Source organism: Miniopterus natalensis, chromosome 7, assembly GCF_054644295.1.
Source record: "Miniopterus natalensis isolate mMinNat1 chromosome 7, mMinNat1.hap1, whole genome shotgun sequence".
Taxonomy (NCBI): Eukaryota; Metazoa; Chordata; class Mammalia; order Chiroptera; family Miniopteridae; genus Miniopterus; species Miniopterus natalensis.
The window spans coordinates 61,177,295-61,754,010 of record NC_142087.1 but is presented as its reverse complement, the minus strand read 5'-3'; the positions used below and the strand labels follow the sequence as shown (position 1 = coordinate 61,754,010).

General features: G+C 45.4%; 2 protein-coding genes across 4 annotated transcripts; both read left to right on the top strand.

Annotated features, from left to right (window-relative positions):
* Positions 1-90,008: 90,008 nt before the first annotated feature.
* Positions 90,009-385,625, top strand: ZBTB7C (zinc finger and BTB domain containing 7C). Its single transcript, XM_087818616.1, has 5 exons — positions 90,009-90,058; positions 158,611-158,835; positions 259,345-259,406; positions 375,285-376,511; positions 384,680-385,625. Exons 4-5 carry the CDS (start codon positions 375,301-375,303, stop codon positions 385,329-385,331), a joined length of 1,863 nt encoding a protein of 620 aa, XP_087674742.1. The 5' UTR covers positions 90,009-90,058; positions 158,611-158,835; positions 259,345-259,406; positions 375,285-375,300; the 3' UTR covers positions 385,332-385,625.
* A 70,368-nt stretch (positions 385,626-455,993) lies between these two features.
* On the top strand, positions 455,994-523,497 carry SMAD2 (SMAD family member 2). 3 transcript variants are annotated; one of them, XM_016225061.2, is made up of 11 exons: positions 455,994-456,097; positions 480,721-481,009; positions 496,804-496,893; positions 497,882-498,075; positions 499,132-499,266; positions 501,957-502,031; positions 506,413-506,466; positions 507,671-507,883; positions 510,471-510,608; positions 510,775-510,919; positions 514,801-523,497. In XM_016225061.2, exons 2-11 carry the CDS (start codon positions 480,774-480,776, stop codon positions 514,922-514,924), a joined length of 1,404 nt encoding a protein of 467 aa, XP_016080547.1. In that variant the 5' UTR covers positions 455,994-456,097; positions 480,721-480,773; the 3' UTR covers positions 514,925-523,497. The 3 variants fall into 3 exon arrangements, with proteins under 3 accessions (XP_016080547.1, XP_087675206.1, XP_016080548.1); XM_016225062.2 differs by lacking the exon at positions 455,994-456,097 and adding an exon at positions 474,975-475,113; XM_087819080.1 differs by lacking the exon at positions 510,471-510,608.
* Positions 523,498-576,716: the final 53,219 nt, after the last annotated feature.

The window sequence follows — 576,716 nt, the reverse complement described above, 5'->3', positions numbered from 1 at the left end:
CACATGGTCGTGGTTCCAGGCCTCATTCCCTGTGACCTGGATACTGTTTGGAGCCTGTCATTTCCTCATCTGCCCTGCAGCTGCCCAGCTCCCAGCCATGCTCCCTTCTGATCCACGGTGGCAGGCCTCACCTCTGCTTAAAGCCCCATCCTCCATGCTCTACCTGTAGGCTAACAGCCAAGGGCCTCAGCCAGGCTCACAAAGCTCCTCAGATCTGAACCTTGTCTGCCTCTCTGCCCTGTACTCGATCTCACTGCTTCTGTCCCTTTCTATACCCAGTCTCAGGCCTCTTCACCTTTGCACATACTGTTCCTACCCCTGAATGCCCTTCTCCTACCGCCTCTCCTGGTTAATTCTCTTTCATCCATTCAGATGCAGCTCCTGGGTTATCTCCCTTAGGAAGCCCTCCCTGATCTTGAGGCTAGAACAGGTATCCCTTGTCCATGCTTACTGTAAGGCCCTCGGAACTTTCTACCACTGCATTTACTGAACCATACTGACTGTAAATATTTGTACTTACCACACCATACTGAAGTTAACTGTATATGGGCCTGTCTCTCTGGCAAGACAGTGGGCTTCTTGAAGGCAATGGGAGCTGTGCCTGTTCACTGTTGTAGCTCCAGCTTCTGGCACAGAGCTGGGCATAGAAACAGAGCCCAATCACTATTAAGGAGCTCCTTCTGACTACAGGATGATCCAACAAACCTTCTTAGTCTGCTCCACTACCAGTCCCAATACCCAGAATTTCCCTTTTAGTACTTTTGCGCCATTGCCCCAACCGAAAACCTCCTCCAGGTCCTCCACAACCCCAGACCTATTCCCAAATTCACCTCTTCTGTGAAATCATCCCAAACTGGCCCCAGACAACTGCTATGATCACTGCCTCCCATACTATATCCAACCCACCCCCTGAGTAAATCAGCATTTGGGTCTGGCCCTGTGGCTGGATATGAGCCAACAAGGGACATGTTCTGAAAAGTTCGAGGCCCTCTACTCAAAAAAATTGTAATGATGATGTGACATGGTGGCCACCTCAGCCCTGGGCAGTGGATTTGAAGTCTGAGGACAATGGTTCAGATCCCTGTTCTACTATTTAGTTGTGGCTTGGGAGTGTCATTAACCACAGAGGCTGTTTCCTCAGCTGCAAAATGGGAATAATGATAAGAGTCTCACAGGACTATTAAAAAAGAAGATGAGATCAGATGTGTGAAAAGCATAAAGCCAAATCAAATGCTGAGTATTATAACAGTCTCCAGTGCCAACCAACCCCCTACCCAACTCCATGACCCCCACCACTAGTAGTTTTTGTCCTTACTTGAGTCAAGTGAGAATCGAATGAAATCTGTGGGTCTTCTTTCCAGAAAAATGCACATACATAACAGCTTTGCAAACACTTTCAGGAGGTTCCTGAGGACCTTGCAATGGGAAGGCCAAACTTAAGAGTGCTGGAAGGTCCCAAGGCCCACCACCTCTCCCAGATTCCTGGATACCAAAGATGAAAGAGAGGGCAGGGAAGGCCTGGCTAATCTCAAAGGAAAGCAATCTCAAGACAATAAGATGAATTCCAGAGCCTCTCCTGGAACTAGAGGGGAGGGGAGAAGATGTAGAATTCTTACTCTTTAGGAAGTAAGAACCCCACTTATCACCCCCCACCTCCAGAAAGCACCATGGTATAGAAAAAGAAAATTAGATGATGGACTGGGATTTCTTGTCCCACTCTCCCAAGGGCTCCTAGTCACTGTGTGCAAGTCATTTCATCCCTCTAGGCTTCAGGGTCCTCACAGGGAGATCAGCTCATCAACAAGGCCTTCCCAGCTCTGGGTGCCTAGGAACTGAGGATGGGTCTGTTCTCACCCTGTTCTGAACTACAGCTCTGGCCTGGGGTTAATTCAGAAATAAGAGGCAGGTGTCAATAGTCAGTATGGTGATAATTCAGGGAGAAGGCCACCATCACAGCATTGTTCTAAATAAAACTGTGTCCAGGATGAGGCAGGAGGGCAAAAGAGCAAAGCCTGAATGTGAGCAGCTGAGCTCAGGTGACTAGTGAATCAGCAGTGAGATCCAGAGGTAGAGGATCCCCCCGAAAGAACATCAAAACAGGCTGCCACATTATTGGGTAAGCTATGCAGAAATACCATCATGTTTGGAGAATTCCCCATAACTGCAATTTGCCCGTCTTTTTGTGCCTACTGTTCTGTATGTGGGCTCAGGATTCTCCATCCTCACGACCACTTCCTGCTTCCTCCTTCATGATCTGAACTGCAAACAACAGAACCTTAAAAACAAGGGCTGTGGGCTCCACAACTGAGAAGAAATTGGAGGACAGTGTCAGGAACCCCAGAAGTGAGTTTGGGAATGGATACAGAGTGCATCCATATTAAAACATCTACGCAGACTTGTAAGACAGACACTAAACTCAGGCAGAGACTGAGTGAGACCTTGACCAAAGCCACAGCCTATCACACAAGATAGCAGCCTATCACAGCCTATCACAGCCCATCACAGCCCAGCAAAGCCAGGGCAGGACCATGGAGAACAACCTGTGAGCCCCTCATTGCTCAGCTGAGTAAGCTGTTGGATGGCTTCAGAGTCATTTCCTACTAGCTGCTTAACTTCTACAGGACACACAGTATCTCTAGACCCACCTGGGAGGTTCCAAACAGTCTGAAGTCCAAAATAACAAGGGACATTAGGCTCTTCTTCTTTTGTTACTTCTTTTTGCATTTGCTCTAGGATAGGAGCTGGCATTCTGAGTCTCTTGAAACCAACATATGTGAAATTGATGTAGTCCCAGGGTGCTTGCTCTAAAATATTTATGATTTATTCCCTCCTACAGGGTCTGAATCATCCATATTATTGCATTGCAGCTTAGCTGTTACTGCTATATTATCTTTGTGTGCCCCAAACACAGCATATCTAGCCTAAGGTAGGTGCTCAATAAACATCTGTTGGACTTAAAATCTTACATTTATCTCCACAGTTAGAATAGGTTTTTGGCAAGCAGGGGCCATATGTGACATGTTCTTTGTATACACTTCAAGCTGTACAACAGGTAGATGCTCAATATATATTTGGGAATAAATGGTTGTTTAATTGGCTGAATCTAATAACCCTTCTTCAGGCTGTGTCTGAGAACCTTCATGTACACGAACTCTGAGAAATACATATATACACATGTTGGAGGTCTTTGCTTTTTGGGGGGCTTCCCCATCCCTGGAGATGGCAGGGACAGGGAGTATAACCTGAGACGGTTTCTACACTCTAAATCTGATGGTTTTGAAACCAGTGACTAAAGAAAAAACCTTGAATCCAATAAGAACTCCATTAACACACCCATATGAACATAGGCATGTGTTACATAAACATGTGTACCATATGCATTTATTACATGCACGTATGAATCTGGAATATGCTAGATGTATCAAAACTGATAACCATTCACCAACAGGTTATTTTCAGATGAGTGATAATATCAGCAATGCAGACTTCTATTCTTTAGTGGCTATTATCATTAGGACTGGTAGCAAATCAAAGTGTTTTGAGTAATTACCAGCATTAATTTACCCCCTTTCTCAGGTTCAGTACTTCCTGGGGTGCCAAGACCTACTCTGAGGGGGGAAAAAGTGGCTACTATTTCAACTAAAAGCCATAGGCTGAGAAGAGAAATCACAGAGAGGGGAAAGTAGCCTTTCTCCCACTGAGTCATGGCACTTCTTGAGCCTCTGTATGCTCATCTGTAAAATAGAGTTAATACCTCCTACCTCAAACGACACTCTTAATAAATGCAATGTATACAAGGGGAGAGGGGATCACCCTGTAAAGTCATACAAACACATTACTGTTCTAGCAATCTGTTAATCACTGATGACACTGAACCCCAGAATGCGGTACAAAATTACTGCCTCTAAAGCATACACAATCCAGGACAGACACCTGACACAGCAGATGAGGTGATCTGTATGTAAACCGAGTCCTGTTTCAAATACTCAAAGGGAGTTTCCTCAGGCAACCCAAGTGTGTCCTGTGAGGGGCTGAACATCTTCTAAGGTTTGTTTGGTGCATTCTGTTCTCATGTACTTGGGTTTTCTTGAAAGCCAGGCAATTTCCTCTCGAGGTCCGAGCATGCTCGCAACCGGGATTCCTTAGGTTTTGGGCACAGAGCCGGTGCTTGGCCAGAGGGCTGGGCTGAACAGCCTGCGGCTCCTCTTCGCCCTCTGGGCGGCACCTTCTCTCTCCTCCAGCTCAGCAGCAGCAGTGCTCATGCTGTGTCACTTTCGTCCGCCGGAGCCTCTAGCCGCTGAGGAGCCAGCAGCTCCATCAGCTTCCTTCCTTAGCATGGGGCCTCTAGCCCAGGAGATAACCGACCCCCCCGCCACGGAGCCGAGCCAAGCGGGCGGAGCCGGCAAAGGCATGCGTCTGGGCATCCAGCACAGGCGAGGGCGGTAGCGCTGGGCTGGGCCTGGGCAGGGACCGCCGGCCAGCCTTTGGCCCACACTGCCTCCTAGATGAAGAATTGGGAGGGGGACGCAGAGTGCGCAGATTCCCTCCAGGGTAGGTGAAGGAAGCAGGGGGTGCAAGCATGCGTACCCACAGAGCGCCTAGGTACAAGGGTCAGCCTGAGCATGGGGGGTGGGGGGCGGACACGACGACACGTGTGTGCCGTTGGCTTCTCCAGGCCCAGCTAGACCCACCCCCCCAGCACCACCAAGTAGGCAGCCAGTCTGCTGGATTTGGGGGTGTTGGAGGTGCGGAATTAGGGACTGAGGGTCTCCCGCCACACAGCCGGCCTGGGACTCCCCTGTGAACCCCTCGCACACGCAAGCACTACCCCCTCTCCAAGTAACAAGGGCGCGCACGCGCGCGCGTACATACAGGACTACAAGCCCAACTGGGACCACCAGGGGGCTGATGGGACCTATCTCCACGGAAATCAGGGCCCACTCGTGTCCCCACTACGCTGCGGTCTGCGGTTCCTGCCCCCCACCACGCGCGCTGGAGCGGTGTGTACACACAAACAGCTGGGCGGGGGAGACGACTCCTCACTCCCAGGGGGTGGGTACGCACCCCGCGCCGCCAGCCACCCCTCCCCTTTACACGCCGCACCCCCTTTCTGCTCACGGCTGCCCCCCAACCCCAACCTTGCAAACTCCATGAAACCCAACAGCCAACACAGCCCAGATGAGGGACTCGGACCCCCGCTAGTCTTTTAATGCCAAAGGAGAGACATACTCAACTCTGCGCAGTCCCCGGGACACCTCCTCCAGACGCTCCTAGGCTCCAACACGCAGCCCTCGGGAGCCCCAGACCTCCGCCGCAGACCGAGCCACCGCCCCCTGCCCACCCTCCCCCAAGACCGGCGTCCGGGACAAGTCACCTGCTCTTCGTCCTGAAAAAACCGGAGCCGGAGCCCACCCCGCGGCCGCTCGAATCGCTCGCTACCGCGACCCTGGTATTTCAGAGCCTGTCAACTTAACCCCAGCTCCGCCGAGCGGATCGATTCCCCAGGCCCAATTACACCGCGGCGACAGTAATAATAATTTTAAAAAGCCAACACAATCACCACCGTGGGGAGTGGCCAAAGCTGCAACCGAAATGGATCCACCGATTCGGTTTCCTCCTCTGCTCCCATCCCCCGTGCCCCCCGCGGCCCGCAGGCTCACCGGGGACAGAGGGAGGGTGCAGACTGTCTAGACGACAGCCATCCCCGCGCCCGCGGGGACGGGCGCGCACACACACACACACGGCCGCTGCCACCGACACAATCAGTCACCAGAGGAGGGAGGGGCGGCGTGGAGACACTCTCTCGGGGGTCCCTCCTGCAGCCGCGAGGACAGCAGCCTCCGGCCGGAAGGGGCTACCCGGAGCCGAGCTCCTACCTCGGCCGAGCACGGTCAGAACAGCTGCAAGTTTGGCCGCTACTAAACCAACTGCTTCATGCAGCAAATGCGGGCTTCAAAACAAAAGGGAGAGGAATCACGCTCGCTCTCTTCCTCCCCCCGGGTCGGAACCCGGCACATGACAGCGGCTACACAGCGCGGTTCCAACGCCAGCCGGGCTCCAGCCACGCGCCCTCGTACCCCTCCCCACCAGAGCTCCAGGGCCACGGCTCCCCACGGGGCGGGGCACCCGGCAGGGAAGGGGCAAAACCCCGGGAGTGGCGAAACCGCGGAGTGCGGTCCTTGACAGAGAGGGGGACCGTGGGTGAGCGCGGACGCCGGGCAGCTCGGGGCTCAGCGACCGGGAAGGGGATAATTGTTTCGGGCGGTTTTCCCGGATTTACCTATAAGCACGCGCACGTCACGCAGCCTCCGCCAGGGTCCCCGAATCGTTCGGCAAGCTGAGGTGACTAAAAGAGGGGGGCGGGCAGGGGGGATGCTCACCTCCGGATTCCTCTGGCCGCAGCTCGGAGCCCGAATCGGGGGTGGGGGAAGGGGGCAGGGAAGGGGAAGGGAGGGAGGAGGCTCGGGAGAGCCGACTCCAGCCGCGAGTTCCGCGCGTCCCGGCTGCGGAGGGGTTCGGGCGCCCCAGCGCACAAACCCAGCCAAGAAGGGAGGGAGGGAAGGGAACGAGGGAGGGAGGGAGGGGTAGGTGGGGCGGGAGGGAGGGAGTAGAGGAAGGAAAAAAATATATCCCTGCTCTGACACAGGGAAAGAGAATGTAGGAGAGTGACGTCCAGGCCCCGCCCTCCCCTCCGGCCACGTGCAAAGACTTGAAAGGAAAGAGGGCGGCGCCAGGCCTGCTGGGTAATGTAGTTCGCCTTTCTTTGCCGGGATGGCGGGCACCGGAGAACCCGGCTCCGCGGGGGCGCCGGGGATGCCGCCGGAGCATCCGAGATAGCCCAGTACAGCGACGCCGAGACCTGCGCCCAGCGCCCCTCAGCCCTGGGTGCGGACCTCTGCGTTGGGAAAACCGAGGGCTTAGGCGCGTTGCAGGCTTGCGGGGAAGCCTCTGGTTTTCGGGGCAGGAATGCTTTACGGATGAAGACTTCGGCGCTTAAGTGCAAAGTCTGTCCTAATGGCAGATAAAAGGGAGCTTTGTGTATGTGTCCGCCGGCCCAAGTGGCGTTATTAATGCTGCATTAAATGCTGCCGTCTGTTATTGAGATGCATATGTTATAATTAACATTTGAACATCTCTGTGGCAGGGGCGGGATGTTGTAATTAGATATGCACTTTGCAACCAATTAATTTTCCATTGGCCACGCTGTGGGCTGGGACCAGAGACGTGGTGGCTGGGAGAATTCAATACAATGTAAAATTCGGTAATCGCTTAACCAAATCACCAGTGTTTTCTGAGTACCTACTAAGAGCCTGGCATTGAGCTTGGCACAGAGAGGCCTTGAGAAATGTAGGATGCTATGCACCCCTCCAAGCAAGAGGATCAGAGGAACTGTGTGACACAGTATAATTGCCATAGAAATCCATTTATTAGTTCAGAGAACATCTGATGAGCACTTTCTACAGATAAGACATGTCTGGAAATACCAAGACAAGGAAGGCCCTCAGTCCCGGCCCTCAAGCTCAAAGTCTAGTGTAAGGATTACAGTCAATGCAAGTATAGAGGATATGTCAACACTTAACAAAGGGATGAGCATAAATGCTATGGAACCCTCAGGTGAAGCAGCCAACCAGGATAGAAGGTGGATGGAGGTAGGAGAGGGTCAGGGAAGGCTTCCTGGGGGAGATTTTTAAACAAAGGCAAAGAAATTTGTAGGCATCTGGCAAAGGCTACAGGGTACAAATGCTCCAGATGAGAGAGAAGATAGTGAATTCTGAAAGCCCAGCAATGCAACAGGACAGAAAGGGCAGATTGATGGGGAGTGGGGGTGGAGGGTGAGCTTAGAGAGCAGAAGGAGTCTAGGACAGCTTCTCACTGAAGGTGGGACTTGAAGTGGGCCTTGAAGGATGGGTGGGATTTAATTTTCTGTGGGGAGCTTGTGTTCTAGTCTTGAGGCTCAGCATGAGCCAAACCTTGGACAGAAAGCAAAGCAGAATCCAGCATGGTATAGCATACTTTATAGTTAGAGAGTACTTTATAGTTAGAACTGAGCGGTAGCCCACTTTTGTCACTTTAAAGCCAGTGAATTTAGGAGGGTTACATGACTTCTCTGAGCCTGTGTTATCCTCAAATGGGGATAGAAACAACTATATCATAAAGTTGTTAAGGGAATTAATGAAACATGGAGTAACCAAAAAAAAAAAAAAAAAAGGAAGAAAAGAGACCAGTCCCGTCCTATAGAGCAGCTCATTTGATTTTGTACCAAAGGGCATGCAGGCATGTTTTCCTCTCCCTTTTAGAGGGAGGCAGCAAGCCCACAGTCATGCATTCCTAAGAGGCAGAGTGGGTACCAGAAGCCAGTTGTCTGGGTGCCAGGCCCGGTTCTCCAACACCCTGTCCTCAAGCCAAAGGACCTTGTTTAAGCGCACCTGACTCTTCCCACTGGTTTGCCTCTCTTAGAATCTGTGCCTCATTGACTCAGCAGTGTGCTATTTTTATGCTTTAACATCTGGAGTATTTCCTGGGTTTGCAAAATATGAAATAATAGTACCGGAGTCTATCCACCGAGCAGATTGCCATGTATCTGCTTTTTGTTGTGAATACTGTTTGCACATTTGTGTGAGAGGCAATCCACCTGCAAGGAAACAAGAATGGAATTGTCTGGGTCTTGGTTTTGCTTTTGCTTTAAATTACACTGGCAGAGGTGAGAACAGGATCCATCCCAGAGGTGGTGAGAGGCTGAGCTGCAAGCAGAATGTAAAACAATCCTGGAGAGGACACACCTCTGTCTGAGGTGTGCCTGGAGTGAGACGCCAATGGGGACAGCACAGACTGGGAGTTAGCTTGACTCCTGGGTTTGCATCCCCAGAATGACATTCCTGGATCTGTGACCTTGGGCAGCTTACCTACTCTCCACAAGGATGACCTTGGGCAGCTTAGTCAACAACTGTTCTTGGCTTTGTGACAACCAATGAGAATAATATATTTAAACTGGATCTGACACATAGCAAATACTCAGTGATGATTGATTCCTGTCTATGACCCAGGGTATTTCTGGGCTAGAAGAATGATCCCTGAATTTTCCTTTCTGCAGAGTCAGGCCAGCACAGCTGGTGGTACAGGGAGGATTCTGGGGATGACTCATCTTCATGTGTGGTGTAGGTTAGGTTTTTTTTCAAGAAAGCTCTGCTCAGTTCTAGTTTTCACCTCCTGCTGACCCAGCTCTGAACCCTCACCAGCTGACAGTTCTTCCTCTCCCCACCCTGATGCCCAAGGACCTCCAAAAGGTGTCCCCACTTGAGGCATGTCCTGGGCTCCCACATTGCTTCTCCCTGCCTATTAAAACTTACCTCCTGCTCTCCAGATCCTCAGAGCCTGGCTCTCTGCTTTTCCTCCAATCTAACACCTTCACTAATGTAGCCAAGGTAGTCTTTTCATTCTCTCCTTCAACTCCTACCTGTTTGTATTCTTATCAGGAGCTCTCTGAAATGGCCTCTGGTGACTGGGATTCACAGGTAGAATGGTGGTCTTCGAGAGGAAGGCTCTGCAGGTCCCTCAAACCCAAGTTTCCCAGTGAGGGAAGCTTGGGGCTTACTTGGTCCCTCATGCAGTGTCCTTCCTTCCCTGCTCTGTAGTTGATCTTATGCCCCACCTGCAGGCTTAGGTCAAAGTTGCTGCTGGGTGCAGAGTTAATAAACTGACATTGAGATTGGTTTAATTGAGCCAGATTTGAGTTGCCAAGAGTTGCTTTGTCTGATTTGTCGCCACATAGCCTAGAAATTAAAAGGCAGATTTTTTTTAAAATATGTTTTTATTGATTTCAGAGAGAGGAAGAGAGAGGGAGAGAGAGAGATAGAAACATTAATGATGAGAGTCATTGATTGGCTGCCTCCTGCACGCCCCCTACTGGGGATTGAGCCTGCAACCTGGGCATGTGTCCTGACCAAGAATCAAACCCCAGTCTCCTGGGTCATAAGTCGATGCTCATCCACTGAGCCATGGCTGGCCAGGCAGAAGCCAGAATGTTTCTCTCTGTTTTAAGGAGTTGCTTTTCCTAATCCATACTTCTCTAAGATATTAACAAAAAGAAACATTTCTCCTTTCTTCCCATTCCTTCTCCTTCCTCCTACCAGCCTTTCCTATATCAGTCAATACAATTATTGCAGGCCTGGTGGGAGCCCACCCGAGTGCTGGGGGAGAAGTTACCTGCCTTCAGGAGCTGAGTAGACCAGGCTGGAACCGATAAGGTAATGGGAAAACTGATGAAGTGCTACACTGTGTGAGGGTGGTTTTAAATGAACAAAGGATTCCTAGAAGGCTGGAATGGTCAGAGAAGGTTTCTGTGAGGGAAGTGGAACTGGACCCATTTATAACTTCCCATAGGGAGGCAGTCAACAGTTGCCTAGCATTGACCTGGGAGGCATCGCAGAAGTAGTGTCTTCAGGTGGACACTAGAGAGTGGGTTCATCAGGTATCAGTTTGGTGGCCACTGACCCCACAGAAGGAAGGAAGTTACTGGTTTAGTGTCTACGCTCTGTTACTGGGGTGTTGGCTTGGAGAGATAGTGGCTTGATAGAACCAGGTTAAATTTCACCCAAGCCTCATCTCAGCTTCCACTACACAACTCTGAAGACCAACACCCGAAAGACAGATGGAAAGCGATCCTCTGGGGTTGAAGTTGGTGGTGGAGGAAGGGACAGCAATAGAGAACAACAAGTTTGAGAGAAGCAAAAGCTCAGTAGGAATAAACCAACAAATATTTTATGGGAAGCATGCTATGCATGAGGCATTGCAATGCACCATGGGGAACTAAGTGTGTGAAACTGGGTTCCAGGTCCCACCTGACCCTATCCTGCTGTGTGGCATTTCTTCCCTTTGGGCCTCAGTTTTCACACCTGTAAAATGGAAGGGCTGGATTCTACATTCTCAAAAGTTATTTCCCAACTTGAAGTTCTCCCTTCAAGAAGTTTACAAACCAGCTGGCAAAAGAAGCTGTAAAGTTAAATAGTCAAAAGTATGCCTTTAAAGCTGTTTAATTCCAGCAGAACAGGAAGGGTCTGTAATACTCATTAAACAAAGCCCTAACGTCTGTGTGGGAACAGAAGTCAAACAGATCTTGTCTTGCAAGTTTCAAGGACAGTAAGTGAAGCCCATGAGTAGTTAGGCATGCTTTAAGTCCCTGAAAGTTCAAGGTCATACATTGCTCACCTCATCCACAGATGGCTTTGTCCATGACGAAGACCTGGGCAAAGATATACCCCCTCCCCCCACATCTCTACAGGAGAGAAGTTTCATTGTCCAACTATACTCTAGAAAAACTGTGCCGCCCTCACCCTGGGAGGGGTAACCAGGCTTATTGGACCAAGGGTAGACATCTGATCCAAGGGACACCAGGCCATTGGCTAGGCTTGGACTTAAGTGGCCCTGGTTTCAGCAGATGAAATGAGCCAATCAGATACCCTTTTGCAAGGCTGATTGGTGACTGTTCTTTAGTCAGGTGGAGGCAGAAGGGGCTTGTGACCTCGGAGGGCCAGGTGCAAGATGAGTTAAGTAGAGGAAGGGGGTGGAGGGGCAAAGAAGGTGGGAGGGAGAGGGAGAAGAATCTAGAGTAGTCTCAGTTTCTAACTTTCCAATTCTCAGTCACAAAGTGCTCTTAGAGTCCCAATATCTCTATATCCTCATAGTACATAATTCCCTTTAATTTGTGCTAACTTGAGTGGGTTTCTGATCTTTGAAATCCAAAGACTCACATCTAAAACAGCCTGAAAGACAGGAAGTGCAGAGGGAGAATTTGTGGCCATTCTGATCCCTGATCCTGAACATGCCCTTCCCTTTTCTGTCCTAGATGTCTCCCTCTTCAACTCACTTATAGTCCCTGTCTTCTCTTATTCTGAAATGGCTGCAAAATAGTTTGGTCATGAACCTTCTACAGCCTCTAAATCCCCTTCTCAAAGAACAATAACTAATATACTAGATGAGTGATTACTGTTTTCCAGGCAACAAGAAAAACACTTTCTGTGCTTTGCATCATTTAGTGGACTTCTATAGTAGAAGGAACTGAGGCTAGGAAGAGTGGCATAACTTGCCCAGGGGCACACAGCCAGCAAGTAGGACACCCTCCCTTGTCCCCGAACATTAGGACCCACCTTCTCTAAGTGCCCTGCAGCACCTCTCCTCCAGCTGCAGGAAACATCCACCTTCCTCATGGATTCATTGATTATGAGGCTTCTTTCTTTTAAACTGAGGCTTCGGAGATATGTGTGCATTTGTTTGTCTATATCTGATGCTCCCAAATGATTCTATGCCATAGAAGAATTATTTTTGTTCATATAACTCATCAAAACATTTTTTGATCCATATCTATAACATATGTTTGTCATTTATCTATTAATTATAGTTACCAAAATAGATATTTAGATGATGCCTAAAGATGAAATAAGTATTTAAAATAATTTTTGAAATTTATGAATTAATGGTTCAAAAGTCCTTTTGCTCTTTGGGAAGTTTATTTTTGCCTATGTTTAGCATAAAAATGAATATTGATAAATATCACAATGTTTTCTTCTGGCACCCTAGTGGCTCATTTTGGGACACACACACCTGGGGCCCATGTACTAAATCTGAGTACGGTTTCATTCCTTCTTTGACATACTTATTACCCTAATAGTTTTTATTTTTGGTATTTTGAACAAGTGATTTATTATGTACAATTATAATAGTTGATATAGCATTACTTATGCATTTTTGCATCCAGCTTTAGTAACCTAATAAAATTAAAAACACACATATCCTCTGTTATTAAAAAGCCTTTATAGACACCATTGGGAAAATTACTTCAATGACCTCTTTTCTGACCCTGTTTATTAAGCATATATCACGCGTTTGCTCATGTTAGGTAACATGAATGATAAACACACACAGAGATGTGCATTCATCTAGGCTCACAGTTTAGGTTAGAAGAAAAGACAGATACATTTTAAACAGAAATGTCAATATAAGGCTGAAATCTGAAAAGCGCCAGATGTGCAACACAGACAGAGTGATTGCTTAGGGAAAGGGGAGTCTTCAGAGCAGGAGCCGCAGGGAAAGCCTTATAGGAAAAGTGGGGCGGAGCCAGGCTCTGAGGCCGAGGATGATCGGCGTGGGAAGGGGTGGGCAAGGGCCTTGACCGCTGGAGTTTATAAATGGGACCAGCAAGTGTGTGGGGGTGAGCAAAGAGAAGGAGGAGGCGGTAAGTCCAGAAAGTTAGTACTGTGAAGCTGCTTTGAGCCCCAACTCAGGAGGCACGCAGACCAAGATTTAAATCTTGCCAGCACCTTTTGTCTGGATCTTGCCAGGTGACAGCCTTGGGCAACAGTAAATGCTTTGGGGTTGTGTTCTCTGTCGAATGGGGGTATAATAGTGTCCACTTTGGTAAATTGTTATGAGGATTAAATGAGATCATGTGTGTGAAGCACTTAGCACACTGTAAGGGCTCAATGAAGCTTAGCTTTTATTTGGGGGGTTATTATTGTTGTTGTTTTTGTTATTACGCTGGGGATAGGCTATGTGGGACCCCAAATGAAAATCTGACCAGTTTGTGCTTTGTGGCTCAAAGGGGTATGGTAGATTTTATTTTCTATTATATTTTAATTTATTGATTGATTTTAGAGAGGGGGAGGGAGAGACAGAGAAACATCGATTTGTTGTTCCACTTATTTATGCATTCACTGATTTTTTATGTTCCCTGACCAGAGACCAAACCCACAACCGATGACGCTCTAACCAACTGAGCACCCGGCCAGGGCTGGATTTTGTTTCTGAGTGGTAATTCAGACACTGGAGTGTGCCTCCACTCCGGCCTGAGCCAAGATCCCAGTAATCCTCACAGGCACCTTCAGCATGACCTCTTGGGGTTCAGCGGAGCCTGGGGAACAGGCAGCAGTCAGTCCTCTGGTGCCCCAGGAGCTGACACCTCTCCCTCACGCACCTGCAAACACACATACCTTCACCCGCCTCTTCATCCGTTTTGACACTATTGATTATCAAATCTGTTTATACTCCACTCTTCCCAGGAAGAATTTGAGACATATTTTTGAATTCTAAAATATACCTAGTATCTGAAAATAGGAGTTTACACAAAAGACACTTTATGAGGTGATTATCTCTCTTACAAAAGGAGTAACTATAGTTTCTTTAAATAGCAGCTTCTCATGGTGCATTCAGCCTCAGATCTGACTGACAGAATTTTGCTTTGCTTGCAACTTTTCTGTATTCATCAGTGATATTAGTGTGTTCGCAGCATTGCCTTATTTTGATCAAGTTTGGTACTTGAATAAAGTGTATAAGAAACTTGTGAATTTATTTTGTGCCATCTTAAACCAAAATAGGGGCTCTCCTGTGTTTTTTGATGAATTTCTGTCAAGTCTGATCTGTGCAGAGTAAAGCCATTAAACTGACTGGTTTAGAGACCATTTAGCTGCCAGTGAGTCAGGGAAGCCTGCTTGGAGGAGGTAGCAGAGGAGGTTTTCAAGAAAACAAGGAAAGATGCGATTTGGCCGGAACTGAATAGGAGATCATCCCAGGGCAAAGTAGCAATGCGGAGAGACGTGGGGGCTGCTGTTCTCCCTGCAGAGCAGCAGCAGAGGTGGCTGACTAGCTTAGGACCTCAGAAGGGCCACAGAGGAGAGGGAAGCAGTTCATCTATCCCCATCTTAGAAAACAAATTTGGCCCGGCTGGAGTGGCTCAATTGGTTGAGCATCATCCTGTGCACCAAAAGGTTGCCCGTTCAGTTCCCAGTCAGGGCACATGCCAGTGCCGTGGGTTGGATCCCAGGTCTGGGAGCGTATGGAGGGCTACTGACCCATGTTTCTCTCTCACATCGATGGTTTTTTTCTCTCCCTCCCCATTCCCCTGTAAGCATGTCCTTGGGTGAGCATTAAAAACAAAAACAAAACAAATTTGGTCTGACACAGAGATAAGACGTGCAACACTACCTTTCTGCCATACATACTTTATTTCAGGCCTTATCAAACATACCCTTTCAGTGGGCATGTTGCCATGACAACCTTATAGTCACTGGAGGGTATCTGTAATTGGTAGAAAATGGCATTAATTTAGTTACAGGTTTGTTTTTTATTCCCTGGGAGGAGTTTCAGTCCTAGGCTACTGGAAGTACTCCGGTGTAATCTTTGTGCCTGAGCAGACTAATAATCACCTTGTAAATTAATTACTAAGCCAACACCAGTGAACTCTTCTGCTCTCAACTGAGTTGTAATTTTTGGATACTGTACCAGCTTCTTGGGCAGGGCCTACCTCTGGAAGCAGTGGTTATCTAGACACAGGTCTTAACCTATGCTGTGCTTTGTGAAGCCACTCGGCCATGGAATTAGCTCCAGGGATACTGTGAAATGTGAGCACTCTCTGAGTGGGCCACCTGTGAGCTATGGGAGATGCTCATTTCCACCAAAGCACATCCCAGGTTGTCCTCACTGTTACTCCTCTATTCTCTACAATCTCTTTCCACCTGGTATGTTTCCATTTCCTAGATATAGAAAACCTCCAGTCATGGAATTGAAATAGGCAGTTGGACAGACATGAGCAGAGCAAAGACGATGGGCCAGGTACAGAAGGTCACCAGGGTGGAAAGCCCCAGGTACCTAGCAAGGGGCAAAACTGGGAAAACAGGGACCTCTCCCCAGGGTAACCTACCCTCCCCCAGCATATTGCTGGTCATTTGGTTTAGACGCCCCACCCCTGACTTTTCCTCCCTAAAGATAACATCAAGACTTCAGTTGTATTTCAGCTCCAGGCCCAGAAAAGCAGCAAAACCAGACAAGTGACACCATGGCTGGCATCAGGACCAGTTGCATTGACTAATGCATCCCCTGTCCTGGTGCCTACCAATCAGAGGAGACCACAATGCTGAAAGAGCACACCTGGAAAGCTGATGAATACTCTATTGAGACCCTCCTCTGAGACCTCCCTAAGATTGCCTTCCTGTAAGAGACAGATGAAAACCCTCCAGACGAAGGACCCAGTGTGCGCTTTCCTTCTGGGGAACACACCCGTGCCATTTCTTTCTTCCTCTCATTCCCTCACAGGCACACATCTCCTAAACTCCAAGGGACCACAGGAGACTTGCAATCAGGAGAGCAATGGGCAGTGGCAGCTCGTCCCAGGCTAACCCCCTGAACCTGTCTCCAAGGCCCCGTTTTTCCCTCTGACTTCCCAGTGAGCCAAAGCAGCCCAGCCTGGCTCTCCTGCTGCTGCTTCTATGATAAGCCCTTACTTGTTTCACTGTCCTGAGTGTGCCTTTGCTGTGGCCAATAAATTTTTGTTTGCTTTGCTGCATTTTGTCTCTTGACTGAAATCTTCCCTTCAAGAACACAAAGACTGAGCTCTTGTTGTCTCACCACTAACAGAATTATAGAGGTTTTTTTCTTCCAAATTTTAAATAAAATTATGGTAAAATACATATAACATAAGTTTTATCATCTTAACTATATTTAAGTGTACAATTCGGCACAGAGCACATTCACATTGCCATGCTTCCATCGCCACCATCCTCTCACAGAACTCTTCATTTAGCAAAACTGAAACTATACCCATTAAACAACAACTCTCCATTCCCTTCCCCCTCTCCCCCCAGCCCCTGGAAACTACCATTCTATTTTTTTGCTTCATGAATTTAACTACTCTAGGACCTCGTGTAAGTGGAACCATACAGTGTTTGTCCTGTATGTGACTGGCTTATTTCACCTGGCACCTAATGTCCTCAACGTTCATCTACGTTATAGCATGTTGCCAGAATTCCCTTTTTTTTTTTTTTTTAAGGCTGAATAGTATTCCATTGTATGTATATACTACATTTTGTTTATCCAGTCATCCATCCATCGATGGACACTTGTGTTGCTTCTACCTTTTGGCTACTGTGAATAATGCTGTTATGAACATGGGGGTACAAATATCTCTTTGAGTTCTTGCTTTCAATTCTTTTAGTTCTACACCCAGAAGTGGAACTGATAGACCATATAATATTCTATTTTTAGTTTTTTGAGGAACTACCTTACTGTTTTCCATAGTGGCTGCACCATTTTACTTTCCCAACAACAGTGCGCAGAGTTATAATTTTTCCACATCCTTGCCAACATTTGTCATTTTCTGTTTTGTTATGTGTCTTATAGTCATCATCCTTATTGGGCGTGAGGTGGTTGTAACTATTTTCTTCAGGAGAGGGCCTGTCTAACTCCACCATTTAATAACACTTCAAATAGCAATTATAATAGCTGGCATTAATTGGACACATAGCATGTGGTAGGTTTTGTATTAGGGTTCTCTCTATATAGATGGAGAGAGAGAGAGCTAAGAGGAGATTTATTATAGAAATTGCTCACACAATTATGGAGGCCAGGAAGTCCTAGGATCTGAGGTCTGCAAACTGGAGAGCCAGGAAATCTAGTGGTATCCTTTAGTCCCAATCCGAGGCAAGAGTACCAGTGTCCAAGGGCAGAATAAAATAGATATCTCAGCTCTAGCAGAGAGAGAGAATTTGCCCTTCCTCTGCCTTTTTGTTCTAGTCGAGCCTTCAGCAGAGCAGATGCCCCCCCCCCCCCCCCCCCACGTACACTGGTGAGGCATCTGATTTTCTCAGTCTACCAATTCAAATGCTACTACCTGGGCATCCCTTAGGCCAGTCAAGTTCACATATACAATTAACCGTCACAACACTCTATGTTAGTTATCTCATTTCTCACACTAACTCTATCATTCCCATTTTACAGATAAAGAAATTGTGGTCCAGAGAGTTTCTATGGTTGGTGATTTGCCCAAGGTCATATAACCAACTAATCATTATATACCCCTGAAGAAGGTTACAGGGTTCCCCACCCCAGAGCAAGGCCTGCTTATGAATGGATATGACAGCCTCTAGTCTGGTATTGCTAATGCTCCGCTGTTCTTTTCTTAGGTTTCTAAAGTTTAGTGCCTTTCCTGGTGATGACAACAGACTACAAGGAAGACAATACTGATGACGTTAAAGAAGAAAAAAGGAATCGACTATAACCAAATGTTCAGCTATAATCTCCATATGTAAAAAAACCCCTCAATATTTGAACATTTTATACTCACAGAGAACTAAATTCGATGGTGATTATTCATATAATGGAATTACTGCTTTATAGAAGGATTTGCTGAATTATCCTCTTCTGTGATGAGCTTTTCCCACTCATTTAAAACAGGAATTAATTTATAGTGATGCGATATATATATAGCTCCCCCAGAACACATCTATCGCACAGCACGGAGCCAGATCAAGTTGCTGAAATGACTTTGATTACCGGATAATGATAGTGGGGAATATTTGCTCACTTCAGCATTTGAGGATTCTAACTATGAAAGGATTTGTAGACTCAACTATGAAACAACTATTCTTAATCTTGGTGAAAATGATGAAGGACCAGAGAAATGCCAGAAGAACAGATTATTAAATGGTTTGCAAGCACCTACCAGAAGAAGGAATCTCTTGAAGACTTTTTAACAACACAAAACTTAGAAGCTGAGCCAAAGCGAAGTCTTGTCTGGTATTGCTAATGCTCATAGAGAGCTAGAATAGGAGGGAGCCATGGCTTTGCTATGCATTTGGCAGGCTCTCCTGACCTCATGGAAGAGAGTAAATGCCAAAGGAAAAGCACACATGACTGGGTGAGCAGTTACTTCTGGCTTTTTGGTTAAGGCAGCCAGTTATGTGTAGGCAGATGTCTGTTCAGGTAATCAGCACTCAGGAGGCACGTTCCCACCGTACCAATTAGGAACTGAAATCAGCCGCAGAGACCCAAATTACAGTGGTTTAAAAAACAACAGGGATTTTCTCTCACATTAAAAAAAAAAGTTGGTACAGCTGCTTTGGAAGACAGTTTGGCAATTTCTTACAGAACTAAACATATTCTTACCATGTGATCCAGCAAACATATTCTTTGTTATTTACCCAAAGGAACTGAAAACGTATGTCCACACAAAAACCTGCACATGGATGTTTATAGCAGCTTTATTTCTAATTGCCAAAACTTGGAAGTCACCAAGATGTCCTTCAGTGGGCGAACAGGTAAATAAATCGTGGCACATCCAGACAATGGAATATTATCCAGCGCTAAAAAGAAATGAGCTATCAAGTCATGAATGGACATAGCAGAACCTTAAATATATAGCATTCAAACTGGATGGCACCCTAGTCACCAAACCACATTTCCCCCGTTATTGCCAGGATAGCCTGTGGGTTAGACTTGCCAGCAGATTTAGTCATGTCCGTATTCTTATTACCTGGAATGCTCTTTCCTAAGCCCTTGTTCATTTCCCCTACCCAGCACCCTTCACAGGGCTTATACTTCCCACCCTTAAGGAGGCAGCACATGAGCTGCATCCTCCAAGGAGCCATGAACAGCTTGCCCCCTGCCCACCTCCACAGTGGGTTAAATGCCCTTCTGGTTCCCACATCTCCCGTGCTTACCCCTACTAGAGTACTTCTACCTTAAATTGTGACATACTTTTTTTTTAATCTCCTTCCACCACTAAACTATAAACTAAACATAGGATATGTGCTGTCTTATTTGCCTTATGATCTCCAGCACCTATCAGAGTACCTGGTATGCAGCTCATGGATGAGATTACAGCACTTGTCCCTGTAAGGACAATTATATCGACAATAATAGCAACGAACCCTTCCTGAATATTTAATACAGGGTGGGACAAAAGTAGGTTTAGCGTTGTTCATATGGAAAATAACACAATAATTAATAAATAACAATACAAGATTAAACTCTGTTTTGCATGGTCACAACTACAAACCTACTTTTGCCCACTCTGTATGTGCCAAACTTATTATATGCATGATTTCATTTCCTCTTCACAAGACCCCTATGGGGTAGATGTTATTCCCATGTTATAAAGGAGGAAACTGAGGCTCGGAGAGATGATGTTAACTTGTCGGGTTTTCTAAGAGGTGGAGCCTGGGTTCAAGATCAGGACTGTCTGCCAGCCGGAGGGGAATTCGTCACCTCCTTTCTGTACCACATCTGTGTATTCTCCGTCTTGCCTGTGTACCTTCACCCCCATGACATGATGGGTTAATGGAGCTAGGAAGTACATGGCCTTGGTGCCTGAGCATTTTCTTACACAGCAGTGGGGGTGGGTCCTGGCATGCAGATGTAGCCACAAGCCCTGGCTGAGAATATGAGAGCGCCATCTCTACCAGCTTGCCCTCTGACTCTGTCACTTCCTCACTCAGTGTCCTTTGTGCTGAGGTCTAGTGCCCAGGACTAGTGACTGCTGAATTCCAGGTGCAGGCGGGGGACTCCCCCGAGGCATCGATCCTCTGTCAGTCCTTTAGCCAGCTTGTGTCCTGATTGGAGGTGGTGATCCCTGATGACAGGCTCTGTGAGTCAAGGACCATGCCGTGCATCGCGCAGGCTTCTGCATTGGTGCAGGGCCTCCCAGGGAATGACCCTGCTAAGTGCATGAACTGAGGTGTGAGGCAGATTACATCTGTTGGTTCCTCCTTCAGGCACATGCATCTGAAAGGAAGCAAGTGGCAGAAACCAAGGAGGTACTTACTCATCCCATGCGTTTTTCACTCTGTAACACCAGCAAGGTGAGAAACAGAAAAGGTAGCCGGCCAAACTCACACTGTCTGACTGCTTCTTTCTATCTTCAGCTTAATACTACAGCAGTGTCAGTCAGTTCCTCCCACTCGGCAAGCTTCTATATTCTGGTTCATGCACTTTCCTTTGCCTGGAATGCCTTCCCATCAGCCACTTGCAGCCCTTCTGTTTATCTGCCACTCAGTTGTGAGTTCCTAGCTCTGGGCTCCCTAAGATATCCAGTCCATGTCTCTACATTGCAATTGTAACACTGCTTTATAATGACCTTCTGTGGGTTTGCCTCTCTCACTGGTACAAGTCTTAAGACCATATATTGCTTTATTCTCCTTTGTGTGCCCAGCATCTTGCACCATGCTGGCCAAAGATGTAGGTGCTCAATAAATAGTGATACTCCACTTTCATCCAGCACATACCATGTGCCAGGCAACATGCTAAGAGCATTACGGACATTATGTCACTTCATCGTCACAATTCAAGGACCAGAGCACTAATATTAATTTCATTTTACAGATAAGGAACCTGAGCCTTGGAAAGGTTCATTTACTTGCCCAGAGTAATCCAGGGAGAAGTGCTAGACCAAGGATTCAAAATCCAGGCATAAGACTCGATGCTTTTAAACCCGACAGAATACTCCCTCCTCCAAATTTGTGGAATTTAAGAATAAATGCTTTTCATGAGCCATATGTGTATTATCAAAATTTCAGTGTTTCTGGTGGTGAGAAAAACGGGGTGAAATAAAGCCCAGAGATTCAAATTTGGAGAGAAGGAAATGTTTTCTCTCTCAATCTCTGATGATCAATTCTGTTAACAGAAATTGATTATTGCTTTGGCTGTCGTTGTGAGCTCAGCAGGGTGTTGATAGCTGTGGGAAGCAAAGCTGGAAGAGTGGATGATGTGTTTCTGGCCCAGAGGGCTTGCTAACGTGGTGGGGAGACACCATGAGAAGCAGCAGAAGAGCTTGGGGTGAAGTCTGGTGAGCAGGGCTGGGAGTAGGGAAGGCGGAGAAAAGGCCCAGGGGGAATGGCAGGGGGACGGCCAGAAAGGGGAGTGCAGAGCGTGGAGCTGTCTCGAATGAGAGCAGGACCTCTTTGCTTGGGTTTTTCCATAGTCAAACTCCTCAGAGCCTACCCGCTAGGTGCCTCCCATGTGATGCTGAATTTCTGCAAAGACATCCTCCATCTTTTTTTTTTTTTTTAAATCCTCACCTGAGGATAGTTTTTCCATTGCTTTTTCAGAGAGAGTGGAAAGGAGAGGGGGGTGGGCGAGGGGAAGAGAAACATCGATGCGAGAGAGACACATAGATTGGTTGCCTCCTGCATGCGCCCCGACCACACGGCCCGCCTGGGGCCGGGGATGGAGCCTGCCACCGAGGTACCTGCCCTTGACCGGAGTCGAATCTGGGGCCCTTCGGTCTGCAGGACAACGCTCGAGCCGCTAGGCCAAGCCGGCTGGGGCAACATCCCCCATCTTAGTTTCGATTGCTAAGAATGGAAGCGGTAGTTCTCTGGTTGGGCCAGGACAGGGAGAGAGGCTGCTCTCCAAGCCCCAGAGGGCTGCTTCTGTTGCCCCGTGTCCCGGTGACCTTCTGTGGTGTTTTGGAGAAAGGCTGCTGTGTGAGTGTTCCCATAATGGAGTCTTGAGGGCTGCTGGCTTTTGAAAGCCCTCACCTCTCCATTCTCTCCCTGGGGAAGCCAGGGGATAATTGGGTATTATGTGCAGCCTCTAAGACACAGGGCCCTTTCAGTGGGACTGTCCCCTGGGGGTGGCTGTATTTGTGTCGGCTGCAGCTTTCCCTGGGTAGGTGAAAGGAGCAGGTCAGGCCCGGAGCTGCCTTTCAGAGCTGGGAACCGTACCTGGGTTTGGGGACTGCAGTAACGTTCACAGTGATACAAAGCCGCGAACAGTGGAGGCTGTGACAATGACCATGGAGTGTAATCTTAGGACTAAACTACTTTCTTCGTACTCTGGTGGAGGCTGTGCTGAGAGCTAAGGTGGCTGTGCATCCGCACCGCCTTTTCCTCTTGTGTGGTGAGGCTAACGTGACCGTGGCTCCCCCCTGGCCACCTCGATTCTTCTCCTTCCTCCAGATGTCCGGCACCCTTGGGCCTCCTCCCATCCCTCCTTTCTCAGACGCTACACTTGGGGAGAGCATTGTTGCCCCATATTGATAGCTGTGGAGCAGAAGAGAGAGCTCTGAACAGGAACCAAGGGGCTCAGGTTCTAGTGCTGGCATGGCTACATCTGACTTTGTGAACCTGGGCAAGTCACATCCACTTTCTCTGGTTTTTTTCTCCTCATGAGTAAGGTGGTGGAGCCAGGGCAGGGAGGGACTAGACCAGTGGTTCTCAGCCCTAGCTGTACACTGGAACCGTCTGGGGTTGCTTTGTAAAAATATCCATGTCCAGGATCCACTGCAGGTCAGTTCAATCAGAATATTTGGGGGCAGAGCTAAGGCATCAATGTATTTTTAAAAGCTCTTCAGGGGGTTCTGATGTGAGGCCAGGCTGGAGAACCTCAGATCTGAGACTTCTAACATCATGATTATCTTAGAAGTGCAGAGAATCACCCTGGTTGACCTTACGAGGGTTCATCACCTCTGAGACAAGGAGGTACCGCATTTCCCCAGTTAGATCTTGGTGTTATACTGGTCTGGACCCCCTTTGAGCATTCACATGCTGTTCTTCAAGGTGGGAAAGCCATACTTTTATGCTTGAGAATACAAAAGGAGGAACTACTGGTTGAGTAGTGTGGCCCAGAAAATGGCCTAGCTCATCTACTTTGGGGATGACTCCAGGGGAGGTCACCCCAGCCTCACTCTACAAAGCTGAATTGAATTGTGGTCCTAGAGTATCCTAAAGGAGGAATGAATGATGGGAGGAGGGCTCAGGACCAGGGTGGGAGAAGTAGCTGGAATAGAAGGTCTAGCCTGGCATTTCCCATTCCACCCTGGGTCATGGGTTAGCTGCCTCTCAGTAGTCACCCAGGACCTCCAGACTTGGAGGCTAGGGCTTGAGATTTGTTCTAGGGGGTGTGTGTGTGTGTGTGTCAGGGCCATGCTGATATACCCAGAGCTGAAGGGAATACGGCACCCTGGCTACAATGCCATCATTCCCACATGTCCACATTCGCCACCTTAACATGAATGGTTGCATCCTCATGTGGCGCATCCCCTCTTCCCCCTGACCTTCCTGCCACTCTCCTCCCCACTCCTCATCCCAGTCAACTTCCTCATTTTAGCCAAAGGCTGACACATGGCAGGACAAACTTTCTGCAGGGCCTTCCAGGAAGAATGGGGTCCTTTTCACAGAGGAAGGAACAGTGCGGCCTTCCCATCACACCCAGCTCTGACAGCCTTTTGTCTCCTGCTCGTGTTTCTGCCAAGCGTTTGCCATGTCCTGCTGGGCCTGATGAACAAATCTGAGCCCGCTTTTCTGTTTCTGACCAATAGAGAATGAGCCGACTGCCAAGTGAGGAGGGTGATGCTTCCTTGCCAATGGTGGGGGTGGCAGAGGCAGAGAATTCTCCAGCTGGGCGCTTTGGACCGGTTCACAGCGTCACACTGGGCCAGCTGCAGGTGTTCCAGATGGCCAGCCTCGAGTCTGTTTGTCTCCATTGCCAGCTTCTGTTTATGTCCCACTGTCATCACTGTCCCCATCAAATGGATGTTGAATGCCCGGGCACACCTGGAATGGCAGCAGGGGGCTTCTTGATGAAGGTGGCATTTTAAGGCACATTCCTCTTAAAAGGAAGGCAGGTAAGAGAACTTATTGGGGAAAGCATCACAGATCAAAGGGAATGGGACTATATAATATCTGTGGACAGCACCCGGGTATGTCAATTAGGAACCCAATATTCTAGAAAGTAAGAATGTTTTTATAACAACATTTGAAATGAAGACTAACCCAGAAAAACCCAGATTGGATGGTTACAGTTCCTAGAAATCATTAGTTGGTTAAAATGTCACGTGCCATATGTTTCATTCATATTAGGTTCAAGAACAGGCAAAAGCTGAGGTGAGAAAAGTCAGAATAGTGGCTACCTATGGAAAGAGTGGACTAGGAAGGGGCAGGAAGGAACCGTCTGGAGTGGGTAGGGGAAATGCTGTACATCTTGACCTGGGCAGTGGTTATATAGGTGTATTCATATGGGAAAATTTATTGAAATGTATATAAATGTACATTTACGATTAGTGTACTCATGTGATATGTGATATATAAATTTATATGTGATAAACTTCAATATGAAAATTAAAATTTTTCATGTCCTACTGTATGCCAGGTACTGCACTAGACACTCAGGATACACATTCTTTTTATTATTATAATAATAATTATTATTATTGATTTCAGAGAGAGGGAGAGAGAGATAGAAACATCAATGATGAGTTATTGATCGGCTGCTTCCTGCACGCCCCCTACTGAGGATCGAGCCTGAAACCGGGGCTTGTGCCCTGAAGGGGAATTGAACCTTGACCTCCTGGTTTGTGGGGCGACACTCAACCCCTGAGCCACACCAGCTGGGCGGGATACACGTTGTTGTGACGGGAGCAGACACCCAGGCAGTTATAATCTGGCATGTTAAGTCTGGTTGGCAGGAACTACCAGCTGCCTGTCCATATTCATTCCCTCCTTCAGTAGTAACAGAATCCTGACTCTTAGCCGGGAGCATTGTTACAAGGATAAAGACTGTACCTCTCAGGCTTCTTTACCAATGTGTGGTCCCTGGGTTAGCTTCTGGCCAACGTGATGTAAACGGAAGTTCTGGTGGGACATCTGGAAAAACTGCATGGAGGGAGGGCCACCTTGGGACCTTGGCCCCTGCTGGTGTCTGCAGCGTGGACCAGAGGCTGCATTTCCAGCTGCCGTGTTGGATCATGTGGTGACCTTGAGGGTGAAACCCATGCAGCGAGGGTGTCAGAGCGGAAAGACGAGAATGGATGGCTTTGTGGGGCTGCCATACCGGCCTCACACTGCCTACCTTCAGGCAGTTTCTTCTCTGAGCGAGTGAACCCGTCTGCATTGAAGTCACTGTGTTTCAGGTCTCTATTACTCATAGCCTAACAAAGTTAAGTGAAGCACAAGTTAAGATAACGGCAAACAGTTGCCATGGGAGACATAGTTAGGCTCTAGCTCGGTGTGGATGGCAACTTGTCATCGGAGACAATTCTCAGACAAGGTGCCACTTGAGCTGAGTCTTGAAGGACACTTAAAATGTGGCTAAGAGACATAGAGTCTTTTAAAATGACTTTATGAGCATCCTTTCTGAGTAGGGAAGTCTGTGAAGTATTTTTTAAATCCAGCCAGAGACAGTCTCTTGCCTTTGAGGAGCTAATAATTGGATCTGCCCCTTGGATAAGTAGCAACTAGCAGTATCTTCCTCTTTTAAAAACAATTTTTAGTGGTTATTTGAACATTTGTTGCTAAAATGAGTAAATGAAGCTTTAGTTCTTTATTTGATTTGGAATGTGCCCCTAATAAAACTAAAAATTCTATTTTATGCTCAGATGTCATTTATTTCTTTGGAAACTCAAAGCTTTATGGTGAAAGACATGCAAGACCTCTATTCTAAAAAGTACAAAACATTATTGAAGTATATAAAAGACCTAAGTAAAGGTATTGGGGTGTTCAATATTGTTAAGATATCCATTTCCCTCAAATTGAGACCTTTCTTCATTTTCTAATATGTTCATTTTATGCTATATTTTTCCTGTTAGTGCTGCTTTAGGTGCATTCGACAAAGTTGAATTCATTGTTTTCATTTTAATTTCATTCCAAATATTTTCTAATTCCTATGTGACTTCTTTGACCCATGGGCTACTTGGAAGTGTGGTACATAATTCGCAGATATTTGGGGATTCTCCAGCTATCTTTCTGTTATCTATGCCTAGTATAATTCCAATATGGTCTGGGATCATACTTTCTATGATATCAATTATTTTAAATTGAAGTCTGTTTTATGGGATATCTTGGTGAACATTCCATGTGCACTTGTAAAGAATGTGCATTCTGATGTCACTGTTTGGAATGTTGTATAAATCCAACCAGGGCAAGACAGTTGATAGTGTGCTGGGGTCAGCTAAGTCTTCACTGATTTTCTTTCTACTTGTTGCATTGATTAGCATCACCATGTGCTAAGGGAGGGGCCTGGGTTGCCAGAAGGGTTTTTCCCCAAGTTCCTTCTCTACCTCCAGCTTCCCTGTGTGCCTGCACCACGGGGGGGGGGGGGGGGGGGGGGCATTCTCTCCCCATCCTCTGACCCCTCCCACAGTGGCAGACGTTGTTGCTTGTCACCTGGTGTTTGTTACGTGCTTGCCAGCCTGGTGGTGGGTGTGGAAGGGTGGCAGGGGGTTCTCTGCTGTTCTGTTTCAGCCCCAGCCTTGGTCAGGCACCGGTCTCTGTGTCTTGGAAGTGGGGTTGTCTCTATGATCCTGACTTTCTTCCAGTAACAGGCGCCCTAATGGTGGGCCCAGGATCGTGTTCTCTCCCTCCTTTCCGAGTAGAGATTTTTCTCTCTTCCTCCAGTTGCAGCATGTCTTCCTTCACCTGTGTCCTAGGGCCCTAGAGTTGCTGCCTTTCCCCCAGTGGCTTAATGCCTTTCACAGAGTTGTTTGTGTCTACTCCCCTCTTCCAACCATGGAGCATGGTTTTCTCTGATCTACCACCCTGCCCCAAATCTTCCGTGAGTGCCTGGTGGGGTCAATGGAGAAGAGGTGCTGAGTGGTGGGAGCTGCCTTGTGTCTGCAACTCACTCCCAGGAGTTCTGTGGTCTCACACTAGCCCACACTCGGCCTCTGTGATTCTTCAAACATTTTAGCTGGAAGCTTCTTGCTGACTTGAGTGGTGGCCGTGCCTTCCTCCTTTGCTCACAGGTGAGCCAGTGCTCATGTCCTGTCTATCTTCAGAGGAGCCTGTTTTAAATTTTATGCTAATTGTGTTGCCCTGTGACATCAGGTTTTTGCTGGGCTCAAGAGAAGTTATGATTAGGTAGGTTTTGGGCTTTTTCTTTTTGCTAAGTCAGGAGTGACACTCTTCTCAGCTTTCTACATTCTAGGTGGAAGCCAGAAGTCAAAATATATTTTTGGGTGATTCATTTTTATCCTGAATCACTTTGGGTTCTTTTCAAAAATCATATTTATCCTCTATGGTCGAAAACTTAGTAAAAATGATTCTCAAGAATATGTGCCTCATGATCTGTGGGACAGTCCAAAAACATAATTCCAAACGCCTGTTTAGTAGTGAGCACCACTGGATAGCTGGATAGCTTCTCAAGATGAGTACTCCCGGCAAGGATACTCATTTGAATGTTCAAGTTCTAATGGTTCTTTACAGTCTCATTACTGTGTGATTACAGGAAAACTAAAACATATTGTCCCCTAGATCTTGGTAAAATTAAGTAACTTCCCCAAGCCTCAGTTTTCTCACCTGTCAAATGGGATCATAATAATTGCCACACCATAGAGTATAGTGAGTACATAAAGAGCTGAGTACAGTTTAATAATAAGTGCTGAACAAATATATTTTTGTGTTATTAAATATTATTGTGTTACGTGCCGTTGAGTTGGCTTCAGTTCCCGGCAACCCTATGATTTAGTAATGTCCACAATGTCCTGTCCTCAACAGCCCTGTTCAGCTTCTGTAAACTCATAGAGCTTCTTCTCTGGAGTCCATCCAGCTCATACTTGGTCTTCCTCTTTTTCTGCTGCCTTCTATTTTCCCCCAGTATTCTTGTCTTTTCCAAAGAACCCTCCTTCTCATGCTGTGCTTCAGTTTTGTTATTTCTGCCTCGTGTGATGTTTCAGGCTTCATTTGCTCTGAGATACACTTGTTTGTCCCTCTGACGACCCAGAGTATTCGCAGAGCTCTCCTCCAACGCCGTGTTTCCAACGAATCCACTTTTTCCTATCAGCTTTCTTCAGTGCCCAGCTTTCACATCCATACATAGTAATCGGGGCTGCAAGGGTCTGGGTGATCTTAGACTTGGTCTCTAATGACACATCTGTGCTCCTGGCGATCTTCCTAATTCTTCCATTGCTGCCCTTCGGAGTCTCAGCCTTCCTTTGCTTTCTCATTATTTCTTATTATGTGCCACTAAAAATAAAAGTTTTTATCATTTTGCTTGAGAGGAATGACCATATTATTATATTGCCCTCGTGAAAGCATTGATAACGTCCCCTTTCACTTTCAAAAGTGCCCTGGTTTGGACAGTAAACTATGGATCACTCAATCAAGACCACATAGCTGGTAAGTTGGGCAGCAAGGATTTGAACCCTGGTCACTCTGAGCCAGAATCGTGGGAATCACAAGGTTAAAAGTAAGAAGACTCCCGAGGGCAGAAGCCAGGAATTCTCTTTTCTTTCCAGCCTCCTGCACAGGCTTTACTCCAGGATGTTCCCAGGCCAGGAATAAAGCATCTAGTATATTCTGTATGCAGAAGGTCTCCCTCTCTTCTTATCGACTTCCTGTCCTGTTCTTTCGTGTTTTCCTTGCACTTTCTAGTCTGAATAGTTCTCATTTTGATCCTTTCGCAAAATTCTCAGTTAAGATTTTACAATTAGCATTTAAAGGCAATTTTGCTTCCCCTCAAAGAAGTTCCCTTGAACTTTTTAACCTAAAAATACTTAAGACCTGGCCAGTACATTTTCACCTAGAAACTTTGGATCAATGTAGGGGCTCCAGGGCCATAGGGAGGGATTCCTCTGGGGGACCGAGAAAAGGCAGGCAGTTGACAGCTATTGAGTGACTTTCTCAGTGTCCTCTGCCCCTTTCTTGGTAACAAATGGGGATTTTCCTCTTGGTAGGTACATCTCTCCCTCCACTGTCAGGAATGGAGCGGTGACTCAGTCTTGGTCAATCAGTGACCTCAAGGACCCGTGAGATGAGTCTGGGGACACTACCTGAGCCAGTGGGAGTCTTCCCAGATCTTTCTTTAAGGTGTTGAAATGGAGGCATTCTCTTTGAGCTGGGGGCTGAATGGAGGACAGGGGAGCCTGGAGCTGCTTGTGATCCTTTCTGCCATCTTTAGGGATATGAGAGAAGGGTGCCAACCAAAGGAAATGACAGCCAAAATGGAGAAAGATTCCTGGTGAGTTATGTTTCTGCACCTCTTATAGCCGAAAAAGTCCAGATTACTATAAGAATCTCTAAGGAATGTAGTAATAGTAGAGTAATTACCTAGGTTTGTCTGATGGACATTGTCTAAAAATATCCAATAGTAACACTGCCTATCATTGAATGCCTGTTGTGATAGATTGATTGCTCCATTGCTAACCTTCCTGTGTCTCACCCTCTCAATGTGCGTTTTGTAGCACCTCCTAACAGGACGTGGATCCTATTTGGGCTGGTTTATGACTTACTTGGAACAGAAGAATGGGGTAGAATCGGCAGTGTACCAGTTCCAAGCCTAGATCACTGTCATGGGAAAAAGTCCAGGCTGGCTTCCTGGAGGATGAGAGACCATGTGGAGGAGAGCCATGGCTTTCAAATCATAGCCCATCAACTCACGTAAGCAGAACCATTTAGCCACCCTGCCACTGACTGCAGATGCATGAGGCAGCCTGGCAAAAAACAGAACCACCCAAGTGAACCTAGGTTGAGTTACTGGCCTAAGAATTGTGGGTGAAATAAATGGTGGTTGTCTTAAGCCACTAAGTTTTGGGGTGACCTGTTTTCCAACAGTTAGATAACTGATACTCTTATTATGACTGAGGTACTTTATAAACATTAGTCAAGCACACTAGCTTTGGAGACAGATATCTGACTTTGAGTCCTGGCTCTATATCTTACTAGCCATGAGACCTTGGCAAGATTTTTTAACTGTCTCTATTCGATTTCTCACCTATAAAATGGGTATAATAATAGTACTTACAGAGTTTTGTTAAGATAAATGGGATGGTGTGTGTGAAGTACTTAAGACAATGCCTGTGGCGCACAATACATCCTTATACTTATGATCTATCTTGAGAGGTAGCAGCTGTTATACCCATTTACACATGAGGACTAAAGCTCAGAGGGCTAACTTCATGATAATATCTACCAAATATGGAGGGTCCACTATATTCTGAAAATTTTCTAATCTATATGATCCTGAATTGGAGGCACAACCTAGGTGAGCGCAGATGAGAGAGGCTTGGTAGGGCCAGGGTGGGGAGAAAAGTGCCGCCTCACCTGTCAGAGAGGGCATGGCGACTGGACCTGCAGTATCCAGGCTGATGCTCTTCTCAGGGAGGAGCTGAGCTTGAGAACAGGAGAGGGAGGCCTATAAGATCCCAGGGAGCCGCTTCTTCCTCATTTCTGCTCTTACCAAGTGCAGAGAGGGAAGGGATCCTGACTGGTGAAATTCCAGGTTACTTTCTCATTCAACTTCCCACAGCCGGGCCATCTGCCACTGAGCACCACAGGGCACTTTGTCTAGACTCTCTCCCTGCCCCAGTCCAGACAAAGCCAGAACAATGAATCATAGAATAAATAGGTCTTGAACTCTATGTCCTTCCAAGAGTCAGAACAATTCCATTCCAGTTCTCACCACCAAATTATACTTATACACTTATACACATATATAATTATATGGTGCTTCCATCTGCAATCCCCAGCTCCTCCTTCCTTCCCAATCCTTCTCAGCACACACACACACACACACACACACACACACACACACACACACACACACACACACACTCACGTGCGCATAGGCACTATCTTTTACCAAAGTAGTATTTAGACTTAAGGTTTTCATAGTATATTTTATTATTTTCTCTATATTACTTATCACTACCTGACATATTTTCTGTTTATTTGCTTTTAATCTGTCCTCTCCCACTAAGAGTGATATTTTGTTCCTGATATAGCCCAGTGCCTGGAACAGTGCCTAGCACATAGTGTGTGTTAAAAAAAAAATGTTGAATGCGTGAATGAATGGATGAATGAATGGCATGTGTGTGTGTGTGTGTGTGAGTGGGATCACAGTTTGGGGGAGGAATGGGCGATGAATAGACTATCAACAATACCATGTGTTTTTAAAACACCTTTAACATTCCCAAGCACTCTATGGACGGTACTCTCACGGGATGCACAAAACCACCAAGGAAGCAGGCCTGCGATACAGTAAAGAAATTGAGACCCAGAGAGGTTGAGTGCCTAGACTCTAGAGCCTGTTAGTGGAAAGCTGAGACTAGTTCCCACGTTCTCCTAAGTGGAAATGAACAGCTTGAGCGGTTGACAAATGTGCCATCATTTTGATTTTGTACATATTTTTTGTCCTGACCCCTCTCTTCTCTCAGGCAAGCACTAACCCCCATACTAACTTGCCCACAAACCAAGGCAGGCCTCACTGTCCTAAACCGCTTTTTTGCACAAGGCTTAGGAAGAGATCCTCTGCATCTGAGCTGTCACACACATCAAGGTGACGTGTTTTGCCTGCCAAAAAACTCTTCCAATAATGACAGCAAGAGATTCCTAGTTCATTTTCATATCTGAACAACTTTGAATGAGGTGGCTTGACTGGAGCTATTTTTAGAAACACTAAGAAGAATGCTCTTTCCTCCTTTACCCCCCTTTGTTGTTAAACTCGCCTTCCCTCTCCTCTGTCCTCTCTCCTCCATCTGTCTCTGAAAGTGTTAGTTTCAGTCTCCACCTAAATATTTATGGGAACTTCAGCTGGGAGTGGGGAGTGGTGTTCTGCAAAGGTGGGACCAGAGTATTTGGCCGACTCGGGCTTCTGGACAAGGGACTTGTGCCTGAGAGCTTTCAAAAGAGAGCACACAGATCCAGTTACTGTGTCTCCTCCAGCTGACAGTATTCGGGAACTTGTGAGTAATTTAGGAACCGGGATACGGGAATTTTTCCTGTGACCCTGAGTGACATCGCATATCTATTTCTTTGATCCGAAGTTTAATCGTCTACCTGGAGAACTGGGATTTATGCCAATTCTCATATGATTTCATTTCATTTCAGTTCAGTTCAATTCAATTCCTGTTTATTGAGCAAAATGTAAAGGAAAACTCTAATTTGGCCAAGGAGTAAGTTAATGAGGACAATTACATAACAAAACAATATGATGTATACCCCTCTTGTCCTCAATAATAATTGCTAATGCTCAATATATTGCCTGAGCCGTGTTAGGGTCTTGATAAATATTTGTTGACTGAATTTACTAGATGCTAGAAGGGGCAATGCCTCAATTCAGGCCTTTTTAGTGCCTCCTTGGATCACCACAATACTTTCCCAGTGGTCTCCCAACCTCCAGGCCTCTCCCACTCTAGTCCATTCCTCCACCGACTGCCACTGTGATCTTTATAAACGAGCACTTGCTTGTGTCATGCCCAAGTCTGAAACAAGACTTGTAACAAGTGTAAAATACTTTTACATTCCTTCATGGCTCTCTAGTGCCCTCAAGACAAAGTTTATTATGTCACTCATTCATTCACTGAACTGGAGGCCTCCCGAGGCTGTTTTCTGAACTGTGCTTAATACCTCTAGTAACAGGGATCTTACTGTAAACTCATCATGTATTTAGGCAACCCTGGTTATTAAAAAGTGAATGAAAGAACCAGGACTGGACACCAGAACTCCTGTATATTAGGGTTCTCCAGAGAAACAGAACTGATAGGAGATTATCTATCTGTCTATCTATCATCTATCATCTATCATCTATCTATCTATCTATCTATCTGTCTGTCTGTCTGTCTGTCTGTCTGTCTATCTATCTATCTATCATCTATCATCTATCTATCTATCTATCTATCTATCTATCTATCTATCTATCATCTATCTATCTATCTATCTATCTATCTATCTATCTATCTATCTATCATCTATCATCTATCTATCTATCTATCTATCTATCTATTATCTATCTATCTATCTATCTATCTATCTATCTATCTATCTATCTATCATCTATCTATCTATCTATCTATCTATCTATCTATCTATCATCTATCTATCATCTATATCATCTATTTATCTATATATCTCTATCATCATCTACCTAATCTTAGAGTGGGGTCTCTACCACTGGAGGAATGTTTGGTAAGAGAGGGAACCTCTTTCCTGAATATTGACATGTAAAAGACCAAAGTAATTTCTTACTATCTTAGCTCCAGAATTCTAAGAGCATTCCAAAGAATTAAAGTGATTTTAGTGCTCATAAAAAAAAAAAAAAATTATTACAGGAATTGGTTCACACAGTTATGGAGGCCAAGAGGTCCCATGATTTATCATCTGCAAGCTGAAGAGGCAGGAAATCCAATGATGAAATTCAGTCTGAGGTCGAAGGCCTGGGAACCAAGAGCACCAATGTCTCCGAGGGCAGGGGAAGATGGTTGTCCCAACTCAAGCAGAGGGAAGGAATTCACTCTTTCTCGGCCTTTTGGTTCCCTTTGGAGCCTCCATGGATTAGCTCCTTACATTGGAGGGGGCCATCTGCTTTACTCACCAATTCAAAAGTTCACCTCTTCCAGGAACAACCTCTCAGACACACTCAGAAATAAGGTTTCACCACCTCTCTGAGCATCCCTTCGCTCAGTTGGGTTGACACATAAAAATAACCATTATATCCTGGATATCTTTCCAATGTTTTGTTCATTTCCTCAGGTGCTGCTCACTTCTTTTGAGGAACCCTAAGGAGCTAGGAGTGAAAGAGATTTATTTATTTTCCTGGGGAAAGAGGTGGGGAGCACTCAGAAGGAGCAGAGGGAAGATGCTCAGGCTCAGGGAGAGAGCCCCCTGGGAACTCTGATTCAGCTGGGGCAGGGTTTTCCTAATGGAGAAGAGACACTGGGAAGAGAGACAAAGGGAGTGGAAACCCAATTTAAGTCACCCCTTTACTAGCAATGCCTTAGAATGGAAGGTAGGACACTGTTTGGACACTCATTCGGGATGCTTTGTTTCATGTGGTACTTCTGGACTGGCTGGGAGAGAATGCGTAGAGTCTGAGGCCCGCAGGAGGGAACGCCAGCAACCTTTCCTCCTACGGTGTTGGAAAGAAATAAATGATCAAATGCACATTCATTGAGTGTCTAATAGGCCCAGGCTCTGCCCTCCAGTCTCTCAGGGCATCTGCCTCCTCACAATAACCTTGTGATGTGGGGACCATGATTCCCTCTTCGCAGATGGAGACACTGAGACTCTGAATCTAAGAACTTTACTTCAGTTTTCATGGTAAGTGATTGAGGAAGGAATAAAGGAGCACGTTAGGGTGGTAAAGGTTCCAAGAGATGCAGGGTTCTTAGGACCTAGCCTTGGCTGCCCCAGAATGTCATATCCACCTCACTCTATTGGCCAAGCAAGTGACCTCAGCCAGCCCAGATTCAAGGTCAGGGAAATTAGATTTCACCTTTAATTTTTTTAAAAAATATATCTTTATTGATTTCAGAGAGAGGAAAGGAGAGGGAGAGAGAGAGATAGAAACATCAATGATGAGAGAGTCATTGATTGAGCCCTCAACCCGGGCATGTGCCCTGACGGGGAATCGAACCCCGATCGCCTGGATCCTAGGTCGACGCTCAACGGCTGAGCCACGCCCGGCCAGGCTAGATTTCACCTTTAGATGTGAGAAACATGCATGTACCAGGAGGCTGTATTGCTTGGGACCATCTATGGAGATTAACTAGTACAGATTTTTTTCTTCCTTTTTTTCCCCTTCCAGTAAAGCCCCAGTTCCCCCAAAGTCGTGGCTCTGTGAAAACTCGCACGAAGGTGTTAATGGCTGACCACTAGATCAGTGTGCCCTGCTGGTGTACCAGTCAGATGGACTGGGTTATACCATCCCGCAGAGGTATTTCTCACACACACCACGTGTCCACCGGGGCTGACGCCTTCACCCCGGGACCCAGCCGGCAGAGCTGGCGGCCACAGCGACAGAGGGAAGGACTGTGCGCACCGTGGCGAGGCTCCAGCTAGAAGTGACTCACATTAGGCCCGCTCGGGCTTTATCATCCACAGCCGGTCACATGGCCACATCCAGCTCCACGGGGACAGGGTGTACCATCCTACGGGGTGACAACTAGGACTGTTCGGTGAATGGCACCAAAACGACCGCAGGTGGGATTTGTATTTTAACAGAGGCCAATGCCTTAAGCCAAATAAACACATCTCCACAGGGGGGATTTTAGGCAGCAGCTCAAAGCTGGGTAGAGAAAGCAATTTTGAGGCTTTCCTTAGATGCCTTCAGAGCCACCTTACAGCAGCCTCTGCTGGTGCTGACTGGAACCTGCCCGTCTGAAGCAAGGCTTCCTCAAGCTTCTGTGGCGGGTGGGACCTGCTCCTGTGGATGGCGGAGGGGCGATGGTGGTGGCGGTGCAGGTAAGATGACAGGCTTTGTCGCTTCTCTGGCTCCTGTGAAGCAGTTCCTGAAACAGCTCAGAACAGCTCGGCCCTGTGTGCAGAGAAGGGTGGGCTGCACAGTCCTTTCTGGGGCCCACAGCCTGTGTTTGTGACCTTGTGGGGCTGAAGGCGCAGGACCCTCCCTGCAAACTAGTGTTCTCTCCGTCAGGGAAGAGGCCAAATCTTATATTTTGTCCTGAGTCAGGTAGATTTGAAATCTGCTTCTGTCTCTGTCTAGCTGTGCAAATTTGTGCCTCTTCACTTTTCTGAGCCTGGTTTCCTCATCTACCAAATACAGACGGTAACATCTACCTCACGGGGTTGCTGTGAGGATGAAATGATCCAAATGACCATACCACTCACTAGCTGTGTGACCTCGGGTAAGTTACTTAACCTCTCTGTACTTCTCTACTTATCTCCTGGGTTGTAGTGAGGCCTGAGTTAATATTTGTAAAGAGCTTATAATATTTGCACATACCAAGTTTTAAACAAATTTTTTTTTTTTTTTTAAATAATATGTTTTTATTGATTTCAGAGCGAGGAAGGAGAAACAGAAATATCAATGATGAGAAAGAATCATTAATCAGCTGCCTCCTGCACGCCCCTACAGGGGACTGAACCTGCAACCCGGGCATGTGCCCTGGCTGGGAATCAAACCATGACCTCCAGGTTCATGGGTCGACACTCAACCACTGAGCTACGACAGCCGGGCTGCACATACCAAGTTTTAGTTAAGTGTTGGCTATTATTAATGCTAAGGTATGCAGACTGGCTGACATGCAGAGGGCCTCCAATAAATGTGAGTTCTCTCCTTTCCTCCTCATGCCCACAGCTTTGGTTGCAGAAGTCTAATTTCTCTGAAGACCACAGAAATCTAGGCAGCCCATTTAATTGGCTTCAAATAGTTTTACATGGCTTTGGTTCACCTTCAGGCAGCAGAAAAATAAAGTAACAGAGACACCTAGTGGGACCTGGTAGCAAATGCTCTGGGTGCCTGTGACTGATGACAGGTTGGCACATGATGGGCATCGTCCGTGTTCTCACACTGGGGCCCTGTCAGTGCAGCCTTCACTAATAGGAAGCCCTGCTCACCCACACTGCAGCCTTGTCACAATGCTCGGTCCCATCAGAACAACACTCCTGGGGCAAAGTCTGTCACTGTTGGATCTAGCCTCAGGTCATGGGAGGCACAGGAGAGAAGACCCTTGAAGAGATGGCAGAAAATGAGTGGGCTGAGCACTTTTCACTGTGTGATCTTGCGCGGGCCATTCAGCATCTCTGAGCTCGTTTCCTGGTTTACAAAACAGAGTTGGTAATACCTAGCTCTCAAGGTTGCCGTAAGGGTGGTTTAAAACAATGGATGCAGAAAGTTAAGGATCACATTGGCGCACACAGAGCACCCAAGAAACGGGAAGTATTATTGTTATTATTTTATGGTAGATCAGTATACATGAAATAATCAGGGAATAAATCTATACAATATGGGGCTAGGTGGAAGCCACCATAGTTTATAGAAGCTGAATGAGAAGCTCATCTGAGAGTTGCAGTAGTTAGGTGAGAGTCATGGGGGAGACCCAATCCCTTAGGAGCCTTTGGTAGGTAAGAAAAGATCATACTTCTGCTGACTGAACCAGTTATGAGGCTGTATTGGCTCATATCACTCAGAAAGCCTTGATCCAGGAGTGTGACCAAAGAGCCAGTCTCTTTTTATAAAAAAAAATTATTGTGATGTATATAAAACATACAAAAAGGTTTAGAAAACAGCATACCATTCATCTTAGGAAGTAAAATAAAAACAGTTGAAGCTTCCTGGACTTTTCTTAATTGCATTTTTCTTCACACTCTGCCCCACAAAGTGAACTACTATCCTCAGTTTTGTGTTTATCTTTCCCATGCACGCACTGACATCATTACTGTATACACAGGCATCCCTAAACAACACATGGCAGAATTGCACATTTAAAAACTTTATATAAATATATCATAGAGTATGTATGTGTCCTCCTGCAACTTGCGGTTTAATGCATGCTAGCTTTTTGAGAGGTTCTTGTTGATATGTGTAGGCCTAGTTCATTTTCACTGCTGTATGATATTCCACCATTTGAATATCCCTCTGACATAATGGAATGTGCTTATATATTCCTATGTTTTCTAGGCCTTTTTAAGTAGTGGGAGTAAGGTTTAAATAATGCATTTTCATGGATTAACTCAGTTTTTTTCAAGACTTCTCTTACTTCCTTTCTTTGGTTATACCCACTATAACCTCTGTGACTTCATTATTGCGTAATAAATCAGTATTTTGAAGTCCCAAATTTTCTTTGCATCTATATAGAAACACAAAAAGTATGTACCTTTTGTTGTTTTGGTTTTGGAATAGTATTTTAAAACTTTCTGGAAAACTTTTCTAAATTTTTAAGTGCTTTCTAAAGTATTTGTTATTGTATAATTTAATTATATTCTATTCTAAAATAAAAGAAAATGTACTTACAATATGTTTTCTCATATTTGGGAGTGGATCATTGGCTTAAAAAGAGAGATTAGAAAACTGCCCTTTTCAACCCACAGCCAAACCTTCTACATTTAAAGAAGATGAAAAAGATGAAACTGTGACACCAGATTGTTCTCTGACTCATGGAAGAGAGGAATATATGCCAAAGAAACTAGGTAACGTTGTAAATAAAAAATAAAAGTGGGAAAACTATTTTTCTTTCAACTTCATAGATATTTATAGTTTACTGTGTCTTATGCAACAGAAGATTTTTGAATCGCACTACAGCATAGCGTAATGGGTGGCACAATGTCAAGACCCACCGCTCAGAGTTTAAGGAAAAAAGGATTGAACGTTTCAAACGTCGACATGATGAAGTCCTGAGAAGCCAAAACTCGCTGCTTACAGCTTTTCAAACGAGAATTGCAAAAGCCACGGACGCATCTTACAGGTACGTTATCCGGTGGCGCCGGGCGAGGAAACGATCGCCGAAAGGCTCCCGGAGCCCTCCCGAGCTGACCCGGCTGCCTGCCTGCTGTTCGAAAGGCAGTGAGAGAAATCATGGCGCTTTTATTTGCCAATAATATAGTAACTCGTCGGATCAAAGGTTTAGTGTCAACAGGAAGTGTGAGCTACCACCTCATTTGCAGTTTCAAGTGGGAACTGGAGCAAGACTAGCTTCTTCTGCAAGTCCAGCTGCAGTGCAAGCTGCTCCGACACCCGGGCTGTGCCCCAAAGTGCCTGGCAAACCGAGGCGCTCTGGAGTCTCTGGAAATACCAGTAGGAGAATCATAGCGCAGACCGCGAGGATTTTTGAGCAAGTCTATGCACTTATGCAGATTCTTAGTTTGAGAAAGTTTCTGGTTTGCTACTTGCCTTTGGTAGAGACAGAAAACTTATGCATGAGTCAGAAAATGACCATAAGGCCTTAGCTTACCGTTGTGAACTGGGGGTCCTCTGACTCACAAAGCCATAGTGTTGGGTGTATGAAGCAACAATCTAGCATCCAACTGAAATGATATGCGGTTGACTCTTGAACAACATAGTTGTGGGGTGGGCCTTAGGAGCACTCACCCCTGCACAGTCGAAAATCCATGTATAACTTTAACTCCCCAAACACAACTATGCTGGGCCCTTTGTATCCAGGGATTCAGTCAACCGCAGATAGAAAACAGAATTTTTGATCCACAGTTGGGAATCTGTGGTTGGGAATGCAAAAATACTGTTTTTCATCAGCGGTAAGTTGAATCTGCACACTTGAAACACATGGATATGAAGGGCAGACTGTATTTATTGTAAAAAAGCCAAGTACGTGTGGGCCCTCGCAGTGCAAACCCGTGTTGTTCGAGGGTTAACTGTGTAAGATCTTGGGCTCTCGCAGGTCCAGAAGATACAAATAAGCTACAGGAGCAGACAGCTCAGCTTCCTCTAACCCCACTGCATTGTTTCCCCCACCTCAATATATGACTGTGGCCTCATGGGGAGTTCCCTATGATCAGCTGAAGAGAAAGAAAAACCTTGAGCTGCGTTTACAGATGGTTCTACATGCATTACAAGCCTACTTATGGGTCAGTCTGAAGGACAGCCACCCTGCACTGGGCTGCTCTTACACTGAGCCAGAGGGCTCCTGGGAGCCCTGAGAAAGCCCTGGGGCAGAAAACAAAAAGAGGCAGAGTGCCCCACTGAGGAGGGGCACTGCCAGGGTGGGCTGGAACCGACTTCACATGCATCTATCCGTCCTTTGCAGCCGAGGGTGAAATTCGAGGTGGCCAAGGGCACATGGCACAGGGCACTAAAAGCTTCTACTCTGGCTCCAGTGCTCTTTGTTTCATTTTCATCTTTGGAAAAGGAACTTGGTGTGGAGCTGGGCTGTATTTCTCTTTCCCTCTCCTTTAAAGCAGAAGGCTTTGCCAGGCCTGCAGGAGAAGGTTCCAGCTGGAGTGGGAAGAAGTTTGGGAAGAGATGGGCCAGGGCAGTTTTCCCAGCTCAAGGCTCAAGGTCACCTCTTCTGTTGGTGGAGTGGTATTTGAATAACTCCAAATAAGGCGTGTCTCTGCAGCAACTTCTTTGTCTCTGGAATACAGGTCTGGTTCAGGGACTTGTACTGTTCCAGCTCCAGTCCCAGCCCCAGAGCTTTACAGGCCCAGCCTTCTGGCATGTGCTCTCTGTTCCTTCTATGTGTTGCATTTTGAATTTTCTGAGACCTTCTTCCTCTGGGCCCCTCCCCTCCTACGTCTAAGCTTTCTCTTGCACTTAACTCATAGTGTTCTTGCCCTGCTCAGTTTGGTTTCTGTTTCCAGTAATTTTCCCTCAAAGTGAGGCTCCTTCCCTCTAGAATGCATTGATGACAGGGTGTGTCTGAGATCCCCAAGGACTTAAACTGACCCCTGCTTGTTCTGCCCATGTCTTTACAGTTATTTTTGCTGTCCCCACAACTTCCAGCCTGTGGGACTTTTCTTCCCCACACAGGATGCTCTCAGATCCGTTGGCCCGGGTTTCTGCCCGCCTGTTACCTTTTCCTTTTGGGGGGTGAACAGAGCATTGGGAGTGACTTTTTCATTTTTGTTGCCAAGTCCTGCTGTGACTGGTTTGATGCTATTGTCCATATCCCAGAGCTCGATAGATTTCCTGTCACCTAGTTTGGTTGAAGAGATTTTATATTTTGTTGTTGTTGTGGATTTGTTGTTGTTGTTTTTGGAGGGGGATGTCTTAGCTGGTCTGCTTGGCTGTCAGGAGACTAAAAAAACAGAACTGCCACTGTGACCGCATTGCCCTTGAGTTGCATTCTTAGTTAATTGAGTCTCTTTCTAATTTTCTAATGTATGTGGATTGAAAATGATGAATTTCTCTCTAAATCCTGCTTTCGTTGAAGCCCACAGATTTGATGCCATTTATTTTGAAGGACTGGGTAACTTCAGTTTTGGTTTCTTTTTTTCTTTTTTCTGACCCACAAGACTTGTTTTCTCCCCTGGCTAGCCGGAGATTGCAGCCGCCTGGTGTACACTGAGAGCCAGCCCGGAGCCTCTGCAGAGGCCGCAGGGTGTTCTCGTAGGTTCACAGGCAAGAAGGGGGCTGTTTGAGGAAGGTTATGTGATAACGCGGTGGGCTGAGCAGGGGGGGTGAGCTGGACACAGGGAAGGAAGAGGCTGTGGCCGTGGCCCAGGGAGAGGGAGCTGCAGCCGCAGGGCCCTCTGTCCTGGATTCGGCTCCCCACTGCCAATCTAGGATAGTCCCTGCTTCCCCCAAACGTGCCTGGGAAGTTTCCAGTGCAGCCACATCCATTCTCTCATTATGCCCAGGTGATCTGGGCACTATTGCAGAGTGACCTGGTCCAAAAATCCCCCTGAAGTCTTTTGCTCTGGCGGTATCTGGTAGCTAGCAACCACCCACACTGGTAAATCTTGTTCTTTCAGGCTGTTCTACTTGAATTCTAGTTCATACATTTGTAAAACTATATATGCCTGGAATTGTCCTTACAGATCAAATATTTTAGAGGTTCTCAACCAGTTCTAGTGAACAAACTCTTCTATTCAAATGAAATCTGGTAAATCTTCAACATAAAACAAGCTAAAAGGGATTAATGGATTCCCTCAGGAGCTCACATTTTCTTAACTTATGGAAATTATGTGGCTGTTGTGAAACCAGTGAGGTACCTCCATAAAGCCCCAAGTTTCCCTGGAATAGTTTAGATCTCTCCAAACTTCTCACTTTCCAGGTGAGGAAATGGAACCCGCCCAAAATTAAGGGAACTAACCAAAAGTGCACATAGGATGGGAGATCTGAGGGGGACTCTGGTATCTTGGCACCTAGATCAGTACTCTTTCTGTTGTAAGGACCTGCCCTCTGGTAGCCAGGACCTTAAGTTAGTTGTTTAAGGAAGTGCTTCTCAGGTGGGTTCTAGAGAACATCTCTCATGATGCCTTTTGAAAACTAGGCTACAGAGCTCATATAACATTTAGCAATGCCTTCCTAGAATCCCCTAGAAGTACCTTTCATAGCACATTAGTGTATTTAAGGCTCTGACAAGTCCTGCACTATAGAAAGCTGTTTATCTTTGCTTAATTCAGTTTTTCCTTTTGGGGGAAAATGGTGCTACCTTTTTCTAGATCTACTTGCATTCTACTTTGAAGCCCAGAAAAAGATTTTCTCAAGGAGTGAATCTCTGTGGGTGGAGGGGAGGATGACTCAGACATTATAGTAGTGGGTGCAAAACTTCAGATATTGTCACCGCTACCATTTCTCTGCCCAGGAGTTAGTTGGCCAGCCTCTCTGGCCGGCGCAGGGATGAGGGATGAGGAGACAAGCAGCATGGTAGAACAGGATGGCGCTGACTTCAAATTGCCCAGCGGCGTTGTGTACTGTTTGTATCTTGGCGGGGGAGGTGTGTGTGTGGAAGACTAACCTGGAAGTAGCCAGTGGTCTGAAATCAGGAGAGTTCCCAGCCTATCATTGTTTTGCCTTTTTCCCCTTATTTGAGTTCACTTCCAAATGCTGAAGTTTCCCCCAGTGAAAGGCCTGTTCCTCTCCATTCCTGCCAACCCCTCTCTGGCAGGCAGGTCCTCATCGCCTCTCTCATCGGCCTCCAGGCAGAGCGCCCTGCCATCTCTGCCATCTGGCTGCACATGCACCAGCCTGGTCCTCCTTAAAGGGTTTGTGTGTGTGAATGTGATTACCTAGATCTTCCACGAGGGTGAGATTCCCGTGCCCTAGCATTTCCATTATTCCCCCAAAGTCTGGGAACAGACAGAACAGATTAAATTTATCACCACAAGAGGGCGCAGCAATTAAGGAAGTTGAAAGGAGACTGCAAAAACCTATTCCTTAAATGATTTTTAACCCTGTTCACAGAAGGTTCACGCAGTCTTGGAAACAGGCAAAGTTTGACTTTGAAGAGTGCAGAGTGAAACACTAGCTTTGGCCACCATTTGTGACCTCTTCGCCACCTTTATTTCAAACGTAGCAGAATTCTGTTATAACAAAACTCACGGTCTCGGCATTTCAGTTATGCCTGTGCCTAATCCCAGTGCTTGAAGGCAAACAGTATATAGAAGGGGATTTTGGTCTCGTTTTCAGAAATGTGAATTCTAATGGAGGTTTCTTTATAATAAAAAGGTGACCATTTGGCTGCAGCACAAAGCAGGGCTGGGAAAACAGGGAGTACAGTAATGCTGTTCTGGGCTAACCTCCAGAAAATGGGTGCTGACCTTGGCTCTGATCTGGCTCTATTGGCCAGGTCTAGACATATTCCTATTTATATAAATATAATAGCACTCTGATTGATTGTCCATCTATCCCACTCCTAAGATACCATAATCTATTAATTACTGCCATAGATCCCTGTGGATCAAGGAACCCTGACTGACACTCCAACTGCTACCTATTAAGTAACCATTTTCACTGTGTCTGTGAAAGCCACTACTGAACTTCTCCAAGATGCCATCTTCCTCACCAATGCACTTTTACTGCCTTAGTGAAGAATATGACCTCTGAGTGGTAGGTTCTTGGACCATACATGGTAAATCCATGTTTAATATCCCCGCTTCCCTAGGCCTTCTGATCTCTTCTTTAACATTATGCCAGGGTGATTATGGCATCTCCACTTTGTTTACTGTGGTTCCTTGTGGAGTCCAGGCATCAAGTAGCCATCCCAGCAAACTATTCAGGTGTTCCAGATACAAATTAAAATATGTTCATAAAGGGATTATCCATGTCAATGAATTCTTCTCTTGGCAGCTATATAATCTACCCCCCTCTTGGGCCAGCACCTTCAATATTCACTTCCATTTGTGTTCCCAAGTTCTTGCTAGGCTTTCCTACCTAGACCATTCCTTCCTGAAAGTGATTTTGCTTCTCCATCTGAGGGTGCTGAGACTTGACCTTGGCGCTCATTGGGAGACAATGAAGGTTGGTGCAGGTTAACTTGTCTTCAGGAGGATGAACATCAATCACCTTTGAAGAAACTGCTTCAGGTGAGGTCACGGCACATTCTCCAGGTAAGTAGAGTCTAGTCCCCTCTAGCAAAGGTGCTGCTTCTGTGGGAAGGAGGGCTTAAGGGAATTTAGGGTTTCCAGGTGCTCAGGTCCATCCATCTGAATGTCTCCATCCCAGGACTCAGAGTCCCATGCTTTCCGTATCAGGGCTCTGACTGACGTAGGATTTTTGCCAAGGCTCTGCATTTCGGCTTCATGGCAGCTCTGGAACCCTTAGAATTAGATCCTTGCCCTAATTTTCAGCACAGCCTTCCCTTAGGCCGCAAGAAATAAAGACCTCCTTTAATACTGCCGTGGAGGTTATCTGAATTTTAGATTAGGCCTTAAACTGACTTTCCTGAGCCTATTATTTATTTAAGTGCCTTTAGTGCTGTCACAACTATCCATCCTAATCCACAGACCTTGTCACTAACATTGTCTCTATCTGGGTTGAGTGCCGTGACCGATTGATCTCCCAATGCCTTGTCACATTTTCTGGCTCCACTGTAGCTCCTCAGAAACGCAGATGCCATGCTCTGAGTGTGGCATTTTAGCCAAGTCTAGAAATGTAGGACACCTCAGCATGGCACATGGCACATGTTGGCCATGTGTCCTGAGGCCTCGCCTGGATTCCTGCCAGCTTGGGGCGGTTGTTACAAGCGGTGGCAGCACCATGGTTCAGGAGACAGGCAGAGCCTTGGGGAGGAAGCCAGGGATGGTAATCCAAGGAGGCGCAAGGTCTGTGTCAGATATATTGTGCTTCAGGATAACAGGGGCAAATTAGGTTCATGTTACTGAGTAATTCTTACCTTGGAGACTATTTAGCCAGATGCAGTTTTGTTACTTTCAAGGGCTCTGCACATTATAAAATTAAGATGTAAGTGGGCTCACATTGTCCATAAAAACATCCAGATGTGCTTCGTTTTACGCAGTAGCTCTGCTCCTGAAAGATAAGGAAGGCCCCATGTTTCCAGGAGCCTGGTGGCTAACTTCTGCAGAGTGTAGTTCTTTTATTTTGCTAATGTGAATGGTTATGCTCTAACAGCAGAGTCCAGTTTCAGAAGAATAGGTTTTCTTAAAGGCCCACATAGTCCAATGCTGTTTCTTGATCTCAAAAATATACTTTATTGTTTTCCCAGGTCAGATTGAATTTTCACTCATTAAGGATAAAGCCAATGGCTTCTACATATTGTACATTCTTTTTTTAAAATTTCTTTCCAAAAATTTATTGAATTTATTGGAGTCACATTGGTTAATCCAATTAAATAGGTTTCAAGTGTATAATTCTATAATATTCATTGAATTCTTTTTTTGTATGTGTACATTCTTAAGTGAAGTTGAAAGGCATGCATTTTTCTCATGAGATCATTCCTGGCTTTCAGTTCCGGGTTGGATTTTGTGGCGCCAGGACAGTGACAGATACCAGCGAAAGAAAACCAGAATGAAGCCTTCACCAACTTTTGATGGCCTCAGAACATGCCAATGACAAAATAAGGATGAGTTAAGCTGATTGAGCTCAACAGTGTTGACCTTTTGGGGTTTAATGGAGGAGATGATCATTGTCGTGACAGCTTCACATGTCCACAGTACTTTTTCCTGTGTGAATATTGAGATGCTTTCCCTTTCATCCAGAGATTCATTTCTTCACAGAGGGAGTTGTACCATGATATTTGATTGGGAATTATGGGTGAAAAGTATGATGCTAGCATTATATACTCTGAAAGCTATGTTACTTTAATAAACTTTGAGTCATGTACAGCTCTCTTAACACTCACCAGCAAATTAAGGTCAATTTCAAACACGAGGCCCAGTTCTGTCTCTATATTGAAGGGATACAGAGAGCCTTGTTTTCTGCTTTGGCTGAGTCTTGTAAGCAAGTTTTCTGTTTTCCTCATGCTGACTTTTTGCCTTCTCCTATGTGGTTTTCTGCTGGAGTGACCCCTAGACCTGGAAATCTGTCCCAATGGCTCTCAAACTGAATTATGCATCAGAATAATCCCAAAAGCTTTAAAAAATACAGACACTGAGGACTTACACCACCTTCACTGAGTCAGAATCTCTAGAGATGGAGCCGAAGGATCATCTGTAATTCTGAAAACTCCTTATGAAATTTTAATGTTGCAGTCCCATCGTTAGACAATGGTTAGTTATAACCTATTTTCACCTGTGCTGATCCCTCTGGGCTACTTTCTGGATCCAATTTTTGAGGCCGCCTCTGGATGCCTCCTTGGTAAATGAGGGATTCTCATGGGTTTAATAGAGAAAGCACCATTTACCATACATTCAACTATGTATGTATGTATGCAGGTGTGTATGTATGTATGTATCCATCCATTCCAGCTAGATGCATACTACAGGGATGACTGCAAGTAGAAACCCATTGGATTGCTTGAGCTTTAACTATGTTGGACTCCATATCAGTCACTGAGTGTCTGCTAGATAGTGATTGTTTTGGAGGTAGAGATCAAATCTTTCTACTTGGTTGTGTCTTTAGTAACTATTTAGTGTCAGAATTATGGAAAATGTTCAGCATTTTAAATAATTGAAATAGAATACAAATAAAGTTACAAACTCTTGTTCTCTATCTGTCCCAGCATACACATGACACAGTGTTGGGGGATATTCCAAAGTCCTATTGCTTATGGGATGGGTGTTTAATAAGCCTTAATCTGTTAACTTAAAGTCTGAAAGTCAGGGTAGGCCACATGGGGTTCTTGGGAGGCACTAGAATGGTAGATGTAGGTGGCAGGAATACTTGGGAGTGAACACCTTATTGAGGTAGACTAAGATGTATTTTATTCTAGAAGAATAACCTTTCTCCCTTTTATAGCAGGTATACTCTATCTTAATGTTGCAGAATATCTCTCATGAACATAGATGCAAAAATTCTCAAAAAATATTAGTACATCAAATCCAACAACTTATAAAATAACAATAAACCATGTCCAAATGGGATTTATTCCAGGTATGTTTCACAATCCATGGAAGAAACAATTGATAAGCTAGACTTTATTAATATTACAAACTTCTACTCTGTGAAAGATACTGTCAAAAGGATAAGAAGACAAGCTATAGACTGGGAGGAAAGCTGCTAAAACATATCTGATGAAGGACTTCTATCCAAAATATATCAAGAAACTTAAAACTCAACAATAAGAAACCTAAATTAATTAACCTGAACCCAATTAAGAAATAGACAAAAGACCTGAACAGACACTTTACCAAAGATGATATACAGATGGCAAATAGCCATATGAAAAGATGCTCCACATCATAAGGCATAAGGGAAATGCAAATTAAAAAACCAGTGAGATAACTCTACACACCTATTAGAATGGCCAAAGTCCAGACCACTGACAACACCAAATGCTGGCAAGGATGTGGAGCAAAAGGAACTCTCATTCTTTGCCGCTGGGAATGCAAAAAGGTACTGCCACTTAGGAAGACAGTTTGGCAGTCTCTCACAAACTAAACACACTCTTACTATATGATCCAGCAATAGCTCTTTTTGTATTTGCCCAAAGGAGTTGAAAACTTATGTCCACACAAAACCTGCATATAAATTTTTATAGCAGCTTTATTCATAGTTGCCAAAACTTGGAAGCAAACAAGATGTCCTTCAGTAGGTGAATGGGTAAATAAACTGTGGTACATCCAGACAATGAAATATTATTTAGTGCTAAAAGGAAATGAGCTGTCAAGCCATGAAAAGACACAGAGGAAACTTGGATGCATGGTACTTTAGTGAAAGAAGTGAATCTGAAATGGCTACTTATGGTATGATTTCAATTATATGACATTTTGGAAAATCTGAAACTATGGAAATAGTAAAAAGATCAGTGGTTGCCAGGGGTTAAGGGGGAGAGAGGAATAAATAGGTGGAGCACAGGGGATTTTTAGGGCAGTAAGACTATTGTGTATGATACTATAATGGTAGATACATGTCATTATGTATTTGTCAAAACTCACAGAACGAACAACACTAACAGTAAACCCTAATGTAATAATTTTGGGTGACAATGGCATGTCAATGCAGGATTATCAATTGTAACAAATGTACCACTCTGGTGGGAGATGTTGATATTGGGTGAGGTTGCGTATGCGTGGGAGCAGGAAGTATATGGGAACTTTCTACTTTCTGCTCAGTTTCGCTGTGTACCTAAAATTGCTCCAAAAAGAAAGTGTTTAAAAGAAAAGAGAAAGATCTGGAATTTCCACAGAAAGTCTCAGCATTTCCACCCTTGCCTCAGCAACTGAAAAAAAAAAAAAAAAAAGAAAAAAGAAAATTTTAAAAAGGCTCCTGCTTCCTGCTTGGATTCCTAAGTGCCAGGTCTTTGTGAGCCCCGATTGAGTGGTGCCTTAATTACTCGGTAATTGCCATTTTATTGCTTTGATTTGTATGTATTTTAAAATCTTTGGAGAAGATTCCATCTCCGGATGTTCTCCAAAAGATCTAGCCCTGAGGCGTCAACCTATAAAGCTTCTCTCATTCTCTACTTTCCCTCAATTTTCTCACTGCTTTTTATTTCTTGAACTTACACATATAGTAGAAGAAAGAACAACAACAACAAAATCAAATTTCATTAGCTGCAGCACAAGACATGAAGGCATGTACAGAACCTCCTTTTGTTAAAATTTACCCCTCAAAACCCCACTGGACCAGTTCTTCTCACTGGTGCTTCCCTTGAATCATAATTTTCATTGGCACATTCCCCTGGACTGCCTAGAATGTTTCTATGTGGGGGCCAGATTTTAGACAAATCAGATAGGGACACCTGGGGCTGGAGAATTTCATGAGCAATGTTCCTCCAGGAAGATCCCGAGGAGAGAAAGAAGGGCCATAGATAGTGGGGCTAGTTCAGTCCTGCTATCTACTCCCTTCCCCCCTAATAACTCCATCTGCTGAGCTCTCATGCAGAACAGGACGGGGTGCCCTTTCCTTGTGTCCCCGAATGGCCAGCAGACTGGAGGTGTTTAGTATAGTATCTGGGCACAAAATATCAGGTTCGAGCATACATTGCATTATGGATTTATCTGTTATACAAACATGTTTGCTCCCTTTCCCCCGAAACACAGATCCTTTGCCAGTGAAGCTCCACTGACACATATCAGTCCCAGGAAATATACAGTATAGGTCTCCTTAGGGGTGGCAGGGCTGTGGGTGATATGGCCATAATACTCTTTCAGCAAGATTTTGAGGGTATTTCTGAACCCGGACTTTCCTAGCTCATTTCTTTTCATTCATACGTTCATTGATTCATCCCATTTTTGAGTCTGTTAGTTGCCAGACACACAGAAATGATCTCTGGACGCCTCTTCCAGTCTTTTCCAGTCTATGACTCTGAGCTTGGTCACTTACTAGCCTGGGTGACCTTGAGAAAGTTCCTTCATCTGCACAGGTCTTATTGCATGGAATAAATAAGGAAATATATTTAAAGTGCTCATGAAAATGCTGGTTATATGTTATATTATTATTATTATTATTATTATTATTATTACAGTATTATTTTTTAAATCCTCATAGAGGGTATGTTAATTGATTTTAGAGAGGAGAGAGAGAAAGAGAGAGAGGGAGGCATTGATGTGAAAGAGAAACATTGAGAGCTTGCTTCCCGTACGTGCTCCAACTGGGAATTGAACCCACAACCTAGGTATGTGGAACCTACAACCTTTTGGTGTATGGGATGATAGCTCCAACCAACTGAGCCACCCGGCCAAGGCACATGCTATATTAGCAACGTTACTTCTCAGCCCCAGTTTCTCTATCAGTAAACTCAGGTGTGGGTCTGGGTGGTCACAGAGACTACTTACTGAACATCTACCCTGTGCCAGGCACTATGCTCCCTGCTCTATGAGCAGAGCCCCTTTGAATTCCAACAGTAACTGCTCAGGTGGGTATTTTTATTGATATTTCAGAGAGTGTAAGTGATGGGCTCCAAATAACTGGCCTTTGGGACTCTAAAGTTCTCTTTCCACCAATTGTGCTGCTTCGTAGGATCTCATATGGCCCCCAAGGTCCCTGTTGGCTCTAACAGGCTCTGGGAGCTTCATGAGGCTGCCGGGGTGGAGTAGGGGGGAGGGGTTGGGTGCAGGGGGGGAGTTAGTCCCTTAGGCACCAGGTGCGGCTGAAAGGAAATCCAGTAGATATGTGCTGGTGTTCATTTCCAAGACCTTCATTCTGGACCTGGCGAGAGCCACCCTAGTTGGATTGATGGTAGCTCTGGGATTCTTCTTTCATAGCCATTTTATGAGGTTTCCGGCAACAACAGTGAAAGCCAATGTGGTTTCCAATACCCATAAAATTACAATTAACTGGAAAATTCCAACCCCTGGGCACTGTAATCATAGTACAAGTTTGGTTCAAAGGCTGCTTTGCACAGTAGGGATCTGACAAGTCAAGCTCATCACTGTTGCCAAAACCCAGTCCTTACCTCTCGGAAGGGGCCAGGTGGCCTGACTCCTGCCTTCCTCCAGGCATTGGCCTCCATGGGGTGTGGATATCTTTGTGTGTGTGTGTGTGTGTGTGTATTGGGGGAAGGGGGTGAGGACTGAAGGAAAGGAATGTGCTGCAGGGGTTTGTGCCTTGAAATCTCATATTTGGCCTTGTCGTGGGCATTGTCACCCTCTCTAAATGAGCCAGAATATCATTAGTAGCATAGATGTCAGAGCTCGCGGCCTGGACTCATAATCCAGCAGGTTGGTCAACCTCTCTGTGCCTCAGTTTCCTTATCTATAAAACTGTAACAGTCATAGGACCTATTTCATAACCTTGTGAGGATTAAGTGAGTTAATGGCATTTAGAACGGTGCCCGCCAAATAAGTGCCATATAAACTTGATGTTGCCGAGTCCAAGAAGTAGGAAGAAAGGTGGCACCCCTAAAAAGGGGTCTAGAATCTTACAGAGTTGGAGCCGTAAGTGACCCGGTCCGAACTCTGAGTCAGTGTTAGTGACTACCAGAGTTAAAACCTGCATCTTCATCTCAGGTCTTTTCTCTACGGAGATTTTATTTTCTGACCCCCAAGTCTGCATCTCATGTGACACCCCATTCTCTCTGAAGCTTCCCTTGTACAGCATCACCCTGGCAGCTGCCCTCTCAGAGGAAGAACAGCTCCCCTGCGAGTCATGCTGGTGCCAGTGTTTTGGGTAGACCAGGGGCGGGCTTCCACAGGTGAGTGGAGACGCCCCGCCTGCTTGCTGCCTGCCCGAACCCCTCGGCATGGCACCCTCAATCCACTCTTTGTTCTCAGGACTCTCCCCAGCCCTACCTAGTCTTTAACTGTCCCACAATCTGGGCTCAGGGTTTTACTCAAACCACCAAGCCCTTGCATCAAGCCACAAGAAGAAAACCACATGTCTTTTGAATTGGGCTGTTTGTTTTGTTTTGTTTTGTTCCTCCCTTTCTTCTTCCCTTGCTTCCCCACCTCAACACACACACACACACACACACACACACACACACACACACAAGCACACTCACACACACGCACACACACTTTTTCTCCAGAGCAGTTTCCCAGCAGGAAGTTGTTCCATGAGACAAGGCTGCCTAGGATCTGGTCCAGGCACATGTGGTAAACAAAGGGGTGCCCACGCCCTTAGGACGCTCAGGGAACCAGCTTGTAGCCTATCTCTTGGACCTGGAGGCCTCACCTCAGCTGCTGTTGGCATGGACTCAAAACATGGGGATGGGATCTGCGTTGGGTTTGCAGTTTTTTGGGCCAAGTGGCAGTGACCCAGCCTTGAGCCCACAGGCCTTGGTCAGTGCCGGGCCTTGTGGATGATTGGGTTTGGTGAAGACTGTGGATTTAGTGCTGACAGCCTGGCTCCCCTTTGAGCTTCCCACGCTCACCGGACTTCTGGCCTTGGGAACATGAGCTGGCCTGTCTGGGACTACGTAGTCCTTTGCAGGGCAGGCAGGGAGAGACAAAGTGAGTGGATGAGGGGAGGGGTGAGAATCACATCAGTTTGGCTGGCTCTTTGGTCTGAATTCTCAGTGCAGGTGAGACAACCCCAAAGCACCTACAGAGGGAAAGAGGGTGAAATGCCTTCAAAACAGAAGGGTCCCATGGCACCAGCCCTGAAGTCACAGAGGAGAGTGAGATGGGCTTAACCAGAGGTCACAGATGCTTCCTGGGGCCAGCCAGGTAATTCATATGGGGGAAAAAAAAAACAGATATAAGGCATAGACTACATGGCAGGCCAGACATCTAATTTAAATTAAAAGTTTTTATTAAAAATTCTTCTAGACAATATGTTTCCTGACCAGATACACCTCTAGGGCTGTGAGTTGCCAACCCTCTTCTGTATACACAGTTCAGTTCTTCTGACTTAGAAGGGGTTGTAAGGAAAAGTATTAGAGTCCTTTGTGAGATTCTTAAAACACAGCACTGGGTTGGGAGGTGGTAGAGCCATGTTTAAAAACACAGGCTTTGGTGTCTAGCTCTGATGAATATCCCTCAGTTGTTTCATGTTAGCTGTATGATTGTTGGGTAGGTTACTAACCTTGCAAAGTCTCAGTTTCCTCATCTGTGAAATGGGGATCTTGAAAGAATCTATCTCATAGCATGATGAGCCACTCACAGAGTGGGGGTAGCTCAATAAATGATTGCTGGACACACTGCATTGCCTTCTGCTAAACCCATGCAAGGAGCTGAATGCCTTCTGCTAAGGAGCTGAATGCTGAAGAGCAATAGTTTGGTGGACTGAGGGTTAATGTTTTCTGTGGTTCTCTCTGTGGGAGACGGGTGAGAGTCAGAGCCAAGGTCAGATCTGCACAGGCCATTTCCCTGTGAACACAGAACAAATACTCTCTTTGCAGCTGGCTGTTAATTTTAAATTCAGTAAAGGAAGGCTGGTTGGGGCAGTTTTGCCCTGGGGTCTTGAAATTTCTCACCAGACCTCTCATGCTTACTGCCAGCTACTGGTTAGAAGAGGCCACCTTAGCAAGTAGTGACCCATTTGCCCTTGATCTCAGTAGAAGAAGCTGGTCTGCTCAACACTCTGGGCTCTGAGGGGTGAAAGATACCATTCTTAGCAGTACCTTGGGGATATTTGAGAGAGGGGCTAAGCATCCATTGACCTTCCTCCCCCACAGGGCCTATGTGCTTGAACTTGTGACTGGCAAACTCCTTGAGAGTGGAGACTTCTAGTTTCTCTGGGTTGTCACAGTTCTTAGCACAGCATCCTGGATAAAGGACATACTTAATGCACCTGAAATAACTATATGAAACTCAGAGTTAAAAACAGGAAAACAGGGACAGATTCTTCACTTTTTAAAAAAGAATTTTATTTTACAAAACACTCTTTCACTAGTGTTCTTTAATAGAAACTTCCTTGGTTATTTAAAACATGATTTTAATTTGAGTAGCACGAACCTAAACTGATGAGCTATATCCATCTGTATCATCTCCTGCACCTTCCCTTTCCCCGTCATCTCTTTAAGTTCAAAGCCCACCCATCCTTAATAATAGCGAATGGCTGCCCAGACTCACTTTGCAGCCGACACGCTGCTTTATGCTGTGTGTGTGAGCACATTCCATCATCGCAGCCACTTCACGGCCAAGTATATTCTCTTTCCCACTCTACATGCGAGAAAATGCACGCTGGGACAGTTCGCTTGCATGTAGGAGTGGCCCAGTCAAGACCCCAACCCAGCCCGAAGGCTGAATCAATGCTCAGTGCATGCCGTCTCCTCCATAAAGGCCTTCCTGACCCCACCTAGGAGGGGACATCCCAGGGCTCTGGCTCCTGGTGCTCTCCTGGTCCACCTCACATTCTGCCTCTGGTGGCGGCCACCTCCCTGCCACCCTGGACTGGAATCACCTCCAGAACAGGAAATGTGTCCCACTGCCCTTTGTATTCTCAGCAGTGCAAGGCTTCATACCAACCCCCAGGGCGCTTCACTGAGTATTTCAGTTCAGTTTGGCATCTCTTCTGTCCCTGAAGAGTGTGCTGACACCCTCCAAGGGGAAGTCTAGCTATAACAGGCCTCTGAGGACACGGGGTCTCTGCAGGAGCATATGCTGTTCCCATCTAGCCTGGGCAGCACTGTGAGGTGTCCTCTAGGGCCCGACCTAGGAACAAGATGGGAGGCTTCTTCAAATGGCCTCATGGTCCCACAACCTCCTGCTGGGCCCACCTGCCTAGGTCCCTGAAAGGCTCCAGTCACCCTTGTGGCACAGTCCTGAGTTCAGGCCGTTCTCCTCTCTTAGCCAGTTGCACCAACTCTGCGCTAGGACCCATGCTTGCTTCCCTTGGCCCTGCTTCCTGTGGCCCTGCTTCCCGTGGCCCTGCTTCCCATGGCCCTCCTTCCCGTGGCCCTCCTTCCCGTGGCCCTGCCTGCAGACCTGCTGAAAGAGGATGAGCCATTCCAGCTGGGCCTCACCTGATGACCGCAGGCCTGTGAGCACATAATGTCCTTCCCGCTTTTTCCGTCAGTGGGGCAGAGGCAATAATAATAATTAACCTGGAGCCCTTGGTGGTCCATCCTGGACCTCACACCCAGTGTCTCCCTGGATTGTGTTTGTTGCCCCAGGAAGTTGGAGGAGGTCATTATAATTGTTTCCATTGTCCACTCAAATGAATGGAAGCTCAAGTAGTTAAAGAAAGAAGCAGTGATGCAGCTGGAGGCCACCCCTCAGGGACAGGGGCCTTGTGGGCTGCCGAGAGCTTGCCTGGGCTGAGAGCCAAGGGTGCTCTGTCCCTGAGCTGGCAGGGCTGAGGCTTTGCAGCAAATCTTGGAAGCCACTGCAGTACTCCTGGAAGGGACAAAGTCATAGGACTGGGATGAGGGTGGCCCCACCTGATCGCCCACCCTAGATCCTGCCCAGGGACTCCACAATCACACATGAGCGTAGGAGGCAAATGGCTGGCTCACAGCTGCTCTCCCGGTGCATGAACTTGGCAGCGAGTTTCCAGGAGAGGTCTCTTGCCAGCAGCACCTACATCATCTGGTGAAGCAAAAGGAACTTTCCTGCAATGCAGATCTGAGAATGGGGAGGCACAAACCTAGCTGCTGTTCTCTCTCTCTCTCTCTCTGTCTGTGTCTCTCTCTGTTTCACTAGGGAAAGCTGTGTGGACAGTAGGAAAGGGTAACATATGTCTCCCTTTGCAGTGATTGCCCTGCATTTGGAATATTTTAGCCTAACTACATATGAATCAGATCCTCTGGAAGAAATGAGATTTTACAGTTCTGGGAACCAGGGTGACCCCCTGCTCATCAAGATGGATGAGCCTTGTGGGCTTTCAGACACCTCCTCCCATTTCTGAATTGTGTGGTTCCCTTTCTTAAGACCTTGTCTGCCACTCAGACGCCACTCTGCCCATCTGTCCTCACTTGGGTTATATGTCAGCCATGAGGGGCTGGGCTGGACTCGACTCTTCACCACTCAGCTGTAAGGGGACAGCTCTCACCTCTAGGGCTGGTGTATGACAGGCCTTCACAACAATGTCATATAGCTTGTACTTGACAAGGCTTTGTGCCTATCTGAGACTTAGAGTCCTTTTACTTCTGCTGAATCTTTGGCTGTGGAATCTAGCCCAGTAGTTGGGGATATTTTTGCTTGGGTTCCTGCTTCTGCACACATTTTCTCTAAACTTACAGCCTTGGATGTCCGCATCTTGTGGGCTGTGAGAGACTGGGTTGGAGATACTCAATTCCATTCAACACATATTTATGAAGAGCCTACCATATGCTAGGCACTGTTCTGGGCTCTGGGGATAGAAAGATGACTCCTGAGTGTGTATATGTCTGGTGCAGACCTGGAATTGAGGCAGCAGACCTGGAATTGAGGCGGCAGGCCTGCTTTCTCTGATATGCCTCTGGGAGGATTTTCCCGCTATTAATCAGGTCTAATATGAGAGGTCCCATCAGTGGAGTCGGACCACAATAAGGGGCTAATAAAATCTTAACCACAGTCATTCCTCCTGGATTGCCTCATCCTGAAGGCCCAGTTGAAGTCCCATCTCTGCTATGAAGTCTTCCATTAATTAATTCATTCATTCAGCCAACAAATAGTTCACAGAGTGCTAATACTGTGATAGGTACAGGTAAGAATACATAGGGTATAAAACATGGCCCTGTGTATCTAGGATATTGCAGTCTAGTAGGGGAGATTACTTCATTCAACAAATATTGATTGACCGCCCTGTGCTGGGGACATATGGCAATGAACTCGGCCAGTGTTCATTAGGCCTGGTGAGGAAACAAAGATGTATAGCGAGCAAATCCTTCTACATTGTGCACAGCGGCACCATGGAGGGAAGTTCAGGGAGCAGTGAGCACAGACAGGCTTCCCCCCCGTGGTGGTGTTGCACCTGGTTCCCAAATAGTCACAAGAAAAGTTGGTGACAGCTCAGTACCATCCCAGAGTGCAGACGTGGATTAGTGCATTAGTAACAGGAGATCTCTGCCAGCTATGGAGAAGCCTTCGTAAAAAGCTGAGCTTTGAGGTGGGCCTTAAGGCTTCCAGAATGATGCCAGCCCACCCCGGTCTTTTTCTCTCCAGAAGCATGCCGGGCTGTCTCATAAAGTTAACTCAATTGTTTCTGCTGTGATTATGTAATTCTTCTCTACCTTGTTTTGTTCTGTTTCATATGTGTGTCCCCTGCCCACCCCTTATATTTCCCTGGAAGCCTCTGGGGGTCATGGCGTCTATCGGCCACCCCCCCAGACCAGCTTGGTCTGGACAAAGGGCACTAGTCTAGTGGCCTGGCTGGATGGGCAGGCGCTCCTCACTACCCCTTCCCGAGACTCACTGTGCCCAAGGAAATCAGTGCAGTACCTTGGGGTGGGGACTGTAAAGGAGATTCGGGGGGGAAGCTGAGCTTGGGCTCTGCCCAGGAAGGGTCTTTAAATAGAGCAGAGGAACACAGTCAGCACAGCCTTCGAGGGAATTAGCTTACACTTTAGATTATTCATTTTTATTGGGAACATTAACTGAATTAAGCTTTGAATAAAAAGGACTCTATCTTCTCAACAGTCGTGAAGACAATTAAAGGGCAGCATTTCCCCCCAGAGATCTGCCATCAAACCATTTTGGAAGCCATCAAGTGTTCGAGCAATGCCCTGCAGAAGTAAGCAGTGAGAAGCAGCATCCTGCCCACAGCAGGAAAGCCCAGGTGGCGACCAGCCTCTCGGGCTTCCCAGTGCCTGGAAACCTAATGGGCAGCGTGAGCGTGGTGAGTCTGGGTGCCGTCTCCATCGCTGAGGCCTTTTAGGCAGGACCGGCCATCAGGTCTAAACTCAGGGCTTAGACTTCTGGTGAGATGGGGCTGAGCTAAATGGTTTTCCAAGGTCTCCCTCTCCTTGGGCTCACAGGTGGTGGGGATTGTCCTCATGTCCTGGCCTGAGGACCTAGGCAAGGAATGTCCCCACTGTTCCTAAAATATCTTCCCCATCCATCTGTCTCCATGCCTGACATCATCTGTAAAAGAGGTTAATTCCTTTAGGTTAAGATATGTCTTTATTGAGAGTTTTACAAAAACATGACTTTCTTTAGGAGGCGAGTCAGCATCCTTCTTCATTCAACATGGTTTCTGAACACTTCATATGTGCACAGCATGGCTGTAAGAGCTGGGGGCAGAGCAGGGAGCCCAACAAAGTCCCTGTTCTCTTGGCTACACTGTGGGAGGGGAGACAGACCATATACAAATTTTATGATCAATTAAGGACAGCAGGCTTGTTCATAAATGTAAAGCGGGTGATGGGGCAGTGTGGTGCGTAGGCAGAGTGGTCAGGAAAGGCCTCTCATAGCTCAAAGCTTCCAGAATGGCTCCAGCCCACCCTGATCTTTCTCTTTCAGCAGCTGCAGAAGCTGGCCAGGCTGCCTTGGGAAGTTAACACAATTGTTTCTGCTATGACTTTGTACTTATTCTCCATCTCTCTTTGTTCTGTTTTATGTGTGTCCCTTGCCCACCCCTTATATCATAAAGCCCTTGACTTTGCTATTTATTATTTATTATAGTGTCTCTGGATTCTTGAACAAGACCTGTAAAAGGTAAGCCTGAGCCAAGCAGCTTTCTGAAGGAAGGTTCTAAGCAGAAGGCATGGCAAGTGTAAAGGTCCTGAGGCAGGAAACGGTAGCAACTTGGGAATAACCAAGAGGCCAGAGAGCTGTCCAGAGATGGAGAGACAGAGTGGCAGGAGCTGAGGTCAGGCCATGGGGCCTGACAGGCAGTGCTTGGGTTTTACTATGAGTGTCACGAGAAGCCATGGGAAACCTCTGAGCGAAGAAGGGATATGATAATCATATCTTTATAAGATGCTGTATAAGACCATTAATCAGCCAAGAGACTGGCAGGGGTTGGGGACATACCTGCAGCATGATAGGCCAAGAGAGGGAACTGGGACTTTATCATGAGGTCAGTGGGGATCCATGGAGGATTTTGGAGTAAGAGAGTTAGTTCTACCCCTTATGTTGGAAAAGCATGCCCTAGACACAGAGAAGTGAGGTAACCCATCCCAGAACACACAGCTGGATAAAGGTGGAGCTGGGATGGAAAGCCAGGTCTTCAGATTCCCATTCCAGTACAGTATGATGTGTCTCCCAAATAAAGAGAGCAAACATTTATTGAGCACATTTTAAAATCTGGACACTGCTCAGGTACCAACCCACTTAATTTTCAAAACAATCTTAAGATACAGACCCTATTATTATTTCCATCTCACGGACAAGAAAACAAAGCACAGAGGGGTTAAGTAACACATCTGAGGTTACATGACCAGTAAGTAGTAGAGCTGGGATTTGAACCTAGGTAGCCTAGATCAGGGATCCATGCAGTTAACTAGTGTGCTACAGGGCCTTGCTAAGTTTTCTGGACACGTGGAGAGGTGAGGAGGGAGAAGACTAGTTATCTCTGTGTTTCCAGGGCCATGCCAGCCAGGACCTGCCCGGATTCAGGCCCCTGTGCTTTTCCTGTCAACCCATCATTAGTTATAGGATGGATCAACTGCTAAACATGATGCTGGCTGCTGTTCAGTCATCCTAGATCTGATGGAGGCCACACTGCTATTCCAGAGGCCAGAAATGGCTCTGCTTAGAGTTTTTATAAAAAGACTGTTCCCTTAATTACTTCAACCCTTGCTCTCTGTGTTTTTCTCTTGGTTCCAGATGGCTTTCCACACGCATTTTTTGAATCTAGGGCTGGCTTCATGTGCAGACAGAGTAGTGGATATTGCTGGGGACTGTCTTCAGAGACTTCCCCTCCTCCCCCCCTCCCCAAACTGCTCACCTTCTGCTGGTTGATGGTCCCTTTAACACAGGGATGGGGAAGGGCCATTTGGATATTTATAACATCATTCGAGGGCCGTACAAAATTATCAAGTTAAAAATTAGTCTGCTTTATTTGGTCATACATTTAATTAACTCACCCCTAATGTGATGGCTGGAACTGCTTCTCTTTGGTGAGGCCTTGGCAGGACCAGACCAAATGATTTCGTGGACAGTATACAGCCGGAGGGCCGGACGTTCCCCATCCCTGCAGTTTAACAGCTCAAATTGACTCTATGTGAGAACTGCCCACAGTTTATACAAAGTCCTGATGGCTGGGTTCCACCTGTCACCAAATTAACCTGAGACTCTGGGCTTGGCCCCAGGCAACAAAGGTTCCTTTAAAAAACTTCCTGGTGATTCTAACGTGCATCCAAGTTGAAGATCAAGTTGAGAACCTAGGCCCATCACTTTATTATACATAAAGGGGCTTGTCCAAAGTCACATGGCCATCAGTAGGAGGATGGAAATGAAAATCCAGTACTTTCGACTCCTAGAACAATGTCCTTTTCCAAAAGCAACACAGATTGGAAAAGGCAAGTCTGCCTGGGGAGAGGCACTTGAAAGTCAGTGCATATAGATTTTTGGATGACAGAACATGCATTATGAGAGTGGAAGAATGCCTCCCGGGGGGGGGGGGGGGGGGCATCAAGGGATGGCCTTGAAAAAAGGCTGGAGGCCTGGAACAAAGGTGAGCATCTCTAACATTACAGCTTGGCCAAGGATGGGCTCTGCCAGAGCCACAGACATCATCAGTGTAGTGTAAAGGAATAGATCACAGACCCTGCCCTCTTTTTAAAAAAGAAAATGTGGGGGCCTCCATTGAGGGTAAAGAGCATGCAACTCTCAGGTAGAACAACTGTTGCATCAAAACAAGCATTCACCAGAAATGGCTCTCCTTGGTGCATCGAACACGTAGAAGATTGTCCCTTTCCACTGAGACCCCAGCTGTGGGAGGCATTGAAGGAACAGGAGTTGGGGAGCAGTGACTCAGTGTTGGGGGTAGATGCAAAGGAGAAATGGCTCCCCACAAGGAAAATTTGCTGCTGCTTTTTGATCCATTGGACCCAGGGAGTTTAGATCCCCACCGTGCCCTCTCGGCCATAAGCAGTTCAGAATGCCAGGTCTCTTGGGCAGGTTGATGGTAAGAATCACCCAAATTGAAAGAACAAGGGCATTGGACGAGGAGTGAAAATGGTTGCTTGGCCAGCTCTAAGTGCATTCTGAATCCCCAGGGTAGGCCTGAGTTTGTGCCGGTGAAAGTGGAGCCTGGTAGAAATCTCTACCACTGAGTCTCAGCCTTCACCTCTTCCTGCATTTTCAGGCCGAAGGCCTTCCAGCTGACAGGCCACCAGAGGGCACCCATAGACAGGGCCTGGGAGGGCACCAGGGAGACTCGTGGTTGATGTCATGGCACCGAACAGGGAAAAGCGTACACACAGACTAAAATACACTGAGCAGCCCAGGAAGCCGGGATGAAGCATCTCAGCCACACTCAGCCCCTGGCCTTTGCCATACAATGGCTGTGACCACCCTCCCTTCCTGGTGGAGACCCTTGTGGCTTATGCACCAAAACACTACCTGCAGGCTTTGGCTCAGTGACAAACTTGGACTGTATTTGTCCTTGTTTCCAAGATTAATCTGAAAAAGCCAAATCCTCTGTAGATGTCCAAAGACCATGGCTGGAAGGGATTACAGACACCACTTCATCAGCCCACCATGAGGGCCAACTGCCCCTGCCCCCAAATTAACCATCTGAATCTTGGTAACCACGACCAGTGATGGTTTTATGCCAAAACTCCACATATGTACCTACACCTTCTGAACTTATCATACAGGATGAGCACTATCTGCTTATTTACATGTCTCCAGGACTCAGCTCAGCCCCTTGAGAGCAGGAAGCGTATTCTGAGCCTCTTTTCCAGCTGAACTGAAATCTATGTCAAATATAGGTAAACAGTTGGTCCCATGTCCCTGGGGAGACGTGGGAGACTCAGCAACATACTGCCTGACTGGATCTCAAATAAAGCAAACCTTTGTGTGTCATGGCCTGAAATTATTTCCAAGTAGGGTGGTCCATGACTCTAGGACAGAGGTCAGCAAACTATAGTCCCCGGGCCAAGCCTGGGCCATTGCCTGTTTTTGTAAATAAAGTTTTATTGGAACACAGCCATGCCCATTCATTTAGGTATTGCCTGTGGCTGTTTTTGTGCTCCTCAGCAGGTTAAGTAGTTGTAAAAGGGATCGTGTTGCCCACAAGGCCTAAAATATTTACTGTCTGCCCCTTACAGAAAAAGTCTGCCTACCTGGGTTCTAGGCACATTAGGATCTGGCTGACAGCAGGGCTTCTCCCTTTGTACCCTGCAGCACATGAGGATGGTGGTGTCATGGGAGTACCAGGGCTGCGGACATGCCCTGGGCATGGCAGATCTGCTTTTTGGGGACAGACAGCTTTGCTGGGGAGCCGAGGGTCTTGCATGGGTCCCTCGGATTTCTGGCTCTGGGCTGCAGCACCAGAGTCTCCCAGCATAGCCTGGGAGGGGCTGGCCATCTCTGAGCAACTCTATTGTCTTTTTTCTCTAACACAATTCAGCCATTTAAAGTGTACAATTCAATCCATTGTCTCTTAATCTCTTTCCTCCCCACTTCGTGAAGCTACACCTGTATAAACTTGTTCTCTGTAAAGATTTCAGTGAATTCATTCACATTCAGGTATAAGACTGATAACAGTATGATCGCCTAGTGTTTCAGGGCAGCCTGTCCCGTGTTGCATCCTTCTGCCTCAGGTAGGGTTTTCTGGAAGCAGGGGCTGAGATGGGGTTTGCGGGGAGAGGAAGATGCTGGAAGGTGATGCAGACTCAGCAGAGCCTGGGCTGGCCTAGTTCTGAAGTGAGTGCTGCCCATCGGGGTGTCCTGCAGCAGGCCCGGAGGTCCAGTCTTCACATCCCTGTCCCTCCCAGTGACCAGTGTGGGGACACTCTCTGTGGCTGAGGCCAACCCTGAAGAGCTGACACGATGCTGTATGCTGACCACAACCTGCGCAGCCGGCAGCAAATTCTTCTTAAGGGGACCTAGGGTCCACATCTCTGTATGCACCTCACCCTCTCACAGGACCCCACCCCCCAGTGGTCAGCTAACTCTCACTTCCACTCTCCCAGGCCCAGGGCTCTTCCTTCCTACGTAGGCAGCCGTCTGTTTCCAAGGTTCGAGGCTTCCCTGTGCTGAGTCAAACTAAAACAGGTGAGCACCCATGTGGGCTCTGCCCTCTGGGGCCATGCAAATTGAAAACTCATCCCCATGACAGTTGGGAGTGTCCTCCTCTCTGTCCCCACTCTTGTTTTTCTACCTGTTCTGCATCTGAAACACACTCATCATATCTGCCCAGGCTGTGGCCGCTGAATCCAAGTCCCCCTGAGCGGTTGTTCCAGCTCCAAATGCAGCCTTTCAGGGGTCCCTGCCTGGTGCTGAGACCTGCAGAACCATGTCCTCCTTGTTCTGGGGGATACAGTCAAGTCTCAGTGTTGACTTGGTGGGAGTTCACCAAAATCCCCAGCTATTCTCACCAGCTACCGCTAGTGCAAGAAGCCCCAGATTGTCCTGCTGTGACGGGCTCCTCAGACCCAAGCATAGAATCTTGTCCTTGTCTCAGTTTGGTCCAACTCTTAAGACACTTCCCAAGGGAATTTTCATCTTGACAAGGAGGGATGAATATCTGATGAGGGATTTCCAGTTGGATCAAAAATGAATGTTCAGCCCTGGAAGCTATGGTGTCCCCAAAAATACTTGTAGGTAGATAGATAGGTGCTTTGGTTCAAAAGACTTTAGCATGAAGCCCCTCCTGGAGGGTCACTTTATTGCAAGATTTCTATTTTAAACAACTCAGAAAAGAATGCAAAATTGACATGAATTTCTGAGGGAAATTAGAGATTTCAGTCATTTCACACCTCCTTTGGGCAGCCTGAGGACCACCCAGGCCTCCCTGGAGTGGGGCATAAGTCACTCCCCAGGTAGAGAATACCTGATGTAGATAACTGTATGTCCACCCCAGGTAAAGATGGCCATGCAGGGCCAAGGCACAGACCAGGAACCCAACCAAAGGAGAACAAAACTGATCCCACCTGCTATTCTACAACACTCAATTTTTGGAGCAAGGGGGTCGCTCAGAGACCAGCTAGTCAATTCCTTTGTTTTACAGATACTAACACTGAGACCCAGAGAAGGGGAGTCACTTGCTCAATGTCACAGATGAGACCAGATTCCTGGTGCTCTGATTCTGAGTCTCCTTCATGGCATTTGATATGAGTGGTGTCAGGGAGGTGCCAATTGGTGGGGGGAGATGTGAGGTTGAAATGTGAGGGTGAGGAGGAGCTTCTCTGGTTCTGTTCCGGGTGCTCACGGGGCAATGGACACAGATGGAAGTTTCCAGAAGGGGAGCTGCTGGACAGTCCTTATGTTTGGTGTGCTGGGCATCTCCCTGTGGGTTGCCTCAGCTTGGGTTCTCCATATGTGAAGCTAATGGCAGAGCCACCTTGGAGTCTTAAAGAAGCCAGACTTCTTTGTCAACAGTCATTTCAGACATTGATTCCCCCCCCTCAAACCTGTTCTTATGGAAAACAAGACAGCTTTCGCCCCAAGTCCCAAATGACTGTTCTCTTTGATCCTGCCCCTGGGGCCGTGCTCATGACCCTGTCATTTGGCAACAATGAGGAAACCCAGTGGGATTGGGTTTCCAAAATCTAGGGCATAGTCCCTGCCTTTGAGGAGCAGCTAGTGATGTAGCTGAGAGAAGACTAACATGAATTTGAGAACAGTAAAGCAGGGGTGTGTGACTCAGACCATTTGGGAGAACAGTCCTACAATGTAAAGAATGATGGGACTGAGTAACTAGGGAACACTTCTACAGTAGGGTCACTTGTGATGGGTCTTGAGGCACCAGTACAAGAGTACAGATTTGGAGGTTGGGGTGCATGTTTAAATTTGGGGTTGTTCAAGTTAATTTTGCAAAGAGACACACCTCCAGTTCCTCTACCCTCCATATTCGTCACCCATGGTGTCCTCAGTGCCTAATGATTGTATAATTCCCTGAAGTCAGGAAGAGTCTGTCTATCCATCAACCAGCATTTTCTCAGACTGGCCCTGCTTTGCTGACTTTTTTGGGTTTTTGCCCATAGTTGTGAGTCTCAGTAGCTTCCCTTAGCCTCAGTTTCCTTACATACAGAATAGAAAAGAGGTTTATTTTATTCCCCTGATCCTTTCTAAGAAGATTGGGAAGATAAGTGGTGTCATAAGCCTGACCAATTTGGCACACAGCCGGTGAAACATTACACAGGAAAACTTCATTCAAACTCTTCTCACTCATAAGGGCTGTGAATTTCAGACTACTGAGGTAGATTTTTAAATTCTATTCATTTCATGAAAACATTTTTTGAGTTCTAAAGAATGAAGAACAGCGCCAGGCAAGCATACAAGTGGGCTCCTTGTCACCTTTCCTCGTGTTTTCGGGCTGGAGCAGCCGGTGAAGGACGTGGCACTTGGGGATGTGGCACTTGGAGCCCTCTCGACTGCTAGGGCGACCACAACCAAACCAGTAAGTGCTTTTCCAGACTCTGCAAACCAGCCTTTCCGGGCTGGAGAGTGCGAGGCAAGCTGGAGGAGGGCCTACAGTTTCCAGTGCTCTAACCTGTGTCAGGGATCATCTGAAGACTGATCTCCCCTTTCCAGAGAGGAGGCCAGGACACTTCCAGGATGAGAGCCCAGGAGGAGCGCGGCTTCAGAGAACTTGGCAGGAGGTCTGCCGTCTGCCCCAGGCCTGGATCTGAGCGTGGTCCCAGAGTCTTGGCAGGAGGCTGTGTTTCGATTGGCACCCTCTGCGGTAGAGGAGGAAGCCAACCAGGGCCGGACATCCTGTGCCAGTTTGGGAGGGCTGGGAGTGCCTTTCAGAGGAGCCCCGGACTCTGAGAACACAATCCCACCACTTTCATTCAGCACGAAAGTGAATGCATTCAGCGCCAGATGTGACTTTAAAAATGCACAACAACACAGGGTTTCAACAAACAGAATCCTGCCTGCACTCGGCTTTAATGGAGTGGTCCTCACAGGCCACCCAACTCAGGCTTTAATTAGTTTAAGCCACCTTCCTGGTAGGGGGGCCCTACTGCAGAGAAATCAGCCACTGGGTCTGAGTGTGTCCTGCGACAGCTGGATTTGGAGAGGCTGAGTACTAGGTGCTATTGTGCAGCGATTGGCACTTATTTCCCTGAGCTTGGGGAGTGGGGACAGGTTGTGTGGCAAGATGCCTGTGGAACAGAGTCCTTTCCAGGCCACTAAATAGCATGTGGCTGCAGGCAGTCAGTTCTCTGGCAGATTCTCAGGTTCCTTCAACTTCAAAATTGTAAGTAGAGGTGTTTCAAGTACAAGTGAAGATTATATCTTTAATTTGAGCAGAGGTTGTTGACGATCTCCAATCAAGAGAAAGATTTTCTTGAGTCCCTAGACATTTGATTTCCCTTAAAACTGTTACCTATATAATATAGTTCTAATTGGAGGTGGGTAGGCAGAAGGACAGAAATCCACTCAAACTTGTTCAAGGAAAAAGGAGGTTTATTGGATCCTATGTGACCTGAGGTCAGGGCAGGTCTTGCAGAGGATGGAGCTGGGAACTGGAAAGCTAGCAGGAATGGAGACTGCCTCCATGGTCCTTTAATTCCTCTCTCCTTATCCAGAGGCCCCCCCTCTTAAATGTCACATGGTATTGGCTCAGGGCTTTGTCACAAGGCATTGGCTAGTCATGGTGCTGCTGACTTCCCTCCATTTCCCCTGGAAAGCTCACCACTGATGGACAGACACAGCCAGAGGTCAGGTGCCCACCTTTGGTCTATCTGCCTCTGTAGGAAAGGAGAGTAATGTGATGTCTGGACTGTGGATGGGGAAATTTCTCTAGAAAGAGCTGGGATGGGGCAGGTGGAAACCGACCCAGGACAGGGACACCTTGGCCACATGGCACCGCTTTACTCTAGACATCGTCTTTCCGTTTGGCTCCTGGGATGTGCAAATGTGGTTCTCCTTTCCCTGATGGTTACTTTGGCAGCTCCTTTGATGGTCTTTGCTTGCTGGCTGTCCCATAGGTTTTGGTGTTTCCAAGGTTCTGACCTTGATCATGTTCCCTTTGCTAAGTCCTCAATAAAAGACCTAGCATGTGCCAGACACTACGGTTATACCAGAGAATAAGCCACAGTCTCCATCTTCTTGCCTGGAGCTGTTGTTAATCCAGTAAGACCTACTAGCTATAAATATTGGCTCATGCTTCCAGTCTCCCAAGCTAGGTACCTGGCCTCCACTGACTCTCCTTTTCTCTGATCACTAAAATCCAATCAATCACTTGTTTTATCAAGTTTCCCTTAGAAATGTCTGCAGGACAAGCCAAAGCCATGGACACAGGACGGATGTCTTCATACCTACTGCCACCATTTTTAAAAATTTAAATATACATAATCTCTTCTCTATATTGCAATGGCTTTCAGCTGGTCTCCTTGACTGAACTTCCTTCCCTCCACCCTGACCTCCAGTCAGTCAACCACATAGCACCCTGAGGGAAGTTTTGTTTGGTTTTCTGTTTTTACCTAGCTCTTAGCTTGTAAAATCTGACATCTCAATGTTTTGCTATTTGTTTCAGCTTTCTTCCCCCTCCTAAAATTACATTTAACGTTAATCTTTCCCTTTAGATAACCAATCATCTCAACCTTATTTTTTTAGAGTGTGTGCTTTCCTTGATGTTTGTCATATTTTAGGGATCCATTTGTGTATCCTCTGGGTCCTCCATTTGGCTCTTCCTTTTGTGCCAACACCACACCTAATCTATACAGTGTTTTGCAAAATCTTAATATCTGGTGAAGCAAGTTCCCTGACAGTCTGCTATTCAATTGTTTCTGCTGTTCTTAGATTGTGTGTGTGTGTGTGGCATGAATGTTGCCTCAGTTTGGGAACAAGTTATGCTAAATAAGCACAAACAATTTGGAAGACTGAGCATATATGACAGAGCTGTGACATTTCAAAATATCAACCAGATTATAAATACTGACCTGCGCAATTGTTCCTGTGCCTCATTAGCGATGAAATACCTTTTCCTTGGATGGCACTTTACAATTTTCAAACCTGACAGGATGGTGAGAGCCTGTATTATTTTCACCATTTTATTTCTTAAATTTTATTTTAACAGTTTATATTTTAACCCAAGTTTTACACATGCATAGTCAATTTGTTTTACAAGCTGTGGTATGAAAAATAGCCGTCCCCTGTCCTCCCCCTCCACATCTCCCTCTCTAGGGGCAACCATTTTCAGCCCTGATTATTTTGGTATTTATTTCCATGTTTCTAAATAATATGTCTAAGCTTGTATTTCTACCTATAATTTTTTTCCCAATTTTAATCATTAAGTTTTGAACAGTCTGCTGAGAATTTCTTTGCTCTGTCCTCTCATGGGCACCCTTCCCTTCCCCTGCTCCTCAGGGTGCTTGTGTCTTAATTTTGGTTAGATCAATATTTGGGGTTAACATTAATCCAACTATGTAAAACTATGTAGTAAGCCGCAAGGGACCTTTCTTTTTTATTCAACTTTTTCCTTCTCCTGGAGGTAAAAATTACCTTGCTTTTTTATTTGCTTGGTTTTCTACTTACACATATCTAATTCAATCACAACGGTTTCAACAGTCATCTGATTCTTCCCTTCACAATCATTGAATATTTAATCAATTTTAGCTCCTGAGGAGTCTTTCCTGGAGATTTCGGACGTGCTCCATGTGGACTGGAGGTCTCTGTGCCTGGCAGCTGTCATCCTGAGTGCTTCCGTCCCCAGCAAATCTCTCTTGTGCTGGATCTCCTGTGTCCCATTTCTTCCTTATTAATGGTTCATTTCCTGGTCCTGGGTTCTGGGAAGGGATGGACGGGAGGTGAATATTGGGAGACCCTCGACGTCTGACCATATCTTTATTCCCCCTTCCTAAAGAATTGGTGCTTTGGATGGTTAGGAGTGTCTAGGTTTGTAGTACTTTGCCTGCAGAATTTGGAAGGCATTTGCTGTTATCTCCAAGTCCAGTAGTGCTATTAAAAAATCCAAAGCTTTTCTGGTCTTTGTATAGTTATAGAATTTTTGTTCTTGGTAGAAAATATTTCGTAGACAAGTCTAATATTTCTTAACTAAGTTTCATCCATTGTTCTGGGCATTTGGTAGGTCCTTTAAATTTGTGAACTCAAGTCCTTCATTTCTGAGAGGTTTCTTCCCCTCCCCTCCCCTCCCCTCCCCTCCCCTCCCCTCCCCTCCCCTCCCCTCCCCTCCCCTCCCCTCCCCTCCCCTCCCCTCCCCTCCCCTCCCCTCCCCTCCCCTCCCCTCCCCTCCCCTCCCCTCCCCTCCCCTCCCCTCCCCTCCCCTCTCTCCCCCTCCTCTTCTTTCTTTCTTCCTTCCCTCCCTTTCTTTATTTCCTTTCTTTCTATGATTCCCCTCCCCTTTTTCTCTGATGTTTTCTATTGGAGCCGCTGTTGTTTATATATTGTAACTCCTGGCTAGTCCTCTAATTTTCTTCTCTTTTCCATCCCCCTCTTTTCCTTTGCCCTCTTTCTTCAACTTTGCTTCCTCTCCTACTGAAGTTTTCATTTCCACTGTGATGTTTTTCATTCCCAAGAACAGTTGCTTTTGTTCTCTGAATGTTCTTTTTCCTAACCACCTCTCTTTGCCTGATGGTTGCAATATCTGCTTTTGTATCTCTTGGGACGTTAATTGAAGCGTTTTTTGAGTTTTCTTCTCAAATCAACGTTGCTTCTTCTAAGTGGCCTTTTTTCGTTTGTTCATCCAGGCCTCTATCTTTCATGTCGTGGCTTTCCTCATGTGTCTGGAGACCTCTGTTTCTGTCCTCAAGGGGACAAACAAAACAAAACAACTAATTGGGGGCTCTGTGTAGGTGAGCAGAAATTGTCTCGAGATGACCAATATCAGTATCTTTATGTTTTTCTTCTTGGGCTGGTCAGATTGCTTCCTATCTTGAGGGCCAATGCCTGGCCCCAGGGATCCTGGAGAGAGCGCTGAGCTCAGGCTCCAGGGCACACACGCTTGCTAATGCTCTCGCTTCAGAAGGAGACTCCCTCCCTCAACCACCCGGTGGTCCTCCGACGGAAGCCTCCTGTTTGATCTTCTCCAGAGGATGAACTTGCTGTCTTGTTCCACAAAGTACAGGCGATCAGCTGGCTGTGCAGAGCTGGGAGGGAGTCTGAGAATCTGTGTCTTGTACAGAGTTTCAACTATTTATTTTAACCCCATTTCCCCCTTTATTTCCAAAGATAACTGACTAGTTCCACCCTTTCCTGAGCCTTTGGAGAGTTTTACCATTTAATCACATTGCTTCTTGCTTTTCCCCACTGTTGGCCTAGAACTCAGTTTTCTCAATCCCAACACTGCTGGGCTCTCAGTGGGCTGCAAGGAGGACCAGACAGAGTCCCCAACTTCACAGAACATGCCCTCTCATTGGGAGGCAGATCTAGGCTCAGATCATGACAATACAAGGTAGAGTTAAAACTGTTACTTGGAAGGGGCTAATTAGTGTTAATATGATAAGGGAGGACAGTTAGATCAGCAACTGTTGGACAGTTGGATTGTGGATCAGGTGATGCTGGTGGGAGATGGGGGTTGATGGGAAAGGTTCATGTCCTGGCTTCCCTCTGGGGCAGGCAGTGGGCTCCCAGAAGGAAGAGTGGGACACCTCAGAGAACAGAGTACCAGAGTTGGATAGTGTGTGTGTGTGTGTGTGTGTGTATTGGGGGGAGTGTGTTGGAGAAAATGATGAAATGGAGGGAGTGACAATAGTGAAAACAAACTTTCCTACTGCACAGTTTTGCCCAGGGCCAGCCCTGGGCCTGTGAGCCATCTGGCAGGACCTGCAATTTCGCTCACATTAAATTGTCTACTTTCCCTTCCCTTCCCTCAGCTTCCTTACTACCACCCATGGGTGTGTGCATGCTGGAACGGTGCAATTTAAAAAATTAGTACATTCCCACTGACCCCACCCCATGCTGCCTTCCTGGTGGCCTTGTGATTTCACGGGTGACGTGTTTGGCAGGCTCCTGGAAGCCCACACACTGCTGAGAGATGGAGGGCCCTTAGGGCTGGAAACCCACAAAGGTTAAAAATACCCTTTCTTCTTCCTCCCCAACCTCAAGTAGTCTCAGCAAGTGTTCTGTTGAGCATCGAGTGTGTTTCAGGTCTTAGCCTGGTGCTGGAAGGTAAGGCTGGGGGAGAGGGGGCTGCAGTAAGTATGACCAAGGTCTGATCCCCATCCTCAAAGCTTTCCAGACCTTTCTTACCCTCCAAGAGTCACATGTGTTCATGTATGTAGGGCACTTTCCTGTTTACAAAGCACTTCCCTTGGAACCTCACAATGTCCCTCTAAGGGAGGCTGGGGAGGTTTCACTGATCCCATTTTACAGGAAACCAAGCCATATAGCCAAGATCATGTCACTGGTAATCAGGAGGCTTGGGAAGGAATCCTGGGTCTTCTAGTTCAAAGTGGAGGTTATGATGTCTCAGAAAGGAGGAAATGTTCAGATGCCAGTCTGAATGGCGGTCCATGGCCCACCATGCCAGTCTTTTGGAAAACTTCGAGTATTTCCTTCCTCTCACACTTGGCTTTGGGTATCTCTTAAAGAAAGGAATTAAATAGGTGAAGAAATGAGAGACACAAATAAGGGATTGTGAGCACTAGGAAAATAACCGTGTGCTTGCCTCTATCTGTTTCTGACTTTGCACCTCTCAACATTTTTCCACACCCAGTATTTCATGAGAGTCCTACAACCTGGGAGATAATAGCCAACATTTATTGAGCGTGTAGGTTGTGGGAGTCACTAGCCTGCACACCTTCACTCATGTTACTTCATTTCATCCTCAACAACTCTATGAGAGGTATTTCATTTTCCCAGTTTCACAGTTGAGGAAACAGATGCTGAGCCATTTGCCCAAGGTCCCCACAGCTAGTAAGTCAGGGAATCAGGATTTGCTACTCAGGTGATCTGCCCATAAGGCCCACGCTTGCCAGGCCAGAGTAATTGGCAAGGGAGAGAGCGCTTGAGTGTGGAGAGGTGAAGGGACTTGCTCGAGGCCCCACAGCAAGTTCCAGAACTGGGGTTTCCCTGGTCTTTGTGTGCCTCGCTTCTTCCCTGTTCTTCCCATCACATCAAGCCCAGGAGGAGAGAGTGCAGTGTGTCTGCAGGAGGCAGGTTCCAACTTCACACAATGGGGCAGGGGCTGAGGGGATCATATAGGCTTCCTTGATTAAAGGCTGTCTTTTTCCCCACTTACTATCACAGTGAGTCCATCCCAATAGATATAGCCAGCAGAACGGTGTATGTGCACGTGCAAGAGTGTTGATGGCAGTATCTTTGTAATAGCCCCGGATGACTATCCACAGCAGGCAGGTAAGTGCATGGTGGTCTACACACGCGATAGGGAATGACGCAGCACAAATTGTGAACTGTAGCTCCGTGCGGCATCGTGGGTGAGTCTCACATGTGTGATGTGGAGCAGTAGAAGTCAGACCCGAAAGAATGGATATTGAATGAGTGCATTTATAGAAAGTTCAAGGCCAGTAAAATTATCTATGGTGTTAGAAGTCAGGATAGGGGCTAGGAGAAGGGGATGTGCAGGGAAGGAAGGAGCAAAAGAGGGGCTTCTGGGGTACTGATAGTACTTTTTTTTCTTTTTTAAAAAAATATGTTTTTATTGATTTTTAGAAAGAGAGGAAGAGAGAGGTATAGAGGGATAGAAACATTGATGAAAGAGAAACATCATGGATCGGCTGCCTCCTGCACACACCCTACTGGGGATTGAGCCTTGAACACAGACATGTGCCCTGACAAGGAATCGAACCTGTGATCTCTTGGTTCATGGGTCGGTGCTCAACCACTGGGCCATACTGGCCAGGCAGTACTTTATTTCTTGGCTTGAGTGGTCGATATACAGGTGCTCACTGTGTGATAATTTATGGACCTGTATATGCATAATTTGTGCATTTTAGATGTACTATAATCCACAATATAATTTTTTTAAAAAATTCACTCAGCAATTTCAGAAAGGCAGTATGTCAACGAAAGCAATAATGTCATCATCTTAGTCTGGGTTTCTCTAGGAGCAGACGCCTAGAGACAAAGCTTTCAGTGCAGCATCTAACTGGGAGATGTTTCCAGGAAACACTGCGAGGGGAGTGGCAGTGAGACGGGCAGAGAAGGAAGACAATAAAGGATGTGTTATGGGACAAGTTGCCCCTGATGGCTAATGAGGTCCAGTCTCACCAGGGAACTGTGACAGACAGAATCAACATGCTCAGGTTCCCCTGAGGCTCAAATAGAATGGAGGACTTACCTTCAACTCTAGGCCACTAGCACTACTCCTGAGATGTTACTTCCTTGGCACTCAGGCTAAGAGAAAGCCCTCAGGTGGAAAGTCACATGATTGCAGGGGGGCTTCATGAATGTGGAGTGGAATACTGAGTGTCCAGAGCATGTGGGTGGGTCACTGACAGCTTCTGTGCAAGAATCTAACTTTAATGTGTCCCAAGCAAGCTAGGTATCAGAAGTAGAGTGATCTGAGTGGGTTTTAGGATAAGAGGAGCCCAAAAGGCAACCTCCTTGGTTCATTACCAAAATCCCCAGGGGAATGAGTGCCTGGTTGGCTGATCTTGAGTATTTCCTTTTAGAATGACTCAATTAAAAAAATCCACCAAATTGTCACAAAACTAGCACAGTCCCTAGAGTTCAAGGTATCTGCGCTTTAAAGATGCCACAGTGTGGCAGGAATTGTCACCCTAGATTGGGCCACACTGTCCTATGTTCACACTTCACTTGTTCAACAAACATTCATTGAGACCTGGAATGTGTTTGGCACATGCCAAGTGTGCGGGATTCAGAGGAGACTAAAGCAGTGTCTGCCTTGATGCGGTTCACGTCTAGAAGGGGAGGCAGAAGAAGAGGCCTCCACAACCCACCAGGCATTCTTTCACTCCACAGGTGCCTGTCAAGCTTACTGTGCACCACACTGTTCGGGACACTTGACCATACATCAGTGAACAAAACAGGTGAAGGAAACCTGTGCTGTGGCCTTCACTCAAGTGGAGGAGACAGACCATAAAAATAAATGTCATAAATGAGAAATTTATAGAGTGTGTTAGAAGTAGATAAATCCTCTGAGAATCGAGTGGGGTGGTGAGCTGGACGTGGAGGGGCTGTGCTTTTCAACGGAATGGTCAGATCGGGCCTCATTGAGATGGCTCCTCCTGGTGAAACCAGCTGCAGCTGAGTCCTTCTCTTGAGATGTAATTTGGGGGAAAACCGACTTTAAGTGTCTAACGCAATTTCACTCATGGAAAGTGAACCCAGGAGGAAGCTTTGGAGGACCATGAGCTGGCTTTGGACACTTTGTGTTTGAGATACTTGTGGGCCTCCAAGTGTAATGTCTGGAGGCATCTGGATATCTGGGTCCAGAAAGCAACCTGGGCGGGAGAGGCAGGCTGGGTGATGTCAGGGCACTTGTCTCTCTGATCAAGTCAGTCAGGGAGAGTGTTCAGAGTGAGGAAGCCTCGGGAAGAGGGTGGAGCACTGAGGAACATTCAAGGTCATGCAGATGGAAATGGAGTGTGCAGAAGGGAAGGCCCTGGGGACAGCCTGAGAGGGAGGGACCAGAGAGGTAGGGGGAGTGTGTGGAGTCCTGGAAGTGGACAGACAGAGGGGCTCAAGGAGGAGGGAGATGTCAGAGCACTAAACCCAGCAGGGGCTGAGCAGGCTGGGAGCCTGGCTTCCTGGTGTGGGACTCAGAAGTCCCTGGTGCCATCAGTGGGAACTGTCTCATGGAGCAGTGAGGCAGAGCCAGAAGGCAGCCAGCTGAGAAGTAGCTGGGAGGTGAGGAGGAGTTGGCAAGTGGAGAGCAGCCCTTTGGGGAAACTTGACTGTGACCATGGAGGGGAAAGGTGCAGAAGGGAAGATTGGAGGGTGAGAAAGATTCTTGCATGTTCATATCCTGAGAAAGCCACCATGGGGTGGGTGGGGTGGAGTGCAGAACATTCAAAAGTGAGCGTGAATGACGATGGGGAGCATTTTTAAGGAAGAAGACATGGAAATAGTGTTTAATGAGGTTGAAGAGAGAGAGGAGACACATCAGTGACTTTTTAACTTTTCAGATCCTGTTGCCTGCAGCTAGGACCATCGCTTGCCACTACAACAATGCCATGAGGTAGACAGGATTAGGTCTCTGTTTTCCAGATGGGAAACTAGAGCATAGAGAGGCTCTATGCTTGGCCCAAAGTCACACAGGGGGATGCCCAGGATTTCTGATTCCTCAATCTGGGCACCGCCCACCAGATCCCCCACCTTCTGAATTCCTTCGTGCACTTTCCCAAATGCACCTGGGACCATGCAGATGCTGACCAGTCTCCACAGTGCCTTGAAAATGAACACTTGAGGCAGCAAGTGACTTCAGGAGGTGGCACCTGCATTTTTCCAGATTGACAGTCTCAGTCTGAGAACCATGGGGGATGAGCTGGTGAGAGGAGGAGGCCTGATTTCTGTAGTTTTCTATGGCAAGAAGGTTTTTCCCTGGAGCTGGCACACCTCACCAGTAATCGTTCATTCATTCATCAAGTGTTTATTGAGTGCCTCCTTCCTGCCAAACATGTCACCTAATGGTTCTCTTTTGCTCTGGTGACTTCAAATACCTTCCATGTGCCTATGGCTCATAAACCTATTTCTTTCTCTCAGACTTCTTTCCTGGGTTCCTGACCTAGTTTCCCAATGTTTTCTGGATGTCTCCACAATAATCTCAAAATAAATATGTCCCAAAGTAAACTCATTATTTCCCCTCACTTTTTCATTCCTCCTTCAAACTAACCAATCCTCCTTTATTTCTGGGCTAAAAATGGGGGGTAGTGTCTTCTTAAAACCCTCCTCCTCCATCCACATGTTATCAGTCACTAAAACCTCCTGAGTCCATACCAAACCATTTCTGAAAGTATCCCCTTCTATCTCCACTGCTGACCTTATTACACATGCAGAGTTGGGTCCAGTGCAAAATGTAGGGCCCCAGATGGGGGTGAGGTGGAGTCAGTCTCCCTTCTCATGGGCCTCCTCCCCAACCCACAGGTGGATGGGAACCCCTAAGGGACTGCACTAAAGAGAAGCTGGATACTTGCATTGGGGATAGACAGGAGGCTGCCGATTCACCCCCAATGTGCCATGGCACTGCTAATCCAGGGAAGTGATGGGCCTTATCCCTGAGACACTAAGGGGCATGCACTCAGTCAAACCTAGCCCTCCCTGAGTTTGCCTTGGCATCCACTGGGAGTGGAGGACAATGTAGAATATGACCCCCCGCCAATGTTATGAGGTCAAGTGATGGGGGAGAGAGGGGTGCTAGGGGCACAGTGGGTGTAGCTGAGAACCCATCCTGGGAGGCAATGGGCAGTGGGCCTGCGCAGGGAAGAGGCTCCAAGCCCTCCTACATGCTCCATTGTCCCAGACTCTACTCACAAAACACAGATTCAAAGACAAAAGGATCAAACATGTTAAGATGGTGCCCTCAGAGCATTAAACCCCACTCACGGGGCCCTCCTGAGTGTGGGACTCTGGGTGACTACCCTGGTCACTTACCCACGAAAGCCCCCTGCACAGGTGTCCTGGCCCCTCGCTCCCCTCATCCTCACTGACACAGCCACAGTCACAGTTCACTTAGTTCCTTGTCCTTGCCGAACTACTTGGAGCAATTAGACCACCAGAAGTTAACGAGGGGTGGGACCACTCTCAAGCGGCATTTGCAAATGGATGAGGGGTGTGATGCTGTCACAAGGACTGGAGGAGTGCTTATGGCATTCAGGGTCCAGAGACAAGAGATGCTAAGTATTCCATGATGCTTGCAACAGTCCTGAGCTAGATGACAATAGTGTCCCCGACAGAAACACTGCCCTGATGTTGCTGTGCTCTACAGTGCACATTATTCCTTCCTCCAGGACACCTGTTCCAAGCCCCTTGCCTCATGTGACTGCTTCTCTATTCATCCCAAAGCCTTGTCTGGTCTAGTCCCTGGAAGCAGAGCCCTGGCTCCTCTGTGTCTACCTTCCTTGGAGTCCCTGCTTCATTGCACTGCAGTCCCTGACTCTTGCCATCTCTTTCCCAGCCGAAATCTCTTGGACAGCTTCAGTCTGGAGGGAAGAGCCTGGGATTGGGAGCCAGCCATTCCTGGCTCTAGGACTGTCCTTGCCACCCATGAGCTATGAGGACCTGGTAGTCATTTCTCCTCTCAGCCTTCCAGCTGTAAAGGTCTATTCCCCCAATTCTGCCATCATCAGATAGCCCTCAAGTGCTTCTCTGAAAACAGCCTTTCAAGCGGCCCCATAACCTTGATGGATGATGCCAAGCCCTAGCCCTCAGTCCCTCTGTCTTCCCTGTCCAGCCCTGAACTGAAGACCGAAGTCACTTCCCTTCCTCCAGCGCACCTCCCCTCGGAGAAGGGGGGCAGGGAGAGATGAGGGCACAGGCTGGCATTCCTACCTCATTCTTTCCAAATGGTGGTAACAGATTTTACCATTTTTACTATTATTAAGTGTACAGTTCAGTGGCGTTGAGTATATTCACGACATTGTACAACTATTACCACTCTCTAGTTCCAGAACTTAGTCATTGTCCCAAACAGAAGCTCTGTACCCATTAGACAGTAACCCCCCCTTGTTTCCTCCCTCGGCCCCCACAACCACCTTCCTACGTCCTGTCTGTGTGTTTCCTTTCTAGAAATCTTGTCTAAGTGGAGTCATGCAGCATTTCTCCTTTTGTGCCTGACTTATTCACTTAGCATAATGTCTTCCAGGCCCATCCACGCTGCAGCGTGTGTCAGAGCTCCCCTCGGTTTAAGGGCCTGACAGTGCATTGTCGGTGTGGCCACACTGTGGTCACCCATGCCTGTGTCGATGGGCCCGTGGGTTGCCCACCTGTTCTTTTAAAGGCAAGTGTCTCTGGATAACCCGCTGAATCCAGGGGCGTGGACAGAAGACTAAGTATCAGGTATCCAGGTGAAGAGTCTCTCAGGAGCCTTCAGAAGCCAGAGGGAAACAGGGGAACCGAGGGCCTGGTTGGGGGGGGGGGGCTCCAGGACAAAGGGCCATGGCCTCGGGCTGCAGGAGGAGGGCTGGGTGGGTCCAGATGGGGTGAGCGAAGTGAGCACAGAGCAAGGCAGAGGCTGTGGGCCCCGCTCCCAGCTGAAGGAAGGAGATGAAATTACTCAAGGGAAGTAAGTGGGGAGGCGGGACAGTGACCCTCTTGCTCTTGGTGAAGAAAAGGAAGGGAAGAGGGAGGGAGGGCAAGGAAGGGAGAGAAGGTGGCAGGAGTGAACGTGTAACCAGGGAACAGGGCTGAGAGGACACTGATGGGAGGCGAGGGCAGGACCAGTCACAGACTGTGCAGGACACAGTGGAAAACAAAAATACAGGTAAAATGCAGTTAGAGGCTGAGATACAAAGCCTTTTCCTCTCCTCTGTGATCTCTCTCGATGTATTTTTTAAAAATTTGCTATTTAATTTCATTACAAGTAAAAATTTAAACATTGAAATTATTAGCATGAGTTTTGCCATTTATCTTTATATTGTGCCAGTTATGTATATTAGTGCCATTTTAGCTATTTTTAAGAGTATAGTTTAGTGGCATTAAGTACATTCACATTGTTCTACAACCATTCCCACCATCACTATGAACTCTTTTTGTCTTGAAGAAATAAAAGTCTGTAGCCATGAGAGTGGCAGTTGCTGCTCCACTTTCTGTCTCTGTGAATTTGCCAACTCTGGCTACCTCTTTCATCCACCAACGGACACCTAGGTTATTTTCACCTTTTGGCTATTTGTGAATAAGCAAAGTCAGTTTTAAATGCAAATGTAAAAGCAATGAACTCATATGTGGGATCACCAAAATGACATAATTCATATTTTCTAACTCATACATTCATGTGTATTTTATTCTTACCACAATAGAGGAAACTGGATAAAATGAACTCAACTATATTTCACTTGCTGAGCACACCTACCTCCACCTTCAGTTTACTGACAGGTAAGTGAGGAAGGACTTAAAGGAAAAGGAAGTTGGGTTGCCTTGTCTTTTCCTTGCTTTTTATATCATCATTTTTAGCATAAGTGGTTGGCTAACACAGGGAATTAACATAAGTTAAAAAAAAAAAAAGATGAGACAGGGTTCCTGAGTCATTTGTGTTTCTTAAAAGTGCCATTGTCATCTTTCTGTATTTAAAGCAACTTTTGATTTGAATGGAGAGTAGCCCCCCAGGCTGTCAGTATCTGCTCACTCAGTCGTGCGGACATGGAAGGTGAGCACAGGATTCCTGCAGGCCCATGATGCGTGGGAGCTCAGCCAGACACAAAGAGAGGACAAGGTGAGAGTGTCAGGGAGCAGCAGAGTAGCCCACACTATATGCAAACGGGGTGGCAAAGAGCAGAGGACAGGTATTCAGCATATTTCCTCTCTCATGACCATCAGTTTGTAGCCAGCATGCAGGCAGAAGCACTTCCACAGTGGGCCTAAAATCCATGGCTTTTAGGCCCATTCACTGTGAAAGAGCCCCACAAACCTCTATGAACCCTGAGTCGATCAGGGCTTTGTACCTGAGCCCAAGAATGCTCAGGAAGAGGCCAAGGCATCCTTAAGAATGGGTAGAGTTATAGTGAACATTTTCTGTTTTTAAAAAGTGTATGTAATATATTTTAGAAAGTTTTCTTTCTGTGTATAATAATATGTATGCATTTTAAGTTCTGATGGCTGGAGGGTTAAGCTTTAAATTTCTAGAAAACCTGCTCTGTGGCATACCACATAAATAAGACTCTATTGTAGCTTTGACGGCCTATGGAAAATATTTAAGCTCTAGATAATTGCAGAGATAAGTACTTGGAGAGCATGGGCTGTGTCTCCTGTTTCTTGTGCACAACTGGTGATAGTTGGTTAAGATATTTCTCAGATGGTAGGTAAATTCTTGTTGGAGGGCTGTGTATGGCTTGGGGAGGAATTTGAAATACAGTGAACCTGGTGGGTGGCCTTACTAATCCTACCTACATGTAGAATTGGTTTTCTTTAAAAGCTCATGGAAATGTAAACTAGATATCAAAAGATTATGAAGCATGCTTTGCTCTGTGTTCTTCCAAAGATGATCCATAATAAATTTTTATTAAATGTTAACTCTAAAAATTATTGTTGAATGAATGAATGAAAAAGGTGAAGTGGAGAGAGGAGATAGCAACTGTCATCAACCAGGGTTTCAGTTTCCTCACCTTCAACACAAGTATTTTAAACTGTATGGTGCATTCCAAGTTGAAGTTCTATGGTTCAGTTAATATAAATGCAATTAAAATTATCCTGTTTGATAAGAGGAAATTAAGTACATTTATGTAATGTGGCAGTACACTTACCACCAGGTATTAAACCAACTGTGTTGACAAAATGAAAGAGTAAATGGCATGGCAGGTAGAGGGTCAGAAGACATATTCACTCATTTAACCAAGAATTACTAAATGCCTATGTGTGCCAACATGCTAGTCACAGTGTGGGTTAAAGTAGGAGTTACTATCCCTAACTCAAGTTATTAATTTGGAGACAAGTTGGAGACACAAGAATGAAACTATTATCAGAGATAATGTCATCAAGAATTAGATTACTGGAGAAACTATGAGTGCCCAGAGAAGAAGTGGTCTCCCTATGGGCCAAAGCAGATGTTGACGTTGCAGAATCCCCACTTGCCTATAGCCAGGGTGGGTGCATCTGCTTCTCCACTCTATGGGAAGACTTATGGAGTCTTTTAACAAATCATTCATTCAACAAAGTATTTCTTGAGCACCTACTAAGTGCCAGGCACTGTGCAAGGTACTGGAGATACAAAGATAAGCCAATGGTGTCCTTTCGTCATAGGGTGATGGGGGCAGTCAAGGTAATGGAGGGCAGTGCAGTGTGGCATTCTGGGCAAGCAGGCACAGCTGCATGGTGCCTGGCAGGGGCCCGCTGCAGCTGCCTTCCTAACTAGTGGTGGTAAGCTTCCCATTGTGTCCTAATATGGCCTCAGCATCCTTCTAGATGCAGCAACCAGACAATCTCTACCCATCAATCAGACCTGGCACAAAAGATGGGAGCTATTTGCTTCCCAGCAACAAGAGCTATAATAATACTGCACCCATTTGCTGCGGGAGCACAGAGAAACAGTTGGCTGGCACTTTTTGGTGGAATTTGGGTAAGAAGTCACAGAGTGGATACAAATCAAATGGACCTCAGAGGATTAAGTAGGTTAGAAACTGCCAGCTTCCTGTTCACTTCCTGCGCTACATGACTTTTTTTGGGGTAATTGTAGACCCTATTTAGGGTCCCTCAGATCAGGACCCAGATGGGAGTAGCAAAGTCCTGAAAGGGATGAAGCCTTGAGGTGGGTAGTGAGGCCGAGCCAACCTGTTGGATGAAGTCCAGGTTGGCCCAGCCCTGGGTTTTCTTTGGCAGAAGAATGTCCAGCCTCTTTATGTAGCTGGTGCCAAGCAGGCCAGGCGCAGTGAGCTCATGGTGTTCCCTGAGTCCTGGAGCTGGAGACTGGGGATGGAGGGGAGTGGAGCCCTGGAGATAGCTCTAACGGCTTCAGGCTTGCAGCAGGCAGGGCACTGGACCAATGGAGACAGGAAATCTTCTGGGTTTTCAGACGTTGTGTCATATGATTGTTTATTTGGGAAAAGGAAGCCATGCAGGGAGCATTGGTGCCCCATCACCACCTTCTGAGAGAAACCCAGCTGGTGCATGTGCTGGCCTCCTCACACACATGCTGGTGGAGCGCGCGCACACACACACACACACACACACACACACACACACACACAAAGACACACGTCCCTCATCATCTATTCCACTGCCCCCCACCCTGTGCACGCAGGTGAGGTGAGATTGCCATGTTCAAAGAGCGAAGAGCAGAGCTCCAGAGCCCTGCCACCTGCATTTCTACTTAGCATATGCTGCAAGGGACCCAGCTCTCCTGTGTCTCTTGACCAAGTTATGACTCGCCGAACCTCAGTTTCCCCATCTGTAAAATGAAGGAAGGAAAACTTCTTCAAACTACTACTTGGGAAAATAGATGGAGAGAGCTCTGAAGAACAGCACAGCTCCATTAATACAATGAGTAGTTTTTGTCCTTAGCAAACCCCGCAGGCTTGGAGCTAAGGAGCCACAGCAGACCCCCTCCTGGAGGCTCTGAGTGAGAATCTGTTCCATGTTTCCCTCTCAGCTTCTGTGTTGTCAGTAATCCTTGGTGTTCCTTGACTTATAAATGAATTCTTTCAATCTCTGCCTCCATCTTCACATGGCGTTATCCTCTGAGTGTATCTGTGTCGCCAAACTTCCCTCTTTTATAAGGACACCACTCATTGGATTTAGGGTCCACCCTAATTTAATTTGGCCTTATCTTACCTTGATTATATCTGTAAAATTTCTACTTCCAAATAAGGCCTCATTCAGAGGTTTCAGTTGGACATGAATGTAAGGGGACACTATTCAAGCCAGTAGGCAGGGATGTGGTCAGCAATGACAGAGACCACATTCTAGGAGTGCAGTGATGACGGCTTAGAGAGTTTAAGAGAAGGCATGGGTGGCAAATGTATTGTTTTATGTTTATGCTATATCACTCCACATGGTCAATTTAATATGGCCTGAAAATGAATGATTGCTCACATTTTCCTGCATACCCTGGGTAAGACTTAGATTTAAGGGACGTCCCCATCAACAAAGCACAGTAATAACTTTTCAGAGGCATTGTTCATGAACTTTGGGATGGATGATGCAACATCATGAGTCAATGGTATGAAGGAACTTCAGAGGTAACAGGAGCTATATTGTTTCAATACAAATAGGTTCTGAAGAGCCATGATATTGTGACTTATAAGATAATAGGTCTTCATCCACAGTTCCTGGCTCACTGCTCCCCAAACCCTTGGAATTTCCTAAGTGTTGACAGAGAGAAGGTATCTTTTTTGTTATGTTAATAAAGTAACTTTTAGACCCCACCCAAGGATGGAGGTGGGTTGCCAGGAGAACCTACCCTAAATTAGAGGTTAAGAACTTTCAGTCTCTAGCCCCCACCTCAGGGGGAAGGAAAGGGGCTAAAGACTGAGTTCAATCTCCAACGGCCAATCAATGACTTAGTTTATCATGATTACATAATGAAGCCTCCATAAAAATCCAGGAGGGCCGCAGGCTGGTCATTTTTCAGAGATCTTCCACATTGGAGAACCAGAACATTTCCAGGTGTACCATGCAGGGTCCCAAGCTCCACAAGGACAGAAACTCCTTTGTTTGAGACATAGCTCTGTTTATCTCTTCATATAACTATTGATTCAAATCCTTTCATATATCTTTGTAATAAATTGGTAATCCAGTGAGTAAATGGTTCTTCTTGGGTTCTGTGAGTCATTCAGCAAATTAATCTAACCTGAGGAGGCTGTGGTGGGAACCTCTGATCTATAGCCAGTCCTTTAGAAGCACCGGTAACAGTCTGGGTGTGTGATTGGCAACTGAAGTGGAGTGTGGTCTTGGAGGACTGAACCCTTAACCTGTGGAATCTGATGTTATCCCTGGGTAGATAGTATCAGAATTGAGTTAAATTCTTAGACACCCAGCTGGAGTCCAAGAATTGCTTCTTGGTGTGGGGAAGCCTCCACACACATGCTAGAATTGGGTTTGAGAGGCCTTTTCCCAATGGCATAATGAGTAATAATGGGGCTGCTACCTTTCCTCAAGGTGGGAGATTTACCTAAGAACAGCACATTTGACAATAGTGAACAAGAAAGAAAATGAAAAGATGTTTTTTGGACTTGAACAGGAAGAGATGGTGTCTGGACACTATGGGTACTGTGTGTCCATGGGTACTGATGAAGCAATAAATAAATATGTAAATACCTTTTCTCTACCCATTATTCTATATCTTCATCATTCATACTTCACATGGCCATGGATTTTGTAGTGCATTTTAAAATTAAATTGTTTATGTAGACAGGGACTCAGAGAAGATGTTTACTTGGTGCCCCGCACATTCTGAATTAAAGCAATCCTCTCCTTCCACACAGACTCAGAGGTGGGTGAGGGAATCTCGATTTAATCACATCTTCAGGTAAATGCACAGCTCTGACCCTGCACTTGGCTAACTAAGGGCCTAGTGGGGGTGGAGGATGGGGCAAGGAGACAATATAAACTCAGGGAGTGGGGGATTGCAGGAAAGGAAGTAATACTATGGCATTTTGCAAAATTTGAGGTAACTAGCAAACTGTTTTTCTGATCCTCATAGATTTAGAATGAATCATCTTCGAGAACTGTCCTTGGAAGCTGTGTGGGAGAAGTGTGCATGTGTGCACACTTGATTCAACAATTACTCTCTGACAGGTTGGAAGAATACATAGGCATATCAGCAACTCAGACTGCTGGGGAGATCTCGAAGAAAGCTGGACTTATCTGAGGACCTCACCTGCCCTGTCTTGCTCAGCGGTTCAGCCATGCTCGGGGTGCCAGTGGCTATCATTGAACAGCCTGGTGGGTAACCACTTGACTAACCCAGAGCATTACTTGACTGACAGAGGTTTGGGAAATGTATGTTTGGGGGAAGACAGGGGTTAGGGGCTGGTTCTCTTGTGAAGGGTAACATCAAAAGGTAGATGGGCAAAGCGTGGGGCAAGGACTTCTGAAAGCTGGGGAACCAGCTTAGAAATGCGATGCACTGTGCAGGGTCAACCCTGGTTGCTCTCCCCTGGAATATGGGGAAGTTCTATCTTGTGTACGGCTTCAAGTTGTCCAGTCTTACATTTTGATTCCCTTGAGTAACCGAAATCCTTATTAAATCTGTTACCCAGTAGAGCCTTTGCAGGTGTGGCAAACAAAATGCTGAGGGGCATGGCCTGCCCCCACCAGCTTCTTCCTGGGGGCTATTGGGGGATGCTGCATCTTCTCAAGGGAGATGGTACTGGAGTTTTGGGTCAGGACCTGAAGCACAAGGTGGACTGTGGCCCAGCTGGGAGCAGCAGGAGGCACACTGGACAGTGAGGAAGAAGTTTTGGAGGAACTGAAAGCAGAACTTCCATATCCTCAATATTTTCTAGGGGAAGCTGGACCCTGGGAGGGAGTGGTGGTTGTATTTTTGAATTAATGCACATTTACATTAAAATAAAATCAATAATTAATACTGGTTGTATCTGCTGGGTGATTACAGTCAGTTTTTAATTTTTTCTGTTTTCTTTGGCCCTGTTAAAGAAAAATTTATTGTGACACTTATTAAAATGGTATGGAAGACTTTGTTTAAGTCTATTGCAAAAGGGGGATTGAATAGAGGAGAGAGATCAACAAGAAGTGTGGATTTATAGCCCAGGAAGGATGGAGTAGGTGGATGGAAATAGCTAAAAGGAGACATCAGGAGTAGGTGGATTCTTGCTAATTGACCTAATGGATTCTCGCTAAAGGCAGGCCTTGGTCAGATATCAAGGGTGGGGGATGAGGAATTTGATTAGATATTTGTGGTGGTGGTGGTGGTGGTGGTGGTGGTGATTCTCAATAAACTGATTTAGCAGGATCTTTGCCACAACTAGAGTAGTCAGAAGAAGACAGGGCCCAAGCGTCAGGCCTAACCAAAAAGAGGGCTCAGAGGAGCCTGTCTGGAGTTTGGTCAAGAAGAGAATCTTCATTACTCGATAGGGACTATAGCTGTATAGCCATTTAAAATAAAAGATGAAAATTGATAAAAATTTCTTTTTAGTAATAAAAATACCCTCCCAAGAGATATGACAAATGAATGCAATGTGTAATCCTGGATTGGATCTTGAGCAGAATTTATTTTCCATTTTTGCCATTAGTGAGACAATTGGAAAAATCAAAATATGGTTTCGATTAGATAATAGCATTGATGGCAATGTCCTGATTTTGATTACTATGTAATAAGAGGATGTCCCTGTTAGAAAACACTGAAGAATTTTTTGGTAAAGGAGCATCATGTCTTCAGTTTACTCTGAAATGGTTTAGGAAAAAATAATATGTATATACAGAGAGACAGCAGGATAAAGCAAACATGGGAACTGTTTGCGTTTGGGGAATCTGCGAGAAGGTAGATGGGAATTCTTTATGCTATCTTTGTAACTGTTCCAAAAATCTAAAATTATTTCAAAAGAAAAACTTTCTCAAAAAGAGAAAGAAAAAAAATCCTCATCTAAGCTTAAAGGACTGAGTCAAACGCCACCTTTTCCAGTAAGTTCCTTTCAACTGAGATTGCATCTCACCCAACTTGCCTGTGGCAACATGGACCATTGTTTTCTCGAAATTCTCTTCAGCTTTGATTTCTTCAAAGCCTCTTCTGTCTTTCTCCTCTAGAGGCAGCTCCACAGGATGATGGGATGCTGGTGAATTCTGAACTCAAACCCCGGTCCCAGTGCAGCCTCTGTACTTCCCAGCTGTGATGGTATCAGATTTCTCATCTACAAAATGGGCTTTACAAAATGCATACAGTTGTCACCAGGAACACAGAACAATGCATGCCTTGAGTTCTGATTCCAGAAGGAGCGCTGTAAATGTTAATTCCCTTTTCTTCCCGTTTTTTGAATCAGCCTCTCACCACCCTTGGGATATAGGTAAATATTTGAATCTAATTCTGTGATAATTTTTGTAAAATATATTTCAATAATTAATATTTACAGTTTACAATATTTACACATGAACCCCTTAATGAATGTAACACTTGCCCGCACCTTTTCTCATCTGGTTATCCCAGAATCCTATGGAGTAGAAAAAGTCCCATTATATATATTTAAATATGTTTTTCTTGATTTCAGAGAGAAGAAGGGAGAGGGAGAGTGAGACAGAAACATTAATGATGAGAGTCATTGATCGGCTGCCTCCTGCATGCCCCCTACTGGGGGTAAAACCCACAACCTGGGCATGTGTGCTGACCAGGAATCGAACTGCGATCTCCTGGTTCAAGGGGCGATGCTCAACCACTGGTCAACACCGGCTGGGCTATTATCTCCTTTTTATAGATTTGGAAACAGAGGCACTGAGGAGATGAATGACATACTTTTCTAAGTTACATGGCTGATAAATAGCAGACTCTGGCAGGAGCCAGGAAATCCCATTATTTATGGCAAAAAACTTTTTAATAAGTGCTCCTCAACTTGAAAATGCATTTAATACACCTAACTATTGAACTTCATAGCTTAACCTAGCCTACCTAAAACATGCTCAGGAACACTCACATTGAGCTACAGTTGGACAAAAATCATCTCTCTGCTTCTGTTCAGCATCATAAGGGAGTGTCACACCACATATCACTAGCCCAGAAAAATATCGAAATTCAAAGTATGATTTCTGCTGAATGCTTATCACTTTTGCACCATTTTAAAGTAAAAAAAAATTAAGTTGAACCATCATTGTAAGTTGGAAACCATCTGCAGTTGTACCTCCATACAAACAAGTGAATTGTAAATGAGTCTTAACAAAATTCACTAGATCTCTGTCCTTATGTATTATCATACTTACTCCACCATTCTAAAATGATGTTTCATTCATTCAGTTTATTTATCTTTTAATGAGCACCTATTTGGCGCTAAGCATATGTTAGGCACTGAGGACACTAAGATGGGTAAGAAGCTTGAAGTCTTGCAGGGAAAAAAAAAGAACTGAATAAAAATTATAAATTCAATATAATAGCTGTTGTCATCAAAATATTAACAATGCAGACCATTCTCATCCTAACAGCTCTTAAATTTATAAAAGCTTTGCCTGTGGTGATTAGGTTCCGTAGCCCTGAAGCTCACTGTCTGAAACATGGAACACTCATCTTATAGCTCATGGCATGGAAAGACATTCAGTGACCTATAGCTACAGAACATCTGCTCTGAGCCAACTATACCTAGAGAAAGGAGAACCTTTCTGATTTAAAGGCAGTTCTAATTTAGTACCCATATCCCTTTTTCTCACACCTAGAGCAGCATTCCCACTGTTTACAGTGTTGCTATTCCAGGGCTGGGATCCTCCAAGTACTCCCTAAATGCACCTCCATGCTCTGGCTTAGAAGCTTGACCATGTCAGCTGGGTCAGCAGTACTCCAAAGGACTGAAAACCCTTTAATGAAAGGAAACTAGATAGACAACCTAATTTAGCAGGGAGACAGACAACCTAATTCGGAGGGCAGTGGCTTCCAGGGCTGCTTAGAGCAAGGATATTATTTTGCCACTGGAAGCTCTAGCAACTTACAAGACTGACATCCTGAATCTGAAAATCTCTCAGTTTCCAGGACAGACTTCTCTAGACTTATATGCTCTTTTGAACAGTTTGGATAGGTGGTTGTTCAGACTGTTGAGTGAATGACATTCATTTACTAGTAAAAGCCAGGCCTCTTTGGCAAATGAAACACGACTTACACAACCCTTTGTTCCAGATCCCTTTTACGTGTGTGCCTGGCTTTGTGTTGCATGTCCTATTCCAGGGCTTTTTTCCACCACTCCCAGTGGGTGGTGCCTTGTAATTGTGCAATTATTACATGAATGAATGAAACGATTAAAAAAAAAATCCCTATGAGCAACACTGGGAAGAAGTGCCAAGTGTCTGCACATTTATTTCTATGAATTTTGTAAAGGAGTCCATCGACTACCTTCAACATTAAAAGACACTACTCAGACATCAGCAGCCCCACTGCATTGTTATTAGTCGGTAACCAGAATGAGGGCAGAAAGGGATTCGCGCTCTCGCCTGTCCTGGGCGCTGCGCGGCCCTGTAGGAGTTTGAGGACCGCAAACTTCCCTGTGTCTAAGGGAGGAGGCCGGAGAGGACTCGCTGGCACGAAGCGTACAGTCGCAGATGTCGTGCCAAGGAGGGCAAAAGTTCCTTTGTCTGTCGGGAGCGCAGAGGGGTGGTTTGCAAAAAGGTAGAAGGATGAAAGCTCTGGCCTGCTGGTGGCCAGAGCGTCTGCCCGAGCGTTGTCTCTCTCACAACCACTCATCCCTCCCGGGCCGAGACCACCCTCCCCCTTCTTCCCTCCGAAGGGCCCTTTTCTGCGGGTCTCGGCTCCGCGCCGCGCGTCCCACGGAGCCCCTGCAGCCCACATCCCCGCGGGGGCGGGGCTTGGAGATACGGGGCGGAGCCACCCCCTCGTAGGGCCCGCCCCTTGGCTGCGAGGCCGGGCGATTGGACGCTTCGGGAGGCCGCCTTTAGGCTGTCCTGGGGTGGGACAGGTGGCCGGGGCCGGGGCCCGCGCGCAGGGCGCGGGGTGCGGGGGACTCCCGCCGGCGAAGTTGGAGGGATCCCGCGCCCGAGTGGCCTCTAAGGCGGGGTTGCCCGGAGGAATTTGGGCGCCCTAGAGTGCTGCAAGCTTGTGGTTTCTCGTGTTGGAGCGGTGTCTTTCTGAGCTCTCTGGAATTCCGATAGCATTTGGGAAACTACCCCCCCCCCTTTGCTCCCTACTTTCGGGTAGAAAAGCTGTTGCTGAGTTGTTTTTTTTCTTCACCCAATCGGACTCTGTAAAAATAGCCGTGCGCCCTCGGCCGCCCCGCTGCCCCGGGCCGGGTGTGAACCTAAAAATACCCGGCGGTTTGGAGCCTGTGCTCCGGGTGCGGGCGGGTCCGGCCGGGCCGCAGAGGGCGTCTGGAGACCAGAGAAACTGCGGCCGCCTGGCCCCTTGCCTCGGCCGGGGCTGTCCCTTTAAATCTTGGAGGAGGCAAAGAGAAAAAAGGAAAGAAAGAAAAAAGACGCGGAGCCCCGAGCGGCTGGTGGCTCTGCCCGGCCCCCCACTCCTCCCCCGCGCCGGGTCCTGACCGCCGCCGGCCGCCTCCGCCGGTCCGGGGCGCCCCCCGCAGCGCCGCCCACCGCCACAGTTACTGTCAAAATAGAAATTAAGGGGAGCCGAAGAGGTTGAGCCTCGGCAAGTGCATGTGTGGCAGAGAGAAGGGGGGTGCAGGGGAGGGGGCGGGCGCGAGGGAGAGGCGACCACAGACATCCGGGCCCTTAAGCCCAGTGCGGCCCCCGAGCGGGTGGCGCGGGCAGAGCGGACGCCCGGCGCGGGGCGCGGGGCGCGGGGCTGACAGCCGCGGCGCGGGAGGCGGGGCGCCGGGAGGGCGGGGGCGCGGCGGAGGAGGGAGGAGCTGCCCCGGAGCCCGCCGCCGCTCGGCTCCGAGCCGCCGGCGCAGCCCCGCCACGAGACTCTGACAGCGCGCGGCCCGCGCCGTTCGGGCGCACCGGGACGGGCGGACCGCGGCGGCGGCGGCGAGGGAGGACGCGAGGACCGCGGCCCGGCGCCAAGTGCGGGAGGCGCTCCGCTAGGTCTGGCAGAGGTGAGTTGGCTTCACGCGCGAGGCTCGGGCACCGGCGGTGAGGGTTGCGGTCTCCCTCGCACCTCAGCTGCGGAGGCGGGTCGGGGGGTCGCAGGGCTCCCGGGGGGTAGCTGTGCTTCGCCGACGCGGGAAAGCGATGTCGGGGGTGCTGTTGCTAGGAGGCCGGCGGTCCGCGCGCCCCGGGGCGCGGGCGGGAGCAGGGGCGCTCCAGCGCGCTGGGCAGGAGGCGGGGGGCTGTGGTGGCTATTCAGGGGCTCCGTGCGGCAGCCATGCAACTGGAGGAGGCGGGAGGAGGGAGAGAGGGAGGAGGGGTGAGCCAGAGGAGAGCGAGCCAGCGAGCGGGCGCCGCGCCTCCTGGCTGGCACCGAGGCCCGGAGCGAAGTGGCGCGCGGGGCTGGAAGGGAACTTCTGCGGGCGCGTGCGGCCCCGGGCTCGGCGGCGCCTCCCGGCCCGGGCAGGGCGGGCCTGTCGGCAGCCACAGGTGGTTTCTGCCAAAAGTTTTGCCACGCATCTGTCAGGAAGGCGCGGGAACGTTTTTGCGAGGGACGATTTCCTGAGGCTTTGGCACCCGCACCTTATATTGTCTTATCTTAAGGATTGGAAAGGGGCGCAGGAAGCCTGGGATGCCGCGTCTCACGATGCGGCTCAAGGGTTTCCCAGCGGTCTCTCCCAGAGGTGGCGCCCTTGCGGGGGACCCTAAGACCCATGCTGCTGTGCAGTTGGGAAGTTGTGGGAAATGGGCGCACGCACTTGGTGCTTTCGTGCCTTGGGAAAGTTAAGCCGAGGGCCTGCCTGTCATCGGCTCGGGACGGCGCAGGGTCTCTGCCTAGGAATCGCGCGCCTCTTCGCTCGGGGAGCGCGTATCTCCGGCTTCTCTGAAAGCGGATTGTCTGGCCGCTGTGCCGCTTTGTTGTTCCCGCTGGTTGTCTGATGTCATTAGGAAGAGGGCCAGGAGAAGCCAAAGAAAAGCGGAGCGGCGGCAACTCTTAGAGCCGCTTAGGATGGTACCCAAGCCTAGGGGGCGAGGGTCCAGGGCCAAGGGGAGCCAGTAGCCGGTGGCGTGTGTCGCTGCCCGCGGAGCTTCGCCAGGCTATTCACAAGGCCAGGGCTGGGTGTCCTGGGGCATCTGGGACAGAAAGAGGGGGGAGGGCGGGAAGGGAAGACCCCCTCAGAAGGAGATATGCTGTGGTCAGCTTAGAGAGAGGCTCAGAGAAGTCCTGTGGCTTGGCCCCGTTCCTCATTGGCAAGGGTTGACGAATCCAGGGGAGCGAGGTTAGAACCACCCCTGTAGGTAGGTCTGTCCTGGGCTGAAAGAAATCATTTTCTCCGAAGTGGGTCTGATACCCAGTTGTTGCAAGTTGGCACAGAACGGAGAGCTGGAAACAGTCCTTCATTCTGGCTGGTTCTCCTCCCACTCTCTTTTCCCCACCCCAACAAGTACCTGAGCAGAAGTGTTTCCTTTCTTGAAAGGAGGTCACAGAATTTTGAAGCTGAAAGAGACCCTAGATATTAGGAGTGCTCATTTTACAGATGAACAAACTCCAGACCCAAGGAAGGAAAGTGACCTGTCACAGTGTTAGAGGCCTGGGGAGACACCAGCCTCCCAGGCCAGGGTGGGGAGCGCTCCCTCTGCAAGGTCCAAGGGCTTGAGGTTGGAAATGCCACCCCCAAGCACATCAAGGGCTCCTTATCTAGTACTTTCTGTAGACATGCGTGTCAACAAATGTGGTATATTTCCAGTCCTCTGCCCTTGGCTTAAAAATGTCAGGACTTTCACTGCAGATTCTAGTCGGACACTATCCCAACTTTTCCTGCTCCTTCCTCACCCCCAAATCCTCACACTCTTTTTGTAACATAATATGGCTTGATTAGTCAAGATGAGCTTGCAACTTGCCTCACTCTGAAGCACCCAATTTCCATAGGATGCCAGAACTCTGTTTTCCTGGTAGTTAGGTTTTACAGATATTTTTGAAAGGGAGCCCAATTCTGGATCAATTACACTTGGACACAAATGCTGTGTTGTTGTGGATACCAAATGAGAAAGATGAGCAATTATCTGAGAGTTTTGGAATAAATGTTGTTATGAGTATTTGACAGAGCTATTAAGATATCAATGAGTGGGTTTTCAGTAAATGTTTTTTATGCTGTATTTTATTGAGCAAACAAAGTGTCTTAATTAAAAGACCTGGGAGTTGGCCACTTACATTTTAGCCACTTGTTTCTTACCAGTGTGTATGGTGGGAAATGTTTGAATAATAAACAGAATGATTGTTGAGAGGACTTTTTTTCCCTGAAAACCAAAACATTCTAGGGCAGTGCTTATCCTTCAGTCTATAATGTCATGCACAGTCCAGTGTAATCATATTAAATCAAAATAAGCCTGGGAGAGATGTGCGTCAGTCCGTATTAGTCAGAAGTGACTTGTAAGAGAAAATACTCTGTAAGTTTCACTGCTTTCAAGGGCTTGCAGTATCAAGAATTCAAGGCTAATGCAATGTCACTGAGTATAATTCTGCTTTCATGAACAGATAAGAATCAGTGTCCCCGTAGCTGGTCTTGTGGCACCCATAGAAGAAACCAAGATCTGGTGCCATAAAGATACACAATGTTACATTAAAAAATTTTGTTATTATTTTTTTTAATCCTCACTCTGAGGTTATTTTTTCCCACTACTTTTCAGAAAGAGAGAGTGGAAGGGAGGGAGGGAGGGGGAGAGAGAGAAAGAGAGACAGAGAGAGAAACATTGATGTGAGTCGATTGGTTGCTTCCCACAAGCTCTCCTTGGTGTGGGGAGAACCTGCAACCCAGGTACTTACCCTTGATCAGGAATCCAATCCAAGACCCTTGGGCCTACAGGCTGAGGTTCTAATCACTGAGCTAAACCGGCCAGGGCCACGTTACATTTTGACAGTGCGTTTCACTTTCATTTCATGCTAATCTCTTCTGCATCCCTAAGTGGTTCACAGTTCAGCTATTTGTCCATTTTACAGATGGGGAAACTGAGGCAGAGAGAGGGGAGAGTGTTATTTCCATAACATCATTCAGTGCAGCTTGGAGTTTCTGGTTTGACCAGGGAGGCCTCCTAAAAATATCGCCCCTTGCCCCTCTCCAGCACTGCAATTACAAAGGGGTGTGGTGGGCTTACAGTTACACTTTATGGGAGGCCAGTCACTCTGATGGAGGCCTGAAAAACTTTGCTCCCCCCTGCCCCCACCCACTGTGGGTGAGTAGTTTTCCTCCCTCTCATAGCAGGCTGTGGGAACTTGGGCTAGGAGGGACCAGCTGGCTCAGGCTAGGGCGGGGGTGTGGGATCTGTGCCTGAGTAGGGCTGAAGGAGTCCAGGCTATTTATAAACCCTCCTCCCGTCCTGGGAAGAAGAGACTCAGGGGTCTGGAACCATCCTTGGTGCTGACTTCTCCCCAGGATGGCTGTGCCCCACTGGAAAAAAATCTGCCACTCAAGTACATGGGGAGTATTGGAGTGATAGGTGTAGAGGGTCCTGCAGGCTCCTGGAACTTCAGCTGCTCTGGCAGATTTAGGGTACGAGATTTCCTAGAGCCAGTGTGTGCACTTTTCTCAGATACTGACCCCCCCCATTTGCACAAAATGAGGGACACCCCAGAAATCTCACAGAGCAGAACTTAAGAACCTGCTAAAGTGGGGCTAATTGGCTTTCCTGAGTAATGACAATGATGATTTTTATGCAGGAGGAGATCTGAAAGCGACATACTAGATGTGGTTCTCTGGCTGCGCTGTGGCAAGTCTGTGTGGTGCTGGTTGAGGAGGTTTGAGGCATGCATTCAAAGCTCTTTCCCTCCTTCCCCACACCTACCCCAGACTAGTCCCTGATGGTCCCCCTTACCCTCCCACTCTTCAAACCAACACCGAAGTTTTCCTTTGTCTTTGAATAAATAGCACCTGCTACCCACCAGTTACAACTTCATTCTTGAGACTGGGCATAGTTTCTCCCTGGGTTGGTGGAGGGAGGAATGAAGGAGGGGACAGAGGAAGCAGGCAAGGCGCTGAGCTTGTCTCTCTGTTTAGCTCCTTCGAGTGAATTAATCCACTGATCAGAACCATTTCAGAGCTCACAGCAGGTCTTACCTACATGGAGAGGTGGGCACTGGGCAACTTCTGGTGAGCCTGGCACACAGGCTTTGCATGCAGGAGCTTTTAAGGGCAGGGCTTATGTGTTACGAATTTTCACATCCTCAGCACCCAGCACAAGGCCTGGGCATGGAAAATGTTTGCTGAATGAATGCCGAGGGCTGGGAACAGGTGGATGGGTGGATGGCAGTCAGGTTTGTTTCCTCATTGCCATCAGCTGTGCTCCTTGGCACTGTGAGGGGGTATCTGGAGGGCAAGGACATAGAAGTAGAGTGTAGATGAGGAGAGATGGGGTTCCATAGGCATTTTGCGAGCTCCGGGGCAAGCTGATTGGCCACTACACACAATTAGAGATGCTGGGAGCACCCAGCCATCGATTCAACTGGCAGTGATGAAGTCCTTCTCTATGGGCTGCACAGTCCAGCCTCACAGAGCAGGTAGAGTGAGTGTCCTTTAGTAAGGCTGATAGGCCACTCCTTTGCTTACCCTCCTGTGGGCACTCTGGAACTGGCCCCTGCCTGCCTCTCTGACCCTTTTCCACTCCCTGTACTCCCGGATCCTTTTGTGTTTTGAACATACCAAGCTCCTGTATTTCCGCTTGGCTGTCCTTGTGTGGAATGCCTTTCCCTCAGCTCTTCTTCTGGCTGGCTTCTCCGTGTCATCTCCTGGTCTCAACTGAAACAGCACCCTATAGTATATTCTTCATAGCACCCAACTCCATCTGAGATAAGGTCATGATTCTTTTCTTGTTTATTACTTGTATCTTCCAATTGAATGTAAGCTCCACGAGTATATCCTCAACACTAGCACAGTGCCTGGCACACAGCAGCACCTGAGGAAATAGTTGGTGAGTGGATATGCCAAAGAGTGCTGGAGGAGGGGGTGTGAAAATGAGTCAGCCAGGGACCCTGTTCTTGGGATCTCTTCAGCCTAGAAGCAGGAATAAAGCTTGTTCATACACTGTCCGGTATGTAGCAGGAAGGGCAGGCAGCATTCAAGGCGTATAGCCCAGAAGAGCCACAGGCAGCGGTGTCAGCCCAGATTCAGCAAGGCTGGCTGGCTGAGGCAGAGGGGTCTTGTTTCAGGTGCGATATTAAGAGTTGGGAGCTCTGGCAGCTGACCCACCTCAAGGACTGAAGTTCCTCTGGTGTGCTTGGCCTCTCTCTCTCTCTCTCTCTCTCTCTCTCTTTCTCTCTCTATTTATTTACTTCTTTGGTGAGCTAGAGTTCCAAGCATAATGCCATCCTTGGAGAGTCAGGAATGTTGTGTTTTTCCACCAGCTCCATTCATTCGCAGCCTCCTCAGCACAGCTGTGGACAGCTGGCTGCCAGCGTGGATGCAGGGAGGGTTTCTCTCCAGGGCCAAGGGGTACACTCAGCCCTGCAGGAATGGGGAATTTCATTTGTGTTTCACACCCTGCTGATTTCCAAACCCCACTGAAATGGTGCCTGTAAAAACAGATTCATGAGGAAATTAAAAAACTATTAGCATTCAGTTTACTGCTTGTTTTTTGATTGTAAAAGGAATCAGAGTCATGATAGAAAATTTGGAAAATATGGAAAGGTGTAAAATTAAAACAAAACCCTGCCACAACATCCTAATTTTAGTGTACTTCCTTTCAGTTTTTTTTTCTGTACCTGCCAACACATATATACGTGTGTGCATGCACACACATATATACATGCATACACGTGTAACTATAGTTAAGATTAGACATTATTTTCTAAAACTTTTAAAACCTGTGCCATCTTTTAACAAACAAAAAGGGGTTTTTCTCTTGGGCGTCTGAGACATTCTTACCATGAATCATTGGTATTTGGAAGAAAATGTACTTTCCACATCTCCTCGCCAATCCAGATTTCAACCAGCCTTACCTTCTGTAGTTTGAATTAGGAAAACAGCTCTTCCCTCCCCCCCCCATCTAGCCCCCAGCATATCAAGTTGTGCTCAGAATCCTGCTTCTCGCTTCTCACCTCTCCATCACTGGTATATGGTGTTGAAAGCTGTCCCCTCACTGAGCATTCTATCACACTTAACCAATGACATAATATTCTTTAGAAACATTTTTTAATGGACGTGTAGTGTTCTTTCAAGTAATGTATCACACTTTATTTAATCGTTACAAAAAACCCCAGGGCCCATTAACCAATTATTCCTTGACCTAAAAATAAGAACAGCAGGAGACTCTCCAGAAATATAGATTAGTGTTTAGGGCATCACTTTATGGGACAACCTTGGCTCCTTCAGGAGACCAGGGACTCTGTGGCTGTCCCCTCAGTGTCCAGGGTTTAGAATGCCTCGTGCGCAGTAGGTGTTCAGGAAATATTTTGCTGAATGAATGAAATTCAGAATCCTTCCCATGGGAGGTGAGACCCTGATTTAACCCTCTGATGTGAAGGCCTTTATTGGGAGTTCATTTGTCTGGGGAGGGGGCATGGGGCTCTGGAGGTGAAGTGGTGGGACAGATCATCACATTCTGGGAAGCAGAGCAGGAAAAGGGTGGCATGGAAAGCAGTTCTCTGACTTAATAGATTAATGGGTTTTTGGAGGAGGTGAGGTTTTGGTGCAGTTTTGATATAGGGACTAGAGGCACTTAATTCCCAGAGACAGGAACTAGAGGGTACCCGGGCAGGAGGAGCAGACTGTATGGAGCCTTGGAATTAAGAAACCAGGTTTGACAACCCAGTAGGAGAGGGTGCAACCCAGCTAGGGAATGGCAAGAGGTCAGGACCCTTTAAACTGGTAGCTTCTCAGGATTCCAGAACCTAGTTCCAGGAAGGATGGGTCCTTGGAGATCATCTGGCCCAACCCTGCTTACCATCCCCATACTGCAGATTAGGAAACTGAGGCATGAAGAAGTCAAGGGATGTTGAGAAGCTTGAGTTTGGGAGCTGATCAGACCTGGTCCCTAGGGCGCAGCCACTTTTTGGCGGGTCACTTTGGGCATGTTATTCAACCTCTTTAAGCTTCAGTTTCCTCACCTAGAAAGTGGTGAACACTAACTTCACGGGATGATTGGGAAATTGAGATGAGCTATTATACACAAAGCACCCAGCACTGCTCCTGACAAAAAATGAGGGGTCTATACCTGGAAGCCACTGATTAGTGATGAAAACATCCAAGACTTTGTTTTCCTTCTGTTCCTCCTCCCAAGCTACACTTACTTCAGGGGCTAAACATTCAATTTGCAAGAAAGATTACTGTTGGGAAGCCACTGCTCATGTGTAGGTAGAATTAACATCACTCTGGCGGTGCCAGAGTCCTTTTCTCCTTTGCTACCTTCTTAAAACCACCCGAGGCCTCAGAAGCTCAATCTAGAAGGCACTGGCTGGGCACACTATTTGCTTAACGCCTGGGCATTAAGAATAGAATAGACAGTGTCTGGCCATACAGAGAACAGGACACAGGACAGGTCAGTTTTGCTGAACTGAATTTTTGGAAACTGAATTTTTGGAAACTAAATAGGTAAGTGGCATATGACCTGCAGTAGAGCAGCCTAGTGAAAATGTAATGTGAGCCATCCATGTAATTTAAAATTTTCTAGTAGCCTCATAAAAAACCAAAAGAAACAGGTAAAATGAATTTTAGTAATATACTTTATTTAACCCAGGATATCCAAAATATTATCATTTCAACCTGTGACACTAGTCACATTTCAAGTGCTCAGCAGCCCCCTGGGACAGTGTGTGGTGAGCAGGGGCACAAGTTGGGAGGGCCAGTCTCAGGGAGGAGGTTGGTGCTGCTTGTGGGGGCTGGTGGGGGGCTCTGCATGGTGTGAGAGGGCAGCTAGGCCTCTGGGAGGGGATGTTTCAAAATCAAGCAACTTAGAGAAGAAAAGGGTTGTAGGAACCTGACTTTTGTCCTGGCCAAGTGATAGGTGAATTGCATACTCCTGAGGGAGCCACTCCACTCTTATGGGCCTCAGTTGCCCCATCTGCAAAATAAGGTCGGATCATCTCAAAGAGCTATTCTGGAGTTCCTGAGTTAAAGACGTGGAAAGCAAATCTAGCCACTTCCTAAGTCTGAAGGAGGGTGGAGGTGGGGCTGGAGCGAAAGTCTGGGCAGCAGAGAGAATTACTGGCCCCACTTGTGAAAGTGTTAGAAAGTTCTGTTGAGACAACTTAGAGAGACGCGCAAGCTTCTCTCAGAATGGACAATACCCAGTCACCACCGTTAAGCTGCTTTCATTGAAAAGTATGTTTGGGGCATGATGGGAGCTGACATTATTATTTTTAAAAAGTGACATGTTTTCATTGTTTTTAAATTCTAGAACTTCCGCTTGTTTCTGGGTCATCCCAGATGGCTGTGAATGGAAGCCATAAAGGAGGGGAGGGGCCCTCAGGAAATATTAGAACAAAAAAGGAAATATTTCAGCCCTGTCATAAATGGGCACTTGGCCTGTCCAGAGAGGATGTGGGAAGAGGGAGGGAAAAGCAGCAGGTGTGTTTGGAGGGAAGGGTGTGTCCCTGAATGTATTTTAAGCTCCTGAAGTCAGAGGCCCAGATTTTATTGCACTCTGGTGAGGAGGGATTTCAGGCTTTTATCTCCTTGCCACAGATTCTGGGGAACGGGGAAGGAAGGAAACTCTCTCCTTTTCAAGGAGTGTCGCTTCTTTTTAAATTAGATTGTCACTAAGTAACTAGCTGTGTCTACCTGAGGACTGCCACATTTATGCAGGAAAGGGCCTGTGAGCTCTAAAGCTGGTTCAAACGCTTCCACTCATGAATGAGGAAACTGAGGGTCAGAGAGGCCCCACCACTCTCTCATGTCCCAGCACAGCAGCCGAGGAGCCAGGAGCCCAAACCAGAGCCCAGCACCGCTACAGAGTCCTTTCTGCCACACAGGGTGCCTCCTCTGTTTTTGTCTCCTAAACAGTTAACAGATGATTCAGCCAGGCTGCCTTGAACCATTTTTAAATGAGGATTTCTTTTTTGTGTTTTCTGAAACTAGATTTTTATTACTTTTCCACACATTGTTTGCTTTGAATTTTTAATTTAATTTTTTCCGAATAGGTCAATACTTACATAGTTTAAAATTCAAAAGGTACAAAAGGGTATTCACAGTGAAACATCTTTCTCTCACCCCATCTCTTAGCTCCTTTACCCCGAGGCAGCCATTGTTTCTGGTCCCTTCAGTTTAAAGATATTTGATGCATATGCAGGAACATATGTATATGTGTGTGCACATACATGTGCATGTGTATGGTCAATTTTTTTTTTAACCCAAATGGAAGCATATCATACATATTACATTTGACTTAACATTTTCTACCAAATAATGTATCTTGGAGATACCTGACTATCTGACAATGAAGAATATCAATCCTTTTTGATTGCTGGGCTACATGGACTCCATTGTATGGCTGTACCTTAACTTATCTACACAGTACCCTATAGTGGGATATTTTGATTGTTTCCAGTCTTTTTTTTTTTTTAATTAAAAAAAATTTTTTTAAAAATACATTTTTATTGATTTCAGAGAGAGAAAAGGAGAGGGAGAGGCAGAGATAGAAACATCAATGATGAGAGAGTCATTGATCGAGCCCGCAACCCGGGCATGTACCCTGACTGGGAACCGAACCCCGATCGCCTGGATTCCAGGTCGTTGTTCAACCGCTGAGCCACGCCCGGCTGGGCTGTTTCCAGTCTTTTTGTTTAAACAATGCCCTTGGTTTTTACACAGTGATTTTTAATGAAGGGAATCCTTGAGTTTTCTGAATACAGGCAAATTGATAGCATTCTAAACTTGCTGATTTATTGGTTGCAAGATGCGCCAAAGACTAAAATTGCTTAATTGTTGAAGGATTAAGAGCAGAATAAACAATTTTTGCATTGAATTTCCTGGAAAAAGAATCATATGGTCAACATTCATTTTTGAAACCAGTGTTTCTTGAGTTGCTGCTATGTGCTGGACTGGCCGCTGGGCTAGGTGGTGGGGGTGGGGGTAGCAAAGAAGAAAGGGCACGCAGGATGGCGCTCACATACTGGGCATGGAGTGGGGGAGGTGAAGGGTGACTTTTATAGGTGAAGAGAATAGTTACAGTAGCACTGGAGGCATAAATACCACGGAACGAGTGTTGGGCTCTTTGGCTTTAGGGTGAGGTGATGGTGTCAGGGAGGGTACCCTAGGCTGACTGGCATATGTGAGTAGCAAGGTTTATTGAACATAGCTTGCAATGCCACATCCTTGGTCCCTCTCAATTCCCTCTCTCGGTCACTGCCTATCTGCAGGGTCCTCCAAAGGGCAGAGTCTGGGTCCCTGGCTCAGGGAGGCAGACTCTGTGTGTCCTTGGTGTGCTCCTTCTGACCTTGAGGGCCTTGAAACTCCTCTTTATCCCAGAGAAATGGGGCTGGCTTTAGTCTGGAAAACAAGGCTGTCCCACGGGCAATCTCTTCTCAGCAACTGGCAGTGAGAGCAGAGCAGCCCTGTGGCTAGCAGGGGCTGTGGCCAGTGGGGAAAAATTGACCCCACAATGTTGAAGGAGGCACCTTTGAGCTGCCTGAACTAGAGATTCCTGGGCTTCCCCTGAGTGTACAGCTCTGTGTTCCCCTCCTGAATCGAGGGGTGTCACCTTCCCAGGAATGCTGGCCCCAGCCCTGGCAGCCTGCCCTCTTGGGGGCTCAGAATGCTGTCCTGAAGCTCCCCACAGGCTGAGTGTGGACTGTCATCAGCAGGTTCAAAGGCAACAGGCCACAGTTGCCAAAAGTTGCAGATGGACCCTAAACACTATCTGTCACAAAGAATCTTTGCTGCTTTTGTGTGTATGCAAGGAGGGAGGCTGGGATTCCACAGAGGACACAAGGCACATTGGAGTTTCACTATGTTTTCAGCCCTGAGCTAAGTTCTGCAGGAGATCAGAGGAAGCCCAACATGGTCTTGACGTCAAGGATACGAAAATCTGGTTGGGAAGATAATGATGTTTATAAGGTATATACCAGCCTTATGCTGAAGGCCTAAGTGATGCAGTATAACTTGTAAGGGCTCTAAGACTTTAAAGAAAAGAAAGGTTGTGTGCCTGGAGTCAGCACAATGTGAGACTTCAGATGAACCTCAGAAAGGGACATCAGTTCAGCAACTGCTACATGGAAGGCACTGCTCAGTGTGATGCACCCACTAATTCTCCCAGCAGCTTTCAATGAGAATGTTAGGTTAACTTGCTTAAGGTGACACAGCTTCCAGGAGGTGGCAGAGCCCAGATTCCAGAGCCCATATCTCTCCACTGCACCTAACCTGACATTGAGGTTCCTGGGGATTATTCAGGGAGGGAGGACTGGCCTGTGTGAAGGAATGGCAGTGGGACCAACATGACCTGGTCATGCTCAGGAAACAGTGACCCCTGAGTAGAAAGGCATGTGCGGGGAGCAAGAGGACACACATTGGGTTAAGCTGGAATTGATTGGAGAATTAATTGCAGCAAATCTTAGCTCTCAAGCTGTTTACCCCTCTGTCCAGCCCACTTCTGGTTTGCCTGGGTTAGCTCAGTTCTGATGTGCTTCAGAGGGTGTCATCACGTTGACTTTAGTGTTAAACAATAAGAATTTAGAAAGAGATAAGCCACTTGATACCAATGATTAAAACTATGTATTTTAGTCCAGAACCAAACTGGGTTGATTTTTATTCATGGAAGGCACTTCCATATCTCTTTCCTATGGCATTTTAGGAAATTGCTTTTGGAGCCACTTAAAGCACTGTTGTAAAAATGCAACTACCAGCACAAAGGAATATCATGACACTAAAATCAGGTATTACGATATCCCAGAGGTGTGCATTTATCTTTGTTTTATAATTCTGTAGATGGATGGTTCTTTTTTAAAATTAAATTTATTGGGTTAACATTGGTTAATAACATTACTGTATAAATTTCAGGAGTACAACTTTATAATACAACATCTGTATACTCTGTTGTGTCTAGTCTCCTTCCATCACCATATATTTGACCCTCTTTCTCTCTTCATCCTTCCCCTAACCCCGCTCTGGGTGGTTCTATATTTCAACTTCTATGAGAGCCACATGACTTGCTCATGACCTTGTGGTTCATGGTCAAGGATGAGAATTCCTCTTTCATTATACTTGCTCTCTGTGTGGTGTGGACCAAGTCATATGTGTTGTCTGGAGTGGTGAATGGACAGGAACAAAGAAAAAGGTTTGAGGGTTTAGTAAATCCTGTGTAATGGTTAGTCTGGGAGAGGTGCTGAACAAATCCAAGGACCCCATTCCAAGGCCTAAGTTTGCATAAGTGGATTTATATCCCTCTTTGTAATCTCAGGGTTTCTCTGTCTTAGTACTAACTTACAAATAAATACAAGCCACTTGAACAGAAAAGCCCACCTGTTATTTTTCTCTCTGTAGCCCTTGGGAATCTGTGCCTTAATGAAGTGCAGTATTAGTAGATACAAATCTCACCTGATGAGGTTATATGCATCTTAGGCTTCTTGCCTTGACTTTTGCAGAATATAGAATGTACCCCGAGGGCAAGGAAAATGCCTCCTATGTCTGGTTTAGCTCTCATGTTAGATGTGCTTGTGCCCATTTTGCAAATCATCTCCTAACTCAGATTTCAGCTAGCTTCCAGCAACTCAGAAATCGTGCTCGCAAGCTGGGTGGTACAGATGAGAAAGCAGAGGGCAAAATTCCAGTCGCTCTTCTTGCCAGGCGTTGGAAAATACGTGAGCATATGCTTGCTTTTGTCTACCTGGAGCCCTGGATGTTTTTTCTTAAACTGCTTTGCGAGGGGGGTGGGGGTGGAGAGAAAGGTTGTAAACGTGAATTATTTGATAAAATAATATTTCTGCTTACATTATAGAAAACAAAATCACGCCCTGTTCTATCTTCATTGCTTTGCCAGAAATTCCTCGTGACAGATTCTGATGCACCAGATTGAGCCACCTCGTTGAGAGTCACCTATTTGCAGAAGTCATTAAAAGCCATTGTTTAACTAAAGGCTTTTCTTTTCCTTCCTTACAATTTTCAAAACCCTGCATTTGTACAGACCTGACTCAGCAACATTCTATTTTTGGAATTTCGTTACCGTTATCTCTTCTCAGGTTTTGGACTGTAGTTCCCTACTTCTGTGCTTTTTACTCAGGAATGCCTATTACCTACATTTGAGCTGCAAGTCTGAAGTAGCCTTGCCACAAAAGCATGCATCTTTGTACCAGGACTCTGCCCCAGCCACTGGGTACCTGGGTGACCTAATTCCCCTTCCTGCCTGCCTCATGGACAAACTAACTTTTTGACCACAGTAAACCTTGCATTTCCTGGGAAAGTAGCCACTTGCCAGAGAGGTAAAGCATTTGAATGGAACACACACACATGCATATTCCGCCCTCCTTTCCCTCCTTAAATGGGGTCCTGGGTGGAAAGCACCCATCACAGTGACTGTCACAGAGCCCAGAGCTCAGTATTATTGACTACTTCTAATATTGTACTTATCCTGTTCAAAAGGAAACTATAGCCCCAGTCCCTTTGTGGTCACGCTCGAGAATCAGGAAGCTCTCTTAGCCTAGTGACCCGTGCTGTTGTTGTTGTTTTATGCCGCATCCTTCATTCACACACAGCACATTAAGAGTCTGTTCATTCTTCGGATGTGTGTGAAATTCCAATTCCTTTCAGGAGAATTTATGTGTGGTTTTAGAGGGGATAATCGACCAGTTAGTATGTGTGCGCTGATTTTATACACATACGCGGCGCCATTTACAGCACACATTATAACATCTTCAGTCTCTGCCAAGAATGTGTATTTCTTAGCCCCGTGCATTTGCATATTATGGGTTCATAATTTCAAATGGCTGTAAAGATCTCTGCAGAAAAATGTAGTCACTGTACTCGGATGTTCTAAATCTCATTGTAGTAGTAGGACTTGGCTAATTTTTGCCCCTGCTAATGTACCAGCCCTATAATTTTTACACACATGCACACACACACACACACACACACACACCTGACTTTACCTTACTCCTAAGCACAGATTTAATAGCTGGAAGCTGAGTTATGCTGTCTATTCCCTGGATGCCATTACCTTTTCAAAATATACACCCGGCGCAAGGTAGATGGTCTCATTACAGATGATTAAAAAGAAAAGATTTGTCAAAATAAATGAACCTACTGCATCTAATCTTTCCCTGGTTTGGGTCCCTCACTTCCCACCCCTCACCCCCACCTCCGGCGTTAGGCATCTGCCTCTGGCTTCGCTAAGCTCTGACAAGGCAGAGAGCTCTTCAGAAATTGCTCTTTCAAGCTAACATCACCAGAAAATCCATCCACCCACACCCCACCCTCTAATCAATCATTAGAGAACTTGCCATTGGCTCTGCTTGATTTGACCAAACAAAATGGAGCAGCAGGAAGAAAAGAAACCTGGATGTCTTGCAGGTATAAGGCACCTGAATTTTAAAAATAGTCATGTAGAGGGTTTTTTTTTGAAGTTCAGAAAAAAAAGATGCCAAGTTGAAGTCTATTCTACCCCATTTCAGTGTAGGGAGAATGAAATAGCTGAACCATAGAAGCCTTCAGATGTGATGGATGCAGGGAAATACGGCAGAAATCCACTGTTGCCCGGCTAACCTGGGGGTCACTGGGCCGTGAAACCGGCCAGGCCGGGAAGGGGTTCCACTGGCTCCTTCATTGTGTGCTCTGCTTTGTTCTTTTGATGTTCATTCAGAAAATAAATGCAAAGATCACCCTGAAGACTGAGAACTACATGCCCTTTCAGGTATCTGGGAGTTTCCTGGCTTTCTGAAGGCAAAGGAACAGCATTTTCCAGATGCTGAAGTGGCAGCTCCAACACTCAGGTGCCTGAGGTTGCTGACCTCAGGACACTCAGGATCATCTTGTGCCCCTCGGCTTCTTTTTATCATGGGGCATTAGATTTCATTGTAGGGGTGTGTGTGTGTGTGTGTGTGTGTGTGTGATCTCAAAGGTGTCCTGACCAAAACTTCCTTTAATTTTGATTTAGAGCTTAATTGCAGAAGGAATGAATGCAATCTTTATATTAACTTTTTTTTTTTCCTGAAAAAAACATTTAAACAGCTTTATTGAGGTATAATTTACATGCAATAGAACTCATTTTGTTTTAGGGTTATAATTCAGTGACTAAATTTTAAACAACAAATATTAAATTAATATCTATATGCAAGGGAGAGGAGGGGGATGTGAGTGAGGCAAAGACTGTGAAAAGGGGTAGGGGGAAGGGAAAGGTATATTCTTTCATTTCACTTTCCCTGTGGGAGGGAACCATGTGGGCAGGAGGTGTGGTAGTCAGAGCAGACCTGTGGGGTGGGGGAGACATACCGTGGTCAGGGCCCTTCTGATTCACTTGGGTCTCACCCTAGTAAGTGGGGCTCTTCAGTGCTTGGACAATAACAGTTCCTCCCTGGTCATTAATGGTTCACAAATGCCAAGGTGTTGTCACATCAAAAGCATATTCATTAGCACATTCGGCCCCACTCGCTTCCCGTTCTCACTAACACATTGTGCTGAAGCGGATTTCTGAGGTCATCTGGGCCACTTCCCCTATATACAGAACACCAAATATTGTCCCTGGGGCTCAAGTAAGTGATCCAGGGACACTCTGGTCATTGGTAGAGCTGGGACCAGATCCTGGTCGCCTAACTCTCCTGTCCAGTGGGTGGCCTCACGGCACTGCCCTGTCAGAATGGCCTTAACGTGGGTGTGGGAGGATGTGTGCAGAAAGGCGATGTGGAGATCACCAAAGACCATCTGTCTCTTGATAGGTTTCTCATGTACCAGCTCCAGAGCTATCTTGCTATTTTAAAGCACCCTCAGTGAGGACATTGCTCTGTCCCAATCTGATTTTTAAGCACTTCTCATGATCTAGCAGCCCTGCAAGGAGCAGAGATGAAGTGGAGAGCCGGTAACTTAGACCTTTATTCCCAAGCCACCAATTCTTTGATTATAGCTGACAACTCCAAGCAAGAAGTTAGGCCAAACAGAGAAACACAGAGCTTACACATGGACTCTGTGCACAAACCACTATTTTAAATCCTAGTTGCATTTTGTTGGTGTGTGTGTGTGTGTGTCTATTAAAAGAAAGTTCTGAAAAAAACCTGTATTTTGGGATAAAAAAGAGCATTTCACCTTGAAGAATTTAAAGCTTTAGAAAAAAGTTAGTGAAGAAACCAGTTGTATGTGGATGCAAGTCCTTATTAGACACCCAACATGTGGTGAAAAGGGAAGATATCTTATGCTTTGAAAGGGGAACGGTCCTTCCCTCTGATTCAAGGGCCCATCACAGGGAATTCACCCTGCTGGGAGGCTGACTTGGCCTTTCCTTTCAGCCTTTGCCAGCTGGTGTGGAGCAGAAAGCCAACTAATGGGGCAGAAAGCCAAGCTCTTCTTGTGCTGAGAGCCAGCCTGGGAGAAGTAGGTAGACAGAGACCCTGAACAGAGGAGCAGAGTCGTGACAGTAAAACAGTGGCAGTTACAGCTGGGACAGTTGAATGCTTGAGCCTGTAGGAACTAAATGAGCCAAGAAGACTGGCGTGTGTTAGAGCAGTGACTCTCTGAATGGGATCCCTGGATAACATTGGCATCTAACTGGGAACCTGTGAGAAATGCAAATGATTGGGCCCAGCTCCACCGGAGACCACCTGAACCAGAAACTCTAGGGGTGGGCCCAGCGATCTGTAGTTTTGGGAGCCTTCCTGGAGGTTCTGATGAATTCTCAAGTAGGAGAATTGTAGCTGTAGAAGGAATGAGGGCTGTGTTAAGCCATGACCGATCTATGGCAGCTGAGGGTCAGAATACTGATTATGTATTGTTTTTAGGAATATGATAATTTGTTAGGTCATGTCTGGTTAATTTAGCCAAGAGTTTTAAGATTGTGTAGAATATATAGTTGACTGAAGTGCATATCAAAAACCCAAGAAATTCAACATTATACTTTGTATTATAACATTTTAAGCCAAAAATATTTCCATGTATTTCTAATACAACTTAATTACAGGTGCTTCAAAAAGCAAAACGAAACAAAACAAAACCCTCCCACAAAATCCAGAGGGATTAAAAGGCAGTCTCTTTTGGAGATGGGTGTGTGGATGGCAGAACTGGGCCTGTGAGGACTGGCCTCAACCGTGGAGATGGCAGAGCGCAGATCTCATTCCATCAGTGGAGAAGGGGAGGCTCGGAAAGAGCAGGTGCTGGGTGGGCTTGGCATTCACTCTGAATATGAAGCTGTTGGAAGGTTTTAACCAGGTGGGTGATATGCTCTGATTATAATTTTTTAAAACTAAAGTGTAGTTGACATACAGTATTGCATTAGTTTAAGGTATATAATGCAGTGACTGGATATTTATATACCTTACAGTGTGATCACCATGATAAGTCTAGTAACCATCTGTCATGATACAAAGTTATGATATTATTGACTATATTCCCTGTGCTGTGCATTACATCCCCATGACTTATTTATTTTATAACTGGAAGTTTGTATCTCTTATTTCCCTTCACCTTTTCCACCCATTCCCTACCCCGCTCCCCTCTGGCAACTTATCAGTATCTATGAATCTGTTTCTGTTTTGTTTTGTTTGTTCATTTGAATTTTTTTAATAGATCCCACATATAACTGAAATTGTACGGCACTTGTCTTTCTCTGTCTGACTCATTTTACTTAAAGTAATACCCTCTAGGTCCATCCCTGTTGTTGCAAATGGCAAGATTTCATTCTTTTTTATTGCTGTGTAATATTCCATTGTATATGTATATACCACATAATATATATGATATAAAATATATATCATATCTTGACTATTGTAAACAATGTTGCAATGAATATAGGGGTGTATATATCTTTTCAACTTAGTGTGTGGTTACAATTATTTTAAAAATATATTTTTATTGATTTCAGAAAGAAGAAGGGAGAGGGAGAGAGATAGAAACATCAATGATGAGAGAGAATCATTGATCAGCTGCCTCCTGCACACCTCTACTAAGGATCGAGCTCCCAAGTTGGGCATGTGCCCTGACTGGGAATCGAAACATGATCTCTGGGTTCATGGGTTAACACTCAACCACTGAGCAACACCAGCTGGGTATAATTGTTAAATAGTCATCAGCAGTTATTAAAAACTGGCCTTTAAATGTTCCCTCCTGAGACTGGGCATGATAGCAGAGGAGTTTCCATTTTGCGTTTTATTTATTTCTCTTTGTTAGTGTTTGAATTTTTTGACCATGTTTTTTATTATGTATGTGTTTAAAAAACTAATTAAAAATGAAGCTCTTTTCCAGATTGAGACAAAATAAATTCTGTGGAGAGTATGTAATACTTTGGAAAAAATGATCAACATAAATTGTTAAGCAAAAGGGACACAGTGTTTTGGTATGATTCCATTTTGATAAAAATGTCTCTATGTGTGGAGAAATCTGTAATAATGAATATTAAAATATTTTAAGATTAAAATTTTCTTGTTTTAGCCTATATGTGTTTTCTAATTTTTCTAGTTTGAACTTATATTACTTTTGTAGTTAGAAAAAATTATTGATTTTAATTAAAACAGAAAAAGCTCTGGTGTCTTTGTACAACCCAGCAGACTCTCCTTTAATGGGACTCCAGTCCAACCCTTGTCCCTTCCTGTGATTGTCCATAGTTTCATCTAATATCAGTGATGGGATGTTTATTTTTATTTATTTATTTTTTAAATATATCTTTATTGACTTCAGAGAGAGGAAGGGAGAGGGAGAGAGAGAGATAGAGACATCAATGATGAGAGTCATTGATCAGCTGCCTCCTGCACAACCCCTACTGGGGATCGAGCCCTCAACCTGGGCATGTGCCCTGACCGGGGATCAAACCGTGATCTCCTGGATCCTAGGTCGATGCTTAACCACTGAGCCATGACTGGCTGGGTAGTGATGGGATCTCTAAAAAAACTACAAATGTTTTTCTGTTGAAAATCATCTGACTCCAGCTCATTAAGCATAGAACATTTCCTGATATGGAGAAGGAATTCTAGAGAAACCTGCCAATAGGTGAATATATAATTTATTCATTTAGTCATTCATTCACAAATATGTATCAAGTACCCTCTGTAAGTCAGGTGCTGTGCTTGGCTCTGCAAATTTAATAGTGTGTTAAGGAACATGGTTGCTTGCTTTTCCTCTGGCCTCTCTCCTTTTCAGTATGGATCCAGTTCTCTGATTTTTATCAGGAGAGCAGCTCACTGCACATGAATGCTGCTCCAGCAGGTCTCTTCAGGCTGGGGTTTGGACCTGGGGTGGCCTGGATGGAGGTGAGGCTGGGAGCCAGCTCAGGGGATTACTCGGGGGCAGTCCTGACCCTCACTACCATTTATTGATGTTTCCCTGAGCCAGTCACTGTGCAAAGTGCTCATACACATTTCTAACCTGTACAAAAACCCTTTAGAGGCAAGAAAACCAAGCATTGGAAGTAAAAGGCCTGGCTCAGGATCACACAGCTAGGAAGCTGCAGAATTAGGAGCTGAATCCACATCTTTCTATCTATATCCAAAGCCCACTGTGTCCACCATGCTTTTCTACCACCCAGTCTGTAGAGGTGATACAGACCCTCAGGTGCTCATGAGGCCCACAGACAGGCCCAACACACACACACACACACACACACACACACACACAGTGAAAGGGCAGTGAGCATCATTCCAGGCATAAATGACAAAATGTGGTTTTGCAGCCTGCCACTTGCTACTCCCAGCCTAAAGCCTCCATATTAATTCAGACTGCAGGGCAATTATTTAGAAAGTGTGATGACTCAGACAGGGTTGGGCTGAAGTGTTACTTGATCCAAATAAAGACTGGAGGCAGGGGGAGGCCAAATAAATCCTGTAAACAAGATGAGAGAGCACAATTTTTGAATTCTAGGAGAACATAGTTTTTAAGTACGGATGTGCTCTTCTAAACAATCCTTTTATCCTTACTTGTTGTAGATCAGTTACACCAATTACTTCCATGTGGGATGAATTAAGTTGCCCAAATGTATCTCGTCCAGCTTCAGCTTCTATGATATTAGTACTTGTCAGTCTAAATGAAATGAGGTATTTTTAAATCAGTTTGCTATAGCCAGCTCCTCTCATTATAGGAAAGAAAGCAATATGAGAACGGCTACATTTTACAAACACTTAAAAAAGTCAGTTACTCAGCAGCAGTGTGTTCCATTCTTTCCATATGCCCAACACAATACTAGGTGCTATGGGAAAGTCTATGTGACAGTAAAGAACACAATACCTGACCTTAAGGAGTATATATATTCCATCACTGGGGAGAAGACATGAATGCCCATTAAAAGAAGATGAAAAAGATACAGGATGGCGCTGGAATTCGGTGGCACAGTTTGGTGTCGTAGATGTTCGGGAGAGGGACAGCAGGGAGGGTGGGATAATAAGGACAGATATGTGGTTGAGGTGGGTTTTGAAGCGTGGTTGGGATTCCTACTGGAAGGAGAAAACAGTCTTATAAAACAAACCCGCATAGCTAATTAGGCCAGTATTCAGGGTGCTTGCTTTCTCCCTTTGCCGAATGGTACTATTTATGATATTACTCTATCAGCTGGTTTACCGCTTCTGACCAAGTTCCTTACTTGTTTGTACTCAGGATATCGGGGACCAGGGCCGCCCTCTCTAGCCCATCTCACTGCTAGTTTCTCTGGCTTGAGGGAAGATAGAGGCAGAGACATGAAGGTCACATTCATCTGTTTTTTGCAACTTACAAAACAGGGAAGAGATTCACTGGAGGTGGCAGCTGGCTGTAAGTGATGATGCAGTCAGACCTGAGAGTTATCTGTGGATTTCAGATCACCAGGTTTTCCGGGCATCTCCATTGCACCTGCTTATTAGAAAGAAAGCCCCGTTCACCTTGTGCATCAGTTAAAGCAGAGGCTGGCTGGTGGGGAGATGCCATGTATTCTTTACTGGTTCCATCTTCTCTAATTCTCCCAGGGGGTCTTCCTGGAATGCAATTTGGCACACCTTACTTTTCCACCAAAAAACCTCCAGCGAGTCCAGATTTCTGACCTCCAAAATCCACTCTTGACCAGGCTCTTCAGTCTCTCATCTCTGTGTCTTTGCACACACTGACTCTACTTACTTTGTTGTCCTAAAAATGATAGGACATTTCATGCCCCTTCTTGGTTTGGCTCACTGTCCTTTACTTCTCTATTAAAATCCAACTCATCTTTAAAAATTCACCACATGTGTCTTCCACTCCAAGAAGTCTTCCTGGGTTACCCCACTGGAACAAATTGCTCCCATAGCACTGTGGGCTGAGAAAGGAGAGAATGGAGAAGCTGCATGCTGGGCATCCAGGAAGGTTTAGAAGATTTGGCAAAGGAAAGGCTCCAGAGAGGTGTGGGGGGCTGGAGAGGAGAGAAAGGGCACCTTGAGAAGTGTTTCTGTGGGTTACCACATGGTGTCTGATGACAGTCTTTGAGATGAGGCAAGGCAAGACTGGAATCTTTTTTCAATTATTTTTTGTTGCTGGACTCTACATCTTTGATGAGAGTCCTTGCAGAGACTGGGCGACGTGGATTTATTCAAGTTACCAATTGCATTCTTCCAGCATATCTGCACACAGTCTGTATCCCATCACCCTATACTCAAGGTTCTTTTGTATATTTCCTGCAAGTCTGTGACCTCGATTTTCCAGAACAACTCTGATTTGTGGTTTGGAAAATATGGTGACTGTGGGTACACCCAGCCCCCATAGCTTAGATTGCATCCCCCTTCTTGGGAGGCATCAGTGCCTCTCTGTTCATGCCCACTGTACTGGTGAGGGTCAGTAGTTGTTAAAGCGGTGGGAGGAATGGGCTCAGAATCCAATTCACCTGGATGTTGGGTTCACGCACATTCTTCCCCTGTGGACTCTCAGCATTTGCTCTCTGTGCTTCCCTCCACTTCTTTTTCTACGTTTCAACATCTCACCTAGAAGATTCTTGCTGTTGGTGGTGGTGATGGGGGGCAGGATTTCTTGACCAAGCACACCAGCACTGATTATCCTTGGGACAGATGGAGAAGTCTCCCCAGAATTCATCCTACAGTGTCTTAACCAGGAGACCCCCCCCCCTTCCTAGTTGCATGAGATGAGTGCTGGAATGGGAGAAATAACAGGCAGGGAGTCAAAAGAAAGTGGGGTCAGGTCTCTAAGATCCTTGCCTTCTGGTTCAAGCATTGTATGATGCTGTGACTCAACCATAAGGGGTTAAAAAAGAGTATATTTGCAGGGGCTTGGAGGGGGAGAGAACCTCTTGGTCGTGGAATCGGGACAGCTGAAAGACCACTGTGAGGGAGGCTTGTAGAGACACATGGGCTGTGTGTCTGCCACATGGGCTGCCTGCAGCATAACTGTGTGGGCTGGTGAGGAGCGAGGAGCAGGCAGCGCTGTGCATGTTTCAAACCACAAATCACGACTGCAAATATCGAGGGTTTCCTGTGTGTTTCTGAACTGCTGGCTGGAAGACGTTAAAGGGACTTTTTGTATGCTTCAGTTAGTTCTGTAAGTCTGTCTGTCTCTGCCCTTTTACCTTCCACTCCAGATGGTGAGTGCTTCCTGGGTAGGTCTGCCTCTGTAGGCTGTTACCCCCTTCATAATGGTGCATGCTTTTGGAATTGTAATGGAGAGACTTTGTATGGGGCCATCCATCCTCTCTGGCCACACCCAAAGATGGGATCTGCAATTGCTTGGGCTCTGCAAAAACCAGCCCTCCAGGACAGGAACTGAAGCCCTGACCTTAGCTGCCCGGTCATGGTGCTGTAATTCAGTGACTCCCATCCGCCTCAGCAGAGGCCTCGGTGTCTTCCTATCTGCCGCACTCTGCAGGGCGTTGTGGATATGAGGAGAGTCTATGAATATCTTAAAGGCCTACAAAAATACTTGAGACTTGAAAAGAAAAATCTTGACTACAAATTGAAAGGTAGTAAACATGAATAAAATGTCTACAAAATATAGTATTAGGTTCACTCACCTCAACTTTGCCATCCTGGAGCAGTACCATTCAGTGTGGGGTGTGATGCATTTGATACGCATCTAGGATATGGGGGTTGCACCTAGCACCATGATTTTCCCAGCTTCCTGGGCACACCCTCCACTCTCCAACAGCTTCTCCAAAGGGGTGGTGACGGAGCAGGAGCAAGCCTCACCCATGGTGTTTTCAACCCCCCAGTTCCAGTGCGGTGGGAGCTCCAGGGGCAGTCTAACTGGTCCCAGTGCAGGCAGTTTGTCTTAGGGCTGAGCTGGCCATGCACACTTCATCAGGCTGAGACAATGAGAAGATGCCTTCTACTACATCAGAGGGTCTGGATGAACTTGTCCAGGGGCGGGCTAAACTCCAAGCTAACCTTTGTCAAGCCTTGTTTTCTATTTCTGTCCTTCTTCCCTTCACTTCCCTCTTTAAAGCAGTCCCCAAGTCTTATTGATCTTCCACCCCAGTATCTTTTGATTTTATCCCAATGACTTCATTTCCATTTTTACTGCTCTAGTTCAGCCTCTTGTGATTAAATGAGATAATACAAAATGGACTGAAGACGCCAACAGATCCTTTTTTCCACTAGTTCTGATCTCTAAGATTATTCAGTCCCTTATATCTGAGTTTAAAGTCCAGCCCCTTCATCACAGCATGAGACCTTTTCAAGCCTGGCTCCCAGCCTCACCTGGACACCACGATTCTGGTGATTCTCAGCTGTTTGCTGTTCTTACAACATGGTAAACTCTTCTATGCCTTTCTTACCCCCAGCCCCTTTTTGGTGCTTAAGAATGTATATGTATAGCCCGGCCGGGCGTGGCTCAGCGGTTGAGCATCGACCTAGGTAGGATCCAGGTGATTAGGGTTTGATTCCCGGTCAGGACACATGCCCGGGTTGTGGGCTCAATCAATGACTCTCTCCTCATTGATGTTTCTGTCTCTCTCTCTCTCCCCCTCCTTTCCTCTCTCTGAAATCAATAAAGATATGTTTTTTTAAAAAAAAAGCCTTAAAAAAAAGAATGTATATGTACATACTTTTAAATTTTAGACAATTCAAACATTAAAAAATATAAAAAGAAATGCAATGAAGTATTCTCTTATTTTTAAGCTCTATAAGTTTTAATTTTTTAATAGCTTATTGATTTTTAGAGAGAGAGGAAGGGAGAAGAGAGAAACATCGATGTGAAAGCGCAACATCCATCAGCTGCCTCCTGCATGCCCCCCACTGCCCCCTACCAGGAACTGAGCCCACAAGCCGGGAATGTGTCTGGACCAGGAATCAAATCAGCAACCTCTCGGTTCACTGGACAATGCCCAGCCAACTGAGCCACATCAGCCGGGGCCCTAAAAGTTTCAAAAAGATTGTAATTAAATTAGTTTTCTATAAAATTCTTGTTTTGGAGTTATTAATGAAAGTAAATTCTATAATGACCTGAGCCAGTAGCCTGGTGAGTATGAGGATTGACAGGCTGACAATTGACTCATGGTCTTTTGAGACCAAGATGCTGTTATATCCAGTTTTGATTACGTTATGGAAATCAATTGTGATGTAATTCACATCTGGCCTAGCTAAGAAAATATTGGGCCAAATTTGAGTTCCTATTAAACAGTGATCATAGTGTTTACTTGTCTCCCACTTCTACATCTTTTAAGATGCAAGGTATACCTTGAGAGTAAAGAGGGGGGTGAAAGAAGGCTAATTCTTGGGCTGTTGCTTATGTTTTATCATTTTAGGTGAATTTTTATTTTCAAGCTCTGTTATTCACTGCCTCTCTGTAAATGGATAATATGCTTTTAGTATAGTTTCTCCTATAACCTAAACTGTATTTAGGCAAAAAAAATGAAATGTTAGCTGGAGTTATGTATACTTAGTAGGGCAAGTCTCCTGCACAGCAGTAACATGGATGCATTCTCAAGCCATTCATGTGACTTCTGAATTCTATTCTGGTATGGGTTTCTGTGTTATTATTCCTCCTTTGTGGCTTGGATAATACAGAGTTGACTGAAAGAAAGTAAAGGATATTTAGGTTTCACTTATGTAGGAAGGAGTGTCATCACTGAGGATGTCTGACACTAGGTGATGGGTTTTGAAGGGGTGTTAATATAATAGTAGCTGTCAACAATTTTAGTTTCTTTGTTTGAAAGTGAAGAGATTTATACACTCTTTTACGATCAAAAACAGTGAAAAGCAACTATGGCACAGTGAAGTTTGGCAATTAAGAGCTGCTTGCCTCATTGTTATTTGTCATCTTCTATTTTTACTAAGTGGTTTTACAAATATATTATAAAAAATAATAGTCCCTGCTCCCGCACCCCCATTTCCCCCTCTCTAGAGGCAACTAGTTTTAGTTCTTCCCCCTAAATTGCTATACTTATGTCCAAGTTTCTACACAACATGCAGAAATGGCTACTTCTTGGTTTTTCAGTTTTTGGCGTTCTCTATTGGCTTCCTACTAGTGGAATATGAAAATTTAGCTCTTTTTTGCTGCACCTACCCTCTACCTGGCACTACAATACATATATATATATATGTATGTATATATATTTTCACCAATTGTATTATGTTTTCAATTGAATCACTGCCTCCCTGTAAATGGATAATATGCTGGTTTACATGATCATGTGACTAGCATCTGTATGGGAGGAATGATATAATTGACATTGAGCTTAGCCATGTGATTGCCTTGGTCAATGGAATGTGAGTGGGAGTAATATATGACGCTTTTGATCAGAGGCATTGCATGTCTGGGTGAGTTACTCTTTTTCGTCTGCTAAGAAAATGGACATGTCTCAAAGAGGGTCTGATCCTTTAGGATAGATTCTAGAATGGAGGAGACATGTGGTGTAGCCACAGCTGACACACTACTGTGCTGAAATGTTACATGAATGAGAGCTCTTGTTCTTGTAAGCCATTGAGATTTCCTTTTTTACTACAACACAAATTAGCAAAATCCTATCAACACTTCATCCCCTTCATCCTCCGAACATATTTATATCATCATTTTTGTGAGATAAATGTTGAATATTTACCTAGTTATGACAATGTACATGCTCTTTCAGGCGAACTATTTAGTATCTCCATGATGATGTTCCTTTCTTGAATCACTCTTTGTTTTCCCTTAGAGTTGATCATTGTATTATTTTTCATTTGCTTATAATTCCATTTTCTTATTACTAATTCAATACCCCAATTCTTACCTATTGTCTATGTCTCTTCTCAAAATGTTCAGATTTCCTTTCATTCAGAAATCTCTCTTTGTCTCTCTGACATGCTTCCAATCTGGACCAACTGATCTCTATGCCTGGTGCATACCTATCATCTTGGAGTCACCTTTCACCAGCTTCCTTGAAATTGTCTTTCATTCTCTACTGTGTTGGATCTTTCCTTCCACATATTCCATGGTTTCCTGTCTCTTGGTTTACACCCCTGTACTGGTGGATCACATCCTCTAGTAGCTTCCTAAGAAGGGGGTACATGGGAAATACATTATTTGGAACTGTGTATGTTTGCAAGTATATTTATTCTACCATCACACTTGATTGACAGTTTGACTGGGTATAGAATTCCAGTTTGGAAATAATTTTCCTTTAGAATTTGAAGGCATTCTCTCATTATGTTTTAGATTTCACTGTTATTACTGAGAAGTCTGAAACTATTCTGATACCTGATCTTCTACATGCCCTGTTTCTTTTCTCTCTCTCTCTGGAAGCTTGTAGAAGTTTTTAAAAATAAACTTAAAATTTTAGAACAGGTTTAGATTTACAGAGTTATTGTGAAGATAATACAGAGAGTTCTGATATACCTCACACCTAGTTGCCTTTATTTTGAACTTTTTATATTAGTATAATACATTTGTCACAATAAATTAACCAATATGGATATATTATCATTTACTAAATTTCATTCTCTATGAAGATTTCCTTAGTTTTCCCCTAACGCCCCTTTCTGTTCCAGTATTCCATACAGGATACCACATTACATTTAGTAGTTGTATCTCCTTAGACTCCTTTTGGTTGTGACAGTTTCTCATATTTTTGTTGTTTTTTTCTGACCTTGACAGTTTTGAGACACACTGGTCATGTATTTTGTAGAATATCCCTTAATTGGGATATATTTGATGTTTTTCTCATGATTAGACTGGGCTAATATGTTTTGGGGAAGAAGACAACAGAGATAAAGTACCATTGTCATCACATCATATGAAGGGTACATACTATCAACAGGACTTGTCATTGTTGATGTTATCTTTAATCACCTTACTCAAAATAGTGTTTGTCAGATTTTTCTGCTTTTAAGTTACTCTCTTTTTTCTTCATTTTCCATAATTTTTTCTTTGAAAGAAAGTCATGAAGCACAGCCCACACTTAAGGAACAGGGAGTTGTGTTCACATTCTTAAGGACAGAGTATCTACATAACTTACTTGTAATTCTTCCATACAGGAGATTTATTTTCTATTTTCTCTCATTTATTTATTAATTAAATTATTTATTTATAATACTATTTTCTCATTTTATACTTTGGGTTATAATCCAATTCTATTTTATTGCTTAAATTGTTCCAGTTTTTGCAATTGGGAGCTCTTTCACTTGTCTCCTATAATCCTCTGACATACCTCTATAGTGTGTGTGTGTGTGTGTGTGTCTTAGCACTTTCTTACTCTCTGGCTCTACAGGATGTTCCAGGGCTCATTTTGTTTATACCCTGCCCCAATCTAGAACCACCCATTTCTCTAGGGAGACCTTTTATTGGAAAAAGGTATTAGAAACCAAGATCTGGGCTCTGGGTGTTCTTGTTGCTACTGGAGTATCATTGCTTCTAGGTCTTCTCAGATGACAGAGCAAGAATATATATGTGTGTATAGTGATCCAATTATATACAGGCATACCTTGGAGATATTGTGAGTTCAGCTCCAGACCACCACAATAAAGCGAGTGCCACAATAAAATGTCATACATTTTTTTGGTTTCCAGTGCATATAAAAGGTATGTTTACATTATACTGTAGTATATTAAGTGTGCAATAGCATTACTTGTAAAAATATACATACCCTAATTAAAATGTACTTTATTGCTAAAAAAAAAATGCTAACCATCATCTGAGCCTTCAGCGAGTCATAATCTTTTTGCTGGTGGAGAGTCTTATAAAAAATACAATATCTGAGAAGTGTCATAAAGCAAAGTACAGTAAAATGAGGTACTCCCGCATATATGTGTAAATATTTCTTTATATTAAGGTAAATATGAGTTCATACTGATATCTCTAATACTAATCCATTGCCACGTGGATCATTCTAGCCATCGCTTCTTTGTAACTGCCCAATCTAACAGCGAGAAATGGCTGCTACCATCTGCCATTTATTTATTTAATATTCAATTCCAGTATATATGTGTAATAATTTCAGAACTGGTGACCTGTACTCTCATGGGAAACAGCTTTATCAACTAGGGTACAATACCATGTACAGCTCTTCTTGCCTTTAGTCTTAGGTACTCTACTTATATCCAAGGCTACTTAGGTCAGCCCCTTATTCCCCACCCCTTTCAGTGAACTTGTTTCACAGATATAATACACTTAGATTCTGTTGTCACATTCTGTGTTCCATCCTGGGATATCTCCACCTCCTAAATGATTTAAAAAATTTTTTTTAATACATTAAGTTTTACTCTTTGTGCTGGAAAGTTCTTTGGGTTTTTATAAATGCCCAATGTCTTGTATTCATCATTACAGTATCCTACAGAATAGTTTCACCATCCTAAATATCACCTCTGCTCTGTTTCCCTCTCCCTTCCCCTGCTCTCTTGCTAACCACTGATCTTTTTACCATCTCTATAGTTTTGCCTTTTCCAGAATATTTGGAATTATACAGTATGGAGCTTTTTCAAATTGGCTTCTTTTACTTAACAATATATGTTAAAGATTTTTCCATATCTTCTTATGGTAGCTCACTTCTTACTGTTGCCGAATAATATCTCATTCTGTGGACGTACTACAGCTTATTTATCAATTCACCTCTTGAAAGACATCTTGGTTGCTTCCAATTTTGGGCAATGATGAATAAAGCTGCTATAGACATTCACATACAGGTTTTTACATGGACAACGGTTTTCAAATCAGTTGAGTATATATCTAGGAGCATGATAGTTTGATTGTATGGTAAGACTATGTTTAGTTTTGTAAAAAGAATTGCCAAAATGTCCTCTCAAGTGTCTGTGCCCTATTTCGTTCTTTTCAGCAATGAATAAGAGTTCTTGTTGCTTCACATCCTTGACAGCAGTTGGTATTGTCAGTTTGGGGTTTTTAGACATTCTGATGGTTTGTGATACTTCATTCTTGTTTAAATTTCCAGTTTCCTAATGACAAATAATGTTGACCATATTTTCATGCACTATTTGCCATCTATGTATCTTCTTTGGTGAGGTGTCTTTTGAGAACTGTTGCCCATTTCTTAACTGGCATGTTTGTTTTCTTATTGTTGAGTTTTAAGAGCTGTTTGAATATTTTGGATACAAGTCCTTTCTCAGATATGTGTTTTGCGATTTTTTCCCCAGTCTAGGACTTGTCTTTCATAGATCAGAAGTTTTTCATTTAAATAAAGTCCAAGCTAGCAAATTTTTTTTCTTTCAAAAAGCTGTGCTTTTCAATACCTTTGCTATTAGGGTTGTGTTTTAAACCTCATTAGCAAACCCACGTTCATGGAGATTTTTGACTATGTTTTCATCAAGAAGTTTTACAGAGTCACATTTTACATTTAAGTCTACAATCCATTTTGATTTTTTTGTGTAAGATGTACAGTCTGTGTCTAGCTAGATTATATATATGTCTCTCCAATGGCCACAGCATCATTTGTTGACAGATCTATTCATTCTCCACTAAGTTGCCTTTGCCCCTATGTCAAAAATCAGTTGACTCCGTTTGTGTGGGCCTATTTCTGAGCTCTTTATTTTGTTACGTCCACCTATGTGTCTGTGTTTACACTAATGGCGTCGTGTCTTGAATACTGTCAGCTTTTAGTGAGTTTGGAAATTGGGTAGTGTGATTTCTTCAGCTTCGTTCTTTCGAATTATGTTGGGTTATTCTAGGTCTTTTGCATTTTTTATATAAAATTTAGAATCAGTTTGTCAATATTTACAAAATAAGCTTTCTGGAATTTTGACTGAGATTGTGTTGAATCTAATACATAAAGTTGGAAAGAAATGACATCTTAATATTGAATCTTCCAATCCGGAACATGTTTTGTTCTTGTTCTTGTTTTTTACTCCAGTATTCTGAGATGTCATAATGATGTGCTTTGCCTTGAGTGGATCTATTTTTATCAGTGGTGCTCGTATTTTTATCCAAGGGCTCACTTGTCAGATCTTTTCAATCTGTACACTCTGGGTCTTTGGTTCTATGATATTTTCTTGGTTCTGTAGACAATTTACTTCTCTTGTTTATGTTTTTTCTCCCTGTTCCCTCTTTCTAAGACTCTTAATTGACTAGTAGACCTTCTGGGCTGATTCTCTAGTTTTCTTGTCTTTTCTGTTTCTATCTCTTTGTTTTTTTGCTTAACTTTCCCTTCCAACCCTCTACTGATATTTTATTTGTTATTTTTTAATTTAGAAGAATTCTCTTTTTTTTGTTCTCTAAGTGTTCCTTTTCACAACATCCTCTTTTATGATCATAATATTGTCTCTCTGGAGAAATTAGTCATATAAGGTTTTCAACTTTTCTTCTTCGCGCACAGCCTCTGTTTCTTCCAAGCTGTTTGTTTTGGTGTGTTGCTCAGTTTCAAAGCTTCCTTCAATTGTCTGGTTATTCTTGTTTATCTGCAGATATTTAAGAATCTCAGTGCAGCTCAGCCGGGCGTGGCTCAGTGGTTGAACATCGACCTAGGATCCAGGAGATCAAGGTTCCATTCCCTGTCAGGGCACATACCTGGGTTGTGGCCTCGATCCCCAGTGGGGGGCGTGCAGGAGGCAGCCCATCAATGACTCTCTCATCACTGATGTTTCTATCTCTCTCTGTCTCTTTCCCTTCCTCTCTCTGAAATCAATAAAGATATATTTAAAAAAAAAAAAAAAAAAAAAGAATCTCAGTGCAGGTGGGATTTGATGACCATGGGCTTCCCTGGAGGATGAGCTGCCCGGGCCTTTTTCTTGTGGAGTCTCAGATGTCATGAAATCTTTTTAAATCATGAAGTCTTTCTCCTTAGTTAGGTTGGGGTCCTCAGAGAAGTCTCATCCTGTCTTTTGCTGGAGGGTATGATCCTGAGGGTTAATGCTCTGAGTGCCCAGTGGAGTCTCTGTAACCAGAGTGCAAGTGAATGTTCTTTAATTCCCCTGTTTTCAGTATGGTAGGTCTGCTCTTTGTTCTGCCTGGTGTCTCCCAGTCCAATTTATTTCAAAGAATAAATCTCTGTCTTCTACTGGGCTGGGCAAGGGGCACTCAGTAGTCAGGGAAAGAACCTGGGGATCTAACTGCATCCTAAGAGACTGCTAGCCTTCCTTATTTTATCCCACTACCGTTCTCTCTTGCTTTCAAGAGGAATTGGTACAACCCATTTCTGAGCTATTAATAGAGTTTTGCACTGTAAATTGGGTTGCTTCTCACCCCACTGCTGGCTTAGAATTCTCAACTTTTTGGGGGGATGCCTGATCCGTTTACTAATTGTCCTTGTTTCCAGCTTCTAAAATTCTGTTATGCTTGTCTCCTCTCCAGTTCTTCCCATCCTTGTAGGGCCTGAGAGGAAGCAGAAGTTGATGCATGTCTCTGACTTGCCATAGTTACCTGGTGAGGCTGACAACTAGCCCAGCATCTGCTCTGATTGGGTCAGGCTTGGGCCTTAGCAGTTGTTAAAGATTTTGAATGTTACCCCTGTCCAGACATGCTTCCTCCGATTCATCCCTTAGCACCTCTTCAGATGTCATCTTCTGTCCTTTTATCTTGTCCTTTCATCCCCTCCTTCATCAATCCCCCCATAAGGAGCATTAACCATCGTCTCCTGAGCTCATGGGTAGACTGTCCCTCACTGCATTTATTGATGATAATTTTTACAGCTGTCTCACCCTCTTAGACGGGGAGCTTTGGGAGGGCCACCTCCTGTTCACCTTTAGTTCTCCCCCACCTGCCCCAATGCTCAGCCTTCAATAGACTTACTAAATGTTTGCAGTGGGAACAAGAGCAAGCTGGGTGCTCTGTGGGATGCAGCTCTGGTGGGAGGGGTGCTTGCCTGGAGGCATCCCTCCTCCATCCCCTGAGACCTGCATGTTGGGTTGGAGTGGGGTGTGGGGTGCAAACTGGCTCCCTGAGGGCTTGAGCTCAGTCCTGCTTTCATTCTCCTCATTCTTTCTGTGAACCATTAACCTTTTCCTGAAGACTTCGTCCACGTGCCTGAGTTTGCAGTTAGAAATATTGAGAACAGTAGGGATGGGAGGTGTTGCTACGTAAGGATCTCTGTCCTCTTCATGTTCCTGTGCACCAAAGGCAGGGCCATGATGGGTGGGGGACTGGTGCAAAGTACAGGAGGGTGTCATTATTCTGTAATTGATGCGCAGGCCAGCTCTCTTCCCTGAGGCAGGCCCAGAGCATTAGCAGAATGACAGCAATGCTTACAGAGCTCAGCCACCTGGCTGGACAGGTCTTACGGTGACATAAAAGCAGGGGGTGAAGCTGAGAGGGGTTCTACAACCCCCAACTGTAGATATGCAGAGTGACAGCCTCTGGGGCTGCAGGCCCTTGGCTCTGCTGTCCTCCCCAGGCAGGAGGCTGCTCTCCTGGCCCTGACAGAGGTGGGGGGACCCAGAATGTCACAGCTGATTGACAGTCCCACTTCAGCAATGGGGCCTGGCCTTGGGCTGATTTTAGACAACCAGGGGCCTTTCCTCAGCCTCAGATGTCATGCCCTCAAACAGTAATTAACCAAGTAACCAAGTGCAACTGAGTCACTTGGGACACGAGAGTTTTGCAAACAATCTGCCTTTGAGGTCACCCCTGCATACTGTGACCCAGGACTGGAAAGCCCTTGGCTCCAAATCACCATCTCCGTCATAGGCGCTAGGGCTCTTTTGATACCCAATTTAGAAGATGATTTATTTGGGTCAAGACATCATTCCATTTAAAATGCAAGTAGCCTTAAGAGGAACACATTAAACAAGTAACAGTCACTGACAACTTAATGTGGATTAGTTTTTTTAATTTTTTAATAAAATTAATTTATTTTAGAGGAAAGGGGGAGAGAGGGAGAGAGAGGAAGAGAGAGAGAAAGAGAAACATCAATTCATTGTTCCACCCACCCATCCACACATTCATTGGTTGATTCTTGAATGTGCCCTGACCAGGGATCAAATCCACAACCTTGGGGCATTGGAACGATGCTCTAACCAACTGAGCTACCTGGCCAGGGCTGGATTAGTTTAACATACTTATTAAACCACTAGAACTGGAAAGAGTTCTTAGACTGCCTCTACTTCAAAGCTTCAGTGGTCTAGGGACCAGCAGCATCTACATAACCTGGGAACTCATTAGAAATGCAAATTGCCCAGTTCCCCCCACCCCATAGGAAATGCTGGGGATGGGGCCCAGTCCCCTGTGTTTTACAAGCCTTCCAGGTGACTCTGATGCACACTATAGTGCTCTTCAAGATTAGGAAACTTCAAGAAAGCCCAAGAAGGCAAGGGACTTGCCTGAGGTCACAAAGCTAGTTGATGGCAGAGGTGTCATTTTCAAATGACAGCTGGTTGCCAGGATCTGACCAGGAATTAACATTTATGGAGGGCCTTCTCTATGCAAGTCCCAAAGCAGGAGTGTCATCTCATTTAATCCTCTCAACAACTTTGCAAATCGTCCACAGTTTGTAGAGGAAGTTGAGGCTCAGTGTGGTTAAAGAACACACCTAGATAGAGACAGGATTTCAATCCTGATCTTTTTTTTTCTCTTCTGCATTTTCCCATATTTGTTGTATGTGTGCTTGTGCACACATGTAGAGCATGCTCAGCAGGGGCGGGGCACTCTAGAGGCCAAATTACCATACTGAGGGCACTCATCTCTTGGGGAAGAAGGGGACTTGGAGGTCCTCTCCCACCTACTGTCTTCCCAGTTTTGCCTCTGGTTGAGTCCTGAGGGAGAGACCCACCCAGCCTTTCTTTCCACTGTATTTCGAGCTAGGCCTGGGAGCTAGATTTCCTGGTTGATCTCATACTCTTAATTGTTCTCGCTGTTCAAGAAAGGGCCAGAGCCTTACCAAATGTGGCCAGCACATCAGTCGGGACAGACTCGGGGTGGGTGAGGGGTTTCCCACACATCTGGGATGGGATGTAGCACTCGTTTGGAGTTAGAGCCCAAGGGCAGATGGCGCGCATGCGAAGCCAAACAGAAGAGGAAATTAAAGAGAGGCTTGAGTCTCCCTCCAGCTTCCTTTGCTGCGTTTTTGGCAGGGATCGGCAAAGCCGGCCTGTAACTTTCCAGTCTGTTTGCTCATTGTCTTGCCCAGAAATACCAGATAAAAGAAACCATGGAATGAAGAGTGAGGAGCGTGGGTCCCACCCTCAGGATATTCCACCGACATTAACTCTCTTCCAGGCCAGGACTCTCCCTCCTGTCTGCCAGGGTCTAGCCGTTCTAACTGCTCTCACCTCTGCCATGTGATGCGTAGGTTGGGAGGGGGCTGCAGGCAGGGCTTGTCTCTAAAGAACCCCTTGCCACTGGCCAGATGTCTCTCCCACTGCCTGTCTTGCGCCTGAAACCCCCTCGTGAGCACTGTTCCATTGAATCTTCAGTGATCTCATACTGAAGTAGAATGACCGAGGAAGGGTAATACCTTGTGGGTGAACGCCTGATCACATTTTAGTTAAACAGGCAGGAGATTCAGTGGAAATGGCCCAAGAAATCTGAGTGGAGTCCACTGGGAAAGAGAGGGACCAACCACAAGAAGAGCAGGAAGGATGGCAGAGACAGCCTTGCCATGCTCAGGATCATGTAACTTAGTGCTGGGGGTGGCGGCAGAGATGATTGAGAGGGGACTGCCTTGTTCAGTGACATTGAGCTGATAGGGCATTGGGCCAGCCAGAGTGGGCCTATTGATTTCTAGGATAAAGCTCTTTCTAGAGCGCAGTGTAACTCCGTGTTGCTTTGTTCCTTACTTTACGTCTCTTCTTTCTGGGAAGTGTTGCTGAAATTTGGTTGAATTTTTCCTTCAAGAAGAGGTGACCTTCTCTAGAAAGACTTTAAAGTGGGCTCTATGTGTGTGGTCAGTAAACAGCTGGAGGTCTCCTGGGAACTGGATGCCAAGGAAGGATCTGGGGGAGATAAAGATGGGAAAACACTCTCCTCACTCTTGTGGGGTTTGAAGTCCAGTGGGCGACACAAAAAAGTAAACAAAAAAGCTGAGGTGCGGTGTGAGTAAGCACTCTCTTGGAGCTGTAGACGGGATCGGGAAGAAGTTGCCCCAAGCTCATCTAGGGAAAGTCAGAGTTGGGGATGCATGAGCGGGTAATTGAAAAATAAGTGAGTTTGCTAAGCAGGTAGAGGAGGTGGGAGTGGGGAGAGGTAAGGACATTCCAGATAGAACATCTTAGGTGGGAGGGGGCTTGACCCTTCCAGGACCTGCAAATGTTGTTGAACCATGGTTGTTGACAGGTTGTGTTTAGGGCAGGGCCAAGAGTTAGACAGAGAGGAAGGCTGGGCCAGACCATAAAAGCCATTGAACATGGCTAAACTTTATATCCTAAGGGTAATGGGGAACCATTGAAAAGTTTTATTAGTCAATCAATGCTAACTGTCCAGTAAGCAGCTCCTAACATCTTAATGGCTTAACCCCAATAAAGGTTTAATTCTACTCCTGTGAAGTCTGATGAGACCTCCAGAGTCACAGTGGGAGAGAAGAGAAAGGTGGAGAAAGCACACCAGCTCTTAGCGCCCTCATATATGGAAGTGACATATATGGTCTCACTCACAGTACACTGGTCAGAACCAGTCACATGGCCCCAGCCTAACTGCAAAGGAGGCTGGGAAATGTCTGGAGACATGCTATATATATATTTTAATATATCTTTATTGATTTCAGAAAGAGGGAGAGAGAGATAGAAACATCAGTAATGAGAGAGTCATTGACCGGCTGCCTCCTGCACGCCCCCGACCAGGAATCCAACATCGATCTCCTGGATCCCAGGTCAATGATCAACTGCTGAGCCACGCCCAGCCAGGCTGGAGTCATGCTATTTGGAGAGCAGTAATAGCTGCTGCCACAGATCTTGGTCAGGAAAATGAAGTGGTCTGATTTAGGATGTTTGCTCTGGCAGCAGAGTGAAGAATGGAGTAAAGGGCTTCTGGTGTGGGGACAGGGAGGCCAGGTAGGAGGCTCTCCCAACTGTCCCATGAGAGGGCTCTCCATGCTCTAGAATTCTCTCCAGAGTGCAGCCAGGTGAGCATTCAGGCTTTGAAGAAAGAGAGGTAGGGACAGCTGTGAGGGAGGCAGACAGCTCTGGGGGGGTTGGAAGGTCAGTGGAGGACCTGTTGATGGGTGCAATGGGCAGTCACATGTAGGGTTCCAGGCCTCAAGGTGGGCCTGAGCTGAGCCAGTAGATGTTATTGGTATATTTAGAGTTGAGATCCTCACTAAGAGTGACCTCTGCCAAGATGGGGCTCATGTCTCTTTACCTGCATGCTCTCAGCACTCCTGAGGTCCTCAGTTAGCAATTGTGGAGTAAGTGAGTAATTGGGAAGTGAGCCCTGGGTGCAAATGAAGCTGCTTGGAGGAAGAAGGGGGGCAGGAGGGAAACAGACCTGTCTTCCAAAGTAATGAAATTTCTCAAGTGATCCTAACCTTCACTGCCACCTATTTGTATTTCCCAGGAATAATGAAAGCTGCCACATCAGGCCTGTCAGGTATTTTCAGACAAAGGTTTGCTCATTAACTTCTGCATATCTGTGTTCATTTTAGTTCAGTGACTGGCTCTTTTCCCATTGCCATCTTCCACTGGTAATAATGTGGGGATGGCAGTTCTCCTGCCGGGCATTTGCCCCCATTGCCCTGCCCAATGTGAGGCTCTTCCGCCAACCTAAAGGACAAGTGTCACAAAACTGCATCGAGGAGGAAGAGATCCGAGTTCTGGTGTAAATGTGGCTCCTAACAGTCCGGATGATCTTGGGAAGTCATTCTGTATCTTTGGGCCTCAGTTTCCTCTTATGTTGGGTGGGTCTGGGGGTTTTAAATGAGATGATCTCCAAGCTTCGATATTTGCAGCTCCACAGGATGGAAACGGAAGGGTCCAGTTTCAGATTAGTACTTTTTCAACAAGGGCCAGGAATAGCAGGAGGCTTATTGGGGTTTCCCAGAAGATGGCCTGGGGCTCTGCAGAGCTCACCAATTGTTCCTGGGGCTGCAGAAACTGGGGCTTGTGGTGTCCAATATGGGCCTCTTCCTTCTCTAACCTCTTTGGAAAATGAACTTCTTTGAAAAATGGGTGAGAGCTATGGACTGTCTCTCCAGAAAAACAAGTGACATGTGCGGAACCATGTACCAGACACACATCCCCCTTTTACATTTAATTTCAGAGGCTCATTGTCTTTCCAAAATGCAGCTTGTATTACCTCCTGCTACCTGCCCCCCTTTCTCTCCCTAGTGGGCTCTTTTTCTTTTACAGATTTGGCACTTGCTCCTGTGCCAAGCTGTAGAATAGCTTCACAAGGCCAAAGGAAGGGCCTCCGAGATGTTTTCTCTGACCTCATGTGAGGCTGGATCAGGTCTTTCCAAAGACAGGCAGAATGTCACATCAGATTTAAAAATCAGCACAAATATATATAGCTGAAGGCGCTTGATAGGTGATGTGTGTGTGGGATAGGGGGGAGGTGGTGGTGGCACTGTTACCTTGATAACATCTTCTGTGAGGGATTCTCTACTTTTTTAAACAAATTAAACTTTTTATTTTGAGATAATTGGAGATTCTCATGCAGTTGTAAGAAATAATACAGAGCACTTCCTTGTGCTCTTAAGCTAGTTTTCCCAATGGCACTGTCTTGCAAAATTATAGTACAATATCACCATATCACCACCAAGACACCGATGTTCATACAGTCAAGATGCAGAACATCTTTATCACCACATGATCACTCCTGCTGCCCTTTTATAACCACTCCCACTTCCTCCTGACCTCATTCCCTGCTTAACCCCTGAACCCCACTCATCTGCTCATTTCTATCATTTTATCATTTCAAGAATGTTATGTAAGAGGAATCATACAGTATGTATGCAACCTTTTGGGATTGGATTTTTTCACTCAACATACTTCTCTGAAGAATCATTGAGATTAATACATGTATCAATAGTTTGTTCCTTTTTATTGCTCAGTAGTAGTATTCCATAGTGTGGATGAACCAGTTTGTTTAACTACTCACTCATCAAAGTATATCTGGATTCCTCTTTGACTCCTGGATTCTTTAGAAGTATGTTGATTTGTTTCCAAGTGTTTAGAGGTTTTCCTGTTGTCTTGCTGTTATTGATTTCTAGTTTGATTCCATTGAGGTAGGAGAACACACTCTGTATAATTTCTTTTCAATTCGTTGAGGTTTGCTTTATGGCCCAGAACATAGTCTGTCTTGGTATATGTTCTGTGGGTACTTAAGAAGAGTGTACGTTGTGCTGTTGGATGGAGTGTTTTGTAAATGTTGATTAGATTCTATTGGTGGATGGTGCGCTTGAGTATTTCAATATCCTTACTGATTGTCTAGTTATTTTATGAATTGTTGAGAGAGGAGTGTTGAAGTGTGCAACTATAATGGTAGATTTCTCTATTTCTCTTTAGTTCTATCATTTTTTGCTTCACAGTATTGTATCTCTATAATTTGGTGCATGCACATTTAGGAATGGTGTGTTTCCTTGTGGTTTGGCCCTTTATCATTATATGATTCCCTCTCTGTCCCTGGTAATTTCTTTGCTCTGAGGTCTACTTTATATCTCATATTGGTACAATCACTCCTGCTTTCTTTTGATTGAGGTTTGCATGATGTATCTCTTTCCATCCTTTTACTTTCATCCTGCCTATATCATCATACTCAAAGTGAGTTTCCTATAGGCAGCAGATAGTGGGTTGTGTTTTTAATTGTCTTTAGATTATTTACATTTAATGCTATTATTGATACGGTAGGGCTTAAGTATGCAATTTCGTTTTCCTATTTGTTTCCTCTGTTTTTCATTTCTGTTTTCTTTTTCCTGCCTTTTTGTAGGCTAAACATCTTTTAGAATTCCACTTTGATTTATATATAGTATTTTTCATTTTATATTTTTGTATATATCTTTTAGTAGTTATTCTACATATTACATTATATGTACATAACATCACAATCAATTGGTGTCATTTTACCAATTTGAATGAAATGTAGAAGACTTACTTTTATGTCTTTTTACTCTACTCGTGTTTATAATGTAATTGTCTTAAACATTTCCTATAATACATTTAAAACCACATCAAGCAATGTTACAATTTTTGCTGTCAAATGTAATGTAGAAATTCAAGGGGAGGAATAGTCGATTGTATTTACCTGTACTTTTGCTTAGCATGTTCCTTCCTAATGTTCTAAATTCCTTCTTTTACTCTCTCTTTTTGGTTTAAAGAACTTCCTGGAGCCATTCTTTTGGGAGCAGTTCTGTTGGCAACAGATTTTCTTCCTTTTTCTTCATCTCAGAATGTCTGATTTCTCTTTCATTGCTGAAGAATATTTTCACTGGATATAAGATTCTGGGTTAATAGTTCTTTTCACACATGAAAAATGTTGTGCCACTTCTTTTTGGCCTCCATGGTTTCTGATAAGAAATCTGCTGCCATTCTAATTGTTTTCCCCCTATAGGTAGGAGTCATTTCTCTCTGCCTGTTTTCAAGATTTTTTCTTCCTCTTTAGTTTTCAGAAGTTTGACTATGATGTGTCTTGATGGGGATTTCTTTGAGTTTATTTCTTTGAGGATTTCTTTTGAGTTTATTTCTGTGAGATTCTTTCAGCTTCGTGAACCTATATGTTTATGTCTTTTTCCAAATTTGGGAGGTTTTCAGCTATTGAGCACTTTTTCAACTCACCCTCTTTCTCCTCTCCTGGGACTCCAGTGATAGGAATGTTAGATCTTTTGTTATAGTACCACAGGTTCCTGAGACTTTGTTGGTTTGCTTGCTTTTTTTGTTGTTTTTTTTTTTTTAGTCTACTTTTTCTCTATTTTTTTAGTTTGGTTAGTTAAAAAAATATTTATTCATTTTTCAATTATGGTTTACATTCAATATATTAATTTTAGGTATATAACATAGAGGTTAGACATTACATAACTTATGAAGTGATCTCCCTGATAACTCTAGTACCCATCTGGTACCATGCAATGTTATTACAATACAGTTTGGTAATTTTTATTGTTCTATTTTCCAGTTTACTACTTTTTTTCCTCTGTCCCCTCCATTCTGCTGTTGAGCTCATTTATTAAATTAGGTATTTTAAGTTCTAAAGTTTTCATAGGTTCTTCTTTATATCTCATATTTGTTTGCTAGACTTAATTTTTTCTATTGGTTTCAAGCATTCTCATATTTCTTTGCCAAAATTTATTATTTCATTGGTTTCAAACATGTTCATAATTGCTTGCTGAAGCATTTTTATGATGGTTGCTTTAATATCTTTGTCAGATAATTTTAACATCTCTGTCTTCTTGGGATTGGCATCCATTGATTGTCTTTTTTCATTCAGTTGAGATCTTTCTGGTTCTTGATATGATAAGTGATTTTTGATTGAAACCTGTACACTTTTTGAGACTCTGGATTTTACTTAAACTTTCTGCTTTAGCTGGCTTTTAAAAATACATGTTCCAGTGGGAAGACTAGGGGCTTTGCCTCATTATTGCCAGGTGGGTGTTGAAGTCGTTTTTCCTACTTGGCCTGTATAAATACCCTTCTGGCTGGGAGGGGTTGGAATGTCCAGTTAATACGCCCCAAGCAATTCCCACTGATACCATGTGGTCTCATTACTACTGAGCAGTGGCAAAATCCTGACTTTCCATTAGTCCTCCACTGAAACATTTCGGCAGGGAGGGCAAGGGTACCTCATTACTGCTGGGTGGGAGTGGGAGTCAAGACTCCACACTTGACCTTTACTCACATGGACCAGGGTGGGGTCACAATTTTTTCTGTGGCGTTTGGCAGGATTAGAGCAGTTATTGTTTGGAAGTGTTGACTTTCTAGGCTGCCCCTTTCGTAGTATTTTGGGTAGAAGGAACAGGCTTTATTGGGGCTTTTTTTCGGTCTGTGCCCATTGACATTTCCAGGTTGCCAGCTTCTTCAGCCTTAAATCTGTGGTATATGAGGCCAAAAGAAAACCTAGGAGTCTGACCATCCTGTTATTCCTCAGGCCTCAAGGTCCCCAGGCAATTGCTTCTCTTTCCCTTTTAGACTCTTCTTATGTTTGTTTTATGTATAATGGCCAGGGGTTTTTAGTTATATTTAGGGGAAGGCATAGGGAAAAGTACATGTGTTCTATCTTTTCAGAAGTGGAAGTTCTTTCTTCTTCTTTTTCTTTATTAGTATTTAGAATTGTTGAGAATGAAATCCATGTGCTGAAGAAAATTTTAAACAGTGCAAAAGGGATACAGTGAAAAATCTTTCTATTCCTGTGTCCTGGCAGCGGTCACGTGGTTCCTGGACCAGAGGCAGGCAGTGCTGCCAGTGCTCGTGGAGAGAGGGGAGTTGGGGGGGAGAGGGAGAGGGAGGGAGGATGAGAATTTAAGATATTCACCAACCTGATATACGAAACCTGGGCCTCATTATAGTTTTAATTTGCATTTCATGCATTGTGTGGGGCTGAGCATCATTTCAAATGTTTAAAATGCATTTGTATTTCCTGCTTTGTGGACTGACAATTTAATTTCTTCTTTATTGTACATTTCTCTATTGGGTTGTTGGCATTTCTTACAGACTTGCATGTGTTTGCACATGCATGTTATTTATGTAGTAAGGAAATTAGCCCTTTGCTTGCCATATATGTTGAAATTATTTTTTCCCTATTTTTCATTTATCATTTGACTTTATTGTTTAGTGTTAGATATTTTAAAATTTTTGAACTCAGATGTAGCCTTTTATAAAAAAATGACATTTGGATTTGGGTCATGCTTGAAAAGTCCTTCCTAGTTCAAGATTATTACAAACATCCTCCCACATTTTTCTTCTAGCTCTTTTCACAGTTTCATTTTTTTGTTTAGGTCCTTGATACATGTGGCCCAATTTTTATTTTATTTTTTCCTGAGTTGTCACAACACAATTAGTTGAATAGTCCATCTTGTCCGTAGTGGTTTAAAATGGCACCTTGATTTATTGTGGGTCTTCTCTGTGTGGGTGCTTACCTGCCTTCTCAGCAAATTGCAGATGGCAGCTGGTGGCCTGGGGAGGCTGTGCTGAGGTGATCTTGGAGCCATCTGCAATGGTAGGAACACTTTCAGAGTGGGAGGAAGAGCAAAGGTGTTGCTCCTCCCCACCTCGGACTGCCCTGTGGTTTGATCTCATGAAAAAGGGCTGAGCTTGTTTCAGGAACATTGTCCACTCATCTTGGCCCCTGGTGGTAGGAGGCCCCTCTCTCTGCTCCTCTTATGAACCCACAGATCCTGCTATTTCCTGAAATAGCTGCAAAACCCACCCTTCATCCCTATTTCCCTTTGTATCCTAGACAACCCTTCACTCCAGCCTTTCAGTATTATGGCCTATTTTTTGAACATACTCCTAAATGTTTGTTTTAGCTATCTCTTACTGCCAAAACTATTCCCATAAACTTAGTTGTTTAACACAACACACATTTGTTATCTCACAGAGTTATTATTTCTGAGGGCCAGGAATCCCAGCACAGTTTAGCTAGGTCCTAGCCTTAAGGGCCTCTCAGGAGTTTGCAGTAGAGGTGTCATCCAGGGGTGGGCTCTTATTTGGAGGCCTAACTGTGGAAGGACCCACTTTCCTTTTCATGTGGTTGTTAGCAGCATTCAGTAGGATTCATGGCAGCTCCATTCTTCAAATTCAGAAAGGGAGAAAGAGCCGTGAGTGTCATTCTACTAGCAAGATAGTCTTATATGCAACCTTATCACAGGAGTGACATTCTATTACCTTGTCATATTGTACTGGCTGCAGTCACAAGTCCCACTCACACTCGAAGGACACTACTTAATCAAAGGTGTAATCACTAGGAGGCAGGGCTCATGGGGTGCTCTTAGAGCCTATCTACCACAGTGGGTATTTTCCCTTAGGTTCTCTCCACTGTAGTCAATGCTTTGTTATGGAGCCAGATTAATTTTCCTAAAGCATATCTCTGACTTCACTGGTCTTCTGCTCAAAAGCCTGCATTAGTTAAAATCCAAAATTCCTTATATTAGCATTCAAGGCTCCCTCCAAGAGCTGCCTGGCAGTATCTGTCAAAATTGTCAGCTCACAAAGCCTCTGACCCAGACTCTACCCCAGAACTCTATTTTCACATAAGTGAAATGATAACTGCACAAGAGTAATCACTGCACAACTGTTTGAAATAGCAAAAGACTGGAAACAACCTAAATGGAAGGGAATGGTTAACTACATGGCCATATATCCAAATGATGGAGTACTACGCAGACATGAAAATGAATGAGGCAGCTCTTTATACATTCACAGTCTGCACAAGTGGTTCTCAAAGTGTGGTTCCTGGACCAGCAGAATCAGCATCAACATCACCTGGGAACTTGTTGGAAATGTACATTTTCAGGCCCCACCCCAGACCTACTGGATCTGAAACTGGAGTTTGGCAAGCTGGCCTGGTAATTCTGATACATGCTCCATTTTGAGAATTGCTGGTTTACTATAATACAATTAAATATAAAAAGGTAGAATGATGTATATAGTATGCTAGCACTTGTACATGAAAGGTAAGAGAGGTATATATTTACTTATATGTGCATAAAATACCTCTGTCAGGATACATAAAAGACACGACTAACTTTGGTTGCCTTTGAGATGGCTAAAGGGACAGCTGGGGGAGGGATGGGAAGGTGACTTTTTTACTGTATGTCCTTTTGTGCCTTTTGAATTTGAACCACTTAATGTATTACTTGTTTAAAATATTAAAATGCAAGTCTCCCATCTCTCACCTCTGACATGGCCTCTTCATGCCAGTCCAATTTGTCTCTTCACTGTCCCTTGGGTTGAGGTCACATTTCCAGGCCACGGGTCTTTACTTAATTCTGTGCCCGATCTGGAATTCCCTCACTCTTCTCTGAAGAATCAAAGCCAAGTTGCCCTTATAGTTCAGGCTTAGATGCTGCTTCCTCTGGGAAGATTTGCCTGGCTTCTCCCTGACATAAGGATTAACAGCCCTTTTTGGCTACCCCATCCTGTGCCTCTCTGACGCTTACTGCGCACTTGTCTTCTTTATTCTAGATTGTCAGCTCTCTGCGGGCAGGGACTTGGCCCTGCACATCTTTGTGACCCCAACATCCATCAGAGCCTGCAAGTTGATAACTAAGAATCTTTCAGTAAATAACTTAGCGAGTAAGTGAATGATGGCATTGGGGCTAAGGGGGCCCAGAATGGCATGGGCAGTGAGTGGTAATTGCCCAGGGAGGAGAAGAATGACTGGGCAGGAAAGATGGGGCTAGGCTTCAGGGAGCAGCTGCTGGTGACTGGGCTTTATATACGGTTTGGTTTGGGGCTGAGCTTGAGGGTGCAGTGGGGAAGGCACCCTTCACCTGGGATGCCACAGGATTTAGTTTTATTAGGGAGTAGGGCAGGGGGGGAGGAGTTCTTTTAAATAGGCAGATGTGCTTTGGGACAGGTGGGTAAGTGATGGGTAGCATGTGTGTCTTAAAAAGACCTCACGCAGACTGGCAGAAGGGCAAGCTGCCTTACCAAGGGTGTTTTTATGATGAAAACCAAGTCAGGAGTGAAACTATTTTTTAATATTAAAAAGAATATGCCCCTAATGGCCATGCTGTCCCTGTCTCCCTCCATCTCGAGACAGCATCTGACATTTCCTGCACATTTTAATTTTCTAACCAAATAATGAAATAATCAGATTGGATGTTCAGTCACAGGATTCATTTTCTCTCATTCCTGGGCTTCAAACTTCATCTCATATTTTAATCTGTTTTGAGCTCTTTTCAATTGCCTTGGAGATGGAGCCAAAGGTCCCCCGAACTCCTGTTGCCTGCAGTTGTTTGGTTTGGGTTCCTATGAGCATTTCCTTTAATGACAAGGTCCATCTTCTTGCAGCAGTGGCAGGACTTCTGGTGGGGTGGGTGGCAGTGGGCCTCACACCTCGTGACTCCCTGACAGTAAATTAAAGTCCAATTTCTGACTCTGGGGATCCTCATGCTCTGTTTCCTCTTGAACAGTACCCTCCCTTCTCAATTGTATTAATTCTTCAAAGCCCAGCCTCCCATGCTGCTCTAGGCCACGGGATCCCTCCTCCCTGAGCATCAAGGACACACAGAAAGCACAACATCAATAAAAACCAGCCTTTCAGAGCCTAAGTGTCTTTCAAGCTCATTCTGAGTGTTTGGCATGGATTAACTCATTCAATCTCACACTCGCCTCTAAGGTAGTATTTGTATTAGTGTCCCCATTATTTTGATGAGGAGATTGAGGTAAAGAGAGATGACATAATTTGTCCAGCAGCTGGAATACACCTATGGTTAGTTCCAACCAGTTTAACTCTTGATGTTGCCATTTCAGGTGTGTGTTTCACAGCTTCCGAACCAAGCAGCTGCCCTCTAGGTGGGTGCTGCACCCTTCTAGGTGCTGTGCTGGGTGGCACAGTGGTGTCATTGTCAATGCCTATAGATTGTGGAGCTCCTTGTCTCATGAGAGACCAGAGAAGGACACTGGTTTAGAGCAGGAGGCATGGAGTTCTGCACCTTTCTGAGAGGCATAGGCTGATTTGCTGAGGGGGCTGGGAGTGGGTGGAGTTGCTGGAGGACTCACCATGCTTCTTGCTTTAGGTAGAGTGTCAAGGTGACTCGATGATGCAGGTGACAAGGCTTCCCCTGTGGGGTGTGAAATGTGTGGGTTGTAAGATTGTTGGGAGAGCTGGGTAAACAACAGAGGAGTACCCTGTGACCACAAGCAGAGGTGAGCCCACTGGAAAGGGTCCCACTTTTGAAGATGAAAGAGGCCCATATATGGGAAACCCTGGGCAACCAGGTGGGGTTAGAGTCAGCTCTGTCCCAGGGGTCCTCTCTGCAGTGGGGTTCTCATCCTCTAGTTGGGCTGTCTTTGTCCCATAAAGATAACCAACCTTGAGGCAGGCTTTTCACATCTTTGAGCCTCAGTTAATGCATCTGCATAAAGGGGAGAAATACCCAAACCTGCCTTTGCTGTGACAGAGCATCGGGAAGGTGAAACGGGAATGCGCCCATCAGAGGCAGATGCTTCCAGGTCGGGGTACTGGAATTACATGGTCGGATTCAATTTCCCCCTGGTTTCTCCCTGGTTTCCCCCTGGGATACAGGTGGTGGACTTGTGTGTTTGGCCACACTTACTGAATCTGTGCAGCTTTGGTCCTTGAGCCCCCCTGGGGTGTCTTTTCCTCCACAGCAGGGTTCTGACCCCTCCCTGTATGGTTTCCCTGGATGCCTCTGGTGCTCCCACCCCAGAGGTTCTGATCCCATGGTCCTGGGTGCAGCCTGGGCTTGGTATTTCTTTAAAGGCTCCCAATGGGATTCCAGCATGCCCTGGTTTGAGATCTGTTCTCTATGGCATAGTACAGGGCAGGAGTAGCGAGAAGGGAGGAGAAAGAAGGTTCGCCAGAATCTCAAGGGCAGCATATAGACCTAGAAAAAAAAATTTAAAGACATGGTTATTAGATCCCATGCTATGTTTTAAGCCTGATACTGGGTGTATTTTGCAAGGTTAAGCAAAACTAAAGGAGTACTTTGGATTTTTATGTTTATCGGAAGACTGTATGGATGAGTTAGCATGAGTCTCCTCTGGGAGTTGAGACTGAGGAGCTGGGTGTTAGGGTCCAGCAGACTCGGAGCCTGGAAGCCTGGATGCTAAGGCTGGCTCCATCACTCACTTGCTCTCTGAGTCTGGGGAAGCTACCTAACTTCTCTGAACTCAGCTTCCTCATCTGATGCATGGGACTATTAGTGCCTGTCTCAGAGAATCATTGAGAAAAACAAGTGAGATCATTCATGAAAACATTTTGAGGAACCAAGACTTCAATACAAATTAAAATATTGCATAAAAACAGTGTGTTCTGTATTCTGTCGACTGTGACTCTGGACACCATCCCTTAGGATTTGTGCCTGACACAGGGAGACCAGATGTCCCAAATTCCTGGGCTCTTGCCTAGGTTTCTACTACCATGTGCATTCCAGAGCTCATCCACTCCTGGCACCACTGACTAGCCCCCCTCCCCCACCTCCATCTTGAAATTCCACTGCCTTCCACTGGCTTGTCCCCTCAGGATAGACGCATGCTACTGTCTCCCACAGTAAAAACAAAACACACCTGTGACCCTTGGGCCTCTTTTATCTTCCATCTTTCCCTCTTTGTTTTACAGTCAGGTTTCTAGGATATATAACTCATGTAGAGACCTCCCTTTCCTCACTTCCTTCCATCTCTGCCCTAGCAGAGACCACCAGTGACCCATGGCCACCAGCTTCTTTATCCTATTGGGTCTCTGCAGTATGTGCCCTGTGAACCATACCTTTCATTGACACACTGTCCTTCCTCAGGCTCCTTCATATCCCCCTTTTCCCTCTCATCCAACCCTCCACCTGTGGCTGACCACCTGGTCTAGGGGCTCCACTTCTTAAATATTTCTCAAACCTGTAGCCTCCCCTCAGTGCCCACCACCACTACTTTGGTTCAAGCCCTCATCTCTCACTTGGGCTATTGGTCCAGTCTCTTAAAGTATCCTGACTTCCCTCTCCTGGATCCCTCTGCCCTCCAGGGTCAAGTTCAATACAAAGCCCATTGTGCTCTGGCCCTACCTGCTCCTCCAGGTTTATCTCTTTTGACTCTTCCTCTCGTGTTTGCTTTCATTCCTCAACTCTGTCATGGTATGTCATCGCTCTGTGATTTCCCACACTTTGCTTAACATCCCCCTAAAATCTTCCCTGCCCAGCATAATCCTAACCTCATGCTGGAGAAATTTTCATTTTATAAATCCTAGCTCAACTGCCATATCACTCCTAAGAGTCTCCCCCGGTTCCTCTGCTCCATCCGCACGTGGGGTTCATCTTACCTTGCCTTGCCTTGCTCTGGGCTGCTGCTGCTCCCGGACTTGCTGCCTTCATTGCTTGCCTCACACTGCATTATGCACACACCATCTGCTTCCCCAGGACTTGGGAGCTCACTGAGAGAAGGGTTCATTGCTGGCACTTTCTCTGTCAAGCTCTTGCTCTCAAATTTGCAGAACCTGGTGCAGAGTTGGCGCTCAACAAATGTTTACAGAATCAAATTGAATTAATGGAGGGCTTATGGGACAAAGGACAAATTGGAGCATTTTGATGGGTCATAGTGACTTCTGGATATGAAAAGGCCATTTACCTTCATATTGTTCGTGTAGTCCAATGCTTGGAAAGTAGGTATCTTCACGTGGGATCTATTGCTTACTCACAGCTGGCAAAAGTCTTGACTTTTCCAGACTCTATCATGTTCTGATCTCAGTAGACAGCTGGGAGCTTCCTCCATGAAGGACTCATTCATGGAAAATTCTAGAGATAGGCACATCCTAGGATGCTATGGCTGGGCATGTGTAAGCATCCAGAATGCTGTAGTGCTGAACCAGGGAGAAACTCCAATGTCCTGTCTGCTTTTCTGGGTTCTTTTTCCCAGGTCTAAATTCCGCTCATGGTAAGACCCTGTAGAAGGGCAGTGGTCTCTGGTCTCTGGTCTTTGGTTTCTCCTTGCCCCGCCCCCGCCCCCACGCTGTCTCCTCTTGACCTCAGGACAGATGATTTCTTGTTACTATTTGTAACACCCATAGCTTCTTTTCCAAGTGCTCAACCACCTTTCTCTCTTTGAGCAAAAGGGAAGGGATGGCTTGTTGAAGTCACAAAGCATCATCACAGAATGGACACTGCCAGCTTTTGATGGAGTTTTAAGGGCCATACTTGCAGAGTGGGCCTTCTCTGGCCTCCTTGTGTATCCTTGATATGTTGGAAGGTCATACTATTGTTAAACTCACTCTTGAAATTCTCCTTTGTACATTCACCTCTCACTCTCACAGTGGCATCTGTCATATTGCCTTCACTATAAAACCTTTACTTTCAATTTCTTGTTTTACATAAATAAAATAGATCTGTTATGCAGTTGACCTTTGAACAACCAGGGGTCAAGGGCACTGACCTCCTGAGCAATCAAAACTTGGAGTGTAACTTTTGACTCTCCCAAAACTTAACTATTACTAGCTTACTCTTGACTGGAATCCTTATCGATAACATAAACAGTCTAATAACACATATTTGTATGTTATATGTATTATACACTGTATTCCTACACTAAAGGAAGTTAAGGAAAAGAAAATGTTAATAAGAAAATCATAAGGGTTATCTGCAAGATTTTTTAAATTGTTGCAAATCTCCAAAAATTTTTCCAATATATGTATTGAACAAAATTGCCTGCAGATGGACCCGTGAAGTTCCAATCCATATTGAATGCTGTTGCATATTGTAAGCCTGTACTTACAATATACACTGTATTAGGTATTGTAATAATGCCCCCCATCGTCCCCCCAAAATTACATTTTGACCACCTTCATGGTTTCCTCTTTCTAAACCTGCTCTGAAACCTCCCTGTCATCCTGGGTGAAATGACAAATAGGTGAGGAAAGTTTGGTTCCTCATGGGGGAGGGAGGAGATGAAGTTCTGATGGAGGAATGTCTGGCACCAGCTCTGATGGCTGTGCATGTGCGCTTTGTGGGTGCTGTGATCATCAGCTCTCTGGTGCTGGCCCTTGACAGGATTGTCCTTCCTGTTCCCTTCATCATGAGGCAGGGCCATGAGATGAGTCTGGTCAGTAGGTCATGAGTGACATGCAGGGTTTTACTTCCAGGTGAAGCATTTGATCACCAACGAGAGGGCCTCCAGAGCTGGCAGGACAGTTGGATACATTGGAGGTGGTGGCTACTGCATAGGCCCGAAACCCTGAATGACTGCAACAGGCACAGTCCACAGTGGTTGGTGGTTGTTACTGCAGCCCAACCTAGCCTATCCTGACTGGCACAGAAATTGTGCTGTGTAACAAAAATGCCAATTATATGCCATTTGTGTAAGGCACACATGAAAACGAAAAGGTTGGAGTGTCAGTGGGTATACACCATGAATATGAAATATACTTCTGTTGCCTTTCCCACAAGATTCTGAGTTGTTTGTTACTACTGGCAAACCTGACTGATATAGGAGGCGGGAGGGCCTGATCAGGGTTTGGCAGGGCAAAATCTGAATTCCAGTCAGAATGTCCTGGGGCCCACTGCAGGCCCCTCATCTTGGCAGCCACCCTTCTGTGCCACTGGGGAAGGCCAGTCCTGTTCCCTGGCCTGCCGGTGCACCCTGAGAGGATTCCCTGGGCCCTTTGACCCAGAAACTGAGTAGCCTTGTTTGCTCCTTGGAGCTTTTCTTTGTCTCTGTTTCATTGTCACCTTTTTTTATGTGTCAGCATCAGGGCTCTTGAGAGGCGGAGGTGAGAAAGTGTCCCATTTCCCAGCTATGTTTCTCCAGGGGTTGGTCTGAGCAGAATGAACAAGACGGTAAAGTTTGTCCTTCTGATCCTCCCCACCCTCCACCCAGCTTCTACCTCCCGTTGCTCCGGCCTCCTCCCCTGGCCTCTCTACCTGTCTGCAGGTAGCCGTTTGCTTCCATCAGAATGTATATGTTTTCTCACTCCTCTGGGGCAGATCTTCCAGTGTGTCTCAAAGTGACAATCTGGTAGGTTAATCTCAGCGCATATACTAATGAAGAGTGTGGACCACGGTGTGTGTGTGTGTGTGGGGGGGTTATTGAGGCTCCCCTATGCCCAGAACCAAGCACAGGGGAATGGGGCTGGGGTGCTCATGGCCAAGGCCTCTAGACCCTTGCAGAGCAGTAGGGGAAGAACAGAGTTGAGCAGGCAGAGTGTTTAGAAGTGTGATATAAGGTGCTGCGTGTTAGGAACTGTTGGTGGGATCCAGGCTGAGTGCTGAGAAGGTGGAAAGATTGCTCTGTGGCCTGGGCTGGTCAGGGAATGCCACGTCACTGCCCAGGGGCCTCAGTTTCCCCATCTGTTAGGTAAAGGAGGGTGCGTGGTTGATTGGTTTATGATTTCCTGTTGATGAGAATGGCCAGGGAGGCTTGCTCAGCATCGGGACTCCTGGGACCCTCATAGAGATTCTGATTTTGTAAGTCTGGAGCAGGGCTGGACACCTCGCTATTTCCTGTCTGGCCTCCCCTCCCCACCCCAGTTTTGCCCCCGGAGCTGGGAAGTGGGGGTTTTGGCCTGGGCAGGCTGTGAAAGGTGTGGCAAATTTGGAGGAGGACCTGAGAGATGCCCAGCTCTGTCAGAAAAGCACCTACCGCAGCTGGGGCAGGTCACCTGGAAGGGAGACAGGGACATTGTTAAATGCTAATTTGTTGCTGAATGATTTACCCACTGAGTTTGCAGGACCAGGGGAAGGCTGTTGAACCAGTGTGCCCTTGGAGGAGAGCTGCAGGCAGCCTGGCCGCTCGGAGTTTCATGTTCAGCCTTGACGTGATAATACTTCAGGCTGCTGGGAAGGCCATCCAATGCAGTCCACTTCATGATTCTTTATTTTTATTTATTTATTTATTTATTTAATATATCTTTATTGATTTCAGAGAGAGGAAAGGAGAGGGAGAGAGAGAGATAGAAACATCAATGATGAGAGAGTCACTGATCAAGCCAGCAGCCCGGGCATATGCCCTGACCGGGAATCGAACCCCGATCGCCTGGATCCTAGGTCGATGCTCAACCGCTGAGCCACGCCTGGCCAGGTATACTTCATGATTCTTTAGAACAAACATGGGAGTTGGGTCTTCACAACAGACCAATGAAATGGGTGGCCTCAGTTGGGCTAGCTCCTTTCCTAGTTGGAAAACCCTGCTAATCAATTTAGCAAACCCAGCAGGGTACATGGAGGATCCTATACCTTGGGGGCTCTCAAACTTCTGCTGCTTGCTAAAAAGGTGCTGGGTCCACCTCCAGAGTATCTGATTCAAAAGATCGGGTGGGGGGGAGGGAGTCAAGAATTTGTGTTTCTAACAGGTGGCAGGGTGCTGAGCTGCTGCTGGTCCCAGGATCACACTTTGAAAACCAATGGTTTCTACCGACTCTAGACCCACTCTCTGCCCCCAGGATATTTATACTCTAATTGGTGCCTATTTCCACCCAAACCAATCAAGAGAATATGAGGCAGTGAGTGTCAAGGTCCTGACATGAGCTGAGGATATGAAGCACCAAAGAAGTTGGGGAAAGGGAGTGTGGGTGAGGGTGTGGAGGAGACTCCTGAGGCAGAGGGGCCGCGAGGGTGGGCAGACCTGGATTATTGTGCCATGTATTGCATGCACATGGTGTATGATGGTAGTGGTGCCCCCTGGAGTTGTGCAATGCAGTGGCTCTGGTGAGTGAGAGGGCCCTTGGGCTGGGCGTGTATGCAGGGGCACAGATCAGAAAGCCCAGAGTAGGCCTGGGGCATAATGCAGAAGCCAGTGCCCAGTGGAGCTCCTAGTAGGGGCAGGGAAGAGAGAAGGCTTTATGGGGGGTGGCCCGTTGAAGGCCTGAAATGCTTGGGTGAGGAGTTCAGACTTTATTACATAGTGAACTGGGAACAAATCAACAGCAGTTTGGCTCCCCAAAGCAGACATCTGGAAATCGACTCTTTTAAGTTTTGAAAAACACATTTTCAGTAGTAGCTCACAGCCTGTTTTTGTGACATGATTTCAAGGCTTCATGAGATTTCTCTGTTGTTTCCCCTCCCCTCTCACCACCCTGTTTCTCCCCACAGTCCTTGAAATTTCACTACTCAAGATTATATCCTTTTGTTCTAAATATTACCCTCTCCAAGAGGCTTCTATTATGAACCAGAAATGCCCAAGAAGAAAAGTCACTAACCTTGGCATACTATGCTAGGCCGCCTTTGAGGAGGAGGTTTACATGCCGTCTCCTTCTCCAAGGATCAGTGGTCAGGGGGCCTAGGATAGGTGGAGACTTTGATGAAGCTGGAGGCAGAGGGGAAAGACTAAGCATGGCAGAGGTGGAGTGCCACCGTCACCCGTCAGATAAGCAGCAGCAGACAGAGTGGGTGCAGGGAAAGTCCTCCGAGACCTGGTCAATGAGATTGTTCTTGGGGATGGGTGAGGTCGGGGGGGCTGGATGCCAATGGCATAGGAAGGCATCAGTGTGCTTGGTGGGCTCACAATAGCTCAGCCCCATTTCTTTGGTCCCCCCTTTCCCTTCTTCCATCCTTCCTTCGGAACACTGAGGGGAGTGTACTGCTATAGTTCCGACCTGACCCTGACATACCAGCCTTCTCCTCTCCTGCCTAACAGGCTAGACAGGCTGGAATTGGTGCTAGATCTGCTGCCAGGAAGCAGGAAATAGCCACATCTCGCAGGTCATGTTCCCAAGTCCATAGGTACATATGCTGAGTAGGGAGAGAAACTCTGTTCTAATTTCATTTGGGGGAGATGTGTTGACAAGGAGATATCAGATGAGTTTTTTTGCCAGGTGATTAATCACCTCTTATTTTCCTGTTTCACAGTCCAGGTTTTCCATATCGGATCGTCTGTAAGCGGGAACAGTGTACACAGTGCACATAAAGCTCCAACGGGAAACTGTAATGCGCAGAGTCATTAATTGTGTTCATGTTGAGGTTGGTTATGTCAGCCTCCAACACTTGTTTGCATGGGGCCCGTAGAAGGATGGAGTGTTGCCCACAGGTGTGAATGTCATAGGTGTATTCCCGGGCACTCTCACCCTGAGATGATGCTTTTGTAGAATGATGGCATCTGAGAAACTGGAGGCTGATTTCTGCTCTCACTTGAGTGTCTTTTGTTCCACATAATTCACCGAAAGAAGGAAAATTCAGAAAGCCCAGGAGGTGACTTGGAGTGGAGATAAAGCCTTTTAGGGATGGGTGGGTAAGAGGCCTGACACTGCCTCTGTCTCAGCTCTCCACTTCATGCTACAACGGAAAATGCAGGAATGGCCCTTTGGGTTCAACCATTTCCAGGCTGTGGGCAGGTCATGTGACCATTCTTCTGCTCATCTGTACTAATACTGCCCTGGTGCTATGATAGCTGAGCAAACATACAGGGAGTGATGGAAATCTAGTAGGTGCTAGCTCTGCTCTGCTCTCTGCGTTCTCACAAAGGACCAAGGCCCTTTGAGAAATGTCCTGAGTGCATTTTCCTGAAAACGCCTTTAGATTAGGGTCATTAAGTGGTTTTAATATCAAAGATTCAAAGAATCAGAGGAAATTGGGGGGCAGAGACTGTCTTACAACCCCACAGTGGGTCAGAGGCTGATCCTAGCTTGCAGCTGGGAAAGCTCATTCATCAATCAACAAATTTAGGGAGAGAGACAGGATTGGAGGAAGAAGAGGATTTTTGGCACAGCTAGAGGCTATGGTTATAGGCAATGCAGGATGCATCTCGGTGTGGCAAACAGAACACTCTATTTGGAGTTAGAAGACCTGGATACTGCAGTCGGCTCAGCCTTTTGTTTTCTGTGTGATTCTGGGCTTGAGCTATTTGCACCTCAGTTTTTACATCTGTAAGTTGGGTATGACTGTCCTTACCTGTCTCCCAGTGTTGCTTTGAGGACCAAGAGGTACTGGGGAGGAAGCTCTCTGCAGACTGCAAGACATGGCAAAAACAAAATATTATTATAACAATTTCTGTTTCTATATTGCTTTCAGGCTTCCAGAGAATGTTCTCATCTTTTCTCTTAATGTATAGCAGTTGATGATATGACTCTCCTATGCATATGTCTAAGGCCAACGGCAAGGGATGAGATAAGCCTGGGCCTGGTCCTCCAGACACAGCAAGAACAGCTTTCCAGCTCACCTCTGATCCTGACATTACTTGCTTACCTGCTTGTACATCACTTCTGCCTTTAACTTTGGTAACTGCTGTTCTTCTCTAAAGTTCAGGTCTTACCTCAAAACCCTCTGAGGCACATTTTTATATCCTGACACTCGGTGTCCCCAGGCTACCCATGTGCTGCCTACTGTGGAGTCTACCCTTCACTCCTGGCAGTATCCTGGGCCTAGATCTAACCTTCCTGTTCCTGTGCCCCACCCCTAGTTGGCTGAGGAGCTAAAGAGGACCACTGAGGGGCAGTGTGACTTGTCTTGGGGGCTTGGGGACAGGGACTTCCTGGAGGTGATGCGTCCACTAAAAAAAGTAGCCCAAACAGTGGCCTTTGGGGCCACGGCAAGCATTTTAGGACAGGAAATCCCATTGGAATCCCTTGGGTGCCCCCAGGGCCTACCACAGTGGTTGGTGCCCAGTGGGGCTGCCAACATTTGGATAGGTTGGTGGGTGACACCGTGAGGCAGGTAGCCATTCTGACTGCTTCTGGAACTCAGTTTCATTACCTCATCAAGCATTTATTGAGCACTTAGTGGGCATCAAGCATGGTGCCGGGTACAGCCCTTGAAGGGCTCACTGTTCAATGAATGCCAAGTTAGGTGGATGTACAAGGTTACATTTCAGGGTCAAAGATGCTCCAGGAACATGCTATAGAGGCATCCACCGAATTCTGGCCTGTGACTTCCTGGGAGAGGGGACCCTTGAGCTGAACCTAGAAGGTCAAATAACGTGAGAAAGAGGGCTGGGTAGGGGGCATGGCACCTCTAGTCCCTGCCCTTCTGGTCTGCCAGGTCCCATCAGGCTCACTCTCAGGGCCTTAGCAGTCTAGTCTGTCCTCCCAGCCTCTTTCATGCTCTGCCAGAGAGAAATCTCCCCTAGGATTCTGGATCCTGTGCCTAGCCTGAATTTGCCCTGTTGCTGAGGTGGGGCTGGGCCAGGCTGGTGGGGGGAATGGGCACTTTTTGGGCTCCTTAGGCACCACAACTGCTGCTGGGAAATCTTAATCAATCACTCCGATCAAAGTTTCATGTCTTCCAGAATAAGTGATTTAACTTATCTTTTAGATCGCAATTGACTTCAGCACATAAAAGGTTCATTCATTTTGAAGCAACATCTCCGCCAGGAATGGATTAAGAGCAAGAAAACGGCTCTTTCTTAACATGGGTACAGCTGTGACTTTGGAAACTCAAAATCACTTGTGATCTCCTCTTGGAGCAGGTCTATGCTGAGAGGCCCTCCTTTAGTCAGTGGTAATATGCTCTCCCCACTGGGGAAACCCATTGGCTCCCAACCTGGCAGGATGTCCATGCCGGAGGAGCAGTTTGGCTGGTTGAGATGCACAAAGACACTGTTTTTTAAAAGTCTTTGAACTTGGGCCCCTTCTTTGCTGGCCCCTGGCTTCATCCGCCTATCCAGCCTCTGACCCCATCACCAACAAGGGTCCAGGGAATTGTGAGCAGTGGTGACTCCCAAGGGCATTCTGAGTCTGTTCCTGGAATGACTACTGTGAGGGACACGGAGGAAATGTGAGCCATGGCTTCCCTGCCAAAACAAGCTTACATGTCACTCCATCCATGGTTGGAGGAGGGAGCCTGTGTGTGTGAACTGAGTCAAGTTGATGGAGGGCAATTTAATAGGGGCTATGAAATTTTTATTTTTATTTTTTAAATATATTTTTATTGATTTCAGAAAGAGGAAGGGAAAGGAAGAGAGAGAGATAGAAACATCAGTGGTGGGATAGTCATTGATTGGCTGCCTCCTGCATGCAACCAAAGGATCGAGACCGCAACCAGGGCATGTGCCCCAATCGGGAATCAAACCATGATCTCCTGGATTATAGGTTGATGCTCAACCACTGAGCCATGCCGGCCGGGCAGGGGCTATGAAATTTTGATGCACAAATCTTTTGACTCAGGAGTTCTACTTCTATGAATTTATCCTACAGATTCAGGCATGTATAGGAAAGGACATATGGATAAGGTTGTTCATTGGAGTGATGTTTGTAATAGCAAAAGATTAGAAACAACAAATGTTTTTCAGCAGGAGACTGGACTAACCAAATATAGTGCAGCCATACAGCGGAATAGTATGCAGTCATAAAAAAGAGCCAAAGTGCTTTTATAATAGTGATTTGAAATGATCTCAAAGGTATTGTGATAAAAGCAAGTACATAACACTGTAAACAAAAAGGTAAAAAATATATATATTGCTCTTTATTTATATAGGTATAAAGTCTTGCGAGATAGAAACACAAGGAAATATTAACAGGGAGGGGAACTAGATGGTGGGTGACAGGGACAGATGACAGGGATGGTAGGGAAAGTCTTCATTCTATAGCCTTTAGTGCAATTTGAATTTTGAACAATATGAACATATTTCCTATCTGTGGTAGGCAGAATAATGGCCCCCCCAAAGATGCCCATGCCCTAATCCTCAGGACCTGTAAATATATTGCTTTACATGGCACAAGGGGCTTTGCAGATGTGATTAAGGTTATAGACCTTGAGATGGGGAGAGGATCCTGGATTAACCAGGGCACTCAGTCGAATCACATGAGTCCTCAAAAGCAGAGAACCTTTCCTGACTATGGTCAGAGAGGGAGACAAGACCATGGGAGAACAGCCAGAGAGAGGCTATGTTGTTGGCTTCGAAGATGGAGGGAAGGAACCCAGGAGCCTAGGAATACAGGCAGCCTCAAAGCTTGAAAAGGTGAGGGACAGATTCTCCCTGACAGACCTCAGGAAGGAACGCAGTCCAGCCTGTACCTGTGTTGGACCTATGACCTCAAGAACTCTAAGATGATAAACTGGAGTGTTGTTTAAGGCACTAAGTTTGTGGGGATTTGTTACAGTGGTAGTAGAAAACTAATATGTAAAACAATAAATTTATAAAAACCACAGTTTTTAGAAGAAGCTCACAGTTCAATTAGAGGGGAGCTTGTAGCACAGAGGAAACAGGCCCTGAATTTCACTGCAGTGCTATGCGGTGCAGACCTAATGCTGCGGACCCAGCTAACTTCTTGATGGACTTTGGGAAGCCCAGTATGGCCAGCACTGTGCTCCGTGCGGAGACCACATACGCACACACAAAACCCATGGTCCCTGCCCTTGGGGTGCTTTGTGGCAAGTTTCAAAGTATCTCTCTTTGCCCTTGAAAACTGGACCCCAGGATGCATGCACTGTGTCCCCTCACCCCCCATCTATGGCCTGTTGGGTGTGACTTTTCTAGGTCCTTTGCCATCTTGGGCCCCGATGGACTGGACTTGCCCTCCTTCCCCTGCTTGCTATCAGTCAGCTTTGAACCCCTTCGGGGCTGGAGACCCCACTACCTGCTGAGAAGCTCTGTTCTACTTTCCTCCTAAAGCACTTAGCGTGGGCACCATTCATTTCAGCATCACTCAAGGGTGGGTGACATCGGCTTCTGCTTCGGGAGGTGTGTGCCCCCCCTCCTCTCCCCATGAGACCACGCGCTCCCTCAGGTAGGGGGCTGTTGTATTACTCTGTTGTCCGCCCATCGTCTCGACAGGACCTAACGTATAAACAGGGACTCACTGAAACCTGTTGAGTGGAAGCACGTATGCAGCTCCTGTAGTTTGCAGCGGGCGGTGCCGGGTGGGCATTAGGAAGGACGCAAGAAACAAACAAAAGATGCAGGCGTGGTCTTTGGGCCTTGTGATAAAGAGAAAATTTACCATTGTTCTGCCCTGCGGTTTCCTGCCTCTATGGCCATTTTATATAGGAAATGAAGGGGGAAAATGACTCTCTCTTTTAGTCCCCTCTCCCCTATCAAGTCCTGCCTGGATGCTGCGACTCTGATTAGGAGGCGCCACCAAGTTGCTAATAGGTGCTTCTCAAGTGCTGCCAGCCGCCCTCCGGCCAGCACCGCACCCAGGGCGCCCCAGCTGCTCCCTCCTGCTTCTTGTTGCCTCTGCTCTCCCCGCCCCCAGCTTCCAGTGTCCCCTGATCCATCTCTCGAGGCTCCCTCTCTCGGCCTCACGTATTGTGTATGTCGAGCAGAGGTGGCAGCGTGCAGAGCCAGGTGACATCTGTACATGCTGTGTAACTCTTGGAAATTGGCCCTACCTGAGGGAGTAATCTGCGGGCGTCATCTCTGCCTCGGCAGGAGACGTGGAGCAAGTGTTTCCATGCAGGGACACAGCAGGGTCCCCTAGAACAAAGCAGTGGCAGCCACTGTCCTTGCCTGGTAAGGAACCTGAGGAATCGTGGGTCTGCAGGGAAGTGTGGTGGCAAGGGACATTCTTAGGAGTCAGGTAGCTGAGGATTCGAATCCAGACTCCTCATTTATGAGCTGAGTGACCTTGGGTGCTTACCCGTCCTAAGCCTCAGTTTACTCATCTATAAGAGCGGGACCTGGATGCAGACCCGGGATGACAGCAGGGCTGTGTAGAGTTAGGGCTGACTTCTAAACCGGAGCTAACGCTCTGGTCTGGCCCTGTGATAATGTCAGCTCTTGACAGTGTCAAAACTGCTCTTGGGCAACCAGACAGCAAAGCAGAAACAGGTGCCAGTTCAAGGCTGGGCGGCTGTGATCTACTCATTTACTCCTGGGAAATGCCCGGCTCTTGGCGTTGTTATTATTTTGCCAGGTTCTTGCCACGCTACTGGCTTGCCTCATTGCTTTGCTGCTAGATCTATCAGGGATGTGGGTTTGCAGAGGCCCCTTCCTGACAGCCCTTTGGGTGGAATCTTGGGTCTGGGTTTGTCAAGCAGGCCTGGTAAACCTGCCATCGCACTCATGTGCCCTCCCTTCCCTGCCTGTTTATCCCTCACTCACCTTCTTTCCTCAGCAGTCTCCCACACGTGACTCCAAGGCCTCCTCTGCCCCCATTTCCTGCCTTTTTTCTTGCTGACCTCAGCGTTTTGCAAACCATCTCCCACCTTGGTCTCAAAGTGCCTTTACTGTTTCATCCCTGGAAGCCTCCCCCTCCTGTAGTTGGCAGCCTGGGCTTTTCATAAAGGCCTCCTTTCAAAACTGCCCACCTCCCAGCTTGAAACTCTGAAGTTTTCCTTTCTGACCACAGCCTCCAGGCCCTCTGCTGGCATCCTGCAGAGAATCAGTGATGTGGGCTCCGTCGTGCACAGAACAGGAAATTCACATATTTTCCGGGACGTGGAAGGTTGGAGATAAAGCAGAGTTGCCTGGGTCAGGTAGAAGAAGCCACTAGAAGCTTGATGTGCAAAGGAGAGAGTAAGAACTTGTTGGTGGAGGCTGGCTCCAACTTGGGATGGAGAGGCAAAGGCAGAGGGGTCGAGGCTTGGAGCTGCCTTGTGGGGAGAGGAGGGAGGGGGACATGGACTGTTCTGCCAGATATTGCTGGTCCAGGGATGAGCCTGCATCTGGCCTCATGCCTCTGGGTGGCTTCCTAGAAAAAGCAGGGAAAAGAGCACCTAATTTGGGAATTGTAGCATCTCTTAGGGGAAGAAGCCAGGCGAGGGCATACTGAAACTTGGGGATCGGTTTGCAGGACATTCCTTTTTGACGCCAGGAATATATAGAGTTGGGGTTAAATCTAAATCTGAGCTTATCTCTAGTCTGGCCCATGTGGTAATGTCAGCAACCTTGACAGCCTCCAAAAGCCACTCTGGGAAAACCAGCCAGTGAAGCAGAAATGAATGCCCATTCAGGTGAGGCCTCAAGACACAAGACTTCACTTATCCAGAGACCAGCCTGCTGTCACCTCTCTTATCCAGAACACAGCCGCCAGAGTGAGGAAGATGTACCTTTGAGCGTGGCTGAAACCATGCTTCTTATTCCTGAAGACACCCCTTCCCCGACCCTTGCTCAGAATGTCGTGGTTGAGTGGCCTAGGAGGATTCTGAGTTGCAGTTTAGAAGCAGGGGAAGCTTCTGCAGGCAGGCACACCCAAACAGGCAGATGGCCTCTGGGCACCTCACTATGGGAAGGGGCAGGTAGGACAGAAGAGAAACTGAGTGGCAGGGACAAATGGCCCAACATAGCAGAGAGCCTTAGAAAAATATCCGAGGGCTGTCAAGACAAGGTTACAGGATGTTTAGCACCTTAGCCACGCAAGGAACAAAGCGGGAACAGGTTTTTTTTTAATTGGCCCCCCATGGAACAAAGCTGGGGAAAGACATACACAAACAAATTTTAGGTTTTATATTCGTTGCCCCAAGAGGAAGAGAAGTATATAAACATTAAAAAAATACTTTGTGCAGTAGGGTTGAAACAAAACACATTTTGTTGCTTGAAGGACAATTTTAGTTGTCTAGCAAATTCTTGTTTGTGAAATACCTCATGTGTATGGATAGATAAAGGCTTATTCCTGATGACATCATAGAGTTTTAAGACTGAAGGAGACCATGAGATTCTGTAAACCCACTGAAACATTTTTATAGATGTTGCAATTGAGGTTCAGAGATGTGAAGTGATTTGCCCAAGGTCTTACAGCCAGATGGTGGCAGAATGGGGTTTTGAACTTGATTCACTAGAGTGAAAAATGATTCAGGGGTTGGGGAGCAGGCCTGGGTTCAGACACTGTACCTCGGGCAGGAGCAACCTGATTGGGGCTGGGACCCCTTCTAGCCACTCAGAGATCAGAGCCAAGGCCTAGGTGGGAGATTGAGGGCCTGAAACATCTGCCCAAGGACAAGTTGAAGAGACACTGTGCAGAATGGGTTGGGGTCTGGTGAATGGGTGGGTGGTGCTGGTAAGCCAGGAGAGGTGACCTGAGGTGCGCAGGGCAGTTTGGGGGCAGGGAGTTGGGTGGGGTGTGAACATGCCTGATATGTAAGCAAACCATAGGCATCCATCCCCTGGACACCTGTTCTAGAACAGTCCATCTTCAGGCATGTCAGGAACTGGTTTGAAAGGCAGCTTGCAGCCCTGAAATGGGCAACAAAGAAGAAAATGACAAACACTCCTTGTACTCTTGTGGGAATCAGCTCCTGGAGTTGGGTTTTTGCTTTCTATTTCCTGCAGGAGAGGAAGAAAGGGCTCCAAACCCAGCCTGTCCAGTGCAAACCTGTGTCAGCTTCTTACTGAACATCTACCCACAGACTTCCCATTTCTACTCTTAATAACCACAAGCTCGGGGTTACCAGGGTCTCCTTGTTGCTATAGTGACAGGTGATAGCGCCAGACTTCCAAAGCGCTGGACCCTTGGCTTAGAGGAAAAACAGAATCTGGGTTGCTTTATTTTTGGGTTTGACTGAGAAGGTTTAATGCGCCATTTTTTGGCCCTTGTAACTATGGCAGTTTGCGCTCAAAATGTATCAAACCTCAGTATCACAGAATAGCTGATAAGCTGGGGAAGCGGACATCTGAGAATGTATAGATGGTAAATTTTAAACTACAAAAACGACAAAACTTCTTTAAGAACATCTAGAAAGTGGCAAAAAAATAATTATACATGAGGTTACATTACCGTAACACGGCCTTGGTGGTCCTGAGCTGTAGCCCTTCTATCAGTTTTCTTAAACGTGCGCTTGGCAGAGTGGAAGACGAGCGTGCATGTGACTGGTGGTCTGCTTTTTCATTTACCGTGTCCTAAGCATCTTTTTGGGTTGCCACATTACCTCAATAAACATTATTTTTATTGGTTGGATAATATCACATCTTTTCGTAAAACATTCTCTCACTTGGCCTCTTCAGTGTCTCTTGAACCCACATTTGGTCTCCATCATGCCATTGCTGTCAAAATTCTACTCCTTATTTGGACACCTGGCCAGCCTTGTCCCTGTTCCTCCCCCCCATACCCTCACACCCACCAAACACACATGCACACACGCAAACACACACGCACACGCACACACACACGCCAGGATTTCCTCTGCTCTACAGCCTTGCCAATCAAAGGCGGGGTCCAAAACCAGTGGCATGGGCACCCCCTGGGAGCTTGTTAGAAATCCAGAATCTTTGACCCCACCTGGGACCTACTCAATCAGAATCTACATCTGTATTTGGACAAGATCCCCAGGTGATTCATAGCATATTAAAGCTTTGGAAGCACTGCCCCTTGGCTCCAGGATAAAATCAACACTCCTGGCTGGGTGTACAACCTGCTGAGGGGAGACCAAATGGCGAGGGGGCAGGAGTGAATAGGGAAGGGTCAGGTCCTTGGGACAAGCACAGGTGGTCATCACTGTGGGCAGCTGTGGGCCAGGAACCTTAGAGAGGCTGTGGGAAGGGGGAGACTCTGAAGAAAGTTCTAAAAGTCACATCCATGGAAGATGCAAGGTTGAAAACGGAGGGCCCAGTTGACTAGTAGGGGCAGGAGTGTGGGCTGGTGGCTGTGCTCACTCTCGCTGTAGAGATGAAGAAGCTGAGGCAGAGAAATTAAGTTGCTTGCTCAAGGTCGCAAGCGAGTAAGTGGTGGAGCTGGGATACAAACCCGATTCCAGAGCCCACACTCTTAACCACCCTGCAGAGCAGTGTAGGGTACCGACAGGAGGAAGAAAAGAATAGAAGGATGTTAAGCTCCTACAAGGAGCTGGGTATTTTTTATTATCACATAGAATATTCACAACAGCCTTTGGATGTGGGTACTCACACCCCATTTATAGTTGAGGAGGTCCATTTGCACCACGAATAAGCTCTTATCGGAGTTCACATAGTTACTAACAGCTGGAGGCAGGGTTTGAACTCAGGACATTTTGGGTACCGAAGTGATGCTCTTTCTACCTTGCAAACTCCATCAGCAACATATGGAGTTGGTCTCTGCCTCAGAACAGCTTTTCTTCTTCCTTCCCCCTTGCTTTAAAACCCTACCTTTGCCCCAGGGACACATTCCCCTTGCCCATTGAGGACAAACAAAGGGCAGATCTTAGATGTTTTCTCTCAATCCTTATAACTGTGAAATGCTAGGATGTCAGAAGATGCCTGGTTTAGCATTTAATCCAACTGCCTTATTTAAAAGGTAAGGAAACCCGAAGTCCAGAGAGCTCAAGTGACTTGTCTGAGGTCACACAGCTGGCTAGTCACAGATCCAAGACTCTGGATTCAGTGCTGCTTTCCCAACTCTGGGCTGTATTTGTATCTGGTGCCCGGTCAGGCCAGCCAGCGCTGGGCAGTGTTGTGTTGCTAGGTCAGTACAAGTTCAGGCTTAAGTTTAGGCTAGAGGATGCAATGGATGAACCTCCATTTTATAAAACAAACTAGTAAAAATAATGTCTGCTTGTTAAAAATCCAAGCAGTGTGGAAGTATGTCCGGAAGCTCTTGAAAGCCCCGCCCCCTCCTGGCCCTCCCCAGCCCACTCCCCAGGGGTATCCACTTAGTGCTGTCTTCAATGTCTCCTTAATTTTCCTGCCAGCCCTTGGGTTTTGTAGGATCCATGCCACAGCAAGGCTATTTTTAACAAGCATCCCGGGCTTTAGGGGTTGAGGAGAGGGGAAGAAAAAAATATGCCATTTGTATATTTTTAATCCATGCACATTTGAGAAGGCAGTGGTTTTCCTGTCCACCCTGCCAAGGGTTTTGGGCAATTGATTAGACTTACTGGGTGCAGGGTAATCCTTTCTCTTCCTCTAATGAGGCTGGAAGGCCACGGAGGGGTTCAGGTGATGTTTCCGGGACTGGTGGCTGTCTCAGTTGGCTGCCTCCTGATTCTGCCTGCACCCAGCACTCACCCTCCCACAGCCTCGAAAATCCTGGCTGGATCTCCCGGGGGAGAAGAGGCCTGGGAACCTGACTCTTTGTGCCAGGCTCATATTTAGAAATGTCTCCAGCCAGAGCCTGGCATCTGTCCCGCTTGGGCTCTGGGCAGGGGCTGTAGTCACATGTGCTGCCTTCGAGTGGGCAGATTCTGAGTGGGCAACAGCCCACTTTGAATATAAACACACTCTTTTTATAGTGAGGAGCTGGCATCTGAGCCTGTGCTCCTGGGTACTGGGTGAGGCCAAGTGCTGGTAGCCAGATGGACGGCAGGGAGAGGGTAAGACATGGCTCGAACCGGGCAAAATGGTGGTGGAGAGGGGTCCCAGCTGCCTGCCCCCCACCCCAGTCCCCATCTGTTTTGCTTCCCCAAGTGCCCAGAGTGCTGTCCCTGCCTGAGTAGGGGTCCTGCAACCCCATGGGGGGCCAGACAGTGCCCCGTTCTGGACTTTACTGTCCTTTCTGCCTCATGAGTTCCCCAGTCTGTTTAGGGGCAATACTGGAAGGTGGTATGGAGTGGGACAGGGTGAGACCTGGATGTGGGGCCACCTGTGGCAGGGTCTTGTTCTATCTCTCCCTGTCTGTGAGCAGCCAGCCCTTCGACCTCTCCAGATCGCACCTCTAAAACGTGGCCCAGGTGACATCATCAGTGCAGGCTCTGACAGAGAAGGTTCTACAGTTTCTTGCTCACCCTGCCTTCTTTCCACGACAAATGAATGAGACCAACTGACCCCAGCCTTAACTAGTAGGTTCCTGGGTAACAAACGTGATGCCGTAGCCCTTTCATTCACTCTTGCTTCAGTATTTAATGAGCACCTGCGAAGTGCAGGCCCTGTGCTGTCACGAACCCCACAGTGACTGTTAGGAGCTTTCAGCTCTCCTGATGTCGCACCTCTCACCCCTTTGCAGGCCTTCCCAGGGGGACCCGAGTGGCTTGCTCATCAAATCCAGCTCTCTGTCGAGAAGGCTGCTTTCCTGCAGCTGAACCTTCAGAGAGAATCAAGTGTAGCAATAGGACTGCCCTCCTGCAGCCTTATGCCAAGCAGGCGCCTAGTCCTCAAGCCCCTGGCAGCCCTCACCTCCCTGCCCCATCCTTCCCTCCCCTCCCCACATCTCAGAGAAAGAAAGCTCCAAGTAGTGGTCAAGAGGGGTGAATAGATATTTTCTTTGTATCTCCTGGAGAAACATGGTAAATACACAATAACTGAACGAACGAACGAATGAATGAATGAATGAGGGAAGGGAAAAATGGAAATTCAGTCTCTGCTCCAAAGGAGCTTAAATTCAGAGGAAAAGAACCAGATTTGTGGGTCTGAATGGGGCCCCAGGGATCCAGGGATCTGCTTACACCCTCCTTTTATGGCAAAGGAAATTCAGACTCCGAGGCGGGAGGGGCTGCGGTGCGAAGCCTGTGGCAGACCTTGGAGGTCAGAGGATCGAGAAATCACCCGGGGAGAGTGAGATCCGGTACCCAACACAAGGCTGCCCTACTTTCCCTCTGCCGCTGCCCTAAGAGTCCCTCGTCCTTGGAAAAAATTGCCTTTTCATATGGTTGGGAGTGGACAGTGCAATTTTTCTTCGAGGGTTAATTGTTTTGCTGACAGCACAGATAATTAGGAATGAGAATCCCGGAGTGAGGGCGACAGCACCATCTGCTGTGAATATGTTTCAACCCCACCTTGCAGGAGGGCTCAGAAGGGCTCCTGTCCTCACCCTCCCCACCCCCAGCAAAAAATGACGTGCTCTAGCCGTTTGCTTCAGGAGCTAGAGCCACCAGGTGACTGTGCAGCCAGTGGGATCGACTGGTGACCAGCTTCTAAAGCATGCAGCATGTTCCCCTCCCGCATGGCATCCAGTGCACAGAGTGGGGCTCGGGGAGAGCTTCCAGGCTGAATGAGGACCCACCAGGCTGTCTGGGATACAGAGCACTAACACCCGTGGGGATACCTTTCTGTTCCTCCTGTGACCTGATGTTCCGAGGTCTGGTCCTCTGTTGATTGGAGGTGGGCGTGTGGGTCCACCCTGCCTTCCATCACCAGGTAAGAATTTCCTAGGTCTCGACTTCCTCTGTGTCAGTAGAAGCAGAGCAGCTTTGGGATCAAGCAGATAATCCCACTGTCAGGAGCAGCTGAGATCTTCTTTCATATGGGTGGAACGTCATGCCCCCCCCTTTTTATTATTTAGAAATATATCATATATACAAAAGAGCATTGACATGTATATATGCGTTTTGAAGGTAATAATAACAATTTCTTTGTTCTTTCAAAGGGACTTCTAACCTCCAGTGCTGTCTTGCCCAGAAATGCCTCAGAGGCTGAGCCATAGGGAGTCAGGTCGCCCAGGGGGCTCAAGTTCAGAACAGTCCCCGAAGCCGTGGCTATTCATCACAGCCGATTTCCTCTTTGCCTGAGCTGCTCCTAGTGGCTGGGAGCCTCCACATCCCTGCCTTCCTATTTATCACTCTGTTCTCTCTGTGCTTTCTCCTCCTAGGCTCTCCTGTCGGGGGAGAAACCAAAAACATGATTGTTCTCTTCTCCCCATCCCCCCTTAGCAGGCCAGGCCTGCCTCTGTTCCCCTCCTCCTTCCCACTCCTATTGACTGGCCACACCCCAGAGGTGACATGAAATTACCCCAGGGCCAGGGAGCTTGCTGGAAAGTGATAATCAGAAGTCAAGAATTCCAGTCTGGGCTCTTTCACTAACTTACTGTGTGATTTTTAGCGAGATTCTTAACCTTTCTGTGCTTCCGTTTTCTCATCTTTAAATACCCCTTTACATTGCTACTATGAAACCAAATGGGTCCAATGAATGCAAAAACAGCTCAAAGTGTATACATCATTCTAGGTGTTGTAAGACATTGTCATCATCGTGATTACAGAATCCATGGGACTTCATGTCTCTGTCTTCCTGTGCCACTCCCATCCCTGTTCATGGTGCTTCCTCTTACCTGCAGCACTGGGGGCCCTGGCAGAGCTGCCCACCTGCCTCAGTCCCTTCTCAGCAGGGGTTCCATTGAAGCCCAGAGGAGCCTGAGACTTGGGTGGAGCTCAGGATCACAGCCATCCCAACAACAGGAGCCCCTCTCCCACCCAGTTGCTGGAGGCCATGCCTGGCCAGAGGTGCAGGGTTGGTCAAATCTCTATACTGGGGTAGGGCTGCTTCTAGCTGAAGCCCCTTATTATCCACCCCACCACCCCAGAATATGAGCCAGGTCTTGGCTGTGAAATGTAGTCACTTAGAGTCCAGTATCTGTGTCGCTCACCCTGTGAGGTCTGCATCTCCACTCTTGTCTCTTGCTCTGAGCGAAAGTCTGTGAAAGGGGGCTCACCATCAGCTGCAAGGTCGGTGGCCTTCCTGGAGCTCCCAAACTACAGCACACGGGAAGCCTTGTCCGAGGGACTTGAGCTACAAAAGTTGAGGACTGTCCCTGGTAGACATGTTCTTGGTCTTTGTCGTCTCATTGGTGGAGGGAGAGCACCCAGGTCCTTCCTCTTTCCTGGGCAATGAGTTTCTGTTGGTGAATATGAGCCAAACTCTGAATGAGTGACTGAAGGTGGGTCTTTCAGGAAGATAAGATGAAATATTTGTGGTAAGAAGACAGGAATAAAGATGTATGTGTGTATGTGTGTACGCCGAGGCCTGGGATAGCGTTGGTAGGCGGGACATTGGCAATGAAGAAAGACTCTGGCTGAGATAGATTCATAGAGTCACCAAGAATTGCAAGACCTAATAATAAAGAGCAATGAGAGGATGACTGGAAAGTTCTAGAACAGTTAAAACTTGGACATACGTCTTTAGTCCCAGTAACAGAGACCTTTGTTCTTCCCACAGGTCCCCTCTGAAGCAGCTGGAGTTCTGGAGGCCTAGCCACCCCTGAGGAGTGGGCCAGCCAGGACAGCAAGAAGGGATGGCGTGGAGGCCTCCCAGGGCCTGAGTAGTGTGTGTAATCCACAGCTCGTTGGACCTGGAGCCTCCAAGTCGGGGGCCTGCACCAGCCAGGAGACAAGAAGAATCGATGCTTCTGCCCCTGGCGACATGTACACGGTGTAATGACAGGTAATGAACCTGAGGCTCATCTATTCTTTCTGAATGATATGACAGGTAGGAGAATACATCAGCCTGCAGGAGACATAAAATGTCAACCCTTGGGAAGATAACTATGCAAACAAACCTAGTAAGGCCTGATAAGATGATAGATGGATGCTTTCCAGTTATTAGTTTCTGCCCTGTGCGCTTGCTGGAGCCAGGCCCCGGAAGATTTAGCGTCAGGTGGGTTCACTTCCTGTGCCTAATGGAAAGGCCCGATGCTGTTATGTGTGTAACTCCTCTTGCTTGAGGAACTCAGAGTAACAAATCAAGAAGTCATTACTCCCCGTCAGCTCCCTGGGGACTCAGGGAGTTGAAGGCAGTGGGAAGCAGAAGCAGCAGAAGGAACAGGAGCTCCTTCACGTATTGGTGATTCCTGAGGGATAGGCCTGGGGACACACTAGTTGGGAAGCCTTCCAATTGGTTCAGATTTTTCAAATGACAGGGTGAAGCAATGGGTATTTCTTGTAAAAAAAAACACTAGAGGGGGACTTTGTGACTCCCTCCATCCCTCCAAGGATGCCAGGACAAGTAACAGATGATCAGGGGTGGCTGGGAGAGATCTCAAGTAGGGGTCTGGAGAGCCCAAGAGGGGCTGGCAGACACAGCTAGAAGGCCAGCCAAGTTAGGAAGCATCAAGCAGGTGCCCAGAGCTTAGAAGACAGGGCCCAAGGATAGAAGGATGGGGGGGGGGGGGCAGTGGGACTGGATACCCTAAAGACGAGCTCCGTTCCATTGGTCCTCTGGTCTTCACTGTGTATGTTTTATAGTGTGCCACTCTCGCAACTTCCACCGGGAAAACCATAGGCTGGGGTGGAAGCAAAAATAGCTTGGGGCCTTGGGAAACTGACCAGGGCAGGGGGAGAGAGGCAGTGGCCTGGGGCGGGAGGCCCAAAGGGGTGTGGCAAATTCCATTCCAGTGCAGGCCAGTGTCAGGGTCCACAGGGTCGAGCCAAGGGGTGGGGAGGGGCAGAGTATTAAGGCTTCTGGGTGGCCTTGTTCTAAATCAGGCAGAAAGAATAAGACGAAGGAGGAATCCAGAAATCTGAGTCCAGCTCTAGGAAATGGATCAGCTACAGGCACCAGGCGGGCTCAGGACTTGGCTCCTGTCTATGTGAGGAAATGGAAGGGGAATTGAGTTCCAGGGACCCCAGCAAGAATAGTCGGGGGACTTGTTATGCCTAGAGGGCCTTGGCTAGGGAGCTGGCAGCTCCACAGGTGCCCAGGGTATCCCAAACCATAGTGTACTGGCCCTGAGCTATTCCCAGACCCCACCTCTCAGTGGGACAGGTGGTCTGTGCATCACAGCGTTGACTGGGGACCTGAGCAAGGCTGACCCAGTGAGGCCTCATGATGGGAGGTGATGGAGGTTACGAGGAGGCAGGAAAGGTCCAGTGCTGCATGCAGGTGGGTGAGTGAAGACTTCATCATGCATGAGGCCAGGAAGGTAAGGGGCGACACGCTTCTTGATGAAGGCATGAAAGGGCATAGGATTGGGTCTGTCAGAAGGTTCTTAACCTAGTTTACCAATATTTTACTGAGTACCTATTGTGTGCTGGGCACTGTGCTAGGTACCAGAAATGCAAAGATACCCGAGCTGTGTCTGCTCCTGGGGAGGGAGTACGTATGAGGAGAGGAAAAAGTGTGGGACTGGAGACAGATCCACAACTCTGAGAGCCTCAGGCTCCTATCTTCAAAGCAGTAGGACACTCACAGGCTAGGTGTGAAAATTAAATAAAATAAAACTTGCACAACACTTGGCACAGCAGCTGGCACCCTAATAAGTGATCAATACATTTAGTTTACTTCCACTGTTCCACTTTTGGAGGAGCTCACAGTCTGAGGCAGCAGAGAAGCCTGGGAGAAATGCATTCTAATTCCCAGGACCATCAATTGCTAACAGGGCTTGAGACTTGGGCAGTGAAACCTGGTTATCAGGTTTCCTCTGGCTGTGGATAGTGTGGTTTAAGGTGGATCTGAGTACACAGAACTGGTCCTATACTCCGTTTGCGTGGTCTGGCTGGGTCTGGGGATTCTGTATGGACACTGAGTATGGGCGAGAAGACTGGGTCCAGGAATTTCCAGAAGTGTTCGAAAGACAGGCCATTCTCAGAATGCTTGAGAGGCTTGCCTCGTTGGCTTCTAGTGCTGTTCTGCGGAGTGGGGCAAGGTGAGGTGGGAAAGGAAACCCAGGCAAGACTTGGCACCTGGAATAGGGCTGCTCAGGAGAGGCTGAGCACAAAACACACGTATTATTTTTAATGTTCTAGTAGCCACCTTAAAAAAGGTAAACATAGTAAGTGAAATTATTTGTAATAATGTGTTTCATTGAACTCAACATGGTCAAAGTATTATCCTTGCAACATGTAATCAATATAAAAATCATTAATGAGATAGTTTAGATTCATCTCTGAAGTCCAGAGTATATTTGACGCTGACTGTACATCTCAGTTTGGAGCAGCCACATTTCAAGTGTTTAGTAGCTCCATGTGGCTAGTGGCTCCTGTATTGGACAGCTCAGGTCCAGAATCTAGACTAGAATCTAGAATATCGTGCCAAGGGGGGTACCCAGAGCTGGGTGAATCTTGAACTAAACAACAGGATGTACTATTACTTCCTCTTCTTATGATTCATCTGGAATGAATCCCTGGGTAAATTGGCTTGAATGATCAGAGATGCAGTGCTCTAGATGGTGACATATGTTCTCTGGAACCAGCGCTGGCTTCACATCTCACCAGCTGGGCTCAGAGCACCACCACCTGTGCTGGTTCTGGGGCTGACCTCAGGCAGTTCCTGAAACTCCCTGAGCCTTGGAAGCTTCATTAAAAGTGGGACTAATAATTTCTATCATGTTGGGTAACTATCAGGACTAAATCAATTAATGAATAATTGCTCTGTGACATTTGATGTCAAGAAATAATCCTTTTATTTTCCTGAATCAGATGAAAACTCATTTGAGTTTCCCTGCTGGCTAAGTTTGGTAAAATTTTCCTACCAGGCATTTCTATTGCTCTGTCTCCATCCTTCTGTTGTATGAGAGTGGTGGGGCTTTTCATGTCAGGACAGATGGGGAAGGGACGGGGCTTAGAGCTTGGCCCAGCGTAGTGACAGCTGCCTGTGGCCCCTCCCCATCCAGACCTGGCCATCTGGAGGAGCCAAGCCCTGCAGGCAGCATGTGCCCCTATGTCATCTCTGCCATAGGGAACATTGGAACCCACAGGCCCTCACCTCTAAGGTGGGACACTGCCAGGGCACTGCCCTCCTGTGGAGTGGGGTTCGTCAGCCACTCCAGGTTTGCTACCTAAGCCATCCCAGGTACCTTGGCACCCAGCCCAGGGATCCTACTCCAAAAGCTGTATGTCTTTCAACCCACTTTCTTCTGTCTCCCATCCTCAGCCTTTGTAATAAAGGTCCCTCCTTACCCTACCTGCCCCCTTTCCTTCCCTGGTCATAACAATGCCGGCAACTCCACCTTAGGGCCGGGGAGCCCATTGTTACAGAATATGGGTGCTCTTTCTGGGAGTAGAGGAGTACATTTTTTATTATTCTCTGAATGACAGCTGCTTTAGCCACTGGCCCCCAACAACAGCAGAAAACAGTAATTGCCGTGTACATTCATTCACATAGGCACAGGGTCAGCACTCTATAAAATCAAGTTCTCCTATGCCCAGCCACCCTGGAGAATGAATTACATAATTTCCACCTTCTGGGGTTTTTCTGAGACTCAGATGAGATAGGGTATGTGAAAATCTTTGTAAAGTTATAAAATGTTATTGAGAATCTTAATTCCCTCCCTGGGCTGTTTTCTGGTCTGGGCCCTGGGTCGATTCGCACTGTGCCCTTCTGCTCAGCATCACATGGCGGGTGGCCCACCAGAACTGTCCGCTCACCAGGAGGCTCGGCTGTGTGCCCCCACCAAGTGCTGCTCCCCAAGAGGCAGCCTCGGAATCAGCCCCTGGCCTCCTGTTCTCTGGGAGAGAGGAAGGACCTGTTTCAGTGGCAGCAGTGTTTTCCTAACATCTGAGTTTGGAGTCCACCCAGATTATCATTAAAGTTCATAATTCGTCCTTCTGGGCCTAAGGGAAGCGAAACAGCCATCTAAGGAGCCTCCATAGGTCCGTTTCTCTTACCTGGCCTGGGCTCGGTGAGGATTCTGCGATGGGGGAGGAGGTTTGACGGGAATGTGTACAGGCAGATCTCACATCCTCAGGGCCTGGTATGGAGAGAGCAGGGGAAGCAGGTACAGGTCGGTAACGTGAAGCTGACTTGGGTGCCAGCTGCACTGGAATTAGTACAAAGGCTGCAGAATGAATGGAAGTTCTCCAGGCTTGGGGAGAGACATGGTGTCTTCAAGGCTGGGTCAACATGATGCGGTGTGTGGCTGGGTCAGGGGTCCTTGGATGCTCACGGTCGTGGCCTGTGGATCCGTGTGCTGCTGCTCCCTCTCTAGACTGGGGTTGTTCCTGATTCTTGATGCCTCTCCTGGGGCCTGAGAGCTCAAGGCTGTCACGAATCCTAAAAGAGTCCTACGAACCAGTGTCATTATGACAACGTTTATTTTAAAAGTTAATCTATGGTGTATTTAAGGAACAGTGAAGAGGGGGTTTTACAAAACCAAGCACATTCAGGTAGAGATGTAACCTTGGCTTTTTTAAGCTATGAAGAACTCTCAATTTCCCCAGGCCTTCATGTTCCCGTCTATTAAATGGGCATGAGAAGTATTGCAATGATTTAATCCTGGTACTGGGTCTGCATGCATTTATTTGAAAAGCAAGAGGCATTATGAATCTTAATCTCCAAAGATTTGAGAGTATTAAATGGCAACACCCTTTCCTTGCCAAGTCTGCACTATGTAATTCTGTTCTTAGTCTATTGCTTCCTGGGGACCCCCGGGGAACGTCTTCTGATATATCACCTTAAAATCTTGCAGCAGGGAGAGGCAGAAAGCCACATTGCCCTTGACTGGCAACCTTCATATGAGTATTTAACAATTTTAATTTTTCATGGTTCCCCTGATAAAAATAGTGCCCTACTAAAAACAAATACATTTGTATTTTCCATCTCCTTAATTCGTTTCTAATTCGGGGGTTCTTATTAGCTTAAAATCATCTCTCTGAAATGGTCCTTGGATGATGAAAAAAAAGTGAAAACCACAATCAATTCTAGAGTGATCATACTATTTAATTATGCTGATTGGAGCACTAGAGACCCCTGGCAAAACGAACCTCTCAGAATAAGCTTGATTTGTGTAATTTGGTTTTTAAAACTTTTGGATGCATATTTATCACGTTGAACTGTGTGTTCTTGTTCTCCTTGAGATCCTGACTCATCTAAGAGATGGGTGGAGAGATCCACAGGCTGAGCCCGTGGAGTCACTGGTAGGCCCTGACCTGAAGGGAACTCGGGGTCCCCAGCTTGTCTGTTCATTTAAAAATGTCTTTTCTTTAAAGAAAAAAAGAGGAAAGGTAAAAGGTCACCTAGAGACAGTCTAGGAAAGGATAGGCTGGTAGAATTTTGGATCTTGATGATTGGAGAGAGTCTTCCATAAAATCATAGAAAATGGGCAAATCCTAGGTTAGAGATGTATCTAGAACCAATTTCTAGAATGTGATAGAACTGTAGAGACACTGGGAAGACCTAGTTGCTTAAAAAAGGATGTGCCCCTCCATCCAAAGCCATGGATCAATAGTAGCTTTGCTGCAGTTGGACAACTAGATGGCATGTCATAAGAAGGGCACAGCACCACCTATGATGTGTTCTTGCCATAGAGCTGAACCTAAATCTCTGCAAGCCTGTAGATCTAACTGCCACTTTATACAGGGACTATAGGAACATGTGTGGCACCACCGCAGGGGAGCCATCCCCAAATCTAGACCAAGAGAAGCTTCAAACTGCTCCAGACTGCTCCAACAAGGATGGCAAGGGGAAGAAAACGGGAGGGGTAGGGGGAGTTCTTATGGATTAACAGTTTTAAGAGACATACCAACCAAATGCACTCCATGGGGCTGGTTTGAATTCTGATCCAAGCCCACCTGCTGTAGAAGGACATATTTGAGAGAATCAGGGAGGTCAAATATAGGCTGGGTGTTCGATATTCAGGAATCATTGTTAACTTTTTTAGGGTACGTAATAGTGTGTCAGTGTTACATACTGAAGTATTTGTGGAGGACATGATGTGATATCTGGGATTTTCAGTATTTCAGAAAAAAGAGGGTGGGAGAAGCAAAACACAGAATGTTGAATATTGGTGATGGGTATGTGGGGATTTATACTGTTTTTCTATTTTTCTATATTTGAAAAGTTTAGTAATAAGTAAAAAAAATAGTAATAAGAAATGTGCTTAATAAATTTCACCATTAGAGCTTTATTCACCTAGCTGAAGCCTTTCTTAGTCTGTAATATACAGCTTCTCCTGGGAGCGTGGTTTACCCTTTAGGAAAGTCATGCTGGGGCAATAGAAAATCGCCATGTAAAATGCCCCCCTGCAAAAGGGTTCCAGGTAAGGAAAGTTTGGAGAAGGTTGTGTTGAACTAAGCCCTTCAGGTTATTCCAGAGCCTTGGTTATGCTAATACACACTGTGCATCTTGGATGGGGGTTGGCTATAGCAATGCAGTGCTCCCCAAAATCATGTGTCATGTGCTTTGAAGGAGAGAGAAACCCCCAGCCTCTTCCAAGAAAATCTGAATAAAGGCAGAAACCTGGGTTCCAGAGCTGTTCTGTGTACTCACTGGTCATTGGGCAATCACTAAAACTTTTGAGCCCCAGTTTTCTTACCTGTGAAATGAGCTTAATATCACCTGCCACCTACCTTATAAGATTATGAAAGGGCTTTGTACAGTATAAAGCCCCATACCTCAGGGTAAGTGGTGTGATTATTACTTGGCGCCATTTTCTGAAACTCAGTCCACAACGTTTTCTTGGATGCTCATGGGTCTCTATACAGGTGTAATCTACCGTCATCCAAAGTATGGACTATTGTGGGTGTCACATATGCAGTAGATACAGAGATGGTAAAAACAAGCTCTCTGCCCTTGGGGAGCTCACGGTGGAGTCAAGGCGGTGAGAAGAAAGCAGTGATGGGGACTGCTAGCAAAGCCATCATCCCTAGGGATAAATGAGAAGTGCAGGTTCAGGGGAAAGAGGATAGGTGTTAGCTGGGGCGGTCCTCGAAGGCCACCTGGAGGAGGTGGCACTGACCTGGGCCTTGAGGCCTGGGGAGGATTTGGACTGGCCATCCCTTTGCTGGTTATGGATCACTCAGTTGGAATGCTTCCCTGTCTCCCGCCTCCGCTCTCCCACATTCTGCAGCTGAGCACATAAACCTTGTTTGGATGACAGTCTTATCTGACTTGGGAGCCCAAGTCCTCCCTATCCGGAACTGGTCGATGCTTTCCTTGCCCAACCCTCCCAGACTCGCCCCCTCTGTCTCCACCTTTTGTTTTCATCTTCCCACCAGAGCTGAGAGGCTGGGATTACTCACCCCATCCACACTCACTCGCTCCTGCCTTCTTTTAAGTTTTTAAAAACATACATAAACCACAGAAACAAAGCAGTGAATTATGACTCAGACGCACCCAAGCCTTCATGTGGAAATGTTTATCATCATCAAATCATTTCGTGTGGCAGGGAGAGAAGACAACCTGAGTAGAAATCTTGGAAAAGATAGGCAGCAGCTGCTTAAGTCAAGGTGAGGGTTTTGAGGTGCTCTTGGGAGCTAACTTGGTCTCTTGGGTGCAGAGAGCTGGTTGGGGGGGCTCCAGCTTCCCCTGCAAGGTAGGCATGGAGTTATTTGGGATGTGAATAGCAGTCAGGGCACTTGTTACCTAAGAGTCCACCCATGCTGCTCTTTAATTTACACAGCAGGAGTGAAAGAAATGGCCCTAGGAAAGGACAGAGCTGTGGTGGACGCTTCAAGTCAACAAGGAGGCCCAGCCCTGTGCCATGTGAGGACTCAAAGACAAACTGGACACATGCCTTGTCCTCAAGAGTCCTCCATGGACAGATCTCAGCCCACTCCTGGCACATTGGAAGGCTCACAAAGCTATTGTTAGGATTGATATTTTGAGAAAGGACTTACCCAGTGCCTGGCACAAAGTTGGCCCCACTGTGGACTTTCGCAACAACCACAGACCTCAGCTTTGGGTTCCCAGAGCCCTGGTGTTGAGTTCTGGCTCTGACACTTGGGGCAGGTGACTTCGACTCTCTGAGTCTCAGTGTCCTCAAGTGTAGGATGGGGTAACAACGCCTCCATCCCGGAAAGGTTGGGAGGATGAACTGAAATGTGTGGAGAGAGCTCTTGGCCCCCAATGGGCCCGTAACAACTTTCAGTTTTTCTTTTTGCCTCCTGTCACTGAGGAGGAACAAGGCATGGGACAAACTGTGTTGAGCCCCAGTTTCCTTACCTACCAAATGGAAATAATTAGAATACTTGTCCTACTGACATTATTTAACTATGAAGAAACAGTTTAATGGGCAATGTAGGTAAAAACACTTCAAAGAGTTTAAAGAGTTAGTCAAAACATTTTTAAAAATGCACACATATGTATTTATGTACATAAACTTGCATATACAAACCATACTCAGAAGACAAAATCTGAGTGGCAAAATGTGACCCTGTCATGGTGCAGGTGGTCTGGGAGGGAGAGACGTAGCACCTGACTCTAGGCTGGTTTGTATCCCGGTTTTTGGCCGTTTCACTTTCCCAGAGGCCGTTTGTCCACTGTTCTGGGCCTGCAGCCCCGGCAGAGGGGGCCGCGGGAGAAGCACATGGCCAGGCCCAGAAGATCTAGCGTCCAGCTCTGCCTCTGGCAACTCCCAGGTGACCCTGAACAAGTCAAGTAGCCAATTCCTCAGACACAAAAATGAAGGCTCAAGACTGCCAGTCACAGGACATCAAGAAAATCCAATAGGAAAATGCGCTAAAACCTTTCTAAGTTGTAAAGCAGGAACCAAAAGGGAGAGGCCACTATCTTTGTAACTGTCAGCCAGGCCTCATAACCCAGTGGAACAAAAGGCTTAATAATGCTCCTTAACTGATTAATATGCACCCCGCCTTTTGAAGAGACAGTGGTGATTATTTTTCTATCAGAGAGACACTCCTTAAAGAAGCCTCCCCTGACCCTGACCCTCTGTTGCTTTTCTGCATCAGACGGTATATCTTCTCCCAGCCTGATGGGTACAGTCAGGTGAGCGTTGGGGCTGAAAGCAGCCATCCATTTACCCACTTAGTCTAATTTGCTTTGTAACTCAGCACTCAGTCTGAGGCTTTGATTTACAGTTAAAGTTCATCTTTAAATGAACACTTGTCTGGAATCTTCCATCAGTCAATGGTGGTGGCATTGACCTGGCAGCCAGGTTCTGGAGTGCCAAGTCTATATATATATTTTTTGGGGGGGTGGCAATATTTCCCCTACCAGCTACATAAAGAACCTTCCACAAATATACACTTACTTTATTTTTGGGCCACACGGCATAGTGGAAAGAGCCCAGGGCTGAGCCGGGAGATAGGACCTGCCAGCCAAGCCTTGCCACTAACTCACTGTGTGACTCCAGGCAGAAAAGCCACTTGACCTCTCTGGGCTTCAGTCCCCATCTGCCGATGGCACAGGGTTGGAAGTGAAGCTCTTTCCCTGAATCTCTGACTTGGCACACCAGACCAACCTGGTATGCAGTGAATGAGAGAGATCTGTATTCAGATTACAAATATAATAACTGCTTTGTATAAGAAAAAAATTAAACAATATAGAACTATTTAATAGAGAAAGGGAAGGGAATTGTTATACTCTCCCTCCCTCTTCAGAGACCATTCCTATCAGCAATCCAGGGAAATGTTAATCCATATCACTGTCTGTATCTATATTGTGACCATGGATCTGGAAAAATATATCCCTATTACACAACAATGGAATCAAGCTACATATTATGTTCTACAGCTTATGTTTTTACTTAATAGCTTTAAAAAAAAACCTGTTCATATACCTCGCTCTAATTTTTTATAATATGGATATAATTTGTTAATAGGCCAGAATTAATTTCACCTCCTCGATAGACATCTGGGTACTAGCAGTGCATTTTCATTGATTTGATGGTAGGCTGCCCCTCCTACTCCAGGAGCAGGTCAGAGAGCCCTGGAGGGGAAGAGCACCTTTCATTTAACCAGGAAGCTGCCATCCTTTGCTGAGGGTGCTGCCCTCTTCCCTCTCCAGATTCTTCTCCAGCAAGTACTATGGCTGAGCAATGCTGGGGCACAGAGCATTGCTCCCCAAAACTGGGGGCACCCAGGCCAAGCTGGGAACAGAGTGAGGAAGGCCAGGGTGGTGGTGACTGGAGCTGTGGGTCAGAGTGTGCTGGGTGGGCAGGAGTCTGAGAATGTGAACATTGTACTTTGTGCAGTTTGATTGCCCCTGGAACCACAGACCATCAGGAGCTGCAGTAAAAGTGAATCAGGGTCGAGCCTGGGAGCAAACGTGGGCAGAGCCCTGCAGAGATGGGTTCTGGCCTGCCACTGGCCCCATCCTTCCATCCTCTTAGTTCCCCCAGTGACAAGGCAGAAAGGCCAGGCCACTGTGGCCAGCCTGAGCCATCTGCTTATTTGCATTCTGTTTCCAGCCTCCTCCCAGACAGAGGCTAGTGATGCACCCTCCACTCCTGGGCCCGGACAGGGTACTATAAGCATCCATTTCTCAGAGAGGGCAGAAGGGAAAAATTTTTGGCTCTCGAGCCTGGAATTATTTCCCTTTTCCTCTTTCCTATTGTGTTTAATTGAATTAAGAGTTTTTGAGTAGGTAAAGAACTCATATAGTTCAAAAATCAAAAAAGGTGTATACTGAAATTTCTCACTCACTTGTCCCCTTCTATCTGTACCCACTGTCACCCACTATAGGCACCATTTATATTACTTTCTGGTTTATTTTTCCAGTGTTCCTTTATGCTATAATATAGAAATTTGAATATATATCTTAGTTTACCACTTTACTATATACAAGATAGCCTAGTGTTTACTCGATTCTATACCTTGCTTTTTTATTTTCTTAAACTTATATCCTTGAAATATCCCCATATTTTTCCACAGAGCACTGCATCGGTTTTTAATAGCTATGTAGTATTCCACTGTGTGCATGGACAGAGTTGTTTTTAACCAGCTTCCTATAGAGAGACACTTGGGTCATTTCTAGTTTTTTTTTATTTTATTAAAAACAATTCTGCAATCTGATGTCAGTCTGAGCTATTCTGTTGTACGTGTGTGTTTTGAACTACAAACTGCCCCAAATATTTTCTAGAAGTAGGTGGATAATGCATTATCCATATACAGATAAGTAAATAAGACTTGTCTCCAGTTTCCTAGGCCCTGTCCCCCTGTCCTCCAAGTGACTCTGTCCCCAACCCCTTAGCATCCCATAGTTACCAAAATGCCTGCCAAGATGCACTGTCCTTTGCTTGCTTGGACTGCTAGAAATAGCCTTCATTTCCTCCTCTGTTTCAGTGAAGACTTAAGAACCCTGGGCCCTCGAGATGTTGAATGTATGGAAAGGTTTGCCAGGGTCCCGAATACAGGGGTAGAAGCTGTGTGGCCTGGTCTAGTGAGATCTGCCACTGAGAAACTGGTGACCCTGCTCAGGTGGCCTGAGGTCCTTTCCCATCCTCACATTCAGTGATTCTAGGTGCAACCACAGGGCATTAAACACACTTTTAAAATCCTCAGGCCCTGGGCAGCAATCAAGTGTCACTTTCTCAAGGAGGGGCCTTTGTGCTGGCGTTTCTGCCCTTCCTTGTGGCTGGAGTGCTTTCTTACCATGAAATCCAAGCCTTGAAGAAGTTGGCTTGTACGTGGTGATAAAATGATGCCCATATGCAGACTCCCATTACTCATAAGTACTTTCATTTGGCTACAGATTTGTGAAGCCCTTTCATTGCCAGTGCATGAAAAAGGGATATTTCACACGTGCTTTACGTTAGCACCGTGATTTAGCTTCTGAGTGAAGAAGAATCAATGCAACAGCCAACTGCCACCGAGCGCCCATTCGTATTGTATTACAGGCTGCGGTGGCCCCACCTTTGACTGCGATCTTGTCAGAGCTGATAAGGTAATAGTCATAATAACTTACATCTCCATTATGTGGACTGGTTGCCAGGGCTTGGCCGCCTGCACACGTGCCTTCTCTGCTTTGTGACAGACACACACAGGTCTGTCTGTTCCTGTCCAGGGTGTGTGCTAAGTCGGTGAGGGGACCTCACGGTGAGCCTCCCCCTAGGAAAGAGGTCTCAGCATCACTTATCAGTGAATCGGTTAGTAGATCAATGAGTCATTCAATCCTACATTGTCCGGCATGGCACCTCTCAAATGTAAGGTGCCCACAAGGAACTTCTGACCTCCGCCCCACACCTGGACCCCTCCTCCTGGGAACAGCACCACTGTCCACTCTGTCCACCAGGCCTCCAGCATCGGCCTCACCTCTGCTCTGTGTGTTGAATGTCACTGCAGTCTGCCACTTCTCTCCATCCCGCCTGTCATCATGCAGCCCAGATCATCCTCCCCTGGACCAGCCAGCAGCCCAAGGGGTCTCCCTGCATTTTCTCTTGCCCCCCACTCCAATCTCCACACAGCACACTGGAGTTGCTCTGGTCAATATACTCATCGGATCGTGTTGCTCCTTATTTAAATCCTCTAATGGCCTCTTATTGCTTCTAGGATAAAGGTAGAAATTCTTACCATGGCCCACAGGTCCTGGCCACCTCCACAGACTCCTCCTGCACCCTCTCCCCTATGGGCTCTAGAACCAGCAGAGCTCGTTCCCACCCCGGCTGTGTGCTCACTGCTCTCCTTTGGAGCGCAGGCTTCCCTCACCTTCGGGGGTTGACCCCTGGGTGTCTGTCACAGAGCAGTGAGGCTGTCTCTTCTCTGACCCTCTAGGCTGGGTCACTCCCCCTGTTGGCTCTTACGGTAGTTGTGAATAAACGTCTAACAGGCTGTTTAATATCTGCCTCCTCACTAGAGGGTAAACTCCACATCTCATCGACAGCTGGATCCTGGCACAGCACTTAGAACATAGTAGCAGTATATGGTCTGAGAGACCTTGTGAGCAAGTGGTGTCCTGGAGGGCAGGGCCAGGGGACACAGGATACAGGACACCAAGGACTTCAGAGGTGGTCTCAATCCCAAGCCCTTCTTTTAGGGAGAGAGTACAGAACTGTGGATAAGACCATGGGCTCTGGAGTCAAACTACCTGCCTTCTCTTTGTGCATTCTTGAGCAAGTTGCCTAACCTCTCAGCCTCAGCTTCCTCCTCTGTAAAATAAGGACAATACCTTTTCCAGGAAAAAGTTGTGAGAATTAAATGAGAAAATCCGAGGAAGGTGCATAGCACAGTGCCAGCCCTGAGCAGATGGTAGCTGCAATATTATTATAGAGTATGGTACTGAAGCCCAGAGAGGTTAGGCCTCCTGAGCAAAGATCACACAGTTACTAATGCACAGAGGATTTTCTGTACTGGCCACTGGACTGAACTGTCCCTCAGAACTGCTGGTACAGTCCCTACCCTGCAGAGGTTCATGGTCATATTGCCATAGAACAGTAGTTCTCAGCTGGGGCAATGTCGCTTATCCCCTCTCCAGAGGACATTTGGTGATGTCTGGAGACACTTTTTATTGTGACAGATTGGGGAGGCTAGTGTTACTAGCATTTAGTGGGTAGAAGCTAGGGATGTTGCTAAACACCCTACATGGCGCAGGAGAGCCCCCCACAATGAAGAAGCCCAAAATGCCAGCAGTGCCTCGGTTGAGAAATCCTGCCAAGTCTACCAGAAAAGGCAGCAGGAGATGCCTAGTAAGCCTTTATCGAGAGGAAATGGACTTTCTCGTTTGAGGCTGAGCAGGGATGGAATTCTAGAGATGGAACTTAGGGGCAGATGAGAGTCAAAGTAGCCATTTGGAGCAAAGAGAAAATTTGATAGGGGAAGCCTGATCAATGTGTACGGGGTTTGGAGAATTCAGTTAATTTCTCTGAGTGGTGTTTTTGCCAGAGTCTTACAGACACCAGCATCCATCTTCTCTTAGCCTTTTTTCTGAAGGGCCTTGGGCTCATTTGGGATTTGGGAGCACTTACGCAGAGATGTGACTCCCGGCTGGCAGGGTGCAGCCTGCGCATTGCTACCCACCTGCCAGCGGCTGTGTGCACAGGCTGCCGATTTCGGCCGCCCTTGGGAGGTGTGAGGACTCAGGGTAAGTGTAAATCACACTTCATCCAGTTTCCCCACCCCCAGCTCGGCACCATTTTCACCTAGGAAAAGCCTAATAAAAATGCATTCCAAGTCTTAGTCCTAGAGGAGGAAGGATGGGAGGAGCTGGGGAGGGGAGCCAGCCCAGCCTTGATTAAATGCATCTGAGCCGCAGGGCTTTTCTGGCCTCAGAAGCAGCCTCAGGGTCCCTGGAAGCGGGTGGTCCTGGGTATCGGCTCCACTCTCCAGGCCTGTGGGGCAGCCCTACAGAAAGCCCAGGGTCCCAGCTCACCGTGGGAGTTTGGGTGCATGCTCTGCCCTGCCCAGCCCCCACCATGTGGGCACTCTCAACTCATCTTTGGGCTGGTCAGTCCTGCCAAGGTACCTTACCTGGGGGGGGAGGGTAGGATACAAAAGTCAGTACTTTGCCTGGGAGGGCAAGTGACAGGACAGAGGCCTGTGGACACAGAGCACATGCAAGGGATGGGAGCCAGAGAGCTACACCAGGCCACTTGAGCAGTGGTTCTCAGCCCAGACTGCACGTTAGACTCACCTGGAAGCTCTGAGAAAAATCCCAGTGTCCAGGCTGCATCCCAGACCTATTACAGCAGTCTCTGGGGTGGGACTCAGGCACCAGTCATTTTTCAATTTCTTCAGATTTCCAGCCAAGATTGAGAACCACTGATTTAAAGCTTCCCTGGGCTCTCCAACAGTTGAGCCACATTGAGGCCTATAGTGAGGGCACTGGGGAACCCTGTTGGGGTTCAGTGGAGGGCCCAATCACGGGGCGGGCAAACTCTGGGTGGGGAAGGAATATTGCCTGTCTGACTCCACAGGTGACCAGCATTTCAGGTCAGGTTGGCTGCAAGAGGGTTTAAGGAAGAGCTTGAGGACCCAGAGCTGGAGGCTGCCCGGAGCCAGGGTCTGAGGAGCAGGCTGAGGCTGCCAGCACACTCCCCGCGGCTGCCTGGGTGCTCCCCTGGTGAGGCAAGGGGGTGGATACTCTACATAAACTGCTGTAGAGTTTATGGTAGATTTTGTTTTGCGGCTATTTGGACACATGTCTGTTTTTTGCTGCCAGCCTGGGAACCCCAGGAGAGCAGCAGCCGGGTCATAATTATATCTGGGATTTGGGCCTTTGTCACCTTCTTGCTGTTATCTCTCCCGTGCCAGCAGCCCCTTCTCTCACCTGTATTATTACAATAGCCTCCTGATTGGTGTCCCCACTTCTGCCTCTGCCGCAACCATCTATTCTCAAGGCAGCAGCCTTTGAAACATGCCAGATGGTTTCCTCCTTTGCTCAAACCTTCCAGTGGCTCCCCATTCACCCCAAGTAAAAGCCAAAGTCCTCAAGGTGGCCTGCAAGGCCCCCATTGTCCCTCCTGACCCATCTGCCCACCTTCCCTGGCTTGCTCCACTGCAGCAGCACTGGCCTCCTCCCTGTTCTCCAGACACTCTTGTCTTGGGGCCTTTGCCAGGATGTCCCTCTGCCCAGAAGCTCGGCCTCCAGAACTCTGTGCCAGCTCCCTCCTTCCTCTTCTTTGGGCCTTTGCTTGAATGTCACTTTTTCGGTTAGGGCTTCCCAGACTGCCTGCTCCCTGTCTCTGAGATCTTCATTTCTCTCCATGGCACTCACATGCTGACACTGTATTTGTTTTCTGTCTGTCTCCCACACTGGCCTGTGAACTCCAAGATGTAGATTTTATTCTATTACATTCCCTGGTATAAACCCCGAGCCTGGGACAGTGTCTAGCCTGCAATGGATGCCAAATATATTCGTTTCTGTTTCCCGATTTTGGACTGTTGATGCTTAGAACTGGTTTACTCACAATCTTTAGCTCTTGACATTCTCTCCATTGGTCCATGTACAGTCTGTGCTTATTTAATTATGTAGTTATGTAGTTATTTTTATTAATGTAATAAGCACCCAAGAGCTCATCACCCACAATGAAGCTAGGATTTGACAAAACCTACATCCAAACATATGATCCTGCCTCAGGCCAGCCCCATACCACCCCACCGGAGGTGATTATCTTCCTTAATCCCATCTTTAGCATTCTCCTGCATTTCCTTTATCTAGTTTTATTGCATCCATATGCATTCCTAAAAAGCATATTTTCTTGCAGTTATTTTTAGCCGTATGCAAAGTCTACTGTGCTGTGTATAATCTTTGGAGTCCTTTTCGCCTAACGTATTGTTAAGATCCACCTACATTGTTGCATGTGCTGGGGCTCATTGCTTTTGATGACAAAAAATATTGGTGGAATGAATATTTAACACTATGCCCCCACAGTGCCAGGTTCCTAATAACAGCTAGCATCTATTAACTACTTCCTCTATGCAGGGCACTCTGCTAAGCACTTTATTAACCCCACTTAACAGGTGGGAAAACTAACATTCAAGAGGTGAGCAACTGGCCTAAGGTCACACCCGAATGGCTCAGGGATGCATGAGTGAGCTCACACAGAGAGCTGCCACTGCCAGCCCTTTGGGAACCCCACTGCATGACTCTTGGTTACAAATTGAGATCACACGCACACACACACACACACACACTAGCATTTTGGAATGCTTGTTAATTCACAGAAAATGTAGAGGAGAAATAGACTTTACCTTCTGATGCTTGCCAAGATCTGTCTATCCAACCCTGTCTTTCTCTGTCTACCTTTTCTCTATTAGAAGAAAAAGTCAGGGGGACCTTGTACTCACAGGAGATGGAGGCTCAGAACCTACACCTACAGTCTGTGCCTTGGGCTTGGCTCCCAGGAGAGGAGCAGGCTGGGACCTGTGCCCTTGGCCTATGGAAGGAAGAGGCCTGCTCAGGGCAGAGTTTTTCTCCCTCTACACCAGGGCAAGGCTGACTGCAGGGGCCTCACTCAGCAAAGCTGGGCATGTAGTGACCAGAGTGGGCAAGGCGGACCCTTTCAGGGCCCTCTGGCTTCTAGGAGCATGTGCCCAGGGGTGAGACACTTTTTATATTAGGAACAAACAGAAGTCATGGGAATGTTCCAAAAACAATTGCCCCTGCCCCAGGGAATATACACAGCAGGGCCAAGGTCAGGTTAATAAATGAACTTTACGATGGCTTTGGTCCCAAGCCCAACGCTGGGCTCAAGTGAGCCAGGTTTGCCTTCGGGGAGGATGGGGCCACAGATTTTACCATTCCTTTGTGCAGAATGGCCTGTCCACCATGCCAGCATTTGCCCAGGCCTAGAGCAGAGCTGGTCTGGAAGGGGCTGGTTGGGAGCTGCCTTACTGATCACTGGGGGAAAGAAGAGGAGCCTCTCTAGGAAGCCAGGCACCTGAGAACAGAGCAGGTGGAGGAAGCCAGAAGCTTCACCTTCGTGGAATGAGGGAAGGGGCCGAGGTATGAAGCAGGTGGTTCTAGACCAGTCTGGTGAGAGGAGGAAAGTAAAATCTCAGGGTGAGTTTTCTCAACCCAGGCTGCATACTGGAATTGCCCCAGGGAACTTCTAAAATATTGACGCCCCCAGCCCACCCAAACTAAAGGAACCAGAAGATCAGTGGTGGGGACCCAGGAATTGGTCTGTTTTAAAGCCTCTTCTCTTCAGCCAAGATTGAGAACCACTGGACAGACACCTGTGTGAGTACCAGCTTCCCACCTCATAGCTGTAGGACTTGGGGCATTGACTTACATCGTCTGTATATGATGGTGATGGTAATAGGATGAGCTGACAGTGCAGGGGGCTGCTTTGAGGATTAATGGAAATATCGGGTCTGGGTGAAGCTGGCCTAGAGGTCTGGGTCAAAATGGTAGATACTGTCTTATACCAGAGTCTCAAGTCAGAGATGATGACGATCCAGCTAGGGATAGTATTTTAGCCAAAACTGCTGGAAGGGCAACATTTGGGGAGTGTCTCCTATGTTCTAGACATGTTCACATTTATCGTTTCACACATATCCCCATTTTACAGAGCAGGTAACTGAGGCCCGGAGAGGTCTGGCAGCTTGCTCAAGGTCAAACAGGAGAACCATAACAGCCACCTCCCTGCAGTCATAACCTGTGGCTTCCTCTGTAGGCTGGGGGTGGGGGTGGGGTCCAGGCAACTGAAACACCCCTGTCCTGACTTCAGTCAACTCCTATTTCTAAATCCATACATGGAAAGGTCATTCTTTTCAAAGTCTCCTCCCACTCCCCTTTTTAACATCCTCTGTTTATTTTCCATAAAGATTTTTAGTAACATCCTTTTGAAAATTAAAATTCTGCCCATCTGTTAGGAAGAGGAAAATGAATAAGGGAATGTTTTGTTGAGGCCCAGTGCAGCCACTGGGGGGGCGGGGGGGTGGCAGCCAGGGTCTGGGTGGGAAACCTGGGGAGTGTTTTTGCTAGGTCTCTAGGGCTGGACAGTAGAAGATGTGAATCTCCAAAGGCAAGAGGACTGGGGGCAAGGGACTCATTTTATTTTATTAAATTTTTATTGTGGTAACAAAGATACAACAAAACTTAACATCTTAACCATTTTAAGTGTGTCATTTGTAGTGTTAAGTATATTCACATTATTGTGAAACAGATCTCCAGCACTTTTTCATCTTACAAATCTAAAACTCTGTGCCCATTAAACAACTCCCCTTCCCACCCCCACCCCCCGGAAACCACCCTTGCACTTTCTGTTTCTATAAATTTGAGTACTTTAGATACCTCACGTATAATCATACAGTATTTGTCTTTTTGTGCCAGCTCATTTCACTTAGCATTATGTCCTCAAGGTTCATCCATGCTGTAGCATGTGATGGAATTTCCTTTCTTTTCAGAGCTGACTAATATTCCGTTGTATGCATACACCACATTTTGCGTATCCATTCAGCCACTGATGGACACTTGGGCTGCTTCCACCTCTTGGCTATTGTGACTAGAGCTGCTATGAACATGGATGTGCAAGTATCTTTTGGAGTCCCTGCTTTCATTTTCTGTGGGCATATACTCAGAAATAAGATTGTGGATTATATGGTAGTTCTTTTTGAATCTCCATACTATTTTCCATAGTGGTGGCATCATTTTACAATCCCACCAACAGTGCCCAAGGGTTTGCACTGGCCTGGAAGCTTGTTAGAAATGCAGAGACTCAGGCCTTCCCCAGACATCCTCTCCCCAGGTGATTCTGATTCCCAGGCAGACTTGAGAACTACTGCCCCAGGCTCTTTCTTGGCAACTTTTCTTTACTCTTGCGGCTTGAAGCCCCTGGGTTTTGCTAGGTACAGGATGGATCCGTTCCACAATTTTAGGAGGTCCTGTATGTGAATGGTGCCCCCTGGAGCTGGGCACGACTGGCCTGGAAAGCGGAAATCCTAGCTTTGAATTCACAGATTAAGTATGGTGTGATCTTTGGCAAGTCACTTAACCTCTCTGGAATCAGTTAACACTGAGTAGCCTTGCCCCGTGGCATCGTGGAGGAGCTTGTCTGCTCAGCACTGCCCAGCCTCAACCCAACACCAGCATCATGCCTGACATGTGGCTGAGCCAGCGATCACTTGAGACACTGTCCCAGGAGACTAGGGACAGGTGAGCCCCAGCAACAGGCATGTGACATGGCCAGAGCTGACTCTTACAGAGCACTTACTACCTGCCAGCTTCGAGGTTAAGCTCTTTATTTATTTAATCCTCCCAACACTTCCGTGCAAGAGGTGCTGCTATCATCTCTGCGCTCTAGATGAGGCACAGAAAATTTAAGTAGCTTGCCCAAAGTTCCATGGCTAGAAAGCAGCAGAGCTGGGATTTGAATCCAGGCAATCTGTCTCCAGAATCCAGGCTAGTAAACATTGCCCTTGTAATAAAAAGCCACATGGCTGTTAAATAATGATACAAACAAGTCACCACTTGGGTACTTGCTGGATGAACAGAATAGTTGAGAAACAGAGGGTGACATGACTAATTGTGGTGGTGTGAGGTGCCCAGGCGAGGCCAAGAGGAGAACTGGACATAGTTCTGGGCCAGGGTCAGTGCTGGGTGGGGTGAGATGAACGAGCGTGCTCGCTGCCTGGACAGCCTCAAGGAGATCCCGTGGGCTGGGAACAGGGAGTCTGAGGGCCAGGCAGGGAAGTGGGCCAGCTGGTAGCAAGACCCAAGAGAGGACTGGGGCTCCGGATGCAACCAAAGCCCAGGTATGTGAGCTGGAGTGTCCCAATGCCAGAGAGCTCCTTTGATGCCCCCTGATGAGGATCAGGTAGTGACTCCTTCTGGGGGTCAGACCTGTCTCCACAGAGGAGGGAACCCTCATGCTGTCCTTGAGATATGGATAGTAACTGGACATACAGATGGGAGATTAAGGGTGTCCTAAACAGGCAGGCGAACATCAGCAAAAGTACAAGATTCTTGCCCTAATCTGAAAAAATAACTCATTTGGGAAATTCAGGAATCAGAGCAGGCTTATTGGGAAGAAATATTGGTCTAAGCTGGCTGCCTTTTCTACCTGTGCTTATCTTATCAATGAAGAAAGATCAGAATGAAGGCAAATTTAAATGGAATTAAACCATTTACCATGCATGCTTTTGGGGTCCCTACTGTTCCCTGGCTTTCCCTGTACACAGTAACACCGCCCATTTGCTGTCAGACACATTTTAGTTTGAGTCCCTTCCTGGCCACTGAATAGCTCTGTATTTTTGGGCAACTTACTTTACCTCTCTGAGCTCACTTTTCTCATCTGTTGTGTGGCGATTGTCCTGAGCATTGTAGGATATTTGGCACCATCTCAGCCTCTCTCCCCTAGATGCCAGTAGCATCCTCCCAACTCCTGAGTTGATGAAAACCAAAAGTCTCCAGAGATTTCCAGATGTCCTCTGGGAGGCAAAATTGCCCATAACTGAGAACTGCTATAATAGTCGCTAGCTGCCTTTTAGGCAGAAAAGGCTAAATTTCATTCATTCATTTTTTTTTTTTTTTTAATGACTTTATTGATTTCAGAGAGAGGAAGGGAGAGGGAAAGAGAGAGATAGAAACACCAATGATGAGAGAGTCATTGATTGGCTGCCTCCTGCACGCCCCCCACTAGGGATCAAGCCTGAAACCCAGGCATGTGCCCTCTCCTGGAACTGAACTGTGATCTCCTGGATCATAGGTCGATGCTCACCTGCTGAGCCATGTGGGGCGGGCTCTTTCATTCATTTTTTGATTCACTTGTTTGGTAGATATTTACTGTGCACCTGTTATGTACTGGGCACTGGGAGGTTCAGTGGTGAGCCAGACAGATCACATGCCCACAGGGAGGCTGTGGGGTGAGGATGAGCAGGCGCCCACCTTGCCTTGGGATACCTACGTTGGGGAGCACGTGGTGCTGTGGGAACGCAGGGAAGAGATGCTTAATCCTGGACTTTTCACTGGAGGAGAAGGGGAGGAGGAGGTGGCGGGCCTCCAAGGGTGGTCAAAACTACTACAGGGTATCAACCTGCAGGTGCCAGAAGATCCCCCATTCCTGTGTTGATTGAATGAATCTGGGAACTGTTGTTAAAGGCTACAAATGACATAATTTACTGCCTAAAGTGGCTGAAAAGATGTGCACAAATTTATCACCCAGTGGGGCAGTTACTTTGTGTTGACATATAGAGCCAGGGGCCTGGTGACGTATCTCCTAAGAAAACCAACAATACAGAGAACAGGTGGGTTTATAAGGTCACCCCACAAAAGGTTACTGGCGCTACCAGCCTGAGTTGCCAAGTGGGATGTTCCCCACCGCAGACTCTCCAGAGATCTCGCCATAGCAGGAGAGGAGGAGAACCCCATGGGCTTAGAGGTAGAAGTGCTGGAAAATGTGTCCTAAAATAAAACTCAGAAAGGCCATTTACCTTCCCAGGCCCATGGGCTTGGGTGACAGCACCTTTCTTGGACATTCTGAGATAGGGCTGCTTGCTTTCCTTTGAAGGAAAAAAAAAATAGAAACAAGTTTTTCCTTCCCTTGCATTTGTAAGCACTAGAAAGAAAGAAAGAAAGAAAGGCTCTGTGTCCCTACAGTAGCTTTTCTTTGGAAGTCTTGCACATAGCTCTTTTTTTCCACTTGAATCCATTTCTTACATTTCTGGTTTAAAATCCAGACCTCCCTGAACAGTCTGGAAAACAGAAAAGGGCGAGAAATGAAAGCTCCCCCAAACCTAATAATTACAATAAAAATAAATGTGATTTTCAAAAGACAATGGTAATGTCAGATTGCAAACACTTCAAGTGCCTGGGGAGTGCAACTCTTACCAGATCCATCGCCTGTTCCCTCTCATAGGTGGGAACCTGAAGTCTGACTTTGCCCAGAGAACATGTGGTGAAGCCAGGATTCAGATCTTGGTCTAGGAAGAAATAAGAAAAATAAACATAATGGAGCGAGTTTTTCATAAGGTTAAATTTATCTCTCTTAAAAGGGTTGCCCTTTATTGTGAGATTTACATTCTTTCAATATTTTGATAATAAGATATGCTATCTTTTATGATACTATGGACTCAGTGGATGTTGGCCACCCGACAATTTGGTACTCTGCCCCTGAAGAGAGTTAGTCTGCAGGTCTGTGAGATCCCTAAACCCGGCAGCTAATCCCTTCATAAATAGGATGCTCAGATCACACAGTCCCACCAAGAACAACCCCCGCTGCCACATTCTGTAAGTAGCCACTGTCCCCACTTCTCTGCTTCTCTGCCCTTTTTACACTTTTGCTTAGGGTTGTGGATTTGTCAGAGAGGGAGGGTGAGGGGGAGAAAGCAGGAAAAATGATAAGTGACAACCCTTAGGGCAGCAGTGGTTTTCTAAGAAAAGATGGTAATTCTGTTGAAAATTGCTGGAGAAGAGAGTGCAGTCCAAGTAGGCATATGCAAATCATATGCAAATTATGCACAGCCCTCCTATTTCATAACCTGGATGTAGCCCTTGGGAAAATGCTAATGGAGACTAGTGGTCTCCCGAAAGCCTCCCTTGGTGATCTCCAGGAGTCTAGCCCTAATTAAAGAGTATTTTCCCGGCAGCGTGTGGCTCCAATGATCTTTATTTTATAACTTTTTTCTCCCTTCCTCATCTCCACAGGCCTGTGGCCCAGCCTGAAAGGGCTCTTCTAATTTCATGGCAAGTGGCCGGAGACCTGCCTGGAAGGTTCTAGAATCCTCAGGTAGACTTTACCTCTGTAGGGCACCTGGGGTCCCAGCCCAGCTGACTCTCAGAGAAAGGGCTGCTTAAAGCTTTGGTTCTTAAGCTTGAGCAGGCATCAGAATCAGTGGAAGGCTTGTTTCAAACACAGATTTCTGGGCCCCACTCAGAGTTACAGATTCTCAAGGTCTGAGGTGGCTCTCGGATTGGCATTTCCGTCAAATTCCCAAGCTATGCCGCGACTGCTGGCACGGAGACCATAGTTTGAGAACCACTGGCCTAGAACGAGCGGTAATACTACAAGTGTGGTCCGCTGGTTACTGTTACCAGTCTGTGATAGAAATGAAGCACAGGAATTAAGAATAAGCATTTAGAAACTTTGATCGAAGGTTGACGTTGCCACAGTCTCCAAGCACATGATTATTTTTCTGTTAATTCGTTTATAATTGTCTTTCACAAAAGTGTTGTTTCATGATGGTTCAGTAGTTAAAAAAACCAGCAAGTCTGTTGTCGCAGACAGCAGCTTGGTGACTCTGACTGAGAGCGCCCAGCCTTGTGGCCAAGGTTCAGGGCAACCTCAGGCTGGCCAGAGAGTTGGAGTGCCCATCAAGAAACAGGCAGAGGGGCTCTGGGTAGGCTGGGTATGAAGTAGCCTGGCCCCAGAAGGTGTTTGGAAATGTGGGGGGAGTGGGGCAGGAGGGAGGGTGTTGGCTGGGGTTGGGGAGAAAACTGGCCTTTAATGGCTGAGTGCTAGGCACAGGCACCACAAATAAATGTCCTGCACTAAATGCCAGTAGAACCTCTCCTGAGGAACAATAGCTGGGGAAGGGCAGAGCTAAGAAGCTGACTGGACCCCAGACCCCCTGCCTTCTCTTGGCGGTGGAGGGACTGGGGGCAAGGAGGGGAGAGGGGGGCATATTGGTCAGAACCAGCTTAACCAGAGAGCCCTTGTTTATACATAGTAACCTTGTGTGTATGGCTTTGCATGGTGACATGGGTACATTGTTGGCACCGAATGGTACCTCTGTTATGCAAAACCAGTATACAAAAGCTTCTAGGTAGTAAGGGGAAAGATTGGTAGGGTGATGGGGATAATTCCTTTTTAAAAAGATAAATCGTAGGCATCCCTGCTATATAAAAGCAATGTCCCAAACATAGTTTATGCATGGTTTCCAGGACAGCTATTTTCATACATAGGGATGCCTGTTCTTACGGAGGAAGGTCTAAGGGCAATAAATACCATGATAATAACTAGTTCTAGGTGGAAGGGATCCAGCCTGAGCCTGGGACTTGGCAGCCTATCTCATCACTGGCCCTCACTAGCCCCTGGCCTGGGCATCTCCTTTTTAGCTCGGAAAGAAAGTTTTGTGATTTTGACCTGCCATCTTTGTAGACAGTGTTTTGACATTTTATGGTGACAGTAGGATGAGAAATAATTAGTTGTTTTGTGCCTTTGGGCCTATGAGGAGGCCACTGGCTCTTTAAGCTCAGAATCAGAGCCCGGAAGGAGGCTTAACATCGATCAACCCCTTGTTGTATAGGGTTAGACACTGAGGCCCTGGAGGCCCCGAATGGGCCCCAAGTCCAGCTTGTGTTTAGGCAGGCATTGGGCCTATTGTTGGAGGCTTACCGTGTAATTAATGGGATTTGGAGCAATTACAGAGACAGTAAAGTCCCTCATTTGTTTCTTGGGCCGGATATGAGATTCCTTAGGAGGGTGGAGTGGGAGGGCGGAGGGGAGGTGGTAAGAAGGTGGCAGATAGTTGGCGAATCATCTCTCGCCAGGCCTGTTTTGTGGCCCGCCGGCTTACATTTTTATACCGTCCGCCTCAAATCCTGGTGCAACCATGCATATCTGTCCAAGGTGCCCCACCTATGTTTCCTCTGGGGCTAATTCTTGTTGGTGTTTAATGCCGGGCTCTAAAGAGCCTGCTTTTCTGTTTTCTTTCTCAGTGAATACAGAGTAGGACATCATAAAAGTTGGCATCATTCTAGGGAGGGGTGTGCCTGCTCCTTTCTGAGCTTGAGGACAGCTGCTGAGCTAGTGCTGAAGAGTTGCCAATGGCGAGAGGAGAGTGGAGCTGGTGAGTGGCAAGAGGATCAATGCATCAAGTTTTGATAGCTATGTGGGATTCTGTCAGAGCCAGATAACTGCCAGGCTCCTGAATCCTGGGTCACTCAGCAAGTGTTTATTGAGCACCTACTATTTCCTGGCCATTGTGCTAACTGGAAATGGATGGTGGTGAGGATAGCACAAGAATGTGAATGTAGTTAATGCCACTAAACTAAATACTTAATATGGTTACACGGTAAATTTTATGTTGTGTATACAGGGTGGGGCAAAAGTAGGTTTACAGTTGTCGTATGGAAAATAATACAATAATTAATTAATAATAAAACAAGAATAAACTCTCTCGTACTCACAACTGTAAACCTACTTTTGCCCCACCTTGTATTTTACTGAGAGAAGGAAGAAGGGAGAGAGAAAGACATGAGAGAGAGATATGGGGTGGTGGTGGAATGAACAAGGTCCCTGCTTCCCAGAAGTAGCTGATATTCTGTAAACTCCCCCTAACTGTGACCTGGGGCCTGAACAATGGGGATTAATGAGCATCCCTGGTGGAGGTTGTCAGAAAGAGACCTAGGCTGCTTGGAACACCCAGGGCAGGCTGAGGAAGGGGTTCCTGGTGGGGACTGCCTGACTGCACCCCATTAAAGGAGATGTTTGGGCAATAGAGAGTGCCGATTGTCTTTAGACAAATTCCTTATTAAAATGTGATTTCGAAATGTTGCCAGCATAGGGACAGTGCTCCAGTTTGAATTTCTGCATGGAACTAATGTTTGTTCACAGAAATTTTAAGTGGTAAAAACCTTGGGTTGCAACCATGGTGACACCAGAGCTTGGGCTCTGTTTTCTTCTTTCCAGAATGTGTCTGAGAGTTTTCTCTTTGAAAAACACTGGTGGGCGGAGGCTGCATAGCGTAGGCTTGGCCTTCCTCAGGCTTCCTGAGCATTAGTCATTCATGCGGTGCCACCGGTGGGGCTGAGGGGGCCTGGGCAGTGACTTCAGCTTTCTGAGCCTCCATTTCTCTATCTGTACAAAACCCTTAGGATGTTCTGAGCACACAGAATAGACGGCATGGAAAGCATTTAGCCACTGGCCTGGCCTGCAGTATCTCTCCCAACTGTCAGCTTTGAGTGTCACCACTCATTGGGCATTAGCATATCCTGAATTACAATGAACAATGTTTTATTATTTAATGTTTTCCCCACATTAATATTCTCACCACTCTGGTTACTTAGCATACTGAGAGCCACCCTCTTCCTATGCCCACCGTGTCTCTCACAGTGCTGGGCACATGGCAAGTGCTGTACCCATGTCAGCTGATTGAATGGTCTGTTTCTAAAGCCACAGTGTGGGTGGTGTTTCCAAGGGTAGCTCCTTTACTTCGCCCACAGAGCAGCCCCACTCCGGGCCTCTGAGCGGGGATGTCTGGGCCGTCAGCACTGCAGGAGTTGCTGATTGGTCCCGGACAGCTCTTTAACAGTTTTTGGAACTGTAACTCTGGCCTCTTCAGATGGGCTCAGGCAATGGTGGCCGGGTCACCCAGCAACAGCCACTCAGATAATTACACGGGTTTCAAATTGTTCACCACTTTATGTCCTCAAAGCAATTTCAGAATCAATTTGAGGTTTGACAGGGAGCTGGTGGAGGTCTCGTGGGCCTGGAATGGCGTGCTGTGCCTGCTTAACGCTTGTTATAATTCCAGTGGCAGGCCCCGCGCACCTGGGGAGCGGGGGCACTGTCCTCTGTTGCAACTCAGGGAAGAAAATCAATCAATCAATCAATGAGCGCACACCTAATTAAAGGTAACAAAGGCTCTGGGCACCCCTTTCCCTCTACCCCCCACAGTGTCAGGTCCATAGAGCGCTAGAAGGAAAACCAGCCTTGTCTCAAACAGGATTAAAACTAAGTCCCCGTGCCAGAAATCAAATCTAGCAAGGCTGTCTTTTTTTTAACAACAGGGGCCTATCCCACACTGGAGTGGAGAATCCCTACATGCAGTCTTCAAACGGATCTACACAGTTGCTCTGCTCTCAGAACAATAAGGATGCAAGGCTGCCCCTATTTTGCAACTGGGGGCACACTGTACCCCTTGTGCAGGATGGACATTGGGAGCAGGCAGCCGGCGCATGCTCTGTGCTCACAGGCCCTGCCCCCGGAGAGGCCGCAGAGCATGGTAGTCAAGGGGTGGGCTCTGCAGGCCGACTGCCTGGGTTCATTGCCCACTCTGCCAGTCACTTACCAGCTGCCCCCAGCTGGTTGCCCCAAGTTCTTCTGCAAAACAGGGTTGGTCGTAGCTCCCACTTCTGGAATCTTGGAAGGATTACATTAGTTAGCGCACCGGAAAGGTTGAGAACAGTACCTGGCACAGAGTGGTCTTGCTGCCCTTATTATCACAGAACATTTTCCCCAGCAAAGGAACTGGTAAAGCCACTCTTCACTCTCCAGGGAGCAAGAAAAGTTTATTTTTGGTTTCACCTTATGAAAAGGATATGGAGGCCTTGAAGGGTGTGTTAACCCAAGTTCACAGAGCAAAGTGGAAGTAGAGCCAAGCCTGGAATCGAGACCCTTGTCACTGTCTGGACTTGTGGCCTCTTTGCTCCCCTCCTGCTTGCACACTGGACTCTGTCTCCAGCCTTTTTGTCTTTTTTTAAAAATATGTCTTTATTGATTTTAGAGAGAGGAAGGGAGAGAGAGAGAGAGAGAAAGAGATAGAAACATCAATGATGAGAGAGTCATTGATCGGCTGCCTCCTACATGCCTCCTACTGGGAACTGAGCCCGAAGCCCGGGCATGTGCCCTGACCAGGAATCAAACCTCCATCTCCTGGATCATAGGTTGATGTTCAACTGCTGAGCCACACTGGCCGGGCTCTGTCTCCAATTTTCTTCAGAGCCTTGCTCTGAGATTTCCACCCTCCTCATTTTTCACGGCCGAGATAAACTCAAAGCATCATCCCTTGCTGTGGACTTTGTATTTTAACAGGGTCAACCCTCTGCTACAGGAATGAACTTGCAGAGTGTCAGGAACCTGCTCACAGGTTGGCAGGGTATTTGGGGAGGCAGAGAATGTCCCTGGGCCTTACTGTCCTACTACATGTCATTTTGTTTACTCAGTCTTTCCTTTCCACTGACCCTGCCTTATAGATCTTTGAGATTAAAAGGAGCATCCCAAATCTTGTCAAAGGTGGGGGGCAGACTTTGGTTACAGTGAACTCACTACCTCATTTGCTCTTGGCCTTTTATTTGGCAGCCTTAGATGCAGGGTGTTAGGACTGGCCTATCTTTCCTGCTCCTCCAGTCTGATGAAAGAGCAGGTCCAGAGGCAAGATGGAAACAATGATATCACTGAGTATTAAAGTACACAGAAGACGAGAAATTCAAAGATATGTTCTCCAGTGTTGCAGATTGGTCCTGTTGCACAGGTACATGTGCAAGCACTCCCAGGGACAGGAAAGGCGAGGGGGAGGGAGCCAGAAGCTTTGGCCAGAACCCCTAGCACAGTGCTGCCTTCATTTCCCCCTTTCTCGCATCATTTCTCGTACCTGTGAACACTAGTGAGACTAGAACCTTTAAAAATCAGACACTATGCTTGGATTGTGGGCTCTGGGGTTGAAAAGGAAAGTGACCCTGATGATCCCAGGCCAGAGGATGTAGCAGCAGATCCCATCCAAAGAACAGAACTGCAAATAAATGATTCACAGGCACCTTCTAGGTCCAGAGCTTTCCTGGGACTTCGCCATAGGCAGAACTGGAAGTCAGCTATGAGTGTGGTTTTTTGGGAAAGGGCTTTGTGGAGGGGTATTGTGAGAACACTTGAGACATCCAAGTTCAGATTCAGACATTCACATCCTGCCAGTCCATGCTAGCTCACCAGATAGAGAATGGTTATCGATCTGGCCGGACTTAGCCAGTTCTCTGTTATCGAACATACAACGAGGAGAAAAATTATTATTTTATCTGCTGGCATTAGTGCTCTCCCAGGGAAAGAACTGCTTTCATTGAAGAACTACCTTGATAGGTCATTTGGGTGAGAGATGAGGCCTTGAAGGCATGTGTAGAAACAGAAAATATATAATAGAGAAGAGCTGCTCTGTGTAAACGCGAGTGGGAATTGGGGTGAAAAGGGAGGGAGCGAGGGAGGATCCTGGTTGGAGGCTGGGATCACGATAGTGGAAATGACCAAGGGGATGTCAAAGAACAGGAGAAGCCTGCTTATCAGTTTAAAATTCCTGAGGGCCCTTCCTTCTCCTGAACTCCACATCTCCTGGGGTCTACTCCTCCTCACCCAGCCTGTGTGCACAATGCTGGGGGTGCAGAGGAAGACCAAGGAGATGGTGGGGTCCTTTGTATGGGAGACTACAGGACGAAGCTAAAGGAGCATCCTCGCCTCAGGGGGAAGGGAGGACGTTTCTGCAAAAGCCAGAAATCAGAGGTGGAAGTAACAAAGAGAAATGCTTTCCCCTGAGAATTATCAGAAATCTTGGCTGGATGTTGGCTTCCTCATAGGTCAAGAGATGGCAGTTGGAGCCCAGCTTCGCTAGATGGGATGAGAGCTGGTTTACAATTGTTTTCTGAAGAACTGAGTCTTTATTCTCTTGAAGTTTATCCATCAGGGTGCTGGCTGGTCTCCAGGCAGGTTGCTCAGCCTTTATCGAAGCGGGGAGCCACGAGCATTTGCCCTTACTGCCCCAGCCAGCAAAGACAAAAATCAGAAATAGAGCCTCGCTGTGACAAGTCAATGTAATCTTAGATCTGGTAGAAACCGTCCAAGGCTTCTCATCCCCCCTTCCACTGGGCAGTCACTTTTCCCAGTTTCCATGAGAGCTGGCCTTCCGGCCTCTGTTCAAATATTTCCAGTACCAGGGCACGCTGTGCTGCAAGGCAGACAATTCCACTCTCAGAAAACTCATTGTTCAGAATTCTTTGAGAGATCGAGCCCCACTCTGCACCCACCCCCTGTCCTGACCGCCACATCCACGCTTCCACTGCTTTCCACTCTGGCTCCCTTTCTGCACAAACAGCCCTCCTGGTTCAACATCTCCTGTTCCTCCCCCTTTCTCATCTGTCATGGGTGTCTGATGACCAACTAATAATGGCATCTCTTGCACATGACAAGTAAATAATATTACTGCGTCCTCAGAGGACGTTTGCAGTGGATGGTCAAGTAATGAGATGTTTTTGTTTTCTGAAAATTTCCTAAAAGCCATGTCCAGGAAGTGCTCCACTTACACCCTCTCTGAAGTATCTCCTCAGCCCAGGAGGGTCCTGGCTTTGAGGGAAAGCTGTCCTGTGGGCTCCTGACCAACCCATCCTTCCCTGGCAGTGCCTGTCATCCCCTCGCTGTGCTCCGCCTAGCCTAGTTCTGCCCGTCTGCTACTTCACAACAGCCTGTCGCATGGGCAGAGCAATCATGCCTAATCCTGTGGTTTGAAAGGAGCTGGGGGTGACCTCCTCTATGTCCCTCCACCAACATTTTTTCTTCACCTATTCCTTTCTAATGTCCCTTATCACTTGCAGCTCCCCCTGACCTCACCCCACTCCATCTAGCCCTGAACACTGGACTGAGGCTCGGAGACCAGGGTTCTTTCCCAGGCCCTGCCGCTCACCAGCTTTGTGGCCTCAGACTCCAGCACCCTCAGTTGGAAATGGAGGTTGGATTAGATGTCCAGCTCTGACAGTGTATGGTTTCCACTTGGGGCAGAAATGCTGTTTTCCTGTTGCACGGCCTGTACACACCCTGCCAGGCAAGTTCTGTTCTGTGAGAGAGATGGCTCACAACTCATCTTCCAGGCGGAGAGACAAACTGAGACTCAAGAAAGATCTGGCGTGGTGTTCTCAGCTCTGGTTGTACTTTAGGATCACCTGGGGAACTTTAAGGCTATACCAGTGCTCAGGCCCCACCCCAGAGAGTCCGATTAAATTGGACTGGGAAGGGCTCAAGCACCTCTGTGTTTTCAAAGCTCCCTAACTAACAGGTGACTAATGTGTAGCAAAATTAGAGCCACTTTTAGTCCTTGCTACTTGGAGTGCAGTTCTCAAAACAGCAGCGTCACATGGAGCTTGTTAGAAATGCAGAATCTCAGGCCCCGCACCAGACCTCCCAACCAGAATGTGCACCATAACAAGGTCCAGGGGCTTCCTTGGCCATCGTATGGTTGAGAAGCATTTTTTTTCACCCCATAGGTGGCCTTTGAGGATTCCCTTTGCTTATAATATCTGTTACTTTTACATAAGTGGCCACAAATCCATTTTGGATATATGTGTGGCATAAAAAGAACTTCTATCCAATATCAGTTAATATTGACTAGAAAAACAAATATGAGATCTATGTTTTAACCATTTTTGCTTCTCAAAGGAGTTGAGCTCTCTCTCTCCTCATGTCTATGCAAGAAGAGGCCAAGAAAATACCTTTTCTGACCACCTCACTGGGGTTTTGTATGATGTATGGATGCTAAGATACTTCCTAAAGTATGAAGAATCTACAAATATAAGTAATAATCATTTGTGTTAGTGTTGGTGGCAGGGAATGGGTGCTGGAGGGAGCTGTGAGAATGTAGTGGGTACAAGGAAAGCACAAACCCATGATAGTGAAGACCCATTTCTTTACACTCGTGAATATTGAGCATTAAATATTTAGCCACATCACCCTGTACAGACCAAGAAGAGCCTTTCTCTCTCCTTTCAATCATTCCCTGGCCCTTCATTCCTGTTGCCAAGTGACACCCTCCCAGGTCACCATTTTCTACCCCACAATGCTACCCTGTGTCCCAGCCCTACCCCACACCCTACCTGCTCATCCTGGGGTCAGGATCTCTGGAGGATGCATCTTTGAGGCATGGATGGGACTGAAGCACTCAAGTCTGTGTCTTTGGAGGAGAATGCGTGATGAGGCTGAGTGGGGGAGCCAGGAAGGCCTCTTTGTCCCTTAAAACTCATGCAGCCAACCATCTCCTAATTCTGCACTATTTGGACATAGCTGCACTGCAAAATTGCAATGCAAAAAAAGGGCACTTCAAAAAGTGCAGTGCAAAAAAAAAGGCACTGCAAAAAAAGGACACTGGAAAAAAAAGGGGCACTGCAACAAAAAGACAATGCAAAAAAAAGGGCTCTGCAAAAAATAAAAACAGTGCAGTCAAAAGTGCACGCAGAATTACTGTTTTGTTTTTATGCTCTCTTTTCCTGAGGGCAGCTTCTGATAAGAGCCCAAATGCTCAAGGACAGATGTTCAGAGCTAAGGAGGGACCCGGGAACTTTCGTCTAAGCAGGGAAAGGGGCTCAGACAGAGCCAGAGACTGAGAAGAATTTCTCACTCCTGCCCTGGCCCACACCTGCTCTGGCCAGGTGCTGCTGCAGGTCACTGGCCCCTCTGAGGCCTCTGATGGGACCAGCCTGCTGGGCACCCTGAGCCACTGGCTCCCTGTCTCTGAGTCTCAGTAGCCCCATCTGAAAATGATGGATGTGTGGCTGGGATTGTTTCTAAAGTTCCCTCCAGCTCTGAGTGGCAATGGTGTGGCATTGGCCTGGGCCATCAGCAGAGAGGGGAAAGTGTGGGCGGAGCACTCAGTCTCACCTGGCAGATTCCTCTGGGTTGGATTCACAGAGTGGAGGTGACTGTCAAGACGGGAGGGCCCTAAAGAGCCAGGTACAGTGCCCTGGGCAACCTTCTGAACCCCAGCCGGCTACATTAGGGCCTAAAGCCATGGCCACCAATAAGGGGCCCTCAGTGGGAAAAACAATGGGCAGGTCAATCCCTAGCCCCAGTCTACGGCCAGACAAACAGGGCAGTCAACTCACAGCTCTTTCCTCGATCTTACAACACTTAGTGACTAAAGAAAAGAGATGGGCTTGCAATTCTTAGCTACTGCAGGCATTTAATGAGTGACACAGGCCATACCAAAATTGAGGCACGTATTTTCTTAAAGGACCTCCTCCTCTGAAGCAGCAAAGAGCCTGACCCGATCAGAGTAACATTTTATTCTCCTAACGAGTGTAAACAGAAGGAGAATTCATGAAGTTAATGCTTCTGCCTTCCTGCAGGGGTATTTGCAAGCATTGATTTTTAGCCGTGATGTATGCCACTTGCAATGACTCCTGACTGAAGGGGACAGTACTATTCGGGAGTCTGTGAGGTTTAAAACATCCTGCAATTGCCTGGTGCTATAGCAATGCCAAGCCCACTCTAATAGCCCCTCATTTGTTAGGGTAACAGGGAAATAACTGTGAATGCTGCCATATTCCAGACAGACTGCATCGGCGGCTCTAAAACCACTGAGCACATCATAGCCCAGGAGGGATTTTCTTAGGTAGGAGGGGGCACAGGAAGAGAGGGACAAGAAAGAAAGTAGGAGACTATAAATAGCCAAGGCATCAGAGAGCTTCTCTCCCAGGAGGGAATATCGGGGAATGGGACCAGGGACGGGTCCACTGGGCCCCAACCATATGTATAATGTTTTAAGTCTAAAATCAAAATCCAAAGGCGAACACAGCACGTGCTATGATCAGATAAGATGTAACGATGCTGGAAGTATGTTCAAGGATGTTGGTTATGACTCACTATTTGTCAATATATTTGGAATGTTTTATAATTAAACAAAAATATAAAAGAAAGAAAGCAAGGCACAGGGCAGTTTGTGTAGTAAGCCACTATCTGTGTAGAAAAGAGACGGCTTATGAATATTCTGGCATAAGCTGGCATATCTCTGGAAAAACTCACAGGACACAGGGAGCAGAGGTCCTCTCTGGGAGGCGACCCAGGATGCTCAGCACACGTTACAGGAGAGGAACGTCCCTGCATCCGTAAGGGGTATGTGCCAAGACCCCCAGTGGGTGCCCGAAACCATAGGTAGTACCAAACCCTGTATATACTATGGTTTTTCCTACACAGATAAACCTCTGATAGAGATTAATTTATAAGTTAGGAATAGTAAGAGATTAACAACAGTGGCTAATAATAAAAATAGAACAGTTATAACAATATACTGTAAAAAAATTATGAGAATGGCTTTGGGGCCATTTCTAAGTAAAACAAAGGTTACCTGAACACAAGCACCGCGATACTGTGATAGTTGATCTGATAACCAAGACGGCTACTAAGTGACTAACAGGCGGGCCCGTCTGCAGGGTGGAGACCCGGAGACCCTGGGCAAAGGGCTGGTTCAGGTCCCGGAGGTATGGAGTGGGATAGCATGAGATTTCATCACACTACTCAGAATGGTGTGCAATTTAAATCTTACAAATTTTTTATTCTTGAATTTTTATTTAATATTTTTGAACCTTGGTTGACAATGGGTAAGTGAAACTGCAGAAAGTGAAACCGTGGATAAGAGGGGACTACTGTATGCTCTTTCATGCTTTTCGGATGTTGTACCGTGCGCCTATATTACCTGATTTTTCAAACTAACACAATTGTTTCCAAAGGTTAAGAAAAGCAGAGTAGAGAGGGCGTAGGAAAACAAAAGGAAAAACTTTAAAGAAAAAAAAGGAGGGAAGAGGTTCATGAGATGTTGGAACTCATTCTGGGCACTCCGTGGTCAAAATTTAGCAGCGACCCCTCGAGGCTCCCCCGTGAGGAGCCCTGCCCAGAGCAGCTTTCGGGTGCAGAAAGGCAGCCTAGAGGAGGAGGCTGCCTGCCGGGCTGGATAGGCACGTGGCGCGCTCTCTCCCCGTCTCCCCGCCAGCCCTGGGTCTGCTCCGCCTGCCTGGGCTTTCCTGATGCCTTCCAGCAACCCAGGGGGCCACTGCTGGGGCTGGCAGCCTGAGTGTGGAGGTGGGGACAGGGAAAGTGGGAATGGAGGGTGGTTGGTAAGGTCCAGGTGACAGGTTCTCCCTGTTGGAGGGAACCACTGGCCTGAACATGCTTCCTTTCTGGGCTCTATTGGGTGCCAATGGAGAAGGAATTATACGAAGGGGCAGATTTAACTAACTCCTGACCCAGGATGATGGTGAATGGCAGGGTGGTGAGTGCAGGGTGAGTTACAGGTTCTGAAGGGAAGGATCTGAGGTGAAATTTGGAATCAACAGCTCACTCAACTGACTGGAGTAGTAGTGGTAATCTCCCCTGCCACACCCATGGGGCTGCTCTGAGATCAGTGAAATAACTGCCTTGTAGGTTCTTGTAGGTTCTGGTGGCCTCTGCATGGGGACAATAATGACCGGGGAAGGGCCAGCCTTGGCCGTATGGAAGCTGCAGCCCAGGCAGGTCAGCAGAACATTTACGTTGGGGTGAGGGTCCTGCCTGTTTGAGGGGCGGAGGGGGACCGAGTGTGGGGTTGGCATAGCCTCGCAAATGGCCTTGCTCCTGGCTGCACTCAGCACTGCAGGAGCGGCCAGGACAGCTGGGAATTGTGCTTCCTTCCCAGCACCAGCACCAGAAGAGCTGGCCTGGGGCAGCTGTCAAGGGGATCAACGTTTGGAGGCCCAAGTTATAATGTGAGCCAAGCTAGAAACCGAAAAATCCCACCTGGGAATGGGGCCTGGGGGGTGGATGGGGCTGTGCAGGATTAATTTAATTAAGTCCTGCTTTGGGGACCAGGCTAAATTTAGCAGCTGCCTTGACTACTGGCTTGACTCCCTCCCTGTAACTCCCTCCCATCTGCCCACTGTGCCTCCTGCAGGTGATTAATTCCGAATTCTGGGCTGGAATGTGCAGACGCACCTGCTGGCTGCTTAGTCCCCTCTCCAGCCTCTGCTGCTTTCTATCTCTGGGTCCCAGGGGGCAGTGCTTTCGGAAACACCAGAGCCACTAGCTCGCTCCTCTCCAGGGATGTAAACACCTCGTCTCTCCTAATGACTCCTTCAGTGGCTGCAGCAGGCCCAGTCCCAGGCCCCAGCACCTTGCCAAAAAAGCGCCACCGCCATGGGCCTGGATCTCTAGTTTGTTTCATTTCATTGTTCTCAGGGGAGTTTTTTAAAAGTTGATAAATCGTAGCAGTGTTCTGGACCAAATGACTGATGGTGCGAAGCCTTGGGGCCTGCACCTCCTAGGGAGAAGGTGAGAGGCTCTTTTGTTACAATTTTTGTTCAATTCTACCCTCTCCCCCTTTGACAATTCCTGTCTTTTAAATCTTTGGACTATTTTTTCTCCTTCTTATTTGGGGGCCACTCTAAAGTTTGTTAGATCTCCACCAGATAGAAGCAGTGTCAAAAAGAGAAGGTGAGATGGGAGATGATGTGAATAATAATAAATGCCAATCGATGATTCACGGGCTGGAGCATTCAGTAATCAGACCTTATTGAGGGTCTATAGATAACATGCTAACAGAGAAGGTTCCATACTGAGCAAGACGTGGGTCTTGCCCTCAGAGAAGTGGTCATCTAGTGAGGGTGGACACAACAGTCAGTTACAGCTGGGTGACATGTCCCCACAGTGCTTGCCCCTGAGTGAGGGATCCAAAGATAGTAACAGTCGTAGTAATAGCTGTTGATTTCAGTGGTTCGTGGGGTGAGCCAGGGTCAGTGGGCGAAACCATGAAAGAACTTTCTCTCGCTTTACTGTATATTTCATACCACTTCCTGGGCTCTTCTCTCCAGCCCCTGTCTCAAATCTTGGGCAGATCCCTTAGCTTTTCAGGTCACACCCATGTATTAAGGAACGGCTTCATTCTTAGGTATTGAAAGTCCAGCCCATATTGCTTTAACTTCATCCCTCAAGTTTGATAGGTAGTATTTTCATTATCATTCAATTCTAAGTATTTCAAATTTTCTATCATGATTTTTGCCTTGATCAGTATTTTTAAGTTTACAAGTGTAATTTTTTTGTTTTTTAGTGAAAACTGAAGCCAAATGGCTCATAGGTAGAGACATCTAACATAGGGTAAAACGAATACAGACTGAGGTTCTAAATACATCAAGGGGAGGGGAGCTCAGGTCTCAGTATTTGGGAAACTAATGGCCTAATTCCAGGGCAGTTTCTTCTGTAAAATGAGAACCATGAACACTCATTCACCAGTCCAAGAAATCCACACAAAAAATGTGCCACCTTCCAAGGGCCAGGACTGAAAAGCAAACTAAAGCTAATAAAAATTTTGAGAAATGGAACCCTAAGCTGATACCACACCACAAACAGATAAATATTTCTCATTAAAAATGAAACTCTTGCATTAAAAAAGAATTTTTTAAAGGACAAAATCTAGGTATATGCTATTTATAAGATAAACCTATAATTTAATGACACAAAAACATTGAAAGCCAAGGTTGGAAGAGAATACATATACCATGCAGATACCAAAAGAAAGCTGCTGTTGCAATATTAATTACAATGTAGAAATTAAGGAGAAAATATAAATAGAGAAAGAAGATTATTGCTTAATGATGAAAGAGTCCACTAGGACATACAATCATGAATCTTTATGTGCCTAACAACATAGCCTCAAAATAAGAGAAGCAGGGATTGAAAGAACTGAAAGAAGAAAAGGAAAAATCCACAATTACTGTAGGAGATTTTTAGCACACCTTGTAGAAACAGGTGGATCAAGGAGATACAAAGTTGTAAGGCTCTAAAAAGCTCAAACAAGACAAGTAACAAGCATCAGCCAATGGATCTATTTATAAGCCTGCACCCTATAAATGGAAACTATGTCTTCTTTTCAGGCACACATTTATAGAAACTGAGCATGCACGAGGCCACTAAGGAAATCTTAGCAAATGCTGAAGGACCAACATCACTCAGACCACATTCTCTACCACCGTGCAACGCAACTAGAATTCAATAATAAAAAGAATTTCCCTTTGCCTTTAACCACTGGTCACTCTACCATGGCTGCTGGCACTGAGAGCAAGCTCATCGGAGCATGGAGTAACCTTGACACAGGAGGAAGGCTTGGGGGAATGATGATGCTTTTTAACAGAACTGGGGAGCATGTGTGCTTTTTCATTCAAGACATGAAAGATCACCTGATTGTGATATTTAGCCAACATCTTCAGGGCATGCTCAGTAGAGTTTTCTTTGCAGCCAGCTACAGCAGGGTGAGGTAGCCAGGAAAGCTCTTATTATATTCATTTTACAGGTGAAGAAACTGATGAATAGAGAGAAGCAGCTCACCTACGAAGGTGCTGGAAAAAAAAGAAATGGTAGAGCTGAGACTGGATTCATGTATTATGACTTCAGATTGGTTGCTAATCCCATTTCATCAGCTGTGAATAATTCACATTGAACTTCAAGTCTGACTACACTAAGGTACTTGAGAGCAGCCCTAAGCCATCTTCGTTACTCCCCCAGCGCCTGGCAATGGAATATTTCAGTACATACATGTTCAATGACTGGTGAATTAAATTATTAATTTCTGCATGGCTATTTGCATTTATTCATTTACAAATAACTCTTTTCTCATGCGATGCACTGTAGGGAATCTGGAAAAAACAGAAAGCAGAAAGAAGAAATTAAAATCTCCCATAATCCTTTTATTACATATCTTAGAAAGCATTTTTTAGTGGCTGCACTATAAGTCCACACATGCTCAACATTTACTTAAGTTATTTCCAATTTTTCCCTATCACAAATAATCCTATGACAGGTACCACTGCGCACTCTTGTTATTTCCTGAGAACAAATTCCTAGAGCTGGAATCACTAGGTCAAAGGATGTGAAGTTTGCGAAGGTTCTGATAAATATTGCTAGATTCCCTTCCTTAAAGCTATACTAATTTACATTCTCCAATGTAAGAAAATATCAATTTCTTGCACCCTCATCAATAGTGTTCTTTTTCCTTCTTTAAGGTAAACTTTTTATTGAAGTATGATAGAAAAAATGCAGACATCATCAGTGTTTGGCTCACAGAGTGAATATACTCCTAAACCCAGAGTCTAGATCATGACAGAAGATACGATCAGCATCCACGGAGCCACCTTCCCGTCATTTCCGCGCTCCCAGGGGTAACCACTGTCCTTTCAACACAGAGCTTAGTCCTGACCGTGTTTGAACTTTATATGAATGGAGTCATGCTTTGTTGCTCTGTGCCTGATTTCATGAAGTAGTGCCTGAGGATTCATCCATGTTGCTATGTGTAGCTGTACAGTTTATGCTTCTCACATTGCGTTTCATTATGTGACTGTGCCATAATGCACCCGTCTTACTGTCGATGGGTATTTGGGTAATTTCTAGACTGGACCATGACAGCCAGTGCTGATGCCATGATCATTCCTGTACACGTCTTCTGGGGAATGATTATAAGCATTTCTGTTTGCTATATCCCTAGGATTGGAATTACTGGGTCAAAACACTAAGTGTTTTTAATTTTTAAAATTGCCTAGTAAAGTTAGAATCAACACATAATAGCTAATAGGGAATTTCAGACCATCTGGGTGTTGGGTATTAGTTGGGCCTGGGGTCCTTCCCTAGATGAGATATATCATGGTTGGGGACTGCTGGCCTGAGTATGTGTAACTGTGTGAATGCATAGGCCCTTGTGTTTAAGATTTATATATAGAAAGGAGACGTCATAAATATATAAGTAAATGTGGTCAGAGTTGAGGTGGAGCTAGTCATGTGGTTGTGTGGGCGACAGTGAGCAGAGCCTGGGGAGTCCCTTTGTGGGAACCTTTTGTTCCAGGTGTGCTCTGAGGAATTGATGGGCTGGGGTAGATTGTATAGGGTGCGAGGTGCCAGGAAAAAATGTTGGGGAGTTTATTCTATAGGTAGCGGGTTCTTACAGAATGCTTTTGAACATATTAGCACCTTCATGGAAGCAAGATTTTAGGAATGTATGGGAAGATAGCCAGAATCCAATTAATGCTGGATATAATGGCATGGACAGAGGAACCGCCGGAGTCCAGGGAGGGGAGCAAAGAGTGTCTTCATCTATAGTGAAGTGCAGGAGCCTGTGAACCTCCCGGGGCCACACTGCAGTGTGCTGCCCCTTTCTCCAGCCTCCACTGTGCCTCTCCTGCCCGAACCCCCTTCTTTGACTCTGGCCACCTCAGCACCCTCCAGTTAGTGTTCTCCAGCAGGGTATGAGCTCCTTGGGGCAGGGACCATGTGTGTCCTGTTTACCACCCTATTCCCAGCACCTAGCACATTGCCTGGCACATGGTAGATGCTGAATAAACGTTTGTGGAACGATGAATGTTCTTTTGAACATTCCCCTCCCTGCCGACCCCTTTCAAAGACTCTGGCCTGCTTGTCTTTTCCCTGGCCATGGCCTTATGATTTCCCTTGTTTCCTTCCTTTGAGGCTGTTGCACCCTTTGTACAGGTGAGGGTGTCTAGGCAAACTCAGTGCAGAGGCAGGTTCATCTCTCCCCTTCTGCTTACTTCCGTCAATGTGGGCCGGGTCAACATGCTACATGACTCAAGGCTACATGCTACATGCCTGTGTTTGGTGCTGCATCCACCCATGAAGCTGCTGAGGGAAGTTGCTGGAGGGTCAGGGCTGAGGGGCCTTCATTTCAGCAGCAGCCAAGTGCAGGTTATTTGGAGGAAGTTGCCCCTTGTTTCCCCCTCACACCCCTTGCAAAAGCCAGGCTGCACTGTTCTCAACGACAGGACACACCAGCCCCATGAGGTCCTTGTCTTTGTTTTGCTCAGGTGCTTTTCTCCCCAGTGGAATTTGGACATGACTCACTAGTGACAAAAGCTGCCGAGTCTTGCTGGGTCCCTTTGCAGCTGAATGTGAGGAGATGCAGCCCCACTTGAAGCTTTGTGTGGGATAAATATGGCCTCATCTTCTTTACCTCTTTTTGCCATGTTGACTATGAAATGACTGTGGGGAGGCAGGGAGCCTGAAGCATCCAGGCAGGCTGATCTGCCAGCCGCCACTTCAGACTGGAGAGGGACCAAGGCCTGTGAGTACTGGGTGTACCGGATTTCCTTCTAGGGCTTCTTAACGGTGGAGCAGGAGCAGTTCACTCACAGAACAGTCAGCAGTCTGTGTTCTGGGGAGAGGGGCTGGGCGGGGAGACCAGTTCCATGGGGCTGCCCTCCAGGCTCTGGAACGTGTCCAAGCTGTGGACTTCCTCCCTCTGAGCACATGTGACACATGCGTGATAGTGTCCTGGCAACGGATTCCCCCTCCAGGCAGGTTTAAGAGCTCTTTCGGTCTCAAATCAATTTTCACTGTCCCCAGTAAGATTCTCCAGTTGGTGAGTTTAAAAACAAAAAACAGAAACAAACTCAAAACCAAAACCATTCCTATCCCCCAGGGGACAGCCTGTGAGAAATTAGTTGGCAGCAGAGAGCAGTTGGTTGGTGTTTCTACCTATTGCTACACAGCAAACTGTCCCCAGATAGAGTGGCTTGAAACAATCACTTGCTCACAATCATATGGCTCAGGAATTTGGGCAGAACTCTGCGGGATGGCTTTGTGTCTTTCGTTTGGGTCACTCCACTGGGGCCGTAGGGTCCAAGAGGATGCCACTCCCTTGCCTGGGGCCCTGAGGCTGGCTCTTGGCTGGAGCCTCAAGTCTCCTCCACACGGCCTACTTCTCTCCTCACGACTCCTCACTCTTCATGACCCCTCTCTCCTTGGCCTCTCTCTGCAATAGGACAGCCTGACTCCTTTACGTGGCTGGAAACTACTTCTGCAAAAGTGGAAGCTGCATTTCCATTTCAAGCCCAGAAGGCCACTTCCACCACCTTCTACTGGTGGGTCAAAACAAATCATGCAGCCAGTCCAAATTAAGGGGAAGAGAAATATCCACCGACTGATAGGAGATCATACAGTCCATCCTTGGGAATAATCTAGCAGAGGGAGATACCTGAAGTGCTTGTCTCCTGCCACGATCCTGCTGTCTGAGCCTGTACCCCTCCCCACTCCTGCTTTACCCCACCCCCAGTGTCCCGAAAGAGAAGGTGCTGCTATCTGGCAGAAAGGAGGGTTGTGTTTTGTTTTGTTTTGTTTTAAAAAAAAGCTCCTGTGCTATTTTTGTGGTTCCAGATTGTGAGTGCTAGAACCCCATTGTTCGTTATCAACCTAATACGTCTGTCTGTGAATTTAGCACTGGGAGGAACGCCTTCTGCCTTCTGTTGCAGGGACCTCCAAGCCTGCCGTGAAGCGGGGCTGAACCTGAGCACCCCTTCCCCATGTTCAGGTGTGTTCTCACCGGCCCATGTTGTCCTTAATTGCGCAGCCATAAACCTGCGCCCTGCACACTGTTAAACAGCTTATTAGGCCTTCTAGCCTTCCTTGGAATAGCTGTGAATTCTCAAAATCTACGTAGAATAGCTATTTATTTAGCACTTTTATTTGGGACAGAAAATCTTCAAGTAAACTTAGGAAAACACCTGCAGCCCTGTTAGGGCCATTTACACAGCTGGAAAACAAGGAAGTGAGACTAGGAATGAGAAGGGTTTTTCACGAGGTACAGGAAGAATTTTTACAATACGAGAGTTCTGAAAGTCGCATTGGGTCATAAAACCCGAGGTCATTTGGTTGCCCTGTGACCCTCTGCCTTCATCATGGTGGCCACTGCTTTTGTCACCTGCCTGCCCCGCTCCAGCTCCTCAAGCTCCGTGCTCCCCTCCTCCGTCCTCCGTGTCCTGAGTCCATTTCTGGGATTCCATACCTAGGATATTTGCGAAAGCAATTTTCCAAAATCAGATTAGCCTTCGAGGAGAGAAAACAGGTCTGTAGTTTGTTGGTCCCCGTTGCTTAATGTTCTCACCATAATGCTGCTTAGCAGATGATTGGAATTTCAAGGCCTTCTGTTTCTCATTGATTTTAAATGTGGTATCGTTAAGCGATGAGGAAGGAAAGGAGGCTCGCCGAGGGTGCACTTCTGCGCTGCTCTGCGCTGTTTATCTGCTTGTTGGGAGACGGTGCTGAGCAGTCCTTTTTAGGTTACATAAAGCTAGAAAAGCATGTCAAGTGAAAGGGCAAAGAAAGTTTGAAATATTGCCCCTTCCCCCTTTTAATGCATAAAAAAGTGTGGGTTAAGGGTCAGGAGATCTGAGTGTGATCTCAGCTCTATCAAAAGTGAACCTTGAAATCTTAGGCAAGTCACCAACCTCTTTGGACTTCAATTTTTCTATCTTTAATCAGAGATTTGGATTCGATTCATTTTAACACATTCTGGGTCAGGCATTGTGCTGGGCACTAGGCTCAGAGGACGAGAGCTAGGCTGTGTCCTGTGTGCAGGAAACTCAGGGTAATGAATGAGCTCTGAGTGCCCATCATGCTCACAATTCCCCAATGCATGCGTGCCCTGCTGCTATGCAGAGCAATGCAACAGCTCTGGCCTCTATAGAGAAACCATACTGATTAGTAAGTAGCCTTAGGAAATCAGAAGTGTAAGTAGACTATCACAGCATTGGCCATTAGCGTTCATATATGTTTTTGCAAAGTTTGTTTATGTAAGTACTCTACCAGTTCAGCTAAGGCTGTTTTGATATCAATTAATTAATCAATTACAGGGTGTCCCAAAAAATGTATACACACTTAGAATGATTATAAAGTCAGTGTTTATTAACATACGGCTCATTTTCAAAATTTAAAAGAATCTACAGAAATGAATAATTTTTTTTGTCAATGCCTGTTTTCAAACTGATTACCATTCTGGTCCAGACACAGCTGATAACTCAAAGCAATGGAATTGCAAACATCAAGAATCATTTCGTTTGGTATTTGTGTGCCCTCAATTTGTCAGCTGTTGCCAGTTTTGTTACTATCCTCGCCTGAGGATATTTTTTCCATTGTCTTTCAGAGAGAGTGGAAGAGAGAGAAAGAGTGAGAAACATTGATGTGAGAGAGACACATCGATAGTTGCTTCCCACACGCACCCCACTGGGGCCAGGGATAGAGCCTGCAACCGAGGTATGTGCCCTTGACTGGATTAGAACCCAAGACCCTTCAGCCGATGTTCTAACCACTGCGCAAACCAGCTAGGGCTCTTTTTTTTTTTTTTAATACGTTTTTATTGATTTTTAGAGAGAGAGGAAGGGAGAGGGATAGAGAGATAGAAACATCGATGAAATTGATCAGTTGCCTCCCGCACACCCCCACTGGGATCAAGCCCAAAACCTGGGCCTGTGCCCTAACTGGGAATCGAACTGTGACCTCTTGGCTCATGGGCTGACGCTCACATCTCTGAGCCACACTGGCTGGGCAGCTTTATATTTTATGTATTTCCATAAAAGAAAAGCATCTAGTGGCACTTTAGGATAAATTTTCTTTGTTCAAAGCTTAGTCTGGCTTTACCCATTATTTCAAATGAGTTAAACCTGAAAAGGGGTGAGAATTAAGTGAGTTATCAGCTGTTAAAGTGTGTATACATTTTTTGGGGACACCCCGTATATTTCCATTGCTAGAGATTGGGACTTTCTATTAATTAAGTCATTGTTTTTGTTCACTGTGACCCTTTTCTAGTTGTAAGTATGTCTTGTAATTAGGAAAAATAACTTTGGCTTCAAGCTGCAGATGATCAAGCCTCAAAAGTAAGTCTCTGTGACAAGAACCAGGGGCCATGTGAGGTGGAATCTGGGGTGGGTGGGAGGGGGGCAGTAGTGAGGACACTTATGCAAATAACTCCTCAGCCAGGACAAGATCGGATGCTCATTGATTTAACAAACACCCCAAACATGAGAGCCAGGGCCCTTGTCTGGGGACCAGACTCCTACTCTTTGCCTTCTGGCCAAGGGTCCAATGATTGTAAGCTAGAGTTTTGAGGAAAGGGGATGGTGGCCTGGGTCATATCAGTGACAGGAGCATGGGGACCAGGGGGTGGAACTGAGATATACTTTAGAGGCACAGTGGACAGAATTTGGTGATGGGGTGGATGGGTGGGGGCTGGGGGTGAAGAGAGGCGAGTTAGGGGTAACTCCAAAAAGTCTCTGGATTGAGCTGCTCTGTGGGACAAGGTGGCACTTACGAAAATTAGGAAAACTGGGAAAAGTTTGGGTGAAATATAAACAGCTAGGTTTTGGAAATGTGGAGTTTGGGATGCCTGATGAATCATATTGGTGGAGATAACCCAAACCAATAGCTGGTTGCAACTCTTCCAAGAGAGGTCAGGGTGGGTGGAAATGGTGACTTCTGTGAATCCTTGAACTTAACTTGCTATCATAATGCTGTTTTGGTGAGAAACAGGAGTTTAATCAAAATACCTGATTTAGCAGATACACCATAGAGCATACGTGTTTAGAAGCTGGGAGCAGCTATATACATTTATACAAGGGCTGGTTTGGGTTGTGAAGAGGTAGTTTGGTGTAGCTGAAAAAACATGAGATTAAATAAGAGTCCTAGAATACTAGTCCTTGACTCAGCTCCATCCCTAATAACAATGTGTAACTAGAACAAACAATTTATCACGACACTTCGCCTATCTGCTCCACACACTTATGAAACAGATGGGTGGAAGTGTTATGTAAAGAAAAACATGCCAGGAAGTTTACAGAAATTATCATTTTATTCAGGTTATGGTGTGTTTCTTAGTAAGATAGCAGCGAAAGGGTGGATTGTTTCCCTTTTTGATAGATATAATGTTCTACCTTCTTAACAAAATAACACCTGCTTATCATAAAGAAGGAAAATACAGAAAAATAGAAAAAAGAAAATCACCCACATTTTCTCTACCCTGAGAAAATCATTCTTAATATTTTGGCATATTTTCTGCAGATAATATTTTCATGGAAGTTTAAAAGTTAAGAATGATTTCAAACATGTATTGATGTACAGGGAAATTATGTAACTATTATCCATATACCATGAGCCATAATTGATCAGTGTTAACATTTCTGTCATATTTTACTTGGATTCTTTTTTTTTTTGGAAATAAACTGTTGTGGATATCACTGAAACCTCTCTTTTACTCTTTCTTTTATCATGAGTCTGATTACATTTATGTTTGTCTATATCTATATGTGCATCGATGTTCATACATATATCTTCTATATCTATGCCTATATCTATATGCCTGTATCTACGTCTATATCTGTATCTACATCTACATTTACATCTATATCTATATCCATCATCTATCTATGCCTATATATCCATATCTATGACTATATCTATATTATCTATCTATATCTATATCATCTATATCTATCTATGCCTATATCTATATATCTATATCTATGTCTATACCTCTATATCTATATTTATATATATCTATATCATCTATATTATATCTATACCTATATCATCTATATCATCTATCTATATCATCTGTCTATGTCTTGATAAGTACTCACTCCTTGGCCAAGCTTTGAGCCCTCTTGACCAGGCCTCAACCTTGGGCTGCCCAACTCAGTTTTAGCAAAGATACCTGATCACCCTCGGTATTTGGTTTCTTATCTTCTACCCTTAATATAAGTCCTTCGTCTACCTTTAGCAAGAAACATATTAAACCATTTTAGCAAAAATCCCTTTACCCTTGATAATCAAGTTTCTCTTAGTAATTTCTATCCACTGACTCTCTCTATTATCCTTGACTATGAATCCCCGGCTGTCTTTGCTGAATTCAGAGTTGAGCTCAGTTTTATATTTAAGTCTTTCTCCCTTGTTACAGAGCTTGAATAAAATCTGTCTTCCCATTTTTAATGTACCTGGTATCCAATTTTTCTTTTAGTCTTCAATATCTATATGTATATCTATATTGTGAATAAATTAATAAATGAATGAAGTGGAATTAGAGCAGTGCAAAAAGCCCACATGAATGGGAGTGTGAAGGAGAATTTTGTTTTCCTTTGTTCCTCTGAGCTTGGTTACTATATTGACAAAAATGAAGACCCAGTTGCAAAAAGACTAGGCTGTCAGAACAAATGCATTTCAAATTGTGTACACTCCAGCTGAGAGTATTGTGTCAGGCCATGCTTTATTTTTGCTGATCAGGTTTAATTGAATAGAATTAACTGTTGAGGGGGCCTTGTTGTCAGGTGGTGAGCATGTGTCTTATCTAATGCTGGATGAAATGTTGCCAGGGATCAGTCAGTTGTTGACAGTGAAAAGGCATGGACAAAAAAAGGAAGAGAAATGTGTTTCTGTCATGTAGTGTCTGTGGGAGTATATGATGAGCCCTGGAAGGGGCTCAGACAGAAGGAAATGACCTTGTGCATTGATCTAATTCGACCTACTTTAGAAACGAATCATGTACCAAAGAGGTACCAGGATGTTCAATGCTGCCTTATTTGCTATAGTGAAAAATGGAATTAATCTCAAATAATCTAAATGCTTATTGGTAGATGAATATTTACACTGTGGAATATTATGCAGCCCTTTAAAAGAAGGAGGTGGAACCCACTAGACAGCACAGCAGGTCTCAACCATTGTCAACCCATTGCCCTTTGTTGTAACAAGTATCTTTAGCCTGAATGAAACTTAAATCTACCTACATGCAAAACTTTAAAAAATCTATTCTATAAAGCTAATTATAATGTAAGAGAAAAAATGAAACTGGAGGATGGAGACAAGGAAAAATAAATTTCTTCCTACCCTTCTAAGTTCTTTTGACTGGACTAATAATCAAATTGACATGAGACAGATTAACAGGATTACATGACCAAATTATTACACATGTACTTATGGACGTTCCATAAGAATATGAGACCCAGAGAATAGATCAGGCACTTAAGGCTTATATGCCATCTTGAGCAGGAAGGCAATTCTCATGGAGATGGAAAAGCAGATGTTTGGTAAATGAATGTTTGTCGGGACATCTTTAACAATGGGACACAGAGAAGACTTTGATCAAGCACACTTGTTCATATTAAACTATAGCTATCTATAATGATATCTCCCTTCCTGGAGCAGGTCCTCTATCTAAATTCTTTCAGGCAATTAGGGGGAAGGTCAAAGGTTTTTCCTGAGTCATTTCTTAAAAATAACTAGTATAAAATAACCAACATCCCAAAAGGAATATTTGGGGTGGTAAATTCTGCTTCCCCTTACAAGGAAAGTAACTTGTAATAAAATCATATGTATTTCACTAAGTCAGTGCAGCATTGTTATTGTGATAAGGTTTCTTTTAAAATGGTGAATAACTCCTGCTAAATTATGAATAAAACAAAGTACAGGTTTTCTACAGTGCTAGGATGCAGGGCAAGCCCTGGCTGTGTGGAATCATGGATGTACTACATCCATGCTTCCCAACATCTAGGGCGTGTTAGTGCCCTTGTTAAGGAATCAGGGTCAGAAGTCAGCTGGGCTGGGCAGTGAAGCTGGGCAAGAATGAACTGGGCAAGCTCCAGCCAGGTGGGATTGAGATCCGGAGCACAGCAGAGCAGAGCAGATCAGCTCAGCAAAAGACAGAGGAGTTGAGAATGGAACGCAGGCTCCCAGCCTCACCGACCTGGGGCAGCCACGCCCAGCCCTGCAGGGTTGTGGATGGGCTGAAGAGCTGGGTGGAAGAGGTCCTTCATCTCCAAGTGCCTCTAGTGAGACAGGGCTCACAACAGCATGCTTTTCAGGAGCTCAGTGTTTAGGGGACTCACTTATAAATTAGCCCTCCCCTTTTTGAATGGGGATTACAGACACCCTGCAGAGAAATTCTGTGGCCTCAGGAAAATGTCAAGCTTCCTCCCGATTTCCACTTTTGCATCAGCACTGCCTTCCCCTGGCTGCACCCTCTTCTCTGTTTCTGCCCATTTCCCCATCCTTGAGTTTTTGCTCCAACTCAGGATCCCAGATGCCTTGTCACAGATTGGGGAGCTGTGGTTCTCAAAATTTGGTCCCAGACCAGCAACCCCAGCATGGACTGGGAACTTGTTGGAAATGCAAATTCTGCAGCCCCACCCCAGACCCACTGAATCTGAAATTCTGGAGTGGGTCCTAGGGATCTGTTCTAATAGGCCCTGTAGGTTATTGGATTCTGGCTCAAGTTTGAGCCCCAGTGCATTAGTGAGAATGCAACTGCATGAGCCAGAGAGGACCTGCGTCTAACAGGAATCCAGAGGTGGGCTTCATTCTCTCAGTTACCTCATCTGGAGGCACTCCTGGGGCTTTACCTTTTCTCAGAGTGCATATTATTCCGTCTTTCACCAGGTGCACATGGTCACGTCAGAACCTCATGACCAGCAAAAATGCCTCTGCTTAGAAAAGAGGTTAATTGGGAAAAGCTGCAGAGGGAAAGGAGAAACTGAGGTTTTTGGTTCATTCAGGGGGAACACTGCTCCTGTTTTGGAAAAACAAAACCAAAAAATGGATACTGTTTTTACATTGCTGGGTCCTGCAGGGTGTTCCATTGCCCCAGGGTGATGGAGGCCTTGGTGCCAACAGACAGCTCACCTTGAATTCAGGTCCCTTTCTGGGATAGTGATGTCTACTCTGCTACTTTCTACAAAGCACTGACTCTTCAGAGGTTCCCAAACACTGGCCCTCAGGTTCCTATGAGTTGTCACTTAGGTCTTCACCAGGCTGAAGTGAAGTGAGAAAAATAATTTTATACATCATACCTCGTTTTATTGCTCTTTGCTTTATCACGCTTCACAGATGTTGCATTTTTTACAAACCAAAGGCAAGATTCCCCACCAGAAAAAGATTATGAATTGATTTATTGCGAATCTCACTTCATTCCAGTGGTCTGGACCAAACCCACGATATCTCCGAGGTATGGCTGTAATGCTAAATATATCCAATTAAAGGATTATTCTTTATTTTGAGATTATGCTCTTTCTATTTGGGGGGAGTTAAAGCATCCTCTCTCTTAGGAAATAATAGTGATACTGGATGGTTTATAGTGGACAGAGAGTAGATAATATGTGGTTTTTAATGTAACTATGACAAACCTGGCAACGGTATGTCAGAACTCCCATCTTCATTTTTACACTGCTCAGTTTAATCTGAAAGCCTAGGAACCCTGGCTCCTGTCCGGTCTCCATTTCTCCCTTAACCAGAGAGGTTAAGTGAGGTGCCCAGGTCACACAGCTGTGTGGCACCACTAGGAGTAGAGCGTGTCCCTCCTCTAACCCCATCTCCCCCCACCCCTAGATGGGTGGGTCTCACTCACCAGTGAACTCTCCATAGGACTTACCCTTTCTGTCTTTTGCTTTCTTGCTTTCTCATCTGCAACCCCTGTCCTTCCACCACCCTCCTGCCTGTGGGGCTGAATTGAGATGAGGGTGGAAAAGTGCTTTGCAAAGGCCTCTGTGAAGGTACAGGGTTATAGGCCGCCCTTTCTCTCGCTCACAGGCACAAGCCTGTGGGGAGTGTGTGCCACATGGAGAAGCAGTTAGTCACAGTCCCTGTGAGAGCAGACCAGTTGGTGGGGGCTGGCCGGGTTAGGGAGGGTGATGCCAGGGAGACTGTTGCCATGGTGACTTGGTGGTAGCCCTCCCCAGCTTCCCTAATCCCAACCCCTGCAGCCAGCTTTTTTGAAGCACCACCGCTTTCCAGCACATGGACAAGCTGTTTCCCCACCTCTGTGAAACCAGAATGGTGCCTGACAGCCGGAACCCAGCCACTCAGAAGACCCCAGAAGGTCCTTCATCAAGCTGAGCATGGGGAGTGAGGCGAGCCTGGCTGGATGTGTGAGGATGTGCTGTGACACAGAGCCAGCTGTGTGAAGTGACATGCGGCGAGTGCTCCTTCCTTTGTTTCTCTCTGATTTATCCCAGTTTTGTTTATAAAGGTGATTTGATTCTGTGGTCATTTTAAACAATGAGCAGCTCAGTCTTCTCCACCCCATGATTACGGCCCAGCCTTTGACTGTAATTGATGTTAGCCAGGCTGGCTAGTGTTATATCTTACAAAGATGGGCTCATTAATTGACTGTAGAGATGTCACCCACACACTGGAGGTATTAACAGCCAGCGGCCTGAAGTAGTGCTGATTCAGCAACAGCGGGGCTGCAGAGGCTGTTCAGACCTTCAGGATGAAATCCCAGCAGTGGGATTACTAGGTCACAGGACACGAATATCTATATGGGTCTTGATGTGTTTTGCTAAATATTTTCTCCCAAATGTTGCACCAGGTCTTAATGTCATTAGCCATTTATGAATGTTCTCATTTCTCCGCAGTCCTACCAACATTTGATATATCGATTCCATTTTTTGTGCTAATTTATATGTATAAAATGGTACATTATGGCCTTACTTTGCATTTGAGGGGGCTTGAGTGGCTAATTTGCATATTGTTGATTACTGATTTATTCTACATGTTGGTTTATTATTTGTGTTTCCTCCTGTGTATTGTCTGTTTATTTGCTCCTTTTGGCTGAGTTTTTTTTTTTTTTTAGGAGCTTTATTGTCACCCGGGAGCCCCATAGACTGACCACATGCAGTACTCCAGTGCCTAGAGCTCAGATAGTCCACCAGCACCCCTAACACTGCTCACCCCTCAGGGCTCTGCTGCAGGGGCTGGATGGGGCCCAGGGGGGTGAGTAGTCATTTTAAGGGCGCCATAGAGCTCCGCTGCATGTATTCATTAAGGTTGTTTTTGTAGGTCCTTTATTCCTTCATCTGAAAAAAAGAAAAGAACAACTAGGTTACCTCTGAGTTTGTTCCAGGCCCCTAATCCTTAATTCTGGTGACTCAGTGGGCAGGCGCAGAGATGAACACAGCACGATGCTGCCCTTGGGGTGCTGGGATGGCAGGTGGGAGGATGCATGACGCATCACTGCCCACACGAGCTGCCTGCACCATTCGCAGGGTGCCACTTGCAAGGGTACTGGAGACCCAGAGGACAGAGAGGGCCATGTGATGGAGAGAGAAGAAGGACTTCCCGGGAGAGGGGAGATCATCCTCCAAGCTCTGGTGTTTGTGGCACCCTGAGGAATCAAGTCAGGCCAGGGCACACAGGGTTGCCATGGGAGCTGGGGCAACTCTAGGCCAGGCAAGAAGAGTGGGCCTGGCCAGGTGGAGGTGATTCATGAGCGGAGCACAGAAGGCTCTCCAGTGGTGGGAGCATGAAGTGACAGCAGTGTTATAGGAAGATGGGGAAGGTAGATACTGTCAAGATAGATACAAGGTAGATGGCTCTCCAGGGGGACCGGCGGAGGCTCTGGGCTAGTAGGTTCTACATCAGCAGATATTGGCTGCTAACAGGCTTTGTCAGTGGTCCAGGATGTGCTCTGTGGACTTGGTCTTGGTGGAGCCTAAAACTCCGCAAGTCTGGCCCCATATCACTGGAAACAAAAGGTGGTGGCATGAGTGAACGTGATCGTGCATCTCCTAGTGCCTGCTTATGCTATGTTGATGGTTGTGTGTTAACAGATGCCTATCTGTTGGGTATGTCCAAGAAAAAAGGAAGGCTGAGTAATGTTTTTGTGCATGCTGGTTATTTAGGGGGTGTATTTATTTATGAAGTGAATCTGTAAAACCACTCTAATGGTTTCATTTTCTTAGCATTTTCACATGCTCTGTCTCTCAAATGATGCTTGATTTTATGAACTGCCTAATGTTTCTCGCAGAGGGTTTCTCGTGGGTCAACCTCACCTCCTTGGTGAGAAAGTAAGCTCTCTGAGGGCAGGCCAATGAGTCTTTTCCCCACAGTTCCCTCAGGGCCTGTCCATAGGGTAGAGACACAGTAAATGTTCAAGACACACCTGTTGCTTGATTATGGGCCATCTCTCAGGTGTCTCATCCTTCAACTTCATTAACCTGTAGAAGAATGATATGACAGAATGGACCATGAGATAGGAACCAGGGCCCACATCCAGCTCTGCCCTCTTCAAGTGGTGTGGCCTTGAACTGGTCATTTTATCTTTCTGAGCTTGAATTTCCTCAACTCCAAACTGAGAGCATCTGGGCTAGTAGGTTGTGAGATGGGAATAAGGGTATCTCAGATTCTTTTCCATCTCATGTTCTTTCACATGCTCATGGAGTCGCAGGGTTAGGGATCCCAGCCCTGTAATCAGACATATCTGGAATGTACCAAAGGAGAGAGAAAGTCACCTTTATTCCTTCTGGCCCTTCTGGCCCATCCCCTTCACTAAACCTGAGATGGCACCTGTCCAAGGCATTCTGTCCAGACCACCCTCTCCCATTTGGTGCAAGAAATAGACCTTGATGAGATTTGGAAGACTACATCCCTAAAATGCCTTTTCATGACGACCACATCCTACTTAAGGGAGGGTTTGGGGAGGCCCTCGGAGCCCAAGCCGAAGCCCCCTGACACTCACTTTCCAAGAAGAGGTGACAGTCAGAGCCCGGGGTCTATTTGCCAGCCTGGAGACCATGACGTGAAGTCACTGTGTGATGCAGGGAATGACTCCAAGGAGAGGAGCCTTTGGGGTTGGAGGGTTGCGGAATCTAGGCTGGAAGGCATCCTTTAGATGAACTCTTATTTTACAGAGCATTGTCCTCTGAGAAAACAGCTCTCGGAAGCCTGTGACTTAGTGCTGTCTTTCCCACATAGTTCTGGCAGCTCCGGGCTGCTATTACACACTACAGCAATAATCATCACCATGATAATAACAACACTGCATTTGTTCAGGCTCTTAACTTGAAAATAAATAAGACAGCCAATCCAGGGTGAGTTCCAACTCCAGTCTCTCTACCCCATCATCACTTAATAATGATTACGGAGGGCCCCCTGGGCAAACGGCGCCCTGCCCAGCGCTCCAGATATTAAATTCACCTAGAAGCAGGGCGTAATAATGCTGACCCCGCAGGGATGTTTCAAGAATTAATTCCTGCGGGCTCTCCATCCCGCTCTTCTCCGACGCATTCAATCTTAGGAACCCAAGAGTTGGTGACGTTTATACCATGAATTAAGACATTCTGCTGTTGCCCCCGGACTCTTCATTACAATCCTGAGTCGATCAATGGCAAAGAAGAACACTATTTATTAGTTAAGTGGATGCTATTGAATTCTTAATTTAAGTGGCTTTTAATTCAGTGTTTTACCTGCTGTCCTTCATTTTGCCCCTGTTCATACAAATTTGCCCATTAAACCTGGTACAAGGCCATGCTGCTGTGTTTTATCATAATTTTGTTTTTCTGGAGACCAGTTTTCAGCTGAGAAGGCAGAGGTTCTCAGAGTGGGCAGAGAGGCGGGGTGGCCGGGCCTGACAGGCTCCTGTGCTATCAGCTGGGGGAAGTGGGCGATCGGGGAGGGGGCGAGTCTATCAAAACTGCCTTCCAGATAAGGTCCTGCAGCTCATTTGGCCTTCACTGTGTTTCTTGCTTTGGTTTTACCGGCTTGAAAACTTGACTGCAGTTCTCCCACTCAGATATGAGTCACAGAGCTAGTCGGTGGGAGGCGTGGGCTGTCTCCATGAGCGGAAGGAGCTCAGACTGGCTCCTGCACGGTGGCCGCTGGAGCCTGGCTTGACCCCTTCTGCTGGATGCCCAGTAGCAGCTAACAGCCGCTCCTCACTGCAGCCTACATTATTTATAACAGCTTTACTGCTGTATAATTGAAATATAATAAATTGTACTTGTTCAAGTGTATAATTTGATGTTTTGACTTATATACAACTGTGACATCCACATCGTAATGAAAATAATGAACAGATCCTTCAACCTCGTGCCCCTTTGTAGTCATCTGCTCCCACTTCTTCCTGTCTCTGGGAGCAGGGGATGCTGGACAACAGATTTGCTTTCTGTCACTACGCATTATTTGCATTTTCTAGAATGTTATACAAATAGAATCACACAGTATGTACTTACTCTTTTTTGTCTGGTTTCTTTCACACAGCACAATTATTTTCAATTAATACATGTTGTGGCAAGTATCAGAGTTCCTTCATTTCTGTTGCTGAGTAGTATTCCATTGTATGAATATATTACGGTTGTTTATCCACTCACCTGATGGACACTTGGCTATTACAAATGAATTTGCTGTGAACGTTCGTGTGTGAATCTTTGTGAACACATGATTTCATTTCTCTAGGAGAGAGAGAGAGGTTAGAATGATTGGATTACCTGATAGGTAACTTTAACTTTTTAAGTAACTGCCAAACTGTTTTCCAAAATGTTTTTACCATTTACCACTACCTCCAGCAGCAGCCTGTGAGAGCTCTAGTCATCCCACATCCTCCCCAACACTTGGTATGCTCAGTTTTCTTAATTTTAACCATTCTAATTGTTTCATAGTGGTGTCTCATTGTGGTTTTAGTTTGTATTTCCCTTGGCCCTGGCGGTGTAGCTCAGTTGGTTAGAGCATAGTCCCAACACACTAAGGTTGTGGGTCAGATGCCGGGTCAGGGCACATATCAGAATCAACTGAGTGCATAAATAAGTGGAACAGCAAGTCAGTGTTTCTCTCTCTCTCTAAAAGCAATCAATAAATTTTTAAAAAATTTGTATTTCCCTTTTAACTAACAATATTGTTTATCTTTTCATGTGCTTATTTGACATTCACATATCTATAGCTACTCTAGCTTCCCTTTGACCAGTATTAGCATAGTATATCTTTTTATTTTTATCTATTTACTTCTTTATATTTAAAGTCAGTTTGTGTAGGAAGCATATAACTGAGTCTTCCTTTTTCTATTCAATCTAAGAATCTCTGCCTTTTAATTATAGTACGTAGAACACTGATGTTTAATGTGAAAATTGCTGGTTAGATTTAAATCTATCATCTTTCTAATTGTTTTCTATTCATACTATCTCTCATTTCATTTTTCCTGTATTTCTTTGGATTAGTTTATGATTCCCTTTTATCTCCTCTGTTAACTTATTTACCTATAACTCTTTGCTTTGTTATTTTAACGGTTGCTTTCAGGTCCATAATATAAATTTTTAACATCACATCTATCTTCAAATGATATTATGTCACTTCATGTATAGTATATGAACCTTACAATAGTACATTTCCATTTCTTCTCCATTTCTCCTCCTTCCATTTCTTCCAAAAAGGCCTCCTGGCCTTTATGCTAATGTTGTCATACATTTTACTTTTATGTATATTATAAACCCCATACTAGATTGCTATTATTTTTTGTATAAATACTCAATGATTTTTTAAAATACAGCTATAAACATAATTACCATTTCTGATACTATTATTGCTTGGTGTAGGTCTATATGTTACCTGGTATCATTTTCATTGTGCTTAAAATTTTTCCTTTAACATTTCTTGTGGTGTGGGTATGCTGATTATGATTTTTTTCAGCTTTTGTATGTCTGAAAAAGCCTTTATTTCAACTTTGTTTTTGAAAGATATTTTTTCTGTGTAGACAATTCTAGGTTGAGAGTTTTTTCTTTTGGTGCTTTAAAGATATTGCTCCACTTTTTTGCCTGCATTATTGTTTATGAAAAATTTGCTATAATTCTTATATTTGTTACTCTGAATATAACATGTCCTTCATCTCTGGCTGCTTTTAAGATTTCCTTTTTATTATTGGTTTTGAACAATTTGAGTATGATGTGTCTTAGTATGCTTTTCTTCATATTTCTTGCGTTTCAGGTTTGTTGAGCTTCTCGGATCTCTGGTCTTATAGGTTTTGTTTTGTTTTAAAGTCAAGTTTAGCGATTTTCTGGCTATTACTTTTTCAAATACTTTTTCCCTTTCTCTTTTCTTTTGGGGACTTCAATTACACATATATTAGGCTGCCTGAAGTTATCCCTACAGGGCACCGATGCTCTCTTTGTTCTTTGTTTTCCATTCCTTTCTTTTCTGTGTGTGCGGGCATGTTTGTGTGTTTAATAGCTTCTCTCACTATGTATTCCAGTTCTTTACTCTTCACCTTTTCCTTTTATTTTTTTTTAAGGTCTAATCTGCTATCAATCTCATCTAGTACATTTTTCATTTTAGACATAACTTTCATCTCTAGAAGTTTGATTTTGGTCTTTTTTACCTCTTTGTGAGCACATGGAACAGTTAAAGAACTATATTCCTTTACTAATTACACTTTGCTCACTCTAGCTCCTGTATTAGCTCTGGGTCTGTTTGGATTAACTGCTTTTTCCCTCCTCGTTATGGGTCTTACTTTCCTGCTTTTTTTTTTATAACTGGCAATTTTTGGCTGGATATAAAACTTTGTGAGTTGTATCTCGTATGCTGGATATTCTTGGATTTCTTTAAATATTCTTAAACTTTATTTTGGGACTCAATTAAGTTATTGGGAATAGTTTGACCTTACCTTTCTGATTTGTGAGGTGGGACTGGATCTGTATACAGTCTGGTGTTAAGACCTTTCTGAGTACTCTAACCAATGCCCTGTGAGTTGTGAGGTTTTCCAGTCTGGCCACTGGGAACAGCACTATTCCTGTTCCATATGAGTGCCAGATACTGTTCCCTCTAGTCCTTTTGGGTGTTCTTTCCCTCGCTTTGGATGTGTTTTGTCACATATGTGCATTGATTAGTACTCTGGTGAATACTTGCAGGGAACCCTCTGCAGCTCTCTGGTTTCTCTCTCTGTGCAGCTCCTCTACCTGCTGCTCTGTCCTATGAGCTTTAACTGCCTTGGTCTCCCTGGACTCTCAGCTCTGTGTCCTCAGTTCAGGCAGAACATCAAGCTCTGCCTCAGTTCTGCCTTCCCTCTCTGTGCCTGATACTCTCTCAAGGCTATAACTGGGCCAATTGTAGGGCTCACTTCATTTTTTTTCTCCTTTTTCAGGTATCTCTGTCCTTCATTGCTGGATGCCCAGTGTCTTAAAACTATTGTTTTATGTATTTGGTCCAGTAATTTGGTTGTTTCAGGCAGGAGGATAAATCTGGTTCCGGTTTCTCTATCTTGGCTGGAAGCAAAAGCCTGCCTGAGCTTTAGTTACTTTTTAAAGCATTTTTATGTCCATTCTCTTATTTTGTCTTCACTCTATCCCTGGCCTGCGAGGGGTTTTTAAATTTTCACTTGTGGATGAGAAAACTGAGGCCTAGAGAGAGGAAGTGACTTTCTCAGTGTCACAGTGGCAAGAGAGGAAAGTAAAAGATTTTGAGATCCAAACATCCCCAACACTGTATTACACTCTCCACACAAGTTGTCCCAACTCATGATGCCTCTACCGTGAGCTATGATCGTGTAGTGTGAGGAAGAAGTGGGAGATCAGGGAGGTGAAGAAACTGTCCCCAAGCCGCACAGCTGCAAACAAATTCTGAACCTATAGTTGAATCCATAGCCGGCAGTGCCTTATAATAGTGCCTCCATTCTTCTAGATAAGTGCTCTTTTCACTTGTTTTTAAAGGTTTATTTATTTTTTATTAATTTATTATCTTAACAAATAGTTATTGACTATCTTTTATGTATTGGTTACAGTGTTAAGTCGTGGGTAAAAATATGGGTGAAAACAGCTATAGTCCCTGCCTCCCAGGGTCCTTACTCTAGAATGAAAATTAGAAAACAGTACAAATAAATGCTACAAATTATTTTATGTGCTATAATAGGTTTCTTAATTTTTTTTCAGACATTCTACTTTTAAACATGTATTAAGGTTTTAGTTTAAGCAGGTCACAAGTAAGGAGGCTTAAGCAGACCAACTCTGGCTTGTCCCGTAAAAATTTTTATAGGAAGCAGAATGATGCGGTTATCACTGTGAGACTGGATGCAAGAAAAAGGATTGTTTCCAGATCATTAGATTCCGACTGACAGTCAGCTGAGTGGGTGGGTAACTGGCTTCCCAGAAGAGGTCTTAATCTCATTAAAGTTTATCAGAAAATTGCTTTAAGCATTTTATCAATGCTAATTTCTTCCCAGAAGGAGGTTGGGGATTACATCATGCACAAAGGTTCTGTCCCATACCAGGTTTGGGACTGTGTTTCTTTACTAGGAATGTGTGTGGAATAGAGTGGAGAGGAGGGATGGTGAATTCCACCCAGGGCGACCGCACAGCGATTACTAACATTGTGCGAGTGAGTGTTTACTACATGGCACACACTGTTTCCTCCGCTCGGCGGATATTAACTCCTTTGGTTCTTGCATAGAGCTATGAGGTAGGGGCTCTCACTATCCCCATTTTACAGTTGGGGAAAGTGAGGCACAGAGTTTAAGGAACCTGCTCAAGGTTCACGAGGTTCATAGGAATAATTCCTAATAGAGGAATCAGGCAGGTATCATAAGAAGGGCTGGGGAATCTGTTCTCAGGTAGTTGATGGGAAGGAAAGCATTCTGGGCAGATCAATCTGCACCCCATTGGGTGCCATCAAGCTGTGCTTGTCAGCAGGGTGCAGAGGAGCTGGGCTAGTGGGTACACTTGCCTCCAATGCATGATGCCGGGGAATCCATTCGGGCTTGTGTCTTTGGCTGTAGAGGTGACAGATTCAACTCCCAGCTGTGTTTCAGACCAAATTTTCTGGTTTGGGTGGAGTGGAGACTTGCCCCCTCCTAAAGCTTTCAGAGATACAAGCAAAGTTTCTGACCAAGGCAAAACCACGTTAGCCCAGCTGGCCCTGAATGAACAGGCAACTTGAGTGGTTATGAGGGTCATTTTGGATCTAGGCTGAGTGGTTTTTGTTTATTTGTTTGTTCGACATATTTCTGCATCTTTGCTACTAAGTGCCATAACAGAGGGAGTGTTGAAAGTGGTGGTAACTGGGGTCCTTCTGTTGTAGTGTAAATACAGTAAAGATAATGAAGGTTTACAGGAATATAGACAAATTGGTAGTTTGTGCAGTGTTATTTCAGGCACAGGAAGAGCCTTTCAGAATCTAACTTGTTAGACATCACAGGAGCTTCTGGGTAGAAATTTAAAGAGTACATATAAAGAAATAGTATTTTTTATAACTCACTATAAAATTCCACTAACCTAGGTTCAACCAGTATATTATTTTTACATATTATCTTCTAAATGTATATACGTGCTGGGTGTTTTGGTCATGGTACATACCGACTATTTTGTATTCTACTTGTTTTCAATGACCAGTGGATCATAAACATTTTTCATGCTTCTGCATAATTATCATTTTAATGGCCACATAATATTCCATTGTGCGGAGGTACTGTAATTTATTAAACCATTCCCCTTAATGTTGGCCATTTATGTTTTCATTTTGGAGCTTTTATAGATAACACTGCAGTGAGCATCTTCTTGTAAATAGCTTTTTGCTGCTGTTGAATTTCCATAGGAATAATTCCTAATAGAGGAATTACTGGTAAAGGGCACAGACATCTATATGGCTCTTTCTCTATATTGCTGAATTGCTTTCCAAAAATATTGTTTAATACAGTATCATCACTCTGGAATATATCTACTGCTTTCATCTCAACTTCAATAGCAGTTAGCGAAAAATATATATACATATATGCAAATTTGACAGATAAAATGGTACCACAATTTGCTTTAATTTACATTCCTTTGTTTGCTACTGAAGGTTACTATTTTTCCATGTGTTTGTTTATAATGTATTGAATCGTCTGTGAATTATCTGTTCTTTAATCTAGTATGGTCTTGGTGTTTTTCTTATAAATTTAAATGGGCTCTTTATAGACTATAAGTATTAATCATTTTTGTCCTGTTGATTGAAATATTTACCCTAGTTTGTTGTCCTCTTTTTAATTTTAATTTTCATTATAGAGAAGCTTTATATTGTTATATATAGGAATTGTCGATCTCCTCATTTCAGTGAAGAGAAAGTGATTCTTCTACAGATCTTTTGAGTATTTTATTTTATAATTTTTTTGTTAAAATATATCTTTATCGATTTCAGAGAGAGGAAGGGAGAGGGAGAGAGAGAGACAAAAACATCAATGATGAGAGAGTCGTCACTGATCGGCTGCCTCCGGCACGCCCCCTACTGGGATTGAGCCCGCAACCCGGGCATGTGCCCTGAGCGGGAATCGAACCTTGATCTCCTGTACAATAAATAGGTCGATGCTCAACCGCTGAGCCACACCAGCCAGGCTCTTTTATTTTATATACCTTCCATTTAATCATTTATTCGACAGAGTTATCTAATGCCTTTCATGGGCCAGATATCCCTCTAGGCTCCAAGGACATAGAATTCCCATTTTCTTGGAACTTGCATTCTAGTAAGAGCAACAATAAGCAAATACATAATTAATATGCAGGTGGCAATACATCTTACAAAGAAAAAAAATAATGATAACAAGGGAAAGTTTTAGTGCTCAGGAAAGGCCACTCACAGAATGACATCTGAGATGAGAGGTTACTGTCAGCAGGGATCATTTGGCAGAGGAAACAGCAAGTGCAACAGTCCTGAGATGGGGACATTCACAGCATATTGAGGAGTAAGGAAGCCACGTGTTTGGAGTGGAGCAGACAAATAGAAAATGGGGGGAAATGAGGTTGTTACCAGATGATATGGGGCCCTCGTAAGGACACTGGATTTAATCTCAATGAGATGGGAAGCCATTGGAGTTGAGAGAGTATGAGAGATATAACCCATTACATTTTAACAGAATCACTAGATACTTTTACATCTGAATCGTTTTTGCTGGTTTAATTTTCTAGGTATATAATCACATCATATACAAGCAATATTTTTCTCTCTTCCTTTTTAATATTTATTTCCCTAACACTGTCTTTATCTCTTTTTCAACAAAAACTTTCAAGATAAAGTTAAGTAATTACATGTTTATTAATGATTTTAATAACAATGATAATAGCAGGCATCTTTATATGTTCTGAAATTTAGAGGAATTATTACTAATTTAGTATAAATATAGGGGCTCTGTGTTACCAACAGAAATTCTTTTCACTTTGGGTCTTAAAGTTTTATTAGAAATTATTGTTGTATTCTATAAAATATCTTTTAAGTATACATTATAATTATAATATGCTTTTCCTATTAACATCCTGATATGATGTAGCATATTAATAGAACTCTTGTATGAAACAATTCCTGCTTATAGCCATCAGGTAGCCCTACTTGGTATAATTTTAATGTATTGAATATATTTTTATTCTTTTACGACTGTACTGTCTGTGCTGGTAGTTAAGCCTGGTGCCCTCTGTCTGTGACTATGGAAGATGACGGCTTAGCTCTCTACCCTAGATCCACACCAGAAACACAGGTTTCCCGTCTCCCCATCCTTGTATCATAACTGTAGTTGGATCAATACGTACTGTCTACATTATTGTAGTCTGGACTCTGGCTGTAATGTCTAGCATAATGGTTGTATGTACAGTTTTAATCATATTGCCTGGGCAATGTAGGATACTTCATGGTTCCTTTCTCACACAACTCTTTGTTTTCCCTGGAGTTAATAATTATCTTTGGTTTTGTTTATATATTTGATTAATTTTCTGTGAATTTACCATTGATTCAGCCCTAACTGTTCCCTTAATTAGATAAATACCTTCCCAATCCTTTCAAACACGTCAAGCAACCTGTCAATTTCATCTCCTGTTGAAATCTCTCTGCAGACTCCTGACCTGCTCCATTCTTGTCTGGTAGCTCCCTGCTGCGTATCTGTCAGCATGCAGTCATCATTCACATCATTTTAAGGATTCCCTTTCTCTCTCTTCTGTTTGGAACTCCTGTTTTCTGGATTCAATATCTTCTTCCTTGGTTTGCTTTCTTTTAAAAAAATATATGTTTTTATTGATTTTAGAGAGAGAGAAAAGGAGAGGGAGAGAGAGAAACATCAATGTGAGAGAGAAACATCCATCAGCTTGCCTTCTGCATGCCCCCTACTGGGGATCAAGTCTGAAACCTGGGCATGTGCCCTGACCAGGAATCGAACCAGTGACCCTTAGGTGCACAGGACGATGCTCCAACCGAGACTCATTGACCAGGGCTCTGTTGTTTTGATGGTTCACATCCCCCAGCAGCTTCATGAGAAAGGGTGCTGGAGACACTTTCTGCCTCTGTCCCTCCATTTTTATTCTTAGTTTTTATTATTAAACATATCACATAGAAAAGTGCATAAAATTTGTACATAGAGTTTAGCATATAGTTATAATGCAAACACCCAAGTAACCACCATCCATATGAAAATCTCTGAGGTAACTCCTCTCTCCTGAGGTAACTATTAGTCTTAATTTCCTTGCATTAACCTTTCTTAGACTCATCCATTGGTTGTGTATAATTGTAGCTCATTTTCGTCACTGTATTCCATTTGTGAACATATAAGGATATACACTAATTTTTTATATTGCTTCTATTCTTGATTGGATTACTAGTTATTTCCAGTTTGGGGCCAATACAAACAAACTGCCGTAAATCTTCTTGGCACATAACCATGTGGCACACATTATTCTAGCGTATATTGCTAGGGATGGAATTGTCTAACATAGAATACGCCGGTCTTCCTTTTTACTAAGAACGCCAAACTGTTTTTCACCAAAGCAGTTATATCAAATTACATTTCCACAAGCAGGCAAAGACTGTATACCAAATTACATTCTTCACTGCCACACTTTTTTGCCAACACTTGATATTGTCAGATCTTTTAATTTTTGCCGTTCTGATGTGTATATAGTATGGTTTATATTTCATGCCCCTGGTGACTGAGGTTGATCCTCTCTCAAAATGGGCCTGCAAATTCTGTTTCCTGAGGCTGGAGCGGGTTTTATGTTGTGCCTCCTCTGACTTCCTGAGCTATGAGTTTATTTCCATAAGGCTCATACATCTATTCAACAAAGATTATCAAGCTCCTAGATTATCAGGCTGGACCGTGAGCCCCCTCCGATGGGTCCCCCTGCATGTCAGGTCTTCCTGCTCGTCCTTCCTGTAGCAGCCTTCATTAGCTTGTCCTCCAAGCCCTGAGTCCAGATGAGGTCGCTGCATGGGCAGGACCTGCAGAGATGGGCACCTTCTAGTGTGGCCAGGGTGGGGGCTCCATGCTGCTGGCCTTGGGCCACCCTTTCCTCTTGGAGCATCACTAGCTGCTCAGCTCCACCCACTGGCAGTTTATGTCCCTGCACTGGATGTGGTGACATCCCCACCTCTCCCCACACCCGTCCTCTCACTGGCCTGGCATGTTCCCTTTGATTCCCTTCAACAAACATGTCCTGAATACCAGTGGTGGCCAAGCATCTGTCCTCCTCACAGGGGCAGCATGCCAGTCATGGCACTGAGAACTAGAAAGAAACTGGAAGCATCATTTTAGTTCACTGACTTTATATTAAAAGGGAAACTGAGGACCAGGGAGGGGAAGGAATTTGCAAGGATTCAGCAGGAGAGCAGAAGTTTAAGCTCAGCTATCCTTCTGTCCATTCCAGGGCTGTTTCCCAAACTGCTTGGTCCCTGCTTCCTTGGTCCCTGCTTCCACGCAGCTTTCAGTTGGGTTGGGCCAAACATCCCCCGAGCACTGCTGAACCCAGGCAGCTGAGGTCCTGCACGAGGAGGGTACCCACAGAGTATTGAGTGGTGCAGGGGGTGGGCAGGATAGAGCTCCCAAGCCTTCTTCAAGGGAGAGTTGCTTGGTGAGCCTGTAAGAAGGAATGTTGATTCCTGCACTTTATTTCTAATCTGCCCAAAGAAATGTTAATGATTTTAATTATGAGGTCGGGTTAATACATCATGTAAATGATTTTATTTAGAAAGTGCAAACTAATCCCCTTTGCAGAAAGACTGTCTGTGGGCCCTCCCACCTGCTTGCCTGGCTGGGCAACGGGAAGGAAGGGGGAAGGCAGAGGGAAGGTGGGGTGGTCGCTTCCTAGGCCACGTGCAGGACACGTTCCCCACCACAAGGAGGCCCAAAGGGAAGGCTGGGTCATCTGGACAGGCCCGAGCACCTCTGCGGTGCTGTTCCCTGGACTGCTGGTCTCCCGAGGTTGCCGCCCCACCAAGTCTTCCTCACTCCGTCCTGTGGACTCTGAGACAATTCCCGCCAACAGGGCTGATTATTCCTCAATTTGTTCGAACCTGAAAATAAAGACAGATAAAGTGAAAATATTCCGGGAACAATGCCAAGCCAAGGGCATTAAATTATTAAGCGATCTCTATCTGAGTAATGGATTTATGCCTTTTAACAACTTTAAAAGAAATATAATGTTTTTCAATACCCTCTTTTAGGGAACTTCTTATAAATGAACTGTCCATTTTATTAGTATTAAAGGAAATGGGTATTGAATCAGAGCTTCCAGGGTGGGTGATTATCTGCAGATTTCTCCTTACAGCTGGGAAAATTAACAACATGGACTAATCCATGCATTTTTTTTTAAAGGGCACTTTACAAGATACTGTAAAATAAATTGGAAAATGTATAACTATCCATCAAGGTAAATCTTGGGAATAAAATAATTAGAAATCACACAACCATAGCCAGGGAAGATTGGAGCTAAAATTGGACTTTGTATGGCTGTTTTTAGATGTCAACAGAGTGGGTGCTGGTGGTGGAATGGGGCAGGAAGGGTGGGTGACCAAAGCACAGGAAGAAAGTTGGAGTTGGAGCGAGGTGCCCAGGTGGACATGAAGGTGCTCTGTGGGGGAGTGAATAGGCTTTTTTAAAATTAGAATCTGACAGCTGCCTCATTTTCTCTCCTCCCCTCTTCTGACCTGGGCTCTCTTCACCTCCAGCCTGGCACAGTTCTTCCCTGCTTATAATTCCAGATGGTTCGAAGTGCTGTGGTTGCCACTGGAGAGCCAAGGATTCCTTTTGTGGGGGGTGGGGCACTAAGGAAGGGGAGAAGAAATATCCTTGTTGTTAAGTCTAGAGTGTGTGTGTGTGGGTATGTATATCTGTGTGAAAGTATGCATGTGTTGGGGTGTGAGTGTGTGTGTGCATATGCATGACTGTGGGTGTGAATGTGTGGGTGCCTGTGTATATGTGGGTGTGTATGTCTGTGTGAATGTGTGCATGTGTGGGTGAGTGGGTGTATATGTATGTATGGGGGGGTGTCTGCGTGTGTGAGTGCATGTGTTGAATGCCCTCTAGGCTGGAAGACCGCCCCCGTCTTTAATTTTACTTCTGCTCAGAGCCTCCTGACTCCTGCCTTCCCAGGCAGGGGTGTGGCGGGCAGGGGAGGCCACTACAAGGTCCCAGGGCTGCTCTGCTCTCCCTGCTGCAGCCTCCCCTCCCTTGGCAGTGCTGTGAGGCCAATGGGTGGGGTGGGGCAGAGAGGAGGGGTCCTGCCAGGGAGGAGGTGGGGGTTAGGGCAGGGAAGAGGCCCCACCCCACCCTTTAGCAGCCAGCCCAGCAGTCCCATAACCCTCTCCCAGGGCAAGGACCCCGTGCCATCTGTGCCGTGCGTATGACAAGCAAAACCCCTCCTGCCAGGGCAGGCTTGGGAAAGGACTTCCTCCAAGGGCTGACCCTTAACAAAGTTACCCGTGGTCAGAACCAGCAACTGGCCTTGGAATTATAGTCCATTGCTCCCATGATACAGATGAGAAAACCGAAGCCTGCACAGGTGAACTGCAAGGGTGGGAGTGACGTGTCTGTCGGTTACTATGACTGTCACTGCTCTTTATTGCCCAAGCTTCTACTTTCTGCCAGTCCTGTCTCCCTGGCTGAGGAGCCACACTGTGGAGAACACACCCTATCATCTAATTTTGCTTAATGGCAACCTCTTCCTTAATGGAGAAGCCGGGAGCATCTGCTGGTTCCCTGGAGGGCCTCTCCACCACCCTCTTAGCCCTGAGCTTTCTCTTCGGCACCCAGGCGTGTTCTCCTGTTGCCGCATGGCAGCCCCTCCCAGATCAGAGCTCGCCCTCCCTTGTTAAGAGCCAGCTATCTGAATCGGGCTCTTTGTATGGACTAAGGGGTAGCGCCTTTAAATGTCCCCTTCATCAAGATGTTTCATTCTGACTCCTGCCCTCCGGATCTGAGACAGAGGGAGAGGAGGGGACCCTTCTCCCTGCCATGTCCGCAAATACCTTCCAGATAGCTTTTTTCTTTTTTTAAAAAAAATATTTTTTCTTTTCCTAATTTCCTTATTTTTTCCTTTAGTTACTAGAAGGCAGAGACTAGTCTAATGAAAATCCTTATGGTAAAGCAGGGTTTAGTAAAACAACTACTGTTTAGGGTCTGAAAAGATTAGCACGACTCTAACAGGTGGTCAGTGTATTCCTATTTGCTATAGGCTGAGGCCATAATAAATACTGAACAACAGCGTAAACAACTATTGGTACCGTTAAGATCATGTGAAACACTGTGGCAGGAGGGACCCCAGGAGCAAACAGGTCCATGAGCTCTGATGATAATTCCCAGTGTTTGATGGAGGCCCGTCGTGACTAGAGCTGGCCAAAAAGGAAGGGGTAGGTCAACCTGGCTCACCTACAACTCTCAGAAGCGCAAAGGTACCTGCCTAGAAGGTGGAGCTGCCAATTCAATGGGGGGAAGTTTGCGAAGGTGCTCTCTGAACTGCTGGGCTCTGCAAAATGTCAGCCAGCAACAGTAGCAGCATTCCTGCTGGACATAGTGACATCTCCCGCTTTTCTGATGGACACAGAATACAGTGCCCTTCAGTTCCCAAATGCTTGTCTGGCCCCTTCTGGCCTAGACACCCTTGTCAGGACTCCTGTGAGGGTGGCTCTCCTTGTGGCTGAAGACAGGAGGTAGGACAGCTGTTGTGTTTTAGGGGTGCAGAGTGGGATGTTAACTAGCTAGAAGAAGACAGTCACTCTCTTAGGGAACATGAACTGGCCGCCCAGTGTGGGTGAGACCCCGTGTGGCACATGGAGGATGCTGAGGTATGTGACATGCATACTTACCCACAGGTGCTTTTTCGGTCCAGGTGGGGAGAGAATAGTCATGTCATACAATTTCAATTCCCTGGCCCTCAGTTTTAAAAGGCAAGAGTTGGCCTAAAATGCCTCTGGAGTTCATGAGCTCATCCCTGCCAGCCCTACCATTGTCTAAAAGCCTTTGACTGAGATGTGAATCCCCAGCCCCACAGCGTTTGATTGGTGTGTCTGTTAAGGACTAAGACAGTGGGAGAAAGTAAGACCCAAGGTGGGAAGAGAGGGCAGCCATTTGGGGTTGTCATTGCATAATAGCCTGGAATGGAGGGGCTTAGAGGACACCTTGGAGGTGTTTTCAGTTATCTACTGTGTGTTACACAGTCCCAAAACTCAGTGACTCAAATATAATCATTTATGTGTTTACTGTTCTGTGGTCAGCGGTTTGGGCTGGGCTCTATGTGGTGCTGGTTGGGCTCGCTCACACGTCTGGGCTCAGTTGCAATGGTCCAAGGTGGCTGGAATTCTCTTCTCGTGTGTCTCTCATCCGTGAGGCGGCTAGCTTATGTGTCTTCTTGGGACGGTGACAACATTCTGAGAGGGAGAGAACAGAAGCAGTAAGACCTCTTGAGCCCAAGGCTCAGAAGTTATACAAGCCACTTTCATTGCATTCTGTTTGTCAGAGCAAGTCACAAGGCCAGCCTCTGTTCTGTTGGAAATATTTCAAATATGTATATAATAAAAGTAGCTGCCTTTGGAACCCTGTTTAAGGATTTCATTTTAATTGCCCTTCACTGTGCAGAGTATGTATTAGACTATTTAGCTATTATTTATTGAGCATGTACTATGTGCCAAGCATTGTGCAAAATATGCAGTTTTAAATACATTACCTGTAATCCACAGCCACTCTAAACAGTTACTATGATTACCCCTAATTTATGGGTGAAGGAACAGACCTAGCAAACTTAAAAGTCTTGCCCACAGCTAGTGAGCAACGGTGTTGGCCTTGGTCCCCAGCTCTGTCAGACTTGCCATGATTTAGGGATTGATGTGACTTGGCAGAGCCCCTCATGTTAGCACCCCACCTGAATGTCCCAGAAAACTCCGTTTTTACCATGGTTCGCCTTTAGTGCAGTACAGCGGGAACCTAAGCTGGGGTGTGGAGCCATTTACCCCAAAGCTGAGACCCCCTCAGGTGTTTGCTGTCCTCATTTGTTTCCTTTCCCTCTGTGCGAGGCCCTCTCTGTTCTCCGTGGCCCCTGCACCATCTGTTTGCTCATCTGTCCCGTGGGCTTTCCACCTCGCCTTGTGCTCGCGGTGGCTCTTTTCTCCCATACCTCTAGCTCTCCTCCACTTTATGAATCAGATCTTGGGTTTTGAGGTGTCTTCATTGGTTCCAAATTGATGACTTTCATGGACTTTTATGGGGCTGACGGCAGGAGGCTGGACCTATGAGCGCTGTGTGAGTTGGTTCTTATGATAGATGCCTGTGGGCACTGTATCACTTAGAGAACTAATGAGCTACAGAGACCATACACAACAGTGACTTAAATGATCTCAATGCTTCTTTTTCTTTAATGCAAAGAAAGCCCAGAGGTAGACAGTTCAGGGCTAGTATGAAATATCCACAGAGATCAGGGGCTTCTATCACACCCTCTTACCATCCTTACCTTAGCATCTTCATGATCCAGGATGGTGGCTAGAGCTCCAGCTATCATGACCCTAAGAGAGCTTTTTTATGGTTCCCCAGAAACTGCTGCATACATTCTATTAGCCACCTCTCTCTGCAAAATTATTTTGGAAATATGCTTTTTTGGATAGGTAAGTCACCCAGGTTCCTACATCGTAAAGGGAGAATGCCTATTAGGTAAACAAACAAACACCGCAGTGTCTAAGGCAGAGCCTCTTCCCTGTTCGAATGGACTGGAGGAGAGAACAGGCAATTCTCCCATTTCATAGATACAAAACTTCAGGCTAAAAGAGGTTAAGTGACTTGTTCAAAGTCATAGAAGCAAGACCGGGACTCCTGGTCATTTCTCTGTTTGGCCAGTCTGTGGAAGAAGTAAGGTGAGACACCATGCCCGCCCCTCGTACACACACACACACACACACACACACACACACACGGAGGGTCTGTGAGTGAAAAAGCACACTGTGGTGTGCTCAAGTAGAAAAAATGTTCTCAATCCCAGTAAGTTCTCCCCCTCCCAGCCCTTTCCCTGCAAAGGCTTGTTAACTGGTTCTCTCTGTAAACAGGCACTGCCTGCTGGCTGGTGGCGTGAGAGCCAGGGAGTCCGGGCTGGAGCCCTTAGGGTTATAGGATGTGCCGACGATGGCTATTAGAAGAAGGGACGTGGGTGAGGACACCCCTCACCTCTATTCTGGCACCTCAGCCTTTGCTGGGGCAGATCCTTCACCCACACTCCTGGGCTCAAGGCTGACCTGGCCCTGAACCTCACCCATCCCTTCTGCAAACCCCAGCGTGAAACCACCCTCCAGCTCTTCCCTGAGGAAGCCGAGCAGCTCTTCAGTCCGGGCCCGTGTGTAATCATGGGCAGTTACTGGGCTGGGCTGCTACTGTCAATCTAGTCTTCAGGATTTGCTGGCTTGGATTTTCATTAATGCTGCTGGCACAGAGCCTGAGCTTGGGCCTGCTATCTCAGAGTGCAGCTCAGGGCTGCAGCCCCAGGGGCAGGGGCGCTCTGGACCTAGGTGCTCTAGCTCCCCTGTCTCCTCCTCTCCCCTTCTCAGATATCTAGCTGCTTCCTCTGAGGTTCCTTTGGGTGCAGAGCACAGGACACAAGGTTTTCAGAGCTGGTCGTTTGCAAGGCCCTGTGAGGTGATAAGGAGATGCATGCTCATGCCCTGGAGTAGGGGGACTGCTTGAAAATTCTGGTAATGAATTTGCAGTCACATATGTACACATTAAAACAGGAATAGTCCCTTGTGCCCTGTGTCTATTCGGCAAGCTCTCACCTTTCTTCTGGAAGCAGGGTGTGCTGGGAATTGCCCTGGGGGAGGTGTCCAGGGCCAGCTTAGGAAGGCACTGGGTAAGGTCCCAGCTTCCCTGACCTTGGATTTGCTCATCTGAGAAATGGGGATGATACCATTACTACCTGCCTTAGTTACACCCCAGGGTTGGTCATAAAGAATGACAGGAAAATGACCGTCAATGTGGAGGATCCTTGTGCACAGATGGTCCTATTCTCAGCACAAGATAGGTGCTCCTCCCACTCTCTGGCTCTCTTTGGCCACAGTCCCTCACTGGACATGCATCTCCCGTGCTTCATATACTCTCCAGGTTACCCAGAGTGGAGGCTGGTGGGGAGCAGGGAGCAGCCCTAGCTGTGCCTCTTTCATACGCAGCCTTGGTCTCATCCTGAGCTCACAGAATACTTGCTAGAGGCAGGACAGAGGGAAGCGAAGGGTGGTGGTGGAAGGCAAGGGCACACAGCCTGGTTCTGCCACCTACTCAGTGTGCAAGACAAGTTACTTTACCTTCTGTGCCTCCATTTTCTCTCCGGGAAAATGGACTCGATAATATTTGCTTCACTGAGTTATTCCGGGCATTAAATCAGTTAACATCTACAAAGCACTTAGAAAAGTACCTGGCACTTTGTAACTTTTAACTACCATTACTGCTAGCTGTCAGCTGTCTCATTTTTCTGCATGACTGGGTAGAGACCTTCTGAACCAAGCTTTAAGTCTGGACTGCATGTAAGCCTGAAAGTTGGGATCCTGGGTGCCTAGATGTAAGGCCAGCTGTACGTGAAAATCAGAGCTCTGTGAGTTGGCCATTGGCAGTTTGGGTCCCCAGTTATTTTCCCCTCACTCAGCATGTGCCTGGCACTTAGGTACTCAGTAAATATTTGTTCCCTAGAGGCAACCTTGCTCTCCCCGCATCTGTAGGGAGGATGTTAGACATGGCCACCATCTGAGCCTTAGTCCAACATCCTTGAGCAAATTCAAGGCTCCCGCCCAAGATGCCAGTACTGAGATTTCAGCCATAGCAAAGCGGTGCATTAATTCATCTCTTCTCCACCCTGGGTGTGTGCCTGATTTGAATAGAATCCAAACTATGCTCACGACAGGCCAAACCTCACTATGAGTGAACCTAGCTGTGCTCCACTTCAGAGGGGCTGGGGCTGGGGCTGGTGGTGGGCTCTGGTCGGGCACCTTCTGGAGTGGGTCTTCCCTATGTGAAATGGGTGAAGCAGGGCTTTGGCTTTCTGGTCCAGCAGCAAATGTTGGGCTTACGGTGGGCATAGCCATAGGGCCTGTGGGATCTGCACCACAACAGAAACTCATGGGGCAAATGTTGGCCAGCACCCTCGGCTGCCAGAGTGTCTTCTGGGGCTATGACAGGAAATTTGGGGGCCTTCTCTTTACCCACTGTCTCAGCTTCGGGGTTCCTTGCCGTCATCTCTTCCTCTATCTCTCTCCATTCATTCAACCCTCTGCCCTGACACCAGCTACCAAGGCAAGTACCTGGCCCAGTCACTCTACTGCTTCAATGCTGTGACTCACTCTGGCCAAGCAAAGGTCTTGCAGTGTGCAAGACCCCTTGCTCAAATCCCTCTCTTCCTCACGCTGCCACTCACTGCCCACCCTTTCACCATTTGAGACGCTCCTTCCACAGGTGGAAGCATCGGCCCCTGTTAAAATGTAGACTGCACACCCTGGCTGGTGTTTCCCAGCGGTTAGAGCGCCAGCCTGCTGACCTAAACGTTGCGAGTTTGATTCCTGGTCAAGGGCACGTACCTGGGTTGCAGGTTCAATCCACGGCCCCAGTTAGGATACATGCAGAAGGCGACCGATTGATGTGTCCCTCTCACATTGATGTTTCTCTCCCTCTCTCTACCTCTTCCCATCCTTCCCTCCCTTCCACTCTCTTTAAAAATCAGTGGAAAAATATCCTTGGGTGATGATTAACAACAACAACAAAATAATAAAATGCAGACTGTGCAAGCCCACATCAGGTACCGGTTCCTTAGTGCGGGCTGGTGCATAGAGCTCTGAATCTGCCGCCTGGGCCTGAATCCTCTCCCCACTACTTACTGGCTGTGTGACCTGGGAGGTACTCAAGCTGTGCACCGCAGCGTCCTGCCCTGGAACGTAGAGATAATGATAGTGTCTGCCTCACAGGGAGGTGGCGAGGAATCAGTGAATTACTCCGTGCAAGTGCTTGGACCAGGGCCCTGCACATAGCAGTGCTCCTGAGGTGTTAGTGTTGTTATCATCATTGTTATTATTTTCTCTTCCTCCAGCTAGCTGAGGCCAGGTTTTGCCAGGAGGTTGAGATCAGGGCAGTATCTGAGGGCAGGAGCTGGCGGTGTGTGCATTGCAGGAGGAGAGATTTGGACTCAAAATGGGGACACCTGCTCCGGAACAGCGCTACCAGGGGGCAGACAGTTCACCTTCGGCTCTTGCTGCCGCATCTATAAAATAAAGACAATGGGAATCTTAACCCAGTCCTCAGTCAGGTCCCAAACTTGAGGGTCCATTGAGAGTATAGATGGGAAGGGCCTCATGGCAAAGACTATTATTAAGAATGGGGCACGGCCCTGCATGCATTGGGTGGAAGGGATAGGGAGAGCTCCCTGTGGGCCTTTGCTGAGAGCTGCCTGTGACAAGGGCCTTCACTCTCAGCACCCAGGCAGCGGCCTTCACAGCGTAGCCTGAGTCACCACCAGGCAGCCCCAGCCAGCTAGAGGACCAAGAGGAAAGGAGTCAGGTGCATGTGGTAGGCCCGGGTGCGTGGAGCTGCCTTGGCAAGAATGAACACAGAAGGCTGTTAGGTGGGGAACAATGGCTGGAGCTAAAAGGGAAGATCAGCAGCCTTTTGGGAGCTCTGATTCTCTGAAAAGCACCAGAGATGCTACAGGGAATGGGCTATGACCCTGTCTGCCCAGGCCTGGGGTGAAGGTTGAGGACACAACTCCATAAGGGCAGCTGAAACATGCTACCAGCTTCAGTGAGCCACCCCAGAACCCTGCTGTTCAGGTGCTGATTTTAAACCAGGCCCAAGGATGAATAGGGGCAGGGCAGGATGGCAGCCTTTCTGCGTCATCACCTGTCCTTTGCTGAAGCTCTCTCTACCTCAGTGCACCAAGTTGGCAGCAATGCGGCTGCTCCTAGGGCCACCTCCGGGGCAGCGATGTTGAGAGCATGTTTTCTGTTTCAGAAGGACTCTGCCATGTACAGAAGCTCTCTATCACTATGTCTTAGTGATATTTTTGATGATTGTGCGGAGACTGACTGTAGGGAGGGCAGACAGGAGGATTGGAAGGAGGGTTTAGAAGCTACTCAAGAGGTGGGGGGGAAACAGCCTGTTGTGTGCTTGGGCTGCCGTAACAGAGCACCACAGACTGAGTGGCTCAAACCACGGAGGCTATTCTCTCACAGTTTTGGGAACTGGCTATCCAAGATCCAGGTGTGGGCAGGTGTGGTTCCATCCCAAGGCAGCGAGGGGGAACCTGCCCCATGCTCCCCTGGCCTCTGGCGGTTTGCTGGCCAGCTCTGGCATCCCTGGGCTTGCAGCAGCATCACCGGGTCTCTGCCTTCATCTCCACTGGGCGTTCTCCATGTGTGAGCGTCTGTGTCCAACTTTCCCCTTTTTATAAGGAGACCAGTCATATCAGATTAGAGGCCCGGCTTTCTCCTGTATCACCTCATCTTAATTATGTCCACAATGACCCTATTCCCAAACAAGAGGAGGGACGGGTTCCAGAGGTTTAGGACCAGCCTTGGCTGTCTCAGGGTGGATGGGATGTGGGTCTGAGGGGAGAGTATTTTAGAACGACCCCTGGCTCCTGACTGAGAAGTCAGTGAGGGGAGCCATGAGGAAGGTGGGCCGAAGACTGAGGGATGAGTAGTCCGGCCTGGAGACTGGGTTTGGAAGCTCTGATGCCTCCTTTCTCACTCGTGCCTTTGTCCCCCAAGTAGTAAGTGCCAGTGACCAAGTCACCTACATCTTTCTCCCCTCAAGTCCTATCGACTGTGCAGTTCTCACTACTCATGTTGCCTAAACAGCTCAGTTTGGTTGTGTAACACCCATATGTCAGCTGTCACTCTCGCCACAACAGGCTGTGAGCCTTGGAGACCGGACGGCATCTTCTACCCCCTCCGGCTTCACCCACGCCGAGTGAGTTCACAGAATAGCTCTGCCTCCTTACCACTGACTGGAGAAAACAAATTTCTCTTCAGAGAAAGAACCTGGAAACAACAAAAGCTGCCACTGAGAAGTTGGCTGCCTGCTGGGGTAGTGAGCACCTGGTCACTGGGAGGACTCCCACCCTGTGAGGCGACCATGCACTGGGGGGGGGGGTTCCTGTGGAGGGGTCTTGCACCAAGCAAAGAGTTGGCTTGGATGTCCCCTAAGGGACTGCCAGGATCAAGATGGGATTGTTGGTGGTGAGCAGGATCCCTTGAGCAGGATTGTTAGGACTGGTCTTTTAAACCAAGATCCCGGAGGAGATTTATTTACTAAACCCATTTATTTATTATTTTGTATTGTGCCCACTTTGAAAAACACAAACAAAAAAATGGTGGCATTTTGAGTTTTTAAAACACATATCTAAATTAGGGTAGCTAATAGATATGAATAGATAAAAATAGATATGAAGACCATAGGGCCCAGCGATTCCATTTCTGGGTATAAATCTAAAAGAACTCAAAGCAGAGACTCGGATACTTGCACACCCATGTTCACATCAGCATGTTCACAAAAGACACAAGGGTGGAAGCAGCCCAAGTGTCAGCAGATGGGTGGATGGGTGGATAAGCAACATGTGGTCTCTACATACAATGGAATGTTATTCAGCCTTAAAAAGGAAGGAAATTCCATCACATGCTACCACATGGATGAGCCTTGAGGTCATTATATTGAGTGAAATGAGCCAGTCACACCTCTACTTCTCTAGGTATCTAGAGTAGTCAGATTCACAGAGCGAGAGTTGAATGGTGGGTGCCGGAGGCTGGGGGAGGGTGGGGAGCTGGTGTTTCAAGGGTGCAGAGTTCCCGTCTGGGCAGATGAGAAAGCTCTGGAGATGGGTGGCGGTGAGGCAGTGAATGCACTTAATGCCGCCAAACTGTACACTTAAAAGTGTACAGGTTAAAAGGATACATCTAATATTATCTGTATTTTACCACAATAAAAATAAATAAACTTGGAGGAAGAGAAGCCGCCAGCCTTGCCAGGCTGATGCAGTGCAGAGGCACCTGGGCGCTCACACCCAGTCCCCTGCACACAGGGCTCACTCTCACCAGGGAGCAGGCTGATGCATGTCCAAGGACCTTTTGACTCACCTAGTTCCTCATTTGCCACACATGTCGTCACAGCTGTGCATTTCAGAGGCCATTTTTCATCCTAGCCCTACATTTTGACAGCTCCACGGAGCCACCCACACTTGGGAGCTCAGCCCGGAGACAGACCCCTGCACTCTGACATGGCCCTTCACCACTTCTGCTCGAAGTTTAGTGCCAGTCCCCACCCCGGCCCAAATTCTCTGCGTGCTATTAACCACAAGGGATGTGATGCTTTTGGTTCTGGATAATTGGGACCAGTGCCCAAAAAAGAGGTTAATAAATGTGGACAAAGCACATGCTGTCTGTGACTTCTAGCTGCTTTCTTTTCAGATTTGATGCAGTTAGGAGTTTGCCTCATTTACGTCGAGTAACGAGATGTGAATGAATGCAGGGGTGGTCTGCGAAAATATTATCCGGAGCCCTCATGGCCGGAGCCATTTGCCTCCCCGTGCACATGAGAGAGGCCGCTAAAGATGGGGAAACGCAGGGCAAAAGTGGGTCCCGCTCAATGCAAGCACAGGATGCTCGGAAGTGAGTGTGCAACCATCACCTCAGGAGCAATTTGGGCCCTCACTACAGGTTCTGCTGCTGCAAGCCCTCCTGGCCGAGTTAATTTCCTGACTGGGTGGTTTGGGAATAGAGAGACTGTAGACAAAACCGAAGGCCCTGGAGATTGCAAAAGTTAGAGGACAATGGGATTTAAGATCACACCCAGGGCATAAAGCCACCCCGGACTGCGTTCTGGTCCTCAGACACACTAGCCCAGCTCCTTCCTAAGGCCTTAGTGCCAGCTGCTTCTGCTGGTAGAACACAGTTCTGCCCTCACTGGCTGCTGCTCCTTCTCAGAATTCAGGTCTCTGCTCAAATGTGACCTGGGCCTTCCCTGGCCACCAGTACAGAGTTGCCACTATCAGCTCAACACCACTGTGCTTTGGTCCTTTGTAGGACACTTCACACTTCTGCTGTGTCCAAGCTCCAAGGTTTCGTGTCTGTCTCCTTCACGCTATATTTACACCACCTTGAAGAGTGCCTGGCAAATAAGAGAGCTAGGCCATCTCCTCAGCATTGGGACCAGGTTATTTCATCTGGGAAGGGCACATGTTCTCAGGTGAAGGGAATACTGGACCCTCCTGGAACAGAAGCCAGGCAAGTGAGCAAGCCCGGGCAACAGCAGAGCAAAGCCTCTCTCATTGGCTGGAGGAGAGGCCCTCCTTTGTGTGTCTGAACCAGACCAGCTGCCTAGCTGGAGTTGGGTCTAAGAGGCTTTGTACCCCCTCCCACGTGGTCATCCAATCTATGGCTGTAGAGAGGGCTTGTGGCATCCCCTGAACTTGGCCTCTATTACCCTGCTCCACACCTGGATTAATTCTCCTTTCCAAATTCTACTTCTTCTTCAAGACCCAGTCTGTATCTAGATTTTTGTCTGGGATGGATACTCTCCTAGCAGTGACCTCCTGTTTTACCCACTGAATCAGCCTTTCAGCAATGAATCATAAACTATCTTGGATTTTTTTTAATTAATAAAGATTTTTAACAGCATTTTAGGTTCACAGCAAAACTAAGCAGAGAGTACAGAGAGTTCTCAGATATCCCCTGTTCCTACACATGCATAATTTCCCCAGTATCAATGTCCTGCACCAGAGTGATACGTTTGTTACAACTGATGAAACTTTATTGACACATTATAAAGGGTGTCAATCCTTTGGGTGATTATAATCACCCAAAGTCAATAGTGTACATTGGGGTTCGTTTTCGGGGTTGTACATTCTATGGGTTTAAACAAATTTATAATGACATGTATTCACCAATATAGTATCATACAGAGTAGCTTCACTGCCCTAAAAATCCTCTGTGCTCTGCCTACTCAGTTCCCCTTCCCCCTAACCCTGCCAACCTCTGATCTTTTTATTGTTTTCATAGTTTTGTTTTTTCCAGAATGTCATATAATTGGAATCATGCAATATGTAGCCTTTTCAGATTGGCTTTTTTTAACTTGTAATATGCATTTAGTTCTCTCCACGTCTTTTCATGACTTGATAGCTCATTCTTTTTCAGCACTGAATAATATTCCATTGCCTGGATATACCACAGTTTACTTACCCATTCACCTACTGAAGGACATCTTGGTTGCTTCCAAGTATTGGCAATTATGAATAGAGCTGCTATAAACATCCATGTGCATTTGTGTGTGTGTGTGGACATAAGTTTTCATCTCATTTGGGTAGATACTAAGGATTGCTGGATCGTATGATAATAACATATTTCCTTTTACAGGAATTTGCCAAACTGCCTTCCAAAGGCACTGTGCCATTTTGCACTCCCCCAGCAGTGAATGAGAGCTCCTGCTGCTCCACATCTCACCAGCATTTGGTGTTGTCAGTGTCCTGGAGTTTGGCCATTCTAATAGGTGTGTAGTGCTCTCATTGTTTTAATTTGCTCCTGATCACATATGATGTAGAGCATCTTTTCTTGTTCTTATTTGCCATCTATCTTTTTTTGATGAAATTTCTATTCAGGTGTGCTGCTTTTTTAAAATTTAAGTTTTATTGATTGATTTTAGAGAGAGAGGAAGGGAGAGAGAGAGGGAGAGAGAGAGAGATACATCGATTTGTTGTTCTACTTATTTCTTTATGTACTCTGGTTGATTCTTGTATCTACCCTGACCAGGGATTGAACCTACGTGTCCTTGGCCAGAATCTATTCTGGACATTTCATATAAATGGAATAATATGTAGTCTTTGTGACACATCTTTCACTTGGTATGTTTTCAAGGTTCATCCATGTTGTAACATGTATCAGAACGTCATTCCTTTTTATGTCTGGGTAATATTTCACTGTATGAATATACCATTATTTATATGTCCATCCATCAGTCTGTGGACATTTGTTTCCACATTTGGCTATTTTGAATAACGCTGCTGTGAATACTTATGTACAAGCTTCTGTGTGAACATATGCTTTCATTTCTTTTGGATGTACACCTAGAAGTAGAATTACTGCATCATATGGTAACTCTGCATTTACCCTTTTTCAGGGACTGCACTATTTTACATTTCTACTAGCAGTATATGAGGCCTCCAATGTTTCCACACTCTTGCTGACATTTGTTATTAGCTGACTTCTTGATTCTAGCCATCCTAATAGCTGCGAAGTGGTATCTCATTGTGGTTTTGATGTGCATTCCTCCAGTAGGTAATGATATTGACCATCTTTTCATGCGCTTATTAGCCATTTGTATATCTTCTTTGGAGAAATGTCTATTCAGGTCCTTTGACTGTGTTTTAAAAATTGGATTGTCTTTTATGTTTGAGTTTTAAGAGGTTTTTGTACATTCTAGATATAAGATATATGATTTGCAATTTTTTCTCCCATTCTGTGAGTCATCTTTTCACTTTCTTGATAATGTCCATTGAAGCAAAAAAATAAAATAAAAATTAATGCAGTCCAATTTATTTCCTCTTTTGTAACTTGTGCTTTTGGTGTCATATGACTTGGGTTTTTAAATGAACTGTATTGTGATCTTCTGGTAACTTTGTGTAATGCTAACTAAACTAGATTTTAAGTCTGTCAAGGGCAGAATTCCTGTGAAGTTTATTGTTGCGTCTGTCCCAGCATCTGGGCTTAACTTGATTTGGATCCAACTTGTACCTGGAGTCAGAATGCAAACTCTTATCTCACCAAGGTTCCCAGACACCAGCTGCCTCTTCAGACTCTTTAGCCTCTGCACATTCACATTCGGAGCCTGAGGGCTGAGTCGCAGGTGCCAGCATGGATCACCCATCACCTCCTTGGCATCAGAGAGGGTTAAACGATGTTGCGTTCCATGAGACCCCTTTCTTCTCGCTCTCGTTCTGTAATATCCATCTCTATATAAATATATCCAGGGGAATATATTCTATTTTGCCTTATGGGCAACAGCTGCTGTTTTTGCCAGGCTGTCATCTATTTAGTTGTTACTTTTTCGACTTTATTTTTAAACAGTATAACATGGAGTACAGCAACACTGAGTGTGGGACAGATGGAGAGCAAATCCAAATAACAGACTTCCAGAGCCACCCTAATACAAGTGACTGGGCTGGGTGGAGGAATAAAACCAGATTGTCAGATCGCTCAAAGCAAACAAATATCAATAAATCGCAATCTAAGCGGGGAAAGGGGCAGCAAATAAGGAAGTGGCACACCTAAGCCATTCTGCTGCCACCAAGAGTCTGGGAAGGGGGTGGATGAGCCCTAGTTGCCCGGGCTGCCAGATCTGGCTCAGATGAAAGGACGCGCCGACAAAGCCCTCCTGGGGCAGGCGACAAGTTCCACATTTAGTGGGCGGAGACCTTAAGGAGCTTGCAGGAGTGAAATGGAACTTAAAGCCACATCTCTCGTGTCTGGGTCGGGAGGCTCCAGGCTCACTGCCAGCTAAGATATTCCCCCCCTTTCTCTCCTGGGCAATAAAGAGAAGTTAGAGAGAAATGAGTTTGCAGATTAGGGTTTTTGAAAAAGGAAGAAAAGAAAACTCATTTTGCTAATTTCCTCTAGAGCTGCCAGCATTTGATACAAGCCTGGGGCCGGGACAGAGGCCTCTGCCCTCCCCAGTGGCCACCTCGGTGTACAGTCCCCACAGTGGCAACTGCACTTGATGACCCCTCTCCCAAAGCCGCTCTTGTTTACTTGCCTTTCACAGTGGACTAGGTGCTGGCGAAAGGTGCCTTTCTATTTTTGGGACTGACCCCCGATGCCGTAAACTCCTTACTGAAATGCTGCTTCTTTCCCAGGGCTCCTGGGCACAGGGAAGGCCACCAAGGAAGGCCACCAGCTTCAACTCTCAGCTATACTCTGACTGGTCCTGAGCTATCCTCTCCCTGTCTTCTGGTTACAGGCCCCCCCACCTCCACCCCACTCCCTTATTCATAAAGTGCCCAAATCTTAAACCTACATCTTAAAGAATTTTTACATAAGTAAACACTCTTGTCATCATCAAACTGTGATCACGTTATAGGACATTTCCAGCCCTGCAGGTGGCTCCCTCTTGCCTCTTTCCAGTCAGAACCCCGTGACGAGGAACTGCCACCCTGGTTCCTCTCACAGAATAGTTTTGCTGTTTTGAATGCATATAAAGGGAATCGTCCGTATTCACTCCTTCTGTCCCTCAGCTGGCATTATACCCATGAGATTTATCCGTGTGGTAGAATGTGCGAAAAGTCCCTTCTTTTTCATCACTGTGTAGTATTCCTGGTGTGACTATACCACAATTTATTCACCCATTCTATTGTTTGATGGACATTTGGGCCACTTTCAGTTTGAGGCTATTTTGAAAGAAGCCTCTATGAGCCTTCTTACTGATGTCTTTTGTGTACATAGTACAGTTTCTGTTGGGCATATAGTTAAGAGTGGAATTGCTGGGTTATATGGTTTATGTATAGTTAGCTCTCATGGGTATTGCCAAGCTCTTTTTTGAAGTAGTTGTATAGATTTACAACCTAGCAGTAATTTAAGGAGTTGATTGCTCCACAGCCTTATCAACACTTGGTGTTTTATTTTAGCCATTCTGGTTGGCGTGGCGCAGTGTCACTGTGGTCTTGTTTTTGCATTTGCATGATTTTATGTTTCTTGGCCATTTTGATAGCCTCTTCTGTGTGGCACCTATTCAAATATTTTCCCAGTTTTTAATGGGCATGTCTGTCTTTTTCTTATTTGTAGGCTTTCTTTATATATTCTGGATGTCAGTCATGTAACTTCTACCTATGGCTTACTTTTTTGCTCTCTTAAGGGTGTCTTTTGATTAAAAGGTGTTCAGTCTTTTCATTTTTGGCTAGTGTTTCTCCTGTTCCTGTTTAAGGAGCTTCTTTGCCTACCCAAGGCCATGAAGATCTATTCTCTTATGTTTTCTTTTAGCAGCTTTATTGTTTTTACTTTTTATGTTTAGTTCTACAATCCATCTCGAATTATTTTTTTGTTCAGTGTAAGGTTGAGATCAAGGTTTATTTTTAAATACAGATCTAGTCGACTCAGCTCCATTTATTATAAATACCATTCTTTCTTCACCGAGTTGCAGTGGAGCCTTTGTCATCAGTGACCGTATATGAATGTGTCTATTTCTGGACTCTATCCTTGCAATCTGTCTCATTGCTGAAACTTTATAGTAGAAGTCCTGATATCTGGTTGTGGAATTTCTCTTTGTTCTTTACTATTGCCTTGGCTATTCTAAGTTTTTGCATTTCCATATAATTTCAAAATCACTTGTCAGTTTTCATACACACATACACAAACACATGCAGACAAATCTGCTGGGATTTTGACTGGACTTGCATTGAATCTACACATGAAATTGGAGAAAACATATATCTTAATCCTACTGAGTCTTTCAATCCTTTAATGTAGTACTTCCATTTATTAAGAATTTGATCTCTCTCAGCATTGTTTCATACTTCTCAGGATAGAGGTTGTGCCAATATTTCATGCATATATTTCTTAGGTATTTAGATTTTTTGGATGCTATTGTAAGTGCTATTTTAAATTCTTTTTTCATTCCATTTGTTTGCTACTAATCTATAAAAAATACAGTTGACTTCTGTTTATTGACCTTGTATCCAGCAACCTTGAGAAATTCATTTACTATTTCTGGTTGTCTTAACAAAGCAGGATACTAACTAGGGGAGGACACCCCCTAACCTCTTTTGCAGAATGCTGGGCCTCAATAAATACTGGCTGTCCTGAAGACCTTCTTACAGCAGGAGGAAGGGAAAGAGGGATGTCCTGGAGGCTCTGGGGGCACCAATCATTGGTCCCTAGACATAAACCTCCTCAAGGTTGCTCTCCACCCACCCCCAAACTGGCTTGCTCCTTTATTACTTATAGTCCCAAGTCAAAATTAAAATGGGTACTTACCTATTTGTTTAGTGGCTAAGAGAAGTCAGGCAGATGCCAAATGAAAATCACCGGTGGGCCTGAAGGAGATGGAATTCACATAGCCTCTCTCTCCCCTCGAGGGATGTCAGCTGGATTTCAGTGGGGGCTCTGCTGTGGGCTGGGCTGTGTTGGCAAAGACAGGCAGCACTCACACCAAGGAGTGGGTGTGTGAGCTTATTTGAGACCTCAGAACACATGACACAACCACTCTCCAAATACTCACCAAGGTCCTACTCTGGGTGACTCCTTGCTTGGTCCTCAAGCAGGGATACAGCAGTTGTGTAGCATGGTCCTGATCTTCCAGGACTGGGCTGTAGATGAGGAGACAAGGACCAACACGAAGAGGAGGGGTCCCTGAACCACAGTCAGGGAACCTGGGTTGGAGTTCTGGCTCTCACCAAAGGGCTCGAAGCCTTCCAACGTGGCCTTCCCACTCTGCATGGGCCCTGCCTCCCAGCAGAATTATAAGGGGGAATTTGTTGTTCTTTGCAATGCCATTCAGCTCTGAGGTTGTACCTTAGAAACAGTCCAGAAAGCAGCATTCATGACCAGTGGCCAAGTGAGCAGTGGGGCAGTGAGAACAATGCATATTTAGCTGGAAACGTCAGTGTGGGTTGGGGCGTTGGGAAGGTTCATGAAGGTGGGCCTTGAGCAAGAGCTTGGGCGTGGAAAGAGTTGGGTGGGTGGAGAGGAGGGGCCAGCGTTCCAGTGTGACTATTGTCTTTTCGAAGACACTTTCCCCCCTGGAGACTCTGAGCTGGTGGAGTGGCCTGGGTGTAAATCAGGGATGGAAAGGATGCAGAAGAGGGTGGGCACCTCGGAGAGCTGTGTGAGGGAGGCATTATTCTTTGGTTTACAGGTTGGGACATCTGGTTCAGGCTTAGAGACCCAGGAAAATGGTCGAAGAGGGTCTACAGCTATCACTAAAGAATCACTGGAGAAATCATGGGTGGAGGAGACGAGCCTCCTCAGAGACTCTCCTCCTATAAACCCTGTAATGCAAAGGCCACTTGGGGATGGTCCTTCTTGCATTTAACTTTCATGGAGCCCTCTCCTGTGGCTGGGTGCTAGGGATATAAAAACGAGTGAGGCACAACTCATTTTGGGGAATGACTTACAAGATGGTGTGATGGGGAGGTGGCAGAGCTAAGCACTGGGCCACGGGAATACCTAGCCCAGCTGGTGGGGCTGAGAATGGGTGGCCACGGGTTGGTGTGCACGAGGGGTAGGGGCAGGTGGCTGTGGACGAGTGGCAGGACCTAGTGGGGGACAAGGTCAGGAGTGCAGGTGGGGAGGTGGTGGTGAACTCTAATCTGGAAATACCTGCAGTGGTGAGGAAGGCACCTTCTCTTTCTGCCCCCCTGCCCAGGGTGATGGGTGCCAGGTACCATGGGAGACTCCTGGCGGAGCCCTTTGTCTTCTGGGGCAGGCTGCAGGTGAGTGGCTACCCAGCAAGTCATCTTCTGCCTCTGCCCGGGTTGTGCCAATGTCAACAGTGTGGTCAGTGCCTGGGCTGTCCTTCCGTGTCCTCCCACAGGCTGTGTTCAGAGGGCCTGGGTGTGGCGGGCAGGTGGAGAGCAGTGACAAAGGGTTTCTTAACACACACACACCCTCCCCCGAGCCAGGATCTGAGAATAAGGCCAGGCCTGGCAGAGGTGGGGGCCCTAGCTTTCTTAGCATCAACACCAACACCCACTCCCTTGGTTCACCGCCACCCAAGACCCTGCCCAGCCTGGCTCACCTTGCCTGCCTCACCTCCACCCTTCCCAGCCTGGCTGGGTCTCCTCTGCTCCCTCTCCCCACCCTACCTGTCTCTACGGATTCACCTTCTCTCACCTGGGAGGTCCCAACTTGTCCCTCTCTGTTTCTCTCTATCCCACCCACCCTGGAGCTCAGGCTCCCATCCTTCTCAGCCTCCGCAGGTCTCAGTAGCCCCCATTCTCACCGCACAGGTAGCCCCCAGATTCCAACATGCCCACTTGGCTTTGGTCTGCCCATTGCCCCCAAGAGACTGCGAAGCCATGGAAAGCAGAGTGTCCTTCCATCTCGCCTCCTCTCCAGCCCCTGCACTGTGACTGATGCACAGAGTGGCCATGGATGCAGCAGAGGGCACTAATGTGGGAAGGAGGCATGTGGTCCAGCCCAGTGGTATCACCCAGGCGTGACTTCTAACTAGGCAGGACCCCCAGCAAGTCTCTCCCCTCTGGGACAGGGAATCACAAAGGAAGATGGCAGGCAAGAAGCTGGGGGAGCTTCCTGCAACCACAAAGAGTAGAGGAAGAATTAATACAGAAAGCCCAGGTGACAGTTGGCTGGGCCTTGGATTTATGCTGTGACCTGGGCTTTTTCCAGGGAAAAGATGGAACAAAGTCTGCTGGGAATTGTGGTGTCAGGGACGCAGGTGTTTGCTATATGATTTTTGAGCTTTTTTGTATGCAGGGAATATTTCATAACAAATTTTTAAAAGAAAGAGGTGCCTGAGGCCAAGACCGAGGAGGTGGCTGTGGAAGAGATGGAGGGAAGAGGCCGGAGGAGAGGTGGGACACCTGAAGAGCAGGTGGAAAGAGGGGCAGGGCTCCAGAGGGGAAGGAGGAACTGCTAGGGAGAGCAGAGGCATGAACCACTGGGCTCTGTCAGGAACTTGCCAGAGTGTGGACCGAGACGGAGCCAGAGGTGATGTCATCATAGGAATGGACAACAGATGAGGTTCAATCGAATTTATTAGAGTACCAAAGAACCCCCTTTTGTGGCCAGCTTGTGCCTTGGGTTTTTATACTGGGCTTGCCATCATGCTTCCAGGCATTAGGCATGGCTGTTGGGAGAGGGTGGAGAGTTCCTTTATTATTGTTGTTATTGTTTAAAAGAAAAACATTCAGAAGTAAGTAAATCTCCCTTTCAGTGTGCCTGGCATTCAGAGTCTGAATCTCTAAAGAACTGGGGGAATGATTCACTTTCCAAAATTGAGGCACTTAAATAACAATGCCCTTAGCGGCTTCAGTGAGATCTGAGGCAGTTTGGGGGTGATCTGTGTGGAGAAGGGAGTTCACCTGCACAGGTTCTGTGACTGCTCTGCTGTTGGCAAGCTCTACCTCTGCGCTGGGCCCAGAGAGGACAGTGTCCAGGGCGGTGGCCTTGCCCTTCACGGTGCTGTGGGGAGCTGCCTCCCACTGGCCCCTTCCCCAAGTGAATGGGCCCACATTTGTTGCTTTTCATGAATGTTGACAGCCCCACAGGGAGCCCACCCACGATTTGCCTACCACCCAGGCAGCTTGGACCACAGGGCCATTATTTAGATAGCTGTCCTGTAGAGCCTGAGCCGGGATGGGGCACATGGCTGGTGGCATTTCTGGGCCATGTTCTGTAGGGGCACAGTGTGCCTGTCTTTTCTCTGAGGTGTTTCTGGTAAAAGGATCCATTTCCTGCGAAAGGGCATCTTTCTGCTGAATGACTCCCCTAATAACTCAGTGGGCTTTCATATTATTTATGAGAAAATGGCAGTAATGGCATGATTTTACACCTGGTGCCTATGGTAGTGGGCATTTCATCCCTGCCTGCTTGCTGATGAGCCTGGTGTTGGTCAGGAGTCTGTTTTCTTAGGCAGGGCTGGGTTTGACACCTTCGTCTTGCCCAGCTGCAGCTTGTACTATGAAAGCCAGCCACGCTGGGCCATTCACTGTGACTAAAAATGGAGTGTGGGTCACAAAACAGTTCTAGGTGGGGTTTCTGACATGTGAACCTGAAAGGGGTCATGAAAGAGACCAGCTGGGAGATACGGGCGAGTTCATGCAGCCAGTGCCAGTGAAAGGTTTCTTTGCTGGTTCTTCCTGACCGATCCATGCAGAAGCGCCTCTTGGAAAACCCCTGTGTGCGCACTGTGGAGGAATAGCTTGCTGTGGACAGGGGCATTTCAGTTACTGGACTCAACTTGAGCGGGGTAGGGAAGCACCTCAATGGAAGTGGGAGCTGAGGGCTGTTAGCAGAGTCAGGAGAGCTTACTTGAAGCTCCTGGCACTGCAATCAGAGGCAGTGTGAACACTGGAGAGGGGCCTGTGGATGCTGAACTGGGCAGTGTACTGGAAACTGGCTGCCCAGGTGGGGTGGGCGGCAGTGTGGTCATGTGTGCTCCAAGCTGTGGGAGGGGAGGTGCCTGTGATGTTGCAGTGTGAAGCAGGATGCAGTCTGCCTCATGGGACTGGAAACCCCACCTAGAGCATTCCAAAGATCAAAGAGATTTGCTCGTTAAGCATGCTGACTTGGCCGCATCCATTTATCTCTGCCTCCTTCCTAGTCATCCCCTCGCCCATGGCATTAAAGAAATTGGCAAAGCCCAACTCCTGTGAGAACAGGAGAAGAGCTGACAGCAGGTAAGAGATGTCAACCAACTGTGGAGGCCCGAAAGTCTATGGATGGACTGTTACTGATGTAGCAGAGGAGAGCTGAGATCACTTGCTTTGAGATGGAGGAAAGGAGCCATGAGCCAAGGAGTGTGGGCGTCCTCTAGAAGCTGGACAAGGCAAGGAAATTGACTCTCTTCTCCCCTCGAGTCTTCAGAATGAGTGCAACCCTGCCAACGCCTTGATTTCGGTCCAGTGAGACCTGTCTCGGGCTTCTGACCTCCAGAACCAGAAGATAATAAATGTGTGTTGTTTCAAGCCATTTAGTAAATATGGCAACCTGTTACAGCAGCAATGGAAATGGATGCAGCTTGGATCCCAGGAAACAAGGGATCTAATGTAAGAAGCCCCAGGTGACAGCTATGCAGAAGGCTCAGGTCCAGACTGGAGTTGGAGGATGGGGAACTCTGGGTGGGAAACTCTGGATGGGAAGACTCCTGGAAAGACTCAAGAAGGAGCTGAAAGATTCCTAATGCGCCGAAATGTTTGGGAGTCAATTTGTGTGTAAATAGGAGCATATAAAGTTATTTTTAACAATAGAGAAAATAAATTATGCAAGAAAGGAAATATAATGTGGCTCATCTGTGAGCAGTAGCTGCATAGTCACAATGCTATGAACACTGACAATTGATTTAACCCAAATGGTGCTATCACTCCATTGGGAGGGTAGAGGAAACAAATGTGGGTGTAGAGGAGGTGGAGTTGGGAGCATGAGAGAGAAAAACTCATTTTCCATTATGGGGCACTAACAGATAATATCTAAAAGTGGAAAACTAGAAATAGTAGCATATACTATGAACTGAGTTGTGTTCGCCCCCAAATTCATAGCCTGAATCCCTAACCTCCAGTGTGGCTATATTTGGAGTAAGGAAGCAGTTGAGGTTAAATGAGTTCATAAGGATGGAGCCCTGATCTGGTAGGATTATTGTCCTTATAAGAAGAGACACCAGAGAGCTCACTCTGTCTTCACTATGTGAGGAAACAGTGAGAAGCTGGTTGTTGGCAAGCCAGGAAGCAGGCTCTCACCAGAAACCAGATTAGCTGGCACCTTGGCCTTGGACTTCCCAGCCTCTAGGACTGTGAGAAATGAATTCGTGTGTTTAAGCCACCCCGTCTATGGTATTTTGTATGGCAGCCCTAGCTAACTAACACAGCGTGTTATTTAAAAATTATGGCAGCCAAGAACATAAGAAATAACCAAAATAATTGAGCGTGGTTATCTCTGGGAATTGGAACTCAGTGTGGGAAGGACTGGAGCAAGGACTGATATTTTTCATTGTTGGGCTTTTATCCTTTTGATTTTTCAAGCCATGTATATGTATTAGTTTAATTTTCTTAAAGTTAATAAATTAAAAACACTAAAGGGAACATATTGGCTTAGGTAAATGGAAGTTGAGAAGCCCAATGATCTTCAGGAGCAGTTCAGTGAGTCTCCAGCTCTCTTGTTCTGCAGCTCGGTGCTGCCCTCTGAACTCTGTAATAGTAACAAATTGGTTACTATTTGCAGCAGCTCCAGGCCTTGTATGTGCCCTCAACAACTCCAGTGATGGAGCTTCTGCCCCAGAGGTTCCCAGCAAGCATTTCCTTGCATCTGATGTGATAGAATTTTTTTCCAGTCACTATGGCCAGGGAGCTGAGCTGAGCTGAGCAGATCAGCTTAAGCCAACCGTGACCCACCCCTGAAACATATTGGCTATCAGGGGCAGGTAGTGATCAGGAAATTACCAAGAGGAGGGGGGAAAGAATGAAGGGTGGTTCAAAATAGCCAATGTCCAAAGTGCTCCCCTGGAGAGAGTTCCCTTCTTCCTGAGTTGTCGGTTCCTGCTAATGCTTATGATTGAAGATTGTTTGGTTGGTTTGATGGCATATAAGTTAAATGTTAACATGCTCTATGCGACCTATGACATCAGGAAGACTGGATATAGAGAAAATGACTTTGACAAGGGTGGGTAAAAGAGGGGAGGCATCCCATGTTACCACATAAAGGGTTTGGGAAACAAAGAAGAAAGCAGAGATGAGTCCACAGCCCCCACTTGTTAGGGGAAGTGGGTACAACTGGGACTCGGTTGGACATGATCCAAAATTTCAACCTCAGAAAAGACGGTGTGGTTGAGGGATGACTCCTAGATGTCCCCCTGACTCCAAATCTCTCCCTAGCCAGCTTACTACAGATGCCTGACATGATATCACTAGAAACGCTCTCTGTGGAAGAATTTCCCGTCACCTCTGGGAGGGTGTGCACTTGGCTATTGCCTGTCACTAACGCTGTGGCATTAGTTTGCCAAATCCTTCCTAGACAGCTGCAATGGGTAGACGCCTTGAGTGAAGGAGGGGAAGAAGCGAGAAGCATCCGGAGGGCTGAGGCCCACTCAGCACGAGGTGGAGGTGGGAGGAAGCAGAACCAGGAGAATTAGCCTTAACCTTGCTCCTGATAAGGGGTGCCCTAGACAGCTCTCTACACCGCAGTTAACCATCCTGCCAAACTCGCCAGCTCTCTCCTTTCCCTCTGACCGATGCCCACTGCTGGAGGGACACAGAACAGGAGGATAGCTGTCCAGAACCCCCGCCACTCTGCTCCCACCAGCTGAGCTGAATGCTTTCCTAGAGGCAGCTGGCCTCGTTCCCAAACCTGTTTATGCCAGTGGAACTTGCAGTTGTAATTATACAATTTAATTAAGCATTCTACAAACCAATTAAGTGCCATTGCAAAAAAAGGGGGAAAGAAAGGTTGTTTCAATAAAAATGAAGTTGAGGCTTAGGAAAACTCAAAGACTCATCATTGTTCAAGAACACCGTTGAGTTCCATGTGGGTAAAACAACTGTGAAAGGTGAGGGGCATGTTCCAAAGAAGCAAAGGAGACTTTGCACTCAGATTATTTTGCAAGTATGTTTGATTTCTTATTCCACTTAAAAAACCACTGTAATTGGAAATGGTAGGTAATGTCATATGAGTGTGATTTATGCAAGGAAGACAACAGGAACTATCCCATCCAGGGGGTACAGAGTTAAAGGAAAGACCTTGGCTTTACACCCGAGGTTTGGTGAAAAAACGAATGTGCAGGAGCTCGTTAGGTATTAAAATGTTGCACTCAGCTGGCCACTCATCTCAGCTGAGAGGACATCTACCAAAGCAGGTGTACATGGGCTTCAGCTCCTGGAAACTCGCTCCAGCCCCTCTGCCTCAGAGGCTGGTGTGCAGGGTGAGAATACATTTTTGGACCACAGATGCTTAGTTGGCTGGGTTCCCCAGAGGTGGCAGAATTGGGAGCAGCGAAGGGGAAGCAGGAAGAAACTTGGAGATCCCACCATTGCCCCTGCAATAGACATAGAAATTCAAGAGTATTTGTCCTGAAGGTGACTTATAAGCCGATAGGGGAGAACCAATGAACTCCCAGAGGGGCAAGGACACCTTCTAGGGCCCTGGGTCCCTAGTGCTAAAGGGGAAACTGCAGGAGTCCATTCAACTCAGTTCTGTCCAGCAACTTTAAATCAGAGACTACCTATAAGCAAGGCACTGGGGTGGGAGGAAAGAGGAGGGACACTGGGGTCCAGAGACAAACAACACATGATAGTACCTGCCCTCCAGGGATGAATGAGCTGGTGGGGGAGATGGCCACATGCACGAGGAAATCAGATACATGAGACACAATACACCGAGAGAAATGGGGTATCGGGGCAGACCTCTTACAGGAGGCAGTATCTGAGGTGAGGGATCTTGAGGATGGGCAGGGTCAGATAGGAGAGTCCTTACATGTCACATGGATGCATGTGGTGCTTCCACTGGGGCTTAGATAGGCTTGGTTACCTCTCTTGGGACAGTTCTGAAGCCTCTGCCTGAGAGGGGAAGCTGGGTGGTTGGGGCAGGCATCTCTTTCCTGAGCCATGCCATGGAAGTTCCAGAAAACAGCTCTAACTGGGTTTTCCCAAGCCCCAGAGGTTAAGTGACACTGCTGGGGTGACGTATTCTGCTTGACCTGGAACAACCACTTTATGCTTGCTGTCCCAAGTAACTATTAACAGTGTCCCCTTTCACTCTCAGAAGTGTCCGGGTTGAGACACTCAAATGTATGGCTTCTTTACCAAGGCTCCATGTAGGGAGGGAGGGGTCCGGTGCCCGGAAGATAAGGGGCAGGAGCTGGAGGGGACAATTTTGGGGAGAGCTCTCTCCCAGGGGTCCCTATCTGCTGTAAGGGTCACTTGTCCCCTCTTCTGACATCCATGAGACCATCCACATGGCCTGTGCATTACTTGTCATTGGAGGTCACTGCTGGGTTAGCTGTCATGACACAGAGTAAACAGTGGAGTTCGAAAATTAAAAGCAAAATAACCTCGTTCCCAGGGGTCAGCTTTTCCTTCCCCCTGAGAGGGGGCTGGAAGTGCCCTTTCTCTGAACGAAGGGCTGGCATTAAGTACTCCTGTCACATTGGACACCAAGTAGAGGTAGAACATTCTGGAAAGCAGGTTTAGATAAAGGGAAGAGTATGAGTAATGGGACTTAGGGCGCCAGGAAATAGGGCAAAGGACAAAACCACAGAGACAGGAGAAGGCTCCTGTGGTCCCGGAAGACAGACCAGGCCTGCCTCCCGGTTTCGCTGTGTGGAGCTCCAAATGCCACCATTACCCACCTGACGTCGGTCCCTACAGGGACAGACGAGCCTTGCTCCGTCTGGTTTACTCTCTCAACCCTTGCCCACAGGTGGCCTTGACATCCTAGCCCCTCGTGGCAGCAGAACCAAGCCGGCCGGGCTGGGGGTATCGCTGAGGAGATTCCACGGCACAGGCCTCCTCAAACACCACCTGCCAATAAAATGGGCACAGAGAACCGTGATTAAACCCGAGACACCCACCTCCCTTCACCCTGCAAGGGGGGAGTTCTGTTGCTGCTGAGATACCTTCCCCACGAGCCCAGCGGACATGAAGACCTCCTGCTTGCTTTCTTTTACGAGTTACAAAAATAAATGTCTTCCTTTCTCCACATGGGAACTCGGTCAGTGTTATATTACCGAATATTCTTTGTCAGTCCCCTGCGCCCACCCATATTCTGACTGAGAGTTAACCATCCCTGCTTCGCCAACCAGAATGCAGCGGGAGGACCCCTCATCGGGCATCCTGCCCCTTCTTACCCTGGCAGTCAGGGCAGGGGCCACTGGGAGCCAGGGCCCCCTACGCTCTCTCTCAGCTGCTCCAGGCCACTCCCGCTGTCCACTCTCCCTCAGATTTGCCCAGCCCAGTGAACACTTCGCTGAGGCCAGAAAAAATAAAATGTGCGTGACTGAGCAGCCTGGCCTGGGCCGGGCAGCCTGACCAGGGAGATTAGGCTTTTGTTCCTTGGACAGGCTCTTCTCCTCTCCCCCTCCCCCAGGCCCAGGCCCCAACTCTTGACCTTGGCTTCTGGCTCAGCCTTCCATCCTTCTCAGAGCTATTTTAAGATTCTAGGCCAAGGTCACAGAAATTGGGACTTCTAAGGGGCCAGCACCCCAAAGCAATGACTGAAGGAGGGAGGATTGGGTTTCCTTAGAAGACACTGTTCCCCAGTGACACACTTCCCTTCTCTGTCTTTCTGTCTCTGTCTCTGTCTGTCTCTCTGAATCAGGCCCGACCAAACTGGCTGGGTACCCTGCTGAGCTAGGTGAGGTGGCCTGGACCCCAGTTCATTCTCCACAAACACTTCCTGGGTTTCTCCCAGGTGCCTCCAGGTGGGGTTCCTGGGCCCAGCCAGGACCTTCATTCCTCTTTGGCATCCCTGCTGTTTCCACCATCTGCTTGGCAATGACTCCGCACACTTGCCACCCCATTTCAGGGCGCTCTGGTCTCTCAGCCCTTCCCAGCTGGAGCAGAGATATGTCCATCATACTAGGTGGGGCTCAGGGCCAAGCAGACCAGCGTGTGCCAGATGTGCCCCCTTAGAGATACGTTCTCAGGGCTGTGGACAGTGGCTCTGTGACTAAATACAAAGTCTCTCCCAGCTGTGTCACTTCCACCTCAATTCTGCTGTTCATTCTGTTCAGCAAATACTCTGCTGAGGGTTCAGGGAGGCTTACAATTGGTTCTTTCCTTTACTGGGGAGAGCAGGAGGCATGCAAACAGTCACTGTTTGACTCAGTAAATGTTTATCGGTCACCCACTGTACCTGGATTGGGGGTAGAGGGCACAGGAAAGGCTGGGTATAGTCTGGATTTCAGGCAGGGGGCCAAGCCTCTTTTTGACACACCCTCCCCTGGCCCCGGATGGCAGGGATGGTGAGCCTGGCACCAGGCATGTGCTTAAGGAGGGCAAATTAAGGCTAAATCATTGCCCGGTAGCCAGAGCTCTCCTGGTTGCTGGAGTGCATGGCCCTTTCTGTGTCACCAGCTGGGGGTCATGCTGGCCTCTCCACTTAGCTTTCCCACCCTGTCTCTGACATTTTGACCTGACCTGGTTGTACGTAAGTTGGGAGCATCAGCCTGGTTTCTTGCCCCCCCTCCAAGTCCCCAGCATGGGGCCTGGACACCCAGTGAGGGCCCAGTGGTAGTCTATGTTCTGATTTGCCTGAGTGCTGTGTTTTGGCATGGTTGATTTTTTTTTTCCATTAGTAAATTTTATTTTTCGGAGCAGTTTTAGTTTAGAGGAAAAAATGAGCATTAAGTACTAAGAGTTCTTATACACCACCATTCCTTCCTTCTCCCCCAAGTTTCCCCTGCTTATTAATGTCTTGCGTTAGTGTGGTACATTTGTTGCAACTGAAGAACTAATACTGATACATCATAATCACCTGAAGTCCATAGTTTATAGTAGGATTCACTCTTTGTGTTGTGCAGTCTGTGGGTTTTGACAAATGTACAATGAATGACATGTATCCACCATTACAGTATCATAGAGTAGTTTACGGCCCTAAAATTCCTCTGTGCGCACCTATCAGTCCTCTCTTCCTCCTGGGAACCACTGATCTTTTACTGTCTCCATAGTTTTGTCTTTTACAGAATGTCATGTGGTTGTAATCATATGGTACATAGCCTTTTCAGATTAGTTTCTTTCACTTATAACATGCATTTAAGTTCCCTCCATATCTTTTCATGATTGATAGCTCATTTCCTTTCAGCACTGAATAATATTCCATTGTTTAGATGGATGTACCACAGTTTACTTACCCATTCACCTACTGAAGGGCATCTTGGTTGCTTCTAGTTTGGGGCAATTATGAATAAATCTGCTCTAAACATCCATGTGCTGGTTTTTGTGTGGACATAAGTTCTCAACTCCTTTGGGTAAATACCTAAGAGCAACATTGCTAGAGCCTATGATACAATATATTTAGCTTTTTAAGAAACTGCCAAACTGTCTTCCAAAGTGGTTGTGTCTTTGTGCATTCCCAGGGTGTTGATTTTAATATCAGAGAAAAAGCTCATTGCAACCCACCCAGCACAGCCTCTGCAGGATGGCGGGAAGAGCAGCCACTGCCTCCCTGTCACCACAGACCCTGGGCAGGCCAACCACAGTCACCCACTTCAGTGACAGCTCTTTACACCAGGCCTCTTCGTGTCAGGTGCAGGGAAGCCACTAGCCCCAGCAGCACTTCCCATAGGGGTGTGCTCAACTCTCTTTTATGTATCAGTCCCACGCTGGGCACTGAGGACTTAGCAGTTTCCCTCCATTTTCTCATTTAATCCTCATGTCCGCCCTGTGAGGTAGAAGGTAGGTGCCATTATTCTGCCCATTTTTCTGGTGAAGATTTGAAACAGAGAGGTTAAGTCACTTGCCTAAGGACACACAGCTGGTCAATGGTAGGGCCAGTCTGGCTCTAAACCACAGGAATTATGGCTTGCTTCCTGGGAGCTGAGGAGCCTGCAGCAGAAACTGTAACCTCACTGTCCCTCCCTGTGAGGCTCACCACAGGCTCCCTAGAGGCCAGGGGGCAGAGCCAGTCATTGCAGTGTCATTTGGGGGAGGTGAGAAGAGGACACCAAAGAGCCCCTTCCCAACCATGCATGCTTGCTGAGGGGCTGCTGAGGGGGCTCTAAGTAAGCAGAACACAGCCTGAACCTACCCTCCCACCATTGTAGGGTAGATGCGTGCAGGTCCAGGCTGGGAGCCTGGACACCCGGGTTTTGGTTCTGGTTTTGTCTTTGGCGTGACTTTGGTCAAGTCACTTGCCCTGTTTGGGCTTGGGCTCAGGTGCCCTGGCTATAGAGTGAGGGATCTATTGGGCTCCTCTAAGAATGGACATTTTATTTTTCAAAAAGCCAAAAGACTGCCCCAGCCAGTTTGGCTCAGTGGTTAGAGTGTCGGCCCCACAGACTGAAGGGTTTCGAAGGCATGTACCTCAGTTGCAGGCTTGATCCCTGGCCCCTGTTGGGGCACGTGCAGGAGGCAACTGATCGATGTGTCTCTCTCACATTGATTTTTTTTCTCTCTCTCTCCCTTCTACTCTCTCTGAAAAGCAATGAAAAAACGTCATTGAGTAAGGATAAAAAAACAAAAATCCAAGAGACTGAGAAGAGCAATACCAATTTTGTGTCGCATGCTGGTTGTCAGTGCTGTAGCTGTTCCTAGAAGAGAAAGGTTAGGCAGATTAACAACAACGAAAAGATTTTATGAATTTGCGTCCACTCTCAAGGCAGCCTCTCTATAAAGGCAGCTGATGAGAGGAGGGTCTATCAAAAGGCCATGAGGGGCCAAGGCCATGTCTACAGTGGGCTCTGACTTGTCCCCAGCCCAGGGCCTGTCCCTTTGGGGTGTGCCGGGCCAAACATGGCCTGACACATGCATTGTTTCATTCTTAACATAAATTCCCACTTGTCCCTGTACCATGCCATCCTCTGGCTGGTCCCTTCTGGGTGACACTGTGCAGGCTAAACTTCATACTAAATTTACAGGCCATGCAGGAACAGTGGGAAAGGCCTCTGAGCCCGAGAGCTTGGTTTGAGCGTGGCTAGCACTCGCTAGCTGGGTGACTGAGAATGTCACTCAGCTTCCCTGTGCCTCCATCTCTCTGACTATCCCCCTCCCTGGAGGGAATGTGCAAGCAGGAACCACACCTCTTCACTTCTGCATCCCCAGCAGGTAGCAAAGACCCTGGGATGCGGCAAGTACTCAGTAAAGGAATAATCTAGCCTACCTGCCTGACAAGTATGTGGGAGAATACAGGTGGTCTGACTTGGGAATTTTTTTCTCTTGAAAATCAAAAGCAATATGAGTTTAGTAGAAATTGTACTTCAAAGTTTGAATGTTGATCACTTCCCAGGCTAGCAATTTGCAAGATGACGATATGCCTCGTAATGCTGGGCAGTGGCACAGCTCCCAGTCAACCTCACGATCACCAGGGTAAAGAACTGACACTCTACAGTGTAGCATTGAATGCATTTTCGACTTGAGATATTTTCAATTTACTATATGCTTATCAGGCGTAACCCTAGCCTAAGTCCAGGCTCAGCTGTACTTTTTTAAAATCATAAAGCAACGCACAAAGAGTGGTTAATATTAACTAATATTAATGCTAATGTTAATATTAGCATGACATTGTTAGTCATACAGTTTTGATTCTGGAGGTGGGGGCATGAGTGTTCGTGGGCACACATTTGCAGACAGATTCCCAGTGCCTGTCTACGCTCAGGGCAGAGAGGAGGGACAAGGAGAGAGAAGGGGAGGAATGTTGGACGGCACAATCTGGGTAAGGGCTGTTTCTCCCCACGACAGCAGGCTGGGGCCGGAGTCCTACACTCCTTGGAGGTTGTGTCCTGCTTACCGAGGCGGGGAGCCATGGGCCTCTATCTGCCCGCAGAGGTCTGGCCCTTGACAGACAGCACGGACTGGTCAGGGAGCCAGGGGCTGCGGAGACGGAGTCTAGCTGATGCCCTTTGGCCCATTTCCAACCTTTCCTGGAGATTCGGGAAAACAAATTATTAGTCTGGAGTGTTCCTTAATGATCTAACGAGCGCAAGGCAGCCAGATTGTTGGGGTTGAGAGCCCTCACGTCAGGGTCTTGGAGGCACCTGAAATCATTAAGGTGCTTTTCCTGGCTGCGGAGGGGTTGAGACCCCTCCAGAGGTGAGTAGGGCCCAACACCTGGTGGGATGGGTGGGGGTGGAGGAGTAACTGTTAGCTCGGAAAGTTGCTAACTTTACATTCTCACCTCGGTTCATAATTTTATTTTTGTTTAAATTGGAAGGGCCCTTGGCGTCCATGCCCTCCTTTTGCCAAGAAAACTGAGGCTCAGGGAGGGGAAGAGACTTATCCAGAGCTCCCATGGGGCTCTTTCTGTCTTGAAAGCCTGGATTTCCCCCCCACCACGCACATTTTTTTTTTTTTTGTAACACTATTTTTTAAGGCTTAAAGCACATTCCAAGAAAAGAATCAGAACGCTGAAAAAAATAATCTGTGCTATTCATTCACTCTCACTTGGAGAAGCTGTTAGCTCTAATGACCTTTCCAAATTAATAAAATCTGTAAATGCTCAATTGTTTATTGCACACGTTGAGTTACACCTCTAAATGACTGGAGGGAACTGCATGGCGAACTGGAACACTTAGCTGAAGGGCTCTGTGGCCAGCTGACTGCTGTGTTCTCTCGGCAAGGGAGCTGTGGTCAGATTCCCTGAGAAAGGGTCACCCCCGAGAGCCTTGAGCATCTCCCTGTGCTCTCAGCCTTGAGCCAGGGACTGTGGCAGACAAAAAATTCAGTGACAATCCATGACCAGGGGTCCTGCTAGGGATTTTTTGGGAGAGGCGACACTTCCGGACATGAACATCAGATGAACCTAAGCAAATGTTTCGTTGAGGGCTACGACATTCAGAGAAAGCAGAAGTGGGAGGTATCTCAAAGGCTTGGTTGAAGAGGGCACTTGATGGAGATCCACTAGAAAGAGTAAGATCAGGTCAGGTGGAGGGCACAGGAAAGGGCTCTTTAGGCAGTGAGCACAGAGCGAGCAAAGGGTGAGCGTGGGTGTGCCATTGCAGCCGTGTGCCTGGGAGAGGGGACAGGCGGAGGACGTGATGAATGGCACTGTTTGGGTATTAGGAGGCCACATACTGGAGGGTGATGGTGGAGGTGGGCACAAGAGGATTCTGCGTCTCAATCCTCAGACACCTCTGCCTGAGACGATGCTGCCCAAACACCGTGCTTACAAGCCACAGGTCTCCCTGGCCCAGAGTTGTCCTCTGCAGTTTGTCCTTGAGTCCTGGCGACCGTCTCCCTCCTGAAACTTGTGAATGTTACAGACCAATTTGAGAATGCAATTTGATAAATATGGACAACAGTCTTGTAGAGAAATGTTGTGTAGGTTACGCTATTATTACAGGGGCGCTTTTTAGAATTGCAGTAAAATATACATAACATAAAATTTATCATGTTAGCTATTTTTTTACATATGTTTTTATTGATTTCAGAGAGAGGAAGGAAGAGGGAGAAAGAGAGAGAGACATCAATGGTGAAAGTCACTGATGGGCTGCCTCCTGCATGCCCCCTACTGGGGATTGAGCCCTAAACCCAGGCATGTGCCTTGACCAGGGATCAAACTGTGACCTCCTGGTTCATGCGGCAATGCATGACCACTGAGCAACACTGGCCAAGCCATGTTACTTATTTTTAAGTGTACGGTTTAGTGGCATTAAGTATATTCACATTGTTGCACAATCATTGCCGCCATCCATCTCTATAACTTTTTCATCCTCCCAGACTGAAACTCTGTACCCACGAGGCCCTAACTCCCCATTCCCCACTCCCAGCCCCTGGTACCCTCTGTTTTACTTTCTGTCTCTATGACTCTGACTGCTTAGGGACCTCGTATAAGTGGAATCATACAGTATTTGTCTTTTTGTGCCTGGCTTATTTCACTTGGCATAATGCCCTCAAGATTCACCCGTGTTGTAGCATAGGTCAGAATTTCCTTCCTTTCTAAGGCTGAACAACATTATATTGTAGGCACCTACCACATTTTGTTGATCCATTCATCTGTCGATGGGCACTTGGGTTACATCCATCTCTTGCTTGCTTTGAATAATGCTGCTATGGACGTGGGTGCGCAAATACTGTTTAAGTCCATTGCAGGAGCATTTCAAGCTTTTAAAAATAAAGTGCTTTAGGCTTTCAAATGGTCAGGGCCAATGGGCTGGCCCTAGCTGCCATCAACTCCACGAGAAGCAGGTTGCCAGCTGGCCATTTCCCACGTGCAAAGGCTCTTCTGCCTTGAGCAGAGCTCTTCATTACCCTCTGCCAGGGACGCAGATTAAAGGTTGGACTCTGGCACGCGTGGCCTTTCCCCAGACCACGCCAAGCTGCTTCAGTCTGCGCGTTAGTCAGTGTCAAGGCCTCTTTGCCTTCACTTCTTATCCTGAAACGCATCAGTCATGTTGAATTTGTCCCTTGCTAAGGTAGCAAGTGTTTTGTTCTCTCACTTGGCAAGCTGTCTCTCCCACCTTCTAAAATGTATTTAGGCATGGTTGTGAAAGCCAAGGGAAATCTCTCATGCGCTGCTCCTCTCCTTGTCCTGCATCCTGCCCCTGGCCTACTCCTCCCAAAAGGAGAACTAATGGACATCCTTTCTTGAAGCATCTCTACCTCTGGGCATTAATTGCCTCTACAGATCCCAAACTCACTTAAAACACATTAAAGTGGTGACACACTCAGGCAGAAAGGCAGGAGGATTCACGGTTCAGGTTGGCATTGTCATTAACTCAAGTCTTTGGTGTCAACTGCCTCCTGCACTGAACGTCCTGCCCGGCCTCGCAGTCAACCTCCGCAATGCGTTCTCCGGCCTTTGTTGGTTTGTGTCAGCTCTTGAACAGTATTTAAATGTAGTTTGGGGCCCATGCATGCAATTACCATTGTGTTATTATTCAGAACCAGATTGTTAAGATTCAGGCAGCTGTACAAGGAGATGCCCTGTGCTGTGAGGTCCAATTTAGGAGGGCCTTCCGAGCTGGCAGCAGGGTTGCTAGGCAACCCCATGCTACAGGAGAGGAGGCCTCACTCCAGAGTGGGAAGAAGCCCAGCGCCTTCAGGGAATTGGAGGCAGTGGTCAATCTGAGACTGGCATGGCGCCGAGGAGGGGGAGGGAGGCGGAGTGGACCGAGCCCACGGCCTGGGAGGGGTGGGATCCTGTGGGAGAGCAGGCAGGGAGGGCGCCCACCCAACTAGCACACAGTGTCCCTGGGAGGGGAGAGTGCTGCCGGGAGTGAGAATGCAGAGAAAGTGCAGAAGCCCGAGGTCAGCCAGGAAACTGCCGAAGGATGCTCAGAGCAGATGCTAATATGCTTCTCCGTCCGCTTCTTCTCTTTGCAGGAAATGAGCATGTTTGCAGAGAAACCGCTCTCCTGAAATTTAAGACAAAGGCGTCGTTGCTTGTGAGTATGAATTTTGTTTTTTTAGGTCTGTGATTTGAAAATGTTCCTGGGGAGTGGGTGAGTTTCCCTCTTTGGGGAAGGGAACATGACCCTGATGGAGTCAGCTTGCAGTTCTTCTTCGGGAAGGTGCCTCTGGCTGGGTGGGGCTGGACCCAGGACTGTTAGGCTTCGAGCAGAAGGCACGTGGTTTGAACTCCGGCTCTGCCCCTAAGTGGAGAACACTCCCACTGGCTGGTGAAAGAGCACCCTCCCTTGTTGATGGGCATGGGGAGAGTAAGACTCCTCCGGGGATAAAGAAGGTGTGTTTGTGACTTTCACTCTAAAGTCACAAACACTTTGCACAATTCTAAGTTTGCTGCTGGGCTGACCCTATTTAGGACAGTGAATTATCGCATAGGCCCTCTAGCACTGTGTTAAACTAAGAGCAGTCCTATGACCCAATCCATTCCTTAATCTGAGAATATCTGGCACTATCTGGAGCCTCTGAGAAACACAAGAGAAGCAGCAGGCCCAGGCTCTATCATAGAGCTGCTCTCAGTCCAGTGTGGGGAGAGAAGACGTCTGCACATGAGACGATCAAAAACCTGTATGACAGACCCACTCTTGCTCTCATGGCACAGGCGGAAATGCTGGTGACAAAGAGTCGTTAAGGAAGACTTCCTGGGGAAAGAGAGACTTTGAACTCGGTTGATGGAGGGGGGGAACAGGGAAGAGGCGCCAGGATGGGAATACCAGTGGCCTGCATGGAGGATGTCGTAGGCTCGGGTCTGATGGGGAGCTGGTGAAGTTGGGCAGGGCCAGGTGGTAAAGGGCTTGAAATGGCTTCATAAGTGGTCCATGTGCAAAGAATCAGGATGGAATAAAGTGTCCCTCATCTATGCAAATAAAATTAAGTTTCTGCCAGTTTGTCTGTGACTCATGGTGTGAAAATGGCTGTCATGGATTTTTCACTTTCACCAATTCAAGGTTGTATCTGATATCAATATATACGCTGGATAGATTGTAGAAAATTCACTTTGGAGATCCTCCCTATATTTTAGACACACACACACACACATGCGCAATCGCCTTCCACAGACAGCTGCAGCCTAGGGCCGCTAGACACCCATGAGATCAATGATGGAGACACACCCTGAGTTCCAGATGGACAGTCACCGGACAGTGCTCCCAACGTCCACTTGATTGTCCCTGGAACTGCTTCTCCTACAGGGAGCTCTGTGGTACTATGCCCAGGATGCGGGGCAGCTGGGATGTCTTTGTTTCACAAAGGTTAATGAACTACTTGTTCCAAGCAACCAGAGGAATCTAGCTGGTTCTAAACGTAGCGTTACCCGTTCACAGAACGCTCGGCAGTATTGCCTCACACAAGCTTCACAGAGGCTCCAGCAGGTGTTGCCATTTTGCAGATGAGGAAACTGAGGCTCTGAGTAGTCAGACATTTTGTTCAAGTTCACTCAGTTAATAAAAGTGAACTGACGTTCACACTGACTTTCTGTTGTGCGTAACTAGATACTTGATTATGGGACAGGCCTCCTGGGTCTGCCTCTGCCTCCTGCTCTTCATCCTGGGAAAGGAGAGTCCCTGTGTGACCCACAGGGTCTGGTTGGGGAACTCTCCGCTCTGGAAGGCCAGCATTTTGCTGTGCTGCCTTTTATGGATATATAGTGTCAGCCTGGTGGTCTTTGGCCGGGCAGGAAGGTGATTATGGTTCTGCCCTTGCAGAAGGCGGCTCATGTGTGCCTCTATCACCAGGGGCAACGCTCTGGAAAGACACAGGAGGGCTCCATTTGGAGCCATTGGTGACTGAATTAGGTTGGGTTCCCTAGAAGCAGAGCCCGAGACCAGGAGTCAGGTGTACTGGGTGTATCTAGGGAGAGGTCTTAGGGAACACATGTCAGAGAGAAGAAAGCATGATAGGGAAGGAGTAGCTGAGCGAGGATGTGCCAGGGCAAGTGTCTCCTTGGCATGATCCGCATGAACTGTCCTGCAGTGATGTCTGTGTCAGAGGCAGGGGGCAGGCCTCACATATCCCCCCATTAGTCATCGGCACCAAGGATGGTGCTGCTGATGCAACCTCCAAGGCATTGCTTGACCTCGAGAAGGGGTCTGAGAACACCACAGGTGGAAGTAGCAGGGGAGTGGGTGCCCCAGCAGGTAAAGGGGATCCAAGTGGGGCATCTGTTGCATTGACCACCATGTCTGTGAGCATCCCTGTTGTGAAGATAGCCAAATGCAGTTTTCAACTGACCCGGCAGTAATTTTCGTTCTAGTAAGTTTGCATTTTAAAGAGTATAGGTATTAAAATAGTAATCAATGGTGTCAAAGTCTGTTTTCACTGAAACAAACGTGTGCCTTTTAACTGTAATTACACTCTTAATGGGTAATACAGTCCCATGGCTCTAAATTCAAAAGTGCCAAAAGGTATACCGTGAAAAGTCTTCTCAATATTACTGGGGCTTTGTGTTACTTTCCAATGACAGTCTATGCGCCCCCCAACAAAGGTGTGGTTAAGATTTCAAAGGTTTGGTGATTCTGAAGTGGTGTAAGGGCCTCAAGAGTCAACAGTTGTGGCTATTCCAGAGGATGGAGCCGAAATGGGCCTTTTCTTTGGAGAGGGAGCAACACCCTGAGTCAGCTCTCAGTAGAATGTTCAAAATCCATAAAAACTTTACAAACATTTCCAAACTCCTTAGAATGCCTATGTAAACAATTGATATAAGAATTGCAAATTATTATTTCCTCATTACAACAAATCACATATAAAGAGTTTGAGATGCTGTATACAGCCCTTGAAATTTCCAAACTTTGAAATAATTTAAAACTTCACTAGATTCATTTTTAATCCAAAGCACTGCAGTCCTACTGCATTTATCATATAATATCATCTGCATATTTCTCAATGCCTTACCGAAATGTCTACTGTTCCCAAAGAGTGTTCAGATGTCCTGCAGTGTCAGACTTTGTGAATCTCACTGTGGTTTCCTTAGAAGTGACTGGACTGTAATTTGGAGGTGCTTTCTCATCACAGGAGCGGGCAGTGATGGAATGGGCTTCTTTATTGGCAAATTCTCTGTCGTAGGTGGCGTCACAAGAGCGGCTGGGTCACCTGCCAGCAGTCGCACAGGAAATCTACCTCACATGACAGGCAGGTTTAGGAGGCTTCTGAGGTCCTATCACAGCTAAGAGTCCATCTGTGTAGCTTGTTGTCATTACTGCCTTTATAACCATTTACCCCCCTTGAAATCCAGACTACCGGGCTCACCTTGTATGCCTTTCTTCCAAATTTTGGTTTCACAAGTTTTGTCTAATGTCTGTAAATGCCCATGTGGAATTTGGGACCATGTGGGACCACATAGGCCTGGCATGTATGTTTTTCTCTTGCAAGCAAGCTCCCTGCTTCCAGTTCTCCTTCATGTTGACTCTCAGGTTGCAAGAAAATCCTCTAACTTGGGCATGACCTGTTCAAGCCCCAAGACAGATGTTGGTGGCACCCCAACAAGGCAATGAAAAAAAAAACTCATTTCCTCCCAAGAAATAGAATCATTATCTTGATTGAAATAATATCTTTCCTCAACCCACAACCAGATAAAACATCAAATTGCTGGAGTTTCCTTATCGCCGCCCAGAGTGTGCAGGACACAGAGTAATGGCCTGTCAGCTGCCTCTGGTGGGGTGGGTTTTGTAAGGCGGAGCCACAGCGCGTGGCCTGATTTGGATTACACGATGCCTGGTGCATTGTAAAACAATTCCATTCATCACAAATATTATAGTAGAAGGGAAAGTTAGTATAGAGTTTAGAGCAATGTAAGTAATAAATGCGACCGTTATTGGTATGGCGATTGCTTTTAATTAGCATCTCACGTATGGGCAATTGCTGGAGTGATTAAAATCTGTAGATGTTCAAATACTTCCAGTAAGTGAGTGTTCTGGAACCCTGTGCCCACTGGGCTTGAGCCTGCCAGGACTGCAGTCAGAGTAAGGGGGCGACTGGGCTTGAGAAGGCAGACCAGGTCCTACTTTGGGATGGAGAACAGGACAGCCAGAGGCCAGCAAACCAACACCTTGGGGGAGGAAACAAAGGGTGGTGGGTAGGGAGGCAGGGCGCCTGGATTCCAGCCCAGACCCACCATTTCTACCATGTAGCTTTGGGCTTTCCGAGCTCAGTCTCCTCATTGTTCAGAGAGGGTAGCACGGGGATGTTAGGAGAAGGAGGTGAGGCGCTGTTTGTGCGAAGTCTAGGATACTGGCTGTAACCTCCATCCCGCTGTGCCCGATCCACTGTGAGGGGAGGCTCTGCTTCATTCCGGGAATTTTTTTAGTGCTCCCTCTGTGACGGGCATGTTCAACCATTTTACATGTATTAATTCACTTAATCCTCACAACAATGCTACACATTACAAACTTGTATTATCTGCCTTTCATAAGTGAGAAGGAACAGGGCAGTTAAGTAACTTGCCCAAGGTCACACAGCCAGTAAATGGTGGAGCTAGGATTTGAAGCCAAGCAGTCTGGTTGGAGCTGTTGAAAACAAAATCGACTGCAAAAAGACTAAATAATATAGTTCAAACACTGAGCTTAGACCAGACCTTCAACCATAATCCTGTAAGAGGCAGAAACATTAATAAGAACATCTTTGTAATGTTTCAGGTGGCATCGAGGCGGTTCCTGCGGTAGAGGTGGAGGGTTGAATAATATTCTAGCCAAGGTTCCTGACCTTGGGCACCTGGAGGCTCAGACCCCCCTTCCCATGGCATCCTACAAAGCTGCCCCCAGCCAGATACACACACACTGGAGAGCAGCAAGGTTTGCAGGACTCGCCCTCATTTACTTGGCCCCTACCTGGCCCACCCTCACCTTCTGCAGAATCCTCCTGGGCGCTTGGGGCTCTACTGTCTGCGAAGGCTTCACCAGAAAAGGAAGCCATCCCCTTGCACCCCGCCCCATGCCCGCTTCCCTCCCCTTTTCCCCCAGGCATCCCCTAAGTGAAATGAAAACCCGTAGCTTCAGAACCTTGTTTTCAAGAGGAGTCCTGGTCTTCCAGGGAGCCTGCCTGATTACCATGGTAATCACCAGCTGAATGGAGTGTTTCTATAAGACATTTCCATCAGAAATATGAACAGGTGTGCAGGGAAATCAACATTTATCAACAAGATAGGTGTTGGGAGATTACTAGTGAATTTAGGATTACACAAGGAAGCAAAAAGGAAAAAGAAAGAAGAAATACCTTTGTTTGCAGTCAAGGTCCTTCCAGCTTCACCTCTGACCATTTCCATCCCCACCTCCCTCCCACCCGGGCCTCTGAGCTTTTCACTCACAGTCCTCCTTGCCCATCCCTCTCCTCTCTCCTTTCCACTGCTTAACCATCTGTCAGATTCCAGCTCCTCCAGGAAGCCCTCTTTGGTCTACTCAGCCCCCAGGAATCTCTACCTTTCTGACCTTCTGCAGTCCCCACACTGGGCCTTGTGTCCCTGGCTCCCCAACTAGCTGGAAGGCCCCCCTTGGGACATGCATCCACTGACTCTGCAACCTGGGCCACCAGACCCAGACCTGCTTAGCTGGTGCTCTGGTCCCACTCAGGCTCCCCAAAGACAATGAGCCTCCACTGAGCTAAGAACCTCATTGTTTTCCTCAGGGCTCAATCAGAAACACCACAGTGGCACCTCTGCATGACCGGAGAGTGCCCAAAGCCAGATTGTGGTGTCCTTCCAGAGGTGAAGGCAGAGGGGATCCAAGAAGACATGCAAAGCACTCTCGATTGCTAAGCCTCAGGGTCCCTGAGCTATCAGCCCCTTGAACCCCTTCTGAATCAGTTTTGGCTCTGCAGATGGGAACCACACTCCTGGGGCCAGGAGAGGCCTTCCCACCCAGCCCAGGCCACCCTGGGCTCCTGGGGGGGAGGGGTGGTGTTCAAATGCAGGGGGGGCCAAGGAGGAGGCAGCATCTCCTGCTGGGCCCTGACACAGTGGACCTCTGCTTTGTCCCCGGGCCTGCGCATGTTTCAGACACAGCACTCAGGGCTTCTCTGTCACTGAAAGGCCTTGCTCTTCACTTTCAAGCAGGACAATGCATCAGAGAAGTTGCCAGGCTATTTTGATTTTACTAGAATGAATAATAAAGAGCCCCGAGTGTCTCTCGGAACTAATATTGAAGAACGTGTTCTGCCACATGTCCCTCTCGTTGAATCAGCTCCTAAAGAGTTGATAACAAAAGGATTAAACCAAAAAAATAAGGCATTCCTGCACCAACTTTTCTCTTTTAATTCCTTTCTTATAATGCTTCTCAGTTAACAGTAACTTAAAAAAAAAATACCAGTAACATGAAAAATAGGAAAAGATGAAATATAGTTGGAGCAGGAAGCAGTGAGCCCCAGAAGGAGGCTTGAAGTGGTGGTGCTCGCTTTTGTTCTGCAGCGTGAATGGCTTCATGGTGGGTCCCCTCCCTCGCTGAGCCTGGTAACAGGGGCCTCACTGGGGCAGGGCACTGCCTCCCTCCACAGGTGTCCTCTCGAGGCAGGGCCCTGGCAGGAAACACACGGCACACTCAAAGTGGGCGATTTGAACAGAGCTGAATCCAAAGGCCAGTGCTGGGTGTAGGGCCACCACAGGACCCAGGGCAGTGTCCCCCAACACTGAGCGTGGTTACTCCTCTGGGGCTGAAGGGACAAGGGGAGGAGGGTACTGAAAGCAGGAACAGTGAGGGTGCTGTGGAAGGGGCCACCTTACCTGGGCTGTGACCTGAGGCACCCCTGGAGACAGGAAGCTTAGGCATAGACACCCAAGCTCCCCTCTCTCCCTCCTTCCTGTCCCTCTTCTGAGGCCCCACTGCGGAGCTGACAGGAAGGAGGGCATAGGACCAGGAGCCCACCGCTGTTGTCTAGAGGGGTCAGCCTCCAGGGCACAGGGTGGGGAGCAGGCTGGAGGGACAAATGGAGACAGTGACACATGCCTCTTGCCCAAATGACAGACCAGGGGTGAAGGGGAAGGCTCAGTATTCTTACTTGGGCAAACCTGATAAAAGGCCTCATTTCAGGGCCTCCAAGAAAGTCCCCAACCCAAAGAAAATGCCTCTCCCAGCTTATTTTCCAGGGAACAGGGTTCTTTTTACTAGAACAATACTGCCAGAGAGGATTTCCCTGGGAGGGAGGAGATGGGACCACAGTGAATCCATACTGAGATGCCACGCCTGATCTCTCACCAGAAGGAGCTGAAGGCAGGGCCTGGAGTAGCTCTAGCAAGGTGCCAAGGGAGTCTAGGTGTGGGCCTTGAAGGAGGGTGCAGGCTGAAGGGAAAGGACTTTGTAGGTAAGGAAAAGTGTAAGTCAAGGCCAAAAGCTCAGGGCCTGAGTTCAGCCGCCAGAAGCTAGCCCTGGGACAGTTTGCTTGTCCTGGGCTCAGGGTCCTGCTGGAATAGCCCCGTGGCTCTTGGAACTGCAGGCAGCTCTCAGCTCTGCACCCACCCCCTTCAGGGGTTTATGCTGATGAGAAACAATGCCGGTGACGTGACAGCTCACATTGATCCACCCCTTTCTATGGCCTGGCCTGAGCTAAGCGCTTGCCAGCATAATCTGTTTTAATTGTCCCACAGCCCCTGACATGGGTATCAGAGTTGAACGTCACTTGCTCAAGGCCACATTGAATTCCCAATGGCTTGATTGCAGAGCTGCCCCCTGACCTGGCACCTGGCGGATGAGAGCCTGCCCCTGTAGAGAAGGGAGCATCATTCATTCACATGTTGGCATGTACATTTAAAGTTGTTTTATTTGGAAATCATTTAAAATTGCAGAAAAACTGAAAAAATAAAAACAATGCAAAGGATACCCGTATATCCTAGACTCATCCCGCTTAAATTTTTACCCTGTTTCCCTTATTATTTGTGCTCTCCTCTCATTATTTACACTCACGTTTTGTCTGAACCATTTGAGGGTAAGTGACCCCTAAATGCTTCAGTACGTGTTTCCTAGGGACAAGCATATTCCTTGACAGAATCATAGTATGGTTGATCAATAAATGTAACATTACCACACACTTTGATCTGATTTACCAGTCTACCATTTGTATTTCTATTTTGTCCGTGAGCCTCATAATATTCTTCATAGGGCATACAACCTGCAATAACAGATCCCATCTAGCGTCGGCTGTTGCATTTAGTTATGTCTCTGGTCTCCTTTAATCTGGAACATTTCACAGCCTTTCTTTGCCTTTACAACTTTGACATTTTTGAAGAGTACAATGTCCCCTACTTATTTTTGATAAAATGTTCCTCCTTTTGGGTTTGCCTGAAGCCTCCTTGTCATTAGATCGGGTTATGCATCCCTGGCCGATTGCGTAGGCAATCTTGGGTTGTCATGCAGTCCCATCTGGAGGCACTCACTGCCCTGGTCCTCCCTGGTGATGTTAATTTTGCTCTCCCAGTTAAGGTGTCGTCCGATTTCTCCACTACACAATAATTTTCTCTTTCTTCCCTTGTAACTAGTAGGTAGGTAGTCTGTAGGGAGACACTTTAAAATTATGCAAGGACTCTTCTTTGTAGATTTTCCCCTGGATGTAGCATCCGTTGATGACTCTGGCCTGATCCAACTGTTAACAAGATGGTTGTGAAACGATGCTTTTCCAGCTCCAGCGCTGACTCTGTGTTTACCAATCGGCCCTTGGCATTCTACTGCAGCCGCAGAATATATTTATATTGTAAGCAGTATGCATTTACTATTGTAAGCAGTAAAACGTATTTATTTGTCTAAGATCTATATGGACTGATGAATTCCTATTTTTCCAAGAGTTTATTATTTCTCAGTTGGTGCTTCAATTGTCCCAGATATGATCCGTGGCAGCCCTTGCAGGCTGACTCCCATGATATTTTGATAGTCTTAGAGCACTTTCTTACTTTCTGGCATAGCAAGAGGTTGCAGGCTCTTTCCGTACCTGCCTCGCACTAGCCCCACCATCAATCATTTCTCTGAGGAGTCCTGCTTCCTTTTAGTGGGAATAGTATTAGAGACAGGCTCTGGCTCTGAGTATGCTCATTGCTGCTGGGTGTCTTTGCTTCTTGGCCCTTTCAGGTGACAAAACTAGGAGATATTTACATGTACCTACACATATACATGCACATACCTTTCACAGAACATATACATGCATATACACATGCACATAAACATGCATATACACTTACATATTATATGTTAGAAATCATGAGTCCAGTTCCAATGTATGGGTCCTTCTTGTCTTCCCCAGTTCCATATTTCTATGTTCTTCTTCCACAGTGAAAACCCAGGCTCCCAAAACCTTCAACACATTCACTCATTTGCTCCATCCTCCATTACATTTAAAAGTGTCAGAATTGCTTCACCCACACCACTACAGTCAACAGGCCTTCTTCCCCTCACCCCAGCCCACCCTGCTGTGTTCATAAATAACTTGAGTTCCCTCCCTTTCCCTCTCTCCCTTTTCTTGCCCTTTAGCTTGGTTATAGTATTTATTTGAAATACAGTTAAGTTGACATTTTTAGGTTGCTTTAAGTTTTAGGGATTTATTTTTCCTTCTCATTTGTATTGATTTAATTTTATTTTTTAACAGGCAGAATAGTAACATACTTTCAAGTCAAAATTAGCCAAAGGGTGTACAAGAGATGTGTCACTCTCCACTGTATTTCTTCTTCCCTGCCCACCCCCCTTGTAGGTAACCAACTTAACTGTTTTATTCTAACACTTCTATTGCTTTTTGTAAGGATAAGCACATTTTTATATATTTTAAATTTGTTTCATCTTTATTACATGAAAGATAGCATGTTATTCCCGCTTTTTTGTGTGCTTTGCTTTGTGCGTTCCATATCTCCTAGAAAACACTCCATACCAGTTCACAGCGGCTTCCTCACTCTTTTTTATAGCTGCACAGTACTCCGTGTGTGTGCGTACCAGAGTTTATCCCACCACTCTCCTGTGGATGACCGGTTAGTTTCCTGTAGTTTACACTTATAAATAATGCTGCAATGTTTGTCGTCTCTGCCCTGCAGAGATGGACACTTGTGCAAGGAATTAAATTCGGCCCTGTGACACAATGCGTTTCATATACTCGGAAGTGTATCTTCAGGGTAAATTTCTGGGAATGAGGTTACTGGGTGGAAGAGGAAATGTGTTTGCGGTTGTGTTAGGTATTGTCAGACACCTCTTCAGGGGGCAGTGCCAGTTTGCATTCCTACCTGTGTTCTCATAACCTTGCTGACTGAAGATGCTGTCAAGTTTTGAAATTCTTGCCAATCTCATGGGTATGAAATGGTATCTCAGTGTTATTTTAATTTGCATCTCTCTTATTAGGAGTGAAGTTGAATGTTTTTCGTATGTTTTAGGATAATTTTTATATTTCTTGTGTGAGTTGTCCATTCTTTGGCCCATTTTTCTATTACCCACTTTTGATTGGGTTTTTAGTTCTTTGTCCCTCTATTTTTAAGAGTTGGTTTATATACTAGTGATATTAATCCTTTATCTATGATATATGTGGCAAATATTTTTTTCCAGTTTATCATTTACCTTTCACTATTTATGTTATTTGACATAAAATTTTTTTATATAGTCAGATGTATCAGTCTTATTTTCTTGCCTCTGGATTTTCAGAAACAGTTTGAAACCTTTTCTTTCAGGTTATAGAAGAATTTAATTCCTTGCACTAGTGTCCTTCTCTTACAGGTTATAGAAGAATTCGGCCTAGTGGAAACATCTTTTTTAATGGTAATATTTCACTGAAAAGATAAACCATCATTTTCATATAGATTCTAAAAGATGGACTGGAGTTCCAGGGCAGAGGGCAGGAGGAACAAGTTTGAAGGTCAAAGATGTAAAAGACCTGAGCCCTGATGTTTTTAGGATGGAGATGGAGGAAATGTCATCTCTGCCTTGCAGAGATGGACACTTGTGCAAGGAATTAAATTCATGCCCTGTGACACAATCCAGTGACTGGACCCATAAGGAGAACTGTGGGAACTTCAGAGGAGGTCCTTTGGCCTGGGCAAAGGGACTTTGGGGCAGGTCTGGGGTTAGGGTGGGGCAAATGAGGCACACAGGGCAAATTTAAGGAGGCCTCACTCTCAGGGTCATGCAAGTGCCAGGCTGGCACCTGGGAGTGAGGCCTTCTTAAAATTTGCTTCCTGGGTGCCTCACTTGCCTTCCTGTGGCCCCGGCCCTTGTTCGGGAGTAGCAGGAATAGAGCCAGGGCTTGAGGAAAGGAGGGAATGAAATGGATGGGATGAGGAGGGGGTACTGTGGGTCTGGCTCTCACCCTGGTGGGAGGAGACATTCTGTCCATCAGGGCACTGGGAAGACGAGGTAGGAAGGGTCTAGGTTTCATCCTGGAGGTGGTGGGAAACCACTGCAGGACTTTGAGAAATTCTGTCCAATTTGGGGAAATGGGGAATAGCCTCTTCCCAGAGCTGATGTCAAAATTAAATATGATAATCAATATAAACAGTTTCAGTTGGCATGGAATGGAAGCTCAGTAAACATTAGTTTCCTGTATTTTGAAGGGATTTGCTGATTTTCTTAACTAGGTGTCAGGTCTAATGCCCTTGACCCAGTAGGACCCAGTAGGAGTAGAAAACTGTAACAAACAAAACTTGAAGTAAACTAACTGTTCACTCCCCGTGGAAAGAGGAAGACGGCATCGTGGAAGACTATAAGAAAGTTGGAACTGGAAGGCAGCTTCGAGGTATCCATTCTACAGAAATGGAAACTGAAGCCCAGGAAGGAGTTCCCAGCACATTAATGATTCACAGAAAATTAATGTTTGTGCTCCTGTGAGTCCTCTCAAGAGAGATATGGACACTGGCTCCCACCCAGCACTCCGCCTCCCCTCCGCCAGCCCCAGAAAGCAGTGCTGTGTGCCTCCGCCTGGCCTGCCCCAGGGCCTCGCCTAGGGTTTCCTCCCTCACCTGCTGACTGGGGGAAGGAGCACAAACCTAGAAGGAGGCAGGAGACAGGATGGGGAGAGAGCAGCAAGCCCCGCTGCCGTCTCCACCCCAGGCCACATCCCTGAGGGATGGGCCGCCAAAGGACCCCAGATCTGTCATTTCCCTGCTGTTCTCAGCAGTGGGCCCAGTGAAGTCCATTCCCCGTGGCCCTGAGTGTCAAGTCAATCAAGTTTGTGGGAAACATAATAAGTCTGCAGTTATGTGGCCGGAGCTTGTCCTTCAGATCTCACTTATCTGCCTCTCCCCTGCCTCTGCCCCCGGGCTCCGCTGATTGAGGCCAGGAGGCTGTCTGACTCTCCCAGACGACATCTGAGGAGGGAGGCATGCATATGCTCTCTCCCCACGCTCACCTCTCACACCAGCAGGGCCTCCCCTCCAGCTCCCTGCAGTCTAAAGCTCTCACTGGGATATCTAAATGACCCTGGAGCAGCGGCCCAGGCTGTCAGCCTTTCCTCGCCCACTGCCTGCTCTGCTGGGCTTGAGTAAGCGGCCAGTCCAATAACTTGCATCATGAAATTTAAGGGGTAGTTGTGAAAGAGACCGTCTGCCCCTTTCAATATGAACTATCTGAGAGCTGGGGCTATTTCTCACTCAGCTTTGAATCCTCGCACATGCTGAGCATAGAATATCGGTGATGACTGAGGTGCTGAAATGCAAATAGGGAGACCACAGTCTTTAGAGACAGGAAGGATCAAGCTTGAACTCTGGCCGGACACTTAACCTGTCTGACCTCCATTTCCTCATCCATTAAATGGGACGATTGTATCTGCCTTGCAGGGTCATTGCATCAGATAAGTAAACAGCGTGTCCAGTACAGAGCCTGGTACCCAGGAGGCACATGTCCATTCATTCACAGACACTATGTGCCTAGGATGTGCCTGCTGTGGGGCAGCCAGAGGGCAACAAGCTAAGACTCAATTGCAGTTCTGCAAACTGATGTGGAGAGCCCACACTGTCCAGGTCGTGTTGAGGCTGAGACTGGGGTGATGGATACAGCATCCCTGCCATGGAGGTGCTGACATCATTCCAATCATGGGGACAGTGGGTTTTCCAGGTCGTTCCCAACTACACAGTTGCTGAGGTCAGCTCCCAGAATTTGGTGGTGGATGACTTGTGGGAAATTCCTCACAGAGCGGAGGGCCTGGTCCGGGTGGGGGATGTGAGAGCTGAGAGGCAGAGGAGAATGCACAGAGGGCCAGATTCCTGATCCCAGTTGCTCCTGACGTGCCACGCCCGTTGCTCTCCAGGACGGGGTGAGATGGCCAAAGCAGGCCGGGTTTCCTCCTAGGGGGAAACTAGGTGTCAGCCAGCCTGGGGAAGAAGCCAGGACATCTGCTTTGTCCTGCCTTATGAGCCAGGCCTGGGAGCGCCGTAAGCCAGGGGTCCACAAGCACAGGCAGGACATTATTATAATTATAAGGGAAAACAGGTGTAAAATGGGACTTTCCTGGCAAACAGAAAACTTCAGGAGCCAATATAATTGGCCATATTTTACCCTCTCCATTTTGTCCATGATAAAAAAGAAAAAAGACGTCACACTCTGCTCCAGGTAATTAATGAGTTGTGTAGCCCTCAGGAAATCACGTCACCTTCCCGGCTCTTGGCTTCCTCATCTACAAACTTCATTCCTTCATCCTGCGGCTATTATTTTGTGCCTTCCATGTGCAAGGCAGTGTGTCAGGTACTGGAAATTTAAAAGTGACCATGACAGGGCCTGGGCGTTAGTCCAGCACTCTCAGGCCTCTGGGGTCCCTGCCCTGCCTGAGACACAATTCCAGCCCATGAAGTCATGTGGTCTGGTTTGGGGAGCTGAAACGAACAGTTAAGTAACAGCAGAGTCCGGCTCTCTCTGAAATATGTCCAGTGGTACAGAGAGTGGCAAGGAAAGGAGACCTGGAGGTGAGGAGCATGTGCCCATTTTACAGAAGAGGAACCTAGACTCAAAGAAATGGGATAATGTGTTCAGCAGCATACAGCGGGGAGTTGGCAGAATTGAAGTTTGACCCCAAAGCTGCCTCTCTATCAAGTCTGTGCTCTTTCCTTACACCTCACATTTCTATTGTTGAACCCTTTGCCTCCCCTACTCATCCTCCATGAGTAGAAAAAAGGCTTCATACTCTTCTCCAGGTAATTAATGAGTTGTGTAGCCCTTCCCAACAGCAGACTCTGTTAACTACAAGCCACTGCACTGCCAGGCTGGGACACAGACAGATCCCCACAGAGATAGGGCAAGACTACCTATAACACTTACCCAGGGCTGCTGAGGGGGTCTTAGCTCTACCACTTCTCCTCCAGGCTCTCAGATTCCACAGCTGGAAAGTAGACCCAATAAAACTGCTATTTCTAATCTTCCAGGGTGGAGAGTGTGTGATAAACATTCTAGAACTGCTCAGAAAAGGGGAAGCTAGAAGATGCCATTTTTATGCTCGATGCAGAAGACCAATAAACACCATTGTTTATGCATCTTCCATTAAAATATTAACTAGAACACTGTTCCAGGCAGAGAAAATGATTTGATGGAGCTCTCACAGGACAAGATGAGTAGATATCAGGTCTTCTATCTCTTTAATGTAGTGCTCTTCCTCTGAAATATCAGCCACCCTCACTTCTTCATAAGCACCTAACAGTTGGATTTTATATTTTTTAAAGATCATTAGTGAGAACGAGCAATTCAAATAATTTTAGTGGACCTTTATACTTCATGTTTTTCCTTATTGATTTACAGGAGCTCTTTGTATATGACAGATTTAAATCTATGTCAGTTACATATAATGCAAATACTTTCTCCCAGTCTGTTGACTTTTAAGGTGGATTAATGTAACTTTGTCATATAAAAGTTTTTATCTTTTAATCAAATCCATCATTATTTTTCTTTTATGGCTCAGGGGGTTTGTGTCATGCTTAGGAAACCTGAAAATCTACCATGTATTTGTCAAAAACAAATTTTGCCAGAGCTGCAGGATCTGAAAGCTTTGGTGCAGAGGTCCAAGGAGGCTGTCTTGCAGCAAGAAAACATTTTCTGAGGGCTTCTTTGCAGGGAGCTTCTGACCAGGAGGCCCAGGACAGCTGTTGACCAGCCCAGCCTTCACCCGGGATGCCTCACACAGCACCCCAGGTTCTGTGCCAGGCTCTGCCCTTTGCTCCGTCAGGTGGAGGCCTAGCTGATAAACTCAGTGAGGCGAACACTGACCACTGAATTTTCAAAGTATGTTTTCCCGGTCACTGAGGCCAAATCAAAGCCTGGGGATATTTTTGTTTTCCGATTTGTAGCCCGGTCCTCCTCCCTTCTCTCTTCCCCACATTCTAAAAAGAATCTGAAAATCTACTAGAACTGTATTAGGTGGGCGGGAACCTTTATCTGACTGTTGCTGCTTTTGTGGGAAACTTTCCACAGAGCCGAATACAGAAAATTATCTTTTCAAACATACCATTCAGTGTAATTTTATAAGATCTGCAGTAATTGCCCTAGCATCTTCTCAAAGAAACCTTGAAATCCAGTGGCTGCTGTGTTATAAAAGAAGAGAGAAGCTTGGGTAGCCAGAAAAGGACTATTAATCCTGTTGGGGCTCATCCTTACTAATTCATTGTTTGGGAGAAAGATTGCTTTGACAAGTGTGTTGGAAGGACCCGGAGTCTATCGGCGCATGTGGGCACACACAGCCTAGCAATGCAGTGGCTTGTAGTTAACATCCACATAGGTAACTCAAGCATCCCGTCTTGCTGCCTTTGGTGTCCCCACATCACAGTGCCACATGCTTTCAGGGTGCATTTTTTTTTTTGGCAGGGCTAAGTAGTGGTCAATTCCAAAGAAAAGAGGCAAAAAATGGAGACTCTAGTAAGGGAGCAGCTGGCAGTGGGAAGGAGCTGGACCAAAGGCTCAGAATAGCTGGTTCTGGCGCCAGGGGTGAAAGGGCAGAGGAAATGGGTAGGCTGGGGCCTGTGGGAGGAGCAGCCCGACTGGGAGGGGAAGCGAGGGTGGGTGTGCGGCTGTGGCCTGGAGATCGCTCTTCCATGGAAAGTTTTCAAAGTGGAGATTCAGGAGTGGGCGGGAGGCTTGTGAGGGTGGAGGAAGGGTTTGGACTTTGCCTCTGGCCAAGGAGGGACCGGACACAGGGCTACCTCCGGATGGCTACTGTGCAGAAAGCAGGCACAGACAGCTCTGGTGGAAGGGTGGAGTGGGGTTCAGCTGACCAGAGAGAGGTGGGGCTGACAGGGAGCAGGGCTGGACTCAGCCCTGGGCTTTCAGCTGAGGATCCCGCTGAAGACAGAGGAAGAGACTCTGGGGTTAGGAGTCGGGGAGTGGGGACACAGAATCAAGAGCATACCCCCCCCCCCCGATGCAGTAAGGGCAATGCTACTGAGCCACCTCCTTGCTCAGTATGCAAGTGCCCAGCAAGTGCGGTGGCTTCACTAAGTCCCAAAAGGTTTGTTCCAGTGTGGACAGCAGCTTCCAGGGCTACTTCAGCAAAACCATCACCAAGTGTTTATTGTGCACCTACTGGGTACTGGACAAGGATCTGCAGAAAAGAAATGACAAGCGAAGTGCAATAAGCAAAAAGAAGAAATAGAAAGTGAGAGCTCTGAGCAGCCCTTCCCACTTCAATAGACAGCTAGAACCCCAGAACCTCGGCCCCTCGCTTCCTCTTTGGGCAGCGCTGAGTATTAGAAGGAGCGTGGTGGAGAGGATGGGGCGTCACTGGGAGTCAGAGAGCACCTTACACTTGGGGTTCCAATTGCTGTTCACAAAGTGCTTTACCTGCCTGACTTGCTCCCGAGCTACAGTGGGGAGCAGCAGAGAGCATGTGGAGGCTTCCCTGTCCTGGCTTTTTCCAGCAGCGTGCTCTGAGGTCATCTGCACAGAGCCCTGCCAGGAAGCCATTGTTAGGACATTTCACTTTGTAGGGGAGTAACCAGGTTCAGAGAGGTTAAGTGATGTGTCCAAGGATACACACCCCTCTTGGGATGGCAGAGCAGAGACAAAAAGTCTTTCCTCTTCCTTGCTTCCTACCCCAATGCTCTGCCTCTCCCAAAGGAGATCAAGAGGCAGCACCAATGGAGGGTTTGTCAAGTGCAAAGGGCCAGGGCAGTGCCATTGCTTTCAACTCTTCCCCGAGACAACTCAGGGAAAGCCACAACTATGTTATTGAGTGCCAGGCACTTGACCTACCCATGTCCTCAGCAGCCTGCTTCACAATTACCCTCTAGACAAAGTGGGGAATGCATGGCTTCAGGAGATTGTTAATGTGGCTCCCAGAAGTGAAACTGCCCTGGAAGTTGCCTGTTTTGTCTGTTAAAATCATGACCAGTTTTTGTTCTTCTCCATAATCATCTCAGTTTTTTTAATATAAAAGGAATGCATTTTCCCTAAATGGTTAAATAAAATTGAGCATCAGCAAGATCCGCCATGCAGTATCTTGTATATTTGCGTAGCTTCTGCCACACGCCCCAGAGTGCAGCCGACACGCATTCTTTCTCATCCTCGCGACATCCCATGCGGTAGGTGTCCTCTGCCGGTTTACAGCTGAAGCATCTGAGGCTCCAGTGTGCCCTAGATCACCTAGCAGATGGCAGCAGGGACCCGAATGCAAAACCCTTCCATTGTACATGCACCTGACAGACAGAGCCCCCTCCCCAAAATGAGATGTGGACTGAAAAGGACCTAGCAGGGCTGGAGAAGGACCATCAGGGGAGGGAGGGCTTTCTGGAGGAGCTGGGGCATTGCAGACAAAACACAAAAAGGGACATGCGTAATGCCTCAGCGCAGGAAGGAGGTGGCCAGGCTGGAACTGATATCAGAGGAAGTGGGGAGTCCTCTTCCCCCCTGGGTGCTGCTGGGGGTGGAGTTCTTCAGATAACCTGAGAAAAAGAATTTTCTGAGACTTGCACAGGAGAACGACTGATTTTTATTTGCGTGGAATTAAGTCCCTGTGTTTTCAAAGTCCCATTTCCCTTTGTCCAGTCATAGAAGCAGTGTAGCTGGGGTTTCAGCAAAGCTAAAATCAAAGCCAGTGTCCAGAGTTTCTTTTCCATGTTGGAGACAGGTCCAGGTCCAGTACAGCATCAAATGAGTTGCAGCCTAAGTCCACTGTGTGGGGGGGTCCACACGACTGTGGGCCACACGGAAGAATGCCAGGAAGCCAAGCATGAGCCATGAGTCAAGCATGCCAAGAGGAACCAAGAGCGCCCAGCAGATCAAGCTTCTTTGTTCAGGGAGTTAAATATCCCAAATCTTTGCGTGCTTGCAGTGGCCAAGCCCATTCTGGCCAATCACCTCTGCCCCCAGGTGTGACTGACAGGCAAGTATCTTCCTTCTGTCATTCCAACTGTACTGGGCATGTGTCTATCTTCCTTTTGTCCAAACCCCTTCCCCCAATGTTTTGTAGGGAACACGTCTATAATGCCTGGCTTTCTCTTTGCTTCTTTCCTGTTATCAATAATTAGCTAATTAAAATGATATCAGAACCACAGGGAGGGACAGATAGCAGGGAGGAAAAAGGGAGAGAACTGAAGAGTCTATGGGCCCAGAATCAGGACAGAACCGGTGAGTCTTGGGGCCACCTTGTTTCTCCTCAGGGGTGCGGTACTACTCCATATGGTTCATCCAAGGCCTGCCCTTAACCCCCTGTGACAACCCAGAGCCCATGCCCCAGGGACGATGGGGTCCCTTCTTGCCACCTCTCTCTGCTTTCATTTCCCCTAATGTGCTGTGTCATTGATCCTCTTGGTAACACTGAGGGCTGAACAAGGCCCTTCTGCCTTTAGTAGCCTCCAGCAACTGGCCCTCTCCTATGACATCCCTGGGCCCCTCTGCCATAATTAACATCCCCCTATGAAGGAGGCTGGTTAAGGATGCTGTGTTCTTTGACAGGTGAGAAACTGAGGGCCTGAAAAGTTGAAGTCTGGCTTATTACTTAAGACAAAGGACGAATGTATGATTCCACTTACCTGAAATAGCTAGAATAGGCAAATTCATAGAGATACAAAGTAGATTAGAGGTTACCAAGGGCTGGGGGCAGGAGAGATTTGGGAGGTACTGCTTAATGGTTACAGAGTTTGTGTTTGGATTAATGAAAAAAATTATGAAATAGTGACGATGGTCGTACAACATTGTGATTATAATTAATGCCACCGAATTGCATACTCAGATGGTTAATATAGCAACTTTTATGCAGTATGTATTTTGCCACCATTTTAAAAAATTATTCTCAGATAAAGGGGTAACCAGTCAAAAAATATGGGGAAAATGTACTATGCAGGTGTCCCTGACAAGTATGCTGTCGACCTGGTTTTGAATCCAGGTCCCAGTAGGTGTTAGCTTTGTGTCCTTGAGCAAGCTACTCACTTCCCTTCCCCTAAGTTTCCTCACCTGAAAAATGAGGTGTTGTGAGGATGAGATGGGGCCATATGTGCACTTGGCACCGAGTAATAAAAACTGTGAAGAGTAGCCTACATGGTCATGATAATCAAATTCATAATTATTAAGCAGCTCAAGTACACAGAGTTAGGGAGGGGATTCATGTTGGCTGGGGTCCAGCGCTCTGTGTTGAGGTTAATCTTGAGAGCAGTAGCAGAGTATATAAGGGGGAGAAAACTGGGGGGCAGGGCTTGGAAAGCTCATTGTGCCACAGGGATTGAGAAGCAGTTTTGTTTCCTAAGGTGTCCCGGCAGGTTAAAGCAAGGACTTACATCCTTATGAGGCTACAGTTTTGGGGTTTGATTCCTAAAGGGCCGGGTCCTCTAACTTTGCCCTAGTTTGCTCCCTGACTATGTACAAGGCCACGGAAAGTGGGCAGCTCCACAGGGCAACATCTCATCTTTGGACACTCTTCATCTTCTCTAAAGAACAGTCTAACTTGGAGTGTTAGTCCCCAGTACATGAGTAACTGGAATAATTGTAACTTTTTGTTCTGGGCAGTGCTGTTCAGAGCTCAAAGCCAACAGGAGACAGGGTGCTCTCTCCTCTGAACTGCTGTGTGCCCTTGCACGAGAACCTTCCCCTCGCTGGTCTAAAAATGTCCTCCTCTGTGAAACGAAGGGTTGGTGAGCGTCCACTGGGGACGCCAGAACTTTGCAACCTTACTTGTTTGTAGGAATATATTCAGAGGTTGATGCCATCATTTGATCAACAACAGAGTTTATGGATTGTCTTGGTTTCAGATTTACTGAGAAGCGATATAGCTCTGCCCCCTTTACCAGCTGGGTGCCTATTTATTCATCTGTAAAGTGAGGACAGCAACAATCCAAATTTGATGTAGAGTTAGTGGGTCACGATGAGGACTTAATGAATTAATACATGTAAAGTCATTTGAATAGTGCCTTGCATATGGTAGTGCTTAATAAATGTCTGGAGCTCCTTTCATGTGCAGAGCACTGTGCTGAGCTAGCTTCCTGAGAGACCCAGAGACGGTCAGAGCCCACTCTCTGTATTCAAGGGGCATATTACTCTTTGCTTAGTGACATAAGCTGGTCTCTCAGGAAAGAGTAGCCAACAAGAAAGTGCATCGTCCAAGCACGTGAGTGTAAGTGTTGGTGGGGTCAGAAGAGGAGGAGAGCACTGCCCTGGGGCATGGGTAGGCGGAAAGAACAAGAGAGGAAATTCTAGTTGGTGAATATATGCATGTACATGTGTGTATGTGTGTACATGTGTGCGTTTTCCAAAAGAGCATGGACAATGCTTAGCCCAGAATGGTTGTGTTGCCTGTGGCTGGGAGTGGGAACGCGACTGCAGTGAGCACAGGAGCAAACCCTTGTGCATAACCCAGGGTGTGATTAATTTAATTATTTCAAAAGCCCCTTTGGTATTTCATGAGGGTCATGCCCCTGGCTGTGGGCTTGAATACAACTGCAGCAGGTTTCAATAAAATCAATTAATTTAATTTGATTTGGTTTTATGTACTTGGAGCTGGTGCCTCTTGAACTCAGTATGAAAATTATTGCAGAATAAAAGTGCATATTAGTCCTCAAGCCCAATGTCCTTGGACTCTCTTCAGGGAGCCTGCAGGCTGATCACAACAGCAAATCCCCCCTGGTCTGGCAGGAGCCACTGCTGCAGCCCAGCCCCACTGCTCACCCCTGCAGTGTTTATGGAGGCTGTGTGGGCTATTTGTATGGCTCTCTCACTTCCAGGGAAGCACTTTCTTACCTGATAGTGAAGCAAATGCATTTTCCTTTTCCTTTCATGAGAGAAACTCAGGTCTTTTGTTGGTGTTGTTATTAACTAAATTAATTGGAGGCAATATGCTGCAGTGGATTAAGCCTTGGCTGTGCCCCTGAAGAGATATGAACTTGGACAAGTCCCTTGACTTCACCGGGCTATCGTTCCTCATCTATAAGTAAGAGGGCTGGATATGTGCTTGCAAGGCCCCTTCCAGTTCAAAGAGCCATGTCACGAGACAGATGGTCTTCTGCCTTGAGAAGCCTGTCCCAGGGTGAAGCCCCCCTTCATTCACTAAAGAGGGCTCCTGGCAAATTCACGGAATGGTTGATGGAACTGAGCCCTGCACGTCCAAGGAGGAGCGGCTTCTCCCCCACATTCCTACTGATCAGAGCAAGCATTGCTTTCCAGAAGGGTGGAGGGGTGCAGCTCAGGGGACCTGGAAAGCATCCCATCAACCCTGTTGTTTTACCAATGAGGGAACCCAGCTCCAGAGTCACAGCCGTAGCCACAGGCAGTGACTATATTCAGCCACACTCGCAGCCATTACAAAGAGTGGTGACTTCACTGAGGCCTCACTTTGCAACTGTCCTTTTCATTCCTTTTTCTTTTGTCAGGATGGAAGAGAGATAGCCAAACTTACTTTGGGGCCTCCCCAGTAAAGTAGATGCTTACATCAGTCTTTCGGAGCACCTACATACCCTCTCAAGCCCGGTGGCTGCCCCCTTGATCCTGGCGGGAGAGGGTTTGGGGGGGGGATTCAGAAACATCCCCCCCATCAACGCCTGAAAATCACCATTAGCAGTTTATTCATTCTTATAGATGCCAAGGGCATCCCCCCCACACACACACCCTTCTTCTGACCTCCAATTTGGAACTGAGCTTTGATCCCCTTGAGTTGGTGATTGTTTTTGCATATACATCTTATCTCTCTAGAACTCCCACGTAGCAGAACTCTGTCCTCTCCATCCCAATTCTCTTCACTTTCTCCGTGCCTCCCATTCACTGAGAGGCACCGAGTATGTGCTGAGAACTGTCCTGGACACTCACCTTGCATTGTCTCATTTAATGCCTGCACTGGCTCTGCAAAGTGGGCATTGCTGTCACTGTTTTACTATGGAGGCGACTATGATTCAGAAAAGAGAGATAATTCTTTTCAAGGTCACACAGCTGCTAAGTGACAGGGCTGGGATTCAAACCCATATCTCACTCCCAAGACTCTTACACCACACCAAGTGGCCTCCCTTATACATAAGAGGTGCTTAACAGATCTTTAGTGGCAGATTATACTATATTTGCCAAACAGCAAACACTCCCCAGAGAAAATAACATATTTAATGTATATTAATTAATTATAATTAATATATTAATGTTATACAAATAATTTAGATAATATATTATTAATTTAGATAATATGTTACTATTTATTATTTAGATAATATATAATTAATTATATAAATAATTATAAGTAATTATATAAATAATTCTATATTACATGTAATTAATACAAATAAGCAATATAATTGATATTAATTTATTAATATTATTAATGAAGCAACTATGTGCCAGGTAACAAAATTTACAGCATGCTGTAAGGTAGGTACTTTATTACCTCCACTTTACAGATGCAACTACCGAGGCATAGAGAAGTGACTTGCCTAAGGTCACCCAGAAAATAAGTGAGCTGGGCTTTGGTCTAGCCTGACGGTGACGCCCGGCCACTAGCCTCCCTGTTGTAACAAGATCTCAAAGTGAACTGAAGTCCCTGCCTTTGGCTCTCCGTGGCTCTAGGTCCCAGGTAGAAGGTGCTGCTGTCAGGAAAGGAGGTCTGGGGGTGGTGAGGGTGGTGTCTGCGCTTCAGGGACGCCTGCAGCTGGCACTGCCCGCCACCCAGCTGATAGCTGCAGCTTGGAGCTGCCTGCCTGGCCCAAGCCGGCCCCGTCGGGAAGCCTTGCCCGGGGGTGGGGGGGATGGGGCGGTAGGGCCGGGTCGGGCGCTGCGTTCTCCCTCGTGGCCCTCAGCCCCCTCCCCGCTCCCCAGCTCTCAGCCCCTCTCCCGGGTCAGGGCAGCTCCCGCGCGGGCCCGCCAGCCCCCCTTCGCATTAAGGACCCGCGGGGGAGGCGCCGCGGCCTCCGGGGAGGCGGGGTGAGGAGGTCGGGCTGGGGCAGTGTGAGAATGCGGGGGAGAGGCCGGGAGGAAGGCTGGGCCACCCGGAGGGAGCGGGAGGAAGGGGGGTGGGGACCCGGGTGCCCCAGAGGAGGGCGAGGGCTCGGCTGGAGGAGAGGGTGTGGGACGCCTAAGAGAGGGAGCGGGTGGGCGAGGGCGAGAACCAGGGCGGGGCGCCCGGCTGGACTGGGGAGGGGCGCAGGGGGGAGGGGCTGCGCTTGTGGCCGGAGTGGAGAGGCTGTGGTTACATCACGTTCCTAATTCTGCTTTCTCGGGACCCAGGCCCGCGGGGGGGGGGGGGGGGGGGGGTAGGTGTACGAACCAGTCTGAACCGGCCGGGCAACTCAAGGGGCGTGGGCCCAGCAAACTGGGGTGCTGCCCAGCACCCTCTACCTCACCACCCTCGGGAATTTTTTGTTCATCCGCCCCGTTGGTTTTACTGTTCCCCCCTCCTCATTCCGGCCCCACCCTCTCTCCTGACTTGCCTTCCTTTCCCTCCCCTCCCCTCCCCTCCCCCTGTTGGCTCCAGTGTTGCATAGGTTAGCCAAAGGGAGGCACCAAGCTCTTGCCCTCTGCTCTCCCACTCCCGCCCCTCATGGAGAATTCAAATCCTGTGCGTGCCCTCCCTTTCTCTTTCCCCGCATCCGCCCACCCCCTTCCCCCCGAGGCCCTCTGGGGCTTAGTGAAGGAGCTTAGTAAATCAGCCCCAGAGGCCCTCCCTCCCCCATAACAGCCCTAAAGGCCTTTCAGCACCCCCTTTCTCCTGAGTCTTTGGAGCCCAGTGCCCACAAGCTGTCAGGCCCCTGCTGGCAGGGAGGGAAGATCCAGGCAACCTTAGCAGGGTAAGAACCTCACCCTTCTCCTGGGTGTCTGCGTTTTTGCACAGAGATTCCTGCAATGGAGTAATCCCCCCCCCCCACTACACACACACACCTCCCAAGTAGTTGCTCTCAAATGTGGAATTCCAAAGGCAGGGCACCAGATTGGGGGAGAGGATTTTGGGGGCTAGAAAAGCATTTCAGGGATACTTGAGATCACATCCAGAAGGCCACCACAGTCCCCCTTAGAGCCTCCAGTGCCCTGCCCCTCTGTCTCTCCCCCTGTGGCCAATTCAACTTCTCCATCATCCCCTAGAGTTCTTATATTTCCAGGTGGCAAACCAGAAACCCTCCCTGTGGCAATGGGGAACTTCATGGGTTGCTGAACTTGTATCTTTTACAAGCTTGGAGCTCTTTGATCAAGATTGCCACTATCTACACATCATGGCTCTTACCTAATAGATTAAATAACAAGGATCTCTAACAGAACTGGACCACAAATATCATCAGCCCAGTGCTGGGTTTTATAGACTGAGGCCTTTGAGACCCAGAGAGGGAAGTGACCTGCCCACAGTCATACAACTTGTTAGTAATGGAGCTGGAACTTTAACCCACCTCCTAGCTCTCTTTCCAGTGTGCTTTAATTTTAGGGTAGCTCTGTGTTAGGACCTAGCTTTGCACCTGCCTGGTACAGAGTAGATGCTCAGTAAATATTGGTGATGTGAATAGCCCTAAATGGGGAAACTGGAGAAATATATCATTTGGGAGAAGTGAGACACTCCCCCCCACCCCCTCCCACGCCCACAGGATTTGAAATCTAGTCCCTTCCCACTGAGTGTACTAGTGAAGTGTTTCTCTGGCCAGCAGTAACCATCATTTGGAGCCTGGCATCAGCTTTGGTCACTTCAAGCCCAGTCATTGTGCCCAAGGAGACTGTGGGTCTGGAGGTAGGTCTAAGCCAAATTGGCAACTGCAGGTCAGAGTGATTAATGCTGGGACTCTTTTCCATTCATTGCCTCAGCCAATATAGAGCAGGTTGCAAAAGACTGAGGCATGTCTGTTCCTGCAGGATTTCTTGTCATCCTGGGGCCCTGCCAGGCATTGTGTTAGGAGACCAGAACTTCAGGGCTAGAGGCCCCTGTTGCTGGCTCTGGGCTGCCCAGGGCTCTGGGGTCCTGCCTGCTGGACCTGGGCTGTTCATGAGCACAGCTATGCACCTGGGGCTGGAAGAGCTAAAATGGGAGAAATTCAAGTTAGTCAGGCTCCTATGATCAGTTTTAATAAAGTATTAGGAGAGGAAATAAGCTGAAATGAATGATTAAAAAATTACTTTTGATTATCATAGAAGCTCATGAACTTGGATCTTACTGATTGGGAATTTAGGATAGTTGAGCTTTGCTGTAGTAAAGGTCACCTTTGCACTGTCTGTGAACATAGAGCCCAATGAATAAAGTAACAGTGCACACATGATTTAGAGTAGGAAGGAAGGTGCATGCATGAGACTTTCTTATCATGACAAATTTTGATCAGAAACAGGTCAGCTCCATTCATCTTGGTAAGCATTTTATTTACAGACATTTTGGGGCATTTCCTGTGTGCCAGGCCCTATGCTAAGTGTTCTATAAACATTGGTTTTTTGAATTCTCATGAGAACCCTATGGGGTAGGAATTATTATTATCCCATTTTACAGACAAGACAACGGTGAGGCTGCTACTTGGAAGGCTGCCAGGATTCACACCAAGGCAGCTTGTCTCTAGGGTTCATGCCCTTAAACACCACATGTGCAGCTATTTTATGTGTTAGGACAAGGGGGATAAGACAGAAAAAAAAAAAGGACAGGCCATGGCCCCTGCCCTTCCAGATGCTTCTGATATGGCTGGGCCTGGCATATAGTAGATGCTCAATAAGTGAATTAATTGGTTAAGCAATGGTAAGGACATGGGCTGAACTCCTTGAGGGAAGAAGTGGATTTGAATCTCTCTGCATTCCCCAATGCTTTGTGAGTAATAAACTTCAAATAACAAATAAAATGCAGGAACTGAGGGCAAGATCAGCAAGTCTAGTCCAGGCATTTTTCAGATGAGGAAACTGGCCCATGAGAGGGAAAGGATGTGCACAAGGTGACAGGGGTTCTTGGTCTGCTGCTCCCGCCATACAGCATTCTGATACCCAAGAGGTGAGGTGGAGAAGGCTGTCTGACACTCTTCCCTTTGGCCTCTCCTTGCCATTCTCTGCCTTTGGAGCCTACCCTCTTCTCTTCCCACCAGGGCAAGGCAAGGGACATGGGGGCACTTGCTCCATGTGTTTGTTGAATGAACAAACACCCCTCCCCACTGCCAGGAAAGGGCCCTGGAGCCAGGAGAAGGCAGGTGCACCACAGCCATTCAGAATTCTGCAGCTCTGGCTCCAGAACACTTCCTCCAATCTCACAGATGGGAGAGTTGAAAGGGGCCTTTCAAGTTCATTACCCCCCTCTGCCTCCCAAGACCCTCATTTTACTGAGGAGTACGGTGAGGACCTGGAGGGAAGTAGTACTTGCCCAAGGACATGCAGCCCCTTCGCTGCAGAGCCCGCGCTGGAAGCAGGAGCCTGCCTCGCACTACGCACCCTGCTCCTAAGCGATGGGCCCTGGCCGTGGGGAAACACTGTTCAGGCCCATGGTCATCCTCTAGCCTGTTGGGGCCAGCATTAGGAGGAAGCCAGCCAGGGCTTGTTTGCGTGACACTTCTGCAGCCCTCCCCAAAGGCAAACCACCCGTCATTTCTGATGGGTGCCCTTGGCAGCACCTAAAACAGAACCACCAAAGCCAAGGGGAGGAGGAGGAAGACGAGGAGGAAGGAGGCCAGAGCTGGAGCTGGGATTTGCCCCTGGTGGAACCTGGACATATTGAATTTGTCAGCTCATCCGGCCCAGATACCATCTCAATCCTGCTTGGCACTGGCCTGTCTAGCCTATGTGTTCTTCCCTGGCAAAGGCCTTGAAGGAAGAGGAAGTGGCACTGTCCCCAACGCGCTGGGGAAGGTTGCCAGGTGCCCACTCCCCACCTCCCCTGTGGCTCTAGCCCCTCTCTCCACCCCAAGTGGCGCCTCTGACTCACAGTGAGTGGGATTAGCATTTCTCCCCCAGGATGGAGCACGGTACTTGGGCTCCTGCCGTTGATCGGTTTTGGTTTGGGGGCTGCAGAGGAGGGCTGTGAGCTGGGAGTTTATGTGTTTAACATGTTTGTGTGGCACTTTATATGTGTCAGGAACTGTTCTGAGCACCTTACAAATATTGGCTCAGGTAATATGTGTATGCCAATAACTTTTACAGATGAGGAAACTGAAGCAGAAAAAGGCTAAAGACCTGCCTAAGGTCACACAGCAAGTGAGGGCAGAGCCGAGATACAGAATCTGGCTTCAGAGTCTATGCTCTCAGCCCTGATTCCAGGCTGCCTTTCTGCTAAGACAACCAGATTCTTGCCATTTTGACAAATAATTTAACCAGCCCAGTGTCAGTTTCCTCATCTATAAAATGGGGATAATAATATTAACCCTATATTAACCTCCCGTATAGTAACTTTGAGAACTATGAAGGGCTCTACAGACAGGAGGGCTGGATCCTATCACTGTCTGAGGTTGATTCATCCCACTGCTTACTTGTCACCTCTCCCCCACCCCCCACCTCACTTTCAGATCAGGGGCTTTTGGCAGCAATGGCCTTGTGAGACCAGTGATTTCCCAAGGAGAATACTGGACCCCTTTTGCCCATAGTGACCTTCCCATGTTCAACCCAAAACCAAACATATTGTCTAGGTGTTATTTAAATGATATTTCTATTATTATGATTGATACTTAAGATTCCCTCTTGCTATTAATGCCCCTTTTTTATTGGAAAGTTCTTGGTGAGTACAGCAAAGTCACATAGGGGAAGCCGCTGAGGCCCCCAAAGCTCCCCTCACCCAGATTTGGTGGCTTCTTTGCCCCTCCCTTCCCTTTGCAATCATAGCATGTCCATTTCAGACCACTAGTTAAGCTTCCTGAAACTCCAGGCCTGTGTTCAGAAGATGCATCATTCCACCCCCAACACCTAAGGCTGAGGACACCCTCTGAGTGACACGGAGGGCCAGTGCCTGCCAAACTGCAGCTGGGGAGAACCCTGAAGGGTCCCCTGTGCCCTTCCCCAGCCCTGCCCTCTCCTCTCCATTACCTAACCTCATTCCCATGGCAGAGAACAGAAATTTTCTAGGGGATACTTAAACTTTACATTAGAATTTTTTATTCCCTGCTGCTCCTAGGTACCTTAATTTTCCCTGTTAAAGCAAGAAAAGGGGAAAGGTGTGATGGTAGAAATGGGTGTGATTTGGGCTCAGAAAATGGTGCAAGGCTTCTTTTCATCCAGTGTGTGGACAGTGTTCTTAAGCATGCATATAGAATTCGCTTTGACCAACTTAAACCTGGTGGCTGCACAGCCAATGGAAAACTGGTAGTGTTTAATTCATTACAAGGAGATCGCAAGACAATACAATGGTAAACCTTATGTGCCCTGTACTTTTTTAGTGCTTTCTTTTACATACTAGATTTAACTTGATCCTCACAAAGATCCTACAAGGCAAGATTGGCCCATTTGACAGACTGGAAAACTGATGCCTGGAGAGGGAAGTACCAAATCCTAGAGAATAAGAAAGCAGAGCTCCATGGGATTAGTGTCTTTCCTCCTACTCTTGACTGCTGGGCATCTTGATACCAAATCTTTAGCCATGCTGGAGTAGGCAATAGCTCTTTCCAGTGTCCGTTTTGGGTGCTGACCTTAAGCCTGACTCCGTCTTCTCTCTTACTTTTCTCTAGCCTCATTTTTCTTTCTTATTTTTTATGTATGTATATCTTGCATCATAGGCACATTCATAAGGTAGTTCAAATCCTTCTGGAATAAGATGGGTTATAAATGCACACATTCCTACACAGGATGTTGTTGGTAATCATTTCATAAGGTCTCCTGTGGAGGAGATATTTGCAGATTGGCCAATAGCTCCTTTTGTAACCTGGGACACACCCTACTTCTATTTCCTTAGGGGTAAAGTGAGGGTGTAGGTTTGTAGGGGCTCTGGGTAGCATTGCAGCTCTGGTGGTCTGAATATGCTTCTGTTTCCAACCCTGTTAGACACACAGCTCCATTTAGGATAAAGTAAGATCTAAAAATCTGTTTTTTTGGCCCAGACTGTGTTCTAAGTGGTTAGAGCAGCCCATGCAATGAAGGGTCTCAGGTTTGGTTCCTGGTCAAGGACAGGTACCTGGGTTGCAGGTCGATCCCCTGCCCTGTTAGGTCGGGGAGTGTGCAGGAGGCAACCGATCCATGTGTCTCTCTTGCACTGATGTCTCTCTCTCTCTCTTCCTCCCTCTTCCCTTCCCTACCTCCCTTCCTCTCTCTCTAAAAATCAATGGAAAAATATCCTCAGGTGAGGATTAACAAAAAATAAATAAATAATAGAAATCTGGTTTTTCTAGTACAGCTCTGTTTGCACTAAACTAGTGGTTCTCGGCCTGGGCAGAGCAGCAAAACCTGGAACCTGGAAGCATCCCCTTCTCCCACCAAGATGACCACACCACACAAATGTCACAGCATTGAGAAGGAAATCTTTGAAAATTTCAAGAAATAAAGCCCATGTACCATAGTAAAAGAATATTAGAGGTACAGGGAAACATTTATTTGCCTACTTCCTCTATTTAGGACACAGCCAAGAACCCAAGAGAAAAATTTTGTACCATCAAAAGAAGTCACAGAACACACGCTCTAACACTCATTCCCCAGGGCTTGTGTCACTTGGGGGCCTCTTTGCTCTTGTTTTATGCACAATTCTAACATATTTGGTTTTCTAGTTTCTCACCTGCATGAGACCATACGGAAGAAATGAGAATATAGGGTAGAGGACCGCTAATAAAAAATGCAGTTTTGTATCAGCTCTCTCCCTGTTTGGTGACCCTGAGAGGCAGCCCTGGCTGATGGCTGGCACTGTCTAGTGAGGGTTTCTCTGGCTTTCTGTTATGCAAACTTCTTTAGGTTGTTTAAGCAATTTACATAAAGAAACCAGGATTTGAGCATTTAGAAGTGACAATGTGGCTCAGAGAGTATCTTGCTTAATCTGAGTACACAGAGCCAGCCAGACACACTGGCAGGTAAGACTTGAAATGAGGTGGCAAGAAGTGCAAGGTTAGGGGACACAGGGCGAGTTCATCAAGGAAAAATGCTCACCATAAAATAGCCAGTGAGGAAAACCGGATAAAAGAGCTGCCTTTATAATAGAATCATAAACACATAACGTTTCTCCAATGTGTGTATACTACTTTCAAGATCAAGAAACATAAAAGTTTTATTTTCTGAAATGAAAGGAAATAACTAGACCCAAGGGGACTATAAAGTCAGGAGAGGGAAACCTCTAAGAACCAAACAGGGTAGATTTGGGAGACACTGTGGAAGAGAGGCAGCTGTGGGGTTGCCTTGGCGTCTGGGACAGTCACTAGCCACGGTTTTCTGGAGGTTCCACTCTCCCTGGTCAAGCTCAGTCCTCATCTTGCCCCAGAGAACAGACCCAAGACTCTGAGTGTGAAACACCATCCCAAGAGGGTATCTCCCTTGCCAGGGTGTCCCTAAGGCTCACTGGCTCATTCTTGAGGGGCTCCTCTAACCCCCACCAGAGCCTGGGATCCACCCCTGACTGTTTTCTCCTGCCTTGACTGACCTCTTGGCTATTCAGATGGACCTCTGACCCCTGGTCATGCCTGCTTGTTAGGAGCCCAGGTAGCAAGGTCACACAAGTTTGGCACTGACATGACTGAATTTGACCTCTGCTCGCTTACTTGAAATGTGGGCTGCATTTTCTGCTCCAAAGGCTTCTCAGACTCTGCACCCGGCTTTGGCCTCTGGGTTTGACAAGACTTGCACAGTCCTCCCCTTCAGGTTTTCGCAGTCATGACCCTGAGCCACAGATGTGACCCTGTCTACCCCACCTTCCAAGGGGCTGACTGACCCTCCTGCCTCCTGCACTGCATGCCTTCCAGGCTCTAGAGTTTCCAAAATCAAGGTCAAAACCCAAGAGAGAAGGGAAATTAAAAGGGCCACCAATTTTAATCAAAGGCTTATGCTTCACCTTAATCTGAATCAGAAATAATATGAGAAGCAATTGATATTTCTAGTTGACTTCTACTTTTCATCTGAATTTTATTTTATTTTTTAAAAAATATATCTTTATTGATTTCAGAGAGAGAAAGGGAGAGGGAGAGAGAGAGATAGAAACATCAATGATGAGAGAGTCACTGATTGGGTGCTTCCTGCATGTCCCCCACTGGGGATGGAGCCCGCAACCTGGGCATGTGCCCTGACCGGGAATCGAGCCCCAATCTCCTGGATCACAGGTCGACACCCAACCACTGAGCTAAGACAGCCAGGCTGAATTTAATTTTTGAATTCCTGGTGGGGCGGGGGGGCACGTCAGAAACTTTTTTGAAAATCTGATGAACACGTGGGCTGTCTCTCCAGAAAAAGGAACAGGCTCACGTACTCATACAACTTTACATATGGTTTATCTGGGGGCTTAAGTGTCCTCTGAGCCCACAGAGACACTCTGTTAAGGACCCTGCTAAAGCCGGAGCCCAGCTTCTCTATGGAAATGTGTGTCCCAGTAGCAGCAGATGGCTGGTGAGGCATGCGTTCAAGGGTCATTCTATATGAACTCCCTAGGATGGCATGCCAGGCCCCAACCACCTTCCCCTGTATCTTCCCTCATGGGGCACCCACTGCTCTGGCTAGTCTGGCTAGCCTTGGTCCCTCCTCCCTTTGGCTGTAGCCTTGCCTTTGTCCCACTGCTTTCCTACCCACTTACCTACATCTAACCTGAAGTTCAAGTAGTAATGACCTCCTCTGAGTGAGCAGGTTCACAGAGAATGTGGAGCTTGAGCAGAAATGGAGAGGCCCAGGTTGTAGAGGCAGAAAAACAATGAAAGCACTGAAACGTGAGCTCCTGGTGTGGCTGAAGTCAGAGCTGGCAGGGAGAGCGGGACAGAGAGGGAACGATGCACCAGGTGTAATTCTTCCCTCCTGCCTGGCTGAGGTTGAGGAAGCCAGCAGCAGCAGAACACCTTGGCCGGTGAATCAGAAATCCCTGGTTTCATGTCCCAGCTGTGGCATTGACTAAGTGTGTAACCTTGGACAGATCACAGGTTAATCAACAGTCCAACCTCAATTTTCTTATCTTTAAAATGAGGAGTGGAAATGCTGGCAGCACTGTAGTAAAATTTACACTCTTGAGTATTGCAGGTGTCAGCCCAAATGTGCAGCCTTTTTGGAAAATGCAATTTTGCACTATATTTTAGGAGCCATGAAAAAGTACAGACCCCTTTCATCTCTCTTCTGAGAATCTAATCAAAGGCAATAATCCAAAATATAAGGGAAGTATGCATAAGAATGTTCACCTCAACATTACCCATGACATAGAAAAGCCCTAAGTGTCCACAAATCAGTAGTGGTTACATGTGTAATGGTGTGTCCACTCGGTGGCATTCTATGCAGCTATTAAAAATGGTGGATGCAGCCCTGGCCAATGTGGCTCAGTTGGTTGGGCGTCTTCCCGTGTGCCAAAAGGTTGCTGGTTTGATTCCCAGTCGGGGTACATGCCCAGGTTGCGGGCTTGATCCTCTGTAGGGAGTGGGGCAGGAGGCAGCCAATTGATGTTTCTCTTACATCAATATTTTTCTCTCTTTCTCCCTCTCCCTTCCTCTCTTCCTAAAAGTTTATATATAGAAGTTTATATAATCTCTCTTTTTTTAAATGGTTGATGCAGAGACCCTGCTTAAGGTGCAATCCAGCAGCTGGAAAAACTCCTCCTGCTCCCCACCCACCCCCACCACACACCTGAAGGACCTAGGTCAACACCAGTGGCTCTTCACAGCCCAGACTCCCAGCCAGGGCCCCCTAACCAGCAAGGCCAAACCAACCAACCACCAATGACCACTGCTTCTGCCTCGCCAGCATGCATCCCCCAGCAAGTCTGTGAACATGGAAATTTGGGGTTCCGATTCTGATTGAGTGGGCCTGAGGTGGGGCCCAGGAACTTGCATTGTAACCATCTTTCTAAGAGATTCTAGCAGAGGATTAGAAATCTATACTGCGAGCCGTCACCACGCTTCAACCGTTGCGCCCCATCTGCCCATACAGCACGCAATCCAGGCTGCTGCACCTTTCCTCTTCACCAGTGAATGGTAAAGTCTTTATCAAGACTTTTACATTATATTTGTCCTGGAACTCGCTGCTAGGTGAGCCTGCGAACTGTGACTGTGCCGGACAGATGGCTATTTAGTCTCTGCTTTGAGATGCCCCAAGCTGCATCTTCAGCCTCCAACAAGGGCCTGGTCTACCTGTTCTACCACTGTTACGACGAACAGGTCTTACCTTCTGTCTCACCCTGGTTTCTCCCATTTTATTTGAAGTCCAAAGATACTCTGAACTGCCTTATGCAGTTCCCCAGGATTGAAATGGGCTTTTAGAGGTGGTCGGTGTGACCTGAGTTCAAGTCCTGGCTCTGAGCTGCCCTTCTGTAAAAGGAGATAATGATGAATTGACTTGTCAGACGGTTGAGAATTAAAAGAAATTATGCATGTGAGGCTCTTAGCACAACTCTTGCAGCTATGATAATTATGATTATTTTCTTGCCTTTGGGGGTTAACAGTGAGTCTTTTCTTTGACGTGGTCCTTGTAGGAGGCCAAGTCCCTTGTTGTAATCTTCATTATGGCCATGCAATTCTGTCCTGTTCCCCTGTCCACCCTACAAGCTTGACTTTGAACTTACGGAAAATGCCAGCTTCAATGAGAAGGTCCCTGCCACCCTCACCATATGGTGAAGGTCACTGTGCTGACTGTCCAGTCTGGCTGGTTTGTCTAGCTCTGGAAAAGGGCTGTGGATTGGCCTAGCCATACTCAGTACCTCCAGCAATGGCACGCTGACCAGTACTAGCGGTAAGGCCAACCTCTGCTGGAAGGCACTGGAGCCTGTTAAAGCAGACACTTTCTGGAGGGTATCAGAGCCCTGTTTGCTGCTTTCTCCACTAGAGAAACTGCTGTACCCACACCCTCCCCAGTTAGCAATCATCCACCCAGCCCATCTGCCACTCTTCTACTCACCAGTCCTCCTCACACAGGACACCCATGAGTACGCCTGCATGCATACACACGCACAGAGCCCTGTCCTCATCGTCCCCATCACTGTCACCAGGGAGATGTCAAATGCCAGTCAGAGGACAACTGGGCACTCAGGAAGTATTTGTTACACCCCAAAGATCCCAATAACCTGATAGGGTAATGGGGCCCTCACACATTCACAGGGACTCAGGAGGGACAGGCCAACTTTCACAATATTTAAATATTTACCGGAGGGAAGTTGGGTCAAGGCCAGAGTTTGCAGCTAGGATAGCCTAGACCTCAGCTCCCAGCCTACCTAGACCCACAGGGTCTCATCTTGCAAGTGTCATTTAATATTAGGAGAGCTAGTTGTTTGTCTAGGTTGAAGTTCTTAGTTATTGTTGTTTTTGTTGTTTTTCTTTTGTGGGGTTTTTTTGTTTTGTTTTCTGTGTATAAATGTCCCCTTTTAAAAAAGTTTTTCTAGAGGCACAGAGTTAAACCCTCCCCTTGCTTTGCAGGTAACTCTAGGTGACTATGCTAAGAAAGAGGGACAGCTCTGGGAACACTGGGCAAGGAGTCAGGTAGACAGTACCCCATGGTAGTGTGACCTTGGGCAAGTCACTTCCCCACCCTCAATCCCATGTCTTCACTCTATATGGGACAGTGACTTGGCCTCATCCATATGACTTCATGGAAGATGGTTATCTGTTTATTGTCTTTCCTCTGCTAGAAGGTCAGCTCCTTGAGGGCCAAGAGATGTCATTGTATTTACCACTTTATAGCTAAGGCCTAGAGTAGTGGGGGCAGGGGGCACATAAAGGCAATCAATACATACCTATGAAGGGAAGGGAAGGAGAGAGAAAGGAGGATGGGAAGAAAGGAAAGATAGAACTGCCTCCTTGGGCTGGTAGTGACACCCCTTCCCAGCCATTGCCCCGCCCCCTTGGTCAGATCCTGACTGAGCCTTGTCCCTCCCCCAGGCTCCCAGCCTGCTCTGGTGGTGACAGGCCCAGTCACCCAGAGCCCCAGCCAGGTCTAGCTGAAGCTCTTGGCACCCTCCCTTCTCCCACTGTGGGTGCCTGACTGTGCCACCCAATATAATCTGGGAGGAGGGTGAGGCCCTGGCAGCCACAGGGCCCTTAGGCTGTGAGCAGAGGGCTGGGACCCTGCTCGCTCACCCTGTCTATTGTGCAGCCAGCCCTTCCCACAGCCCAGTCAGGCAGGGTGCTTTCCCCTCACTTCCCCCAGGAACAATCCGTGCTCCCTCTGCTTAGCCAGCACCTCCCTCCGAGGTCAGGACAAGCTCCAGCTGGTCTCCCTGCACACCTGAGAAGGGGGAGGAGGCTTGAATATCAGGGCCTCCCCTCTGGGCCTCACCCTCACCCTCCAGCTCCCACAGGACAGGCAGCCAGAGGCCAGCCGGCCACAGGACTGGGCTTCTCTGGATCACCTCTTGAAGAAACGGAGGAGTTTGATCTAAGCATTTGGCAAACTGCCAGTGGGTTCCAGATGACTGGGTCTGCCCCCCTAAAACACAGTGGCAGTAATGTGTGGAGCATTGGCCACCAACAGATCTGGATAACCTTTGCCACCATATAAAGGACTGTTAACACCTTTCTTAGACTCAATTGGTACCTCTTCAGCTGTCCGTGCTAAACAGCAATAAGTTATTTCAGATCGGCATTTTAATGCATTTCAGTGAAATCTGATCTGTGAATCAGAGTGATAGAGCCTCGTGGTTACAGAAAGGTCCCCTGAAACAATAGTACAAACAGAAGATTTCAGAATAGTGAGTGCTTGGAAGCTAGAGGGCCACAAAGGAAAAGGTTGGTGTGTCCCCGAAGTGCCACCTCTTCTTCTTGTTCCAGTTTTCTCTCAGTTTTTCTCAAAGTTAAACATTTGTTGAGCACCTAAGAAGTGGACAGTGGGATGTCAGATGAAAACTGTCCGATGCAGTGTGGACGGTTCACTCCAGTGAGACAGAGAAAGAGAAAAGAGAGACACTGAGGCTGAGACCAGCCGCCCGAAACTGCTATGATGCTACAGCTATTAGCCTGTCCAGTGTGGTGACATTATGAATGACCCTCTCCTCTCTGTGTCACAAACTTCCTCTAAGATGGAAGAAGTTCATATACATATTTTTCAAATACATTTCATATATATTAATACTCTTAAAATTACATATCCATATATAAAACATTTTGAAAGAATTAATCTCACTACAATTTTCCATCCTTAATTTCAAAGGTCTCCATCCTGCCACTCACGCACTTTATAATCTTGGTCTCAGTTTCCTGATCTGCAAAGTGGGGGGGAAAATCCCTTCTTAGTCCTATCTTGGTTGTCATGCAGGTCACCTAGGATAACAGGTTTAGAATGCCACTAAGGCACTGAGGGAACAGAAGTTGACAGCATAGGAGGTCAGGCCCTCAGACCTGCTGGGCTGAGGAAGCTGGCTGTTGGCATGGAAATCTCCAAATGAAATCATCCCTGACTTGGTGTTTCCCTAGTTTTGTCCCACGTAGGAACTGCTTTCTCTGGACAAGTCTCAGTCCTCATGCTGGGGCAGCAGCAGGTGCTGTGGGGCTGGTTACAGCCCTGAGAATGCCTCAGTTCTCACAAGCTAGTTTTTCTAACAAGTCAGCAACAGAAGCCTTCTCAAAGCCACATCACGTGCATTATGGCCAGGATCCTCTTCCTGTTTGTTGAGTGGCACCTGCAAGTTCTTGGAGAACGAAGGCCACCCTGACTGCAGAGCATCAGACCTGGCAGGGCTGTTGGTCATCCCCTCCATTGTCCCCATTTCCAGAGGGTAAAGCTGAGGATCTGGGAGGGCATGGGACATCCCCAAGGACACACAGCTCACTAGCATTAGGGGTGCATGTGCAGAGAGAAGCAAGACTAGATCCATCCTTCCTATGTCCCAGATCTGGGGTTCTCTCAGCAAACCTTTGTCCTGCACGATTTGCCAGGGGCCTACTGTATACCAGGTACACACAGTGAAAAAGACATACTAAGTCCCTGCTCACAAGCAGCCTCCATTCTAGTGGGGGAGGGGGGGGCGTCAAAAATAATTCAATGTAAGCATGTAGTTAAATAAAAGTTGCATGAGGGTCTGAAATAGATAAGAGGGTGGGGGAAGCTTTCTAAATTATGTGTGGTGGTCAAGGAAGGCCTCTCTGCAGAAGTTGCATTTCTGCAAGACTTGGGGGAGAATGAATTCACACATGCCAAGTCCCACAACTGGAAGGAAAAGGAACTCAGGAAGGCCTGCCAGTGATTGGAGGTTGGGGGTGGGAGGCAGGGGTGCGTGTGCAGAGCGAAGCAGGACAGTTTAGGTTGCATTTTAAGTGCCCTGTGACACAACCAAATGCACATTTTAAGGCTATTACTTGAGCTGCCCTGTGGCTCTGGGCTCAAGGAGCAGGATAGGAATGTGAGCAGGGGGACCAGTTAGGAGTTCCCTTCAGAAGTCAAGGTGAAAGGGGGTGGTGGCTCAGCCTAGGGCAGTGGTGGAGGAGGTGGCAGGAAGAGGGCGGATGGGAGATCTATTTTGGAGATAGTCTTACAGATGGATGGATTGGCTGGGGCTGGGTGTGGGGTGGGAAGGAGAGGGAGGCAGTGAGGGTGACTCTGAGTTTCCGGCTTGAGTAACACTCAAGCCCAGTCCTGTGTGCATTCTCTAGGGACAACTTGCTTGAGCCCTTTACCAAAGTCCAACCTCCATCTCAGCCTCCTCCTGGCTAATAATAGCCTCTCAGTTCAGTAAGGGTCATTACCTTGCCTGTTTAGCAGGTGGAGAAACTGAGGCACACTTCGGCAAAGTAGACTGCTTCTTAGAGAATCAATTATAGAAACTAGACCAAGAACCAGAGCTGAACCCTGGGCCCAGCCTTTGGGCACCAGAGTCCTAAAGAGCCAGGTGTCATGTCCACTTTTACGATTTATTAGGCCATGTAACATTGAACAAGTGATAAGACCTCTTTGAGTCTGTTTCTTCATCAGCGAAAAGAGGAAATAGGAGAATCTACCTCATGGGGTGGTTGCAAGGATTAAGCAAGGGGTAGATGCGCAGTAGATATTAGTTATTGCTATTTCTGAGTGGCACGGTCATCTCTGCATCCACCTCTTGATACAGGTGCACACAGACGTCCTGGGTGTGTACATGTGCTCCTACAGAAGCCATCTGTGTGCCTATGTCACAACTCATGCCCAGGGGCCACTAAGGCTTCAGGTGAAGGCAGTAGCAGATTCGCTCACTGTGCTTCTGTTCAGCTTCTGAGCACGGCTTGGCGGTTGCAGTGGGAGCTTTCATCTTCCCTGGAACAAGAGTGAGTTGTGGGTTTGGAGGCAGATGTGAAAAGCCAGGCGCTTGTAAGCCAGCCTGTTTCCCAGTGCTCTGACTGACCTGACCTGGGAGGGGGGTAGGGAGGGAAGGAGGGGGAAGCAGAGGAGGGTATGTAAGAGGGAGCAGGCGAAAGAGGGCCTAGAAAGGGAATACATCCCAAAAAGAAATGCACAATAACAGATCTAGGGTCTGGCCTGCCCAGAGCCCCTTCTGTGGTGGCTTTGAGAGCCTCTCCTTTATGACTCCTTTATGGTCCTATTCCCAGGAGGCAGCTGGCGCGGGGCTAAGAACAGCGAGGTGAGGCTGGAGGGGTGGTGGGGCAGGGCTCCCCACTTTTTGCCCAGATCCATTCTGGAGGGTGTGTCTCACTAAGGCACACACACACAGTGATTAAGGGGGAGGAAGGAATGACATTCACTGTCCACTGAGGGACCCAGCCAGTGGGCTGGACAGTGGCCAGCTCTCCCCAGGCTCTTGGCTGCAGTACCATCGGCCTTGGCACCACCCACTGGCCTACTCAGAAACTCCTTCAGGTTCAGGGGCTGGAGCCCCACTAGGAGGGGCCGCCTGGGGGCAGGCGGGGTTAGGCTCTGCAACTCTCCCCCACCCCTCCCTGCAGCCTCCCTCCTCCACCATCCCCTCTGCCCACATCCAGCTCCAACCGGGTTTGAAAAAGGTGTTCCAATCCTCCCTCCCTCTTGCCCCACACTCTCTCCTTTCAGGCGGAAGCTGTATCCATAAACTGGTTTCACCCTCTAGACCCCAGCCTGATACTTTATCTACTGGCAGAACCCTCTATACCAAGCCAGCTGCCCCCTCCTCCAGCCTTTCCTCCCCAACCTGAGATGCCCTCCTGGGCATAGCAGCACAAAGTTCCTGGCCTATCTAGCCCACCTCCTGAAGCCCTCTCCCCATGAGCCCTGTCTTCATGACTGCTCTGGATTCCTTGTCTGCTCTGTAGAATGAGTGCCTTGTTCCTTAATGGACCCCGCACAGTTCAGTGTGTACCCTGCCCCACACTGACCAGCCACCTGTGCTTTTATCTCCCCACAAGACAGGAGGCTCCGAGGGTGGCACCTCACTGTACCCACCCCACTCACCTCCACCCAAGCCACTGAGGCAAACCCCTACGGTGCACAGCAAACTCTTCTGGATTGATACTGATTCCATCCAGGTCATGTGCTGGCACCTTTATCTACCTGGTCTGGGAGTGGAGTGCGGAGTTACGCTTGATTGGATATTTAATTAGTGACTTTGTGAACAAAAGGATTTGACTTTTTATTCTTTGGCTTGGGTGTCCCAGGAGTATGTGAGTTTTGATAAAAAGCTATGGAGTCATCTGATTTTGGAAACTGTCCACCTGTTCCGATTAGGCTACTCCCCTTTTGACCTTCAGTGCCTTATTCCCTGATTTAGCACCCACCTTCCTATGCTCCCTGACTGCAAGCCTGTCTGTCCTCTCACAATGCCATTCATGGCCCTCCCACCATAGCAAGGAGGGTCTGGGCCCTTGTGGAGATCCCCACCCCCCAGGCTATGGGTATGCAGTTTTAGAATCACACAGAGAAAGGCTCTTCCCACCTTACTAAAGCAATTTTGCCTGCCTGGCACAGACTCAGTGCAGGGCGTGCCCCACAAAAGAATGAATCACTAACACTGGGATTTCGGGCAGAGGGGCACTTGTTGGCGAAGATATTTTAGTCTAAACCATTGTCCTGGGGTCTGCAAATCAGAGCCCAGTCCTTGGCTTCCATGGACCTTTGGGATTTATCATTGGCTTCGGGGTGCTTTAAGGCTCATGGTCTGTCCCTGGAAGAGTGGCAGAGGCCACAGAAGGCCAGGCCTCTCATTCTGTTTGTGCTGATTGTGGCACACGGGGCAGCTGGTCACCAGGGAAGAACTCCCCCTGGCTCCTTCCCCATTTCTGAGAGCAGCCAGCCTAAGTACCAAGGAGTTAAGGGTGGTTTCCCCTGGGTGAAGGTCAGTTCCAGTGGAAAGAGAACTGACAGCAGCTGGAGACTGTCCTCTGGCAGTTTTCAAAAAGGGTGTGGGGGTTTTAAGGGACAGCTTGGGAGAGGGTGCTCCGGCCACACGTCTCTGCGATTGGCAGTCGGCCCACCTCAAATGTGCACTGTTGGATCTCTGGCATTTCTGAGTCAGTCTTAGAACCAAGACAAAGCAAATGAGAGCCTGTATGATTTGTGTGTTTGTTGGGAAAGGAGTGTCAGAAGGGGCCCCCACCTCGAGCCTCAGGGCTCCACCTGGAACAAGCCCCGCTGGGCAACGCTGCTGGAGAAGGCTGCCTTTCTGTGCTTACCTCCTGTTTTTCTCTTTTTTTAAATTTTATTTGCCACTTGATATTTTTTGTGCAGTGCTTGAATTGGTTAAGTTACACTCACGACCCTTTAAGGAGAAAACATAATTCTAGTCATTTTATTGGGCTCAGGTTTCAGGCAAATGGAAATCAAATTGATTCTAAAAATAAAAGACAAGCAGAATTGAGTAAAACAATCATAAAAAAAAAGCCGCCCGATTTGAGATAAGTGGTAAGGCATTCTGTGAATAGTAGAGAAAAAATAAATAAACGGAGAACCCAGAAGAAAAGGGGTGGTTTGGATATGTGTGTGGTTGGGGGGGGGGGTGTGGATCTTCCACCACTCCTGCTTTCATTTCAGCTTTACCTTTAGAAAGAGCTTAATCTGCGTGCTATAAAGTGAGGCATAAAGCCGACTGGTGAAATTGGTCCTTACTCCGCGCCCAACAGTACAGGTGGACGAAAGGGGCTGCCTGCCAAATACTTCTGGTTAGAGGGAGGGGTGGGAGTGCTTTCTGAAAACCACTCCTGGAATGGCTTAACTCGCCCAGCACGAATCAATGACAACCTCCCGCCGGCTGCAGCAGGCTCCCGGAGCAGCGCGGCCGCGTGGACTCGCAGCCCGGGACCCCGGCGGCGCTCAGGACGCGACCCGGGCACTAGCGCGGCGTCCCCGGGGCGGCCAGGTGGGTCTTGGCGGCCTTGGCCGAGAGCGGGGTGTGATCGGGGCCGGGGGGGACCGGGCGGCCGGGCCGTGGGGAGGGGGCGGGGAGGGAGCCCCTGCGGGAGTCCCGGGGAGCCCGAGAGCGCCCGGCCGCTGCGCCCGCACTCGGCGCTGCCCGCGTTCGCTCCCCGCACCCGGACCTTCTGGCCGGGCGGCGGCCACCCCTGGCGCTCGCTGGGCGGCGTCCGCAGGAAATTCAGCCCCGCGCCCGAGCTGGAGCCCGGCGCCCTGGGGACCCCGGGGCCCGCGCCCGGCGCTGCTGCGAGGGGTTGCGGCCGCTCACCCCCCAGCGAAAGGCGAGGGAGAGCCTGAAACTGTGCGTAAAGCAACTCTCTGGCCTTCTCGTTGCCCCCGGCCCGCCGGGCGGGCTTCTGGGGGTGGGGGAGTGCGAGGGGCACTCGGCAGGTAATGCTGGATACACATTGTTAATTTACCCCCGCACCCCCCAAAGAGCTTGGTCCTCCCCAGTGTCAGATGCAAAACTTGGAGGGCGGGGGGGGGGGGGCGAGTGGGGGCAGAAGCTATGCCAACTCCTGGCCCAAGTCGAGGTCCGGACAGGGGCAGAAATTAAAGAGGATTGGTAGCAGTCTCTCCGCGAGCCAGAGGGAGTCCCGTGGCGGTCCCGGGTTTGAATCGCCGGCTGAGCTGGGTGGGGGACCCTTTCCTTTGCTCCAACCTGGCTGTGGGTGGACGGTAACAACTCCCTCCTGGCGATCCAGTCAAGCTCTGGGCTCTGACTCCGGAGGCGGCCAGAGGGTAGAAGGGGGGGGGGGGCGGGCAGGGATCAGCTCCGTGCCCCCCCCCCCCCTCCCCAGCCCGCGTGGCGATCCAGAGCGCCTGGTTCCCTGCAGTTGGGCTCAGCGGCTGCAGGGCTGGCCTGGGAAGGACTCTGGGAAGAGCTTGAACCCCCTGGCACCCCAGAGCAGGGCATTGGGTTAAGCCTTAGTGAGGGCTCAGGGGCATCGGGACTCCGTTGTCCCCGTTCTCTGGCTGCTGTTGTCCAAATGTAGGCTGTAAGCGGGGGTCAGGGGACAGCTGCCCTCTTTCTTTTAACCCCTGGTACTGGACTCTGCACAGGAGGCAGCCCCATTCCCGAGACTCATTGGCCCACTAGTGGCATACCCCTTCCAATATTTGCTAAATTTAAAATTTTGAAAAATGTAAAGGAGGTGGTTGAAACAATCAGGCAGTTTTCTCCAGATTTGAAAGAAGATTTTGTGGGAAGGGAGGGAGAGGAAGGGCAAAGGCCCTGCCAGGTTCAAGTTTCAGCTTCACTCCTTCACCCAGTTAAGTCCTGGGGGAGTAAAAGGGTTCAGGAAGCTCCTTTGGCTAGATCTCCAGGAAGGGAAAGTAACTTTGGTGCCACCCTCCCCCCTTAAGGTTCAGCCTGCACTGAAAGGGAAAAGATATGTACTCTCCCCCAAATAATACTGGGGTTAGCCAGCCTGTGCTCCATTTCTCAGAGTATGGTGTTTGGTACTGTTTCCTAAGCTCTCCCAAACTATCACACTAAGGACCATGCAAGGACAGCCATCAACATCATCATCTCCAGTTTATAGATGAGGGGTTGTGGTCCAGGGGGCCAGGTAAGTTCAGTGCTCCTTACACAAGACCAGGGGACACCAGTGCCACACAGGCCCTGAGGCCACCAGCTTGGGTTGCAGAACTCAAGGCTTAACCTGCTGTGTCGGTACTGAGAGATAAACCAGAGAGGAGGCGGGCAGGGAGGAAAGGGATGGGATATTCAGGGGCCACCTACCCTGAGCCAGACAGACACTGGGCTTGGCATACATTATCTCCTCTAACCCACAATCATTAGACTCACTTTGCAGATGAGGAAACTGAGGCCCAAAGGGTAAATTAAGTAAGCTGTCCAGCTAGTTAGTAAAAGAGCCAGGAATCAAAGCTACCCATTATACCATACATCTTTTAGAATCTTATAGTTGGGGAGACACTCTGGTATAATTATAGCACAACACAAAACAGTGTGTAAGGCCCTGGCCAGTGTGGCTTAGTTGGTTGGGCACTGTCTCGTGCACCGAAGGGTTGCTGATTCTATTCCCAGTCAGGGTACATGCCCGAATTGCAGGCTCCATCCCCAGTGAGAGCCCTGCAGGGTACAGCCTGTTGATGTTCTGCTCTCACCTCATCGCTGTTTCTCTCTTTCTCTCTCCCTCTCCCTTCCTCTCTCTAAAAATCAATAAAAAAATCTTTTAAAAAATAGTGTGCAAGTGTTACACAGAATATTAACCTTTTGGAACCTCAGTTTCTTTCCATTCAATCAATCATTTATTCGACAATGATTGCATTGTCTCACGTGTGGTTCCAGGCACCATGCTAAATGCTGGGCATAGGTCAGTAAGAAGACCGACCTGATCCTTAGCCTCTGTGAATGGGAATAGTAATAGTAATGGTACATTCTTCAGTGGGTATTGATAGAGTGAATGAAATGAGACCGTATGTGAGAAGGTGTTACAAAAGGATTTCCATGAGGAAGGAGAAGCAACAGGAGGCCTGGGTGAAGAGGAGGGATGAGCAGTTGGAATGGTGAGCTGTCCCCATGCTATAGTCAGGGGGACTCATCCCTGGCTCCAGGGGACACTGTGAAGTACACATGGTGTCCATGAAGCTGTTGGAGCCCCTGCTGTTCAGATTATCAGTTTTTGATTGTGGGTTCCAAGATGGGCCTTTAGTTCGAGCACATCCTAGCTGGAGATGACAAGAGCTGCTGGGCAGCCTCCAAGAGGACAGTCTCCTGTGTGGAGCAGTTCCAGCTGGGCTGAGACTCCCCCCGAGAATCAGCCTCCTAGTGCATCAGTTACATTCCTCAGTGGCCATGATGACCTGCCCCACTTGCTGAGCCCCTCATCCTAGTGTAGGGGAAGCTCTTCCATATCCACAAAGCTTGGTAGCAAAGACAGTTCTAGAACCCAGGTCTCTAGGCCGTCTACACTTCTCATTTGCTTATGTCTCCACTTACAATGCCATTTCCCAATGCTCCTGTCTGTCTCCATTTCAGCTGACCTGACATATCTGTCCTAATAAAGTGGTGTCGGAGGGATCTTTGAGACAGAACAGCCATAAATATTCCAGGACATTTGGACTCTTAACTCTCCTTCCATCTTGAGTGGTGTAATAGGTGTAAGATAACTACCTCTAAAATTAACTCACTTTGGTGGAAGGTGCACCAATAAATCTTGCCTTGAAGCTAAACGCATCTGAGTGATGCTCTGGGGCCTTCCTTCTTCAGAACTGACACCAGCTCCTTCGCGGAGAACAGTTTTCCTTCTTCCTTAAAAAAAAAATCACAAGATCCTTTCTTATTTCATGTTGATGTCGTGGTGGCAGAATAAAGGCACTTTTCTCCCAATATTGAGATTATCGGCCCGATACAAGCGGTGAGCAGCCGCCGGGCCGTCCCGTGTTTGCAGCAGTGACGCAGGTGTGTCGTTGCGTGGGGGTGTTTGTGTGCTCAGGCCTGGCTCAGCGGCGCAGCCCTCCAGCTTGGGCCAGGAGGAGAGCCGTTCAGTTTGTTTTCCTGCGGCTGGGAACTGCGGAGATGAATAGAGGGAGGAGGATCTGGGGCTGAGAGATTATTGCCAAGAGCAGTTTGGAGTCTCCTTCATATTAGTCAGAGATTGTGTTTTTCCTTTCTGGAGCCACCCGCCTCATAGTAACTTCCACGAAGAATTTTTTTCCATCTTTGAGTGAGTTTGCCTGTGTGTGCACGCGCTTGTTAGTTTTTGTTTTGATTTTTAACTTGCTGGACTTCTCATGACTTAGCAAAAAAAAAAGCTCAGGGAATGGGGTAATGAAACAGGCCCTTTATACAATGCATTCTTTATGTCATTGCTTAATAAATTTGAATACTGAGACTATGATGGAATGAGGTGGGTAGTTCCTTTGAAGGGAAAGTTTATCTCCAGCGGAGCAAAATTGCAGCATAATTTAACTTTCCCTCTGTACCTCTTGAGTCTTTGTTGAGAAAAAGAGGACTGCGTATTCTCCTCTCTCATACTTCCTTTTATTCCATCTGGGAGGCCCCCTCCATCTGGGCCTTGCTTGGAAGGGGACCAGCCAGAGTGGGCCTTCTCTCCCTGTCCCCCTTGCACCTCTCCACCACGCAGGAGGCCGGCCAGTGAGGAGGAAGCTTCCCCTCCGGGTAGATCTTCCCCAGTGGTGCCCCTGCTCAGCTCGGGGCTGCCTAGGATGCAGAATAGGAAAGCTGGCATGACCAAAGCCTGCCCCTCCCCAGGCAGGAACCTGGGGAGGGTTGTTCTGCATTAGTCAAGAAGTGAGTCCATCCCCTGAGCAAATAGAGCAGGGCAACACCAAGACTCCGAACTGGAAAAATGCCTAATAATAGAATAAATGATCTATGTTGGCTTTTTCAAATTAGACACAAACCAGAAACAAATGTACACGTGACCCTTCTAAATGAGAGCACAGAAATGAACTTGACCTTCTGGAAAATTCTGCCTTGCCTGTTGGCTGTGGATTCTAGCTGACAATTCTGTGAGGCTGTTTCTGGAGATAACAGGTTTGCCCACTGGTCTTTGTGAAGTTACTGGTCAAGGTCGCTGGAGAGGTGATAGTGACTCCAGTTCCTGTTGACACCTACCTTCCTTAAGCCCTAGGGAAGTCTCACAGAATCTAAATAACAGGGACTTTTCTAAGTTTTTTTAAGTAACAGCGTTATTGAGATGTAACTTATATACCATGCAATTCACCCAGTTAAAATGTACAATTCAATGGTTTTTAGTATATATACAAAGTTGTGCAACCATTACAACAATCAATTTTAGAATATTTTTATCACACCAGAAAGAACCCCATACCCATAAGCAGTCACTCCTCATTTCCCTGCAAATCCCCAGTCCTAGGTCATCAATAGTCTACTTTCTGTTCCTATACAGATTTGCTTATTCTGGACACTTCATATCAATGGAATCTTATAATACGTGGCCCTTTATAAGTGGCTTCTTTCACTTCACATAATGTTTTCAAAGTTCATCCACTTTGTAGCTTATATAGGTGCTTCATTTCCTTTTAGATCTGAATAATATTCCTATATGGCCGTGCCACATTTTATCTATCAGTTGACCGATGTTTGGGCTGTTTCCATGTTTGGCTTTTATAAAAAATACTACTATGTTTGTGTGGACATAGGTTAGCATTTCTCTTGGATATGTACCTAAAAGTGGAATCATTAGGTCATATGGTGACTCTGTGTTCTACCATGTGGGAAACTGCCAGACTGGTTTTCACAGTGACTGCACCATTTTCCATTCCCATCAGCAGTGTTTAAGGATTCTAGTTCCTCAACATCTTCACCAAAACTTGTTGATAATCTTCGCCTTTTTCTTATAGCCATCCTACTTTCAAAGAGTTTTATGTTCAAGGAACCAACACCAAGAACTATTCTGGAATCAGCTTAGTCACATTTACTTGCCATACCTTTGGTGAGAACCTAGTGTTTCCTCTGCACGTCCCAGAGCTCTCATCAGGTTTTTCCCCAGAAGTTTCTGTAGGACAGTGCAGGGCCCCAGAGTATTACCCAGGCATTGCTGCTCTCATTCTGTTTTCCTGAGGACTGTGCAAATGCTGCAGAGGACTGGCAGGGGGGACCACTCCCTCAGCCCCACTCTATCCAGATGCAGCTGCTGATGAGAAGCCAGGTCCTGGGAAGGAAAGACGTTGACCTAAAGGGAAATGAATGTGACATTCTTAGACATGTTGTTCAATGTTTGAGACTTTGAGTGGAGACTTGAATAAGATTCTAACCTTTTGATTCCCTTAAATCACCCCTTAGGGACCACAAAGAGAGCTGTTGGAGAGCCCTGACATCTTAGCCAGGCAGCAGCTGGTCAATGCAAGGCCACCTACCTCATCCCTTTCTTGTTGGGGCCTTGAGCTGCTGGCAAGATCCATTGATTTATCCAAATTTGCTTGGTGCAGCTAGCTGGGTGTTCCATGTTACACTGGTATTTCAGCTCCATGATGAAATAATTTTATCTCGTTATATCTGTGGGACTGACTGGGCTAACACTCTTAACAAAGGTACATTTGAGCCAAGCGGCACGGGGAGACTCACCTAGCTTGAAAGACTATGAAAGATTACAAAGAGTTACCCTTTCACTAGAACATGCTGGAGTCCTGGTCAGTGGCCATTCTGTGGCATCATGTTCAATATGAGCAAACCAGAAATCAATTCCAGCAGCTTCTTGGAAGTCATTGTCATAGGATTTGGCCTGTATGACCCTAAGAGCAGCTGACATCAGGCTCTGCTACTAATTTACTCTTCACCTTCAAACCAATACTTCATCCAGCAAGTCCTAAACCCGACTACAGGCCCGAATCACCTGAAAAACCCTTTGAAAAGATAACAGGCGCCCAGGCCCCACCCAAGGAGTCCTGAAGTAGAATCTCAGGGGAGGAGGAGACGAGGCACCAGGGGTGGTTGTGATGAAGTCTGAGAACACAGGTTGACCTCTCTGGGCCTCAGTTTCCTTACTCAAAACAAAGAGTTGGATTAGGCTGATGTTCTCCAAAGGGATTCACTGAGCTGAATCAAGCAGAACAGGTCTGTGTGGGTCTGTTTTCTTACAAAATTTTATTTGTAAAAGGGGGCTTTTGCTTCTGAAAAAATATCAGAGAGCTCTTGAGTAGATGGTGTCTGAAGTTCATCTATGACAATTCTGAGTGTCACGTTCTCCAAGGACAATTTTCCCAACTTCTTGGAGGAGGATTTTGCAGGAGGCATGCACATGGCAGTTACTTGATAATGGTGAGGGCAGGGCCTATGCTGCCCAGCTGGCCAAGGGCACACCTGTGATGTGGTAGAATCTGACTTGGCACCCGTTGCTGCTCCCACCCCATTGGTGGCATCCCTGCCCACTTCCCTGGAGGTCTCAGAGCTTCCCTCCCTTTCTTCTACGATTTCTAATAGTAGCCCAGAGTGCCTGCGTTCCTCCCTTCCTTCCTTCCTTCCTTCCTTCCTTCCTTCCTTCCTTCCTTCCTTCCTTCCTTCCTTCCTTCCTTCCTTCTTCATTTCTTCATTCTTTCATTTATCCACTTAACCAACATCTCCCCAATACCTTCTATAAATGACAAATTGACTAACATTCCATTTCTATCCTCAAATAATGTGCCAGCACATCTTAACCAGAGAGGCAGCCAGCTGGAGGCTAATGCCTGGAGGTGCTATTTCAGGGCTCCTTGATTTGAATGAAGGAGGGTTTTGGAGAGGCCTGAATTCATGGCAGGTAGGGAGAGCCACCCCACCTCCAACCTTGTCTTCAAGCTGTGCCCCCCCACCTTCCTCCACTGGGGCTCTGCCCTCAGCAGGCTGCTCAAAAAATGCTTCTGTCATCCCAGGTCTCAGTCAGAGCTGTGCCCTCCTCCTCAACTCCCACCTGCTAGGGAGCAGGCTGGCAGGCGGGGTAGGGAGGGAGGGCCAGTTTATTCAGCCATCCGAGCTCCGTGCTCCAGCCCTTGGCTCCCACCCCATAACCCTGACTGGACAATTCACAGGACAGCTGTGCTCTGAGGGCTGAAATAATCACTGTTTATTAAAGCTGCTGGAGGGAGGGGGAGCAGGGTGGAGGAGGGAAGGAAGGGTCGCATTTCTGCTTTCCAACAAGAGAAGCCAGGTGAGGCCTGAGCTCTCCCTCCCTCTCTGGTGAATGCACACATGATGACATTAGAGCCGCTGCTTTGGGGTGTTTTGAGAGACTTTTTTTTTAATGAAGGAAGAACCTTGAAGATGCATTTGAATAGGGATTAATGTCTCTGTGGCCTGGACCTGCAAAGAAGGAGAAATTCTAGAAGGGTAGAAGTTGCAATAAAAGGAAACAGGCTTGATCTGCCACCTCCCACTGACTGGTGAGGCCTCCTCAGTTGGCAGTTTGGAAGGGAACAGACTTGGGGTAGATTTCTGGGCATTACTGTATTTTCCTTTGGAGTATGTGTGTGTGTGTGTGTGTGTGTGTGTGTCCCCTCAGTGGAAGCTCCACTCTAAGAATATTCACTGCCTAGACTTTGGAGTTCTAACCAGGTGACAGGGACAGTGGGGAGTTATGAGCCACCCCGAGTGTGTCTTCAACCTCTAGTTTTTCATCACTCCCTTTTGACTTTTTTTTTTTTTTGCAGAGGGCAGTGAAACAGACATTTACAGTTATCTTTTTCCCCTGGTATTTTCATGCTGTTCCTTTACTGCTCAAATACACTCCCACCCTGCCTACCCATCCAGGAATCCTTCTGTGCTCCCAAATCACTCCTCCCCAACCCACTCTTAGCATCCCTTCAGAACTCTCGCTTCACCCTCTCTTTCTGATGACCCAACCTAGTTATTAGGAGAAAGCCAATTCTTGACACAGATTCACACTGAGGTGTGTAAGACACTGACTACCATGTTACCCCCTTCGTGGGGTGCCTGTCTTTGAAAGAGGAGGCGTATGGGCACACATGTCTGATGGAGGGGACTTCAGGCACGAGGAGAAAGCAAAGCAAATCACTCTGGGCAGTTCATGTGGGAATGAGGATTCCTAGAAGCTCTTTGATCAAGCACGTTGGTACCTGCTTGTGAGGCCTGAGCACAGAATTGGCAGGGTGGTGGGGGAGTGAATTGAGAGGGTGAGTGAACAGAATGAGGGTGCCTGGGGAAGGACTCTCAGTTGTGGTGCACTTCAGGAGAACCAAGGGCTTTGAAAGGGCAAGCTGGACTAAATAACAGACCAGAAGATGATGTTTGGGATTGGAAAACTAATGGAGTACATGCAGAAATAGAGCTTAAGGGGTGCTCCGGAGCTAGTGGGCTTTGGTGTTGCGGGCCCCTCAGGCTGGGCTGGGCAGAGATCCCTGGCCAGCCTTCATGCACACCCGTGTGGGGTCCTCAGCTCCACTGCTTCCTCCACCCTTCCCTTGTCAGGGCTCCCTGCTGAGGGGCACTTCCCTACCCCATCCCTCCCACCCCCTCCCCACTCCCGCAGTGCACCCTCTGAGTGAACCTGGCCTCCAGCTTTTGGAAGCCTTTCCAATAACATGGTGCTGAACTCTTAGCAGATTCAGGCAGAGGAGAGGGGCTGAGCGTCAGCCAACCCGAGCCCATGCTGGGATGAAAGGCCAGGCCAAGGGAGCCTCATTTGGTGGAGCCAGGAGAGGATGGGTGGAGCCCTACAAGGAGAAACATTGGCCCACAAGGCCTTCCCCACAGCCCCTGGCACCCCTGCAGGTGATGCCTAGTCAGCAAGTACAAAGGCAACCCCGCCCATGTGCCATGCCCATCCCGGCCCCTGCTCTCTGGCCCCTGCCCTCTAAAAGGCTGTCATTTGTTTACCCAGTTAAGACCTGATTTTGAAAATGAAACAAGATTCTATAGCCTTGAGTGTTACACTCAGCTAAGTCATCTGGAAAGATGGTTCTGTTCAGAGTCAGAGCAGGGGACCAAGGGTAGAGGGCTCGGGGATGGGCTCACTGAGGTGCTCTGAGCAGAGACTGAAGGCCAGCAACATGGCACAGCCTCTCAGCACAGAGGCTCTGGAATCAAGGCCAGGTGCAAGTCCCAGGCTCTGAGGCCTTGGGCTAGGTACTTAACCTCTCTGTGCTGCAATTTCCCCATTTGTAAAATGGGGGTGAAACTTCATAGAGTTGTTGTGAAGACTGAATTAGAGAGCCCCTCCGTGCCCAGCCTGTATAAGTGTTGGTCTTCACCATTTGGACAATACCAACTGTGATGCATCACGAGGGCCCATTCCAGGCAGGTGTCCCCAGGAGACATGAAGCTGGATGGGGGCATCTATATGCCAGGATATCCCCTGGGGGCTGAAACTGTCTGAATTTTGGAAATAAGCAGCATCCTGTGGAAAGCAATGGAGGTCTAAATCCACAATTGGTTTCAGATGACTGCACTCAAGAACGACTGTGATCACACAGAACAGGGCTAGGCTCTGAGCCCTGCTCTGATGGGGACAGAGGGGGCAGCACACCAGGGCTGTCTTCAAGACCCAGGGTGTGAGAGGTAGATTAGAGATACAGTTACTCAGGCATATTTAATAAGAAACTCCTTAGACCTGTCTATGACAAAATCCTGGCCTACTCTTCCCGCCCCCTCCCTCCACCTCCTGCAGAAGTTGAACACTCTTAAATAACATCCTCACACTCAGCTGCCACCTAGTCACTGCCCAGACCCTCCAGACATGGAGAAGCAGGGACCAGGACACCAAATACAATCCCTACAATAACATTCAGAGTTAATTTCGTAGTTCAGACTCTAAGTGCCAAAAGAATGGTGGCTGTAGTAATAAATGCTGCAAGATGCAGCCTTGAAATACAATTCACCTAGGAATGACTATGTAAGATTTTATTAATTTGTAAAACACAAACATTTACATTACAGTCCTGTTTATGAATATGAAGAGTTGTTTCTCTCGTATTTTATGTATGTTGCTCAGCTCTGGGGTCCCTGATGGACAGGAGGTGATGTAGCCTGGGGACACTGAGGTGGTTTCTTTCCTGCAGGGCTCATCCGGCCAGGAAAAATGCCAATTAAAGCAAAGCTGTCTGTGAGGCAACATTTCAGTTGTCACATTAACCCCGCAACTTGGGGATCACAGGCTGAGTACTAGCTCCCCAACTCTCCAGGCAAATTGGGCCCCTTTAATTAGCATCCGTTCCTTTGGGGCATGGTGATGTCGTAATGTTGTGCCCTCTTCAGCCTGTATATAGCTTATCTTCCTCACTAGTTTGTAAATGCCCTGTAGACAAGAAGTATATCCTATCCTGCTCTCCCTGTCCCCCTCCGTCCCTAGCATGGAGCTGAGCACATGATAGGCATCATAAAGCAGTCAGTGATCTATGTTAAGTAAGGTACAGCCACAGGCAGCAGGCTTGCTGGAGGTGTCTGTGCCTGGACACCTATCTCCCAGGCCACAGCTGCCAGGAAGGATGTTATAGCTCAGGGTGTCAGCCCTTCTGGACAAGGCCTCAGGGAAGGCTCTCCCAGCCACTGATCCACACCCTTCCCTTCTGCAGGGAATCAGGGCCCAGGAGGGAATAATTTGACTTTATTGGGAGTGGCGATAACACTGTGTGAGTTACCTAAGCTGTTCCCATCTCTGTTCATTCATTCATTCATTCACTCATTCATTCGTTTACTGAACTCCTTCAATCAAGCTGGCACAGAGCCACAGAGGCATAAGGTGTGGGTGATTTTCCTTCTTCGTGCGGTGGACAGTATGTACAGCTGAATGGGAATCCCGGGCTGTGAGAACTCCCCAACCTGGGGCCTCCCCCACCACCACCCAGGGAAATCTTCCTCGTGTTCATTGGACCTCTGGTCCCCAGAACCTGAAGTGGCTGGTTCTCTGCTCTCACTTGTGTTGTCTTCGTCCGGATCCACCCTTGCACTTTGCTGCCATTTCAGATACTTCACCAGAGTTTGTTGTAACATGTGAAGTCAGCCTGATTCCCATGCTCCCAGCCTCCACCCGCCTCGGCTACTGCAGGTTCTCTCAGTAAAATTGGCTGTGAACACACACACCCTGCCCCAGCAGCTATGTGCCTGTAAAATAAAGAGGAGACAACCACTCCATCTTCATAAGAGAGAAAAAAATCAGTAACAATCAGTGTAGCCAAAAATGGGATAATGGTAATATCCACTGTCATATTGTAGACCATGGAAAGGACAGACGCAGACATTGCACAGCAACATGGAAGTGGGTTTATGAAGCACCATCAAAAGAAACAGAACAAAAATCTTGCTGCCCACACACTGTGCCCCCACTGGGCTGTGCTGGCATCGCTGTCAGTCCAGGTAGATCCCAGTTTCCAAGCCAGATCTCATGGCTCCGAGCTCAGCAATCCTGGCTGCAAGACCCTCGCACCTCCCCCCGACCTGCAGCAAACCTCCAGTTACTGCTGGAAGTCACCAGGGACCTAGCGTTTCACCAGGCCCAAGACACAGGTCAGCTCAGGCTTAAATTCTCCAGCCTCTGCCATTGCGTGGTGAGAACACCACCTCCCCGGGGCCACTGGGATCCCTCAGGACACCAGAGCCACCATGTGCCCAGCACAGCCCTCTCCCTCTCCCTGCACCCCTTTTGGCACCAGTCCATAGCCTCTCCTGTAAACCCTAATTTCACGGACCCTAACTCTCCAGTGGGGGCTCACACCATCAATCTCACTGTCTTTCTTGCCTGTCCCCACCCCTGTAAGGCAAGCTCTTTCATTCAATCCCAAATTTCCATATGAATTACTGCCCAATCGGTTCCATACACAGCTAAGCCCAGAGTCCCATTTGTATAAATGGGAATATGTGGAATGACAGCTCAGAGGGAACTAAGAAATGGAAACAGGTATATTGAAGTGCGAATATGGGGGGGCAGGGGACTCTAGTCTGCATTTTTCAAATCACCCTTCAATATTGTGATAAAAATATATATTAAGTGAACATTAAGTCAATCTTAAAAAGGATAAAAGGGGGGACAGAGCAATTGTAGAAGGTCATAGAAGGTTCAGGATACACAGCAAGAGCAGCTCGTGTGTGTTGAGAAGAGAAAGGCTCTGGTGACAGTGGGGGGTATGGGCTGATGGTGAGGGTACAAACAATTGGGCGCCTGGAAGATTAGGCAATGATTTTACCACCCATCTTTCCGCCCCACCCATCTTCTGGGTTGTAGTCCCCCTGGATCTCCGTCTCCCAGGGATAGCTCTCCCTTCCTGGAGTGGAAGACAGAGAAGATCGGAACTCCTGAGTGTGGCTCTGCAGGACGTAGGAGTGAGCATGGGAAGCAGCTGCCTTCCCTGAGAAGAGCCCCAGGACCAGGGGACAACTCTCTGGGAGGGGCTGGGCCAGCTAAGAATCCTGGCAGACCCCTGAGGTGCCCACTTGCTCTCTTGGGCCTCCTGGACCTCCCAAAGCCCACATGCCACCTGTAGCCATGCTCCTTCCTTTCTTAGTTGGTGCTCCAGGAGGCCTCAGGTGTGAAAACTTAGGATGTGCTTTCCTAGCCTCCCCTGAAGGCAAGTTAGGGACGGCCTGGGACTCAGGCTGTGTGTGCATGCTGCCAAGAGACCACTCTCAGTCCCCAAGTGGATCCCTGATGGGTGAGGGGAGGGTGGGGCTCAGCACCATCTTGCCTTTTGTTTGGGGTTATGCAGACCTATCTGCTGGGTGGCAGCTTAAATCTCCTTTGCTTCCCACTCTCCCTCCTTCCCCCATCCCTCTTCCCAGTGTCCAATCCCTCAGCTTGTTCTTCCAGCCCTGGTTCCAACACATTCCCTGGAGCTGACCATGCATGCACCCCTTTACTGCCACCTCCGGTGGTCCAGGGCCTTGGCTCCCACCCAGCTCCTGCCTCTCTGCTTCTGCTCTTGAGCCTCCCACGTATTCTTTCCCCCAGAATCATATTTTTAAAACATGAATAGGAACTGTCACTCTCCAGCCTTAAACTCTCAGTGGTTCCCTATTGTAATTAGGTTGACCTCTTTACTCCTTGCTATGGCCTGAGGTTTTGATCGGGGGTGGCCCTTGGATCAGCTCAGACCCCACCTGGGAGCCTGGTGAAAATGTAGCATCTCAGGCCCAATCCTAGATCTACCAAATCAAAATCCTTGGCCATGTGCATGTCACACTAGCCTAAGGGACACAGCAAGATCTGTCCTGCTGTGCCTTTGACCTCACTTAGGACCATCACACTGCAGATTCAGATGGTCCTCTCTGAGCCCCCAACTAAAGGAGTTCCCCCCAGTCACAATTTATTCCTCTGTTTTATTTTCTTCAGAGTGCTCATCCCCCTCAATGAAATCGTTATTTCTGTTTTTGTGATACTGTGTCTTCCCGCTAGAATGTAAACTTCACAAGTGTAGGGCCCAGCCAATCCTCTCCACCATGTCCTCCCAGCCTATAACAGTTCCTGGAGCTCAGGAGGATCCCCATCAAACCAACACACATTTACTGGGCACCTGTGATGGGCCTGTGCAAATTGCCTGGGCCCACCAGGAGTTTATGGTTGGACTGGGATGACCCACCTTCCACAGTGAAAGTTAACTCAAAATATAGGAGCTAAATATTAAAGAGAAATGATGTCATTCTGCGAAGTTCATTTGGTTGGAAAATGAGAAGGGAAGGGAGGTGCCCAATGATTTCAGGGAAGGAATGCTCAAAACGTAGGCCTTCTGAGTGTGCGGGGCTGGCAGTGGAAATAGGGTGTTTGCATGTTGGGCTTGTGGTGATGTCTAGCTCCCCTCTCACCTGGAAGAAACAATTAACCAATCTTCAAAGATTAAGGAGATTGGGCACCAATGCTCTTCATCTCCTTAGCCTAGATGGAACAAAGCAATGGGAGAAGGATACCCTTTAATATAGAGCCTGGTCCTCGAAGTGTGTTCCCTTGACTAGCAGCAGTAGCAGCAGCAGCATCTGGGAACTTGTCAGAAATGCAGAATCTCAGGCCCCACCTCGGACCTACTGAATCAGAAGCTCTGGGGGTGGTACCCAGCCATCTGTGTTTTGACCAGTCTCCAAGGGAGGCATCTGATGGCGCTGGATTTTGAGAGACTGACTTGATTAATGTAAATCTCTTTTTTTAGTTATAAAATAATACATTTATTATAAAAGTTTTGGAAAATCAGAAAAGTACAGAGAAGATTAAGACATCAGTAAGTCCACCACTCATAAATAACTCCAATTAATACTATTAATATTTTAGTATATCTTCTTGCAACATTTTAAAAAACATATGTATATATATTTTTTTACTTTACCTAAATTGGGATTATGCTGCTTTTATCACTTAGCATTTTAGCTGTGAGCGTTTCCTAATCATTCATAGAAAATCTCATTTTAATGGCTTTGTACTATCCACTCACATTAATGTATGTAGCTATATAGTTGGGTAGTTTCCAATTTTCCCTAACATATGTAGCACTACAGTGAACATCCTGGCTCAGAAAAATCTGATTATTTTCTTAGGATAAAATGCTAGAAAAGAAATGACTAGGCAAAGACTAAATATTTTATTATTCATATTAATGATTCATATTTCTCAAAGAATTTTTTACTATTAAAAAAGTTTAAACATATATGTATGTATTTTTAACACATATAGCCAAAAAGTTAATATAGTAACCCTATGAGAAGAGCTTCCCTAAACCTTAAGGGAAAGGCATATGTCTCAGTGACTTTTATCAAAGGGAAAGAGGACCTGGCAGTTCACAAATGTAGATTACATATGGCATATGGCCAATTCACATAGGAGGCAACGTTGAGCCTCATTACTAGTGAAAAAGTCAAGTTTTAGCTCCCAGATACCACCTTTAAAAAAAAGAAGCTCATCAATTTCACAAAACTTGGTTAAAAAAAAAAAAAAATTAGACTGGCAAGCAGAGGTGCAGTGAAATGGGTATTTCCACCCACATCTTCTGGAAGAAAAACAAATTGGTAGTGCCTTTTTGGAGAGCAATTAGTTATGTTTTACTGAAGATTTATTCCACTTGGATAGCTCATTAGATGTCATAAAGGCTCCATCCACAGACCACTGTTTGTTAGGTGAAATGAACGAGTTATTTTGTTTTACAAGAAGAGCAACCTCCAACTCAGGGCATATGATGGCCAAGCACTGTTTTAAGTGCTTCATTTGTGGTAACTTGTTGAACCTTCACAACCACCCAGTGAGGGGCTATTTATTATTTCTCTTTTATAGATGAGAAAATGAGGCCAGAGAGGTCAAGTAACTTGCACGTGGTCACACAGCAGAAGAGTGGCTGAGCTATGATTCTAATCCATAAATCTCCCTCTAACTTCCATGGCAGGCTGCCTCTGAATGTAGCAGAAACTGAGACAGAGAGGTTCAGTGACCCTTCCCTGCGCCACCCAAGACTGGGAGGGCCTTCTCTTATCTATTAGTTCATCATTCATTCATCCCTTCCATTACCTTCCATCTACTGACCTCAGTTGTGGATTCTGGTCAGCCTTGCATCCAAGACACTCTGCTTTTGCAGCATCCACATTTCAGATAATATAAAGGAAGATTTATGGCTTATAAAGAGCTGAAAACTTGCCTTGTCCATGGAGGGACTGGTTTGTTCTGGGGTAGCCTGTTTTTCTTGAGAATATAACTACATTTCCTATGGCTGCTGGGTCGATGGAGCAAAGGGAGGCACCTGCTAGATTCAGAGCGCTAGCCCATTCCCAGACAAGTTTCATCAATGGAACCCTCAGAAAGTTAATAGTGAAGTCCTTTCCCAGGTCACAGCTTTTTCTCTGGTGTCCAGGCATATGCTTAGTGCCATGGGAGGCACGAAAGAATTCCAGAGGAGAGCCCCTGCCCTTGAGGAATGTAATGCCCTTTGGGGCAGTTCAGACCTACTCCCACAACATGACTGGAATGAGATAGACTCAGGGATGCAGGCCCTGCACTTTCTCCATTCAGACACCAGGGTCTGGTGTGGTTAACTGGGAAGGCTTACTAGAGGAGGTGTCACCTGAATGGGGCCTTGAAGGATTTCAACAGCAACAAATTAGGAATAACAGAAGGAAACACATGGTAGTGGCAGACTCAGATATCCTCAGATTAGGTGGTGTGTGTAGGGGAGAGGCAGGATCAGCCAGAAATGTAGGTAGGTCCCTACAGAAAAGGAATTCCAGGGACAGGTCAATGATTGTGGGCCGTGTTTTCTTAATCTTTGTCTCTCCCAGTTCCCAGCACGGCCTGCAAGGGTCTTAGGACTTGCTGAGGGCTCACTGTGTGTTTGTAAGTGAATGAATAGCTAAATCAAGGAGGTGACAGAGGACACGGATGATATTGTAGCCGGGGAATGCCATGACTAAAGTGAGATTTTGCTCAGACAGGTGTTGCTTAGCTCTGTTGATATGAAAAGAAGTCCCAGCAGGGTGGTGAGGATAGATAAGGTGATGCCCAGTGGGAGGGATTTCAAGGCACCAAGACTAGAAGGAGAACGTGTCAGTTCTGGCAGAGGCTGCACCCATAGGAAGTCATTGCCAGGTGTGTGTTCATCATTTCACATCTGCAAGGATCTCTGGGAGAATGGCCACACCCCTTTGGCCCTGCCATCCCAGGGACTATGGAACTCTGATAGGCACAGTTTTATACCAAAGATTTGGCCTGGCTCCTGCTTAGGCCTCAGAGTGCTTGCTGGGCCACCTCTGTGAGACAGTCTCTGCACCCCAGGTGCCTGAGACCTCCCCACCCTGGGTGGGAATGACAGGAGATATGGGCTGAGGTGAGAAGTGGAAAAGGCTGCATGTGTCAGGGTCCTTGGCCAAGGGCAGTTTGGTTTTGTTAGAAGAATTGGTTCCATGTGGCATGCAGGATGGGCACCTGCCTGATGGGGACAGTGGCAGAGGGAGGTGTGGAGTAAAAGCAAACCAGACCACACAGAGGCTGGCTCGCTGTTTGTCATCCTTCCCCCAGCACTGTCAGCCGCTCAATGTTACAGCAACACAGGAGCCATGCTTGTCCAGCGTCCCCCAGCCATTGGGCAATGAGAACTTGTTGAGTACCTAAAGGGATTGCTCCAAAGGCGATGCACACAGAGGACCAAGGTGCAGAGAGACAGTGGCCAGAACAGCCAGCAGAGGTGAAGGGTCAGAGCAGGGACCCTTTGACGCTCTGGCAAGTGGCAGGAATCAGGAGAGGCACTGGCACAAAGGGATCGGGCATGGTAGCCAGGGAAGATCAGCACTCAGCTGGCCCCAGTGCGACTGGCTTAGCGATTGGAGAAAGTAGCAAACTCAGCAGAGACTGGGCAGAAGCTGACTTTGGGCTTGTTTTCATGTGCCCTAAGGACTGAAGAGAGAAGGTGGCCTAAAGATTGTGACTAGACATGTGTGATGTGGCTAGAAGGGATGGCTTTCTGAAAGCCACAGCTGTTAACTTTTGAAAAGAGGCTGCTGAGAAATCTTGACGTCTTCATTTATTCATTGAACAAATGTGTATAGAGCAGGCACTATTTACCAGAGTCCAAAGATAAATTAGATTCCAGTGCTGCCCTCAAGGAATGTATAGTCTAGTGGAGAGACATGCCGACATAGGGTTCTGACCTTGACTGTCATTTGAGCAAGGTGGGGGGGGGTCTCCCTCTTACCAAGAGCTATGACACCAGGGAGAAGTGTTTGTGTTGCTGATCTGTTGGGGTGCAGAGAATGGATTATTTTTTTTCTTTACATTTTTCTTTTTTTAATGTAGCATTGATACATGCAAAAGAGTACCTAATGCATATATAAAATAATAAAATAAACTCCTGTGAAAGCATTTCTCAGTTTAAGAAATAGAACATAACCAAAAGTATTAAAGCTCCTTGGTCTCCCTCCCTTCCTCTCAGAAATTATTATCTTGGGCTTGTCATTCCCTTGCTTTTCTGATGGTCTCATCACTTATATAGGACTGTACAAGATTTTGTGGCTCCTAGAAAAGTTAAACGTGGAATTACCATATGACCCAGCAATTCTGCTCCTAGGTTTATACCCAAAAGAACTGAGAACAGGGACTCAAACAGATACTTATAGATGAATGTTCACATAGCAACATTGTTTCTAGTAGCCAAAAGGTGGAAACGACCCAGGTGTCCATTAATAAGAGATCAATCAGTAAACAAATATATATATTTGAAGTATTTTGTGGGTGTGTATGTATATATATATGTGTGTGTGTATATATAATGCAGTTAGTTGGTGTCACAGATATCTCTACTGGGCAGGCGCTGTCTGCTTGGACACCCCGCATTCCCTTTCCCCGAAGCACTAAACCCACTTTAAGCATTTGTGAGACCACACAATGATCAAGTTCAAAAGGTTTTACATTGAAATACTCATTTTATAAAGAAACATTTAAACAACAAGAAGAGGGAAAACTCTTATAGTCCCACTACTTTGAAACACAGTCATTAAAACTGTATTAGATATTTGTAGCATTTTCCCCACTTTTAGTGTCTTCCAACACACACAAATAAGAGATTTCTGTAATACCCTTTGCAAACTCATTTTCTTAACCATTTATAAGGGTTTTATTTTCTTGGAAACACCATGTATAATTTTAAATATTTTTTTTAAGTATAAAAGTAACACGTGCCCATTTTTTAAAAGGAAGGAAGGAAGGAAATAAGAGAAAGATAATTAAACTATTGTAATCCTCCTACTGAGTGTGATTGCTATAAGTATCTATTACTCCAGATATTTTTATATAAACATATATTTTATTAAACAAATTGGGGTCTTTCTGTACAACATAGCACATGTCACAACACAGTATATTTCCATACCAGTAAAATATTTACCTATTATTTTAATGGCTACAAGTAATTTTATTGTATAAATGTATAAGCTCATACTTTAACCTTTTTTGTTGAACATTTTAAATTTTTTCCATGGCATAACAATAGTGAGATTAGCATTAGGTAATAAAACCATTGCACATACTTAACTATTAGGATAAACAGTAAGTGGAATTGCTGGCTCGGAGACAATGTACATAATCTTTTTAGGGTCCCAAATTGCTAACTTGCCTACCAAAAAAATTGTGTATTTGTGTTTCCCCTCTTTTGTTTTTCTTAACTGGCTATGTCTGAGTTCTCTCTCTCTCTCTCTCTCTCTCTCTGTGTTTTCTGTTTTGGCAAGGTTTGTCTTTAAAAATGAATGAGCATAGGAAGTCCATTCACAAGAAGGGCCCCAGACTCAGGGTCACTGATGTGGCCAAGCTGCCTCTGCAGCCACCTTATCATCTGTCCCATCTGAGGTGAAACAGAACATGCCTCCGGGCACCCCCTTCCTGCCAAGCCACCCATCCCCCAGGGCTCTCATCTTCTCCCCTCTGCCTTCTCCCCTGGACACCTGGGACAGCGCCAGAACAGTCCTGGGTACTAGCTCACCTTGGGTTACCAAATATTTAGAAAAGGGGAAAAAAAGCCATCTAAGGACTCTTTTGAAGTTTCATATTGAATTTTTATTAATTGTTAATTTCACAAATATTACATGAATTCATTCTACTCAGTAAAAATTATAGCATGAGAAATAAGTCCCCACTGACATTTCTCCCAATCCAAATATTCCACTTTGTATCCGTGTTGAGCTTTTACGATTTGTTGAATCTGGGCTTGTTTTCTGTTCTTCCTCAATTCCACAAACGGTCACTGAACACCTGTCCTGGGGGCTGTGAGAAGGGCTGTGGACACAGGTATGAATCAGGCACAGTCTTGGCCTTGGGTTGAGGTATGGGTGACAGATAGACCCAGACACCTACAATCAATTTAAGGGAGAAAGTGGCATAAGAGAAGGAGGGCCCTTCCTGCACCTCAAAGGTTGGGGATCCAGCAACTGGAAGCTGGTTTGCCCCCAAACCATCCCGGGCATAGCTCTGATTGTCAGAAAGTTATTCCATGAAACCCGAATCAAGCCTCCACACAACGTACTCACTGATCCTAGTTCTGTCCATGGAGCAACAGAGTAAGACTATTTCTCTTCTGCCTGACAGCCCCGTCAGATTGCTAACAGCTGTGCTGTGCTGATCCCCCTGCTCCCAGCCCGGCTGTCCCCTGCATCCGGGACCCCCTCCTTCTCCTTGGTCCTCCTGTCCAAGCGCGCCCTCCGCAGGACAGGGCCTGCTGGCGCAGGGAGACCCCAGCCTCAGCAGCCCGCTGAGCTGCAGATGCTTTCGGTCAGGCAGAGGGTAAGGCTGCTTGGCTAGAAGGAGCCATGCTCCCTGTCACCCTGGAGAAGAAAGACGTTCAGAGCTGTGTATTCTAGGAAGGCCAAATGATGAAGAGAATTAAATCTCAGGGGCTCTGACGGGAAAAGGAGTGATTAAAAATCGTAATTAATAATTTGACGCAGACAGCAAGCCTGACAGCAAGGAGCCGCCTAGCACAATTGTTTCGTGGGTTGTGCATTATTATCAGCCTCATAACTTAAGCCTTCCTCTAGATGCACTAATTAGGTAATTAGCTCCCTAAAGAGCATCCTCTTAAAAACACACTGCAGCCTGCATAGAGGTGCCAGCAACCAAGGACTTCTAGAGCTCTGCTCTTCAAACCAGACGAGCGCACAGGGCAGCCATGGTGTGCACAGTAAATAGAGATGTGGTCGAGGAGCTGACAAGGCGCCCACTCTCTGATCAGTGTGGGGTGGGGCTGTGAGGGACCCCAAGGACTGTGTGTAAGAGACACACACAAAAATGGTCCTTTTTGTGCCTGTGAGACAATAATACTGTGCCCATGGATGATGATGATGGTGATGGTGATGATGATGATGATGATGATGGGTCTTTCCCACTAACCATGTCCCATAGGCCTATGGTTAAGCCACTTTACCTCTCTGTGCCTCAGTCTCCTAGTCTGTGAAATGGGGCCATCCCTACAGCCTGCAGTTCATCTGGGCTGAGTGGTCCCCTTCAGCACCATATCTGGGGAATGGGAGGCAACCAGGTTTCCTCAATCTGGGGTGAGGTAGAGAAGTGTGGAGAGGGTAGCTGCCTGTGGGTGAGTTGATATCTGCACAAGATTGTTTTTCTCCTTTCCATAAATAACATGTATTTGTGTCTATTGTAACAGTAACGCATGCTCAGTATAGAGCATCTAGAAAATAAACAGTTACAGTCCTTGTCCTGCTCTTCGACTTAGTACATCCCTCATCCCAGGCCCTGCCTCATTCATCATTTGGCTGTATCCCTCCCACTCCCGTTTCCCCTCATGCTGTGTGTGTGTGTGTGTGTGTGTGTGTGTGTGTGTGATGCTCTGTGTGTGTGTGTGATGCTCTGTGTGTGTGATGCTGTGTGTGTGTGTGTGTGTGTGTGTGTGTGATGCTCTGTGTGTGTGTGTGATGCTCTGTGTGTGTGATGCTGTGTGTGTGTGTGTGTGTGTGTGTTGCAACATAGTGATGACTATATGGTTTGCAATTCTGTAGCCTGCTTTTTCACTCATCTTCATTAGCATTTTCAAGTTATAAACTGTTCATAAGCATCATTTTTAATGCCATTTTAATGTCACCTATGGATCTTTCCAATTCTAGAATGGGAAGGAGCTCTACAGAAAGGGCACAAGCTCCAGGTGTTCAGAATTGGGAAACCAGGGGTGGGACAGAGCTGGCTGGCTTGGGTCCCTCTGCTCAGGGGCTGTAGGCTTTGGCATGTCCTTGGCCCCTTGCTTTCTCTCCTGGACAGCCATTTGGCCTGTGACTGCCACCTCTGGCCTGGGTTCCTGTCAATGCCCCCAAGGCTATTGCTGGAGACCACTACCCCGCCCTTCACCCTGCACTGGGAACTGTGTGTTCTTTCTCTCCAAGCTTTTCTCCTCCAGGGAGTCTCCCTACTCCAGAACCTCCTGAGGAATGTCTTCTGCCAGGGCTTCATCTAGCTACAGCTTACTGCCCCCTGCCACCCCCAGCCAGGGCTCCCCTTTCCCCACTTTTTTACACAGCTTCAGGGACATTTAACAATTCTAGTAATTCCCTTACCCCATGGCAAGGAGCAAGTTCACTCTCACTGAGAACAGAAAAGGTGGAGCCGGACACAGAGCAGGACAAAGGGGAGAAAGGCCCTGGCCAAGCCCAGAACTCGTCTGAACCAGGCTGCTTGGTGTTTGGATCACATCCCAAAGATGCTATAAATATAGTGTGCAAAACACAGTGCCTCAATTTCCCCAGTTTATCAGCCTGGGATTCATTCTGGCATTTCTTGAGGGGCGCTTCCTCCTTTAGGTGCTGCTGACCTCCCCGCTCACTTTCCTGTTTTTGCCCAGAGTTCCTTTAACTTGGTGGCACTTGTGAGTGCTTGACCCTGAAACAGAGAAGGGCAGCAAGTCAGGGAACCTGTGGTCTGACCCATCTGTCCCAGGCCCACTATGGGCAAGTACTCCTTTGTCTGAGCTTCAGTTTCCTCAACTGTAAAAGGGGTTCATTAGGCTAAATGAGCCTGGAGGTCTGTGCAGTTCCTCCTTATGTATGTCTTGCTCTCCTTAACCTGCATAGCCAGGCTAGCCTCCTGTCCCTTAAATCTCTCCCATGCAAGGTTCCTCCCATCCATTTTTTATTTCTTACTTTCCTGCTCTAGGTTTCCCCTGCATGAGAAAAATCTCAGTCCCTGGAGCCTTATAATCCTCCCACATCTGCCTGTAGCTACTGTTCCTGGGTGCTTCACCCCTAAGGGCACTCTACTGTTCCCCTCAGGTTCAAAGGGCATGGGCTCTGGAGTCACACACCTGTGACCATGAGCAAGTGACTTACTTCACTCTCCTAGTCTCAGAGGTACTCAAAGGAATGACTTTCTAATGGTGGAATTTTCTGACAAATATTTGGAGGGAAGGTTTTGTCTTCCTGAGGTGTAGAGGAGAGGTTACATTTGTCTAGGCATACAATCAAGCCCCAGGAACTTCTGGACTCCTTTTGAGAACAAAGGAGGCTGGGGGCTAAAGAAAGCAGCTTTGCCAGCCAGTTCTGCAGCGACTTTCCAGGTAGCATGGGTTCCAGGTAACTTGCCCTTCACTTCATTGGGCCCTTGAGCCAAGCTCATGCTGGAGCTGGGGGGACTACCCTAGACTCAGCGCTTATTTGAAACCCATGCCCCAGGGAGTAAGGGAAGGCTGTCCAGGCAAGATCCCTTGTCAGTGCAGTGCTGAGACTTGCCACCTGACCCCAAACACTGAAGGCCCTGCCAAAGACCAGGGTTCTCTCCAGCCCAGCCTCGGGCCTCCACCCAAGCTGTGCTTATTTCCAGAAACACTTCCAGGCTCCCCTTTCCATCCTGGCTGCCTGAAAGGTGTTGGTGACCTCCGGGAATCTTCTCTGGGAGCCCACTGTGCGAACTTCTCCTGGCCCTGCTGTGTCAGCGCTTTTCCTGCCCCTTCCAGGCCCTCTTCCCTCCCCTTCCTCCTCCGCTTCCTGCTTCCCCCTACCCAGCCCTTCCCCACTCCTTTCCCTACTCCAAACCCTCCCTCCTCCGCAGCCTTTCCCACCCCTCCTCAGTCCTGACCCTTCTTCCACCCTTCTTCTCTGCAAAGCTCCCGCCCCACATTCTCTACCTCTCCGCCCGCCCTCTCTCCTATCCCTTTGGTAAACTTTGCATCCTGGTATTTAAATCTCCACTTGTTTCCTGGTTGAGCTGAGGCTCTGATTCCAATTATATCGCCTTCATCCTCAGTCCACAGTTCTGGGCCGTCCGACGCTTGCTGAGCATGCTTATATAACCATTTCATCTCCTCCCTTCACCCCTCCCTGCCCCTGCAATCCAGGCAGTTTGGCGGTGGGCAGCAAGAGAGGGCCCATCCTCCCACCTCATCCCCCCACCCTGCCCCAGATCCCCTTTCCCTGGTCCTTCTAAGGCCAGGCTCAGTTTGTTCCAAGCTGCTGGGTCCTGAGTCCAGCCAAATACCCAGGCCCAGTTTCCCAGTTTGCCTGGGGGACGTTTCACCGCCTTATTGATGTATAATTAACACACAATCAACTGTGTGTGTTTAAAGTACACACAGGTTTGCCTGTGAAAGCAACACCACAACCAGGATAGTGAAGAAACCCATTACCCCCCAGGTACCTCCTGCCCCTCTGTAACCCTCCATCCTGCCCTGGCTAGGGCGCCCCTCCCCCAACCAGGGAATAGTCTCAATACATTTCTCCATAAGGGTTTTTAGGCTCTTGCTTTGCACCGTCTCCTCCGCCTCCCTCCAAACCCTCCCTCACTGTAACAGGGTAACAGGGTCTGCACCCCTTGTTTCTTGTGACAGTTGCCATCTCTGCCCTGCTGGTTTTGCAGGGCTGCCTTGCCAGCTCGAGCCCAGGTCTGGGATTCTTTGGTTTAAGTATTGCCTTCTTTTGGAAATGCAAGGTCCCCTGGGAGGAGGCACACAGGAAGCCTGTACCACCTGGGGATGAAGGAACAGTCAAGTGCTTTCTGAAGGTGAAATGCTGGGAAGAGATTCGAGCTGCGGGCTGGGAAAGGCTAGGAGGGAGGAGCCAGAATCCTTCAGCCCCTGACAGTGTGGGGCGGGGACTGCCACCAAGTGGGGTGGAGTGTGAGGAGCAGGCAGCTAGGGCCCTGGCCCCGTGCTTGCCTGGCATTAACTCAGCAGCACTGCCATTCGGTGAAACATTTCTCATTTTTCCACAGCCTGGTCACAGGATGCTATCAGGATTTTTATTAGTAAGAGTAGTATTAGGTTCTAAAATATGACCATAGCAAGAATATTCCAACTGAGTTCATAATGTGGTGCCCTCTTTTCATTAGCAGTTAGAGCTAAGACACACAATGCCAGGCAGTGGTTTGCTGGGCCCAATCTGTACCAGCTTGTGAGCACCGTGGCCAGTGGTTACATTTTAGGAATTTTGTGAACCACTTAGTTGTTCAAAGCAGCCATCCTTATAATTGGCATGGTGGGAGTATTTTTTCTGGAGGGCTGGTTGTTTTTCTATCATCACACCACTGATCTGGGCTGGAAGACCCCTTGGAGATCACCAAAAACAGCACCTTCTGCCCCATGCCCTGGAGCAGTATCTCCTCAAGGAGCATTTGGAAAGTGGGCAGGGGCCTTATTTGGGACTGTCCCACTGGAGGACACTACTGGTATTAAGTGGGCCAGGACCATGGATGCCAACTGTCCTTCTGCAAGGCCCTAACGTTGTCACACCTGAGATGCAACAGTGCCTCTGCTGAGAAGCATTAAGATTCTTCGCCAAGCTCCTGGCTTTGTAGAGAAGTTTCAAGAGTCGGCTTCAGTTCTGTCGAAGTGTATCAGGCACCACATGCAGGGGACCAAGATGAACACTCAGCTCCACCTCCCAGGGGCCTGTGGTCACCTTGCTATGTAAGGTCTGCAATGGGCATGGGAGCCAAGGCTGCCCATATCCCAAATCCCATTCCAGACTCTTTCCACATCAGCAGAATTGGAGGCCGGAAGGGTGGGGCTCTTCTATTCTGAGGAACGGACACAGCCTTTGCAAACACTCTGGACCTGGTTTAGCCCTGTGCAGGGGAGCTGCCCTGTTGAAACACATCTCCTACAGAGCTGCAGAGACATCTATCAATATGCTGGCAGCCAAGGCATGCACTAGGGGAGTGTGGCTTTAGCAGAGGTCAAGGCCAAATTATCCTGTGATGGCTGGGCGTGGGCTCTTCTTATGTGAGCCCCACACTCAGCCGCCTGTCGCTGCCGGGCTTGCCTGTCCAGGGCCTGGGAGGCACTGCAGGTGTGCCCTGGCATTGCACAACACACCCACACCCTGTTGGGCAGGCTCCTTGTTCTTTGTACCCCTTCATGTCCCAGTCGGAAATGGGCCACCCAGGGAAACCTGAAGCTCCCTGCCTGTTGGGAGACTGACTTAGGAGGGGATTTAGGTCCCCAGGCTTCTTGCTTCTCTTGCATCCTCATAGCAAATAACAAAAAAGGATCTGTTATTACCAACAGTTGCTAGATACCTTCTATATGCTTTTCATATGGCAGCAACTGACTGGATTTTATATATATTCTTATGTCTTTTTTGAATTATAGTTCACATACCATGCAATTCACCTATTAAAATTTTACAGTTCAAAGTTTTTAGTATATTCACACAGTTGTGCACTCATCACTGTCACCACTGTTATTTTTTTAGAATATATTCATCCCCTTGAAAAGAAACCCCATATCTCTCAGCAGTCACCCCTCATTTTCCCTAGAGCCCCTGGCAACCACGAATCTTCCTTCTGTCTACAGATTTGCCAATTTTGGAATTTTTCACAAAAATAGAATTGCACAATATATGGTTCTTTGTGACTGGCTTTGTTCACTTAGCATGGTGTTTTCAGGGTTCATCCATGTTGTACCAGGTGTCAGTACTTTGTTCCTTTTTATTGCCAAGTAATATTCCACTGTGTGGATCTGCCATGTTTTGCTATTCAGTCATCAACTGGTGGGCATTTGGGTTGCTTCCCCCTTGGGGCTTTTACGAATAGTAAAAGGTTGCTATGAATATTCATGTACAGGTTTTTAGGTAGACAAATGCTTTCATTGCTCTTGTGTAAATACCTCTGAGGGGAATTATTTGGTTACGTGGTGTCTCTACCTTACATATATATTTTTTTTACCAATTTCTGCAACTTGCTAAGGCAGCTGTCATTATCCCTGTTTTATAGAAAAGGAAGCGAGGTTCTGAACTGTAAAGAAGTTGCCCAAGACCACGAAGCGAGAGGGTTGCTTGAGCTGGATTCAAACCAGGTTGTGTGGCTCTCCCGCCGGCCCCGTGAGCGCTGCTCCAGGTCAGAGCGCTCCGCATCCCGGCAGGCTGTCACTAAGCTGTGCCTCACTCAGCCTTCTCTCCTCTCAACTCAGTAACCCGTGATCCTTCCATCTGCCAGAGGCCTCGGTTGCTTGTGACATCTTTGTTGTTTCCTGGTAGGGCCAGACCTGACTTCTGGGCCTCTCTTTCTGGGAATGCGCTTTTCTGACCTTTGGAAATCTTAGGCAGGCCTATGAGCCACTATGACCCTCGGCATTTTCTTTTACTGTAAATACCTACAACCAGGCTTTCCTGCCTTCTGTTTGCCTTTCCCGCCTCCCTCCTCTATAAATTTAGTCAGTTGAATTGATTCTGATAAAATTTAAAACCAAACGGTGTTGCTCCGAATTATAACCACCTTTTTGAAAGGCTAGCATTCCTTCTCCACGTGCGCCCTTTTTTGTGAGTTTTGGGGCGAATCTAGTGAGGGTGACTGACCGTGTGAGACATAAAGGCAGGGTCCCCAGGAGTCACCACATTTTCTCCCCTCCTGCCTTCATCCTCACCAGAGGCATCGCTCTCCTCGCACGCGGGCCCAGCCTGCTTTCCTGGTTTTGATAACCATTCTCGGTTGTGCTGGGGTAAAACCGTCACCGAGGATCACTCATCAAACCCTGTCTACTTTCTCCAAGCAGGCGAGGTTAGTTAATTCTTTCAGGCAGCATTTACTGAGCATCCACTTGGCTGGAGTAGGTTGTGCCTTTACAGTGAATGCATTCAATTTGATGAGGAGGTGATAATAGCTGGGAAAACAGTTTACTGTTACCTTTTGCTCTCTAATGTTTGACAGGGAATTTTAGGATGTTTTTCAATGCTTCAGTGTCAGAAGTTGTCGGTGTCAGAAGTGTTTTTAGGAAGTTGGTTTTTTCTTAAAGGCTATCTTTTTATAGCTAACCTCTTGATTTTTTTTTTCTTTTTTCAAAGTAAAGACTACCTGTTCCCTATTTGAGGAGGATCTACTGGTATTAGACATGGGCCTGGGGCTTTCATGGCCAGAGACAGGGAACCAGATGTTCCCAGACGGCTTGGAGTGGTTAGCACCTTTGCCAGGTTATTTAAGGCTCAGTTGAATTAAGTATCAAATATATGTGAAGCCCATATAGCTACAGCGTGCCTCATTTGTGTGGTAGCACTCACAAGCTCTGGGACTTAGAACAACTTACTTAACCTCTCTCTGCCTCAGTTTCCTTACCTGTAAAATGGGCATAACAGCAGTATCTACTTGATGAGGTTGTGGTAAATGAATTAATATATGTAAACCGCTTAGAACAGTGCCTGGCATAGAATAAGTGCTCAGTAACAGCTACTTGGAAAACCAAAACTTATACCTGTTCTGTCCAAAACAGTAGCCTCTACCCACCTGTGACTATGGAGCACTTGACCTATGGTTGCACTAAATTAAAATGTGCTACAAGTGTAAGATTTACTATGTAAAAGGATTGTAAAATAGCTCATTTAAAAAATACTGATTACACGTTGAAACAATAATATTTTGGATAGACTGGTTTAAATAAAAAAATATGTTGTTGAAATTAAATCTACCTGTTTACTTTTACTTTTTAAATGTTGCTACTAGAAATTTTAAAATTACACATGAGGCCTCCCACTGTGGCTCACATTATATTTCTACTGGACCCTACCAGTCCAGAGCAATAAAATGTAGCCAACAGTGATTGTCAAGCTCTTGAGCATTCAGTCGCAGAATGGCCAGTGTGGAATCCGCACTCCAGAAGCAGCTCTGAGGCTGCCTGTTGCAAGAGGCCAGAGGAGGGAGAAACAAGGCTCTGATGATGAGCCGAGGCTTAGGGAAGCCAGGAGCTGGGCTGGGCCTGCAGACTGCCTCCTTCTCCAGGCAGCAAGGAGGAGTCCAAGGACCTGGGTACAAAGGTATGGTCACAGGTCAGAGAGCTCCTAAGTGATGCAGAATAAGGCCAGAACGTCGCAGACTAGGATGGCCCTTCCAGCCCCCCCCCCCCCCGTCTCACAGGCAGGCCCTGCTCCCTCTCAGGTTCCTGGGTTTGCTCATCTGCATCCCCCTCTAGGTCTCAGACTTGATCTGCAACCTTGTTTTCCAAAGGCAGGCCTGCCTTCCCCTCCCCCTCCCCCCCTCGAGCCCCCAGGGGGTTGCTTCAGTCTCCATTACCAAACCCTGTGACAAGAAATGCAGCCCCCTTATTAAAATAATGTAATGTCTAACTAAAATAGAAACCCCAGATAACAGTTTTTGATGTTTTAATGACTGGGCTCATTAGACAGACTTCCCACTTAAAGTGTCTGTCTAGCAATTAAGGCTAAAAAATCATAAATGATGACCACACCTTCTGTGGCTTAATGGTTACTCTGAAGGCTGGTCTTATTATCTTGGTGATACAGTCTGTGATAAAAAAGAATTTAAGATACTCTCCCAAGATTTATTTCCCCATTAGCAAGCTGGAGGAGGAAGGTTAAGAGTACTCTTAAGGTCAGAAAGAGAAAGGAAAGGGAGAGGGTGTGTAATAAGATGCAGAGTTTCCCTCCTGCAGAACCAGCCTCCTCCTCACCCCACGGGGAGGTCCCCACTGCACTCCAAGGGGCTTAACTTTTGCTTGTCACAGGGAAGTCTGTGAATTGTTACTCCAAGTGACCTCAAGCAGTTTATTTAGTTAATTGTCAAGCATGCAGGCTGAACTGCAGAATCACACTACCTCCAAGAAAATTATTTGCCATCCTAATGTGCTGACAACAGGGGAAAAGTAAAAGGGAGCGTTTGATGAGAAAAGCCTGGGAGAATGTGTCCAACTCCCCCAAACCAAATGTCTAGAATGAGGGGTTGCTGCTGGGAGCAAAGGGAAATGAGACCAATAGTTTGCTATTGCTGAAGAAATGGGGACGTGGGTGCCCTATCCCACCAGAGACTCTGGGCTCAGGCTTCAAAGGAGCAACCTGAGAAGGCTACAGTGCAGCTGCTTAAAGGAGACACACATAATTGTGTTCAGAAGTAAGTATGGGAGGGGACATCTTTAGCTTTTTATTAGATTTGTCTTAAGTGATGAATGATATTTGGACAGCTGAGGCCATTAACAGAGCCATTGTACCTGTCCTGATGGGAGGGGACAGGGACAGGCTGCCAGCTGCCTGAGATTGGAGGGTGATAACCAAGCTGCTGCTGCTTCTTTTTTTCAATCCTCACTCCAGGATATGTTTATTGATTTTAGAGAGAGAGGAAGGCAGAGAGAGAGAGAGAGGGAGAGAGAGAGAGAGTGAAACATCGATTGGTTGCCTCCTGTATGCGCTCTGACTGGGGATAGAACCCTAAACCTAGATATGTGCTCTAAGAATCGAACCTGAAACCTTTTGGTACACAGGACGACACTTGAACCAACTGAGCCACCTGGCTGGGGTGATAACCAGGCTTCTTATAGAGGGACCACTCAGAACCACCTGGGGCTACCTGACCCCTCTTGCATCCTAGCTTGCAGGAGGGGTTGGAGGGGGCTGCGCCCTGCCAGTTCATTTTCAAGAATCACACTTAATCCTCAAACTTGCCCAGTCCCTCAGCTGGATCTGTCAATCCCCTAGTAGAACAGGTAGCCTGGGGGTTTTGAAAGGTGTGTATGGGGCACAGGGGGTGCTGGGTGGTCACAAAGTTTAATCTAACGCCAGAGTGAGGCCCTAGCTGGCTTAGCTCAGCAGTTAGAGCGTCAGCCAGCAGACTGAAAGGTCCCAGGTTTGATTTTGGCCAAGGGCACGTACCTCGGTTGCAGGCTCAATCCCCAGCCCTGGTTGGGGTGCATGCAGGAGGCAATCAATTGATGTCTCTCTCACACTGATGTTTCTCTCTCTCCTTTCCATTCTCTCTGAAGAGCAATGGAGAAAATATCCTTGGGTGAGGATTAATAATAATAATAATAATAATAATAATAATAATAATATAGCCAGAGTGAGAATAGAAGTCTACTTTAATGCCATCTACAGGATGGAACCTCCTTGGGCTGGCTTCACTCCACGCAGAGAGATTGGGGAAGCCCACAGGGTCAGTGACAAGGCATTGAGGTGTGTTCTTTCAACAACTTTCAACACCTTACCATTATTTATTAAGTTTTTATTCTGTGCCAGGCTCTGTGTTAGGATAAATCATGTGAAAGATGAGTCAACATACTTCACATTTATTTTTATTTGGAGAATATTCAAAACCATCCTAAAACCACTTATCAGAGTGGTGTTATCATTTACTGCTAGGGCCTGCTTGGTAATTAATAAAGCATTTCTAGGCACTCAGTCATTCCTGGCAGCAGTGCTATGTGAAGGATAGCTATTGTTAATCCCATTTTATTGATGAGGTAACCAAGGCAGAGTGTAATAGAACTTTTATGCAAATGAGAGAAGACCCAACTCAGACTGGCTCAAGTGAGCCAGAATTTGTATTGGCTACAGAAGGCCATGAACTGAGGGCAGGGGCAGATTCCCACACCCCTACACTCAGCCAAACTCAGAATGTGGGTATCATTGTCTCTTGACTTCTTCCCACATGGATTGGCTTTATTCTCAGGTTTGCAAGGTGGCAAGATGGTAGCAGTAGGGACAGCCTCACAGCCTTTCCAGTTCAAGCCCAGTAAAAAAAAGAGAAGACCTCGTGTAGATTGTTAAAGACAAAGCCTGATTGGCTGTACCTATCCCTGAACCAATCCCTGTAGCCAGAGCATGGAACTCATTGACTGGCTTATGTCTGGTCATAAGGTTCACCTTCGAACCAGATATGGAATCCTTTCCCCCAGCACATCGACCACAGAGAGTAGGAGCCAGAATCCACAAAAAGTAATCAGAAGCTGCTGCTAACATGGTGGGATAGACTCTGGGAAGCCAAAGCACAAGATTCACTAGAGAGGGTGCCCTGGTGACAAAGCCAGGCTCTCCAAGTCCCACAGGGAACTGGGAAGCAGTGGGAGAATAACACCCTGACTCTGGCCGAGGCCAACTTTTGGCTTTGGTTAGTATCCCTTTTCCAAGCTGATCTTTCTAGAGCATCCTAAACAACAGGGATAAAGATGGTATGCTGAAACCCAGAAATAGCCTGGTAATATGTGGCTAGGAAGACACTAAGGTGTGTATTGGATCCATCCACTATGCAGTGGCTGATCCGCAAAGACTGCCCTTGTCCTCCCTCACACCTGCATTGCATCCTGTTCAGCTCTGCCTGATAAAATCACACCCAGTGTTCAAGTTCATGCTCAGAAGTCCCTGACAGAATGAATCACTTCCTCTCGTGTTCTCCTTGTGTATTCATTTTGGTATTTAGCCCATCGTAGATTTTGGTTAGCCAATTGTTTGTGGGGTTTGTTTTCTACCAGTTGATTTTTATCTTATCTATAAACTTGGCTCCATTGGTAAATGATTGTCAGAAGGAGGATTCTGAGGCTTTCCAGGAAGACTACTGTGATTGATTGAGCAGGGTAGTAACTGTATTGGTTAGGACATTTTTTTTATTGCAAGAAAAGAAAACCAACTCAAACTTGCTTAAGCTGAAAATACCATTTATTATAAGGATACAGTGATGTCATGGGTCTTAAAAGCAGAGAAAACACTACAGCCAGGCCTCATGAAAGACTAAAACCAAGACAGCCATTGGAAACCAATTATTTCTTCAATATTTATTTGTCTTTCTGAAGCCACATGCTATCTCATCTTGGCTTCTCTCTATACAACTGATTGATCCTTTCCTCTCTACAAATCAGTTCTCTTTTAATTTCTTTGCACATGACAGAAGATGGTCATACGTGATCTATATTTATATAACCATCAGGTCTAGCAACAGGTAGAGAAAGTCTTGGCTAGTGTAGCTTAAGTCAGTTATCTACCTTTGATCCCATCAACTACAGCCAGTGAGCTGGGTTCCTTAATAACCAGAGGAACCCTATGAGGTGAGAGAAGGGCCAGTTTTCAGGAAAAGAGGGTCATCAAGGGCTGTACAGACACTCCAGAAGGAGTCTCCTTTCTATTTATTCTGTGTATTTGCTCCCCACACCTAGTAGTAGTGGTAGAAAACAGTGGTAATGGTAGTAGCAATGGTGGGGTGATAGTGGCAGGGATACAGAAATAAGTAAAACTTAGACTTCCCTTGAAGGACTTGCAATTCAGCAAGGAAAGATGACTTAGGCCCCACACAAACTCTGAAATTTTCCAAAAAGCTGATCCTAGAGGGGCAGGATTATTGAGTTGAATTGGTTTACCCTTCCTCTTTGCGCTCTCCTCACCAATTCCTCTTAAACTCCACACAAGATGGGACAACGTTTATTCATAAGCTTTGTGATCATGTTGAGATTCAGACTTTTGACCTCAGATGACAGCATCTTGTCAACTGTCCCTGCCCCACTCACCCCTGCCCTTGACAATTAGAGCAGTACCCTCAGCTCCCCAACCAACTTGATATCCAGCCAGCCCCCTGCCCTTCCTTTTTGCCATCTCCTTGTCAAACATTGTCACATCCTGATAATTATTTTAAAAGAAAAGATAAAATAAAGGTGAAGTCATGCCAGAGCCCAGGAAGTAATCTGTAGCCCCTTGATGTCATCAGAAACCCTATTTTCTTTAGTCTAAGTACCCTTGCCAGAAAGCGTATTGCAGTTTGAGAACTTACCATTTCAGAGCTTCCATAAAAAGTCACAGCTCAGCATGTGACCTGCCTTTCAGGGATCAGGCCTGTGATTCAGTTTCCTCCCTCTCTTTCTCTCTTGCTTGCTCTCACACATTGCCTTAAAAAACCAAAATCGTTTCTTTCTTTTCTTTTATGGGAGGTTTTCCAATCAGATGTTCACAACTGCCACCTTCTTCTTTTCATCTTTCCTACTGAAAGGATGTAACTGTTTACCTGCCTGAATTAAAAGGATCTTCTATCAAAGGAGTAGGAGAGCATTCATGGGACCAGGGCCCCAAGCCCCCAATAAAGGCAGAGCTGCAGGTGCTGTAGGACAGTGACAGGAGTTTCCGTAGGAAGTGCTGCTTTGAGAAGAGATTGGATGATCACCGTGATTGAAATATGGCTTTTGGTGTGTTGCTGGGTTCTGCATAAGAGGTCTCCAGCTGTTTGTCATGGGCTTTTCCTCATCTGGCTACTCGAGGGGAAGAAAGGGTAGGAGACAGACATCTGTCCCTCAGCTGTGGGCTGCAGGAGGACACCTTAGAGAGATCTACTCAATCATTCATTCCTTCACCCAGTAATTAGTTCCGGAGATCCCCACTGGTTGAGCCTGCCCCAGGACTCTTCCAGCTTATTTGCCCTTGTTTGTTTAGACCTCTGGCTTGAATGAAACCGCAGGTCTACAAATGGCTTTGCTTTTCTCAACCCCTGCTCACCTCTATATAAAATGGCAACACCACTGTATGCCACAGAACTGCCTAAGAATAGCCATGGGAATTCAAGGACCCATTTTTCTCCAGGCTCAAGAATGCCTGAGTTCTGATGCACAACATTTGGGGAGTATTGACATAATCTGTTACATTGCCTAGCCATACAAAGTTAAATTATGGTCACTACTAGGAGGAGATTGGGGGAGACTTTTTGCACCAAATTTACCTGCCCCAGAGTGAGAAGAACAACCTAGAAATGCCTCACCGAGTTGAAAAACACTGTGATGTGCAGCTGTAAATGCAATTACTGCCTCTCTGGTGGGGCATCTAGTGTATGGGCACGGTTGGACACTGCTTTTCATCACCCTGACGGCTGTTTCCCCAGAGCTGTATCCAGGTGAAACCATTCTGCTCCATGCTCTCATCTTCATTTCTAAGTGTTCAATTTTAATAAAACAGATATGAGGTCGGGGAACAGAAGTCACTTAAGAAGTAACTGCATATGCAAACCACTGTGTAACTCACTGCAATTGAAAATGCAGTAAAACCTTGATTAACTGCACCCCAAGTAACCAGAACTCTCAATTAACTAGGATTTATTTCCTAGAATTCTGCTTTTAGGAGGAAAGGCATATGATAAGGGAGAAAAAAATCTCATCTCAGGGATTTTTTAAAAACTTTTTCCAAGGTCTGTCGGTCTCAATCTTCCTTCTTCCTAATATCCCTTTCCTCTTCACCTCCATTTAAATGCCTATGTGATGAAAACTAATGTCAGAAGGGCCAACCTGGAACATATAATGTCAGCTCAGCTCCATCATTTTACAGACAAGGGCCCCGAGACCAAGACAGGTGGAGTGGCTTGCCCTAAGACACATAGCAGGCAGTTGCCAGCAGCACAGTCTCTTGAATGCCAGTCAAATGCTACAACTAAGACATGCAACATTAGCTGTCTAGTTTTGGTAGTCACCAAAATGGCTGCATAGGTACTAGAAACATAAGGGGGGGAAATGAGAGGGCCCGGGCAGGTGATAGCATCGTTACCCAGGCAGCCATGACCACACTGGGTCCAGAGCAGCTGACTTCGAAACCACAGTTGGACAATAGCCAAACAGAGTGCAGTGGCCATTTAAATTAGCCATCCTTTGGATTTTGATTATAATCAACAAGAAGTCTATTAAATTTTAAAAGCCTTTTTTAAAAAAAACCTTTAAAAGCCTTAAATATGAAAAGGCTGGGGTGCAGTAGGCATTGCCTCCCAGTGAAGACTTCTGATTTCTCTGGGCTCTTTGGCACCTCCTCACTTGTGAATGCCTATGTCTACATCTCTGCTCCTGTTTTTGCCTTGTAGCTGCCCCTAGGGCCAGCCTCACAATAGCCAGTCACTTATGTAGCTTCATCATAGGGCACCAGGTGGACAACCTTTTTTCTGCTCTGGCCCCAAATATTCACTTACCCATGATCAACCTTATAAGTGTCTTAAGCCCTGGCTGTTTTGGCTCAGTGGTTAGGCAGGAGTGGGGAACCGTTTTTCCGCCAAGGGCCATTTGGATATTTTATAACATCATTCATGGGCCATACAAAATTATCAACTTAAAAATTAGCTATGAATAAAGCTCCTAGATTTATTGAATTCTGAGTCCCACCTTCAGGCCAGACATTCTCCACCCTGGGGTTGGAGTGTCAGCCTGTGGACTAAAGGGTCCTGATTCAATTCCTGGTCAAGAGCAGGTACCTCAGTTGCAGGTTCAAATCCTGGCCTGGTCAGGGCAAGTGTGGGAGGCAACCAATTAATGTGTTTCTCTCACTTCGATCTTTCTCTCTTTCTTTCTCTCCCTCCTCTCTCCCTTCCACTCTCTCTAAAAAGTAATAATAAAAGCGTCTTAAATTCCACTCTGAGTCATTCACTGGAGACTTTTTGAATTTCAGGAGATCTGGGCCAGGCCTGGGCCTGTTTGCCCTCATATGCATTTCTTCCCTACTCTGCTCTGCGTCCTGGTGCTGGCCCACCAGCTGCATTGCCCAGGATCCCTTGCCAGTGAGTTTGTGGCTAGGTTTGGCCAATGACAGACACCAGCTTGGGGCAGGCTTCTCACCAAGAATCTTTCCCTCTTCCCCACTCCTCTCTAAATCCAGTGGCATTGCCATTATGCCTGTGTCCTCTATGTGGCTCCAGCTCCTCCCAGGTCCCCACCATGGTTCTGGCACCTGTGGGAAAGCTCTGAGTCAAAGCTCTGTTAACACCTTCTCCTCTCTGGGTCTTCTAGCAGCTTCTTGCTATTGTTAGTCATGAGTTCCCTCACATTAAATTCTTTGTTGAATGGCCTGGTCCTGACTGGTCCCTGGCCAATATAAGATCGTTGTATTATAATACAAGACTCATGTACACCTCCAACCTCAATGTTCAATGGAGACCAGCTGTATTTCATGGTCTCTCCCTGGCAGCTTTTATCTACTTGATCAGAATCCATAGTTATTCAGTCAGCTCAAAAAGTCAAGTAAAGCAGTGATCGGAAACCAAAGGTATATGAATACCTTAAATCTCTTATTTTAACCAAGAGCACATAAATGTATGTTTCTTCACGAGTCTCTTGAAGTCAGTCAGGGCCTTTTATTTGCACATGAGTCTAATGGTTAGGCTTCCCCACTGTTCTTGCATAAACCATTCTCATAAATGAAGCATCTTCTGAGGTTTCTAAAATGAATATATTAAAGTCGAAAACTTAAAGACAACATGCAAAGTATATTTGAAAGCAAAATCCTCCTAGGTTTCTGGTTTGCTTTCCAATATTTTATTATCTCATCCGCACCTAATTCAACAGCATTTTTAAAATCTCACTTTTAAGTCTATCACTTTAGTTTGCATGAAAACTTCAGATTGCTTTCTTTTTGTAGTTCTATTTTATCACTTACATTATACTTAATTAAATTGTGAAATAGTAACAAACACAACTGACGTAAACAGGTTTGGGTACAGCACAGTTGCTCAGCTGAGGGGTGAGGAGAGAGAGGTGTTCACAGTGTGGAGCACGTGGCTCAGTAGATTTGCAGAGGGGACAGAGAGTGTTGGTTAGCGCAGTGAGCCTGGTAAGTGGAGGGGACGCTTCTATAATTTCAGCCTGGGCTCTGTGGTTGGACATGTGGACTCACTATGGAGAAACAAACATTTGGACTGATTGGATGGATGTTTCCCTCATTATTGCAATATCAGTGCATTAATGACTCCCAGTATGGCTTCTCCTGCCAAAATTTGTATGACTGGCATCCGCACCCCACGTGTTTGCCAAAGTTCCTTCTTCCTGAGTCCCTATCACTCCATGGCTTAACCAAAATTGGATGAGTTGGGGGTAAAGGGGAGTGCTGGCCTGAATGTGAACACTTAGAGCACTAGACTATTTCAAGTGGATAAACAAAGACCACTGAGTGGCCCCAAGGTATCCCTGGGCACTGATCAGTCGGCACCTTTCTCAAGGATCCACAATGGGTGAGGGACAGAGTCTTCTTGGATAGAGAAGATCACACAGACTGAGACACAGAAAGATTGATCACTGGGTATTGTTTGGAAGAACTCCAGCCTGGCTCAACATTCTAGTTACGCTGACCTAGAGTGAGTCACTTCCCTCACAGACTGAGGCTGTTTCTGCGCCTGCAGAATGGAGGAGTTGGACCAGGTGGTCCTAAGATTTCCTCTAGCTCTCCCATCCAATGTGTGTCCATGAGCTCTAATACGTGATTTCTGCCCTTGAAGTTTATATAGTCTGGAGCTGTCCAATACAATAGCCACGAGCTGCCTGTAGCTATCGGGTGAATGAAATGTGGCTACAACAAATTGGGCTGCTCCTGCAGCAGGCCCTGCCCTGGGTGCCTATTATTTCTTCATGCAGCTTCTCTCTGCCCCATGCTCTCCATTTGAAATATGTCACAAGTCACATGTGTAAGTTAAAAGTGTCTGGTAGCCACATGAAAGAAGTTTTAAAAGAGTGAAATTAATTTTAACAATATATTTTAACCCAATATGTCCAAGATAAGATTGTTTCAAGATGTTTCAATCTTGAGGTATGTTAAATTTTTTTTGTACTAATTCTTTGAAATCTGGTATTTACAGTAATAACAGAAAGAACTTGCTTTGTTCTTTCGCTTTGTTTGTCTGTAACACCAGTTCAGTGTTGCTCACCTGGGGACGATGATTGTTCATAAAAGGGCAGAATGGCACCTAGAGCTCTGTAGGTGTCATTGCAAATGACTTTTTGGTCCCATGGCAAGAACTCCCTTTGATAGAAATTCAAACCCCAGGATAAGGCTGGATAGCCAAACAGCAAAGAGGAAGCCAGCTGGTGGAGTTCGGGCTGTTGAGCACATTTCCTCGCCCATGTCCTGGGCACTTGTACTTCATACGTCAGCACACAGACAGCACATGTGACGCCTAGTGTATGTAGCCGCCTAGCCTTCCCCTTTTATGACCTGAGAAAATCCGGGGGCTCATAGGAAAAAGCATGCGCTGTCTCTGATGTGGGTGTTTTCCTGTCACTTTCCATGCCTGCATCCCGCCCATGTAAACCTTCCTGAGTGCCAGCTTTGGGGAAGGGCTTGGGGCTGCCCACCTTACTGATGGGATTCTGGCCGAGCTCCTTCTGCCTGTGCCCAGTTCTCAATCATTGAACTATCTTGATCGTCTTGTAGAGAGAGGAGCACTCACCTTCCAGAGTTAGAAGTGGCAGATCTCAACCATGCCTGCCCACTAGATGTACTTGGGGAGCTTTTAAACTATACCCGGGCCTGGCTCTACCCCAGAGAGTCCAATTCATTAGGCTGGAGTTACCAGGTGGAAGTATTTTTTTTAAAGCTTCAAAGGGTGGAAAACAACTATTTAATTTTAGGACAAAATTTGAATAACAGCAACCCAGATGATTCTAATAAATTGGAATAATAGGTTTAGGACTTCAGTCTTTTTGAGCACTTTTCTTCCCTGTGTGATTAATACACTGAGCCCGGGGTGGTTTTACTCACAGCACCATGAGGTGAGTTGTGTTTTCAAACCATCACCCTTGAATCCAAATATCTTCAGTGGTTCCCTGCTGCCGATTAAATTAAGGTCAAATTCCTAGTCCGGCATTGAAGAAACTCCATAATTTGACCTCCTGTCGATTGCCAAGTTCACACCCACAGTTTCTGTCAATCCATCACACCAACCAAGGTGGAACCACCGGATACACCAAACACGTCTTCTGTATTCATTTCTTTGTTCCTCTGTTTATACAGGTTTTCGGGGGGGAGGGGGGGGCTTTTTTTGTTGATAGATCATCTGCCCAGGTTCTTTTCTGCCTAAAACTTACCGATCTCTAAATGTTGTTCATCCTTCAAGGCCCAGTTTCTCAACAGCCCAACCTCAGAGCAATGCGTCCCTCCTTTGAGTTCCTGTAGGGCCCTTTTAAGACTGTATCATTCACTGGATGGAGCCCAAGGTAACCGGAGGCTGTGGAGTACTTGTTTATTTTTTGGGGCATGTTTTTTTTTTTCCCCCTGTTAGACTGTGGCCCATGCATGGTCAGAGTTTCATTTGATTGAAGGTGGATGTTCAGAGTAAAACCTGGATGAGGAGAATGTTAATGCTGGTGCTGATCACACATATTTATTTATTTGCATATTTATGTAAACCTGCTGCTTTTAGGCTTTTTGAAAAGTAAATGGTAGCTTTAAAGAATAGAAAGGAAAGAGTGAAGTACATTAGGAAAGAAGGCAAAAGCAATTCTTTAAGAAATAAGAAAAGTCTGGAAAAATGCCCCCTTTGGGTTCTGCCAATCACTGGTCCTGGGTCCTGTATTGACAAGCACCAGAAAGCAACCACTGAGCAGCTCCTAGGAGCAAGGGGATGGGGGTGAGGGGGCAGCTCCCCTGAGACCAGCTTTCATCACCCCCTTGAGACATAGGAGAGGCCTAGACACGAGGTAGGCCCTTGAGTTCAGCTGAATTGATTTGAATGAACTCATTCATTCTAAGAAGTGAATGACTGATAAGATTTTAAAGATGCCACACCCAGGGATGGGCATTTTAGTATGGGCTAAAGTCCAGGTTGGGCTTGCCCCAAAGGAAGGAAGGTGTGATTGTGGAATAATAGGCATCAGCCTCCAGGGAGGCTTGGGGGCTTGCAGGAGAGGGGTTAGGGTGACAGAGGTGCTTCCTGCCCCCCCAGATATAATACCCCACACCAGCAGCCACCATTTCTGCCTGTGCCCTGCCAGGTGCTGCCAACTACATACTTTTCAGGTCTTGATGCACATGAGGAGCCCAAGAAGCATGTGGGAGGGCTCAACACAGCTGAGAGTGTTCTGGAAAGCCTGTTGAACCATGCTGGCTCTGAATCTGTGAGACCTGGGGCTGGGGGTTGTGTGGAAGGGGCCTGAGAAATTCCTCTACCACGGCTCCCAGCCCTTTGTGGTCCAGGTGTATGAGGAACACCCCAGTGAAGTGCTGTCCCCACTGGAGTCAGCCTGAGGGGCACAGGAGCAGTGAGGGGAGGCTGGCCAGGACCCCGAGAGCCACCTGCTACCACTCCAAGGAGTTAACCCAAAGCCTGAGACAGAACCACTCCCAATGCAAAGAGAGAAATGAAAGCGTGGGATGAAACACAGGGCAGTAGGTGGAGGGCCCCTAAAAGGCCAGTGTGGGGAGGGGACAGCACAGATTTCGCAGGACCTCACTCCTTGTTTGCTCCATGACCTTTGTTCCAGGCTGCCAGTCCCCTTCCTCTGCCTTCTGAAAGCTCAGCCTCAGCGGGGCTTGGACCAGCCCCCAACACCCCTCTACCCTCCTCAGCTGCTCTGGGGCTGTGGCACATGCTCACCTCTTGCCTCCCAATGCTGCACTTCAGCACAGTGGAACATCTACTCGGGGGGTAACGGACAAGAAACCTGAGTACAAAGGGAGCCTCCTTCTGGAATGCTCAGGTGTGGGGACCTTCCTTGGGCACTCGACAGGAAGGGGGTTGAGGCTGTAACCCAGATAGACATGTCAGCCGCGTCTAAAGGTCTGCCTCAGCCAACACGATTCCCCATTCGCCATGTGGGATGAAGGCACGTCTGGAGGCCTCTCCTCCAGGGACAAGATAGGAGAAGCTATAAGTTCCTGACAGAGGTCACTAAAATAAGGCTCTTTATTACCTGATAATCAGGAGAGGCAAAGGGGTTCCTTATACTGGCACCGTTTACAGTCAGGAGAACTTCAATTTCATCTTTTTCAGGGCTCTGAAATGTACTTTGCTGCCAGATTGGACAGTAAAGCCCCATTACAACAAATTCTATTACAGAGACACATTTCTTTTTAATAGAGAGATTTCCGTGTCCCTGCAAACAGCCTGCAGAAACGGGGATCTGCTGATGGGTTCGAGGAAGTATTTTTGTGCATCAGTCTCCTCTCGTTCCTTCCTCTGACTCCAGTGTGCCCTTGGCCTGTCTGTGCCAGGAGGGTCGGGTGTGTAGAGCTCAAAGGGCAGGGGAAAAGAAATGAGACAGGACAGAGGAGTACTGAGAAGGGCAGAAAGCTGATCTGAGACCAAGGTGCTCGCAGATATTCAGTTTGGCATCAGTAATAGCCCCTCAGGATGTTAGTTCTGGAGAGACTCTTTAGAGCAGTGTTTTTCAAGTTGTAGGTGGCAACTTATTATGGGTCATTTGATCAATCTAGTGGGTTACAAATCTACCAGCTTTGTATATATAGAATAGAATAGAAAATACCAACCTGCATAATATGTAGTTAAAGTGATGCTGTTCAATCAAACTTTTTTTTGGTTTTACATCCTGGTCATGAAAAAAAATGGTATAGTGGATTATAGTTGAAAAAAATTAAACACTGGTCTTATACACCAATATGTACATTTTCATTTTAAGAAAATTGAGGTCCAGGGAGGGAAAGCCACTTATCTAAGGTCACCCAACTCCTGAAATTTGACTCTAGGATGTGTGGCCTGATTTGTAGGCCAGGCTTCATTCCCCACCTGGCAGTTCTATGCATCAGAGTCTTTCTGTGGGAAGCAGTCAGAAGCAACCTGCACTAGGCCCTGGGAGAGTCACTGAACCTCAGTTTTCCCACCTATAAAATGGGCCCACATTCACCCAACAGGGTCATGGTGAGGACTCTGAGATTATATAAAACTCATGCCCAGCACATGGAAAGGACCCAGAGTATGCAACCTACTTTTATCTTTTCTTCCTTTCCAAATATCTAGTCATAAAATACAACTCCCCTAACCAATACCTCAACACCAGCAAACATCCTGGGGAGAAGGTGAAGAGCTGAGACTGTTTGCACATGTCTCCCTTCTCAGCCATTTCTCTGAGGCTGTTGGTCCTCTGCTGAGGGCCTGGGTGACATCTCTGTTCCATCTTGGTTCCCTGCAGATAAGTAACATGATTGCTAAAAACATAGGTTGTGTTGAGAAAACTCCAGCATGACTTAAAATTTGATTGCACCTGGAAGCCATTGTGGAAGTTTTACTTGTAGTCACCTATGGAGAAAAATGATGGATCAGATTCTTCCTCCTGCCCCAAACGTTCTTATACTCTGTTGCCCTGTTATATGGCTCAGTGTGCTAGAATCTTCTCCAAGGAGGTGGTGCAAGGGGATGGTACATAATCATGTGGAAAACAAATGCTTTGTGGGGACTTTTTTTATTTCAACTCACTTGGAATGCCCCAGAGCCCCAAACCATCATGATGCCCGAAGGGTGAGGACCAGGTTTCTTCTCTAGATATCCCTAAAGTATAGACCAGCACCGTCCTAAAGAAGATCAAACAAGCCACATAGTCACATCAAAATTTTCCTCGTGATCACATTTAAAAAAGAAGGAGACCCCTGGCCTGTGGAGCTCTGTTGGTTGAGCGTCGGCCTTTGCACCTAGAGATCCCCTGTTCAATTCCAGGTCAGGACACATGTCTGGGTTGTTGGCTCGATCGCCAGTAGGGGACATACAGGAGGCAGCCGATATATGTTTCTCTCTCTCTCCCTCTTCCTCTCTCTGGAAAATTAATAAAAACGTTTAAAAAATTTGAAAAAAGAGAAAGAGAAAGAAGTGACATTAACCTTAGTGATGTATTTTATTTAACTCAGTGTCTCCAAAATATTATGATTTCATTATGTAATTCATATAAAATGATTAATGCTCTATTTAACATCATTTTTGTACTATCTTCAAAATCTGCTGTGTACTTTACACTCACAGCTCACCTTCATTTGACTAGCTGAATTTCAAGTACTCCATGGCCACAAACGGCTGGAGGCTTCCATGGTGGACGGCTCAGGGAAAGCCTTTTCCTGACCTGAGCCTGATGCTGGCCACCTGCTGAACTGGAGGCAATATACTGAGATCTGAGGATAGGAGCTAAAAGAAGAAAACGAGAGAAGGAGGGCCCTGATGGCAGTATTGGAAAGAATCCCTTAGAACAAGCAAAATCACAGCCTTTAGAACTGCCACAGAACTGCCTCCCTCCACAGGCTATTTCGGACTTGTTTGTGGGTCATGACAGTTCCAGGGATGTGGGGAACCAGAAACCCCCAGTCAGAAGTGCAGACTGGATGCTGCTGCTGTACGTTTGTGGGGCCCGTCGCAATATGGGGGCAAGGGGCACATTAGGCCTCACCGGAAGTGTGGCTGTTGAGTTGGCTTGGGGTTGAGAGCTGCCCCCCTGAGGTCTCATTTTCCTTGCAGGTGAGGTTTCTACTCACCTTCTTGAATATTTGTACCAAGAAGAATCATAATTTCAGCTTTCGTTGTTCATGCATTTCAAGGAATCCACTCAAAATAAGAGAAGCTCTGTAGTATCTTTGGAGAGGATAGCTCCCTGGGGAAAGTGAAATTGGACTGCCCCGGCCCCATGGATAGAAGTCCCAGCCTCCTGGAGGAGAGGAACTGTTGCTTTTCATTGTTGCGGCAGCACCTAGGCCACGGCCATCTGTTGCACAGAAGGAGCTCAGCTGGCATTTGTTCTATTTGCCTGAACCTGCCCTGGGGAGGAAGGAGTTAAGGGAGGGAGGACGAGGGCGCAAACATTCCCTCAGCACCTAGTTCTGGTGCCAGGCACTGCGCTGTCTTAGGTGCAAGTGGATGGATTATGTGTTCAGTCTGCAGAGGACAACTGAGGTCTCTGGGGAGGCAGGAGCCCCTTCACCCGGTGTTTCTGATTTCTGCAGGTGTTGGGGGATTAGCCAACTGAGCACTAACCTGAACACTCTCCCATTCAGATGCAGGGAGCAGAAAACCACTCTGGAAAGGAGCAGGAGGGATTTATCTGCCCTCCCCCACTGGAAGCAGGCCTGAGCTTCTTGATCTCCCGGAAGCTGCAGGTGAAGCCCTCAGATCCCATCCTGAGGGGGGAGGGGGGAGGTGAAATAAATCAGCTCAGACTGTGCAGTCATCATTGAGCCGATGACCTCAGCCAAGCCCACAGTAGGGCGAGAACGGCCGCTCTGGGGCTTCCTCCTTGTTTGGAGGTTCAGGCACGTGCCTCTCTCTGGGCTGGTGTGGCCACTTCTATCTTGCTTCCTGTTGTTGTCTCAGGGCATGGGGCTAGAAGCTGTCCCACGCTGTCACTCCACCCCAGGCAAGAATGCAAGGAGCTGTAACTAAAACCAAAGGGTCCGTCTTGTGTCCCTTTTCTCCCGTAGAACGAGGTGGGCATGGGAGCGGGGAGAGTAGGACAAGGTGGAAACTGAAGGTGTACTGAGTGGCTGCTTACAGTGTGATCCGTGGTGGCACCCATGCTGACAGAGCTCACATACAAATCTCTCAGCGATAATGCCTGCAGGCCGGGGGCTGGGGGAAGCAGTGCTTGAGGGAATACACAGCAGAGAGGCCTGCACACTGGGAAAACTGTAAAACAACCCTTTCTCTTCTCCTCTTGTGCCTTGTGCCACCTCCCTCTGCTCTGTGCACTTTGATAGATGACCTATTTTGATGCTGGCAAAGATGTGATTAAATTAACTCAAGGGGGTCAAAGGGTCAAGGAAAATTTGAGAATTAAAAAAAAATAATAAGTGCCAGTATGTTAATAAATCTGTGACCCATCACAAGAACATCACTGAGTGGGAAGGACTTTGGACAGCAGGAGACCTAGGTTTCATGAGCCAGGTGACCTTGACCATGCTATTTCCCCTCTTTGCCAGGCTTTGATTCTGTTTCCTGTGTTGAGCCGTACAGAGCATCGTTGAGAGTAGGCTCGTACTCTTCTCTTCATTCTGTTGCTGGAAGGTTTGTGGGAGTTGGGAAAACTAGGTCACTCTGTCCCAGGCCATGTTCTATCTTTAATTCACCTGAGGATATCATGAAAACTCTTTAGACAAGAAATACGCCACTGACCCAGCTTCAGTGTGTAGTTCTCCATGCAAGGATGTAGGAATGTTCTAAGCCACTATACTCTCTTTGGGGTGGGTCCCCTTGGTGCTCAGTGGTACTCATTCATATGACAGACACTAACTGAGCCCCTACTTTGTGCCAGGCCTGCCGCTGGAGGACTAGTTGGCCACCAAGACAGGGGAGGTTCCAGTTCCCGAGAGTTCCTGTTCCATGGGAAACTGTCACCAGTCCCCTACAGTAGGCCCAGCCAGGGGCCTGAGAGGTGGGGACAGGGGGTTATATTAGGGTGAAGAGAGGAAAGGGAGAACTGAGGAGAGGGAAAAGGCCGCAGCCCAGACTGGGTGCTGAGCACAGCAGGAGAGTGGACAAGGGCTGAACCCCCACACCAGCAGCAGGACGGCCTGGCTCTTCACCAGCGTGGGTAGAGGACCAGGCGCGGGACCGGCTGGCCAGCCACAGCCAGACTTAGCCCTGCAAAAGGGAATTGCCAGGTCTTGTTGGGTGCGAGGGGAGGACAGGCCTTGTCTCTCTGTTCAGATTCAGGGCCTGTTTGAATTCTTTGGCCCATAAGAGCAGCCTGCTGGGAGCCTGTCTGTACCTGCCTGCAACACTGTGCCTGTCCCAGCCCCAAGGACTCTTCTGTTCCATTGTTTCCTGCACCCCACTCCCCAGCCCAGGAATAAAGATAGCCACCCCTTCCTTCACTGCCCTCCCTCTCCACCCGGGTGACTCAAGCTGGTGGCCGGTGGCAGCCGCCCTGCTCAGCCTGGCTCCACTCAGCTGCCTACATCTGCTGTTGATTTGCCTCGGAACCAGTAGGCTTTTGTGTCTCTGTGACCTAAATTAGGGTGGGGTTTTTTTCCTGGATTAAAAAAAAATGGTACCTTTCTCCCCCTGTGGTGTGCAGATTATTATAGTGTCTACTTGCTTAGAGGGGACAAGAAAGAAAGTGAACTCGAATAAGTCCAGTTTAATTGAGACATACAGCTGCCTGAGGTCTCCTGTCCACTCTGGCTAGTTCTGAGCCAAACCAGTTTTCCATGGCCAAATGGGGCCCGGTTTCCACAGCGTTTCCTGTCAGGAAGTTCCCTCGCCCAGTATGTGCTGTTAAATAGGATCCTTTTCATTCCTTTTCCTCTTATAAACTTCCCTTTTGGGTCATCCTGAAGGGAACATGGGGATGTGGCCGCGCAGTGGGGAGGGAACTCCAGGCTCCACTCCCAAAAGGGAGGCATCTCGGAAAGGGAGGCCGGAAGGGCACTGGGGAGGGTCAAACACCTGGGGTCCCAGCCCCAGGACAAAGCAGAGGGTGACTTCCTCCTCTGCCAAGGGTGCCAGCTGCCTCACCAGTCAAATGAAGCTCGTGGGTGCCCTCTCTCCTCCCTGCCCCACAGAGGAGTTGGACACTGGTGAAGTGGGATTTGAGGAGTCGTGGCAAGAGTACCCCATTCTAAAAATACCTCCCTCCTGCCCCCATCCTAAAAATACATCTGCCACAAACTTCCCACATAGTGCAATTCTACCTTTCCCACTTCAGTCTTGGCTTGTTTGCTTGTTGCCAGCACCCTGGGGAGGTACTAGTACAGCTTTGCCTGCTGGCCCCTGCATCTGTCCGTTGAGTTCTGGGAAGCTGGAAGCCCCCCTTGGGGAATGGGACATGGGAAGCCTGCACATCGCTGGGAAAGGTGAGCTGGAATTGGGTGCCAAAGGCAAGCCTGGTTAACTGAGACCATTGCCCAGGCCCTGGGTGGGAAGAAGGGAGGAAGGGGGGAGGTCAGGGGCGAGTTCACTGCCCCTGACCCTGGACTACAGCCTTCACATCTGTCATCTCACTCAATCCTTTGATCTGTTTTGTAATGTGGGTATTTTTCCCCTGTTTTGAGTGTACTTACCCCATTTTACAGATGAGGGACTTGAAATTCAGAGAAGTCAAGTGTCACCCGATCTCACACAGCTGGGACTAGAAATTATGGCTGTCTGATTCCAGAGATCTAATGCTTTCCTCAGATCCCAACCTGCCTCAAAGGAGCATCCACGCTTCATTCATTCATTCTTTCATTCACTGTAAGATATACATCACATAAATTTCATCATTTAGGTGTGTAATTCAGTGGCTTAAGGACATTGAGTTGTGCAACCATCATCACTATTCATCTCTAGGGCTGCTTCATCATCCCAAACTGAACTCCACACCCATAAACAAGACTCCCCATTACTCCTCCCCCAGCCCCTGGCAACCATTCTGCCTCATGTCTCTGAATTTGACTATTGTAGGTACCTCATATAAGTGGAATTTTACAATACTTGTCCTTTTGTCACTGGCTTATTTCACTTACAGTAATGTTTGGAAGGTTCATTCATGACATAGCATGTAACAGAATTGTATTCCTTTTTAAGCTTGAGTAATATCCCAGGGTATTGATATACTGTTTTATTTCTCTAGTCATCTGTTGATGAATGGGGTTGTGTCCACATTTTGGTGTTGTGAATAGTGCTGCTGTAAACATGGGTATGCAAACACCTGTTGAGTTCTTGCTTTCAGTTCTTTGGGGTATATACCTAAAAGTGGGATTGCTGAATCATATGACAATTCTATGTTTAATTTTTTGAAAAGCCACTGTACATTTTCCATAGTGACTGTAGCATATTATATTCCAATCAGCAACACACAAGAGTTCCAATTTCTCCACATCCTCACCAGCACTCATTATTTTCTGTTCTTGTTTTTTTTTTTTGTTTGACAGTAGCCATTCTAATGGGTGTAAGGTAGTATCTGCATCTCGTTGTGGCTTTGATTTGCATTTTCCTAATAATTAGTGATACTGAGCAAAATATTGAGCATCTTTTCATGTTGATCATTTGATCTGGAGAAATGTCCATTCAAGTCCTTTGCCCATTTTTGAGTTGGGTGGTTTGTGGGTTTTTTGTTATTGTTGAGTCATCTGTGCTTCTTTACTCAAAATTACACATAATGAGGAGTTTTTCAGAGAATCTAAAGTCATCATTTGTGTTCATAACAAGGACCCCTGGTTAAGCTGCTGTGCTCTCTGGATCTGCTAAATAGTTCATGCCGTGGTTTTGGGTAAGGTGCCTTTTATTGCATTTGAAATACCTGAAAAATCTACCCCTCTTGTGAAATTTTCATTCATTTATTATGCATATATTAGGAACCTACTATGCACCAGCCACTGCACTACAGGCATAAAAGGAACATAACGTGGTCCCTGCCCTTAAGGACCTTAGACCCTGCTGGGGGAAAGTAGTTACAATACGAAGTGATACAAGTACATTTTCTAAACCAGAAATCTCAGTGTATAACGTCCTGGGAATTTTGAGTGCTCTAGACTGGGCTCTGAGATAGACTGGGAAAGGGGAGAACTCAGGCTCAGAAACCTCATGAAAGAGGAGGATGGGGTGGGAGGGGGTGGCCTGGGTCTCTAGACCCTTCTTGTCCAGAAGCTATCATGTTGGCATGTTGGCACCCCACCCTCACAAAATGCACAGGCTCCTGTCCCCCTTGGCTGCTCTGCGCTTCTAGTCAGTGCAGGCTTTTAAGGGAGAAATGGGTATATGAAGGCAAAGTGTGACTCGGGCTCTCTGACCTCTTCATGCTATTTCAGGATGGGGGTTTCCCTTCTCCAGGAGAACACTGTGTGGCAGAAGGTGCGGCCCTCCGGCGGAGATGAGGCCGGTCCTTGCCAGCTCTGCTGGGCTCTTGACTGGCATCCACTGGGGTTAGGGGGCAGCCTTCCTCCTCCTCTTCCTCCTGCTGCCTCTGGACCTTGACCAGCAAGGTAGCATCGGTTCTTTTCTCAGATGACACCACCTGATGAGTGTCTTCATGGTTTTCACACCATTTGATGAGAGCGTCTTTGTGGTTTTCACACCATCTGATGAGAGTGTCTTTGTGGTTTTCATACCATCTGATGAGAGTGTCTTCGTGGTTTTCACAGCTGGAGACCAGGTACCCGTCTACAGCCCAGGGTTCATATGCAAGGTCCTGGTGAGGATAATTCTGGAACCAGGCAGGCAGGCCCAGTCCTCACCTTCCAGAACGCCAGGGCCTAAAAGTATTTCATCCTTCATTCACTAGACTGGGAACTCATTGTGGATTTTTGTCATCATCTCTGTGCTTGGCAGTACCTGGTAAATGGTACATGTTTTTATTTTTTTATTATTATTATTATTTTAATTTATCTTTATTGTTGAAAGTATTACAGATGTCCCCCCTTTACCCCCCACATTAATCCCCTTCACTCGGCATTCACACACCCCAGGCCTCCCCCACACTGTCTGTGTCCATGGGTTATACATATATGCATATAAGTTCTTTGATTAATCTCTCCCCACCCACCCACTCCCCCACCTTCCCTCTGAGATCCCTCTCTCTGTTTCATGCTTTTATGTCTCTGGATCTATTTTGTTCATCAGTTTATTTTGTTCATGATATTCCACATAGGAGTGAGATCATGTGATACTTGTCTTTCTCTGACTGGTTTATTTGTACATGTTTAAATTATCTGTTGAGTGGATGAAGGAATGAGTCCCTGTCTGCCTCTTTGACATTCACTGGTGCCTCCTTGAAGTCACACAGACCTGGGTTTGGGTCCTGGCTCTGCCACACAGGAGCCCCAATGCCTTGGGTAAATTGATTCATCTCCGTGAGTCTCAGTTGGCTCACCTATGAAATGGGGTAGTGATTCCAGGACCCTCATCCAGAGAATGTGCTTGAAGGGCCTAGCAGAATGCCTGACATATCACTTCCTTCTCCTCCTGCTCCAGGGGCCAGACTTGACTCCCCCAAGTATTTCCCAACCGAGGACTCCCTAGCCTTTATCAGATCTTCTTTCTAATCTCCCAAAATGGCTCAAATCCTGCCCTTCATTCCTGCCTTTCTCAGGGTCAATAAACACCCTTTTCCGCTTCAATTATAGGGCAACGGGGAGGTGGTATAGTCTAATGGGTAAGAGCAAAGCCCTGGAATTTGAAGGAACAGGGCTAAGATAATGCATGTACAGCTTAAAGCCTTGTTCCTGGTAACAGAGGTTCCCCAAATGGCAGGTGCAGTGGTGGGAGAGGTTAGAGCACCCCACTCACCTCTGTTGAACACAAAGCTGGGAATTCTTTGGCATGTGCCATGAGTTCTCACAGCTGCCTGCTGTGTGCCAGCCCCGGGTAGACTCTGGAGGGTGGTCTGTCCTCTGGCTGCTCAGGGTCTGGGGACAACCCAGGAGAAAGGTGGTGGAGATAACTGGCAGGGTGCTATGTGGCAGCTCCTGGGCCTGCCCATGCGTCCATCAGGTGCAGTGTGGGGAAAGAGAAGAGGCAGGGAAGATCTTTCAAAGGGAAGGGGTGTACGCTGGACCCTGGAGAATGGTTGGAGCTGAGATGACAAGGAAGGGACAGACCTTTTCAGATGGTAGCAGGGAAGAATTGGGAAAGGGGAAAGGCATGCCACCCACGGAAACACCTGGACAGGTACAAGCCCGTGGTGATGAGATAATGTATTCATTTATTCAGTGAAGCACACAGATGTGTGAGCGCCTCTCTGCGCCGTGCCTGCACCGGAACTGGGGATTCAAAGGTGAGTGGGATGCTGTGTGTGCCCTCCAGGCGTGTAGTGACCTAGCTGGCGGGTGGCCTGTGCCCTAGGTGGAGGAGGGGAAGATCCAGAATTTGTCCCCTTTTCAAATCATGGTGCTCTGCTGGCTTCTCCCACTATGGCCTTGGACTCCACCTGAGAGGGGCTATGTGTCCCAGCCCCAGAACTTGGACCCAAGAATGGTAGATTGTCAAAGTGAAGAGGGCCCTGATGGGCACTCCATGCCCAGAGCTCTCAAACTTTAGAAAGCATCTGACCCATGTGCTGGGGAGGTGGTTAAATCTAAAGATGATAGGAGTCACTCCCAGAAGTTCTGATTTGTAGGTCCTGAGTGAAGCCTGGGGAATATGCATTTTTAATAAGTTCCAAAGTGACTCAACTATGAGTCTCAGCCTTGGCACCACATGGGGAGGCCCTGGGGGGTTTAAAATACTGATGATCTGGCCCCATCCCAGAAAGTCTGATTCAGCTCATCTGCACTTGGGGTCTAGACGCTGGTGGTTTTAACAGGTCCTTCAGTGATTCTGCTATGCAGCCTGAGTTAATACCAGGTCTCTACTTCATCTAAATACTTTGCATTAGTCAGGGTTCTCCAGAGAAGCAGAACCAATAGGGGGTGTGTGTGTGTATGGGTGTGTGTGGTGTGTGTGTGTGTGTACACATACACAGAGAGAGAGATTTATTTTAAGGAATTGGCTCTGATGATTGTGAGGACTGGCAAGTGCAAAATCGACAAATAGGTTAGAAGGCTGGAGACCCAGGGAAAAGTTGATGTTGCAATTTGAATCCAAAGGTAGTCAGGAGGCAGAATTCTCTATTCCTCTGGGGATCTCAGTCTTTTCTCTCTTAGGACCTTCAACTGATTGGATGAGGCCCACCTATATTAGGTAGGGTAATCTGCTTTACTCAAAATATACAGATGTAAATGTTAATCTCATCTAAAAATACCTTTACAGCTACATTCAGATTAATGCTTGACCAAATATCTAGAAAGCATGGCCCACCCAAGTTGACCCATAAAATTAACCATCATAACTTTCATTTTACACATAAGAGAATTGAGACCCAGGAAAGAAGAACAACTTCCCCAGGGCCCCATACCTGGTTCCTCCACTGCTGACTTACTTGTCATAGGCTTATATATTGTAAAACCATGCAGAGACCGAATAGGTAAAGTCCAGCTACTTCACTTACACAGGGAAGCTCTGACTCAAGGAGGCTAACCACCATTTCCAAGTCCTGGATTTTGGCAGGGAAGAGAGCTGGTCCTTAAACCCAAGCCTCCTAATGTCCAGTGGCTGCTCCTTTCTCTACTACAAATGGCAACATAGCGAGAGCTCAAAGAGAAGTATCTTTCTGTGATCACGTGAACAAGCCCTGCCTCTCTGTCCAGCCTGCAGTCTTGCTCCTCAGGGTCTTGGGAACAGGGGAGGGGGAAGCTGTAAATTGACTCTGCTTCTAAGTAGAGGGGAGAGTTGGGAGGCCTCCTCGTGGTTGCTGACTCCCTGCATTTATATCCAGGCCCCACTGGTATCTGTAATTTTGTGGCTGCTTCCTTGGGTTTGCACACTTAATGCCCTCATCCACAGAGATGGTCTCTACACATCCACTTCTTGTTTAGCATTAACTATGGTTTATGCTTTAAATCAAAACCCAATTATAATTATTGATCTCGTTAGTAGCATGTCACCCTTACCTCTGCCCCCAAAGGGCTTGGCAGCACCCACATTGATGGGGTGTGTGGACCCTCTGAAATAAGCATGTGATCTGGGCCAGAGAGTGTGACCCAGAGTCTGGATGAAGCAGGCTATGGGCAGACAGAGAACTCCAGACACAGGGCTGAAAATCAAGGCTGGCAGAGCTAAGGTGGTCACTAGGCCAGGCCCCAGGGATGCCCTACAATGATTATAGGGCCTCAGAAGGTGTATGGCAAGGAGCTAAAAGTTCATCTGTCTGGGAGATGATACCTGGTTGGCACATGGAGAGAGAAGACACCCCATGTTGGAGACAGGAGACCTCCAAAGGCAGGGCTGCCTTACACAGGAAGCTTCCATGGGCTGCCTAGTGGGGCTAGATCCAGGCACAGGAGAGAGAGGGTATAGAGGAAAGAGCTGGCAAGTCCTGACCCTAGGAAGGTGGCTTGGAAGATGGGCTGCCCCACCCTGCCCTCTTCATCTGGTGACAGAAAACAGGCATCCTCAGATAAGATTGCTTCTCCAAGAGCTCTGGACAGAAAGCTGTGTAGTGTGGTGGAAGAGGCCCAGGCTGAGAGTTCAGACACCCAGGCTAGGCCCCAGCTACCTGGGTGACCTCAGGGAAGCTGATTTTAGCCAAAGCCAAGGCAGGAGGTCAGGCCTCTAAGCTCCTGTCCCAGAAGGCTCCGTCTTCAGTCTCAGAGCCCTCCAACCAATAGCATTGATTTGCTCCAACACAGTAAATGACTCCCTAAGTCCTCCTGTCAACCGAGCAGGCCAGCAGCCTCCTAAGATCCTTCATACTCCTGTGTGCCATGAAAATGGTAGTTCTCTGTGGATTCCAGGACTGAAAAGGCTTGGGAAGCACAGCTCCATCCCAGTGTTCCCTGCAGGGGTCCATGTCACACCAGTGCTGCAGGATATTGAAAGATGTTCAGCAAAGCAGAAAGATTAAACAAGGTTAGGAAATGTGGACTTAAACAAAGTTAAAAAGGTACTATGGGCTTTCTCAGGTGGAGGTGTGTGTGTGTGTGTGTGTGTGTGTGTGTGTGTGTGTGTGTGTGTGTGAGATAGTCAATGTGAATCTTTAACGGGGCTCTGGTGTTCAGGTATCCCAAACATATTTGTGCTATTTGAAGTTCATAGTTGTAAATGAGAGACAGGAGCTGCTGCTGCTAGCTGTCATTCACTTAAGATTCAAGCCCAGCTGGCGGGGCCTGGGTTGTGTGCCTGTGAGCTTGCTGCTAAGGGTGGGAATGGCAGGAGCCCCCTCTTCCCTACCGAGAGGTAGGGTTCAGCTTCCCTCTGAAGCTTTCATAATGGGGGCCCCTCCTGAACCAAATAGACATGCCAGATCTTGGCAGTTGAAATCTTTGACTATGCAGTCCTTTTCTAAGGCGAAAGAGGGAGAATGCTTAATAAAGACTTCCCACCCCCACCACCAAGGAGCCAGTATTATGAGAGGCCCACTGTGGGCTTTGCCACTCAGCACTAGGCTGGGCCCTGCTGCTTTTCTCAAGCTCCTCTCCCTTTCATTCCTGCTCCTTGAGAGGCCTCCCCTGCTCCAGCCCCAATTCTCCTGGTCCTTATCATGGCTAGTGGTGTGGACAGTAGGCGCGAGGCCTGCAATGAAAGCTCCCTGGGCCTTCTGAGGAGACAGTTGACCTGATGTTCTCACACCTACTACTCTATTAATCCAAAAATCCTTGAAAACTTGGTACAGGAGAAAAATGGCCTTGGGTCATTCCCACCAGCAGAGTTACTTGTTCTAGTCTCTCCTGGTGGAAATTCACAGGGTGGGCACAGCAAGCTGGGTGACATCATATCAGGCTGGCAGAAGAGAAGAACATTGGGGTGGGTAGGGCTTAGTGAAGTGCCCTCCCATTACCCCACCCAGCAGCTGCCCACATATGGAACCAACCCTGCTCTTTCCCAATGGATTGGGCCACTTGTCACCCATAATGGCCATATTGCTCAAATTTCCAAGATAATTATCCAGCCTTGTGTTGACAGTGACTAGGAAAGACCTGCTGAAGAGGACTGGATTGCCAGAGATAACTATCACTATTGTCACACTAATGAGCATTTAAGAAGCTGCCACATACAAGATTCCATGAAAGTTCTGGTTTGGGTGCAAAAAGTAGTGTAACATGATTTCTACAATGGAGGGTTTTCCCTTCCAGTCCCACAGCCCTCAGTTTTCTCAAAATTTACAAAACGAGAGCATGAAACCAGGTAGTTCCACAGCCTCACATAACTCTAAATACATCTCGGCCCAGCAGGTATTCGTTGAAACCTGGACCACAGCTGGCCATGGCGATTGGTCGTCCCCTTATTTATAGGACCATGCCACCACCTCTCCTTCTTTCTCTCCTTCTCCACCTGCCTGGGCCCTGCCTGCCTTGCTCCCTCTTGTCCCTGTCTCAGTTTCATCAGCTTCCCTGCCCTCCCTTCTTCCCGTCTTCATCACATCTTTCTCCCCCACTTCTGCCCCTCCCTGCCCCATATCCCTCTGGGAGCCTGAGGCAGAGGGCTGCCCTGTCACAGGTAAAGCAGAAACATGCCAGGGTTGAGCAATTCATGGTGACAGCAGAAATTCTTTCCCCAGAATTGACTGGGGTAGGGCAGTACCCCAAGGGTGTAGGCTGGGGTCCAAAGTCCTGCTGTATCTAGTGAAGCTGGGTCAAGTGATCATGAGGGCACTGAGGCAAGGGGTTTAGACAGGACGATGGAGACGGTCTAGGATGACCAGCTACCCCACTCTACCTGGGGCCTGGGGGATTCCCAGAGTGCAGTGCTTTTAATGCTTAAACCAGGAAAATCCTGGGAAAACTGAGATGCAGTGGTCCCACCTCTTGGCTTTGGGTAATAGGAGGGAGGGTAGTTTTGGAGATTAGAATGGTATGTTATAATCCTTTCTGGGATGCTGGCTGGCAGAGTCACAGACTTCTCGCACCTGCTGTTGCCTGGGCCCCAGTGGAGGCTGAGCAGCGGGAGCCAGGACTCGGTGTCTCCATCACTGTGGTTCCCTGTGCTGGACTGAGCACCATGGACCTGGCGAAGAGCGCACCTGTCCTGCTGCCATGACGCGGTGGACGGGCCCTTTCCCTCTCGGGGCCTCAACAGCCTCAACTCTCAAAGGTTCTGTTTCGTCCTGACAGCCTAGAAGCCCTCTGCAGATGTTAGGCTTTCCTAGCTCTTTGTACTGTTATCCCAGTTTCTGACCTTTGGATGCTTTCAAATGGAGCTCCCAGAATGGAACACACCACTGACTCGTCCTGGGACATGGGACTTCATCACTCCTGGCCCCACCTCCTCGTAGGAAATGGGGGTTGAAGTAACCAGCTCACAGGGTGATTGTAAGGATTAAATGAGGAGCTATCTGTAAAAGAGCCCACTCAGTACCTGGCACAGAGTAGGTGCTTAAGAAATGGTGTATGAAATCAAAACTACTCGGATGTGGTCTGACACACTCTCAAGGTTCAGTGGTTCTGAGTGTGACAGGATATGATGTTTAGCACAATAGTGATCTTATGGGCCAAATGGCGTTGAAATCCAGTTTTACACACGCTTCCAGCTCACTCAGGTCCCCCTGGGAGAGGGAGAGGGAACTGCTCTCCTCTCCCTTCCCAGGGTATGAACCAGATGCTCCCCTCACCTCTCAGCTGTAAATACTCAGGAATAGAACGGAGAGTCTCATTGCAGCTGCATCTGTTATATTTTGAGATGATAGCAATTGTGAAGCAGTATTGGGCTGAAGTTTTTCGGAGGAAATCCTTTTTCTTTCAATTCATAAGTTGTTTATTCAGAAGAAGTAAGATTCTCCCATTTTTCCGTTGGGAAATTTAACTCACATGAATTTTTGGTTTCACATTTTGCTCTCCTTGGCTACACTTAAGCACGGCCAGGCCTGGCACGACCAGAGGGCGAAGCATACACAAGCATTAGCTACTTACTTTGGGCTTTGCCATTCTTTATTACTTATGTTCCCAGGTTATTTCCTCTATGGGCAAGTCAAGGTGATACTGATCATTTCAAAGTAACCAAGCCCATGTTTGCTCAATAAGTCACTCAACAAACACGTGCCAAATGCCTGTTGGTGTGAAGCTCCATGCTTCATCCTGTGGGGGTAAGGAGGAGCAAACCATTCTCACCGTCAAGGAACTTACATTCCTGTTCTGTGGGCCCCATCGTTTGAAAGACGAGGATCCTTTATAAAGCTGAAAACATCTCATGGACATCTACCTGGCTGTGCCCATCTTGTATGATTCGGTAATGTTGTTCTGTACATCTGTGTTACTATCCCATCTGCACGCATGTGAAAACTAGCCATGCATGTGCGTGTGCAAAAATGTTCGTTCAGCATCCTAATGGTGCAGGAGGTTTTTATGGGTCTGAAGTTCCCCTGCCCTTATCTCCAACTGTCTTAGGGGCTTGATAATGTTTAGGACTATTGGAGAGAGGCAGGGGCTAAGGAGAGAGAAGGTGAGGGCACCTCTGACTAAGGAGGAGGCCAAGAGCTCCACGGTGGGAATGCGTTGGGCGGCTGGCCCCTCGGTGGCAGACCATGGTGAATGCTGGGGTGAAAGGAGAAAGGGAAGGGGTGACACTTTCCTGGGGTGACTTAATGATCCAACTTTTGTGTAACCCTACTCTTGTCTATTTTAGGAAACTTTTCTCACACCCTTCTTTGCATCTGCTCCTTTTACAATTTAAAAGCTGAAGCTTTGTAAATTGTCTGTAGCCATGTCTCAGGGACTCTGCTTCCCTCACTGCGTGGTAAATCCCATGGCCTGTAGAGACCAGGGCAAAGTCCTGCTCCTGTCTCTGTCCAATCCCATCCCAAGCCCAGCGCTCTAAGGCTGCTCAGTCCCACCTTTCATACACCTGGACTGAGCTGCATTTCCCTGAATTCCTGGCAGCCCCCTCACCCCATGAATATGGAGATCCCTAACACCCCAATGCTCATCCTGCAGCACTCACTGTGTTCTGTCTACATTCACCCTGAACCCACCTCAGTACCTCACATCCTGGAGTTACTTCCCCCTCCTCTTCCCCACATAAATCACAATAACACCCATTTTCCAGTTACATCTCCATGTGGCAAGGGCCAGGATAGAGGGAAGGAACAGAACATGGAGAACAGGCACCTAATTCAGGAAGGCTTCCTGGAGGAGTTGATACCCAACTAAGTCTTAAAGGATGAGTAGGAATGAGCCCAATAAAGGTGGGTTAGGGCGAAGAAGTTGGGAGGGAACAGAATGAGGGAGGCCAAGGTGGTGGGAGCTGGGTATGCTGATAACACCTTCCAGTTGTTAGAGGCAGATGAGCGAAGTAATTGGGGCCACATGATGGAGCCCAGCGTGTGTGCTCTGGGAGCCAGTGGTGAGGACAGACTCGCTCCTGAATAAGCAGCGGCAGGAATGGAGAGGAGGGACAGGTGAGAAAGGCAGTGCAGAAACAGTGGGCTGATGTCGGGAGCAAGGGAATAAGAGAGAGGGAGACCCGTAATCTCCGCCAAGGTGTTGGACCTGGTGGCTAACTTGGAAACAAAGACATGGTGGAAGGAAGCAAAGGGTGGGCCTCCCAAGTCCCTGCTCATTCTGCTCCATGCTTTTCCTTTCTTCCAGGGAACTGTAGCCTGTTTGTTCCTTCACCCCTCTGCTTCCCCCACTGGCACAAACTCCCCAGAAAAGCTAAAAATTCATCTCATCTGACCCAAATCAGAGGGTGGATGCGCTGGGGCTTTATTACACACTGGTTAAAATGGGTCTTGTGGGAGAGGATGGGCTACGTTATAATTGTATCCTTGGTCACCTCCACCCACCGGGCCAGAAAAACGGTGGGGCTGCCTCTGTTTAGACACCATTTTACAAAAGGGCCTCCTCCTCCCTTCCACTTTTTCTGATCAGTCTTGAAAAATCAGCCTGCAGGCCTGGGAACGGGAGGAAGGAGAGAGTGGAGAGAGGATCGTGTCCTCCCACCCAGCTGCCTTTAAGGAAAAGAGCCTGGGCGGATTTGGAGATATGTCTGGGGACAGGGCGGGCAGGCTCCGTGAGAGACTGGGGCAGGAGCAGCCGCTCCCTTCACAGCATTTTACTTTAATGATTCTTAAATTCCCAAATTGTTCTTTGAGTTTAAGCATACCATCTACTTAGAACTGAGTGTCAGAAATACTGAAAGAGGGGGCCGGGCAGTCACTCTGTCTTTGAAAGAAATATTTTTGGAAAGGGTGTGGAGCAAGCAAATAAATCATGAGTAGCATTCAGTGTAATAACTGGGAAGCAAGAGCCCTTTCCAGGTCCCCTCCCTCCTTCCCTCCCTCCTTCCCTCCCTCCCTCCCAGAGTTGGGCGATGAGCCTGACTCACTGTGAACAGCTGGAACGTTCATACGTGAATGCTCCGGTGCGAAGGTGAGTTGTAGGCCTTAGGTCATGGGTTTGCAGGTAGTTTGTGTGTGAGTTGCTTGGTACTTAATGAGGGTACCAGTCAAGCAGGAAGCATTGTGCAATTGCATACTGTAACCTTTCTATACACCTGCCTTCTCTTCACAAAACAGTAAGCTGGAAAACCCCTGTGAATCCCTCCCTCTGTTCCCAGCCCCCCACTAGTCATGATGGAAGATCCAGGGGAATTAGAAACCACATGTTTATTGTTTTTCCAGAGGAGACGAGATTACACACATGGAAAAGTTGGGTGAGACAATAAATGGGCCAGGGCCAAGAGGTTAGGTTCTAACTCCTAAAGGGGTTAAGAAGAATATGCGTTAGTTAGTTGTTGCTGTGTAACAAAAATGCTCCACAACTTTAGCAGCTTAAAAAAACAATAAACATTTATTATCCCCCTGATTTTTATAGTCAGGAATTCAGGAGCAGCTTCGCTAGGGAGTTTTAGTTCAGCGTTTCCCATGAGGTTACAGTCATCTGAAGGCTTGATTGGAACTGAAGGTCCTGCTTCCAAGATGTCTCACTAAATAGCTGGCAAACTAGTGGTGGTTGTTAGTGGGAGTCCTCAGTTCCTCCTCATTTGGGCCTCCTAATGGCTGCTTAAGTGTCTCTCAACAAGGCGACTGGTTTCCCCACAGCAAGAGTTCCAAGAAAAAGCATGGCAAAGGGGCAATGTCTATTATAACCTAGCTTTGGAAGCTCACACCATCACTTCCCTGTGTTCTGTGGTCACACAGACCAGCCTAATACCATGTGGGAGGAAACTACACCGGAGTGAATACCTAGACATGAGGATCATTGAGGGTCATCTTGAAGGCTGACTGCTGCATAGTCAAAAGTCACCTTAGATTAGAAAGGGAGGGTGTCAGGGAAACAGTGAGACTCAAACAGGGTCTGGAAGAGACTGGAATGACAGAGAGGCGGTACTGGAGGTGTGGCAGGTTAAAAGAACAGGTGCAGAGGCTGAAATGAGAGTGGTGTGCTTGGAGGGCAGTGCATAGACCAGCTTTAAAGCGAGAATCCAGGTCAGAGAGCCCGGGTAATAAGGTGAAGACCAGACTGTGGAGGACCATGATGGGACAGTGGGATTCCCTAAAGGGAAGCGTCAAAAGTTCTGTATTAAAGAGATGACAGGGTTCAAGTGGGGAGACTCAGCCTCTTCCTCTCTGGGCACTTTGAGTGGGTCACATCAATTCTTTAGTGCTTAGTAGCCACATCTGTAAAATGGACAGAACAAATAAGTTAACATATGTGAAGTAAGTGTTTCTATTTCTTCCACTACTGAAGAATACAGCTCTCGTGCATGGTCTGCCTTATTAGCCACAGGAATATTGCTATACAGTAGGTAGGCGCTAGACAGAATATGGGCCACGCTAATATCCTACATTTGTATCCTACAGGACTTGATGGCAGCCAAAGCCTGTTCTCATCCCATTCTCATCTGATTTTCACGACCACCTGTGATGTAGACAGCCCTGTGTCATTAACTCCATTTTACAGACAGAAGAACGAAGATAGAGTAGGTGAAAGGCCCCAGGACAGATTGGCAGTGATCAGATGTTACCACAAATCCCAAAGAACATTTGGGAGTTTGTGAAAGAGGGGAGAGAATCCAAATCATTCAACATTTTAAATAGTAATGGCTTTCAAATTCAAATATCACTAACGAGAACATATAGGAAAATAAATCTACTTTCTACCCCTCAGTGGCAGCTCTCCGACCCCATTTCCAAAAGAACCAGTAACCAGTTTTTAGAGTCTTTCCAAAGATAGCCCATGTGTCTATAGATACATGCACATGGTCATCTTTTTCTTTCTAAATGTGATAACTAACCATGCATGATACAGCGTGCTTTGCAGCTCAATCTTAGAGATAGTTCTCTACACAGTGGTGCCTCGGTTTTCGAACGTCTCCGTTGACGAACATTTCGGTTTAGCCGGAAACCCAGAAGTAAATGCTTCGATTTTCTAATCCGCCTCGGAAGTCGAACATGCCGCACGGCTTCCGCTGAGGGCAAGATCCTGAGGCCTAGCTGTCGGCTGTGGATCCCTCGGTTTTCGAACATTTCAGAACTCGAACCGTCTCCCGGAACGGATGACATTTGAAAACCGAGGTACACCATACACCCATATGCAGATTGCCTCGTTCTTTCTCATGGCTGCATAGCACTCCATGATCTATCTAGACAGCCTCCCACTGGTGAACACAGTTTGCTTCCAGTCTTTGACTACAGAATCAATGCCGCAGGGATGATCTTTTTACATAAGCTGGGTACATGTGATAATAAAACTATAATGACAAATATCTATAAGGGAAATTTCTGGATCATCAAAATTTTTATTTTGCACATCTGATGGAGAAAATGAAAATCTATGTATTTAATTTTTATGTTTCATGCTGAGTGATGTCAAGCATTTTTCACTTTTTAAAAAGCTATTTGTATTTATTTTTCTGTGATCTCCCTGTTCATGTTTTGGGTGGTTTTTTTTGCCAATTTGTCTGGCAAACTATAGGTCTTTTCCTAATTTAATATAAACTCTCTCTGTAAAAGAAAATAGCCCTTCATCATATATTGTACAAATATTTCCCCCAGTTATTTGTGTCTTGATTTTGTTAGGGAATTGTGCAAATATTTGTTATTATTTAGTCAAATTTATCCGTCTTTTGTGGCTTCTGGGTTTTCTTACTTTAAAAAGGATTTTCCCTTTGAGATTATAAAATAATTCTTCAATATTTCCTTTTCATCATTCTTCTTTCTTTCAAAACTTTGCTGTAGTTGTCATTTATTTTGGTGTAAGGAGTAAGGAAGGGATCCGAGTTTTGATTTGTTTTGTTTCCTAGATGATTGGCCAGTTGTCCCAATCTCATTATTTTAAAAAAACCTATCTTAAAATAAAAATTGAAATTCCACCTTTATTATATGCTAAATTCTGTATATCAATTTATGTGAGTCTGTTTACAGACTGTCTATGACTCTCTATTGATCTGTCTTTCTGTTCATGACCCAGTACCAAATATTTTATTTTTATGGCTTTATAATGTGTTTTTATACTTGGTAAGGCTAGTCTCCCTACTCCCATTGCTCATCTGTCTCAAAAATCTCGGCTAGTCTTAAATGCTAATTTTTTTCTATGTGAACTTTAGAATCAGCTTATCTAATTTCAATAAAAATTCTGGTTGATATTTTTATTGTAATAATATTGCATTTATTGAACTATTTAGGGAAAATTGGCATATTGACAATATTGTGGCTCCCTATCCAAGAGTAGGGTATGCTTTTCATTTAAGTCTTTTTAAAAGTGCTTTGGTCATATTTTTAAACTTTCTTTCTATGGATCTTCCACATTTCTTAGGAGCTTATTCCTAGGACTTGTATCTATTTTCATTGCCAAGTAAATGGGATCCTCTAACCTATTTTTGGATTTGTCTGTTGTCTGTATAGAAAAGTATCCAATCATATCCTCTGCAAATAATGATGTTTTTTGCCAACTCTTCTCTAACTTTCTAACATTGTATTTCTTATGCAACATTTTTTGGTCTTAAACCAGCTTTCCTAGGTTTGAGGAAATCACTGAGTCCATTCCAGCTCATCACTGGATCCTCCAGTCTTCTTTGGGCTGGGGGCTGGAGAATGGGTGGGTGGGTAGGTGGGTTCTTGGGCCATGAGAATATTTTCACTGTAAGTTATGATAGTCTGGAGACCAAAACTCTTGGCGCAAATAGATGATGAGTCACAGGGATGGGGTGGAGAGGGAGTGGGTAGTTATTCTGTAAGGTGCTAACAGGTGAGAGGCTGTGAGAGTCTAGTCCATGTTGCTGGGCTCCTGTGGCTGGGGGCGAACATGGCAGAGGGAAGGCAGGTTCCTGCCTTTGAGATGTGCACTAGGGAAACTGAACATACAGGGGAGGCTGGACTCCTGGGCTGTGCTCTAAAGGGGGCCCTTGTTACATACCTTCACGCAGTCCCCACCATGGTGGCCTGACACTGGAGTCCTTCCCAGACACCCACCCATTACTTACTGGCTTCCACATCCCTGATCATAAGACTCAGCCCACATGGATTCCTTCTTGGTTCCTATTTCTCTCTAATACAGCAGGTCCTTAAATAACATCAATTCTCTCAACGTTGTTTCGATACAACATTGATGAGATGCTATAGGAACTTAACCTTGTTTATATCAATTAGCCTGTGGCAAAGTTGGTTTTGTTATACATCGATGACTCTAGGTGAGGACTTACTGCATATGCTGTGGGTTAGTCTTACCTGCCCAGTGAAACCAGAGACCCTCAAAAGTAGGTTTGGGGTCTTGCTTAAAACCCCACACAGCATGAAGCCCAAGTCAAGCATATGATGAGTGATCAATAATAGTTGTTAATTGAGTTTCCACTCACATTCTAATTGCCCTGGAACTGGATAGTTCTGCTTCTGCAGCAGGCAAGGCGGGAAATTACAGCATAGGAGGGACTGGGCTCAAGTATAAATAGGAAAAGGAAATGCTTGGACTTTCTCAGCGCAATAAAAGTTATATTATAATATTATATGTAACTGTGCAATTAAGCCTGAAAATTGCAAGCTTCCAGTTTGTTCTTCCCAGCTGAATGCCAGGCGGTTCTCGTGGTGGATGGCGTCTGCTTAGGAGAAAAGGGCAAGTTCGAAGGCAGACCTGAGGTTTCACTTCCTTTGGAAAACATAGATCCTTGAGGCTGGCCAACTGGCCCGCTGATCTGGGCCTCATTTCCAAATTGAAGTGGGCAGCGGCAGGGAGGAAGGAGTGTTTTTCAATGCATAACAAGGACATCTTCCACCTGGATGAGACCTTGGCGTTTAACTCTGCCCTCCTTCCTCCCTCAGCCCCTCCCCCACTGGAGTCCCTACCCACCGATCCCACCCAGAGGTCTGGGGCAGGGAGAAGGGCAGGGGCACAGGCGTGAGTAATGAGGAGCAGCTTCATGGGTCCAAAGGTACAATCTTCTAGCTGGTTTCCAGTCACCCTTCCCTGCCTTCTCCAGGACTGCCAGTTGCTGACAGCTGTCGATTCCTCTCCCCTCCAGAACCTTCCCTGACTTCGTTCCTGTGGACTCACTTGCCTCTCTGAACTCACTGAGCCTCTGCCTTGGAACCCAGCACCTCTCCTGCTCATTGCTTCCGCCATGCTAAGCCCAAGCTTCTGTGCCTTACTTTCCACACACTGTTCCCTTTGCCGGAATATTCTACCCCTCCCCACACCCCTGGCTGCCTGGGAGCCTCAAAACTCAGCTCATCACTTCCTCACTGGAGTCCCCTCCCTGACCCCAGCAGAGCCCCTGCCCCCTGGCCTCTGACCCCAAGGTACCCTGTCCATACTTCTGGTCTAGCGCTTAGCATTCGTGCTAGGTCTTGACTTGACTTGTGTCTATCCCCCACTCTGCTGGGAGTTCTGAAGGCCAGGAATCCCATCCCTTTCACCCCCATTTCCCCAGCCCTGAGCAACATGGGTCAAATCTGGAGCTGAGAGGCAGCATCGGAATTGCTTAGGAAACCTGGATCCTGGCTGCTGGGTTCAAGTCCCAGCTCTACCTCAGTTTCCCTATTTGAAAAAGGGGGTAATGATGATAGCACTAGCTACCTCCTGGAGTTTTTGAGAGGATTAAATAAAGGCATCCAATTAGAATATTTAGGACAGTGAGTAGCATAGAACAAGCACTCACTACACCTATTATATGTTTGATTCAGTTAGCAGAATCTCAGAATTAACCCTCTGTCTCCCGTATATTGTCTCTGTCAAGCTATGTCCCTGTCTGTTCCCCACACTCAGGGCCTGTTGGTAATGAATTTGTACACAACTTCCAACATGGCCCCAGCAAACATCCTTGCCACTGAGTGTCGAGGACGTTAACTCAGATCTGCTTTCTCGCCTCCCTCAGGGACCCAGTGAGGAAACATGTCAAGCACTTTGTACCAACCTGCCGCGTCTCCATCACTCTGCCCCATGTGGTCAAGTGCTGCTCCCACCCACACTTGGTAGAAAGCTTGTCCTTTAAAAGCCCAAAATATGCTATTCATGACCTTGGAATCCAAAGATCCACACTGGAACCAAAATATTTAAGTGGATTAATTGCAGGGCAGCATAGAGGCATAGAGCCATTGAGTGTGTGGGCCACAAGGGACCTTCAGAACCTTCTAGTCTCACCTTAAAGAAGAAACTGAAGCTCAGAGGGAACTCAGTTGGTCCAGGGTCACCTGTAACTCAGTTGCAGAGTGGAGACTAATTGTAAATGAGGTTTTAATTATGCTACCTCCCCAGCAGGGTGTTGGTCTCTCTTTGCCAACTGGGCAATTCTGAGACTGCACACCTGGGCACTTCTTAGCCCTTACTCTTTGTGGTTTTTCCCCAAAACAGAACTTATACTCCAGTGGCCCTCTCGCCTGGTGCCCGCTTTCCTTTCTCCCACTGTGAAGTCCCCTGGCTTGGTGGCCGTGGTGTGGTGCTGGGAAACCTTGCACACTGGTCAGGGTGGCCTGCCTGCAGAGCGCACGCAGAGGCGGGCCAGCTGTGCAGCTGCACTGGTGCCTTTTAGGAGAGACACTAAAATCTCCCCAGAAAGATCAAAATGCCACTTAACCCAGGTGTCCACACACAATCCCTTAATAACTAGCAAAATCTAAGCCATCCCCTCTCCTCCATAGGATCTGAGGCCGTTGGACAAAAATGCTAAAAAGAATAGCACTCCTACGCAGCTCCTGTGTGTCACTCGCCTCCCCACTCCCAGTGAGTGTGTGACTGTGGGGAGGACAGCAGACCAGCCGGGACACCTTCTGAAAAGGCAGCCAGAGGCAGTGGGATTCTAAAATTCAGTAACACGGCCTAGTGCTGTTTATGGGGGATGAATGATTTATTTTATTATCTAAATTTTCAGTGGTTTAATAAGGTTTAGTAAGCCTCCCAGGGAGTTTTCTGGCTCGGGAAATCGCCTGTAATAAACATGAGTAGTAAATCCTTTATTTTGAACATAAAGAGCTGTGCAATTTTTCTTTTGAGGAAACAAGTCTCCCCTCTACCCCCGCCTCACTCTCTAATAAATAAAGAGTGACTGAATAATTAAAGAACAATAGTTTGAAGGGGCACCACTTTATTTGTCTGGCCCAGACTCCCACGGGTCAGCCCACTGGCAGTCCTGCCATTGGCGTGGGACACTCTCCCCCACTCCTTGCTTGTTCTGCCTGCCCTGGGCCCCTCCAGCTCCTTCCAGCTCACTGGAGAGGGCCCTCATTGCCTTCTGAGGCCTTGTAGCCCCTTAGAGACCCACTCTTTCTATCTTTCCTGCAAAGTTACCTCTCAGTGTGGGAGAAAAACCAGTGGCTTCGAGGGACATGTGGCTTGTTCATGAGTCATTTAACCACATTGCTTTGTGACCTTAACGTCACTTGCCTTGTCTTTCCTTATCTATAAAATGGGTATGCTGGCCTCATCTGACATCAAGAAGGTGAAAGTGCTTTGACAAGTAAAGGCTCCAAGCCACCGCTTGGGTTCCTAGTGGGCAGCAGTTGTGAAGAGGAGAGGGTTCCTCCAGGGGACGATTAAACAGCTCAGACACTCAGACCCTCCACCCCCCATCACCAAAGCCCAAGGGTGGAGCTGCCCCTCACTCTTCCTCATCCATCTCTCAGACCACCTTCTAGGTGCCCCCCAATCTGTCCCAAGTATATGCTTCATCCCTGTAAGAACTGAGGGGGAGAGAAGCTCACCCTGGCTTTTGTCCCTACTCCCAACCCTTGTGGGTGGTCCTAGACCTTGTTCTGATAAACCCAAACCAATTCTGGTGTGGGGAGGCTGGAGATGTGATGATGGTGAGGGAGGGGTCGGCAAGGGATACAGCATGATACCATGGACAGAGGAGGCCCGGCTCTCTGTCACTTACCTAGTGCTGTGACTTTGGGCAAGTCAGTTCACCAGCGTGAGTTTAGGGTTCTCCTCAGGAAAGTGGGCCAAATAATTCTTTCTGTACCCATGGATCCTGAGAAAATGTATGGAAGGGAGACGTGAACAAGATTTTCTGAACCTAAAGCTCAACAGGGCCATGGCATTGCTAGCTCAGGGGGCTTCAGCAGAGAACAGTGAAGAAGGACATGCATGCCTGGTCAAAGGGGAAAACACCCAGGCCCTCAGATAGAGAAGCAAAGGGAAAATCTGTCTGTGGCAAGGGTGAGAACCCAAGAGTGCCTGCCTACCAGGCCTGGCCTCTGCCCGGGTCCTCAAGCCTTATTCTGTGGATAGGGGGATGAGGCATTGCGGGGGCTGAGGGCATAATCGTGTGAATCACGGAGGGCCTGCATTCCAGCTATAAGGGGACATGTGGTGGAGAAGGGAAGTTCAGAGCTCATTTCACAGAATCCAAACAGCTCTAAGCCCCGGGCCCAAGGTAAGCTGGGGACTGTGGGCTCCAGACAGTCCTGGCAGAGTGGCAGAGCAGGTGGTGCCGGCTTCACCCAGCTGTGGGCACTCTGCCTGGGTTGCTCTGGCAGACGGGGCACAGGCTAGAAGTTGAGGTGTCCCTGCCCAGCCTCTTAGCCCACATGTCTGGCCCCAGCCCGTGGAGTAGCTGAAGCTCCAGGGCCTTCTGGTGTCAAGAGGTGTGGCTGCCCTGCTTTGGGGAACTGCCAAGGGCAGGGTGGGGTGGGTGCAGCAAAGATCCAGCTGCTTGGACCAGGCCTCCCCACCCTCTCTCCTGCCTACCACCCCCTCCCAGGTTTCAGTGCCTACATAGACCACAGGAACTCCGAACCTGCTCAAAGGATGCAGGTAGCTGCTGCCCCGCCTCATTCCTACATCTGGAAAACAACCCACATCCTGTTTCCACCCCTGTGCAGCACCTCTTGTTCCCACCGCAGCCACCAGTTCTGTCAGGTAGCTTTGAAGCTGCAGGCTTGGGCATCAGAGGAGCCGGAGGCTGGGGATAGGACCTCTCTCAGGGAGGTGGGAATCTGCCAGCTGGGGCCAACCTGGCCTGGGAATTTGGCAGATGGAAGCATCATCGTGAGCCTCAGATTTGCTGAGCTGAGAAGGATTTAGGAAGGCACTGCACTTGTGGATCAGAGCAATAGAACTGTCTCAAAAGTCACACCACCAAGGCAGCCATAGAGGTCAGAAAAGAGATGGGACTCAGGAATCAAATAAACCAAGAAATCACTTTGCCTCTGATCCTCACCAAATGAGGATCATAATAAAGATGAAATGAATGAATGTAAGTGCCTTATGAATGACAGAGCTCTGTTCCAATGTCAGGTATCCACAAAGCAGAGGATTGGGGCCGCCCCACCTCCTTTGTGACTTCAAGGCTGTCTCTACTCTCTGAACTGCTCTCATTCATTCAAGATCTACCATATTCATGCTTAATGGCATCCTGGGAATGGCACAGGTATATGGGAAACAGACCCTGCCCAGAGCAAGTGAGATCCATGCATTTAATTCCCCATTTCCCAGATAGGCAAACAGAGCAGCAGAATTATTTACTTTGCCTATACCCCTGCACTTCACATTCCTGGTAAAACCAATCCTAGAACATGGGCCCCTATTAGCCACGCAAGCCTGCACCTGGCTGAGGGCACAGGCTTGGCATCAAAACACCCTGCTTCTAGTTCTAGCTCTGACACCAATTTGCTGTGTGACCTTGAGCACGGGCTCCTCTCTGTGCCTTATTTTCCTCACCTGTCAAATGACATAAAGTTAATACTGGCCTCACCTGCCTCGTAGGAATACATGAGATAAGAGATATGAACAAACCTTGCAAGATAGGATGCCCCACACATGCCGGGGGTCCCCTGGGAGCTTGTAAAGGCTGTTCTCAGTGTCTTTGGTTGGGAGAGGTGCTTAAATAGGGTGGATCTCTGCAAAACTATGTGGAAGGCAAATTGGTTCCCTGTATGGTCCCACCTCCCTCTGCCAAAAGATCTGTTAGGGTCTATGTCCTTCCCGGACTTCATAATTGCTAACATTTTGGTTGAGCACCTACTATGTACCAGGAGGCATGTTATGTGCCTTAGCTCATTGGATCCATAGAGCAACTCTATGGGGCCAGCACTATTATTGTCCCCATTGTGCAGATGAAGAAATTGAGCTCAAGGACGGAAAAAGTAAATCCCAGAGGCCATTAGCATGGGTCACAAGATGTGACCACACAGGCGGTCTGAGAGCAGGGCTCTCACCCTCCACCACTCATCGTGGGCCTTGGGTTGTCAGATGACCATCAATCAAACTCAGCACTTGCTGGCTGAGAGCAGCTTCTTATACGATCCCACTCAGGATCCAGGTGAAGCACATTTTTAGAGGGGACTCTGGAAATCCAAAGCCTTCCCCCTCTACCCAACAAAATCCGCTCTGTCCTTCACAGCTCAGACAAGCCCCCTCCTCCTGGAAGCCTTCCTGATCCCCCAGCCCGCATTTATACTCAGCACCGAGCCTCCCCAACCCCTGGCACGTGAGGGTCTCAGCTCCCTGGTGTGCATCCCTCAGCCCTGGCTCTGATCAAATCTCTAAAGTAAGAGACAACTTTTGAGGGGAAGAGTTCAAATCCCTCCGCCCCCAAATTGAACTCTGTAGGGGGCAGTGTGGTAAAGGGGGTGACTGTGAACTTCTACACCACATGCAGCTGGGCTCAACGCCTGGCTCAGACACCTGCGGCACTGGGCAAGTCACTCACCCTCCCCACACCTTTCTTTATCCTTCAGTTGGAGGTGACAATACAAATATGCACCTTTCAGAATTGCACTGGTTGAGGAAAAATCGGAGGTGAGATGGCTGGCATGTTGCAGGCGCTCAATAAATGGTAGCTGGTATTTATTGTTTTTGTAAAGGCTGGCTGGCTCGCTTGCTTCATTTGGTTATTAGAACAGGATACAAATAAGAATAAAACTCAAGTCACGCTCAAGAAACTAGTACTGGAGGACTTCTAGAGCCAGATTTCTACATCGCACTCCGTGGTGGAAGGTCCTCTCGCTCCTCCCGGTCTCTCCGCCCCCACCGCTTCTCTGCTTTGCTCACAGAAGCCCCCCTGTCTGTCTTTAGGTGGTAAGCTGAGGGCAAGATCCCTCTCTTGGTAGGGAGAGAGGGGAACGCAGGTGAGTTACTGAACCAAGTAAGGTTCTCATTTTACAGTTGAATAAACCAAGGCCAGACTCGAGAGGCACTGCCTTTGTCAGACACTGCTGCTTGGACACACTGGGCTCGAAAAGCTTCCACTGTGGGCGGAGGCCCTGGGAGGCCATGGCAGCCTCAGGACCGCTGGAATGGGAACCACACCTGAGAAGGTTCTGCCCGCCCTGCATTCTTCCTCTTGACTCCGTTTCCAAGCTTCTCTTCCCCTCTTGCCCTCCTCCGCCTTTATTTCTGATCTGTCTATACATTTTTTCTATCCCCTTTGTACCAAGGGATCATGTTCTGCGCCAAGCCTCTCCTGGCTGTTAAGAGTCTTTGTTTTGTGTATGTGTGTGATTCTGTTTCCTGAGAGTATTGTTCTTGGAGACAGAACTGCCCTGGATTGGGCGATGGAAGGGAGGGAGAGAGAGGGCCTGGGCCCGAAGGAGGGGAGGTGGGGGCAGGGTATGGCCACCCTTTCGGAGTACTGCTGTCTGGGCCCTTCAGGGCATGGGATCCTTAGGGTCATCAGGGAAGCTCCCAGAGTACAGGGCAGGGACAATTCTTCCCAAAGAGACAATTAAAGAGCAAGGTCAGGCCTTCCCTCCTGCCCTGAAAAACAGCCCCCAGCTACACAGTTACATCCCCTCCTCCAGGAATGGGACAAAGACTCCAAACCAGGCCACTGTGAGAAGTCGCCACTGGGCAGACTAGCCTTCTAGTCCAGGGTCACCTTGGCTTGTTGCCCTTTCCTCATCCAGATCCACTTTGCGCTTCTAACTTCTCGTGGTCATGACACATTGGTTATTTGGTTTCCCATTACCATCCAATGACAAGATGAGGTCAAGGGAGCCCAGAGAGCCGGAGCAGCCTCCCAAAGTCTCACAGCTATGGGCTTCTGATTCCCAGTCTCCAGCAGACATTCTACAAAAGCACTGAGATGGGGCAGTTAGGGGAATGGACAGCAGTCTTCATCCCTCAGTGAGCTTGGCTGAGACACTGACCGCCGACACATGGTCCAACGGGTTTGACTCCTCTATTTAAGAAGGTGGGGCAAAGCTTAAAGAATTGTGGGAATCTTCCCCTAAATTAACATTTAAGAACATTTTTATCTTTAAAGGCACAAGCCCTTAGTAAGCAAAGAAACTTGGCTCTAGTTTTTGAAGTTTTACTGATTTGGGCTTTTTACTTAATAGTCCAAGGGGAATTTCATTCACAGTCTTTTCAGATGGGAGGGTCCCTCAGAGGGTCAGGACTCTACTAACCATATGGAAGATTCATAAGAATTAGAAAAAGATGTCATTTCCTCAATACATATTTAGTTTTTTAAGAAACTACTAAGTTGTTTTACAGAATGGCTATATCATTCACACCCCCACCAGCAATGTTTGAATGATCCAGTTTCTCCACACCCTCGGCTGTTCGCACCCTTTGTTATTTAGTCATTCTGATAGGTGTGTAGTGATAGCTCACTCCTCTCCCAGGAACCTTGCAATATCTTTCTCGCAATTATTATGTCCCTGTAAGCTCTGTTGGAACAGGGGCCTTCTTGGCCTGCTCTCTGTGCATCCCCAGTGCCCGGCACAGGGAGAAACCCAATAACTAGGGAATGAATGCATGGCCTGTAGGGTCTCTGGCTCTTTTAAAGATGAGAAGGCGGGAAAGCAATGAGGCCTTCATTTTGGAAAATGTCCTGAGCACTTGCCAGGTGGGATTGCTCAGGGATGGCTGTGGCCCTCCAGGATAGAGGGAAAGGGGGGACAAGGGAGGAGTAGCTGGCACCCTGCATGCCTCACCAGGTCCCTGGTGCCTCCGGGCTTCACTTGGGGCACATATTGTGGGGCCTGGCACTCTTCACCTCCCCGGCTCCCACTGCATCGGCGTTCCCAGGGCAGAAACATCCAGAAGATGAATGCGTGGGGATTCCCAAAGCTCTTCCCTCTGGGGTGTGGGGCTTTCAGGCTTTGGTTTTCTTCTTCGCCCTACTGTAATTGTACCAGGGTAAGAATCAGGCCATGGGCCACACTCAAGCTTTGCTCTGAGTAAAAAGGCCCTGTGTACTGGCATAAAAATGGAAGTGGCTTTTTGTACAGGTTGAATCTGCTGAGTTGGGCTGTGAGTTCTGTTGTTCTTGTCCTGGGCTTCTCCCTCCTGGTGGCTGTCGCTGGCCATACTTCGTGTTTAATACATACAAGGCTAAGGTGTCTCAGGGAGCTTCTCCCCATAGGGATATGTTTCCCTGAAGGTATCAGGATACAGAAATGATAAATAAACTAATAATGCGCTTGAATTTAATAACTGAATTTAAATGCTTATTTATAGGTAAAATGGCTTACAGGGATGCATAGATAGGATATCAGCATTTAGTAGAACAAAAGAGCAAGAACTGCAAATGAAAGGAAACTTCAACAACTAAGATGAAAATGGAAGGAAGGTCAGAAGGCAAAATATTTACCTTAAGGCCCCCATTCCCTTGCTGAAAATGGGCCACAAAATTCGTCTTAGATTTCCTAGTAGCCATGCCGGTTTGCTTGGGCTGCCATAACAAAGTGCCACAGACTGGATAGCTTAAACAACAGAAATTTATTCTCACAGTTTTGGAGGCTGGAAGTCCAAGATGAAGGTGTTGGCAGGGATGGTTTCTTCTGAGGCTCTCTCCTTGGCTTGCAGATGGTCTTTTCCCTGTGTCTTCACAGGGTCTTCCCTCTGTGTGTCTCTGTCCTAATCTCCTTTTATAGGGACACCAGTCATAATGGATTAGGGCTCATTCATATGACCTCATTTTAACTTTAATCACCTCTTTAAAGGTCCTACCTCCAGATACAGTCACATTCTAAGATACTGGAGGGTTAAGACTTCAACCTATAAATTTGGTGGGGATGCAACTCAGGCCATAACAGTGGCCAGTAATAGCCAAATGTTAGATGTTAGTCTGTTGTAGGAGTCAGAGGATTTGTGAAATAAACCAGAGCATTTTCTCAGCAGCAGCGCTGAGTCGTGAGAGAACATTCCCCCTTTGGCCCTTGACCCACAGACACTGTGTGAGGAAGTGGTGGACGTAGTTCACAGTGGCCGCTGAGTGTCTTGTGGCTGTCCATCCTGGTGTCTCACCATTGCACATTAACAAAGTCGAATTCAGTGAAATCATGCCCACAGGAAGCTTATACAGCCTTTGCTAAACAGTAAACACCAACTGCTTCCATGAGATCTCAACTCCAAGGGCCTGAGGGGTCCAGGAAAAGCCCCCATTGGTGCAGTGAAAAGCCCCAGCTTATGAGCTGGGCTCTGCACTGCAGATGGGATTTTAAAAAGCTGAGAAGAGGGGGGCTGGATTTATGGTGGAGAGGGAAGCCTTAAGCAAAGGCAGGGGTGGTTTGGACCAGCAAGCCCACCAGCCTTGCCTCCCCGGCCCAGCATCCCGGAGCCGGGTGTCCCTTCCTGGGACCATGTCCTCTAACCCTGTTCTCCCTCTCCGCGTCCACCTGCAGGGCTCTGGCTGAGACCATGGCCAATGGCATTGACGAGCTCATCGGCATTCCCTTCCCCAACCACAGCAGCGAGGTTCTGTGCAGCCTGAACGAGCAGCGCCATGACGGCCTGCTCTGCGACGTGCTCCTGGTGGTGCAGGAGCAGGAGTACCGCACGCACCGCTCCGTGCTGGCGGCCTGCAGCAAGTACTTCAAGAAGCTCTTCACGGCCGGCGCCCTGGCCAGCCAGCCCTACGTCTACGAGATCGACTTCGTGCAGCCCGAGGCCCTGGCCGCCATCCTGGAGTTCGCCTACACCTCCACGCTCACCATCACCGCCTCCAACGTCAAGCACATCCTCAACGCCGCCAGGATGCTGGAGATCCCCTGCATCGTGAACGTGTGCCTGGAGATCATGGAGCCCGGCGGCGCGGGCGGCGAGGAGGACGACAAGGAGGACGACGACGACGACGACGAGGACGACGACGACGAGGAGGAAGAGGAGGAGGAGGAGGAGGAGGAGGAGGAGGAGGATGACGATACGGAGGATTTCGCTGACCAGGAGAACTTGCCTGACCCCCAAGACATCAACTGCCACCAAAGCCCTTCCAAGACGGACCACCTCACAGAGAAGGCCTACTCAGACGGCCCCAGGGACTTCCCGGACCCCTTCCGGGCCAGCAGCCCCGGCCACCTGGGCGTGATCCGGGACTTCTCCATCGAATCTCTGCTGAGGGAGAACCTGTACCCCAAAGCTAACGTCCCCGACAGGAGGCCCTCCTTATCTCCCTTCTCCCCGGACTTCTTCCCGCACCTCTGGCCAGGGGACTTTGGTGCCTTTGCCCAGCTGCCCGAGCAGCCCATGGACAGTGGGCCACTGGACCTGGTCATCAAGAATCGGAAGATCAAGGAAGAGGAGAAGGAGGAGCTACCCCCACCCCCGCCGCCACCCTTCCCCAACGACTTCTTCAAGGACATGTTCCCGGACCTCCCCGGGGGGCCGCTGGGCGCCATCAAGGCGGAAAGTGACTACGGTGCCTATCTCAACTTCCTGAGCGCCACCCACCTGGGCGGCCTCTTCCCACCCTGGCCGCTGGTGGAGGAGCGCAAGCTGAAGCCCAAGGCCTCTCAGCAGTGTCCCATCTGCCACAAAGTCATCATGGGGGCCGGGAAGCTGCCGAGGCACATGCGGACCCACACCGGGGAGAAGCCATACATGTGCAACATCTGCGAGGTCCGCTTCACCAGGTGCGCACGGCGGGGGCCCGAGCTGGGAGAGGGTCAGAGGCGGCAGCGATGGCAGCAGAGAGGGGCATGGGCCGGGGGGGGGGGGGGGGCATGGGCGGGGTCAGGGCAAGATGGAGAGAGACCCAGCTCAGGGGAGGTCCAATTGGATCCTAGATGCACATCAAGTTCATTGCTAGAAGGCATGCCAGGCATTCCCTGGTACAGTGATTTTCAAGCTCTTTTTAAGAGCTAAAATATTTTCTTTTGAAAAAACAATATTTTCTTAAATGCAATGTTAGGTGGAAGGCCAAGATATAAAACAGATCAGAGCCGAGCTGTTCTGGCTAAGGCAGGAGTGAGGGGCCTCAGTGCCTTGCTTGCTTGGCCTCCCTCTACCTTTCCTCTCTATAGACCCATGGAAGCCGTTTGAAGTTCTCCAAAAGGGTGCAGCCCCTTTATTTTATTTGGAGGATGTTCCACATGCCAGGGACTGTCCTAAGTGTATGCCATATGCTCTTACCCAGCTATGCCCTGGGAAGATGAGGAGGTGCCATATAGCCTTCGTTTACAGGTGAGAAATCTGTCTCCCAGTGGCTGGTTGGCCACTCGTAAGTGCAGCTAGGAAACAGCGGAGCTGGGACTTACTTGTGTGACAGCAAATTCTATGACACATCTCTCAAGTTTTGTAGCCAAAATTGATGAGTGGGATGTGTGGGTCAGTGCTGGATATTGATGGGCCTTATTTGGGGAAAATATGGTGTGTCGGTGCTGTGTGTGTGGTCACTGGTGTGAGGCTGATCTTCCCGGCATGTCTTCAGTGGGGAAAGTTCTGGTGGATGGCCTTGCACCAGAGCTTGTCATTTCAGTGTGTTGGGTGTAAACACAGCCTGGTGGATGTCTGCCTTGCGACCATGACTTACTAGATGAGGTCCTTTCCCCGCACGGCCACTATCCTGTCAAATAACTCACCTTGAGAGCCCCACACTTATGCCAGGGGTGCTGCTGTCACCCCGCATCTTCTTGGAAATGTATCTGCAGGAATTGCTGGGGACTCGTTCTTTTGATTTTTTTCCATGGGCACAAATCTTTGGCCTTTGAGGATAAAGTGAAATTTTTTGATTCATGTCAAATATTGAACCAGGGGCCATGTTTTTCAGGGGAAAAATAAGTTTTATAAAGTAGTGAGACCTACTCTTTTGGGTGGCTTGAAACTCTAGTGGAAGTTTCCAGAGAAGGCCATCAGACACATGTTCAGGTGACAGTGGCACTGCCAAAATAGCTCAGCAGGCTCATTCAGTGACTGCTTTGAAGGACAATACCAATTATTTCCAAGGGGGCCTTGAGGTCCCCACACAGCTGCTTCTGTGAGGGAACCCCAAAACACACTCTCTCCTAGACACTTTGAGCTGACAGTGGAGGCAGATCTGCAGGTGCAGAGCAGCTGGATCTAAAGTGCCTGAGATTCACCTATTCTCAGGTGTCTTTCACCAATGGCCCTGCCACTCTGATACTGCCTTAAGCGATTCTTCCTCTCCCACCCTCACCTCCTCCTGAATTTACTTAGCCTCACAGGGGCCCAGCTAGAACATCTGAACAAGGCTGACAAAAGCCCAGGATAGCATAAGGGAGACCAACCAGAGCAAAATCCAAAGTCAAGTACAGTTCACTCATCTCCAGCCCACGGCTCCCAGCCTAGCCCCAGGGAATGACTTCAAAGAGGTGATACTCTGCACAGGCCAGATCTAAGAAAGGCAGCCCCAGAGTAGCCTGGAGCTTCCCTCCTGCCATCCAGGGTCCACCTCCCTAATTTTCATGCCTCTCCCCTACGCAGATAGCTGCCATTGAGACACTTCTCCCTGCAGGACAGATTCAGGTCCATGGCTTCAAGAGGATGCATGTCTCAGGGTACCACACAGTGACCCTGCCTGACCCCCCAAGTCCCCATCTTTATTCTGGCCCTGTTCCTCCCCTCCAGGCATTTCCCACACACAGTGTTCTGTGAGGACTATGCCAGTCCATGGGCCCTGCCTTCCCTAGGGAAAGTTTTAAACTTGGTCAATCACTGCAGACAGATTTCTTACCCTCCTATCACTAGAACATTCTCTGAGTAGGCCTCCAGTTTGGGCAGCGATGCTGGGTTGTATAGGAGGACTGCATTCCAGAACCTCCCTCCCAGCACATTCCTGATGACCACTGAGGGTGGCCTCTGTGCCTGCATTCTCACCACCCCTCCAGGTAGGTCAGATCAGCCTGTGGCCCTTCCTGGACATCCAGCCATCTGCCCTGCCCTCCCTCGGGTTTACTCCTCCCAGCAGACTGACAGCCATCGGCCCCCAGACCTGTCTCCAGCTGAAGCAGCTGCATTCCAGCCTCCATCAGCACCTCCCACCCCCTCCTCCTCACTCTCTCCCTCTCTCGTTCCCACTGGGCTCTGACAGTCCTGAGAAAGATCAGAAAAGATCTTGCCGCGCCCGCCCCCCCCCCCCCCCCTTCTTGGGAGGCTGGAGGAGATTTTCCTGGCTCCTTTGAATAAGGGACTGCATTTCTCACCGTGGGCTGTGGCTATCTGTGCTGAACACCTCCCCACCCCTTCCCTGGCACATTCTTCAGAATCACTGGTTCCTCGCTTCCCTCCTTAGAGCTGCCCTGCAAGGATTCTATTTGGTCTTTAGAGAGCGCCAGCTCTGGCCTGTCCAGGTTGGGGTTTCCTGTAACTGTCTGTAGCCAAATCCCCTTGCAGCCTTACCCCAGGGACCTTCTTTGTGGCTGAATTCCTACAGCCACCATCCATAGCACCTTCCTTCCCTCCCCAGCTGAAGGCTCTTCAGCAGCCATTGAGAGCAACAGCTGCTGCCTCTTTGACTCAGTCTATGTCAAGATTCCCCTACATCCTCCTCATCAGGAGTCTTGCTATTCCCAGAAAGTCTGAAGCAGGGCCAAAGATCAGGACCACAAGGTTCTGCCAGATGTGGCCCCTAGCAAGGTCTTGAAGAAAGGGGAGGAAGTGAGCCCAAGAAGATGAGAAAATGTGTGTTCTCTCTGCATGCAGAGGGATGCTGCTGCCCTCGGTGGGCATTTTTTCTGCCCACCTGGACCACAGGTGGCCCCCTGGTTGCCCCCTGGTTGCCACACTGCGGCCCTCATCCCTGCCAACTGGGCCTAGCCCTGGGCTGTGAAGGCCTCAGAAGACCCTTAATTCCTCCTAATGTATGTCACATTGGTCTCTGAGTGCAGGCAGCCTGTGGAAGGAACTCCTAGAGAGCATGGCCGGGCATCCTTCCCTCCTGCAGCCCAGCTCTCAGAGGTGCTCCAGCCATGCCTGGCCGGGCAGGTAATAAAGGCATGAAACTGCAGGATTTGTGAAGGGGCCAGCCCCCGAGCAACAGAAGCCCCATCTTGTCCCTGGGAGAAGATGGACAACCTTTGCGCCCTGCGAAGCTGCTCTCTGGTGAGCCATGATCTCACTAGTTTCCATTGGATGCCCTACCAACATCCCCTAAAGGCTGCGACTTCTAGTCTTCGACTCCTGCCTCCATTGTGAGCCAAATGCTGATCCCTCCTACAGTAGGCAGCTGTCTGCTCTCTGAACAAGGCCAAGAGCCTGGCTTCTCTTTTGTTCTGTATTTTCCTTTTAGTCCTCCCACTCCTGGCAGCTCTGGGGACCTTATTAAGATAATGTAATGTCATTAGCAGTGGCAGCAGGAAGAGAGTTGGTCTCAGACCATCAGGTTACCAAGAAGTCTGGGAGGATGGTGCTGGGAAAGCATTAGCCTGAGTGGGGGGCCTTCGTGGAGGCCGAGGACCCGAGGCAAGACCTGCGGCCCCTTCCTTTCATGCGGGATGAGCTCATGAGTACGGGCACATCTTTCTCGACAATGAGTTCTCCCGGGTGGAGGGGGGAATGCAGATCAAGGTTTGGGTGCACGTGACCAGGCTAGTCCCTGGTGCAGGGTACAGGGCAAACAAGGGGATCAGGGTGAGACAGGACCATGTGGGATTTGGAGTTGCGGGTTCTGAAAACTGGCCCTGTACCAGCAGGTCACTGGTCAGTCGTCAAATGCTCCAGGAGCAGCCACCCCACATTCAGTGTTGTGCACTGAGCAGAGCACAAAAGCGTCTGGCAAGTTCTTATCAAAGCAGGTATCAGTATCATCCGCACCACGTGCTGAATGAGGACCAAGGAAGCAGCACCTGGCACACGAAAGAGCTGCTGAGTCAGTGACTGTAGAGTCAGTATCTCTCAGTGGACTGTGGCACCTTGGAAGGAGCGCTAGAGCGATAATCGGGAACCCCGGGTTCAGGGCCTGGTTCTGCCTCTAACTAGCAGTGTGACTTTGGCCAAGTCTCCTTCCCTCTCTTGGCCTCAATTTCCCCATGTGAAGCATGAGGGTGTTGGAGAAGGTGCTCCCTAAGGTTGCTCCCAGTTTTCTGACTTCATTCGCATATTGCCCAAAATCAGTAAAGCTGTGGACACATGACTGCACCCTCTTTGCGTTCGTTTCCTCATGGGAGGGGAGCTGGAAGTCCAACTCATGCCAGCAGGTGTTCAAAGATGCAGAGTTGACCAGCACATGTCCTGCTAGGAGCACCGCATATCCATGTGGTGTGAGTACAGGGCTATGTACAGGGAGGGGTGAGGCTTGCAAAATAAGTGAGGTGATCCTTCTTCCAGCTTCACTGAGATAAAATTGACATATGCCAGTGTATATGTTTAGAGTATACAGCGTGATGATTTGATATGTGTATATATTGCGAAATGATTGCCACAATGTTAGATAACATTCATCACCTCACATAGTTACCTTTTTAGTGTGGGTGTGGTGAGAACAGTTAAGACCTACTCTCAGCAACTTTGATGTATACACTGCAGCTTTGCTAACTGTAGTCCCCAGGGGCCCCCAGAACTTAGTCATCTTGTCACTGGAAGGTGTGAGCCTGGAAAGCCATGCTAATGGGTAAGCCCATAGGCCACTGGACATAGGAGGCCTCGAGAGATTTTAAGCAGGACCACAGACCTCCAGTCCTGGTGGGAAGTAACTAAGAGCTCAGCTCCTGAGGTTCAGGCTAGAAAACTGTCCAGCTACGCTCATGCTGTCTCCACGAGCAGCTCAGATTCATGAAGAAGCAGGAGGGGAAGAGCCATAATACATATATGAAGCCAACGAGCAAGAAAGTAATTCAGTTATAAGCCCATTGCTCAGATGCAAACACAGAACACCAGAGATCAAAATGGTACAGCCCAGGCCCCCATTTTAGAGGTCAGAAAATGGACCCAGGGCAGCCAAGGACTTGACCTAGTTCTTGGAGTGTGCCCAGGTCCAATTTGCCAATGCATGTGCATTACAGCCATGTGAAAAGGTCATTCCAGGAATAAGGAGGCTGTGTGACTTTAGAAAGCCCTTCCCTCTCTGGTCTTTGGTTTCCTCATCTTGAAAGTGATGTAACGGGATTAGATCAGTATTTTCAAGGTCCTGGGAGGTATACTGCTAATAATGCAGGTTACTGCTCCCCCTGACTCAGATTATGAATCAGAACATGTTAACAGGCTCTTGGTAAACTAGATGATCTCTAAGCTTTTTCCAGGGCTGACTTATCATGAGCTTCGCCCACTCTACTCACCCCCCTGCCCTGCTCCCACGAAAAGCCTCCATTAGGGACAGCCAGCTCCTGCCCAGGGCCAAGCTCCTACTGCAGCATTCCCCAGTCTTCTGGGCCCAGAGGCGGAGAGCTGGCAGCAAATGCCCTGTTTTAACTGTTCCTGGTCTTTACTTTCTGGGTAAGCCCTTATAGGCCTTGCACTGAGAGTCCCAGGTTTGAAAATCCACCTTTTTTCAACCTCAGAACAGCTTGCAAACAAACCACACCCCAAACAGCCACCCTGCCCCCTTTGCCCATCACAGCGATACCTTTGGGAAAGCTGCTTAACTTCTCTGGGCCGCAACTCTTCCTCTAAGTGAGGAAACTATTCCAGGTGTGTTAAACCTAGCTCATACAAACCTAGATTCTCTTATCAGCCCCAGACAATAGGAATTGATGTCTGCCCCTAGGTTTAGCTCTGTACAGAAGAGTGAGACTAGCTGACCACCTAACTTCAGTGTTTCCATCAAGCCTGGGTGAATGTGTTGGGTCCCAAGACATATCCCTCAGGACTGTGCAGCTATCAGGGTACAAACGCACTATGCACCCCACTTTATTTCCTACAGTGGTGAGGAAAGAGTCCTGGGCTGGGAACCAACAGGCCTGAATTCTAGTCCCAGTTCTGCCATTAACCTCTGGGTGACCCCGGTGAGTGTCCCTCCCTGGGCCTCAGTTTGCCCACCTGCAGAATGAAGGATTAGCCTAGGCCCCTGGTTCTCAAAGTGGTTTGTGGACTAGCAGCAGCAGCAGCAGCAGCAGTCAACTTGTTGGAAATGCAAATTCTCTGTCCTCTCAATCCCAGATCTACGGAATCAGACTTTCTGGGAGTGGGGCCCAGCACTGTTTCATCGAGCCCTGGTAATGCTTCTGATACATGCTCAAGTTTGAGACCCACTAGCCCAGATGCTTTCTAAGACCTCTTCCTGCTCAAACATCCAATCACCTGGATGAAATGAGAATTACAGATACCACAAGGGCAGCATGCTGGGGGGGGGGGGCGGGGGGAGGCATGGGATGTCACAGCAGGGTACTATGCAGCCTGGGGACAGCTGGTGGGTTGTGGGAGGGACAGGGGATGTGGAAGAGAGGTCGACACCAGCCAGCTCACTTCCTCTTTTCTGCCCATCCCACTCCCCACCCCCTCCTCCATTTCCCAAGTACCCTCCAGCCCTCCTGTGAGCACAGGTGGAAAGGGCAGATCTGTCCTCTGGGGTCCTCCTCCCCTGACCCCTGCCTGTGTACACAAAAACATCCTGCCCCGCCCTTGGGGAACTGGGCAGAAAATGAGAGCCAGTGAGACCTCTAGTGGCCAGGGGACACCAGGAGGCCAGGCCCTCTGCTCCTGCTGTCTTGGGGTTATGTTGAGGGTGGTTTATTTAAATCTGGCCATTTTAGGGTGGACCCCTGAGCTCCACATCTGTTCCGACCTCAAAGCTGAGCCAAAAATTACAGGCAGACGTTCCACCCAAGCCACACCTGCAGGGAGGAGTGGGGAGACTGGACACAGAGCTGCTTGGCCTGCAGGCCTGGCCAGGGAAGGCTTCAGAATGATCCTGAGAGGAGTCCTTGCAGCCCAGCTGACTCCACCTCAGCCAGGCTGGTTTATGCAGGCTCAGTCTTGAGGGGAAAAAACCCTCAATTTTCCTCTCAAGACCACCAGGAGGTGTGTTGAATCTAGGGCAACGAAAACCCTGATTCTCTTCATCAGCCCTGGACAACAGGAATTGATGTCTGGTCCTAGGTTCAGCTCTGTTCAGAGAGGTTAAGTAACTTGCCTACGGTCCCCCAGTATGTTAGTGGTGGGTCTGCAGCTGGAGCAGGGGCCCCCAAACCCCCAGTGCGCGCCCCACCCCTACACCATACCTTACCTCTGAATAATACTGCTTAAACCCTGAGAAGCTTTGCCATAGATTAAGCTGCATTCTTGTCGCACCTGGCTCTTTTGTAAACCCTGGAATTGTCTGCAGACAAAGAGCAGAGCCCAGGGTTTGGGATAAGAAACCACAGTGCAGGAGACTTGCACAAGGTGTGCCGGCTTCTATAGCCTCCCAGATTAGCCCTGAGGACAGACAGAGCTCAACAGCTAGGCTGGGATGGGCCCAGGGGCTCTGGGAAAAAGCACATGGCAAACTGGAGGGAAGTGGGCATGAGATTAAGGTGCAACCCAGTATCAGAGGTCACTGCCCCACTGAGGACTAAGGACTGCTGACTTGTGGGGATGTGTGTCGCCAGCAGGTCTATTTTCCAGCCTGTGAGAGGGGCCCCTAACAAAGAGTGGGAGCTTCATTACTCAGAGCTCACAAGTAGAAAGGGTTCCGGAGTGGAGGAGGTCTTTCAGGACACTGCTCTTTCTCCAGCTCTCTAATCCAGGTGATAACCATGCCTGTTTGGGGTGGGGCAGGGGTTGAAGGTAAATTCTAGCCTGGGTCCATTCCTAGAGTTTGAGACTTGGCAGTATAGCAGGTCCCGGAGGAAGGGGGGAGAGGGGAGAGAGGGTAGGAAGTGGCTCCCAGTGTTCCCTGCGGGGACTGACTCCCGGCTCTGCATTGCAGGCAGGACAAGCTGAAGATCCACATGCGGAAGCACACAGGGGAACGGCCCTACCTGTGCATCCATTGCAACGCCAAGTTCGTGCACAACTACGACCTCAAGAATCACATGCGCATCCACACGGGCGTGCGACCCTACCAGTGCGAGTTCTGCTACAAGAGCTTCACGCGCTCCGACCACCTGCACCGCCACATCAAGCGCCAGAGCTGCCGCATGGCACGGCCTCGACGAGGCCGCAAGCCTGCCGCCTGGAGGGCAGCCAGCTTGCTCTTCGGGCCCGGAGGCCCAGCCCCGGAGAAGGCGGCCTTTGTGATGCCCCCAGCGCTGGGCGAGGTGGGCAGCCACCTGGGCGGGGCCACCATGTGCCTCCCGGGCCCCAGCCCCACCAAGCACTTCCTGGCAGCACCCAAGGGCGCACTGAGCCTGCAGGAGCTTGAGCGGCAGTTCGAGGAGACACAGATGAAGCTGTTCGGGCGCGCGCAGCTGGAGGCCGAGAGGAACACGGGGGGCCTCTTGGCCTTCGCGCTGGCCGAGAACGTGGCCGCAGCGAGGCCCTACTTCCCGCTGCCTGACCCATGGGCCACGGGCCTGGCCGGCCTCCCTGGGCTCGCTGGCCTCAATCATGTGGCCTCCATGTCTGAAGCCAACAACTAGGCTTGTCCTTGTCTGCCCAGTCCAGCTGCCCTGCCCTCTCTCCCAGCAGGCCCGCCCTGCCCCATCCAATGGTTCTGAACTTATTTCAAAATCACAAAGAAAAAAATGAAAGAAATATATATCAGCAGCAATGGTATTTTTCCAGGCCTCTTGAGGCACCTGCCTCCCTTTTGCTTGTGTCTGAGATGAGCATCTCCTCTCAGCTGGGCCAGCCTCTCCCTAACTGGCTCTCTCTAGCTCTCACACAGGAACTCACAGTGTCGCAGGCCTCAGAGGAGGCCCGACGCTGGGCGCCCTGGAGCACTTTGGAGCTGTGCATGCAGGGAGGTGGCAGGGCCAGAGGCAGATCAGATGCAGCAGGGATGAGGTGAGGGGCCTGGGGCACAGGCCCTGGTTGAGCCCCACATCCCTATGGCAGAGTCCCTGGTGACACTGCTCTGATGGGTCACTTTCCCAGTCTCTAGAGGTCCTGGGATCTTTATGGCAAATGCCCTATTGGCAGGGAGGCCTTCTGGAGTCAGGAGCAAGGCTCCTGGAGTCCTGGCCCATTTTTCCCTCACTGTCTTGTGACCTTGAACAGGTCAGTTTTCTGTACTCCGGTTTCATCCTACTATGAAAAGGGGCCGGTAATTTAGTTTTTCCTCCCACACCCACCCGCCAACATCTACATGCCTGTCCCGCCAACCAAATTCTGTGAAGGTAGAAGCTTTTCTACTTAAAGTCCCAGATAAAATCAGCTGTATTATGGGATTTCGTTTTATCACATCCACCTCTTTATTAGCACGGGTGAGACAAGTGGCCAAACTAGACACCGGTGACAGAGAGAGAGAACTAGGGTGGGGATTGTCCACAGCCCACATGCAGTTTTGTGGAACTCCACATATTCCCTCCTCTTCTCTCTGGGCAGGCCACTGTGTGTGTCTGGACCCCTGCGATGACTTTAGCACTTACTCCATCTCCATACACACCCTCCAAAGCTGTAGGGAATCTCTTGAGACCCCTGAGGCCAACAAAGAAAGGATGGGGATCATGTCTTAATGCCTGTCAACTGCCTGCCTCTACTTTGATCCCTGGAAATAGACAAAATTCCTGGTTCCGTGGGCTTATCTATTTGCTTTTCAAGTTGTGGGTTTCTCTTTGCTGCATTTGAACACCCTGGACCCCTCCCTCTGGAGATGAAGCTGGGGTATGTGGCTCCCCTCTGTGTGGGGAGGCTGAGCCTTGGTTCTAGTGTGGGTTTGAAGGGCTCTGTGAGTTGGGGCTGTCCACACACTCTCCCCGGTTCTTGAGTTTGTAGCGGGTCCTGAGAAGGAAGACAGCTCTGCTGGCCCAGTGCCTTCCTGCTCTTCTCTCCCCTTTCCTGCCTTCCCTCCCTTTTCTTGCTGAGTTTGCTTTGTTTTCTCAGTAGCCAGGAAAGAAGGAGAGTTCACCTGCACAATTGTCCAGGCCGGTGTCCCCAATCCCAGAGCTGTGGGCCTCGGAGACTTCACTCTTCCTCTCGCCTTGGCTTCTTCCTGAGCAAACACAAAAAACAAAAAGGCCAGAGAAGACCACAGACTCCGTCCCTACCCCAGCCCCTCAGAAGAGACCCCTGACGCCACACCATCAGCTGCCATTACACCAGAGGGAATTGCTTCAGACACCCTCTCACCTTCAAATGCCACCTGCTTGGGCAGCCTCCTCTCAGATTCCTGTCTCCATTCCAGACACTTCCCAACATGCCCATGTCCCCCCATCAGCCACGGGATTGGGCTGACCCGAACTTTAAAGGCAAACAAGGAAAAATGAACAAATTGGAATCCAGTGGTATCGGGGCTTTTGTTTTTATTTTGTAAAGGTAATGACTTCTTATAAACTCAATTTTTTCAGATGACTGGTTAGTTCTCTTTGTTTCCTCTTGGCTGCAGTTTGGAGTTGTACATTGTAAAATATCCAAAGATGCTGAGTACTGTATGTTCAAGCACTTGAAGCAAATGGGTTGTGGGGTAGGGGGGCTGTGTTTTGTTTTTTTCCCCTTTTTTTTAGATGTTTCAATTTCCCTGTCTGTCTGTGGGAGAACTACTTTGGAATTTTTTCTATTTAAAACTCTCTCTTTTTTTTATGTGACTGCTTTATGTAAAATGACACTCAACAAAGTTTGCCTTAGTGATTCAAGGGACAATCTTCCATAACTCTGGTCGCACGCCGCATCCCGCCGAGAAAAACTCTCAGCTAATTTTCTGGCCTATTTATTAAACAGTATTAATTGACTTGATTAAATTATATTGAAAGTTGCACTTCTGTGAGAGGTGACAGCAGCAAGCCAATCTGTAGACATTTGTGGCTTAAGGTTTTGACGACTGGGTGTCATAAACTTGCAATGTCAAAGACACCTTTACAAAACAACACAATCCCTTCACCTTAATTTAATATTTGAGGGACAGCGTTTTGAGTAAAAACAAACAAAAAAAAGCTACACTTGCTCAATTCCCCGGTTAAGGCTGACTTCTCCCTTCCAATTCTCATTTTGATTGCCAGTGGGTGGTTGCGTGATGGGGAGGCCAGAACTCGGTTCTTTAATGGTTTCTTGCATTTCTGCTTTGTGAGCCACCTTTTGATCATAAGCTTTTGGACCTGTGAGCCCGAGTGAGAGGGTGTGTGTGTGTGTGTGTGTGTGTGTGTGTGTGTGTGCAGGTACAGCCTGTCATATGTGAGCAAGGGAAAGTCAACATGTCTCTCACTGTTTTAACATAGCCAGTCCTACCAGTTCCCTGGTATGGCATCCAGAGGGGCTGCCAGGTGGCCCTGCTACCATATTGGCCTCCTTCCCCTTGTTCCCTGGCACTGGAGTTGGATTTCTCTTCTCTTCTCACCTGAGCCTTTTTCCCAAACAGGGAATGCTGGATCCAGAAAGAGGTAAGGAAATGTACTCTGTCCTTGAATGGGGTAGACTCTCAGAACCCAGAGCACAGATTCTGAATAAAACTGTTTCTTGAATTCATTTTCTGGATCACCAAGACTTAACTCAGAGCCCCTTTTCTGTTTTGCTCCCCTTTCTTGCCATGGTAAGCACTCTTATAAACCTAATTGCAGCATTTCATGGTACAGAGGAAAGAACAAACCTGGGTTTCAAATCCTCAGAGCTGTGTGTCCTTAGGTTAATTCTCTACTCTGGTCTTCACTTCCTTCTCCTCTAATAATAAAGGAGGTTGAGTACAGCAGAGTTTCTCCAAGTTCTCTACCCAAACACTACTCAGCAGAGGGGGCCAGTGCATTGCAGGGTTGGGACTGAACTCTAAAGAAATAACCCTAAGTAGCCTTCCCATAGTGTAAAAGTCCTCTGAAGTTTCATGTTTTGGCTTTGAATTTCATGCTTCTACATTCTTTTACATAATATATATGCATTTGTCTTCATATAAAAATATTGTCTTAAGCCTGGCCAGCATGGCTCAGTGGTTAAGCATCAACCTATGGACCAGGAGGTCATGGTTCGATTTCTGATCAGGGCACATGCCCAGGTTGCAGGCTCAATCCCCAGTAGGGAGCATGCAGGAGGCAGCTGATCAGAGACTCTCATCATTGATGTTTCTATCTCTCTCTTTCTCCTTTCCTCTCTCTGAAATCAATTTTTTTAAAAACCATAAAAATATAGTCTTAAATTACTTGACTTACATTACTTGCCTTTTTTCCAGAATCTTCTAGTAAAGACCAGGTGTTTCTGTAGCTACTCTGAAGCTCTGATAGACCCAGCTCATGGCTGAGGGCTTGGGGGTAAGCATAGCCCAGTGTAAAATACAAGGTTGGATGCTCTTTAATATTCCACTCAGCTGGGGCATTCTGGGATCACTGGGTCCTCATTCTGGGGTGGGTGTCCACTGAGGGCCAGGGGTGAGCATAGAGAAGGAGTAGGGAACTGGACACAAAGGGCCCTGACCTTGGGATGCTCCTCAACTCCCCATGTGAATAAAATCTCCTCTAGCCCTGGCCAGGTGGGTGTTCATGAAGCGGTGCTGAGTGTGGCCAGCTCCCTCGGGCCCCAAGGTGCTAAGGGAGCTGAGGTGCTGACAGGAAAGGGTCCTTCAGTAGACGAGGGAGGGGAAGATGGGAGAAGGAAACCATTGAGGACACGCCAAAGAAACCTTGGCCTGGAGGAGAAGACTTAAGGGATGCACTAGAGCAAGCTGGCAACTTCTGAAGGCAGAGAAAGGATTTATCAACATTTGGCCAATCAAACCACTAGGAGAGAGATCCCAGGAGGTAGCTGGGTACCCAAATGAAGGAAGACAACTTCCTAACAGCTGGAGTTGTCCTAAGGAGGAGGGAGGTCCTTGGTGAGGGAAGGAGCAACCAGTCATTGGAAGGGTTCACCCATTGCCTCTCAAGAAAAAGTCTATCCTGCATAGAGGGAGGGCTTTCTTGATGGTCCTTTCTTTGGGTCCCTTCCATCTGATTTTGAAAAAGGAGAATATATATTTTCTTGTGACATGAAAGAAGGACTGTGCCAGGGAGAGCAGGTAACAAGTGAGAAAGATGTGTTGAGACAAGTCCACAATTCACCTTGGTGGCCTATGGCTGCCCCCAGCCACGTGGTAACCGGCAGTAACTTGGGGCCAGAGAGACAGGATTCTGTGTAAGAAAGGCCCTGGCTCTTATTTGGAGACCCCAAATATGTCACAGGAGAACAGTAATGAACCAACAGGCAATAGCACTGTCTCTTATCTCAGGCCTGCGTCTGACTCCAGGGCCTGCCCTTTCAGAGGAGCATGCAGGGCCTCAGGAAAGTGTCCACCTGCAGGACTACATCCTGACAAACCACTTCACCCACCCGTTTCTTCTCTCTTGGGACCTTGCTTGCTCTTCCTCTCGGAGGGTCCTCTGAGCTTACTGCAGTGGCTTTCCCAGAAACGGCACCACCAGGTGTTCCCCTTTATGCGCTTTCCCATCTGAAAGCCGGGGGAGTTAGGGCTTCTAAGGGAAAGAGAGAGGGTGAGGCAGGGAGGCCTCATCTGCAACAGATCCCTTCTCTGAAGAGCCTGCCCCTTTCCAGGAGCAACCCAGGAGGAGGCTGTGCAGGAGGGAAAAGCAACCTGCATAGAGAGGCCCTCCAGGGACCTGGGACAAATTCTGAAGTCAAACATGTCAATATCCAGTGGCCCCACCTCCCAACCCTTCAGTGTCCTCCTCTCTCCTTCTCTTGGTGCCCCTTCCTACCCCAACTGCCCTTCAGAATATGGCCCTCTCCTCTCTTTGCCCTTCCCTCTGTCCAAACCCTGACAGGAGCCACTGAGGGTGAATGCGACCCACGGGCTCCCTCTCCTGGCCTTGGCAGCCCCTGTTCCTTCTTTTGGGCTGGACAGAAAGGCTCTGAGCCAAGCAATGTGAGGCCTCAAGCAGCAAACAAGGGTGGCTGATCTGGACAGGCAGCCTTGAAATCAGACCAGTGGGCAGTTACCAGCCAGCCTGGGCCTGCTAGCCGCCCCCACATCTCTTCACCCCGCTTCCCGGACGCAGGACGCATACCTCCTTCCCTCCTTTCAGGTTTGAAACGCTGAGGATTAAGTCAGGCATGCAGTTCCAGCAATGGATGGGGAGAGGATTCCCTGGGGTAGCCCCACTCATTTTCCCTCCTCGCCACATCCTGGGCAGAAGCTGCTGTGACCTTGAGCAGTAGCACCCACATGACCTAATGACAAACCAAAAAATATGGGCCCACAAATGGCCTCACAAATAAGGATAAGACATCTTAAATCTGGACAACCCAGGAAAACCTGAACACCAACCGATCACTTTACCTGCAGCCAGACATGCGCGCGCACACACACACACGCACGTGCACACAGTCATCAGACAAATGATACACAAGCTGATGTCACCCCTCCTGTAACAATAGGAGATGTGACAGTGCATAGACAAGACCCGGCAAAACCACCTTCTCCGCGAGTCTCCCTGCTGGCATATTTATAACACACACTCTCATTTCCATCCCCGGGGTTCCTCTGGCCCTGACAACCGTGAACTCTGGCCCTGACAGCAGAAGCAAGAGAATAAACAAATAGTTTCCTGGAATAAGGAAGGAAGATAAAGTGAATCAGATCCCCTTCCCATGTTCCTCTAAAAATTAATAAATTAAGCACAACCCTCTGAGTAACGTAAGTGCTTTAGCCTTCTCGGAGGACTTGGACATCATTGGCCAGCTGGGATTTAGCCCTAGGGGGCATGTCATAAATGCATATCCTCATTTGTATCAGTCAGAGTTCCCAGTCAAGCACCAGAACCCACTCTAGGTAGCTTAAGTAGAAAAGGCATTTATTAAAAGAAATTAAGTCTCTCATAGAATTTCCACAAAGGCCAAAGAGTCAGGCTTGCAGGGCCACCAAGGTCAGTTGTGCAGGTCGAGCACTGCACAACACCACCACTTTTGAAGGGGTGCCCTTCGCACCCTGCACAGATTTGTATGTTACAATATTCATTAGATTTGTATATCGTAGCAACTTCCAGCAGGTGGCAGTACTGTGTCTAGAAAGGGTGCCCTGGTCTAATTTTGCACAAAAGTCCGTGGCCTGGAAGCCAGGGAGAACCTCACACCACGGTATCAGTTTGCTCCTGCAGAGATGTGATCACTGCTGCTGCTGCTAGGCACAGACCCCACAGCTCGCCCCACTAACACGAGGCTGGGACACTGAGTCTGTGCTCTGTGGGCCACCCTCTACCACTGTTCTCCCCAGATTCCATACATCTGGACTTGCAGTGCTCTAGTGCTGGTGCATCTGATTGGAAAAGCCAAGCCCCAGGCCTCAGCTTGACTGCAGGTTCACTAGGAAGTAAGCTTCTGGCTCCTAACTTGAGAAGGATGGATTCATGGTGCAAATTCTCCAAACAGAAGAGTTCCAGTCATGTAGGGAGGCCTCAAAACATGTCACATAGCCATGCAGGATTTACAGATATGGGCCTAGAGCTCAAAGTTACAAAACAGTGAGGAAAAGTCTGCAGAGCGAGCTCTGGCAGAGTTGAGGCTGGAACCCTGATCTGCTGACTCCTGGCCACTGCCCTGCACTGTCCCCTTAGAAGCTGAGGCCCAGAAAGGCAAGGACCACTGGCAAAGAAGAAAAGTCTATTTAGACAAAGCTCACACTGAGAGTTTTCCTCCTGACATCTCAGCCCTCTACAGTCCTGGTAAACAGTCATTCAGTTTTGCCCTCCCCAAGCCTATGGAATATTCAAAACTGACCAAGCAGTAAGCTTGGTCACCTTGGGTCATCTTCACCCCCTCTCTCCCTCTCAGTGGATGCAGCCAGCCTGGTTTTCAAATCACATTCGGGGACCCAGAACTTGAACCCACACTTCTCTGCCATTGCTGAGAAATCAGCTCCATGCTGAGCCTCCCCCCTCAAAATGGGTTTTCTTATTTTAATTGGCACAGCAGAGCCTGTGTGGTTTAATGAAAAATGGGGTTTTTTTATTTTGCCATTTTAGCATCATTCCTGTAGGAGCCGCACTCTCCAATGCAAAAGTGCATTTTCATTTCCCAATGGCTGGGAGGTTCCACAAAGGTAGGCTTTTGTGGGTGAAGGGGTTGTAATGGTCAGCGGGAGAGGGGGTGGCCTAGCAAGAAAGAGCACAGCGAAATGTGCAATATGGGTGCCTGTGCATACAGGGGCTCCTGCCTTATTTTCCCCTCCAGACAGAGTTCCAGGTAGCTGGACAGGACTCAGAGACTCCTTCCAGTCTGCATTCGGGCCCAGCCCTCTGCCCTGGGGACACTGGCAAACTGACCCAAGGCTCCTGTCCAGTGGAGTCCCTGTGTCACTCAGCATCCTTGCCCAGCCTGTTTCTCTGCTCATAAGAAGGAGGGGGTGACAACATCTGCTTAGAGGGTCTCCGGTGGGCTTAGAGGGGGCTTAGGGAATGCCCGCCTGGCCTGCCACTTAGTACCTGCTCAGTCAAGGTTGGTCTTCTTTCTTCTTTCTTCCGCAGTCCATCAATAAGACTTAAAATAGTGGTGCTTATTTATGTTTCCTCACCTTTTACCCTTCGCTTGCCTTTTATTCTTCAAATGGAAAAGGAGAGAACTAAGGAGAGAGGGAAGGGAAGAGGAGGGGAGGGGAGGAGGGAAGGGGGAGGAGATGCACTCCTTACTAATCCCAGTGATTATCTGAGCTGTTGTTTGGGATAATCTGATGATGGTGGTTAATCAATTGCCAGTGGGAAAGCTGGAGGAGGAAGTGACAAGGACACCCTCTTTTTAAACCGGAGCGTGGAGCTGGTGATTTCTCCGAGTTTGTTGGCATGTAAAGCTGTTTGAAGGCACCCAGGGAGACCCATTCAGCTGCAGAACTTTGATTACCTGTGGCTGGAGCCTCCTCTCCAGGTTCTGCTCAGTTACAGCCCAACCTCCCTGGGCTCCCCAAGGCACAATGGGGACCATGCTGGGGCTGGCGGCCACCACACCCTTGTGGGGTAGCGAGGGCAGCAGGGCTGCGGAGCCTGCACCACATGTTGGGAAAAAGGCTTCACAATCGGACCCTAAGAATTTGGCTTGAGAAGATGGGAAGAACCATCAGTACTGCCTTTTAGTCTGGCAACCAGGCTTCTGCCCTGGCCCCACGCTTTGAAGGGCTCCCGGGATCATGGAGTTTAAGGAGACAAGGGGCTGTGCTCTCCAGGAGCCTGTGCCCCTTACGGACAGTGCATGGGCAGGTACCCGGGATCCCTCCATGCCCTGCCAATCAGCTTCAAGCCTGTCCCCAGCATCTGCAGGGACCTCTCCCTGGTCGTCCTTTCTGAGGCCAGGTTGCTCTTGGCACCCCTCAGCTTACACTGAGGGACAGCTGGGGTTCCTATTTGTTGTGTGGATGGACAGGGCCTAGCCATGTGGGCGGGGTGATCACATGTGAGACCGGCCAGTGTGCCTGACAGAGGCAGGGGTAGGAAGAGGTCGGGTGGGGTGGGGTGGCTACCAGCTAGCAGACTGGCTCTGCCCCACCACATCCCAAGGAGTCTGAGGATCTAACTGGGATCTGGCTTTCCAGGTCTCTATGCTTATCAAGATAGGAAGATAGACCAGAGTTTATTTAACAACTTGTTAGCTGGACTTCTGTGTTTAAATATTTAGACATGACACGTGGACGTCTACCTGCATTCTTGTCCAGGCCCTGCAAGTGTTGAGGAAAGATGGAAGGAAAGCCATGATGGTCCCCTAAGTTCTGTAAAGGAAGGACATGGGGTGTGGAAGTCTAGTGGGGTGGGGGTTGGGGTGAGGGCTGTCCCTGCATTTGCATCTTGAAGTTGCCTGCACTTTATTGAAGGAGCCAGACACAGTAGGGTGTCTGCAAGAAGGGGCATCATTTCCTCCCACCACTTCCCTTCACCTCCACTCTGTTGGGTCTCCCTTCTCCCACTCCCCATTTCTAGAAGATTCCATACATTTTCTGGGCATGTTAGCTATAAGTCTCATTTTAAGTTACCTAAACAGTCCAGCCCAATCCAACATCAAAACTTCCCCCTCACCCATCACTGCATTCCCTTCCTAAGGTCCTTCAAGTAGCTCAGGCCTGGAACAGGCTCAGGCTCCTGCAGTGGGGAAAGGAAAGAAACTCTATTCATCTGTTCAGCTGCTATAACAAAGTACCACAGGCTGGACGGCTTATTAACAGCAGAAATGTGTTCCTCACAGTTCTGGAGGCAGGAAGTCCAAGGTTACGGTGCCAGCATGTTCAGGTTCAGGAGAGAGCCCTCTTCTGGGTTGCAGATGCCCATCTTCCTGCCATATCCTCAATGGCAGAAAGCACAGAGGAGAAGCAGCTCTCTCAAGACTCTCCCAAGGGCACTAATCCCATTCATGGGAGCCCCATCCTCATGACCTCTTCTAATCCTAATGACCTCTCGTGAGCTCCACCTTCTAATACCATCACTTGGGAATAGGGTTTCAACATACACATTTTGGGGGGCGCAAGCATTCAATCCATTACAGGTGCATTTCACTCTTTGCTCCACATCCTCAAACACCTGCCAACCTCTCTTTCTGGCTCCCCTGGGGGCCAGCAGAGAAGAAGGAGGCAGGAGAAGGTAAGTTCGCACTGCAGGGGGACAGTGCCCTCTCGGTGGTAGATGCTCAAAAGCTGATTGTTCTTGTCCCTTTGGGAACCCTGACCTTACACTGTTCCCTGATGGAAAAGAGGTCCTTTCAGCCGATCTCCTAGATTACCTGCAGTATCCCCACAAACCAACCTGAATCCTGATGGAAATTACAGAGTGGAGAAGAGCTTAAGCTCCTCCTTCATGCACCTTGGAGCTGCACTAAATATTCCCCTGCCTGAAGGTGGGTCTCTTCAATTGCATGAGTAGTCTTGAGTCCCAGCATTGGCCACTCCATGAATGGAGACAAGTGACAGAAGGGGTGCCTTACGCACATTTCTGCAGGCTCCACTGGGTGACCAGCTGGATTGGAGACATTCTGACCTTTAGAATTCCTTTCCCTGGGGCAAGGCTGTAGACCCTGGTGAAAATTAATTATAACCTCCAACTTGATTTGATTTGGACATCAAAGACAAGTGCCTCTTTAATCTTTATAGTGAGACATACATAACAGAGCCAACAAGAGCCAACAAGGGACTTGGGTAGGCTATTCATTCTCCTTCGAATGCTTCTGTCAAGGTTCTTGTACACGAGCCAAGGGTGGCTGACAATGAAGGAGAAAGAGGGTTTTGCAGCTCAGAGGACTGACAGAAAGTTGAGAGCCAGCCTCAGAAAACAGGGAGGAAGCAGGAGGGGCAGCACATCAGCACCACCACTACCAGCGTGCGCAGCCGCCACTCTGTGAATATTGCCCCGTATGGGTGTCACCCTCTCCAGATGCAAAGTCCCAGGCAGGAGCATCCAAATGGCCAAGGCGACAGGACAGGTCCCCCAACTTTAGCTGCCAAGAGATGGGAGAAGAATGTCCCTGGCCCTCTTAGCCTCTGCTCACTCTAATACTCATTTATGGAGGCGTCTCTCCAAACAGGAGAGAGACTGAACGCAGGGCCACCAGAAAGCGACAGAGGTCGACTGCAGTCAGTGTGCTTGGCCTGAGAACTAAGGTCACATTCCATTACTCTCATCTGTCCATATGAGGAAAAAACATCATTATGGCACCAGATGCCAATAGCAGGGTCCAGCCATTGGTTTGGAGCTTTGTATTTCCAAGCCACTTATTTATGATTTGGGCATTTAGGGAAGTTTCCTTAATCATTTGCCATTTTCAATCCTTTATTCCCCCTGCTCAGGGTAGACTGATGGGGTTACCAGAAATTAGGAGGCTGGTTTCCAAGCCTCCCTCTGCCACTGATCCTTAGGGCAACCAGGAGAAAGTTAGCTCAACTCTGTAAATCTGTATTTTCTCATCTGGAAAATGAGGGGGTGGAGGAGATGATCCCCAAGATTTCTTTCTGCTCTCAGACCACAAGATTTCCACGCTTCTGTGCCAAGGAGCGTTTGAAAAGGGGCTAATTTTCCAAAGGCCAGCCTCCTCTCTTTCCAGAACTGAGGTTGCCTATTACTCAGGATGTGCATAATCCTAGGTTGTTTGATGTAAATATTATTGAGAATGACTCCACTCTGGGACCAAAATCACCCACTGGAGATGCCATTTAAATCAAATTACCAAGCAACACACAGAAGTGCCCCTGCCTTTGTTTTTCCTGGGTAGGAAAACTTGCTAAATATTTTCTCATTCATCAGACTTGCAGGCAGATGCACACATGTGCCTGTGTTATCACTGTGGCTTAGAGTTGCATATGTGATTACATCTGTAAAAAGCTTTTTCGTGGGTTTTGCCTTAATTGAAGACACAGAACAAGTCCCTGGGCTTTCTTTCTTTTCACACTTCAGTTTTCACTTTATTCTCTATGTTGGTTACCTGTCTCAGGCATGCCAGTTGACATTTATATACAGAACAGAATGTGGCCAGGAATGTCCAGACACCAGACAATCGGTTTTCTCTGGGGTGACCTACTATGAAGGGGTGGGAAAGAGGAGGAATGGGGATGGGAGTGGAGTCTGATGAAAAGTGCCTTTGAAGTGAACACTTGCAGGACCCTAAATAGATATCCACATCTGATTCCAAGTTTTGTCTGAAGATAAATTAAATTTCCATGACCTGTGTCAATGTTGTACCTTGATTTATGAAGGGAGGCCAAGTTCCCAGAAGCCCTGAGGGCACTGTGGAGACAGCAATGCAGAGAAGTACGTCAGGGCTATGACAGGGCCATACATGCTGGGATGTGTGAGCCCTGGCAGGGTCCCCATCCCTGCGTCTTCTCCCAGGACCACTCTTTCCACCATTTCCATAAACAGAATTCTTAGTGATAAGTATGTTCGCAAACTATGCATATTATTCTATAGAACATACACACACCTTTATCATATGAATGGCCCAGAAAGTCTACATGACACGTATTTTGAAATCAATCCCGGGCTATGGTTTTCTGAGGGTCTCCATGGTAGTCTCAGGCTGGCCTCATAGCAGCTGGAAAGTGAGAGAGGATCTCTCCTGCATCCACAGGTGCAGCCTGTGCCCCGCCAGCCCACCGTGGAGTTAGGACCGAAAGAGCAGGATCAGGCAAAAATTGTGCTTGTGGTGGCAGGGGCAAGGGGCAGGGTAAGGCATGGCAAGATAATCCAGTCACTCCCACGTGAAGGGCAGCAAAAACAACCAGTCGTTTCCTGAGTGAGTACATGGACTTCAACAGCTATGAAAAGCAAGATTCATGACTTGCTTTCAAGCAAGAATTCAGCAGGGATCTTTCTTTACATGAGCTGCATGGAAAATTTGCCTTTGTATGTTCCCAGCCTTTGACCTATTTGGGATCACTCACATTACAAGGGGGCTAAAGATTCCATTTCCACCAATGGCCAAGTAGGATATATATTGGACCAACTCTTCCATTAATGTCATTTACAAAATCTGGAAAAATATTTTTAAAAACTAATACTGTTTGAAGGCATCAGAAAACAATCGAGGTAGCATAAATTTGGGGTTGTTTAGAGATTACTTAATTGGAAGGGTCTTGACAAAAACCCTAGACTTTTGGTTGAAATCTCAAAGGCCTATGTCTTAAGAGCATGAGTGAACAGAAAATAGACCAGCACTCACAATGACAGAAGCTATGCTGCATCCCTGAATGAATGAGAGTGAATTGCTCTTAGCTTAATATCTGCAAGAAGTAAAAGCAAATCTTCTCTGAAGAAACATAACATCATTCAGAATCTCAAAGGAATTTCTATTGGTTTTCATAGATGATGTTGTACAGGGACATCAAGGCTTCCAAGAAGACAAAATCTGACCAAAAACCAAGAAAAAAAATGAACAATAGAAATAAACTCACAGAAATCCAGATTTGGGAATGACTAGAAACAGACTTTTAAATAACCAGGATTGATATGTCCTCAGAATTAAATAATAAGAGAGAGGATTTGGGCAGAGACTGGAAAATATTTTTAAAAAGTTAAACCTGTAACTAAAACTACAATATATGAAATTCAGATTGTGATGTAAAGGTTTATGGCAGATTACATGCAGTTGAAAAGACGATCAATGAGCTGGAAGACAGGGAAAAATGTCCAACTTAAGGACAGAATCAAAAAGCTAGAAAAATGCAGAAAAGAGCAGAAGAGACCAATGGGATATGTGAAAAGATCCAACATATATGTAATATTCCAGCAGGAGAAGGGAAAGAGAACAGGACAGAAGTAAATTTTTTTTAAATATATCTTTATTGATTTCAGAGAGAGGAAGGGAGAGAGAGATAGAAACACCGATGATGAGAGAGTCATTGATCGGCTGCCTCCTGCACGCCCCATCCTGGGGATCGAGCCCACAACCCGGGCATGTGCCCCAACCAGGAATCAAACCCCGATGGCCTGGATCCTAGGTTGATGTTAAACCACTGAGCCATGCCCAGCTGGACTCAGAAGTAAATTTTAAGAAATAATTATTTAGAATTGTCTAAAACTGATTAAAGAAATCAAGCTCCAAATTCAAAATGCTCTGGGTACCCCCAAGAAGGGTAAGCGCATGCATACACATCTAGGCACATCAGAGTAAAAATGCTGAAAACCAAACAGAAAGACGAATTTTTTAAAATCTAGCAGGAGGCAGGGGGAACATATCTTAAAAGAAGCAACATTAAGACAGACACCTGACTTCTCAACAGAAACAGAGTAGCCAGAAGTCAACAGACTAGTACTTTCATAATGCTGTGAGAACATAACAATCAACTTAAAATTCTATACTCAATAAAATGTCCTCCAAAAACGAAGCTAAATCCATTTTCACAGACTGAAGCCAGGGAAAATTTGTCACCAGGAAAACTCTACTAAGGAAATACTAAAGGAATTTATTCAGGGAGAAAAAAAATAATCCCAGATGGAATCACAGAAATGCAGAAAAAAAATGAGAACCAGAAAGGTCAAATTTGCAGGTAAACCCAAATGAATATTGGCTGTATAAAACAACAGCAATTACCACAATTTCTAGCAGAATTTAAAATATAAATTAAAATATTCACTAATAAGCAAAACACAAGAAGAGAACAAATGAAATTAAAGTGTTCTAAGATCATTGCATTGCCTGGGGATGGTAAAAATATCTATTTATATTAGACTTGTGGATGCATATTTTTATCTCTAAGGAAACCAATAAAAAAAAAATCATAAAATATTGCATAACTAACAAGCTACTAGAGGAGAAAATGGAATAACAAAACATAATTTTTAAAAAGCAATAGATTTACAGTAGGAATGGAAATCTTTAAAGCAAAATAAGGTCAGTTATAGAAAAAATTTAAAGTTAAGATTTTTGTACATTTGAGTCTTGGCGTTTAAATTTTGAATGTCCCTTTTCACACCAGTAAACAAGGAATTGCATTACAGTGTGGTACGTACAGTATGGGCAAATTTAGGAGAATTTGCTGTAGCAGACAGCAAGATTTACAAAGCTTCAGTAATTAAGTCAGTGTATTATTGGTGCAAAGATAGACAAATAAACCAATGGAACAGAATAGAGATTCCAAAAATTTAGATACATATGTAAGCTTAATTGATAACAAAGGTACATCACAGAGGGGTGAGCAAAGCATAATCTTTTCAATATTTGGAATTGGGTGAACTGGATAGCCATACCAAAAAAAAAAAAGAAACCTGAACCTACCTTACACGATACATAAAACTCAATTCCTGGTGGAATTGTAGAGATAAATGTGAAAGGCAAAATAATAAAGCTCTACAAGATAAACATAGGAGAATACCTTCATGACCTCGGGGTAGAGAAAGATTTTGTAAACATTCTGCTAAATGCATAAACTATATAGGAGAAGACAGATTAATTAGACTATAGTAAAATGAAGAACTCCTGTTCATCAAAAGACATCATTAAGAGAGTAAAGAGAAGCCACAGAGCAGAAGATATTTGCTACACATATAAGAGACAAAGGGGTCATATCCACAATATAAAAAGGACAGGCAACTCATTTGGAAAAGGAATATGAAACTTTTACAGGCACCTCCCAAGAGGATATCAACATGGCCCAGAGGTTTTCAACCTCTTTAGTCATCAGAGTAACACAAATTAAAATCACAATGGAGGACCACTACACACCACCAAAATGACTAAAATTTTTAAACTGATAATACCAAGTGTTGGCAAGAGTATAGAGCAACTGCAACAGCTGGTGGGAGTTCAAATGGGCACAATTCTTCAGAAAACTGGTAATATCAACTGAAGTCAAGCACATGCACACCTTGTGAACCAGCATTTCCAGCCCTACCTGGGTGCCCAACAGAATGCATCTTCCTATTCAACAAAATGTATGTACATTAATAAACAGCATTATTTGTCATTGTCAGAAACTGGCAATGCAATAACAGAATGGGTACCTGAATTATGATCAATACAGGAGGGGTAGACCAAGAAAAGAAAGAGAAGGAGAAAGAGGGAGACAAGAGGGGAGGGGAGGAGTAGGAGAGAAAGAGGGGAGGAGGCAAGCTCTGGTCTAGAAAAGAATTTCCCAGTGTTTTAGGTGGCACATAAGAAAACAACTAAAAATAAGCAAACAAAGCGCTTCACTAGACTCCAAAGTCAGTGGTGTGGGAAGCAGGAGTGGGCCCTGTCCAAGGAGAGAGGGCTTCCTGCGGGTAGGCCGCAGAAATGCGCTCAGGCCAGGGGGCGCTCTCAAGGCTCAGAGCCGAGGGACTTCAGAAGCCAGCAGGAGCCCTGTGGGTTCCAGCTCCAGCACCGAAGGCGCTCGCCCTCCTCTCCGCGCCCACTGCTATGGCCTCCGCCGAGGCCACCTGCTCACCTGGACATAGAGGTAGCCCTCTGCCCCGCTCTCCCTGCCTCCTTCCAATGCTGCGTCTCTAAATCCTGACTTCAGTGGAAACCGGAGTCACCTTTCTGAACTGCACATTTTGCTGTCACTTTCCCTGCTCCCTCCCTGCCCAGAGGACACCATCCAGCCTCGGGGTGCAGGCAGATGGTGCCCAGGACTCTGCTCTATCTGGCGTCCCCTCCCCAGGCTCTCTCAGGTTCTCCACTTGCCCTTCCCCACCCAGCTCCGTCCAGCGACACCGCCCCGGGCCCTGGAGCGGCGCCAGGGCGGAGCAGCCGCCCTCCAGCCCTCGGGAGGCAGCGGCTGTGTCCGAAGCGGGAGGCTCCGAATGGGAAACAACCCTCCAGGAGCTGTCCCAGCGCTTCCAGGGCAGAGCCCGGGCGGCCGAGGCTGGGCGCTTGGGCCAGAGCAGCAGAGCAGGGGACGGGGAAGGGACGAGGCAGGGAGACCCGTCCCCGCCGGCCGCCGCCGACCCTGCTGCGCCCCCGTGTGGCCGCCGCGCGCAGCTGAGGAGCGCGGGGAACAAAGCCCGCGGCGGCGAGGGCGGGGGCGGGGGCGGTGCTGCCAGGGGTTGGAACCCGAGGCTGCGGGAGCTCTGCAGCTCCGGCTCTGGGGCTCCAGGTCCAGGTGGGGGTACCCCTGGGAGGAGCGAGTCCCCAAATCAAAAAAACCACGATTCTAGTCACGGCTGCTGAAGATTACTCATAGGGAAGCAAGCAGGGAGGGGAGGAAGCGCTGTGACACCTCACCTTCTGGGAAAGGTCACCCGCCTCCCGCCCCGCTGTCCCTGAAGCTCCAGTCCCAGCTGATCAGCTGGCGGAGAGCGACTCCGGGAGTGAGGCGGAGAGAGGGAAGGGCGCGCTGCCTTGGAGCAGGAGCTCCCCTTCCTTTAGCGAGGCCCAGCAGAGCCATGCTTGGGCTAGATGGCCCCGGACGCTCCACCTGCTGGGCCTTGGACATGGACAGAAGTTAGCAGAGGTGCAGAGAAGCACATGGCACAGGGTCCACCACCCAAGGCCCCTGTTCACACAGTCAACGCAAAGTCCCTCGTGTGATGGGCCTCAGGGCCTGTGCTTCACCTGGTAGGTTCATGAAGAAGCTGGAAACTTTGAAATATCGCTGACTTTCTCTCTCTCTCTCTCTCTCCTATTTTTTGTATTTTTGAAATATTGGTCAGCAAGCTGATGACTTTGCACAGCTCTTTAAGTGTTCTGTGTCTTCAGTTTCCACTTTTTTAGCTCCAACTGGGCTGAAGGCAGCTGCAGAACAGAAATTCTTTCCAGAGCCTTAGCAATAGCGAGCAGAGGAAGAGCCCCTTCTGGAGTGGATGGTCTCTGGCACTCGACCCGCCCATCTCCTGCCTGGATAGAAGGAACACTCGCGGACTCCATCGAGCCTCAGCGGGAGGCTATGGGGAAGGATGGAAGTGGGTGGACTCTTTGTCCCATTTCTCCTCTTGCCCGGGACGTGGACGCTTCCGAGGTGCTCTGTCTGCACCAGCTCTTCTGAGAAGCATGCTGGTGCCATCTCCGTCCCAGGGGCTGGGCCCCCGGAGCCTCAGGGTTTAAGCTGCCTGGGCATCTGGGCGCCACTCCAGGGGCCGCTGTGTCATTTCCTGGAGACCTTCAGCACACAGAGTTGTTAGGTGGGGCAGGGCTGTTAAGGCCCAACCTTTCTGGGAACCCGGGATAGCATCTGAGGAAAGGCGTCAGCCTGCTGCCCTGGAACTCGTATTCTCACAGTTCGACCTCTACTTGGAGGGCTCTGCACTTTCCGCAGATTAAGATCCCACGTACTCACTTTACAGTTGAGAAACTGAGACCCAGAGAAGGACCTGACAAGCCCTTCTGGTGAGCAGCACAGCTCTGGAGTCTGGGTCTCTCCCAATCCTCCATGGCAGGAAGCTTCTTACACCAACATTAATTATTTTATTTAGTGCTTTCACCCTCCCTACTCTTCCTCACCCCCATGTATCAGTAGAACGGCTGCTCAGACCCTCAAGAGGTGGGACCTCGCATATCAAGGGCTCAGGACATTGGCAGAGCCTTGGAGAGCTGGAGCTGCCCCGCAAGGAGGCAGGGTCCTGTCCTCCCTTCCCGGGGGACCAAAAAGGCCAGTGAAGTGAAAGGAAAGGTTAGGTCAAGAAGAGCAGCCTCCCAGCCTGGGCCTGCTTGCTCTGTCCCTCCAAAGGGAGGTGGCAGGATGTGTCAGCCACCGAAGGAGCCCGTGGGGTCCAACCCCCAAAGCCTGGATACAATGACCTCATCAGACATTTCTAGCTTTTATGATCTGCCAACAAGGCCCTCAAGTGACGCAGGCTGACCTCCTCTCGCAGCCTATTTTCCCGGGCACAATGATCTCAGCCCCATTGGAATGTCACTGCCATTCGCACGCCCCTTCCCAGACCACAGGCCACAGGCCACAAGGAACAGGCCAGGGCACTGAGCAGGGGCCAGAGGGAGTGCAGTGGCCTAGAAAAGGACAGGAATTCATCAGGTGAGTGAAGCTGTCACCCAGGAGGCCAAGAGGCTGGAAATGGGAGCAGGGAGTCAGAGAGTGATCAGCCCTAGAGAGATAAGAGAGTGGGCTTGAAGTGTCAAAGAAGTCATGAAGAGCTGCTCAGTTGTTCCCCTATCCTGGAATCCCCAAATTGGCCCACCTGGGGCACCTTCCAGCTGCTGCTCCCTCTTTGCTTGCCTTTCGTGGCTAGGAGATCTCACACAACCACTGTCTCCCTACACAACACACACGACTTATGCACCCAGGTGACAAACAACTAGTATTGAGTTCAATCCTAGATTGGACACTTAATAATGGAATGACCTTGGTCAAGTTGCTTGCCCTTTCTAAGCCTTCGTGTCTTTGGAAAAAAAATGGGAATAACATTAATAGTGCTATGGAGAGGCAATAAATGAGGCAATACACCATGCTTGGCACATAGGAAGTGTTCAGGAAAGAGTAGTTATTATTGTTACTATGTTCCTGAGCAAGGAAAACAAGCTAGAGAATATTCGGAGCCCCACTCCCACCTTCATCACCCAGGTCAGGAAGCAGAAATTCCTCACAAAGACAGCAACTTGTCTCCAAGTGTGGCTGTTAGGAAGGAGCAGCAACATTTGAGTGATCACTTAATGGGTCTAACCCATTAAGCTTTAGACACTTCAAGAAATTATTCTCCCTGTTTTAACAAATGACACCATTGAGGCTCAGAGAGTATAAACAGCTACTCATAGTAGCACAGCCAATAGACGGCAGAATCAAGGTTTAAATATAGCACCTCACTGTCCAAAGCCCCATAGTTCACCTATCTCTACTTTTCCAGATATTTGGATTCAATAATGCATATTTGCCTTCATTCAACACATGGGAACTTGTTCCTTCCATGACCCTGAACCAGGTATTTCTACATGCAAAAGAGGAAGAGATGCAATTGGGAAGAGCAATGGACACAAAACTATTCACATAAATGTATAAAACAGAAGACATAACAAATCATTTCTACCTGGATGGAGTAGCTGAGCTATAGACTAAGCCATTGCAACAGAGGCCCACCATTGCAACGCTATGCATTTATCTTTCTCCCGTGATAATCTGAAGGTGAGTGGCCCAGACGTGTGGGCAGCTCTGCTCCCCATGGACATTCAGGCATCCAAGTTCTGTCCCTCTTTTTCTCTGCCATCCTATCTCTGCCGTTCTCAAGCAGGGGTTCTCACATTCTATTAATGAGAACTTAGTCACATGGCTAGCTTTAAGGAAAGTGTCGAGCAAGGTCTCTAGCTTGGGGATCATTTACCAAGACTCTATTGTAGGGAAGGGAGGGAGGAAACATTTCGAGGCATATTATTTGGGGTTTTCTTATCTGTAAAAGTGGAGGTGGAAATAGAGTAGTTTATTTTTCTTTGATCAGTTAATACCTTTTTTCAAATGAAAGCACATAATACAGACAAATCAGAGTATCTTGGTGAAGTAAGGCAAGGGACCCAGGGCCCTGCTGGCCTGGCCTCCCCTTCCTGACCCTTCCCCTAAGGTGGCTTCCTGAGGCACCTCCCAGGAACCCCTGGGCCCAGAACAGTTTGTAGCTCACGGTCGGGGGTATCTGAGGCCCCTTCCAAACCCGCCTTTCCCTGCTGACCCTGCGGTCCTGAAGATAGGTGGTATTAGACACTCAGCAAGGGCTGCGCCATCTCCAAAACAGAGGCCCATCTCTGTGGGTGAGGTAGGAAGTGCAGGAAAGACCGGGGGGAAAGGCCAAAAAACCCCAGAGGTTGGTTGTGACGTACCAGTGAACACAGAAAAAAGGCAACATTCATAACACTCTTTTGAAAGGCAGAATTTTAGAGTCAGTCGCACTTATTTCAAATCTTAACTCTACCACTGCCAGCTGCATAACCTTGTGCACGTGACCTCTGTGACCCTCAGTGTTCTCAGCTATGGAATGAACCAGCCTGGTTTAATTTCTGTGTAAAATTTCTGTGAATATTCAATGATATAATGAATGCATCTAAGCATTTAATACAGGAGCTAAAATATAAAGTATCCAGTAAATGTTTTGTTATTATTATTACTAACTAAAGGTAGGAATCTTTAGTTAAACAAAAATTTTGCAGCGTTTCCTGCAAACCACTCTGAAAAGTACCAAAATGTCGATTTTAAACCAGAGACTGGAAAGAGCATAGGCCTAACTCTTAGTTATGTGGTCCCATATCCTCCTCTGCTATTGCCTCTTTTCAGTGTTTCCTTTACCAAAAAATAAATAAACAAACTCTTCAATCCCATTTATATAAAATATCCGGACTAGATAAACACAGAGGCAGGAGTAGATTGGTGGTTGTCAGGGACTTGAGGAGAGCGGGGAATTGGGAGAAGCTGCTAATGGGGATGGGGTTTTATTCTGGAATGACAGATATGTTTTAGAACTAGCTGGAGGTGGTGTTGGCCCAAGACCGTGAATGTACCCAGGGGGACTAAACTGCTCACTCTAGAACAGTTAATTTTATGTTATATGAATTTCACCTAAAGAAATTATCAAAAGCTTTAAAATTGTGAGATATATGTATATATATGGAGAACTTCAGTTGCATTGCTCTGCATGTATTTGAGATGTGTTTCATGGATATACACTAGTAATTGTATGACCAGCCTTAGATACAAGTAAGGACCTTTTATTTTCTGTTTTAAAATAATTAAATGAAAAATCACTGCCCGTAGTAACAGAAAACTCAGCACATCCATCCAGAGACCTTGCTCTGTACCCAGAATTGCCCGGGGCCTCCTTATTCCAAAGGACTCGGTCCAGGATGCAAATCCCGCGCAGAGAGACGTGCCAAGTGTGCTGCGCTGAGTCTCCTTGGTGCTCCCGTGGCCACCCGTGGGGGAGCACAGCCCAGCAGATGCTCTGCCAATGTTGTAACAACAGTATCCACACTAACAGTATTACTAATGGTAAGCAGCACTGTCAGGGACCACAGAACCCCAAACCCAGGGCTCTGCTCCGGGCTGCTGCTCCTCTCTGCACCAGAGAAGCTGGGTGGGAGAGGCTTCCAGCCACAACCTTCCTCACTGTCTCTAGGCCCAGGTGGGGGGTGGGCAAGCAACCTTCCCCTGTCCTCCTGCTTGATGACTTTGACTGCTATGCAAACTTACTTCCTCCCCAGCCACCAACTAGCACATCAAGACATATTAGAATAAGCAGAACTGAGCCAGCCACAAAAGGTCTTAGTATACACTTTCTCCCAAGACGACTGGTGCCTTGGCAACTTTAGATATTTTCATATAAAGAACATCGCCTACAAGACACCTCTCTGCTTCAACTTAGACCAAGAAGCAACTGACACTGTCATCATCATCATCATCATCATCAATGGCTAAGACCTGTTGAGTACCGTATGCCAAGCTCTCTGCTATCTTACCACAGCCTGTGAGGTAAGTACTATTATTGACCCCATACTGTGGGTGAGGAAACGGGGCTTTATCATTCATCCCGGCCAGGTAGACTATATGTGTGCTTACCAATGTAATGCCCCATTTGGGGAGGATCATTAGTAGAACTGATTACCTTACTTTTTTAGTCTTGCTGCCCATATTAATTCTTCCTTTTACTCTCCATTAAGTAAGTTTAGAAAGTTCTAGAGAAAATAAATGGCAACGAGTTAGTGGGAATGGTATTGGACTAAAAGTTGGAGATCTGAGTTTTAGTCCCAGCTCTGCCATTCTTTTGACATGTAAATTTAGGAGAAATCACCCCTCTGAGCCTCAGTTTCTTCAGCTGTGAAATAGCAGGTGGACTAAATATTGCCTGAAAGTCCGTACTTCTGTGCACCCACACTTTAAATCCTGAATCCACGAGGCATGACAACGTGTGTGCGCACCCATGCATGAAACATTTCAGGAGCAACCATTTGGCCAGGCCACCCATTTATTCATTCCTTCTAGACCGCTTGAAGGGACCCTCTCCGAAAAGATTAGTGGCTTGAAGCAAATGACTGTGAAATCCCTGGGTGACCAGATGCTCTTAATCCAGGGCTGGTTATTGGATCACTGCTGATTCATCTCTCTCGTCCGGTCTTAATTTTGCTTGTTAATAGCTTGCCCTCTTTCTCCCCCGCTTCCTGTTATGGTCCATTCTTGTTTCTTTCAGGACTCGTGGGGACCAAACGTCACTCTTCCGTTGGGAGAGACGGTTCTGCCTGAGGAGTCCCAGGCCCCTCACGCTCTCCCTGCTTCTGTGCAGACGTGTGGTTTGTAGAACGCATAGCTGATTGTAACAGCTGCCATTTTTATCACCTCCTCTGGAGCCAAATATTTAAGTATTGTGAGGAACTTTAAAGTTTAGTGGGTGGTACCTGCATTGATTGCCTGTCCTGCCCGTGGATGCCAGTCAGTCTCTCCTGATGCGACTCTTTCACTGCAATGGAAAAACAAAAACAAAACAACAAAAAAACAAAAAAACTTACCACTTTTCAGAGTTTCAAAAATCTTGCAAAATCCAGTGCTGATGAAATAATCATAAAATAAGCACTTTTAGATGCCACTGATGGGAGTACAAATAGATATGACCTCTCTGGGAGGCAATTTGACATATGAATCAAAAGTTTTAAATGATGCACGCCTTTGAGCCAGTGTTTCTTGTTAGAAAGCTGAGATCCAAGAAATAACCATAAGCACGGCAACATTTAGACACAGTATAGGGCTGTTCATTAAAGCATGTTTGTAACGGAAAAATGTTGGACACAAAGCAAATTCCCAAGAACAAGGGATTGCAAAAATAAATTATGGTACATCCAAATAAATTATGATACATCCATTTCAAATCACATTGTAGAAGAACAATTAACAACATGAGAAAATGCTCATGATACTGTATTATGTGAAAAAAAATTGAGTTCCAAAATAGTACACAAGGGATAACTCCATAAAGTCTGTATATATATTTGTGTTACTTAAAAGCAAAACAAAACAAAGTAAGCATATATGTCAAAATGGCAATGGTGGAATAATACACAATGTTTATTTTCTTTTTTACACCTTTTAAAACATTTAACTTTATGAAAGAGAAAATATATTTATATATACATATGTAACTTAAAAAAACAAAACACACACAGCAAATCTTTGTGTCCTAGGTCATCAGGCAAGAGAAGGGCAGGAAAGGGGGTAAGTTTCCTCTCTCTTCTAGGAACAAGCAGTTATTTCCTTCTGGCCGCTCTACCCTCGTACTTTCTGATCCTCATTCTTCTAGTGGGAGGCCTTGGGAATCCTGCATGGTAGCAGCCCTATGAGTCACTCCATCAGACTGCCCAGCCTACAGGCCTGTTTCCCACCAGTAATCCAACCTTTTCTGGGGTATTAAGAGAATAGACTGTGCACATCTTTCCCCAGTGGTAAGTGGCATCACGTTGGTAACTTGAAACTGACCATGATGAAAGTATTTACACCACAGAAATGGGCAAAAGCTACAATCAAAGTTTTTTTCTGGACACCCTGAGGTGGGTCCTTGCGATCTGTGTTTTAACAAGCCCTGCAGGTGATTCCAACACACACTCAAGTGTACATTGGGCAGGACATCCCTGGGCCCCAATAAGGACCATTCTTACCCACAGGTGAGAGGGCCATGTTCAGGGCTATCCTCTCTAGATCTGGCTTTTCCAAACAAATAAATCCTAAACTTACCTCTGCCAACCAGAGAGTAACATTCTTACACAAATCACAAAGGCCTCACTCTCTCCCATTCTTCACCTTTCCATGGGGGAGAAGGTGTCTAAGATCATTAAAGCCCTAGATCCTGAAAAGATTGTATGCCATGGCTTATTCTCACACATACACCTAAATTAAAATGGTACAAAAGGAAGCCTACCAATGTTCAGATCTTGCTACACTGAGGGAAATATCAAATACCAAAAGTTTAATAATTCTCCACTTCTCTTTTTTCACCCTGCTTTGCTATTTCCCTAAATAAATGCTTTATCGGCCTCTTGGGTAATCAACCCAGCACGAAACTGCCACCAAGAAATGGTATAAATTTTCATTGAAGGCCTACCAAGCAAACCTTGGAAGCTCCATTCCCCAGACACATCCTTTCTGCGTATTCTAAGGAGGTAGTGATGACAAAGGGTCCCAGTTGATACTAGTCTCTTGCCATGAGGAGCCATCGAGGGTCTATAAGAATGAGACAGATAATTCTGGCCTTGATCTGACATCCCACAGGACAGATGGGACTTAAGTACCAATGCTCTAGATTTGATTGATCATTGGATTTGACCAATGCTCTGCCAATCAGGACGGAGACATTTTCTTCCTCTTTCCCCCTGCTGAAGCTTAGGCACAGCTGGGTTGTCTTGCTATATGAACTATCTTGGAGTCCATTAGTCTCCCTGCATCACCTCCTGGCTGTTTGACCATCACTTATCCCCTCTCATTTCAAAGAAAGGCATCTTTCTATCTGCACTCATAGAAGAGAGCAGTCACATAAATAACTCACACACAAATAAAATCACTTACATTTGGCTCCATTATGCACAGCATGTTTCAGGAACAGCAGATTTACTCCTCTAATTTGCTTTGGCTGCAATTAATATTAAACCGGGGTGGCAGGGAGCAGGGACAGAACCTGGCTTTAATAACTTGTCAGAAGCAGAAAACTGAGAGCAGTCAGCAACTGGAACCGCGCCCTGTGACTGTGAATGGCTGGCTCAGCAGAGGCAGGACACCAAGCAGGCAGCCACCCCCACAACTGCCACCCCAGGCCCAACCCAGGACCACAGCATCACCCTCCTCATGGCAGTTCTCAGAGAGATCCCTGCTTTCCATTTGTCTGGTGCCAAGAGAGACCAAAGCTTGCAAAGGATCAGTGCATCCCCACCAGCTGCAGCAGTTCTCAGATGGTGTGCATGGATGGCCATACCACATGGCCATGGGAGGGACTTGTGAATTTCAGCCCATTGGTTCTGCTGGCCATGGCTCAAGGAAAAATTTCAGCACAGAGTAAGGGAGAGAAGCATCAGTTTTGACATAATGTGCTATAATTTATTTTTTAAAAGAAAATTATCTCCACACTTCAGCACGTTAGTGTTAATAATGCTTGCAACTTGCTTCCTCTCTGCTAATGAAACATCAGAGAGTCACCACAGTAAGGTGAGGAAACTAGCTCCAAGAGGACAGAGACCACATCCTGTGTCTTCATGGGCCCAGGGCCCAGAGGATAACAGCTGGGACTGGGCTAATGGCCATGAATTGGACAGAGATGGGCAAGAATAAAAAATCCATGGGGCTTACTCGCTAACTTGGAAAACCAGTCAGAGTCCCTTGTGTGGAAGAAAATGAAACAGCACATATATATAATCATATCCTAAACTGGGTGCCTCCAAGGAGCTAGAGGTCAGAGGAGGGGCTGATAAAGCTGAGTTCGAGTGTTCAGGGAAGGCTGCATGGATGAGGGAGACTTGAACTCTGCTGAAGATTTAGATTAGCCTAAGGGCTTGTCCACACACTCAAGATAGTGCATTGCATTGGGGTCAGGACCTAAGTAGGCAGAAGGAGTTGAGATGAATTACAGTTGAAGGCAGCCGACTGTGTCCCTGGTTAGACACCTTTATGTCAGGAGGTGAGAGTCCTGCCCATACAGAGGCCATGTGCAGAACAAGAGCAGACCAGCCCAGAGCACCTCCAAGGGCTGTGACCTCTCTTCTTGAAAGGTGGAACTCTTCTGTCCTGGCCACTTCTTGGAAGTATGTGGCACCCAAGTCCTGGATCAGAGGACTTGGGCAGGGAGCTGTTGTCCCCAGTGCCTGCTGAGTGCTAATTACTGTGCTACACGTTTGCTCCAGGCTCCTTTTCAACTCTGGGGAATCTGACAAACTGGGTTTTAATTTTCCACCAGATCTCTGCAGTTCAAAGTCAGAGGTGAAGGAAGTGTCTCTGACTCCAGAATGGTGAGGCTCTGAACGTTGATCTAAAGCTTGCTGAGTCCTGAGGACTGTGCAGGCCTCTTGCTGGGGCAGAGTACAGGCCCTCCTTCCTGACTGCTTGTGCTCTGCTGGGGGAGCACCTGTCCCTCACACTTCCAGCTCTTAGGTTTACACAACCCAAGGGGAATTTTCACTGTCAAGCACTGGAAATCCCAGCCACCTGGGGCGGGCTCAGAGTTCAGTTGCACAATTGTTTATTAAGCACTTACTCTAAGCTTAGCTCTGGGGACCATCATTTGTTTAGGGCCTCCTTAGATGTGACAGGTGAATAACTCCAAGGTCACAGTCAGTGGGGGGTGCACCATGATTTCACGCACAGTCTGATTCCCAGACCTCTCTCTGCTCTTTCCCACTGTGCCCCATTCGTTCCCTGGCCCTCGAGTACTTCTGAGTCACCCAAGAGAGAAAATTACAGACGTGAAACAGTGGCTAACACTGTGAAAAGTGGCAAAGCTACAAACACTCAAGATGAGACAAGAAAGAAAAAAAGAAAGGAGCCAACTCTGTGCATGGAACTTCATCCTTACTACCACATCTGATTCTCCTGCAGCCCCCTGCATAAGGAAAAATACCTTCTTCTCACCGACATCACACAAAGACATCACACAAACACAGCATCACATAAATAAAATCGGCACTACTGTTGATGTGGGCTTATAGTAACATTATTTTAAGTTGAACTCCAAATTACTTTTTGGAGCCTGTTCTAAAGCCCATGCTCTTGGCATTCAACTTGTAAAGAAGAGAAAAGAGCCGTATGCACATGATGTCAAGATGGTTGCACATGGCCCTGGCCATCTCGCCAAGACCAACCCTACCAGCCCCACTGACCGCAGTTCGACTCTCCTCTGGTCCCCAAACTGACCGCCCCATCTCTTCGGGTGCCTTCTTTCTTCTGCAGAGGAACTATACACCCCCTGTCAATCTTGATTCCCTCATCCTGCCCCTTCATTTTCACCACTCTTTGGCCCCGTTAAACTCATTGTAACTCTCAAAAGTCAGGCATTTTTAACCAGCTTCTTTCTCTCCCCTTTTTTTCCATTTTTCTCAGAAAACATTTCTCCTGTCTCTTCTCCTCTCTCACCCCTCCCTCCTCTCCTTCCACCCCTGCTTGCTGTCTTTCTTTCTTAGTTCATTGCATTTGTAACCTCCAAAGAGCATTCGGGTCAAGGTTGATAAAGTTAAGTGCTGTGCTGGTAATGCTCCGCCTCCGGGGAAAGGCCTGTCTCAAGCTTTGAAGTGCGATTAGAATTTGATTAAAAAGCCAGAGTCCTCCGCCACTGGAGCCACGGACAGCGCCCTGAAGTTTCCCCAGCCTATCAGCGAGACTCTCTGCCGTCTAAAATTAAGCCTGCTTATCCTGGGTAGCCTTTCTGGTATGTGCCAGAGTGCAGGAATGTACACCACACAGCCCACTTTCTCTTGTCCTGTGAAATACTAGAAAGCTGCCCCTCTTCCATATGCCCAGATAGTACGTTTTAGCAACTAAAATGCATAGACAATTTCCCATCAATAAGTTGGATAATTATATTTTAAAATATATTTTCCCTGTGAGACTCAATCAAGTTATTTTCCTTTGAGATGAAAATACATAGACTCTGAACATTTTAATTTTTTCTTGGATTGGTTTTCATGAAAAAAAAAAAAAAGATTTACTCACAGCTAATATTTGGTGTCAATTTAACTGCTGCCTCTGCTGCTTACCAGCTGTGTAATCCTGGGCATGGTACTTAAATGCTCTGTACCAAGTGGAGTTAGAAATAACCAACTGGTGAGGCTGTGTGAGGAGTAAGTCAAGTGGCGTGTGACACCCACTGTGATAGTTAATTTTGTGTGTCAATTTGACTGGACCGCAGTACCCAAATATTTTTCAAACATTATTCTGGGTGTTCTGTGAGGGTTATTTAAAAATATGAGATGAATATTTAAATCGTAGACTCTCAGTAAAGCAGATTGCCCTCCACAATGTGGGTGGGCCTCATTCAATCAGTTGAAGTACTGACTGGAACAAAAAAGACTGACCTCCCCTGAGCAGGAGCAAATTCTCTAGCACACTGCCTTTGAATTTCGTCTGCAACATTGGCTCTTCCTGGTTCTGTGGGAGAATGCCTTTAGACTCAAATAGAAACACGGGCTCTTCAGGGTCTCCAGTCTCCAGCCCATTCTGCAGATTTTGGACTTGTCAACTTCCATAGTCTTGTGAGCCAGTTCCTTATAATAAATCTCTTTCTATGTATTTACACATCTTATTGGTTCTGTTTCTCTGGAAATGGAACATTGCCAGCAGCCCAAAAGCTTCCAAGTCCATCCTGTGATTCTCATAATAATCTCTTTCACCCAGCAGACGTAACTCAGTGGCTGAGCATCAACCCATGAACCAAGAGATCACAGTTCGACTCCCAGGCAGGAGGCAACCGATCAATGACTTTCTCTCATCATTGATGTCTGTATCTCTCTCCCTTTCTCGGGTTTCTTTCAGTTTTCCCACCCAATAGTGCATCACTAAATCATTACCATACATATTACTTTCATTCAACATTATGTTGTGAGATTCATCTATGCTGTTGAGTGCAGCTACACTTCATTCATTTTCGTTGTTGCATAATATTCTGTTATGTGAATCAACCACATTTTGTTTCTCTGTTCTACTGTTAATAAACTTCTGCATGAAAAACATGATCTAAATTCAGAAAAGTTGGTGTACAACTGGGCCATGCTCACTTTTTCAGTAGACACTAAAATTGCAAGGATGTTGAAAAGTTATGAATGCATCTGAAAATATTGGTGGTATAAAACCAACAAAAAAGAAGATAAACTCTGATCTATCAACAAATGGATCCACTGAGTGTGAAATACTTGTGCTGATATGAACTCTCTTTAAGTTTAACCAAAAAAATGTAAAAACTTATGGACAGCTTATTGTGAAGTAAAGCCACAAATGAACAAACACAAAACCATGAAGAGTTCTGGTAAAGAAGCAAGTCAGCAACCAATGCAGTTGCGCCGTCGATCATGTGACTTTAAACGGTAATTTTTATAGACCAGGCCCAGCAGGGGTGAGCACTCAGCATGGGTGAGGAATGCCTACGGGGTTCTCTGAGAGAGTGGCACCCACGTGAGCAGAAGCAGGTATAAGTGAACCATTCATGACCGTGATAGGCGGCAGTGGCTCTCAGAGCAAACCCTGGCAGCCAACCCGTAAGGGGCAGAGAGAAGTAAAGCATAGAGTTCCAGTTTGATGTTCACACTGTGACCAGTCCCCCTCCCTGCTTCAGAACAGCCAGCAACATTTGCCCCAAATCCGCAGGCAGTGTTTGAGGTTTCCTTGAGCTTGAGGTCAAGGTTTGCATGGTCCTTCCCCACCCTTGTTAGCCTATGCTATTATTAAGATGAGTAAAAATCACCTTCTTACTCTCTTTGTTTATTTAATTGTCAATTTTATTGTCTATTAATATCTTTTTTCGTTCAGAGTTTCAGGTACATCATGGTCTAAGCCAGTTTTGTGGGTTAGCCTGGCACTGTTATTTATAAGTTAAGAGTTGAGGTTTCAGGATTTCAACAGTGTTTGTTGGGAGGAGACTGGAAGATTGTTTCTACATCACACCAGGGAAAAGGAAACCAGTGTTTCATGAGCAATTGCTCAGTGCCCAGGCCACGTGTGAACCACCTCATTTAATCTTCATAAACCACCATTCCCAACCAGGTCCATAGTTTTCTCTGCATTTCAGTCAAGGAGAAGAAGGCCTGGAGAAATTAAGAACTTGCTTATAGTCAGACAGCCCATATAACTAGTAAGCAATCATCAGGAACCTGGACTGTGAACTCAGCAGGCTTGGGGGATGACCCAGTTATATCACTTCCAAGTTGTGGACCTTGGCAAATCATTTCACTCCCCATGGGATGGGTATAATCACGGTGCCCTCTCCATGAGATAATACATGCAAAGTTACTTAGGACAAAGCCTGGTCCTAGTGAGCACTTTCTACCAGTAAGCAGTTCTCCATAAACAGCAGAGCCAGGATGTGGACCAAAGTGGGAGCTGACTCCACACACCCTAAAAACAACAGCCACTTATTTGCTCATGACTGCAATTTGGACAGGGCCCTCAGGAGGGCAGCTTGTCTCTGCTCCACATGGTATCAACCGGGGCAGATTTTCTGGGGCTACAGGATCCAAGGGAACGTCATAGCTGGGTTGGCTGGGTCCCTGGGGTCCCTCTTTCACTTTCCATGTGGCCTTTTTCTCTCTAGCAGGGCAGTTAGGCTTCTTTGCATGGTTTCTAAGGCTCTAAGACTCTGAAAGGGAAGTGCCTGGTCTCTTTCGGCCTACGCCCGAATTGTCACAGAATTGCTTCTACTGAGCTCCATTCGTCAAAGCAAGCCACAAGGCCAGGCTGGGTTACTGGGGAGGACAAGTAGACTACAGCTCTTGAGGGGAGGAGCAGCATATTCCTGTGGGAATGAAAGCGCCTGTTGGCAGCCGTCTTTGTGGATAATTCTCCACACAGAGGCTGTCGGAATTTAGAGCAGGCAAGCCCAATGTGGTTAGACATCATAAGGGGAGACATTTTGGAGGCACTGAGAAGAAAGGATAGAACTGGTTAGGACTAAAACCATGGCCAGCTTGACTGAAGGTGGGCCTGTGGGAAAGAAGCTGAACTGGAGGGAGGGAGGGGAGAGAAGGGGCGGTCGAAGTGCAGAGGGCTTTGAAAGCTAATCTGAGGAGCACAGATCTTATCCCAAGGGCAATGGGTAGACACTAATGTCCTCTAGATGGAGAGTGACCTGCTGGAAGTGGTGTTTCGGGAAGAGTAATCTGCAGCGTGTCTGGGGGCAGGGGCAGAGACACTGGAGTCAGCAGAAATGTGGGTCTGAGGAGGTAAGAGACAAAGTTGTCTAGAAGGAGGAGGGAAGGGGAGAGCATCTCTTGTTTATGATTGTTTGCCAGTGTTTTTATATCCTTTCTATGGTTGTCCTGGAGGAGGGGAGGGAAGAGACTAGGCCTCCTAAGCCCCCAGCTCCCTGTGTGACAGACCAGACTTCCCATCAGGAACCCACATCCTTCAGGGGAGAAGGCAACACTCTCAGGAGGTTCAGCCCAATTCTGTTTTTGCCCCAGAAGGACCAGTTTGTTGGGACCCATTCTCATTCTTCTGCCCTCAGAGCAGGGCACGAACTCCTCAGTGCTGAGCCAAAATCCCCAGACCCCACTCCTTCCTCCATGCAAGCCTTCCCTGCAGAAAAACATCCCCTCAGGGACTTCCAAATACACCCCTCGTCCCCCGCCTTACACTGTGGTCTCCTGGGACATCTCTGCTCTCTTCTTGTTAACCTGCCATAACCCTTCGCCCATTCAGAGCCCTGCTGCACCCCCTCCTCTGGGAAGCCTGCCAGGAGTCACTCGGTGCAGGCCCTCCTCTGCACTCACACCCTCACCACCTCAGCACGCCAGGCACTAAGGTGTTGTGTGTGAAACTGCAGGGCAGGGCCTGTTATCTTCCTCCTGTTTCCCTCACAGAGCTCCAAGCAGTGCTGACTAGTAAGTACCTAACATAAGGTGGAGAAGATGAATTATTCCTGGCCTCAAGCCCTCTGTTTTCTACACAACAAAGGCACACATTCTTTGATAACTAGCTGGGATTAGGGGCATCACAGTGAGGTCAAGAGGCCCCTTGGAAATCAGTCAATATCTATTATTATTATTATTATTATTATTATTATTATCCTTGAGCAATTTTTATCAGAACCATTAAAGGCGGTGAAGAATTGCCTCTTCATTTGTAGTTTGTTAATGGTGTCCATGGGGTTGGGAGATGGATATCTTAGGCTGGGTTTGCTAGAAGCAGAACCTGGGGCAAGGATTTGGCACATGATCAATTGGGGGAGCGCTCTTGGGAGTGAGGGAAGCAAACCTTTCCCGAAGGACCTTAGCAAAGGATGTAGTTTCTGCTGAAGTCTATTCTCAGCCTGGTGGGGGTGAGGGCGAGGTGGTGGTGGTAAGCCTACTTTTCCTGGAACTGTCTTAGCTTTAGCGATGAGAGTTCTTTGTCTCAGGAAACTTCTCACTTATGGTTAACACTGTGAGAAATCATATTTTGCATCCCAGGTCCATCTGTCATTGGTTGAGAGCTGCTCCTGAGCAGGAGAAGAGCAAGGGTCCTAGGCCAGAGGTGTTCATTCACCCCAAAGGCAGGTCTCCGGTGAAGGGGCAGGTGGTGGTGCAACAGCCTTGTAAAGGGATGGGGGATCACTAATGGTGTTCACTCCCCCAGGCAAGCCCTACAAAGCACCCCTTTGCCTCTCCATGCACATCTGGGAAGCAGCACCAAGCACCTGCCAAGCCACCTGCCCCTGTAGTTGGGGGATGGGCCCACAGAGCTCAGCCTCTTTCAGGCCCCCTCTCTGGGATGATTCTGAGAACACCTAATAGGTTTCATAAAACCCTGTTGGCTCCCTGGTTGTTTGCGATTCAATTAAATTAACAAATTGGTCTCTTTGCCCAGAGTCTTTCCACCGCCTGTATTTTAGCATATGTCAGTCAGGGCGGCCCAGCATCTCCAGATGGCTGTGAGCTCACGCTACAAATCCGATGCCAACTCATCGCTAGGGAAGCGTGGGGTGGGGGGGGGGGGAGAGGCCCAGAGACAGAGACACGAAGCCAGAATGAGGAGAGATGGAAAATGAGGCAGGCAAGACAGAAAAGATGAGAGAGAGGGGAAGAGGGAAGGGCCGCTGAGGCAGAAAAGCCTAGCTTCTCCCTCCCAGTGAGCTAGCAGGTGCCAAGGACCCTAATCTTCCTGCAGGGAAGCCCTCTTTCCTCAAAGGTGCGGGCTGGAGGGTGGGTCCTGAAGAAGACTCTCTCAGCCTCGAGTTTCTCTGGAGGACAATGACAGTGGTGGTTCTCGAAGTGTATTCCCTGGACCAGCAGCATCAGTGTGACTTGGGAACTTGTTAGAAACGCAAACTCTCAAGCCTCACCCCAAGCCTCAAAGACTCTGCAGGTGGGGCCCAGGTACCTGGGTTTCATAAGCCCCCCAGGTGTTTCTGATGCCAGTCGGAGTTTGAGAACCACACCCCTGACGGTGCAGCGCTTGACACCCCAAACTGCAGAGCTGGGTGGGCTCCATGCAGTGAACCCACCGCAGTCGTGGTCATGGGCTGCTGCCTTCCAAGAGGAGTGAGGTGTGTGGTCTTCGAGCTGGCACTGTGCTCAGAGTCACCTGAATGATACCACTCTGGCCTTCAGTTAAATGTAGGAATTGGAGAAATAGGAAGAGGAGTCAGGGAATGGCCCAGAGGAAGAAAAAAGAAACCTGGAGAAAGAGATGTTAAAAGGCCAAGGCTTCTACCCGCCGGTGACAGCTCTGAAGCAGCAGGTTCTCAGCTGGGGTCACGCAGGACCAAGACGGAGAGGAGGCGCTAATGGAAGTTCAGCCTGACCCCAGCTTCAGGCACATTGATGGAAGATCAATTTGGGGATTAATTGTGGCGTGCTGTCTGGACTCTGCTGGGTAGGGGCGGAGGAAGACAGGAGGGGGGTGGGGGGGAAGGAAGAGAAGTGGGAGAGAGAGAAGGAGAAAGATGCTGGGGGACAGGGGCCCAAGCAGAGGCTCCTGCTCCAGGCCTAGAGTTTTTAGAAGACCATCGTCATTGTCCAGCCATCCACTTGGCTCCTCTGGCTTCTGAGACAAAGATTCTCATAGGGAGGGTCCCGCAGGTGGGGAGGGAGGAAGGGAGCTGGAGCGAGCAGGGCTCTCCGCAATTTGTATTTATCAGAGAACTCCTTTGGCTTTGGCCTTGAATAGCAGCTGTAGCTCTCCTCACCTTTGCCTCCTCCAGATGTCCTCACACGCCCAAAAATGTATTTCTACTTGGAAATAGCAACAAATCAATGAAGGAATGTCAGGGACACTGCTCACCTTCCTCTAAAAGGTTCAAAACCCCATGTCTTACTTTCCAATTAGTACCTTTGGGCCTCAGGGGGGTTCACTGTGGTTTGAAAACCAGAGGTCTCAGGTTACCTGCAAACTCTCATAAGTGGTTTCTTTTGCTTTTCATTTTTCCATTGAACTTTGGGTGGTGGGCACACAGAGCAATATATAGATCTCGTAACATAGAAACCTACACCTGAAACCCATACGTTCATATTAACCACTGTCGCCCCAATAAATTTAATACAGTGTTTATAAAGTAAAATAATTAATTAAATATAAATACAACCATGTCAAAAAAATTTTTTCACTTGAAAAATTATGGTTATTTTTTACTTCTTATACTTCTATGTGATTTGAGGATTTTTTTTAAAAAAACACACAACAACAACAAAGAGCAGGTATGTCACATTAACATTTTAAAAATAAGAAAAAAGAAACAAAAGGAGAGGTGAACAGAAATTATTATTTGTGCCAAACTGTTCACTCTTTGGCTTATGTTAGTTTTGTTTTTGGTGGTGGTGCTAAACTCTAAATGCATCAGAAGCAAATGAATTCAGCATTGGGGCTGCTTGAAGCTCTCTGCTCTGCCAATTAACACTCCCTTCCTGGAAGGCTGAAGTGCCTCACAGAATTGGCCAGTGAGCCTCAGGGCTGTTGGACTTTTCTATTTTAGTAGTCAAATAAGGTGGGTGGGGTGGAGATTAAGGTGGATTAAAGGATTACAGTTAGGAATACTTAATCGAATGCCCAGTGTCTACAGAATTGAATTTGGGATTGGGGTTAATAGCATGTTCCTGTGAAATAAGGTAATTATTTTAGCGTGTACTGCTTAATTCAGTGGGAAAGCAGCTTCTGGTTCACTAAGCACTTGTACGTGTCAATATCTTCAATGCAGGATTGACAGGGATTGCTTCAGCAACGACCGGAGGTGGCCTTGTTTTCTTTTCTAACCCTATTGATTAACTTGGTTTTCAGCAGGGTTTTACTGTCCTTTCTAAAGTTGGAAACAGGAAATGATGTGCTGAAATAAATTTCCCTGGAGCATAGCCATTCATTTAAAAAAAAAAAAAAGAGGCAACAAAGACCAAAACACTTTCTTCAATATATGGAAGACTCAAAATCCTGTGATGCTATGCAAAACAGAGAGGGGCTGTAGGCAGGAGTGTGGCCAGGAGCCCGAGAGCCCAAAATACTCTTTGATAAAAGCAAAATAAATAGACCTGGCCTCATCTTAGGAGGAAAGAGTAGGGAGAAAATAACCCTGATGTTATCTCTGCTCCTTTAGCCCCCACCCCCTCGCCCGCACTGGAATAGCTCATTAACCCTTGACAGCTCCTTTCCTGGGATAGGTTTTGAAAAAAGAGAGTTTTTGAGGGTCCTGAAAACCTGAGGTGTGTTGCAGGAGTGGGGGTAGTTTGGAGGACCCTGGGCTTTAGAAGGCTAACCTTTGGCCTGAAGTAAAGGACATTTGTGGCCCCTGAAGGGAGGCTAGGAGGGTGTCCTTAAGGGATGGAACAGCAGGTGCCCAGGCCCAAGGGCCCAGCTGGGGTATTGGAAAGAGGGCATAGGGCTAAGGGCAAACTCAGGGTCAGCCTGATTTCTTTTTGTGTCCTTGTGGCTTTGGCAGTGTGGGGGCCGGTAATGTTGAAAGTGGCCGAACGGGGAACCAAACTGAGCACGCGTTGGACATTAGTTTAGCCCAGTGGTAGTGCCCTGGGTCCAGCATCTGGCTTCTTTCAGGGCGATGGTGTTGACCTGACTGACATTAGGTGCCCTGCGATCGGGGGGGCCTGGAAGCAGGGGCCTGCAGAGGGGCAGTGCCTGGGACAAATCCAGCCCTTCTGGAAGATGAGAGCCGCCACTGCTGACCCTGGGGAAGCTGGCGAGCTGGTACTTCTGAGAGAAGCAGTGGGAAGCCCAGAACTTTTGTGAAGGTTCAGATAAATGTGGTTTAAAGCACAAAGTCTGATGCAGTCAAAGAAGAGCACCAAGGCTGAGGGGGTTAAGAAACGGGTGGGAACATGGAAAGTGAAGCCAACCATTGTGGTCAGTTCCAAAGGTAGGGTTGCCAGATAATACACAGGGTACCCAATTAAATTTGAATTACACATAAACTGAGTAATTTTTAGTACATGTATGGCCGAAATGTTGCATTTCTTTTCTTCTTTTTTTCCAAACCCAGTAATTCTATCTGAAGGTGATAACAAGTGCTTTTCATTTCCTCTTTTGATTCTTTCTGTATTTGCTAAATTATTTCATGAACAAGTATTACTTTGGCATCAGGGGGAAATAATTTTAGTCCTAATCCTACACTCTAATTTCTGCACAAAGGGCAGTTTTGTTGTTGGGTCCGGCTTAGGGGACAGGCAGTCTGGAGACAGGGAGGATGCTGAGTAGCAACAGCACCCGGCCAGCACCCTGTCTAGGTCCAAGGCCCCCAGACTTTGCAGCAGCTTCCAGTCTCTTATCCTGATCATCATGTATCAGTCACATCCAGTCTCCTTAAAACTCATTTTTCCCCTTCCTTCCCCTTTAAATTCATGAACAGCCTTTGCACCTAGAGTACTTAGGGCTTACGGATCTTCCTGTCCAGCAAGCTCTCCTGGGAGAAAGGGCCCTCAGCAACATCCTACAAACTCAGGCATCTTTCCTGTGCTTTCGCTTATCTCTTAGGACTTCCTCACCAAGAGGCTATATATAAAATCCTATAGATACCAGAGTGTCCAATCTCATTCCCATGGTCAACCCTTGCTTATTTTTAGCCTATTTGAATTCTTAATGAAATTCTGTTTACATATACTTACGTATGTATACCAAAAGCATCTTAAAATATTTAACATCCAGACCACTGTCAGAGTATTCATCTGGATCTCACTACTTAACACTGATTATAAACAACCAGTCTGGCCTTTGTCTTTAATGATTTTATAAGTGTGAGGCTTGTCTTTCTAATTAGAAGATAAACTGGTCTTTTGCTTCTTTAATCCCCCACAGCACCTGCCCCGGAGTGGGGCACACAGCAGCAGTTTAATGACATGTCTCAAGCCACTTGGCTCAGGTCTTCTGTTCGCACCTACCTGCCTAAGTCTCTCCTCCGAGTCCAGTCCCCTCCACCGTTTAAAATAGGCTCAGTTTTTAATTTGTTTAATTAAAAAATAATGTTTTTATTGATTTTTAGAGAGAGAGAAAGGGAGAGGGAGAGGGAGAGAAAGAGAGAAACATCAATGTGAGAAACACCCATCAGCTGCCTCCTGCGCACCCCCTATTGGGGATCAAGCCCACAATAAGAGCGTGTGCCCTGGTGGGGAATCGAACCGTAGACCTTTTGGCGCATGGGAGACACAACCAACTGAGTTACACCAGCCAGGGCTGGGCTCAGTTTTTTAACCCATCACTTGTAACATCTGTATGCCCTGATGGACGAGTTACACTTTTTAAATTTAATTGGCACATCACACTTCTTTAGCTATTAATTATGCCCCAAATAAACCTCCACTTCTCTCAAATTGGGGGGCAGAGGGTATTGAATTCCTGGAGTCTGTGAGAGTATTAATTAACATGCATTAGTTATTCACCAATATTGTTATATATAAACTTGGATAGCAATGTTGCCATGTAAAGTCATTCAAAAAATAAACATGAAATATATGTTTCTCTAAATACAAAAGCAATGCAAACTTTAAAAATATAGACAAGCACAAAGGCAACACACAGAAACTAAACTTTAATTCTTCTATTGTAATCACTTCCTATATATCTTTCCAATATTTTTCTATGTATAGAGATATATGTATATGTATATATTTACATATATACATGCATAAATATATTTTTATCACAAAGCAGAGGCACATAATTTTGTTTTATTATGCAACTACAACAAACATTTTCCTATGACCAGTACCTTATTACACTTTTAGGTTATTTCCCATTTTTCTCTGCTGTAAATAAGGCTGCGGTAAAAGTCCTTGCTCAGCCACCTTGTGCTACCTCTGCCATATTTCTGTAGGGAACGAGTTCCTAGACAGGAAACATGTGTCGGGCTTTCAGTATTCGGCTAACCTGTCCTTCAGAGAGGACTGACTCTTCACCCGGGGCCCTTGTTAATCTTGGTGAGAAGAAGATGGGGCTTTGTATTCCTCTTTCAGCTGTTCACTCGAATCACTTATTGGGGTGCAATAACAGCTTTGTCCAGGGGTTCCCCAAATGCTTCAGTATTTCTAGCTGCTAAATTCCATTCCAGCCTTTCTTTTAGGTGCTTTCATTTATCTATCCAAGAAATATATTTTTGAGCACTTACTATATGCCAGGCACTGTTCTGGGTGCTGGGGACATGGCACTGAACAAAACCATATTTAAGTCCAGGACACAAAGGATCGTATTGGAAGCTCTGGGCTATAGATGAACTTGTCAACTATAAACTTCGTCATAGTGTGTGTGGGCCTTTTTTTTATGGAGATGCCATGCCGGTATCTGTAGGTCTTTCCTTTGGGACTGGTCGGATGATCATAGGAGACTCCATAAAGCTCCCACTTGAAGGCTGAAGGTTTGATTGCCAGTCTTCCAGGAGCTGAGTGGGGGAGATGGCACCTGGGAATTCGAGCAGACTCAAGCTAATCTGCTGGCATTGGATTCTAGAACCACTTACCAGCTGAGTGAACCCGGGCACATTACTTAACCTCTCTGTGCCTCAGTTTCCCTAGCCCAGATAATAACAGTACCTCCTAGGTTACTGTGAGAAATAAAGAGTTCAATATCTATAAAACACTTGGAAAATTTCTTGGCACATAGTAAATGCTCAGTAAATGTTAATCTTGCAGTTATACTTGGGTCAAAAATGTGATAGAAACCTCAGGCAGTCTCAGGTTCCTCCCATAAAAGAAGCACCATTTTAACACCTTCTCTTCTGGGCACCTGGTCTTGCTGTTGCTGTCTTTTCGTTATATCTTAAATATCAGGTCAAACCTTACCTTTAAAAAGTACTTTTGAAGCCCTAGCCTGTTTGGCTCAGTACTTAAAGCATCAGCCCGAGGACTGAAGGGGCTCAGGTTCCATTGCAGCCAAGTTAATGCACCTCAGTTGCAGGCTCAGTCCTGGCCCCAGTTAGGGTGCATGCAGGAGGGAACCAATTGATGTGTCCCTCTCACATCGATGTTGTTTTTCCTCTCTCTCTCTCCCCCTTCCACTCTCTCTGAAAAGCAGTGGAAAAAATATGCTTGGGTGAGAATTTTTTTTAAAAAAGTACTTTTGAAGAACATGCTCCTTGCTGAGAGCTTGGCCGCTGGCCCAGGCCCCAGTATCCCTGTGTGTGAACTTGTCTTTTTAAACCATAATACTACAGAACATTTGAAAGATTCAGTTAGACAATGAACCTTCAAAATAAATGCAAACACAGTGAATTTCCAGTTGTGCAAAGTTGGAATCAGTGTCCAGGTCCTTAGCAATTTTGTTCTACCCCAGGCCTGATGAATTTCTGACTCATCGACACAGTCATCACAGAGCAGGCTGGGCAACTGAAGATGACCCCAAAAGAGGGACTTCCACTGCTTAATAATAAACTCTTCAGACAGAAAGAGTTTTGTTATCCTTTTTGTAAGGTAAAGAAGATCTAAAGCACTTGACTAAGAGAAGTTTTAAACTTTGTGAAACCTGTGTTTTGACCCCATCACTGTCTCTCGTCAGTGAACAGGTGACTCAGCCTTTTAGGAGACCACCTTCTTCATCTGTAAAATGAGAGAGTTCCCTTCCAGAGAGATGGCAAATTGCACAGTTTCATCACCCCCTTCTCTCTGAAACCCACCAGAATGAACAAGGGCCAGAGCGAAGAAAAAATGTCAACCATAATATGACTAGGGAATGACCACAACCTCACACCACAGATTAAAAAAAATTCATTTATTCATTCTTGTTTCATTCATTCAACAAATATTTACAGAGCGCCTCTGAGGTGCCAGCACTGTTCTGGATGCCAGGAGCTCCACCAGCCACATGTAAAGAAAACTGAGCCCAAAGAAAGGAGAGCACCAAGGTCTGACACCTTTTTTCTCTAATTCAAAACAGGTCCAGATTTAGGAATGTAAGTAAGACGATCGTAGGAATTCTGTAGTCAAGACTTTAATCTTTCCCAAAGAGAGGTCTGGTCTTTGCCCATAGCTTCTGGGAAGTAATCTCTAAAGCCCGTGGAATGTCATGCCTGATAGGAATGTTTTTGTTTGTGCAGGGCCTTGGGTCAGTCCAGATAGTCTAACAATGTGATTGGGGAGTGGGGTGGGGGTGGGGTTGGAGTAGCAAGGTATCAGCGGACTGGAGGGGCTGGGGACTGAGAGCAGTCACTTGGACAGTCAACCGTGCCTATGTGACAGAGCCCTAATAAGAACTCTGGCCACTGGGGCTTGGGCACTCTGCCCTGGTGGACAGTACTCTGTGTATTGTCACACATCACTAATAGGAAAAGGGGGACTGTCCCTCACTTCACTGCGAGAGGACAGTACCCAGTGGAAGGTCTGTGCTTGGAACTCCCCTAGACTCTGCCCTATGCACCTCTTCCTTTGGCTGATCGTGAACTGTATCCTTCCAGTGTAATCAACTGTAACTCTGAGTGTAACAGCTCTCAGTAAGTTCCAAGTCTTTCTAATGAGTTATTGAACTTCAGCATGGTCCTGGGGACGCCCAGACTTGCAGTTATTGTGATTATTAAAGTGAGGGTGATCTTGTGGACTACTGCTCTTAATGTCACCGGGTCCCTTATCATGGATATGAGATAAGGGGCAATGAGCAGGGCATAGAAGAAAAGGGGGATGTGTTGCTTGGGGCCCATTTTCATGACAAAGAAAGGCCAGGTCAGTGCAGCTGAAGGGGTGCTCCCAAAACTGTGGTCCTGCCATGCCACTCAATTTCCTAGCAGAGCACACCCTTCAGAAGGACTGTCTGGTCCCAAAGTGAGGGAACAGCCCAAAGCAAAAGAGAGCTCCTCTTTCAAGGGGTGAGTTATGTGCAAACAAGGGAGGAACAGAGGCAGCATGTTTAGGTTCCTTTCTATGGCTGCTCACTCCCCATCGTTCCCTGTGGGCAGACGTCACCCTCAGAGGCTGCCATCAGTGACCTGCCTTCCCACTCAGATTCGAAATATACTTAACGCACCACTTGGGAAAAATAAAAGAGAACAATTATAGATGATCTACAAGCAGGATTCTAGGGCAATTAATAAGCTGGGGTAGAAGGTTCCATCTGAAGATGAATGAGACGCCTCCCTCACTCCCAGGAATTCTATGTAATGATACTACAAAGAGAAAAGAGGAAAAGATGGGACTAAGTATGTCAGTACCAGTTAGATAAAGAACCAAAGAAGAATTACTCTAGAAAACAAAATGCATTTTTAGAGTAAATTCTTTATAGTATTAAAACCATAGTTTGCCCTGGCCAGGTGGCTCAGTTGGTTGGAGTGTCATTCCGTGCACCAAAGGTTGTGGGTTCGATCCTCAGTCAGGGTGTGTACAGGAGGGAACCAAGATGCTTTGAGCTGCAAATAATAGAATCCTTGAGTAAAAGTGACTTAAATACCAAGCCATTTATTATCCAACCTAGCAGAAGTCTGGGGTAGGTGTTTTGTTGTTGTTGTTATTGTTGTTTTAATTGGTTTTAGAATGAGGAAGGGAGAGGGAGAGATAGAAACATCAATGATGAGAGTCACTGATCTACTGCCTCCTGCACGCCCCCTACTGGGGATCATGCCCACAATCTAAGCATGTGCCCTGACTGGGAATTGAACCGTGATCTCCTGGCTCATGGGTCGACCTTCAACCACTGAGACACACAGGCCAGGCTGGGGTAGGTGTTTTTTATTATTGGCCTCTGACATTTAATGAGGCCCTCGGGGACCACAGCCCCATGCATTCTGGCCCAAGAGGTGAAAGGAGAGCCAGAGTTGATAGGTAGAGGTAGATCAGAGAGCAAGAACCAACCCCAGAAATCCAGCTGTGTGGCCCTCGTTTGCTTACCTGCACCCATCTTGTGTTCCGATGTGTTGATGCCCTGTTCCGAGTGATTGGGGAGTCTGTGTTGTATGTACTTTTAAATATTTTTGCTATCACCCATAAATACACCAAATATTTTTGGAAATAAAGTAGCTTCTAAAAATGATGTTTCAAATCAGCAGATATGACTTATACAGATATACACTTATTGTTTAGAAGAAAATAAAGCTGGTTTTTTTGCCTTACCTATCCTAGTATTCATTCAAAGATGAAAATGTTAAAGAGAGAGAAAGAAAAAAGAAGCTTACTAGAGAAAAATAGGAATGAATTATTTCTATAATCTTGCAATAAGGCCTTTCTAAACATGATGTGAAAAGCACAAGCAATAAAGAAAATGTTTGATGAATTTGACTACTTAAAAAACTTGAACATTTTGTGTGGGGGCAAAAAAGACATTCTAATAAAGTCAAAGGTCAAAAAAATAAAAAACACACAAGATCACTGCAAAAATTTATTTACAGCACATTAAACAGATAAGGGACTAATTTCCCTTATGTAAAAATCAATGAGAGCTCTTACAAATTAAGGCCCAATAATTAAGAAAAGTATATAACATCACTAATACACAAATAAAAATACAACAAGAATTAGATTTACTTGTTTGTTCACTAGATAATACCCAATGTTGGCCAAGGTGCGGGGAAATGGCCACACTCATGTTTGTTAATATAACTTTTTAGGAGGAAAATTTGTCAAATCTATTAAAACTTAAAGTATTTATATTTATTGACAGAATCATTCCTGGCAGTATCATTTGTAGCTTCAGAAAATTAAAAATAACTCAAACATCTATTTATATGGGATCAATGAAACAAATTAGAATACTTTTATTAATTCAACAAAATGTTGATTGTCTGCCACTAGACGAAGCATGCATTTTTGTGGGAGGAATGGCACAGCAAATAAGTAAACAAATAGAAGGATTGTCATAAATGCTTCAAGGGAAATAAACCTGATGATGTTTTATAGCAAGGAGTGGCAAAATATGTTCTCCAGACCAAATCTGGACTGCCACTTTTTTTGTATGACTTGAGAATTAAGAATGATTCTTACACTTTTATTTATTTATTTATTTTTAAATATATCTTTATTGATTTCAGAGAGAGGAAAGGAGAGGGAGAGAGAGAGAGACAGAAACATCAATGATGAGAGAGCCATTGATGGGCTGCAGCCCGCAACCCGGGCATGTGCCCTGACCAGGAATCGAACCCTGATGGCCTGGATCCTAAGTCGACTCTCAATTGCTGAGCCATGCCTGGCCGGGCTGATTCTTACACTTTTAAATGGTTAGGGTTGGGGAAATAATATTTCACGATGTGAAAATGATATGAAATTCAGCCTTGGCCAGTGTTGCTCAGTGGTTAGAGTGTAAGCCCCTACACCAAAGGGTCTCTGGTTTGATTCTTGGTTAAGGGCACGTACTAGGGTTGCAGGTTTGATCCCCAGCCCTGGTCGGGTGCGTTAGGGAGGCAACCAATCAATGTGTCTCTCTCATGTGGATAAACAATTGTTTATTTGTTAAGCCACTGTAGTAGGGTTACTATAATGTGAAGCTAAATGTACTTCCCAAATGATACAGTGGGTTAGAAAGCCAGGGAGAGGAAAGAAATGGTCAGATAGCTAGAAGGAGAACCAGAAAAGCATAGCATCTTAGCAGCCAAAAGAATAGAGTTTGCACCAAAGAGGGCCATTTGCTGAGAGTTGTAGAATGGGCCAGAGGCAGTTGTAGAAAGGGCATTCTAAGGACAAGGGTGGCAGAGCAGAGCTGTGAGGGAGACGGGAGGCTGGCAGGACAGCTTGTATGCAGTAGAGGAGAGATCTGGGCAGTTGAGGAGGCAGAAGTCAACACATTTGTCAGGCTGTTGACGTGGATGTTGAAAGTGACTGGGATAATGGCAGGGTGTAAAGAAAGAATGAGAATCGGGTGCCAAAGAGTTATCTAGTTGCTTAGGAATGGGTCCTAGAGAGCAGGACTGAGTGCTGCGCTCACAGGGAGGAACAGCCAGCGCCCAGGCAGTGTTTCAGCAGCCAGTCTTGTCTTGGTGATGTCACAGCAACTGTTGTTTCCATTTCTCCATGGTTGGCCAGATGCTCACGAATGCTCTCTCACTCTCATGATTAAGAGAGTTGCACCTAGAAAGCCATGTGCCTATTGACTAACTTAGTGAGAAATACGCCTTTCGTTAGATCAGCACACTGAGAATTACGTCTTTTTCTTGGCCTCCTTTACCTGGTATCCAGATAACTGGAAAACCAAATCCATAGTCAGAAGATTGCTTGATGAGCTCAGAACCAGAATGCTTAGATCAGTGTGCTTTTCCAGGAGTGGTGGTGTAGATGAGTCCCCTTCACCTGGGCTGTGTGCAAATGTCTCAACTCTGGTCCCCAAGTCTTTCTTCTGTTGTGCAGAACCCCTTAGGGCTGCTGGAACTATGGCTTCCTTCATGCTGTGTTCGAGTATAAGGATATCCCCTGGTCACCTGAGCAGGTCTGATGTAGGTGTGTTCCTGTCATCTCAGCAGCTCATTTAGAAGCCACCTATAGTTAGGTGGTGAGACTTCTGTAGATGGTTATTTTCATCTGTCAAGCATTGATTAATACTATTTTCGCTTTCAGGGAGTAATAGTTATTTAGCCTCAACCTCACAATCGGGGTGCAACCGAAGACAAACATGGATAATCATCACTTCAGTTCTTTCCAGGTTGATATCATAACTTCAGATCACAGAACCAATACAACTACTGATGGTGGCCATAGGCAGGCCAAGGTGCCAGCCGACCTGTGCTTGTCCCTGCTCCTTTCTGCATAGTGGACAAGGGGTGATCTTCCCCACAGAGAAGGCAAGCATTTGCCTGGTAGCAAATGAATGTACTTTTGGGCTCAGAAAATAGAGCCACTAAACCCGTGGGATGACACTTGTTCTGGGTGTTTTCAAAGAAAGTAGGGAAATATTTGGAAAAGGTAAGCAAGTAATATCCTTTATCCCTAGGCACAACTCTGTGCAGATCGCCCTGAGCTAACCAGGCTCCCCTCCAGCAAATCCCCTGTCTCCCCTACCCCACCCCACCGGGCAGCCCCCCCCCCCCCCCCGATCTGAGTGCTCCTCTCTCAAACAATACGGCAGCAAGGCATCTGTCCAGGATGGCAGGGGTATGAACACCTAGGTGCTCCTGAGCAGTGGGAGGCCCTGGAAAAGGGCAGCCTCAAGATAAGACTTGAGGTGCCATGGCAGCAGTCAGCAGATTCCTCAAAAGACCCCTGGAAAGTTAAGTTGGGTATAAGAAGACTGTACAGACCCAGCAGTAGAATGGCTTAGTCTGGAGGGAATTGGATGCTTGTGGAGCCTATCTCAAGCAGGACTCAAGTGACACTGTCAGGAAGAATATGGAAGGGAGATTCTTTTACTGGGAAAAAGTCAGACCTTATAATTTTTGAGGCCCCTTCCAACACAGATGTGCTGGATTCTGTGGCCTGAGACTATGGCAACTTACCAGACTCATATGTGGAGAGTACCCCATGTTTATGTACATGTGTGTGTTTACATATATTCTGGCCATTGGTTGTCAAGCTCCTACCAGCCATAATCTTGAAATAAACAGAAAAGTTTTGGTTGAGTATAAGTAGACACAAAACATCATAACTTTGGAAGTAGATGTTAAAGCACTAGGTATACTTGGCATTGAAAGTACATAGTTGCCTTGTTTTGTCTAAGCTAATATGAAGCATAGTCAAGAAATATTAAATGAAAACAAAGCAAGGTTCAACTGTGTGAACAGCATGCCTCCATACATTTTCAAAATGATATATATGTATGTAAATACATATACTTGTATATTCATACATAACTCTGGAAAGATACCCAAAAATCTGATAACAGCACTGTAGCTAAGGAAAACTGAGTGGCTGAGTGTGTAAAAGAGAATTACTTTCCACTGGATTTATTTTTGGTATTTTTTTTTTACTTCTGTGCAATGTGCTTGTGTTACCTATCAAAATAACAACAACAACAATAATAATAAACCTTAGCTGCCTTACTGAGTTAATGACAAGTTCGGATGGGGGTCAGGTCTGAAGAGGGCAGCCTCTAGGGGTCCCAGGGAGGCAAATGCCCATATGTAAATGAATTTTGACCTTGCCCAAGTTTAGGAATCACTTGTGGTGAATTCCATGTGAAACTAGATGAGTTTGAACTTGAGCCGCCCTCAAATGGTTCATAAAAATGAGAAAGGGTCTCATGACTGTTAATAGGTAAACAAGTGGTATTACCTTGGGTTGTGAAGACTCTAATTCCTATACTCCTGGGTAGGCAGTCCTGACACTTGGGCGGGGTTTTCATTTTGCCACCAGCTAGTGGTGTGACCTTGGGCAAGGCACTTTGTTCCTCGTGGAGGAGTAATAAGCTGAAATATTCATTATCTAATTCATTCTGTCTGAATCAGGGTGTGTGTGGAAAAACCACTGCAGAGCAATAAGAACCTAAGGTCTTGGGAAATCAGAGAGTCCATCAAGGACAGTCTCAGCCAAGTTAGGGTAAGCCTCGAGAGAATTACCATATCCTGTTTTCTGCTGGAGTCTCCGCATACCCCTCACCAGGTTCCAATGAATCACCAAGTCTCTGTCCCTCGCTGCTCTAGACACAGCTCACTGCACAGATGGTCCTAGGAGCCGAGCGAGCCTCGTTAGGCAGTAAATTTCTTCTCCAGCGCTAATCCCAGTAAGCATATGTTTAATTAGGCAAGGCTGTGTGGGACCTCCACAATACAGATGATTGAAAATCGGTGCAGGAAATGGCTCAGTTTCATCTTAAAAAAATTTAAAAAAATAAAAAATAAAGATATGCATATGGGTAAGGTGTCACTAAATTAAGGAGACTGATTTTGTTAACCTATGAATTTTTATTGTACACTTAACTTTACAGAGACTAATTTTAACTAAAACACTACCCTATATTCTTTTCTGATCTTATTTAATAGGCAAACATATCTTTAAAAACACTGTATTTTATTCTTTAAAGTTAATGCATGCTTTTATAGAAATATAATTTCATTTCAAAAGTAATCATGCTTTTTATAGAAAAAAATTGAAAATACGGAACTATATAATACAAAATATAAAACTCATGAAAGACAGAGAGAAAGAAAAAAAAGGTACCATGTTAACAGGGCTGCAAATTATTCGTTATACTTGGCTGTTAAGGAATTGGAGTTTCATTGTGCTATCAAAAATGTTAAATGCTCAAATATTTCACGTGAACGCCTCACCCCTGGATGGTGGAAGTCTTAAGACCTGCCAGTGAATAAACATATACCTTTGGTTAAACATATACCTTTCGCCCTAGCCAGCTTGGCCCCGAGGGCAGAGTGTCCGCCCCAGACTGAAAGGTCCCGGGTTTGACTCTGGTCAAAGGCACGTGCCTTGGTTGCAGGCTCCATTCCTGGCCCGGGCCAGGGCGCGTGTGAGGCACCAATCGTTGTCTCTCTCATGCTGAAGTCTCTTTCTTTCTCTCCGTTCCACTCTCTCTGAAAAGCAATGGGGGGAAAATATCCTTGAGTGAAGATTTAAAAAACCCAAACATGTACTTTTAATGTACAGATTCAGGCACCGGCTGCTCGGCATTGGAGCAGCCTGCCGCATGAGCCTGGTTACCGCTGCTGGAGGGCACCTCCTCGGGTAGGTGCCTTTCCGAGGCCTTGGAGCCCAGCCCCTCAGCCGTTTGCTGCTGCTGGCCCCTGACCCTCCCGGCGCTGTTGCGTTCCCTGCCAGCGGTTGGGCCCCTCCTGGACCCCCTGCTCCTGGGAGCGGGCTAAGGAGGACCCGCACACACTGTTTGTCCAGCTCGTGCCCAGCCCACCTCAGCCTCTCTGCCCCTGAAGCAGCCACAGGCAGGGTTTCTCCTGCGTTACATCCTGGGAAACGAGCTGCCACCTCACGGTCCTTGGGCTTCCCTTTCTCCGTGTCCCACCCCCTGAGCAGGAAAGGTCTGCCTTTGGGGTTCACCCTGTCTCTGTATTATACCGTCCTTGTCGCCGAGTCCTCAGGCCTCGGCCTTTCGTCACGACGGGCAGAGTGGGAGCTGCTTCCACAGTGGAAGGACCTGCGTGCCTGAGCCCCCCTGCGTTAGTCCCCAACCCGGTCAAACAGGAGCTACAGGAAGTTAGAAACGCTGTTTGTGCCGACAAAGTCTGTCTCTCAAGACTTTTTTCATGTTATAAAACCCGATTTTGAATATCAAAAGCAAATTATTAGCTCTTCTTTTTCTTACAGCACAAACTGTAAGAAAAAAGTAAGGACTGCCCCTCCTGTCCCCTGTAGTCCCCCACATACAGCTCTCCTTCCCCTTCCCCAACACAGATGGATTTCATGGCCTGATTAAAGTCAAATGCATAGAACCATTAAGCAAAAAAACACATTAATATACTTAGAAATATCACTCCAGTTACATAATTTTTATTGTGCAATTTTTCTGGTGACTAATAAGATTGAACATTTTTAAAAAACATGTCTCATGTTTATATAAATATACAATATTTTTTATTGCTTTAGAATAGTTCTGTATATAGTAAGGCTATTAACTCTTTGGTTTATTTAATGTATCATTTTTCTATAATGTTTTTTGGTCTTATAAAATGTTTTATGTAAACAGATATATCATTCTTACATTTCTATTTCTTTCATAATATTATGCTTAGAAAATCGGTCCCAAGACCATTTAAAATATTTGCTTGTATTTTTTCCACATTTTTAAATCGCTAAGGTTTTTATGATTTTATTTTTTCCCTTTAATATATTGGGAATTTACTTTAGGATATAGTGTAAAGTGAAGCTCAAATCTGTCTACTTCTAAGTTGCCAATTTTTCCAGTCATTTGGTGAATATTCTAGAAACAGAAATATTTACATTGCTGTATTGGGTGTGGATGTATTAGTATATGCTTTTCACCACCTGCCTTTGAATGACAAGCAGATACAACCTCTTACGTCCCAGCGAGTGGTTTCCTCCTGAGTAATCTCTTTAGAAGACTATGTAATCATTTTAAGGATGCTTCCATTGCCTGAAAATTCTTTGCTGATTTCCTTTGGAAATTATTTTTTGGAAGCAGCTTTTGAGCCACATAGAAAACCAGTCTTATAACCCAATAATACTTCTTTTCGGACCCAAAATTGCATACTGCCGCTCGATTACCCACCTTATTTGCCAGAGACTCAAATTCCAAAAGACTTCTTCCTGTTTCCAAAAAGAAAATACACTTTGAGGCATGCTGAAGATGGAGAAAAGGGTGGGCCTCAGCCTGTTATGTTCATTTTAACATTAGTCTTATGACGTTATAGTTGCGTTTGGTCAGGTGTGTATAAGTTTCAATCTTCCTGCTCTACATATTTGACTATAACTATAAATTAAAGTCTGACAAAGAGAAGCATTAGAAAGAGTCATGTGCTCTTGGGAAGAAGATGACCTTCTAAGGATACCGGCCTCTAAATAAACTCAGAGGTCCTTCTGTCTACCCCCAGGAAGAGATATTGGAGCTTGCTCCTCCTAGATTCAGACTCACCAATGGAAATAGCAAATGTTTCTTGGAATGGGATAAGCTCTGTGTGTCAGTAGTAAAGCCCATGGTTCCATTTAATTTTTTCTAGGGCTCTACACACTTGTAACAACAGCATGACTAAAGGAAAAAAATGCCAAAATTGATATCCTTCTGGATTTTATACATTTCCCAATTTTCTAATTGCCACAGCTATTGCCAACAGAACACACTGAAAGAATGCCCCATAAGGAGAGGTCTCAGAACACACCACAGGATAGGACTGCAAATTTCAGTGATTACAAACAATTAGAGCAGGCAGCCAACATGTAATTTTCCTTTTAGGCATGGACATAGAATGAGAAACTACTTAACTAGGGTTGGAATAGATAGAAACAGAGCCGTTTCCCTTTGTGTAAAAATCATACTCTATCAAGTGGAGATTAGAGCTAATGTGTTTGCCCTCCATTTGCTTTTAAAATTGAGGGATGTGGAAATTAGTGAAATTAAATTCACAGCTGCATTAGTTGCAAGTAACAACAACAAAAAAATCTTATTTGATCTTGCATAAGCAAAAAAGAGGAACATTTTGGCTTGTGGGGAAATAGAAAGAGTTGAACATCCAAACAGTGGGAGAGCCAGGGACGTGATGGGGCCTCCAGGAAAGATTGGAATCACGGCCCCAAATATGACCAGAACCATCTCCCTCTGTTCTGCATTTTGGCTTCTTTCCACATGTTGATTCATCCTGTCTCACCACAGACCAGCCTTCTCCATGTATCAGAGTGGATGTCCATCCCCAACTCCTAAATGTTATTCTCTCTACTACTGGAGAGACACTACCTGTTATATTGTTTTTAGTCTGAGGTTCAAAAATTCTGCTGTTGGAAAGCTGCCATTCAGACTTATAAATATTGTAGATCTCGACAATATCTGCACAGATCAGCATAACGTTTCAAGGAAGGGGCACCTTTTCTAATTTCCGCAAAGATGCTGCATAGGCTTGTAGTGGCCCTGGGTAGGGTTCTGATTGGCACAGGTTGGGTCACATGCCCATGGTCCAATCAACTATGGAATTGAGATAATCTAAGAACATGGCAGCCCTTCTGGGACCCTTATAAGTGGAGGAGGAACAGTTTCTAGAGAAGAGATGAACAGTTCCCTAAAGAAAGGGATATTTGCCTTATGGGTGGACAAACTATTAATTGTCCACTATACCACTATAGCAGTCTTGTGAACCTTGTGCACATTTTCTCTCTCCTTTGAAAGAAGTTTTTGCTTCTAGTCTTCTTCTTTGCTAAATATAAATTCTAATTCAAGGAATGAAGCGCCACATGTTCCCAGAGCCAGCACAAATGCTATTTGTTAAAAGAATCAATCAGCCCTGGCTGGTTTTCTCAGTGGTTAGAGCATGGCCTATGGAACAAAGGGTCCTGGGTTCGATTCCTGGTCAAGGGCACATACCTGGGTTGTAGGTTCTCCAAGCCTGGGGCTGGTGTGGGAGGCAACCAGTTGATGTGTCTCTCTCACATTGATTTTGTTTTCTCTCCCCCCCCTTCCACTCTCTCTCTGAAAAGCAATGGGAAAAAAAAATCCTCCTTTGAGGATTAACCAAAAACAGAATAAATCAATTCATTTATTAGATGGTTCATCTGAGTATGGAACCTCTTTCTCTTCTTCATTTCTTACTTCCTTTTAGTGAGGGTTTTATACACAATTTAGCTGTGTATAAAATTCTAGCTTGCCAAATATATTTTCTTGCATTTTGAGGCTATTAAGCCATTATATTTTGGACTGTATTGTTGCCAATAAGAGCCAGCTATTAGTCTAATTGTCATTTATATTTAGGGGATATCTCTTTCTCTAATGATTCTTAAAGATTTTTAATTTTGATATTTTGCAACTGTGAAGTATATAAGTGCCAATTTTGTTTTATTTTATTATCCAGTCTTGGTACTTTTAAGCCAAGGACACTTATCATTCCTTAATTCTGGTAAGTTTTCAGCTTCCACCTCTTCAATTGTTGTTTCTCCTTCATTCTCTCTATTCTTTTCTTTTGGAGCTCTTATTAGGCATATTATACAGTTTCTCAATTTATTCCCCATCTTTTTAAACTATTCATTAAAACTTTTTATGTTTTGTGCTGCATTCTGAGTGAATTGTAATACTATCACCTAATCCATTCCTTTGTTCTTTAAAAGTGCCAAATAGCCTAAGTTTTTAATTTAAAAATCTACATTTTTATTCCAAAATTTCTAATCAGTTTTGTCCTATATAGCTATTCTTATTTCTGCCTATTTGCTTTTTTAGTTGTCTTTCATTTTATGGGTGTGATTTTAGCATATGACATACATATATTTAGGTCTTTTTTTTCCCCTTCAGAGTAACCTCTAAAATTTATCTCTAATGGAGCAAATTTGAATTTTATTTTATATTTTTAGAGACAATTTTAAAAATTTTATTTTTCAATTACAGTTGACATTCAAAGTTGTTTTGTATAGTTTCAGGTGTATTGGCAAATTTAGTACTTTAATTACTGAATTTGACTGTGGCCTTTCTTAGCCTTAGATTTCTTCATATGCCTTGCATAATTTTAGTTTGTAAACTCACTTTGAGAAGGAAAGTTGTTTCTGTCTCTCTTCCCTATTTAGTAGATTTCTGATTGCTTCTTATTAGTTTTCCCCAGCTTCACCCTAGAATATCAGTCTAGGTCTTATATATGTGGGTTATATATAACTAGGTCTTGCATATGCGGTTGGGGGTTCTGGCCCTGTAATGATAGGAGGGTGTTTCAGATCCAGTCATTAGGCCAATGGGCAGCTTATTTCATTTTCTGGTCTTGGAACTGTTTCTGTCTCCCACCTCCCTAGATTTCCCTCCTGCCTTTATGAAAGCTGTGAGCAAACACATTAGTCAGCAACAGTTTTCTTTCTCAGTTTCCCTTCATGATCAGGAAAGTCATCTTGGCTTCAATACTCTCCCATGTGGAGCACATTTGGTTCCATTACTCTGGGGAAGCTGAACACCTAGCCACTGCTACTGACTCTAGACCAGAAGCCCAGCAAGCCCTGGCTTCAGCCCTATTTACTTCTTGTTTCTGTGTTGTTTCTGGGTCATGGGGATTTTTATCTTGTTTTTGAATGGGGTAGTGTTATTTTAGTTTTATTTTTTTATAGTCATCTATTACTGTTGTACTTTGGCATAAGAAGGATGCTTCAGCATTTGCCATCTCCGCTGGAAATTTTAACTACATTATTTCACACTAAAGAGGTGAAAGGTATTCATCAGATTGAATGCTGGTGTATGTGCTTATTTAGTCATACTTTATTCCATAAATGACTTGAAGAATTTTTATATAATACTTAAAATTGTAAAATAAAAATTTGTGTTATGAAAAAAATATAAATTAAAATATTAAAATTAGGAGGAAAATCAAAAATTCATATATGCCCATTTTGGGCTGCCTTTGGCTCTGAGCTTCCAGGATAGCCAAAGCAAATAAGCACAATAGATTACCTAGTTCTCTATTTCTACAAAGTAAACCCTTGCCAGTTCTTGAAGAGAAGTAAAGTTTTTTCCTGGCAACAAGTTCTAAGTTAAAGTGGTCCTGTGTGCATCATAGTGGGGCACTGAGAAGTGAAGTAGATGATGCCTTCAACAACTCTGTTACATTAGTTTCCCAATGAAACCCTAAGCCATAATACCTGTTCAGCTAGCACAAGGCAGGTTTGAGACAAACTCGGGTATGAATCTTTTTTTTTTCTTTTGATTTTGAGAGTATGTTTATGAAACAAAGGAAGGGCTTAGAAGGGTGGCGCTCTGCTTTAGCTCCCTAGAAATGTCATAGGAAAGAAATGAGCCAAGACAGGGCTGCTGTCAGCTCACTGAAAAGTCAGGGAAAAGAGGAGACACCCCTTGGAGACAGGCTCAGGGGTTAACCTGGGATGAGCTTCCACTGCACACCGTGCCCCTGGTTGCAAGTCTCATGGGGGCCCTTAGAGTTCAGGAGAAAAAACCAACGATGCACACCTAAGAGGGAAGAAAGGCGCGGGGATGCTCCAGAGAGAGCCCACTGGGTATGAGTCTTAATCAGATGTTTATTAAAGCTCACAATACTTCTTCCTCTCTGTGGCTCTAAAAGATCTCCATGTATGAACCTTGTATTAGATCACTGACCAGCATGAGGCAAGAGGTCACTTCCCTCATTATTTATTTTACTGTTTTTATTGTTGTTGCAAAAGACAGGAACTCGACTCCAACTAGCTTCAGCAAAACAAAATTAAAGTTTTTACAAAATGTTTATTGTCCCATGAAACCAACTAAATAATTACAGAGAACACAAGGGGAGCTCTAGCTGTAGAGACAACTGACTCTTGGGAATCAAACATTTCCAGAGTCCTGCTTCCATCTTCTCTCTCTTCTGTCTTGTGCTGCCCTAACTCCTTTCTTTCTGTTAGGCAGTGTAGGTGGCCGTAGGCAGTTTCAGCCTCACAACCAGAGGAAAAAGTAGTTCTTCAATGGATTGAGATATAACACACCTTGGGAGGATTAACTGGTGTGGTTTGGATCCTGTGCCCACTATGAACCTCTACTAATATTTATTAAGCACTTACTATTTACCAAACTTTGTACTAGAACCTTTGTGTGGATTATATCATTAAATCCTCAGAATAGCCCTACAGGAGCAGTAGAAGGCAAATAAAAAACAATCACTCTTCTATAGGTGATTTTCCTCTTGGCCTTGGCCTCTCAGTTCCTTGCTCCCTCACCTGCAGTGATCTTACCTTTCACCCCACCACGTCACTTACATACTCTCACAGTTATGCCCTAAACTTTATCTTCGATAAGTGCATAATCCCAAATTGAAGCATCCAATCACTACTTCTGATACCCTGACTCCAGCATTCTTGGACTTCATTGATCCAATCCATTGATCCTATTACCTTTCATTGTCTTCTCAACACTTTCTTTCTCATACCCCTACTATCATGTCCTTAATTCTCTCCTTATCTGGGTTTAAAACTATGGTTCATCAATGTCCTGGTTTGGTCTGCTCAGAAGCTGATCCTGAGACCAGGATTAAGTGCAGATAGTTTATTTGGGAGGTGATCCCAGGAGGTGTTGGTAGAGGTGTAGGGAAATCAGAAAGGGAAGGGAAGGAAGTGAATAAAGAACATTTATTGAGCAGATGTGTAAAACACTCCTCAGAGCTATTCCCCTCTCTGAGGCAAGGAAACTGGAGTAACCCTTCCAACATTGGCTGAAGTTTACTCCTAGGGCATTGACGTCCCAGAAATTCTGGCCTGCCCGGAACACAGGCCAAAGAGAATTGAATGGAGAGTGGCAAGTGCTTGGCATAAAAAGCTGACAACTTGCATTGTTATGGAGTGGACAGGGTACTGATGACCCATTGTGGTCACTCTTTTGGATACACCCTGTCCTTATCTCCGCTCTTTGACTCGTCTAGTAAAATCCCAGTTCTGGTGAAACCTAGTCTCTGTCTAATCTGAGCAGCTGAGTGTGTCTGGAGAAAAGCAAAGAATCCTGTTCATTGGTCTCATGTTGAAATGTCCACCAACATCAAGTGAACCTTTAATTCCCTCTCCTGCCCTCTGAAACATCAATTTCAAGCTTTCTCATCTCTTGTGAAACCTGAAAAACTCCTCCTCCTCACGTTTGATTTTTCTTGCACCTTGTTTCACTAAGAACAAAGATGTTATCAGAAGAGAGCTTCCACACATTTCTTACCACATCTAACTGGTATCTACTCATATACTCTGCCTTCTCTTCAGTTATGAGACCTGTATTTCCCAACCTTTTCTTTTATTGCCACCCTCTTAATAAATCTTTTGAGATATATATATTTCTAATTGTGTTCCGCCACCCCCATGAAATTTTAATACCGCAGATATATTGTATATCTATCTGTTCGTGAATTATGTGTACATCTGAGCTTTATACATAAAAAGAGTAAGAACCAATTATCTCTCCCACTGAGAATATATGGAACAGATGAACCATCCATGCTGCCATCTCAGGCCAAACCCTCCGCTGTGCACCAGGTCTCATTCCCTCTCACCAGCTCCAGGACTTCATTCCCCCTGATATCCACTTTCTCCTGCACCATCATTTCCCCCTTTCAACTAGATCACTCCCTTCAGCCTGCAAACACGTTATATGTTCTATCTTATGAAATCTTCCCTGAAACCCGCATCTCCATTCAGCAATCGGTCCTATTTCTCTGTTACCTTTTACAAAAAATACAAATAAAAACAAACTTAAAAGACATATCTGTCTTTGCTGTCTCTACTTTCTCTCCCCCATTCTCTCTTCAGTCCGTTCTCAGACTTTCATCTCCATGGCTTTAATTAACCTGCCATTGTCACGATACTTTGCCATGTCCAAAGATCACATCTCAGCCTCATCTTCCTGGCCTATTAGCAGCACTGGGCACAGTGGGTCATTCCCTCTTTCTTGAGACAATCACCACATTCTCCTGGTTTTCTTCCTACCATCTTACTCTCCTTAGCTGAGTTTTCTTCATATTTCCTACTTCCAAATGATGGAGTGCTCTTGCAGGTATATTCCTATGGTCTCTTCTTGCCTATAACCACTATCTCTCCTTACATGAGTTCGACTAGGCTTGTACTTCAAGCACCCTTCCTCCCATCAAGTGGTGGGGCCTATGTCTCCTCTCCTTGAATCTGGACTCTGCAAGGGTGTGACCAGAAGATCATGGTGAAAGTGACCGTGTGCCAATTTCCATGCCTAGACCTTAAGACGCTGGCAGCTGCCACTCTCTGTTTCTTAGAACACTCACCTTGGGCTGCCTTGTAGGCTGCCTGAGGCCTCTGGGCTGTGGGGAAGCTGGGCTGCAGGAAGAGGCCACGTGTGGGTGTGCCGGCCAGCGGCCAGCATCGCCCGCCAGACGTGCGAGTGGAAATGCCTCCAGGCAATGCCAGCGTGAGCTCGGCCAGCCTGCCCTCCGCCCTTCAGGCTGTCCGGCAGAGGCCCCAGACATCATGGGACAGAGACAGGTCATCCCACTGGGTCCTGCCCCAATTCCGGACACATGGAATCCATGGTAGTTTTATGTCACTGTGTTTTGAGGTGGCTGGTTACATAATGATGATAACTGGAACAATCCATCGTTATAATTACTCCTCAAGTCCTTTGCCCCCTCTCAATTCTTTATTTTCACTTGCCAAAAACCCAGCCCTGGCTGACCAACTCTCCTTATTCCGTGCCTGGAACCTCACGGCTGAACGTGCAGGAAGTGTTCATCTTAGATTAAGAGGCAGGTCCCTAAAACGGCCCCTTCCAACTCCTTCCCCTCCTTTGTCCATGCTGTTCCTCCTGGCCAAGCCTGGAGTGGCCTGTCGGACATGCTCTGCCCCGGGGTCTTGCACTCTCCCCACCTCCTGAGAGGCCCCTTCCACAGATCTTCACTGCCTGAAAGTCTTTGCTCCAATGTTACCTTCTCAGTATGAACTTTTGTAACCAGCCTACTAAAAACTGAAAACAGCCCTCCATCCCCACTTCAGCATGTGCCAATTCTCCTTCCCTACTTTATTTCTTGCCACCAAACTTAACAGTCCCTGATATTTACTACCATTTTCTTTATTTTCTACTCCCCTCACCCTGTTCCCATCTAGAATGCAGTCCCTAAAAGAACAGAGATTTTGTTTTTCATTTGCTGCCATTTGCTGTTTTCCGGTATCTAGAATAGTGCCTGACACATCGTGTCTGCTTAGTAGATATTTTGGAATGAGTGACTCTCCATTCTAGGGATGTGCTTCTCCAGGCAAAGTCCTGCTGAAACACTGCAGTAGAAATTCCCCTGCATCATTAGGCCTGGCTGTCCCACAGCCTTCAGTAACTCCTTACAGGGGGCAGTTCTACCCCCAGGACCTTTGGTCACTTGCCCTTATTTCTCTTACTGGAGCCTCTGGGCTACATTGCTCCTGTATCCAGGCTAAAGCACATTGTTCCCAGCTGCAGCTCTTCTCCTCCCCCATGCTCATGCATACATACTCCCTGAGTCCCCTGTACTCAGGATGCAGCTCTGTTTTGGGGACCCAGGGAGTAGAACCAAGGCCCTAGAGAGACACATTATTTCCCTGGTGGTTGCCAGTGTCCAAGTTCCAGGACTTAGGTCGTTTCATTGCCTTCTCCAGAGCTAAAGAGCAGATATACAAACTAGACCCTGAAGGTTAGTTATGAGAGAACCCAGTCTCGTTCCTACTCAGCTGAACTAGGAGGTTGCCCACAGGTCTGCACTTGGCGTGGATTTTCTGGGTTTTTACCACAATTGGAAATGACTACTGTGGCCAGTTGATCTTAGGCATGGTATTTTACCTCCATGGGGACTTTTGTTGTTTATAAGAAAAATTCATTCTTTTTGGGGTCATTTGAAGATTAAATGAGCTAAAGTAACCATTAAGAGCCCTGTTCAGTGGTAAGACTAGCCATATAGATTCGCTCTCTTCCTCTCCCAACCCTCCCCACACTACCTCCCATATTCCCAGTTGAACTGGAAGTTCACTGAGACAAGGCATCATACTTACCACTTCTTTATATTCTTCAAAGTCCACAGAGTAGTACTTTTCCTGTAATGTTTATAAATGCCTATTTATTATACTTCCAGTGTTCCATTCAGAATTAGACCACAGGATACAAAGATTTTCAAACCAAAAATGTTGAAAAGATTCTTAGGTGAAGGCTTGGTTAAAAGATTCTTAGGTGCCTGGAGAAGCACATCCTTAGGACTCTTTAAAAAAATTATATTAATTATAATTGTGCTAATGAGAGAGACTAGTTCTCACACTCTTTGAATTATTTTATGGTGCCTATTTATTTGAATAAGTACATATAATATGTAAAACAATATATATTTTTTCTTTCTTCACATCTTACTTGATTTACCACTTAATGCCTGGAAGTGAGGAACCAAGCATTATTAAACATTTTATAGCCTCAGGGGTCAGAGTAATCTCTTGTTCATAGGAGAGGCTAATCCTATATTTATTATAATAAAATAAAATATTTTGAAACAATACTATTAATATAAGTTGAAACCAAATTTGCAAATTTTGATTAAAAGAGAAACAAACTTGCTTCAAATAAGATTGAAAAGTAGCAATCCATGAATTTTTTTTCATATTGTCCATTTTCAACAAGCTCTTTTGGTTTTTTATTTTTTAGAGGGTCAGGCATTCAGTGACCATTTAATTCTGCTGAATTTTGAATACTTCCCCTTCGAGCTGTGGGTCTTTTCCTTAGCTTGACCTTCAAAGCCCTGAAAGGTGTGGCTCCTCTTTACTTGTTCATCTCTTTCTGCACCTCCTGATGCCTCTCTCCTCTCTCTCATTTCCTTCCTCCTTTCCATGCAGACATGCTCCTCCAACATCCCGGCATTTGCACGCGTTTTCCTTTGCTTTCCTGACTCTTTGCCTAGCTAAAACCTAGCAGTATCAGCTTACCTATAGTTGCCTCTGCTTCTCAGAAGCCTGCCCTGATATCCAAGACCAGGCAAGCTGCCTCCCCCACAGCTGTTTCCCCTAACAGAATAGGTCCTACAGGGAAAGGACTGTGTCCCAGTCCTTCTCTTCCCAGCACAGTGCACAAGCAGATTCTACAGGAGGACTGTGAATGAATGGAAAACTTCAGTCTTTGACATCTTTGAACAGAAGTCACAAAATGTTACTGGAGAGATAATTGTTTCATTAGTTCAGGAAAATTTTTATATATTGACAACCAACTCCAATAGTACCATGTTGTATGCTTGCTGGGCCTTCAACAGTCATTAATAATCCTTCATAAAAAGCCTGGCAGAATCTTTTTTTTTTTTAATATATCTTTATTGATTTCAGAGAGAGGAAAGGAGATAGAGAGAGAGAGATATCGAAACATCAATGATGAGAGTCATTGATCGGCTGCAGCCCGCAACCTGGGCATGTGCCCTGACCGGGAACCGAACCCCGATCACCTGGATCCTAGGTCGATGCTCAACCGCTGAGCCACGCCCGACCGGGCCTGGCAGAATCTTGTAAACTGATTGGCAGCATACTCAGTGACAGAGAATCAGAAGAGGGAAGAAATTATAGAATAAATTTATAATCTAGAAAGCAGTAGAGAAACTTATACATGAATGTTAATAGCAGACTTCTCTTAATAGCTAAAAAGTAGAAACAACTCCAATGCCCATCAATTGATGACTGGATAAACAAAATGTGGCATATCCATACAATGGAGTATTATATGGTCATGAAAAGAAATGAAGTACTAAGGCATGCTACTGCATGAGTAGACCTTGGAAACCTTATGCTAAATGAAAGCAGCCAGTAATAAAAGGCTATGTACTGTATGATTCCATTTTTCACAAAACATCCAGAATAGGGAAATCTATAAAAGCAAAGAGTAGATCAGTGGTTGGCTAGGACTGGGGTAGGGGAAAGGAGGAATGGAGAATAAATGCTAATGGTAAAGGGGTTATTTTGGGGGTCATGAAAATGTTCTAAAATTAGATTGTGGTGATGGTTGCATAGCTTTGTGGATATACTAAACCATTAAATTGTACAGTTGAAGTGGGCAAATTGTATGTTCTGCGAATTGTATCTCAATAAAGCTGTTTTTAAAGAGAAGTAGAGAACATGTTATAAAGTTATACCTCAATAGGCTGTGAAAAAATACTTTTCTAAATAATTCTTACTTGTAATAGTTCTACTTGGTACTTCTTGGTTAAGTAAAAAAATGAATCTCTAAAATCTGGGCCTTTGAAGTCCTGTATGCAGAGGCCAGGAAGTCCCACTTACGCTGCCCAGCTGATGGTGAGAAGTCACAACAAAAGATACTAAAGATGCCAGCAAAGCTGATGCTGCCTGATGAACTCAAGGGAGGGAGCAGTAAATGAGGTAAATAGATTATGCAAAAGACACAACATAATTCGGAAGGAAATAGCAAAATCACATTAGTGGTGTAAAACGTAAACACATACCTGGGAACTGACAAGATTGTTTTTGTGTAGACTTCTCTCTGGCTCACTGTCAGATTTGTGGAGTTTTCATTTCAGGCACCAATGTGGTTGATGCAGTTGGATGGAGTGCTGATCTGGGGTTTAAGAGACCAGGTTCTAGTCCTGGCTCTGTCATTTATTCACCATTCAACAAACAACTATTGTAATCTTGCTGTATGCCAGGCTCTGCATCTAGCCCTGGTGATCCAAAGTTCAAAGACATATGCCTACCTCAAGGATCTCACTTTTCAGAGAAAGACAATAAGAAAGTGTGATAACTGCTGTGACAGGAAGGAGGGGACCAATTCCCTCTTGAGGAATGAAGAAAGAAGAGGCAGGGGTGAGGAAGAGGCTTACCATTCTTGAGTCTATTATTTTCTTGTTAATTGTTTGCTATCCCACAAGCACCTCAGCTCCTTGAGGAAAAGGAGCCTCTTCTATCTTTTTTTTTTTTTTTTAAATATACCTTTATTGATTTCAGAGAAAGGGAGAGGGAGAGAGAGATAGAAACGTCAATGATGAGTCATTGATCTGCTGCCTTCTGCATGCCCCCCTACTGGGAATCAAGCCTGCAACCCAGGCATATGCCCTGACCAGGAATCGAACAGCAATCTCCTGGATCCTATTAGGTCAATGCTCAAACACTGAGCCACGCCAGCCGGGTGCTTTTTCTATCTTATTCATTTCTTAAAAACAGCTTTATTGAGATGTAACCCACATACCACACAACTCATCCATTTAAAGTATACAGTTCAATAGTTTTTACTATATTCACAGATTTACACAATCACCACCACAATATAATTTTAGAACATTTTTATTACTGCAGAAAGAAATCCTGTACCCATTAGCAGCTATTTCCCATCCTGCCCTCTTTCATTCCCAGACTTAGCTACCACTAACCTACTTTCTATCCTTACAGATTTGCCTATTCTGGATGTTTCATGTAAGTGGAACGATACAGTATGTGGCCTTTTCTGACTGGCTTCTTTCACTTAGCACAATGTTTTCAAGATTCATCTATGTGGTGGCATGTTTCAGGACTTCATTGCTTTTCATGGCCAAATAATATCCCATTGTATGAATATGACACAATTTGTCCATTCATCAGTTGATGAGCATTTGAGTTGTTTCCACTTTGGGCTATTATGAACAATGCTCCTATGAACATTTGTGTACAAGTTTATGAATGGACATGTGTTGCCATTCCTCTTGAGTGCACACCTACAAGTGGAATTGCTGAGTCACTTGGTTACTCTGTTTAATTTTCTGAGGAACTGCCAGACTATTTCCCAAAGAGAATGCACCATTTTATATTCCTCCCATCAATTTCTCTAAGTCCTTGCCAATATTTGTTATTTTCTGTCTTTTTGACCATACATATCCCAGTGGCTATGGTCACCCTATTCATTTTTGTATCCCTAGTTCCTCAAAGAGAACCTGGCACAGGTAAATGCACAATTTGCTTGATGAGCGAATTTGAGAACATTTGTCATTTGGGAATTCCCCAGCATATGACCCCCTTGACTTTATTTGGGGTAATCTAATGGTTACTGGTGAGAAGCAGATCCCAATTACAATATAGAAGTAAAAAATGTCACCTCCTTACTTTCCCAGCCCTGACTGCAACTACAGCAAAAAAAAAAAAAACCCCATATGCTGAACTTGGTAAATCTAATGGATCTGCCCCACCTTCAAAGAGGGAGCTCTGGTAATGCAAAGTAGGTTTGGTGGAGAATCCATTCTAGTGGCAATGACAGGTACTGCAGTGACATCTGGTTTCCAGGAGCAACAGTGCTGGTAGTGCCAGTGGTGTGTGGTACCAGTGTCCAGTGCTATTGAATTGGAAGTGTAAACCGAGGTATCCTGTGTTGAATGGTGGTGGTAGCGATGGCCACCTCCCTCAACATGCTGTACTGTGATCTTAGCTGTGATCCTAGCTGCTGCTCAAACTTCCTTGGTTTTGCTTGTTTGAATCTATTTCTGCAGCCTTCCCAGCAACTGTGTGAGCCTTCCAATCTTTTCAACAAATTCCCTTCTTCTTAAGTCAGCAATGCCAATTTCTTCTGTTGCTTGCAACTAAAACCGCTAGCTATTACAAAGATTACTGGATGAGTGGGTGGGTGGATGGATGGATGAATGGGACTACATGAACAGATGCTCATCAGGCACAAATGCATTTCAGGTAGAAAGAAATGAGAGCATGGTGTATGGGAAAAACTGCCAGGAGTGTAGTCTGGTTGCGGTCGAAGGAGTAAGGTAGGGAGTGGTGAGGTATAAAGCTAAAGAGACTAGACTAGGACAGCTCATGGAGAATCTTTTAGGCATGCTAAATGTCTTGATTCTATCCTGAAAAAAGAAAAATATATCAACTTAACCAGGATAGTGACATCAGATTTGCGATTATAAAATACTCTATTTAAAAAAAATCCTGACAGCAAGGAGAATGAGTTGGAGGGGTGCAAGGCTGGATACAAGAAGACCAGTTAAGTATCTATAGCAATAATTCCAATGAAAGATGACAAAGGTCTGAATCAAGGCAGTGAGCTTAGAGAGGAGGCATTGGATCTGAGATGTATTATATAAAGTTATAGCCAAAAAGATTTTTGTCCTCATTTCAACATATAGGAATTAAGGAAGAAGAAAGATCAATGATGATTCTCAAGTTTTCAGCTTAGTAGGTCAGTAGATGATGATGCCACTTCTGCATGCACTCACTCAACAGAAATTTAAGTGCACTTACTGTAGGAGGTGCTGGGTACAGAACTGGTCCTACCTTTGCTGTGGCAACAATTACTCTCCATCAGGCTCAGTGTGTGTATCTTCTCAGATTTTCTGGGCCTCAGCATCTCTGGGACCCTCGACATTTTACTGTTTCAGCTGCCACCATGAGTGACTTAATTAAGTTCCTTGTGGTTTGACTGTCTGAGGCCACCAGCCACATACCCACAGTTTCCTCCCATCACTTCTGGACTCTATGGCAGGGCACCTGGCTTTCTGAGTGGCTATCAAGGAATATGGATAACACAGCTGGGCAGTGTGGAAAAGTTAGCTTCCTTGGGGACAACATTTGACCAACAGGAAAAAAGGCCCTTAAAGTTCCTCCCTTCCTCGGATTGTTCCAAAGCACGGTTACTCCATATTGTCTGTATGAAGACGTCCTGTATGGCCAAGTGGCTGCACCTGTTAAGAGACTGGCTGGTACCCTTCAAGGCTTGTCATTAGCAGTGGTTAGGACAGTAACGCATCACCACGCATTGCTCCCCATTCTTCTTTGCCGTTTCCCTCATTGTTGCTTTGGGGTAATACCTCCTAAGTAAAGCACTTTATCCTTGCACCAGGCTTTGTTTTCCAGGGAACTGGGCTAAGACACCCATAGAAAAACAGATGAGTTTGAGTGAACTTAAGTAAAAATTATCCATCCATTAAAAAATATTTACTTCAGTGCTTCCATGTATGTTTGATTTAGGGGTACTATGGTGAAGAAAACAGACATGTTTCCTGCTCTTGTTGAGCCTACATTCATTCAGTGGGGAGTGGTAACAAATGATAAATCAGCACAGAAATAAATGAGCATGATAATTCCAGATAGTAGGAACAGTTTTAAAGAAAAATTTAAAAGGTGATATGATGTGACTGGTATATGTGTGGGGCTGCTAATCTAGATTGGGTGGTCAAGGGAACAAAGAATAGGTAGAAGAAAAAACCTCTAGGAGGATCAGGTCTCTCACAGTCACTGATGAACCTGGAGACAGGCATGTGTTCGGGGTTGTTTAGGTGTGAACAGAAAATGTGTCCCTATTTTGACTAAAATAGTTGGTTAGGACATATGCCTAGAAAGCAATGGGAACAGGAAGATTGAAGAGAGTAACAAAGGCAAGGATGAGGGTGGACACCAGGGACAGGTAGAAAAATTAGTGAGCAGTGCCAGAGCAGAAAAGGTAGCCACTATGCGTGTATAATCCCTGACACTCTGTGGCCATAGAACTTTGAAGAAGCCTGGTCTTTGGTTTCCTTAGCTCCAAAATAAGAGTATTGATCATGCTCCATGACTGTATTAAGGCAAGGAGGAGCTGATAAGAAATCTCTACATAGCTATGTAATTTATCCCTTGAAATACACCACTGAAGTCTTTAGAACCCAGGAGTAATTGGCTTTCTCCCACCATTAGTTACGTTCTGGCCGTTCATCAGCTAACACAATTGTCAGATTCCTTCACCGAAATGTCTTTTTCATAACTAAGGACTGTTTACAGCAAGGACAAACAATAGGGGCTCATTAATTCAAGCATTAGGACACTGATTATGCATCTATTGTCTACTCTAGTCAGTTATGTTAAATAAGCTCTTCAGTCTTCATTAGAACAATTATGCTAATATGCTTGAAATTTCCCAAGAGTATTATACCTTCACACTTACCTTCCCTACCAGCAGTCTGATTCAATCAATATTGTCACACACAATTATAAACAAGGCATACGGCCCAACTGTTGACATATGCCTGCCAAATTATGCCCCCTCATAATAGAACTTTAAATAATTTGTACATTTGTTCCTTTAGGGTTTAGATATTGGCCTGTTCTGCCCACCCCCAAATATGTAGGTCTTAGATAATATTTAAATGCCTTTATGGGAGTACTTATTGCATGGCATTGTATTATAACTCTTCAAATATTTTAACATTCATTGAATTAGCTATCTAATGATCAATTGATCCAATCATCACTTATGCCTTTAAATGTATAGCAAAGAAACATAATAATCAGCTGTCAGGAGAATGATGAGAAATGTAACTTGTTTTCCCCAAATAGTTTTCTCTCAACCAGAGAAACTTCTCTCTTTCCCTCTTTAAATGAAAAAAAAAAACAAAACCCCTACCTGTATGGTTTGTTTTCGTCAGTGGTTTTGGCCATAGAATAGTTTTCCATCGTAATCAACCAATGCTTTTATGATTGGCACATAACAGATACCTGATTCTTGCTGGATTCAATTCTTTTTCTTGTATGTGCTTTATTCTTGTCTCCATCAGATGTTTTCATTTTTAACAAAAGCTAGCATATGAATAAGGAATGTGCGTGTGTAGAGGTAGGTGCACACGTCTTTAAGTTCATTTAAAATGTTAAATTTCATTGTATTGAGATAAAAATTCAGCTGATGTTGAATTTTTTCTATTATTATTTACAACAAACGTAACACCATACTTTTGTTATTTACAACTTTTACTTAGGTTTACTCATGTAATCGGTGTCTTTCGGTTGCAAATAACTGTATCTTTCCTTAAGTAGCAATGCTCACTGCAACTTAGTTCCACCAGGATGAGCAAATACAGAGATTAGGTGTTGAAGAGATGCTCAATAGCTGTACTAAGGGCAACTACAAACTGGAAGGATGGGGCGAAGCTGTGCAGAATGCTTGCAGACCTATGACACACACAGAATGCTATACAAATGCTGCTATTCACTTTTCCTCATTTACTTAGTATTTTGGTAAGGGTATCGAAAGACGACTGAAAATGAGATGCTTCCTTATCCTTCAGGAATGTACAATCTAAATGGGGAGACAAAATGCACATACGTGAAAAAACTACAAACCTGCTCAAGACTAACAGATCAAGATTAATCAAAGCGAAGTCATATATATCATTCTGACCGTGGGAGAAAATTTGTGAGTGATATCCTTTGGGCTGGAGTAACCAGGAAAGACTTTCCAGATCTGGTAAGAGACATGGACTATGAGTTATATCTTTTGAAAAATCAACACATGTATAAATATTTTTAAAAATTCAATCTATAGGAGAAATAATGATGAAATTTAAGTTTTCCATTCATGACGTCCAGGTTCTTTCCAGAAGCAACCACCATTACCATTTTTCCTATATGTATTTCTAGTACATTTAACTACTTAAAAAAAAAATTTTTTTTATTGATTTTAGCGAGAGGGAGAAGAGAGAAACATCAGTTGGCTTCTCCTGCACGGCCCCTACAGGGGATCCAGCCCGAAACTGGGGCATATGCCCTGACCAGGAATCAAACAGCTACCTTCTGGTGCATGGGATGACACTCAACCAACTGAGCCACACCAGCCATGGCCATTTAACTATTTTTAAATTGATTCTGAATTGATTTTAATTTCATTGATTTTGCAGTGTCGTGAGTAATGAAAGGTTAAACTTAGTGTCTATTCACATAAAAATAAGATTCACTTAATATAATTTAAGCAATAGGGATCTATTGATGATAGGTCTTGAAGTACACTAGTGGATTTCCAAGTTGATTGTTGCCACGGCAATCCCTGCTCCATCTGCCTTTAGTTTGTCTTGACCTACTTTGGTTTAGACACATTTCTAGCAAAAGGGGCAGTAGGCATGTTACCATTTCTAAACCCTTTGGGGACTGCATTGGTAGCCAGATTGCCACTTCTCCCATTTTCTCAATCTTACAGATCCTGAAAGGCTTCCAAAATAGAAGAGTTAGGGACCCAAAGTCTGATACTTTGGAGAGATGGTCTTAAACTTCAAGCATATCACCCACTGAATTATTGTACCCTTCAATTGTACCCTAACTCCCATAGCATATTCTTCTGGAATCCCAGCCAGCCCTGCTTTTGCTTCTATTCCTACTCACCCAGATGGATACCCAAATAAATGTACATCCTGGTCACATAGGAGAAAATATTTGTGTGACCCAGGGTAGCTTGGGTCAGCAGGAAGGACCAAAAGCCAGAAACAGCGTTCCTACTTCTACATTGAAGTCTTTGCCCTAAACCAGGGGTGGGGAACCTTTTTTCAGCCAAGGGCCATCTGAACATTTATAACATCATTCATGGGCCACAGAAAATTATCAACTTAAAAATTAGCTATGAAAAGAGCTCCTAGATTTATTGAATTTCAAGTCCCGCCTGCAGTTGCCTTGGCAGGGCAGGACCAAATGATACGGCCAGTGGGCCGGACATTCCCCACCGGAGCCCTAGACCATCCTTCCTGATGGCTCTGGAATGTGGAAGCAGAGGCTTAGGAGGTGGAACAGTTCCATCAGTTGGCTTCCTGGGTCTCTTTCACAAGCTATTTTTAAAAAGGGGTGAGTAGAGCTGCCTCTAAGCTGACAATGAAGAAAACGCCCTGGTCAACTTTTGAAGAATTTCTGCTGAGTAGGTTCACCTTAGCATAAATACAGAAGGGAAGAAATGTTAACAATTACTAATTTTCTTTTCACTTCAAAGCCCTGTGATATTATTTTATTTAATCATCACACAACTACATTTGAATAGCTATCACTGCAGGTGAGTTCCACTTGCCAAAAATCAGATTTGGAACAGAGCTGAATTCAAAACTACAATTAGCCACCCTCCAGGGTTCATACCCTTCATCACAACTTTTGGATGAGAAAAGTACTTCTGTGTCTGAGGAGAGAGATGGCGGACATGAAGATTCTGAAAGGACGTCTGGAAAACCAGTAAGACTCGAAATGGCCAAGTACTTCTCCAGAAGACACCTTTCTCAGGGAAGCCTTCATTTCTGAAAAGAAAGCAAATACTTCAAGAACTCTTACTATTTGAAATGGTCATTTCGTGCTTCCTGTTTACTGATTTGTACTGCAAGTGCCCCTTTCCTGCTTGTTTAAGTCGCCAGTGTAATTCACAAAGGAGCACAAGAGATTGAGCGCTGAACAGGGAGCCAAGAGCGGTGTCTTGTGTCTGCCACAAACTACCTGTGTGAGGCCTTTCTTTTCAGCTTTAGTTTTATGGTGCTCTCTGCCTAACGAAGTAAGTGCTTAATTTGATAAATTTGATTAGTTGGGTTCAATATTTCAGCAGAGATTTGGATGTCCCTAAGGTGAAAGTGAAGTTACCCAAGTGCAGTTACTCCCCTACTAGTTTAGGGGCAGCAAGTAGCTTAATAAGGACCTTGCAGCGCAGAGGCTGGGGGCCTACCAACATCACCTGAACCGGAGAAATGAAGAAGATAACCCAGCAATGAAGGGGCATCGAATTTATCTTTTAGACTTCACAAGGATCGTTCACAGCATGCATTATTAGCAGCATTTTTTTTTTTTTTTACCGAAGAGAGAACCAAGATTCACGTTAAACAGAACTACCTGGCATCCTTCACCCTAATGCCCACAGATCCCCACCCTGGGCTTATTTACATCTTGGACCCCACCCCCGTTCACCACTACGAGGGCCCCGCCCACTCGCTCGCTCATTCGCGTTTGGGCGCGCCCATTGTGGGTCCAGTACCACGGCTTCCGCGGAGCCGTCTTTCTGCCCCTGGCTCGTCCCGTCCTCCTGGAGGCCCCCGGTTCCTCCCCAGGGATGAGCACGTGTCCACTCTCGGCCGGACTAAGGAAGGTGGGCCTAGCGGCGGCCCTCCACAGACCCCACCCACAGGCGCTGGAGAGACCGAGAAACCGGTCCAGGGCCGCGGCACTCAGTGACGGGTGATCGCCGGGGTTGTTTCCCCCACCACCCCCTTCCCAGAGCCTCTCCTGGGAGCTAGCCGAAGACGAAGTCAACCGAAACCGCAGGCGTCCCACCCAACCTCGTCCTCCGCCGCCGGCCGGGCCACGCCTCGCCTCACGCTCTACGGGGGAGGCGGGACCAATCAGGGAGCGACGTCTCCCTTCCGATTCGAGGCCTCAGACGCGCGGCTCACACCCCGAGCTCCTCGCGCGCTGATTGGTTGCGCGCGCCGCCGGTCGGGCCGCGAGGGCAGGGCGGGCCAGAGGGAAAGGAGGTGGGGAGGTAGTGGCCGCGACTCTCGAAGCCCAGCTTGCGCCCCGGCCCTGCCCGGGCGCTCGGCCTCCTTCCTTCCCTCCTCCACTGGTCCAGTCTTCCGTGCGCGCCTAGCGCTGCGCTGTGCCGGCGTGCCTCACGCCCTAACGGGCGGCCGGGGGCGCCAATCAGCGGGCGGCAGGGTGCCAGCCCCGGGGCTGCGCCGGCGAATCGGCGGGGCTCGCGGCCTGGGGTGGGAGGCGGGTCTACCGCGCGGCCGCGGCGGCGGAGGAACAGCTCCCAGCCAGCAGCCAGCGAGCTCCGAGCGAGCCTCCTGGAGGTGGGTGCGCCGCGCCGCTGCGCCCGGCGGCGGAGGGCGCAGGGCGGAAGCGGAGGTGGGCCGGCGGGCGCGGCGGACAAGGGCTCGGCAGTCCGGGCGGCCCGGGGTTGGGGGATGCGGGCGCGCGCCTGAGAGGAGGAGGGGCGGCGGCGGGACGCGCGTCCCCACCCCCTCCTTCCCGCGGGCGGTGTCCGGGCTCGCGTCCCCTCCCCGCGCGCCGGGGCCGCGGGCCGGGCACTAGCTGGGGAGGCGGGGCGGGAGGCCGAGCGGCCGCGAGAGTGTTTTCAGTTCCGCCTCCAATCTCCCATTCCTTTCTCCCCTCCCAGCCCCTCATCCCATTCGGAAGAGGAAGGAACAAAAGGTCCCGGACCCCCGGTTCAGACGGGGCGGGACCCGGAGCCTCGGTCCAGGTAAAGCCGCGGCGCCCGGCGGGCCCCCGGGACTAGGGGTGTGTTTGTGTTGGGCTCGGGTCAGTGAGGCTCGCCGCGTCGCCTGGGCACGGGGGCTGGTGGCTGGGGTGTGGCGAGGTCGGGGCAGCGGTGCGCCGGGCTCTCGGGGTGCGGGAACGTGGGGCTGGGCAGGCCAAAGGGAAGGGGTCGCCGCCCGGAGCTGCGGCCGCCCAGAGGTCCGCTGGGGCCCTTTTCCGTCAAACTACTGTTGGTAGTTTGTGGTTCTGATTTTCAAAGCCGGAGGGACAGAGCTCTTGTTTGGGAGTTGTTGGGAAGCCGTGTTAGGAGCGTGCGATACTTTGCTTCCACTTGTTTTTTGCTCCCCCCCCCTCATTTTTTTTTGTCCTGTAACCTTTGTTGACCATTATAGTCTTGGGGTTCTGAAGTGCTTGTGTGTACTCTCACACAAACCTGCATACGGCTGCTACTCTGTCGAGATCCTTCTCTACTCACTTGTGAAAGTTACTCTGTGAGTGGAGCCTATTTGGTTTTATCCCACGCCTTTAGAAAGCATGCTAATTGATTTCACGTATTTCAAACTGTTTTCAAATTTGCAACTTTAGTAGTTTTGTTCTCTCCTGGCGGATACTGCCCTTGGATTGGGTACTTTTTTATTTAATCCTTATGTGGTTAATGGTTTCCTTTTGATCCTAAACAAAGGAGAAACAGTTCCTAGGTTGGTTTTGTTATACCTTCCTCTTGACCCTTTAGCTGAAATACTACGTGCGGGTTTGCTGTCATCTAAACCTTAAGAAAAAACGTCTCCAGGTAAAAACGAAATTAGAGATAGCATTTTCCATCTGTCATGTCTTGCTTGTTACAGTTTGGAATGTCTTAAATTTTGATGTTTTAAACTTTTAAATGACACATGTAAGGTAACTGTTAATAAATGATCATGCAAACTTCAATTCCATCTTTTCAAAAATGGTCCCTGAAATTTGAATTAACTTCCAGAATTCTGAATGATCCTATAATCTTAGTTCCTTTTCATTTCCTCTCTTTTGATTTCATGTGAATTGAACGTGTACCAACTGATTAAAGATGTTTTACCTGAGCCTAATAAGATAATAAATTGGCTCTTACTCTGCAAATACATTTGTTGTTCTAGTTTTGACCCGCTTTAAAAAATGTTTTTCTCACATAGAAGTGTAAATCAATTAGTTTAATGAAATGTGAGGAGTTTTAATGCGAATAAATAAATAAGCAAATGTAACAGAGATGGGAGAAATAATATAAAACGGGTTTCATAAGTGTATCACATTTGAGGATTTTCTTATTTGCCTTAAGAAAACCATACAGGATATCTGTAGAATTTTCTCCACCAAAAGGTCATTTAGCAAACATTTATGTTCAATTCAGAAAGTAACACTAGTTTTAAAGTTCCTTCGTTCTTGCCATAAAATTAGTTGTGATAGTAAATAAGAATAGTTAAGTCTTGTGGGCATTTTTAAGGTGAGTGCCCACTTGCACTCTTCATGTTACAGTTAATTGACTTAAAGTAGTTCATTGGCCAGTTTTACTTGATGTAATGTAATTGGAAACATCAATTTCTGAGCTTGTTTTAGTAAGAAATTGCTCCTAGAAAGAGCTTTGTTTTTATACTTTATAGCTATACCTTTGTTCAACAAAAGTTTAGTTTTTCAAGGTTGTAACTTACCTGTACCTATTCATAAGTGGTCAAATCTCTACACAGTCTGTAAGGCTCATAAAATAATAGTCTTGTAAGAACTGTGCAGGGTAATTTCCTGTTGTTTGTGGCTTGTCAGGTTTGGTATGTGTTTTAACTCTGGAGTAGGAATTTGGGGATGGTTTTGTATATTTCAGCAGGTGGTTTCCACTACAAGATGGCAAAAGGTCCCCTTTTCATTTTCATTTTGTAAATATTAGAATTATGTTGCTTTGATCTTGTTAATTTACATTGGGGGAAGATATGTGAGTGAAAAACACTCAGTTTAGCTGCATAACCTGCTGATCATAGACCTACTGAGTGCTTTTCTTATTCTTGTTTGGTTTTGATTCTGCTGGTTTTATATTTTAGGACTCCAAAGACCTCTTTTGTAGCAGCTTTTTTATACAGGTGTATTTGTAATGCATATAAAAGCTGTATTTAGTGCAGTTTGGCAGAGGAGGTTTATTCATATTCTTGGGACAAGGGTCATTTTTAGAGGATAGAGAGGGGCACATATGTCTTAGATTCCTTGTCTTTGATGGAAGTAGAAGAGCCATTTTTAAGCTTTTAGTTTCTGTAAGAGGAAAGATGTTTTCCACTAGGTATTGCAAGGATATGTCAGAAAAATGTGAGAGAAGATTTCAAAGCAATTCAGAAGAATAACTGTTATGCATTTATTAAACAAATAGCCTTTGATGTGTGTCAGGCCCTGGACTAGGCAATAGAATATCTAACAAGGAACAAGTATACCCCTGTTCCTTAATGGAATTAGAAAAGCAGAAGCTCCTCATATCTCCTGCCTGTCCTCCAGTGTTTAGCGTAAGAAAATGATGTTATTGCAAATTGAGGGAGCATGTAATGCATTACTGAGCCAATTTCTAAAGTATGCTTGCATTGCTTTCTGTAATGTAGAGGACAGCACTAGAGAAGATGTCAAGTGTTAACTCACAGTGTCACTGGGAACTGTCAGTGTATGGGGAGTGGGAACTTGTCACCATTTTTGCACACTCCATACAAACTGAAGATATGGCCAATCTTTGACAAAGATATTTGTTGCTGAGCAAATGAACACTTGTAGAGCTAAGCTTAATTTGGCCTTAGTTTGTTTAATCATTGTTCTTTAGTTATAGAAACTGGTTAGGGAAAGAAAGCAAACTTGAATTGGTCAGGTTCCAATGAAAGCATCAGAAATAAAGTGTAAAAACAATTAGCTAAACCAAGAAGGAGGATTGGGCTGCAATATCATGTAGTGGAAAGGCCATAGGTTTTGGAGAGAGATAGTTAAGCTAGTAGTTGGTTTCTCAGTTACTATATGGGGCAAATTACTTAATTCCTGAGCCTTAGTTTTCTGATTGTAAATGGAGGTAACACCTACCTCTTAAGGTTATTATAAGGATTAAATGATCGTGATTAAAGTACCTAGGACATTGCCTTAGATATACGGGTCCTCTCAGATAACCTTCTAGTTGTGGTTTTCAGTTGTTTTCTTTTTAATCAAAATGATTTGCCTACACTCTTATTTTTGATCTATTATAAAATGCATTTGAGGAGCGCACACTAAGCAAAGAAGGCCTGGGGGAGTGAAATTGTCCAAGTCCATATACCTTAAAGCTTTAGTCATAGGAGAGCCATTGAGACAATCAGAACCTGTTGGTATTTATTTCAGATATTTCTAGCAAGGAAAGTTATCTGGCTTCTAAGTCTACAAGAGATTAGAAAGAAGTAGATTGTGAGTAATGTGGGAGGTTAAGAGGAGTGTAGTGGGGGATGGGAGGATGGAGAACTGTTGCCCAGTCTGTTGTAAGAAAAAACAGATAACAGCCTGGTAAAGATAGTAGAGGTAATCTACAAGACACAAAAACAAATATTCAAAGCCTATCTAGCATGTCTGGGGCCATTCAGTGCAGGACCAGATCTGAAAGTGTAGTAATGAATGTTCATCAATTAGCTTAAGTCATGTTTGGGGAAATCTTTTTGAGGGTGCAGTAATCTACATAATATACTTTAGATTGTCATTCAGGATGATTAACAAATGTTCTTAAAGGGGTAGAACATTATACTATAGGGAATGACTTATTTCATGGAAAAACCACAAGTACATGCTAAGACCAAGATGTTTTTCATTTGGTTTGCCATTCAGTGAGCCATGATTACAGACTGAAAAGCCTTTCATGCTTAAGCTAGTAGTAAAGAAAGGTGATCTAAATGACTTAGCACCCCATACCAGACCTTTTCTTCAGAGTAAGTCATTCTTTTTGTCATTCTGCAAAGGATGTTGTGTAAAACTTTTCACTCAGCTTTGAGATAGATTGTGCTAGAGATTTCCAGGACCAAACTAACATGAACAGTAAGTAGGCTAGTCTGTCTGTCAGGGGCTTCTTGCCTCTTATATGTGACTTCTACCCAATATTAGCTTTGATAATTTTTTGGGATCCTCCTCCTTCCTACCTCAGAGTTAGTTTGTAAACCATCTACTGCACCAAATACTAAGTGGTGACATTGTAATATATAGCCTTGACTGTTTTTAAAAAAACAGGAGTTTTTATTTTTTTAGCCAGTAGTACAAAAAGTAATCCAGTCTTTTTTGCTTAAAAATGCACAGTTAGAGGCTTATTCCTTTTCTTTCATCAATTTTGATCATTTCTCTAGATTGGTATAATTGTGATGTGTTCAGTTAGGACATATTTCAATGTTGGTTCTATATATGTATCTCATGGATAGCTTTCAGCTTCAATTTCAATAATTTTGTGTAGGGAGAATATAGTTTTGGCAAGCCAGGTAGATTTAGACACTGGTTTGGCCAGATAGCCAGAAAGGTTGGGGTAATTCTGCGACTTAACTACTTGTCTTACAGTCTAGAGTGTGAGTGGTACTCCTTTAGCTCAGTGGGTTCTTTTCAGATGTAACTGAGCCACACTAATAGGACAGGTGTCCAGTAAATTAGGTCTGTGTTCAGCTTTGTACTCTTAAGAAAACAAATTCGAAAATGATTAATTTTTATTAAAATGTGTGAATTTACTGTGAAATTGTTACTAATTCCAGGTAGTTCTGTAATTTTTCAAAAAGTGGAATTACTTGGGCCTCAAGACTAGAGCAAGTGAGTGTAGACTTTAGTTGCAATCTATTCAGTACACATGTCCAGTTTCACTTGAAAAGCTGCATTTCCTTTAATAATGTACCATGTCCTATGCCTATCTCCCTTCCATTTTAGCGGGGAGGGTATAGTTTCATGTTCAATGCTCAGTAAGGAAGAATAATCTTGGGGGATCCACTAGAAGTTAAGATTTTAATTTAAAAAAGACTCTTCATCTGAGGAAGTAGCATAGTAAATCTGTGATCTTGTAATTTGCCTATGTTTAAAGTATATTCTCTCATGCTGCTTCGGCTTCTTCCAAAAATTCTACAGAAAGATAATGGTTAAGGTATTATAAATATTAAGGAAATGCTCCTTCTTAATCACATCCTTCATTACAAAATGTGGAGCTGTGAATCTGATTTGCAAAGTTCTCAGAATGAACTCCTGATGAATGGTGCCGTGGAAGCTAGGCCAGTGAGCTTTCTTTCTCCCTTGATTTGAATAAACTATGGAAACTTTTTTTTACTAATGATGCTCTGTCTGTGCCAGTGAATGCAAATTTTCCAAGTTTAGACCAAATTTCCCCCCCCCCCCAATTTTTTTCATAGACAGGTGGTTAGGCTATAGTTCATGTAAACTGGCCAATTAAATTTTTTCTTTATAAATTGTTTTAAGTATGAGGAGGGTCCAGCTTTGGCCTGAGGTTTGTGCATTGACCATTTCTGCTCTAAATCACTAGCTTTCAACTTAAAGCGCACGCTTGCACGCACACACACGCAGAATCTCAAAGTGTCAGGGAAATGGACGGGTGCTGAAATCCTGCCTGCTTAGTTTTCCTGTCATTCTTACTCCTAGGAAGCCTTGAAAACTCCACTGAGGAATAATAGATCTTAGGGAAAAATGTTTGCTATACACCCGCACTGTCCCACATGGAAGCCATTGCCAAATGTGGCTGTTTAGCGCTTGAAATATGGCAACTGTGATTGAAGAAATGAATGTTAAATTTAATAGAAGATTCTTTTGGACAGTGCTATTAGACTTTGTTTTGATTCCACTTTTGCACCCTGAGGACTGTATACACTTGACCTGGGTGTAAGTTGCTGCTCAGCAGAGGGTCAGGACCGACCTGGGAATTTGAAGGGCAGTTGGAGTACTGAATATTCGTGCTGATTTGAGTCTGGGCCTGTGTAGTCTCCTGATAGATGGATGACTTTTTATAATCTGGGAATATAAACTAGTATGTAAATTTATGTTTACAAACTGATTATAGATTCCACACAACTCATGAAAGGTGAAAGGAATATAACTCAGTTAAAGAACATGTAGTTTCCTTCCACAGCATTCCCTGTATAATGTGGCTTTCACTGAACTAAGATTACTTTAGGATTAAATTCAAGCTCTAATATGTTTAGCAGTTCACAGAATTGAACACATGAATGTTTTCTATTTGCTTTTGTTTAAAAGGCACATTACCCATCGTTCTTCATGGGGCCAACTTAGATTTCCAGTTGGCAGTATGTTTCCTTACTAGCTTACAACTTTGGAAAAAGCATAGTTAGAGTGAGAATGGAGAAAAAGGTTTGGGTTTTTAATGTATTTTTATTTTTTTAATCCTTTCTATTGTACTGATTTCTTTGACTAAAGCAGTTGTAAAAATCCAGATCCTAAGTAATGTGCTTTTTCCTCTACCTTGTGTGATAACATGTTGATGGATTGCCAAAAATCTAATAGTGATTTTATACTATCCCTGGCGGGACCTACTTTATGAAGGCAGAACCGTTACATTTCAAGTGTTTTTTGTTGCAATATCTAACTTGATTTTCTCCTGAAGTAAAAATTCATATAAGTATTTGGGGAATATTTTGTATTTGCAGTTTGAAGATATTTGAAATTACATTTGCTTTCTATATTTAATCACTTCCTTTGTTCTAGACTTGAACTTGGTGAAATGTTTTGCCATTCTTTTTCATACTCTCCTTCCCATTGCCCTTTCAGAAGTCATTAGGGAATTCTGAACTGCCAAGTTTAGCAGTCTTTTCTCAATTATCGTGCTACTTTTTCTTCAGTCTCTGCCATTATTTACTATACTCTATCTAGATTTCTTAAAATCACCCAGACATACTAGAACAGACACAGATTAGGCTCTTTTCTCCAGCTTTAAATGTTGGCTTAAATATCAGACTTGTTTTCTCTTATGTATAGTTAGTTGATCTAGAGAGAGAGAGAAGTTCCCAACAACCAGAAACTTAGAGAAATCAGTGTTTAAGTAAAAGCTGGCCTTGGGGAATTTACTAGATAAAGAATCTAATAATAGGGGATAGGGCTTTAATGCCATTAGGGGACAGGAGATATAACTCTGGTAACTGTATGACAGTACACACACACACACACACTCTCTCTCTCTCTCTCTCTCTCTCTCTCTTTCTCTCTCTCTCTCTCTCCCTCTGTCTCTCTGTCTCTCTGTCTCTCTGTCTCTCTGTCTGTCTCTCTCTCTCTCTCTCTCTTCCCATGTCATTGAAGCATCTGTGGCCTCTGGGTGGAAAAAGCCTCAAACCTCTTTATGGAGGAACTAGAAAAACGCTAGTCTTTATAGATGGACTTTAAATATCACATGAAGGCCAAGAAGCATCAATGAAAAGTCAGATACCAGCTAGGTGAAGAAAGTGGTTGGTTTTTTTTGTTTGTTTGTTTGATTTTTATAGGTATACATTATTGTAATGCAAAATTCAAAAGGTGCAAAGGATATATATTGAAAAGTCTCTTTGTCAGCCTGTCCCTTGCTACTCAGTTGCCTTTTCAAAGGCAAGTCACATTACTGGGTTTTTGTGAATTATTGCAGAGATTTTATGCATGTCTGAGCCACTTTGTGCATATGTTAGCTTTTAGTACAAATGGTCATATATTTTACTTAATAATGCATCTTGTAGTTACTTCATGCTCCTATATGAGTGCCTTTTTTCTTTGGGTTACATAGCATCCTTTTGTGTAAGTGTCTATAATACATTTCATCATTCTTCTGTTGATGGACACTTAGGTTATTTCCAGTCTTGTGGTATTTAAAACAGTGCTGCAGCAAATATCTGTTTATACATCATTATACACATATATAAGATAGATTTCTAGAAGTAAGTCAAAGAATATTTACATTTGTCTATTTATTTTTAGGAAATGTATTCATTTTTAAAATAGGTAATACATGCACATGGCACAAAATTCAGAAGGAACAAATTGGTAAATAATGAAAAGTAAGTCTACCTCAGATCATGTGCATTCTGCTACCCTGGTCTGCTTTCCAGAATGTAACCACTGTTACTACTAACTTCTAGCCACTAGCCACATATGGCTATTGAACACTTGAAATGTAGCTAGTCCAAATTGAGATGGGCTGCAAGTGTAAATGGCACACTAAATTTATAACACTTAGTCCAAAAAATACAATGTAAACTAAATAGTTTTTAATACTGATTTGACATTAAAATAATTTTGATATATCAGAGTGAATTAATAAAATTATTAAAATGATTAATTTTACCTATTTTTTACTTTTAAAATTTGGCTAATAGAAAATTTATAATTACTTGTGTGGTTTGCATCCTATTTATGTTGGACAGCACTGGTCTAAGGAAATTCATTCATACATATAAAAACATGTATTAATATGTGGGAATTCCTCTAATCAGGCAGGGCTATTTTTTTTTCTTTTGCATTGCAATGTATGGGATCAGAAATCTCTTGCTAGGATATTGGTTAAAAGAGAGGTACCAGGCTGTTCTTTATTGTTTTATTACTTACTCTCAACTATTTACCATGATCATTGTTGGTCTCATTAGTGAAAGTCATGCTTCCATTGACTTTTACGATGTTTGTTCACTTCAGGGAGAAACCTGGCATTACTCTTGGCTGCATGTGTTTGAACCTGCTCCAGTTTACACTGGTTGCCTCTCTATACCTAGTACACAACAGGCAATCTGGATCCCCGTTCACCATCATCTTACGGAATTTCTTCACTTCTTTGTTGTTAAATTTCATTCCCTTGTTTTGTGCACCTTCCTTTTGATGAAACATTCTTTAGGAATTTTCTTGCGAGAGTGTGTGTGTGTGGTGGTGGGTGAATAATTTGGTTTATGATGCACATCTGAAAATAATACCTTCATTCTACCCTGGTTGGAAGTAGAATTCTGGGTTGGAAATAATTTTTTTCCAGAGTTATGAAGACATTGCTGTATTGACTTTACTTACAGTGTTACTGTTGTGAAAACCAAAGGCATTCTGATTCTTTTTCATATGATCTGTTTTTTCTCCCTGGAGACTTAAGGCTCTTTGACCTCAGCGTTCTGAAGTTTCACAGCCACTGGCCTTGATGTTGGTATGTTTTCATCCATTGTCCTGGGGTATTGATATGGACCCTTTGAATCTGGAAATTTTCATCTTTCAGTTCAGAGGATATTTCTTGATTTCTTTGATAAACCCCCTTCCCTCCACCCTCCATTATCTCTGATTTTTTTTGGAAGTTCTGTTTGGACATTGAACTTCCTGAGGTGGTCTTTCAATTTTCTTCACTTTTCTCTACATTTTTCATCTTTCTTTTTGTTCTACTTTCTGGGGGATTTCCTCTTATTTTATCCTCTAACCCTTCTATTGGTCCCTTTCCCCATCCCTACCCCCATTTCTGCTATCTTGAGCTGTCAAGCTATTCAAGAGCTCTTTTAATCAATGTTCCCTTTGTACAGCAGCGTGCTGCTTGCTCATCAGGGTGTCTGTATCTTCTCTTATTTCTCTGTGTTATTGATGAGTTTTACAATGTTTTCTTTCTCTATATAGTCTCAGATTTCTTGAAGTTGCATTTTTCTGTTTTTGTTTGCCTTTTTTCCTCAGATAATCAAAGTAATACTTGGTTAAGTAGGTAGGGGTCTAGCAAGCTGATGGGAAATGAAGCGTGTGGGTGAGGCTTGTCTCCTTTCAGTTTCACTGTAGAGTGATTTGAATGGGCTGTTTGTTGGTAAACTCTCAATATTAGTATCTGTACATTTTTCCTTTTGGGTTTTTCAGGTACCCCAGAGAGGAGTCTCAATCTGACTAAACTGGTAAAGGTCTGGCTGCTAGTATTTTGGGAGCCAGACCCGGTGGAGGAGGGGTTGGGGGGGGGTGCAGTTAGCATGCAGTATGTTCATCTTCATTTACTCTTTGCTTCTAATGGTACCCAGGCCATCTCCTAGTCTAAGGAGACTGTTTTACCCTCTGCCAAGAAAATATTTAGTCCTCTGGAGAGGGACAGTTACCCATGTAAGGATCTAAATGCCTCTCAAATATCTCTCGCCCAATCCTGCCTATTTCATCCCCTTTCCCCTCAGTTCCTGCTATGACTGGAGCTGATAGTTAACCTTTTGAGGATTCTGGCCTGTAAATCAGGACATTTCCCTACAGGTAGCCTAGAATTAGTAGTCTCTCTTAGTAGTTCATAGTTACTACTCATCCATCCATATTCCAGTTATCAAAATTTTGCTCGTTTCCTCCTCACTTTTCTCCCTATTCTTGTGAGATTGTCTTTTTTAAAAATACATCTTTATTGATTTCAGAGAGAGGAAAGGAAAGGGAGAGAGATAGAAACATCAATGATGAGAGAGTCATTGATCGGCTCCCTCCTGCACGCCCCCCAGTCTTTGCTTTTTAAATTCATTTATTATGGGTGTGTGTTTTTTAATAGGCTGCTATCTTCACCTGTAACCCACTGATTAAAGTTTTTCATTAAAAATGTCTTAAGGATAACTCTCTGAAAGAGTTGATACAGAATGTGTAACTCCCAAGTTTGTGGGAATGAGGGGGTGTAGATGAAGAAAATGTGATCATTTCAGTAGAGGCAGGAAAGGAGAAAAAAGAAACCAAAGAAAATGCATAGGAATTAGAAAACACAAAATGCGTTGATAGAGAATATGTCCATAAAACTAATACATAATTGTAGATTAAGCATGTAACAATTATAGAATATGTATTTCAGGTACTCACGGAATTTTACAAGAACTGTTTATGTACTTAGACCTCAAAGCAAATGTTAACAAATTCCTAAGAATTTATATTTTAACAAATCACATCCTTGGATCCTAGTGCAATTAAATTAGAAACATAACAGGAGAATAGCAACAACTTCCAAATCTGAAATTGTATAGTGAAAAGCATATTTCTGAATTTATGAGATGAAGAACAACTCATAAAAATCAGAAAGTGTTTAGAACAGAATCATGAAAATACTACCTGTTGAAACTGGATACAGCAAAAGTCCATTTGCCCATTTGGGAAACTTTAGATAGAACCTTAAATGTTTATTAGTAAAGAACTAAATAAAAATTAATGAGTTAACTATACAATGTAATTAGTTAGAAAAAGGAAATTAGGTTGAGGAGCATTAATGAAAAAAATAACAATTGGAGCAACTAAACCAAAGGTGCTAAGTTGAAAAGACTTAAGTTTGCCAAGATTGATGGAGGAGAAAAAGAAGATACAGATGTATTAGAAATAAAGAAGGGTTATGACTACAAATTGTGATTTTTGAAACTAAGAACAGTGAGAACAAAAGCTTTCTGCCTTTAATTTAAAAAGGGTAGAAGAGACAATTTCTAGCAAAATATAAGTTACCAAAATTGCCTTAAGAATAAGATAATTTGACTAGATTATAATTTAAAAACTTAAATTCATAATTAGAAATCTGCCTACTCCAAAATAAAATTAAGTAAATATCCAAAAGCAAAACCCAAGTGAAAGCCCCAAATTGGCAAATTCTACAAAACATATGAGGAGTCAGGAATTCCAATCATAATACAAAATGTTATAGAAAAAAAACCAAAAAATCATTTTGCAAGTCTACTGTAATCTTGATACCTCCAAAGGGACAAGGGTATTATGAGAAGGGAAAGGTATAGGGCACATCTCAGATGGCAATAAAAATTTTAGGTAAAATGTTAATATTTTTTCAAAACAAAACAAAAATACCATAACCAATAAGGTTTATCTCAAGAATGTAAAGATGATTAAATGTTAGAAAACCTGTAAATGAAGTTCATCACATTAACACATCAAAGGAAAAAAGCTATATGATAATCTTGACTAGATTATAATTTAAAAACTTAAATTCATGCTGCCACCAAAATAAAGTTAAGGAAAAAAACCAAAAACAAAAAAGCAAAACCCAAGTGAAACCCCAACTAGGCAAATGGAAAAAAAGGCATGATAAAATTCAGTACGTTTTTGACAAAAATTCTTAGAAACTAGAAATATGAGGGTGTTGGTTAAGGGGAAAAGGAAAAAAAAAACAAAAAAACAGGCACAGAAGAGCACATACGGTATCATTCCAATTACGTGAATTTTTAGAACAGGTAAAATTACTTCAATAAAAGTCAGATCAGTAATTGCCTGGGATGAGGAGAGTAGATTGACTGAAAGGGACACAAGGAAACTTTCTGGGATGGTAAAATTGTTCTGTGTTTTGATTGGGACAATGGATATATGGATGTGTACATTTATTAGTACTCATTGAACTATGTACTTAACATCTGTGCAGTTTATTATATGTAAGTTATGCCTCAATGAAATTGATTAAAAAATTAATATATAAAAACCAAAGCATGTCTATATACCACCAGCAGACAAAATTTAAATTTATAAAACCCTCTGTTTAAAATGGCAACACAAGCTACAAAATCCCTAGGAAAATATAAAACAAAAACATGTGTGGGACCTTATTGGAGAAAATACGACACATATAATTCAAATTGTAAAAGATGTACTTGTGTTTATGACTGGAAGACATTATCATAAATCTGTCAGTTTTCCTCCACTTGCTTGTAAATTCAATGTCATTCCCATTAAAATCCCAGCAGGTGAAAGAGAATTTATTTTATCAAAAGGTACCAAGACATACTCTGTAGCTTTGGTGGTTAAGCCATGGTATTTGCCTCAGACATAAACTAATGGAAGGGGGAGGAAAAGCCCAGAAACACAGGTAGCATTGTAATCACTAGGGGAAAAGATTCAATGTATGGTGCTAGTATTGTTATCCTTGCTAGGAGGAGACGATACCTGCCTCTCACCATACACAAAAATAAATTGCAGATGTGAGAGGCAAAACTTTAGACTTTATGACTTTTAAAAGATGACAGCATATGGAAGAACTTTTAAGAAGGTACAAATGTATACATCATATAAGATTTTAAATTGATGTGCTTAAATTTAAATTGATAAATTTGAGTACATTAAAATCACTTTCTGGGTAAAGATATACAATATATGGCATGTGTAATTGATAAAATATTACCCAGAATATGTAAATAAATAATTCCTGTGAGTTAAGAAAAAGATGGTGAATGTAAACAAATGAGTCAAAGGAACAGAATCCTGAAAAGCCAATAAACATGAAAATTTTCTCAAGCTTCTTAGTAGTTAGGGAAGTGCAAAACATCAACAGCCTTATTTGTTGTACCCATTCTTTTGGCAGAAGCTTGAGGGACCAAATATGTCAAATGTTGGTGACATTGGGGAAGATAGGAACTCTTAGTTCCCTGGCAGGAATGACAGTTGGTATAACTGTGCTGACACTACTTAGTAAAGTTGTGTATGCATGTTCTATGCAGCATTTCCATTCCTTGGTATATGTCCTAAGGCTGTGCCTTTTATACATTTTCGACAGACCCATGGTGGGAAATATATTCTAGATGTGACAAAAAGAAAATATTTGAAATAATTTAAGTGTGTTGTGCTTTCTACTGTATTGTTTTTTCTCAATTCTTAATTTTACTTTTGTTGCTTTTACTTTTTCTTTTTAAAAGATATTTCTTCAGGGTCAACTAAATTGACTTCATGTTCACTGATCTTCAGGGTCAACTAAATTGACTTCATGTTCACTGATTGTTCATGACCCTCAATTCAGAGAAATAGTAGTGTAGTAACATGGTAAAGTATCTGTTTTAATTAAGAGTGAGAGAGAGAGAGTGTTTGTGTGTGTGTATGTTAGGTTGCAATGTAAAATGTATTTCTCACTGTAGGTCTTGCTTCCTTTTTGATCAAGAAGTTTGAAAATTTCTGACCTTGAAGAGCCTCATATATATAAGAAGATATACGCCAAACTATTTATGGCAGCTTGTAAGGGTGAAAAATTAGAAAACCTAAGTAGTCATCAGAAGAGACTGGACAATGAACTGTGATAGAGTCACACAACAAAATGCTATATGACAATTAAAATGGATAAACTAGAGTTGAGAATTGTATATGTGTCAGCACAGATAGTTATAATAGTGAAAAAAGTGACATGAACAATATTAAAATTTCATATAAATTTATAAAGTGTGCAAAACTTTATCGTATGGATATAATATGTAGCAAACTTAAATGACCATGGAGGCAAATCAGAATTCTGGTTATCTCTGAGAAGCAAGAGGGAGGGCAGTGGGATCAGAAAGGTATATATACATAGGGGATTTTAGCTTTATCGATACGTCTATACCATGTCTTATTTTTATATTTGATTAAATACTGCAAAATGCTAAGAGTTGACAGAGCTGGATGACCAAAGTACTTTCATTTTTTAAAAGAAACTTTGAAATTCACAATAAGACCTGAGCTACCTGGAGGAATGAGTAAATTTAACAAGATGTGTAAGACCTTTATGGAGAAAATTATACAACTTATTAATGGATATTAAGTCCCGAATAGGTGAAAACATCTCATTTTCATAAATAGGAATAGTCAATATTATAAATATATTGGTTTTCCACAAGTTCATGTAAATTAACTACACTTCCAGTTAGAACCCTATATTTAGTGGAACTTGATAAGCTAAACTTAACCAATGTAAATCTGAAAAGTAAGGCAAGGGGCTCAGCATGCTGCAGATATCAACACTCATGAGAAGGAATAATAACTAAAATTTTTTGATATTGGCGTAGGTATGAATACACCAGTGAACAGAATATAAAGCCCCCAATCAGACATTTATTTATAAGGATCTGATATGCGACTGATTTCTGATTTATTTATAGGGATCTTTAATTATGAATTACTAAAGAAAAGAAAAACTATTTAATGGTGCTGATAAAATAGTCTGTCCTTACCAGAGATGTTTAGATTTCTATCTTACCCCTTAAATAAAAACAAGTTCCTGATATGTTGGAAACCTAAATGTGAAAAGCAAAACTGAAATGTCTATAAGAATACATGAGGGGAATATCTTTATAACATCAGGGTACTTTTTCATGCATCAGATTCCTCATTTATAATTAGTGGTACCTATCCCGCTGGATTCTGATGAAAAGTGAGTTAATGCTTACCTGTCTCTTTCATAGTTAACATTCAGTAAATGTTTTCTACTGTATTTGGGGGCAAAAAGAGGTTTCTTTAAAAAGAAGCTAAGTTGCCCGGCTGAGCGTGGCTCAGCGGTTGAGCGTCGGCCTAGGATCCAGGAGATTGGGGTTCGATTCCCGGTCAGGGCACATGCCTGGGTTGCAGGCTTGAGCCCGTCGGGGGCATGCAGGATGTTTCTCTCTCTCTCTCCCCCTCTCCCTTCCTCTCTCTGAAATCGATAAAGATATATTTAAAAAAACACACAACTAAGTTGTATCAAAATATTTTAGATTAAAATGTAAATTTGTGTATTCTGAAAGGTAACATAAAATAAACATTCTAAAGATTTGGGGATTTTAAAAAAATACATATTCTGTGATAAGGTTTATTTATATCAGAAAAAAAAAACTAAGCAAAGGAAAGCACAGTTGATGACTTTGCAAAGAATATGAACTATAATAAAATACAGGGAATGCTATTTGTAAGACTTACACAATTAATAACTTGAATGTTTTATCTGCTAGTTCAGGATAATCAAACCTTTTACTTACCTGAAACTTTCTAGTGAGTAATCTTATAATCCCCATTTTACTAAGGTATCACTTAAGCTTTCTTACTTAGCTATAAATATAAAGTCTTCCTATTATATTGAAACCTGAATTATCTAAGTATCACTTAGTGCTGGAAATAGGAACAGAATTTGTGTCTGAACGTATTTTTCAATTCTTGCTGATGCTGGAAAAAAATTCTAACTTCAGTACAGAGCTTGCTGCCACACTATTGAAGGAAATCTGTATATTCTGTAAAGGACTCATTCACATTTCAACAACTTGATCATAAATTTAGTTTTTTTATTTCATTTTGTGTTCAACTTGTAACATAGTGACATTGATTTCTTGTAAAAACCTAAATTCAGTCTGTTTACATTTCAAAACAATTGGCTAAATATAATCTTTAGATATTTAAAATGCTCAATTGGTTGAAATGTATTATCAGCATGACTGAAAAATACTATTTTATTGCATAATTTTAAAATTCTTCAGAGAGAATTAGCCAGATGCCAGGCAGTCATGGTTGCTAAGACATAACTTAAGGATGGTAACTTTAAGTGATGACATAGTTCCAAAGTGGTCATAACTGCTGTTCTAAGACATGGGATACTGAAATCATGTGGCAGTACTAGGTCATGAGGCCATTCAGATGACCCAGAATAGGCTTAAACTTTTTTGTTTTTATTTCCATAAAGAAAAAAGTTAAAAGGTTTTATAGAAAAATTAAATCCCCAAGAATACATCTCAACTCATAAGAAACATTCTAACAAAAGTGTAATAGAGAACCTGTTAACTCAGATTCTAACACAATCTCTTTCATTTGTGCTGATTATACAAAAGTTTAATTTTTACTCATTTTCTTAGGCTGAATTCTCATGAATGGATTGAGTTAAAGATAGACACTTTTAGATAAGTGATTCTTAAATTATCCTTGTCATAATCAGTTTTTCATATGGAACAGGGATCCTTCATGTAATTCAGAGTTTTGTTCTAAGGATAAGATTGGTGTGGGGCTGGCCGCACAAGAGTATTTCCAAACCAAGCCTGGAGACTGGATGCTCTGCTTTTCTGCAGGACTAAGCTGTCTCTGCCTTTGCTTACTTGTGTGCTGACTCCCCTCTTCTGAGCCTCTGCTTTCTGGTCATATGATGAATGTGGCTTCTTATATAAAGGCATGTATAGTACTGACCCTGTAACCTTAGCCTTCAGATTTGCTTTTCTTTCTGTGTTCCAAATAGTGATTAGTGCACCATTACGTGCCGCTTAGTTACATTAGTTAGTAGCAGTTATCTTTGAATCATCATCTTCCCTAAACTGTCCACATCCAGTTACTCAATAATACTGTGCATTTCTCTAAAATAACTGAAGTAATAGTCCTATCATTAGCCCTAACTTCTGTCTTCAGCTTTTTTTTCTTCTTCTTCTTTTTTTTTTTTTTTAATATATCTTGATTTCAGAGCGAGGAAGGGAGAAGGGGAGAGAGAAACATCTATGATGAGAGTCATTGATCGGTGCCTCTTGCACACTCCCTACTGGGGCTTGAGCCCGAAACCCTGGATGTGCCCTGACTGGGAATCAAACCACGATCTCCTGGATCATAGGTTGATGCTCAACCACTGAGCTATGCCACCGGTCGGGCTGTCTCCAGCTTTTTAATCTGACTAACTTTCTTCTCCCCTATCTTCTACCACATTACTTATATTCCATATTCAGAACATTTCCTTGTCCCTAAAAAATGAATTTTCTATCTGGTGTATTCTTTTCTCTTCAGATTTCTGCTCTGGTGTCACTTTTGTGATACCTTTCCCTTCCAAAGGTTGAATTAATAAGTATGTTCTCTGTGCTTGGATAAGACTGTGTCACATGGTATCGAAGTTTATATAGCTGGCTCCCACAATATGCTTTGTGACATTTAGCAGAGACCAAAGGTGGCCAAGTATACCTTTTGCTGCCTGGTAGTCCTAGTGTTTACTTCGGTGGATTATTACATGTGTTTCATGGAGTTTTGTAGGTTGCTTTATTTTGTCAAGTTGTAGTTTTATATACTGTGGTGCTTGTTTATGTGCATTCTAGTCTACCACTATAGACAACAATGGTACTGTCAAATTGTATTGTTGTGGTCCTCTGAGAATTCAAAGTCCGTGTTTGAGAATTATACTTAAAATTCTTTTTTTATGTCTGTGATTGGATATCATGCCAAATAATTTTAAAAGTTTCCCACCGCCCCCTAGGCCCTGTTCCCCAACATTTGCCTAAATGTGCCTGCAGAGACTACCTGCAATTTGTGGGTAGACCCCCTAGGCTTCCATCTTCAGTCAACTGCAACCTCCTCCCTTCTGAAATTTACAGTGTGCATCGGCTTTTTTTTTTTTTTTAGGTCAGCAAAAGAAAATTTAATAACAGCGTATCAAATATTTATGCATTGGCATTTTGAAGGTTTGAAAAATTCTTAAAGAAATCCATTTAACTTTGTTTATCATGGAACTTCTTATTGTATTTGTCCCGATACTGTTTTATTTTTTGGAATTGTAATGTATATTTGATAAAATGCCGAACTGTAAGTGTTCACGTCACCTCAAAAAGGTACTTTGCCCCTCTGACCAAGCATTTCTGTATGTCTTCTCCCCTTTCCTGAGACAATTAGTTTGACTTCTATCACTGGATTAGTTTCCTTTGTTGTTTGAAGTCATAAGTGGAATCAGTATATATTTTTGTGTGTTTTGCCAATATGTTTTTGAGATTCATCCATGTTGTGAAGTGTGTAAGTAGCTCGCTTGTTTTTATTGCTGAGCAGTATGCCTTTTTACGAATATACCATGGTGGTTTGTTCCCTTTTCAGTTTTCTTGCTATTAGGGCTGTTTTGGCTATATTGAGAATGGCTGCTATGCACATTCTTTTATAAGTCTCTTTTTGTGGACATAAAGTTTCATTCTTGAATATATATCTAGGAGTGGAATTGTTGTAATACAGGGTAGATATATGTTTAACTTTAGGAACTTGATGGTTTTCCAGAGGTGCTGTAGCATTTTACAGTCACATCAGCATGTGGTAGCCTGAATATCAATTAAGCATCTTGAGGTGTCGAAATTATCGTGGAATATCTGGATGAGCCCTAAATGTAATCACAAGAGGTGGTAGAGATTTGACTACAGAAGGAGAAGGCAATGTGACAATGGAAGCAGAGATGGGAGTGATGTTCTTTGAAGATGGAGAGAAATGGGGCACACGCCAAGGAATACAGGAGGCAACTAGAAGCTGAAAAAGTTGAGGAAATGAATTCTCCCTTCAGACTCTTCAGAAGAAACCAGTCCTGAGGATACGTTGACTTTCTTTAATCCATTGAAACTCATTTAGGTAAATCTGTGTTGTTTTAAGGCACTGAGTTTGTGATAATTTGTGAAGGCAGCAATAGGAAACTAATGTACTCCATCCTCATCAACATTTGGTGGTCTGAGGATATTAAACCATTCTAGATGGTGTAAAATGGTATTGCACTGTGGTTTTAATTTGCACTTACCTGAAGATCATTGACATTAAACACCTCTTAAGGGCCATTCTGATATCCCCTTTCATGAAATTTGTCCTTTGCCTCTTTTTAAATTTTTATTTATTTATTATTTTAAAAATATATCTTTATTGATTTCAGAGAGAGGAAGGGAGAGGGAGATAGAAGCATCAATGATGAGAGAGTTGTCATTGATCGGCTGCCTCCTGCATGCCCCGGACTGGGGAACCTGGACATGTGCCCTGACCGGGAATCGAACTGTGATCTCCTGGATCCTAGGTCGATGCTCAACTGTTGAGCCATGCCTGGCCAGGCTGCCTCTTTTTAAAAAAAATCGAGTTCATCTTTCTCTTTTACTTGCAGTTTTGTATACATTTTGGGTAGCAGTCCTTTGTCAGCTATACATACATAGTTATCTACATATATATGTGACACTCTCTCTCTCTCTCTCTCTCTCTCTCTCTCTATATATATATATATATATATATACACATACATAAAATACTTTTCTCCAGTCTGTGACTTGCCTACTCATTTTTGTAATGGTGTCTTTTTGTGTTTCCCTCTAAGAGCTTAAGATTCTGCTTTTCCATTTAGGATGGTTAAAGATAATGGTTGAGGCTTATTATTTTCCATATTGTTAAATAGTAGATTGGCTTGGTGCCTTGGTGAAAAATGAGTTGACTGTATATACATAAGTCTATTTCTGGACTCTTTCTTCTATTTTACCTATTTTTCTTATGCCCACTCTATATTCTTGATTACTAAGGGGTTTTAGTAAGTCTTGACATAAGGTGGTGTAAGCCTTCTAATATCCTTTTTCTTTTTTCAAGATTGGTTTGGTTAGTTTAGATTTTTATTTTTTATTTTCATAGGGGTTTTAGCATCAGCATATCGATTTCTTTAAAAAAAAAAAAAAAAAATCCTGCTGGAATTTTGATAGAATTACATTGAATTTATGTATCAAACTGGGAAGAATGGACATTTAAACAACATTGAGTCTTCTAGGCTATGATTATGCTCTTCATTTCAGTCTTCTTTTGTTTCTTTTAGCAATATTTTGCAATCCTTAGTGTAGGGGTCTCGAACATCTTTCTTTAGATTGATCTGTAGGGGTTTTTTTGTTCCAATTTTAAGGTATTTCTTTAAATTTCATTTTCCAATTCTTCGCTTGTATGGAGAAATACACCTATTTTTTTTTACATTGACCTATCTTCAAACTTTGCTCTAAATTCACTCATTAGATTTATTAATAATTTGGAGAGTCCATGTAGTTTTCCATGGAGACATTAAAATTACTACAGAATATACTACTTTCTTTCTAATCTTTATGCCTTTTGTTTCTCTTTCTTGCCTTAGTGTGCTGGCTAAGATCATCCAGTGTTTTATTGAATAGAAGTGGTGACAGTGTACATCCTTGTCTTATTCCCAAATCATAAGGGAACAGTATTTGATGTTTCATCCTTATGTTACTGTTCTAGGTTTTTCATAGATGTCCTTTTTCAGATTGAAGAACTTCCTCCTTTATATTTCTAGTTCGCTGAAAGTATTTTTTTGTTTGTTTTAAGAATAGTTTATTGATTTTTAGAGAGGAAGGGGGGGAGGGGAGAGAAACACCTATGTGAATACAACATTGATCAATCGGCTACCTCTTGCACACTCCCTACCAGGGATCCAGATGACAACCTTGGCATGTGCCCTTGATCAGGAATAGAACTGGCAACCTTCTGGTTCACAGGACAACACCCAACCAACAGAGCCACATAGGCCAGGGCTGCTGAAATTTTTTAATCAGGGATATTACATTAGCATTGTCAGATGCTTTTGACATCAGTTAGGAGAATCTTAAGGATTTTCTTTTTTACTGCAAATGAGGTGCTTGATATTTGTAACATTAAACCAGTTTTGCCCCTTGAGACAAACCCCAGTTGGTGATGATGTATGATTACCTTTTCTACATATGTTACTGGATGTGGTTTGCTAATATTTTATTAAGGGTTTTTGCACCTAGTAGTAGCAGACTTTTCTTTGCATCAGGGTATTGGGCCCAAGCCAGCTTCTTGCTCCTGTTTCAGTGTCAGATAGCTTTTCCTTCTACTCATTCCTCAGTGTCAGTGTACCTTTGGGACTGGTAGTGGCAATGTTTCCTGCCTTCTAGCAGTAGACTGGTTATTGTTACGTGGAGAAAGCTTGTTTTTGTGTGGGAAGTGGGCAAGAAGATGCTCCTCCCTCCCATCCCCAACAGTACATAACTTTTGCTCTACTCTTCCCCTGAGGCACTTGAAGCAGGGGATCTTTTCTTGGGCAAAGGAGGCTTTCTGGCATTTTCACTTATGGTTGAAGGCTTTTGCTTTATATGAGATGCCAAGATGGAGCCCTCTTCCATCTCTTGCCCTAGGCCAGTCTTTTTCAAGAGAACTCAGTTGAGTCCTTTGGAAAAGGGCTCGTGAATGAATGAAGACTCCCCTTCTTTTTGCCTTCTTCCAGGGATTCTTAACTGCCATTTTAGCTGACACTCCCTCTTTGTCTTTACTTCTATCTTTAATATTTAGTAGGTTGACTATGAGTATGTTTCCTTTGCATCTGTGGGTTGATAACGGCCATCATATTTGGAAAGCTGCTGGCCATTATTTCTTCATATATTTTTTTTCTTCCTCATTCTCTCTTTCATTTTCTTCTGAGACTCCAGTTAAATTCCAATTGACATTTGGTCTTGGATGTTTTGGAATTTATTTCCATACTTTTTTCTCTTTGTATTTCAATTTAGGTACCTTTCTTCAAATTCACTGATCATTTCTGTTATTAAAACCCATCTAAAGATCTTTAATTTCTGATATTGTATTTTTTTATTTCTAACGTTTCCCCATCATCTTTTATAGCTTCAGTGTTGATAATGAAATTCTCCATTTCATTATGCATGCTATCTTCCATCAGATCTTTTAGTGTTTTTATCATAATTATTTTTAAAGTTTATATCTGGTAATTCCAATACCTGGGCCCTCTCTGATCTGATTATATTAATAATTTCATCTTTTGACTATGCTTTGCTACTCCCTGTCTTGTAAGATTGAATGCTGAACATTTGTATAAAAACAGTACAGATTGAAATAAATGTTATTTACTTCCAGAAAATGGGCCATCATTTCTTATGTTAGTTGATAGTGGGGCTAAGTCAGTAAGATGAATAGTTGAGCTAGTTCTGGGCTTTGTTGCAGCTTTAGTTTGATTTAGTTTAAGTGTTTTGAGAGCAGGATTAGGACTTTCTGCAAGATTTGTTGTCTGTAATTTCAGTTATTTCTTTGTGCTTTATATCTGAGCCATCAACTTTCTGACCTGTGGGTGATTTGATTTCTCTGCTTTACAGCCTAGCTGTCTGTCCCTTGGTCATTCTGAAATTCTTTTGGCTCTTCAGTCCTGTCTCAGGCTTTTTTATGTCTATTGTGATAACCTCTCTACCAGTAATTCCTTCCATGGTAGTTTAATGTCCAGAGTATCTGGGCAGAAGTGTTTCTTTCAACTCTCCTATCCAACCTCAGCCCTTGGCAGCTGAATGTCTGGAGTTTCTTGGAGTGATTTTTTTTTTTTTTTTTCTTTCACTTCTGTCCATCCCTCCCTTCTCCCCCCATCAAGGGACAGATTTATTGCATTTGAGGGGGACCATAAGCTTCTTAGGGTATCTCTCAGCTTTCCAGCTCCGTTCTCCAACCGTTGACATATTTTGAAGCGCTTGTTGAAGAAGTCTCTGTGGGTATGAGTAATTGAGTAGTGCAGAGGTTTGCTCTGAAATCTTTGGAATTCTAATGTCTTGTCAGCCTACATGTTGCTGTTAAGATTTGTTAAAGGTAGTCTGGTTTCTTCTTACACTCATCTGTGGTGGGATTATTCCTCCTTAGCCATTCCACCAGGAAAGAGACTACCTGTGGCCCTCTCTTCTGTGAAGGCCCAACACTCTGAAAGTTAGTTCTACTTAGGTTACTTTGCATCCTTAACTCTGATGGGTTCAGAAAAACCATGATTTTGTAGCTTATCTGGCTTGTTTTTATTATTAGAGTGAAAGTGATGGTCTATTGTGACTTTCTACAACTTGATTAGGAGTGGAACTCCTCTCATAGAATACTGATTAATGTCTAGTCTGGTAAATACCTTATAAAATTTATTTCACTCTAGTTGATTTTCTGTAGTATTGCTCAGAACTAGGTTTCTGAATATTTTTCATCTCAAATCTTGACTTTTTAGTTCTGTCCTCAAGTGGTAGTACTGAACTAATACACATTCTCTCTCTCTCTCTCTCTCTCTCTATGTACATATATATAATATATACCTATGATAAAGTTTAATTTATAAATTAAACACAGTAAGAGAAAAACAATAATAATGAGTAACCAGAACAATTATAACAATATATTATAATAAATGTGCTCTCTGTGTCTTTCTCTCTCTCTCTCTGATAACTGACCTAACAACCGAGACAGCTGTTAAGTGACCAGAGGATGGGGAGAGTATACTTCGTGGATGTGCTGGAGAAAGGGATGATTCACATCCTGGGTGGGATAGAGTGGGACTGTGTTTTTCCTCACTCTACCGAGAATGGCACACAACTTTTAAAACTCAAGAATTGTTTATTTCTGCAATCTCACACCTAATAATTTCGGACTATAGTTGACCATGGGTAACTGAAACCCCAGAAAGTGAAACTGCAGATCGGGGCTGAGGAGGTGGGGGTGGGGGGACTACTTTACTGAGTTATAAATAGCAAGATTAAATAAAAGTTTAAAGATTTTAAAGAATTGTACCGTGGTGAGAGAAGAGCAACTATATTTGACTATACTCACTATGCACATTATTACTTAGATAAAAATGAAAAAATATTTTTAAAAAGAAGCCTTAATTAAAAATCTCAAGGAATGTAAAAGTGAACCAAACCTTTTCTTTACAGACTCTGTTTACCTTTATTTCTTTATTCTTGTTTACTTTACACTTCTTCCTTCTTATAACGTTAGCTTTTGTTTTATGATACCAAGTGAGTTATGAAAGTTTAAAACTTTGGGGAGAGTGACCTTGTAAATTTTTTAAAAATATTTTTGTAAAGTGTTTTGGGAATTAGATTGAAGTTCTAAAAAGAACAGCTTTTCTTTTGGTGAAAATATTTTAATTATTGACACTATTAAAAGTTAACATAGTATTGATAGTGACTAACTGGTCCAGTGTTGATAAAGATTTTTCTTGTAAAATTGACCCACTTACAACATTGTGTTTTTTTTGGTAAGAGGGTTTATTTCCACAATTTGTTTAAATTAGTTGACATTTTAATGGGTGAAGAAGAGAACTTCTGAAAGTCTGTTGTGGAAGTAATTTGAATTTCTATCTCATTTTGTAATTTGCTTCCAATACCATGTTGAAATTATTACTTGATTTTAAAGTTAGCCTCTAAATTACCTTTTCCATATCTTTTCTAGGTTAGATAAAGGAGGATATTTCCCTAGTGTGGATTGCTGCCTTTGGTAAGAGTATGTCGTCCATCTTGCCATTCACTCCACCAGTTGTGAAAAGACTGCTGGGATGGAAGAAATCAGCTGGTGGGTCTGGAGGAGCAGGTGGAGGAGAGCAGAACGGACAGGAAGAAAAGTGGTGTGAGAAAGCAGTTAAAAGTCTGGTGAAGAAGCTAAAGAAAACAGGACGATTAGATGAGCTTGAGAAAGCCATCACCACTCAAAATTGTAATACTAAATGTGTCACCATACCAAGGTAAGTGCTGTTAGATCAGAAATTTGATGGTCAGCCTGTTGAAAATTGCTTAAAGGAATCTAAAGGAGAGTTATTGAAATTTTGTTACTTTCAAGTCACCTATAAATAGTGATTATTAAAATAGGACAGCTATTTTTAGCCTGTTGTATTAATTTTGTTGTACTCTTTAGACTTGTTTATTTTACAAGTCATTTTCTTGAACAGTGAGGTTTAATCAAGCAAAATAAAATACTTCGATTATATTGTTTTATCTTCCTGTCTCCATTTGCCTTTGTTGCCTAAATGCTTCCGTGTAATCTCATTTCTGTGATTGAATGACATTTGAATAAAGATTCAGTGTTTTTCTATCACTAGTGCAGCAGTGATGGACAGTTTTCTCCCCCCTTGGTTAAAATTCAGTCAGTAAAGAGTCGAAAGAGGCTGCTAACATTGTGTTAAATTATGTATATTGGTTTGTTTGAGTTGTAGCATTATTTCCAAGAAAGTACAGTATGTGAGGCAGCTTCTTAGATGTTATAGGTAGTCAGATCTGTCTTGAAGACCTACCTCTTGTATTGGAAGGACCTGTTACTTAAGAGGTTGAGTTTTAGTCTAAATTTAGTCATTTATAGGTAAGTACCACAGTTAGAAATACTTTTGTTTTTTAAATAGTGTAGCAAGTGTTTTTTAAGTGTTTCATTACTTTTTGTGTACATTCTAGGGCTTTTTGGGAGTGTCTGCATATAAGGATTTTTTGCTGTGTCATACATGTGAGCTGACATGCTTTTAGCACATGAAACCATTCCACTTGACATGTTTCCAGTGAGCTTTTGGAAATACACTCTGGATGCTTGTTGATAGATCCGGGAACACCCAGCCTATCTACTTGCAAATACTAATAGTAGAATGTTTCCTGCCTTGTGTGGTAGATTGATTATCCATTTCTTTTACCTTGTTTCAGGTATATCTTAAATAAGAGTCATTTTCTTCGTTTATTCTTTTGTCTTACAAATACTTATGAGTGCCTGATGTGTGCAAGATACCATTTCTAGGCACATGGGGATACAGTGATGAACAGAACACCAAGTTCCTGCCCTCATGAGGGATAGATGTATACAATAAACAAGTGGGAAAATTAATATAATTTGAGATGGTAATGAGTGCAAAGAAGACAATGACTGAGGGATTTAAAAAAACACAAATGCTTTGGATTGGATTGTGATGTTTAAGCTAAGCTTTGAGAAGTACCAAGCTAGCTGAGGTAGAGTCTTCTAGGCAGAAGAAAGAGCCGATGTAAAGACTCTGAGGTGGAAAATAGCTTATTGTAAAAGAAGGTTTAAAAGGAGCCCAGTAGAGTGGGAGTAATACAGAATGAGTACAAAACTTTGAGTCTGATCATATAGGGCATTGTAGGGCACTGTGGGCGTTTGAATTTTAGTTTAAATGTAATAGAAAGCAAATAAAGATTTTTAATGGGTTTCTAAAATTTAAATCCACTTTTAAAGGATTTTTTACGTTTACTTTTTACAAAGATTACTCTGGTTGCTGGAGACATGATAGTGGTGGGGATGGTGTGTGTGCATGCACGCTACAATGAATGATGGGTCTAGAAGCAGAAATCGGAAAATGATAGTAATTGAATTGAGATGCTGCAGGCTAGACTGGTGTGGTGGCGGTGCAAACGTGAAGTGGATGGATTTGGCATGTGTTTTGGAAGTAGAACTGATAGGACTTGCTAATGGGTGGCTAAGGATAAGTCAAGCTACGTTTGTTAAGTTTTCATTGTGTAGTGCCCAGTATCTCAATTCAGTAAACATTTGGCAAATAGCCACTACATGTGTGATAGGCTCTTACTCATTGGAATTATGCTTGAGCCACTTACTTTCTATTAAGGGAGATAAACTTTAAAAAAATAAAAGATAATTTTATAAGGTGCAGTAGGTGTTGTGAAAGGTGTTTGCTCAGGGAGCTATGTCCAAAGGAGGGGAACTTTGCCTACTTTTTGGCTTGTGGAAAGTTTCCTTCTGGAGGGAGATTGGTGCCTGGATTGAATCTTGATGGATGTAAGGGAGGAATTTGGTTGGAAGAAGCCCAATTCATCCAGAGTAGCACTGTGGTATTGAGAGCATGACGGTAGGGGAGGACTGACAAAGGGTTCTAAGTTGGCTTATGTCCTGAGAGTGTAAACTGAGAGGTGGGACACGGCAGGAGTGAGTCTATGTAGGTAGTAAGGAACTACAGCATGCTGGGCTGGGGAGTTTACACTGCACCTGAATATGATTGGGTGAAGGTGGATTTATTGAAGACTCTTAGGTAAGGAAGACTCATAAATCAGATTAATTTTAAGTATAGCATCTAGCTGTGGTGAGGAAAATGGTTGGGAAGATGTCAAGAGTGGAGGCAGTTAGTGTATGTTGTCTCCCTCATCAAAGGGATTGATCCAGGAAGACATGGACCCATGTTTTTGCCCAGCTTCATCTAAGGCTCAAATTGCTATTGCTGTGAGATTATTGAGAGCAGAGCCAGAGAGCAGGGCTAAGCAATCCTGTCCTTTAAGACGACACAGTAGGTAGCAACCTACTGATTAAATTCATGGACATGAGTATTTAAACTATGGAGGTCAACTTAGTCAGATTTCTTTTCCTTACTTTCCATTCTCCTTTTTGTAGCTTTTTAGACTTTTTCATATTCTAGGGCTGTTTCATCATTAAAATGGTTTTTTTCTACCCTTTTACCCAATGAAAGCAAAGTGGTAGTTGTCTATTATCTTGTGTTTTACCATCGGAAGTTCCTTGAAACTTAGAAACTTGCTTGTCTAACTTTGTGTTATTTTTATGTTGTTAGAAATGTAGATTTGTTAATATTGCTTGTGTCTATCAGAAAGTTAAGCTTCTTACTCTATAGTTTGGTGTCACATATTTTATAAAGTTTGCTTTGTTTTTAATAGTATAATAGTTACATTACATCAAGTGATTAGTCATTTCTTAACTACTAAATGTCTTTAAAGATTCAGTCAGCTCTTAATTATATAGACTGTAAAGGGTGGAGAATGGGGTGAGAAAAGTCCATTATGAATAAATTATGAATAAATCCAAACTGTAGTTAAAACATAATTCTTTAAAATGTGATAGTAAATGGATTTAATGTAAGCTTATTTACTTGAAAGTACAAGTAAGTTGTTAATAAAATACCTTAGTGTTTTACAAACCTTAAAAATATAGGTAAGTTCAATTGATGAAGAACATGAAACATACATTTCTTAATTTTAAAATATGGCAAATGTTTTCTGTTAAAGTATCTGTTTTGTTGACTCTAAACAGCATTTCTTCCCCTCAGCCCTCTACCTCCTAATGTTAGAGTGGGACTAAACTTAGGGCAGAAACATGCTACCTCGGTTTTCGAATGTACTCCATTCCAGAAGACCATCTGAGTTCTGAAACGTTCGAAAACTGAGGGATCAACAGCTGACGGCTAGGCCTCAGGATCTTGCCCTCAGCGGAAGCCGCGTGGCATGTTTGCCTTCCGAGGTGTGTTTGAAAACCGAAGCATTTCCTTCCATGTTTAGGCGTTTGTGAACAGAAAATGTTCGTCAATGGAGACGTTTGAAAACCGAGGTACTACTGTAGTTCTGGCTTTATGTCCCTTAACCCCCACCTCACATAATTACTCTGCCTTCAAAGTTTTGTTTCTGAAGGGGTAGAAACTGTAGTTACACATATGTCACTGCTTCCTTCCCACTGTTGTGTGTGGTGACACAAAGTGATTCACAGGCAGAACTTAACTTTCAAGCTGCAATGAACTGAATAGTATAAAGTTTCATGAAGTTTGTTGCATCGCAAAGATTTTTCACATGGAAGAATGGAAGAGACTACTCAGTTGTTAAATTGGAGTGGTAGTTGATCTTTAGGTAACAAATCAGTTAGAAGGAAAATGGCTTCCAATGAATGTTATGTACAATAAAGAAAAATTGAAACTGCAGTAGGGATGGAAATTCTGTAACATTTAAAGCAAGGGCCTGTGGGGTCTAAAATGGCAATTTTATATCTACTATGTTTAAGTGTGTAGGAATGTAGAACTTATTTCATAAACATAAATTATAAGAGCTTTCCTAAGGTGGCACTTCGACCACATAAATCACATTTTTGATCTTTTATCCTGAGGAAACAATCAGGAGTACGGTCAAGATTTCTGATGTTCATTTCAGTATTGTTTATAACAGCAAAGAATTGGGGAAAAACCCAATCCTGACCTATGGATTCCTTAACTCTGATAATAAAGAATATTTACCCAACTCATTTTATACCAGAATTGAACATGAATAGTAAAAGGAAGATTTATACCAATCTTACTTATAAAAATAGATACAAAACTATAAATATCAGAAACTGGAGTTTTTTCAGAACAAAACCACAAAATAATGACTATGTAAGGTTTAGTGCAGGAATGCAAGTATGATTCAGAAAGAGAAAAATCTCAATTCACAATACGCCGTACTTAAGAAGAACTCTGATCAGCTTGATGGATATAGAAAGAGCTTTCTATAAAATTCAATATTCATGTTAACAAATTAGAAACAGGAATTTTTTTTTTTTTTATTCGATAAAGCATACATTAAAAACATGTTAACATGATCATGAAATGTAGAGAGAAATACACCAAATTCTTAATAGTGGTTATTTATGGATGACCTAAAAATTTTTTTTCCGCGATCTTTTCTAATATTTATATAGAGAAATATGTTTTGCTTTTATAGGTAGCACAATCAAATGTTTAAATAGGATGTTTGGACAACACTTAGTCTAGTGTTGTCTTTAATTTGTTAGTCTTTGAAGTCAATTTTTCTGTTAAAGGACAATTATATTTTTATTTTAATATTCTTTTAAATAGATAGACAGATAGATAGATCTGTTTTACCCTTCAGAAAGTAAGTTCCTTAAAAACAGAAAGTAATGCATGTACATGATTCAAAAATCAACCACAGGTTAAAGTGTCTTCCTCCCACCCCTATTATCACCTGTCCCATCACCTCATTTTTCTCTTCAGAGGTAATTTCATTACTAGTGTCTTATGTATCATTCCTGGATAATATGTTTCTTTTTAATACTGTCACTGACATTTGTTTTCCATCTTCTGCATTTTTAAACGTCAGGGTAATTGAAGTAAACTTCGTGTAGATTGTCAACTTTTATTTCTAACTCCACATTCCTACCCTTTTACTTCTCTGAATAAGTCAAGAAGAGCTAACGAGGAAGTCTTTTTAAGTTCAAACTATGGTATCATTCAATTCTTTTTAAACTAGTGCTTTTTCATTATTTAAGAAGAGAGTAAGAATGATTCTCATTTATACATAAAGATGACTCCCTGTGTGTATATCATAACCTGTGTGGAGAACTATGATGGAGGGAACTCAGAACTGGAAGATTGATAGCTTGTTTTTGAGGCAGCTGCTTCAATACTGATGAGTGTGAATCCTGGGCATGTGACAGTTCTTTTTACTATTTCCTCATCTGTGAAAGGGGGTGGTATTATTAGTACTTTTGTAGTATATTTTTGAGTTTTTTGAAATACTGTGAAGTTTCTAAGCTATAAAGCTCTGTAGCCATGAATATGATTTATTTGAAATATCCACAGATATCCTATGCCTTCATTTCCCTCCAGCTTTTCTAAGAGGACTCACATTAAATTGTATTGTCTACCTTTGCTTAGAAAAAGTTTCTGCCGGGCAACATTGTGTTATGCAATATGTATAATTTATTTATTTTAACATTTTTTATTTTATTTTTCCCTCACCATTTATCCTCCATATGCCTACTTTCACCTCCACTCACTTCCCCTAGTTTAATCAAATGTATAACATTTATTTATAAAATCTATTAGAACAACAAAACTTATAAATGCAGATTAGAACTTTGAGATACTAGGCAATAGCTACCTTTTATCAGTCTCAACATCCAGTTTGTCGTTTTCTATATGTTCTGTCTTTAAGTTGTAAAAGCACTCCTGATGATGCCTGGCGTCCTATGAAACACAGTTGGAAAGACACTTTGCTAGAAACCTTAACCTTTATCTGGTGCCTACATTTACAGTTAGACTTTTTGAGGGAGCTCCTGCTCTAGTACTGTAGTATTCAGAGCCCTTTTATATGTATGATATATTCTGAGATGGGGCATGTTTATTATTTACCGTATCATTGAAAATACCCACCTACCCTAGGACCTTTATCCCTTTATAAAATTGCTAACTTATACCCAGATTAATCTCTATAAATTTAACATTTAACACCTAATACAATAGGCAACATCCCCACTTTTCTTGCCTCATTAATGTATTGTATTGGCTTTAAAGAATACATTTACTAATTTAGCTAAAATAATGGGCCTTTAAAAAATTACAGCCATCTTTTGTTTTCCCTGCATCCTTGGTCCATTTCCAGTCTTATCTGGAACCATTCCAGCTTGCCCCGACCCTGATGTGACTAACTGCATTCTGGGAACGTCATAGTTACTGAGGACAACGTTTAACCATGCTGTCTGGTCGTTTTTCTTCCTGTCTTGTGTGTCCAGCCTCTGTTGTCCCCACTGGTGATACAAGTAAGTGTACCACCATCTAAGGGACCTGAAATAGTCCGTACTATGCATAGGCTGTGGAGATGGAAAATAATAGTAAAACACTAGTTTAGCATATCCTGCAGTGTTGCCTTAAATCTTATATTTGGCCTAAAATGCATGGATACCTCATGTCTCTTATGCTCTGTTCTTTTCATTTTTCCCCTCTTTCTGTTTGTATCTTTTCTATTGACTTAAGTTTGAGTTTCGTGAACCTGTTTTGTGCCGTGTTCAGTCTGCTGTCAAGCACATCTGTTAACTTCGTAATTTCAGGTATTATATAGTTCAGTTTTAGTATGTTCTTTTGATATTATAGATTTCTAATCTCTATTTAAATTCTCCAACCATTTTTTCTATTATTTTAAAGTCTCTGTCTGCTTCTGTTTTTGTCTGTTCATTTTTTTGGTTATCACTCATGTATGCCATATATTGCATATAAGAGAAATTTAGGCACTGCTATGTTTTCTCCAAAGTATGTTTGACCTTTCCTATATCAGGTAGGTAGAGAGGCTCATAACCTTAACCTAATCAGAGATTGAGCTGGATTAGAGTTCAGGTGCCATTTTAATTTGATTTAGTCTACCACTGGCTCATCCCTTTTCTGTGAATAGTGCTCTCCTGGGATTTCTATAGAAAGTCTGGCAGATCTCCATCACCTACTCCCTCAGATACTGGAGAGATTCACTTCTGTCCTTTCCATAGTTTGAGTTTGGCCCTTGAGTCTGTGGTTGCTCTGCAGCTTTAAAATCTGGCAGACATCTCGGAGGGGGGAAGACTCTTGTGATGTCAAACGTTCTATTCTTACATTTTATTCAGTAGAATTTCTGTTCCCAGATCAGGTTTGAACCTAGAATCTGCAAATGACCTCAGGAAAGGAAATGGCAGACAGTTGTCACTTCACCTAGAAAGTGTTCTTTTCTTCCTACTGCTTAGTTCCTCTGGATCTCATTACCCTATTGTCCTTGTCTTCTTTCCTCCTTTTTGTTATCTTTTTCCTCTTAGTTGTAACATCGGCCTGCTGTGACCTGCTTTTTCTTACCTGAAAGTAGAACTGTAACAGAATGTTAAAATGAGAACTCTTCTGGTATTTATTGAAAGACCCCAAATCTGAGAACAGATTGCAAGTTACCTACGTTCAAAATTGAGGTGCTATCCCATTCCTGTAGGACTTGCATAAAGTATTTCCTGAGACAAGTATTACTACACTGAACTCATCACTCACCTCTAGGCCATATAAATAAAATACAAAGTTTGTGCAGGGGTTTCCATATGTGAACTGAACAGTATGTTATATGCTGTGGCATTACCTCTTTTCCTCATCCAAATTGAGGGGTTTTGGGGGGACTTCTCCGTTTGACATGTGTGCTAAGGTTTGGGAGATAAATAAACTGGTACCTGACTTTCACCAGCTGGAGCTCTCCTGTATCAGTAGAATGATGAAAGGGCACAGTGGGAATGGCCTGAACCTTCAGATTTTGATGGGTCAAAGATGCAAGACGTTTTCCATGGGCCAGGTAGACTTTAAGGTAGTTCACTTGTCTAGAAAAGGTCAAGAGGCCCAACTTGGAGAGTCAAAGTGACTCAGGCCAACCAGCCAGAGAATTCCTGCAACAGAAACTAACTGCAGGTAAGAGGCAGCATTTGGGCTTCTGACCTTCATAGGTCCCCACTACCATTATAACAAAACATAAAACATTTTTTTCTAAAGACAAAATATTTGACCGTGATACTTGTTACATTGTGCAGTGATGCTTTATTTCTAAGACTATTTTATTATAACTAGAGTTTTCTATTAGCATCGTATTTTTTCTTAGAACTGCTAAATTATTAGTCTATATTTTCAAAACTTATTATTTTAGCTTTGCTTTTTGGGTTATTATGGGAAGCACTGAAATGGTAGTCTTGAGGCACTTATAAAACTGTGATCATGAATAATGCTTAAATTAAAAATGAAATACATGATTTTTTATTAACTTTCTCATCCTAGCCTTCTTTCTTTATGAACTTCTCTTATCATTATGGTTTATATGTCTGTAAGAGGATATAATTTCTCCCTGGCTTGGTTTACTCCAAGTTTGTTAAGCCAGTGGGGGTAAGGGAGTGAAGGGAGGCTATATTTGTGTTATGGATGATATGAAAGTTCAGAGTTAGATATTGAGCAAAAATTTATAATGAAAAATTATTTAAGTAACTTAAAAGAATTTTTTTCTACAGTTTCTTTTCCTTTTCTTTTTTTTAATCCTCACTGGAGGATATGTTTTTGTTGATTTTAGAGACTGGGAGGGAGAGAAACAGTTGTCTCCCGTGTACACCCTGACCCGGGATTGAACCCACACCTAGGTTTGTGTCCTAACCAGGAACTGAACCTGCTACCTTTTGGTGTATAGGACAGTGCTCCAACCAACTGAGCCACCAGGCCAGGGCTTTCCTGTAATTTTTATGTGATGGCTTACATAATTTATAATTTGCATTAACAGGTATAAATAATATATTAGTCTGTGCACATGACCTAAACATTTTAACCTCTCCATCCATGTAAAGTACATTGTCAACTTCAAAGTGCTCTGAGTTGATTTTTATTTTGTAGAATGCTAATATTTAAAATTGTCAGATTAAAATATCTCTAAAACCAAATAACAAGCATCAACAAAAACGTTATGTATGACAGGTGAGTTTTCATCAGAAGTAAGAGAGTCAGAAGATTGTAAAATGACATCTCTGAAAAGCTGACATCAAGAAGCCATAACCATAAGTGTATCAACTTAATAAAAAAAGCTTCAAAATACATGTAGTAAAACTATAGAATTAATGGGTCAGAATCACAAATCCACAATTATAGTTGGAGTTCAGTTAGACCAAAAAAATCAGTACAGACATAAATTATATTGTTAACCATCTACTTGATACTTACAGATTACTAAATTCAATGTCATCATAATACACAGTCTTTTCAAGTACTCGTGGTAACCTCACCAGGGAAAGCTGCTTGGAGGGCACAAATCTCAATAAATTTTAAAAGGTTGAAATCAATAAGAGTATATAGTCCGCCAACAATAGAACAAAATTAGAAAATACCAATGAGACATCTATTAAAAAAATAACACAATTCTTTCAGCCATGGGTTATTTAGAAGAAAACCATGAGAAAAATTAGACTACATTTCAAATTTAAAATGATAATGAAATAACCTATCAGATGTGTGGGATGTAGCTAAAACAGTGCTTAAAGGGAAATTTATAACTTTAGTTATAAACTTATAGCTTTATGTTAGAAAAATTACCTAAGACTTCACCTAAGAAACTGGGGGAAAAAAGATGAAAGAAATGGAAAGTGAATAGAAGGAAGAAATAATAAAAAGTAGAGCAGAAGTTGATGACTAGAAAAGAGACAAAGCTAAAAGCTGGTTCTTTAGAAAGGTCAATAAAATTGATAAACCCCTATTTGACTGATGGGGAAAAAAAAGAGATTTCACAACCATACGTTACCCATGTCAGAAATGAAAGAGGGATTATCATGTTAGATTCTATAGATATTAAAAGCATAATATGCATATATGTTAAACAACTTTATGTCATTGAATTTGTAATGGTCAAATTTCTCTAATATTACCCCAGCTGATGCAAGAAGAAATGGAAAATTTGGGTATCTATACATTAATTAAAGAAATTGAATTCATAAAGTGTTTCTCACAAAGAAAACTCCAGGTCTAGGTGATATTGTCTCAGTCTGATAAAGGACATTGAAGAAACATTGACAGCTAATAATATTCTTAATCATAAAATATTGAGTTTTCCCTAAGATTGGGAACTGGACAAGGGTGTCCACGCTTGTGTTTTCAATCCCTTATCTTCAGTGGAAGACCTAGCCAGCGCAGGGAGCCAGGTGAACAAAATATAAAAGGCATAAAGGTCTTGTTAAAACACTTACTTTTTGTAGGTAACATGGTCCTGTAAGAAACCTTAAGGAATCTACAAAAATGACTACTAAAGCAAATACTTTACAGTTCAGTGTATAAAAATCAGTTGTATTTTCATAAATATTAACAGCAAACAAATGGAAGAGAGATTAAGAAAATTTTATGACTAGGAGCATCAATAAAAGTATAACACCTAGGAATAATTTTTTTTACCCTCACCCAAGGATATCTTTTCCATTGCTTTTCAGAGAGAGTGGAAGAGAGAGAGAAACACATAGATTGGTTGCCACCCACACGTGCCCCGGTGGGCTGGGGATCCAGCCTGCAACTGAGGTATGTGCTCTGGGCTGGAATTGAATTCGGGACTCTCTAGTCTGTGGGCCGATGCTCTAACCACTGAGCAAACCCAGGTAGGGCTAGAAATACATTCTTTAAAGGCACAAGAGATACTGAAATTTCAAAACCTTGGTGAAATTAGACTAAACAATGGAATTCTGTTTCTCATATAGCCAGATATGCTTCTCGTATAGCCAGATACGCTTTTACCAGTCTCACACTCCCTCAGATAACAATTGTAAACTACACAAAACTAAAACAATAACATCAGCAACAAGAGCGTTAAAGAGTAAATAAAAATAGACATTTTTCGGGGGGGGGGAGGATTTGACACTTGGAACAAGGAAGTCGGTTCTCTCCCAATTTAATCTGATTCATATCAAACCCTAAAAAAACTTTTTTAAGGAAAAGTACAAACTGATCCTAAAATTTAAATGGAAAGCATAGGACCTAAAATATTTAAAGCAATCTTAAAAGAACAACAAAGAAGATTTAAATGATCTGACTTCAAGATGTCCCATGAAGCCACAGTAATCAGTACAGCATGATTCTAGCATAAAGACAAAAATAAAATGGCATAAAATAGAGAATCCCAAAATAGTTATATGGTTATTTGATTTTTGACAGAGATGTCAAAGCAGTCCAGTAGGGACAGGCAAGTCTTTTCAACAAATGATGCTGTGGTATGAGCCTTCAAAGTCAGTGTTACTTTCTTGAACTTAGTTCTTACTGCTTCTCTTTCATATCGTGATAACAAGTACATGAATAAATATACATGTCCTTAATACAAAATATAAATCAATTAACAAACGGATGTCTGTCTGAACCAAAGTGCAAAATGTTAACCTGTGCATGTATATAGTTGGTAAATTGTACACTAGACTTTAAATTTTAACTTCAGTTTTCAAAGGTCAGCTTATTAAATGAAGAAAAGCTTTAATGTGTTAACTTTCCTGATACTTTCTGTAAAAGTGATAGTAGGGAAATTCTGTACAGGTTTCTGCCAGGTTTTACTACCAAGTCGTCTGGTGATCAATTAATACACTGTAGGCCATGAAGACTTCTTTGGCATTTTAGAGTCCTGATGATTTTAATAGCTGTTCTAACCTTTCTTCCCCAGAATTTTTTTTAAAAATTCAGTCTATCTAAGCAAGAAAGCTGCAGAGTTGAAAGGGGATAATTTGCCTTTAAGAAATTATGTTCTATACAGAGAACTGCAGAACTTAGCATGAGATTCTAACCTGGACATACTTGCTCATCTGTCTGCATTATTACTTGTGTGTGAAAATATTACAGCTATTATTATTATTATTATTTTTAATCCTCACCCAAGGATATTTTTTTCCATTGCTTTTCAGAGAGAGTGGAAGGGAGAGAGGAGAGAGAGAGGGAAACATCGATGTGAGAGAGACACATTGATTGGTTGCCTCCTATACGTGCCCTGACTGGGGCCTGGGATCGACCCTGCAACCAAAGTATGTGCCTTTGGCTGGAATTGAACCCGGGACCCTTCAGTCCACGGGCCAAAGCTCTAACCACTTGAGCCAAACCGGGTAGGGCAGCTGTTATTATTTTAAATATTTTTTTCTGGTTTGTTCTTAATTCCCCTCTTCTTGGGATTGCACATGTTACTGAGACTATTCATTTTTTTTATACAGTCTTTTAAATTCAGGTTCTCCTGCTTAGATAATTTCTATTGACCCATCTTTAAATTCACTGACTCTTCTGTTTCCTCCAACAATCAGTTTATTTCTGAATTTGTAAATTTTAGTTCTGGAATTTCATTTGATTCATTTTTATAGATACTGTTACTCAGCTGAGATTCCCATCTTTTCATTAAGTCCATGAACATATTCCTGATAGTTACTGTAAAATCCTTGTCTGTTCATGGTGGGGGTCTGTTTCTACTGGCTGTTGTCTCTTTTGACTAAGGGGTATCATTTTCCTATTTCTTCACATGTTTAGTAATTTGTGATTTTATAGTGGATTTGGGCAACAGAACAGTATAGAGACTAATTGTTATCTTCCTCTGAAGAGTGTGGATAAATTTTGGGTGGTTTCAGTGTCCAGATTGTTTGCCTCTGATGTAAGCAGCAACTGAAATCTCAGCTGAGTTCTTTCGGACTTCCAGGTGCTGGTTCTCAGCAGGCCTCTACCTTTTCTCATGCATGTGTAATTCAGGCGTTAATCAAGGATTTGGGTAGCATTCATACTCATATATTGATGTTTTTCCCCTTGTTGCCCCCTTCTCTATGGGATTTTCCCATTCTTTTTCCTTCTAATTTCCCTGTCTGATTCTGCTGGTCAGTAAAACTAGTTTTCTGCTTAAGGTCTAATTACCTTGCCTAGCTTAGATTGTGGGGTGCCCCTCGTTGTACAAAGCCACATAAACGCAGTTCTCATCCAATACATTTTCCCTCTTAAAAAGGTTCAGTTTTTATCTGTTTTTGGTGTCCGCTGTTTTCAGGTATTTATTTTATTATATTTTCAGATAGTTGATTTTATTATGTTCAGAGGCTATCCTTTTTATCCAAAGGAAGTTTTGCTTAATTGAGGCTACTCTACAAGCAGGACGTCTATTCTATTTATATTTGTATATTTTGCTAACTGCATAGTGTTTTCATTATTGAGGATTTAATGTGTTTTCAGAATTTGGTAGGGCCAGTCTCTACTCTTCTTTGTTAGAGTTTTCCTAGTCATTCTTGTTTATTTTGGTATGTTGTTTTTGAAATAATTTTATCTGGATTAAAAATTTATTAAAATTTATTTGAGCTTGCATCAAATACATAAATTTGGCAGAACTGATGTTACTGTGGTGTCTTTGTAGGATGATGTATGCATTTTTCTGTGCTCAGTTTACTTTTGTGTCCTTTGGTAATAATTACAATGTTACTTTGTGTAGTTTTGATACACAAAGTTATATAGTTATATTATTTCTGGTTGCTTTATATATTTTGTTATAAATTAATTCTTTTAAAAAATATTTTTTCTTATGTAAACAAGCAAACATTTTACTAGCTAGAAGCAAATTTATTTTTAAATCTTTCAGTTTTGTGAGAGAGATTATAGTAATGAATACAATTGAGGCTTAATACCCTATAATGGCAATTGGAAAGTGTCTGAGTTCGAGTTGGGATTTAGGTCTGTCCGCCTCTAGATTGATTGCATGTTTTTAACACCTGCTGTTTATTATTCTCTATTTCAAAGCTTGAGTAAAGCACAACCTAAGCTCTTCATGCTTTCTTTTAGATTCTGGTTCTGTGTCAGTCCCAGAGTTCCTGGAGTGAAACGTTCAGTCTGGTCTTCCTAAGAGCAGAATAGCCTCTTGACATGTTCTTTTGTTAATCACTATTCTTGAGTTATTGTCCAGGAAAGAAGAGCAAGTTGTATCCTTGCCTTCTGAGGTTTAAATTCAGATTCATAAGAGTCTAGAATTTAGTTGATCTTATTGTGATTTAAACTACATGGTGCTGGATGGTTCCAGTAGCTATTTGATAACTATTTTAAATAAAAGAACCATTTATTTTATGGTTTCTTAGTCAGTACACCTTTGGGGGAAAAAAAGAAAAGATCTAAATTGTCTTCCCTTTTTTTTTTTTGTGGGGGGGGCTTTTTCTGACTTTTGCAGTTTGGGAAATGAAAGATAGATGTTTGCAACCTAAAAAACTAGAGAATCTGTAAAATACCTGAAGGTGCTGGAGAGTGTCTGAAAATAACATTTTTTAAAACTGCCTAGGGTTACAGTGACTGTAGCCCCAAAGCATGGCATGAGATGTTTCCACATCCCGGTTGGATATGCAAGAGGCCCGGAAGCCCAGCGCCCCACATGATTGGATTTGTGCTGCCCAGCCACAGGAAGACAGTACTTTTCACCATTGGCTTTTGAAATGTTGAGTGAATTAGCTCATTCATTAGCAGTGTGTACATCTGGAACTTAATCACTTGTTTGCTTTTATTCTCAAAAGTTGTTTTGAAATGTTTTTTCCTCCTCTTTGAAATTTTTTATGATTTTGTAGTATGTAAATGAAACTGAGTTGCAGTAATTACCTTTTTTTACTCTAATTTTTAAAAGTAAAACTTAGAACCTAAGACACCTTGGCAGTCAAAAGTTCCATTCCAGGCTGCCTTTAAGCTCTTCCCTTCTCCCACAGATGAGGCGTTACTGTGAAATGATGTAGTAGCAGGGGAACAGAATTATCTCTAGACTGCCCCGGTTCTGGAAGGGAATGTGAGGGAAAAATTTTGAGTTCTTTCTGGTCTGTGTCTTTCAGGTTTACTGATTAAAAACAAAAAACAAAAAAGCTAGATACAGCAAATTTTTCAGTCGTACTATCTTTTAAGAATTTGGTACTTTCACATATCTTTAGTTCTCATAGAAATTTCTTAAAACTTTTAAGGTGCTATGCTACATTAGAATGACTTCAAAATCTACTTTCTTGTCCTTTGTTGTGATAAAAGAGCAATAATTTCTGTAAAACTGAATATATAAGTATCTCAAATAACTTGAAAATATTAACTGTGGATATATATTTTAATCGGAATTTTTCGTATATTAAAAATACCATTTGACTTTATGTTTAGATAAGATTTTTAAAAAAACGGATAGTAAAATGTAGCATCCTTAGTAAGGCTAATGGCATTAGTATTAGATCTTTTGTTGTGAGTAGAAGAAATTGAAAAGGACATTATAGGTATGATTTCATTAAGCTAGAGAGCATTGGTGTTCACATTTTAAAAACATAATCATAACTTATCTGGAGTCACATGTTTCATTTTATTGGCTTCCTTCATATAGAAAATATAGACACCAGTACTAAATGTCTGTGAAAAAGTGAAGCAGTATATATTTTCTGGGTGAAGGAAGTGTTCTGTACATTTTTCATGTTTTACATCATGGTATTCTGAATAACCATGCTTCCATGTTCACATCAATTTTTTGTTTTTCAATTTATGCACAGCACTTGCTCTGAAATTTGGGGACTGAGTACACCAAATACGATAGATCAGTGGGATACAACAGGCCTTTACAGCTTCTCTGAACAAACCAGGTGAATATTCTGCCCTCTGTCAAATCCTAGCAATCTTGTGGGCGGGGAGGGTGTTTTGGAAGACCTATAGTGGGTTGCTTAGTATAATTTTGCCTAGGATGTTACCTTAATGTAAAATAAGGCATAGCATTTAAAATACCTGCTTGCCAGTATTAAAAGTATATTAAATGTTTTAGCTGAAGTTTTGATTAATGAAATTCTAATTTTGATTCTTTAAAATTATTGCATCCCCTAAAGAATAGGAACTTTGATAACTATTTTCTCATTTTAGTTTGAGATCTGTTGTTGGCCTAATTTTTAAATAGATACATAACCAGGTTTTGCTAAATTCCTTGCTGTCATCTAAATTTCATCTGTATACTAATAAATACATAGTTGACAACTGAACACAATTAACACAAGGCTAACTCTTTTTTATGTTATCTTTTTAATCACCTCATTCTCTTTTTGAGCATACTGGTATTTGTCCATATATCATCTCCTCATATTCATCACCATCTGCATTTATGTGTGAGCTATAAAAATATACCTCAGTACTCATCACAACTGGGTAACGAGTTACATTAGTTTGAGTAAGTTTTATATCATTGTTGGTATTTACCATTCTTCACAGTAGTTCCTTTTTTGATAATTCAGTCACCTACAGAATTAATGCCCCCTAAAAGAATCCCTAAATAACAGTTTAAATTACTAAAGATAAAAGTTGACAGAAAGTTTTATGATACTCTTAAAAATCTTTTTTTCCCAAATGGTTAGCCTTTCACTGACACTTGAGTCATTTGTGTAGTATGTTTTAAGAAACATCTGTTAGAGCTGCTGCTCTTATGTCAGATCCATTAAATAGTACATTTTTCTTCCTTGAACTCACTAAAACTAACTGAATGTCTGTCGTTCTTTTCTTTGTGCTTTTATTGTACTAATTTAGTCCAGTTGACTATTTCTGTTTTTTTAAAGCTCCCACCTTTCTTTTCCCCTTGTTTACCAATAGGTCTCTTGATGGTCGCCTTCAGGTATCTCACCGGAAAGGGCTGCCACACGTTATATATTGCCGATTATGGCGCTGGCCTGATCTTCACAGTCATCATGAACTCAAAGCAATTGAAAACTGCGAATATGCTTTTAATCTTAAAAAGGATGAAGTATGTGTAAACCCTTACCACTACCAGAGAGTTGAGACACCAGGTAGGAAAAGTAGACTTTTTTAAAAAGTAAATGCTTTTTTTAAAAAGTAAATGTATATTAGGTGCTCTTACACCTAATTGACCCAGGAAAATTTTGGTGTAAAAGTCTAATAAATTACCTTAAATTCAGTATATTATTTGGTGGTCATTAAAAATACTTTTTAAATTAAAAAAATACATATTTTATGGAAAATATATCTTAGTGGGAAAGGTAGTTTCTTGGGATAGCATACTATTTCACGTCAAAGTACATACAGGAAATTCCAGTCTGCTTAGAAATAAGCTGATAAATCTGTTTATCTATCTGCTGCATTAACTGTTTTTAGTCATTTTGCTCTCTGAGTGTGTTTTTTAAGTACTTTAATGACGTCATTCCTACCTAAGCAATTTAGTAAAACTCATAGGAATACTTTATGTTTACTTAGCTGTGTACTTGAAACTTTTTAAGACTGTAGCTATAGTTTTAGAAAGTACTCTAAATTTGATTTTACAAATATTTTTGCAACCTTTCCAATGGGGATTTTTGAACTTTTATGATAATATAATATTACCAGGATCACTTTGTACCCAAAAGGACAAGATAAATTGAGTCTTGGAAATTTAGATTGTGAACTAGATGGTAAGTTAAAATCATAGTCAGATTTGTCAATTTCTTAATAACTTGTATAATACCAAATAGGTGGGCCCTAAATTTAAAAAAATTAAGCAGGCTACTTTCTTCTTCCTCTTTTTTTTAAAAGGACGCATTTCTCCATTGCTTTTTTTTTTTTTTAAATACATCTTTATTGATAATAGAGAGAGAAAGGGAGAGGGAGAGAGAGATAGAAACATCAATGATGAGAGAGTCATTGATCAGTCGCTTCCTGCACGCCCCCTACTGGGCATGTGCCCTGACCAGGAATTGAATTGCGATCTGGATCATAGATCGATGCTCAACTGCTGAGCCACGCCGGACGGGCTACTACTACTTTTTTGTGAGAAAACTTTTAATAAAGATCCTGTTCCTCCTCTCTCCCCTTGCTCCTTGCCACTAACTTGGATTGTTTTTACTTCCTAGTTTTGCCTCCTGTGTTAGTGCCACGGCACACTGAGATCCTCACAGAACTACCGCCTCTGGATGATTATACCCACTCCATTCCAGAAAACACTAACTTCCCAGCAGGAATTGAGCCACAGAGTAATTACATCCCAGGTATTTTACCTTTTGAATCTCCAAAAAATTGGGATAGGTACAAATTTTGTTCATAAACATTCAAGCATTAGTAAACTGTGGTTTGACTTTTTTAAGAATGCTTTTAGATTTTTTAATAGAAAAATATGATCTATTGGATGATTTTTTTCTTTAAATGTATAAACCTAGTACTTTAAACATTTTTGTCTGGAGAAAAGTTTTACTTTATATTTCATTTTCTTTTGCAGTGGCTTTAATCAAAGTACTCTGAGAAGCAGAAAAGAAAAGATCTTAGTAAGTTTGTCTTAGTTGTTGAAGCTGAGAGATATAGAATGTAAGCAAAATAAATGATATAGGAAAAAACTATTCCTGAAACGTAATTAAAAATTGACCAAATAATTACTTTCATAGATAATGTTTAGAGAACTATAACATTTCTAGTGGAGATAAAGTATTTTAGTTCTACACTGAAAATCAGAAAACCTCTATTGTAGTTCTTTTTCATCTGGACCTCAGTAACTCCTGCGCTAATTACTGTGTTATGTGACCCAGCAGCATATTCCATGATACGGTAGCTACCTACCTTTTCATATTCGCTGTGTTTTAGAAGGACAACTAATTTTTTTTACTTTTATGCCCCCCTCCCTTTTTTTTTTTTAAGCAGAAACTAAAGGTCTGTTAGGATGAGGATTAAACAACTATACGTTGGGTTTTTGGTGTTAGTTTTTTTCTCCTTTTGTAATTTTCCTCTCTTCCACTCTTATTTTTATGCAACTGAAAACACGTAAGGAACTTAGAATTTCAAGTACATAAAAAATATTTCTTTAATGTGTCTCATGGAAATAATACTTGTTCATTGAGGACAATTTTTAAAACATAAGGATTTTTCAGAATAGCTAATTTTAAAGTTAGTGTCTTCTGATTGTTTTAATGTGCATTTATTTACTATTTTATTCCAAAAGAGGAATTTAAGACTTCTTTTTGGTTGCTAGGAAACATACTTTTTGAGAATTTAGGAAGTAGTGCATAGATAGAGTAAGATGCAGTATGAGGGCCTGGATGGGGGACTACAGGGCTAACACAGGACGTTTCCTAGGAAGCAGAATTTGGCTGGAAGTAGAGTTGTGTATATGGCATGGGGTGGAGAGGGGGAGGCATTTTAAGTCTTTGAAGTGGGACCCACTTAGCAATACTAGGAAACTGAGGTGTAAGTCAGTATACAGTTTTACAAGACTGAGTACCCAGTAATTATTTGGGAGGATGTTAATCAAAATGCTTAGTGGCTTTCACTTGTGGGAGATGTTTTGACTTGTTCTTGCTTTATTTGTTTAGATTTGGGTATTTTACATAGTAGAAAATAAAAAATGGATTGTACTTACTTGTTTTTCTGGACAGTGGTGTTTACTTAGCTCTGACTGATAGCAAAACCTAAGGGTTCACTTTTGATTCTACTTCAGAAGAAATTTTAATATTTTCTCTAAAATGCTAATAAATTTATTATTTTATAGATAAATAATAGTGGAGAAAAATAAAATAGGATAAAGTATTTAAACGTATTTCTTCCTACTTAGACCTTTGAGTTAGGCTGTTAGATTGGCAGAGCTTAGTTCTGTTTAATTTTATCAGCTTTAGCCTTTGAAATAGTGCATAATGATATATATTGCTCTTATTTTCATGTTCTTTGTTGTTTGAACATATGTAGGTAGGTATTTTATTCTTCGAATTTCAGTATTAAAATTTTGGGGATACTGACACCTAAATGAAAAATTTGATATTTAGAAATTAATTTGTAGTTAGCTTATTGAAGGGAGACTGTAAAGGGTTAATGAAGATGCTGTGTTAACCCACATCATCTCTCTTTTGTAATTACAAAGTTCTTTTTAGGTATGTGTCTGCATTATTTAAATTGCTTAAAACTGTCCAGCAATGTTTATATTAAACTGTTGATAACCATTTAATCTTATTTTATTTTACATGAAGCTCATTCGGGTATTCAGATGTCTCCTGAATAAATATTTTGTTCATAAAACATGTTGGAAATGACACACTAGAATCTTACTTATTTTCAGGGAGTATTTTGCCTCAGTTTTTTTCAGTAGTCTGTATTTGAATTTAACTTTAGTTTTCCGCTTTAATACTCAGGACTTACTGGTTAGAAGTCTCTGGAGAAATAGACTTTTTGAGTAGAATTCAAGCTAGACCAGTCCTGAACTATAACACTTAGTAGATGTAAACCTGTATTACTCTATAATCTGAAGTTGCGTGTGTTGGGGCTGGGGTGGGGGAGGAGCCTCCTTTAATCATACAGGTATGCATCCACGGTGGCCATTAGTTCAAAACAAAACCCAAAAACATTATAGGCACTAGTCTTTGAAGTATACTGATCCAGAACTGAGGGATTTTTGAAGTTATATTTTTGGTTCTTGTCCCAGAAAATATACATATGAGAATGAGCCAGGTATGTAAATAATAGCTAAGAAAATATGCCCTGAGAGCTTGATTGTATTTCAAGTAGGCTTTAAGGATTTACCTATAAGATTTGGAGCAGGACCTGAATCCTAAGCTCTTAGTATCCAATACTGTTCCTTATAATGATGTTTTATAACATTTATGTTTGTCATTCGGAGCTATTCGTTGGTTATCTTTGGTAGCTGGGAGAAAAGGTGAGATTTAAATTGTAAGTGTACGTGATTTGTTCTACACTTCTGTAGAAACGCCACCTCCTGGATATATCAGTGAAGATGGAGAAACAAGTGATCAACAGTTGAACCAAAGTATGGATACAGGTAAAAATATTCAAAATTCCTCAGTAATTAGATAACCATTTTTGCCTTATTTGAAACTCTCATGAGTTATATTCATAACTCTTAAATTTAGAGAAGTTGGGACACATAAAAAAAAAAATCTTGATTGAATTATGTCTGCACCATCAAAGGGCCCTGTTGTCCATGAAAAATTAACATATGCTGCTCAGCAGAATAATTGGTAAGATTTTCTCTTGTTAGAGTAAATAAAAGTTTGAGGGAACACTGGATACTTCTCCTTTTAAGTATTCTGTGCTTCTGTTGAAAGTTTTAGTTATCCTCTGAATAAATGTCTTTGTGATGAAAGACTATAATTAGCGCAATAACAGATTTTCAGAGGAATTTGGAGGTAAGCGATGGGACTCAACTTTTCAGTGCTCCTTTAACATAATACTGAATTCTGAATTGCAGTAGATTGTTTACAGAAAGTACCTTGTATCTCATCTAATTCAATAAATTTCTAATATTTAGTGATCAACTCCATACACAATGGAGAAAACGTTTTAACATATAATAAATATTGCACACATCAAAGCTTTAAAACAGTTGTTATGTATAATGTATAACCCAACAGAACTACTAGGTTGCCAGTGAAGTAGCTGTGATGCCATTGTAATTGCCTATTTTGATCCATTCCAACATCTTAGATACCTTAATGTTACAACCTGACAAATTATTTCATCACTTTTCTACAGTTTATAAGTTATTTTTAAATGAATTAACATTAGCAAGTGGAGGAAGGTTGCGGGTGGGCAGGCTTTTATAATAATTCTGTTGTTTAAATGCTTCCATTAGGTAAGGAAGCTTCCACTATAGGTAGCCATACTTACAGCTGTTCAGAGTAGTAGATAACCAAGAAAGATCAATAATCTAATGATTATTAGAAATAATTGTTATATATCTTAATGCCAATGTCTTACTGCAAGTGATATTTGGCTTTCCAAATATATCTTTCTAACATACCTATATATTGAAGAACTGTATTCCTGAATCAGCCATGTTCCTGTTTACCCCCATGATGGACAAATCCTATACATTTAAAAGTGAATGCCATGATAGCCATCAGGGAAATGCAAATGAAAACCATTGACAAACCACTTCACGCCTACTGGAATGGATGTGATCAAAAAAGGAGGACAGTGACAAATGTTGATGAGGGATATGGAGAAGTTGGAGTCTTCGCATGCTGCTGGTGGGAGTATAAAAGGGTTCAGTTGGTTTGGAAAAATTTACTATTCCTCAAAAATTAAAATATAGAATAACAATATAATCTAGTAATTCCACTCCTAAATCTATTCCCAAGAAAATTGAAACGTAAATTTGTACACACCCATGCTAAACTTGTATACAAATGTTCATGTAAAAGTAGAAGCAGCCCAATTATCCATCAGATGATGAATAGATGAATTAAATGAGGTATATCCACACATTGGAATATTATTTAACCATATAAAGGAATGAAGTACTCATCCATGGTACAACATGGATGAACCTTGAAAGCATTACATTAAGAAGCCAGACACAAAAGGCCACAAGGATTCCAATTAGTGTACAAATAGCTATTTTATAATATAGCTGAAATGTGGTAAGAGAAGTAAGATGAATATACACAGAAGTCCTTTCCATATCCACACGGAATATGTTGTAAAACTCCCAGTGGATTCCTGAAACTGTGGATAGTACAGAACCCTATATATACTGTTTTTTTCCTACGCATACATACCTATGATAAAGTTTAATTTATAAATTAGGCACAGTAAGAGATGAACAACATAATTTTAAAAAGAACAATTATAACAATATGCTGTAATAAAAATTATGTGAATATGGCCTCTCTTCAAAATATCTTACTGTACTCACCTTTTCACTTAAGGGAAGCACTTTATGGCTTCTCTTTGGCATATCTGAATTTCTCTAGATGTTTTAGCTACAAGTAACATTTTTAAGTAAAATAATTTTTAAGTAAAATAAATGTTACTTGAACAACAGCACTGTGATACTACAACAGTCCATCTGATAACCTAAGCTGCTACTAAGTGACTAATAGGCAGGTAGTGTATATAGTGTAGATGTGCTTGGCAGAGGGATGATTCATATCTCCAGGTAACTGAAACCACAGGAAGTGAAACCATGAATTAGGGGACTGCTACACCTACATATTTACCATTTCTGCTCTTCATTCCTTTGCTATAGACATTTGTCTAGTTGTGTTAGCACCATTTGTTGGAGACTGTTCTTTCTCTGTTGACCTACCTTGGCTTCTTAGGTGAAAATCAAGTGATAATGTATATGTGGGTCTCACATATGGTCTGCTGTCAAGCCAAGATAGTGAGTTCATTTTAGATCATCTATTTTTCAGTTTTACAATTTTCATTTAAACTCTTAATCTGATATTTCCAGTGTCTGGTTTATATGTAGATCTGCTTCTGTTCTCTTGAATATGGGTCAGTGTTTTTCTATTTCTTTGCACTCTCCTGTGTTCATTTAATTGGATGCTGGGTATTGTATATAAGGTAATACTAGAGAGTGACATAGAACTTGTGTACAAAGATACATGCACAACAATTTCTCTAGATGTTTTAGCTACAAGTAACAGAAACTGCTGATTCAAACTAGTGAAATAGGATATTTTTTTTTACTCATAACTGGAAGTTCCAGGCCTTAGTATCAGCATGTATATATGAATAACTGATAGGTTAATTATCAGGTAATCTGTTTGTTTTAAAAAATGTTTCTGAAAACTTCTGTTAGCTAATAAGTTGTTACATTAATTTATTAAAAATTTCATGTGTGATTACAGTGAACCTTTTCTAATCTATGATTCTTTTTATCACATCTGATTGAACTCCTGTTAGTCTAAATTAATGAACTGTAACTACTGGTCATTTCTGATAAGTATTTAATAGAGGAGTAAACAGTTAAAAATGAAAAATTGGGTAATTTCCTCCTTGTCTCATAGGGGCTTTGTTTATTTTATAACATCTTCAGGAAACAGCAGTGAGTTTTATTTCATTGTTCTAAATATATTTTGACCTTTCTTAGTTGTACCTGTTGGGACTTGCTGACAGATTTTTCAAAATGAGGAACCAAAAAACCATAAGAACTTAATTTGTTATGGAAGACTGTTCTCTCTCCTACAAATTAATTTTCACCTGTTCTCTATTTTCTGATTCATTTGTTTTATATGGGGGTTACCATTTCACTGTGTTGCCTGGTATTTTATGTTATGGTTATAATGGTGTGGAGAGGAGAGAGGTACACAGGGATTCTGACCTGTGTTATTCTACATTTACTCTATTGCTGTATATGTGAAGCTTGGGAGCTGTAGGCCATGTTCTTTTAGATAACTTTCCCAAAAGGTATAGAGAATGATTAGAAAACAAAATTTATAATTATATATGATTATTTAACAAATTTACAACAAATGTTTTTCAAATTTAGTTGCATGGGATTGAGCAGTCTCTTTTCTTCTGTGTCTGTCGCTGTACCTTCTTTTTCTTACTTTGTGTATCTGGGCCCCCTTCCCATATTTTCTTGATTAGATTTAGCCTGTTTACATAAACTGGAAGACATGAGTAATTTTTTAAGAAAAAACAACTTACCAAACTGCTCCAGCTATCTTGTCAACTTTTATAGGAGAAATAGAGAAATGTCTTAGAATAAACCCTAGAAAATTTCTAACTGCAAACAACTTCACACAGGATTGCTACCATTTCAGTCTTTCAAAAGGTTGAAAGTAGCCTGAGTATCCATCCATATGGGATTGTAATATATCATAATGGAATGTTGTGCAGCTGATATATAGTTAGATAAGTAATTAATAAGGAAACAACATCGGATAGAATAAGTAATATAAAGGCAAAGTTCAGAACTAGATTACATTTGTATGTAAAATTGGGCTCAGAACAAAATCTGGAAAGATACACTGGATTCCTTTGGGAAGGGGAACTCTGGCTAGAACCAGGGTTGCTTTATACTCTTTTTTACCTTTTATATTAGTGAAGCCTCAAAAATTACACTCATATAAAGCATCTGTGTATATATATATATTTTATTGATTGGTTTTTAGAGAGAGAAGAAGGGAGAGAGAGAAATATTGATTTGTTGTCCCATTTATATATGCATTCGTTGGTTGATTCCTGTGTGTACCCTGACCGGGGATCGAACCCTCAACCTTAGTGTAGCAGGATGATGCTTTAACCAACCAAGCTACCCAGCCAGAGCCAAGCAGCTGTATATTTTTAATTCTTGAGATGTAAATTATTATTTGTGATCATTTATTACAACCTATGTAATTACTATTTGGTCAGAAGTTCTAGAAATAATTTCACATCTATTTTTAAATTAATTCCTTTTATTTCAGGATCTCCAGCAGAACTATCTCCTACTACTCTTTCCCCTGTTAATCATAGTCTGGGTAAGTTACAAATACTTTTCACCCACTGTTTTTATACTGTATCATTTACTTAAATGTCTTCTCAGGTCATTATTTTATATAAATATATATATATGAGAAAGGGAACTCAATAAATAGCCAAGTGATTATTCAAATTAATGCTTTTTAAAAATGATATTGGTAATGTGCTTCAATATTACTGAACTTCTTTTCTACTTGCACATAGTATGAGAAATTAATAATCTGTTTATTCATGGAAATCATATTCTTTATTCACGGTAAATTTTATGACATAGTGTGACTAGATTTTTGTGGGTATGTTTTTTATGACATATTTTGTAATAGCAATTTTAATACGAGGTGTGTGTATAAATATATTGATATACACATATCACAAATGCGTGCATGTGGTTTCAGGGGCTATGCATATGTGAGAGCTCGTGTGTGTGTGTGTGTGTGTGTGTGTGTGTGTGTGTGTGTGTATTTAAACATTCTGTAGTTTATTTTTGGCCTTTATTTTACCTTGCTATTTTGCAGTTTCTCTTGACACATTTGGAAATTATTCTACAAAAATGGTCAATGTTTTTGAATGATATTCCTTGTGATGGATTATAATCACGATCATAGAGGTTAAATACATGGGATCCTGGTTTTCCATGGAATATATTGATTCCATGTTCTGCTTCTGCTTGCACATTCTTTTTGTTTCTTGTCTGTGCCGGGATTTTTTATTTTTGTAACTAGGGTAACCTATGAGAATCTGATGTTAAAATAGATAAATGTCAAAAGTATGTCATTTTGTATCCTGTCATTATGACATTTTTTCCTTTATTAAGGATTAAGGACTCATTAGTCCTTACTTCAGCTTTATTCCACTTCATCCTACTGAAAATTAGCTTTATTATGTAAATTGATTTACTTTATCTAGGATGGTTTTCTGTTTGAACATGAACTAGTGTAAAACTACTAGGAGAACAAATGATCCCCCATAAAGTCTTAAAAAAAGAGTCTTGCAGAGTGGGTGATTTAATGAGATAGCGGAAATTGAAAATCCGGTATGATCTGTGGAAACTGGAGTTTGTGATGTAGATGTTAGGTCTACTTCCTGAGCTGTTGCCAGGATAGGCTGGCAGAGGGCATGTAAAGATGATGATGTTCAATCTATTCTTGGCTTGATTTGTCACACAGCATTTCTCACTCTTATGGGTTTGGTTTCCCCCCCCAGATTTGCAGCCGGTCACTTACTCAGAACCTGCATTTTGGTGTTCAATAGCCTATTATGAATTAAACCAGAGGGTTGGAGAGACCTTCCATGCATCCCAGCCCTCACTCACTGTAGACGGCTTCACAGATCCATCAAATTCAGAGAGGTTCTGCTTAGGCTTACTCTCCAACGTCAACCGAAATGCTACAGTAGAAATGACAAGAAGACATATAGGTATGTGTTTTTTTCCCTTGTGTGAAAAACCAATGTCATATACTCAAAATGTGAGCATTATGTGGTTTACCACATCAAGAGATTGTGTGCAGAAAGCCTGCCTTCTCTTTGTCAGGTTAAGCCTATAGCTTCACTGCTTTTAATAGATCTGGTGATCCTTTCCTTCTGCAAACTCTTGACTTCTTTTTATTTGCCACCCTTGATACTGAGAGGTCCTTCAATAAATAGGTGCTAAAATAACTACTTTACAGAGTCTGTAGCAGGCGTAAATTGTCGTGTTCAGATTATTTTTAGTTCATTCACATCTCCTAGTTATTGCCCCCGTCAGTGAGTTCATATTTTAAATCTCATTATTCATTTTGAAGCAAGATATCTAAAACAAGAACTATCATTTAATGAAGTTCAAAAAATAGTCAAGACGATCTCAAAATGTGGTAGTCCCGGCAGCCTTTCAGCAAGCTTGTGAGGTCAAAACTATTTTCATAGTGGTACTAGGATGGTACCACTTCCACTGTCTCACATACATAGTGAAGTATTCAGGAGCTAGATGGCATATGATCTTGCAAGAGATTAAATGTAGACTGATGAGAATTCCAGCACTCTCCTGTTAATCAGACATTTAAGAGATTTGCAAAAATACATTGCTTCTCTTCTCACTAACTTTTTTGTTCATTTTGCTTTTTGGAAAAGAGTTATTTTTTATAAATATGGTACTTATGTTAATATGTACTGAGTTTATTTGATTTTTTAATGAATTAATTAATGAATTTTTTGAATTTTAGTTTTAATATCTAGTTTGGTAAGTTTCCATAGATGTAATCTACATAAACGAAAACTTCTTGGGGTCTTCAGTATTGTTTTTTGACTGAGGTTAAAAAAAATGTTTGAGCACCACTGATATAACTGAAAAGAGTTCTCATCACCTTAAAGTAACTTCTTTTAACAGTCATTTTCTTCTGTGTCCATTGCATGAACCATCATCTATGATAAATAATGTTGGTCACTAAAGAGTGTAAAACTATAGTATTAGGGATTTAAGAGGTCTGTTATTTGGCTCCATGTGCAGTTTCTCAAATCTTGCTTGATTTTTAAATTTTGTGTATCTTGTTAGGGTACCAAGGGTCTGTAGGTGAGGAAGGCCTCTGCATATCCACCCTACTTTAACTAAAATATTTGGGGGTTTTTTGGTGTGTTTTAATTGGGGTTCTGCATAAAAATTGAACAGAAAGTTTTCCTCTACCTTAATCACTTCTGCAGAATTTTTTATTGCTGTAATTATTAGATTATCTTTTTACTTTTGATTTTTAGTTTATTAGGTGGTTCTGGTCAGAGAATATAGCCTGAAAAAAATCTTTTTAGACTTAATGTTTTCCTGACGGTCAAGTAAGTGATTATTTTTTTAACCACATATTCTATAGTCATAAGAGGATAGGGCACCAGATTTTGTATTTATATATTAAATCTGGTTTGTTGGTTCTTTTATTCTTTTTTTTTTTTTTTTACTGTGTAACATACTAGCACATGCTTACTAGCCTGAAACTACACAAATTTATTCTCACAGTTTCTGTGCATCAGAACTCCAGGTATGGCTTAGGAGCCTCCTCAGGGTCTCAAAAGAGGAACTCAAAGTATCTGAGCTCTGTCTCATCTGGAGCTTGAGGTCCCTGTCCAGCCACAATTGTTGCAGGGTTCACTTCCTTGAGGTTGTAGCACCGAGGTCCTCATTTCCTGCAGACTCTCAGCTAGAGGCTGCTGTCAGCATCTAGAGTCCACCTACATTCCTTGCCAGGTGGCCTCCTCCATCTTCATAGTCAGCAATGGAGAAGAGTCTCTTGTGTTGACTGTCTGTCTCACTTTGAATCACTTTCACCAGGGACAGCCGAGTCCCTTTTAAGGTTATCACCTGGTTAAGTCAGGCCCACCAAAGATAATCTCCCTTTCTTTAACCTCTTGATGACTTTTTAAAAATACGTTTTTATTGATTTTTAGGGAGAGGAAAAGAGAGAGAAACATGGATATGAGAGAGAAATATCAATCGGTTGCCTCCTATATGCACCCTGAGTAGGGACCAAATCTACAATCTGGGCATGTGCCCTGACTGGGCATTGAACTGGCGACCTTTTGATGCACAGGATGGTACTCCACCAACTGAGCCATACTGGCCAGGGCTTGATGATTTTTATTACCTTTTTGTCTTTAGTGGGATCTTAAAGGAAATACTATTTATTGTAATAAAGGTATATTTCTCCAAACAGTTAATTTCTTCCAGATTTACTCAGTTTCTTTTACCTATTTTAAAATGTATAACTGGTGTGAAGTTTTTTATTTTACTATCCATGTACTTTTCTACATTGTTTAAATATTTTTGATAAGTATGTATTTTTACAAATCAATAAAATCATTGTTAAGAAATATTTGGGAAAACATACCATAGTATGTTTCAAAGTTTGACTTCAGAAAAGCATAGCTGTGGAAAATGTCATCTAAATACCTTATATTATTTTAGTATTCCTCCAAGAAGATTCTTCCAAAGTCATGCTAAAATAGTAAATGTTATAAAACTAATCCTGTATGTATTTTGTTTTAGGAAGAGGAGTGCGCTTATATTACATAGGTGGGGAAGTTTTTGCTGAGTGCCTAAGTGATAGTGCAATCTTTGTGCAGAGCCCCAATTGTAATCAGAGATACGGCTGGCACCCTGCAACAGTGTGTAAAATTCCACCAGGTATGGATACAACATCAGTAAATCTGTCATTTCTAGTTGCTGTTAACTTTAGGAGCCAGGAGATAATTTGCATGTTCATATTCTAATATCTGTAGCCCTTTTAAAGTTATGTTCTTAACAATGGTACTCTTTTTACACAATTTTTTTTTCCTTTTTGCCATCATAGGCTGTAATCTGAAGATCTTCAACAACCAGGAATTTGCTGCTCTTCTGGCTCAGTCTGTTAATCAGGGGTTTGAAGCCGTGTATCAGCTAACTAGAATGTGCACCATAAGAATGAGTTTTGTGAAAGGGTGGGGAGCAGAATACCGGTATGAAATACATATTCAGTTCTTAAATTTCCACATTATAATTCTTTTTTATTCCATTCTTTGCATGTTCTGGAGTTCACATTTGCCTCTTTTCATTGAGGTTATGGAGTCAGCACATCTTTATGTGAAATAAAAGAAAGTTGGAGGCCTCTAGATTCAAAACATTGCGAATTCCTATGCAATAGGAAGACAGAATTGAAACATATAGATATGTACTGTAACATAATACATATTCTTAAATACAATAAAAGGGGTGTAACAGAAGGATTGCGTCGGTTCATAGAAGGGGAGATGTTTTCACTGGGGCTTACTGAAGGCTTCTGGTAGAGATGGTGGAGGTCATGTAGGTTCTAAAAGATGCATAGTATTTTTGTAGTCAGCTATGAGGGTGTGGCACATGATCATTCTGGCAATAAAATAGCAGTCCAGTTTGCCTGAAGTATAGAATATACTGAAGAATAAGGCTGGACAGATAAGTTGAGACCACTTGAATATAAGGTTAAGAGGTGCAACTTTATCCAGTAATAGAAGGGGTACTTGTTAGGTGCCGGGCACTGTGCTGTGTTTTAAATGCAGTATCTCATGTCTTCCAACATTGCTAAGAATTTCTGTTGCTATCCTTTCTTTATAAGGTTGCAGTCTTTGTAAATAAAAAAATGGTTCAAACTAATACTTATTTGGAAATAAGCTTAGAAGAGATTTGATAATGTGCCCAAGGACACGTTGTAAGTGGGAGAGACAGGACTTGAGGACGCTCTCCTTGACTCTTGTCCTCTTCTCTGAGATAGTGGCACGATTACGTAATTTAGTTTTACAAAAGCAAAATTTCCATCCAGGGGTAAGAGAAATTACAATAGATTGGATTCCACATCAAAGAAAAGGAAGACTTCCTCAGCATCTTAAAGAATGGAATTATAAGTAAAATACTTGATCTCTCTCCACCTCTTGCTCACTCTTTGAATGGCTGCTTAAGAAGTTTATATAGTATAGCAATAGTATTCCTATTTCATTCCACAGTTTGGGCCCTTCAGAATTTATTTCATTTGTACTTCATTTCTGATCTTAAACAAGTTGTGTGAGGTGGTAAGATTTGAGGTCTGTTGGTTGAGTACTTTCATGAAAGTATATTCTGTGTTATATATGTATATCCTAAAATGAAGACTCCTCACTATTTTGTCCAAGCTGTATTAGTAGAAAAATTCACTTTGTGACTTTGCTGTAGTTCTTTTTGCTTTAATCATTTCCCTTTTGAGATGTGATACCTCTAAAGAGTGCTGAGTTCTTTTTTTCTTTGGACTTGAATTGACCTGAGTTAATATTAAAATTAGATTCAAATACTACTATCTGGTAGTATTTCAGGTCAGACCTTTTTCCCCCCCTTCAAATGATTAGAATATTGCAGAACATGGTAGAAATTCAGTCTAATTAAATATGAACTGAATAGGTTAGGGAGAATTCCATGTTTATCTATAGGTCTCCTACTAAGAGCAGTTTAAATTGGTAGAGAGAGATACTGCCCTTCATTTACTGTGGACTCTGCCATTCTTTAACCCAGAAATAATTTAAAATCTGTAATTATGAGAAGCACTAATACACGGTATGGTTTTATGGGTGTGGAGTCAGGCACATCTATCTACTTTGGATAATTAAGACGTTTTCTTAAACATTTACAGATAACATCCGATACCCATATATCTGTGAACTGTGGGTAGTTACCAGGAACCTTTTATCTTAAATGACTCTGGATCTGAGGAGATAGATACAACTGTTGGACTTGAAAAACTGTTTTTTTGTATCTTTAATGCCAGCTCCATTCCCAGCATAAAAGTCAGAAATATAGCCCTAGCCCATTTGGCTCAGTGGTTAAAGCATTGGCCTGCGCACTGAAGGGTCCCAGGTTCGATTCTGGCAAGGACACGTACCTCAGTTTCAGGTTCAATCCCCAGTCAGGGCGAGTACAGACAATAGATGTGTCTCTCTCACATTAGTGTGTGTCTCTGTGTCTCTCACTTCCATTCTGTCTGAAAAGCAATGGAAAAAATATCCTCAGGTGAGGATTAAAAAAATAAAAAAGGGAATATAGATGTGTAAAGAATTCATATTTTATTGAGAAATGAGTGAACCAGTACTGAAGCAACTAAACAGGTAGGGGGATGGATAATACTTTAAGTGCAATTTTGTGCCCGAATAGATATAGTGACAGCTGCCTTTACTTATTACTTCCCTTCAGTGACCTAGATTAAGAATTATTCCTGAAGATTAAACTAATGTAGTAATAAAATGATTAGATTGAAAACAAACTGGGGAAAAATCCAGAATTCAGCAAATGGCAAAAGGGATTTTGACAAAATCGCTGCCAAAGTCCTGATCTGAGGGAGAGGTGGAACTCTGGAGAAACTGCGTGACGAACAGAACAAAAAGAATGGAGGGGAAGGTGTGAAAGATTCAGTCTTGCCTACATCTCATGGACAATGTGAGGCAACTTGTGAAGTGTGCTTGTGCAGTCTTAGGCTGCACAGACAAACATAGTATCTCTAAATCAAAACAAGGCGATGACTCTGTACAAATCAGATTTGGGACTGTTGTGTTAAGTTTTGTGTGTCATATTTTAGGAATGTCTTAGTGCGTGTCTCAGACCCTGAGACAAGGATTCAAGTGCAAAGAGTTTGTTCAGGAAATGGAGGAAATACTGGTAAGGAAGGAGGAAGTAGGGAAGTGAGGTAGGGGAGGGAAGGCAGCCAATACCATTATTAATCCATCTACTGTAGTGGGCGGGCCCCAGCTTATTCCCTTAGGAAAACTTTGGAAAATGGTAAAGAACATTCAGAAATATCCCACCCACAGGGAAAGGAAACTGGACATTTAAGAGCCAGTTCCTGTGTCATGGCTTGAAGGCTGCTCTTGAGGATATTGATTTCCTGGCATTTCTAGTCTGCTACCCATGTGGACAGAGCTGAGAATTTCTCAGGCAGGTAAATGCAGATACCTGCAGTTGGAAGGCACCTAGAGAACACTGAAAAATCTGAAAGGCATAATGGAATTGACACCCTCTGCTACAGAAAACCTGCATCCTTTGAAATACAGTTTTAAGTTATATTGAGCATGTGTTGCTTGGGGGTGGAATGTTGATAATGGCCTTTTCTCATGTTTGAAGGGTTGCCACATTGAAGAGGCAAGCAAATTTATTGACTTATTGTATATTAAATAAAACAAGTAAGATCAGTGCATGGAAGTGACAGGTTGTTATTGAACAATTTGTGATTCCCAGGCAGTAGCCCTTTTTGTTGAAGTACTAAGGGTGTTTGTAACTAAAAGTCTGCATGATGTCCCTAAAAGAGATGATGTTGGCTTTGTCCAGGAAAGCTGAACTACAACTCTTAACATTCTGTGATAAGCTTGGATTGGAATTTTGTTCTGGTATACTTTAACCCTGTTCCATTTAGACTTCATTTGGTACTTGAATGTCTTCTATTCTGTGGTTGATAAATAAGTAGGGTAACTATATATTCCGATTAGCATGGGTCAGTCCTGGTTTATGTCTCTTGCCTGGGCATGATTATTAATAGTGACTGCATTCTCTCATAAAGGTGTCTCATTTTGGATGGTAAATAATAAGGTCACCCTACTAATTTTAATTTGAGGGGAAAGGAATGTTTTTTATAAGTTTCTTTAAAAGAAAAAAGTTGTTGGAAATACTTTGTTAGACTTTGAGGATTAAGCAGTTTTTAAAATAATTAGATATCCAAACCTAATACTTGTTCGAAAGAATTTAGGTTTTAATATATACAACCTTTTACTTTACCTAAATTATTATTGCCTGTAGCTAAACATATTCATGTTCTTTTAATTTCATAATTATTTGCTTGTATTCTTTTAAACAGAAGGCAAACAGTAACGAGCACTCCTTGCTGGATTGAACTTCATCTGAATGGACCTCTACAGTGGTTGGACAAAGTATTAACTCAGATGGGATCCCCTTCAGTGCGTTGCTCAAGCATGTCATAAAGCTTCGTCACCAATCAAGTCCCATCAAAAGACTTAATGTAACAACTCTTCTGTCATAGTATTTGTGTGTGGTCCCCATGGACTGTTTGTATCCAAAAATTCAACTGAGAAAGCAGCACTTGAGGTCTCAACAATTAAAGCACCTTGTGGAATCGGTTTCCTATATTCGAATACTAGATGGGAAAATTAGTGTCTAGAAATACCCTTCCATAAAGGAGGAAGAGAAGATTTTAAAGACTTACTGATGTCTTACTGGGCATAAAATTGAGTGTCCCAAAGGTTTATTAATAACAGTAGTAGTTATGTGTACAGGTAATGTATCATGATCCAGTATCACAGTATTGTGCTGTTTATATACATTTTTAGTTTGCATAAATTAGGTGTGTGTGTGCTGCTTCTTGATTTAGGCAAGCCTTTATAAAGTTACAGTACCTAATCTATTCCCACTTCTCCGTTATTTTTGTGTGTCTTTTTTAATATATAATATATATATTAAGATTTTCAAATTATCATTAGGAGCAGATTTCCCTTGTAGAAAAACTAATTTTTCTGCCTTTTACCAAAAATAAACTCTTGGGGGAAGAAAAGTGGATTAACTTTTGAAATCCTTGACCTTAATGTGTTCAGTGGGTCTTAAACATTTATTCTTGTTGGTTTGTTTGTTTACTGCTAAATCTCATTATAAGGAAGCCTTGCAGAAAATCTTTCTAAACCTCTTCTCTGTTCCTACTTTTGTCCTGATACCAAAATAGCATAGCATGACATCCATCGCCAGTGATGGTTGCACTGATAGTGCCAGCACTGGTCACTTCTGGGGTACAGTAAAAATTCATATGGAGTAAGTTGCTTTGTCTTACACCACATTTCAACAAATAATACTTGACTTGTGTGACCTAGCAGTCTATTGATTTATCCTTACACCTCATAAAAAATGCACAGGTGGCAGTATAATTATTTTCAGGGATATGCTACAATTATTTCAGTATATTTATCCTTTTTTAAAAGCCAATCTATAGATGTAAACACTCTTTTTAAAAAGATATTTTAAATATTTCAATAGCAGACCTAGTGCTCTTTGATTTTAGTTTCACTTGATTTAGTTACCAGATTGTTTTATGAATGGACCTTTTGTAAATGTAATTGCTCCTGCAAAATACCTAGAAAAGTGATGCTGAGGTATGGTCAGCAGATAAGGGCCATCTGTTTTTAAAGTTTGTTGTATTCAACTTATAAAATCTCTTATTTTACATAATTATTCATCTAGAAGTTTAAAAATCTGGGGAGAAGCAGTTTAGCAACTTTTTTAGCTTATAATTACCTACAGTCTGAGCTGTTCTTAACTAATCCTGAATATATGGTTGCTATTAGAACTGACCACATTTTATGCTCTGCAGTGAGAGTCCAGAAGCTGTGTGGGTAGTCCATTCTGCAGCAAGTAACGCTTAAGTCTAATATTAAGTCATTGCTGTTTAAACATTTTGTTTGCATCTCGATAGAAATGAAAAATAACCACTCCTGGTGTCCCCTTCTAGTAAGTTTTTATATTTTTAAAATAAATATCTTAGGTACTTGTTCTTTGAAAACATAATCACCTGTTTCTACAGGTGTCATTTTCAGTACTTTCAGCATTTGGTTGTTTTCTGTTAAGTATTCCTCACTTTCCAATATTTGTGTGTACATGTATGTGTTCTTGTAAACTTGTAGTGTTTTTTTACTTATTTAACAAGTATTTACTGCTCACCTGTTATATGTGCAAGGAACTTTCTTAGCCTTTGGGTTAAGGTGAACAAGACAGTATCTTCTTTGCTGAAACAACAGTTGCTATAACTCTTTATCGGCTTCTTTGTCTGTGAAGGAAATAAATAGGGTGACAGAGCATAAGAGAGTGAAGGCTTCTCTAAGGAGGTGTTGCTTGAGCTAACACTGGGCGTGAGAAGGAGCAAGCTGCATGGAGAGCCAGTGAGACAGGCATTCCCAACAAAGAGAAGGCACCCATGCAAAGGCTCATTTTAGAGGGAACTCATTCTGGGTATGAATGCTTTATATGAACACCTCTACGCAGATCCAAACTTGAGAATTGGAATGGTTCTACAACTTGTAATAGTCAAAGGTGGCCTTATTTTGTGATAGACTGCTTCTCATGTCATTCTCAGTGATATTTCTTCAAGCTCTTGCTGTAAAGTGTGTCATTTGCACAGTCAGTACCATTTAACAACCCCTTCTTCAGATCTGCCTTGGGCAAGTTTTCACTATTGTAGTGTCTGGCTGCTCACCTCCAGACTTCCCGCTGCCCGCTAATTACTACTTCTACAGTGCATCTTGTGATTTGTGTAAATGTCCCAGTTATTACCACTGTCAGGTCTGCTGGAGATAACCAGGGGAGCCTCTGCCCCTTGGAGGTGTTTACTTGAGAACTTGGGAACAGTTCTGGGAGCAGAGAACAACTTTTGAAACTAGTAGAAGGTCTTGGCAGTCACTCTTGCATCAGTATGTTCAGCGACGCAGTGTCCGTTACAGTACATCATAGTGGAGCACTGCTCTGCAGTTATGATGGGGTTCTTTGCAGCATGAAGCTGGGACTCAACTTGTAGGAAACACCTATTGTATTAAACAGTTATACCTGTCAAGCAGTTGACTTCATGGTGGTGGCTACATTTTTGTGGATATATTTAATGGTCATGGTTATGTTTGTTTTTTACTTATTTATTTCTGGAATTTTCCAGACCATGGTAGACCCAGAATAACTGAAACCACAGAAAGCAAATCAGCAGATGAGGGTATAGATAACAGAAAGACCAAATGAGCCTATTTACATTAGTGACACAGATGTTTTTAAGCAATACCTCCCTAGAGTTTCTTTGAAGATGTTGAACCCCAAAAGCATTTGTTTGTATGCTTCTCTTCTTCACGTTCAGGTAGTCCCCCAAATATACAGCAGTTTCCGGGCTGTTCACAGTTCCAGTTTCTTGGAGTATTTTAACGAAAGAGTATCTGCAGTGCCCAAGTAGTAATCCTAGCCAGTGGCTTTTTCCCATATTTGCTTTTCATAATGGGATGCTGTTTTTGCATTCTGTTTTGTCTGCAGTGGCCTATTAACCCTTCCTCCCGCACCCCCTTTATAGGGGCTCTTTTCATTCTTCTAAATGGGGAGATATCCTTTCTGTTGAATTTTGTCTTTCTTTAAATTAGCAACATTAGTTATGAATTTCTCCTTCACAGTGCTAGTAATTTCCTCAATTTAACAACGTGAGAACTGAAGGACCATGCTATCTATCACATTTAGGCGAATGATGGTTTTCACAGTGGATTTGATTCCATAGAGACTCCTTAGGGTTGGCCTTGGAAATTGGAGGCTGGTGATATTCCCACTGATTTTGGCTTAACCAGTGGCAGCTTCATTTTAATTCCACGTAGACTTCTTTAAAAAAAAATTTATTGCTTAAAAAAAAGGCTTGAAAAGTTTATAACCACTAGTTAAAATGAGAAAAACTGGATTTCAGTCCACTTTTGGAATAACTCTGCTTATGTTCTTTTCTCATCCCACTTTAAGAAACTTGCCTGATTAGGTTTGAACTAATTATGCTAATTATACATTTTGGTATAAATTTCTTTCATAAACATTTATCTATGCCTGTTCTTTACCCAACCATTGCGATAAGCATTGAGCAATAAAAAGATGGCTGGGATTTGGTCCTTACCCTCAAGCTCTGCTTAGTCTTGTGGGAGTTACTTTCTTTCTCTGGACCTGTCACTTTGCAAGAAGAAAATCTGCCTAGTTTTTCTTGAAAGCTAGTCAGTCTTATTCTGTACTCTTCCTCTTATTCTGTATTCCAAGTTTATATTTGCAAGTTGTTGAATACCTAGGGTGGTTTTTGTTTTTGTTTTACCTTAAACCGTATCCAGTTTTGCTTATCAGTCTTTTAACATTGTCAGAGTTTCTCCTTTGTTAAAATTATTGTAATTTCAGTTTATTTGTACCTTTATTGTCAGTTTCGTCAAGACTCATACTTTGAAGGTGAAATACAGTCAGTCTAGTATCTTGCTAGTTGAAATCAAACGAAAGAGTGTGTATACCCAGTTGGTTTCTCTACCTCTTCAAAAACTGTCTAAATATGCTTTTAGGATCCTTCTGTCTTTTAAAAAAATAACATTACTTTGAACATTCATTCAATAATAGGAACACTCCTGGTTGATGGTGGGATATAAAGTAACACAAGACAATCTTTCCTGCACTTAAAATTTGTCTCATGTGCAGCCCTTGCTTTCACAGCCAGACATTCCAGTTTCACAGTTTGCCCCACTCCATTACCACCAGCACCCCTACCGCCACGTCCCATATCCCTTTAGATAACTGAGTAGTCTGTGGACATAGAAACACACAGTCTTTTTTTTTCCCTACTCTGATCTAATGCATTGATGTCTAGACATAACAAATTATTGCCCATTTTCTTTCCTCCATGAGCTTTACTTTGCTAAATCCTTCATATTTATCAGCTGACTTTTATTCTTTCTCCCCTTCTCTTGACATGTGTCCCTAATGGTTTTACCAGCTGCCCTCTTCCTTGCCAACCATGTTTTATCTGCATACATCAGAATGTTTCTCCTTTGACTTTTTTATTAAAGACCAAAATGGATGGTGCTGTTCATACCGAGGGCTCTAATTTCTGCATGAAGGTTGATGTTCAAATTGGTCAACCACTTGACAGGAGAACTTCTCTCCAGTTTAATGTCTTTGTGACTAGCAAATAGCAGATTCTATTTCAACGTATGTTTAGGATTATGAACTTTTCTGGCAGGTGCAGCCAGTGATCTTCCTACAATACTAGCCCTGTTTCCTCCTCGCACCATATTGGACAATCAAGAGTAACGATCATAGTGTGTGGTCTCTAGAGGTCGTCAGAATCCTACTATTGAGTTCCTTTCATATCTTCCTTTTCAAGCTTTCCATGAATATTTTGTCTGTTCAGACTACTTTTATGTATGGGGATTGAGGGACAAATGATCTCTTGGTGTGGAATTCCTGTGTTTGTAGCCTCAGCCAGGAAATGGGAACTATACTAGATCTAGATGGCCTTTATGAGAAGAACTTGTCTAACATGGTCACATAATTTCTTGAGTAGGGTCTGTTTTATCTTGGATATTATAGCTAACTTTATAGATAGAATAACTGCCTTAAATCTTCTTAGTAGGAAATAAACTATATAATGTATGTGTATGGATTTATATATACATACATGTACACTCATAGAAAAACCTTAACAGTAAGGATCATTCATCTGCATATATTTTTAAAATGTTGAATGCTTCTGTTGTTTCACTAAAAAATTCTTAATTTGCTTTCAGACATTTTCCTTTCATGGACAGACCATCAGAGTATAATTATTTTTCTGCCAGAGTCCTAATTTGGCAATTCAGTTAGTATGCCATTTTAGGTGCAATGACAATTAAGAATCATAACTGGAATTCATTAACATAAAATAAAGCTCTGCCATATACCCCCTCATTAAATAATTATACACTCAGTGGTCTCTGGAAGGTACTAACAATGTTAGATTGTAGCTCCCCACCCCTGCCCTTAATTCTTTCCCCTTTGGTGTAGATAACTGCTTAAGACACCCTGGGAAGTACCACTACCAAGTTAAGTTGTCCTGTATTAAGGGTAGCCTGAAGATGGTACAGACCTGATTTTCTTAGCTGTGCCCAACAGAAGTGGACTTTCCAATGTACTTTGGGCCATCTCTAATTCACAGATCTGACTAGAGTATATTAGCCTCAGTTAATTTCAGTATCAATTGTTTTGCTGCTCTGAGATCCATAATAGACTAAATTTCACCATTAGTTGAGATGTAAGGACCCCTTGAAAGAATAATGCCACTGATAATGGGAGTGAGAAGGATTTATTAACTGTACACAAAGGACTTTTAGATTTTTCCTGCAAAAAAAATTCCTGCAAAAATGATGTTCTGCCCTCCAAGGCAGAGGGGGGAAAAGCTCTTAATTTCTCCAAAATTTCCAGTTTGCTCCTTTGAGTTGGGAATAGGGATTTGCTTCCTATTTCTAATAAAAAGATAATTTATGGAATAATGAAATCCATAATATATTGATGTTAAGAACAAAAGTAAAGTTTTAGAATTATAAAAATAACATTTTCCATTTCACACTCTACTGTTCTTTCTCCCTCTGGCTTTAAAGCTTTTGGCTATTTTACAGTGTTAGTCACTAGAGAACTTGCCATATTTCTGGTTCTAAATTAAGTTCTACCCTTTACAATGCTGTAGCATAGAGTTGGTTCTAAACATTTGTAGGAATAGAAGTCCTTCTAAAGTCTTTTCTTCCAAAGAGAGATTCCTTTTCTGAATAAGTCCCTAAAAAAATATCTGCTTGTCACTTTCATCATTATTCACAATTCTTGGATTGTTCAAACAGAAAAAAAATACTGGTGAAAGAATAGGGCCTTTTTCTCCTGAATGTATGTACCTGCTTAAGAATGTAGTAATTTGTTGGTTTATGTAACTAACATATACACAGATTAAACTGGGAGAAATAATTATCATATATGTAGCAAGTAGGTAATATGCATGATTTAAAGTTTTTTTTAAAACCCTATTTCTTGGCAAAATGCAGAACCCAAATTGGTCATTTCTTAGACCACCTTTACCTCAGGCTTCATTTTTGCTTTTTTGACCCTGACCTTTAAGGCATAAATATTTGTATCTTTTTATTAGTGATAGTGAAGCTGTGACACTAACCATTTTTATACAAGAGGGCAAAACAAGAAAAACTAGAGAGATTAAGGTGAAAGCAGTTCTCAGTTGTTGAATAAGATCACAGCATTGTAGGCAAAATAAAAATTTTGTATCTGAGAATATTCTTTTTGACATTTTCCCCCAAGGCCAGACCTTCTGGTGGAGGGAGCACTATTAAAATTAACATAATTCAGGGCCTTTGTATCTGAGGGAAATAATCTCCAGTTGGTAGTCGTCTTTTCAATATATGAAGCAAGAATGTGGGAAATAGCTGGCAACAAGTATTTTCACCTAAAAATAGAATATGAAAAGACATAAAACTGGATTATTCATTTAGCTCTGAAAATTTCAAAAAGATACAGCAAAATACTGTATAACCGGACAAAAACAGAATCGTTAGAGGATTTGTCTGAAAACAGGTTGCAGGGATGAACTTATATACATTGCTCACAAATTTGCTTAAGTACCACCAACTGTTCTTAAAGTTGACACCATTAAATAAGATATTTATGGACTTCATAGGAATTAGCCATTAGCAAGTGCCCAAAAAATATTTTTGAGCTGATGCCCACATAAGTAGACTTATGCTCTTGAAAAATTATCTTTTCTCTAGAGTTACCAAGGGAGGAGTGTTGTTTCTAGGGGGAGCAACTGCCCTGGGGTGCCTGGGACTGGGATCCACTGGATGTGGCATTTCCTGCGCCAAACCCAGCAAAGTCCCAGGCATCCCAGGAGAAGCTGATCACCCCAGGTATTCTTGTGATTTCCCCATACTCCCTTAAATGCTGTAATAGTTGTGGTGAAATTCAGCTGCCCTGTGGCTGTCAGTGTTTCTGATACTTGGATATGTGCCCTTCAATCACTTATTACTGTGAATGGAATGTGAACTTCCTAACAATAGCTAGTGACACCAGCATGGTGGTGAGACTAACACTTAGAAATCCAAGGAAGGTAACTAGTGGTTTAATGAGGTAGAGAAGAGGCAACTAGATAGCTAAGTTTTTCAGATCCTGGTATATGTAAGTACAAATCACACTTTTATGGGGTTAAAGTAATCTGAAACTTAAATTTTTCACAATGAAAATTGGTGGTGTGGATTTCTTCTCTCTTGAGGGAAAATACGGCCTGTGATGCTCTGTCCTCTACTACATTCCCCAGACTATCCTGCTCAAAAAGCCAGAATTGTGGTGTTATATATATATACATTGTATTGAGATTACTAAATGCATCAGCCACTGGCAAGTGAACGAGTTGGTGTCCTGATCCAGACTGAGCTGTGCCCTCAGTTCTGATGGCCTCCTACTCCTCAGGTGCTTACCAGCTAGAACACCGACCATGGGAGGTGAGATTTTTCTAATACGGCATTAATTTTGTAATGCAATGTGATGGATGCAGAGTCTGTTCTTGTTTCCCTGTGGTAGTCCTCAGAGACTGCATTCTCTGTGCACTGTGATGTAGACGGTAGATGTGTTCTTTGTAAGCTTTAATCCTATGATTGTCAAAAGTACAATGTTCCATTTTTTTAAAATTAAACAATAAGCTGAGGCTTTATTGCAGCTGGTTTTCAATTTAAAATTGTGAAATACTGATTTTCTTTCCCCCTACCCACACCAAATATTTTAGTCTATTTAAAGTACAAAAAAAAAATAGTTTTACTTAAGAAAACATTGCTTAAATGTTCTGTGATTTCTGGTCAATTTTTATATATATTTGTGTGTGTCTGTACGTGCTTTCACTTTTTACCTTGTTTGCTCTCTACCTGTGTTAACAGTACTTTCACCTTTGAAAGGTCAGTTTTTCCTAGCATTAAAACAAAAAGCCATTTGAGTTGTTTACCATGTTATTATGGGACTAATTTTTAATTGTTTTAATTTATTTTGATTTAAAATTGAACTTTTTTAGAGGGGGTTATATTTTGCTGTCCATGCCCTAAATTATATGGAAACAAAAAAATTCTTGTGTGTATTTCATATAATGGAGGTCTGATTAAGAATACATCTTTTTACTTCAAGTTTGGTGTTATATAAGAAATTAATCCCATGCCCCTGGCAGACAGATATGCATTGCTTAATATACCCCCCCCCACACGCAGCACATACCCGACAGTGCTAGTAAGTTATGCATTTTAGTTTATTTCAGAGTGTGCCTGTGCCAAATTAATGATCTATTCTGTAAATAAAGACATAGTTGAAGGTAAAATTCACATTTACTCTCAAAATGTACTCTTAGCAAAAAAGAAAATGCTATTTTTGAGAATACTCCTTTGAAAAATATTAAGTGAGACATAGTGTGGTCATAATTAGCTCTGTCATCATCGTGAAATAATTGAAAAACTTAAAAAGTCTTTTTAGATCAACCAAACTTCCTTTGTGTCTTGCAGGAGCTCAGTTCCTAGTATGAATCAGTAATTCTTTGGTTAGCAGACCGTTTTCTTCAAGCCATTTAAAACATGCTTTAGGATGCAACAAGAGGGACCTCAAAAGCTGATATACTACCCTACCCGGTATTGAACAGCCTGAAGACTAGCATGGATTTCATTAACAATTTTGTATTGGTAGAAAACCTTAAGTAGCAAATTCTGCTTAAATTGTTACACCATATTCCTCGGTAAACAACCTTAAAGGAAACTTCCAACACTGAACTTAAAATATCACTTCAGTTGACAGACTAGCAGAGATACTTTTCCATTGTCACTTCACCCCAGGAGCATTCCTGCCAATCAGCCTGTTAGTGACACTTGTTATCTGCACTGGGAGATGTTTATAACAACCCTCGTGTCTAATGGCACCCAACCCTCAAGAGGCTGAAGCATGGGGGAGAAGTATTATGTTGTATGTTTGGGCTGTCTCCTCGTTGGTGAATCCTTTTTTCCTCCTTGCTTCAGAACAGATCACAAGCCCCTTAGTGTGGGAAGCAGGCATGTTAGTGTCAACAGATGTACGCCAGTGCAGTCATTGCAAGCACCAAACAGGAGTCCATGCTAATTTGCTACTCGAGCATAGTCACACCCTGCAGTTGTCCAGCTTCCTTTTTAACAGACACTTGTCCTTTTTATCAAAATAAACATGATGAAGCCAACCTGAAAATTCAGTTCACAAATGAAGGAATTCAGAAGAAAAAGTCAAAGGCACACATCAAAGCTATTTCCTTCTACAGTGAGAGCGGTATGGAAATACTTGTTGAGTTCATTCAACCAATAAAAAGCAAAAGTCGTGCTAGTTTGCACATAGGAAGGCAGAATACTTGGCCACGTTAATAGAAGGCAAGAATATTGAATCATTTATGTGTGACAAGTTCAGCGACAAGCTGAAACAGACTAAGCATGCTCTTTAAGAAGGTACAAGAGTAGAATGTGTTACTGTGCTCTAGTTTAAGCTACGTGACATTATTAGTTTATAGAATACATGGAGTTTGAGATAGGCATTTGCCACTCTTTACAGTCTGCAATAGTTTTGTTGGCTGCCTCTGCACCCTCCTTCATGCTATGTGATGATAAAGTCGCTTCAAAAATTTGTCAAGTAGTTGAGGGAAGATATCACGGGAAGAGAAGGTGCTTCTGAAAATGTCCTAGAAGAAGACACCACTGGAGCTCGGTCTTTAAGGTGTATTGAAGTGGGATAGATGGAGAGGACTTTCGAAGCCAGTCAAAGTGAGGTCTTGGAACAGAACTCTTGCTTGTGGGTCTGAGATGTGTATGAAAGCTGAGCCTGAGCTACTGCTCTGTATGGTGAGTAGAAAACTGACAACCACAAGCTACCATGAAACCCATATCTAATAATAGAGCCTAGACTTCCAGGAGGTAAAAGCCGCAATACACCTTGGGTTTCATAACTTGCAATGAGACTGCTGCTGAGCAGGCAAGCTAGAGCAAAGGACAGAAGAGTAGCAGCCCTACCCCCAGTCAAGGACGGGCTGATGGTTTGAGGGGAAGGGAGAGGAGTTGAAATGTGTATATTAAGTGAAATTTACAACTGGAGATTATTAATCTAGACAACCCTCCGAGGTTTTGTGCAGAATTTTGTATATACTGTATGTAGTTTTTCTGATGAGAGGTAGCAGGTATCAGATGCCTTAACACTGACCTATAGTGGTTCTCCATTGAGACCACCTATCTTGATCTTAAACTAGAAGTCACTCTGATCTTAAATCTTATTAAAAGTTTTTTTCATGAGATATCTCTAAACTATATTTGATCACACTATTTTAAATATGAATGCCATGGAAATAAGACTTTAATACATACGATTGCCCACTTTTAAGTGATGGTTTGCAGTTTTTAAGTATGTTTGAGCTGTAGTGGGACAGTGAAGATTTAAATAAGCCTCGCTTAACATATGGAATAAAAATACTCTAGGGTTGCCTTTTTATGTTGGGGAAAAAAAAGATTAGTGTCTTTGTTTTACCCAAGAACCACAAGCTACTTCCTTCCAACTTTTAAATTAAGGTCTTGAATAATGGCATGTGGTATCACCATGTTTTAAAAACGTACTCGGTCAATCACAAACACATTTTCTAAGGAATTGAATCTTACAGAGATAATTGAATGCTTTCATCTGTAACAGAATTAGTGGCCTGCAAACCACTGTGGTTTTTTTCCTATGCTCTGAAGTTGTTAAACGAGGAATTTTCTGCTACAAGTTATATGCATAAAAAACATCTGAGGGGAGGAAAATTCAGTTTTTCTAAAATGACAACCACTGACAAAATATTTTACTCTAAAAGTTTACTTTTTAATCAAAGCATTATTTTCCTGTCAGTTCCAGTATCCTCTTGCTTAAATTTAACTTAAGTATAAAATTAAATATTTTAAAATCAAGCTAGATTTGGTAAACTAAATTTGGGAGTACAAAGTTTCTAGCAACAGACATCTCGTATGGTGTGATTTCCATTTGCCAAAATGTCAACTTCATTCTCTCTGTGTCCTGCTTCCCTCTTTTCTAGTCTACCCCTACAACGCCCAGCAATGAAAGAAACCCTTAGAATACTGCCTTATCTTAGAATATTTAGCTGATTTATTTCTATGCTTCTTTTAGATCCCAAGTCACAAAAGGCAGAGATATCTAAGAATCTGGCTTCCTACATTCTTTAAAAAATCACCTTTGAAAATGAGTTCATATTTTGTGTATCCACTAATCCTAATTTATATTTGCATGGGTGTACTTTTTTTCTAATTAGTATCGCCACCAAGGAACAACTAATCTTCAAATTTACAATTTACATAATTAGTGATTAACCAAAGAGGGATATTAAACATAAAATCCTTTAAAACAGGGAAATGGTGGAGTGTCTGTCTATATGATTCATTCTAGTTGAGTGTTTCTCAGTTGGGAATAGTAATATTTTAAAGGCCATTTAAGCAACAAGAATTTTAAGAGTGGAATGCTTGAAGAAAATAGCTCTGTAATGCTCAAATATTTCAGTTATCTGGGATGATGGAATAAAAGCTCAATTGCTTTCTTTAAACAAATTTTTTCTAAAAGTCTTTAATGACTTCAGACAGAATAACATTCTGCTAGTTTTAAGCCTTAGTTATCATTTCTGATGTAATGGAAAATGCAACTGGTCTCAGAACCAGATGTCTTGGGTTTGGACCCCGATTCTGCCAATTTATGGTGACTTGAGATAATTCATTTAATCAGTTCGCCTCAAGTTTTTTATTTCCTCAAATTCCCCAAAATGAGGAAGTTCCTTTTGAGGATGGTTATGAGGCATTAAATGAGAGCCCTTTGAGAGAGCACTTTGCACAAAGTAGGTTCTCAGATGACTGAATCTGCAGTCTGCAGAATGTCAGGAGATGCTAACAGTGAAGGTCTTTACTACCAAATCTTCCTCTCAGAGAAGCTGTGAGAGAGATGTCACACTCAAAGATGTCAAAAATCTGTAGCAATTATCTGTTGCCACAAAAGTAATGCATAACCACCACCAAAACCCAGTAGCGTGCGTCAGTGAACATGCGCTTAGTTTATGAGTTAGAGCAATGATTTAGGCGGGGCAGCTCTGGGCAGGTTTTCTAGTCATGCCTGGGTAGTCTTGCAAGGGGGGTTGGCCTTGGCTGGAGCCACTCAGCCCTATTCCACGTTTCTCTCGTCCTCCACCAGCTAGCCCAGGCATGTTTTCATGGAAGTGGCAGAGGGCAAGAGCAGCCAAGCCCAATCTCACAAGCCCCTGTTCAGGTTTGCATGTGTCTGCTGACCAGTGTTCCCCAGAAGCAAGCCCATGGCTGTGTGCAGAGCGGAAAGGCATACAGAGTTAAATGGCTAAGGGGAGGTTACAGGAGAGGTGAAGAATTGGAGCCCCAAATGCAGTCGATTCATCACAACAAGCTTTGTGTTGGCAGTTGGATGTATTCACCAGTTAAGAGAGGAAACTGCAGAAGCTAAAGAGATCCTAAGCTGGGGTCGATTTGGTTCAAGGGTTTTTAATTCATAGAAAATCAAGTAGAAGCCTATTCGAACATACACCGAGGAGGTGAGTTGAAACCGCAGGAATATATCGTCTTGTCTACTCTTTAGGCTGATTGCACTTGCTCCTGGCCGCTGTCATAACTGGAATGAACACCCTCTGAACTCTGAGCCTGGCTTGTACAGACCTAGAAGAGTCCACCTCATAAATGAAGTTAAAGGAAGCATTCGATCCAGAGAAGTCTTGTTGATGAACATTGACGGTCATGAATGTCACTTCCCAAACCTTTCTGGGGCTTTCTTAAATGCACAGATGCCGTGTACCTGCTGTACTTCATGCTGGCGTTTTAGAAGCATGGAGTGCTTTAGAAAAGCTTTACCAGCAATAATGCTTTAGCAATAATCTGGTTGATCATGGTATGTCGTAACTGACACAAATTTTAAAAAAAGGAAACAATTGTCTGTGTCCTGTTTCTATATTAAAAGAGTCAAAATTTGTCTGGAGAGTCTGAATCTCTGCCCTGGAGGAAGTTAGGAAGTGAGCTGCTCTTTGGTGATACAGCTGTGCTTGGTAGCCCCAAAAGGTGGAGTTGACCTCAGCCTTCAACTTCTGTGTGCCCAGCGTTTCTTTACCACATTTTTCCAGAGAACTGAATATACTTCTTCCCAAATACATGTTTAAATGGCCTCCCCTTCCCCATGATCATCTTTAATGGTCACATAGCTTATTTTGATGATCACATTCATGTAAATACAAATACTTTAATGGCAGCCCAGTGAATGGGACTATTTTTTAAGTATTTTTACTTTCTAATATACCTGTTATCTTTGTAAAATACAAAAACATCAACAGAAAACACACATGACAACCAGAGAAAACCACTGTTTGGTGTAATTTTTTTGTACTTTTACTTTTGATGTGTGTTCATCGGGAAGTGTTTGAAGCCTCTCTAACAGCACCTTCAGTTAAAGAAAGCTATTACAAGTCTTTGAAAATCTCTCAAATGCATTAAGCCACTCAGCAAGCTGTAATGGACAGACAGGTAATTTCTTTTGACTTGCTTTGAGCAACATGAATGATCTGTGTTGTCTACTTAAAATTTGGTGTTTGAAATTAAATATAAAAATTTTAGACATCCTTTTTTTGCATGATTTTTATGTACTCTAAATTGAGTATATACTTTGGTATATTTAGAACCAAATGTTTCCTTGTTTGTTGCAAGTGTCCTAAAATAAAAGTGCAGTGGAACCACAGAATTTTATTGATCAGCTAGCAGTAATTGTTCAGATAGAGTGAGCATAGAAAGTGTATTGGCATACATAATATTAAACATTGCAAATTAGTAAGACTACATGAAAACGTTTGTGATTATTTCCTTGATAATGTTTTGATAAGTTGTTTAGGCAGTTAATTAGGTCAAGATCTGTAGTTTCTTACTTTCCAGCTTATAAATGTATTATACAAAATTATTACACATTTTACATATAATCAAAAATGTCATAATACATTTAGAGTATTTTCTTAAAGCTAGTGGGTTATATAAGAACATTATTTCATATTATCCAAATCTTCTGAACAATACATAAGTACGGTAAAAAACATGAAATTCCAACCCATATCCATTGCCCTCCCTGAAGAAAGCCTTTCGGTATTTTTGTCTTTACTAAATGTGGAATGGAAGCTAAACTTTTCAAGGGAAGCTGATCTTACCTCCAGGTTCTGAGTACGTGTCTTTTCTCTCCCTTAGGTGAACCCCCTGTTATTGCCACAGTGACTCCAAAACTTACTTTCTCACCATCGAATCCCCATCCCCTCAGCTCAGTGGCAGAGGAAAGCTGTCTTATGTCAGGGCTCAGCCATGTGCTCCAAGCCCTATCTATCTCTGCAAGACCTCCAAATGCTTCCTGTCAGTTATTCCTTCTCAGATTTTCATTCTCAGTTGCCACTTGCCCGTTCCCACAGCCTACACCAGCTTGGTAAGTCCTGTTTTAAAAGACAACAGAAAAATTAAGACATTCCTTGCAACCTGCATAAGTACTTGCTATCTCTGCTGAGCAGTGAAGTGTGTTGAGACCAGTTTTTCCCAGACATCTTCATTTTCCCTCCCACCTCTTTACTCACTGCAGTCACCTCTCCAATTGCTGTAGTTGCCCTTGGGCACTGCACTTGACTTTTCTCTCAGACCTGGAGGAAGTGATGTTCTGTCCAAGGTGAATGTTTGTACGAGTGTTGCCATGTGGTTTCCAAATTGGAGTTTTAAGAGAAGCTGTTGAAAGGCAGCTTCCCTGGCCTCCCCTGAGGCCTTCTGATTCGGCAAGGCTGGGATTGGAACACTGGGATCTGCATTTTTAGAAAGCCCAGAGTGATTGTCAGCCAGCAAACCGCTGTTTTATTCCATGTTCCCTGTGGGCTTTCAGACCTTAGCCCATCAATGGTCTCTTTTCCCACCTCCCACACAAACAGACCGGGCAAACAAAGGTGCAGTTTTTTGATTTCATATTAATTTAAAATCCCTCATAAGCCCCATCTGGCTTTGGGAGGGTATGGAAAGCGGTGGATGGCCTTAAACTTGCCAATCAAAAATAACTCTCTTGTTCTGTCTATCTTGGGCTTCAGGGGGCCAGTTTGGAATAAATGCTCAGCTTTTCAAAGGCTCTTTCTGTTTTCCTCCCCACAAGGGCATCTAGCAGATGGGGGGAGTAGAGGTCACTTCTGGGTGACAGGAAGTAGGTCCTCCAATGCTTGTGCTCTGGTCCTTGGACATCCCTGCGGCTGGTGTTCCATCCTTCTCTCTGTCTCTGTTCAGTGGCCACCGTCCTTGCTGAATCTGCTGGTTGATGTAAGTGGCTCCTTGGCTTTTGCTCACATGCTAGCATGGCCCCTGATGTTGACCACAATTCTGCCATTGCCTTTGGTCCCAAGGTCTCTACTTTCAACTTCACTTTCTAACTTCAAAACCATTTATCTGCTTGGCTCTTGCGGGTGGGGGGGTCAGCAAAGAAGGAGGTTGGAATTTTGAGTTGTCTTGAATATCTTGCTCAAGCTATGGGAAGCTGAGTGTTTTCTCAAACTAGCTAGACATCTTCCTCTACCAAAGCTGAGCTAGTGCCTCCATGCTGTTATGGGTATGCCTCTGAGACACAGGTAGGACTTTAATGAGTGACTTACAGCCTTCCCCAGGCTGTGCCTAGGAAATAGTTTATTAACCCATTACACAAGTTCGGTCTCATTCTTCATTCCCATCTCTGTCCCCCCTTACTCCCCCCCCCCAACATACAGATTTGACCCTGAGAGGTAGGAAGGTGTGGTAAAAGCTGTTCTTTACAACCCACTCTTCCTTCCTAGGTCTTTCTCTCTTCCTGCCCTAAAAATCATTCTACTTTCTCCCTAGTGAAGGGACTCTCCTTACTTCACATCCCAAGTTCCCTCTCTCTATGGCCTAGGATAAAACTGCATGTTCAGTTGTCCAAACTTTACTTTCGGTGTGTGAATGGAACTGTTAAAATTCAGAACTCCTTTTTCATTCTTGATAAAACCACACTGTCAAGACTCCTTATCTTCCTAGAGATGCCAAAGAATAATAAAAAAGACTCTGAGGGTCACAGCTAGTAGAACTGTTCCTACGCTGTTACACACCCTTTCCTTTCCTGGCGTTGGGCTGTATGGTCTAGCTTTATTGGGAAGACTGCAGGGGTTGGGGGGGGGGGGTTCATGCACAAGGAAAATGGGATCTCTAATAATATAAAAGTATTGGCCCAGAATAGACATTGTTGCCCTGGACTTGCTGTTTCTGGATTCAGTGTTTGCCTCTGCTGCTTCTAGTACCTTCAGTGTCCTCCTTTGACAGCCTGATGTAACACTGGTCAGTCATTCCCCAAAGCTCAGTTCAGATAGTGCCACCACCGTGGACCTTTCTTCTCCCCAAAAGTCATTGACCCTTCTCAGCATGCCCTTTGTAATTTGCTCATACTGGTGAGAGAGCATTTGTCATATTAGGCCTGTGCACACCTAAGTTTGTTGCTAAATTGTGAGGTCTTTTCCACCTTGGAAAGCTCCCCAGCCTTTGCTCTGCATGCCCAAATTTATCTATTCTTCAAGACCCAGTTAAAACTTGATCTCTGCAGTCTTCTCTACCACCATTGACAGTTACCTACCCCCGTGGCTAAACTGGCAGCAGTAGTTGGATGCTCGTGAGCTACATGCACAAAAACGTGTGGGACAGCAGGACATGGTGACATGGGCATTCATGGAAGAAGCCTTGACAGTGAGTTTATAAGTATAGTGGGCCTTCAGGAAGAGTGGTTTAGATTTGATTAGCATCACTGAAGTTATAAGCTCCTGAGGTCAGAAGCTAAAATTGGGTTTTTCCGCAACATTTCTTCTTTATATATACTACCTTCATGTCCACTTCAACATTTCCCTGTGCATGGCAGGCATGCAGTAAGTGTTTCTTGCTCAACTGACAGGTGCTCGGAAGACCTAGCCTGATTGATTCTCTTGTAAATGCCTTTTTTTCCTGAGAGCTCATTAATTTTTAAGTTGTCTTCCTCGAAATGCTCCCTCCTCCCATTTTTAAATTTTTTTTTTTTGATCAGCTGCTCTCCTTTTCTCTCTTGTGATCACAAGTCTTGGCAAGCCTTGCAATGTGTGTGGGGGTGGTGGGAGCAGGGGATCAACCCAATCCAGCCTGTAGAAGTAAAGTCCCTTTAGGGTCCTGAAGCACTTTGGATTTCAGAGACAGCTTCCCTCAAAGCAGTGTAGACTGTCTGATGCGGGACACCGTAAGCTCTGTGGTTCTCACTCTCCCTGCAGGCCAAGTGGACAGCAACTCGTTCTTATCTTCATTGTTGTACATTTGGGGGCTGGGGGCTTGGGGTCAGACTGTTTTCTTGGTTGAAGCTGTGGATACTGCAGTGTGGTCCTAATGACTATCCCATGGCACTCCAGTCCTTGGGAGATGATAGTTCTCATTCCAACAGAAAAGCCTCTGACAATTTCTTTCAAGAACCAGACAGGCACATTTGTTTTGGCCTGAGAAAATCGTCATTTGCACCCCTCAAATCAGCGACGAAGAAGATGATGCTAAATCCAGAAGTTGGTGCAAGAATATTAAGGTTCAAGCATGGCTGCTCATACTGGCGCATGGGGCCATTTTATTTCCATTTCCAAGTTAAATATGTTAATCAGCCAGTCTTTTGAAACACCAATTTTGTGCACTCCCTATAGGGGAGGACCTTGACAGGCTGTCATGGATGTAACCAATTCAGATTATTAAGCAGTGAAGAATTAGTTCAAAAGCACAGCCTGTGGCCCAAGTACTGCAGGGTCCTAGCAGGAGCAACTGGGGTGGGCAAGATGGGCTGGGAGGGTGGTAGCCTTGGACTTTGAGATCATAGCCTAAGCAGAGGCACAGCAGGGATATGAACATGGAGGAGGTAGGTGGGGATATGGCAGGGGGGGAGGGGGGATGGTAGAGAAGAGGGAGGAGTAGGTAAGGAGAAAACCCAGGAGATGCTGGAACAGGGAAATGACTTGCTTGGTGGCCACTTAGTGTATTTTCATATATGAACAATTTGGAATTCCCTCGGTTCTTAGTATTCCTGAGTCAGGTAGGTTCTTTCTAGGGTAAGAAGCCATTCCACAGGCCCCGTTTACCTGGCTAGGGTATTTTCCAGGGCAGCTCTGTGACTATGCTCAGATAAATTGGTCTAGGCAGCCAGGATGGCAGGAACTCTGACTTCATGTCTGCAAGGGTACGTGTTTCCATTATATAATTACCAGCACTTAACAGACTATATCAGCCCTCTTTAGGGTGGCTTTTGGCAAATGGGGTAGAACTCTATTATGCATTTAAATTATACTCAGTCTTCTCTTTAAAAGGTTTTCTACATCAAGTCCATTCCGCTCCATATCCAAGTGTGTCTCAGGTAATGAGTCAAAAGGAAGTAGGTAGTTTATTCTTTGGGGTTGGAGAATTAAGAAGAAATCTCTACCCAAATAACAGGTATGTGGTGGGAAAAATAACCTCTCCCTAAATGCTTAATCATCAGGCAAGGAGGGGGCAGGGGAGTGTTTAGTAAGAGGGAAACCTCAGAAGATTTAAAGAGAATTACAGACAGACAGGCTGAACATTGGATACCATCCAGCAAAGCTCTTAAAGGATTGGAGTCACTGCCCTGTTCTTGACTCTGACCTGGAGGGAAGAGGAGTCTGGGAGACCTGGCACAGACTCAAGAGTACTTACTGTCTTTCTGGTTCTGGGGCATCTTTAGCCCCCTGGAAAGGGGGGCTGGGGTGAGGCATTGTTCACGAGTGTGTGTTTCTAGACCAGCTAGTCAACTTTAGAATCCCCTGCGGGTTTCCTTAACCGCTTCCTGGTTCAGTTTCCAAGCTGGAGGGATAGACAATGTCCCCCACCCCCACCCTGACCCTGCCTGCTTTTCTGGCCAGGAAAGCTCTGATAGCCTTTAACCACCAACTGACATCTGCCATGTACTTTAGGGAACTGAGTAAAGAGGAAGGGTAGCGAGTGGGGAACTAGAGAGACTTGAGTTCTCAAGGTCTGAAGTAGGTGGAGGGCCTGCTTCCCTAACTGCAGAGCTGCTCCATCCCACCACCTCCCACAAAGACGCGGAGGACAGCACAGGTTCCTGGGAATTCTTTCTTGAGCACTGCCTTTGACACCTTAAGTAGTTTTTTACTGCGGGCTAGGGCAGTGGGCAGACTGTCAAAAGCCTGACAAGGGGATTTTACTGGAACAGTTTCTTCCCCAAAAACATCTTGTGAGAGACAGGAACACACAGAGGTTTCTAGACCAGAAGGGGCCCAAATGGTCGTGGAGGATATTCTACCTCTCCCACTGCCACTCGGGCTCAGCCACCTGAATGACCACACGTGCTCCCAACTGGTTCTCAGTTTCTGCTCTTTTCCACATAGAAACCAGGGTAGTTTTTTTATTTTTCATTTTATTTTTAATAGGAAATCAATTGATACGGTATAAAATTGAAAAAGTGTTAACAGGTTGAACATTAAATTTTTTCTTTTCATTCTCAGGCAATCATTGTTAACAATTTTCTTTATATTCTTTCAAGATATAGTTCCTGGCTATATAAGCACCTTGATCTATCTCCCACCTTAAATGGAAATATACTAGATCCACTGTTCTGTAATTTAATCTTGTCACTTACTATTTCTTAGAAATCATTCCTTATTAGTAAATAAAGAACATTCTCAATTCTTTTTTTCCAACTGCATAATATTCTACTGTATGGATACACTATCCCATATTTAATCAGTCCCTGCTGGTGGGCATTTAGATTGGTGCCATTGTTTTACTATAATAAATAATGTTGCAGTAAAATTGTACTTACTGTACTCATTTTGCACAGATGCAAGTTTATCTGAAGGATAAATTCTCAGTGGAAAAATTGCTGGGTCAAATACATTTGTCACATACCCTCATCAACCCAGTGTATTATCAAACTTGTTCAACCTTCTTAATCTGAAGGGTGAAAATGGAAAGAGGATTTGATCTTTTAAAAAGGTAAATCAGATTATGTCACTCACGTGTTCAAGACCATCATTGCTTTTCCATTGTTCGTAGAATCCAAGCTCCTGGAGCTCCACAAGGTACTTGCCCTGTTGTCTCTCTGACTTTGTCCCCATGTCTTTCCTCCTGTTTACTGGAGTCTTCCTGGCCCTCTCACTCTTCCTCAGGTGCATCAGGCTTGTCCCATCTCCAGGGGTTTATATTTGCCTGTTCCTCAGCCTACCTCCTTTATTCTTAGTGCTGTAGTTCTCTCACATTGTTTCATTCTCTGCCCAGAACTCATCCCATCAGATCTCAGAGAAGCCAACAGTAACCTCAGCCCCATAGTCCCAATCCGGAGAGGAAAGAGCACTTGCTTGTAGATAATACCAACCTATAAATGTGGAAAATCACTATATTTTAACTACCAAAATAAGGACTAAGTCACATAAGGATCATTAATAGCCACTAAAACCACTGGGTAAAAGTTAATTGGAGATAAGGATATTTGGTTTTCTGCCAGAATACAGAACCTGAGCCTAATCGTGGTGAAACATCAGAAAAACTGAAATTTGGGGACAGTCTACAAAATAATTACAAGGAAGAGGGTAGAGGAATTAGTAAAATGAACACAGAGAGGTAACAGTGAGCCCTATAGACTATTTTAAGGTTTTGTGTGTGTTTTTTAAGTAGATAAGCTGGAAAGCCATTAGCGGGTTTTGAGCTGAGAGTGGCCTACCTGTATGGAGGCAAGGATAGAAGCCACGTGCAAAAATCCAGGCAGGAGATGGTGGCGACTTGCACCAGGGTAGTTACGATGGCAGTGGTGGGAAGTGGTTTGATTATATATATATATATGATTTCAAAAATTTATAAAAATAGAATAGGATAATAACAAATAGCCATATACCCGTCACCAAAATGCCGAAATTATCATCTCATGGCCGGTCTATTTCATTTACACTCCTACCCACCTTCCTCTATCATTGTATTTTTATGGAAATCTTAGATGCACTATTTCATTCTGGACATGTGTTTAAGGACTTGCTGATGGATTAAGCGTGAATGTGAAGAAAAAGAAGCAGCCAAGGATGTCTGCAAAGCTTTCTGTGGAGAATGGAGGTGCCATTTACTGAGATAGGGAAGACTGTAGGTGGAGTAATTTTGGGAGGAAAATTATCATGACATTACTTCTGTTCATGCCTATTTGACATTCCAGAAACTGTTGGATATACAAGTCTGGATATGAGGGAGAGATTGGAGCTATAGATATAAATTTGGGGGGGCTGTCAGATTATAGAGGGCACCTACAGCCAAAAGATAGAATTCCAGCCTCTGATAATCACAGAGTAGCTTGTCTCAGACTAATTCTTGTGCTGATAGTAATAATAAACTCTGGAGGCATGGGAGAATGACCTAAAACAGACAGGTACTGAAGGAGATTCAACCCTTGAGAGAAAGGAGCCATACTGGATGAGATCCATGTTTATACAGGTTTGTCTCCCCTGAGGATACTCACTGGCCCATGCAATACACAGGGAGAACTCTAGCAGCAAGTAGCAGTCTTACTGGGCAGAGGCTTCTAGAGAAGCTGGAAATTGAGGGAAAAAGGAGTCACAGAGCAGAGAGCCCAAAATCTCTGTATAAACTCTTCTTAAATTCTTGCCTGATTCCTAATTGTACATGTGGGGGTCAAAACTCCAAGGTGGCTAGAGGAAAACAACAGCTGGAAAGCTGAAAGAACTGCACAAAGATTTATTTCAGCTTCTCAGTGCAGCTCAAGTTTTTCCAAGTTAGATATGCTTGGTTTCAGACTTTCTATTGAAACTCCAGGAGCTATACTTTAGGAGTAAAGACACGTCACATCACTAAGGGATTCACCCTACAATAAGGACAAAACTGAAACAGACCCACCATAACAGAACCTAAACTTAAGCCATGTAAGGATAAAGAGGATCTGCCAGTAATTAAACAGCTTGTTAGAGCAACATACAATACTTTTTAGAGAAAGATAACAGAATCCAGAGTCTATATAAGAAATCATCCATAATGTTCAACATACAGTCCAAAATTACAAGAAATTCAAAGGAACAGGAAAATACGATCCATAGTCAAAGAAAAAAAATCAGTCAATAAAAGCAGACACACAGCTAACATAGATATTGGAATCAGCAGACAATCACTCCAACAAATTCGATGTCTTTTGAATAATAAATTAATTGGTAAAGAGATTAAAAGTTCCAGGAGAAATATGGAAACTGCAAGAAAAGAATCAAAAGAAAACCCTAGAACTGGATTAAACAATACATGCAATAAAAAATTCAGAGGATTGGCCTGGACAGAGTGACTCAGCTGGTTGAGCACTGTCCTGTGCACTGAAAGGTTGCCAGTTCATTCCCAGTCAAGGCACATACTTGGGTTGCAGGTTCGATCCCTGGTTGGAGCACATGAGGAAGGTAACCGATCTCCCTCTCTCTCTCCCCCACTCCCTCCGTCCGTCCCTCCCTTCCTCTCCGAGCATGTCCTCAGGTAAGAATTTAAAAAAATTTCAGAAGATTGAATACAACCAAGAATGAATCAGTGAACTTGAAGACAAGTCATCATCCAAATGAAGCTCTCAGAGGAAAAGATATTGAAAAAAATAATAGAGCCTCAATGACCTGTATAAAAAAGTGTGACCTACATGTAATTGGAATTCCAGAAGGACAAGAGAGAGAATTGGACAGAGAAATATTTGAAGAAATATTAGCCAAAATTTTCCAAGTTTCCTCAAAAACAGCAATCCACAAATCCAGGAATTATCAGTGAATTCTAAGCAGAATAAATACAAAGAAAACCAGTACTAAGTGCACAGTGTTAAACAGCTAAACCAACATACCAAAGATAAAAAAATATTTAAAATAGCAAAGAGAAAAAAGACATTACATACAGGGGCACTAAAGTGAGAATGATGGCTGACTCCTCATCAAACAATAAAAATTAAAAATTCAGATTAAAAATAGACATGGAGTGGCATGGATACAGAGAGAAGAGGGAGAAGGACCCTGGGCACTCCTATATCAAGAGGTTGGGAAAGTGAGGAGGAACCAACAAAGGAGACTAAGGGGAAGCTGCCAGAGAGGAAGGAGGAAACCAGATGAGTGTGGTGTTTTAGGTAATGGTGAACTTGTCAAATACTACTGATGCTGATATAGGTCAAGTTAAATGAGGACTTAGAAGCCATCAAGGGGTTTAGCATCTGGAGGTCACTGATGGAGTGGTGAAGTGAGGGGGTGAAAGTCTAATCAGAGTTTAGAAGTTTAACAATGGAAAAAAGATGTTAGGAGATTGCCCACACTCTATACCAGATTCCCTTCCAGGTAAAATGTATATAGGATACTCGAATCATGGCAATGGTCTGCTACTACCGAGTTCTTCCTCCATCTCCCTCCAGAGGGAGGCTAGTACTGACCTGCAATAGAGTGGTCCAGGGCTGAGGGGGCTGCCCTTAGGGTTTTAGGGGAAAGTGCCACAGTTCTATTGTGACCTTTTCCCCATTCCCAAGCTCCTTTCCAAGGGACCCAGGGCTCTGGGTGACCAGGGAGTTTTTTAGTACACAGCTAGCATGGAGGTGTATTCTGAGGCACTGTCCTGCCATATTAGATGTGAACCTGAGGACAAGCTCATAAAGACATATCCAAAGTGGCAGTTCCCTGAGCCTGTGCTATTATGGATGGACTTCATTCAGCTTGGCTGCTGACAGGACTCTCCTGCCTGGGGCCTGTCACTCTTCCTCCCTCCTTGCCCATTGGCCTAACTGGCAGTGATTCCGTTAGGATGCTCTTGGCTAAAAAGAACAGAAATCCAATTTTAAAAAGCCTAAATAGTGAAGGAGCTAATGTCTCACAAAGTAGAAGTCTCAAAATAGCCTAGGTCCTATGTTGCCAGGGAGTGAGTTACTCCCTGTCTCTGGGCTCTGCTATCTCCACCATTAATTCATTCATAGTTCCATTCATTCAACAAATATTTATTGGATACCTAATTCATGCCAGGCACTGCTCTAGGGACTGGAGCTACATCAATGGACAAAACAAATAAAATCGCCTCTTTTGTCATTTACATTCTATTTTGGGGAGGGAGACAAATAAAAATAGGGCACGTGGTGATAAATGATAGGAACATAAATCACGCTGGGCAAGAGAGTATAAAGTCGCAGAAGTTGTGAGGAGCCTATTTTATGTAGAATGGTCAGGGACGACCTCTCTGATAAAGTGACCTTTGAGCAGAGACTTGTGGAAGCAAGCCATGTGGCTATCTGGAATAACATTCCAGGCTGAGGGAAAAGCAAGTACAAAGACCTAATGTGAGAGTTGCTTAGTGAGTTTGGGGACACTGGGATGGCTGAGATGCAGGTATGGTGGGAGATGAGGAGGAGAGGGAGTAGCAATGGCCAGATCACACAGGCCTTTGCAGGACAAGGTGAGTAGACTGTATTTTACTCTGCAATGGAGGAAGCCTTGGAGGATTTTAAAGGGGAGAGCAAAGGGAGTGCTGAGCGCCTGGATTTGATTTAGTCTTAAAGAATCATTCCATCCTGGAGGAGGGCAGGGGCAGAGCAGGGAGCCCAGTTACAGGATGTGGAGTCAAGGAATATTCACGGTTTTGAGCCTGCACGACTTGAAGGTTGGGGATGGAGGTAATAGGTTTGAAGGCTAAAATCAGAGTTTGTTTGGGGACCTGTTTGATTTGTCCAAGTGGGGCTGTTGATTAGGCATCTGGATACAAATCTGAAGTTTAGGCATGATGATAGGGTTAGAGATGTAAGGGTGGAGACATCCACATGCAGGTGGTGCTCAAGGCTGCGTGTCTGATAAGCCAGCGAGGAAGTGATAAAATGGATAAAATGGAGGTGGAAAGATTAAGTCCTGATTCTCCAAAGTTTAAGGGTTGGAAAGATGAGTTGAAACTAGTAAAGAGTGAGAATGACCAGTTAAAGGGGAGAACAAAGAGATAGTGTTGTCCCTGAGACCAAGTTTCAGGGAGGACAGAGTGACTGTATGTGTCAAATGGCGCTGGTAGGTAAGACAAGTGAGCATGGATTGACCATTGGATGAACAATGCGGAGGTCGTTGGTGCCTGTGCAAGACCAGTTCCTGTGGGTGGTGGACAAAAATCCTGAGCGGAGTGGGCCAAGAGAGAAGGCAAGTTGAGTAATTGGAGACAGAGTATAAAGACAACATTTTTGAAAGAATTTTGCCATAAACAGGAGCAAAGAAATGAGATGGGAGTTGGAAAGTGATAGGGGATCAGGTGAGTGTTTTTAAAGACGGGAGATGAGGCAGTATATTTGATTCTAAGAAGAATAATCCAGCAGAGAAGGGAGACAGAGGTGTTGTCCAGGAGTAGATGACGGGGGTAAAATCCAGTGCACAGATGGAAGGGTCTTTGGATAGGAGCATGGGAGTCCCGGCATGGGGAGAGGAGAGGAGGCCAAGAGCATGTGCTCAGGTACAGCTAAGTTGGTTGCTTTGGTGATGAAAACATTTGAAAGCTCTCTTCTGGTTGTCTCTTTCCTCTATGAAATAAGAATAGTCATTAATTAGCTAGAGTGGAATGAAGGCAGAGGTGTTGGACATTTGAGAAGAGTGGACAAGGCATAACATAGTGATCTAGCAGTGTGGGGAACTGAACAGGCTAGGCACATGGAGACTCGCTGGGAGCATCAAGAGCCATTTGAGGTGAGTGGCATGCCTTTTAAGTGAGCCTGGGAGCTTATTTGATTGATTGTATTATTTTGTGAAAATATTCACCAGCCCTCCCTGGGGGAGAACTCTATTTTCCTGCGCTAATGACATCAGGCTTGGCCATAAGACTTGTGGTGATCAGCAAATATGAAGGGAAGTGATGTGTGCCACTTCAAAGCAGGAGCTTTAGGAGACAAGGTGTGTTCACCATATCCTGTTTTCTCTCTGTCCCAAGACTGGCCATGTTCCAGCAGAGGCAGCTCCATCAACTTGGATGCTAGAGTGAAGACACTGTGGAGCAGAGCGATCCACCAACCTGCAGAGGACCTGTTCTCTGTGAGTGAAAAATGAGGCTTAGAAGTGTAAGCCCCTGAGACCTGGGGGCTGTTTGTTACTATAGCATGACCTATGCTGGCTGATACAGTACCGATATAGAAGTTGTGTGCTTTTCTCCATCTCTGTTCCCTTGCTTACATGCAGGAGCAGAGAGATAGACTCTTGACGGAACCAGAATTGGGCTTTTGCTAGGGAAGCTTGACAGAGAGGAGGAACAAGGAAATTGAGGCTGTATTTAATGAGGCCTGAGCTGGGTGAGAGGGAACTGAGGGCGTGCTAGATTCATCCTGAAGTTCCTTTGTATACTTACAGTTACAAGAGGGCTGCCAGAGACAATCAGAGCTAAATGTTTCCTTCTCATGTCCCTGAGGAGAATGTGTTCCTGTGTCCAGTTAGAACTTGTGGCCACATTGAGAATCATCAGCTTTCTTTTTGCAAGGGCTCATTTTAATTTTTATTTTCCAGCAGTGCCTGTGCCACAGCCATCCCCGGTGCCTCCCGATTTCCCCCATTGTGTTCTCTGTCTGCCCACTGGGCCAGTAGGGATTTCTGCCTCTTACAGACACCACGTGCTTGAGTGAGGATGATCCTGTGAAGTCTGCTCACAACCTCCATGTCCTGATCAGTGGTGGTTCATTATAAACAGGGAAAGGGTCCAAATCACATATCTTGGAAGCTGGACAGGCTGGAAGCTGGTCTGTCTGACTCTATGCCCATCTTTCCCTGTACCTTTCTACAAGGGGCTAGAAAGCTCCCCATATTTATTATTCTCTTTCCTTTATTAGAGAAGCCAGATGGACCTGCACAGTCATAGGCTCTGCCCCCAGACACAATCTGTAAGCTCTGGCACCAGCCTTCAGGCCCTCTGCCCAGCCAAGCTCAGGGCAACAGCGTAGTCCTGCCTGGATGCCTCGCCCAGCCACCCACTCCTCCAGCCAAAGACACCGGACAAGAGCCCACATGCTCCTTACTTTTCCTCAGCTTCCTTTCAAGCACCAGCACTTAAAAAAAGCCTACATGGCAAAAGGTGGGAGTGTTCAGACAGGCCCCATTTCCCAAGATTGAAGGGTGCATGCCTCGGCTAGGCCAAGCCACCCTCTTCTTCCACAGGAATCTGGTCTTGCTCCAGGCTGGCTCTGTGGGCCTGCCTGCACCCCCATCTACCCTCAGCAAAGCTCCCACTGCAGGCAGGGGCATGAACGAGATGACCCCACAGCCAGGGGCTGTGGGGGGCAGGTCACTCTCTAGAGCTGGCATGATCTGATGATCAGATACCTACAGCCTTTATGTCCAGGGACCCTCACAATGGCCTGAGGAGGCATGAAGAGCAGGGGTATATTTTACAGAGGAAGAGCTGGTACTCAGAGAAAGGAACATGTGCCCAAGATCACATGGCTTGTTGGTGACAAACCAACCAGTGGCCTCATGACACCAAGTCCATTGCTCTTTTCACTGTGCCTCACTCCCAGTGGCACCAGATTCAGCATGATGTTAGCTAGACCACCTCCATGAAGCGTACCACTTCCTCAGGCCTTTTCCCCCGACGCCTGCCTTAGCTAACTGGCACAGCTCACCCAAGGCTCAGGCAGTGCTGGGACACCACGGGGTAGGCAGGCACTGAAGGGAGGCTGCCCAGGAGAGCAGGCAGGCAGAGCAGGTGAGTGAGGGAGGGGGAGGGGCAGCCCCACCCCACTGGTGGGTCCCCAGGTTCTCCTAAAGGACAGGCCTTGCTTTTGTATTTTATAGGAAGCGAGTGTGTTATTTGCTCAATGACCAAAACTTAACCTCAGGTCCCTTTGAATAAGCTCTGAGCTGTTGGGTGAATCTCTTCTTGTTGCCTCAGTTTCCCCATGGGTTTGGAATCAGTGGTCCACCACAATGACTCTGAGAGGACAGGACACCTGGCCCGGCTCACAGGGGCCCCATCCTGCCACATCGAAGGAGTACATGTTAGGTGTCTGGCTAGGCGGGGAGTGTCCGTAGTTAGAGCTGGCAACAGTGCCTACCAGGAGCACTGACTCACCGCCCTTGGGGCTCTGAGCAAGTCGGGCAAGCCAGCCTCAGTTTTCCCAGGTGTAAAATGGGTTTCAGGCCATTTGCTTCCCTGGGAGGGCCTGGAGGGCTATAATTATGGAAGGGTGTGAAAGGCCCTGGGAGACCAAGGATGGGGCTGGAGCATCCTGAGAAAGCTGGCGGGATGGCCATGGGTTTTAATTGGTTGGGGGAATTAGAAAATTCCTTCAGAAGAAAGAACTGTCGGGGAGGGGGCAGGAGGAGGGCGAAATGAGGACCCAGGGAGAAAGTGTCTGGCGCCCTTGGGCAGCCATCTTAGCGTGCACCAAAGCCCTGTCTCACAATGCAATCAAGTTGTTCTTCTGTTCATACCAAAAGGGCCTTTTTAAAATACAATTAGGGTCTGTTTTATTATGTGTGACAGACGAGGCCATTAACCATTCCGACTATTAAATCAGACTTCATTAAAAAAAATGGAAGTAACTGTAAATTGCCTTGGGTCACGATCATTTAGAGCCGAGACATTGCAAAGAAAAACATTAGGGAGCTCACTACCATGATGAAGTTAATCAATTTGACATCCCTTGGTGGGGCTTGTGCACCGGAAGAGCTGTGCACACGCCTCTCCCCAGAGCTGCTCCTGGGGTAGGGGTGGGGGGGTGCACTTCGCCCCCCTCCAGAGGAGAGCCAGGGAGGCACTGAAAATAACTCGAAATTGGGGGTGAGGTGGGGGGTGGGAAATGTCTGTCCCCAGAGAGGTTTTGTTGGTTTTCTCTCTGAAAGATTATCTAAATATATCAAATGTGATACCAAGTCATACATAATACATTTTTTTTTAATGTTTTTGCATCAAAAACTGACTTTAGAGCTATAAGGAGCAGTGCTATATAAATATAATGTGTCTCCTCTACGCCCAAAAGTAGGACGGGGGTGGGGAGGGGAATGGACTTGCTAATTTTCAGAGTTTGTGTCTCTCCTCAAGGCCTGGAGCCTGATGTTGGCTTGTTGGGGGTCCTGAGGGGCAGCCTCTGTGCTGGGAGCATCTTGCCCTCCTCTCCCATGTGTAGGTAGGGGGAGGGGAAGGAGAGGGCAATAGAGCCAAGGGGACCTATAAAAGCCGGAGAAGACCCAGTCCCTGTACCCCCGAGGCCCGGCTTAGCCCAAGAGACCCAAACCCCAAGCCCCCACCAAGCTGGGGTAGAGAGCAGGGCCTGGCTTGGAGACAGAACCAAGGAGGCCCCAGAGGGGGTAGGGGCTGAGTTGTGTCTGGAGCAAGTCCCTGGCCTTGAGATGGCACCAGGGCGGGTTGGAGTGGGGGGTGGGCAGAGAACACTCAAGGCTGCCCCAGACTGGGGCGGGGGCCATGGGGAGCCATGGCCCAGTCTACGCAGGTGTTTCCTGGCTAGATAATTAGCCTAAGCCCACCTAGGCCCAGTGGGGTGTGTTCATCTGGGAGGCAGAGCTGGAGGAGCAGGTGGCTGTCAGCTGCTGAGAGCTTGTCCCCGACACCTTCCCCCTTACTCTCACTCTGCTCCTCCAGAGGCACCAGGGCCCACCCGAGGGAGCTCACCTTTCTCTGATGTGGCCTGGGGGCCTCCAGAAGCCTGCACAAGGCTCGCCACCTCCACGAAGCTTCCCAGGCTCTACCTAAGCCACGCCTCTGTCATTAGGCGCCCTCTGAAACCCTGAAACTTACCTCCCTGCTCTGCTGGCACTGTCTGAAAGCTGCTAAATCAAGTAGTTCTTGAAAAAAAAAAATGTTTTTATTGATTTCAGAGAGAAGAAGGGAGAGAGGAGAGAGAGATAGAAACATCAATGATGAGAGAGTCAATGATCGGTTGCCTCTACTGGGGACTGAGCCCACAATCCAGGTATGTGCCCGGATGGGGAATGGAACCACGATCTCCTGGATCATAGGTCAATGCTCAACATCTGAGCCACACGCCGGGCTAAAGCAAGTAGTTCTTTGCCAATAAACTTTCCTCCTGCTCCATCACTCCCTGCTCCAGCGCACCGCCCTTCCTGGTCTTCTGTGTAACTGCTCTAAAGGATTCCCTACAGCCCAGAGATAAGGCCCTGACCATCTCTGCAGCATCAGGGCCCCTCCGGAGCTGTCCTACCTACCTCTCTGCCCTCCCCTTGTACCACATTTAGTTCACTTAGCTCTTGTGGCTCCTTCCAGCCTCCTTAACTTTCTTGGGAACTCTCCCTTTGCCTGCCTGACTGGTCCTCTCTTCTCCACCCAGGGAATTCCTACCAGCCCTAGGCCACTAACTGGAAGCCCTGCTCAGGTCTGCCAGAGTTGGTCACATTTTTCCTCCCTCCCTCTCTCCCTTCCCTCAACAAATATTTTGTAATTGGAGCTGAGAACTCCGAAAAGTGAGCAGGACAAGGTCTCTGCCTTCATGAAATTGACGTTTTGAGCAAGACAATCAATAAATGTAAGATCAGGTGGTAATAGGTCCCATGAAGAAACCCAAAGCAGGGTCAGGGGACTGGGAATGATGGGGGCGTGGTCAGGGCAGGCCCCCAGGACAAAAGAATTAGAGCAGACACTAGCAGGAAGTGAGGGAGCGGCCTGAGGCCAGGGGCGGGAAGTGCCCAGTGACTGACAGTTCTGGGGCCTTTTTGCACGTTTTGCCACAACTGTTGTTACTCAAACTTCTGTTTCCTCAGGCCTCAGGAGCCACTGTGGGCAAGGACAGCCTCATACTCTCAGAATCTTCCCTGGAGCCCACTTGGCATCTGGCACAAGAGGGCAATTGGTACATGCCTGTGGAATGGCAGCATGAATAAATGCATGAACCAAAGGAGTGAATGAATTTTACACCAGGTGGTAGGGCAGAGAGAAAGAAGAAAACATGCATATGGTGTTTGCATTCAGGAATTTTCAAGCAATTAGAACATTAAAAAAAAAGTTTTAAAAAACTTTGTTTTAGATATAAAGTTAAAGAACTTTATACCTATATGCACATAGGATGATGTCTTAGAATCAATCGCGCCTTTAGCTAGGGACAGTGTCAGACCCTGTCCTTGGATGTTCTATAGTTAATCTAAGAATATTCCAGAACACTTCTCTGGGGTGGCTTCCCAGGCCCCTCCGGAGCCATGAGTTGCTCCTGACACTCTGAGATCCTTCCTTATTTTTTTTAACCCCAGATTTGAATCCTTACATGGTATTACTCCCTCACTCAGCAGTTGCTGCCCATCAGAGCAGCTTCTCCCTATTGTCTTCCTAGCAAGCACCATAATAAGAAATTCTTTCTCTCTCCTTTTTAAACATGTGCTTGGTTGGAGACAATAAGCCTGCTGTGATAGGTTATTTATTATTCCCTACCCCCCTCCCCAAATGGGAGCTACCTGGGGGCAGGGACCATTTCCATCACATTCATGTTTATATTCCCATGCTTGCAACAGAGCAGGCTCTCGACAGATAACTATGGGATAAATGAATAAATATGGAGAAAGACTGCAATATTCCCCCAAACTCAATCCATTCTCAAAAGGTGGATATTGTTAGCCTACCATGGAGAAGAATCCTCAAGGAGCTCCTTCGTGGTAGGGCCATGTCACCTTGGTCTCTGGATTCCTCATCCCTGCTAGGTGCGTAGCATGTAGTTAGTGTTCAACATGTATTTGAATGAGGGGCCAGGCAACAGAGCCAATTATAATATATGACAGTGACTGGAAATCTTTCTGTAGCCAGCCCAGCACCAGGTACGAGAGGGTGGTTGGCAGATGCCTGTTGAATGGAAGAATGAATGAGTGCATGGGCCAAGGAAGAAATGAATGGATTTTGGGACTTGTGCCAGGCGCTATAGATTGTCTGTCCCCAGGTGTCCACTAATGTTCTCATGCCCCCGTAAAGGTGGACAGAACCTTAAGTTCTGGCCACAGTGCTCTCCTGCACAAGAGCTCCATCCTGGGGCTCTCATCTCTCGAGCCAGGAGCTGACCACCGGGGAGCTTCTAGAGAGCCACAGTACCAGCATTGTCATTCTTCTCTCCTGACTGTGCCAACACCGAGAGGCAGAAATCTGTGTTTAGAGAAAATCCTTAAGGGCCTGGGACTGAGATTCAGGGGGCTCTGGCAACAGAGAGCATGGGTCTGAATGTCTGCCTTGTTTTCTTGTTCAGATCATTGCCTTATGTGTTGTTTTCTGCAAAGATGGGGTTTGATCCAGAGGAGAATCCGGCTTCAGACTTTTCTTTTGGTAAGAAGTCCAAAATAAAAGTCTGAAAAAAATGTTAGCCTGGGGCAAGGACATCTAAAAGATTCTCTCCACAGCTGCTCACACCTGTGGGTGTGATGGGGCAAATGACTCGTGGCTAGGTAGTCACATGATTTGGTGCTTATAGAAGCAGACAAGCCCATGTAGGTCCAGCTCTGTCTTTGTCCCTGCTACCAGGCTGGAGGCATCCTGGAGATCAGGACTGCTGCCAACCGTGGTGATTTTAATCCTTCTGTTTTTCCTTCCTGGAGACCAGGACCTTCCCCAGGTCCCTCCATGCAGAGTTCCTCCCATGTGCTCCTCCGCCGTTTCCTCCACAGGCCGTTCCCTGGGGAGGAATGAGTCACTAGGAGGGTCACAGTCCCTCTGCAGAGGGGTGGCTGTGCTGAGGGGCTGGGGGTAGGGAGCTGCCCCCTAGGGGTAGGGGTCCTACTATTGTTTTCTTTGGCCCTTTGCTTGTGGTTCAATAAAAGCAAAGTTCTGTTCTGGCCTGGCGCACGTCTGAGCCATGGTCCGAGCTTGGCAGGCCTCTGGTTTTCCCTGGCAGTGGAGGTGCTTTTCACAGCTTTCAGCCCTGAGAGGGCCACTGTCTTTGGAGGAGCAGAAGACTTCCTGTTTCTCTGCCGCTGTGGCCGGTTAACAATGCCCACTCCCCGAGAGGGCCCCCGGGGAATCGCTGGTGTGCCCCGGGGAGAGCTCTCTCCCTGGTGTCCCGCCTGCCACTGCCTGAGTCCCCATGCCCCCAGCTTGTCATCCCTGAGCCCACAACCCTTGACTCCAGAGCCCTGACCTGGGAGCCAGAGATGATGGGCTCCAGTAGAATCTCTGCTTTTAATAAGTTGGGTAGTCTTTGCAAATCGTACCCCCCGCCCCCCCCGCCCAGGCCCCCAGTTTCCATGTATGTTAAATGAGGATTAAAAGGAAAAATTTTTTAAATCACCACTCTGTCTTGCCGGCCTCATGGAGATTGAGCCTGTGCGAAGCTCCAGTTAGCCAGGCTGAAGACATGGCTTAGCACGTGCAGGGCACTAAGCAGGTACAGGTTTGTCGGTAGTTTTCTTTTTTAAATTTTTTTATTGTTCAAAATATTGCAGATGTCCCATGTTTTCCCCATTGACACCTTCCATCCAGCACCCACTCCCCGCCCCATGCCTCCACCACACTATTGTCTGTGGGTATTTTTATTTTTTAACATTGTGGCCTTGTGCTTCTCCGGGCAGTGCACCGGTTCGCGCCCCTCCTCCCCCCGCTCCGATTTCTCCCTTTCTCCTGGATCAAGCTGCTCTGTCCCTCCCATTGCAGAAGAAAACCTTCCCTCAACTCCTTGCCCTTCTGCTCTGGGTCACAGCCGAGCTCGTCAGAAGAGGTGCCCACACACCCTCCTGCTCTCTCTCATCTCTTTTCTTCCTCAGATCGCTCCAGGCAGATTTCTGACACCAAACCTGCTTCCTTGGCACTGCCTTTATGGAGGCTGCCAGCGGCCCCCATGTCGCTAAACCCATCGGGCACAATTAACCATCCATCCGACTTGCCCTCTGAGTCCCTGACGATCGATCCTGCTGCCATCCTGCTCCTTCGGGGCCTCGCTCCTGTTAGCGTCAGCGACCCCGCAGTGCTGGCTGACCTCTGCCCCTTTGGCCACTTCTCTTTCCTTTGCAGGCTTTCCTACCTCCTCCATCTCACTGCTAAATGCTGGAGGTCAAGGCTCTGCGTTGCATCCTTGCTTTCCTTTAAATCTTTTTAGTATAGGAAACTTCAAACATTTATAAAAATAGGAAGAGTAGTATAATGAACCCCTCTGTGCTCATGACCCATCTCCAACAATTACAAACTTATGGCCTAAGTATTCATACTAGTCATTCTTCCCCTGGTTTACTTTTAGGCAAATCCCACACTTTATATTATTTTATTGTAAACATTTTGGTATATTTGTCTAAAAACAAGACTCTTAAAAATGTAGCCTCAATATCATTAACACATTCAAAGACTGTGTGATAACTGGTTAGATCCTTTTTGGTTCTCTCCTTAGGAATCTCATTTACATTCATAGTCTTAAGTAGCTTCCCCAGGCCACTGACTCCCAGGTTTACATCTTCAATTCCAACCTTTCTTTCAGCTCCCAAATCCTATTTTTAATTCTTCTTCTTTTTTTTTTAAAAATATATCTTTATTGATTTCAGAGAGATAGAAACATCAATGATGAGAGAGTCATTGATCGAGCCCACAACCCAGGCATGTGCCCTTACCGGGAATCAAATCCTGGTCGCCTGGATCCCAGGTCGACGCTCAACCTCTGAGCCACGCCCTGATGGGCGTATTTTTAATTCTTTACTTGACATTTCCACATGCTGGGCTCAGAAGCACCTCAGATTTAATGTGTCCAAGACAGAACTCATGATTTTCATTCTAACCCTTTCGTCCTCTGGTGACACTACCTTGGTAAGTGACATTAGCCTCTGCCCAGATGCCTGCCTAGGAAACCTGGGCTTGGTCCTTCACGCTTTCTTCACCCCATTCCCTCATCCAGTCCATCACCAGGTCCTGTGAATTCTTCCACCAAAATATACTTAAAATATACTGACAACCTGTTTCTTTCTGTCTCCACAGCCAGGCTCAGCCACGTCCCTCCTCGTGTGCACCGTGGAAGCCTCTCAGTGGGTTTGCTTCTCTCACTTGCACCCTCTGCTGACACTCAGCTTTACACACAGCCCATCCAGGTTGGATATTAAAATATCTGAATGTTTTCCTTCCAGGTAGTAAATAATAACTGCCCTGAGCCACTCCCCACGCAGGGCTCCACACCTCCAACCCCCCCAACTAGACAGGACCTCAGAGACCTTGCTATAATTTGGGCCTTTGTGCTGAAATATTTAAAAATTCATATGGTATTCTGATGACCTAATCCTTCAGGTACCTTCCCTAGTGAGGAGAATCAAGGGAAAATCCAGAGAATTCTGCTCTCACACCCTTCCTCCAACAGCCAGAACAATATATTTTTAAAATATAAGGAACCCTATCTCGGGAGGCGAGATGAGAGGAACTTTTGGGGTGTTGGTAATGTTCTGTTTCAGATCTGGGTTGTGGTTACATAAAAACGTTCACTTTGTGAAAATTTATTGGGCCGGCACTTGCAATTATGTACTTATTCTGTCTTATATTTCAATAGTGTTTACTTAGAATATGTCACACCAGATTTTCCTGTGGTTGCTCAGGAGGGCAGGAGCCGCTTGATCTTGCCGTTTCTCTTGTTCACTTTCTCTTCAGAAGGCTCCTGGAGAGCTGTGGGCTCCTGTGCCATCCATAGCCAGCTTTGCAGTGATTACCATAGGATACCACGAGGGGCGCCGTGCTGGACCCAAATTTGGATGAATGGATGGGAACAGGACCCTTTAACCCTGTTACTCTCTCCCTCCTGCCTCCACAAGATCAACTCCTCCAGACTACTCAGGTAGCTGTGAATTTCTTATTCAGGGGTTATAAGATTTCCTGGAATCCTGAGAGCCAGGGTAAAGATTTAAGTTCTGACTATTCTGCACTTTCCTTTAAATCTCACTGGAAGCAGTTCCTAAAGATTCTGGCCATTAAAATAAAGCCATGAGAAGATGCTCAATTTCACTGCTAATGAGGGAAAATGTAAATTAAAATCCCAGTGAGACACCATTTCATACCCATTAGCTTGGCAAGAATTTAAAAGTCCAATAATAGCAAGTGTAAGGAAAGGTGTGGTGAGTTCTTTGGACTGCCTACAGGTGGCTGTATAAATTGGTAGAACCACTTTTGATAAAAGTTTGGCAATATCCAGAACAGGTGAAGATGCTCCTGCCCCTGACTCGGGCACCATCATCTAGGTCTACACTGCAGAGGAGCAAGGGAGCCTCGTCAGCACAAGAACCTTGCAAGATCATTTGTAACATTAAAAACAGGGCAGGGACAAACAGAGATAAATTTTTAAAAATTGTGATGTATTCACTTAGCAGTTAAAATGAATGAACCACAGCCACATGCAATCAACATGGGTACAAAGACATCACGACCCTTAAAAGAAACCAACTCTGTTGACACGTTGATCTTGGACTTCCAGTCTCCAGAACTGAGAGACAATACATTTCTGTTGTTTAAGTCCCCCAGTCTTGGGCATTTTGTTATGGCAGTTCTAGCACCCTAATCCAGGGATTAATGGTACCACTTTCTGACTGAGGAACTGAGGACCCTGAGAGCCGTGGCTTGCTTAAGGTCACGCAGCAACTAAGAAACCGAGCTAACACTTGGTTTCTCTGACATTGTCACAGGCTTGTTTGACACTTTATATGTTGGAGTCAGTGATTTCATTGGGGCTGGGAATAAAAACATTGCAATTTATTCTTCTATTAAGCGTGACAGGTTGCAACTGCTTTCTGGGTGGTCTGTTTCAGACTTGATCTAGATGGTGTTTGGGAAAAACAATACTTTCCCTTATCACCCATGCAAATCGTATAACAAGCCAGATTAATGTCATGGGACCCGTCATAAAGACTGCAGCCTTCAGACACACTGTCAGCGTGCTGGGTAATTATAACGAGTCTGGCATGTTTGGCTGCTTACTTTATGGCACCTATGGCATTTTGGCAGAGCCTTGGCCTTCTGATCCAGGCGTCCTTTCTGCTTTATATCCTTGGGTGTGGATGATTCCAAACCTCTTTCTCTGGGAGCAATCCCTTTCCCCCCTGCGACTCTGCCAGGCCGGTTCCCACACTATACTGTCAGACTGTTGGTGGGGTTTTGAACTGAGCAATGGGGAGTGTGGAGATGTGGGAAGGACGGTGGCCACCACACAGGTCTAGCTCCATCTCTCCATCCTCAGCTCAGTGGCCTTGGACAAGCCGTTTTCCCTCCTGGGCCGCAGTTTTCCCACTAGTAAATTGAGGAGATTGGACAGGAAGATTAGCTCTTTCCAACCTGGGAGGAGACTAGAGACCAGCAAATATAGTAAAAGATGCCAAGAGTGAGACTGGTTCACCAGCTCTTTCTGGTGTTGTTTAAACTCCCACCTAAAGTGCTGGCTTGTTCTCAAGCATGAGCCTAAGCAGGAGGCAAGTGTCAAGCATCTGCCAGCTCAGTTATTTTATTCATGCTTGCTCACCAGACCCTCTGACCAGCAGATATGTGTCTCAGGTGAAAAATACAGGAAACCGGAATTAATTCTTAATTTGTACAATTTAATTGGCAAGCAACTCTTAAAACAGAAGTCCATTGGGGAGATAGTTATTAAAATATGTATTTGATTATGAAAATGTCGAGAACCACTGGGTCTCTAGATTGCCTCCCCCTCTAAAAACTACACTGGAGTGGTGATCTTAGTGATCTAGGTGGGCGGTCACCCCAGTATCTCTGACCCATCTTTGAGGTTATCAGTGACAGTGCCCATAATGTCCCTTCCTCCCTTGACCATGTCACATCTCTTTTCAGGTTATAATTTAAGGTCATCTGATATGAGGGGCTTTCCATCTACAACTTGCTGATAGTTGTGAATACCATCCTTGGCAATTTTTGCACATATCTTCATGTTGAGAATGACTCGTGTATGTCTTTGTGTCAGATGTGGCGCACCTTCCCTTTAAGATGCAAAACTCCTTGAGCACTGGGCCGGAGTTACTACAGCCCAGAGATTCTTCTAGCCCATGGCCAGGACCTCTGCTCTGGCTCGAGGTATCAGGTTTAATGAGAAAGAGCCTCAGAGAGTGAACCAATGACGGCCACCACGGCCGGTGCAGGGCAGAGTCGGAAAGCAAACCCAGATCTGACCGACTCTCCAAGCAGCGTTGCCTCCTCTGTAACAGTGCTGTGCTGCACCACAGTCCTCTTAGCTCAGGGGGCCTGTAAGAGACAGGCTTGCGGATCAGGACAGGCTTTCAGGGGCCTAATAACGAGATGTAACTTCAGTGGGGAAAGAGAAGTGCTTTCCTCAGCTTGGAAGGTGTCCAGGGCAGCAGCAGGATCAAGGCCAGCTTCAGAGGCAGGTGGAAAGGCCTGGGCTCGGCCTGACATGGGTGGTCCACCCAAGGTGAATCCTGGAGGCAGACCAGGACAGCACGGAGGCTAATAAAGTCACAGAGACTGCTGTGGTCTGTCCATTTCCCTCTTTTTCTCTAATAATATAATTCTCTGTTTTTGTTTTTGTTTTATGTTAGGCACTTGACTGCCCGACATAAAAACTACGGTTTCCTGTCTCTCTGACTCTGTGACTAAATTCTAGCCGATGGATGCAAGCAGCGGTGAGGAGGTGTTCTTAGGAGAAGGGGTGCTCCTTTCTCTTCGCCTTTCTTACTTGCTACTCTGTAGAAAGCAGGCGTGATGGCTGATGTCGGAGCAGCAGTCTTGGGCCTTGAGGGATCACAAGATAGAAAGGGCCTCTTCACAACACTGTGGTGGTATCAACCAGCAGCGCTAGTCCACCTACCTCTGGACTTCTGTGTGAGTTAGAAATAAATTTCTATTTCGTTTAAGCTACTGTTCCTATGGGATTTCTATCACTGAATCCCAAATTACAGACAAGACTATTTCTTTTTTAGTTTTTTTTGTGTTTTTTTTTAAGTAATTCTTTGGCTATCTTTTGGTGCTGGTCTGCCATGAACACCTCTCTAACATTTGCTAAATCTCCGATTTTAACAGAGAGAGAACAGAGCTCACTCAGGCTCAGAGCCTTTGGCAGGCACCAACATGTAACTGTAATTTATTGACATTGTTTTGTTTCTATGGCATTTATTTTTAGGTTACCATTTACTTAAGGTAAACGATACTGCTTTTCCATTTGCAATAGTGACATGAGGTCACTTTCCTTTTTAAATAATTTACTTAAGCAAAAACAATAGAGTTGATTTAAAAGATATTAAGTGACTAAGAGTCCAGGGCATGTCAGTTGTGGCAGGAATCAGGAGGTGGCTGGAGAATGACTGGAGCTTGGGAAATAAGGGTATAGATTGTGCTGCTTCAGAAAGAGCTAAATATTCCTCCCTACAATATTTTATGGCTCTTATTTTTGATGATTCAAAGTATCCTTTTATTGGAGCGTCCTGATTCCTCAAGGCAATAATTTAATAAATATTCCCATACACTGAGCATGGGAGTTAAAGAGTGTAAGTGCTGAAGCCAAACTCCCTGGGTTCAGTTCTTGGCTCCTGCAATTGCTAGCTGTGTGACTGTTGTCAAATGACTGCACTTCTCTTTGCTCAGCATCTCACCTGTAAAACACAGTTGATGATGTTGAGAGGATTAAATGACACACTGTATGTAAATGTGTCAGGCACGCATTAAGTATGCAATAAACAGCAGCTGCTATTATTATCACATCTGACCTGAGCACATCAAGAAGTCAGTGTTGAAAGCTTGATACTAAGCCCTCTGCGGTGGAATAACTCTGTCCCAATGCTCAAGAAGTTTCACATCTTTTCCAGTGTTTCTGCTTATGCTCTTGTTCTGTTCCAGGACCCAATCCAGGACACCATGTTGCATTAATCTTCACATTTACCTCACAGTAAAATCACAGTAACAAAGGTTGCAGGCAAGATCCACCAATGAATGCTAAAATTAGTGGGTGAACGTTTAAGGAAAAACAGGATATAGCTTCAAAATATCTTCCTCAAAATGTTTGTTAATTACTGTGGTGAAATATGTTCATAATTCTTCGATATGCCTCACTCAGAGAGGTGGATCTTAATTTCTTTCCCCATGAGTGTGGAGAATTAATCTTCAGTTACCTTCAACCTGTGACAGTTCCCCAGCCTTTACTTGTCTATCCTGATCTTAACACCTTTTAGGAGTACTGGTCTGATATTTCGTAGAATTTCCTGCCCTATGGATTAGCCTCATGCTTTCTCACTATTAGAGTGATGTTATAGATTTTGGGGGGAATACCACAGAGGTGACAGGTCCTTCTCAGCGCATCCTGTTAGGGGGTGCCTGATGTCAATGTGTCTTATTACTGGTGACGTTAACCTTGAGCACTTGATTCAGGTGGTGCCTGCCAGAGTTCTCAACTCTGCAGTGAGTATTTTTCTTTTTATACTCTATTTGTTAGATGAGAGTCTAAACCCAGCCCACACTATACTGTAATCCCCAGTGCAACCTCTAAAATATAATGCAAATAGTTCCAGTTAAAAGGCCAATATAAATACATTAAAATGGAATTCTAAAATATATTTAGATAGTCCAAAGTGGAAGGAAAGGGGGATTAGAGGAACAAAGAAAACAGTGAAGATTAACAGATACATGGCAAAATATTTGACCTCATTATCACTATATCAGTAATTAAATGATAATGAACTAAGCACATAATAATAATTCCTATTACCATCATTATCACTGTAGACTGCAGAGAGGTGAGGGGATTATCCTTCTGATCTGATTCATTTTTTAGAATATTATTCATCCCCTGAGCATCTAGGGTTTGGCTTTGAGTTATCTGCTGCTTCTGGAAAAAACTTCCTTGTCTCCCCAGCAGGTAGGGTGCTCCTAAAGAGACCATCTGTCTTCTCTTTCTGTCTCTGCTGAGTTCCCAGACCTTCGCTCACCCTGGATGCTTAGAGCACAGTCCTAACTACGTCAGGGGAGCCCAGCCTGAGAGGGCATAGTGATCCTTGAATCAATCTATCCTGACAAATGCCTCAGTTTCCCTTAATAAAAATCTCTCGTATTAGTTTTTAATAGATTTTTAAAAAGTAATTAAATGCACACTATATATTTTTAAATGCTGTACAAAAAGGTTTTCAGTGAAAAGTCAGCTTCCCTCCATCCTGGACCTTGAATCAATGAGCACAAAGTTTTTGTGTGTTCAGCCTGAAGCCCCTCTTGACGGACTGGTGGGGTAGTGTAGAATGGGGTGAGGTGGGGTGAGGTAGCCACAGGAGCAGTTGGGTTTTTATTAAGCAGATGTCTGGCTCCTGTTTGTTTTTTAGCATTTGAAGCCAACTTCCTGGAACCTATGTCATCCCGATGGACACCCAATGGTATTCCAGAAAGCTTATTTTTATGGAGAAAAATTCAGCTAAGTATGGTGGGCTGGTCCTGCCAGCTTCATAATATACAGAATTTGCATGAACAGGAAAGTCCTTCCCAACTGAGAGTTGAAGGGGGGAGGAGAATACACTTAGAAATAATCTCTGCTGGTTAAATTTAGGAATTTGGGGGGTGGGGGAAAACCTTCAGTAAAACACCATTTCATAGTCACATGGTTTGGGATTGTTTTTCTTTAAAGGACAGAACATAGAGTGGAAAAGTGTAAAGGTCATGGGCTGTGGAATCCGATAGAACTGGTTTTCATGCTCCTTCTGCCACTAATAGCTGTGATAAGTCACTAAACCTCTCTGAGCCTCAACTTTGCCAGCAATAAACTGACCCTGGCACGTAGTAAATATTCAACAAACCCAATTTTTCTACCAGCTCTTCTCTCTCCTTGTGTTTTCTAATACGACATAACAAACCATCACAGAACTTGATGGATTAAAAAACAAGATACCAGTTTTGCTCAATGTGGAGGTAGCCTCTCCCTTGTAAAACCCCCTCTCCCATGTGTGGCTGGACTTAGTGACTTGCTTCTACTGATTAGAATGTGGCAAAAGGGATGGGAGCCGCTTCTGTGATGAGGTGGTAAGATGGTGGCTCCCATCTTGCTACCGTTTTCCCTCCGCTGCCTTCTTGGCTTGCACGAAGTGAGCCGCCCTATGACACGGACCTCTCGTGACAAGGAACTGAAGGCGATAACCCAGCAGGCGTCAAGGGACTGAATGCTGCCAGCCACCACTGAGCGGCCTCCCGGGGGCACCTGGAGACAAAGCCCCAGCCAACACCTTGATGACAGCTCCTGAAAGACCCTGATCAGAGGACCCAGCTAAGCCAGCCCAAATTCCTGATCTACAGGGGCCTTGGAAAAGTGAAGGTTTCAAGCCCCAGAGTAATTGGTTACGCAGTAATAGATAACTAATATCTCAAGAATCTGCAATTTGGGGAGGACTCACTGGGGACAGCTCCTCTCTCGGTCTTGCCAGCTGGGTGGCTGTGGAAGCTGGGAACTGAAATCATGTGATGGTTTCCTCCCCCCTCCTCTCTCGTCTGGCTGTTACGCTGGCCGTGGGTGAGACCTTAGCTCCTTGTTGGCTGGAACACGGCCGTGTGGCCTCTCCATGAGGCCTGGGTTTCCTCATAACAAGAAGGCTGGGTCCCAAGGAGGGGGGAGGGAGGAGAAGGGGGGAGAGAGGAGAGAGAGAGAGAAGGGGGAGAGGGAGGGAGAGAGGGCCCCATGGAAGCAGTATCAGCTTTTCTAACCTGGCACCAGGAACCACACAGCATCACTTCTGCTGGATTCCATTCATTAGAAGAGAGACCCCAAGGCTGAACAGTCTTCAAAGGGAGGGGAATTAGACTGGACTGTTGGTAAGAGGATTGTCCAAGTATTTGGAAGAGCATGTGGGATCAGAAATATCACTGTAGCCGTTCTTGGAAAATGCGGTCTGCCACACCTGGGGACCTGTCTTCCTGCTTTCGTCCTGTGTCCCCTTTCTCTTTCCTCGCCTTACTTAGTGGGTCCCCTTTAGAGGATAGGGTACCTGGGTAAGAGAAGATTTCAGAATAGTCTTTTTAAACCTAAACTGTTCCATTTTCCTGGGAATCCACTTGACTATAGGCTCTATCAGCCTTAGGAGGCCTCCTCCACTTTTTTCCTTTGAAGACACATCTATGCGATGTGCAGAATATACTTGCGTAACTCACAACTGTGACAAGGGGAAGCCCTGAAGCCCATTGACTCACCGGAAAGCCACTTGTTAATATCAGCCGTATGCGTGAGCAAATCCGTAAAGGAAGCGCTTCTGGGAATTTCCCAGAATTCTTTTTTGGGGGAGGAGAGAAAGAAATGAAGTGGGGGAGGGATAGGAGAGGGGGAGAGAGAGGAAGAGAGAAAGGACTCAGGCACACCAGATCAATGATAAGAAACATAAACCCAGAGAGATGAGTGAGATAAAAATATGGAAGAGGGAAATAATAAAAAACATGAACTGTAAGAAAGCAATGACCCAATCCCACCCAGAATGAGGAAGTGGGGCATTTCAAAAACAGCTTTATTGAGTTGTTTTCACATATCACACAATTCACTCGGTTAATTTGTTCAATTCGATGGTTTTTAGCGTGTTCACAGAATTATGCAGCCATCACCACAATACTTTTTAGAGCATTTTCATCTCCCCCAAAGAAATCTGCACCCATAAGCAGTCACTCCCCCTCCCCACCCTCCCGGCCCTGAGCAACCACTAATCTACTTTCTGTCTCTATAGGTTTGCCTGTCCTAGACATTCCACATAAATGAAATCATACGGCATGTGGTCTTCTGTGACTGGCTTCTTTTATTTAGCATAATGATTTCAAGATTCATTCATGCTGTAGCATCTACCAGTACTCCATTCCTTTTTTATGGTTGGACAATATTTCATCGCATTCATATACCACATTTTAGTTGTTCAGTCTTCAACTGATGAACATTTGGGTCATTTCCTTTTCTTTTGGCCATTCTGACTAATGCCAATATAAATATTCACATACAGGGTTTCCTGTGGGCATTGTTTTCATTTCTCTTGGATGTAAACCTAGGAGTAGAATTGCTGGGTCATAGGGTAACTCTGTGTTCAACATTTTGAGGAGCTGGTAAGTTGTTTTCCCAAGTTTCTGAGCCATTTTACATTCTCACCAGCACTGTACGAAGCTTCCAATTTCTCCACATCTTCACCACACCCTTTGTCTTCCCCCCCCCCCCCCCCAATCTTCACCCAAGTATACTCTTTGCATTGCTTTTCAGAGAGAGTGGAAGGGAGAGAGGGAGACACAGAGAAGCAGAGCTGTGGGAGGCGACTGGGTGGGCTGCTTCCCGCGTGCGCCCGACGGGCCGGGGCTAGGGCCGCGCTTTGTCTTTTTTCTTCTAGCCATCCTCGGGGTGTGAAGTGGTATCGCATTATGGTTTCGATATCTCATTATGGCATTTCCCTGATGGTTGATGATACTGAGAATCTTTTCACGTGCTTACTGGCTATTTAGAAATCTTCCAAGAAATGTCTATTCAGATCCCTTGCCCATTTTAAAATTGAATTATTTGTCCTTTTATGACTGAGTTGTAAGAGTTCTTTCTATATTCAGATGGAAGTCCCTTATCAGATAGATGATTTTCAAATATATTAGCCCACTTTGTGGGTCTCCCCATTTTCCTGATGGTATTGTCTGTATCACAAAAGTTTGTAATTTTGATAAAGTCTATTTAATCAATTTTTTCTTTTGTTACTTGTGCCTTTGGTGCCATATCTAAGATTTTGTTTAACCCAAGGCCATGAAGATTTACTCCAGCGTTTTCTTTTAAATTTTTTTATTGTTCTAGCTCTTACATTTAAGTCTTCCATCCATTTTGAGTTAATTTTTGTGTATGGGTAAGCAAGGGGTCTAACTTCATTCTTTTGAATGGGGCTCTCTATAACGTTATTTTCTCTAAACAACACGTGTAAATTCACCTTTTAAATACTGCTCTTCTAGACTAAGCAAGAGAAAGTGGGGTCCACTTTCTCCCGAGATTTCTGTGGCCACTTTTCCTTTTTTCACCCTCACTTGATGTATAATGTGAATATGGGTACATTTCTAAGATAAACAGTGATGCAAAAGGCTTCAATTTTTTCATCTGTAAAAAGAAAAATAAAGGACTGCCCTAGGATAGTGATTGTTAACCTTGGCTGCTCCCTAGAATAATTTAGGAGCTTTATAAAGTACCTGTGATAGAGCCCTAAGCTCAGATATTCTGATTTCATTGGTCTGTGATAGGGTCTGAGCACAGGTATTTGTCCAAGTGTCTCAGGCAATTCTGTTGTGCAGCCAGGATCATAACCCCTGCTCTAGACTCTCTTCGGGGGCTTCCCAGGACTGTTACTCTGTGGTTCTGTGGCAGTTCTGAACTGCAGGACCCTGAGAATGTAGTTCTAGCCCAGGTGAGTTCTGACCCCAGGCATGCACACCAGAGAGCACTCCACCAGCGGCTGGTGCCCCTGGGGTTTGACACGGAAGGCATGCCCATCTCTTCCAAGAGCAAGTGGTGCTGTTTCTACCCGGTCCCTGACCCCTGAAGTAGCCTTGAGGGGACCTCTGGAACAGTGCAGACCGGTGACACTGTTCATGGGGCCGCTGCCTTCCACCAGCTGCCCTCCTTCTTAGCTACTTTCACCTTCACACCTGCTGTTCCCGCTGCCAAGGGCTCCGGCCTCCCTCCCTTCTCCACCCGGCTCCCTCCTCTCCTCTGAGCTCAGCTTTAACATCACCTCCTCAAAGGGGCCTTTCTTCCTTCCGCTCCTTTCCTTCGGACTCCCACCCCCTCGTATATTTCCAGAGCATGATATTCCTGGATCCCTGTCATTGTTATTATTATTATTATTATTATTATTATTATTATTATTATTTTAAGGAGAGGGAGAGAGATAGAAACATCAATGATGAGAGTCATTGATCAGCTGCCTCCTGCACACCCCCGACCAGGGATCGAGACCGCAACCCAGGCGTGTGCCCTGACTGGGAATCAAACCCCGATCGCCTGGATCCTAGGTCGATGCTCAACCGCTGAGCCACGCCCGGCTGGGCCTGGTCATTATTAATTATTAATTAAGGGGGTAATTATTTTCCAGAGTGTCTTCCTCACTAGGTTGAAAGACAGGGACCATGTCTGCCTCAAAGGCCACTGTTGTATCCCCAGTGCCTGGCACATAGCTGTCACCCAGTAAACAAATGTGGAATAAATAAATAACCCTGCAATGTTGAGAAAATTCTTAACTCTGCCCAGTGTCTTCTCTTTAAGAAGAGAGAATGGCCATCAGGGTACCAAGAGGGGTAAGTCTCTCCTATGTCCTGATCTCTGCCTCCTCTCCTCCTCCATCCCCCATCTCTGTGCCCCAGTATGCACATGGTAGTGGAGTCATGATTATCTTGAGAAAAGAGCACCAGTGATTCATTTGAAAAAACAAACAAACAAAAAACCCAGGCCGGGGGCTCATAGACAATCAGTCCACAATCCCCCAAACCACAAAGTCCCTCCCATTTGTGTAAGCCCCTCCCCTCAAACAAGCTAATCTTTTGTGATTTTCTTTTCTAGCTCCTTTTCTGGAGCAGTTTGCCCAGATTCACCAGGATCAGCATGGAAATGGGTTTGCTCACAGGGAGCAGAGGCAGTGGGACTCGTTTATCATCCAGACAAGGAGGGAAGTGGCTGAGACCAGGGCAGGGATTTCTAGGCTGACTCACAGAAAATTCTACAGGATCCACAGGCCTTTGAGGTGGGTCTAAGGGTACTCTGAAGCTGTATGAGGATACTGAGTGTATGTGCTGGGGCATTTCTCTGGACAGAGGGTCAGCTGTTCTCATCAGATTCTTAAAGAGGTGTGTGGTCTCCAAAAGGCTAAGGAGGCTGGCCTGGATTATCTCCACTGAGGTCCCTCTGCTTCAGGCTTCTGCACTTTTGAAATTATACATTGTCTCAGGAACCTCAGAAGTGGAGATACAGGCGGTGGCTGATTCCTTGGGGCCACCTGATGGTGCTGGGGTGCATTGCATCCTTTGGGACATAGGGAGAGCCCTGGGCCAACTTCCTGTCTGGACAAGTCCTAGGAAAGTGTAAGGAGGTTCTGAAATCTAGATGCAGCTGCTTTCTTTCCCAAGAGGGTAAGAATAGTGCTGGTCCAAAGCTGGAAGGAAAGGACTGGCTGGTGGGATCTCCTCCTCTTTACCTACTCTGTGCTTGGCTTCCTCTGAGCCCCAGTGGGAGGCCGTGCAGGAGTCCAGAGTCCAGAACCAAGTGAGCCTGGGTCTGTTCTGGGTGGATGGTTTGCCAAGAGTGGCCTTGGGTGGGGAGGGAGGTTTTTCTGGTTTAAGTGGGGATGGAAGGGCTGAGGAAACCTGGCCAGACTTGAGAATAAAGGCTGAGCTTTGTGTATCTCAGAGGGCTTCCCTTGAATCAACTTCACCGAGCTTCCATCCTGAGAGGCAGACAATGTTTATGCCCAATTCACAGATGAGGAAACTGAGGCCCAGACAGGTGATATGACTCTCCTAAGACCATACGCCTCAGGCCCATAGCTATAAGAAAATGAACTCTGTTGACAACCTAAAGGAGCTCAGAAGCAGATTTTTCTACAGCGAAGCATCTGATCAGATGGCAGCCCTGCAGATACCTGGATTGCAGCCTTATGGGAACCTGAGCATAGGCCCAAAAGCTGTGTGTGCCTGGACTCCTGACCCATGGAAATTGTGAGATAATAAATGGATATTGTTTTAAGTTGCTATGTTTGTGGTACTTTGTTACACAGCAATAGAAAACTAATACAGTAATACTATATTTTTCCTAATGTTTTATTGAATTTGCTGGTAAAGCCACTTGAACCTGTTATTTCCTTTGTGCAAAGATTTTAAATTATACATTTAGTTATTATAACAGTTACAGGACTACTGGGATTTCCTACTTCTTCCTGTGTCAGTTTTAGTAGTTGCATGCCACTAGGAATTTGTTTCCTCTGAACTGTAAAATATATTGGCACAAAATTGTTCATATTATATTCTTTAGACCTTTTTACTGTGGGTAGATCTGTAGCGATAACCCGTGTTCTTTCCTTATACTGGTTATTTGCTCCTCTCTTTGTTCTTTCTTAGTCTCACCCAAGGGTTATCAACTTAGTTTTTCTTTTTAAAGAACCAATTTTTAGCTTTATCATCTAGTATGTTTTAATTAAATTAATTTTTTCTCTTTTATTATTAAACTCTAAATCTCGTGTTTGGATTTTCTTTGTTATTTCTCTTCTAAATTCTTGAGATAGATTTTTTTAACCTTTTCTTTTCTTCTTGGTAATATATGCATTTAAACCTATTAAATTTTCCTCTGGTGTTTTAGCAGCATCCAACAAGTTCGAGTGTTTAGCATTTTATTGTCCCTGAGTTCCAAATATTACCAAATTTCCATTGTAATTATTTTCTTTGACTCATGGGTGTTTTAGAAATGTATTTCTTTAATTTCCATGTACATGGGGACTTTTCAGTTATATTTGTATTATTAATTCCTAGCTTAATTTAATTGTGGTTACTCCTCATAACTTGGTCTTATTTTTAAAATTGGGGTGTAATTTACATACACTAAATTGTATAGACTTTCAGTGTAGTTTGATGAGTTGGGCAAAAGTATACACCCATGTAACTGGTAATTCAGTGAACATATAGAACATTTACACCGCTGCAGTGAGTTCTTCATGTGCCCTTCCCAATCAATTCACCTCCACCCCCTCCTCTTCTGCTCAAGGCAACTACTGTTTCAGTATCTATCACCAGTGCTTAGTTTAACCTGTTCTATAATTTTATATAAAAGACACCATACAGTACACATTCTCCTGCATCTGGCTCCTTTTACACAACATGACAGATTGGAGATTTATCCATGCTATTATGTGTTTATTCCATTTTTATTGCTGGGTAGTATTTCATTGCATGACTATACCACATTTTTTTCTTTTTTTAAAAAAATGTGTTTTTATTGATTTTAGAGAGAGAAGAGAGAGGGAGAGAAACATCGATGAGAGAAACATCTCTCCTTTGATGGACATTGAGACTGTTTCCAGTTTTTGGCTAATATGAATAGCCAAATGAACATTTTTGGAGAATTCCTTTTGTAGATTCATGTTTCCATTTCTCTTCGGTATATATACCTATGAGTAGAGTTACTGAGTCAGTGAATAGGTGTATATTTAACATTATAAGAAACTGCTAAACTAGTTTCCAAAATAGTTGCATCATTTTACATGTTCACCAGATAGTTTAAAGAATTCCACTGGCTACATATTTTGTCCACATGTCAGTCTATCAATTTTAGTTGTTCTAGTGGTATGAGGTTGTTATCCCATGGTAGTTTTAATTTGTATTTCCCGGATAACTAATGATGGTGATTATCTTTTCATGTGCATATATGCCATTTATATATATATTTTTTGGTTAAGTGGTTCTTCACGATTTTGTCCATTTAAAAATTTTAACTTTTTATTTTGAAATAATTATATATATTCACAGGAAGTTGCAAAAAAAATAGTAAAGAGGTTTCAGTTACCCTTCACCCAGCTTTCCCCAGTGGTAAAATGTTGTACAGCTATCATACAACGTCAAAAACAGGAAATTGATGTTGATATACCCACAGAGCTTATTCCGATTTCATCAGGTTTATATGAACTAGTTTGTGTGTGTGTGTGCATATGTGTATGCAATTCTGTGTAACTTTATCACGCATATAGACTCATGTATTTACCATCACAGTCAATATATAGAATTGTCCCATCACCTCAAAGATTTCCCTTGTGGTACCCACCCCTTTATAGTTACTTTTACCCCCATTCTCTACCATCCCTAACCCCCTGGCAACAACCAAAATGTTCTGTATAATTTTGTCACTTTGGGGAATGTTATATTAATGGAACCATTTATGTACGTAACCTTTTGAGGTAAGCCTTTTTCCCTCCTGCAATGCATAATTCCTTTGTGGTACATCCAAGCTGTGTATTATCAGTTGTTCATTCCTTTCTAGTACTGAGTGGCATTCAACGGTATGGATGTACCACAGTTTGTTTAACCATTTCCTCGTGGAAGGACATTTGTGTTTCCCGTTTTTGGCTAGCTTAAGTAAACCTCCTATAAACATTCATGTACATACTTTTGTGTGAACACAAGTATTCATTTCTCGGGTGTAAATGGCCAGGAGTGAAGTTGGTGGACTGTATGATAGTCACATGTTTGTTTTTTAAGAAACCGACAAACTGTTTTCCAGAATGGCTGTACCATTTTCCATCTCCACCGGCACTGTCTGAGAGGCCCAGTGCCTCTGCATCCTTCAGCATTTGGTGCTGTCGGACTTTGTTACTTTAGGCATTTTGATAGGTGTATGATGATAACTTACTGTGGCTTTAATTTGCATTTCCCTGATGATGTTGAACATCTCCCCCTGCCCCAAGGTTTTTATTGATTTTACAGAGAGAGAGGAAGAGAGAGGGAGAGAGAGAGGGGGAAACATTGATGAGAGAGAAACATCCATTGGCTTTCTCCTGCGTGCCCCCTCCTGGGGATTGAGCCCAAAACCCTGGGCATGTGCCCTGAGCGGGAATTGAACCAGTGACCTCTTGGTGCATGTGATGGTGCTCAACCAACTGAACCACACTGGCAAGGGCAATGTTGAGCATTTTTTTATGTGCTTATTTGCCATCCATATATCCTCTTTACTGAAATCTTCTTCATGTCTTTTACCAATTTCTAATTGGATTGGTTATTTTCTTTTAAATGTTGAGTTTTGAAAGTTCTTGGTACACCCTTTTTTGTACATGTGGTTTGCAAATATTTTCTCCCAGCCTGATACTTGTCTTTTCAGCTTCTTAACACATAGCCTTTTTCACATGGCAGAAGTTTTAATTTTGATGAAGTCCAGTTTATCAATTTTTTCTTTTATGAATCATGCTTTTGATGTCATGTTTAAGAACTCTTCTTCCAATCCTACGTCCTGAAGGTTTTCTTTTGTGTTTTCTTATAAAAGATATATATTTTACATCTAAGTCCGTGATCTATTTTGAATTAATTTTTGTATGAAGTATGAGGTTTCGGTTGAGATTCTTTTTTTTGCTTTTTTCCTTTTTGTGTGTGTGGCCTATAGATTGCTCCAACACATTTGTTAAAAGACTCCTTCCTCCCATTGAATTGATTTGGCACCTTTGTTAAAATCAGTCAGGCATATTTGCATGAATCTATTTCTGGATTTTCTGTTGAGTTCCATTGGTATATGTGTCCATTCCACAAATACCACACTCGATTACTGTAGCAATATAGTAAATTTTACGTGGGGGAGAGTGATTCCTTTCACTGTAGTCTTTCCCTTCTGCCTAAAGCATGCTCATTGGTATTTTTCTTATACCAGGTCTGGGTTAAGGTTACACCATAACCTTATGGCATATGGAACGGTGCTCCAATTTGGTGAATTTCTCTCAGTTTTTATATGTGTGTATATATTTTTATTTCACTTTAATTCTTAAAGGATATTTTTTGCTGGGTACAGAATTCTAGATTGGCAGTATTTCTTCCAGCACTTAGAAGACATCTTTCCATCGCCTTCTGCTTCCATTTTTCTGTTAAGAAGTCCTTTAAAGATAATCTTCCTTTTTTTTTGGTTTCTTTTAAAGAGCTTACCTTTCTATTTATTTTTCACCAGTTTCACTGTGAGGCTTTAAATCTTTCATTGATTTTTGAAAAGCCTCAACCACTTTATTTTCAAACATTGCTTTTACTCCTTTTTTACTCTGGGATTCCGATTGCATTTACTGTTGACTTTCTCATTCTATCCCTTATTTCTCTTATACATCAATGTGACTTCTATTCTCTTTGTTCTCTCTATGATTCATTCTGATAATTTTTTCTGACCTTGGTGGGTGTTGTTTTTTTCTTTTGTTTTTTTTTACTAATTCTTTTATCACCTTTGTCTAATCATTTGTTAAACCCACCAATTAAGTTCCTAATTTGGGTTATTTTATTTTTAATTTTTAAACATTTTCATTTTAAAAATTTAAAATATTTTTTTAGTTCTTTTCTGAAACTCTAAATCTTTCTTTATCTTATTGAACAATGAAGACATGCTCACCTTTCTCCATGAATTTCTGGCAAATATTTCCTCTACTCTTGCACTTTTACCACTAGTATTCTGAACATGAAGTGTTATTGAACATATTTTCAGTATTTTACGTTTATGTTATTAGTTTCTGCTCATCATTCTAAAATTTCCAGATCTTTTTAAATCTTAACTTGCCTCATCATTTTATGAGAAGGACAAGATGTCTGGAGAGAGGACCCTGACTCAAAGAACCACCAACTTTATTCTCTTCTGACACAAGCTTTTCGTGCCTGAAGGCCTCTGAGAATAAGTTTAGCATGAGTCCAGGGATGGTGCAGCCATGGTGGGAAATCCATTAAGTGTAAATTCAGCACATGAGAGAAAGTCCCTGCCCATCAAAGAACTTATCACTTAACTTGAGGGACAAAAAGAACCCAGATTAATGGTTAACAGGGCATATTAAAAATATGCTGTACAGCTTCTGAGTGTACTTCACTTTCTAGATGGAGACTGTGAGATCTGGAATAGTTGTGAAAGGCCTTGTGTGCTATCGCCAGGCCTAAGAGGAAAGGCCCTACAATGAATTACCTTCTTAAAAGTTTAATTCATTCACCCACTCAACAAATATTTTTCTTTTTATTAATCCTCACCAGAGGATATTTTTTCCATTGCTTTTCCGGGAGTGGCGGGGGAGGAAAACATAGCTGTGTTTGTGTGAGAGAGATACATCGATTGGTTGCCTCCTGCTCATGGGCCAACCGGGGCTGGGGATTGAGTCTGCAACCGAGGTATGCCCTTGGCTGGAATCAAACCTGGGACCCTTCAGTCCATGGGCCTACGCTCTAACCACTGAGACAAGCTGGATAGGGCTCAACAAGCAGTTTTGAACATTTCTCTATGCAAGCACTGAGTGTTGTGCTGGCCCCATTGGCTAATAAGATGGACAGGACCCTGTTCCCATGAACCTACTTTCCAGGTACTCTGGGTTCTGGAGGGAGCAGGGCTGGGGCAGCCTTGCAGAGGAGCATCCTGGAGGAGTGAGATGGGGCTTGTCACTGATGATTGTCTGCCACCCAATTTCCCTCAAACACTTGGCCTTTTTATGGGGGGGGGGGGATCCTGGAGATTCTTCCTGCTGAGGGCACAGTACTAACAAATGGCCTTCACCTTTGCCCTCTGTGTTTGGTATGGGGTTGGGGGTGGGACTGAGAGGATGGTGTGAAGAAGCCCACCACCTCTTCTCTCTGTGATATAAGCTAGATTGTACTTTTGAGGTGAGCAGCTGTACCTTTTCACTTTTGAATCCCCATAGCCTGGCACAAGCAGGTGCACAGTACACGTGGATCCCAAAGGATGTTACCCCAGGATCATCCGCTTGAGTTCCCTACCTTCAGGTACTCATCCCCACTGAAAGATGACGCCTAAAGAGATTCATTGACTTTTCATGGTCACAGGCCCTACATTTTCTGCAGGATCCTACTCAGTTTTCACCAAGTCCGCTAAGCTCTGTGTCATAATTTCAATTCATTTGAGTTGACCTTTTGTTGATTTCTTACAGTACTTAGCCTGGATTAATCCTTGTATTATCTCAATAATTATAGCATCTATTAAAAAAAATTATTCACTGTCTGCCAAGCACTGTGCTAAGTGTTTTTTTTTAAAAAAAATTTTTATCCCCATCCAAGGATATTTTTTTTATTGATCTTAGAGAGAGAGGAAGGGAGGGAAGGAAGGAGAGAAAGAGAGAGAGGGGTGGGGGCAGATATTGATGTGAGAGAGAAACATTGATTGATTGCCTCCCGTATGGGCGCTGACTGGGGATAAAACTGGAAATCTAGGTATGTGCCCTGACCAGGAATCGAACCCACAACCTTTTGGTGTATGGGATGATGCTCCAACCAAGCCACCCAGCCAGGGCTGTGCTAAGTGTTTCAATCCTTCAGCTCAGTTCATTTTCACAAAATCCCTTTGAGAGAGGTGCTTTTATTATCCCCATGTTACAAAAGAGGGAAATAACATGCCCAGGGGAGCACACCTAGTCAGTGCTGGAGCCAGGATTTGAACCCTAGTGGTCTGACTCAGAACCTCATGCTCAAAAGCAGGCTCCTTCAGGTGCAGGGGGAATGTCCTAGGCTTTTTGCTTGTTTGTTGGCCTTTGTTTTTCTTTTTGATGTTCTGCCCAAAGTCCCCCCACTTCCCACCCCGCCCCCTCTGCAATGGCCTGGCATCATGTTTTGCATGCTTGAGTCACTGAAATTTCAACAGAGGCACTGGCAGGCTGCAGGCTACCACTAGGTGGTGCTACATTCCAGAGGGTGGACGGCGGCTGGCCCTTCGGCCTGCAAGAGGCAGGCTCGGGCAGCTCCCAACGCTGGGAAAGGAGCATGGTGTGTTCAGAAGCGACAAAGCTGGGGTAGATGGAGGAGGGGGCTCACATTTCCTGAGAAGAGAAGGGTGAAGAGAGAATCTACTATCCCAGCTGGTGCCTGACGCTGCCTCTCAGAGACCAGGCTGTCAGAAACACGTGCTGACTGGATAGCAGCAGGACCAGAAAGTGGGTCTGCAGCTCGCATGTGGGGGATGGAAACAAGCCAGGGTCAGAGGCTATCAGAAAAGCAGCCCATAGGGCTCTTACTAAAGAGGGCCTAGCCTGGCCCGTCCCCCCTGCCCCACCCACTCGAGACCACAGAATGCAAATGGTCAAATCAACCTTTTAATCCCAGTTCCACCCAGATGTGTGCTTCCCCATCTCCCAGTCGAGCCCTCAGGCCGCTCTTGAGTTTCAGGTCCCCGGAGAGAAATGTGCAGTGATTGATTTCAGACCCTGGCCACCTGGCCCTGCTACCTGTCTAACCTCTTCCACACTCCTTCACGGGCATGCTCCCCTCTAGCCCAGTCACATTTTGGTGGAGAAACAGTCAGTGCCATGCTCAGGATTTAGATGGCAAAGCTCAGATGTGGGCGGGTCCCTTCCGGCTGCCCTGGTCAGGGAGGGCTTCCTGCAGGAAGAAGGTCGCAGTAAGTGGGATCTGATTTTGTGGGCTTGAGTGCATGGCCTTGGTGCTTGGCAGTGGATCAGTTTAGTGGGAAGAACACAGGATATTGAGAGACCCAAGATGGACTACGGACTAGCTGTGGGTGGTGACTGCATCTTGGCCTGTTTCCTCCTCTGTAGTTTATTGGCCATACCAGGACGATCTTATACTGAAAGGAAATATCATTAACAATTACCCTGGGACGGCAGGCAGAAACTGGGACAGCTGTCTGGGCAAACCAGGACCTGTGGTCACCCAGCTCATCTGTAAAACCTAACCCTGTAACTCTGATGTTCTCTGTTTTTTGGCTAAGGGAAGCAAGAGTCATCGACATAGGAGTGAGGCCGGAATGTCCTGGCTCTGTCATATTCTGAGATGCACAGAAGCTCTAGGTGGAGCTCAGTCATTGATCCCTAGATCTAATCAACTAATCCGTCTATTGATCCCTGGATTATACTGATCCAGTAAATTTGCACGAAGCACTCTGGTGTCCCTGGCCCTGGACAGTTACACAGACACACCCCTGTGGTCAGGGGAGAGATGAGGCTCCATCTGCCCAGCCAGGGGCTCTCTGTGAGGTGGCTGGCCCCTCCCCTTCCTTCCTGACCCTAGCTGAGCTCTGCCCTTGAGGAGCCCTTGGCCTATCCTCACCTTTCTCCTTGGTTCCTGTTGCATGGAGTATGCCTCCCCTGGGATGATTTCTAGAAGAACAAGGGCTTGTCCCTGTTCTCTCTGGCCCTGCCTTGCCCACCCTTCCTTATCCCATCTAGCTTCTCCATCCTAACAACCCCATGACAAATTATCCCACAGTGAAGTTAAATTGGCTGCTGCATCAAATGCTGTGGATTATAGGGGAAGGAAAGTACATAGCTCATTAACTCAAATCCAGCCCCTCCCCTAGACCTCAGCCTTCCTCCCTCCCCCTCCACTTCTTTCTAGAAAAGGGACTTGGCCAGAGGATTACCACCTCTTTCTTTAAAGGAATTCTTCGGTGAGGAAGGGACTTCAGGGCAAGGGACAGTGGTTGGGACACCCAGGGACTCAGGACAGGGCATGAAATCTGCAGTCCTTACACACACCTCCTGGGATCCACCAGCAGAGGGCACCATGGCAGAGCGCAGGTCCCTTTCAGGCTCAGGCCCAGGCCCAGACCCAGACCTTTCTCTGGACTCCCCCGGGTTGGAGAGGAAGCTTGGGGGAGGGTGCTTCCTCCCCAGGCCTTTCCATGTGGAAGGTGGGCAGGTCTCTCCCTAGAGCAGGGAGAGGGGACAGCCCTTTCAGTGGTCTTGCCTGGGGATCCCTGGAAGGCTTACACAGCAGCAATTACTGTGGTGGGGAAGGAAGGGGAGTTTCTCTGGATGCTGGGGTGACCTTGCCTTGACCTGGCAGTGGGGATTCTGGTTTCAGCTAAACCGCATGGTTGACATCTCCAAGGGGAGGAGGCTGGAGGAAGGAGATTCAGGGAGCCCTGTTCAGAGAGTCAAGAAAAGAAAATGGTTGGTTAAGAAGATAATGTCTTCCCCCATTCAAAGGCCCGCCTGTGGACAACAATAGGAGGGGCCTGGAGGAGCCACGCTTTCAGAGGGTCATGAAGAATTCATCAGGCTTTTGTGTCCGCCCGCCCATGAACTCCAAGCAGAGACAATGGCTGGGCTGGGGGCCTTTGTCTCCCTCCCCACAGGGCCAGGGTCAAATGTTGGCCATATGTGGGTGGAAAGCCCCCTTCTCTTGGGAGAGGGGCAGTCCTGTAACCTGACGAGGGGCACCAAATTCAGGGCTAATTAGTTGGAAATTAGATTTTCCATTTGGCTGGGCCAGAAGCAATTGGGGCTTGGGACCTAAAGACAGGAGAGACCATTGGGAAGACGGATGTTGTCAGTTTTGTGTGCCCTGATGAACCTCACATCATGAAGAAAATGGAATGTCCCACAGGTCCTCCCTGTCAGAGAATCAGCCAAACAACCAAACATACAACAGCAGCAAAACGGTGATTGTACATTGAATGCCTTCCTAACAAGGGGGTGAGCTGACCACATGCCTTAAGATGGAGACGAAAAGCAGTTACTGAGACATCAAGAAGGCCCATCGTTCTACAGATTGTTTCTGGCACTCACTCTCTGCCACATCCTGTGTCATGTCCAATTGCAAGGCATGTAGGGCCTGAAATTCCACGCTTAGAAATTAATTTCTTCGTAACTTTATGACTGTTCAATTAATTGAACATTTATCAAACTTTTACTGAGCTCACCTTATGTGGCTTGAGCATGCAGGTCTTGGGGGCTGTTGGGAGAACTTAGCTTTAACCCTGAGATGGGCCACTGAGGTTTTGCACAGGGAGTGACATGACCTGACCCACCCATGTTTTACCAGGTCACTCTGGCTGCTATGCTGAGGATGGGCAAGAGGTGGAGGCACAGGCGGGAGCGGGGAGGCCAATTAGAAGCTCCTGCATGGTTCCCATGGGAGATGCTGCCCACAGATTCTCTCAGAAATCAGTGCCTCTGCGTGTGCAGAGGATGGCTCCTCAGCTTAGGCCCTTCTAAGCAACCCACCGGGCGTGCCCAGGAATTGAGATGGTGAGGTCACTTGAGAGGAGAAGCAGCACAGCCAGCCTGGAACCCTGGGTCCTGGTTTCTCCTCCCCGCTCTGACTTACTGGCTGTTTCCAGATATTGCTGTCTCAGTTTCCAAGCCTCTATGCCTCAGTTTCCTCAACTAAAATGAACCCATCAATGGAACAGTCTATTCTAGTTCAGGTGTGGGGGAGATGAGTGAGATGCCCTGTGCTCTCCAGATGCCCAGGGTTCCTGGGCAACAGATGGCTGGGACAAGCGATAATGGGGACTGAGAATGCTATTTAAAGCATACTGGGAGCCAGTGGGAAGGAGGGCTAGACTGCCTCTGCCTGGAGCTGAGAGCTTCCTAGAGGAGGGAACTGTCACGGTGAGATTTGCTAGGCAGAGAACTGCAGGTGCAAAGGCTTGGAGGTGGGAAAATGGGTGAACTCAAAGAAATAATTTTAAAATCTGAATTTAAAAGTCAGAAGAGACCTTAGAGATCACTAAATCCAGTGGTTTTCAAACATGTCTTGGTCTTTGTTCAAGCATCGTATGTGAAATTCCATTACATAAATCAGATAATATCAATAGCTAAGCTTTATTGAGTGCTTATTGTATGCTAGGTACTTGACATGTGTTGATTCATTTCGTTTTCCCAATAATCTCATGTTAGGTTACTATTATTTTACATTTGAGGAAAATGGAGCACAGAGAAGTTAAGAAACTTGCCCATGGTAACACAGCGTGTCAGTGGAAAAGCCAGGACTTGAACTCAGGCAACCTGGTCCCCAGACTGTGCATGTGGCTGCCAGGCTGAAGGGCTTCTGTAGATGTAAAGGTGGGGGAGCAGTGCACAGGCTCCCCGGTCCTGGCCCCATTCAAACGTTCCCCAGGGACTTACAGGTAAGTCAGGGAAGGCTGAGGGCCCCAATTCAGCCTGAACACTATGGCTAACCCCAGGAGCGCTTTAGGCAGAGAGGGGCCCCCTCCTGCTTGTTCATTCCAGGGTAGCCAGGCTGGCGCCCAGAGGCTTGCTGGCCCACTGCGCAGAGCAGCAATCTCCTCTGCGACCCTGATCTCCCACGTCTGAGGAAGGCCCGGGTTTTTGGCCTTGTCTGTTCCAACCCCGTTCCCAGAGCAATCCCCCAAATCCACACCACTCCGAATCCCTAGGACTATTTAGGGGTCTACACATTCCTCATTACTTGACTCCGTTCTCTTTCCCTTGAGGTCCAACCAATGGTGAGGTTGACCCTTGTCAGCAGTCCCCGGAAAGGCGAAGAATGCAGGAAAAAGTCCCAACGCGCAGTCCTCGGTTCGCAGGACCCCAGGCCGGCCCTGAGGTCAGTGCGGCAGCGCGAACACTGGGGGGCACCCGAGCGCCGGGGTTCGCGCGGCGGCTCCTCGAGGCCAGGCGGGCGCGGCGCGCAGCGGCCGCCAGGGGGCAGCAGAGCGCGAGGCCTGGGCCCCCGCGTGCGGCTGGGCGGCGGCAGCTGCGTTCCGGCTCCGAGCGCAGTTCTCTGTTAGGAGGGTAATTTAGAGCAATTACACCGATTATTATTGGTTTTCTAATTAGTGCTTTTCCTACAGAATTAGCCGAGTGTTTATTAGGAGCTGCTTGTTGCCAGCAGCTTAACTGCTTCGCTGCCGGGCTCGGGGCGGCGCGAGCGGGGAGGGGTCGCCCCGCTCTCGCCTCGGCGTGTGGCCGGTTGGTTATGTGGTTTCGCATAAAAGCGCGGATTAAATATTCATTCTGCTTTGTTACATATAGCATTAAATTTTTATCAGCTGTATGTTTTCCTTGAAGTTTTCCCTGCGTGTTAACATTCAGGCGGGCTGCTGAAAAACTCCTGGGCCTTGGTGGGTGGGGAGGACTGATGGGGAATTTGGGGGTGTTGGGGCTACAGTGCAGGGGCGAGCGCGGGGTGGTCGCCCCTCTGACATCTGTAACACCTTTACACTTTTCCCAAACCCCGTGTCCCCAGATCCTTCTAACGTTCCTAGCAGGTAGGCAGGAAAGGAATTATTCATCCCATCTGACAGATGAGTAAACTGAGGCACCTGCGGTGAGGGATCTTCAGGGACATTCCCAGGACTGACAGGAGACCAGATGGTGGAATCCAACTCATCTTCTCCAGCCCATTGTCATTTTTAGGAGCTTCCAAACCCTGAGGCCCCTCTCAAACTGGGGACACCCCAGAGGTCTCTTCCACCCCCAAACCTCCCCTCCCACAGGAAAGCTCAATCCCAGCTAAACTGGGGCCCTGCCTGGAGGCAAACTGATCCCACCCTGTGCCCCTGGATTGGGCCACCTCCCATATAGGTGCTGTTTCTGGAGCCCTGACCCAGAGAGGCCGTTGCAGGGTGGTGGCAGGCAGAGGAGAGAGCTCAGGCTTACTCAACGCACTGCTTTCAAATTGCCTCACTAACTTACTACTTACTTTGCCTTGGGGAGGGGAGGGATTGTCCTCCATTCATCAATCCTGGGGACCCCAAGTGAGAAAAACTAAATGCACCTATAGCAGAACCAGAGGGTGCAGTTTGTGTCCCCAAACGCTGATTCACTCTTCAAAAGGCTTCTTGGAAAACCACCCACCTCTAGTGTTTGTTTACAGCTCATTAACTACTTGATGGAAAGGCTGGGGTGGGGACAAGGCAGGAAATATTGACAGAAAGTCAATCAGAAACGAAGATTAACGATCTCCAAAATGTTTCTGTGGGTCGACAGGGAAATGGATTCGAGTTGGAAAAACAGGATCTTTTGATAAGCTGAGATTTCCTTGCCCCATTTGTCGCTGTCCAGAGTGAGGCCCACTGGGCTGAAGGCTGGGCTGCTGGGAGGTTGGCAGGGATTTGGGGGTGGGGCCGAGCCCCAGAACCGGCCAGCCTTGGTGTCCCCTCTTCCCCACCTTGGTGGGGAACGGAGTAGACAGTTGGGCTGGTTTACCTCACCACCACCCTGCGACCGGCCAGACTGGGCCCAGGACACACTCCAACGGGACCTGCCCTGCTTCCTACACCTTGGCCAGGAGTGTTTCCTTCATTTTGACAAGGTCAAGTTTCTCTGATGGGAATGAAGGGGAGGTGAGCAGGTAGTTTTAAACAAGTCCCTGGGTGCCATCGGGCTAGGAGTGGCTGGAAGATGCCTCAGCACCTGGCCGGGGTGGCCCCAGGCGCCTGGCGGCTCCGGGATTTCTCCAGTTGCAGGGGCTCCGACAGCGTGAGGAGGAGCCGTGCTCACATACCCCTCCTCATACTGCTTGTCAGCTCCCTTCTTTCCTTCGCTCTTTCCCAAGCGACTGCCTTGCACAGGGTAGAGTGGGGCTTCCCCACTGCCTCCACTGAACACAGCGGGTGGAACCCCCGGTGTCCCAGGGACCATGGGCCTTCCGTCCCGGCTGCTGTGGTCTCCGGGGAATCCCCAGGCCCCTGCTTGGAGGCCTGTTTGGGGTGTGCGTGCGTGGGCAAGGCTGGCGCCCCGGGCCTAGGGGCTGGCCTCTGCAGGGGAGCCGCACAGCCAGGTGCCCCGGCCTGGCCTCCCCTCCTAGGTACTGCCACTCCGGC

What these genes read in the sequence shown, in the direction of transcription:
- ZBTB7C (XM_087818616.1), top strand. Translation starts at nt 375,301, where the DNA reads ATGGCCAATGGCATTGACGAGCTCATCGGCATTCCCTTCCCCAACCAC. An exon ending in TGCGAGGTCCGCTTCACCAG is followed by an intron (nt 376,512 to 384,679) that starts GTGCGCACGGCG and finishes TCTGCATTGCAG; the next exon opens with GCAGGACAAGCTGAAGATCC.
- SMAD2 (XM_016225061.2), top strand. Translation starts at nt 480,774, where the DNA reads ATGTCGTCCATCTTGCCATTCACTCCACCAGTTGTGAAAAGACTGCTG. An exon ending in AGCTTCTCTGAACAAACCAG is followed by an intron (nt 496,894 to 497,881) that starts GTGAATATTCTG and finishes GTTTACCAATAG; the next exon opens with GTCTCTTGATGGTCGCCTTC. An exon ending in AATGACAAGAAGACATATAG is followed by an intron (nt 507,884 to 510,470) that starts GTATGTGTTTTT and finishes ATTTTGTTTTAG; the next exon opens with GAAGAGGAGTGCGCTTATAT.